At 40.2% G+C, this 547,047-nt stretch overlaps 3 protein-coding genes and 1 pseudogene across 6 annotated transcripts; 3 read left to right on the top strand and 1 right to left on the bottom strand.

Moving 5' to 3' along the window:
* Positions 1-33,295: 33,295 nt before the first annotated feature.
* Positions 33,296-35,549, top strand: SPPL2C (signal peptide peptidase like 2C). Its single transcript, XM_020997615.2, has one exon. The coding sequence runs from the start codon at positions 33,367-33,369 to the stop codon at positions 35,407-35,409; it is 2,043 nt and encodes a 680-aa protein (XP_020853274.1). The 5' UTR covers positions 33,296-33,366; the 3' UTR covers positions 35,410-35,549.
* Positions 35,550-82,621: 47,072 nt separating this feature from the next.
* LOC110215654 (small ribosomal subunit protein uS19-like) lies at positions 82,622-83,285 on the top strand (annotated as a pseudogene).
* Positions 83,286-122,772: 39,487 nt separating this feature from the next.
* On the top strand, positions 122,773-285,530 carry MAPT (microtubule associated protein tau). Its single transcript, XM_020997404.2, is given in 16 exon segments — positions 122,773-122,823; positions 122,825-122,881; positions 122,883-123,372; positions 190,448-190,630; positions 203,074-203,157; positions 206,111-206,191; positions 223,119-223,184; positions 226,226-227,239; positions 231,895-231,938; positions 238,184-238,384; positions 241,432-241,561; positions 245,910-246,175; positions 259,880-259,972; positions 269,891-269,972; positions 271,743-271,855; positions 285,222-285,530. Coding segments are annotated over 16 exon segments (3,171 nt in total). The 3' UTR covers positions 285,438-285,530.
* A 9,780-nt stretch (positions 285,531-295,310) lies between these two features.
* On the bottom strand, positions 295,311-489,322 carry KANSL1 (KAT8 regulatory NSL complex subunit 1). 4 transcript variants are annotated; one of them, XM_020997271.2, is made up of 16 exons: positions 489,306-489,322; positions 487,078-487,218; positions 429,940-431,311; positions 346,085-346,226; positions 337,590-337,694; positions 321,819-321,928; positions 321,153-321,348; positions 314,937-315,114; positions 308,741-308,923; positions 306,850-307,035; positions 306,314-306,471; positions 300,381-300,502; positions 300,010-300,067; positions 299,497-299,609; positions 297,449-297,701; positions 295,311-297,096 (listed from the first exon to the last, which is right to left on the bottom strand). In XM_020997271.2, the coding sequence occupies exons 3-16, from the start codon at positions 431,226-431,228 to the stop codon at positions 296,869-296,871; spliced, it is 3,321 nt and encodes a 1,106-aa protein (XP_020852930.1). In that variant the 5' UTR covers positions 431,229-431,311; positions 487,078-487,218; positions 489,306-489,322; the 3' UTR covers positions 295,311-296,868. The 4 variants fall into 4 exon arrangements, with proteins under 4 accessions (XP_020852930.1, XP_020852931.1, XP_078012073.1 ...); XM_020997272.2 differs by lacking the exon at positions 489,306-489,322 and adding an exon at positions 488,488-488,718; XM_078155947.1 differs by lacking the exon at positions 489,306-489,322 and adding an exon at positions 488,492-488,718.
* Between the last annotated feature and the right edge of the window lie 57,725 nt (positions 489,323-547,047).

Here is a 547,047-nt window from a genome sequence, read left to right as displayed (position 1 = left end):
TGTTGTGAGGATTAAAGGAGATAATATTTGTAAAGCATTTTGCAAACTTTAAAGCACTATAAAAACACTGTCTATTATTATTGTTGTTTATATCATTGTTGTTGTTATTACAAAACAATATACTTTCACATTGTACTGGTAAATATTGAGGTGACTCTTATGTAAAGGAAGACTGAAACAATGACATCCATTCTGGCTTGGAGGAGAAGGTGGCTATGGATTAATGTGAAGGAGAGACAAGCACTCTGCAGGTGATCATGTTAGCCTGGCCTTTTCAGATTACTCTGAAGAGTGGAAGAAAAGAGTGAGAAGAGGAGGAGGAGAAAGGGGGGAGTGAAGAAGGAAGGGGTAGAATGATTTAAATCTCACCTCTGATGATTACTACCTGTGTGACTTTAGGCTAATTACTTCTTGAGCCATCTGAAGTGAAGGAGCCTTTGAGGTCTCTTCCAGCACCACATCTGTGATATTTGTTATTCTATACTCAATTCTGAATCATGTAGATAAGGGTGCAAGTAGAGTGACTGTCATCCAAGGCCTTGAGAAAAAAAACCCAAATTCAGAATATACTATAGAACTACACCTGTCAATTAAAAACACCCAGAGCTTAAAGAAATGTACATTCCAAATGCCAGAGGCCAGACTACAATTTTCTCACCATCCTTCTCCACCTCCCACCCCCAATCTGGGAATTATCATGGTATAATGGAGAAATCCAGGAAGACCTGGATTCAGGTCCTTCCTCTGGCATATACTGGCTGTGTGAACCTGAGCAAATCACCCTTTCAGTGTTCTAGTCCAGAAAACTCTAGGACAACAGGCTGTAGAAAGGTGCCAACCTGCACTGGTGAAGGGAGTTTCCTCATCGCACTATACCAGTGAAAACACAGGTCCATTCCCCTATCTGATGTCTTTTGCACTCTGTCCTTGGTCCTGGTCTGGGACAGATACCCTATGTAATGATCCCAGAAGGTCTTTGTGTTGTTCAACTTTGATTGGGGGGAAAGGGGCAGGGGGAAGAGATAGGGAAGGCCAGGAGAGGGTTCAGTCTGTGTTGAGTGCATAAACATGAATACATACATGGTCCCCAAAGGGCTTTATTAGAAGAGAAGAGGCATTGGTGCCATTAATACTCTCCTTGATTTTGGGTTTTTTTTTTCCCTTTGGCTTTTCAGATTTGTCCCAACCTTAGGACTGGAAAGGTTGCAATTCATTGTGTTCCTCTCTAAAGAAACTCTTCCCTCTAATGCCTCTCCTCCTCCTCCTCCTCCTCCTCCCCCTTTTACCTGCCCCCTTTCACCTCTGCTGTCTCCTCTTCCCCATCTGTCCCCTTTCGTCTCTACTATTCTCTTCTTCCCACCAGTCCCCATACACCTCCACCCTACTCTACAGCTTCTCCAAGTGGGCCAGCTCTCCACCTCCAGAGGAATGGACTAGACCATGCTCAGGGGAAAAAAAAATACAAAGCATTGCTTTGGGTTTTCACTTCAGTCCCTTTGGTCCCAAGCCACACATGACAGATGATACTGGTCCTGTCCCCCACTCACCCCAGGCCTGTGGGATGCTCAGCTGGAACATTGAGGGGTCTCCTTAGAAATACCTGAAGTGGCCTCTTCAGCTACTATTGGTTTCTTGAGGTGTTATCTCAATATATGCTAGACTAAAGGGCATCTGGTCCTAGGAAATCAGGTCTTGGGGGATTATGTCAAAAGAGTCAAATCACAGGGGATTGGGATGGGTGGAGTGGGAATGGTTTTAGGAAGGCTTGATTTGGGATTTAGTCAGTGATTTTTCTGGACAAAAGTAGCAATTGTCTCATAAACAGGCAATCTCCAGCCAATTCTGGGAAAGCTTCAGTACAGGCCAAGCAGAGACCAAATGTCCTCTAAAACACTAGCGGTATTTACTACCCTTCCTCTATAGGGAAATAGGGTGGGTGGTGTGGAGAAAAGCTGTATAGTCTCTCTGTCTTTCTCTGCCCCACCACTATACCTCCCATCAGCTGTACCTGCCCCCACTGCCTTCTTGATTAATTAAGAGCTTTTAATTACAGAGCTAGGTTAATTGCAATGGCTAGATTCCCTCCTGGGGGCAGTGTAATCTGTTCTCTGGGTTCACAGAGATAATATTAAGTGGTACTATAGGGGAAGTCTCCTATTAGTGAGACTCTTCCTTGTGTTCTGCGTCAGGTTCTCAACCTACCCAAAAAAAGATGGTAGTTCCCCATCATGATCAGGAGAGGAACTTCCAGAGGTCGTTTCCTCAAGGCTCCCATTTTCAAATAGAAGTTAAGGAGACAACCACAACAAATGAGAATCTCTTCTTCAAAGGAAAAGCATATTACAATATCTATTACAATCAAATCATTAAAGAATATACTTTAAGCTCAAAATTAATATCTAACATGAATATTAAAGGTTGTATCCTTTAAAAAAAAAAGGAAAGCGATGAGAAGAGGTGCCTATCATCACTATGGTGAAGGAGAGAATTCTTAACCAAACAAGGGACAGAGGCAACCATAAAAGATACGTATTTTTGATAAGTGTTTACACAAATAACATCAATGACATTAACAAAAGAAACTGTCAAATGGGAAAAATATTTGCATCAAATATCACTGATAAAATATGATTTCCATATTTCCGTAAAATATTATTTTCAGATATGGGAACCTGACACATGGGTAAGTGGCCAAAAGCTATGAAAAGTTTTCAAAATGAAGAATTACACACTGTAAATGGCATTAGAAAACATGCCCCAAATCAACATTAGGAAGAGAAATGTAAATTAAAATAATTCTATGGTTCCATTCAACACTTTGAAAATTAGCAAAGATGACAAGAATCAGGAATGATTCATGTTGAAGAAGTTGTGGGAATGGAATGGAATAATTTTTTATTAAGCACCTTCTCTAATGCCTTATGCTAATCACTTTATAAATATTATCTCATTTGTGGAAATGCAGGATTGCTAATAGAGGATTAGTAGAACTAGGAATTGATACCCGTCTTCTTTATACGAATTTGGAATTTTACAAGAAAGGGTTACAACAGTCCATAGCCTTTGACCTAGCAATTCCAATACTAAGCAATACCCCCAAGGAAGACAATAGCTGAAATAAAAGTCCATAGTAAACCGAAATATTCACAACAATCTGAGACAGCAAAGAGCTGGAAACAAAGTGGGTGCCTGACTCTTGGGGAATGATTGAAAAAAGTCTGGCATCTGAATGTAATGGAATATTATTATATAGTAAGAAATGATAAATACAAGGAATTCAGAGAAATACAGGAAAATCTGCGTAAAATGATTCAGAGTGAAATAAACAGAACCAAAAGAACAATATGTACAATGACCACAAGTGAAATAGTAAAACAGTATAAAACAAATGTAAATAAAACAGTAAGACAATATAAAATAACAGTAAATAAAACAGTAAATAAATAGTAAAACAGTAAAAATAAAATTACTGAGCTAAACTCTCAGTAATTAAAAAACACCAGTGATACTCCTGAGAATTTCTGTCCTTATGGAAAAAAGTGAGAGATTACATGGGAAGAAAGCTGTATATAATGTTTGATGTGGTGACTGCTTTGGGTGTTTTTGCTGAATTGGTTTCCTTAGTTAGATGGGAGTATTCAATTTAGAGGAGTTTTGTTGTTCTTGTTGTGTTTTATTTTCTGGAAATGACTGTGATATAAATACACAAAAGGCATAAATAAAACATTTTAAAGACATTGCTCACTACTCATCTACTGTCACCCCTCCCCCACCCCAGGATACCATCATATCCCCTAATTTCCTATTCTTACGTCTAATGACTTCCTCAAAGACAACTTTTTTAAACTGACCCTCTGGAAGGGAGGAAAGCCCCATAGAGTGTGGATTTGAAACAAAATGAGTTCCCATCAACTAAGGAATGACTAGGAAATTATGGTACATGAATGTAATGGAAGATTGTTGTGCTATATATAAGAAATGACAATTATGAGGAATTTGTGGGGGGAGCTAGGTGGTCCAGTGGATAGAGCACCAGCCCTGGAATCAGGAAGACCTGAGTTCAAATCTGGCTTCAGACACTTATTAGCTGTGTGACTCTGGGCAAGTCACTTAACCCTGATTGCCTCCAAAAGAAAAAAAATTGTGAGAAAACGTATATGAACTATTACATGAGAATCAAGAGAACAATATACACAAGTAGTTCTAACAATGTAAATTAAAAGATCACTTAAGAGGGGAAGCTAGGTGGCGTAGTGGATAGAGCACCAGCCCCAAAGTCAGGAGGACTTGAGTTCAAATCCAACCTCAGAGAGTTCTTAGTTGTGACCTTGGGCAAGTCACTTAACCTCGATTTGCCTGACCTCTTCCCCAAAAAAAAAATTTTTAAGAACAGGCTATGTTGGCAAACACCAAATCCCAGCAGACCCCAGGCCTGAATCTAGTGTCAGCCCTTCACTCATTGCCTTCCCTTGACTCCATTTTCCTATTTCCCACCCCACTCTTAATTAACATTTTCTCCTTCAACTCTTCCCCATCCAAGTCATAACTGACAACCTCCTAATGGGACCTTGCTTGATAATCTGCCTTAGGAAGAAGCAAACCCTAATTTAATATAAGTAAAATCCCTTGTGTATAATATATTTGTTGTTGTTGTTCAGTCGTGTCTAACCCTTTGTGACCTCATTTGGGGTTTTCTTAGCAAAGATACTAGAGTGGTTTGCCATTTCTTTCTCCAACTCATTTTACAGATGAGGAAACTGAGGCAAACAGGTCAAGTGACTTGCCCAGGGTCACACAGCTAGTTAATGTCTGAGGCTGAATTTGAACTCAGGAAGATGAGTCTTCCTGACTCCAGACCCAGTGCTCTATCCACAGCACTCTATCCACTAAATATACAACTATATCTGTATACATATACATGTACATATATATAGAGAGAGAGACACACACACACACATATATACACTATGTATAATTACATATATATACATACATAATATATAACATATTATATTCAAGTTGTAAATAACATATAACATATATAACTAAAATCTCCTTGTAGGAGAAGAAAGGGGACACCAGTGATGTTTCTTAAATAATAGTTTATAAACAATAAAAGGTGAGGTTGGAAAGAGATATTAGGAGATAATGGAGCCCAGGCCATTTTATGTTTTGGAAAACAGGCCTAGAAAGAGCTAGTCGTTTGTCTAAGATCACATAGATCTATAGATCCCCTTTCAACCCCAGGGCACTTTGCTGCCATGAATAGCTGCTAGTTCCAAAAGTCCATTCCCTGGATCAGAGGGAAAGTAGGTCAGTTGCTCTGGCTCTCTGTATATAACACACACATGCCCCAAGGGTTATATTAGAGATGTGAGCAGGGAATGTGCTAGTAAATGTTTAATAACCAACTCTCTTAAAAAATTATACCCAGGACACACTTTTAAGTTTAATTTGCATTGTTAACATTTACCACATCACTTTTTAAAATTTAAACAATTAAAAAAACCAATCTCTGATTTGTAGAATTTGCCAGTTTCTGAGGTATAAATGCTGAAAATTTAACAATCAGCTCTCTAGGGCCTCTGGACGTGAAGTATCATCAACCTTCCTAATTCTGCCTCTTGCAAAGTTCTGTTCAATAGAACAGATGTGTTTGGGGAGTATGGGTGCTGGGGGTACAGGTTATTCTGCTAAGAAGTCAAGTTAAATATAGTCAAAGTGAACAAGTATAAAGAGGGTATGATAGTGAAAGGAGAAAGGAATGCAGGGGGTGGGGAGGAGCTAAGATCTGATCACTACTGATTAAGGGTGTAGGCAGGAATGAGTCAGAAGAGAGAAGCCTTCCTGAAGACCATTATGGAGCTGTCCTAAACCTCTCCCACAGCTAAATGACCTTGAATCCTATGATGGAGTGACAGGATTTGGCTTGGTGTAGGGAAGGACAACCAATTTTTTTTCCCTTAAGCCTCAGTTTCCTCATCTGAAAAATGAAGGCTAATAATACTTAAGTCTATAGTAAGCACCTAATGAATGCTTGCTGACTTACTAACAATATTGTTGTTCAGTCATTTCAGACTACTTGTGACCCCATTTGGGATTTTCTTGGGTTTTTCTTGGAGCTGTTTGCCATTTCCTTCTCCAGCTCATTTTACAGATGGGGAAACTGAGGCAAACAAGGTGAAGTGACTTGCCCAGGGTCACATAGCTAGCAAGTGTCTGAGGCCAGATTAGAACTCCGGAAGATGAGTATTCCTGACATCAACCTGGTACTCTGTGCACTAGGCGCCACCTAACTGCCCTTGACTAACAATATAGTACCTCCAATACAATCACACTCCCTCATAGAGGTATCATAAAGAAAGTGTTTTGTGCTGTGTGAAGGTAAATATTACAGTGCCCATTTAACTCACAAAAATTCAGCTATACACACGGGCAAGAAAAAAAATAGCTTAAATAGCACAAGTGTGGCCACTATTGTGCCTCCCTACATCCTCAGGGAGGAGACTTGGACATGCGGTTCCCATATCTCACTGATTGTGATTCTAGTGTCTCTTCTTCTCCATAACCACGGACGACCTATGCATTCTCTGCAGTCTGATAGAGCTAATGAGAGGCACAGCCTTGTTTGACCTTTCCAGCATTACTAGACAGATGGAAGCCCTCCTACCTATTGGGTTCCCCTTGACATCTTTATGTCTTCTCTTGCCTCAAGGTTAAGCAGGAAGAAAAAAAAATAATTTTTTGATATGCAATCACCTTCTAATAAAATCACAAAGCCCTTCTTTCCAGAGCCTTGTTCCCCCAATCATCAGTGTTCCTGCCAGTGAAGTCTTGATTATTTTGTGTTTTCTTCTATTTGAGTAAAAGTGTTAAAGGTTCCCATTTCTCTCCGAATCAATAATTTAGCTGATTGCAGATTCTAGTACTGACTCTGCTCCTTACTATCCTGCTGTGTGACCTACTAAGAGGCAGCAGTGGTGTGATGGAGAGAGCCCTAGCTCTAAAATCAAAACCTGGATTCATTGTCCCCCTCTGATGTTTAGTACAGGTGTGCAACACTAGTCAGGTCACCCTGGGTCTCAGTTTCTCATCTGTAAAAATAAAGGGGTTGGATTTGATAGGGGTTCCTAACATGGGTTCCACAGACTTCCCCCCCAGATCCATGAATAGATTTCAAGGGGCCCGTTAATTTTTCTAGTATTTTGATAGCTGTATTTCAACATTATTGGGGTTTTTTTGTAATCCTATGCATTTTGCTTTATGTATTAAAAAGATCACTCTAAGAAGGGGTTCCAAGGCTTTACCAGATTGCCGTTGGGGTCCATGACATCAAAAAAGGTTAAGAAACCCTGGATTAGTTGGGTGTCTGAGGTCCCTTGCAGCTCTGAATCTGGACAAATCACTGTCTGTCTCTGGGCTTGTCTCCTTATCTATTAAATGAGGGGACTGGATTAAATGATCTCTAAGATCTTTTTGAGCATCCCAGTGACGCTTGTGACTTATTGGGATGGGAAGAAGAGCTTTTAATTATAAATACATGTCACACCCAAGCTGTGTGATCGTGATCACTGCCCATCACTGCCCACTTGCAGTCTTAGAGAGTTTCCTGAGGCCCAGAGAGGTTATGTAACTTGTCCACGGTTATGTAGTGAACTGAGTGAATCACACTGACTCCATCTTGTGACTCAATTCTGGAGCTAGCTCAGTTCCCTTTCTATTCAATCATGGGTCTAGACCAGTTTCTGTCTTCAGGGAAAACTTTATTCAGTTACGGGAATTATGAGAAAACTTAATTTATTGTTTGGACCATGCCCTATGTGGCTGTGCCTGTTGCTTAGAGATCCTTAACTAAGGACCTAGGTTATGCTGACCAGAAACCCAGTCACAGATTGATGCAAGGAGTTTTCTCACAATGACGTGTCCTAAGCAACCTGTTTGTTATATCTGAAAACTCGCCCTGTACTGGTCAATCAGTGACTGTTTCCACGTTCTTTGATTGAATACAGATACCTGGGAGGGAGTGGGAGACTTTTTTTTCTGATTTCAGGAAATTGTACCTATTTCCTCTCCCCCTCCCAACTTGGAAAGTCCCTAATCTTTCCTCCGATTAGAAATAAGACGACCTAATTTTGTATCTTGGATAATTGTTTTCTTTTACCTAATTGTCTTTATTTGATTAATTGTTTTTAATGCATAAAAATCTGTCCATCCTGCCCTGTATTTGGAGGCCAGTGCCAAGCTGAGGAGGCCTGGTCCCAATCTGTTAGGCGATTGGCATGCATTGCTTAATAAAACAATATGCTCAGAAGCCTGCACCTTTGTTTCCTCAGTCATTTCATCTTTCACCCATTTCATTAGCTAGTGTCAGAAGCAGGATCTGAACCCAGGTCTTCCTAATTTCATGACCAGCATGTCCACTATGCCACATTGCCTCATCCTTCACCCTTAGATTTTCTAGATTTTCTCAAATGGCATAGTCAAGTAAGTGTAAGGAATCTGTTACAGGGTCTCTCGACTGTGACAGTCAGGATGTATAGTAGATAGAGCTAGACCTGTAATCAGGAAGATCTGAGTTCAGATCCAGCCTCAGACACTTAACAGCTGTGTGACCATAAACAAATCACTTAACCTCCAGCAGTTTTAGTTTCCTGATCTGTAAAATGGACATACTAATAGCAACTACCTCCCAGGGTTTTTGTGAGGATCCAACGAGATATTGGCAAAGCACTTTGCAAGCCCTGAAGTGTGCTATGTAAATGTTAGCTATTAGTAGTAGTAACATTATCTCCCTGAAACATGCAAAATAATTGGCAATGGCCTTTGTATCCATGTGCCTCACCAGTCATCTATTTTGCATTTCAAATCACTATCACTTCTCTATTTTAAATCATGCTTCCTTTAAAGAGGCATCCTATTCTGGACAGTCTGAATGCAAATCGAAGCATTTTTTTAAACTTTATTTTTCTTGAGGACTTTTTTTTGGTCTGTGTTTTCTTTCACAGCATGACTAGAATGGACATATGTTTTTTATGGCTGCACATATATAACCTATATCAAATTGCCTGCCCTCTCATGGAAGAGAAAGAGGAGGGAGGAAGGGAAGGAGAGAATTTGGAACTCAAAATTTTAAAACAGAATGTGAAAAAATGTTTTTACATGTAATTGAAAAAAATAATTTTTTTTAAAAAAAAGCTTAAAAAAATAAAGAAGCTTCCTAGAGCATCCTACAAAGTGGCAGGTGGGGCTAGGGCAGGGGTGGGAAAACTGCAGCCTCAAGGCCACATTATGGCCTTCTAAGTCCTTGTGGTCTTTTGACTGAGTCCAAGTTTTACAGAACAAATCCTTTTATGAAGGGGATTTATTCTGTGAAGTTTGGATTCAGCCACCTGGGGATACAGTTGAGGGCTGAGGGCTGATGGCATATATTCCTCCCATACACTCATACTCCTAGACATACCAACATGACATGCAGCACACATGAAAGTCAATAGAAGGCAGGTGAAAGAGTCCTGAACTCAGAACAGAGCAGTGGAAGAGTCAGCTCCCACTGCTGACTCTGATCCTGGTTTTCTGTGTGACCTTGGGTAATTCACTTCCTCAGTTAGGGGCAGAGCAGAAGAGGGGATTGGACCACGTGATACAATCCAGATAATTTGATTTTGAGTCAGATAACCTGGTTTGAGTCCTCAGTCAAAGATATATTAGATGTGGGCAAGTCATTTCTCTTTCTGTCTTTTGATTCCTTACCTGTAATAATAACAATAACAATAACAGGAACAAGCCTTTATATAGCTCCTCTCATATACTAGGTAGTATGCTAAGTGCTTTACAAATATTCATTTGATCCTCACAGCAACTTTGGGAGGTAGGTGCCATTATTATCTCTATTTAACAATTGAGGATACTGAAGCACATGGAGGTTAAGTGACTTGGCCAAGGTCATACAGCTAGTGTCTACGGGCACATTTGAACTCAGGTCTCCGTGACTCTAGAGCCAACATGCTATACTCTACACCACCTAAAGGAAGTTAGATACGATAATCACAAATGTCCCTTCCTGTTCTAATCTTCTATGGATGATACACACACACACACACATACACACACACACACACACACACACCCCCCATCCACCCTCTTCCCCTGCTCTCTGGTCCTGGTGGTGGAACAACCTGCCTAGTGAGACCCTTTGATTCTCACCATCTGCCTTGTGGACATGCATGCAGGAGCCCTGAGCATGGTTGCCAGTAATTTCCCTGAAGCATGGAGAGACGCTTTGTTTCAGGGCAAGAAGAGGTCCCAGCCCCACTCACAGGGGTCTGACCTTGTACTAGGTGCGTGAAGGCAGATGTCAACTGGCAGCTCTGTTGCTTCCTACTCAGTTCTGGGTCGTTGATACAGGGCTGACTGAGGAAGGGATCTGTACATAGGAGTGGCATTTCAGGTATAGAGTAGTTGCAAGCCTTAGATTGTGTACCAAGCAAGAAGCAAGTTCAGAAACAAGGTGCAGATGGCTGCTTCTGAAACCAGAAACTGAGCAGAGTCTCAATTCCCATTTCCAATCCAGTATGAAGCCTGCAGTGTAATAACTAGGGTAAGAATAACAGAACAAAGAGGAGCCTACAATTTTGTCACTCTAAACCAGCAGAGTTTTCCAGCTTGCTGACGGTGGTTGAATTGAGCAGTAGTTTACTAGAATTCCTGAAAGGGCAAGCCCACAGACGTGGTTTTGGGGGGGGTTTTTTAGCTGAATATATTTTTATTTAGTTTTTTTTGTTACATTTTAAATTTCAAATTGCCTCCTTCCCTCCCCACCCTACGCTAGAGAAGGCCACCATTTGACACAGATAGATACATATATATATATATATATATATATATATATATATATATATATATATGTAAAACCATATTATACATACTTCTAATACTTATTTCTCAGGAGGTGGACAGTGTCTTCCTTCATAGGTCCTTTGTAGTTGATTTGAGTATTTATAACACTCCAGATAACTTAGTCATTCACATTTATCCTTTGAACAATATTGCTATTACTGTATACAACATTCTCTTGGATCTGTTCATTTCATGCTTCATTACTTCATGCAAGTCTTTCCATGTTTTTTTTTCTAAAATCAACTTACTCATCATTTCTTACAGCACGGTAGGATTCCATCACACTCAGATACCACAGCTTGTTTAGCCATTCCCCAATTGATGGACATCCCTTCAATTTCTAGTTCTTTGTCACTGCAAAGACAGCTGCTATAAATATATTAGAACATATAGGTTCTTTTCCTTTTTCACTGATCACCTTGAGAAACAGTGCTTATGGTGGGATTGCTGGGTCAAAGGGTGTACACGGTTTTAAGATTCTTTAGCCATCATTCCAGATTGCTCTCCAAAATGGTTGGATCAGTTCACAGTTCCCCAAACGTATTAGTGTCTCAAAGCCCACAGACATGTTAGTCAGACTCAAATCCAGGTCAAGAACTTGAAGAACTCAGACCAGAGGGAAGAAATCAGACATTGTCTTGGATAAGACCACTTTGGGAGCACTGAATGTTTGCAGGTTCCCAGTTTGAACTGTCTCTAAGATATTAGAAAAACACAAAGCTCAATAGGCCCAAGAAAGCAGTAGCAGGACCAGATCAAACATTCCCTCTGGAAGTACATAGAGTCTAACCCTAACCCAAAGTCTAAAGTCAGGAAGGAGTCTTGATAATGAGCAAACAAAAAATTCCCATTATAAAAAACTGTTACAGTCACAGGGAAGCTCAAGACACAAACCTAGAAAAAGAAAATGACTACATAGTATCTATAAGCAAAGCATCAAAGAAAAACATAGCTTGGGCACAAGTTTAACCAGAATTCCTGGAAAAGAAAAAGCAAAAGGTTTTTTAAGAGTTTAAATTTTTTTTATAAATTAAATGAGGGTGCTAGAGGAAAAAATGGAAGAGAAATAAAAGCTATAGAATAAAGAAATGGAAAAAGAAATTAACAATTTGCCATAATAGGTAAAAAAGCTTACCTAAGCAATAAACCCCTTAAAAATTAGAATGGACAAAATAGAAGCAACAAGTCCATGAGACAACAAGAAATATTAAAACAAAGCACAAATAGAAACAACAATAGAATAAGTAGGCTATTGGGGTATTTCATAGCAAAAACAACTGACCTGAAAAATAAATCAAGGAGAGATGAGTTAAAAATCATTGGACAACCTGAAAGCCATGACCAAAAAATAGGCATCTTGTTTCAAGAAATCATAAAGGAAAACTGCCTAAATCTCCTAGAACCAGAGGTCAAAGTGGCAATAGAAAGAATCTAGTGTTCACTTCTGGAAAGATTCCCCAAAAATGAAAACCCCTAGGAATGTTATAGCCAAAATCCAGAGCTTCTAGGTCAAAGAAAAAATACTACCAGTAGCAATAAAGAAAGAACTCAAAGGGCAGCTAGGTGGCACAGTGGATAAAGCTCTGGCCTTGGAGTCAGGAGGACCTGAGTTCAAATCTGGCCTCAGACATCTGACACTTACTAGCTGTGTGACCCTGGGCAAGTCACTTAACCCTGATTACCTCACCAAGAAAAGCAAAAAAAGAAAGAACTCAAGCACTAAGGAGCCACAGTCAGGATTAAACACAATTTAGCAGCTACCACTATAGAGGAGTACAGAACTTAGAATAAGATATTTCAGAAGGTAAAGGATTTAGACTTATAACTAAGAATAACTTATCTAGCAAAACTGAATATAATTTTACAGAGGGAAAAATGGATCTTTAATAAAAGAGAAGACCTCCAAGCATTCCTAATGAAAAGATCAGAGTTGTATAGAAACTTCAAACTGGAAGTATGGGAATGAAGAAAAACATAAAGAGGTAAACATGAGCAAATAATGAACTAAAAAGGTAAAAACCATATGACATGAAGAGATGATATATACATCCTCTCAGAATTTTATTATTGTTTAATTAAATAAAGTACCTGGGGCTGGTTCTCTTATGCTTTGATCCTTAAAAAGGAATGGGAAGAGAAAAGAAGAGGAATACATAAAGTGGCATGGGGAGAGAAAAGGGACAGGAAGGATTGGGGAAATTATCTCATACAATTGAGATTTGCAAATAAAAGTCTATAGGATGTGGTGGGGAGAGCAGATGACACTTGAACCTCACTCATTTGAATTGGTCAAAGGATGGAAGAATACCCGCACAGAGGGGTATGGAAACACATTTCACTCAACAGGAAGACAGGAGAGAAAGGGGAGAAAGAAGAGCAGGAAATAAGAGGGAGGAGAGATTAGGTAAAGAATTGGTCCTAAGCAAAACAAATTCTAACTAAAGAAGTACAGAAACGAACTCAGAAATTAAGGAAGTGCCTACCAATTAGAGAATCTAAAAACAGTTTATGGTACATAAATGTGACGGATTACTCTTGTGTTGTAAGAAATTAAGGGTATAGGGGCAACTAAGTGGCACAGTGGATAGAGCACTGGCCCTGGAGTCGGGAGGACCTGAGTTCAAATTCAGCCTCAGACACTTGACACTTAACTAGCTGGGTGACCCTAGGCAAGTCACTTGGCAATGCCATTGCATAGCCAAGAAAGAAAAAAAGAGAAATTAAGTGTATAGTTTCAGAGAAACCTGTGCAGAGCTGTATGAACTGATGTATATTGAGGTGAGCAGAACCAGGACAATGGCATATACAGTGACAATATTATAAAGAAAAACCAACTTTGAAATACTTAGGAACTCTCCTCAGTTATTAATCAGGAATCCAGGGAATTAATGATGAAACTCATCCCCTGATAAAGAGGTGATGAACTCGGAGAGCAGATTAAGACTTATTTTTTGAATGTTGCCAGTGAGGGAATTTGTTTTGCTTGACTGTTATGGATTTTGTTTTTCTTTTTTTCTAAATTGTGAAAAGGAGTTGGGATAGAGGGAAGGCATATATTGTTGCCTGAAAGAAAATTTAGTTTAAAAATTTTTATGCCCTATGACTTTAAATTTAGCACTCTCAAGTATACCACATTGCCACCAGGGACACAATTTGGCATGCTATTGACTCTCCCCTTCTCCCTTGATCCAATCCCAAGAGTTAAGAACAAGAGATTTTAAAAATAAAAAGGAAATGAATGGCAGGGAAATGGTCTCCAGAGACAGTCATGGTTCAGGAGAGATTTGAAGTTGCAGAAAGTAAGGCTAGGGGAGAGTATGTCTGATTCTTCTGTAGACCATATAAAAAGGCAATTCTGATCCAACTCCCACTAGCACTGAAAAAAATCAAGTCTCCAGGAGGCAGCTGATTCTGATTTCTAGAGATAACACTAAAAGGTTGTGGAGTTTCTTCTAATATTATTGGCTCCTAATCCAGTGTGTTCTCAATATTAATCACCAATATCAGTTAATATCATCAATATCCTTGATATTGATATCATCAACAATCAATTAACATCAATTAGCTTTTATAAAGTGATATTTATTGAGAAGACATAGGAAGAACAGAAGCACAAACACATCATCTCACTCTGCTCCTTGAGGCATACTTGTCTCCTATCTTGGTACCTAGGGATAGTAGACTCAGACTTAAAAGAGTTTGCTACAAAGCATTTGCCCTATCAAATTCACTTGCAAGTATAGTATAGCCAATGAAGAGAGTAATTCCTTTGCTTACAGTACATGGTGTCTTGACTTTCAGCCAACCCACTGCTGGACTAGAGCAAACAGAGTATTCCCCAGGGCTTCACTGGTATACTAGGCTCAGCCTCCAGTAAACTCTAGTACAGAAGCCACTTCCTTGACTCCCTAGTGCCTTTTCTGACCTGTTAAAGCATGCAAGGTACTATACTAAAGGAAAGAAGCCCCAAGCAGAAGGCAGCCACCCATCTCAGGCATAGGATTATTTAGGAGGCTGTGTGATCACCAGCTGGTCTAATGGGAAAGAAAGGGGCATCACTCCTGTTACACATACTCCTCCAGAGCTCAGGGACTCGTGTTTGCAAACAGGAAGAAAAAGAGAATTTCTCCCCTGGAGACTTTTGTATTCTGCTTCCAGTTCTTGCTCAGCTATCAACTGAAAGCTGCCTCTTCATCATAAACTAAAGCAGTAGTCTTGACTTTTGTCTTACCACGGACACCAGTGACCCTGGAGGAGAGAGCAAGGCTCACAACTTTGCCCAGCTCTGCCTTGCTTAAATCCAGTTCACGTGCAAGTCAAGACATCACCCTCAGGATGTCATTGGTCCCCTTTGAGAAAGAAGGATGAACAGTAATCAAGCAGTCACAGAATACCTGTGGGTGCTCTGAAATGGAAAACAATACTCTCCATGACACTTGTAGGGAAACAGACTCTCCAAGATTTCTAATAATCATGCAGCAGACAGAAGACGTTTATGTTCTAATCACTGGCACCTCACTGGCCAGTCCTCCCCATTATCCTTACTCAATACAGAAGAAGGAAGGAAACAAATATTTGTTGAGAGCCTACTGTGTGCCAGGGAGTGTGCTAGGCCCTTTATCTCATTTGTTCCTCCTAATGACCATGGGAGGTAGATGCTATTATAATCCTCATTTTACAGTTGAGGAAACTGGAGGTAAATAGAAGTTAAGTGATTTGCCTTAGGACCACATAGCTACTAAGTGTTTGATTTGACTGGATTTGAACTCAGGTCTTTCTAATTCCAAGCCCACTGCTCTGTCTACTGCACAAACTGGCTACCTTACAGAGGTGAGTCTAAGACTAAGGAAGGAATCACTCAGAACTAGGTCATATATAAGGTCTGGGTCTCAAGAGAGGTCTATGCAACCTGGAGTATGAGCAACAGAGAATGATAGCATGAAAGTGACTGTCAACGTGATGTAATGAAATGAGCACCAAACTCGAAAATCAGGAGACTGAGGTTCTAGCACCAATTGTTTTGGTAATATTCTGTGTGACATCGGGCAAGCCATTTCTCTTCCCTCACCTCATATTTCTCCTTTGTGAAATAATGTGGTTGGACTACATGATCTCAAAGGTCCCTTACAGCTCAGACCTTCTAGGTGATGGGTATCTCCTGTCCACCTCCACCCCCTCAAGCTTCCCTGAATAAGCTATTATAGGTTCTTTGCTACTGGACCCCATAGCACTGAGCACAGTACTAGCCACATATCAAAGGCTCAGAAATACTTGAAGGATAACTAACTAATTGCAGATCTAGGTTTCATTAATTGGTGGAAACTTTTCTTGAACCTATGTTCATTTTTAGCCCCTTCTACCTCTCAGGAGCAAGACTATGTCAAGCGGTATTCTCAGGTTTGAATGACACTAGCTTAAGTAACACTCAGGACTTCCCTCGGGTTTTCTTTATGAAAGCCTTCATTGACAGTGACAGAATTGGTGAATAATTCAACACCTTCAATTAAATTTTAAAAAATTTATTAAGCACTTGATATTCTCATGCATGGATGATATTTTCTCTACAAATGACACGTCTAGACTTTAAAAAGTTGCCACTTACTTGGTCCAACCATTCTGGAAAACAATTTGGAACTTGGCCCAAAGGGTTATCAGACTGTGCATATCCCTTGACCCAGAAATACCACTACTAGGTCTGTACTTCAAAGAGATGAAAGGAAAAGGACCTGTATGTGTAAAATATTTATAGCAGCTATTTTTGTGGTGGCAAAGAATTGGAAATAGAGGGGATGTCCAACAATTGGGGAATGGCTGAACAAATTGTGGCATAGGATTGTAATGTAGTACTGTAAGAAATGATGAGGGGTGTGGTTTCAGAAAAACATGGCAAGAACTATACAAACTGATGGAAAGTGAAGTGAGAAGAACTGGGAGATCATCGTGCTCAGTAACAGCAATGTTGTAATGATGATCAACTGTGAAAGACTTGGTTACTCTGATCAATCCAATGATCCTTGGTGGTGGTCCTTCCAAAGAGGACCAAAATGACATTACTATATTGAGGTCAAGGTAGAGTGTGTCCAATTCTGGCTGATGAGACCAGTATGAGCTTGAAACATTCTACCACAGGTCGGGCAAATTTGCACATCTCAGATTTCTTTTGAGCTACTGAAATTCTGCTTTACTCAAAGAGTACAAAGCCTCCTTTGAGGCAGACACACTGTGCCAGTGTCTCCCATGTCTCACAATCAATTCCAAAGTTCTTCAGAGACACCAATGATCCAAGGCAATTCCAAAGGATTTATGATAAAAAAAAATGTTCTCTGCCTCCAGACAGAGAACTGATGAACTCTGAGTACAAACTGAAGTATAATTTTCTCACTTTCTTTTTATTTTTTTGAAGTATGGCTAATATGGAAATATGTTTTGTGTGATCTCATATGTATAATTGATATCATATTGCTTCCCTTTTCAGTGGGTAGGGAAGGGGTGTTAAGGATAAAGAAAATTTGAAACTCGAAATTTTAAATGTAAAAAAAAATTTTAAATAAATAGATAATGAATTAAAATTTTTTTTAAAAGTTGACCCTAAATGGGAGGATGATTCTCCTTAGAGAGGTGAAAAACAAAGATGCCAGTCAGTTTCATCATATACCCCCAAGAGCAACAAGAATGATGATGTCCTGAGACACTAGGTAATCTCACTTTGCTTGCTTAAGCCAAAAGAATATATGAAAAAAGGATGTAGCTTATGTGTCAACTTCCCTTGGTAGAAAATGAAGAAATAGGGAAATTCTTTGTAGAAATTGACAAGATCCCCCTAACCATATCTCTTGATAACTTATTTTACTTCAAAAAAGTATTATTTATTTTTAACATTCTTTTTAAATTTTGAGTTCCAAATTCACTCCTTCCATCCCACCCCCTTCCCCATCCACTGAAAAGGAAAGCAATATGATATCAATTATACGTGTGAAATTGTGCAAATCATATTTCTGTATTAGCCATATTTCTAAAAGAAAGCAAAAAAAAGAATAAAGTGAGAAAATTATACTTCAATTTGCACTCAGAGTTCATCAGTTCTCTCTGTGGAGGCGGAGAGCATTTTTTTTTATCATGAATCCTTTGGAATTGCCTTGGATCATTGGTGTCTCTGAAGAACTTTGAAATTGATTGTGAGACATGGGAGACATTTGCACAGGACTACCCAGCAAGGCATGCCTGTATCAAAGGAGGCTCTGTACTCTTTGAGCAAAGCATAATTTCCGTAGCTCAAAAGAAATCTGAGATGTACAAATTTAGAGCCATCCTCACTCCAAATGTTCATGTGGACTATTTGTGTCCAACCTGTGTTAGAGCCTTCCAAGCTCGTATTGGTCTGAATAGCCAGTCAAACACACTGTACTTTCACCCCAACATAGTGGTGTCATTTTGGTCCTCTTTGAGAATGAAGGACAACCACCAAGAATCACTGGATTGATCAGAGTGGCCAAGTCTTTCACAGTTAATCATCATCACAGCATTGCTGTGCAGTTACTGCGTACGATAATCTCCCGGCTCTTCTCACTTCACTTTTCATCAATTCATATAGTTCTTGTCATGTTTTTCTGCAACTACCCCTTCATCATTTCTCATAGCACAATAGTACTTCATCACAACCATATGCCACAGTTTGTTCAGTCATTCCACAATTGATGAGCATCTCTTCAATCTCCAATTCTTTGCCATCACAAAAAGAGATACTACAAATATTTTTGTAAATATAGGTCCTTTTCCTTTTTCCTTCATCTCTTTAGGATATAGCACATCTCTCGATATCGAGTGACTTCAATGTACAGGTAGGCATAGGGGAGGATGGAGGCAAAATATTTCGGGATTCAAAAGCAAAAGAAGCCAAAGGCCTCTATGCCAAAACCTTGCACCTATATATCATGGATTAGGAAAAGAGCTTCAAGAAAGAGATGGAAATGTACTAGTACCAAACAACATCACCAAAAAAAAAAAAGGAAAAAAAAGAAAAGAAAGTGGTTTCCAACATGCACACCTTTTCAGAATTAGCTATATACATTCAGACTATTAACTATTAACAATAAAAACCAACACCAAGTTAGAAGAAAATAAATGTGGGGCTTGTTTGAGATACTCTCCCTCTAATCCTCAGGTAGGACAATCGTGCCCCAAGATTTACTCATAAGTTTTGAGGTGATGAGATCAAGGGTCCAACTGGAAGAGTTAGCCTTAGGAAGGAGAGTCAGCCACCTTATCCTCTGAATTGGAACCAAAAGAAGAAAGGAGAGGTGGGTGAAGACAGAGAGGAATTTTGAGGTACAGAAGATAGGAGAAAAGCTCTTTGAGAACAGACATTATTTCATTCTTCATATTTGTAAACCCTTCCCCATCTCCAGTGCCTAGTATAATGGTGGGCACATAGTAGGCGCTCAATAAAGGCTTGTTGAGTGATTGTTGAGGCTCTTCATAACAGATGGCTTATTCTCAGAAGTCCATTCAGTCATTTCATCAAGTTACAATCACTTAGCAAGGGCTTACTATCTGCAATTCAGACTGTGCTAAGAACTGGGGATGATAAAGGCAAGGATAGGCCCTGCCCTCAAGGAGCTCACATTCTAATGGAATATTATACTTTTTAAGTATATTTTTATTTATTTCATTAAATATTTCCCATTTACATAAGAAAATTTTAACATTCTTTTTTTTATTTTAAATTTCAAATTCTCTCTCCCTCTCACCCTACCCCCCTCCTTGAGAAGATAAGCAATATGATATCATTTTAATATATTTTCCCCAATTACATGTAAAAATAATTTTTAACATTCTTTTTAAAATTTTTTGAGTTCCAAAGTCTCTCTTTCCCTCCCTTGTTGAGAAGGCAAGCAATTTGATATAAGTTATACATGTGCCGTCATGCAAAACAAATTTCCATGTTAGTCATGTTGTGAAAGGAAACAGACCAAAAAAAACCAAGAAAAATAAAGAAAATAAAGAAAAAGTATGCTTCGATCTGCATTCAGACTCCAACAGTTCTTTCTCTGAAGATTGATTGCATTTTTCATCATTAAGTCCTTGGATCATTGTATTTAAGCAATATGCTATCAATCATACATGTGAAGTCATGCAAAACATATTTCCATATTAGCCATGCTGCAAAAGAAAACACACATACATAAAACAAAAAAAAGAAAGTTTTTTAAAAATATACTTTAAACTGCACTCAGTTTATCCGTTCTTTCTCTGGAGGTGGGTAGCGTTTATCATCATAGGTCCTTTGGAATTGTCTTGGATCATTGTCTTAATCAGACTAGCTAAGTCTTTCACAGTTGATCATCCTTACAATATTGTTGTTACTGTGTGTGATGATTTTCTCCTAGTTCTACTCACTTCACTTTACATCATTTCATATAAGTGGGAAGATTATATGTAAATAGGTAGGTGCATACAAGACATATACAGAGTGGGTGGACTATAATCTTAAAGAGGAAGTCTCTAGAAGTTTTGGGGTGGGAGGAGAGCACTGGGAAAGGCCTCCTGGTAGCATTTGAGCTAAGTCTTAAAGGAAGCAGAGGCTTCCAAGAGGAATGAACAAGGAGAGATTGCATTCCAGGCATGGGGAGGCCAGTAGATCTCAATCATAGAGTGCATGAAGGAGAGTCAAGTATATAAAAACTTTGAAAGATAGGAAGGGGCCGCATTTCATCAATGCCTCTCTGAGTGGGGCTAACCTCACCAAGAAGCTATGGAGGAGAGAGTGAGGCTGGTGACTTTGTACAGACTTGCCTCACTTAAATCCGATTCACCCACAAGTCATGGTCTTCTTCTAGAACAAAGTACAACAACAACAACAAATTGTTTCAGCAAAGCAGGAGGCAGGATGATCTTCTGTGAGAAAGTGAGATGGAGGTGTCTCTGGACTTGAGCAAGCTGTGGGGTTAGCTGGGGTGTTGCAATTTTGCAACTCTAAGCCTGAGAGGCATCATTTATATTGACTTAAATGACACTTTGCTAACATTCTAAGACTTCTTGAGTTAAAATTTCCACAAAATGTCAGGAGAGAGAAAGAGAGACAGGAAGGAAGGAAGGAAGGAAGGAAGGAAGGAAGGAAGGAAGGAAGGAAGGGAAGGAGGAAGGGAAGGAGGAAGGGAGGGAGGAAGGGAGGAAGGAAAGGAGGGAGGGAGGGAGGGAGGGAGGGGAAGGATTTTCCTTGGCTTCCAGTGTTGTAAATTCATTTTCTCATTTTCCTGATAACCTTTCTAGGCTTTGTTTCCTCACTTGTAAAATGAAGAGGATGGGAGTGAGAGGAAATACTCAGTCCCCAAGGTTCCTTCCAACTCTGATCCTTCTGTGATTCTCTTGAAAAAGAGTATAGGTTTAAAGAAGCTGGGTCCCTGCTGTCTCTCTGAATAGAGAGATTCCAATCTAGGTAGTCCTAAATGTCTGTGATTTGCATATCTAAAGACTTTCACCAAGGTTTCTTTAGCCATCTCCTTTTGTCTGTAGGCTTCACAGGCAGGATATGGGCCCACTAAAGCGTTGCGTCTTCTTAACAGAAGTATCTCGTCCTGACAACCTGATGGGTATTGTCAGTGCCCTCAGAACCGGGAGTCATACAGTATTTCTAGAGTTGTTGAAACAACTGGGTTCATATTATTGCTCTGTGAATTGTTTAAAATTCTTTTCCCCCCTAATCTCATCTGCTCCAAAAGAAATATGTGCTCAGAAGGTTATATAAAGCATTTCACTTTACCGTATTTTGGCCCCTCTGATTGAGAACCACCATTTATTATCCTCACCCCAATTTCGATATATTTTTATCCCTTATTTCCTTCCCTTCCCCTTGGCTGGAAGTGTGAATCTTCACCTGAGCTGTAAAAACTTGGGATTTAAATTTTTTTTTTTGAAAACTGTAGTTCAATCCAATTGGTTACTTTTGTAATTCTTTTTTTGTTGTTCAGTGGCTCTCAGTGGTGTACGACTCTTCATGAGTCCATACGAGGTTTTCTTGGCAAAGATACTGGAGTGGTTTGCCATTTCTTTTTCTAGATCATATTACAGAGGAGGAAACTGAGGCAAACAAGGTAAAGTGCCTTGTCTGGGGATCACACAGCTAGTAAGTGTCTGAGACCAAATTTGAACTCGGGAAGATGAATCTTCCTGACTGCAGGCCTGGCACTCTATCTATTCCATCACCTGGCTGCCTATGTACTTTATTTTATATATTTAAAAACATTATTCTGAGAAGGGGTCAATAGGTTTTACCGGACTGCCAAAGGGGTCCATGGCACACAAAAAAGGTTAAGAACCCCCGACATACTGGGCAGTGAGTTGGACCTGGAGTCAGAAAAATCTGGGTTTGAATTCTGTTTCTTATACTTATCTGTGTGACCCTGTTTCCTAATCTGTAAATTGGGGATAATAATACCAATAATAACTATTTCAGCTAGGAGGCACAGTGGACAATGCACCAGGCCTGGAGTCAGGAAGACCTGAGTTCAAATCTGGCCTCAGACACTTACTAGCTGCATGACTCTGGGCAAGTCATTTAACCCCTTTTGCCTCAGTTTCCTATGACTCTGGCCAAGTCACTTAGCCTCTGTTTGCTTTAATCCACTGGAGAAGAAAATGTCTAACCACTCCAATATCTTTGCCAATAAAACTCCATGGACACTAGGGTCCACAGGCTCATGAAGAGTTGGACATAACTGAATGACTGAACGAGATACAGCACCAGGCCTGGAGTCAGGAAGACTTGAGTTCAAATCTCACCTTAGACAATCAAAAGCTGTGCAACCCTGGGTAAATTACGTCATCTTTGTTTGCCTCAGTTTCCTCACCTGTAAATGAGGATAATCATAGCACCTCCCTCTCAGAGTTATTGTAAGATATTAGTAAAGCACTCAGCACAGTGCCAGGCACACGGTAGGTGCTATATAAATGGCACTTATTATCATTATTATTCCATTGTATCCTCTAAGATTAATCAGAATTCTATTCCATTCCAATTCTATCCATTCTCCAAGGCTCATGTCTCACCTACTCATGAAGCTTCTTAATCACACCAGTCCCCACTGACCTCTTCTCTTCTCTTCTCTTCTCTGAACTCTGCTATATTTTTCACCTGTATCATTCTTGACACCACATTAGCCTGACAGATCACTACTCGGTTTTTCAGGTTCAAACCTGAAGATGCTAGAAATGACTACAAGAGGCATTTATGATTCTAAGGCAAGGGGTGTTTTTGGAAGGATACACAAGATTCCGTGGCCTGGTAGATGGAGAGTGGTGGAATTGAGAAAGAGTTGATCAAACTCCATCTCTGACACTTCTGGCTGTGTGACCAAAGGCATGTCTCTCTGAGCTTTGGACAACTCTATGATAGATTTTTCTGCCAAGATAATAGACTAGCAGTAATTTGTGTCAGTGGAGGCAATTCCACACTGAGGAAATCACAGATCTTTGATCTGTACTGGGTAGGGTACAAATTGGTAGCCCTATAGTCTAATCCCCTAAGCCCTGAAGAGGAAGCCCTGGTATTTAACACCAGGCCCCCTGTTTCTTGCCCTCTGAGGTGTGCTTCATGGCTCACTACAACGCTGTGCCCAGCAATAGGCAAGAGAGCCAGCACTAACAATGAGCTAACTCACCCCTCCTATAGTCTCATCGAAGAAGTATCTAGAAGAGCAACTTCAGCTCATACCCATCACCGACTGCTGTGGCAATTGGTCAGTCTCTGAACTCCCTGACCTGGCTGCAAGCCCCAAGGCCGACTCCATCATATGCCTGCGTACAGCACATAGAAGGACCAGCAGGTCAATGGGGAAAGGCAGGTTCCTTCCCCACTTTGTGCTGGGCAGCCAGATGAACATATAAATCAACAAATTGCTATAATTAATAGAATGTGGACTGTAGCTAAGGAGGAGAAACAACATGTATTAGAATCCAAAGGAAGTTCATTGGCCATTTCAGAGCAAGGCATGGATGATAGTAAATCTGTCCCCAGACTGAGTACATAATTTACCTCTTCTGAAATGATCTTGCAAAGGATAGCTAAAGTGACATGACAAAACTGAGGAGCTAGTGGTTACATGCCTGTCTTATCTCAGAAGGGATGAGGGTAGTCAACTGACTCAGTCTGTAAGCATCTATTAAGTGCTTACAATGTGCCAGGCACTGTGTCCTGGATATGCCAAAAAAGAAAAAAAAGACTGAAAACAAAACAAAGAATACCTGCCCTTAAGGAGCTCACATTCTAATGAAGGAGAAAACCTACAAATTTCTCGGGTAGGAACTAAGGGAGACAATTTCTGGAAAATAGACATGTAAGCAGGTTGCATCTAGCACAGGAGGTAAATAGAATCAGTGCAGGATTGAGATCCCTTAAGCCAGGCCTAGAGTCAGAAAGATGAGTTTAAATCCAGCCTCAGACACTTATTAGCTACGTGACCCTAAGCGAGTCACTTAACCCTGTTTGCCTCAGTTTCCTCATTTCTAAAATAAATTGGAGAAGGAAATGGCAAATCGCTCTAGTATCTTTGCCAAGGAAATCCCAAATGGAGTCATGAAGAGTCAGACATGACTGAAACAAACGACTGAACAATAAAGGCCGATTTGTAGATCAATAGTACAGCTGCTGACCTCCACATACATTTATCTCGTTGTTAGCATTCATCAGCAGTTAGGGAGTTGAACCTTGAATCAGGAAACAAACTGAACTGCCAGTCTAATGCTATTATTTCTAGTCAACCAAACCCCACTTAGAATTATGCACGAGAGTGTCTCAGTATCACCGATTCTGGTTTTCTGAAGCAGTGGTTAGAAGGGACCTTAGAGATTATCTTACCCTCTTATTTTACAGACAAGGAAACTGAAGCCCAGAGAGCAGAAATGACTTGTGTGTGTTCTCTTCTCACAGAGACTGAGCCATAGTACTTATATTCAAACCCAGGTCTTCTGACTACAATGTTCTCCATAACACCATTTGTCTTCTAAGACATCAGAAGAAATAGACAGGTTTCTCAAACTCTGGCAAGAGAACCCAATAATTTGTGTTCCCATCTGGATGGCAAAGGCTAATCAATAAACATTTATTAGCTACCTACTATGTGCCAGGCACTATACTAAGTGCTGGGGATACAGAAAGAAGCAAAAGATATTCCCTGCCCTCAAGATGCTTATAGTCTAATGAGAGCAGGACCAACTGGAGCCTAGACTTGGTCCCACTCATCCCCAAGGCAACATCTCCAGATATGGGTATATGAAAAGACAGAAACTAATGAAGGCCATTCCTTAGAGGGATGGGTGTGCCTGGCTGGGGTAACCAGCCCACATTCTGCTTTTTACTAGAGCATGGAAATCCCTCCAAGATGTTCTTGCTCACACAGCATCACATTCTGTTTGAAATTCTCACCAGAGCATGGGAATCCCTCCAAGATGTTTCTTCCTACACAGCATCAGTCACAAGTAGATGGCTAAAGAGAAGCAGGACCTCTAAGGAGTCTGGGGCTCTACTTCACTTAGGACAAGAAAGGCTAGCTTACATAATTAACTAGGCAGCTACCTATGGGCTACAATCTAAGACTCTGCTGCCCCCAAATAGCCTTCCTCTTCCACTCCAGCTTCCTCTGGTATCTGGTCTGCAATTCCTGTTAAGCCTCTGGTTATTATCTTTTAAAGCATGAGTCTTTTTAGGAGAAATAACACATTAAATCATTAACTAGTCATTAATGTCCTGGATGAATTAATTTATCATGTCTAAGCCCTAGTGGAAAATATTGCTATAGTTCTTTAAGGTTTATCAAATACTTTCCCTCACAATGCTCCCGTGAGATGGACAGAACAAGTATTATCACCCCTTTTATAGATAAGGAAACTGACTTTCTGAGAAGTAAGTGGTTTGTTCAGGGTCACCTAGCTATGAGTGTCACACTCAAGACTTCCCATTCCAAGACCAAGACTTTGGATTACACCAAGTTTGAAATGATAATGCTTCTTTCACCCTTCCCACACATACCACACATTCATGATCTAACTCCTACATGGAGATGGTTAGGGATGGTGGAAGAGTGGGGAAGGCAGTTCTAGGAGAGGAAATCTTTGGTGACAGCACCCCTTTGGGTCTTAAAACAGGTGACCAATTGAGGAAGTGAAGATGTTGCATAGGATCTCTAGGTAGATGACTTGTGCTGGGAGGATTCATGCCTGGGAGACATTGACTACATTTTGTGCCTTGGGACAAAGCCTCAGCTGTCCCATCCTAGTTATAGCTTTGCTTGGCTACTGTTCCAAAGTCTAGCATTAAGTCACTATATGACCTGGGCAAATCACTTCCACTCTCTGGATCCCAATTTCCTTCTCTATGAAGTAAGATTTATGGACTAGATGTTTTCTAATGTAACTTTGAGATCTGACATTCAATAACTAGCCTAGAATTTGGTTGTTTTTATTTAGTTAACTCCAGGAGTAGTAGTAATGCCTACCATTTTTATTTTTTTTAATATTTTCTTTGCTTCAATCAGCCAAGATCTGTCTTCTCATCCTCCCATCCTTCCTTCCAATCCCTTCCAGTTGAGAACACAAGAAAAGCAAAATGCATTACAAACATGTATGATCAATCAAAACAAATTTCCACATTGGTCATGTCCAAAAGATATTTGTCTTATCCCGCATTCTGAGTTCTTCACCTTTCTATCAGGAGGTAGGCAGCAAATTTCTTCATTGGCCCTCTGGAATCCTGGTTGGTTATTATGCTGATTAGAGTTCAGCACAATACTATTCCAATACATTTGTATACCATAATTTGTTCATCCTTTCCCCAATTTGTGGGCACCCCCTCAGATTCCCATACTCATAAAAGAATTATAAATATTTTTGCACATTCTTAAAATTTGTTGTGCTTAGGACTAATCCTTCCCTGAATCTACCGTCCCTCAAATTCCTTTTCCTCCCTGCTTCTTCCCTTTTCCTATTTCTCTGTTGAGTGAAATTTACTTCTTTATGTGTGTGTCTTGTGTGTTCTTCCTTCTTTTTGACAAGTTCAGAGTGAGGGTCAAGTGTCAATTACTGTCCTCTCCCCTTCTTCTTTGTTTGTATGTACATCTACCTATATAGTCCAAATACAGGAGATAATTTTCCACAACCTTCTTTTCCTTCCCCTCCCACCATATATTCCCCTTCTCCTCTTTTTCTATTCTTTTCTTAAAATCATCAAGACATAACAGAACGATTGTTAGGCCTTATCTATCTGGTCCCTCTATGGACCCTGACGATGGTAGAATTCAGAGGGAATGCATGTATCATCTCATATTAGAATGTAAGTATTTTGTCCTTTATCATTGTTCATTCATGTTTACCTTTTTATGTTCCTCTTCATTCTTGTATTTGAATTTCAATGTTCTCCATAGCTCTGGTCTTTTCATCAGGAATGTTTGGAAGACCTTTCTTTCATTAAATATTCATTTTCCCCACTGTAGCATGATACTCAGTTTTGCTGAGTAAGCTATTCTTGGCTATAAGCCCATATCTTTTGCTTTCTGGAATATCACTCTCCAAGTTCTTTTCTTCTTTGTAGTAGTAGTTGATAAATCATGAGTGATCCTAACTGTGGCTCCTCAATAATTGGATTCTTTCTTTCTGGCTGCTTGCAGTATATATATTTTTTTAATTTGGAAGTTCAGGATTTTGACTACAATGTTCCTGGGAGTTTTAATTTTGGAGTTTCTCTCTGAAGGTAACCAGTGGTTTCTATTTCCACTCTTCCCTCTGGTTCTGGGTAGTTTTCCTTAGTGATTTCTTGAAGTACAATGTCTACGCTCTTTTGTGGTCATGGCATTCAGAAAGTCCAATGATTCTTAAATTCTTTCTCCTCAATTGTTTTACAGGTCTGTTGCTTTTGCTCTCAGATGCCTTACATTTTCTCCTATTTTTTTCAGCCTTTTGACTTTGATATTTCTCATTGCTTCATGAATTTATTGACTTCTGTTTGGTTCATTCTAATTTTCAGGGAGTTTGTTGCTTGGGCAAGGTTTTGTACCCCTTGTACCAAGCTGTTAATTCCTTTTCCAATTATTTCTTCTATATCTCTCATTTCTTTTCTAATTTTTCCTCAAGCTCTCTCATTCCATGTATAAAAACATTTATAACTTTTTTAAACTCTTGTTTCATCTCTTCCATGAGTTTGTGCCAGAGCTGTGCTTTTCTCTGAGGCATTGCCTGTAGATGTTTGAGAGTCATTCTCTCCTTTTGTACTTGTATCTTGAATGTTCTTGCCACCATAATAGCTAATTATGGTGGGGTTCTTTTTCCATTTGCCTGTTCTTCCAGCCTATTTCCTGACTTCAGACTTGATGTTAGGGCTGGGCTCTGCAGCACTTCTGGAGGGAAGATCTGGGCTGGTCTTTTTAACCGCTTTCTTGGGATATTGAGTGTTGTGCTATTCAAGGATCTCAGGGACATCTGGAAAATCTAAAAGCTATCAGCACTCCCAAAGAGGTTTGATACAGGGCAAAATTTATCTGCCTGCCCCCTGGTCTCAGCTTTGCAAGTTCTTGACCTGGTTTTGAGTGAGTGCAAAAATAGACTGTTGCTGGACTCTACTCCTATCAGCCAGCTGGAAACTTCTTTTGGTTTAGAGTGGCAGAATTATAGGCTTCCTTTTGGTCTAGAATTCTTGTATTGGTTATTCCTCTGAAGGCTGAGTTAGATACTGAAAGTGAGACCCTGCTCTGGTTTGGGATCTGAGCTATACCACTACTGCTACTGACTTCTGAACTTTCTCCTTTCTCAATACACTTCCCTGACGAAACCTACTCAGGAACACCACTCTTCAGCATAGGTCTTTCTTAGTCTTCCATCCTGGATCCTTGACTCAGAACTAGGTAGTAGGCAACAAAGCTACTAGTTTGTACCTGTTCCCATTACAGTTCCCCCTTATAGATCTAGTGGTACCCCCATTATGGGTCTGGGTCCACTATGCAGCCTCTCCTTGGGCACTAAGGTATACCTGCTGGGTGTGCTCCTGGCCCAACCCCATCCCCAGGATCTGGATTCAATTTGATGCCTTTTCTAGATATGTTTGGGGGAGTTTGTGGACAGGAGCTCACTACTCTCTTTCCTACTCTGTCATATTGACTCCAACTCTCTCTCCTTTTTATCCCTCTTAAGGGAGCTCTACTGGTTTGAAGGAGGATCTGGGGAGGAAGAGGTACAACGAAGCTAGATCTCTGACATAGCAAGGAAAGAGACAACTGAAACTGGACAGGATATTCTCCACCACTCCCAAGCAAAGTCCTCTGGGTAAGGGGTAGGTAGAGGCATTCTGCTATGTTTTAGGGTGTCAGTACATTTACTTGGGCGCGGGGCAAACTTTGGTCAGGAATGGAGATGCTGGGATTGCATAGGATGACAAAATTCTTAGCCTTCCCATGGGGTAGGTAAGTCAGGCCTGGTGCAAATAGCCTTAAGGTATCCTCCCCCTACGATGACCATGGCACTATTCTCTTAATCTGACCACTATGGGAGGACCACAGTGTCACCCAGAGGAGAAAGCACTGGACTCATGGTCAAAAGTACTGTATTCAAGTCTTGATTCTGTCAGAACTAGTTATATTACTTTTCTCCAGATACTTTCCTCTCCCTGGACTGCAGTTTCCTCACCTATAAAAAGAAAGGGCTAGAGCAGATAATATCTCTAGGTCCCTTCACCCAAACTGGGTCTCACTTTCTCCAGCTGTGAAAAGGGGGATAATAGTGTCATGAAGCATCTGAAGGGGGCAGCTAGGTAGTGCAATGTATAGAGCTCTGGCCTTGGAGTCAGGAGGACTTGAGTTCAAATCTGGCTTCAGACACCTGACCCTTACTGAGTCATGAGAAGAAGAAGAAGAAGAAGAAGAAGAAGAAGAAGAAGAAGAAGAAGAAGAAGAAGAAGAAGAAGAAAAGAAGAAGACCAATCTCTTCAAGAAGAGCAAAGTATCCAATGCATAGCTGCATAAGTTTCTGGGAGATATAGCTTCAAATAGAGAGCGCTGGAATAACAGCATTAAAAGAGGGAGGAATGCACCAGGACACAAGATTGAGAGGAGACTGAGGAGACAGGGAGACAGAGTAAATTGGCTAGGGGAGGAGGAGAGTATGGCTTGGCACTAGTGAGCCATGTTGCTTTCTTCATTGTTTTCCCCCTTCTGCATGCACAGAGAACTCTATCTTTAGGGGTGTAAGAGTCCTGACTGGAGAAAGTAGATCCTGCCTAGTGGGAGGGGAAGGGGAGTGACTGGACAAGAATACCCACATTCCAAGGGTGGGAGCCAAAGGAGGGAAGGAGCACTCCTCCCATCTCATAGTGCACTGGCAGGTGAATTTTTCCACCTTAAACAAACAACCCTACAGACACCTGGCTACAATGGTACTTGTGCAATAGCACAGGATTGTTTACTCAAATGAGATATTTGTTAAAAAAATCCTCTGTAAATTATAATTCAACTCAACAAGCCTTGATTAAGTATGTGGCAGTCACTGTGCTAGGTGCTGGGAACAAAGAGACACAAATAAAACCATCCCTACTCCTGAGAAGCAATATTCTACTATAAAACATTATATATGGATCTGAGCTATTGTTATGAGAGGCTCTATTCTCTCCTTTTAGATCCTCAGTTTACTTCCTTCCTCCAGTGGGAGTTATTGTGATGTCAAAGATAATCACAAACTTCTTCTCCTCCCCGTGGCTGTTCCTCAGCTCTATAGAAGGTTTTTGGGACCCAGGTTTTTGCCCCTATGTCGTACCCCTAACCCTTGTGTGATGGGGGGATTGGGGTGAGAAGGAGGATGATTAATTCCTCAGGAAACAAAGCTCTCTCCTACATATTGGGCCTGGTGGGGAGAAGGGACTCAAGAAAGCAGATTGGCTCTCCACCCCTCCCTGAACACTAGATATGTGCCAAGTCTTTTGTGGGTTCTATGGTTTCAGTGTTTTCTTTTGACAACAAATACTTTGGGGTATTTTTATCCACAATAAGTTGGAGGGCTTTGCAAAGTTTTTTTTAAATTATCAAATCTAAATTAATTTAAATGCAATCCTATTCAAATAAATAAACAGGCACATTATTGAGAAGGAAAACAGAAGGAAAAGAGAGGGAGGGGAGAGGGGAAAAAAGGAGAAAGGAAGGAGAGAAGGAGGAGGAGGAGGAGGAGGAGGAGAGAGAGAGAGAGAGAGAGAGAGAGAGAGAGAGAGAGAGAGAGAAAAGAAGAAGAAGAGGAAGAGAGAGGAGAGTTAGAGGGAGGGAGGGAGGAGAAAAGGGGAGAGAAGGAGACAGAGAAAAAGAGAGAGAGAAAAAGAGAGGGATGGAGAGAGAGGGAGAAGAAAAGAAGAGAGTGAGAGGGAGGGAGGAAAAAAGGAGAGAGGAGAAGGAGACAGAGAGAGAGAGAGAGAGAGAGAGAGAGAGAAGAGAGAGAGAGAGAGGAGAGTAGGAGGAAGGGAGGGAGGGAGGGAGACAGACATGAAATGACAACCACAGGATGTAATCAGTCTGGTGCAGTGAATATAATAACAGCACTGATAGGGCATGGATTGCTGGGGTGCAATGCTCAGCATTCACTATTCAATATTCAACAAATATTTATTATTCAACACACAAGGCTCCCCTGCTCTTTAAGGCTCCAAATCACCTTAATTCCTACCTAGACATTGAAACTAGGCTGTTTTGACACTTCTCTCACCACTTTGGGGATTTGAGATGGGAAGGGGAGGGGTGGAAAGGAAAGGGACTAGCAACTCTTAGTGGGAGATATTGCCCTAGGTTCAGAATTCCTGAAATTTATCATTGCTGAGCCCTCAGAGAGGTACTCCTTTCAGCTCCCAGCAGCCTCTCCCACTAGTTCCATTTTTCAAGCCACAGGGATATCAGAGGTCTAGATGGTTTAGATAGCCAACCCATACCTGTATAGATATCTCCTCTTCACCATCCCTGATAGGTAATTATCCAACTTCCTCTTGACCTCCTCTAGTGGAGGTCCTTCCTTATGGAGAATAACACAAGTTATTCCATGTGGGGGGCAAAATCTGCCTCTTTGAAACTTGCTCCACCTCCCTCTAACCATTGTTTCTTGGGGTAGAGCAACAGAACACTCAAAGGACTCTGGGGAAGTCATGTCAACAAAACCCTCTCCCCCTAGTAAGAGCCCACCTCTGCTCTGAAGCAAGGTTGGTCCTTTGGCATCCTTAACCCATTTCTTCTAGAACGTCTGAGGACTCTGTCCCCTTAATTCTTCTATATGTGGCCTTAGGCATCCTCTTCACTCTATCTCTAGAGGTTATCCTTAGAGACAAAGGGGAGATGGAAGGTGAAATCATAAAGAAAGTGATTTGAGTTTCAGAGACAAGACTCAAACTAGACCTGGGAAATCATACACAGGAGCTGCAGGGGTATAGTGGATCCTTTGGTCTTGACCAAGAGGTGAAGGAGACTCTTGGGGAGCCAGCCTAGGATAAGTAGCAGATAAAAAAGGGAAAGATAATAAGGAGAGGTGGGGTGGGCCAGCCACCATAAATGCCCAGGAATTAAAAACAATATATGAAGACTATGACCATTATTGATACATCATCATCATTATAACAGCTGGCACTTATAGAACCCTATAAGGGCTCTAGCATTTGATCCTCCCAACAACCCTCTGCTATCAGATGAGGAAATTGAGGTTGAAGGACAGCTCAAGGGATCTAGTTGCACTCACCCAGAAGTGAGTTGTATTGAGGTCACCCAGCTAGTAGGTTTCAAGAGGCAAGATTTGAACTCAGGTCTTCCTGATCCCAAGGACTGTACGTACTGTGACAGACATAAGGCTATGTCATACTATGAAGATGAAATGGACAAGCCTGACTCATGATTATTTCATAGAATGTCAGAACTGGAAGGAACCTGGGAGACCATTGAGTCCAATTTCCTCCTCTTATTGAGTCCAGAGCAGGGCAGTGAATTTTTTGAGGTCATTCAGGCTTATTTAATAGGAGAATCAGAAATAGAAACCAGGTTTCTTGACTTCCAGCCCCTGTCCTGATCTTCTTATGTAATGCTATACTCTGTCAGCCCTATCTGTGACCGAGCATGGCACCTGTCCCACAGCAGTCTTAAAGAATTAGACAAAGAATGTGAAACTAGACTGTCTTACCACACAGAGAGACAAGAAGGGCTTGGATTTGGGGCAAACTGTGAAGTGAAGGGGACAAGGCATTTCTGAGGGATGTTTTTAGCCATAAGTAGGAAGGAGCTCAGAGTATGCCTGACTGCTTTCCCTACCCTGGGTCCCAGTGTTGTATGATGAAGTGGGCGGGGCCCTGGTTTCCAGGGGCCTTGCTCTGTGACAGGGAGGGGAGGGGTCCCCCCTCTAAGGGGCAGTTGAAGGCAGGCAAAGTGTGTTGTGGGGTAAAGCCCACTCAGGCCTGCAGGACACTGAAGCAGGTGGCTGAGGAGGATGGCAGCTCTGGACCTCCTCCTCCCCTTCATCCTCCTCCTACTCCACGTGGGTACTCCAGCCCATGGAGAGTATGGCGTGGTCCACGTGGTATCGGAAAAGAAGGGTAGCAAAGACTACTGTGCCCTCTTCAGTTCTGAGTACATCACCTTGCCCCGGGACCTCCACCATGCCCCTCTGTTGCCCCTGCATGATGGCACCAAAGCACCCTGGTGCCCCAGTGAGAACACCCACCAGTCATACCCCCAAAGCTCTAGCTCCCAGAAACCACTGAGCAAAACCACCGCCATGGTGCTACGGGGGAACTGCAGCTTCTACACCAAGGGTCGCCTGGCCCAAGGTCAGGGTGCCCACGGGCTTCTCATCGTCAGCCGTTCTGCTGGCCTCCAGTGTTCAGACACCACTCCAGTTCCAGCAACCTCCCAGAGACTCAGACCACTCCCCGAGTTGACCATCCCAGTAGCCATACTCCGCTACGACGATATGTTGGATATCTTGAATCAAGCCCACGGTGGGGCCACCATCCGAGTGGCCATGTATGTGCCCCTAGAGCCTATCCTTGACTATAACATGATGATCATTTTCATCCTGGCTGTTGGCACTGTGGCCCTGGGTGGCTACTGGGCTGGACTGAGTGAGGCTGAGAGACTTCAGCGGCGCCGGGAGCATCGGGGTGGAGGCACCAATATGAGCGAGGAAGCTGAAGGGCTGGATGAAGAAGAAGATGAGGAGGAGGAGCCTGTGGATTTCACACCAGCAATGACAGGGGCAGTGGTCCTCATGTCCTGTTCCATCATGCTGTTGCTATACTTCTTCTATGACTGTTTTGTCTACGTTATGATCGGCATCTTCGGGCTGGGCGCTGGCACTGGCCTCTACAGTTGCCTGGCTCCACTAGCTCGCCGCCTGCCCCTGGGACGTTGCCAGCTCATGCTGCCAGGTCTGCAGACAGCTGTCCTTCAGCTATCCCTTATTCTGCTAGCTGGCCTGTGCACCTCCATCACAGCAATCTGGATTATCTTTCGTAATGAGGAGAGCTGGGCCTGGCTTCTACAAGACATGCTAGGTGTGTCCTATTGCCTGTTTGTGCTCCGACGTGTGAGGCTGCCCACTCTGCGTAGCTGTACCTCCTTCCTGCTGGCCCTGCTGGCCTTCGATGTTTTCTTCGTCTTCATCACCCCATTCCTCACTAGGACTGGCGAGAGCATTATGGTGGAAGTGGCCTCTGGTCCCTCTGATTCTACCAGCCATGAAAAGCTGCCCATGGTGCTGAAGGTGCCCCGCCTCAGCTTTTCACCACTGACTCTCTGTGACCGGCCATTTTCCATCCTTGGCTTTGGGGACATCGTGGTGCCTGGCTTCCTGGTGGCCTACTGCCACCGCTTTGACATTCAGGTCCACTCCTCCCGAGTCTATTACATGGCCTGTACCTTGGCCTATGCTGTTGGCCTATTGCTTACTTTTCTTGCCATGATTCTCATGCAGATGGGACAGCCAGCATTGCTCTACTTGGTGTCTTGTACCCTCATCACCAGTCTAGCTGTGGCCATCTATCGCCAGGAGCTTGCCCTCTTTTGGACTGGTCAGGGCTTTGTTAAGCCACCTACCCACACCATCATCCGGTTACCTCTTTCCCCTAGCATTAGAGTGAGGGCTGAAGAGCCATCCCCATTGTCAGAGCAGAAGCCAGATGAAGATACTAATGTTCAGCCCACTGCAGAGACCATAGGGCCAACCGAGGAGGGGGCCAACTTACCAGAAAGCAATTCCAGTGGACACTCAGAGGAGACCATCATCCCAGCTGATGAAGAAAGCACCACTCCATGCTGCCTCAGCGATAGCTCCGAGGGCTGGAGCGATGCCAACCTGGATGCAGAAGAGGTACCCATTTCTCCCATTGAGATTGATGAAGAGCCAGGGACTCTGGGCACAAGCAACATGACATTGAACAACATCCCTGAAGGTGCAGTTGCCTGGACAGGACTCCACAAAAGAAAGGGCTTAAAGGTGAAGAAGAGTCTGTCAGCACAGGCCTCATTCTAAACTGAGAACCAACCACCCCTACGGCCATCCTCCCAGGATCCTGCTTATCCTTGCCTTGGGAGGGGTATGGCAGAATATCACAGATCAAAGCCATGCGTGGCAACAGGAAATCAGGGCATTAAAAGAGGTTCATTACCCCTGGCAAGAAAGTCTATTATCTTTTGCTTCTTGTAATAGGCCCCCACTCCCACATGAAAGTTCTGTCACAGGTGGTCGGGGTGCAAGGGGGCTGCCAGAGTGGAGACCTATGAACCTTGACCTTGAAAAGCCAGGGTCATCCCCTAGATTTCTCAGATTCCTTGAACAGCCCTTGACAATTCTCTCATCTATAAAGGCAGTGAAACAATAATTTAATAGCACTTTGAGATTTCCAAACTATTGCACATAATTTATCTCATTTGATTCTCACAACAACTCTATGAGATATACTCTGTTATGACCCATGCACCCATTTACAAATGAGGAAACTGAGGCTGTTAAAAGTTAAGTGATCCATCAAGGTCACAGAGTGAGGGAGGGTTGGAGGTAGGATTTGAACCTAAATCTTCCTGTCATCAAATCCAGTTAGCTTGACCCTAACAGTGACTGCTGTATTGAACCTATTTATCACCTTTAACCTCTTCTTGGAGGTCATATGTTCATAAAATTAGATAGAGCTTGTATAGATGTCAAAGATAATCTAATCTAAACTCAATTTACAGCCAGAGAAACAGATCCAAGGATGGTAAATAACTTATCTATGGTCATTTGCAAGATATAAATGGCAGAATTTGGATTTGAAGTATGGTCTTCCTGACCTCAAATCTAAGGCCCTTTCCATGGTGATGAATTCAGTTTTAACAGTTTACTTACCACTGCGTATAGCAGCCTTGTGTATACAGTGAAAAAAATACACCGCATTGGAGTCACACCTAAGTACTGGTCTCGGTTCTGTCACTATATGACCTTAGATCAGTCACTTTCCTCCCTGGGCCTCAGTTTCCATCTTTGTAAAATGAAAGGTCCCTTTTTCTAGTTCTTAAAGTTTGTCATCTGAATCTTTCCTCTCCCTGAGTCTGTTTCTTCACCTTCAAAATGAGACACCTTCTGAAACTAGCTTTTATTATTATTAGACCTTTTGAGGCCTCAGTTTTCCCCAGTCATAAAAAATGTTAAGCGCTGTACTAAGCAATGTCTAAAGTCCCTTCCGGGTCTCCCACACTACTATGAAAGGATGACTCTCTGGGTCCCTGGTTTCCTCATTAGCAGAGTAAGGACAGCATCCTAACTGGGACACTAAGCCCGCTGTATGCAAGCAGTCTGGGATAAAAATGCTCTCCAGAAGACTTTGCTAACAGGTACCCCATTCCCTCAGAGCTAGAGAGTAGGGACCGCTCTTTGGGACCTCAGTTAGGTGGTGCAGCAGATAGAGGTCTGAGCTTGGAGATGGGAAGATCTGAGTTCAAATCCAGCCTCTGACGCATCTAGCTATGTAACTCTGGGGGAATCACTTGAGCTCTCTTGGCCTTGGTTTCTTCATCTACAAAATGAGTATAATAATAGCACCTACCCCCCAGGGTTGTTATGGGGATGAAATGAGATAATATTTGAAAAGGCACTTTGTAAAACTTAGAGGCTTATATAAATGCTAGCTATAGCAGACCAAGTATAAGCCGTTATTCCCCCTCTAGGAATAATTCTAGGTACTCTTTCCGCCATGATATGTGGTGTGTGTGGGAAGAGGGAAAGGGTTGAGTACCCAAAGTGCCTTTTGATAAATTCCGGCCTTGGTCTGTGTGGCTGTTCTCCCACATCCCTTCCAGTCTGACTACCCACAGTTAAAGATAACAGAGTTAAAAGACAACTAAGGAATACTGGGCTTCCTACCTTCTTTACCCTCCCAGGCAGCCTCCTCCAGCACCCACGCTGCTAATCTGTCTGCCTCCTATACAATCAGGAGGACCCTGATGACAGGGAGCCAGGCAGGGTCCCACCATCTGAATTTGCAGGGCTCTTCACAATGTGAGCCCCAACCATTTCATTTCATCCCATCCTGCCAAGACCGTATGAAATGTCATAGGCACGGCTCTAACACCAGCACCCTCTTGATTCAGGTCCAACTTTGAGATGAAATGAGGCACTCATGGGTCACTGAACATTTAACAAGAGGAGAAATTTTCTTTTCCTTAACACAGCAAAGACACAGGGGTACTTAGCTTCTCTGGGACCAGCCCCTCTCATCTCCATCTGGAAAAGTCTAATCAAGTCATCAGGGGGGCAGCTAGATGGTGCAGTGGATGAGGCACTTCCTGGATTCAGGAAGACCTGAGTTCAAATCTGGTCTCAGACACTTGACACTTACTAGCTGTGGGACATTGGGCAAGTCACTTCAACCCATTGCCTCCCCCCAAAAAAAAGTCATCAGGGCATGGCGATTCATGTGGTCTCAGGCACCCTCCAAGTCTGAAAGGACTAGACTATACCTGGGCCAGAACCTTTTATGCCCCTAGAGCAGGCCCCTACACACCTAGACCAGGAAGCTGTGTCAGGGAATCTGAGATTAATCAGGTTTCACAGGAGAGGAGGGATGGGGAAGAAACTGTGTCAGGGAAACCATTAGTGAAGCTTGGGCCCAAGGACCTTGAGGGGAGGGGTTAGTGGGGTGGAAGCTGTGTTAGGGGAGCTGCGGCCATCAGAGGGAAAAAATAATAGTCCTATCATAGCCTTAAACCCCCACTCACAAAAGACTCCCTTTCCCCATAAAGAGATGTACAAAGGAGTCTATCCTGAAATAGGGGCAGCTGAAGCAAGCCTAAAGGGGCAGCTTCAGCCACTCATTTTAATGCCTTTTCCAAATGGTACTACGTGCCATCAATTCCATCAGGATGTGGCCTGCTTTCTTGTGGTAGTCAAGAGTGAGCCCTCTCTGTTCTCACCCGCTTTCAGGTCTGAGGCCTGTCCTCTTGACCTCATATATATTTTTCCCTCCTGCTTCTGCCTGACTTTGCAAAAACCATTCCCATCTCTCTAACAACTACAAGGCCCCTATTCAGAGAGGTCTGGGCTATTAATTCATCTGATAGCAGGGTCTGGTGCCGACTCTCAACTTTGTATCTATGTGCTGGCAGCAAGTTGAGCTGTTTATACAAAGGATTATTATAGAGAAGTCATGAATCTATGCAAGGGCCCAAGGACAGGAAGTCACTGGAGAGTGAAGAAGGTGCTCCCTAAGGACTGTGCCCTAGACAAACCCTGTTAAAAAAAAAATACCCACTGAGACTGCATACGGTTGCCTAATCTTGAAGTTCTCCTTTCATCCTGGATAAATTTCTGTCTAGTTTGTGCAATGTTTGCTCTTTTTATTACATAATAACCTTGCAATAAACTATAACTCATTGTATAAATTCCAGTTGTCATTAATAATTATAACAATAGGATAAAATAATGACTAGAGTAATAACTGATGGAGGTATATAAATGAAGATCTATAAATAATAGAGATAATCAGTATTAGCTTGTTGTTAATTAATTAATTAATTAATCATTAGACAAAAGCAGCAAGGTGTGCAGTGGTTAGAATACCAGGCCTGGAGTCAAGAAGACTCCTCTTCCTGAGTTCAAATCTGACCTCAGACACTTCTTAGCTCTGTGACCCTAAGCAAGTCACTTCACTCTGCCTCAGTTTCTCATCTGTAAAATGAACTGGAGAAGGAAATGGCAAACCACTCTAGTATCTGCCAAGAAAACACCAACTGGGGTCATAAAGAGTCAGACACAACTGAAAAACAACTAAACAACCACTGAACAACAACATAGCTATGACCCATTAATTTATTCATTAAACAGCTACATATTAAGTTCCTATTCTGTGCAAAGCACATAGAAAGGCAAGGTGGTATAATTAATGAATCAATAAACATTTATTAAGCACCTCCTGAGTACCAGGCACTGATGGGGATGTGAACACTATTAATGCCATAGTCCCTAATCACAGGGGTAGGGAACCTGTAGCCTCGAGGCCACAGGTGGCCCTCTAGGTCCTCAAGTGCGGCCTCAAGGCTGAAGGTTCCCCACCCCTGCAAGAAGACTACCTTCTAATAACACAGAAAATACATAAAAGGTTTTAGAGAATAAATACAAAGAGATACAAAATCATTAAATATAAGTTTGGGAGGAGGGCACTAGGATCTGAGATCAGAAGAGGCTTTATGGACTAGGTGATGCTTGAGCTGCATCTTGAAGGAAGATGGAGATTCCATGAGACCCAGTGATTCCGTGAGTGCCAGCTTTTGAGTGAGGACGAGCAAGTTCTGCTTCTGACCCATGCTAGTTGCATGACCACAGTGAAGTCACCTAGCCCCCTAGTGCCTCAGACAACTCTGTAAGATCATAGACACCCTCACATAGGTTGTCAGTCTTACTAAAATTGAAAGAGTGCTTGACTTGGAACTCTCTGAACTGGAAGCCAAGGGGCCTGAGTTAGAAATCCAGCTCCACCATTTACTGCTTATGTAACCTTGGGCGACTCAGACTCTCTGGCCTTCCGTTTCCTGATCAATAAGATGAGGGGGTTAGACTAGATGACCTCTGAGATCCCTTCTAGCTCTAGATTTCTGATACTGTGATCTATATGGATGGAGAGGACTTTACACTGGGAATATCCCACATCTGAGCCCTTTTCAGGGCTGCTTATCCACCTTTGGTGTCCACCTTCACCTAACTCTCTCTCACCTGTGGCTCCCAAAAGCTGTAACGTGTGTAGCATGCACAACTGGTAAAGCCATCTCAGCAGACGGGCTAAACCAGGTAGAGGGTAACAGACAGGCCTCAGACCCATTGGTGAGTTAGGGGGGTGTCTACCCCGAGCATGTGAAGACTTCATCAGGTAGAATGGATGGATGAGAACAGTTTGTTCCGATGGCCATGAAGTTGGCTGAAGCAAGCACTGTGAAGCACTTAGACATTGAAGACACCAAGGTCATCCACTGCATCCCAGGCCATCAATAATCATCCTGATTTTTGTCCTACTACTGGATTTCAATGGCTCTGGAAGAGAAAGTGAGGCTGCTGACTTTGTACAACTCTGCCTGACTTAAATCCACTTCATGCTCAAATCAAGACACCACCCCGTAAGGTCAGTGGTCTTCTTCAAAGCAAAGGACAAACAACACCACACATCCGTATAATCAATTGGCTACACTACACACAAAAAAACACTGGATTCTTTTTTTTTCATTAAATTTTATCTTTTTAAAATTAACAAACTTTTTTCTCTTCTTACCTCCTTGCCTACTAGGGAAAAAAGGCAACAAAACTCTTGTAACAAACATGCAGATTCAAGAAAAACAAATTCCCCATATTGTTCATATCCTAAAATGTATCTCATTCTACATATTTAGTCCATCACCTTTCTGCCAGGAAGTGGGAAGCGTGTTTCTTGGTGGGTCCTCTAGAATCACAGTTGATCATTATATTGATCAGAATTCTTAAGTCTTTCAAAGTTTATTTTTGTAATGTTGTTGTAATAGTATAAAAGTTCTCCTAGTTCTGCTCACTTCACCCTGTATCAATTCATACAAGTCTTCTCAGGTTTCTATGAAATTGTCTTCTTAGTCGTTATTGTTGTTCAGTCATTCTGGTTTGTGTCCAACTGTTCATGACTCTGTTTGGGGGTTTTCTTGGCAAAGATACTGGAGTGGTTTGCCATATTCTCCAGCTTCTTTTACAGATGAGGAAATGGAGGCAAACAGGGTTAAGTGACTTGCCCAGGGTCACACACCTAGTGTCTAAAGCCGGATTTGAAATCAGGTCTTGCTGACTCCAGGCCCAGTGCTTTATTCACTATGCCATCTAGCTGCCTTTGCAATAGTCTTTAATTATACGTTTACACCATAATTTGTTTATCCATTTCCCAATTGATGGGTACTGCCTTAGTTTTGAATTTTTTGCCACCACAAAAAGATCTTTGTACACATACTGGACTGATGTTCTTATGCTCTCTTAAGTACCAGTGTTATTATCAATAAATTCTACTAATGTCCTTTTGTGATGCCTCGTCACTGTCATGGTGCTAGTGACCCTGAGCTCTTGAAGGCTGTGTCAGTGAAGCACAAATTCTGGTAGGTCCAAGCACAAGCTTGGAACACTTGGAGTGTGGGCCTTATGATGGAATGTGTGTCTGTTATATGAAGACTTCATGTTGTTAATTCAGAGTCATCATTGGGGTGGTGACAAGATGATGAGTGTTTCATCCATAGCCACACTCTAAGCCACATCTGCTAAGTCATGGAAAGGTTGTGATTGTAGTGATAGTGGGGAGTGTGAAAACAGTGACAGAACTGTAACTAGAAATGATTGTACCCAAGGAAAAGCTCATCTTAGGCAAGAGGCACAGTACAGAAAGGGAGAATAACAGAGATGGGGAAAGCCGGACCTAAGGAGAAGGGTGGCAAATTGCCAAGATGATGAGAATGGTAACTGATGGCCAGGCGAGAGATTGGAGGAGGGGGATCATGCTTACACAGTATAAGCCAATGGAAGACTTCAAGGCATTAGGAGGAAGTGCCTCCCTCTCCAATACCATAGGTCTACCACACCGTAGAAGAAAGGAAATAAACATTTATACAGTGCCTATTATATGCCAAGCATTTTACAAAAACTACATCATTTGATCCTCACAACAACCCTTGGGAGGTAGGTACAATTATTATCCTCATTTTACAGTTGAGGAAACTGAGGCAGGAAGAAGTTAAAATGACTTGCCTTTGCCCAAGATCACATAATCTTAGGCTAGATTTGAATTCAGGTCTTCCTAACTCTAGGTCCAATTCTTTATCCACGGAGCTACCTATCTGGAGGGACTCAGAGATCCCAGAATACTTTTGCCAAGCCACTATTCAGGAGGCTGCATTGAGGCCATTGGAGGATAGGGAAAGAGCTTCTTCTCTGTACACTTAAGTTCCGCAATTGCTCAACCCCCTCTAAATTCACCACCTTGAGGCAAAGTTTCAGTTGCCCCTTATGACTTAGGAACTCCCAGGTATATTAGTTAGTTCTCTCTGAAATGGAGACAGGAAAGACTCAATGAAATCATCTGATTCAAGCTTAATTAGCCCAGCCTGGAACCAAAATAGAAGGTTCCTATTCTCTAAGAGGCACACAGATAAGATACCCCATTCCTGAGCACCAAAGTCCTTGGGGAAGGCCCCAGGGGAAGGATACAAAATAAAATACTAAGGAAAAAAGGTCAGAACTCCCAAATTATTGCTTTCAATAAACTTCCTTGTTACAAAGTCTTACCCTGGCAATGATAGTCATAATATCTCTAAGGCAGAAGGTCACTAGATAATAATATATATTTCTATAGGGCCATAAGCTTACAAAACACTCTCCTCATAACAGTCCTATAAACTTGAATGGTATCCCCATTTTAGAGAAGTTAAGACTCAGGTAAGTCAAGAGATTTGCCTGGAGTTACTCAGCTAGTAACTGTCAGAGCCCAGGTGAGAACCCAGATCTAATACTACAGCAATCTCTGGCATCTATCTGGCATAAGCACATAGCTGTGTACGGGGCACACCTGGAGACCTCCAGTCCCATCGGCCCTGAGTTCCATGGGACAGAATCCTGAATCCAAATCTGGCCTCAGATATATAACACTCACTAGCTGTGTGACCCTAGGCAAGTCACTTAACCCCAATTGTCTCACAAAATAATAAATAAATAAATAAATAAATAAATAAAAGAATGTAATCTCCTTGAGGGCAGGGACCATGTTTCTACCTTTCTTTATAAACTGAAAGCTTAGCACAATGCCTGGCACATAGTAGGCACTTAATAAATGCTCTTTAGCTAACTGACTATGACCTTAGAGAAATCATTTAGAGTCCCAAGAACCATCTCTGGGCTTCAGTTTCCTCTTCTGTAAAATGAAGGAGTTGGACAAGATAGTTTTTAAGGCCCTTCCCATATCTGACATTCTAATATCTTAGGAATTTGGATTGTAAAACCGGGTTTGGGCAGAGTCTATGTATGTCCTCATCCACTGGCTTATTGGAGGAGAGGCAAGCCCCACAGGCCATATAACTGTTCTCCCTTAAGATAAAAGTTAACATGTTAAAATCTTAAAGCCTTACTCAGTCCATTCTATGTTTGGGTCAAGAGACATGCATATACTCCCTCAAGAGAGAGAGAGAGAACCCAGCCCTAGAGACTGCATTGTTACCTAGCCACTTCAGTTGTGTCTGACTCTGTGACCCCATTTGAGGTTTTCTTAGCAAAGATACTAGAGTGGTTTGCCATTTCCTTCTCCAGCTCATTTTACAGATGAGGAAACTGAGGCAAATAAGGTTAAGTGAGTTGCCCAGGGTCACACAGCTAGTATGTGTCTGAGGCTGGATTTGAACTTAGATCCTCCTGACTCCAGGCCTGGCACTCTATCCACTGAGCCACCTGGCTGCCATGAATATATGGCCCCATTGTTGTCTTAAAAAGACCAAAGGGCAAAGAACAACTTGAGGGGGAGGATTAAGTGATCAGAAATTATAGGATAGGGACTGAATATGTGATTTCATTGGTATAAGGAACTGTCAGGTGAGAAAACTCCCTCTACAAAGCAGGTTGGCACCTTCTTTGAAAAGTATAGCCTTGGAGAGTTGTCTAAATCACTGAGAGGCTATTTGCCCAAAGTCACATCGCCAGGATGTGTCAGAGGTGGAAATAACAGTAATTCACATCTATATGTTGTATTGCAGTACATAGAGTAAAAAATAATATATATTTACATACTGTGTAGCAAAGCCCTTTTCTCATAACTGCCCTTTGAGGCAGGTAGTAAAGTATTATTATCCTCATTTTAGGGAAGAGGAAACAGGCTCAGAGAAGTGACTAGTGAGTCAGAGCTGAGATACGGACGAGGTTTCTCATGAGTCCAAATGCAGCACTCCATCCACCATTTCCTCCTATGGAAAGGTAACAGGGCTGAGACAATGGAAGGAGGGTGTCTGTTTAACTCTGGGAACCTTGGACATTAATTGGCACTGTCCCTTTGGGGCTCTAGATCTACATACAAGGGCCCCCAGGGTCTGCCTTATGTGAACTGAGGTAATTATTTGTGTCTTGTGTGTGTGTGTGTGTGTGTGTGTGTGTGTGTGTAAATATCTCCTCGAATTTTCATGGTTGGTTACTGCTGCCAAAATAAATCTTGCACAAAACAGGCATTATAGAGGCAAAACCCTAGGGTTTTTTTATGCTTAAGCACAGGTCCAGGATTCAAAAAAAAAATTATACCAAAGACACAATTTTTTTAAATGATAACAATCTTTATGACCTCCTGTGCCGTAAAGGTCATACAGGCCTAGTAAAAAAAAAATTCACTATTTTATCCTTCCTTCAATTTAAGTTTGGACAAACTAGGTTAGAATAAAATCATAATCTCATACATCCCCTAAGGAAACAAACTTAGCTAAACACACTCTATAGGTAAACTAAGTTAAGTTACAGATTAAACACTAAGTTTGTAAAATCCTACACTTGAAACTACAAGAGTACATTTTAAAGAAGTCCCAATGGGCTAATTGAGAGGAAGGGGTTTATGTGTCACTAAGACATAAATCAGGGAAATTTTTCCACAAATAAAATCTTTGGGGGAGGTTTAAAAGATGCTCTATTCCCTTCTTCCTCTTATTTGGTTTCTTTGCTTAAGAATGTCACAAATCTTCCCTTGATATCTTAATACTATCATTCCATGAGTCAGGGTTTTTTGGGGTTTGTTTGTTAAGTCCGGTGAGGTTAATATTAACAAGAAACAGGTTTCTGGAGTCAGCCAGATATTCAGGAGAAATAGCATAATAAAAGGAAAATGAAAGATTCCCATCACGGTGTTGACATTCACACTATCTTCAGATTTTCTCTCTCTCTCTCTCTCTCTCTCTCTCTCTCTCTCTCTCTCTCTCTCTCTCTCTCTCTCTCTCTCTCTCTCTTTCTCTCTCTTCCCTACCCTCTCATTGTTTCCATCTCTCTATTTTTCTGCCCCTCTCTGTCTCTCTCTCTCTCTGTTGCTTTCTCTGTCTCTCTCTCTGTCTCTGTCACTGTCTCTGTCTCTGTCTCTCTTTCTCTCTCTTCCCTACCCTCTCATTGTTTCTGTCTATTTTTCTGCCCCTCTCTGTCTCTCTGTCTCTCTCTATCTCTGTTGCTTTCTCTGTCTCTCTCTCTGTCTCTCTGTCTCTGTCACTGTCTCTGTCTCTGTCTCTCTGTCTCTCTCTCTCTCTCTGTCTCTCTCTCTCTCTCTGTCTCTCTCTCTCTCTCTCTCTCTCTCTCTCTCTCTCTCTCTCTCTCTCTCTCTCTCTCTCTCTCTTTGTCCCCTCATCCTGCAGTAAGGTGTGAGGAAGAGCATTGGAGCTGAGCTAGAAGAGCCTCGGGTTCTGGTGCTGACAGCTGCTAAGTCACTCTGTGACCAGATGTGAATCATCCTTTTGCTATCACAGTTCAAATGAGAGCTCTCTGGGTGAGCTGGAGTTTTAAAATGAGGTAACTTGATCAGTTTTTCGCACCCATTTCAAGCTTGATGTTTGGCAGCAATCAGTTCGGTGATTCAAGTTTAGGATTAGAATGCAATGAGTCAGAGACAAAAGACAATTAGAATGCAATGAGACAAAAGATTGAAGTAGGTAGAAGGAGAGGTCTATGGATGCAAAACATTGTATATAATGATGTAATGTCAGATTCTTTTTCACTGTGTTGATTAGATTTGCAGATTTTTTTCTCCTCTATTTTTTAATTAAAAAAAACTTTGTTATATAAGGCTGGATTCTTAACTTGGCATCCATAAACTTAGCTTGTTTTTTTTTTCAAAAATATCTTGATAACTATTTCAATTTAATTGATTTCTTTGTAATCCTTACTTTAAACATTTACAAATGTTATTCTGAGGAGGGATTCATAGGCTTCACCAGACTGCCAAAGGGGTTACAAGACACAAAAACCCCAGTTATAAGCTATGGGTATGAGGTTGGGAGGTTGTAGGTGGAAGGATACAGGAAGAAAGCTAAATGCTATAAAAATAAAAAGTATCAAAAACCTATTTTTAAAAAGAATGCAATGAGACATATATAGACCACAAAAATACAATAAAAATGATTTTACTGGCAACAAATGATTCAATTAATATAATTGCTAAAAAAAAAGTTTCTCCCATCTGTTTCAACATTCCTCAGGACAGTAACACAGGATCAAAACAATAATAATAATAACACGGGGCGGTGAAATTCAACCAGACCTCAGGGATACCAAATCATCATCATTTGGGTTTTTTGTATTCCTACCCCTGTAGATCACTAAAAGCCAAGGCTGGACTCCTTAGTTTCTATAAAGGAAACCATTCCAGGAAAGCAGACTTAGAGTCAAATGAGATTTATTAAAGCATATTCTGTACAGAGGGTACAGCTAGGTGGTGCCATCGTGCACAGAGAGCTGGGCTTGGAGTTAGGAAGACTCATCTTCATGATTCAAATCTGGCCTCAGACTCTTAGTAGCTGTGTGACCCTAGGCAAGTCACTTCACCCTGTTTGCCTCAGTTTCCTCATCTGTAAAGTGGCTTTCTCAGCTTAGTTCCATCTCTGATACGCCTGAGGGATGCTCCCTTCTTTTCAGTGGTTCCAGGACAATGACTGGTGGGGAGCTCTTCCAGAGCTGGGCTCTTTGAGTCCAGTAATGCTAGAGGAGATGAGAATATGGGATTCAAATGCTTCCCAATCTACCCGAGATTAGATAAGAAGGGGATGGAATGGATCATAGAATCGTATTTTAAAACTGGAAAGGATATCAGAAGCCATCAAATCTACCTCCCCTTCGTTTTTTTTCAGTCACTTTTTAGTTACATCCTACTCTTCATGACCCCATTTGGGGTTGTCTTGGCAGAGAGTGGTTTGCCGTTTCCTTCCTTCATTTTTATATATGAGGAAACTGAGGCAAACAGGGTAAAGTGACTTGCCCAGGGTCACAGAACAACTAAGTGTCTGAGGTTGGATTTGAGCTCAAGTCTTGCTGACTCCAGGCCTGGTACTCTATCCACTGTGCTGTCTAGCTTACAAATGAAGAAATTAAGGCCCAGGGAAGTTAAGCTACTCATATAAGGTCATGCAAGTATTTAACTGCATGGCCAAGATTTGAACTCAGATCCTCTGGCTCTAAAGCCAGTGTTCTCTCAACTATTCTCTATTCTCCTCTTTCACTCTTTGGCCTCTCAAGTGCCATGGGGTCATTTGGACCCAGATAGACACTTAAGTTATAATTAGGGGGACAGAAAGTCTCACCTGTTTTTAGAGGTGAAAGCCAAAGAGACTATCTTTTTGTTGTTCAGTCATTTTCAGTAGTGTCTGACTCTTTGTGACCTTTTTGGGAGTTTTCTTGGCAAAGATACTGCAGTGGTTTTCCATTTTCTTCTCCAGCTCATTTGACAGATGAGGAAACTGAGGCAAACAGGGTAAAGTGACTTGCCCAGGGTCACACAGCTAGTAAATGTCTGAGCCAGGATTTGAACTCAAGTCTTCCTGATTCCAAGCCTAGCTCTCCATCCAGTGTGCCCATATGGTAACTCAGATACTATAGAGGAAAATAAACTAATTCACAAAAATCAAAACATGGGGGAGGAAAGTTCTGAATTATTAATATAGCCATATATAAATTGCATATTTTTCTCATATATTGTGCAGCAAGTAATATCCAATCCTCTGGATTCCCCAGAGGATGGATGGTACTTACAGATATAAGATTCTAAGATATAAACATATCCTAACACTCAGCCTAAGAAAGGTCATAGAAAGCACAAACCAGGCACTGAAATGAATCATAGCAGTCACTGTTTAAGGAGCTCTCTAACACCACAGGCGAGTGCCAGCTTCTCCAGGTCTCAGTTTCTTGGTCTGTAAAATGAGGGAGTTGGTCTAGATGGGGTTTCTTATGGATAGATCGCAAGAGTTCTGTGAACTTAGATGAGAAAAAGACATCTTTATTTCAATATATTTGATTTCTCTTATAACATGATGTATTTTATTTTATGTATTTAAAACATTGTTCTGAGGATAGGTCTGTAGAGTTTACAAAAGGGCGCATAACATAGAAAAAATAAAGAATCCTGGTCTAAGTGATAGCTCTACAATTCTATACTCAGTCCCCAGAGCCTGAAAACCTAGAAGTAATATTCCTCGTGGGTAGGAGGGCTAGTGCCACGAGGCATCTCTAGCCTCTGGACTCTTTAGCAAATCCAAGGAGGCATCTCAGGAAGACAGCAGGAACCCAGTGGGAGAGGGCAGACTAAGTGTGGGAGGGAAGGTCTGCGGCCAGGACACCGACAGTGAACTCTCCTTGTCCTGGCACAAGGAGAGATAATAGTTTGGCTCGACAGGCACCCATTGCCTCTACAGCCAGAAGCCATCTGGTGATGGACAGAGGGGGCTCTGTAGGTCCCTGGCTCTTCCCCAGCCCCTAGCCCCCATCCTGCTGTGCATTCACATCACTGAAGCTTTACCCAGGCAGGCAGCCCAGGAGGGGACAAGAACTCACTGAACCCTTATGTCCAATAGGGAAAATGGCCAGCAGAAACATATTACCTCCCTACCCAGAGTAATGAAGTGTATGCCTGAATCCTGGGATGTGTGTGTGTGTGTGTGTGTGTGTGTGTGTGTGTGTGTGTGTGTGCATGCGTGAGTATGTGCATAGGCGCATATTAGAGAGACAGAAACAGGCAGATTAGATTAGATAAGATAAATAGATAGAGAAAAAGAGAGATGGGGCGGGGAGCTGGAGCAAGAATCGAAGAACCAGCCTGCTTCCCTTTTTCCAGGGAAGAAAGGGAGTATTAATAGTCTATAAGCCCATGTATTCTGCTGTAAGTCTATGTAAGATTAACCCAGGCCTGGGAAGGCTAGGTGACACAGTGGATAGAGTGCTAGGCCTGAGTCAGGAAGACCTGAATTCGAATCCAACCTCAGACACTTACTAGCTATGTAACCCTGAGAAGTCACTTTACCCTGTTTGCCTCAGTTTTCTCATCTGTAAAATGATCTGGAGACGGAAATGGCAAACCTATCCTGTATCTCTGCCAAGAAAACCCCCAATGGAGTCAGGAAGATTTGGACACAACTGAAACAATTGAACAGCAAAGTCTAAGCTTATGTAAGGCCATGGTCCTGGTAGGCTGGCTGACCTCCAGTATGCCCCAGTTGGGGGAGGTATCTCTTGCTCTGGCGCTTTCTTTCATGGGATTCCTAACAAGAAGCTAAATGAAGGTGGGAGAGGAGTGCCAAAACAATCACACTATCCCTCCTCCCAGCCCTCTGTCATTTAGATATAATTGAAATCAGTTATAATGAACTCCGTGAATAGCCTTGGAAGGGAAGAAGTAACAAAAGGACAGTGGACAGTATGAGAGGAATGGTTTGTGAGGGAGAGGAGGATTAGGCTACCGGCCCCAGTCCCTCCTGGGGCATCCAATACAGCACCCCCTGGCTGAGGGGAGGTAAAGAGGGTCCAGGGAAAACGGCCCAGATTTACCATTGTCTTGGAATACCTCTCTTCCCATCTCCAGGCTATACATAAATCTCATGTATAGTGCCATGATATATAACACCATGGGGGCAACCTTGGGTTCAAAGGACCATAGTTTTAAAGTTGAAAGGGATCTTAGAGGACATTTATTCCAACTTAATTTATTGAGGAACCTGAAGCTCAAAAGTTAAATGACTTGTTCAAGGTCATATAGGTAGTAAGTGACAAGCAGGATTTTGACCCAGTCCCTCTGACAAAAAAAAAAAAGTCTAGTATGCTTTCCATGGTATTATGATGCCTCAAAGGTTATGTTTACAGAAGCATAAACCTCTGACTAGTCATAGAGCCATAGATTTAGGGCTGGAAGAGATTCTCAGAGAACCATCTAGTTGAATTCCCCCCATTTTGGTCAAGATGACAGGGGACAGTGAGGCCCTCCTTTTAGAGGAGGAATTGAGGACTGGGAAAGGTAAGTGATTTGGCCAGAGTCACACAGTTAGTAAGCACCAGAGATGAGAATTGAACCTAAGTTCTCTGACTCTACAATCAGTGCTCTGTTCACTGTACCACACGACACGCCTCCTCTTTGTGGTTGCTCAGTATTTCAGTCATGTCCGACTCTTCCTGATCCCATTGGGGGTTTTCTTGGCAGAGATACTGGAGTGATTTGCCATTTCCTTCTCGAGCTCATTTGACATATGAGGAAACTGAGGCAAACAGGGTGAAGTGACTTGCCCAGGGTCACACAGCTAGTAAGTGTCTGAGGCCAGATTTGAACTCAAGAAGATGAGTGTTCCTGACTCCATTCTAGACGCTCTATGTACTATGGCGCCACCTAGTGGCCCTCTGCAGTCTTACTAGTCTTACTGGGCCAGAAAAGCTTGCAGTACAGAGCTGATGGATCATAGACTGTCTATTGGCCAAATATTAGCCTAGCTATGTTTAGAAAGGTTCTCTACCAGAAGATGAAGTTTTTTTAAGCTTTATTTCATTCCCTGCTCTGGCCATCCCCACAGCCTAACCAACCACTTTGTCAGTTAGGCTTCCTTTTCTTTCCTATCACTTCAACCCTTTCCCTCTCTCTCTCTCTCTCTCTCTCTCTCTCTCTCTCTCTCCTCTCTCTCTCTCTCTCTCTCCTTTCTTCCTTCCTTCCTACCTCCCTTCCTCCCCCAGTTCTAGAACTATCACCTCTGTTATTGTTCCTAAATTGAGCATTTCAAACTTCTCCACTAGGCTCCCACTCACTATTCCTATAACTTTCTTGCAGATCAGATCAGGAAGAACTACAGCAAGACATTGAGAGCTAGGGTTGAGGTGGCTGGGAATATTAAAGACTATGGAGGGGGTTGGTTGGCTCTTGAGTATCACAGGGATTAAGAGAGAAGGAGGTGGTATGAGTTTGCTGGCCATAGGGAATGAGTCTGGGCATTGGACTTCAAAGCCTTCCTTGTACTTGGTGGTCTTGGCAAGTGATGGGAACAGTTCCATTGATGTTGGCAAGCAATTGTAGCCAAAACTCTATGCCATACTACAGGTCATAGTGACACATCTCCACCCTAGACAGGGAGATTTACCTTCCACAAAACATTGGGTCTTGAAAGGGCAGGTCATGGGGATGCAGATGATCTCAGAAAAGGGAAATGGTACTCTTCTGGAGAGCTTGGCGATCAGTGTAGTAGACAGTGAGTCTCAATTGTTAGAGAAAACCTGTTAATCAAACTGCTTGATCTTCTCTTCCCCACCTAGCCATGCACCACACAGCTAACTTTTCTTGCTCCTATACTTTTGCTATTGACCTTCCAGGCTCCATCTCTTGAAAATAGTTTCCTTACTGATCCAACCATCCTGGAGAACAATTTGGAGCTATGCCCAAAGGGCTATCAAACTGTGCATACCTTTTGACCCAACAAGACCACTACCAGGTCTGTATCCCCAAGATATCAAAGAAAAGGGGGAAAACCCATATGTACAAAAATATTTGCAGAAGCTCTTTTTTATGGTGACAAAGAATCAGAAATTGAGGGGATGCCCATCAATTGGGGAATGGCTGAACAAGTTGCGGTATATGATTGCGATGGAATACTACTGTGTAATAGGAAATGATGGGGAGGTTCAGAAAAACATAGCAAGACATATATGAACTGATGCAGCATAAAGTGAGAAGAACTGGGAGATCATTGTGCACAGTAACAGCAATGTTGTCTGATGACCAACTGTGAAAGACTTAGCTATTCTCAGCCATACAATGATCCAAAACAATTCTGAAGGACTTATGATAAAGAAAAAAAAAAGATAAAGATAAAGAACTGATGGTGTATGAATGCAGATTGAAGCATTTTTTTACCCTTTTATTATTCTCTGTTTTTTGGTCTGTGTTTTCTTTTGCAACGTGGTTTATACGGAGATGTTTTGCATGACTACACATGCATAATCTATATCAATTTGCTTGCCTCCTCAAGGAGGGGGAGGGAAGGAAAAGAGAGAATTTGGAACTCAAAAAAAATTTTTTAAGAATGTTACTTTTTTTGTTTACATGTAACTGAGGAAAAATAAAATAAAAATTAAATGGGAAAAAAAGAAAATAGTCTGCTTGTTCCTCTCTACCTTTCCACATTCCTTCCGGAAATGGCTCCAAATTCACCTTCTTCCAGAACTCCTCCTGCATTAACCCCATTGTTTGAGCGATCTTTCTCTCTGCAGCCTCTAAATTACCAAATTTGGTTCGATGCTGCCTGACAAGGTTTTAAAGTCGGCTTGAGTTTCTTATTACCCCAGCTAGATTTCATGGAATCCTAGAGAGAGAAGACGCTGGTCACTGTCTACCGCAACAACTCCATTTTACAGACTAGAAAACTGGGGCCAGAGAACTTTAGGTAGGGTACGGTGTAATGTCTGTGGGCACAGAGTGGGTATGTAGGTGTGGGGTGTGTAGGTAGGTGGGTATATAGGATGTAGGATGAGGAAGGCCCAACCAATCATGATTGTTGTTTTAATCATATCTGAGCACACAGAAACCTGAGCATGAGTTGGCCTTTGCTGCCACCTAGTGGACAATAGTATGTATGTGCTACAGTCACTGGCATCCCACCAGAATCCTAGCAACTGGCAAGTCAGTAAGAGTCATATATTTTGGAACTGGAAGGAACCTAATCCTCCAACCACACCTAAACCTCAACCCCATAGCTCACTCATCAAGTTTGTCCACAACAACTGAATTCAACAAGGAACAATCATTGACAATTATATAGTTTTTTACAACTTACAAAGCATTTGGTGAACACTATCTCGCTCGATCCTTAAGGCAACCCTGTATAGAGGTAATATAAGTATTATTATCTCCATTTTACAAATGGGGCTCAGAGAAGTTAAGACACTTGGTCAAAGCGACACAGATAATGAGTGGCAGAACTGGGAATTGCGCTTGGATCCTCTGACTATACCACAACTGCCTTCTTGCAGAAGTTCGATTTTAGCTAGGACTTGAAGATGGTCAGAAAACAGGGATGAGGAGGGAGGGTATTTCAGGCACAGGGGCAGCCTGGGAAAATTCATAAGGCTGGGAGATCAAGTGTCTTGTTCAAGGAACAGCAAGGAGGCCAGTGTCACTGGATAGAAGAATATGTGGAGGGAAATAAAATCTAAGTCAAAAGACTGGAAAGGTAGGAAAGGACCAGGTTAAGAAGGACTTTGGCAAACCACATTGGCCTCTGGCTTCCTTCCTGGATGGATGAGTTTGGACTGTGGCCCCAAGAGCAGCAAGAAATATGCGGAAGCTTTGGCCTGGGCCAAACAGACTGTGTGGAACAGACCCATTGGAGTATTTGAGTGGGAAGCCTTTGCTTGGAGAACCAAAGAGCTAATGAACAATATTGTTGAGGCCACCAAGAAGGGCTGCGTCATGATCACAGGGGGCGGGGACACTACCACTTGTTGTGCCAAATGGAACACTGAAGACAAAGTGAGCCATGTGAGTACCAGGGGTGGTGACAGTCTGTTGCTGCTGGAGGGCAAAGTCCTTCCTAGGGTGGTCTCCCTGAGCAACGTCTGATGGACACCACTTTCCTCCCTGCTGGTTCCTGTGCACAGCCCTTTCAACGTAACACTGCAGTGCTTCCTGACCATTTCCTTGGTATTAGGCAAGTTTCTCCCTCAAGACTCAACCAGTGGCCAGAAGATGGGGCCGTGAGAGTCCCAGAAGCAGCTCAGCTCACCTTTGGGTTTCCTGCGTGTGCCTGTTGTTAGATCTCACTTGAACTTATTTAGTGCATTTAAACTTAACATTGTTGTGATCTCTAGAGTACATATATATTGCCTTTAGAAAAATAAAAGCTGGGGCAGCTAGGTGGTACAGCAGACAGAGCACCAGCCCTGAAGTCAGGAGGACTTGAGTTCAAATCTGGCCTCAGACCAAACACTTGACACTTACTAGCTGTGTGACCCTGGGCAAGTCACTTAACCCCAATTGCCTAAAAAGAAAAAAAAAGATAAAAGCTAAAGCTGCTGTTAGCCATACTCTCTTGAAATAGTTTGTTCTGTTCAGCTTTGTCAGCAGTTGTTTTTGTCATTATTCACACACTGTATGGAGACAAGAAGAGACTCCAGTTTGAGGTGGGGGCGGGGGGTAAGGTTGACCTGTTAAATAAACATTTCATAAAAATGAAAAAATAAAAGACTTTGACAGCGACATTATGGTTTACAATATGTTTTACATGAATGATCTCATTTGAGTCTCACAACTACCCTGTAAGGTAAATAATATGATTACTATTTCATCGAATTTTACAGATAAGAAAACTGAAGCATAGAGTGAGTGATTAATAAATGCTCTTTTACTTGACTTAATTGTGTCATCTTAGGCGACCCACTTCAATATTTTAGACCTCTACTTCTTCTGCTATAAAATAGGAACAATAACACTTTCTAGGTTATTGTGAGAATCAGATTAAATGATATGAGAAAATGCTTCAGAACAGAAAGTGTAAAGAAAATGGAAGTTATTACTATTCTGGATTGGGCAGATTCTCCAATGGGCAGCTACTTCTAACTTTTCAGGCTTCTCTGACCTTTGTTGTTCAGTCATTTTCTTCAGAGTCTTCTTGACCCTTCTTGACCCCATCTGGGGTTTTCTTGGCAAAGATCCTGGAATGGTTTGACATTTCCTTCTCCATCTTCTTTTACAGAAGAGGAAACTGAAGCAAACAGAGTTAAGTGACTTGCCCAGGGTACACAGCTAGTAAGTGTCTAAGGCTAGATTTGAACTCAGGAAGATGAGTCTTCTTGATTCCAGGCCCAGTGTTCTATCCTCTGTGCCCCCTAGTTGCCCCTCCACTGACCTACTCCTCAACTTTCTATCTTGCAATTGATGCTTAGTAAACAAATGTTTAGATGCATTAGAAAAGCCTGCTACCTGAAAGGATTGTTAGGTAAAGAACCCTTTGAGAATACCAATAATTTTGTTGGACTGGGAATCAGAAGATATGGTTTGAAATCCTGCCTCTGGACATTTTCAGTAGATGTGTGACCATGGACAAGTCACTTATCTCTCAGAGCTTCTGTTTCTCCACCTATAAAATGGAAGTAATAATACCTTTAGTGTATATTTCACAAACTTCAAATAAGACTCAAATGAAATAAGATATTAAAAGCTTTTTGCATACCTTAAAGTGCTATGTAAATCAGTTATTATTATCTGACACATATTGACTGAGTTTCCCTGGGCAAGTCACTTAGCCTTTCAATGCTCTAAGGAGCTTACTGTCATTTGTAAAAAAAAAAAAAAAAAGGTACTGACCTGCATTGGCAGAGGAACTTTTCTCCTCTTGGAGTCTGCTATACAATTAAAATCAGATTTTTTTAGGGAAAATGTTTTAAATATCTTTAAAAATGTATTTTTAATATTTTTTAAATATTGCCATCCAGTATTCTCTCAAAGACTCATAGTCTTTTTTTAAATGAAGGTTAAAAATTTGCCTTTACATATAATTGGAAAAAATTAAATAATATTTAAAATTTGATTAAAAAAACAAAGACTCATAGTCAACAAGTATTTATTAAGGGCCTATTATGTGTCTGACACTGCTAAACACAGCAGATACAAAGAAAGAAAAAAGAAAAACTCTGCTCTCAAGGAGCTCAGTCTGATGGGGAGAAAACATGAAAATAATCATATACATACAAGATATATGGGATAAATTAGAGATAACCAATAAAGAAAAGGAGAAACAAAAAAAAAATCATGACTCCTACTTCACAGTGGCTTACCAACTTCCTGGGTAAATAAAAGAGGAGAAGAAGAGTATTCCAGGTGAAGGAAACAACAGGAACATGAAGGCTTTCCTACATGTTCGCTTTCCAGAGTCCAAACATGACTTGGGATCTGTTTTCTCACCTATGAAACCAACAGAATGGTACCAATGAGGTAGGAAAAGAGGGAATATGGCCTGTGTGAGACACAGTGAGGAGCCCCATATGATTGCAGTGAGTTCTCACATTGGGGAATAATAGGAAATAAAGCTGGATAGGGAGAGTGGATCAAATTCTAGAGGCCCCCCCAAAACAGGTAAAGGGCTTTAAATGTGGTATAAGTGAGGTTCTTTGCAGTTTTTCATCATGTCACAATGAAAGCAGAATTTTAGCCAGGTTTCTCTAGAAGCCATGTGCAAGATGTATGGGGCGGGGAGAGGGGGAGAGAGGGAGTCCTAGCTAGGACACTGCAGTAATCTAGGCATAAGGTGCTGACTTAATCAGAATCACAGCCAAGGGTGACAGGGAAGCTAAGAACTGAGAGCTGAGTCAGCACTAATAAAAGGGACAGCGACAAGCCTTTTGCTTCTAAGCTGCATTTCACTGCCATTATGAGTGTATGAGAGTCTTGTGCTGTACAAAATGCAGAAATAGATGATTTCAGAGAGATGTGGAAAGGCTTATATGAATTGATGCAAAGTGAAGTAAGCAGAACCAGAAAAACAATTTATTCCATAACATCAATATCATAAAAAACAAACAATTTTGAAGACTTTTATAAATTGATGAAGAATGAAATGAGTAGAAATGATGATTTGTATACTAACAATACTTTAAAGTGCTATAAACACTATAAAGATGAACAATTTTGAAACCTTTAAGAGCTATATGATCAATTCAAAGGACCAATGATAAAACTTACTATCTCCCCTCAATGTGACAGATTTAGGATGCAGCAATACACACGTGTATATATGGTATTGTTGAGTCATTTCAGTCATGTCTGACTCTTCATGGTGCTATTTGAAGTTTTTAAAGATACTGGAGCAGTTTGCCATTTCTTTCTCCAGTTCATTTTGCAAATGAGGAAACTGATGCATTAATAAGATTAAGTGACTTGTCCAGAGTCACACAGCTAGTAAATGTCTGAGGCCAGACTGGAACTCAGATCTTCCTGACTCCAGGCCCAGCACTGTATGCACTGAACCACTAAGCTGTCGCTATGTATATTACTTATATGTGTATATGTACAACCAACGAGAGAATTTGTTTTACTTGACTATGGATATTTATTAGCAGGAATTTGTTTTTCTTTTCTTTTCTCTTCATTAGAAAAACAAAAGCCTTTTAAAAGAGAGAACATCCTACAGATGTGGGATGTTCTATGTACTTTCAGATGAAGTCATGATCCTATTAGTTTTGCTTAATTGCCTTTCTTTGTTACAAGAGTCCTCTGATAGAGTGGGGATAATCTCTAAGTGTTTATAATATAAAAAGAAAGCACATTAATAAAACTTTTAAAAATTAATGTGAGTGTGAAATTCAGGGAGGGTTTGAGGAGAAGAAAGAGTGAGCCACTACACAGGCAACTGGTATTGGAGTCAGGAAGGCCTAGATTGAAGTCCTGCCTTACTAATTGTGACCATAGACAAGTCACTTAAACTATCTAAACTTTACTGGCGATATCTGTAAAATGAGAGTGATAATAATACCTAAAGTAACTAAATTACAAGGTGGTTGTAAGATTCAAATGAGATATTTGTGAAGTACTTTTTTCCCATAGATGAAATGTCCACATTTATTTTTCTTCCATGTGCATAGAAAATGGCAGTGAAGTGTCCTATGAAAGAGTCAGGGAATGGAAACAGCATTGCTATACTGGACAAGACTTTGTCATGAAGTACTTTTTCAAACCTCAAAGCATCATAGAAGTGTTTATTGTTATTATTTTCATCTTTTTGATGCAGTTTAAATATCCTGCTATTAATTCTTTATGTTTAATATTCTTCATTATATAGAATAACTATTTTTTGTAACTGAATAAAAGTATTGGGATATTAACTCATCTGCTGCAGACTTGATCTTTGAGACAATTCCAGTAGCAGACAGGACTGTGGGGATCATATATTCCTCATGCTGTTCCCACATGGTTTTGATTTCTTCTACTAGGTCTCTCCATTTTGAAAGCTTTTCATTCCATGTAGCTTAGAGATAAGGAATATGCTGTTAAAAAGCATTGTTCTTTAATTTTTATGGAATAATGTCATGACTAGGAGATTGCAGGCAACCACTTTGATCCACGACAATGTTCCAGTTCCAGTACCATTTATTTATTTTATTCTCAATGATATCCTAAGGTCTCTATTTGTAATATGAAAACTTGTCATTTGTTAACTTTTGAAAGATACTGAATTTCTGATGTGTAATTCTAGCCACCATTCATGTCTTGCTAAGTGTTCATTAAGTACTATTATTTTCAACCTGCAGCAATGTGTTACTCAGTTTTTGCTATTTCCTTACATAGTCTGTGCTGATTAATAAGTCTGAGCTCCTTAAGCACAGATTTTCTATAATTTCTGGTAACAATGACCTGGTATGAAACTGCTCTCAGAAACTCCCTCTGTTCCTATAAACAAAACCACCTGACTCAATACTTCTTTGTACACACACTGTCGGTTGAATTCATGTAGAATATCATCTATGAGTGCATTTTGACCCCACTCTTGGGTCTTAGCTATTTTATAGATGTCCCCCAGAGGTTAACCAGATGCATTGGATGAATTCAGGGGTGGGTATCTACTTGAAACTTACTTTTACTGTTTCTAAGTGAGGTGATATCTGTTTGATATCCAAAAATATTTCTGTAAGTTTAAGCTTATTCAATATGCGCTTTGATATCATCTGTCAATATTGTTCCTTCTTTTTGATGAGAAAGTATTGATCTCTGTGTCATGTAGGTCTTTGTTAGGATACTTTCCAAGTCTGTTCCTGTACCTGTTTTGCAGAAATACAGGGTGAGTTTTTTATTTTGTTGTTGTTGAGTTTTCAATTCTGTCCAACTCTCCATGATCCTATTTTTAAGGTTTTCTTGGCAGAGATACTAGAATGGTTTGCCATTTCCTTCTCTATCTCACTTTACAGATGAGGAAACTGAGGCAGACAGGGTTAAGTGATTTGCCCAGAGTCACACCACTAAGTAAGTGTCTGAGGCCAGATTTGAACTCAGGTCCTCCTGACTGCAGGGTTATTGTTCTAGCCATCACTCCGCCTAGTTGCCCAGCCATGGCTTTTTGTATTAGGCCCCCTTTAAGAAGGCCATCCTCTAGGAAGGGGACTGTGAATCATGAAACTCCCCCCTTTATTTGTCAGGCAGAGGCTTCTGAGGCTTGAGTAGAAGACTCTAAAAGTTACAGGCATGCATTCCCCAATTGATAAATGGTCAAAGGATATGAACAGACAGTTCTCAGATGAAGAAATTAAAGACATCTATAGTCATGAAAAAAATGCTCTAAATCACTACTGATTAGAGAAATGCAAATCAAAACAACTCTGAGGTACCACATCACACCTATCAGAATGGCCAACATGACAGAACAGGAAAATGATAAATGTTGGAGAAGATGTGGGCAAATTGGAACACTAATGTTGTTGGTAGAGTTGTGAAATGATCCAACCATTCTGGAGAACAATTTGGAACTATGCCCAAAGGGCTACAAAAATGTGCATACCCTTTGATCCAGCAATAGCACTTCTAGGGCTATATCCCAAAGAGATCATACAGATGGGAAAGGGACCCACATGTACAAAAATATTCATAGCAGCTCTTTTTGTGGTGGCAAAGAATTGGAAATTGAGAGGATGCCCATCAATCGGGGAACGGCTGAACAAGTTGTGGTATATGAATGTAATGGAATACTATTGTGCTATAAGAAATGATGAACAGGGTGACTTCAGAAAAACCTGGAAAGACTTATATGGTCTGATGCTGAGTGAAGTGAGCAGAACCAAGAGGACTTTGTACACAACAACAGCCACATTGTGAAGTGACTAAAATTGATAAACTGAACCCTTCTTAGCATTACAAGGATCTAAGACATCTCCAAGGCCTTGTGATGGAAAATGCTATCCACATCCAAAGAAAGAACTATGGAAGTTGAATCGCTATCATTTTTTTCTCTTCTGTTGAGTTTTGCTTCCTCTTTCTGATGGTTCCTCCTACTAGTTTTAATTTTTACTTACAACTTCACTAATGTGAAAATATGTTTAATAGGAGTATAAATGTAGAGCCTATGTCAGATTGTGTGCCGTCTTGGAGAGGGTGGTGGGGAGGAAGGGGGAGAAAAATTTCATACTCAAAAGCGTGGGGAATGATTGTTGATAAATCAAAATAAACTAATAAAATTTTTTTTAAAAAATAAGGTACAGGAATGGCTAGTGGTACCTGGGTTTCTGTGGTTCAGGCAGTATAATGCAAGTGCTGATTGGAGCTCAGACTAATGTAGGCTTCTCAGACAAAACTCCCTAAACATGCTCACGAGACATCGGAAATTTTTGTTTTATGTAGTCAACTTCCTTTAGGAGACATATGGAAGAAATTCTCACTGAAATGGTCTTTAACTAGGGATCTGCCTCCTGATTTTGTTGCCCCATAAGCATCCTACTAGAAATATTCCCTCCATTAAGAAGGGGTTCATTTGATTTTCCTAAAGAGCATCAATAAAATGTTTTTTTCAAGTTAAGGGCTGTTATTGTTACCACTTTCAATACCCACAGATCAGCATACACACAATGAATATACAAGTATATACTAGAGTATCTCCATTGTTGTAATTCACCCTCATAGCCAGACTAGGATCTCCTGGTTAATGGCAGAATTTGCCAAGAATGACACATCATATTCCAACCTCTGGAGTTTACCCTTTCAAATGCTCTACAGTTTGTCTCTATGTATACACTTGGCAAATATCCAGGGATGCAGTAGTTACTGGTCTTGATGAACTGAGAACATCTAGAAAAGGGAATCTGGGCTGTTCAGCATCAAGGCAGGTGCAGGGATATGGGGAGTAGTGGGAAGACAATAGATGTCAAAGACATCATCATGGAAACCCTGTGACTTGTTATTCAGTGGTGTCCCATTCTTTGTGACCCCATTTGGGGTCTTTTGGGCAGAGATACTGGAGTGGTTTTGCCATTTCCTTCTCTAGCTCATTTTACAGATGAGAAAACTGGAGCAAACAGGGTTAAGTGACTTGCTCAGAGTCACACAGCTACTAAGTGTCTGAGGCCAGATTTGAACTCAGGAAAATGGGTCTTCCTGACTCCAGGCCTTGCACTTTATTCACTGCACTACCTAGCAGTCCCCCATGACATACTCAAGCTAAATCAGACACATATCCTCCAAGTACACTGGCCTTTAGATAATACATATTCAAGAGTTTTCATCATAATCAATAATGATAGGATTAGAGAGTACTGTACATCTGGTATCTGATTTTATTGAACAACTGAATCTACATCATCACATTTTCACTGCAGTCAGGATCATCATAGAACTGGAAGTTTTGCCACATTTATTCATGTATATCTCAAGCCACTGTGAATGCAATGCAAATTCCTACAATAACAGTAAGAATGACCTACTACCCCAATGCAGAATGTGATAAAATGCAAATGTGAGGAAATATAGAACTTAAATTTTAAAGTTGGCATAATGGCATATTTGATGTAGAGGAAAGGGCGTGTAGTATAATGGACATTAGGTTTGTGTGTCCTTCTTTCCTTCCCTATCCCACCCCCATCCACCTTAGTTTCTGAATTCCACCAGAGATAACTGTATAGGGATATCTTGTGTGCTTCTCTTTGTTGTACTTGGCAGATATTTGGGTTGGTTTGGTTTTTTTTAGGCAAACCCTATTTTGCCCAGGGTCACACAGCTAGTAAGTGTCTCTAGGCTAGATTTGAACTCAGGTCCCCCTGACTCCAGGGTCAGTGCTCTACCTAATGAGATTATGGGTTTTCTTTATTTTTGTTTTGTTTTGTTTAGTTTTACAAATTGAAGGTTTGGGGTAACCCAGAATCAAGTAAGTCTATCAGCACCATTTTTCCAACAGTATGTGCTCACATTATGTCTCTGTGTCACATTTTGGCAATTCTCACAATATTTCAAACTTTTTCATTGTTATTCTATCTGTTATGGTAATCTGTGACCAGTGGTCTTTGATGTTACCGTTGTAATTGTCTGGGGGTGCCATGAACCATACCCATATAAGATGACAAATTTAATCGATAAATGTCGTGTGTGTCCTGACTGTTCTGCCAACCATCTCTCTCCCTCTCTCCAGGCCTCCTCATTCCCTTAGACATAACAATATTGAAATTAAGCCTATTAACAACCCTACAATGGCCTCTAAGTGGTCAAATGAAAAGAAGAGCCAATCAATGCGGCAAACTTCATTGTTGTCTTATTTCAAGAAATTGCCACAGTCACCCCAAATTTCAGCAACCACCACCTTGGTCAGTCAGTAGCCATCAATATGGAGGCAAGACCTTTCACCAGCAAAAAGATTACAACCTACTGAAGACTCAGATAATGGTTGGCATTTTTTCTAGCAATAAAGTACTTTTAAAATTAAAGTATGTACATTGTTTTGGGTTGTTTTAGACATAATACTGTTGCACACTTAACAGACTACAGTGTGGTGTAGACATAACTTTTATACACACTGAGAAACCAAAAAATTCATGTGATTCACTTTATTTCTAGTAATGGTCTAGAACTGAACTCACAGTATCGCCAAGGTATGCCTGTACCTAGAGAGAAGCCCTATCTTCCCTAGAATGTGGAGGATTCCAAAGGAGGGGGGTATTTTTAGTACGCTGGCCAAGAGTGATTGGGAGGCTAAGAATCCTAAGCCAAATCAGCACTTTGCAAGGGACAGCAACATGCAACTGAACTCGGGGGACGGGGGGTTCAGTCTTTTTTCAGTTGTGTCTGACTCTTAGTGACCACATTTGGGGTTTTCTTGGCAAAGATCCCGGAGTGATTTGCCATTTCTTTCTCAGCTCATTTTTCAGATGAGGAAACTGAGGCAAATGGGGTTACGAGGCTTGCCCGGGGTCTCACAGGTAGGACACGTCGGAGGCTAGATTTGAATTCAGGAAGATGAGTCTTCCTGACTCTAGGCCTGGCACTCTATCCACTGTGCCACCTAGCTGCCCCAATTTCTTCTGAGCTATCAGTAATTTGATGGGAAAGGAACAACATTTGGTGAGGAATTTAGACAATGGGAAGATTTCCTCCACATCTCCACCTTATTGCAGGAACTGCTACGGGAAGCAATCGCTTCAGGGGAGGTAGGGTGGAGGAATGGGATTAAGGAAGTTCCTCAAGGCTGTGGTGTCAATTACAAGTTTGAGGGACTGGCCTGGGTGCTATATTGTAGTAGCATAGAAGGAGAGTTATGGATTGCAATTAAATACTATCTAAGTTTCTGTTTGCAAGAGACTATAGATCCAGAGAGGCAAATGAATGTGGGAGAATAGGGACCTTGGGAGCCAGAGCAATACATTTCAGACTAATATTGAGAGGAGAGGGTGGCTGGAGAGGAAAAGTAGACAGAAGATAGACTCCATAGGGTATTTAATCTGTGACCTGATTACTAGGCATCCCTCTATATACAGTACATGCCACCACATACCATATGCCAATATCTATACCTGATTCTAACATTTTCCCCTGCCAAGCCCAAGCATAAGCAAAATAAAATTGCGATGTCTATGATACTATTTGATGAATACTGAAAGACCCTCCTGCCTATAAATATCAAGCAACTAAAAGCATTTATTAAGCGCCTACTCTATCAGACACTGTGCTAGGCAATAAGGATACCAAAAAAAATCAATCTCTTCCTTTGAGGAGCTTACATTCTATCATAGAAGACAACATATAGGGTAAATGGAAACCTTGCCCATTTTTTCATGATTCATATCTCTAGCCAGTGTATACCCATGAAAAGCCCACATAGGGAATTAATTGCGGAGGGGCAATTCATACATCCAATGCCACTTCTGGTGATGTCAGCAATGTGCCTGATACTTGGCACATTGCTCCAGTGCACTCACCACACAGTTTCTTGTGCGAATTGCTCGCACTTTTTTTTCTGCTATCTTGTCTGTATTTATTTCTTCGTAGGCAGCCAAGTCATTTCAGCTACAGTCTGTCAGGGTATGGTGGCTAGAATTCTCTCTGAAAGGGGAAGGCTGACAATTCTTGAGTCATAACCACTCTATCCCCTCCCACCCCAACAAAATATAGACTGAATATCCCAAAGGAAAGAATAGATATTTCCATTTCTACCCTGTATTTGGATTAGAGGTTAAATTTTTCTCTATAGTTAATTATCTCATTTAGAGTTTAGACAATCTGACACTCTTTGAAAATTCTGGATTGTCTGATAATGAATTTAAACCACAATAATAAGTGGTCTAAGGAGTCTGGTCAGTGCTGTCCCTCTTAGCCTCCAGTCCTGTCATATGTACATCTGTCAGCAGCAGAGCTGCTTTGGTGCTATATTCAAGCTAGTGAAAACCCCAGTCACCCTAAAAATATATTCTAGAGTTTTCCTAGAAATAAAAGCTTAAGTTCATTGGTCTATAATTTGAAGATTCCATTCTCTTCTACTTTTTAAAACTGGGACATTTTCTCTTCTCCTAGCACCTCATATTTTCTTTGCTGAAGCAAGAACCACCGAGAGAGAGACAGGAGGTAGCTTGAGCTAGGCATATCAAAGGATCACCACTATCTTAAACACCACTTACCTGAGACTCTAGTGGAGGCAGTACAGGGCCCTGAGCCCAAGAGTCTTCCAAATAGAGATGTCACTCCCAGAAAACTGGTCCTACTTCAATCTCAGCACCCATAGTCATCATGGGGAACTCCTGTGAACAAGAAGTCAATCAACCATCCTTATTAACTACTGCCCATGGGCCAGTAAAGCTAGCCTAGCTGAAGCAACAAGAAACCATGAGGGAAAGATCAGCATATGACTGGCTTCCTTCTTCTGCTATTACTGGAACCAAGGGATTGCTGCATCATCCTAAAGTCTTCCAGTGCTAAGCACATATCCTCAGAAGTATCCAGGGGAAGCTCATCTAAGCTCCACACATGTGCGCTCCAGTCCCATTAAAGAGCTTTTAAAAAACCCTTTGTTGTCCTCAGATTTCCTTGCCAGTGTTGGCTCGCATAATTTTCACAAAATTTGAGTCAGAAGGGATCATAGCAGCCATCTTGTCTAACCTATACATGAAAGGAATCCCCAGCATAACATACTGGATAAATGTTGATCTAGCTTTTCCATGAATACCTCTAAAGAGGGTGAACCCACCATATCTTTAAGGTATACCACTGCACTTTTGGACAGTTTTAATTTTTAATTTAATTCAATTTTCCTGATGTCGTGCTTAAATTGGCCTCTCTTGTTGCTCAACTGCTGCTCATGGTTCTGTCCTCTGGAGCCAAAAACAATAAGTGTAATCTTTCATCTAGGCAGCTAGGTGAGGCAATGTGGATTAGAGTGCTGGGACTGGAGTCAGGAGGGCTCATCTCCATGAGTTCAAATCCAGCCACAGACACTAGCTGTGTGACCCTGGGCAAATCACTTCACCCTGTTTGCCTCAGTTTCCTCATCTGCAAAAGGAGCTGGAGAAGGAAATGGCAAACCCACTCCAGTATCTTTGCCAAGAAAACCCCAAATGGGGTCATGTAGAGTCAGATGCAACTGAACAACAACAATCCTTCACCCACAAACCTTTAATTTTTTTTCAACCAACAATGTCCCCCTCTGAGTCTTCTGTGCTCCAAGCTAACCATGCTCAGTTGCTTCAACCGATCCTCACATAACATGAACTCAAGGTCCTTTACTATCTTCTAGATACTCTTTAGCTTATCAATGTCCTTATTAAACCATGACCCCCTAAACTGAGCACAATACTAAAGATGAGGTCTTACAAGAGCAGAGTATAAATGGGGCTACCACCTCTCTATTCCTGGGAGCTGTAGTTGTTTAGTTGTGCCCAACTCTTCATGACCCCATTTGGGGTTTTCTTGGCAAGGATACTGGAGTGGTTTTGCCATTTCCTTCTCCAGCTCCTTTCACAGATGAGGAAACTGAGGCAAACAGGGTGAAGTGACTTGCCCAGGATCATACAGCTAGCAAATGTCTGAGGCCAGATTTGAACTCGGGTTCCAAGCCCAGTGCTCTATCCACTGTGCCTCCTGGAAACTAGGCCCCTCTTAATGCAGACCAAACTGGTGTTAGCTTTTTTGGCCACCATGTAGTACTGTTGATCCATATTGAATTTATACTGAAGACAAATAGATATATAGTTAAGAAAGAACTAGTTGCCCTTGACAAGTTGATTGACAAAGATGACCAAAAAAAATAAAAATGGAAAATGACACTTGTTGGAGGGGCTATAGGAAAACAGACCCAGTAATAAACTATTGGTGCAGCTTTGAATTAGTCTAACCCAGGGGTAGGGAACCTGCAGCCTCCAGGCCTCATGTGGCCCTCTAGGTGCTCAAGTGCAGCCCTCTGGCTGAATCCAAACTTCACAGAACACATCCACTTATTTGTTCGGTAAAACTTGGACTCAGTCACAAGGCCATACCCAAGGACCTAAAAGGCCATATGTGGCTTTGAGGCCACAGATTCCCCACTCCTGGTCTAACCATTCTGGAAATCAGTTTGAAATTATGTTCCAAAAACACTAACCTGAGAATGTTTTTTTGATCCATCTATGTTACTATACCTCATAGAAAGAGGAGACAGACTCATGTATACAAAAATATAGAAGCTTTTTTTGAAGTAGCAAAAAAGAGGGGATCAATGAGGTACCCTTCAATTAGGGGGGATGCCTAAACAAATTTCTTTTTAAAATCTCAGTAGCTTAGTAGATAGAGTACAGGATTTGGAGTCAGGAAGAGCTGAGTTCAAATCCTGCCTCTGACACTTACTAGCTGTGCGGCCTTAGGCAACTCACTTCACCTCACTCAGCCTCAAGCTTCCTCATTTATAAAACAGGGATAACAATTGCATCTATGTTACCAGATTGTTGTGAAAATCAAATGAACATTTGTAAATAGCTTCTCAAACCTTAAAGCACTATTACCACTACTACTATTATTTTTTGAGGTCCTTGTGTAACCACAGAGTTTCTTCAGAAATACCTTTTTTTCCCTCCTCATTGGAATTGTTTCCCTTTTTGTCTCCAGATTTTCATTCTTAAGAGCTCCCATCACTCTTGTGCAGACTTCCCCTGAGGCAATTTACTCCATGGGATCCTACCAATCTTTCTTATGGATCTTTTGGAATCTACTTTCAAAATCTAGAGTTCATGTAAGAGTGTGCCCAGATTGCCTCTTCTCTCGGATGGAGTGGTCACTTTCCCCCAGCATTCCCATCATTTCCATTCCGGCAACCAGTTTCTCCCTATTAGTGAGAATTAGATCCAGAATAGTCAGTCAATAAACATTTGCTAAGCGACTGTACTAAGTGCTGGCAAAAAAGCAAAGGACGATCTCTATTCTAAAGGAGATCATAGTCTAATGAGAGAGAAAACATACAAATAACTATGCACAGGCGAGGTACTCACAGGATAACTTGGAAATAATAAGCAGAGATAAGGCACCAGAATTAAGGGGGATTAGAGAAAGGCTTCTTGTGGAAGGTAGGATTTTATCTGGAGTGTGAAGGCTGCCATGGAAACCAGGAGGTGGGTGAGAGCATTCCAGCTATGGGAAACAGGCAGTGAAAATGTCCAGAGTCAGGAGATAATGCCCTTTTCCCTTTGCTGATGCCTCCACTTCTTGAAGGATCAAATTATCACCAATACAAGTCAAGAAGTTATTAGCTGATACACATGTTATAGTTCCACCCAGACTCCACTTAATCCTATTTAGAACAAATCTAATGATAGATGTGTGGTACACATCTAGGCCCTCTAAATAAACTTCATATCTTCGGTTCTTAGGAACTTTGTAGTTGATCTTTTTGAGCTTTAACAACTGTTCTTTTATTGACTCTTCTCTTGACTTAATATGCAATTGAGTTAAAGTAATATAGTTGCTACAACTGCTGATTTTATTCCCATTAAGAGTATAATGGCCACAAACATAAGTTATCAGATGCTCTGCTTTTGACAGAGAGTGAGCTCCTATAGATAATTAGATAACTGAAGTCTCTTGTCACTTGTATATTATGCCTCTGATCTGGGCTTGTGATCTGTTTCCTGAACTCCCCACTTATTTCTTCTTTATGTCCAAGTGGCTACTACAATGACAAAAGTCTTTTTTCAGTTTTTCCATCTGTTGATCTCCACTCAAATGCTTTCCACTATGCTTCCCTCTTCCCCCTCCCCTTTTCCTATTCCTGGATTTCCTCATTACTATCTCACCTGCCTTTCTTATGTCTTCTGTTCCTTTTGATTAAAGTTTACTCATCCTGAGCCACATTCTAACCATGGGTAAGATCAAACCAAGTCCTGGTAAAGTCAACTTCTCCTCCTTGAATTAGAACCACTGGTTCTTCTTGCTTAATACCTAAACTTTGTACATTTCTGTACTGACATCTGAGGTTATTATAGGTTGTACTATTTTCTCCTTTTCTTTCTTTTATTTTTGTATTCCGTCAACTTCTGGGCGTCTCAGTATAGGCTCAGGCAACTAGGTGACATGGTGAATAAAGTCCTGGTCCTAGAGTCAGCAAGGTGTTATTTTTGTTCAGTTGATTAATCTCTGCGTGAGCCTGTATGGGGTTTTCTTGGCAAAAATACTAGAGCGGTTTGTTTTTCCTTCTCCACTGGAGTCAGGAAAATCTGAGTTCAAATCTGGCCTCAGACACTTATTAGCTATGTGACCCTAGGTAAGTCATTTAACTTCTCTTTGCCTTAGCTTCCTCATCTGTAAAATTGGAATAATAATAATAGTACCTACCTTCCAGGGTTGTTATGAGGTAATGAGATAATAATTGTAAATTGCTTAGCACAGTGCCTGGCATATAGTAAGCTCTAAATAAATATTATTATTATTATTATTATTATTATTATTATTATTATTATATTATTAACCCCTATCTCACCCATTTCTCTCAACCTTAAAATGGGGACCATAGTAGCACCTACTTCCCAGGATTATGGTGAGGATCAAATGAAATAATATATAGTAGGTGCTTAATAAATACTTTTTGGTTGTGCCTACAAGGGAAAGTAATAGGGACAGAGGCATAATTTTTGGTACACTGTATGAATTCCTGGAATGCCATATCACCCTCTTGCTTGCTTATAGGACCAAATTATGGCCCTATATTTACCCAAATTATGGGTAAATGATTTACTTTCCCTCTTGATGTGAACCCTCTCCTCCAAGATTATATCAGAGACATAGGATTTCCTCGCTGTAGTACTCCCTCCCTCACCACTGATTACAATCTAATCAGTACTTGTGTACTCTGTGGATCCCCTCACCTCTGTAGGAGCAGTGATTCACTCACATGGCTGCAATCATTGATTCTAAGCTCCACACACATGGGGCTTTGGCAGGGTGGCTCCATACCGGACAATGTGAGGGGTTACAAAAGAAACAGAAGACTAAGTCCCTGCCATACAGGAGTACAAGGTAGTGGTGTCCAAAAAAGAGGTGTAGCCTCATCAAGGACATTCTGAGGCCCCTTCTAGAAGCACAACCAGTGCTGAATCCTCATTCCAGTTCCTAGAATCATAGAGTTGAAAGGGTCTTCAGAGATCATCTAGGCCAACCCGTATCTCAGTTGGAATACCCTGAATATCTAAGCTCTTGTTGAGTATCTTGAATGATAGGGAACTTACCACTTCCTGCAGCCAACCCACTCCTCCATATGAACTGAGATTATCTTTCATCCTCTTTGTATCTTTTACACCTAGATGATGAGGTTAACACATGCATTGCCAGAGCTAGCTGTGTTTGGGAGGCTCCAAAGGAAAGTGTGGGAGAGGAGAGGTATCAGACTGCCTACCAAATCGAAGGTCTACAGAGCCATTGTGCTGACCTCATTGTGGCATGCCTGTGAAACCTGGACAGTATATCAGTGCCATGCCAGGATGCTGAATTGCTTCCTTTTGAATTGTCTTAAGAAGATTATGAAGATCACCTGGCAAGATAAGGTACCAGACACTGAGGTCCTTTCTCAAGCTGAACTTCCAAGCATTCAAACTGTACTGCAGAGAGCACAACTCCAATGGGCTGGACATGTTGTTCAAATGCCAAACATACATTTGTCTAAAAGACTATTTTACAAAGAACTCACACAAGGCAAATGCTAACACAAGCTCAGAAGAAGTGATATAAGGATACTCTCAAGGTCTCTCTGAAGAACTCTGGAATTGACTGCAAGACATGGAAGACACTGGCACAGGACCCCCCAGCATGTCATGCCCCCATCAAAGAAGGCGCTGTGCTCTATAAGCAAAGCAGAATTATAGTAGCTCCAAAGAAACATGAGATGCACAAACGTAGAGTCATCTCCACTCCAAATGTTCATGTGGACTCTTTGTGCCAGACCTGTGGTAGAGCTACCCAAGCTATACTGGTCTGATCAGCCCCAGTTGGGTACACTGTACCTTGAACCCAACATAGCGATGCCATTTTGGTCCTCTTCAAGAACAAAGAACAACCACCATATACATACATCTTATATGTACATAGTTGTCTCCCCTAGTACAATCTGAGCTCTGTGAAGGCAAGGCCAGTGTTTTCGCCTTTCTTTGTATCTCCAGTGCTTGGCGTATGGTAAGCACTTAATAAATGTTTATTGGCCTACCGACAACTCTAGTTCTTGGGAAATTTTTATTTATATTGAGCTGAAATCTGCCTCTCTAGAATTTACACCAGTTGTGCCTAATTTGATGCTTGAAGGTCACACAGAATCAGTTTAGTTATTCTTCCGTGTGAAACCCTGTTAAATGCTTGAAGACAGCTAGCTATTAATTACATTATATTAATTATACTATATGCTATACTATCTATACATATTATACTATATATAATTATGCTATATATATAATTATGTTAATTATACCTGGATTCTCTAGACAGAAACTCTCCTAGTTCCTTAAGTTGATCCTGATATGGCATGGTCTCTAAGCATTGCACCATTCCAGGCACCCTACTCTGGTGCCTCTGCTTCTCACCTCATACAAAGGGAAAGGAACATGGTGCCTTCTGAAGAGATAGTTAAAATAGGTGTTAATGAGGGCTTGGGTGGCATTGGTGCCTCTCAGAAAGCACTCCAAGGACCACAGTGTTCCCAAGGAGCCTTATTAATGCACTTATCATTCTGTAGCTTTCTGCCTGACAAAGGAGGATGTTTGGCTCTAGCCAGGCCTGCTGTTAAGAAATATGACCAAGAAAATGAGGCATTTTTGGCACTTGAAGCCAGCCTTTTATGGTGTTTGGCCTAGGACCAGGGAGAGAGAGAGAGACTATCTAGGAAGCAATCATGCCCAGCAAAGAGCCAGCAATGTCATTAACACTCAACATTTTAAAATATAAATTGAGTGCTGTCTGGAAATCCTAACATTGATATAATCCATGATGATCCAGGAAGTCCATTCATTCATTCATTTGCTCATTCATTCAACAAACATTTGCTCAATTGTTTCTTATGGTCCAGAAGGTACCACTCAAAAGCTGGATGGGAAGAAATTTCGAATGAAGGTTTGACATTGAGAGTCCATCTACTAGGACACCAAAATAACTATCCGCTTGGGTCAAAACTTTGGTGAGAGGATATGCCTGTTATTGCTGTCTCCAGTTGATGAGTTTTTTGTTACTGTTCAGTCATTTTCAGGCAAGTCCAACTCTTCATGGTCCCGTTTGGGGTTGTCTTGGCAAAGATGCTGGAGCGGTTTGCCATTTCCTTCTCCAGATCACAGGTGAGGAAATTGAGGCAAACAGGGTTAAGTGACTTGCCCAAGGTCACAAAGCTAGTGTCTGACGCCAAATTTGAACTCACTCAAGATGAGTCTTCACGGGGGCAGCTAGGTGGTGCAGTGGATAGAGTACCAGTCCTGAAGTCAGGAGGACCTGAGTTCAAATCCAGCCTCAGACAAAACACTTCACACTCGCTAGCTGTGTGACCCAGGGCAAGTCACTTAACTCCAATTGCCTAAAAAACAAAATAAAAATAAATAATTTTTTAAAAAAAGATGAGTCTTCCTGATTCCAAGTCCAATGCTCTATCCACTGTGCCATCTAGATGTCCTCCTAGTCAAGAAATTAATGCTGACTTAAAAGTAATGAAATCCAGAAGAAAACTGTCATTCCAAATGAATTTTCCTAATCTGTGCAAGCTATTCAACTAACTTGGATACAACAAGCATTTATAAAACCTGATATTATACATTAAATATTGTATTAGGTGCTGGAGATACAAAGACAAAACAAAAACTGGTCCCTGCCCTCAACTAGCTTACATTCTACTGAGGGACACAGTGTATAAACAGATAAATAAGCATAGGATAATTTTAGGAGGGAGAAAGCACCAAAACCTAAGGGGATTAGGAAAAATTCCTGTAGGAGGTGGTACCCATGTTGAATATTTGAAGGAAGCTAGGAATTCTAAGATGATGAAGGAGGGCATTCTTTTTTTTTAAACACCCATATTCTCTTTTATTTAATATAGTATTATATTTTTTCCAATTACGTGTAAAGACAATTTTAACATTCATTTTTTAAGAAATATGAGTTCCAAATTTTCTCCCTCCCTCCCTCACTTCCCCGAAGGAGGGCATTCCAAGCAAGGCAGACATCTAATGAGAGAGGAGGAATGTTGAGTTTGGAGAACAGCAAATAGGCTAATTTAATTATTACATAGACATCAGTGGAATAATATGAGATGTCTGGAAAATTAGGCTAGAGTCAGATCACAAAGGACTTTAAATCACAAAGTGGAGAGTTTGTAAAATTTTATCCTAGAGGTAATAGGGAGCCACTGACGGGCAGCTTCTTGATGGGCAGCTAGGTGGCACAGTGGATAGAACGCCAGACCTGGAGTCAGGAAGACTAATCTTCATGAATTCAAATCTGGCCTCAGACACTGACTGTGTGACCCTGGGTAAGTCACACAGCCTTGTTTGCCTCAGTTTCCTCATCTGTAAAATGAGGAGAAGGAAACAGCAAACCACTCCAGCATCTTTACCAAGAAAACCCCAAATGGGGTCAGAAAGAGTCTGAAAAGACTGAACAACCACAGAAGTTTCTTGAGCTGTGATTTAGGAAAATTATTTTGACATCTGTCTGAAGGTTTGATTACTACTTAGTACAGGTCTCTATAATTTTGGGGAGACATATCTTCCTAGTATAGGTTGCTTTTCTGGATCAGTTCCCAGACACCACCGGTACAAGGGAAAATGAAAGAAAAGGTCAGAAGACCTGGCTAATTGTCCTGGGTGATTTTGCCACTGACTGTTTAACCTTGGGCAAATCACTTAATGTCTTTAAACCTCAGTTTTCTTATCTGTAAAATGGGGTGGTAGGATTAGATGGTCTCTAGGGTCGATTCTAGTTCTAAATCATATTACCTAGTATGTGGGGAATTGTGAGGGATACAAAGAAGTATAATGCAGAAGCCCTGCCCTCAACGAGTTTTCAATGTATAGAGCACATATGCATGAGAAAATAACCAACAATAGGAATCCATGAAGAAATCTCAAGTGAGCATTATAGTCCATGTAGGCTGAGACAGCTGCAGTCACAGACAGTTTGGATTTTCAAAGCCCCCCACAGAGCCTGGCTCTTGCTTCCTAATCCCTATGCTGGCAAGTTCAGAAGTTGCCAGCAGGTGTACCGTTGATGCCATGGGCGATGAAGTAGATCTTCTGCCATTCAGTCAATGCCTAGGCATGTCTAACTGAGGTGTGGGATTTCATCTCACTATTACTAAATAATTGAAATAAATGATACATTTGAGTTAGAGTTTAGTGAAAATAAAGATGTGGGTTTTTTTCCCATCCAACTTTATGGACCCTTTGAAATCTATCTATGGGTCCCCTGCTATAGGAACATCTATATAGTAAAGGGAATCATTCATAGGATGTCAGAGTTAGCAGAGTCCAGAGCCCTTACCAATCTCGTCCAATCCCCTCATCTTACAAAAGAGGACCAGAAAGAAGCAAGCATACTAGCTTGGCACTAGAGTAGACTTTTTTTCTAAAATGTAGAATTAATTGACATTTAGTGTCCAGATTAAAGAATGCCATAGGCTCACTAGATCCTACTCTACTCAGAACACATGGGTGAGTTCAGTGTTCAGTGTTGGGTGCTACATTTTAGGAAGGGCTGGTAAAGCAGGAAGTGTTTAGACCGGGAGTGATTGGATGGCAAAGGACTGCAAGCACACACAGTGTGCATCATCTGAAATTCCAGATGTTTAGCTTGAAGAGTTGGGGGAAGGAAGAGTAGAGAGGACCATACCTTTGAATATTTGCAGGTTTGTCATGTGGAAAAGTTCTGCAGAATTGGGAACAGTAGTAGATGGGAAAAATGTTTTTCCTCACCTTTCTCTTTTACCTCTTCTTTGTTTAACATTCCTTCTCTGAATTTCTTTTTCTCCTCATTGAAAATTCTTTCTTTTATGTTCCTTTTAGACTCTTATTTTTCCTTATTGATAGTCATGACCCCGTGCTAAGTTAAAGTCTTCACATTTTCTCAGAGTTTCCTGAGATTTTTTACAGTTAATTCCATCCATTTCTCCTCATTGGTCTTTCGTTAGCTACATTCACCTACCCTCTGGGTATACTCAGAGGCTGGCTCTCTTCTAAATGCACTAACCTCATTAGTGAAACCTCAGAGAGGTCATTTGTCTTCTGCTTTCCTCTTCCCCTCTCTCCACAGTTCTGGCTATAGCCACAGAATTCATGAGGCCAACTCACTATGTCCAACACTGAAGTCTGCAAAACACAACATAATATAAAGGAAAATACACAGGACTCAGAGTCAAGAGTCCGGTTCTTTTCCTGGTTTTGATACCACCATTCTGTGTGACTTTATACAAGTAATTTCCCCTCCCTGGTCCTCTTCTTTAAAATGAGGAGTTTGGATGAGATTGCTGAGGGCGCCAGACTCTGCCAACTCCAATATCCTGTTTGCTGCTATTCGTTCTTCATTCTCGAAGAGGACCATGACATAAGGGAGGTGATGCCATGACTTGCAAGTGAATTGGATTTAAGTGAGGGAGGTACTGTGCAGTCTCCAGCCTCACTTTCTCCTCTGGAGCCATCTGGGTCCAATGGCCATATGTAGAGCAAGACAACTGGAGTTGGCCCAGGATACACTGGGGGAACTTGGCCTTTCAAGCTAAAGTCTATATATATATAAGATATCCTACAAATGATTCCCTTTACCATAGAGAGGTCCCTATAGCAGGAGGCCCATGGATAGATTTCAAAGGGTTCATAAACTTGAATGATAAAAAATACATCTTTATTTTCACTAACCTTTAGGTGAAATTTATCATTTTTTCCAATTATTTAAAAACATTATTCACAGAAGAGGTCCATAGGCTCACCCAACTGCCTATATGGTCTATGACAACAAAAAGCTTAAGAAGCCCTAACCTATAGGAATTAAAGTGAGGTAAGGAAGTATGATCTCACATTGGCTTCCATCCACCCTTCACTCAGCAGCAGCCCTCAATTGTACCAATTGCATCTGCTCTGAAGTCAATTAGAGCTGATCATTCAGAACCCCAAGTTTTGCCATGTCATTCCCCAATCTCCAAAGCAGTCACTTCCCAGGTCTATAAGCTTACTCTAAATTCCACCAAACAGGTTATTTTTCATCATTTATACTAGTTGGGATGGGGTGAGATGTGAAATACCTACAGGTTCTAAAAGACCAAGTCATTGGGTCAAAGTTAACACAGTTCATTCAGAAAATATACCATGTCGTCATGTTTGACTCTTCACTACCCCATTTGGGACTTTTCTTGGCAAAGATACTGAAGTAGCTTGCCATGTTCTTCTCCAGCTCATTTTACAGATGAGGAAGCTGAGGTTAATAGGGTTAAATGACTTACCCAGGGTCACACAGCTAGGAAGTGTCAGAGGCTGGATTTGAACTCATGCACATGAGTCTACCTCCTGATTCCAAGCCCAGTTCTCTATTCACTGCAAAACCTAGCTGCCCCTCCATACCAGTAACATCACAAAACTAAATATTTTGGTTTTTTTAAGAACTAGACAGAACATTACGGATAATTCAGACCAGTCTCCTCATTTGTGAGGAAAAATCAGTCAGCCAATTTAGTCAGTAAATAAGCATTTATTAAGTTCTTACTAGGTGCCAGGCACTGTGTTAAACACTAGGGATACAAAGACAAAAATACTATTGTACTCAAGAAGCTTACATTCTAATGGAGGAGACAACATGTAACAGATACAGAAAAGTAAAGTTTAAAGCCATGACATTAGTATGGTGGGTAAAAGATGAAATGACTGAGAAAATAAAGGTTTGAGCTTCTGAGCATATCAATTTATTAAGCAATGCATGCCAATTGTATAACAAATTGGGACCAGGCCTTCTCAGCTTGACACTGGACCCTGAATACAGGGGGAGACAGATGTTTATGCACTAAAAGAAAATAATTAACAGGATATAAGCCAAGATACAGGATTAGATAATCTGATTTCTAATTGGAAGAAAGATTAGGGACTTTCCAAATTGGGAGAGAGAGAGCAAACAGATATAATTCCTTGAAATCAAAAAAAGAGGTATCCCACTTCCTCCCCCCAAATATCTGTATTCAATCAAAGAAACATGGAAACAATAACTGATGATCCAGAATAGGCCAATTTTCAGATAAGAGAGATGGGTTGCTTGATATGTATAATTGTGAGAGAACTCCTCTCCATCAGTCTTCAGATCTGACTGGGTTTCTGGTCAGCATAACCTAGGTCCTTACTCAAGGATTCCTAAGCAACAGATAGAGGTGATCCAGATTCCCGGCCATACAGGGTTAAGTTCAAACAAAGCAATAAAGTTTTCTCATAATTCCTATAATTGAATAAAGTTTTCTCCCAAGACAGAATTTGGACTAGACCCAAATTTGAATAGAAAGGAAATGAGCTAGCTCCAGGATTGAGTCACAAGAAGGGGTCAGTGTGGTTCACTCAATTCCCACAATTCCCTCACTAGAAAATGGAAGAGTGGGCAGTAGAACCCCAGCCCCCTGACTCATAATCCAGTGTCTTGCCCCCTATACCCTGAAGTTCAACACTCAGTGTGATGCTTCCCTCTGGTGACTGCATTTCATTGAATCAGAGGGTGGGCTATGATGGCAGCATCATGATATAGAGTAATGAACAAGGGATTGGGTATCAGGGGACCTTAATTCTAGGCCCAACCCTTCTCTGGTAGCTGTGTGACCTCGAACAGGTCGCCTTACCTCTAGACTTTAGCATTCTTACCAAAAAAATAAAAGAAGACACAATGGTGATACAAGAAGAGGATATCCATGCCCCCAACACTTTCAGCATCACAGCTGCTTTGCTCCTCCCAGCCTCAAGCGTTGTCCCCACTACATTCAAGCCACTTGTCTTCACCGCAGACTCTATTCACTACCATAAACCAGCTTGATCCCAAGCAGCCCAAACCCTTCCTAGTGTATGACTCCTTCAACTACCCCCAACAGAACTGTTTATCTGCCATGACTCAGCTGTTTCCTGAAGTCTTCATGAGGCCTGAGCATCCCAGGGGAATCTCCAGTGGGTATCATGTCTGCATCTTCTCCCACACACACACGCCCTGCATCACCCCATTCTTTCCACATTCTGGCAGTCAAGCTGGGAGTGAAAGAAAGTCATTACAGATGAACAAGCAGGGCACATGAATCTGCAGAAGGCTATTGTGGGACACAAAGGGCAATCTATCCCTGTGAGATCTAATCCTCCCACATCAGACAGGGCAAGGAAAACAGCACAGGCTGGACTGGCGTATTTATTACTCACTGAGAGTGTAAGCAACCCATACATAATAGCACGTACACAGATTTCTCTTGACCTCAGTGTTTTTAACTCAATATGGGATGAAGAAGGGGGTATAGATATTTATTAAGCTTCCACTATGTGCCAGGAGGGGCAGCTAGATGGCACAGTGGATAGAGCACTGGATCTGGAGTCAGGAAGACTCATCTTCCAGGGTTCAAATATGGCCTCCAATAGTTACTAGGCTGTGTGACCCTGGGCAAGTCACTTTATCCTATTTGCCTCCGTTTTCTTATGTGTAAAATGAGCTGGAGAAGTAAATGGCAAACCACTCCAGTATCTTTGCCAAGAAAACCCTAAATGGGGTGACAAAGACTTAGACACGACTAATTGTGTCTGAAAACAAATGAATGACAACAATAATGTGCCAGGGACTGTGCTAAGTGCTTTACAAATATTATCTCATTTGATCCTCATAATAACCCCGGGAAGTAGGTGCTTTCATGATATGAATTTTACATTTGAGGAAACTGAGGCAAACATAAGTTAAATGGCTTGTCTGGGGTTACATAGCTAATGTCTGAGGTGAGATTTGAACTCAGAGACTGAACCTGTGAATCCACTGGCATAGAGAACTCTCAAGCTGAGGAAATTCCTTCTACATTTGGGTACCTTCTCTTCAACTTAGTCTTTTTTTAAGAGCATCTTTATTTTATTTTTTCTCAATTACATGTAAAGACAATTTTTAATATTCATTTTTTTTATAATTTTTGAGTTACAAATTCTCTCCCTCCCTCTCCTCCCTCCTCTTTGAGAAGACAAGTACTTTGATATGGATTATACATGTGCAGTCATCTAAAACGTTTCCATATTAGCCATGTTCTTCAAATTAGCTAGTTGCCTAGACCACTTAGAGGATATATGACTTGCCCAGGTGTAATTCAGTCATTATGTATTCGAGATGGGACTTAAACCCAGGAATTCCTGACTCCAAGGCCAGCTGTCTATCCAGTACAAAGTTAATGTATCAATGCAGTTTACCAGAAGAAGCAATAGGCTGGCCTTGGAGTTAGGAAGATCTGATTCTGAGTCTTAGCCTTGACACATACTAGCTGTGTGACCTTGGTCAATTGTCTTAACTGCCCAGTGCTCTAGGCAACTCTGTAAGACTTAAGGTTGTAAGGGGCAGCTAGGTGGCACAGTGAATAGAGAACTAGACCTGGAGTCAGAAGGACCTGAGTTCAAATCTAGCCTCAGACACTTGACATGCACTAGCTGTGTGACCCTGGGTAAGTCATTTAATCCCAATTGCCTCACCAAAAAAATAAAATAAGACTTAAGATTGTAAAGAAGGTGTCCACCTGCATTCATAGATGTTTCCTCATTTGGGAATCCCCTGTGCTGATAAATCCCAGGTCCAGTTCCTGTCTCTGGTTGTTTTTTAAAGCTCTGAATTTATTCCTGTACTTGGAGGGGGGAGGGGTCTCATCTGCCTATTTCCATATAACCTGGCCTACTTGAAAATGCGCTGGGTTTCACATGTGGGTCTCAGCACACATTCCTTAGTTGTGAGGGGGAGGGGCCAATAAGTGAGGTGAATTTTTAGTTTTCATAGACATTTCTTACCATGTGACTGCAAACAGCCAAACAGGAAACTGAAAATTCAATGAATAAAATGTCTGCTTCTTAGACTGGCATTTAAAACCCTTCACCGCCTGACTCTTAACATGTCTCTCTGGCCTTATTTCTCTTTACACATTCTACATTCCGGTTCAACTCAGCTACTAGTTATTCTCTGATTTCATCTTGCCATTGCCTGCTCCTATACCTTTGTTTAGACCCTCTATTCTCACACTGCCACCCTACTCTTACATACCACACACACACACACACACACACACACACACACACACACACACACACAGAGGGAGCCCATTCTCTCTTCATCTCTGTCTGTTGAAATCTGGCTCTTCCTTTCCTTCATGGTCCAAGTTAACATGGCTATGGGTAGGGGTGTACCTGGACGACCCACCAAAGCCACAAATTCAACATGTCCAAGACAGAACTCATCATCTTTCCCCCAAAAAGATTTTGCCTCATATCCCAACGTCCCCATTTCTGCTAATGGAAAAATCATGATCTCAGGTTCAAATATCCTTTCCCATAGCTATCCCCTCCAGTCAGTTGCTAAGCCCTATTGATTCCACCTTGGCAACATCTCTTGTATTCATCTCTTCCTTTCCACTTTCATTACTGCCACCCTAATTCAGAGTCTAGACTGCAGTAATTCTCTCCTAACTGGTTTCCTTGCTCACACTTTTTCCCCATCCATATTTCACACAGCTGCTACAATAATGTGCAGATCTGACTATGTCACTTACCTGCTCAAAACAACAACAACCCACAAACCTTCAGTGGCTCCCCATTGCCTACAGGCTAAAAATACAAACCCTCTAGTATGGCGTTCAAGGCCATGGCCTGCCTTCCATGGGTTTTTCCAGGCTTTTCCATATTATTCCCTTTCAATCTGTGCTCTAGTCAATCTAAACTATTTGCTATTCCCCAATTTTTTCCTTTCGCCATACCTTTTTGCAAAGTGTTTTGTTCTCCATGATAGAAAAGGAGTCTCTCCAATTTCCATCCTTCCCTCCCTTGAAGTCTTCCGTGAAGTTTTCCCTAGTCCACCTCAGCTAGAAGTAATTGATCCTCCCTCCTGGCATCTCTCAGACCACTTGGTTCATCCATCCCATGCACTTTTTACCTTGTATCTGATGGCTCTGACTTCTTTCACAGATGACCAGGTTTGATCTCAGGGGCCTGTCTCCCTGGCTTGAGCCCTACCCAGGATCTCCCCTGAGAACATCAGAATGTGGAGCTCCTCTTTCTCCAAGATCCCTGAACTTCTTTATAAATACTCAGGCTAACAAAGGCATTAAACACAGAACAGTTTTACATGAGACAGTAAGAATCACAGAAGCTAACTCATATCTAAGTTCATAGCAAATAATTGTGAGAGCCCCTCTGGCGGAGCCTCGTTTCCATCCCCAGAGATTTAGCACAGTCTGCACAAAGTCATATCAATGCGCTTAGTGAACTCTCTGCCTCATGAGGGGAATCACAGACCTACCATGATAAGTACAAATTCAACATCTCTCTGGTGTATCTGCATGGCTCCAGGAGTCTGCAGAAGCTCCATTGCCCCACCAGGGATAGGGAACCCGTGGCCTGGAAGCCACAAGTAGCCTTCTAGGTGTTTGGGTGTGACCTTTTGACTGAGTCCAAGTTTTATAGAACAAATTCTTTTATTAAGGGGATTTGTTCTGTGAAGTTAGGATTCAGTCAAAGAGCCATACTTGAGGACCTAGAGGGCCACATGTGGCCTCAAGGCCACAGGTTCCCCACCCCTGTCTGAGCCTGGCCTCAGGCCGAAATAGCCTTTGTCCCAGTGTCTTACTTACGGTTTTAATTTTTTCTGCATTGTCACTTCCTAATACTCCCATGCAACTCTCCCTCATAAAAAAAAGAAAAAAAAATTTTGAACAAGCCTCTCCCCACCCTCTGACCCTCAACACACTGACCATCAGATGATGGCATATACAGATATGGAGCTTTCCATACTTTTAGTCCATCATCTCTCTACCAAGAGAAGAGAAGCTTATTTCATCTTCCATCTTCTGGAAACAAGATTAGTCATTATAGTAATGTGAAGTCTTTTAATATTGTTTTCCTTTACATTATGGTGGTGATTGTGTGTATCATTCTCTTGGTTGTGTGACTGAATAGCTTCTTTAGAATCTTCTACTCCATGTTGGAAAGAATTCTGATTGATCCCCTCTTGATGCTATTCATAGGATCCTATATGTTGAGCCAGAAGGCATGTCGGGGGTTATCTGCAGACATTTCTGCTTTGCTTGTTCTTCTATCAGGTCTCTATAGACCCATAAAAGAAGGCCTTTCTCAGTCTGTCCCATACGAGGAGAGGAGAGTTGCGTCAGCTCCCAGGAATACAACTCCCATCAGCACATGTCCACTGCAACTCAATATTATTCTAAAGTGAATTATCATTTGTCATTTATGTGTGCTACCCTTTTACTCCACTCTAAGTTCCTTGAGGTCAGGAAATAAGTCATTTTTCACCTTTGGATTCTGAGTACCTGGCTCAATGCTTTGTACCTCATAGGTACTTAATAACCATTTATCTTATTGTTGTAGAAAGAACAAGGACAGAAAGTCAGGGCATCAGAGGGCCTGACTCTATCCCTAACCAACATGTAACCTCAGACAAATCACTTCCTTCTCCATCGGCTTCCTCCACTATAAAAGGAATGCCCTAGACTGGAAAATCTCTAAGGTCCCTTCTAGCTCTAATACTTTATGTTTTCACACCCCACGTTCTGAGATCTCTTTAAAGGACCAACACCATTTCTTCCTGACAGCAGACAAGATGGCAGAAGTGGAGCAGAAGAAGAAGCAAACCTTCCAGAAGTTCACCTACCACAGTGTGGGCCTGGATCAGCTGCTGGACATGTCCTATGACTAGCTCATGCAGTTGTACAGCGCTCGACAGTGGCAGCAACCCAACAGGGGTCTGCGGCACAAACAGCATTCCCTCCTGAAACGCCTGAGGAAGGCCAAGGAGGAGGCATCCCCCAACTCTAGGGAGGGAAACCAAGTTCCCCCAGAGGGGCTCTCACAATTGTTTTGCTGTGAACTTAAATATGAGTTCTCTTCTGTGATTCTTACTGTCTTATGTAAAACTGCTCTATGTTTAATGCCTTTGTTAGCCTGAGTATTTATAAAGAAGTTCAGAGATCTTGGAGAAAGAAGAGCTCCACATTCTGATGTTCTCAGGGGAGACCCTGGGTAGGACTCAAGCCTGAAGTAGTAAAGACACACCTTCGGGACATGATCATCCTGTCAGAGATGGGGGGAAGTATGGTGGGCGTCTATAATGGCAAGACCTTCAATCAGGTAGAAATTAAGCCCAAGATGATTAGACACTACCTGGGAGAATTCTCTATTACCTACAAGCCTGTGAAATACAGCTGGCTGGTATTAAAGCCACCCACTCCTCTCGTTTCATCCCTGTCAAGTAACCCAGATCCTAACAATAAAAACAAGAAGCTTCTTGGGAAAAAAAAAAAAGGCCAACACCTTATGATTCACTGCTTCTATCAGCCAGCATGTCAGCTCCATGGTCCAGATGTTATCCTGATCTTCCCCAAGCATTGGCGTTCTTGTAGCCTAAGGTACAGGGAGAAGCAGATAAGGGGCTGGGAGACAGCAGAAAGAAAAAGCAATTGAGACAGAGAGAACAATGTGACAGAAAGGGGAAAAAAATTATCTTTGTGAATCATCTCTACCTGCCTAACTCTTTTGCTGGCAAGAGTGTTTGAACAACTTTAATTTAGCTATGACTGCAGGCATTTTTCCCCTCTTCTTTCTTTTAGAATATTGGATTCACCAGTCACTTATTAGCCTCTGGAAACTTTTTCAAATGTAATTTTGAGAAAGATAGAAAAGACACACACACATGGCTTCCCTCCCTCCCCACCCCCTTCCTCTTTAATTTTTTCCTGGTCATCTCAAAATTCAATAAAGCCTGATGTTAAGCTTGTAAGGGAGTGATATTTAATAAAGCAATGATGCAGGCCTCTTAAAAAGCCTGGACAAGAAAGCTGGACAGCCCCAACCATTGTGCATAGAATGAAACCCATGACTCACATGGTAAGAATTTCTGTCTTCCCTTAATTTATACCTTTTTTTTTTTAAGATCCATTAACTTTCCCACTGCTGCTAATGTATTGATTTCCCACAATTTATGCTGTATTCCCCAGGGAAGTTCTCCCATTTCTCAGAAATGCTTGATAATGGTGCCCATTGTTTGATAGGGAATTAACTCAAAGATACTTGGCAGATTCTATAGTATATTGAGAGGCAGCTCGATGGTGCAGTGGATAGAACACAGGCTACGGAGTCAGAAAGATTCCAGGAAAGTGCCTCAGGAACTTCCTAGCTGGGTAACGCTGCTCCACCTGCTTTACATCTCTCACTGTCACTTTCCTAATCTACAAAATGCGGATAATAATTGTACCTATATCATAGAAGTATTGTGAGAAACAAAAAAGGTAATTCACATAAAACACTTACAAACCTCAAAGTGATATATAAATGTTAGCTATCATCATTGTTGTTTCGTTGGCAGTGGTGGTCTGAACATAGGGCACCCATTCTGGCCACACCTCCAAAAGAATCTCTCTTAGAAAAGAATTTATGTGCGTGTATACACTCACATATGAATTCACACATATACCCATAAATTGTATATATACACATACACATGGGCAGCTAGGTGGCACCATAGCTCACAGAGCTCCAAGACTGGAATCAGGAAGACTCATCTTTCTGAGTTCAAATCTGGCTTCAGACACTTACTAGCTGTGTGACCCTGGGCAAGTTACTTTACTCTGTTTGCCTTAGCTTCCTCATCTGTAAAATGAGCTGGAGAAGGAAATGGCAAACCACTTTAATATCTTTGCTAAGAAAACCCCAAATGGGGTCTCCAAGAGTTGGACATGACTAAACAACAACACACACATACATATGTATGTATATTGTGTGGGATGTGTATATATGTGTGTATAGGTGTGTATATATACACATGCACATACATGCATACCCACATTTGTGTGTGTTAGTGTGGGGAAATTTTCAGCGTGAAAACTCACTCTACCAACTTGTAAAGGAATGACTTAGTAGGTAAGTCCTAGGGAGTAATTTGAGGTATGTAGAGATGAAAAATAAGTTGTTCAGGATCAATTTCTAATAATGGTAGAGGGAGATCTTCCTTGTGGCAGGCTGCCTAAATATATATATATATATATATATATGTGTGTGTGTGTGTGTGTGTGTGTGTGTGTGTGTGTTTATACATGTATATTTATATACATATACATATATATGTATATACATATATACATATATATGTGTGTGTGTATATATATATATATATATATATACACACACACACACACACATACATATATATTCTCATCAAGGTAGGCATTCCTTCCAGTGATGTGGAGTCCAACTCATCCATGACTGTTCATCTCAGGACTCTTGTCGATGTCTTCCAATAAGCTCACCACAAGATCCATACAACTTATTGGGCTCCTTCCTTGCTCTCTATTGACATCTCAATGGCAAACATGGGCTGTCTTTCACTCTCCCCATTGCTTATATGTTTCTTTGCTGACATCCCTTATGAAAATTCTACTTTGCATAACCCTTGTTGGTGCAACCTTTCAGAACCCTGTGGTCATTATTTCCTTATCTTATATGCCAAAGAGAGACAGAAGTACAGAACTGAAATAGACACCAAGGATATTATGGTAAAGGACAGTTGCCAGAGCTAACAATGTTGTTGAATTCCCTGATGGGACTTATTTGTTTATTTGTTTGTTTTGTTTATGACAGGGCTTGTAACTTCATCAATGTAGGGAGCTCCTGATGAAGAACTTTCTTTACCAGAGCAGATTAGCATCTTTTCTACAACTCGGAGAGTCTTAGAGAGATTGGAAAGTTAATTGGTTGGCCCAAAGTAACACAGTATATGTCAGAAACAAGACTTGAACCCAGGGCTCTCTGACTCTAAGGCCAGCTCTCTATCTGCTATGCAACACTGCCTCTCTCTGAGGGTACTTTTAAAAGGCAGTTGTAGTACTTTATATTATTCATTATTTCTAGTCACTAGAACTGGAGGACCCATAAGAGACCAAAATACAATATGGGGGAACAAAAAAATGGACTAATTTCCCTTCCATTACATGCAGGTTGGAGCAGATAGGAGACATAGTGGATAGAGTGTCAAGCTTGGAATCAGAAAGACCTGAGTTCAAATCTGGCCTCAGATGCTTACTAGCTGTATGACCCTGGACAAGTCACTTAAACCTGTTTGCCTCAGTTACCTCATCTGTAAAATGAGCTGAAGAAGGAAATAGAAAGCCACTCTAGTATTTCTGCCAAGAAAATCCCAAATGAAGAGTCAGACATGACTGAAATAACTAAACAACAACACTGTGCAAGCCCAGTGGATACCTACTTCCAGAGTAAACCAAGCCTTTAGGGTAGTATCGTAAAGCTAAAGGTCTGTATTTTCCCAAGAGCAAAAGTGTGACTCATTAGAATGCTGGGTGATTGCTAAAAAAACTCAAAGCTCATTTGTCTTCCAAGAGGAGTCCAAATTGTAGGGTGGTGCTATGTGTTTAGGCTTGTATAGGCTCTTGTGGAGAAGGTAGAACTCATCAGAGAGGGAAGAGAATTATAGCAATTGTTTCTGGGTTGTTGTGAGTTCTTTATGTCACAGTAGGTGCCATTTCCACCACCCATTCCCATCCCAATGGAGCATGATCATAGTCATCATTGCTGGTTCCAGATGACCACGTGGAAGCTTGAGGAGAGGGAGGGTGCTGTTGATTGCAGCCATATATGGCGTCTCTAATATGCTTACACTGTGAAGTGAAAAAGAGCCATCCTCTTGGGCTATGAGGTTAATCATCAGTGCATGTACAAAAGGGAGCACCCCACTCCTCATCCTCTCTTCCCTTCCATCTGATAATCATGTAACACTGCTTCAAGTTGCACCCTGAGAGTCCTGCGAAGGAGAGAAGCCTGACCTATTCTCCACCCCAGCCTCCATGTGGCTGAGAGCACGTGGCAGCTGACGCATATGTCCTGCCCAGACAAGCCTGAGCCAGGGTTTAGGCCATCTCTTTTGTGTTTACTCTTTTCCTGATCTTGGAAGAAGAAGTATCCTGAGGAATCACTTCTGGGCTCATAGGGCCCACAGGGGCTCCTCCAGTACTGTATCTGGTCAAATCACGTGCAGAACACAGAGTGGTTCCATACCCGAGTTCCTGTGGTCATATAGAATTTCCTTGAGGTTAGATAATGTTTCCTGCATTTTCTGTAAGATGAAATAAGGGCTGTCAGATACCTTATATTGAAATGCTTTATTGCCTTGATCATGGGAGCTGGAGAAACTTTTACCCAGTTCTGTGGGAAACCTATCTATAAGCTATTCAAGTTACATTCTGAGGTTATCAAAGGAAATTGTGGCTGGAAGTGAATTGAGCTTAGGGAATGTGGTTTACAGGGCTTACAACAAGTCAAGAAGCATTTAGTAAGCTCTTGATATGAGCCAACCACACAGCTGCTGCATTCTGGCAATCAAAATACAAGCAGAAAGTCCCTGCTCTCAAGGAGCTTACATTCTGATGAGGGAAGACAACACAAAAAAGAATGTTGAGAAGTGGGAGGGAAGGTTATCGATGTGGGATCATGGTAGAGAAAGAAGTCCAGAGAGGAATGAAGGAGGGAATGTGTTTGGCCTGAGTGTTTTCCTTAAAATGAAGGTTCCAGGAGGAACTGACCAATCAGGGCCACAAGGTCAGAGGGATCTTCCAGAGTGGGAAGGCTGCTGGGTCATGGCAGAGAAAGAAGTCGAGTCAGAAGTAGAGCCCAGAGAGGAAAGAAGGAGTAAACTCTAAGACTGAACCCGGACTGTGTAAGCACAGAGTCCGGGGTGCGAGGCCACAGGTTACATTGCTATTACTATAGCTTGTTGCTGATGAATAACATCTGTAGTTATTAAAGTCAAATAAGCTAAAAAATAGGAGGAAAAGTCCAGATCAGAGGGGTTGTGGTTTCTTGGGCCCTCAAGATCACCAGATAGGAAGACTTCCTGTCTCTCTAGGGTCAGTGCCCAACCCATTGGTACAAAGGTGAAATATTCCTGATGCCAATCTTTCACTTCTCCTGTCTCCTGTACTCCACATAGCATCCCTCATGTCTAGAATACACTCCCAAGTTACACTTCCCCAATGGGTTTCTCAGAATCCTATCATCCTTCAAGGCTGAGCTGAAGCACCATGTCCTACACAAAACCCTTCCTGATTCCCCTAGTTGTCAATGTTCTCTCCCTCCTCAGGTTATATCTTGTACTTAATTACCTGTGTACAGATTGTATCCTCTCCCCCCCCTCTTCCCAATAGATATAAGCTACCTGAGGGCAGGGATAATTTTGTTTTTGTCTTGGTATCCCAAGTTCCTAGCAGAGTGCCTGACACATAGCAGTTGCATAATTGGCTGATGGCCTCTCAGGCTACAGCTATGACACACCAGTAAGAGATTTAGAGAAGGCACGTGATGATATGGGTTTCCTGGGGGTGGAGATGAGAAAGTTCTGGAGCCAGCTCATTTAAGAATTGTGGGGGTAGCAGGCCAGGAATTGAGCCCAGGCTTTACAGGAGTCAGTATTGATAATTACCACCAGCCAGGCAGCAATGCTATGGGAGACAATATTTTTATTTTGTAAAGTAGCCTTCGGGTTTGTATGTTTTCTTTGATTTTTTTTTTGGGGGGGGAGTGAGGCTTGGGGTTAAGTGATGTGCCCACAGTCACACAACTAGCAAGCGTTATGTATGTTTTCTTTGAGAACAAGGGGGCAGAGCATAGAGGAGAGGGTAGTAGGAACCGAAATTTAAATTCTGCTGGAAACAGTGACTACAATTTGTCTGCAGTAATTTAAGGGTTAATGCTGTTACATTTTCTATCTGTTTCATTATGGAAATTGCCAGGGTAATTTTTTTAAGGACTGCTAGGTGGCATAGTGAATAGAGTGCTGTGCTTGGAGTCAGGAAGATTCATATTCCTGAGTTCAAATCTTATTTACTGTGTGACCCTGGGTGAGTCACTTAACCCTGTTTGCCTCAGTTTCCTCATCTGTAAAATGAGCTGGAGAAGGAAATGGCAAACCACTCCAGTATCTCTGCCAAGAAACCTCACAGGAGTTACAAAGAGTCAGACGTGACTGAATAACAAAATTTTCTAAAGTGCTTACTGAGCTCCAGAGCCTTCCTATCACGCCTCCAAGATCAAATATTAACTGTTTGACATTTAAAGCTGTTCACAGCCTGGCCCCTTCTTTTGTCATTGTTCAGTCATTTCAGTCACGTCTGATTCTTTGTGACCCCATTTCGGGTTTTCTTGGCAAAGGTACTAGAGTGGTTTGCCATTTCCTTCTCTAGCTCATTTTACAGATAAGGAAACTGAGGCAAACGGAATGAAGTGATTTGCCCAGGATCACAAAGCTAGTCTTGCCCGGGGTTACACAACTAGTAAGTGTCTGAAGCCAGATTTGAATTCAGGTCTTCCTGACTCCAAGCCCGGCACTCTATCCATTGCACCACCTAGCTGTCCCAACTGGCTTGTTGACTGACTGACATTTAGCCAATATAGTAAATGACTGAATTCTTTGGGAATCCACAGAGAAGCAAGATTGGGATACAAGTGATCAGGGGTACATAAGCCAAGAGTACAATGTGTCACTTTTGGAATGAAACCATGCTCCTGATTTTAAACACAGAGGCCAGGAGAGTTGATAAGTGAAGACCATGAGGTAGTCCAGGCATTATGGTACATGCCCAGTTAACTAGCTCTTTTACCTCAAGCTTTGTCCACCACCCAGTGGTCTGCGCATACCTTAGCAATAAACAGCTGCTCCTAGCAACATCCCCCAATGTTGGCAGCACTGTCCAGATCAAAACTAAACTGCCTTGTTTGGAGGACAAGCACCATATCTGTAATTCCTTGTTTGAAATGTGTTGCAGATTCTCATGCCCACCATGGGGCCTCTCCATTGTCCTCCAGTCAATCTTGAATTTGAATTTTTCAGAGAGTATGCTGTTCTATGGAACAATTAGGCGGCACAGTGGATAGACTGCCAGGCCTAGAGTCAGAAGGACCCAAATTCAAACCCAGCCTCAGACACTTAGTAGCTGTGTGACCTTGGGCAAGTCACTTAACCCTATTTGCCTCTGTTTCCTCACCTGTAAAATGAGCTGAAGAAGAACATAGCAAACCACTCCAGTATCTTTGCCAAGAAAACTCCAAATTGGGTCATGAGGAGTCAAACACAACTAAAAATGCCCAAACAACTGTTTTTTGATTCACAACCATTCGGTAACACTGGAAGAAGGTAGGTATTAAAAAGATAGTGGGACTATTTTTCACGGACACACTTGTGGTCACTAAAAGAACTTTGTAGATCCCCAAAGGTAATCTAGCCTGCTCTCCTTCTTTTGTTCTATTCCAGGCCCAGGTCACTGTATATTTTATAGGCAGGTAGGTGGCACACTGGATAACATCTTGGACCTGGAGTCAAGATCTGAGTTCAAATCTAACTTTGTGACCCTGGGCAAGTCACTTAATCTCTATCTACCTCAGTTTCCTCAATAGCAAAAATAATAGTAGCACTTTCCTCCTAGGGCTGTTGTGAGGATCAGATGAGATAAAATTTGTAAAGCATTTTGAAAACCTTAAAGCACTATATAAACGCTAGCTATTATTATTTGTGGTATCAGTTTGTTCAGCTCTTTAGGATAATTTGAACATCCTTCATCCAATTGTTTTCCCCTGTGTTAGAGCAAATTCTTTAGAGTGATTTCAAATTTCACTTAGGGAGTCTTTGTAATGTTTCCAGGCTTGATGCAATCAGCACAATATTATCTACTAACAGGAGCATCTGAAAGACCTGAAGTGACTCATGATTGGGAATTGGTAGGAACAAAACAATATTAATCCAGGCACCTGGGGAACAAGGAATTCAAGGGTGGAGGACCATGATTTATAGAACCAAAGATTTAAGATCTTAAATCTTCATGATCGTAGGTATTCTCTCCACCATGACAGATTACAACCTCTTATTATTTGCATCTCCATGAGTTGTCATTGGAGAAGTGTGATAATTCATCTCTTTAAAGCCAATGTAGTGATGAGCTTCTCTGAATTTGGCTGGACTGGTGTTTCATCCATTGGCAGAGGCTACTGGAAATCTCTAGTTTGATAGGACTTACCAGGGCACCTGATACTAGCATAGCCTTTATGAGTCCAAGACCATCACCATGTCATGGAAATGGGGAGGGGAAAGTGAGGCTGGTGACTTTGCCCAGCCCTCCCTCACTCAGATCAAAGTCAATTGCAAGTCATATCGTCATCTCCCTGAGGTCATGGACCTCTTCGAGAATGAAGGACAAACCACAACCACAAGATGGAAAGGACTTTAGTGAAGTCTAAGCATACCAGAATGTAGGTGTTTACATATGAAGTGTCCAAACCCTCAGAAGATGCCTCCATGATTGGCATCCAAGCTAACGCTGAAGAGAAAGGTATCTTTTGAGAAAGGTATGCTGCTCAACATGACTAAAGTCAGTGTGGGATGATAGAGAGAATGTTGGATTTGGAGTCAAAGAACGTGGATTTGAATATTGACTTTCACCCTTACTACCTTCATAACTTTGGGTTTCAGTTTCCTCCTCTAAAAATATATTGGACTAGATAACCTCTAAAATCCTTTTCAGTTTACAGCAGCTAAATGGTATATGGACTTGGAGTCAGGATAGTTCATGTTATTCAGTCATTCAATTTGGTGGTATCCAACTCTTCATGACCCCGTGGACCTCACCAGGCTCTTTTATCTTCCACTATCTTCTGAAGTCTGTTCAAGTTCATGTTCATTGTTTCCATAACACCCTCTAGCCATCTCATCCTCTGAGTTCAAATCCTTTGTAAGACATTTACTAGCTGTGTGATACAGGGTAAAAAATTTCACCATTCTTTGTCTTTAGTTTCCTCATCTGTAAAATGGGGGTAATAATTGCACCTACTTCCTAGGGCTGTTGTGAGGATTGAGTGAGATGACATATGGAAAGTATTTCGAAAAACTTAAAGCATAATATAAATACTAGTTATTCAATCTATCATGCTAATAAGTCTAGATATGTCCTTAATAGTCACTTTCCATACAACTTAAAATATGCCTTCTTATTGATTTGCATATTAATTAACCAATCAATAAGCATTTATATCACATAGTCTAGCACAGTGTCTTCCACATAACACAAACTTAATTAATGTTGAATCAGATTGAACCCCAAGGGCTTCCTCTCTGCTGGAAAGCTGTTTATTTTGCAATGAAACTACTTCCTTCCCATCTTCTCTCCTTATAAGAAGGACAAAAAGCACCAGAGGATAATAAAAATAGCAATAAAGCAATGACAATAATTACTGAGGCATGGCAAAGAAAGAGTGGAAAGAGCAGTGATTCTGAAGACAAAGAACCTGTATTCAAATCCCACCTTTGATACTTAACACCTGGGCAAATCACTTGACTTTCATATACCCCAGGATCCTCAACTGCAAAATGAAAGAGTTGAACTGAAAGGCCTCTGAACTTCCCTCCCAGCTTCAGATCTATAATAATGTAACACTTACATAGGGTTTTAAGGTTTGCAAAGCACTTTATAAACCTTATCTCATTTTAATCCTCACAAACCCATGAAGCAGGTACCACAGGCATTATCCCCATTCTATAGCTAAGCAAACTGAGGCTCAGAGAGTGAAATAGCTAGTAAGTGGCAGAAGCAGAATTTGAACCCGAATCTTTCTGACTCCAAGTCCAACATTCTATCAAGTACAAAGATCCACCTGAAAGGGGATGTAAATTTTTACTCCTGGTGGCAAGAAAACAGTATATTCCACTGCTTTCCAGACCTCTTCTCTCAAGAGCTTTCCTTAATTTGCAAGATCCCTGGATCTTTGAAGCTGATGATCACCTGGCAGTCTCCATCAGCCCCATCCTGAACATGTAGGGTATTATAGCCCTTCACATTCAACAATGCTCATTCCCTTTTTCTTACCTAATTTAAAAAGAGACAATGTAGAATTCAAAATGTGTTTTAACAAGATAAAGAAGCAAATAGCTGGATTTAGAGCTAGATTTAGAGCTAGAAGGGGCCTTATCCTAACACCCACATTTTACATAAGAGGAAACTGAAGCCCAGAGAGGTCACTTGCCCAAAGTCACAGAGGTTTTGAACACAGACTTTCTGATGCCCATTCCAGCACTCTTTCTCTTACACTGTGCTGCCACAAGTTCTGTAGTGCATACTGTCTTGGCTACGTGAATTGAATTACTAGAATATTACAAATGATATTATATACCAATGATGGACCAAAAAGCTATCACATTATGGTGTATGGAAATTAAATATGAGACAGGTAGATATGAATGACACTTTCTGTATACACTGTCACACTTGTGGCACTATAGAAAGTCAGTATGTCACTACATTAATTATCCAAAGAGGTGGTGTAATATCTAAATTTTCCAACAGATGAAGGTCTACTTAAACCATCAGCTAAATGTTCTCAAACAAATCGTGTATGTGTGAGAGAACCTCAAACAACGTCCCACAATTCTAGCAGACAATTTAAATCCCATAATGGCCAAGGTGAATTTAAACGAATGAAATTATTTTTAAAAAGTATTAAAAATGGGAAATCTATGGTGCTTCCCCCATCCCACTCTCAGCCAATGGCCTCCATATTTTCAGGACACAGGTAATCAACATAGTATGGACACAGAATTTATTTGATATTGTCAAAATGAAAGAAAATTAAGTGCTCCAACACAAAGTCCTCCTCCTCCACCCATCTGCTACCCCAAGTCTTCTCACATCCAACATCATTGAAAGGAAATAAAGGGAGAGGGTTATGTGCCTGGGTCTCCAGCTCTGAGTGTTGTGTTGCATCAAAGAATGCTGGGGAAGTAGGGGGAATAATTGGGTGTGGGGAAGGGAAGAGAGTTGTTTTCCCTTCTTTTTATCTCACTACCCTATGGAGTATTTAGTAGCTGGCAATCTCCCACACTCTGGACCCGCTTCCTATGTGTTCAATCCTTAAAGGGTCCTTTGTTGTTATGTAGTTATTTCATTTGTATCTGACTTTTCATGACCCCATTTAGGGCCTTCGTGGCAAAGATACTGAAATGGTTTGCCAGGTCCTTATTCAGTTCATTTAAAAAAAAAAAAGCAGGCAAACAGGGTTAAGTGATTTGTCCAGGGTCACACAGCTAGCAAGTGTCTGAGGCTGGATTTGAACTCAGGTTTTCCTGACTTCAGGCCCAGCACTCTATGGTCCTGACCATGAGCAAATACAAGCTCTGGCAAGGTGTTCATTTTGACTTAAGTACAAGGCCTTAAGTACAAGCCTAGTGACCAATGGTATGTGTCCATCATCTGGGGATCAACCTAGAAAAAAGTGTAAAAAAGAAAAAAAAAGAAAAAGTGTAGTAAGGCTCAACACAGGGTAAAGCCACCAGGGGAGGAAATTTTTTAACCATGGCCATAATCTGCCAAAGATACCTGTCATTTTCAGGTTGGAGTTCTTAGTCTTGAAGTGGGCTATCAATGAAAAGTTTTAGGATTAAATGTATAGAACTCCATTTCTTGCCACTTATAGACTGTGTGACCTTAAGCAAATCACTTGACTTCTCTCTTCAGTTTCTCCATCCAATGTGTGTGTGCATGTGTGTATGTGTGTATGTGTGTATGTGTGTTTAGAGGACCTTCTTGCTCCAAAAACTGTGATCCTCTGAAACCATCTCCCGTCATAGGGTGTAGCCTTTTGACTGAGTCCAAGTTTTACGGAACAAATCCTTTTATTAAAAGAGATTTGTTCTTTGAAGTTTGGATTCAATCAAAGGGTCACACTTAAGGACCTAGAGGGACACATGTGGCCTCAAGGTTGCAGTTCCCTACTCCTGTATGATGTAAAAATGAAACCAATGAATCAGTAATCAACAAAGTATCATAGTGCCGACTATATGCCAGGAACTGTTTTATGTACTTAGGATACAAGTACAAAATACAAAGTACAAAAAATGAAATAATTCCTTACTTACAAGGATTTTACATCCTAATGGGAGAAAAGGAATATTTGAAATATTTAAATGTATACTTACATTAAAAGAGTTACTGCTAAATGTATCTTTTTTCTTAAAAAATTTTTCTGGAAGCAATTGGGGTTAAGTGACTTGCCCAGGGTCACACAGCTAGTAAGTGTCTGAGGCTGGATTTGTTAAATGTATCTTTCTTTTTTTTTTATCAATTTATTTTGATTTATCAACAGTCACTTCCATATGCTTTTGAGTTTAAAATTTTTCTCCCCCTTCCTCTCCAACACCCTTCCCAAGACAGTGCACAATCTGATGGAGGCTATATGTATGCTAAATGTATCTTTCTTAAAAAAAAAAAAAGAAACAAAAAAAAAATGATGAGCTATCAGAAAGTGACTCTCATTCCCTAAGTGGGTAGAATTTAGACACCAATAATAGACACATTTAGAGTGGGAGCTTGTCGATGTCTACAAAAATCTCAAACAATATTACTAGCATACTAGCTGTCATCACTGACACTCATATTTTAACATTACAAGTGGCATCAGAAAATCATTGTTTCTTGAGCCTTCTACTTGCTAATAGGTGCTCAGCAAGATGACAAGGACAACTGATTTCAGTGGTACAGATTCTTCTTTTGTCAACAAAACCACATTGTGGCAGTGATAGGAAATGACATATGAACAGTTAAATATGTTTAGCCAGCCCAGGGCAACTAGCTGGATGAAATGCCAAGTATTTGGTTGAAATTGAAGTGGGCTTTGTGTGTTTATTTTTCATAACTGAAAATATTGGTCATTTCTTATACAGGAAAAAGTCATAGTAAAAAAAATACACCCAAGATAATATCAGAGCTTAACCAATGACCTCAGTTAGGAACTTCCATTTACTGCTGAAGAGCAGAGTAACATTTGACTATATTACTCATAATCTTGGTGAATTTCAAGCCCCAGGAATGCATGGTACATTGCCTTGGTGGGATCAAAGCTCCTCCTTTTTCCCTCCTCTAACCCCAAATTCAACGATCCTACTAGCTGGGAATTGTGTATATTAGTTTCTTTTAAAATAGGACAAATGGGTATCTCAACGATTCACATCCCCCAACAAACAACTAAGCAAACACACGCACACACATACATACACACACACACATTTTAGAAGACAAATAAAACTTGATATGCCTTTGTATCCCCAATCACTAACACAATACCTTGAATGTAGTAGATGCAGAATAAATGGTTATTGTGATATTTAAAAAGCTCAAGAGACATAATTTCTGGGTAATGAATAATTTTATTAATAATGCTAGCCTATTACCAACAAAATGGGTCAGTGACACTCTTAAATGCCAAAGACGAATCATGGTGGTCAGCTGACAGTTTATATGCCCTTGGAAGAGTGGGTGTTCTGAGGGTGGCAATCAACTCTAATTAACAACAGTTAATGAGAGATAATGAATATTACAATGAGAGGTGGACCTATTCTAATGAGGGACTGAGGAATGTGACTTTGATTTATGTCATTTACTTCTAAATTGTTCAGCCTTGGGCAATCTAATCAAAGAATTTATCCTCACCCATACCTTTGTAAAGCCCAACAGCCTTCTCCACCTTGGTGGGGGTCTGACCAAGATTGAGGAGAAAGTTAATTCAATCTCATTATGTCCTTTGGAGAATGAGCCTTGAAATGAGAACTTTAGAAAAAAGGGGGAACTCGATCTCCCCAAATCATTGGCTATTAATAATCATTTCTCTCATTATTGAATGGAAATTATATTTCTGAATTAATAGAGTGTATGTGGGAGAGCTGTGTTGCTCACTTATATTTGGTTACCATTTTAACTAGACACATGAGCATCCTTGTATTCATCTCATTTTATTGAGTTCTGCATCAGGGTCTCTGCATTTACAAGTAAAGGAGAAGCAGGAATTCTCAATAAAAACGAAAAACAGCAGTGAGGGGAGAAGCAGTTGCCTTCTGCTGCAATTTTTTTTCAAGTGATGTGTGTCTTGCAGGTCTGATATCTATCAAAATGGAAAATTCCTTTAAATTTGAGCTCCACTTTTTCAGGAGTAAAAAAGAAAGCCTGCATATGTCCTTACAATGTCAAGAGAACACAAAGGAGATACCCAGTATTTGAGTGTATTCTTGTGGTAAATTTATAAGAAGACATGGTAGAAAGCAGGAGTCAAAGGCACAAGTGGAAGCATTAGGAGGATCACTTTTTACTCTGAGATTGCAGCAAAAGAAGAGAGAATGGGTAGGCACATCTTTGAGGTGTGGAGGAAGAATGATGAGGGAGATCAGGGCAGATAACAACAACAACAATAATTATAATAATAGCTTCATGGTTTGCAAAGTCCATTCTATATGTTATCTCATTTGAGCTTCACAACGACTCTATGAGGTAGGTGCTATTATCACCCTTATTTTGCAGAGGAGGAAACTAGGACTCAGAGAAGTTAAGTGACATACCTAGGGTCACAGAGCTAGTAAATGTCTGAGGCTGGCTTTGAACTCAGGCAGGCCTTCCTGACCCTAAGATAAGTACTGTATCTACTACACCACCTAGCCGATATTTCTATCTCCTTATTCTATTTGTAAAGCATTATATTTGCGTTATTTCATTTGAGCCAATGAAGAGTACTACATGTAATTTTTTTTATGGTCTGGACCTTGAGTTCATCCACATAGGGAGCTCACAGTGGAATCATTTTCTTTTTTCTTTATTTTTATTACATCTCCCAATATATTTTTATTTCATTAAATGTTTCTCAATTACATGTGACCAAATTTTAAACATTCATTTAAAAAAATTTTTGAGTTACAAATTCTCTCCCTCCCTCTCTGCCCCTCTCTTTGAAAAGGCAAGTAATTTGATGTAGATTATACATGTGAAGTCATGGAAAACATATTTCCTTATTAGCCATGTTGCAAAAGAAAACACAGACAAAAAAAAAAGACAAGAAAAATAGTGAGTTTTAAAAGCATGTTTCAAGAAAAAAAAAGTATGTTTCAATATGCATTCAGACTCCATCAGTTCTTTTTCTGGAGGTGGCTAGCACTTTTCATCCTAAGTCTTTCAGAATTGTCTTTTTGTTGTTGTTCAGTTGTCTTCAGTCATGTCTGACTCTTCATGACTCCATTTGGGGTTTTCTTGGCAAAGATACTGGAATAGTTTGCCATTTCCTTCTCCAACTCATTTTACTTCAAATGCAGTAAATGGGGTTAAGTGACTTACATTGCTCTGATTGGAATAGCTAAGTCATTCACAGTTGATTATTGTACAGTATTGTTGTTACTGTGCACAGTGATCTCCTGGTTGTGCTCACTTCACTTTATATCAGTTCATGTAACTCTTCCTGGGTTTTTATTAATCCATTCTGCTCACCATTTCTTTTAGCACAATAGTATTCTATCACAATCATACATTACAACTTGTTCAGCCATTCCGCAATTGATGGGCATCCCTTCAATTTCCATTTCTTTGCCACCACAAAAAGAGCTGCTATAAATATTTTTGTACATATGGGTCCTTTTCCTTTTTCTTTGATTTCTTTGGGGTACAGATCTAATAGTGGTATTGCTGGGTGAAAGGATATGCACAGTTTTATAGCCCTTTGGGCATAGTTCCAAACTGCTCTCCTGAATGGTTGGATCAGTTCAAAGATAGGTTAAGATAGATTTCTATACCCAACTGAGTGTGCATGTTATTCCATCTTTGGGCCAATTCCTGATAAGAGTAAGGTTCAAGCATTACTCACTACCTCTCTCCTCCATACAAACTCTTCCTTTCATGCCTCTTTTATGTGAAATAATGTCCCTACTCTTCTTGTCCCTTCCCCCTTCTCCCAGGGCAATCCTCTCTCTCACCCATTAATTTTATTTTCTTAAATCATTCCATCATAGTCAACTCACACACATGCCTTCTGTCTATGTATACTCCTTTTTTTTTTTTTGCTTTTTTGGTGGGGCAATTGGGGTTAAGTAACTTGTCCAGGGTCACACAGCTAGTAAGTGGCAAGTGTCTAAGGCCAGATGTGAACTCAGGTCCTCCTGACTCCAAGGCTGGAGCTCTATCCACTAACCACCTAGCTGCTCCATATACTCCTTCTAACCGCCCTAATACTGATAAAAGTTCTTAGGAATTACAAGTATCATCTCATATATGAATGCAAACAGTTCAATCCTATTGATTCTCTTATCATTTCTCTTTCATGTTTGCCTTTTTATGCTTCATTTGAGTGTTCTGTTTGAATGTCAAATTTTCTGTTTAGCTCTGGTCTTTTTATTGGGAATACTTGAAAGTCCTCTATTTCATTAAATATCCATTTTTATTCTCCTGAAGGATTATACTCAATTTTGCTGGGTAGGTTATTCTTAGTTGTAGTCCTAGGTCCTTTGCCTTCTGAAATAGCATATTCCAAACCCTCCATGCCTTCAGTCTGATAGCCGCTAAATCTTGCGTATGCTGACCGTGGCTCCACAGTATTTAAATTGTTTCTTTCTGGCTACTTGCAATATTTTCTTTTTGACCTGGGATCTCTGGAATTTGGCTACAATACTCCTGGGAGTTTTCATTTTGGGATCTCTTTCAGGAGGTAATTACTGAATTCTTTCCATTTCTATTTTACCCTTTGTTCTAGGACATTGGGGGAATTTTTCTTGATAATTTCCTACAACATGATGTCTAGGCTCTTTTTTTGATCATGGCTTTCAAGTAGTTCAATAAGTATTAAATCTCCTCAATCTATTTTCCAGGTCAGTTCTTTTTTCCCAATAAGATATTTCACATTCTCTTCTATTTTTTCATTCATTTGACTTTGTTTCACTGTTTCTTGATCTCTCATGGAGTCATTGGTTTCCACTTGCTCAATTTTAATTTTTAAGTGAGCTTAAAAATTTCATCAGTGAGCTTTTGTACCTCTTCTTCCATTGGCCCAATTCTACTTTTTAAGTAGTTCTTTTCTTCAGGGAACTTTTGTAACTCTTTCTTCATTTGACCAATTTTGCTTTTTTAGGTATTCTTCTCTCCAGTGGATTTTTTGTGCCTCTTTTACCACTTGGTCAATTCTGGTGTTTAAAGTGGTATTTTCTTCAATATTTTTTGTGGCTCTTTTACCAAACTGTTGACTCGTTTTTCATAATTTTCTTGCATCACTCTTATTTCTTTTCTCAATTTTTCCTCTACTTCTCTTATTTGATTTTTAAAATACTTTTGAGCTCTTCCAGGAGTTCTTGTTGGACTTGTGTCCAATTCACATTTTTCTTTGAGGCTTTGCTTGATTTTGACATCATTGTCTTCTGAGTTTGTGTCTTGATATTTCCTGTCACTATAGTAACTTTTTATGGTTAGGTTCCTTTTTTTTGTTTGTTTGCTCATTTTCCAACCTATTTCTAGACTTTTGAGTTTATGCTAAAGTTGGGCTCTGCTCCTAGGGTAGAGATGATACCATCTCAAGCTTCAGGTTTTTTGTGCTGCTGTTTTAAGAACTACTTCTAGTCTGTAAGTTTTTGGTGCTTTCAAATTGGTATGATTTAAGGAGAGGTATGCTTACTGCTCTCCTGGCCTGTACTCTGGTTTTTACCCAGGAAGAGACCTAGTTCCCCTGTGGCCACAAGTCCCAGTGCTCTTCTTGGCCCTGGAATTGTGACCAGGTCACTTGTGCCCCCTTAGCCACAAGCACTAGTACTCCTTTCTTCCTTGGAACTAAGACCTTGCTCCCTTATAATTGACCACAAAAACTCTTCTCTGCCCTGAGACTGTGATAAAGGCCCCTGCTCCCCTATGTCCACAAGTACTAAGTACTCTTCATCCCAGAACTGGGACTAGGAACTGAGTATGGGCAATAAAACAGGGTCTTGAACTCAGTGCCAGCAAAGAGTCCCATATAATCTATTTCTGATCATTTGTCCTACCCCCTTACCATCTGTGGACTGGGAGCTCCTGAAGCTGTTGCTGCTGTTGCAGACACCTCCAAGGTCTGCTTCTGGTATTAGGGCATAGCCTGTGCTGCGCTCCAGGCCAGATCACCACATTGGTATGATAGACACTTCCTGCCAACCTCCTAAATTGACTTGGGCTGGAAATAGTTTCATCGCAATTTTCTGTTGGCTCTTCCACTCTAGAATTCAATTTGAGGCATTGTTTCAAAACTTATAGAAGGTGGGCTTTGAGCCGAGCCTTAAAGGAATCCAGGGAAACTAAGAGATAGTGGTGAGGAGAAGGAGCATTCTATGGCAGGTTTAGACTCTAGAAGCACTTGAATATCAGGCTAAAGAAGTTGGAACTTCTTTAGTGGGTAATGGGGAATAACAGAAACTTTTTGATATGGGGGTGTGGTTGACATGAATTGTACTTCAGGAAGATTACTCTAGTGTGATCAGAAGGAGGTTTGGAAATGATTATCAAGGTTCACCAATAAAACCTTTATTGAGGGAGTGAATGGGAAGGGGTAGAAGAAATAGAAATATAGAAGTCAGTGTGAGACTATTGCAAAGAAAAAATTATTAATTAAATGGGGGAAGAGGCCAGGACAAGAGAAAGGGAAGAGTAAATAAAATCTGAGTGGAGCTGTCCAGCACAAAGTTAGAAATACAGAGCAGAGGCTCAGCCTGTTGTAAAGAATGAGTACATGACTTAGAGTCAGGAGATCTGAATTCAAATCCTATGTATGATATTTACTAGCTCTGTGTGACTATAGGCAAGTAATTCAACTTCTCTGAGGCCCAGCTTCTTCATCTGCAAAATGAGGATAACCATACTTATTCTTCAGGGTTATTATAACAAAAGTGTGTTATGCTAAAATGCTAACACAGACATACACACACACAGAGAAATGTAAGGCCTTTTTTCAACATAGTTCTAGATCTGGAAGGGACAGTAGAGGCCATCTAGTCTAACCCTCTCATTTTACAATTGAGGAAACTGAGACCCAGAGAAAGTAAGTGATGTGGGATGTGAACCCAGGTCCTCTGACTTTTTTGAGGCAGCATAGGTTACTGAAAAGAATACAGAACTCAGAGTAAGGAAATTTTACTAAAATTTGAATCCTGGATCTTATACTTACTAGCTGCATCATTCTAGACAAAGAATGAATAGATGAAAAAATACGTATTAAGTCCTTCCTGTATGCCAAGCATTATGCTAAGTACTATTAATACGAAAAGAAAAATTGAGATAGTCTCTGCTCTCAAGGACCTCGCATTCCAATTGAGGGAACAACATAAAAGAAAGTTTATCCACAGGAAAAGCAGAAAGGCCCAGGAGTACTAAGAGTACAGTAGTGGGATAAATGGCAAGGCCCAGGAGTCCTTAAGTTTTGTAATTAAGTGAAAAGACAGGGCCTGTTGACATTAGGACATATAAGACATAAAGCCTGGAGAGCCTTAGGAGGCAGTAGCAGAACAAATGGGAGATCTGGAGAGCCTCTGTGTCATTAGACGTTGTTGATTCCCACCTCATCCAAGCTCTGAGAGCAATCCTGCACCCCAGGTGAAGGGGAAGGGCAAGCGGGGAGGGGGGCCTTGGTGGGTAGCAGTGGTGAGTCTTCCTGCTGCCCCACCATTCCCAATGGGACAAGTCATTTCAACTCTCTATACTTCAGTTTTTCCATCTCCAAAGCAAGGACATTGATAACTTACACTACTTACCTCATGGAACTGTTATAAGGAAAGTGCTTTGTGAACCTTAAAGCACTACATAAATATGAATTGTTGCCATGGCAACAGCTGCTGTGGCTGCTACTGCTGTTAGTGTGAAGTGATGTTTCAGGGCTCAGGATGTGACTCATGATATATCTAAATGGACTTAGAACAAATCTTATTAGAATCATAAGGTATCTGACCCAGAAGGGACCTTGAAGTTCATCTCATTTCAACCCCCTCATTTCATTTATTCAACAAAATAGAGCAAAGATGGCAGAGTAGAGAAAGTACTCACCTTAGCTTTCTCAACATTCCCCTCCAAACAACGTTAAAATAATGCCTCAAATAAAATTCTGATGTGGCAGAGCCAACAAAAGGCCAGAGTGAGACATTTTTCCAGCCCAAGACAACATAGAAGATCAGAAAGAGAAATCTGTGACAAGGGGGAAGAGGCTGGATGAAATACCAGTGGTGGGACTAAGTGGTGGTGACAGAAGCAGCAGCAGCTTCAGGAGCTGTCAAGCCAAAGGTGGTAAGGGAAGCTGGCAACTGGTCAGAAAGAGATTATAGGACCCCTCCTGTGCTAGTACTAGATGCAGGACCAAATGCTATTTGGCAACTTCATTGCCTATACCCAATTCTGGGTCATAGTTCAAGGGAAGAGAAGATCACTTTCAGTCAAGAGGGTGGAAGCCCTAAGGGGAGTATCACTTCCATTACCAAGAGATCAGAGACCCTGAGGAACAGTATCTTTTCCATTCTCAAGGGATCAGGGGTCCTTCCTGGGTAAGGACCAGAGTGCAGACCAGGAGAGCAGTGACCACACCTCTCCCAGATCACACCACCTTGGAAGCACAGAAAATTTCTGAAATCTCAGAACTAATTTTGTCCATCTTTCTTGGAGCTCTGAAAGTAGCAGTTCAAAAAAGGCTAAAGCTTGAGATAGTGCCCCTCCCCCACCCCACTCTGGGAACAGAGCTCAACATTAACATAAAGTTCCAAATCAAGAAATAGCATGGGAAAATGAACAAACAACAACAAAAAAGAACATGACCATAAAAATCTACTATAGTGATGGTAAAAATGAAGACAAAAACTCAGAAGAAGAAAATGAAATCAAAACAGCTACAGGCAAAGAAAGCCTCAAAAGGGGGAAAAAACCATGTTCCCGGAAGAGTTAAAAAATAATTTTCAAAATGAAATAAGAGCAGTAGAGGGAAAATTAGGTAAAGAAATGAAAGCAAAGGAAGAAAATTATGAAAAGACAATTAACAACTTAGTCAAAGAGACACAAAGAATACTGAAGAAAATAACACCTTAAACAGAATTGGAAAGAAGTACAAAAGCTCATTGAAGAAAATAATTCCTCAAAAATTAGAATTGGGCAAATGGAAACTAATGACTCCATGAGAGATTAAGAAACAATAAAGCAAAGTCAAAAGAATAAAAAAAATTAAAAGAAAATGTAAAGTATCTCATTGGAAATACAACTGACCTGGGAAACAGATTGAGTAGAGATAATTTAAGAATCATTGGATTTCCTGAAAGCTATAATTTTAAGAAAGGAGCCTAGACATCACGTTTCAAGAAATTATCAAAGACTGCCTTGATATCCTAGAACCAGGGGATAAACTAGAAATGGAAAGAATCCACCAATCCCCACCTAAAGAAGATCCCAAAATTAAAGCTCTCAGGAATATTGTAGCCAAATTCCAGAGCTCCCAGGTCAAAGTGAAAATACTTCAAGCAGCCAGAAAAAAACAGCCACAGTCAGGATCACATAAGATTTAGCAAGCTGCTACCATATTAAAGGAGTGTAGGGCTTGGAATAATATATTCCAAAAGGTAAAAAAGCTGGGATTACAACCAAGAATAACCTACCCCCCAAAAAAAAACTGAGTACAATCCTTTTTTAGGGGTAGAGGGAGGCATTTAATGAAACAGACGACTTTCAAGAATTCCTGACAAAAAGCTCAGAGCCGAATAGAAAATTTTACTTTCAAGTACAAGGCTCAAGAGAAGCATAAAAAGGCAAACATGAAAGAAAAATTATAGGGACTCAAATAGGTTAAACTGTTTACCTTTATATATGGAAAGATGATACATGTAAGAACTTTTTCATTATTGGGGGCAGTTAGAAGAATTCTACATAGAAAGAAGGTATGGAAGTGAGTCAATTATGTTGGAATGATATTAAAAAATGGATAGGTGAGATGAAGGGATACTCTGAGAGAAGGGGGAATGGAGAGGAAGCATGGAGGAAATTATCTTATATAAAAAGGATATGCAGGGCAGCTAGGTAGTGCAGTGAATAGAGTACCAGTCCTGGAGTCAAGAGGACCTGAGTTCAAATATGGCCTCAGACACATATCACTCACTAGCTGTGTGACTCTGGGCAAGTCACTTAACCCCAATTGCCTCAAAAAAAAAGGGACATGCAAGGAAAGTTTTATAGTAGAGGGGGAAATGGTAGGGGTGGGGGACAATGTTTGAACCTCATTCACCTTTAAATTGGTTTAAAGAGATAATATATATGTATATATATAATTGGTAATAGAAATCTATTTTACCCAACAGAGAAGCAGGAGGGTAAGGGGATAAAGGAAAAGTGGGGCGGGGTGATAATAGGGAGAGCAGATAAAAGAAGGCAGTGGTCTGAAGCAAAACAGACTTTAGAGGAGTAACAGGATTAAAAGAGAGAGAGAGAGAGAGAGAGAGAGAGAGAGAGAGAGAGAGAGAGAGAGAGAGAAGGATAAACAGAAGAAAATTATATGGAGGAAAATGCAGTTAGTAACCATAACTATGAATTTGAATGTTATGGACTCACCCATAAAATGGAAGCTGATAGCAAAATGGATTAAAAACCAGAATCCAACATGATGTTATTTACAATAAACACACTTGAAACAGAGAGACACACAGAGTAAAAATAAGAGGCTGAAGGAGAATCTATTATGTTTCAAGTGAAATTTTTAAAAAGCAGGGGTAGCAATCATGATCTCAGAGAAAGAAAAAACAAAAATAGACCAAAAAAATAGGAAACCAAGGAAACTACATCTTGCTAAAAGGAACTATAGACAATGGAGTAATATCAATACTAAACATAAATGCACCAAATGGCAGAGCATCCAAATTCTGAAAGCAAAAGTTAAATGAATTATAGGAGGAAATAGATAATAAAACTATACTAGTGGAGGACCTCAACTTTCCCCTCTCAGAACTAGATAAATCTAACCACAAAATGAATAATAAAGAAGTCAAGGAGATGAACAGACTCTTGGAAAAGTCAGATATGATAGACCTCTGGAGAAAACTAAATGGGAACAGAAAGGATTATACCTTTTTCTCAACTGTACATGGCACCTTCACAAAAATTGACCATATATATTAGGGCATAGAAATCTCACAACCAAATGCAGAAAAGCAGAAATAATAAAGGCACACTCTTCAGACCATAATACAATGAAAACTACATTTAATAAAGGTGTATGGAAGCATAGATTAAAAGTTAATTGAAAACTAAATCATCTAATTCTTTTTTCTTTTACATATTATTTTATTTTTTCCAATTACATGTAAAGACAATTTTTGACATTCATTTTTAAATAAAATGTTGAGACCTAAATTTTCATCCTTATCCCCCTCCCTCTTCCCTAAGACGGCAAAGCAACTTGATATAGGTTATATATGTGCCATTGTGTAAAACATCTTTCTATATTAATCATGTTGTAGAATAAGAAACAGAACAAAAGGGGGAAAAAACTATGAAAAAATAAAGAAAGTTAAAATATTATGCATTGATCTGCATTCAGACTCCTTCAGTTCTTTCTTGGGAAATGGATAGCATTTTCCATCATGAGTCTTTTGGAATTTTCTTGGATCATTGTATTGCTGAAAAGAGCCAAGTCAATCATAGTTATCATTGCACAATGTTGTTGTTACTGTATACAGTGTTCTCCTGGCTCTTCTTACTTCACTTTGCCTCAGTTCATGTAAGTCTTGTTAGGTTTTGTATGTTTGTTTGTTTTTAATCCATCTTATCTTCATTTCTTATAGCAAAATAGTATTCCATTATCTTCATATACCACAACTTGTTCAGCCATTCCCCAATTGATGGGCATCCCTGCAATTTCCAGTTCTTGGCCATCACAAAAAGAGCTGTTATAATAAATAACCTAATCCTTAATAATGAGGAGGTCAAAGAACAAATCAAAGAAACAATCAATAATTTCATTAAAGAGAATGACAACAGTGAGACAACATTCCAAAAATTTGTGGGATGCAACCAAAGCAGTACTTAGGAGGAAATTTATATCTCCAAATCCACATATCAATAAAAGACAGAAAAAGAATATTGATGAACTGGGTATGCAATTTAAAAAACTAGAAAAAGGAGAAACTAAAAATCCCCAATGAAATACCAAATTGGAAATCCTGAAAATCAAAGATGAGATTAGCAAAATTGAAAGTTAAAATAAAATTGAGCTAATGAATAAAACTAGGAGTTGGTTTTATGAAAACAAAAAACCAATAAAGTAGATAAACCATTGGTTGGTTCGATTTAAAAAAAAAAAAAGAAGAAAACCAAATTACCAGCATCAAAAATGAAAAGATCAAATGCACCGTTAATAAAGATTAGGAGTTATTTTGCCTAATGATATGCCAGTAAAACTGACAATCTAAGTGAAATAGAGGAATATTTACAAAAATATAAACTGCCCAGATTAAGAGAAGAGGAAATAGAATACTTAAATAACCCTATCTTAGAAAAACAAATTAAACAAGTCATCAAAGAACTCCCTAAGAAAAATCCCCCAAACAAGATGGATTTACAAGTGAATTCTACCAAACATTTAAGGAACAGTTAATTCCAACACTACACAAACTATTTATGAAAATAGGAAAAGAAAGAATCCTACCAAATTCCTTTTATAACACAAATATGATGCTGACACCTAAACAGCAGGGTTTGAGGAAGGAGCAAAAACAGAGAAAAAAAATCTATAGGTAAATTTCCATAATGAATATTGATGCAAAAAAATTAAGTAAAACACTAGCAAAGAGATCACAGAAACATATCACAAAGATAATACACTATGACCAGGTGGGATTTATACCAGGACTGCAGGGCTTGTTCAATATTAGGAAAACTATCAGCATAATTGACCATATCAATAACAAAAACAACAAAAATCATATGATCATACCAATGAATGGAAAAAGCCTTTGACAAAATACAACACCCATTCCTATTAAAAATATTAGAAAGCATAAGAATCAATAGAGCCTTTCTTAAAATGATTAGTAGTATCCATCTAAAACTATCAGCAAGCATTATTTGTAACAGGGCTAAACTTATAGCCTTCCTAATAAGATTAAGGGTGAAACATGGATGTCTGTTATCACCACTATTATTCAATATTGTACTAGAAATGCTAGCTATAGCAATAAGACAAGAAAATGAAATTGAAGGAATTAGAATAGGCAATGAGGAAACAAAACTATAGCTCTTTGCAGATATTATGATGGTATACGTAAAGAACCTTAAAGAATCAACTAAAAAATTAGTTGAAACAATTAACAACTTCAGTGAAGTTGTAGGATGTAAGATAAACCCACATAAATCATCAACATATTTCTATATGTTATCAACAAAGTCTAGCGGGAAAAAATAGAAAGAGAAATTCCATTTAAGATAACTGCAGGCAACATAAAATACTCCAGAATCTACCTACCAAGACAAACCCAGGGAATATTTGGATACAGTTACAAAACACCTTTCACACAAATAAAAACAGATCTAAACAACTGGAGAAATGTTAATTGCTCATGGGCAGGCCAAGCCAATATAATAAAAATGACAATTTTAAGTTAATTTACTTATTCAATGCCATACCAATTAAACTACCAAAGAATTATTTTATATAGTTACGGGGGAAAAGTAACAAAATTAATCTGGAAGAACAAAAGGCCAAGAATATAAATCAATGGGGAAAAATGTGAAGGAAGCAGCCTAGCAGTTCCAGATTTCAAACTACATTACAAGGTGGTAATCATCAAAACAATCTGGTATAGCTAAGAAATAGAGCAGTGAATCAGTGAAACAGACGAGGTACACAATATACAGTAGTAAATGACCATAGTTATCTAGTGTTTTATAAACCCAAAGGCACAAGCTTTGGGGACAAGAACTCACTATTTGACAAAAATTGCTGGGAAAACTAGAGAGCAGCTTGGCAGAAATGCATAGACTAACATCTCACACCATATGCCAAGATAAGGTCAAAATGGATAAATGTTTTAGAAATAAAGGGTTATATCTTAAGTAAATTAGGGTTACATGGAAAATTTTTACCTATCAGATCTCTGAATGAGGGAAGAATTTGCGACCAAACAAGAGATAGAGAGCATAATAGAATGTAAAATGATTAATTTTGATTACATAGAATTAAAAAACTTCTTCAAAAACAAAACTAATGCATCCAAAATTAGAAGGAAAGCATGAAACTGGGGGAAATTTTTTATAGCATTCTGATAAAGGCCTCATTTCTCACATATTCAGAAAATGAGCCAATTTTATAAAAAATAAGAGAGAAACACTGGAGGAGTTCCTTAGGCTGAATGTCAGAGCTGCTGTTGCCACTATCTCTGCCACAAGCAGAGGTGAGATTTGAGACCACAATAATGTAACTGTCTTCATTTGCTGGGAACTATCAATGTTGAAATTACTCTCTCTTTCCCCACCTCCTCCCAGTACATATTTGTTCCTAAGCTTATTTTTGTTTTTTTAAAGTTTGTATTTTACATGGCTATTCAACAAGTCTCTAAAAGCCAGTATTAAGTAGTATTTCACTTGGTCAAGGGCAGCTGAGAGGAAGATTTTGATCAGCTACATGAAGAAAGAGAAGGAAACTGTTTAATTTGCTAGGATCTTTCACCAGCTTGTGGCTTGAAACAAATCAGCAATTTTATGGATAAACATTATACTTCTTTAAAAGCAAGAAGGGAAGGAGGACCAGAAATAAGCCGTGTGAATCTAGCTTGTTACAGATTCCCTGAGCAAAGGAAAATAAGTCAGCCAAGTTAAGGAGAAGAGTTAGTTAAGGACAACTTTCATTTCATCCATCCCCCTTAGAGGCAGTAACCTCAGGCAACTTTCCTTTCCTGTTATTAAATTCCTGTAGCAGGTTCAAGAAAGGCCTGTTAGATGAAACTGAAGGCAGAGACGAGAGAGTCGGCCTGAAGAAAGGAACTAGAAACTCTCACCCGCATGATATTCAGTTCAATTCAACTGTGGCAGTACTGTAGACTGCATATGCATTTTGTGGGTACCTCAAGTGACACAGGAAGTGCTAAAGTAGTGAGAGCAGCCCGCATCCAGCTCACGTCCTGCTTTCCATAAGACTACAAAAATATAGTCTGTCAGATTATCTTTGATCATCAAGGGTTCATATAACATAGGATTGGTCCACCAGGTGGTGCTATACTCAAACCACCAGTCTGTTCATGCTATCAGCCTTGAAGCCAGCACAGAAGATGCCCTTTGTACTCATGTGTGAGCAGCCCACTCCTTAAAAGCCACTGGCCTTCAAAGAACTAGAAAAAAGAAAGTCTTGATGATTCAGTTTCTGAATGAATTTAGGGCATGATATAAAATATGGGTTAGAATTATTAAAATATGGAAAACTTCATGACTCTAGCCTGCCTCTGGGAAATTCCCTGCTCCCTCTATATTGATTGGTCATAGGCAATTGACTTTACTATTGCCTCATGGCTTAGTGTGTAGTAAAATAAGAGGCAGCACAACATAGGGTATGGACAGCTGGCCTTGGAGTCAGGAAGAGCTGGGTTCAAGTCCCACCTCCGAAACATATTGGCTGTGTGAATGCAAATGTGTGAAAGCAAATGACTTAAAATTTAAGTCCTTTTATTAAGGGAATTTGTTCTGTAAAGTTTGGATTCAGTCAAAGGGCCACACTTGAGGATCTAGGGGGGCACATATAGCTTCAAAGCTGCAGGTTCCCCACCCCTGAAACCTCTCAGTGCCCCAAGTAACTACCTAAGAATACGGGGTAGAGAGGTGGTGCAGTGGATAGAGTATGGACTTAGAATCAGGAAGCTCTGAGTTTGCATTACCAGTTAAGCAAGTCATTTAACCTCTCTCTGCCTCAGTTTCCTCATCTCAATGGGGACAATAATAGCAGCTGCTTCATAGGGTTGTCTCGAGTACCAAATGAGACAACACAAGAAAAGTGATTTGCCCAGTCTTAAAAGGGCTATATAAATAAGTGACAGAGAAGTCTACAGTGGTAGAGGAAGTTTCCTATACCAGCGAAATCATAGGCCCATTCTTGTTGTTGCTATTTTAAGTAATATTGCAAAGAAATTGTTAAGCATTCCATTGTCATGGACAGCTTTGCCCAATCATCTTTGAACTTCTATCTTTTTACATCCCACTTCTTTGGGGCGCCTCCCTACATCATCTACTCTGACAAGTTATGGGTAGGATTAAGGACAGTCTTGCCTGTTTAGGTCCATCTCAGGGTATAAATACCAGAAAGCAGGAGAAGCATGAGAGAGCCAAGGGTTTGGAATGGTCTCCTGACCTCGCTAGCTTCTCAGGTTTGGGGGAATTGTGTTGGCTCTCGGCTCTGTCCAGATTCTAGTCTGCACAGACTGATTCCTAGCTGACTGCCCTGACTCCTGGTTTGATCTAGTTCTCTCTGATCTCAGCAGGTCCCAGCAGCTGCTTGGCAGCTCAGCCCAATCGTCTCAGCTTTCCTGCTCCTGTGCTCAAATGGCATTTGGAAAAATCTCTCTCAGGCTGTGGCTGAAATGCCTCAGTCTTACAGTCCTGATTCTCAACGTCAGTTGCTTCTAGCCTGCATAGCAGACATGCACCCAGCTTCACTGGAAACAGCCAAGAGCACCTATACTCCTACATATCAAGGAAGGCAAGGTAGTGTCCAATTCTAAAGGACAGACAAGAGGAAGGAGAGTCGGTGAATAAGCATTTATTAAGTGCCAACTATGTGCCTGGTGCTAGGCTAAATTCTGAGGATACAAAGAAAGACAAAAGACAATCCCTTCCCTCAAGAAGCTTATAATCTAATGCGGAGGGGGGCATGCTGCAAAACAACCATGCATACAACATGGAAATTGTTGTTTGTCCTTCGTTCTCAAAAAGGACCGTGACATCAAGGAGTTGATGCCACAACACGCAAGTGAATTGGATTTAAGTGAGGGAGGGACTGTGCAAAGACACCAACCTCACTTTCTCCTCCAGAACCATCTGGATCCAGTGGCAAGATATAGATCAGGACAACTGGAGATGGCCCAGGATGCAGTGAGGGACCTTGGCCTTTTTAAACTAAGATCTTTTTGGTCTCGCTTTGACTGAGAGAAAGCCTATTCAGTGATTAGGGCTATGTTTTGCATGACTGCATGTGCATAATCTATATCAAATTGCTTGTCTTCTCAAGGAGAGGGGAGAGGAGGGAGGGAGGGAGAGAATTTGGAACACAGATTTTTTTTTAAAAAATTAGAAAAATTGTTTTTATATGTAGTGATTGCAAAAATAAAATTTGAAAAATTTCAAAAGAAAAGAATCTAGGTAATCAATCAATAAACATTTATTAAGCACCTACTAGGTGCCAGGCAGTGTGCTAACTAAGCTTATGGGATACAAAAAGAGCAAAAAACTGTCCCTTCCCTCAAGGAGCTTATAATCTAATGGACAAATTGGAGATAATCAACAGATGGAAGGAATTAAGATTAAGGAGGACTAGGAAGTCTTCTTACAGCAGATGGGATCTTAGCCAAGACTTGAAGGAAGCCAGGGAAGTCAGGAGGTGGAAAAGAGAAGAGAGAGCATTCCAGGCACAGGAGACAGTCAGAGACTCATATGTAAACGGATGCAGACATATACTGGACTCATCACAACTCTAGCCTCTGGTATAACTGACAACTTGTGGTCAAATCTCACCCCTCCTCCTCGCTCCTTCCTCTCAGGCAGCTTCATTCCTGCAGTCCTGCATACAACAACACAACAACTAGCATTTATATGGTGCCATAAGATTTGTGAAACACTTCACAGATAGTATTTCATTTTGTCCTCACAGCAATACTGGGAGATGGGTGGTATGGTTATCCCCATTTTACAGATGAAGAAACCAAGGCAGGCAGAGGTTAAGTGACTTGCCCAGCATCATCCAACTAGTATCTGAGCTAGATTTGAAGTCTTCCTGACTCCAGGTCCAGGGCTCTAAATACTGAGCCGCCGGAAGCTAGGTGATATTGTAAATCACTCAGTCACCTATGTACCCCCAAGAAATATCACCAATATTTCTGTTGTTGTTCAGTCATTTCAGTCATGTCTGACTCTTCATGAACCCATTTGGGGTCATCTTGACAAAGTTACTGGAATGGTTTGCCATTTTCTTCTCCAGCTCATTTTACAGATGAGGAAATGGAGGCAAACGGTTAAGTGACTTGCCGTTCACACACCTAATAAATGTCTGAGGCTAGATTTGAATTCAGGACAATGGATCTTCTTGTACCACTTAGCTGCCCCTACCATCAATTACATAGGGATAAATGATTATTGGTGGGCATGTAAGGGATCCAGCTTGTAGACAAGCTGACATGGGCTCCAGTTACACAAAAAATATTCGTTGTTTCTAGAAAACTGACAAGATTAGAGGCTATGTAGAAAGCTATACTTTGAAGGATGCTAGATATTCCGTAAGTAGGGAATATAGCCCAGACTTCTGCAAAGGTATAAGGAATGGAATGCCACAAACAGAGAAAAGCAAAAAGGCCCATTTGCCTAGCATGGAGAGTATATAGATAGAGTCATATGAAATAAGAATAGAAAGACATGTGAGAGCCAGACTGCATAGGACCTTAGAAGGAACATTCGGTTTTGTATCCTAGATCCAATAGGGGGACACTGGTGATTTTTAAATAGCGAGGAAACAACCAGCTCTGCAATTTAAGATTATTAGTTTAATAGCTATGAGGAGTCAATAAATGAGAGGAAAAGCTTTTGATAAAATGCAACACCTATTTTGTTTTAAAAAACCTAAAAAACAGGAATAAATGGGCTTTTCCTTAATACAGTAAGTAATGTACCTAAAACTAAGATCTAGCATTATATTTAATGAGGTCTTTCCAATAAGGTCAGGAATAAAGCAAGGATGTCCATTGTAAATAAATCAATTAAGATTAATTGGAACAATTAATAACTTTAGCAAAGTTACAGGATACAAACTAAATCCGTATAAGTCATCATCGTTCCTATATATAACTAAGGAGTTACATATGGAAATTATTGTAAATAGAATTTCTCTTTCTATCTCCATCTCTTCCAGATAGATTTTATTATAACACAGGACATATATGAACACAACCACAAAATACTCTTCCCACAAATAAAAAACAGACTTGGATAATTGGAGAAACATTCTTCATTCATGAGTAGGTCGTGTCACTATAATAAAAATGACAAAATTACCTAATTGATTAACTTTGTGAGTGTTATATCAATCAATAAAAATATTACTTTATAAAGCTAGAAAAGTCTTGGCAAAATTCATCTGGAGGGACAAAAGGTCAAGAATCTCAAGGGAAATAATGATTTCAACATACTATAAAGCAACAATCATTAAAACAATTTGGTACTGATTAAAAAGTAGAGAGGTTAATCAGTGGAACAGCTTAAGAACACAATATATAGAAGTAAACAAACCTAGTGACCTTGTGTTTGATAAATCCAAAGTCTCTAACTACTAGGATAAGGACTCTTACCCTAGTAGGGAAAAATAGAAAATGGTCTGGCAGAAAGTAGGTTTAGACCAATATCAAAATAAGCTCCAAATGGATACATGACTTAGATATTTAAAACTGTGTCATACATAAATTAGAGGAAAAAAGAAGAAATTGCCTTTCATATCTATGGACAGGTGGAGAATTCATGACAGAACAGAGGATAGAGAGAATTATAGAAGATAAAATTGACATTTTTGATTGCATAACATTAAAAAGGTTTTGTACAAACAAAACCAATGAAGCTTAGAAGAGAAACCATTTACTGGGAAAAACCTTTGAATCAATTTTCTTTAGTAAAGGGTTCATTTCTAAGATATATAAGGAAGTGATTTAAATTTATAAGCATAAGAGCTATTTGCCAATTGGCAAATGGTCAAAGGATATGAACAGGCAATTCTAAAGGGAAAAAACTTACACTTTTAATAGCAATTTGAAAAAATGCTCCAAAATCACTAAAAATTAGTGAAGCAGATTAAAGAAGTTCTACAGTTCCATCTAATATCTACAAAATTGGCATTGTTGACAAAAAAGGAAAATGACAAATGTTGGAGGAGTTGTGGGAAAACAGTAATACTAATTGCACTCTTCATAGAGTTGTGAATTAGTCCAGCCATTCTGAAAAGCAACTTGGAACTGTTCCCCAGTTACTCAACTGTGCATATTCTTTGACCCAAGGATATCACTACTTGGTCCTATACCACAAAGAAAACAAAGAAAGAGAGAAAAGAGCCATAGCTGCAAAAATATGAATAGTAGCTCTTTTTGTGGGGGCAATGAAGTGGAAACTAAAGGGCTTCCCATCGTTTGGAAATGGCTAGACAAACTATGCCATATGAATTTAATGGAATACTACTATGCTTTAAGAAATGATTAAATTAATGATTTCAGAGAAATTTGAGATTTATATGAAATGATGCAGAGTAAAATGAGTAGACGAGGAAGACAATTTATACTCTTAACAAAATGGTAAACATCAACAACTTTGAAAGGACTGTAATCTGTAACACAGTAACGACCATGTTTCTGGAGTCCCGTTAATGAAGAATGTTAATCACTTTATGACAGAGAAGCAATGGAGTACCTATGCAGAAAGCGACACATTTTTGGACATGGTCAATGTGGGCATATGTTTTGCTTGAATATGTATTTTTTTGTAAGGGTTTTATGGGGGGGAGAAGGAGAAAAGTAAATGCCTGTTAATTAAAAAATAATTTTTAAAGGAAAAAAAAAAGCTGTGTCAAGGATGCTTTACAGAGAAAAGAGACCTGAGACAGAAAAGTTAATTAGGAGACCATTGCCATAATCTTGGTGAAAAGTAATGAAAACCTAATCTAGGGAACAGGCTGGGAGTGAAGAGAAAGAGACAGATACGGGAGATGTTGTGGAGGCAGGAGCAGCAAAACTTGGTAAATAATAAGTCATGGGGATGGTCAAGGATGATGCCAAGGACGCAAAACTGAGTGACAGGAGGGCTGGTGGTGCCATTAAGAAATGGAAAAGTCTGGAGAAAGTACCACTTTGGAGAAAAACACGATACTTTCCAATCTGGTTTTTTAAATAATATTTTATTTTTTCCCAATTACATGTAAAGACAATTTTTAACATTCTTTTTAAAATTTGAGTTCCCCAGTTCTCTCCCTCCTTCCCTCCTCTCCCCTCTCCCTGAGATAGCAAGTAATTTGATATAGGTTATTCATATTCAATCATGATACATTCCAATTTGAACATGTTTGGAGTTTGAGATTACAAAATATCCATATAGAGATACAGTTGGAAATGTGAGGTTGGAGTTCAGGAAAGAAATTAGGTATATATAGATATGGGAGTCATTTGCAAGGGAGCTGGTGAGATCTTGGAAAGGGTATTAGAGAAAAGAAATGGGAGACCAGGACAGAGCGTGGGTGACCACCCATACTTAGTAGGTAGAAGGAAGACAATACAACAAATGTAACTAAGAAGGAGCAATCAGACAGCTAGGTGAAGAGCCAAGAAGAAGCATCTGTGATGATTAGAAGATTAGGAACAAGAGCAGAGAAAGTAGTTCTCCGAGGATGAGGAATTAAGGCCAGGCCATTAGAGATTCTAGGGTGGTGGCTAATAAATCTTTAAAGGGAGAAATGCATGGTGTCAAAAATTTTTTAAAAAGCTGTGTTGAGGATGCATTAGAGAGAAGAGAGATCTGAGGCAGAAAGCCTAATTAGGAGACCATTGCCATACTATGTGATATAATAAGCCTTTCCTGGTCACCCTTAATGCTAGTGCCTTTCCCTTGAGATTACCTTCAATTTATTTTGTATATATCTTGTTTGTACATATTGTTTGTATGATGTTTCCTCCTCTCCCCTAATTAGACTGTGAGCTCCTTGAAAGCAGGAACTGTTTTTGCCTTTATTTGTATCCCTAGCACTTAGCACAGTGCGTGGCACACAGCAGGCACTTAATAAATGCTTATTGGCTTCACCTTAGTAGGAGAGATAAAATGGGAGAATAATTGAGGAAGGGTCTCAGCACCAGAGATCTGGATAAAGCAAGGGAAAGTTAAGTGAACTTTCGGAGTTTGGTAGAGGTAGAATCTACCTCTAGATCAGAGGGGTAGAATCGGAGAGGCAGAAGTATAGGGATTTGCAGATGGAGAGTAGAATTTGCCAGACATTTTCTCTATAGGTAGTTATATATGGTTACATCATGCTTCTGCTCTAAATCTGCAATGACTCCCCATTGTTTACAGGATAAAATAAAAATTCCTTTTTTGGTATTCAAAACTCTCCATAATCTGGCTCTAACTTATATTTCCAGCCTTATTCAGACTACTCTTCTTTACATACTCTATAATCTAGTCAAAATAGTCTAAAGTGTTTCCCTTTTATCCTACCCTTTCTCAAATTTTCAACCTTGCCCAGACTATCACTCCCCATCCTCCTTCCCCCAACCCAAAGCCTGGAAAAGGCACCTGTTGAAATCTTTTCACTCAAGGTATAGCCAGATACAACATAGTGCATGAAACCTTTCCAGATCTCCCCAGCTGAAGTGGTCCTTCCCCAGCCTCCCATCCCTCTTTATTTGACTTCTCTTTACTTATCACAATCTAACTTGTATTATAATTATTTGCATAAATGTCTTATCCTGATACTAGAACACAAGTTCCTTGAGGGACAAGGACTTTATTAGTTTCTTAACTGTTTTCTCTACTATCTGGCTCAGGACATTTCAAGTATTAAGAGCACAAAGTAAGTATTTACTAAATGCCTGTTCATTTACATTGAATTCTAGATCTTGGAGGTTATACAGTTCCCTGAATGGTTAAAAAAGTGTAAGGCATATGACAGATGAGGGAAGATAGAGCTAGGAAATTGGAGTTGGAGCGATTAAGGAATCATGTGGCCAATTTTTTCTCAGTTCAATTCAACCAACGCTGATTAAGTGTTGACTCAAGGGCTTGAGGCACCTTACTAGACATTGAGCATACAAAAATGCAAAGACAAAAATGAAGCAGTCTTTGCCCTCAAGGAGCTTACATTCTAGTGGGGGGGGAAGAGATAAAACACATACATAGACAAACAAATACAATTCTAAGAGATGGTGAAGTCCATGTGACCATGCTGCTGTGTGACTAAAGTGATGTGTAGAATTGAGAAGTGAAACTGAGATGGGCAAATTGTGTAACCAGGTTTTCAAAAGGGTTGTCACTATGAATTTTTAAATACTCAAGGATGATGATGGAGGTAGTATGGTAGTATGAATTGGAAAATTGTGAACAACATACTAAGGTTTTTGAAAATGTGATAAAATGATTTCTAAATCAGTAGATTGGGGAAAGGGTGGTATAAATTAATTGCATGGACTTAAAAGTCAACACTGGAAAGACACCTGATATTAATGAAAGGTTCCCCCCAAGAGTTATTTCTATGGGACCCCCAGAAATAACATGTCATTTTACAAGTGAAAAAAACTGAGGATCAGTGACTTAAGTGTAGTCAGACAACAAGCATTCATTAAGCATCTACTATGTGCCTAAGTGGGGAGACAACATGCAAACAGCCATGTACAAGTGGGATATACACAGGGCAATTTGGAGATAATCTTAGTGAGAAGGCACTAAAAAGAAGGAGGACTTAGGAAAGGCTTCTTGTTGATGGGACTTGAAGGAAGTCAGGAGGCAGAGATAAGGAAGAAGAACATTCCAAGTACGAGAGACAGCTAGGGGAAAGGCCAGGTCAGGAGATAAAATGTCTAGTTGGAGGAACTGCAAGGAAACCAGTGTCAATGGATCACAGAGTATATGGAGGTCAGGGGGACAGTATAAGGTATAATAAGACTGAAAAGTCAGGAAGGCGCAAGGCTATGGAGGGCTTTAAAGGCCAAGTGGAGGATTTTATATTTGATCCCAGAGGTAACAGGGAGCCATTGAAGCTGCATGAAAAAGAGAAAGGTGACATGTTCAGACTTTCACTTTGGGAAGGTCATTTTGACAGCATGGACTTGAGGCAAGGAGGTCAACTAGTAGACTATTGCAATAGTTCAGGTGCAAGGTGATGAGAAGGTGGTGCCAGCATCAGAGGAGAGAAGAGAGCCAATAAGAGAGATGTTACAAGTAGAAAAGACAAGACTTGGCAACTTATTGACTATAAAGGGTAAAAAGAGAGTGAGGAATTGAGGATAATACTTAGGTTGTAAGCCTGGGCGACTTGGAGGATGGTTATTCTCTTGACAGTAATAATAGGGAAGTTAGGAAAAGGGAAGGGTTTGGAAGGAAAGAAAATAAGTTCAGGCTTAGATAGGTTGAATTTTAGATATTTACTGGACATCCAGTTCATTTTCATGCTGGTGGAGATGAAAGACCGGAGGTCAAGAGATAGGTTGGGGCTGGAGGAATAGATCTGAAAATAATCTGCATAAAGATGTAATTGAATCCAAGGGAACTGATGAGATCATCTAATGAAATAGCATGAGGGAGAATAAATGAGGGCCCAAGACAGAGCCTTGGGGGACACCTATGGTTAGCAAGCATGACTTGGATGAAGCTCTAGGAGATGACACTGGGGAGTGAGTGGTCAGACAGATAGGAGGGGAACAGGAGAGCACAGAATCACAAAAATATAGAGAAAAGAGAGTATCAGGAAGAGGGTGTTCAATAGGGTTAAAGGCTGTAGTAAAAGGCCATTAGATTTGATGATTAAGAAGATATCATTGGAACCAAGAAGACTTTGTACACAATAACAGCCACGTTATGCAATGACTAAGATTGTTAAACTGAACCCTTCTCAGCATTAGGAGTACCTAAGACATCTCCAGAGGCCTCAGGATGGAAAATGCTGTCCACATCCAAAGAAAGAACTATGGAAGTCAAATCGCTATCGCTTATTTTTACCTTCTGTTGGGTTTGTTTTGTCTTTCTGATGGTTCCTCCTATTGGTTTTAATTTTTACTTACAACTTCACTAATGCAAAAATATGTTTAATGGGTACGTAAATGTAAAGCCTATATCAGATTGTGCGCTGTCTTGGGGAGCGTGGTGGGGAGGAAGGGAGAGGAAAATTTTCAACTCAAAAGCATATAGAAGTGATTGTTGATAAATCAAAATAAATTAATAAAATTTTTTTTAAAAAAACAAAAAAAAGAAGATACCATTGGTAACTGGAGAGAGCAATTTCAGATGAACAATGAGGTCAGAAATCAGGGCACAGAGAATTAAGAAGAAAATGGGAAAAATGGAAGTGGAAGCATTGGCAGTAAATGAGTTTCTCAAGGAGTTTAGCCACACACGGCAGTAGAGACATGGGACAATAGATGGTTGTAAGGGATTGATGAAGAGAGGATTTTTTGAGGTTAGGGAGAAATGGACATGTTGGTAAGCAGTAAAGAAGCAGCCAGCAGACAAGTAGAGATTGAAGATCAGTAAGAGAATACGGATAACAGAAGGGAGCAGTCTGCTAGAGAGGAGGGAATGGAATCACATATATGTAGAGCTGTCTTTGAGAGAAGGTTAGACAGGGGTCGAGGAGATAGTTACAGAAGGAATCTGAATGATTTGAGGTGAGGAGGAAAGGAAAAGAGGGAGCTCTCAGCAAATGTCCAACTTTTTTTTTCTTGTGAAATATGGAGCAAAAGTCTCAGTTGAGAGAATGGATCTCAACTGAGGAGGAAAAATCTCAACTGAGAGAGGGGTGAAAGGTTTACAAAAGTTGTTGTGGTGAGTGAGATAGTAAGTCACCCAGGTGTAAAAGGATTGCCTTGCCCCAATGAATTATAGAACCATATGTTAGGACTAGAAGGATCAATCTAGTCCAAACCTTAATTTACAGAAGAGGAAACTAGGGAGGGTAAATAACTTGTCCAAGGTCACGTACTTTGTTCATAAGAGAGGCCATACTGGAACCCAAGTCCAGCCCTCGGTCCACTACACCCTGCTGCCCTTCTAGCTGTCCAAGGTCACACAGCAGAGGAGTAGTCAAGCCCATAGAATCATAGATTTTGAGCTGGAAGGGACCTTCTCTCTTATTTTACATGTGGGGAAATTGAAGTCCACAGATGTTAAGCGACTTGGAGAAGATCACACAGGTAGAAATTGCAGAATCAGGATTGGAATCCAGGCCTTTTGACTCCAAAGACATTGTATCATCCTCCCTCCCCCCTAGATCTGAAACTCCCTCAATCCCCAGATCTTTCCACTCTGATGAACTGCAGCCTTTCAAAACTGGCCTGCTTAAGAAATACTCAGTATTTAGCAAATAAATATGAATCTCCCTATTCAACGCAGTGTGGCAAAGGAAAATAGGAGGGAGGGGCTCTCTGACATTAACAACAACAACTACTACTACTGCTGCTGCTGCTGTACAGCTAGCATTTATACATCATTTTAAGGTTTTCAATTTCTTGTTGTCCAGTTGTGTCCAACTCCGTGACCTCAAGGACCATAGCATGCCAGGCCCTTCTATCCTCCAACATCTCTCCATGTCTGTCCAAGTTTGTATTTGTTGTTTTCATGACACGCATCCTCTCATCTTCTGCCATCCCCTTTTCTTTTTTTCTTCAATCTTTTCCAACATCAGGGTCTTCTCTATTAATTCCCATCTTTTCATTATGTGGCCAAAGTATTTAAGCTTCAGCTTCCATATTTGACCTTCTAATGAATAACTTGAATTAATTTCTTTAAGTATTAACTGATTTGACCTCCTTGCTGTCCAAGGAACTCAAAAGTCTTTGAAAAACTCGATTCTACGGAACTCAGCTGTCTTTATGGTCCAATTCTCACAGCCATATATATTGCTATTGGAAAAACCATAGCTTTGACTATACTGGACCTCTGTTGGAAAAGTGATGTCTCTGCTTTTTAGCATGCCGTCCAGATTTACCATAGCTTTTTCTTCCAAGGATCAAAGATCCTTGGAATTTCATGGCTTTAGTCCCTGATTGCAGTAATTTTTGAGCCCAAGAATAAAAAAAGGTTTGGAAAGCACTCTATAAATATCTCATTTTATCTTCATAACAATTCTGGGAAGTACTATTATCTCCATTTTACAGATGGGGAAACTGAGAACACAGATGTGATATGAATTACTTGCCCAGGGTCATCCAGTTAGTAAAAAGTCCAAGGCTGAACTCAAGTCCTTACTCCTACTAATGCTCTCTCACCACAGTGGTTGTCCCTGAGAAGTCAGAAATGACCACTTAGGAGCACAAGAGAGGTAAGTGAAGGAGTATGCACAGCAAGATTGATTCCCAGCCAGAGGACCTGGGTTCAAATCCCAATTAAGAAGAGAGTGAGGGAAAACAAGGAGATGAGGCGTCGATTGTATGTAGACGGCTTTCTCAAGGAGCCACAGAAGGTTGAAGAAATGTAGGGCACAAGCTACGGATCAATGAAGGACCAAGTGATGGTTTTTTGAAGATGGGAATAGTGGTGAGGGCGACTTGGGCATCTTGGTGAATTTCCTGCATTGCGACCTTGAGCAAATCCCTTAACCTCTTTCTGGGCCTCGTTTCCTCCTCTGTTAAAATGGGGGGGGATGGATTAGACGACCCTGAAGTCCCCCTCAGCCCTAACCCCACGATGCTGTGATTATGACAGTGCTTGGGACCCGGGGGATGCAGAAGGAATGGGGGAGGGATATGGGGGTCCTCTCTGGACTAGGCGACCGCCCCAGCCCGTGCTTCTGTGACTCTGGGGGTGTCAGAGCTAAATCAGAGCTGGCAGCCCGCACTGTGTCCCCCTCCCCCCAGAGGAAAGCCCCCAGGTCTCTCTGACGAGACAAAGGCCCCAGGCTGTCAGGAGAAGGGGGTGTGTGTACGGGGTGGGAGAGAGGCGCGTGCGCATGCGCTGGAGCGCGAGCGCGCGCGCGCCTGTCAGTGTTGGGGAACCCAGGCTCTACGGTGGGTGCGGGAGGGGTTACGGTTGAGATTCACGGGGTGAGGAGGGGAGAAAGAGAGAACCACGGGGGGGAAAGGAAAGAAGACTTGCGGCAGGGGCAACGGAGAGACGGGAGGGCCCGGCTCCCGGTCGCTCGAGGGCTCCCTCTGGCGGCCGGAGGAGAAGACGGCGGCGAGGAAGGGAGGGCCCTTCAGGCGGGGAGTCGCGCTTGCGCTAGCTCTCCGGCTCTGCACTTGCTGCCTGCTCTGGGCCTCCGCCCCCGCACTCCTGCTGCCTCTGCTGCTGCTGGTGCTGCTGGTGCTGCTGCCGCCGCTGCTGGTGCTGCTGCCGCCGCTGCTGGTGCTGCTGCCGCCGCTGCTGCTGCTGAGTTACTTGGTTCGCGGGGAGGCGCCGTGGTCGCGCACTCTGCTCCTCGGCTACGCGCGCCCGTCCTCGCCCACTGCCACCCACCTCCGCCCACCATACACCGCCACCCATCACTACCGCGTCCGCCACCACCGCCACCTTTTTCGCGCTCGGTATTCCCCTCGCACCCGCCAAGCAGGTAAGCGCAGGGGCTTCGGGAAACTGCTTTGCTCCGCTCCCCACCCCCCAGCTCCATCTCTGCGCCAGGCTGCAGCCGACTTTGCCCTCCTCGGGCTGGAGAGCTGAGTGCCCGGTGGGCAGAGAATGATGCCTGTGACCCCCACCCCAGCGACGCAGGCTGCAGAGCTGGGTGGGGGAAGATGGCTGGATTTCACTGGCGACACATAAAGGAAAAGCGTGTGTGGAAGAAGGAAAAACGGGTTAAGGCATAAAAGCTTTTGCATTAACCTGGGGAACGAAGTGTTGAATGCACAGGGTGGGGCGCCAGTTGCAATGACCTCGAAGGAAAAAAAGGAGGGGGGCTTGCTGTCCCCCTCCCCCATACCACTTGCCGCAGTAGGGTGAGGGGCATCTTTTCCAGTGCCAACGACCAAGAGGGGGTGGGGACCGGGGGGGGCAGTTTGGATGAGGATGAGGGAGAAGAAATTTCGAATCTCCCAGAAACCTGCATCCAATTTCTTGTTTTGCGTTTAGCCCTCGGGAGGGCGTGGGGTGGATTTTCAACAAGACGCCTTCCCACTCCGGGTCTCCTTTGGCTGCACAAGTGTGCTTCAGGTGGAGGGTTTGCTAGGGTCCCCACTCCCAGCCCGGCTTTCTTTCCCAGAATTCGGGGGAAATGTTGGCTACAGTGGAGTGGATTCGCCTGATTGGGAGGTGGCTGTGAATGGACGGATGGATGGATGGCAAGTTCGTCCTCAATTTTTATTCTCCCTGTGCCCAAAACTAAAATTCAAAAAGCAGATGAATGTTGAGATTGACGTTTCTTGAGGGGGGAAGGTATTTTTTTTTCTATTTCACTCCCTCCCCCCCGAAATGAGGGTGTGTGTGTGTGTGTGTGTGTGTGTGTTGTGTCCAGCACCGCGGCTGCGTCCCCGCCTTGGTCACTCGGAAAATCGAGGTGCTTTTTTGCAAACGTCAGTTGCCGCACTCAGGGCTGCGGGCTGCAAAGTGCATTCTGAAAGGGTGGATTTCTTTCTCTTCCCTTCGCGGGTTCTTGTTCCTTGCTTACCCGCAGCCGGTAGCGCTGTCCGTTCCGGAGCCGGCCCTTCGCCGTGGCCGTGATGGCGGTAAGGGCTTGTCTCTGGATGCTGCAGTAGGTGTGTATCTGGAGTGAGGGGAGGGGGTGAAGGGAGGGAGAGGATGGGCTTTCTCCCCCTCCTCTCTTTTTAGAATCAGTGTGCCATGTTTTGCAGTCTGACATGTCCTTATGATGCCGTTGTGATCCCGTTGGCATATTCCCTGTAGGGAACAGGACGGCATGTGGTGATATAGTTAAAAGCGAGAAGGGGGGAAATCTACTATGAAATCTTTACATGGGGAAATGGCCTTAGGGAATCGTACGCTGGGGATTGTGCCGCTTTGTGTCTCTCTGTAACAGAGGGTTCACGTTTCCCCGCTATGGTTTTAAAATCTCGTTTGATTGAGAAGGGTGGTGTCTCCCCAGAGCCACGCCACCCCACCCACTCCCAAGACTGTGTCACTCTAGAATCAGCAGGCTTTTGTTGAATTTATTTCCCCCCTTTGAATAACCGAGGAACCAACGTGACAGCACCGATGGCAAGGATACAATAGGCGCTTCTCTTCGCTGTTTCCGGGGTTTTCTGAGAATATGTCCCCAAATTCCCAGGGAGGGTTTTCGTTTCTCACAGTGTATAGGAACTGCGAAGGCTTTCGATCGTTGCAAACCTCTGCTGGCCGCCGCGCGCAGCCGGGACTACGCCCCTTTTAGCACCGGGCACGCGCGGATGCCAAACTGGACCACCCAAGCTGGCTAGGGAAGGATCACAGGTGTTCCCTCGCCTTCTGGGGGGCTGCTTAAGGTTTGAGAAAATGACAAAACAAATAAAAGCCATCCCTCTGTCTTGCGGGAGTTGCCTGTCTGCGTCGTTCCTTCCGTGCCAGGAGCTGCCATACCCGCACGCGCCCTGGCGCACAGTCCCGCTAGTTCATTCCCAGGCCGGGGCACTATCCCGTGGCCACCACCCCTCGCGGCGCGCGCGCACGCACGCGCGTACACCGCCATGCGCGCGCGCATGCACACACCCTCTGCATGTTAATCCACACACAAACCGAAAGGGTCTTGCTCTTCTTATTTGACGGATCCATGCGAGGACTGGCGGATTTGCGCGTGTTGCGCAGAGGAACGCCTGCAGGTGCGAGCGTTGTGTAATATAGAGTGCTCTTCTGGTCCGAGCGGCCAGAGACAACCAGTGCCTGGGGCTGAGCTGGAAAGGCGGCTGTCCTTTTGCTGAAGGAGGATCAGGGCAAGGAGGGGTTGATCGTAATGGGAGAAGATCGAGTAGGAAGGACCCCAGGCTTCTAGGATTTCTTTCTTTAGGGAATGGCCTAGTGCATGAGTGGGGGAGGCATCTCCAGACTTCACTGGAGATGTGGGTCCTACTAACTTTGGAGGCAGCACCCAACAAGGAGCAAGGCTAGTTGGTGTCTTTTGCTCACCACAGTCACAGATTCACTGGAGTCATAGTGGGACAGATTGTAGACAGATCTTTACAGTAAATTAACTGGCGACAATCATTTATTTTTAGAAGTTTCATTCTTTTCCTCCCCCCCACCCCCACCAACCTCCCGGGAGAATTAGTGAGGAGGTCAAGGCCATTTTCAGTCTTGTGATATGGAAGATGGGTGGGGTGATATCAGGGAGACAGCCACCAGGGGGGAGCAGTACAAACGGAGCATCTCCATCAGTAGCTTTTTCTAGATGATTCTTCCCTTCCACATAGGAAATTAACAAAAAATAAACACTACCTTTGTAAGGAAGGGATTTGGTGAGGTGGGGAATAGGAAGGAAGTATGGCCTGAAGTATTATATTATCTGCTTTCTAAGTTGATCTCAACATTCATTCTTGGAATAACTTAGCCTTTCGTCTCCAGTAGAAGCTAAGGACAGAGATGGGAGGGAGGTAAGGGAATGAAAGGGCTCTAAGTGGTTCCCACCTCACCTAACCCCACCCCCAGTCTGTGAATGTGGGGACCTAGTCAAAGTTATTTCCAAAAGCATTTATCTGACAAAGAATGAGGATTATTCTAGTGATACCAGCCAGATGTTATCCCGGTAAAGATGGATTTCTGTAGTTATGACAGGCTATTATTACTGAATAGAAATGTTTTCAGCTTCTGTTGATTTGAAGAATAGAAGGGATGGAAGGGCCTAATGCCTTTAGTTCACCAAACCCTGAATAAAAGCATGGGTTGAACTGCTAAAATGCTACTCTATTTTGAACTACCTCTCCAAGTGTGTGAGTATTGACTGGCAAAGATTAAGACAGCTGTCCATAGAAGAATAATTTGGATGATTTTTTAAAATGTGATTTTTAAAAAATCATTTTATATGACTCTTTAAAACTGAACTTTGGTGGAGCATTTGTAATGGACTAGGTTGCATTTCATTTCCTGTCAGGATGATTGCTATATTAATTTTGAGCTTCAAATGACTGATTTTTTTTTTGCCCTTACCAAATGTAATGGGTAATGGAATAATCAGGGTACTGTTTAGTCTTTAAGACAAACCTGAGATATATTAGGCTGAAACAGTTGTCTTGTGACTGTTTACCAGGGTCGGAGGACCTCTACAGGGCCAAGCAATTAGGCAGAATTTCCAAGAATGTTGGGGTACTTCTTTTCCTCCCAATCCCCTCCAAAAAAATTGAAAAAGAAAAATGCAAATTACCCAGACCATTGCACTAATACCCAGTTGTCCTCCTAGTTTCTTCAACCTTGCACTAACAGATCTCTGCTGTTTTGCAAAAGACCATTATCTTGAGAAGCAGGGGCTGACTTCCCTCCTTGTTTTTCTGCCTTCTAATGTCATGCCCGACTCCCTGGAGAAAACCACTGTACTCCTGTAGTGTTCACGTCTAGAGTTAACTATGAGTGAGTGACTTGCAAATTAGTGAATGTTATATATGTTGCAGCTAAATAACCTTTATGGTAGAAATAACTTTTTAAAAGAATCTTCTGTTTTAAAAGGTGGTTTAAGAAAGGTTTTTGGTGAGGAACAACAATTTTTTTTTAAATAATCCTGGGATTTCATTTCATGTCTTATCTCTTTAAATTTTAAGGCTCCTTATACAGGGTGTCCCAAAAGTCTTGCAGGTTTAAGCTTTCATAGCTGTATTTGCTCTCATCCTTTCTTGTCCAGTCCTCCTGAATTTCTTTCCTACCTTTCCTCACTCCTTTATCACCTACCCTTAATCCAACTCTTCATTTCTGGTAACAGTTCTCATGCAGCTGGCTATTGGTTTTTCCTATCAGGTAAGTTTCATGCGTCCATTAAGCTTATTTTTAATTTACCTTCAGGCCAATCCCATAATAGGAGGCATCAGTTTATATATGTGCTCCTAACCAGGTGACTGACAAAAATTTTGCAATTGTGCGTCTTTCCTAGTTCTGAAAGAGCTGTCAGCACAAATGGAGGCTGAAAGGGTGTGGTTTTTAAACGACTTCTATTAAGCATGCCTCTTCTGACAAGGACAAAAGAAACACATTTCAGACAAATTGCAAGAAGAAAACATATGTTTTGATTTATTAAGATTCAGTTGCTTTGGATCATAAGAAGAGGTATATATTAGCAGTTTTCATTTTCTTTTATTTAAATAAATTGCCATCTTAGCCCCTTTCGTATTAGATTACATCATCCATTAACTGAGAGGGCTTCTCCACGTTCCCTCAGCACAAATGTGCTCTTCCAGTTTACTGTATTATCTAGCTTTTAATTCACAAGTTACCAAAGAGCTTCAGACAAGTGGATGTAATTGCCACCCCCCCCCCCAGATTTTAAGTTCCTCCTCCTCTATGACCAGTACCTGGAGATAGGATAGTCTTTGTTCCTGTTGCCTCCCATAAGGAGAGGTAGAAGTGAGGAAGTCCCTGCTTCTGCTACCAGAGTTGGGGTGGAGAGCAGGGAAAGGGAAAATTAGGGGGTGCTTTTGGCACAAGGATTACTCTTTCCATAGAAACATTGTTATACATTGGGGGGGTAGGGTCTAGTATTATTTTTATTTTGTTCAGTTGTGTCCAACTTTTTGTGGCCACATTTTGGAATTTTCTTGGCAAAGATACTGGAGTGGTTTGCTATGTCCTTCTCCAGCTCATTTTACAGATGTGGAAACTGAGGAAAACAGGGTTAAGTAACTTTCCCAGGGTCACACAGCTGCTAGTGAGTATCTGAGACCAAATTTGAACTCAGGGAAATGAGTTTTCCTGACTCCAGTCCCAGTACTCTATCCATTGCACCACCCACCTACACATGGGTTATTTTGGTTTTCTGTAGCCTGGCCAGAAATCCTTACAGCCATATATAAAATTATTTCCATAAGAAAATGCATTCCAAATTCAAAACAACTGATTTTCAAGTAAAGTTTTGGAACACAATCCACTCCTAAAGCATAAATTTTTGACAGAAGTTTCTAATCCTGAACTTGCAATTGAACAAGATACTTAGAATGCCATTTGGAAGAGACTGCTTGGGTTGTGTAGACCAACCTATAATGTGTTATAGTGCCATGATCTCCAGCGTGAGGGTCAGGGTTCCCTGGGGGGCCATGGCATGACCCCAGGAGGTATGTGATCAACCAGTAGGAGGGTAGGAAGATAGGTTGAATCCCACCTTCCCCACAACGGCCAGGGTTGTTCCAGTCTCTCCCATTCTGAGGCAGATGTCAGCCCCTTGAGGTAGTTATAATCTAACCCCAACCCATAACAGCAGCTACACAGATGTCATTTAGGAAATCCTTCCTCCCCCACAAAATGCCCGCCACTCCTGTAACCCAGATTACTTCATAGCTGCAGAAGCACTTCTAAGTTCTGCACTCCAAGACAGTGACCCATAAGAGTCCTGCCTTTTCATTTTGGGGCAGGATGAGCAGGCATAAAAGGGTTGAGACAGTACAGATCATTACCTGACAGTCCCCCCTCATTACAACTGAAACCACTTTCCAGAGTTAACCAATTGCCATTCTAAAGGTCTTTTCTCAATCCTCCTCCACCTTCTTAACTTCCCTGAAGCGTTTGACAGTTGATTACCTTCACCTCTAGCATACTCCCTCCTCTGGGGTTTTCATGACACTGGTCACATTTGATTCTCCTCTTACCAGTCAGACAACTCCTGAATCTTCTTTGTTGGATAATCATGCCCTACTTCCTCCCTGTGGGTATACCCCAAGGCTCTGTTCTGAGGTTTCTCCTCCTTTCTATCTTTAGTCTCTCATTTGGCAACTTCAGTGGCTCCCGCAGGTCTAATTATGTTATAAATGCAGAATGATAACCAGATCTATCTCTCTCCTGAGCTCCGTTCCTGCATCACCAACTTCCTATTGGACATTTCAAACTGGTTATCCCATAGGCATCTCAAACTCAACTCATCCAAAAAATGAACTCATTTTCTTTTTCTTAAAACCAACGCCCTCTTCCAAACTGCCCTATTTCTGCCAAGTGTACCAGCATCCTCCCCAGGTTCACACACCACGTATCTTGCCAAATCTTGTTATTTCTACTTCTACATTTCTTGAATTAGGGCAGCTAGGTGGTACAGTCAATATAGAGCATTGGGCCTGGAGTCAGGACGACTTATCTTCCTGAGTTCAAATCTGGCCTCAGACACTTACTAGCAGCTGTGTGACCCTGGGCAAGTCACTTCACACTGTTTGCCTCAAGTTCCTCATCTGTAAAATGAACTGGAGAAGGAATTGGCAAACCACTCTAGTAACTTTGCCAAGATAACCCCAAATGGGGTCACAAAGAGTCGGGCATGACTGAAACAACTCAACAACTTCTTGAATCTCTCAAGCACTCATCACCCCTCATCTAGTCTATAGCAGTGAACTCTTCATTGGTCTCCCTACCTCAGGTGTGTCCCTACTCCAGTTCATCCTTCATGTGGCTCTCAAAATGCTTTTTCTAAGATGCAGATGACACATCATGTCACTCCACTACTCAAAAAACTATTTTGGCTCCCTCTTGATTCTGGGATAAAAGATTATTCTCTCTTTACCTCTTCCTTTTAACATTTTTGTTATTTGTATATGTTTTATAATGCCCTTAATTATTAGTATCATTGTATATGCATATAATTTATAAATTAGTAAGTATGCCCATATTGGGAGAGGCACTCAAAGTTTTTATTGCCAGAAATGTACTGGTACAGTGGACAGAGTGCTGGATTTGGAATTGGGAAGACCTTCATTCAAATCCTGTCTGTCTTGCTCACTGTGTGGCCCCAGACAAATCATTTGACTTGTCAGAACCTTAGTTTCCTCTTCTGTGAAATGGGATAATAATCACACCTGAGAGAAAGAGTGGTATAAGAGATAGATGGTAATTGCATATGAGAGGCAGTATGGAGTGGATACATAATCATTGGAGTCAGCATCACCTGACATCATGTCCTGCCTTTGTCAAATATCAGCTATGTGACTTGAGGCAAGTTACTTTCAGCATCCCAGGCACCTTTTGGCCTCCTAAGAAAGACTGAAGTCAGCATTGGACTGCAGACTACAAAGAAAATCAATAGCTGAGAAGGGAAGAGAGAATTCATGTCAGAACATAGCCAATGAGATAGGGGCCTATGAGTTGCTAGGAGCTCTTTGAATCTGGAATGGATGATTTAGGCTTCTTAGTATTTAATCAGTCAATTCTCAATGAGAAAGCCTAGTATAACCGGGGTAGTACTAGATTTGGAGTCAAAGGCCCTGGCTTTACAGCCTGCCTTTTTCACTACTTGGGTGACTTTGAATAAGTCCTCCTTGGCCTCAGTTTCCTCATCTGTAAAATAAGAGGTTTGGACTATGTGAGTTTTTGCAGTCCCTTTCAACTCTAAATCATCTTTAGAATGGGATAATAACTACCCACATAAAACCCACACATCCAAGGTTATTGTGACGATTCAGTGAGATAACATGTAAAGGACTTTGCAAACCTTTAAAGCACCATATAAATGCTAACTAATGAATCTGATCTACAATAAATTTTGTTCTTGGATGATGGAGGAGGCTGTGATATGATTAGAGCCCAACAGTTGAGAGTTGCCAAAACAGACAGAGAACCATTTATTAGAAGCAGTCCAATATCCTCATTTTATGAATTTTATGGGTGAGAAAACTGAGACCCAGGGAGGTGGGTGGTGACTTGTCCATGGTCACTCAAGTTTAATGCCAAAGCTGGTAGTTGAATGCTGGCTTCTTGATTCTGTCATGTGATCTGTTGCCTACTACACTGATTCCATGCCCTGCCTATATCTAAGTAAGACAGAAAACCAGATATGTAATAATAATCATAACTGACATTTCTTTTTTAATATTTTTTTATTTTTCCCCCTGATTACACATAAGAATAATTTTTAACATTTGGGGTTTTGTTAAGTTCTGATTTCTAAATTCTATCCCTTGGACTGGTAAGCAATCATCTGATATAGGTTACACGTGTGCAGTCATGTAAAACATTTCCATAACAGTCATTTTGTGGAAGAAAACTTGAACCAAAAAAAAAAAAAAGGAAAGAAGGAAAGAAAGTGAAAAATAGTATACTTCAGTTTGTATTCAGTAGCCATCAATTCTTTCTCTGGAGGCAGATAGCATTTTTCAGCCTGAGTCCTTTGGGATTGTCTTGGATCATTGTTAATTCTGAGAATAGCTAAGTCATTCACCGTTGTTCATCACCCAGTATTGCTGTTACTGTGTACTTACTGCTTACTTCATTCTAGATCAGTTCATGTAAGTCTTTCCAGGTTTTTCTGAAATCATCCTGCTCGTTATTTCTTATAGCAAAATAATATTCCATTACAATCATATACCATAACTTGGTCAGCCATTCCCCAATTCATGGGCATCCCCTCAATTTCCAATTCTTGGCCACCACAAAAAAAAAGCTGCTATAAATATTTTTGTACAAATAGGTCATTTTCCATAATTCACATTTCTAGAACAACTGAAGGCTTACAAAGTGCTCCCCTTAAAATACCTTTAAGATGGATAATATAAGTGCTCTTATTCCCATTTTCCATGTGAAGTTACTGGAAGATAATGTCTTGCCTTGAAGTCTTGCAATGAATGAATGTCAGAGGTGGGTTCTAGGTCAGTTTTCCTGACTCATTTCACCACACCACACTGTCATGTGACCTACCACACCACCTTCATCTGGGTAAACTTGACGGATACCCAAGGTCAGTTATATGTATATATTCCCGGGCCCTCTCGTGGGGCCTGAATGCCTGCAATAGAGTGGCCAACTTGATATCAGTCCCTTGCCTCCAGGCTGAGTTAGTTAGCTTGGCTCGTGAGCCTTTTTTCCTAAGCACCACCTACTCATGGGTGGAGTGAAATTTGCAGAACATTACCTAGATTTGCTTTTCAAAAAGTTAGGGAATCAGTGTAAAATTGCAGTGGGTGTATCTGTGTCCTGACTTCTAAAGACAGGTTCCTGATGCTGATTCATCACTTCTCTCAGGGAAGAGTGTGATCTGTTTCAGGGCTCAGAATTTGAAACTCAGGTGTAGTTTCCTAAAAGCCTTTTAGCTTTCTACACCATCTCCTATTTCTTGCCACAATTAAGCTGGAGGCTGGTGAAGAATTCAGCATCCTAATTCTTTTCAGAGGCAATCTTTCCTCTCTTGTCCTAGCATTTAGTATGTGACTCAAATTGATTTGCCATGAGTTATTTTACTAAAGCATTGAGTTGATTTCCTGCAATACGATATTCTGATGGCTACTTAATGATTTAATGATGTATTAACTTGTGGCCTTGGACCCCATTGATTTGGGATCTATGACAGTCAACCTCTACTGGGCTAAAATTTACCTTCAGTTGAGTTTTGTTTCATCTTTCTGATGGTTCCTCCTATTGGTTTTAATTTTTACTTACAACTTCACTAATGTGAAAATATGTTTAATGGGTGTGTAAATGTAAAGGCTATGTCAGATTGTGCGCCGTCTTGGGCGGGGGGGAGAAAAAGGGAGAAAAAATTTTCAACTCAAAAGCGTATGGAAAAAAAAAATTTTTTAAATATTATTCTGAGAAGAGGTCTGTGGGCTTCACCAGATTGCCAAGAGGGGTCTACAACACAAAAAAGGTTAAGAACCCCTTGGTGCTCATTACTTGCCTAGGAGTTCCTGTATAGGATAGGAGCAAAGGAAGAGAGTTAACACAAAAGAAATAGAAGCATAGCCCTTGGACCTCAGTTTCTTCATCCATAAAGTTAAGAGATTGGACTGGGTTATCGAAGACCTGTAGGAGTCAAGTAACTGACCCAAGATCAATCGGAATTTGAATTCAGGTCCTCTGACTCTAAATCCAGCCTTCTTTCAATCAGTCAATCATTAAACATGTTTTTAAGTACCAGACGACACAGTAATGCTTCTCCTAGAATTCTACATACTTTTATCATTGCAACATTTTTTTTAAAATAGCCTTCCTAATTTTAATTACTTTCTTTTCAATCTAGTTTGCCCAGTACTGCCAGATTAATCTTTGTAAGACAACTTTAATGAGGTCACTTCCCTATTCAAGAGCCTACAATGTCTCCCTGTTTCCTGTTGAATGAAGTCTAAACTCCTCCACCTGACTTTCAAGGGTCTCTGTAGAGACCTACCTTTATCTCTCCAACCTTCTACCTTTTAGATCTCTTAATAATTCCCCTTTAAAGTGGACTGACCATTTCCTTCTGTTCTCCCAGCCTAGAATAAATCTTCCTTCTCCGCTCTACCTTTATAAATTACCTCAATCCTCCAAAGCCCAGCTCAGGTCTCAGTCCTTCTATGAATATTTCTCTAGTTGCCTCAGCCTGTGATAATTTCTCTCATCCCTACTCCTTTTGCCTTATAGACACCATTACAATATTTAATAATTAAGAAAGGCATAGTGTCTAGAGCAAGGGAAATGTCTTGTATTTTCCCTAGTCAGACCACATCTGGAATATTATGTTCAGTTCTGGGTACTGCATTTTAGGAAGGATATTTATAAGCTGGGCAACATCCAGGATCTGAGAGTGACCAAGATAATAAAGTTTATTCATTTGAATGAATGAATAAACATAAATGGAGATTAGTGGAAAGTGGAAAGGAAGACTTGTGGATGCCATGATAGCTGTCTTCGAGTATATAAAAGACTATTATTTGGAAGAGAGATTGGGCCTTTTCAACTTAGCCATAAAAGAGCAAAACTAGGAGAAATGGATGGAAGCTGCAGAGAGGCATATTTAGGCTTAATATAATAAAAGACTCCCTGATAATTAGAGTTGTCTAAGAGTATAATGAACTGCCTCCAATAGTAATGAGTTTCCTGACACTTGGAGGTCTTTTTCAAGAGGTTTTGGGGGGATATCACAGAAGAGATTTTCTGTTCAGGTTGAAATGGATGACCTGATGGATGTATCCCTTTCAGCCCTGGAATTCTGCATTCTAAGAAAATGCTCCATTGTTCTCATGTGTAATAAGTCTTGTTTCTCCTACTATTATTATAAACTATTTGAAGAAAGGAACCATGTTTCATGATTTTTTCCTTTACCCTCTCTTACAATATTTGCCATGTAATAAACTCTCAATCCATATTTTATATATTTGTGCACTAGTAGATACTTTATTTTTATTTTCTCGTCTAAACTTGTGATTTCATTAGTACAAGGAATTCCTGGTAAAGAAACTCCTTGCTGAGAAAATGGATGCTATTAAGTTTAAAAAAAACAACAACAATGAGATTACGTTAGAGAAATCTTATCGTTAAAGATTTGTTGTGGTTCAGTTGTTTTTCAGTTGTGTCTGACTCTTCATGACCCCATTTGGGGTTTTCTTGGCAAAGATAGTGGAATGGTTTGCCTTTTTCTTCCCCAGCTCATTTTACAGGTAAGGAAACTGAGGCAAACAGGGTTAAGTGAATAGCCCGGGGTCATACAGCTAGTAAGTGTCTGAGGCTAGATTTTAACTGGGGAAGATGAGTCCTCCTGATTCTAGGCCCAGCACTCTATCCACTTCACCACCCGGCTGCCCTCCTTAGAATATCATTCATTAAAGCAAGCATTCTATATTCTTGAAAGCTTTTCAACCATTCAGACTGATCCATATTCCCATCTCCTCAGTTTGTCATATTCTACTGTAAGTCAGAACCAAAAACCATTGTTCTTCTTTTCTCATTATTCTGATTAAAGATGGTCCCTAAAAGAGGCACCTGAGTAGCTGGAAAAGAGCCTTAGATTCTCTGGCTTCCGTGAATGGTCCCCATGTCACATGAGACTTTGGAGAAAGTATTTTAAGATGGAAGTCAGACTCTAAAACAGGCCGACCGTTTCATATGGCATGTGTGACAGCAAAGCCAAATTTAGTCTTTGCGGCAGATCTACATTTGTAAGCTTTAGGAACTCATCTTTCTTTTCATTCCCAAGGACTTTGAAAAATGTTTAAGCCTAATTCATTATGGGAGGTGTTATGAAGTAGGGGTACAGTGTAGCCCTCCCTGCTTTGAAGTCTGCTTGGAGGTGCTTTCAGTTACCTTCTGCTTCGGGGAGACATCTACACAGACAAACTGAAGTGACGACGAGACAGATGCTTTGGGTCCTTTACGTTGTGAATTTTGGTTGCACTCCTTATCAGAATTCCTCTTCATTTTACTCCTGTAGACGAAGCCTTGGCTTTTCCAACGCTATCAGAGTTTCGGGGAAAAGGAAGATGCAAAAGACAGGGAGAGGGGATGGGGAATAATTAAAGGAAGGAACAAAGACACCTCACCCACAGCTTCCCTTTGTCTTCTTATTCAGGGCATAGAGGTCAAAGTGCTAGACACTTTGGACACTCAGCAGGTATCTGAGCTCAACTCCCGCCTATGAAGCTTTCTAGTTGTGTGGCCTCCAGCAAACCATTGAACCTCTCAGCCCTCAGTTTCTCTATCTGTGAAAAGGAGAAAACAGTAGCACCTATCTCCCATGGTTTTGTGGAGAGCACGTGGTATAACATATGTAGAGAAGTTTGCTCATCTTAAAGTCCCATGTAAATATAAGCTATTGTTCAAGTCTGAAAACCCGACGCTAGTACTCAGCACATTTTTATTGTTGTTCAGTTGTGTCTGACTCTTTGTGACCCCATGTGAGGTTTTCTGGCAGAGATACTGGACTGGTTTGCCATTTCCTTCTCCAGCTCATTTTACAGGTGAGGAAATGGAAGCAAACAGGGTGAAGTGACTTGCCCAGGGTCACACAGCTAGTGTCTGAAGCCAGATCTGAACTCAGGAAAATGAGTCTTCCTGACTCAGGCCCGCTGCTCTATCCACTGCCCCTGTACGTAGTAGGTCTTAATACAAGTTTCTTGAATTCAGTCAAGTTTGTTGAAAGTAACAAACAGCCCTCTCATATTAGGCTAATCTTCAGAATTGGCAAAACTGAAAGAGGAAGAAACCATCTTGAATGACCACCTTCAGGCCTGGCAGCAGTCAGCAAGGATGTCTTTTGACCCCATAAACCTTCGTCAGTTTAGGAACCAGGCCTTGTCTTTTCAGAGAGCTCTTACAGAGGGAACATAGGTTTGGAAAATACCGTTTCTCTCTCTCCTCCCCAAAAAGCCATTTAGAAGTCCAGCTTGAGCACCAAATGCTTGCCACGGTAGACTCTGCCTTGGTGGGGCGAAGCATATAACATTAAAATTTGTGGATTGCAATTTGTGCCGCACTTGACACCCCATGTGAATATGTGGGTCCAGGAGATGGTTCCTCTTTACTCTTAAGTCTGTGATCCCATGATCCTGTGATCTTCTGGAATCATGACATGATTGCATTGATCATTATATTGATCAGAATTCTTAAGACTTCAAAGTTCTTTTCCTTCACATTACTATAGTCATTATGTAAATTATTCTTTTGGTTCTACTTGCCTCACTCTATCAATTTAAACAAGACCTCTCAGATTTCCGTGAATGCATCCCTTTCATGATTTCATAAGGCACAACAGTATTCCATCACATTTGTAGCACTCCTTCTGGGCTACAGGTTAACAGGTTGGGTCCCCAAGAGAACAAGTACTTTGAGTTCCTAGTAGTCAGCACTCCTACCACTGTAGCTTAGGAGCCTCTAGCGGCGTTGTTCCTATCACCAATTGACACAATTAGCTCTTAGCATCCTGCTATAAGCACCTATAAAAGCATTTTTTTTTTTTTAGAATAGTGGGAGTCCCTCACTCCCCTCAGGCCCTGCTTGGTGAGTATCTTACGTGTGGCCCTACTATATCAGGCCTGGCTACTCCAACCAAGCTTCATTTTCTTAGTCTCTTGTGATCTTGTCACCACCTCCTTCACCACCACCCCCCCCACCGCCTTCTAACTCTAAAACTGTAATTAAATCCATATTGCTGCCGCTGGAGAAGGAGATCAGTCCATTCCTCTATGGCTGTACTCACTAGCACTGTAGCTTTCAAAACCAAAACACCCTTCCCTGACCACCACTCTCCTATATGTATTGTCTCCCTTATTGGAATATAAGCTCCTTGAAGTCAGGGATTGCTTTTGCTTTATTTATTGTACTGCCAACATTTAGCACAGTATTAGACATATAGCAAATACTTAGCAGCGAATTTTCATTCATTCATCGTTCAAAGACCATTAGCATATGTGCCATTATAGTATAAGAAAGTACCCAGGAGTCAGAGGTGTGCTAGTAAATGTTTAACAACCAGCTTCTGGGGGGTGGGGGGTGGGATATACCCAAGACACACTTTTAAGTTAAGACACATTATTAACATTTTTTCCATCACTTTCTTAAGTCTAGACAAAACAATCAAACCTCGATCTGTAGCATTTGCACTCTCCAAGGTAAATGCTGACACTGAAAATGCAACAATTGGCTCTCCCTGCTTGGAGCTGGTTCCAACACACCGCTGCTAGGAGTCTTTAGCGTATGAGTTCTTCACCGGGGATCCATGATGTGGATGGGTTTTAGAGGGGGAAATGGCATCTGTGTTTCAACATAATTGGTTTCCTTTATAATCCTATCAGTTTTTCTGAGAAGGGGGGCCATAGGCTTCCCTAGATTACCAGAGGGGTCCAGGACACACACACACACAAAAGTTAAGAACTTCTGCTCAGGGGAAAGCCTAACATTTAAGAAGAAGTAGATTTCACCTTTCCTTGGTAGCCTCGGAAATACAGGAGCAGAAATTGGAATTAGGAAGCAATACCAATGAGGCTGTTTTAGTTCTTTGCCTTAGAGAGGTAGGAGTGGACAAGTCATCTTATCACTCTGGATTTCAGTCTTCTCATCTGCAACATAGGGATGGTAATATTAGTTGTGCTTGATAAATCACAGCCTGGTTCAGAGGATAAAGGAACTTGCCTTAGAATCAGTAAGACCCAGGTTCAAAGCCTGCCTATGATGAGAACTAGGTAGTTGTGTGACTATAGTCAATTGATAATACTCTTAGTTCCTCCAGACAATTCTCTAAACCTGTAAGTTGCAAGTGACTAAATCGCCTGCTGGAGAGGGAGTTTGCACAGATGAAGTCACTGGTCAGGACTGTCCCCCAAGACAATTTACAGGGTTCTTTTTGAGACTCAATTAAGGAAATAGATACAAAATATAAACTATAAAGACCTGTACAAATAGAAGCTGTTTACCGTTACTGTAAAGGATGTTGGCACAGAACTGGAGACTTGCAAACTCATTTGATTGGCCATGTGTTTAGAATATCTGAGATCCTCTCACAGTGGTTTGGACTCTTTTCTCTTTTTTTTGTCCCTGTAGCTAATGTATTAGATATCCTGTTAATCTTACTTCTGCAATAACTACTGGTCCCACCACTTCCTTTCTTTTTAAAAAATGTTTATTTAATTTTTAATTTATGGAATAAAACAAACATTTCCTTAATATAGCATAATAAATAAAAAGTTGGTCACATATGAAACTGCAAATCCATTACGTACATATTTTAAATATATAATAAAGTTATTATGTACATTTATTTTTATCTTTTTCTCCTTTTTTTCTTCCCTTCCCCATCCCTCCCACCTTAGAGATGGCTACCACTAGACACAAATATGTGTGTGTGTGTGTGTGTGTGTGTGTGTGTGTATATATATATATATGTATATATGTATATATATATATATATATATATATTTATACACACACATATATATATAAATTCATCCCATATACACTTCTATTTATCAGCTCTCCCTCTCGATGCAGATAGCGTCCTCTGTCATACTATCATACATCCCCTGTCATACATCCCCCATAGTTAAATTGGGCATTCATAATTCCTTCCTTTTTTCCATGGTAACTGTTCTGGCCCAGGACCTAGTTTCTTCACACCTCTATTACCCATCACAAAGGCCTCTCAGAAGCCTCTTAACTCCCTTTGGTCTAATGCCCACTCATTGCCACGACAGTTAATTTCCTCCATGTTTTTATCATGTTTCTTCCTTGCCTAAGAACTCCTAATAGCTCCAACCTACCTTTCTGTTCCTTGAGCCCAAACATGCTACTGTCAAGGAACCGATTGCTGCTGGAATCTGTCTCTCTCCCTCCACCCACACTAGATACCTCACCATCCTAATATCAGACTCTTCCCAAGATAGTGAAGTAGGAGCTGTCCAGCTATCATAACCTTTGCTCAGATTCTCACTTTTTTCCCTTCCTGCTGTGCTCAGGCTTTGTGGGAAGTTCAGAAAAACTCCATATTCAGTGGTTCAAGATAATCCCCATACAATGAAGTAAAAATAATAACTAGCAATTATTTTAGCATTTGAGGTTTGCTTTACATAGGTTAGTTCATTCAGTCCTCCCGAGGACTCTGTGAGATAGGTGTTCTTATTATCTCTGTGTTACAGATGAAGAAACAGAAGCAGCAGGTTAAGTGATTTACCTAGGGTCACACAACTACTAAGTGTCTGAGGTCAAATTTGAACTCACATCTTCCTGACTCCAGGCCCAATGTTCTATCCGCTGAGCCACCTAGCTGCCTCAGTGTGTAACTGAGAGTTTCTGTGAGGGCAGAGGGATTCAAAGGAGAGATCCCCGTGCAAAATTTTGGTGGGGAGCCAGGAAATGCTAACTTAGATAGTGTAAGCCCCTTGAGGGCAGGGCCTGTTTTTCATTGAGTTGTGGTTTAGCTCCTGTCTTGGCAGTTTGCCAGTAGGAAGCAGTAAGTGCTTATTGAATCTCATGGAAGAAGACATGAATGTTTTTATTCCCGATAGGTAGAAATAAGCAGACTTGACATTCCTCATCCTCTTTAGAACACTATGGATCCTTCATAATGATCATTAAGTTGCTAATGAATAATAAGGAGAGCTACATGTGGAAAATTTGTCGATCTAAGACACATTCATGATCACGCGTCATGATGTACAAGGCATAGAGAATAAATGGGAACCCAAAGAAAAGCTGATAGTAAGGAATTTGGTTATTTTGTTTTATCCATTGGAAATCATTTAACATCCCAGGACCTCAGTTTCCTCATTGTGAAATGAAAAGATTGGCAAGGGTCCTTTCCAGGCCTACATCTTACATGGAAGTTGTAAGAGGGACTTTTCCTCCAACTGTCCCTGCATTTGTTGGGATATAGACATGTGAGTGGAAGATGAAGAAGCCCAAAGGAGTTGTCAAAGGCATTTATAGAAAGAGAATTAGGGGGGCAGCTAGGTGGCGCAGTGGATAGAGTGCTGGCCCTGAAGTCAGGAAGACCTGAGTTCAAATCCGGCCTCAGACCAAACATTTGACACTTACTAGCTATGTGACCCTGGGCAAGGCACTTAACCCCAATTGCCTAAAAAAAAAAAAAAAGAAAGAAAGAAAGAGAATTAGCTCAGTTGGTGAGATCATGGGGTAAATGAGGCCGGGGTAAAGTTGCAAGCACAGGAGGTGGCCGGTTTGCCACTGGGTTGCTCTCTCTCTTCTCCCAAGACAGACATTTTGCTCGTCATGTGCCATCAGAGCACAGATGAGTGAGTGGCTTTCGTGCACTCCACATGCGCTTGGCCCATTGTTGGCTTTGCTGGGGGAAAAAGAGAGTTCCCTCTGTCATGGCCACAATGTTGTGTGAAGTATAGTAGGCCGTGCTCTCTCTTTAGTGGACACCTTTCACTACCAGTTGGCTTGGAAAGCTCCCTGCATTTCAAGTGAAAAGTCCTGGGTTTGAGTTCTGACACAGCCATATCTGCTTCACCTTGGTTTTCTCATCTGTAAAGTAAAGGGAATAGACTAGAATCTAAGTCACTTAGATGATCTCTGAATTTACTTTACTGTCTCTGATACTCTCTTCCAAACCCCTTCGCTTCTTTGAAAAGGGTCTCCCCTTTTATAAAATGAGGGTTATAATACATGCATTCCTCACCTCATGGGTATGTTGTATTTGATAATCGGTATAAAAATTGATAAAAAATATAATTGATAGAAATTATATCAATGCATAATTGGTATCAGACGTTGTCCACTGTAAATCATAATATCAATGATAAGAAGTTTTTATTATTGTTATTTATCCTAGAGAGGAAGAAAGGGGTCTAATTATAGTTTTCAGGTATATAACTGACAACAAAAGTATTCCCTACTTTGTTCAGAGAACAAGAAGGCTTCAAAGGCTTATTCTTATTTTGTGAGGGTTTTCTGGGGGAGGCAGTTGGGGTCAAGTGACTTACCCAGGGTCACATAGCTAGTAAGTCTCTGAGGTTGTATTTGAACTCAGGTCCTCTTGACTTCAGGACTGGTGCTCTATCCACTGTGCCACCTAGCTGCCCCTTGCTTGGTCTTCATATGGAGGAATTCAGGTTAGGCTTGAGAAAGAACATTTGTAATAACTTGTAGGACTTATATGTTCTTGGGCAGCTCAGTGGCTCAGTGGATAGAGCGCTGACCCTGGAGTCAGGAGGACCTGGGTTCAAATCTGGCCTCAGACACGTAACACTCACTAGCTGTGTGACTCTGGGCAATTGTCTCACCCCCCCCCCCAAAGAAAAAGATATATGTCCTCAAAGGAGGTTGTTAGGAAAGTAGTTAGCTGCCTCCCTGGCATGATTTTTTGTGAAAAACAAAAACGAGGTTAGAGTGTGTGTGTTGGGGGGGGGGGGGTTGGGTGCTGGTATGGTGTTCCAGTGACTCACAGTTTCTAAGTATAGAGTGTTTTACAAATAATAAACGTTTAATAAATGTTTGAATTGCTAAATGACATCTTGAAGTTGATACTAGATCTGTATTAGTCTAATTCAGTGTGGATATTTGTAAATACATAGTATATATATATATATATATATATATATATATATATATATATATATATATATATATATATATATATATATATATATGTATGAAAATACTCAAACTACAAAATGGTTTGAGAGTACCTTTTGAAGGAATTAAGGATTAACATGGAGTCATCAAGAACAGGTCTTGGTAGATTGGCCTGATTTCCTTTTTTCATATGGTTCCTAGATTGGGGAGTTAGGAAAATGCTATACATAGTGTGTGTCTATATAAAAATATATTATATATGTGCATATATAATAGGTATTGCATGCATATTGATATGCATTTCTGAAATCCATGTTATATACTTGGATTTCAAAAATGAAATTTATATTCAATATATTATTAAATTAACATATGAGAAGTCTCCAAGTAGAGGCTAGATAACCATTTGTCAGCAATCTTAGATGTGGGCTGAACTAGATGAGTGCAGAGATCCTGTGATTATGTGATCTTAGAAATCATTGAGTCAGATGTTTTTCTTTCACCACCACCACACCACCACCACTACGACTACTACGACTACTACTACTACTACTGCTGCTGCTGCTGCTACTGCCTAATATTTATATAGTGCAAAGCACTTTTACATATGTTATCTCATGTGATATTCTGTTTGCCAGTGAGATGGATTCTATTATTATCCCATTTTACAGATAAGGAAAATGAGATTGAGAGGTTGTGACTTTCCTAGGGTCACCCAGCTAGTAAGTGTCTGAGGCAGGATTTGAACTTGACTCTTCCCAACTCACATCCAACACTGTCTACTGCGCTACCAAGTTTATCTTTTACAAAACCTGCCTTTTCCTCGTTCAGATGGATCAGCTGGTCAGTCTGTCTTTGTTAATTGCTTTCCTCATTGTTCTGATGTGTTGCTGAAAAGCCAGCAAAGGAATGGCATTGAGAAACTAATAGCCTTGTAATGACAATATTACCTCATAATCTACAGTGTTTTGTGGTTTATTATTATTAATGATGGGCCAGCTAAGTGATGTAGTCGATAGAGTGCCAGGCCTGGAGTCAGGAAGTTCTTAAGTTCAAATCTGGCCTCAAATACTTACTAGTTATGTGACCTTGGATAAGTCACTTTACCCAGTTTGTCTCTGTTTTCTCATCTATAAAATGAGCTGGAAAAGGCAATGTTAAACCACTCCAGTATCTTTGCCAAGAGAACCCCTAATGGGGTCACGAAGAGTCAAACACGATTGAAGACGACTGAACAGCAAAATTATTAATGGTAATAGGCTGACTTTCACACAGTGCTTTAAAGTTTACAAAACACTCTACATACATTGTCTTATTTGATCCTCACAGCAACGCCGAAGTATATTTTACCTGAGGTATTATTATCCCCATTTTATAAATGAGAAAACTGAGGCTCAAAGAGTGAATTGGCCAGGATCCTACAGAGCTAGTTAAGTATCGCCCGTGGTATTTGAAGCCAGACTTCTGCCAACTCGAAGTCCAGGACTCTTTCTACTGTACAAAACACTTTCATTACCCTCTAACCCTGTTTGCAGAGAGTGTTTATTATTAATTATCATCTCATCTTATGGATGGGGATACATTGAGGCTCATAATCACATAGCTAATAGTTTAACAGAGGCAAGCTTCAACCCCAGGTCTTGTGTCTCCAAGTGCAGGGTTCCTTCTGTTACACCATGTTGCACCTTGTGGTTTTTTTGAAAGCCCAGGATGTCTGACAGTCTGTAGAATGCCCGTGCAGATTTCTCCGCCTGGTGTTACAGCATATGATGTTTTTTTCTAGAACCACTTACGGAGCACATTTAGTAAATGAGCACTTGTAGTTAGGACAGTTTCAGATCCCTTCAGGTCCTAACTCAAGGTTGTTTAACCAGAAAAAAACAAAGGATAGAAATTGGACAGAGCCCAGAAAAAGACTGAAATTGAGAGTCAGAGTCCAAGATAAGGGAAGTCAAGGGTAGAAAACCTAACTGGGAAGGCCAAACAGAATCGAGACAAGTCACCAACTTAGGGTCAGAACCAAAAGACAAAGAGTTACCGACATCCAAGCTAACCCCCTGGGGTCAAACAGAGCAAGGCAAAGCGAGCAGTGTCCAGGGAGAACAGACAGTCTCTTGTTGTACCAATAGTTTCCTGGCTTTCTGCCTCTGTTCAGGGAGTCATTAACTATTGACCCTGGACTGGCTCAGCCTGGAGGGGCAAGGGAGTGGATACCTGGTTTAGAAGCCAGGACCGGAAACAAGTGAAAAAATGAAGTAAATCCTGGCGGCCTGGATCCCAGTGCTATCTTGGCTGTTCCCTTAGTCCAGACTGCCAAGCTAAATTTAGCTGCCTGGATGCCAGGCCCCTCCAATCACAATTGCAGTTTCTGTGGGAGGAGTCAGGTAGTGACCAGGATGGAGAATATTCCTCTGTGGACTTTTTACCAGTACTGTCACCTGTGTCTCTCTTTGCTGCATTCCCTCTCCCCAACCCCCTACCTCCCCCTTTTTTTAAAGAAACATTATCAAGGTGCCTTAAATTAGTCAATCATTGAACAGATCAAAATCCTCTCCTCCTTCTCTTCTTCTTCCACTTAAACTGATGTGACTATAACTGCCAGCCACAGACATTGCTTCAGTTGGGGTGACTGAACACAACTTATCCATTTTAGTCCCGATCTTTGGAAGTTAACTTTACATAGTATAAGCCAGTAGGAAAATAGGTTTCACTTGACAGATTTCACTTGATGGAAGGTCAGTAACCATAACCTGGCATTTGAGAATGCCAGGACCCCAGTGGAAGTCGTCTCCCATCCTCAGAGCATCATGTTATAGTGCATAGAGTGCTAGACTTGGAGTCAGGAAGATCTGGGTTCTAGCCCTTAGTTTCTGCTGTATAACCATGGACAAGTCACTGGATGACCTCTCTGAGCCTCAGTTTCCTCATCTGTAAAAAGGGGAAGTTGGATCTAAATGGCCTCTAAGGTCTCTTTCATCTCTATACCTATGATCCTATATTCCCCTTTACCAGTTAGTTGCTTCCATTTGTGTGTGTACCCCATAATTATTGATGGAGCCCCGTTAGTGTAAAATTACAGTCTTTCACTGTTTCAAGACCCCATCAGCTGCCAACTCCTAAGTTACAGATTATTCTCGAGTGATTTATGAAGTAAATTTCGCTTTTCTATGTCATTGCCCTCCATTTCTTCAGTACTTAAATAGACTTAAATATCACTCATAGAACAGTCCCTTTGCCAGTTCAGGTCACAACACAGCTTCCTCTGCTCATCTGCATGGTTTTTGTCTTTGTCTCTATAACTCCCCCGTGGAAGATCGATCTGACAATACTGGAGGCCTTTGTCTTATTCTTTCGGTGTTTCGTGTCTGGTACCAATGCGTCTTCTCTCTGTTATCCCTCGCTCCTGTTTCTTGGCCAGCCTACTTTCTTTTTCAGCCATGCCTATCTTAGATGTTGTTTATATTGTCTCCATGATGTCAAGAGCTGGCCTTGAGATCGGGAGGACTTGAGTTTAACTTCTGCTTGTGGCACACATATTTAGGCTCCAGGACTCTTTGCCAAACTGCTTAACCTCTTGGTACTTTAGACAACTCTAAGATCATAAGCTGCAGAGAAAGGGGCCAACCTGCATTGGGAAGGGAGAGTTTATGCCATTGAGATCACAGGTCCAATCCCCATCCCTGTGCTTCTTCTGTCATGCAGATCCTTGTCAGTAATATACTTTGGCCTACTTCGGTCCATGGTGCATCTTTCTACTGCCTTTTTTGATTCTTTGGAGATTGTGGTATGCCGTGATTTGCAACCACCTGGAAGAAAACTGGTGTCTAAAAGATGAGTTTTTGCAACAGCAAGCAGTTTGGGGGTGATTGCAAATACTGCCAAGTTTCCCAAACAGAATCTAGCTCGGTCCCCTTTTCATTTTGTTCTGGATCGTTATCCATTTGCAGTGTCTATCCAATGTATATGTACTGATAGACCAACTTAATAGAATTGGTCAGCATCCAACTCTATGTCAAAATCTTGGCAGCGTAAACACTATTTAAATATTGTGTTGATATCTCCATCGCCTCCTTTTATTTTATATATGTATGTAGAGAGCCTCTGTAATTCAGCAATTCAATCAAATCTTTCTTAAGCATCCATCACATGAAAGGCCTTCTGCTAAGTCCTAGAAGAACAAAGACAAAAGGAAAAACAATGCTCGCTGTCCTCAAGAGGGCTTACCTTCTATCTGCGTTAGAGAAGGTTTGAGTTGAGGCCAGAGTGAACCCACAAAGTAAAGCAATCTGACTCTAGATGGATAACATGGGGCCCTTTCCCAGCATGGCCTCATGGCAGGCCTTCACGACATAATTTCCTTTTTTGTCACAGGCTGATAGATTTAGAGCAGGTAGGATCTATAAAGATCATTTCACAGGTAAGAAAACAGAGAGATTGAGTGACTTCCAAGATTACGCAGCTTGTAAATTTGAAAGGATTGGGGGCAGCTAGGTGATGTAGTGGATAGAGCTCCAGGCCTTGAGTCAGGAAGACCTGAGTTCAAATCCAGCCTCAGACACTTACTAGCTGTATGGCCCTGGGCAAGTTATTTAGTGACATAGTGGATAGAGTGACAGGCCTGAAGTCAGGAAGACTCGTCTTCCTGAGTTCAAATCTAGCCTTAGACCATAGTAGTTGTGTGACCCTGGGCAAGTCACTTAACCCTGTTTGCCTCAATTTCCTTATCCATGAAATGAGCTGAAGAAGGAAATAGCAAACCACTCTGGTATTTTTGACAAGAAAACCCCAAATGGGGTCACAAAGAGTTGGTCATGATGAAGCAACTGAACAATAACAACGAAAATTTGAAAGGTTGCTTCAGAAGACCAAACTCCATTCCTGTATCAGCACAGAAACATACTCAGAAGGCAAATATAGGTGAGTTTTGTATCATCTTCCTTTCTGTATCCATATCTATCTATCTGTATCTTTCTATCTATCTATCTATCTATCTATCTATCTATCTATCTATCTATCTATCTATCTATCTATATCTATCAGTATCTATCTATATCTAGATATATAGATACATACACATATATATGTGTGTGTGTGTATACACACCTTTGTTATTGGTAGTGTGGGTAATTAAAAGAAGGTGCTATCCCCAATGTTAAGGAATCCCGATATATATATGTATATATCTCATCTGTTCCTAACAAGATACGGAGAACAAAGATTAAAGACTAAAAAAAAAAGTCTGAGTTCCACTGACCTCATAGACGCCGAGACCCCCATAGATAGTCTTCTGTGCTTACTGTGATGTCATCTACATCATTCCATCAGTGTGCTCTGCCTCAGAAGCCAGTTGCCTGCGAAGCATTATCTTCATCTATACTTACACACATATTCATACACACACACCCCCACACACAGATACACAAACCCGCGCATACCCATACCCATAGACATACTCCTGCATGTACACATGAAACTGTGTGTGTTAGAATCCCAAAGCATTGGCAGGCCTTAAGAAATAACTCTTCATTTGAGAGCGCTTCCTCCTAGAGTCTTCCCTCGTATGAAGGCTTATGGAAAAGCAGTCAACCTGGGTGACAGTCCTTCTACCCCAGAGGAGCACAAAGAGGAATTGTCATTGTTCACTCTTGTAACCAGACTTCCACCATTGTCGAATAGGATTCCAGCCAAGCAGTACAGGAATCGAGGTCAGTGAGAATCTTAGCATTTCTCATAGGTAAGCATAGGCTGTTTTTTTTTTCATGGGAGGTATCCAGAATATGACTAACCGACCCATCCCTACTGCATTTTTCCCTCTCTCTTCTTGCTTGGATTTTGGGGAGTCAGATTGAGATCCTTGGAGTCCCTGTCTATTTTTATAGCTTTGTCTAGAAATCCAGGCCATGTTAATAGACTGGAAGTCACCTAAGATAAGCAAACTTATTGTGCTGGGCCAGGGAGAGCTTGGGTTTTCTCTTTCTGTCCCTACTGATAATGTGTCTCCCAGATTATTCCTCATTGGCATGTTTCATCCTTCTCTGCTCCCCAATCCCTTACCCTTCCTTTTTTCTCCTTCTCTCTCATAGGGTGATGGACCTACAGAAAGTTAGCACAAGAAAAGACCCTAGAGCTCGTCTAGCCCAACCCCCTCAGAGGGGAAGCGTAAAATGAAACAGTAGAAAGAACATCAGATGTTGTAACTCAAATCCTGGTTGCGCCATCTTGAGTGTGATCTTGGGGAAGTCATACGACTTCTCTGGGCCTCAGTTTTCCTCTCCTGCAAAATGAGAAGCTAGGATTAGATTGTTTCTAAGTTCTAGCTTATGATAGCTAAGAACGTATTTCCCAAGGTCACACAGATAGTAAAGGATATCATCACGACACAAAACTCCAGCTTTCTAAATTTTCTGGGCAGTTTTGGTCCTTTTTTCCTCTCCTGATTGGTCTCTCTTTCACCTTCTTTTTCATGATTCAGTCTGGTAGTCTTTTCATGATCTCTGAGGTAGTGTATCTTAGAGAAGTGGGCTCCTCTGTCACCTTTCACATTTTCAACCTAATTAGTCTGAAATCTCTAGCTTTTCCATGCCTGTTTTTTCCTCAAGTTGGTAATGTGACCAATTCAACAATAAATATGGCTTCAGTATCCTTTCTGCCTTGGGTTGTGGGGTGAGTAGTAATAAGGATGCTACTGGAGATCTGTTCATTTTGCTGTTAGTAGAAGATGATGAGACTTTCCAGTGCCTTGGGGATTCAGAAGGTAAAGTTATGCCCACTGGTATCCTCTTATCTAGCTGCTTTTTGGTGGTAGTAGATACTAAATAAAGGGATAACATTTTGCTCAGAATGAATCCATCCATCCCCAATCTGTGACTATTATTAACTGTGGTTTCATGTGGGGTGGAGTGAAAGATTGATGACTCCTGCTGAAAAATACTTTGACCTCCATTATCCAGATAATCAATTATCTGTAAGCCTTGGATTTTTATTTCCCAGGATAACCTGTGAAGTATGACTTTCTCCTGGAGGTACAGTAATTCACAAACTATCTAAATTACATTGAGGTGATGAGCACTGTGATGTACTCTTTATCCTTGCCCCCACGGTCCCTCTGAACTGTTTCATGGCCTAAATTTATCTGATCGTTTCTGTCTTCTTTACAGTTGACTTAGATGTCTGTGGCCCAATCCACACTGATACTTATGATGTCCAGAATGGGCTGTTTGGTTATTTAGAATTCACTAAACTTTCAGCATTCATTAAATACCCATAATATACAGAGCACCACACCTGACCAAATTTTATTCAGCAACAAATGAAATTCCATAGCAACAAATACTGAATGGAACATTTAGGAGAAAACTCTTTTTAAAGAGCACATACCCAAAGATATATGATGGGGAATAGGGTCCCCAAATGCTTAAGTAATATTGTTATTAATCGCTGTGAAGTTACCCCTGTAGGTAGCACTTCCTATCCAAATCGTTAGTGCCCAGCCTTTAAATATAGCAATCTTCCCGTAGCCCCACAGGCTGGGGTAGGGATAAGGTGCTTAGGATCTTTAAAGATGGTTCTCAGGGGCGGCCAGGTGGCGCAGTGGATAGAGCACCGGCCTTGGAGTCAGGAGGACCTGAGTTCAAATCTGGCCTCAGACACATAATACCCACTAGCTGTGTTACTCTGGGCAAGTCACTTAACTTCAATTGCCTCACCAGAAAAAAAAAAAAAAAGATGGTTCTCATCCTGATGCCAGAATAACATGGCAAAGAGAACTTTTAGAATTGGTTTTTTGAGAAGATTTTTGTAGGCTATGCGAGATGAAATCCATAAATAACCCTTAACTGCTTTATTGTGGCTATGTATTAATTAATTAATGAGTTGGACGGGTGCATGTTTATTGATTAACGACTGTGCACAGCATTATGCTGGGTATTAGAGGAGATACAAAGATTAAATAAGACCATGTCTTCCCCTTATGGAGTTTACAATCTAGTTGGGAAAAGAGTAACGTATACAAAGAACCTTGATTACAAACAATATTCCAGTTAATTCCTTAATTTCCCTCAATTTGCATGGCCCTTCTGTTTTTGCCATTTTCTCTCTCTCTGTTTCAAAAGCTCAAAAGAGACATTCCACCCACCTTTCTCTTCTGGGTTTTGTTTAAGGCCAGGCCCTTTGCAAGTGGGTCCATTTTGCTTTGTCATGTCTGCCTAGGCATGCAGAGCCTAGAAGAAAATCAGAATGTAGGTCACTGCTGAAGGAGGTTGCACACACAGGCCAACTGTGATGGCCTGATGATGGTTTCAAGGTTGGTGTGGTGCCAGAGGCCTTTAGAAGAACACCAGCATCTGCCATGGGAGATGCTAATGTTTCTAGGTCCCAGCTCTGGGCATCCATCTTTCCTTAAAGCTGTATGTGGGTTTTACGCTTCCATTTCCAGAATTCACATTCAGTCACTCGTGGCTGTACAGGTGGTAGTCAGAGTGCATCCAGTGAGAGACAAAGGAAGATTTGTGGAGAAGTGGTTTAGTCTGTAGTTTTTGTGGGGCTGGTGATGGCGAGGGAGAAAGGTTTCAGATTTTAGGGTGCCCACTGATAACATTGGGAATTGTAGTGTGGAGAAATAGAAAGGGTGCTGGCCTTTGAGTTGGAGACCTGTGTTCAAATCCTGGCTCCACCACTTACTGTATGAACACAGGAAAATCTGGGCCTCCTTTCCTCATCTATAAAATAGGGCTAATCGTACTTTATTATATCTAGATTGCAAGGTGGTTGTAAGAAAGCATAGGGACTGGCCCTGTCCTTTCAGTTGTTTAGGCAGCTCTGGACTAAGAAATACCTTTTATCAGTGCAGATTGGCATCTCCTCTGTGACTTGTAATAGTCTTAGAGAGTTTTCTAGAGGATTAAGAAGTAAACTGACTCCCCCAGGGTCACACAGCTAGTAAGGGTCAGAGGCAGGATCAGAAAAAGGACTTTCTAGGTGTGAAACTAGTTCTCTGTGTTCGTAAGAAACGTGCCTTCATATCTTAGAGGGCTACATAAATGTGGGCCATTGTTATTAGGGTTGGTGCTTTTCTTGTTTGTCTGCCTGAAATAAGCAAGGGATTTGCAGGGCATCTATATTTAACCTAATTATTTATGTTCTTTAATTACCCCCTTGTAAGAGCATCAAACAGTGAGTATTTGTGAAGCCTGAACTGTGTTGTGTGTTTATTCTTGCTTTCCAAGGGCAACTTTTATTGTTTTTATTCTTTAACTGCAAAACCTAGCTTTTTAAAGTAACAGAGGAATTGAGTGAAACCTGAGAACAAGAATAGTGGAGGCCCCATCTACTACCTTTTAAGGTCTTAATGAGTGTAATTAGCTGGTTGACCAACTTTAATGCCAGCATGAAATGTGACTCAACATTTGAATGCTGGGTTTTAATGGGGAGTGTTTAGTCACTTAAGTTGGGAAAGTCATTATGATAGCTAGCACACCACCTTGTGAGGCAGTAGGTGGGGGAAAGAGCTTCATGCTTGATAGAAGACATAGAGTTTAGGCCCAGTCGTACCATTAACTGTGACCATGAGCCAATTACAGACTTCTGAGGGATTACTTTGTAAAAGCAGAATTCATCCAGAGGAACAGAAGGTCAAGAATCTCAAGGAAAATTATGAACAAACTAGGACTGAAGAAGGCCCAGCAGTACCAGATCTCAAACTGTACTATAACACAGTAATCATCAAAATCGTTTAATACTGGTTAAAAATGGAAAAGTTGATCATTGGAACAGCAGATTAGGTAAACAAGATGGCAGCATAAGAGCACAATGTTTGATAAGTCCAAGGATATCAACTCCTAGGATTTGATTAAAAACTATTTGATTAAAATACTGCTGCTATTTGATTTAAAACTTGGAAAACTTTGTGACACTATTTAAATAACTTGCCTAGGGGTCACATGGTGTTTCAGGCCACATTTGAACTCAAGCCTTCTTGACTCCAGGCCCAGTCTGTCCACAGCACCACCTACCAGACTAGTAATAATTGGATCTACCTCCCAGGTTGATGTGAGGATCAAAGGAAATAATATGGGGTACCCCAAATGTCTTGGGACAGTCATAGGCTATTAAAGCTTAAACAGCTTAAAACATCACCAGGATTTTGAGGGTACCTTGTATATGTAAAAACACTTTGCAGACCTTAGGGTGTTACACAAGTGTTAATTATTAAAATTAATTATCAGATGATTTTAACTGTCATGAAATTGACTCTCAGTGGAGACTTCTCAAACCGCTGTCTTCTGAGAAGGTTGCTGTAACCAGGAAATGAAGCCCTGGAATTTGAAAATGGGTTTCCTTACTGTCTGCTAGCATTGACAGCAAGTGGTGTGCTATAATTTAGGACTCTGAAGAGCCCTTTTCATTCCCATGGCAAAATCTTCCCAACCCCCTCCTGGGCCCTTGGCCGCTCTCTCTGATTCCCACCCCCAACCCCCATTCCCTCATTCTTCTCAAAAGGATTTTGTGTTTCAGTAATCTTTTCTGAAGAGCAAGGCCTCCACATGGACTCTCATCTTGGGTTAATTATGTAGTTCTCCAATTCTTCTAGGCCATGGATTTACTAAGGAGCAAGTATGGAGTCATCTAATTCAAATACATTTTGATCCTTTCTGTATCATGAGTGATTAAATTCAGAGATCATTACCCAGAATTTTTCCCTGGTACCCCACGGCAGGCATTGAGGTCCGATTCTGGATCCCTAAGCCAGAATTTCAGACAGCTCTCTCTGTGTCCTTGGTGGGTTTTTGTTTTGTTTGCCAAACAGCTCTCTTGGCTGTGAGCCCCTCCTCACCTTGGGTTTCGGGGCATTTCTGACCATGTGGCTGCTGTTGAGTCCTGTGGGACCATATCGTGTGTGTGTGTGGTGTGTGTGTGTGTGTGTGTGTGTTTTTGTCTTCCTCACACAGTATCTAGCGTGACGTAAGGATTTAACACTTGTTGCTTTTGGTGATGGTGGTACATTACTTTGTAATCGTTCTCCTATTGGCTTATGTGGATATATGTTTTGTCTCACCAACTGGACTGTAGCTTGCAGAGGGCAGGGACCACATCATTCGTTTCTTTTTGTGTTTCCCAAAATTGACTGGTATTATGTCCTTATGTAGCTCAGTTGTTGTTCAGTCGTTTTTCAGTTGTATCTGACTCTCCATAACCCCATTTAGGGTTTTCTTGGCAGAGATTCTGGAGTGGCTTGCGATTTCCTTCTCCAGCTTATTTTACAGATGAAGAAACTGAGGCAAACAGGTTTAGGTGACTTGCCTAGGGTCACACAGCCAGGAAGTGTCTGAGGCCAGATTTGAACTCAGGAAGATGAGTCTTCCTGACTCCAGGCCCAGTGCCCTATCCACTGTGCCACCTAACTGCCTTACTTAGCTCAGTAAATGTGTATTAACTTGTCATCTGCCAAAATCAAATGACTCTGGCTGCCTGATTCAGGGGTGGGGGATAACACAGAGGTTTTATATCAGTTAACCAGGAATATTTTTTCAGGACTAAATTGGCTCAGCAGCATGCTTAGAGGCAGCTGCTGACCAGGGCAAGCTGATTGGAATGTTCAGTTATGTTTACATCATTTTTCCCCTCTCAGGACCAGCTCTCCTGAAAACAAACTTCCTTAGGCTACTTTTCTGGGATCCTAGACTGTAGTTTGGAGGCCAGGCTCACATACACCCAATCTACTCACATCAATAATGGAGTTTTGCATGTAGAAATGGCTATAAACTTAATTTATCACACAGCTGACATGTTTGAATAAGCCCCCAAATCCACCTCCTAATTCTCTCAGAGACTGGAGAGTGGTTCACTTTGGAGTCTGGTTTTCACTTTGTCTAGTTAATAATAGATGTTCAGTGATACCAGAGGTTTGCGGCTTTCCAATTTAAAAGTGATATTAAACTAAAATGCTAATGGACAAGCCTGGATTCCTTCAAAATTTCATATGTGCCAGAAGGGAGCTCCAATACAGAGCATTGCCCAGGCAATTAGCCTCATTCTACTCTCCGAGAAGCAGTGGGGGGGAGGGAGGGTACTCACCAATAAGTTAGAGAGTTGCTTGTGTATCCATGGGTACATCTCTTGATATTCTTCCATTCTCAGGTCCATGTATGCACACTGAAGACTCATAGATAGAATATTGGAGCTGGAAGGGACCTTGGAGGTCATCTGACCATCAGAATCATTTGCAGTTATCTAGAAGACCCCTCCAGTCACATAATAGGGGTGTGTATCAGGACCGAAAAAAGAATCAAAACCACTTGTGGGTTCAGTTCATCAGACATGGTTGATGGTGTTTATTAAACACATACTAGAGTCAAGCGTAGATAGAAGGCTGTCCTCAGAGTAAGGAAGACCTGGGGTTATTTTTTGTATCTGATGCTTCACTACCAACGTAAGCTTGGGTCAGTCACCTGCCCTTCATAGACTTGGGATGCCTAATTGATAAAATGAGGGGTCTGGACTAGAGGGTCTCCGAGCCCACCTCCTCCAAACTCTTCTAGAGCCACAGTCTGGGGGCAGGAACCCTGCACTCAAAAGAGTTATAATAAAGTGAGGGAGACTGGATATGCACAAAGACAGACAATACAGGTATACATTACAGCCAACATGTGCAGGATGATATGTACATTTTCCAATGTGGCCAGTAGATTGATTTATTGACTATACTTATTTGTTATTTGGCTTCTACTTGGATGGTGTGGGGGGGGGGAAATTTGGTAAGAACCTCTGCTTTGGATTGATTTTTTATGTGTGTATTCATTTCTGTAAGGTCATGGGAAGAGGGTTTGTAGGTAGAGGCCTTGGAATGACCAGACCTTGTAGGTATGATCCCACGGTGCCTTAAGGGTAACTTCCTGACCTGATTAGGGCTCTAGATGGAGCTTTGGTATTTGGGGGGGGGGGAGTCGGCTAGGGCAGATAAGACAGAAAGACACTGAGAGGTATATGCTTATAGTGCTTTTCAAGTTCAGAGTACACTAGGAGTGAGCTTTACCCTCCAGATAAGGGAGGGTATGTCCATCGAGGCAGCTAGGTGGTACAGTAGCTAGAGTGTCCAGCCTGGAGTGAAGATGACTCCTCTTCCTGAGTTCAAATCCGGCCTCAGACACTTATTATCTGTGTGACCCTGGGCAAGTCACTTCACTCTGTTTACCTCAGTTCCCTCATCTGTAAAATGAGCAAGAGAAGGAAATGGCAAACCACTCCAGTTCACGGGAGAGTCGGATATGACTGAACAACAACAGTAGTCCCATTGAAGCGCCACAGTTAGTTAGCATTAACAAAGAACCCTATGGAAGCAAGATAAATGTAAATACGTGCTGCTATTTAAGAAAAGCAGCTTTAAAAAATGGTAACTTATTTTGTTTAAAAAAGAAGTAAAAGCAGTAAAGAAATGGCCAAGAGAAACAAATTCTTGCTGATGTCCTCCAGCATGCTTTTGTGTTTTAATTGGTATCAGGTTTCCCTTAACTAGATAAATTCGATTGTGCTCTTTATCCCATCCTGCATTGAAACAAGCCTTTAAATCCCTAGTTGATGGGTATAGAAAATTCCTGTAACTGGCATGTTGCTTGTAAGTCAGCATTTCAGAGCTCTGGAAAATGTTATCTGCAAGGTAAACAATAAGAATGAGAAGGAAATTAAAGGCCTCCATCAATTATAAATGAGCTTTTAGAAGGAGGTTTCTCATTACTAAAATATTGCCCTTTCACTGGAATTGAATAATTGAGCCAACTCTTGGATGAGAAATCCATAATGGGTTATTATATTGTTTGGGGAACCTCCCTAAACCCTGAAAGACTAATGTTACGGAAAGTAGCTAATGAACTGGATGACCCCGGGACATAGAACCACTGGGAAATGCCATAGACAGAGTACTCGCTCAGGTGTGCTTGCCTGCTGTCCCTTCTGGCTCGGGAATTCTGTGATTCTAGTTCTCCCACAAAATGACATGGGAGCTGCTGTCTAAGGTGGACTGTGGGACCAGATGGGCCATGTGTCTGGCCCAGAGTAACTTTTTCAAAGTTTATTTCCTCCAAACAATATTTGCATTATTATCTTCGCAGTTAGGTGGTGCCATAGTGCACAAAGCACTGGACCTGCAGTCAGGAGAGACCCGAGTTCAAATGCAGCCTCAGACATTTCTTAGCTGTGTGACCCTTGGCAAATCACTTAACTTCTGTCTGCCTGTTTCCTTAACTGTAAAATGGGGATAATAGTAGCACCTACCTCCTAGAGTTGTTGCAAAGGTCAAATGAAATATTTGTAAAGCTCTTAGCATAGTGCCTGTCGCAGAAGGCACTTAACAATGCTTGTTTCATTCCTTCCTATCCTTTCTCTCAGCAGTAAGATGACAAGGAGTTGCCTCTTGGTGGTTCGGGTTGCCCTGTGAAAGTAGTTTTGGTTGTGGTCCAGGGATATGCTAGAGCCAGCTCATACCAGGAGGGCACCTTGGAAATTGGAAAATGCTACAAATCAGGCTTTTCTCTCTTCCTTTGCTGATCATCTAGACTTTAAAAAAATGGAGACAACGTTCATTCAGATTAAACCTAAATGCATGTCTTGTGTCAAAAAAATTTTTTGTTGGAGAGCTGGTTGTCAAATACTGACCACACACTGCCGTTGTTGTTTGGGGCTGGTCAGATGTATGATTGATAAAATCAGATCATTTTCATTTCTCTTGTTAGGAAGCCTGGGAGTTGCTCGGGGGTAAGAAGGTACAGTATGCAATATGAGCAAGGTATGGGGCAGGGCTTGTCAATAGGAGGCTCCTGCATTGTCCTTGTGATCTTGAGTGGGTGGGTGGGGGAAGTAAGGGGGGTGGTGTTCCTGTAGAGTATTCCACCCCAGATCGTATCTGTGATGTGTGCTTTCTCTGTTAGAGTTCTATTATCCTGGGTACATGGGGGACCCAACTTGACCTATAATATAACTGATTTCATGGAATAGTGAAAACTTTATATCTAGATTTTGCTGCACTGTATTTCTAAGACATGTCCTAATACAAAAGTTATTGATTCAATTCAACAGATATTCGTTAAGTATTTACCATGTGCTAGGCCCTGTGTTAAGCACTAGAGATCAAGTAAGACATAGTCCCTGCCGTCCAGGTGTTTATAGTCCTATAGGGAGCTAAGACATCCACATAACCCCTAATACAAGTTATTGTTTAGTTATTTCAGTTGTGTCCAACTCTTTGTGACCCTGTTTGGAGTTTTCTTGGTAAAGAGACTGGAGTGGTTTGCCATTTCCTTCATTTCATTTTACAGATGAGGAAACTGAGGCAAACAGGGTGAAGTGACTTGCCTTGGGCCGCATAGCTAGTAAGCTTCTGAGGCCAGATTTAAACTCAGGAAGATGAGTCTTCCTGGCTTCAGCCCAAGGACTCTATTCACTGCACCAGCCTAGCTGCCCCATACAAGTTAGGAAATGATGAAATGAATAGAAGTCAAGCAGGCTGGCCTGAGAGATTAAAGGACAGAGGGAAAACTCCTATTTTGAGAATAAGGGTAAGTAGCATAGAAGAGGAGTGTGGTGCCCGAGCTGGACCAAAGAAGAGGATAAAGGATTTCTTTAAGCAGACATGGCAAAAGGAGAAGAATTTATTCCAGATGTGAAGCAGAAAAAGTCATGCTAGGCTAAAGGATACTTGGCTAAAGCATAAAACACATAATAGGAAATACTGTGAAATAAGTGTTGGGGGAAAGGTAGGTTGAAGACATCCCAGAAGAAGTTTTGTATTTTGTAGCTGGGAGCCACTGAATATTTTTAAACATGAAAATAATGTGATTGGACTTGCACATTAGGAAGATTACTTTGAGAACGAAGTCAAGGATTAATTACAGAATGGAGAAACTGGTGGCTCCACCAGATAGGGTGGAATTATGGTTCAGGGGTTCAGGGGAGAGGTGATGGGATGGGATTGGGATGACGACAATGGGGTGATGGAAAGGAGTGGATGAATGGAAGATATGTTTCAGAGGTAGCATTGGCACCTGGTTATCAAATCAGTGGGAAGATGAGAAAGGGGATTAGTCAAGGATAACTCTGGGGTTTCAAGCCTGAAAGAGTTGGAGAAGTGGTGGTGAATCAATAGAAATGGAGAATTTTTTTTAAAAAAGGGCATATTTTAGAAGGGAGGTCTAATTCAGTCTACCTGCAGGTATCCAACTGGCAGATGGAAATGGACTTGAGCTCCTTGAGAAAAGAGGGCAGGAGATACAGGATTGTTAAACATCTGCATAGAGAAGATAATGGAAGTCAGGGGATGGATGAGATTATTAAAATAAGAATGAAGATAGTGAAGGATAGAGTCTTGGGGTAGGCCCACACTTAAGGAAAAGGAAAAGGAGGAGAAACTATCATAGGAGAAGAGATAGGAGAACTAACAGAGAGTGATGTCATGAAAAAGGCAGCTAGGTGGCTCCATGGTGCACAGAGTGCTGGGCCTGGAGTCAGAAAGACTCATCTTCCTGAGTTCAAATGTAGCCTCAGACACTTACTAGCTGTGTAACCCTGGGCAAGTCACTTAACCCTGTTTTCCTCAGTTTCCTCATCTCTAAAATGAGCTACAGAAGGAAATGACAAACCATTCCAGTGTCTCAGCCAGGAAAACCCCAAATGAGGTCAGGAAGAGTCAGACACAACTGAAATGACTGAACAACAAATGTTATAAAAACCAAGAATGGTGAGTATAAAGAAGGAAAGAATGGTCAATAGTATCTAATGCTGCCCAGAAAAAGGTCTTGGGAGATAAAAACTGAGGAGAGAGTATTGGCTTTGGCATGAGGGGGGTCATTGGTGACCTTGGAGAGAGCAGTTTCAGTAGACCTCCAGTAGAGTGCAAGGAGACCTTTGTAATGGTTTATGGTTAATGGTTAATGCTGTGTTTGGGTAGGATGAGTAAGCAGCCAGATGACAGGACATTAAATAGAAGTGTTGAGTATAGACTGCTCTTTGTAAAAGTTTAGCAGCGAACATCAGCAGAGAATATAAAACTTGAGAGGGTGGTAGGGTCAGGTGAAAGCTTCTTTGTGGAGATAGGGGAGACCTGAGCGTGTTTATAAGCGGAGGGGAAAGGAGCCAGCACAGAAAGACTGAGGGTGATTGATGGAACGAGGTCTTTTATTTCACCTAGATTTCTTTCCTTTTTTTTTTTTTGAGGCAATCTGGGTTAAGTGACTTGCCCAGGGTCACACAGCTAGTATGTATCACGTGTCTGAGGCCACATTTGAACTCAGGTCCTCTTGATTCCAGAGCTGGTGCTCTATCCACTGTACCACCTAACTGCCCCTGGAACAGGTCTTGAAAGAGACAGGCAAGGATGGGATCAAGGATGAGGGAATTAGCTTTGAGAAGGAGAAGGATCACATTATGCTCTGAGATTAAACAGAAGAAAAAGGAGCGGGAAAAGTCACATAGAAGGTTTCATCTGTAGAGGAAAGATGAAAAAAACCTTATGGCCTTAATTTTCTCAGTAAAGTAGGAGGCAAAGTCATCCACTAAGAAAAAAGTGGATTGGGTTGGAATTGGGGTTTTGAGAAGAGAGATTTGAAATAGCCACTGTTAAGTGTGATAACGGAATTATGTAAGAAATTAATAAAAGGGTTTTCATGTAGCAATGAGGGCCCTGTTTAGGTAAGATTCCATAAATGAAGTGATTAGAATACTGGACTTGAAGCCAAGAAGACCTGAGATTGAATCCACCCTCAAATACATAGTACCTGTGTGACCTTGGGCAAATCGCTTAACCTCCTGCCTCAGTTTACTCATCTTTAAAATGGGAAAAATAATAGCATCTACCCCAGGGGTTGTTGTAAAGCTCAAATGAGATATTTATAAAATACTTTGCAAACCTTAAAGTGTTATATAAGTATATATTTATATATATATATATACACATATACATATATATATACACACACACATGTGTATATATATATATATATATACACACACACACATCTGTAACTAAATTTGTATCTGGAAGTACGGTTTCTCAACGTCTTTCAGTTATAAAATCTCCTTTGGAAGATTGGGGGGGTAGATTGTAAAGGGTTAGTTAGCCGCGGATCACATTTAGCAGGGCTGCAATGGCAGAAAATTCCGGGGGTGGAGGAGAATGTAGAATTGAAAGGGTTGGCCAGAGGATGAGGACTGGGAAGAGTGGTAGGGGATAGAAACAGAGGGCCTGGAGGTTGCTGTGATAAGGATGAAGAAGAGATTCAAGGTAGAAGTAAGAGTATAGGTGAGGGGAAAGTACCAGGAGGTGGCCGTCCCAGGAGAAGGGGATTAATCATCATTCAAATCCTAAGATCTTCAAGTCGAGGGCAAGATCCCCACTGTGGGAGAACAGGAGCTGAGGAAGCTGAGGCACTGAGAAGCCACACGGTGTCCATTGTTCACTTTGAAAACACTTTGAAATTGCTAAGAATCATGGCAAGGGACAGGGAAGAAAGAAGGATTGTAAACCAGGTAGTGGAGACACTGAAGGAGAGAATCCTGAAAGTCATTATTAGATGGCAATGACCAAGATCACGAGAGGGGTGGACTGCGGCGGAGAGGGAGGGGGTCTTGTGTTGGCGGCAGAGCAGAGACCTGGAAGTGACAGTGGCGAGGGGTGTGCCAAAGACCTCCCCTAGAATCTGTGAGTCGGGGGCAAGAGAGGGAGATCTTGTCATCATTGGTGAGGGTGGTGATACATGTCATGTCCTTAAGGCTGAGATTTTCAAACCGTGCAGTATCTGGCTCTAACCCCCACTATAAGATTTACTTGTTTGGGGTGGGGTGAGGGCACAAAACCACAGCCAAAGTTATTAGAGATAACTCAGCACAACATAAATACATTTGCTTTTGTCAATGAAAAGTGAAATTCAAATAGGTGAATTGATTGGGTAAAGGTGAGACTAAAAGTGGATTCTCTCCAACTAGCATTGTTTGCGGAGAACATTTATTTGATTAAAATGTGTTCAAATGAGGTCACATTTGCATGGACACAAGTTGAATCTCTCTGTGGGTGCAGTCTGCTCCTTTATTATTATTGAACACTCGTGTTGCAAGACACTGTTGTTCTTGGCCCAAGGGATGCAAAGATTAAACAAACACCATTATCTATCCTGGAGTTCAGAGAGGAGCAGAATCTGATTACTTATTTTAAAGAAAGAATGGTAGAGCAGACAGAGCACCGGACTGGGAATTAGGAAGACCTTTATTTGAATCCTGCTTTTGACCCTTATGGACTGTGTGTCTATGGCCAAGTTTTTAAACCTGTCTGGGGCTCATTTTCCTCATCTGTAAAATGGGGATAACAGAACTGGTACAATCTTCTTCTGGAGGTTGTTGTGAGTCTTAGATGAGATAATATATAAAATGTGTTTTTGCAAATATAAATATGTTATAGTAATGTCAGTTATTATTACTACTACTGATATAATAATAAGAGCCACAGAGGTATGGACTTAGGAAGTTGACAAATTTTTCAATTCAACACAAAAAGCATTTATTAAACACCTACTGTGTGCAAGGCATTGTGAGCGCAAAAAAATTTTTAAAAACCCTCAGTCCCTGCTTTTGCTGCCTTCCCAGAGCTTGCCTTTCCCTTTTTTGGGCTCTGTCTCCAATCTGCTTTGCAATACTTGTTCTCTATTACTGCTTTATTCCTATCCTGTACCCTACTGGTATCCCATACTGTCATTACAAAACCTTCTAAGTAATCTTTTTTTTATACACTAATTTCAGAAGACATTAGAATCATTACCATGAACTCTAGTTGCATTCATTGACTTCCAGGCCAGTCAATAGAGGTGAGTAGTAAGTGCTGGTTTAGTACTGAATTCCTAAGGTAGTTAGGTCCACGAAAGTGAAATGGGCTGCCTTAGGAAGGAAATGACTTCTCCCTAGAAGACAGTCTTTAAGAAGAATCTGGATGACTCTTTGTCAGAGTTAGAGAGGGAAATTCTGGTTGAAGTATGAGTTAGATCAGTTGACAAGTGGGGTCCCAACTCTGTTGTTCTGTTATTTTTTTTCTTTTTAAGTAAAATATTGGTATAGCAGCAGGAGTACTGATATAATTGAGAATTGCACAGTAAATAATTTTTATTTTAAAAGTTTAAAAACTTTTACATTTAAAATTTAAACTTTAAAAGTGCCTAAAATAACCCCTTCCTTAAGGTATGTTGTCTTTTGTTCTAAAACTTTAAAATTGATTGCAGATACGTATTTCTTAAATACTTCAAGGATCAGTAATTTCATAGATGTGGGTATTGCCTACATTAATATAGATCACAGCCTCCTTTTGATTTAGTAGTTTAGTCAAGAGTTTCTATGGCCGCCCCCCCAAAAAAAGTCGCTACCCAGTGGTTAATTGAAACTTCCATACTTTCCAAACTGAGACTGGTTCTTGGATAAGAGACATGTAGAACCTATCTGTATCTTTCCACCCTGGTAGGACCTACTAGAGCGTCTTCTTTCATAGTCTTTGAGACCCCAGGGTCAGTTTGGCAGCACAGTTAGGCATCAGAGGCAGATTTTAGTGGATTTTGCAAATATAAAACTGTAGGGAAAGTTTGTCAGATTGTTGAAACAACTGGCTTGGTATACCTCAGGAACTAGGAAACTGGGGCTCTACTCTCCTTATGGACAATGGCCGGGTTTCCTTCTTCACTGTAATTTTCCCCATCTGTAGCACCTTACAGTGCTTTGCACCAAGTGGGCAATGAATAAATGGAGAAGGAGATATTATTTCAGAGAGCCCCAGGAATAGATCAGCATTTTAGATTTTGCCATCACTTTCTGAGGTAGAGGACAACAGCTTCACAGTGTGTTAATAATTTTCTTGTGGGGCTCTTTGTGCCATTGGTGAAGGAGGTGAGATAATTTTATAGTTCATTCTGCATCAGCCTTTGTTCTCTTTGAAATGGCTGAGGTTTATTAATGACCTTCGTCTAGCCTGCCACTGGGGACTTGGAAATTTGAGACCATCTTTAGAGTGAATCATTATCCCCGGTCTGTTTGCTATAGGAGATACCAGATGGCATAGTGAAAAGAGCCCTAGAAAAGGAATTCTTAACTTTTTCTGTGTAATGGACCCCTATGGAAGTCTGGGAAAGCCTCTGGACTTCTCAGAATCATGTTAAATTCATCAAATAAAATACATAGAATTACAAAGGAAACCAATTATATTAAAATAGTTATCAAACTTTTTTTTTCAAAGTCAACATATGCCAGGTTAAGAACATCTTTACTAGACTCTGTCAAAACACTTGGATTTGAACCCTCTATCCCCCAGTTACCAACTTCCTGAAAAACTCAGCTTAAATTCCACCTTTCCTGGTTCCCCTGGATGCTAATGCCTTTTGTCCTGAGATTACTTTCTATCTACTTTGTATGTATCATGCATGTACCTAATTATTGACATCTTCCCCCCCCCCCCCATTAGATTTGAAGACAGATTTGCCTTTCTTTGTATCCCCAGCACTTAGCCCAGGGCCTGGTACAGAGTAAGTACTTAGTAAATGCTTATGGATTTGACTTTTTTTCTTTGGCCCCAGATCTCAGAAAGAGGATCAATAGTTAAAAGTTACGAAGATGACAATTTAGACTTGAAATCCAAAAAAACTTCTTAACAATGAGAGCTATCCCAAAATTGAATGGGCTGGCTTAGGCCAGTGCATCCTACCTTATAAGTTTTCAAGTAGAGGCTTTTATTGTTGTTGGCTCATTTGAGACATGTAGGACTCTTTGTAACCTCATTTTGGGGGGGATTTTTTGGCGAAGATACTGGAGTGGTTTGCCGTTTCCTTCTCTAGCTCATTTAACAGATGAGGAACTGAGATAAACAGGGTTAAGTGATTTGCCCAGGGTCACACAGCTAGTAAGTGTTCTGAGGCTGGATTTGGACTCGTAAAGACAAGTCTTCCCGATTCAAAGCCCAGCTCTACCCGTTGTGCCATCCAGCTGCCCCAAGTAGAAGCTAGATGACCACTAGCTGGGCATGGCAGAGGGAATTCTTCCTCAGATGTGGGTTGAATCAGATGGTCTCTAAGGCACCTTCCATCTCTTTTTGAAAAGAGAATCAACATTAATTGACTTTTGGACACAGTTAGAAACATTATGGGGCGTCACCAAATAAAGGCCGGAAGTGGCGGTCCTAGGCAATCTGCCATCACATTTCTCATTTCTGATCTCTCTGTGTGTCTCCCAATCATTGACTAGCTTTCAGATTCCCTCTACCTCTTCCTACTATGTGGGTGGTGTTTTGCCATTTTCCAAAATGAATTTCATTTTCTAGCCTGTCTAGCCTGTCTAAGCATGTCTGAGCCTCTTTGTAGTATTGCCTCTCTGTCCCATCCTCCCCTTCCCCTTTCCTGCTGCCTCCTTGCTTTCCTTCCCTCCCTCCTTTTCTCCCCACATGGTGATTGGTTTGTAGATTTATGGTCCTGTACATAGGCAAAGATGTACAGCCCAGGTAGCAAGGCTGTCCCTGCTGAATGTTTGTTCATTTTAACACTTGAAGGATCTGTGATTTTGTCAGTGGAGCTGCTCTTTGCACGGGCACACCCTGTGCTTTAGACCTATGCTAGTCACGTTGTGTTGCTGCACCTTCAAAAATGCAGCACCAGGTGGCCAGCACTCTGAATTTTGCTAGGCTGGCCATTGGATGACAGTCAATACGGTCCTTTTTGTGACCTGTACCTTGAAACCTTTCCAGCTTCATAGACCCTGCCAGAGCTTGGGTTCTGCTGACAGAGCCCTTATAAAACCAGGTCACCTCCACGTGACATTGAGACATCGGAGACTTTAGTGGAGGTGGTGTGGTGCCTTGGATAAAGTGTTGGCACTGGGATCAGGAAGAGCTAAGTTCACATCCTGCTTCAGACACTTAGTTGGCTGTGTGACCATAGGTAAGTCATATGAGAAGCAAGAGGCTTTCTAAGCTTCTGTTTACTCCTCTATGAAATGGGAATAATAATAGCACCTACCTCCTGGACTTGTTTTGAAGATCAAATGAAATAACGCATAAAGTGATTTGCAAATCTTAAAGCTCTTTATTAGTGTTGTTCAGTCATTTTTCAGTTGTGTCTGACTCTTCTTGACCCCACTTGGAGTTTTCTTGGCAAAGATACTGGGTTGCTTTGCATTTCCTTCTCCAGCTCATTTGACAGATGAGGAAACTGAGGCAAACAGGGTTAAGTACCCAGGATCACACAGCTAGGAAGTGGCTGAGGCCAAATTTGAACTCAGGCAGTGACACACATCTAGAAGGCCAAGAGCCATTCCAAGAATATGGACGAAGAGTTCTCAAAAAAACTGTCATCAGCAATATGAAAGAAGATTGTTTCAAATCACTCATTAAGAGAAATGAAAATTAAAACAACTCTGAGGTTTCACCTCATATCCAGCAAACTGACAAAGATAACAAAAGACTGAATCATCAAAGTTTAAGGGTTTCAGGAATAGGCATGCTTATGTAGTATTGGTGGAGTTGTTAATTGGTCCCATTCCAGAAAGCAATTTAGGATTATACAAAAAAAAAAGTCACTAAAATGTCCATTCTCTTTGACCCTCTAGAGATCTCTCTGCTAGGGATATACCCCAAGGAAGGTTAAAGACAGAAATAAAGGTTCCGTTGAGTATCAAAATATTTTTAGGAGCAATTTTATGGTAACAGTAAATTAGAAACAAAGTGGGCACCCATTGACTGGGTGATGGCTAAACACATTATGGTAAATGAATGTAATGGGATACTGTTGCACCATAAGAAATGACAAATATTAGGAATTCATATGAACATGGAAACACTATGAACTGACACAGAGGGAAGTAAGCAGACCCAGGAAAATAATCTTCATGACTACAATGGAAAGAAAAATAAAACGGAACCAAACACTGTGTAGTTATAAAGACCAAGTTAGGCTCTGGAGAAAAGTTGAGAAAATGTACCTCTATTCTTTCATGGTACCTGTGTTCTATGTAGTGGCTTTGCTGAAGTATTGTGTTTTTTGGTTTTTGGTTTTTAAATCTTTGTTAGACAGGAAGACTGAATGTGTATGGGAGGAGGGGCATATTCAGAAATGAATATGATGTAAAACCAAAAAGCATCAAAATTTAGCCCCCAAATTTATCTAGCTACATCTTTCTCTAGGTAGGCCTAAATCTTAGTGATGAGGGATGTGACACCAGTACATTTCAGCTTAGAATAGAACATTCCCCAGCAAAGGCTGGTTGTCTGCTTCTTTCTGTTCCTTGCCCTTTCTCCTCCCTTCCCCTCCTCCTAGATTCTGAAGGGCTGCATAAGTGTAGCTCTATGGGACTTGAGACAGCTCTCTAGAGGACCCAGATTTCCCTCCAGCTGGATGATGTCTGACCCTGACTAATCAGGATACATACAACAGAATATAAAGCAGTTATGATCCCAGGCGTGTCTCTGAGTTATTCCAACTCACGACAACCCAGTTCCTCACTTTTACAAAGCCTTGAAAACAGGGGAGCTTCAAACTCCAGCGATACTCATTGGAAATGAATATCCACTCAAGGGTGAGATCAGTGTCATATAGAGCTGTACCTTTACGAACTACACAACAACAGTATGTGTATATATATCTAAGAAATCATGTGTGGAACACATTTTTATGAATTGGTTTTTCCCCTCCCCATTGATTTTAACTGTCTTCTTTGAAAAATGCCTGAATTCTTATTGTTAGTTGGTGCTTAACACGTTAACTTCAAGTCTCTTGGCCTCTTTTGTGACCTGTCAGCCTCTCTAATCTCTTTAAGAATTGTTCATAATCTATAAACAAATATTCTGACATACTAGGAGATCTGCCATTTAAAGGAGCCCTGGGGTGAAGCAAACCCTTCAAAAATGAGAATAATCACTGTGGCTAACAGCTGTTTTGTAAGGTTGGATTTTTGTATGGGGGCACAGCTGCGCATGAGCCCAGTGTGTTTTGGCTCCATCCCTGGGGGATCATGGGGCCAGGGAGTAAGTGATATCGCATAGTAAACCATCTGGGCTGCCAGTGGGGCCCTGGGAGGGCCATGGGAAACCTTAAATGTCCTCTGTGTTGTGTGGTCAAGTCCCATTGATGGTGCTTTTAAAAGAGAAGCTTTCTCTTTGTCCAGATGTGTAGCTGGCATACATCTGTATGTATGTGTGCCAACCACAGATGTATGATGAGCACAATCTCACTTTTGCTTCCTAATGGTGGCCCCCCTTCTGGACCAGCTTCTCCCACCATATTCAAAGTCCAAGAAGAACCATTCATTGGTTGTTTGAGAACACCACGTTCCCCTAAAATTGTGCTCCCCAGGAACAGTGTCATAAACATTACAAATGGGTGATGGGCTGAGCAAGCTCATCATGGGTTGTGGGACTTTATGGTAGGATGTGGCTACCATGAAATGTAATGTTTTTGAAAATAAATGCTGGTCACAAGCTTTTGTAGAGTATCGCCTGTGCTGGGATTAGAGCAGAATAAATAAATACTCATGATCAGGGAAAGGCATTTGTGTACACAAAGAAGGTTTGAAAATTGTAGCACTCTCTCCCTTTTTTCCCACGACAAAAGTATGAGCAGTTTTCTGTCTTTAAACTAGGCTTTGAACCTTAACCATAACTTAAGACCTCTTAAAAATGCCTAAGGGTGATGGAATTCAGAATTTATTGCCATTAAAAATAAATGCATTTATAAAAAAGAAATACTAAAAGGTTTCATTGATGACCAAGGTAAAAAAAAATTAATCTCCAAGTAGCCAGCCCATTGGTGATGAGTATCTCTTTCCTGAGTGTGATGCAACCTGGTGTAGTGTATTGAGTGCTAGACTTGGAATCAAGAAGATTTAGCTTCACATACCTTTTCTGAAAACTTGCCAGCAATCTGATCCTTGTCAAGTCAGTTAACTTCTCATAGCCCCAGTTTTTCCTTATCTTCACATTGATGCACCTGTAGTGCCTGCTTCATAAGGTTGTTGTAAGGTTCAAAGGAGATAATGTATATAAAATGCTTAATAGATTATATAAATGTCTGTGGTAGTTATCATCATCATTATTATTAGCTAGACTGATCCTTGGCCTCTTTATGACCTATCAGCCTCTCCTCTCCTCTATCAAATCTCTTTAAGAATTGTTCATAGTGGGGCAGCTAGGTGGCATAGTGGATAGAGCCCCCAGCCTTGGAGTCAGGAGGACCTGAGTTCAAATCCGGCCTCAGACACTTGACACTTACTTGCTGTGTGACCCTGAACAAGTCACTTAACCCCGATTGCCTCACCAAAAAGCAAAAAAAAAAAAAAAGGATTGTTCATAGTCTATAAACCAATGTTCCAGTGTACTAGGAGAGCTGCTAATTAAAGGAGCTCTGGAGTGAATCAGATCCTTTGAAGATGAGAATCATCCCTGTGGTTGTGCCTTGGTTCATTATAATACTCAAAGCCTTTCCAGTATGATAGAATTTACCAAACTTCATGCTTCGCTGAGATAGCCTCTAAGAACCCACCATAACGATACATCAGAGTAGGACTTAGCGTGGACAGCCATTGATTGGATAGTACAAAGGTCCCACTGGTATTCATGCAATGCCAAGAGAATAAGAGCCAGGCTCCCAGCATGTTGGATGGATCCCTCATAGTGGATTGATGGAAGGACATGATCAAGAGTGCAGATAGGCAGATATGAATGCATTATGATCTATATCATCAGAGGGAGTAGCCATATTGTTGAGAACATACATCCATTGGAGTCATATTTAAATGTCTTTTAATTTGTGTTCTCAGCACTGCCTGCTTTTGTCTGCCTCTAGTACCAGTTCTAAGAATATATCTTCCTCATTCATAATGGGGCTGAGAAGAACTCCTTAAATTTAGAAGGAAGTAGTTTTAGGATGAGGGCAGCTAGATGGCACAGTGGATAGAGCACCAGGCCTGGAATCAGGAAGACTCATTCTCATGAGTTCAAATCTGGCCTCAGACGCTTATTAGCCATGTGATCCTGGGCAGGTCACTCAACCCTGTTTGCCTGGGTTTTCCTCATCTGCAAAATGGACCGGAGAATGAAATGGCAAACCACTCCCGAATCTTTGTCAAGAAAACCCCAAATGGGGTCACAAAGAGTTGGACACGACTGAAAAGTTTTAGGATGAATGAGTTCCTCACACAATAACATATGAAGCTGTACGCTAAGAAACAGTACAGACCAAAAATAGGAATAACATCTATTCTTTTCTGAGCATCCCTACCTTAAGGATACTTTCAGGGTAGGGGAGATGAAAGAGATTAGGTGTGGAGATTCTTGTCCCAGAAGGGCTTAAATAAGCAATAGATCCACAGAGGCTTGTTAAGGGAAATTAGAGATGTTTGGGCCAGATGCCCAATCCCTGAGAGTGCACAGAAAATAGTTATCACGCTTTCCCTACCCCCTACTTCTCCCAAATGTCTTCAGTTGACACTCAATGGAGACAGTCCTGGCATAGATTGGCCTGACTCTATGTGACATTTTTATGTATTCAAAAGATGTTGGACATCATTTATCTTTTACTTTTTCAAGATCATGTTCATATCAAGCTATTACTCATTCACCAAGCATTTATTAAACAGCTGCTCTGTGCCAGGATTTGTGCTGGGTGCTGGAGATACAAACACAAAGATGGCACATTGTACATGAGGACCAAGAGAAGGCCAGTATGAAAGGGAGATTAATGTGTAGGTCTGCAAAGGTAGGTTGGGGTCAGGTTGTGAAGGGCTTTAAATGATAAATGGAAGAACTTCTATTTTATCCTACAGGCAGTAAGGAGCTTCCAGAGGTGACTGAGTAAGGAAGTGACATTATCAGATCTGTGCTTAAGGAGACTCCCTTTGGAAGCCATGTGGAGTTTAGATTAGAATGGGGAGACGCTTGAGTCAATGAAAGCAAGTCAGAGCTTGTTGCAATAATCTAGGTGTGAGATGTTTTTGTTTAAAACTTTATTTATACTTTCATTTCATGTTTTGGTTACATTTTAAGTTCCAAACTGCCTCCCTTCCCACTGCACTAGACAAGGCCACCATGTGACACAGATACACATACATGTGTACACACACACACACACACACACACATATATATACATATATTTATATGTAAAGCCATACTATGCAAACTTCTATGTATCAGTTTCTCTGGAGGTGGATGGCATCTTCCTTCATGTGTCCTTTGTAGTTAATTTGAGTGTTTATAATACTCAGAATAACTTAGTCATTCACAGTTGTTCTTCAGACAGTATTGCTGTTAAAACTTTCTCTTGGCTCTGCCCATTTCACTCTTCATTAATTCATCTAATTCTTTCCATGTTTTTCTAAAATTAACCAGCTCATCATTTCTTATAGGTGAGAGATGTTGAAGTAAAATGGCAACTGACTGTGTGTAGAGATGTGAGGTCACATATTAGAGGTACGGAGGTAGAAATGGCAAAATGCTGCAAAATCATTATTACATAAAATGAAATGATAAAGTTCTGTGTAACTTTAAACATTAGTCCTGGTGTTGTGTTCAGGTGGGTTTGACTCTTTGTGACCTCGTGGATCACAGCGTGCCAAGCCTCATCATGGGCTTTTCTTGGCAAAGGTACTAAAATAGTTTGCCATTTCCTTCTCCAGTGGATCACCTTTTGCCCTAGTAGCAATGTATTTTTGCATCCATGACTGCTACTTTAACTCAGTTACAGTAATAGTCATCATAATTACTGACATTTACATAGCATTATAAGTTTTGCAAAGTACTTTACATATATTATTTCATTTGAGTCTTACAACAGCCGTATGAGTTAGGAATTAGGATTAGTATTTTACAGATAAGAAAACTGAATCCTAGAGGGGCTAAGTGACTTTCCCATGGTCACATAGCCAGTAAATGCCAGAGGTGAAATTTGAACTCATGGGCAAGAATTGCACAGGAGGAGGAGGTGTGAAGGGTTTATAATCTTCATTGGTAGCAGGACTACTTATAACAGTGAGATCAAAGATCCATTAAAGAGATGAATGAGGATGGAAGCCATTAATTTAAGAAAATCTTCCTGACTCCAAGTCCAACATTGTATCCACATTGCCTGCCATGGTCAAATAAATGGTAATGAGTGAACATAGAGATGAAATTTAATTTACCAAGCTTAATTTATAAAAGAATGTGAAACTTTTTTTTTAAAGACTGGGTCTCCCTATCTCACCCAGGCTGGAATAGAAGCCTCTCAGGGACCCAGTCCTAATACTGATCAGCATGGACTTTTGACCTGCTCCCTTTCCAGCTTGGTCTGGTTCGTGCTTCTTTAGGCAGCGTGGTGGCCCTCTGCCCTAGGGGGATCATTATAGTTGTATTGAACTCAGGGTAGACATAGTTGGCTTTAGCCCTACTGTAGTCCAGAACTCCAGAGCTCAAGCAATCTACCAGCCTCAGCCTCCCCAGCAACAGGGACTTAGAGGCGCGGTCCACCACATCTGGCAGAAATAAAATATTCTCACAGCCTGTATCACTTAAAATTACTGTACCTCTTCAGTAACTCTGAAAATACTCATGCACAGGTACTGCTAGTATCAGCCCAGTGTTCTGTGACAATGAGGGATGAATTTTATAGAGATGTCTCCTAAATAATCACTCCAGGGGTTTTTTTATCGTTTGTTTTTGGCATTAATGAAGATAACCTTTCTTGTATGTTTTATGATTATATTCTTTGTTTAAACAAATTTATAAAAACCTTGTGGCTTCAGAGATGTTCTAATTGATGAAGAATATCTATGATGGTTAAAGTTTTGCCACGCAGCTAATATCCATCAATGATCAGCAAATTAGTAGACTGTGTCTATAATGACAGCCTCATTCACAACAAGAATCACTGAACTTCAGAGCTCAAATGATTGGTTAATTTTGAGGGATGATTGCCCTCTTCATTGGCAGTTCTTTAAAAAAAGAAAAAAAGGTGGGGCAGCTAGGTGTGCAGTGGATATAGCACTGGCCCTGGATTCAGGAGGACTTGAGTTCAAATCCAGCCTCAGACACGTAACACTTCACCAGCTGTGTGACACTGGGCAAGTCACTTAACCCCATTGCCTAACCAAAAAAAAAAAAAAAGGCAGCCATTTGGTACGCTCTTAGCCTTTGGACCAAAAGAGTAGACTGAAGCATGGTTTATCACTTTCCAAGGTTCAACATGCAGTGTTTGGATAATATGGATAGTTTTGTGAATGAGTTACACAAATAAGTGATGTAGAGAAAATAAGATCACATCGTTTATCTTGATAGACTTTTATGAAGCATCTGACTCAGTAGGAAATAAAAAAGGAGAGACAAGGCAGCCAGGAACATCTCTGGTAAAAAGCTTGCTTAATTGAGTCTACACTCCCCTTGAGGCATAGCCTCCCCCGCCCGGGGATTCTGGCCTTACCCTTTATGACAGGATAAGGAAGGACTCATCCTTCCTCCACCTGCGCATCTTGTCTTCTCCATAACTGCCTCCAAAACACTTGCCAGTGAGAAACTGCCTCTTCTTCTATAGCAGTGTGATGGCCCCCCATCATCAGCTTTTCTGGCTTATCGACCAATGGGGGGAACTCAACCTGTCATACCCAGTCAGAAGTAGAAAGGTATAACTGCACAGAATCGGATTTCCATGTAGTTCCCAGGAGGCAGACAAAGAATATAAGCATATACTCCAAAGGGGATTGGGGAGAGGAGGGAGCAGAATCCATATGCTTAACTGATCTGCTCTAAGGAGGTCACTATTGAGAAGTGCTACATGTATAAATAAGATACAATGACAGCTGTGATTATGAAAATAACTTTGTTTAAAGATGCACTGAGTATAAGAAAAGCAACATAAAATGGGTAGGCATATGTTTATCCAAAGTGTTAATCCAAGTCATACAGTATGTTCTGTGCAGAGTCCAAATACAAAAAAAGGATTCTCTCTTGATGGCAAGATTCTTCAAATATTCCAGTTCATATATAATGTGGTTCTATTTGCATTGAACCACAGAAACGTGACAGCCTTAGAGAATCTAGAATTGCTGGAGTAAAAGATTGCTTTATCTTTCCACACTTGAAAAACAAAGTGGATGAAAAATGCATTAGTGCCCAGATTATAACATACACTTCAGTGGATAATCCATTAAATTAGTCCATTACTATGTGTATGGTAAGAAAGAAATAGGAAGCTTTTCTGAGCAAAGAAACCAACCTTTATTAAGAGAAACAAAAGTGATGTCCACAGTCTACCCAGTATGGTATGAGACCCTGAGATAGAAAATTTACGGTTATTTTTAAGTCTCTTGATTCATGTATGGTGCAACAAAGTCTTCTAGAAAGTGATTCATTTATGGCGCAGTATTACATTTTGCAGGTCTTCATGCCATAATTTTATGGCATCCTAACTTTGTTCTTTCCATGATGTCTCAATTAGCCCTTTACAGGGCTTTCTTACTCATCATTTTAGTATAAAGATTAACATATAGGTATGAATATTATGGCCACACACTTAAGATACACACTTTATAATGATTTAGTTGTACTTCTAAGGTTAACTAACACAGAAATTTCTCTGGAACTACATCATAGTTTGATTACACACAGGTTTTTCCTGGGTCTATATTCTTCCTATAAATCACAGTTATTCTTATTCTGTCAGATAATTACAGCTGGTAAATGATTGTAAAGCAAAGCACTCACGGCTTTAATTATTGATCTTTCCCATTTCAGTATCTTAGGCAGTGCAGATAGATGAAGAGTTGGACCCAGTTGTCAGGAGTAGAAGATTGGGATGGATCCCATTTGGGAAGACGTACAGTGCTTTAAACACTCACAAGTTTACTTTGGTAATAACCTTCTACCTTAAAGACAATATTCATGAAGTACTACAGTATCAGAAGAATAAAAATTACATGTGAGCCTAAAGGAAATGAAAATATGCATTGTTAGGTGTTGCGTATTATCATCAATGGCATGCACGTTGGAAATGGCTTACAATACATCATCAAGGACATAAGTGATTGGAAAAGGAAGAGGGTCAGACACCTAGTGAGAATGAGAGACAACAGACAGTCCTTTACAAACGTCAAAAGATTCAAAGCCCTCTGACTGTTGGGGCAGTTCTTCTATAGAAGATTATAGAAGGACATGGATGAAAATTGCACAGGATAAGACACAAAGGGATTATGAACTGCGCTGGTGGAAAGAATACCTATTGCTGAAACGAGAACATAGATTCATCAAAGAGATCAATGAAGACAGAAGGCATCAATTTAAGAAAATCTTTAGGTGTCTCTATAGGCACAATTTGCTAATTTTTGAATGGGTAATGGACACTTATTATCCAGTTGTAGAGTGTTGACTTGGAATCAGGAAGTTTGTTGTTTACCATTTCAGTCATGTCTGACTCTTTGTGACCCCACTTGGGATTTTCTCGGCAAAGATACTGCAGTGGTTTGCCATTTCCTTCTCCAGCTGTAAAATTACAGATGAGGAAACTGAGGCCAACAGGGTTAAGTGACTTGCCCAGGGTCACACAGCTAGTAAGTGTTTCAGACCAGATTTAACTCAGGAAGATGGGTCTACTTGACTCCAGGCCCAGCATTCTACCCAGAGTCAAGAAGACCTGGGTTCAAATCCCACTTTTCCAACATTCAACAACAGTGTGACTCTGGGTAGGTCATGTCATTTCTCTAGGGCCTAATCTTCAATCTTCCCCTATCCACTTGCTCCTTCCCTACTGCCTACAAACATTCCCATGTCTCCTCTATCCTTAAAATTAAGAAGAAAAGAAAAACCTCTCACTTGATCCTGACATCCTTGCTAACTGTATTTTTTCCCTTTCTCCACTACGATCCTTGAGAAAACTACTTATCATTGAGGTCTTCACTTTCTGTCCTTTCATTCTCTTCTAAACTCTCTTCAGTCTGGCTTCCAATCTCATCATATAGCTAAAACTGAAAACTCTTTCTATAATAGTCAGCAGTGATCTCTTAATTGCCAATCTAAAATCCTCACCCTTCTTGACCTCTCTGCAGTCTGTGACACTAGTATATATCTTGTGTGTATATAGTTGTGGGTATATACATTTGTGTCTATATAGTTGTTTGCATGTTGTCTTCTGTATTCTAGAATGTGAGCTTTTTGAGAACTTTGCCCTTCTTTGTGCCCTCAGCACTTAGCACAGTGCCTTGCACGTGGTAAGCATTTAATAGATGCTTATTGATTGATTAATTGGGCCTCGGTTTCTTCATCTGTAAAATGAGGAGACTGGACTCAATGCCCTTTAAATTCTTTTCTGACTCTAAATCTGATTCTATGACTTTAGCAATGACGCAGCAGCGTCCCTATTGTTGCTTCCTTATCTCTAAAGAGAAGTGTTTTTCATTTGCAGTCTCTGTATAAATGGTTATCATTATCACTGAGCTGAGACCCAGAATTAGCCCTGCTCTCACTAGCACACCACTTGTCTTCTTTGTGAATTCCTGTCTCATTATCCTGCACATCTTATTTGGAAACCTAAGTTTAAAAATCGTAATTCTGTTCTAAGAATGTTTCTGGGATGCCGTGATGACCACAACTCCAGGATTTAGGCCTCTGCTGAAATTCATATTTTATCTGCAGCTTCCATTCCACTGGAATTTATTGAGTGTGTATAATATACCCGGGAGAGGGGAGGAGCAACATATATTGAATAAGAAGAGACAGTCTTTGCCCTTGAGAAACTTACAGTCTAGTTGTAGAAACAAATATTCATTTAGACCAACAATAAAACAGTGATCAAGAATTAATAGGTAAGGTTACTATCACTTCATGAAATAGGTTTGCAAGATCAATACCAAGTTATTTATCTGAAGCCTTTGTCTGAACAATTAGATAATATTAGATATTTAGATCTTATCATTATTGAGTCATTTCAGTCATGTCCAGTTCTTCATGACTCCATTTGGGGTTTTCTTGGCAAAGATACTGAAGTGGTTTGGCATTTCCTTCTCCAGCTCATTTCACAGATGAGGAAACTGAGGTAAACCAGGGTTAAGTGACTTGCCCATGGTGACACAGCTAATAAGTGTCTGAGGCTGGATTTGAACTCAGGTCTTCCTGATTCCAAGCCTGGCACTCTATCCACTGTACCACACAGCTCCCCCTAGATATTTAAATATTTAGATACAATCTGAACAATTTAGATAACCTGCCATTATGTGAATAATGGAGCCATACCTATAGCCTCTTGATTTGGATTACTAGACTGCCCATAGGCATGGCTAAATGAGATGATTACCATGCTCTTCAGTCATCTTTTAAAAAAAATAGAACTACTTAATACAATAGTTACTATAAATATTAAAGAATGAAGTAGTCTTAAAGAGGAAGTCTTAAAATAAAACAGATACCTAAGCACAATTTGGCCTACTTCTCAATAACCCTTAACTGTTATCTACACTCTCGTTTTCTCCACATTGGGAGCTACATATGGTATTGTATGTATTAAATACTTTAATGTTAAGAGGATTTGGCACAAAGAAAGATGAGAATGAGGTACTGTCAGGGATAAGCTGGTAAATGTTTAACAACCAGCTCTTTGGGAGGGAAAAAGTACATGGGACATGCTTTAGTTTAATCTGCATTATCAGCATGTTCACCGTCAATCAACAAAACAATAAATAAAGCCCTGATTTGTAGCATTTGCCAGTTTCTGAGATTGCAGCTCCAGCACACCCCTGGGTACTCTAAACTTTTTTTTTTAATCACATTCATTATAGTTTTAGAATTCCAGGTGCTGCTCTCCTTAAGGCTCATTTAATCCACGGAGTATAGAAAGAGATGCATTTATAATGCTGTTGGTTATTTTATCTGATACATTAGCAGCAGGTTGTTTTTACTTTAATCCAGAAATATACTCGGCTCTTGGTGTCATGATTTAGCTGAGTCACAGACAGCCTCTTAGTGTCCCAGAAACAGTGGGAGAGCCTCCAAGTCATTTTGCATTGACTGGTCAGTACCTAATTTCAAATAGCTTAATATAGATAGCCTCATTAGAGTAAGCATTTGCTGCCCTCTAAAGATGAGATGCAACTTCAGGCTCTGGTCCCTGGTAGTATAATTTGTGCTTCCATGTGTTTAGAATATGAATACTGTTCCCCTATAAGATGGAAAGTCTCACTGTCTTTGACATACACAAAAATCAAAACTAACCAAGACCCCACTCATTTGCAATGTGAGATTGTGTGGACTGAAGTTTAACTCTGAAGTGTCTCCAAAAAGAATGGCTTAGTTTGGAGTGAGGACTAATTTAGGTCAGAGAGTGCTTCTTACCTTTAATAAGCATAGCTGACATCTCTCCTACAAAGCAGTCTTTTTGCCTTGTTGCTTTTAATGGGTGATTGACTTCCCTACCTCCATGGTACAGATGGGAAAGGGTATAAATGTTTAACCTGTGAGAAAACCTTACACGTTTTCACTAACTGGGGAATAAAGTCCAGGTGACTCGGTGAGTGATGAGGAAGATATGGGCATGTTGGATTTAGAAAATTGGAAGTGAGGTGAATATGTTAGGGGCAGGGAATTCTTTATGACCTCCTAGCAGAGTGGATCAGCCCAAATCAGTTAATCCCAACCAACCCATGGTAGGGAATGTGATTCTATTCCAGTTCATATGTTGACAGTGCAGAATAGGGTATGTGAGCAGCCTAAATGTGTGAGTTTTATTTTAGGAATCCCTAGGGAAATACACATTAATGATCAGTTAATTGACTTTTTGTAAACAGGTTTAACTGGAGTCTAAGACTGAAATGTCTTAAGAATGCCTGAGGAAGAGAAGGGACCAGAAATCTACTAAATAGAATCTTGTGATTTACATGATTCCATAGTGTTGCCTCTATCTGTACCTTCTGGGGCCATTGTAGGGAGAGCACAGTACTTGAAACCTGAAGACTTAACTTCAAATCCAAGCCCAGATACTTTCTAGAAAATCTTTTCCCCTCTCAGTGCCTTAGTTTCTTCATCTGTAAAATGATAGGGTTGTACTTAATTGATTTTTAAAATCCAGCTCCATCAATTTTAGATTCTATGTGTCTTTTCTCAGGGTGTCACCTGTTTCAGCTACTAAGTCAAAATGTATTGGCAGTATAGTGAATTGGAAAGTCTTGGGGCTCTGTTTACATCTCTGTGGTCCCAATTAAACTTCTTTTACAAGTGCGGATATACCTCTGCAGAAGACTACAATTCACTATGAATAGGGCTGGCAGTATTCCATTCTTCATCTTTATAAGGCATTTATGCCAATGTTTCCCAGCTGAAACTATACTGAGAAGTAGTAAAATATCAAAATTTTCTCCCAAGGACTGCTTAGCCTCAGCATCATGGTCCTCCATGGTTCAGGAGCTGTGACCAGGAACTAAGGAAGAAAGACCTAGTATAGCTTACTTTCCCAGCTCCCACTGGACTAGGGTTCAGCTCCCAAAGGGCAATGACTACTGCTCCCCTCAGAGTTCTAGGAGTAACCTCAAGGGGTTAGGATTTCTATTATTTATGATCTCCCATTTAGTGTGCTGCCCGATATCATTCAGTCACAACATCAGTTAGCTTTTACAAAAGGGCATTTACTGAGAATGTGTAACAAGAAGAGTAGTTACAAAATAGTCCCCCCAAACACTCTTCACACACGCACACATGCATGCACAGACACACACACATACACACACACCAGCCCTAGAAGTGGCAGGCTTAAACTTAAAATCCAAAGAGTGTGGCATTCATGTATAGACCTCGGACCAGGGGTACTTCAGGACTCCTGGCCTTTAAAGTGCTTTTCTTGCTTTGCAAAGTCTCCACAAAGTTCACATGGATGAGTTGTTCCCCCTGCTCGGCTGGGGGCACAGTTTCTCTGTTATGGGTTACTCCACTGCTGGGCTGGGTTAAACAGATCTCTTGGCTGCCCTTTTGACTCCTTACTAGACTTGACTGCTGCTGCTACCATCTCTGGTTGCTGCTTGGGTGTCTAATGACTTTGATGGATCTGTCGGTCCCAGCAGTTCTACTCTTACACCAGTAAGATTGAGGAAGAATGAACATGAAACAAAGAGATGCCATGCCTTCATACACATATGGTGGTTGGATGAGGGGATAAGGTAGCCACACACTCTGAAAGAATGGCATGGATCTAGAGATGCCCAAGAGAAAAACCCAGATGAAGAGAGTAACTCCACAACAATCACAGGCATACCCTCAGGAAAAAGAATGGCTTGGCCATAGTGCTACAAGAGTAACTGGAAAAAAGTGAAGCAAAAACTAAACATGAAATTATAAGTGAACTAAGAGCTCTGGAGGAAATAATTGGAAGTTTGAGGAAAAAAAGGCATAGAATAGAAGGTAGAAAACTTTGTGCAGGTAATGAACTCTGAAAATCAGAATGGACAAAACTGAGGTAACAAGAAATTTTAGAGCAAAATCAGTAGCTGAACAAATAAAAAAAGTAGCTGAACAAATAAAAAAAAAGTATAGTATCCACTATCAAAAACAACTTACTAGGAAAAATCAATGAAACATAATTTAAGAATAATCAGACTCCCTAAAACTATAACTAAAAAACAAAGTCTGAATGCCATATTTCAAGAAATCATCAATTGAAAACTGAGCAGAACTGTTAGAACCACGGGGCAAAATGAAAATAGTGAGAATCCCCCAGTTATATCCTGAGTGAAACCCCAAAATGAAAACCTTCATGAATGCCATGGCCAATATTTATAGTTTCTAGGTCAAGGAAAAAATGTTGTAGTGAGCCAAAAAGAATGAGCTCAAGTACCAAGGCAGTACCAAGTACCAGGTCAGGATCACACAAGACTTGGCAGCTACTACTATGAAGAAGAGAGTATCTTGGAATGTGACGTTGTAGAAGGCAAAATATAAAGGCTCAAAACCAAGAATTACTTAACCCTTAAAAATAAGTATAATTCTACAGAAAAAAATAGATGTTTAATAAAATAGAGGACCTTCAAGAATGTCTGATGAAAAGACCAGAACTGGGTAGAAACTTTGAAATGAAAATACAGGAATCTAGAGAAACCCACAAAAATAAATTGTGCTAAAGAGATTAGATTAGCATTTGAAAAGAGCTTTATAGTGATGATGTGCTTACATTCTAATGGGTGAGAAGAAGCAACTATCTCCTCAGAACTCTAATGTCTTCAAGCTTGATAGAAGGGGTTATATAAGATGAATGGGGGGGGACTGGTTCTATTTTGATGGTTTTAGGATTGGATAGAAAAAGAAAGGGGGGAAGAGATGGAACTTAGTATTTCTCATATGTAGAGTTTGCAAGAAGCAGCATATACAAATATGGAAAGTGGGGAGCAGACATCTAATGAACCTCACTCTTATCTAAATAAGTCAAAGGAGGGTTACACACACACACACACACACACACACACACACACATACAGAGTTTGATGTAGAAATATATTAAAACACAACAGGGAAACAGACAAGAGGCAGCAAGAAGAATATTTAAGAATGGAGGATAAAGTAGGGGAAATCAGAAGCAAAACAGTCTTCAGTGTCAGAGAGTGGGTTTTAAATAAAGATTAAAAAAATAAAAGAAAGGGTAAGGAATAGTGAATTGGTGTCTGGGTGGGAAAAACAGAGGAAAGGCGATGGAATGGACACATTGCTTCAATTTTAGATCACTACTGTTAATCACCCTTCTCTTTTACTACCCTGTGTTGTAAAAGGAAAGAAAATGGCAGAGTGGGGAAAGTAAAAAGAGGACTGTGGTTGTGGTTTGTCCTTCATTCTTACAGAGGAGCATGACATCAGGGAGATGATGACATGACTTGCTATTGATTTGGATTTGAGTAAGGGAGGGCTGTGCAAAGTCACCAACCTCACTTTCTCTTCCAGAGCCAATAAGAGGATATGATGGAAAGAAAAACAATTAACAAAAAATAAGGGTGAATGTGAATGGGCTGACCTCACCCATAAAATGGAAGAGAATAGCAGCCTAGATTAAAAAGTAGAATCCAACAATATGTTGTTTACAAGAGACATGGTTAAAGAATAAAGATTTACATAGTGTTGAAATGAGGCACTGGAAAAGAATTTAGTATGCTTTAGGTGAACTCAGACAATAGAGGTAGCAATGATGACCTCAGAAAAGGCAACAGTAGAAAATAGGCATGGTTAAAAGGGTAAACAGAGAAACTGCACTATGTTTAAAGATACCACCAGCAATAAAATATTCTCATATTTTACACACACACACACACTCTCACACTCCCTTTCTCTCTCTCCATACGTGTGTGTGTGTGTGTATGCAGAGGGAGAGAGAGTATATCTGTGTATCTGTATCTATAGATCTACATATATAGATCTATATCTATAGTACCACCTCTTCTTATGTGGACTTTTTATTTATTGAAGGGAGCAGAAAAAAAAATATTGGTGAGGAATATATATATATATATATATATATATAGACACATAGATATATGGATTTGAAAATATTTATTTATATAATGTCTTAGAATCCATATTCTCTGTATTTTATGGCAGTACCATACACACACACCCATATATACATATACACATATATGTAAAATTTTCCCCTCAAGTTGTTGATAGCACTAGAGAGTAAGGTGGGGTACACAGCAGACAAGAGAATAGTCTACCCTAGTTGTATGCAATTATGCTGAGCAACCTCTAGGAGGAGGAGGTGAGGAAAAAGCAGCAGACAGGGGCTTGGAGGTATGGTCCTTGTTGCAGAAAGTGGGCCCTGAAAGAGGGATGGTACTATTATGTTCTCTCCTCTAGTTCTTGACACCTTGGGACAAAGCTCTGATCCTTCTGCCTTAGTTGTGGCTTTAGGTCTGGAGCTGGGATTTCATCAGTGAAGAAAACTCAGATTTCAAAATACCACTGTCTACATAGATTAACAAGTCACCTTCACTTCATAATTTTGGAGAGTTTCCTTGGACACTGAGAGACTCAGTAACTTGTCTATGTTCACCCAGCTAATGTCTGTCAGAGGCAGAATGTGAACCCAGCCCTTTCTGGCTGGTGCTCTGTGCACTATGCCACCTTAACTCTCATGATAAATATAATATTAAAGTGTAATGGAAAAACTAGAAAGGTAAAATTTTGAGAAAGTAGACTATGGCATCTTGATCTCACAATTGTCCTTTCCATCTCCTTTAAATTACAGAGATTTGTAGGGTAGAGCCTTGACAATCTTTGGTCTGTATATACAGAAGTACTTACTTTATTTGGGTATTTATTTCTTTGTTTTTAAAAGGGATAGAGGTGATCACAAAAGATAAAATAGCTAATTTTAATTATATGAAGTTAAAAACTTTTTCATTCCATTTACAAAATTAATATAACTAGACTGAAAAGGAAGGAGTCAGCTGAGAAAAATGTTGCTATCAAATGTTTCTAATAAGCATCTGATAGTCAAGATAAATAGGCAATTAACAGAAATATGTAAGACCAAAAGCCATTCCCCAATAAATAAGTCAAAGTATATGCACAGACAGCTCTCAAAAAACTAGCAAGCAATTAATGATCATATGAAAGAATGCTCTAAATAATTATAAAAGAAATTCAAACAAACTAATTTTGAGGTTTTGCCTCATGTTCAGCAAATTGACAAACATAACCAGATAAAGAAAGAGTCAATGGTGGAGTCAGTAGTAGAAAGACTGGAATACTAAGGCCCTGTTGGAACAACAATGAATTAATCCAATCATTCTATAAAACAATTTACAATTTATGTGGCAATTATGACTAAAATGCCAATACTCTTTTATCTGAATACTCTACTGCTAGGCATGCTTCAAGGAGGTAAATGGTCAAAGGATGGCTGTGGATGCCTGAGAGTATTTATATCAGCACTTTTTGTCATAGCCACAAACTAGCTGCACATTGTTTGAGAGAGAGCCAAACAACTTGTGGTACCTAGGATCTTTTTGTCATTGTTGCTGAGTCATTTTTTTCAGTCGTATCCAACTCTTCATGACCCCTTTTGGGGTTTCCTTGGCAAAGGTCCTGGAGTGGTTTGCCATTTTCTTCTTCAGCTCATTTTACAGATGAGGAAGCCGAGGCAAACAGGGTTAAGTGACTTGCCTAGTGTCATAGGCCTGGCACTCTATCCAGTGCACCACCTAGCATATGTGTGTGTGTGTGTGTGTGTGTGCATGTGTGTGTAATGTATATATGTGTATATGTAGCTATATATACACATGTATGTATATATATATATGTATACACGTATATGTGTACACATAATTATTTATAGATTATAGATTATTTATTTATATACACCTAGGATCACAAATAAGATCATCAGTTTGGAGCTAGAAGGCACCTTAAAGCACTGTAATATCACACTCAAACAGAAATGAAGCCACTGAACCATACATATTTGGCTGCATATTGACTTAGAAAACCACACATTGTTATTATCTGTTCTGTTGATTTTTTTTTATTTTGTTAAATGTTTCCCAATTACATTTTAATCTAGTTCTGGCTGCACTTGGAAGTGTGCCAGTGGGCAGTGTGTTTAATACTTCTACCTTAGAGGACATTGAATAATGAAGGGAATGGAATATTACTGTTGTAAAAAGATGAATATGATGAACCCAGAGAAGCATGGGAAGACTTATAGGGACTGATGCAAAGGGAAGTAAGAACAAGAAAAAAATATATACACAATGCCTGCAACGATATAAATGGAAAGAACAGTAAGAAAGTAATCCGTGTTGATGCTGCAGAATTATAATTACCAAGGTTGGCCTCAGAGAACAGCTATGAAAAGTTACCTCCCTTCCTTCCTTATAGAGATGAAGGACCGTGGGTATAGCATACTGCATATGTTCCCTCTAGGAAGGGTAAATGGAGGGTGATACCTTGGAAAATCTGGGTGGTAAAAAAATTAAATAAATCAAGAAACTTTAAATTAGAAATTATTGAACTTAATAACCCAGTGATCAGTAAACCCAATGGCACAAATTACTTGGTACAGAACTTCCTCTATGACGAGAACTTCTAGGGAAACTAGAAAGCAGTTTAGAAGAAATTAGCTTTGTAACAATACATCATATAGCACAAAAGCTCAAAATGGAAACATGGCCTAAGTGTTAAAAGTCACACCATCAAACACTTAGAAGCAAAGCAGATCAGGTGTCTGTCACAGTTACAGCCAGGAGGAGAATTCTTAACCAAATGAGGGATAGAGGCAGTTACTGTTCAGTCATTTAGTTGTGTCTAACTTTGTCTGTGAGGTTTTCTTGGCAAAGATACTGAAGTGATTTGCCATTTCTTTCTCCAGTAGGTTAAGGCAAATAGGGTTAAGTGACTTGCTGAGGGTCACACAGCTAGGAAGTATCTGAGGCTGAATTTGGACTCAGGTTTTCCTGACTACAGGCCCAGTGCTCTATCCACTGAGCTATCTAGCTACTTCTGTAGAGACAATTACAAAAAATAAATAATTTCAGTTATAAGAAATTGAAAAAGGTTTTGTATGAATGAAACACAACTAGGTAAAAGAAAGGAAGTGGTCTATTAGGGAAAAAACTATACATTAATTACTTCTGATATTCAAGATATCTAGGGAACTAAATTAAATATATAAGATCAAAAGCCATTTCCCAATAGCTAAGTGGTTGATGACCACAAAGGAGAGATATGAGAATCCTCACTTCTCTGCAAAGGTGGAGGATTGTAATCATGGAACACGACATATAACGTCAGATTTGGTTGATCTGTTGGCTAGTTTTGCTGCATTTTTTCTTTTCTTTCTTTCTTCCTCTCTTTCTTTTTGTTATATGGGATGACTCTGAGACAGGGCAGGGGAGAAGGGATATCTTGGGAAATAAAGGTGATTTTAAAAACCGTATGAATATGTATATGTGTGTGTGTACATATACATATATAATATTGATATATGTCAATATAATATAACATTAAGATATATCTACATCAACACAGCTTTAAAATAGCAATACTGTTGTTCATCCTTCATTCTCGAAGAGAGCAAATGACATCACAGGGATGATGTCTTGACTTGCATGTGAATTGGATTTAAATGAGGCAGAGCTGCACAAAGACATCTGCCTCACTGTCTCCTCCAGAATCATCAGAGTCCAGCAAGACAAAAATCAAGATGACTGGCGATGGCTCCAGCAATAGCTCACATTTATATTAGAGCTTTATAGTTACGAATCATTTTATATACATTCTCATTTGATCCTCACCAAAACCCTGTGAGACAGGCTGTGGAAATATCCTTATCCCTATTTGCATATGAAAAAAACAAGATTCAGATTCTCCCAAGGTCATGAGATTAGTAATGGAACAAGCCAGAACTTGAACACAGATCTTCAGACTCCAAATCTTAAGTTCTTTCAAATCTGCTATGCCCCAAGATGAAAGACTGTTGGCAGGATGGTGGAAAATCTATGTATCAGGTCCCATGTCGCCTCCTCTGTTTTTTTCCCTTCCGTCTAAGTGAAGCAGGTTCTCTTCTTTCTCAGAAAACCAGAGAGTGAGCCCACTTTCATTGCTGACTACTGACTAGCTTTAGTTGGCTCCATGAGCAACGCATACAGACCAGCATGGCTCCATAGTGAACCCTGCTCCCCTAGGAGCATTGATGAAAGAGCCTTGTCTTAAGCCAAGGATCAAAGCTCCTACCCACAAACTCACATAGATGAGAATACCAAGGGCAGAATATTATGGTACTACTGGGATAGAGTCAGCCTGCCCAAGATGTCTTTGAAGGCAACACTCAAGATTTAACTCTGACCTCAGACACTTATGCGCTATGTGACCCTGGACAAGTCACTTAACCTTGTTTGCCTCAGTTTCCTCATCTATAAAATGAATTGGAGAAGGAAATGGCAAACCACTTCAGTATTTTTGCTAAGAAAACCCCAAATGGGTTCATGGAGAGTGGGACACGAGTCAACAAAAACAACACAAGATTTGGGGTCCAAAACTGCCAAGTCAGTCATCAGAAAGGAAGAATACTCTCTGCTGGGCCAACTATCACATGGATACGTGGTATTCTTGATGTAAAAAACCGGTAGACAGTATTGCCTAAAAACAGAAATGCATGGGTGGCCTTGCTTCAGCCATGTCACACTTTGAGCAATAATGCTATTTCAGGTAGATGGAGCACCATAGAAATCAACACCTTCATCCCCTTTTACCCAGAGTTCCAGTTATGCACAATCAGTTTATCCCATCTGTATCTTAAGTTTGTGCATCATTGTTGTTGTTTAGTCATTTTTGGTCACTTTATGACTTCTTTTGGGGTTTTCTTGGCAAAGACACTGGAGTAGTTTTGCCATTTCCTTCATCAGCTCATTTTACTGATAAGAAAACCAAGGCCAGTAGGGTTAAGTGACTTGCCTAGGGAGGCCAGATTTGAACTCAGGTCTTCCTGACTCCAGGCCTGGTGCTCTGTCCACTGTGCTACCTAGCTGCTCGTGTACGTGGTTGTTTGCTGTTATCTTCCCCATTAGGCTGTGAGAGCAAGACCTGATGGTAGTGGTTGTTGTTTGGGGTAGGGCTGGGGGTTGTAATTTTTCCCCCCTTTTTTGTATCTCCAGCACTTAGCACAGTAGCTGGCATATAATAAGTATTTAATAAATAACTAGTTGACTCACTCAAAGGTTAAGTAACTTGCTTATGGTCATACAACTAGTGTGTGTCAGAGACAGGTCTTGAACTGAGGTTTCCCTGGATGGCCTTCTGTGTTCTCCATCAAGCTGCCCTTCTATGGTAGCATACCCCACTTTTTGCTATGTTAGATCATCATCAGTCACGTTTTAGAACATAGGCATGTATTTATGGTCCTCACCAACTTGTGGCTGTTAGATACTGAAAAGTTAAGGGAGTCACTGACCCAGTCTTATCTGATGTTATTCTGCATTAAACCAGGGTGAGTTGTCTCTGTAAGGAATGCTTCCTGCTCCAGTTGTCCCAGCAACACTTATCTTGGTTCTGAATTTGATTAATCTAAAAACTCTGGGCCTCTTCTTCCATATTACAACCAACGGTCCCGGAGTATCCATGCAATTCATTATCTTGCACAGTGATCAAAAACATTTATTGTTGCAGAATGATAAACCTTCACTCAAACCAGGCTGCAGCTTATTGTAGAAGAAGGAAAGAAATCTTGTCTTGTTCTCTATGTTCTAGAAGTGAAATGTTCAGAAGGCTGATGCAGACAGGTACATTTAATAGTCTCCATTTCAGTTTTTGTCAAGGTGATGTTAAATTTTCAGAAAACTGCTGTTCATTGTTCTCTTAGAAATTCTCAGCAGTAATTCTTAAAGGTGTTTGAGCATCCTGACTGATCATAGATTTTAATCTGGAAGGGACCATAGAAGCCATTGAGCCAAACTACCTCTTTTTACAAATGAAGAAATCAAGGCTGAAAGGTTAAGTGAGTTATCCAGGATCATACAGCTAATAAATCTCAAAGGCAGGATTTGAACTCAGGTCCTTCTTGAGTCCACACTTGATTCCAAAGAAGAGATGAAAAAATGCATCTCAGTTCCTTCTTTTCATGGGTATGGAAAATTGAATATACTACCAAATTTTGCTGACATGTTGATTTTGCTGAATTATTGGGGGAAGTTTTCCCCTTATCTTTCTTTTTAAAAATTTTTTTGTCATAAGGGATGGCTTTCTAAATAGGGAGTGGAGTGGGGTGAGGAGGAATGTATTATAAATAAAGGTGCAATAAGAGTAAAAGATATCAATAAAAATTACAATTATAAAAAGAAAAATCTGTATGCTTTGTTGTTCTTACTGTTCATTTGTTCAGTTATGTCTGACTCTTCACGATGCCATGGACCATAGAACTCTGGGCCATTCTGTCCTCCGCTGTCTCCCAAGGCCGGTCCAAACTCATGTTTATTCCTTCCATGACACTATCCATCTCATCCTCTACTGTCTCCTTCTCCTTTTGTGTTCAATCTTTTCCAACATCACGTCCTTTGAGGTTGTGGTTCAGTTGTTTCAGTTCCAACTCTTCATGACCCCATTTGGGGTTTTCTGGGCAGAGATACTGGAGTGGCTGGTTTGCCATTTCTTTCTCCAGATCGCTTGACAGAGGAGGAAGCTGAGGCAAACAGGGTTAAGTGACTTGTCCAAGGTCATAGCTAGTAAGTGTCTGAGGCCAGATTTGAACTCAGGAAGATGAGTCTTCCTGACTCCACGGCCATATAGCTGCTCCAACATATCCTTTAGCATACATCTATTGGTGGATGTCCCTTAAAGTTTATAAATTCATGTCAATTCCCTGTAGGTTTTAGATGTCACTTTTAGCAGAGATGTTTAATGCACAAAAAAAAAATAATCCCAGCCTATTTCTTTTCTTATCATTCTTGCTGCATTGGTTTTGTTTGTGTAATAGTAGCATTTTAGTTTTATATAATCAAATTGCCTATTTCTATCTTTTAAAATCTCCTCTATCTCATGTCCATTCTCCATTCCTCCATGGTCCTCAGTTGTGAATAATGTAACCTTCCAGTCTCATTCTTTTTTTGTTTTTTTACAGTGAGACTTATTTAAATTGTTTATCCACTTGTAATTTATTGTGGCATGTAGTATAAGATGCTGATAAGACCTTTATCTTTTAATATGTAATAGATAACACATGAGATATGGGGAAGTAACCAATTATATTGGTATATAGATACTGAGCAACTAACAAAATGAGAGAAAAGCTAAAAAGCTGTGTTAAAAACAGGAGCTTCTTCCAGTAGTTTATCATGGCATGGAAGTAACTCTGCATTCTTAAACAGGCCCTACCAAGATGGTAGTTTGTGTGTCTCTTACGAGGACCGTTAACAACTTCTCCACAGGCTAATGAGTTTTTCAGCCTCAGCAACTTTTTGAGAGCATTTACTGAGTTATAGAAGGGTTATACTGTCTTTGCTTCCAACGTTCCATTCCATCTACTCTACCTGAATCTTGTATGTACCTATACCTATTTATTTATATATACGTTGTATCCCCTGTTAGAATATAAACTCCTCAAGGGCAGGAACGGTTTCATTCTTTGCATTTGTACACCTTTGCATTTGCCTGGCATGCTGCTTGGTGCATAGTAAGTAATTAATAAGTGTTTGTTGATTGGTTGATTGATTCATTAATTAGTGTCAGAGGTGGGATTTGAGCCTTGATGATTGATTCATTCATTAATCCGTCTCAGAGGTGGGATTTGAACCTTGGTTATATCTAACAGGAAACATTTTTTCTTGCCCGTTTAGAATGAAATGAGACCTTTCTTTTGACTATTATGGGGAATAAAATACGAAGTCATTCTAAAGCATTACAGAAGTCATTTAGTTTTATCCTTCTGCATTTTCTTAGTCAATGGATGCTAATAGTACAGGTTATCATGGAGTGGTCCCTAAAGACATTTTTTTTTTTTAATTTTAAAAAGCAGTCCTCATTCTCTAAGAGTTTGGCAACCAGTGGCATAAATTATTTGTAGTTACTACTAATTCACTGTCAGCCTTCAAGAGAGAATACTATAAACACTATCATTTAGAGACTAGAACAAGGGCATGACCACAAACAATGCCTGATGGAGAGGGGGCTGAGCTGCAGAGGATCCAGGAAGCCAGTGGGTGGTGGGCCTCTTGTAGTGGGGGATAGGCCCCTGCCTAGCTGCCCCACTGGAAGTGTCCGCACGAGTAAGTAGTTTTCTTCAGGTACCTCTGAAGGATCATCCTGTGACTGCTTTTTTTCCCTCCCACCCCACCCCCCTTGCATTCTCTTCCCAGGAAACTCTCTAAACAGGATGGCTGAGCAAAGACCAAGCTTCAGCATGATGGAAGACCACTCTGGGAACCAGCAGATCCATTCTGGAGAACCGTTCCAGATAGGAGGAGAGAGGAAAGACATGCCTTCTCAAGGTTATGCTCTGCTGCAGGACAGTGAAGATGATACGGGACATGGCTTGAAAGGTCAGTAAATGAGAAAGCAGATCTTTGTGACCCTGTGGCACAAGTTATCTGCCTTTTTCTTCTCCCTCCCAATCATCAAAGCTTTTAGCCTAGTTCTACCCCTCTCAACCTTTCCACTCTTTTAAAAAAATTTTTCAATTAATAAGCATTGACTTTCTTTGCCTTCTACCTACTTCTTTCCCCAATCCCACCACAAAGAAAAACAAAAACAAAATCCTTGTAACAAATATACATACTACTGTTCTTCATATCCATCACATTAATGAAGGTGACAAAAAGAGAAAATGACAAATGTTGGAGGGGCTGGAGAAAAACAGGAATATTAATGCATTGTTGGTAGAGCTGGGAATTAATTGGCCTAGCCATTCTGGAAAGCAGTGTGGATCTATGCCCCAAATAGTTACTAAACTATGCATGTTCCTTGACCTAGCGATACCCCTACTAGGCCTATACCTCAAAGAAATTAAAGGAAGAGGGAAAAGGATCCATATGTACAAAAATATTTATAGCAGCTCTTTTTGTGGTGGCAAAGAACTGGAAACTGAGGGAGCGACCATTAAATGGGGAATGGCTGCATCCATTATGGTAGTACAGCATGAATGCAATGCAACATTATTGTGCCATAAGACATGATGAAAGGGATGGTTTCAGAGAAACCTAAGAAGACTCGTAAGAACTGATTCAAAGTAAAGTGAGTAGAGTGAGGAGAATAATTTATACTGTAACAAAAAGAAACATGTGTTTCATTACTCCCGACTGTAAGTACAGTAAAGCCTCACTAATTTAAACTAATAATTCTGACCTGGGTCTAAGGCTTGCTTTTGTTAATTAAAAAAAAAAAGTTTGCCAAGCTGAGGAATAGGGCTTGAAAAGAGTACAGAGATCTATTTAACCCAGGTAGGAAAATAAGTTATTTTTAACACTTTCCATTCAAAAATATTTATTAAATATCTTCTGTGTGCCAGTCCCAGCTGATGGCAGCCTTCATTACTGGCTCATAAATTATTTCAGACCGGAACTGTAATTTTATTAGTATAGGGAATTCCAGGTAGGGAACGCAGTCTACCAAGGCGGGTTAGAACCTGCTTTGCAGCTTAGTCCTATAAAGTTGCCCAAGGCAGTGAGAGATTAAGTGACATGCCTAAACTTACACGGCCAATATTTGGCAATCAGTCAGTCACCAAGCATTTATTAAGTGCTGGCTGTGGCCAGCATTGTACTAGGTGTTGGAGATACACATATTAAGAATGAAACAGTCTGTTTTCCATTCTAATATCAGACACAGGACTCGACCAGAGGTATTTCTGGCTCTAAGGCCGCCTCTCTCTGTAGCCTTACAGCCTCTACATGTAAGATAAAATGTGCTAATTCTAAATGTTTCTTATCTCTATGTGGCCAGAATAGAGGGATGGCCTTCGAGTCAAGAAAGCTTAGTTTCAAGTCTCACCTTTGACACTAATCATTTGACCCTAAGCAAGTCACATGATCTCTGAGACTTGGTTTCTTCATTTGTAAACTTGAGTATTCCTGTAGTACCAACATCATAATGTTGTTGTGAGCTAAACACTTTGCAAACTTTGAAGCACTATATAGTTGTTATTATTATTCCTTAAAGTGGGCTCTTTTAGGCCCTCAGCTCGTCTTTCTGTATGTATTAGAAAGTGTAAAAAAGTGTTCCCCTAGGAAATTTACCCATTGACTCCTGTCCCTTCCTCTGCTGATTAGTTTTCAGTACCCTCCAAGGCACAGTCCTTTTCCTTTTTTATTTCCTCCCATATCAATCCCAAAGGGTCAGGGATGGATTGTATTTTAGATCTTTCATTATTTTAGTCTGACCTTCCATCCCTCCCCATTTAGCAATCCGGGTGAATGAGGTTTTATGTTTTTGTTTTTCTAACAGTGAAGTATAAATACTTTGGTACTTCTTCCCACCCCCACCCCCTCTACTCCCTCCCCAGAGGCCCAACCTAGAGCAGGAACAACTTCCTTTCCAGTTGGCCCAAGGGAGTTGAGTTCTGCCACACAGAACTGGTTTCACTGAAAAGGCAGCTCATATGACCCTGAATGTGTTTGACTCTCCTCAGGATGCAGTACTACCTGAGATAAAAATCCTTGCTTGCTCACTATAAAATATTTTCCCAATAATGTCACATGTATATGTTTATTTTAAGTAGAAAAGAGAAAGAAAAAACCCTTTACTTTTGTCTTCTCGTGCTATTTTATTGAATGGGATGCTGCAGATAATTGCTGATAGTAATTAAGGCCCAAGAAGAGAATGGGGGTAATAGGCTGCAGTCTTTTCTGTGCTTATTCAAATGAGGCATCCTGAAGGAAATAAGATTTATTTGGGCAGTCAGTTGTGCCGTGAACCTGTTAGCACCTTGTTCTCTTAGTGGGAGCAGACATGCTGAAAGGGGAGAGAAATAAGAGCTATTTATTAGGGTGTTAAAAAATAAAAACCTTTTCCTCAGCTTGATCAGAGGCTGCCTGTAGCAGCTGGGAAGAGTAGGCTGATTCTTAAAGAATTTCTCTCAAAGATTTCAGGACTCACCCTCACCTGAACTTCATAGGAAAGACCAGCCCAGAGCTCCTCGGGGACAGTCTGGCTAACATGGGTTTCTCACTTGCCCCCAAGTTGTAGCTGCTTCCAGGATAAATGCTGCTTAAACTTTACTAAGTCCTTGCTATGCACGGGAGGAAATTGAGAATTTATATAAAATTGCATGAAGTTTATAGAAGGAGCAGTTTTCTTTTTCGGATTTTTTTGTATTTGAGGGGTGGGATGAGGTGGAGGGGCAGAGAGATCCCAGGCCCAGATAAACTTTAATGGTAATAACATTTCCTTCAATTATGGTTTTTTTTATAAAAAAATTAATATTTTATTTTTCCCAATTATATATAAAAACAATCTTTAATCTTCATTTTTACAATTTTGAGTTCCACATTCTCTCTCACTCTCCCACTCCTCCCTGCTCCCTAAGATGACAGGCAGTCTGATAAAGGTTATATATGTGCTGTCATGCAAAATATATTTCCATATTAGTCATGTGTAAGAGAAAATAGAGACAAAAATAAAGAAAGTGGGAAAAAAAAACCAGTATGCTTTGACCTATGTTCAGATTCTGTCAGTTCCTTATGGGGGTGGTGGATAGTATTTTTCATCATTAGTTCTTCAGAATTGTCTTAGGTCTTTGTATTGCTGAGAATAATTAAGTCAGTCACAGCTGATCATTGTACAATATTGCTGTTACTGTGTACAGTGTTTTCTCCTGGTTCTGCTTATTTTACTTAGCATCAGTTCATGTAAGTCTTTCCAGGTTTTTCTGAAAGCATCATGTTCATCATTTCTTATAGCCCAGTAGTATTCCATCACAATCACATGCCAGAATTTGTTCAGCCATTCTCCTATTGATGGGCATCTCATCAATTTCCAATTCTTTGCCACTACAAAAAAGAGCGGCTGTAAATATTTTTCTTTTGGGGGGGGGCAGTTGGAGTCAAGTGACTTGCCCAGGGTCGCACAGCAAGTAAGTGTCAAGTGTCTGAGGTTGGATTTGAACTCATGTCCTCCTGACTCCAAGGCCAGAGCTCTATGCACTACACCACCTAGCTGCCCCTTCTATAAATATTTTTGTACATATAAGTCCTTTTCCTTTTTTTTTCCCCCTTTGGGATACAGACCTAGGTTTTTCTGGGTCAAAGGGTATGCACAATTTTGTAGCCCTTTGGACCTAGTTCTAAATTGCTCTCTAGAATGGTTGGATAAGTTCACAACTCCACCAACAGTGCATTAGTGCCTTAATTTTCCCACATCCTTTCCAACATTTGTCATTTTCTTTTCCATCACATTAGCCAAAGTGATAGGTGTGAGGTAGTATCTCAGACTTCTCTGAATTTGCCTTTCTCTAATCAGTAGTGATTTAGAGCTTTTTTCCTATGACTATAGATAGCTTGGATTTCTTCATCTGAAAACTGCCTGTTCATATCCTTTTACCATTTATCAATTGAGGAATGTCTCAGATTCATATAAATTTGATTCAGTTCTCTATATATTTGGCAGATGAGACCTTTATTAGAGAAACTTGCTATAAAATTCCCCCCCCAGTTTTCTCAATTTTGAATTTTTAAAAAATATATTCTGAGGAGTCATCCATAGGCAAAAATGGGTCCATACCACACAGAAAGGATTAAGAATCCATGCTTTAGTGAATGTGTTAATGAGTTGATGTGTTACTTCTTCAGGTAACATGAATGTATGCATTTTAAAAGGGGTCTCCCACTGTGATCCCCTTACCTCTACAGTTAGTACCTCAGTACAAAGGAATATTCTATTGGTGGGAATTTCAGCCACTGTGCAAGTAGGAAGGGAGATATTCTTGGACAGAGGTCACCCTTCAAATTTGCTGCCTATTGTGTGGGGGCAAGTCCTGTGACTAAAGGATGTTTTAAAAGACTTATCTCCCTTGGAGATTAAGATGTAATAATAATATTATTGTTTACATTTTTATCCATGCTCCCCAAAATTGTTGGTTTTATAAATTTTTAGTCCAAAGAAAATAAACATATAATGAAATACTATGATAAGAAAGGTAGCAATAGAACATTTTCCCAATAAACTTAAGACATACTCTCTCTCTCTCTCTCTCTCTCACACACTCACACACACACATCACACACATGAGCCATAAATGGTAAATTAAAGATAACCTCAGAGGGAAGGCACCAGCATTGAGAAGGACCTGGAAAGGCCTCTTGCAAAAAGTGGGTTTTAGCTAAGACTTGAAGAAAGAAGCATTTGGAATCCCCAGAGGCACCAGTGAATTATGGTGTTCCTTATTACCTTCATACAGCAAAGGCTTGGCAAAGTCTTTCCTCGCAATGGTGTTTTTTATCCATGAAGATTTGGGCTTACAGTTCCATAGGACCATTTCCACCATTGTATAGGCAACCTCTCCCCCTTCCTCATCCTCCCCACATGCACGTAGGGTGAAGGCCAAGCATTCCTTTCTAAAAGGTTGTTTACAATCAGCAATCTGTCTAGAAACAGAACTTGGCCAAGGCTGAGACTAACTGTAGGGTTTGAGCAAGTGAGTAGTGGTTCCCATTTTCTCAGTGGAAAATAAACATATCCTTTAAATTTGGTTTCCTGACAGTGGATTTTAAATTTCATTTTGGTCTTTTTACACAAAAACCTCCAAGCTTGGCTTTTTCAATAAAACTAGAATAAGAGATCGCATCTGTGGTGTCTCAACCTGACAGTGACCTTCAGACCTGCTTCTAAGTGAAGCCCTGGTTAGGGCCTGAGGCAGCAGTCTGCTTTTCATATTTTCATCATTCATTAACATTTCTGGCCAGAAGTAGTGAAGTCTGGTAGATCAAAGACCATTGGTCAAATATCTTTCCCAGTCCTCCTTAATGCTAGTGCCTTCCCTCTGAGATTATCTCAGTTTAGCCCTGTACATCTCATGTTTGTATATCATTGTTTGCATGTCATCTCCCCCATTAGATTGTGAGCTACTTGAGGGAAAGGGACTATTTTTGCTTTTTTTCTTTGCATCTCCAGTGCTTAGGACAGTGCCTGGCGTAAAGGTGCTTAATACACACTTAAAAGCATAAATATCTCTACAAGACCTTTGATTCCTCACATGAAAGAATAACCCAGGTCTGGTGTGCTTGAAGCCAGTTGTCAAATCGAATGAATGAATGAATAAGCATTTATTAAGCACTTACTCTGTAATCAGGCGAACACTGGACATACAAACACAAGTGAGACACCTTAGAGAATTTACATTCTAAGAGAGGAAGGTAACACAAAGGGGAGCTTGGAGGAGGTGAGGCTATGTGCATGGAAGATCACACGTCAAGGGGAGTTCTGAGGGAGGGGGCTGCATACCTGGCAGCATGATTTAGGAAAGACTGGGAAGCAGTGTGGTGGCAGAGTGTGAGTTCCTGATGGGAGGGGGTTGAAGAGAATGGCAATGGCTAGAGTGTAAAGTGCCTTACTCATCAATATAGCTATGTATGAATGGGTATAAACATGTAAATATCCTATAGCAAACAATATTGACTCACTTACATTCCAGAGAATGAAGTATGGCTCTTGTAATCACAAAATACTATAGAGTCAAGCCATGTCCTTATGCAGGTACTAAGAATGAGGTTTAGAACTATAGTGACCAGACATTATGGGAAAAGCATTATAACAACTAATGTTTTAGTGCTTTTATCACACTACCCTCAAAGTACTTTGCTGGGAGGCAGGGAGAGGACAAGATAATATATGTACAAGAGCCATCCTATGCAGAGAGTGATGGTTTTGGAGTCAGATGACCTAGATTCCAATCCTAGCTCTCCTACTTAACTACATGTGTGACCCTGAGCAAGACGTTTTGTTTCTGGAGGCCTTGGCGTCCTCATCCGTTGAAGTAAATGTCCTTTTTAGCTCTACGTATATGATACTATGAACTCTAATATAAAGCTATGTATAATACAGGACAAGGGTAATTACTGAAAGAGCACTAAGGAGTTGGGGTTGTATGTATGGATCAGAGTAATGGACAGTGAAGGTCAACTGGAAAGTGAGTGGTTTCTTTAGGCAGGGCATCCCAGGTTACAAAAGATTTTTTTTAAATTTTTTATTCATTTTAAACTTAAATATAGAAAGGCAAAAAAAAATTGTTTCTATATACACAGCACAACACAGAAAGAGGATTTTATATGAAACCATGAATCTCCATTTCACAGTTTACCTTTTTTGAAAAACTATGTAATAAAAACTACGTGTTCTCAAAATTACCCTGCTTTTCCATGTTTCCTTCTGAGTTTTCTTTTGTGCACTTTTTATTTTAATTTTTTTTCTTCCTCCTTCCCCACCCTGCACTAGAGCAGGCCACTATTTGACATACATATATTTATGTGTATATATGTATATATATATATGCATATATGTATACATATATTTATGTGTATATATGTATACATATATGCATATATGTGTGCATATATACCCACCCACACATATATGTGTATATAAACCATACTATGCATACTTCTGTTTATCAGTTCTCTCTGCAGGTGGATAGCATCTTCCTTCATAGGTCCTTTGTAATTGATTTGAATATTTATAGTACTCAGAATAGTTTAGTCGTTCAGTTTGAACAGCGCTACTGTTACTGTATATAATATTCTCTTGGTTCTGCTCATTTCATTCTTCATTATTTCATGCAAGTCTTTCCATGTTTTTCTAAAACCAGCCAGCTCATCATTTCTTATAGCACAGCGGTTTCCATCGCAATCATAAACCACAGCTTGTTTCTAGTTCTTTGCCGACTACGAAGAGAGCTGCTATAAATATTTTAGAACATGGAGGTTCTTTTCCTTTTTCCCTGATCACCTTGGGAAATGGAACTGATAGTGGTATTGCATAGTTTTATATCTCTTTGGGCATAATTCCAGATTGCTCTATAAAATGATTGGATTAGTTCACAGTTCCACTAACAATGTATTAGTACACCAATTTTTCCATATCCCCTCCAACATATGTCATTTTCCTCTTCTATCATTTTAGCCAAGCTGATAGGTATGAGACAATATCTCAAACTTGTTTTTTGCATTTCTCTAATAAGCAATGATCTAGAACACTTTTTCATATGACTGTATATAGCTTTGGTTCCTTCATCCATAAACTGCCTATTCATATCCTTTGATCATTTATCAATTGGGAAATGATTCATATTCTTATAAATTTGTCAGAGTTCTCTATATATTTGAGATATGAGACCTTTATCTGAGAAACTGTCTATAAAATTTCCCCCCCAATTTTCTGCTTTCCTTCTAATCTTGACTACATTGGTTTTATTTGTGTGGGTTACAGAAGTCTTAAACGATGAGGAAGAGACTGTGATCTAGGATAGTGGTTCTCAAAATGTAGTCTCTGGGGTCCCAAGACCCTTTTAGGGAATCTTCAAGATCAAAACTATTTTCATAATACTGAAATATTTACTTATTAAAATATTCCTCCTTTTCCCAAATACATGTCTTTGTGAGGCCAGATTTTCTTCGCATACTTCAACCAAAGCAATATATTACAACAGATTAAATGCAGAAATAGATGTGAGAATCCACCTGTTCTTTATTTTTATTTATTTATCTTTAGTGAGACAATTAGGGTTAAGCAACTTGCCCATGGTCACACAGCTAGGAAGTATTATGTGTCTGAGGCCAGATTTGAACTCAGGTCCTCTGACTCCAGGGCCGGTGCTATATCCACTGCACCACCTAGCTGCCCCCTGCCTGTTCTTTATTAAGCCACACATTAAAAAGATTTGCAAAAATATGTAAAATAATGCCACTCTTTTCACTAAATGTTTTTGTGTTGGAAAATAATAATTTTCATTAAAATGTTATTTGTGTTGACATGTAACATGGATTTATTAGTGTTATTTTTAAATGAACAATAAACATTTTAAAATTTTCTAAAAAGTTTCTAATATAGCAAATTTATGTAACTATCAAGGGTATGCTGGTAAATGTTTGTTTACTAACCAGCTGAGGGGCAGATAGATGGATTTTGAAGTACTTTAAGTTTAATCTGCATAATATTAGCACTTTTCCCATCACTTTCTTAAGTTTCAACAATCCACAAAACAATAAATGGAGCCCTGATTTGTAGTGTTTGCCTGTTTCTGACGTGTAATTTAACAGTTGGCTGAGCTGTTTTGAATCACCTCCAGCATCCCCCCTTTTGTATAGCCTATATAAACAAAAAGCCTTTGAGGAGCCTTCAATAATTTTTAAGAATGTACAGAGGGGGCAGCTAGGTTGTGCAGTGGATGGCACACTGGCCCTGAAATCAGGAGGACATGAGTTCAAATCTGACCTCAGACCAAACACTTGACACTAGCTGTGTGACCCTGGGCAAGTCACTTAACCCTAATTGCATTAAAAAGAAATAAAAAGAATATAAAGAGGCCCTTAGACCAGAAAGTTTGAGAACCACTGATGTAGGGTTTCAGTGAAAGGAGCAAATAGAGAATGTGTCCAAAAGAAGCAAAATTGACTCTAGGTGAAGTGAAGGCCAGAAGGGAATTGAAAGGCTAGTTTTAGTCTCCTTTCTTAGAATGTCCATGATGCAGTGGGTTAACCCATGGGATGAGCATCTTGGGCCCAGAAGAGAAAGGAGGGTAAAGGAGGGACGAGAACATTTCAACCTTTATTATATTTAGCTGAAGCTGACCATGAGGGACAGCCACTCCAAGATGCCAAGACCAAAAGCTATGTGGCAAGTAACTGATCTGAGGCATCAGCTTCAGGGCTGACCAGTAGGTACATAAAGAGCATAATTGCATTAATGAGACAAGTATCTTTGACCTCGCCAAGTTGATTTCCCTCAATGGACCGCAGTTTCCCCATTTGTTAAATAAGGAAACTGGTCTAGGTTTAGCAACCATGGCTTTGGTAGCTTCTTATGATTCCTTTTAAGCACATGTGGGTCTTTTCCTCCAAATAAATTAAGGAGTTTGTCAATAAACAGGCAAACTATGAGAGATGAATTGCTTAGTTTTTAGAAATGAATATAACTGGAGCCTAAAATTCTTATGTTTTGTACATACACACTCATATAGGTATACACACATACACACACACACACACACACACACACACACACACACACATGCACACATGCAAGCACACAGCCAGAGTGCCCCACTATAGTACCTCACTTGGGTCTCCTCTCCATAATTCTTGTCTACATGTATCAGAATTTCCACCCCATACCCTCTAGACTTGCTGTCATGCCTCCTTCTTCCTTTGACCCTTTTTCCTCCTCTCCTTTCCTCATCCCTTCAGGATTGGGTGCTCTCCGCCTTTCCAGGGAGATACCTCAGCACCTGACCCCCAGAACTCCCATGTGCAGATAGATCTGCACATGTATGTGTTATATAGAGATGAGCTCCCACAGATGTGAGTGCTATTACACTGGTGCTAATGTTTTGGTTGTCTCGATGTGTCTGTTTTTTTATGTGTGTTTCTTGTCTCTCCCTATCAGATGGCAAGATCCTTAAGGACAGTGAGTCATGTCTTCCGATTACTTTGTGTGTCGCACAGTGCCTAGAGCAGCGTTCTCTGTGCAGTGAGCTTTCATTAAATTAAATGTCTCTTCTCCTTAGGACTTTGACTAGCTTAGGACTGGGATGCTTGGGGAGTACACTGATACCTAGATGAAGCTGCTGATGCTGATTCACAATGGCAGGGCCTCGTGGGGAAGAGGAAACATTCAAGTGGGTGATCTCCTAACTCCATTGAACCTAACATAACTTGCTTTACAAAGACCCCTGGGAGTATGCTAACAAAATTTGTTCACTTAGGCACTCTCTACCAAGCATCCCAAAACACTTTTCACAGTTAGTGATCCTCCATTGAAAGAAAGTACGGAGAGCTCGGACTTAAGGAAAACAGAAGGCTAAATATAAATATAATACATTTCAGAAATAGACCCTATGTAAGAGGGTAAGATGACCTTCCAGGGAAAGGAATCAGCTACTCCTGTCTTTTCTGCTTATCAGCCTTCCATTAATTAAATGAGCTGAAATAAAGCTGATGTCTGCAGTTATTTGCAGTTGGCAGATTTGTGTATTGGGTTTCTGTTTGGCCTTCTAGTCTTAAAGCTACTATGTTATTAAAGTAATAACTTCTGCCTTATTTAGGTTTTGGGTAACTCCTTTTTGGGCTTTTAATACAATATCATTGCAATATTTGTAACAGATGTCAGCATACCACTTGTAGTCTCCAAATTGCAAGGAATGAAGAACTTCTAAAATATAGAGATCTAGTGTTGTTATTGCTGTTCCGTTGTGTCCAACCCTTCGTGATGCCATTTGGGGTTTTTTTCGCAAAGATACTGGAGTGGTTTGCCATTTCCTTCACCAGATCATTTTATTGATGAGGAAACTGAGGCAGGCAGGGTTAAGTGACTTGCCCAGGGTCACTCAGTTACTGGCTAAAGCCAAATTTGAGCTCATCTCTTCCGACTCCAGGCCCAGCGCTCTCTCCACTCTTTCCACCCCACTGTCCCATAGAGACCTACTAGAAGAAGTCAAAATCATGTGAAAATGTGATACGGTGCATCTCATCTCTGTATTCTTTTCGCTGCTGGAGTGGTCCCCAAGCTGCTCAGTAAGACTACAAGAAGATGAGCTTAAATTCCAGTATTATTGCTTAGTTAACAAAAAGGAGTTCATTGATCAGCCTGTACAGTAGTCCTCAGAATATCAAATATGAAAGAGGAGCAGGATAGCGACTGTTCTCAGATTGTTTCTGTCTGAACCCCATTTAAAAAAGAACAAGATAATCATTTTTATTAGACCTTTAATTTCGCTGGTCTAAGGAACTCCCTTAAAGAAACTCCAAGCAGATCACCACCTGGAGAGTTTCTAAGAATAATAATAACAATAACAACAACAACAATAATAATGATAGCTGACATTTACATAGCACAGTATTTCTCAAACTGTGCTTCAAGGAACCATGAATCACCCTAAGTTTTTTTTAAATGAACTTTAGTTATTTATTGATGGGCATTAAAAAGTTTTTAGAAAATTTTACTACAAAAGATCTGCCAAAGTTTTGTTTAAAATGAAGGGATTTGGGGGGCCGCTAAGTGGCACAGTGGATAGAGCACTGGCCCTGAAGTCAGGAGGACCTGAGTTCAAATCCAGCCTCAGACCAAACACTTGAGACTTACTAGGTGTGTGACCCTAGGCAAGTTACTTAACCCCAATTGCCTAAAAAAAAAAAATACAATAAAATGAAGGGTTTTTTTTCACTCTGGAAAAGTTTGAGAACCACTGATATAGTACTTTAAGGTTTGCAAAGCCTCTAAAATTTAGCCCACCTGGGCTAACTAATGGCTAATTGCCAACTCCACATTCCTCCTCTATAAAATGAGGGACCTGTACCCACTTTTGCTTTCACTGTAGAGAGCCAGGCTCAATAAATAAACCTTATGGACTTGGACCATTAATTAAGGCAGAAGTTTTTACTTGAACAATTAGCCTTGGAATAGGAAGTATAAACAGAAGCCCAATATAATGCACTACATGAATCTACTGATTGTTCTGGTCGCTGTCACGGACCTCAGTATTTGACCCTTACCTTTTCTTAGACGTCTTGATATCGGGCTTCAGTATGCACAGGTGAGTCCTGCAACATCACAGCTGGGCATTTTCCTTTCAGGATTGTATCACACTTCAGCGTTTCCTCCACTTGCATGAGATGTGGGGTAATTGTCAGATTCTAACATGTGTATCTTCACACACACACACACACACACACACACACACACACACACACACACACGCCCTCAGCAACAACAGCAGAAGGTCCTCGTGGCTTAGGCAGGAGGAGGGGCAGTCGTTCTGAAGGGTTCCTCGTGTATGTTACAGGCTATGCTCCTCACACCCCAGCCGATGATGGATCGGATGAACAGGTCTCTGAAATATCTGCTAAGAGCACTCCAACTACAGAAGGTGGGGACTTCCTTCTTTCATTGCTCCCTCCACCCAGCGCCTGGCCATGCTCCTTGCCTTTGCTTTGCGATGCTTACAGCCAATCCATTTCATCCTTCTCTGACCAAATGACCCAATGTTCCCTGTACTCCTGGAACAGAGGAATGCTTTTTTAGGTTTCCAGGGATGGGCCCTGAGAATGTTTCAGAGCCACGTGGAGTCTTCTTCCATTCACCACCTACTCAGTCATTACAGTAGCAGCACTCTCTTAGGTCTATGCTTTGGATGCAGAGCTTTCTGGAAGTGCCCCTTTCTGTAGAGTAGACACGCATCCACCCATCCACCCATCCTTCCCTCCCTTCCCCCAGTGCTCCACCATCAGCTCTGGGTCTGCCATTTCTTAGGCTCTGTGCCCAATCGTGGCCTAGACCCCTAGCTTCTTAGCCTTGCTCTCCCCATGGACTTTTGGGTCCTTGGAAAGCATCTTATATGTTGTTAGATTCCCAAATCATCTTTTCCCATGTTAGTCACATTCTCTTCTCTCTAGGATGATTCAGAGTAGCCATAAGCTACTCCAATATTCTCTTCAGGCCTTGAGAACTTACCCAAGCAAAATGTATGTCATTGGGGCAGGCTGGCTGACGTGACTCCCTTCCCATTGTCCAGTGGAGGGACTTCAGTGACTCTCGAAGATTCTCTCTTGTGATTTTTTGGTTAAGCTTTAATGAGCATCTTCTGTGTGCTCAGCACCAAGAGCACAGTTAGATTTGAGACAGTCATCAAGGTTACTCTAGAAGGGATTTCTATTCCTATATAGATTAAACTAGACCACTGTAGTCCCTTCCGACTCTGAGATTCTGTGATTCTTTGGTATCCTTTTGATGTTCAGTCACTCAGTTGTGTCCAACTCTTCATTACCCCATGGGCCATAGAACACCAATACTGTCCGTGGATTTTGTTGGCAAAGATACTGGATTTATTTGCCATTTCCTTAATGGATTAAGGCAAACAGGGTTAAGTGACTTGCCCAGGATCACGCAGCTGGTGTGATGTATGTGTGTCTGAGGGCAGATTTGAACTTGGGTCATCTTGACTCCAGGCCCGCTGCTTTATCCACTGAGCTATCTAGCTGCCTCATCCTTAGAGAATACCAAATGTTATAACCGAAATATGATATAAAAAAATGTAGTAAATCTTCCTCTCTTTAACTCTTTGATGTTTACAAAGTGCCTTTCTCACAATGACACCCTGTAAGGTAGATAGTATAAGAATTATTGTTTCCATTTTACAGATAAAGGAACTGAGGCCGAGAGGGGTAAAATCATTTTCTGATGACCACATAGCTAGCAAGTATCAGAGCCAGAGTTTGAACCTGGTTTTCTGACTCAGGGCCCAGTACAGGATAGGACCTGTCACACTTACAGCTCATCTTTATATGGCTGCTTTATTTAAGCAAAGGTTTAGGCTAATGGTTAAAGCAAAGGTCTCCAAGCCAAAGAGCTTAAATCTCATTTGACTCTCATGCCAACTCTGGGAGGTAAGTGCTGTTATTACCCCCATTTTACAGATGAGGAAACTGAGCCTTTTTAAAGGTGGTGACCTGCCCAGGGTTACACAGCTAGTTAAGGTCTGAAGGAGGGTGGGAACTCGGGTCTTTCCCTCTCCAGCACTCTTATCACCCAGCTGCCTGCAAATTAAATTGTCTCTCATCCTCCTTGTCCTCTCGGAACTCAGTCTTGTCAGGGAGACACAGATTGACTCAGGATGAACATAAAATGCTTCCTGTTTTTCTGAAGACCTTACCAAGGCTGACCGACTGCCTCGACAGCGTCTGTGGTGATAGTTGTTCTTTGTTCAGCGTCCCTTAGAGCTGATCTTGGATCTCTTGGCCTCTTGCCTTCCTCTAGGCTTCAGCATCAGGTGATGATCCAAGATGCCAACAAAAAAAATTTGTTTTTTTTTTTTAAACCAACTCATACCCAAAAGCTCAAGAGTTTTCTGCATCTCAAGGAATTTTGAAAAGTGGAGGATGCTGCCTTACCCTCAGAGATTCTCCGAGATCTCTGACCCAGACCCAAGGGTCTCAAGGATATTTGTTGTTCGATCGTTTCAGTCATATCCGACTCTCTGTGACCCCATTTGGAGTTATCTTGGCAGAGATACTGGAGTGCTTTGCCATTTCCCTCTCCAGCAGCAAGTATATAGGAAAACAGTATTGCCCTTTGGCCTCTATTTGGAAGCCCAGAGCTGCATTTGGGAGGCTGATAATTAACATGGGATTCCTAGGCATCCAAACTTGGAAAACTTTCAAAGGCTGACAATTTTCAGCCTTTGTAGGAAGGCTCTGAACATCACAGGGTCTTTCAGATGCGGGGGAGTGGGGAATGGGGATAGAGAAATGGAATTTCAAATTGGCAGGCTGTGTGAAGAATATTCATTAGCTCCATCTCGACAAGAGGGCTGGCACCAACTCTAGGCATCAATTATTTTCCTTTGTAACCCATGTTGAGAAATAGAAGCCTGCCCATACTGCACCACACAGATAATTGCCTCTCTCTGTGGTTAAGTATCCCCCCCAAAAGGAGGTTCCCACACTGTACCGAGGAAAAGACAGTGATTAAGCATCATCTTATCTTCACCATTTTTTTTTAAGTTGTCCAGGACCACTCTGGATGTGTGACCTTGTGTATAGGCTTGTAAGGTTGGCTGTCCCTGGTTTCCATTGCCAATGGGCTCTATGCTTCCTTTGCTGCCATTGCATGGCCAAGAATACCGTGTGCTTCCTTCCTGATGAGTGCAAGGCCTCCAAGTAGCTGGTTGCTCTGGTTTTTGCTTTTTTTGCCATTGTTTTTGCATGTGACCTCGTCACCTCCGCTTTGCCTCTCTCCCTCTCTCCTACTGTGCCACCCCAGGCAGGGTGGAGCCTGTTGACATCCCCAGGCACCTCTTAAAGCTGACTCTTGGTGCCTTCCAGATGTGACAGCACCCTTAGTGGATGAGCAGGAACATGAAGATCAGACTACGGCCCAGGTGGAGATACCTGAAGGAACCACAGGTGAGGATTCCGAGGCTCCAGCAGGAGAGATAATGGTGCCTTACGGGCCTGGCCAAGGGGTGATCTTTTAAGAGTAGCATCCAGACTGGGCAAGGGGAAGGTTCAGCCCAGCTGCACTTGGGTTTCCCTTCTCTGCTCTTCTGTAGGGGATGCTATGGAATTGCTGCTCAGAAAGTTTGGATGTGACATTTGTTGTGTTAGCCTGAGAAGCCACAGCTTCACTGAGCCCACACCTTTGGTCCAGAGCTTGCTACCACGTCCAAGCCACACCCAAGCTCAAATCAGATGTGCGAGCCTTCTTCACTCGGCCTTCTACTTCTTTGCCAGTCACTCTGGCCTTCCCTAGACAGCCTTAGGCTCAGTTACTGACCACACATTAGCCATTCCCTGATATGTCTGTGATATCACCTCTGGCCTCCATCACCTTGTAGACCATCCTTTGGGTGACACCAGCTCTGATACTCAAGCCCATACTTGACCGCTTTTCCTCCAGAATCCCATTACCAGCACTTAGCATTGAACTGGATTGCCAGTAACGTTTGCATGACTTTTTTTATTCCCACGGTGTACATCACTCACTGTGATTGAAGAACGTGTCGAGAAGCATCCAACATCAGTGCCTAAGTTCTTTTGGCATCCTCATACGTGAACACACAGAACAAACAGCACAAGACGGGACATCACCATGAGGGGACTGGGTCAGATGGACTGCCGTCTATTCTTGATGCAACCAACCCTGTCACTTAAACTGCATAAGCTTTATGACTTCCAGACTTCCATGTAATTTTGCTTTGTAGAGCGAGGGTGGGGAACCTGCAGCCTTGGGGCCACATGTAGCCATCTAGGTCCTTGGGTGCAGCCTTTTGACTGAGTCCAAGTTTTACAGAACAAACCCTTTTATTAAGGGGATTTGTTCTGTGACGTTTGGAGTCAGTCTGAGGGCTGCACTTGAGGATCTAGAAGGGCACGTGTGGCCTTGAGGCTGAAGGTTCCCCACCCTTGCTCTAGAGCAAGGGCTGCTGGTGGGGAGTGTTATGAAATAAAAAAAACAATTTTTAAACCTTAAAATGCTCCTAAATGTAGGCTATTATTATTACTTTTTCTGTTTCTCTGATTATTATTCTGCCACTTTTTGTGAAGTCAGTGGATAAAGAACCACAGAATCAGTGGTTGAATGGCTATTATTATTACTGTTTCTGTGATTATTATTCTGCTATTTTTTTATGAAGTCAATGGATACAGAACCACAGAATCAGTGGTTGAGTGGCTATTATTATTACTGTTTCTGTGATTATTATTCTGCTATTTTTTATGAAGTCAGTATAAAGAACTACAGAATCAGTGGTTAACTGGCTATTGTTATGACTATTTCTATGATTATTATTCTGCTGTTTTTTTATGAACTCAGTGGATGAAGAACCACAGAATCAGTGGTTGAGTGGCTATTATTATTTGCTATTTCTATGATTGTTATTTTGCCACTTTTATGAAATCAGTGGATAAAGAACCACCAAATCAGTGATTTGAGTTCAGCGTCTGGTTCACGGTTTCCCTCTCAACTCCTTACACTAGGGAACTGTTGGTGTACATGCTGATGTTACCTCAAATATCTTAATTTCTTAGTTCCTCAATCCATTCTGCTCCCCTGACCCATTCCTCTACTCCTTAGCTACACATGGCGATGGCCATACCTTTGCTCTTGCTATCACCTCTAAGCATTCCATTTCACAAAGTTTCAAGAACGCCGAGCTTCTTTTATCCTACCATAGTGTTTTATCATTTCCTCTCTGTCTCTGCCTTCCAGTATTTCTAAACTTTTCCCTTTGCCATGACCTCCACTTTCTCTACCCCTTGGTATTTTCCATGGCCATCACCCTGCTCAGACTACAGAATTCTCCCTTCCCAAGGTCGACCCCTTAGTGAACCACTTCAATTTTGTGTTCTTTACATAACCACCATTTTGTACTCTCAAATCCCTTACCACCTCGTCCTTTGCCATCTTGCCTTGTCAAATGCCAGCTCCGGATGAGTCTCACCATCTGCCCCCTCCACTACTACTCAGATGTAGCTGAAGGGAGGTAGGAGGAGTTACAAAACTGAATGGACTCTTTGGGTGCACAGTAAATTTAGGTTTTCTAATCTCAGCTGGAGGGCAATGAGCACCAGGCCCAGAGTCAGGAACTCATCTTCCTGAGTTCAAATCTGGCCTCAGACATTTGCAAACTATGTGACCCTGGAGAAGTCACTTTACCCCGTTTGCCTCAGTTTCCTCATCTGTAAACTGAACTGGAAAAGGAAATGGCAAACCACTCCAGTATTTTTGCCAAGAAAACCCCAAATGGGATCACAAAGATACAACTGAAACAACTAAATAACAAAAATCTCAATTGGACCTTCACTGAAGCAAGGCAGTTCTTCTCTTACCTAAATGATTCTCTATCCCACTTACCACAGTGGCTATTCCAGACCTTCTCGTCTCTCCTCAAGCCACCCATAATACCTCCTGCCCCCAGCCACTCTGTTGAGAACTGCCTCATACTTTGTTTAAAAAAAAAAAAGTTGAGACCGTTTGCCACAAGCTCCTCTTTTCCATGTCTCACCTTCCCCTGACTTCTTTTATTCCAATCTCTGATGAAGAAATGGTCCATTTCCTTGCCAAGGCCAACCCTTCTACATGTGCCGTTGACCACCTCTTCCTGTCTTCTCTGGCATTTAGGCCCTACCGTCCCCTTTCTTTCTAATATTCACTTCTCCTTCTCCCCTGCTTCCTTATCTGCTGCCTACAAACATGCCCACATAACAAAAAGAGCAAAAGAAAACCAAACCTTCCTTACATCCTGCTCTCTCTGCTAGCTGCTATCCTATCTCTCCTCCCATTCTCAGATAAACTCCTTGAAAAGTCATCTACACCAGCTGCCTTCACAGTCTGGCTTTCAACTTCATGAGTCTCTTCTGTCTCTCTGTCTCTCTTTCTCTGTCTCTGTCTCTCTCTCACTCTCTCTCTCTTGCTCTCTGTTACCAAATCTAATACCCTTTTCTCAGTACTCATCCTTCTTGACTTCTTTGCAACATTCAACTCTGTTGCCCACTTTTCTTCTCTTGGATGCTTTCACCTTTCTGAGGTTTTCTTTGCGCTCTGTCAGACCATTCCTCGGTCTCCCTTGCTGGATCTTCATCCATGTCAGACTCATTAACTGTGGGATATACCTCCCCCCACAAGGCTCTGGCCTGGGTCCTCTTCTCTCTCACTTGGTGACCTACATGACAGCTCATCTCTGTGAAGACAGTTTTTATAGGGAAGCATTCGGGGTTAAGTGACTTGCCTAGGGTCACACAGCTAGTAGGTATCTGGGATTGGATTTGAGCTCAGGTCCTCCTGACTCCAGGGCCAGTGCTCTATCCACTGTGCTACCTAGCTGCTCCTGTGAAGATGATTTCTGCATACAGCCCAAGCTTCTCTCCTGAGCTCTAGCATAGCATCATTAATCAGACATTACAAACTGAATGCCCTCACAGGCATTTATATTCACTAGGTCCAAAATGGAATTTATTGGGGCAGCTAGGTGATGCAGTGGATAGAGCGCCAGCCCTGGAGTCAGGAGGACCTGAGTTCAAATCTGGCCTCATATACTTACTTAGCTGTGTGACCCTGAGCAAGTCACTTAACCCCAATTGCCTAAAAAAATAATAAAAATATAGATAAAAATACAAAATGGAACTTATTTTCTTCTCAAAAGCCATCTCTCTCCTAAACTTCCCTGTTTCTGTCCTTCCTTCCTGTTACTCAGGCTCATGACTGTGGTATCATCCTTGAATATTGACCTCCCATAACCAAGCAGTTGCCAAATCTTATCTTTTCTAGCTCCATAACATCTCTCAGAGATGCCCCCATCCTCTCCATTCATAAGGTGCCTCTGTAATTCAGGGCCTTATCCCCTCTCATCTGAACTCCTTCAGTAGCCTCCTGTTTGCTCCCTCTGTTTCAGGTGTCTCCATGCTCTATCAGAGGTGGGGAACCTACAGCCCCGACGCCACATGTGGCCTTCTAGGTCCTTGGGTGCGGCCCTTTGACTGAGTCTAAGTTTTACAGAACAAATCCTTTTATTAAGGGGATATGCTCTGTGAAGCTTGGAGTCAGTCAAAGGGCCAAACTTGAGGACCTAGAAGGCCACATGTGGCCTCAAGGCTGCAGGTTCCCCACCTCTGCTGAGTCCAAGCAGCTGCCAAAAGGATTTTCCTAAAGCCTAGGTCTAAGTCCCTCTCCTATTCAATAAACTCCAATAACCACCCTTACCCCTCTTTTACCTCTAGGATCAAATGTAGACTCCTCTGTTTGGCATTTAAAGTTTTTCTTCTTTGCTTTTTGAAAAACTTTATTTTATTTTTAATTTATGGAATAAAACAAGCATTTTCATAACATAGTATTATTAAAAAAGATGATTGCACATGATACTGCAAATCTATTATGTACACTTTGATATTTTTTAAATATGTAAGAGTTATCATATAAATTTCTTTTTTTCTCCCCCCCACTCTAGTGTGATACGTAAAAAGTTTGAGAGACATAGTTTCTGAGTAATTAATCGTTTTATTAATTATTGCTAGCAGATCTCGAATACCCAAGACCCTTCATGGAACCCACTCAATGCTTATGTGCCCTTGGAAGAGTGGATGTGTTCCTAAGGGTGGAAATCAACTCTGATTACTTAACAAGTAATGAGAGAATAAATATTATCATGAGAGGAGGACTTTTTCTAATGAAGTACTGGAGAATGTAGCAAAGTCACTCAGACCGGTCTGACTAGAGCATAGTGGGCTGGAATTCACCGAGATTAGATTTTCTTTGTAAGGTTTTTCTAATTGGGTGGGGCAACAACTCCATCTAGGAGGATGGTTTAGGTGGGGTAAATTTGGGGGCAAAGTCAAAGATCTCCTTGAAAGACTGGACTTTGAAATGGGAAAAGGGGAGGGGGCAGCTAGGTGGCGCAGTGGATAGAGCACTGGCCCTGCCGTCAGGAGGACCTGAGTTCAAATTCGGCTTCAGACCAAACACTTGACACTTACTAGCTGTGTGACTCTGGGCAAGTCACTTAACCCCAATTGCCTGAAAGAAAGAACGAAAGGAAAGAAAGAAAGAAAGAAAGAAAGAAGAAAGAAGAAAGAAAGAAAGAAAGAAAGAAAGAAAGAAAGAAAGAAAAGAAAGAAAGAAAGAAAGAAAAGAGGAAAAAGGAAAAAAAAAACCCTAGATCTCCCCAATAATTGGTTATTTAAAATGAAAGAAATAATCATTTCTCTCACTAGAGAGGGCTACCATTAGACACAAGTATGGCTATATCCATATATCAGTTCTTTCTCTGGATGCAGATAGCATCTTCCTTTATATGTCCTTTGTAGATGACTTACTTGCTCAAAGTTGGTCTTAAAACAATATTGCTGTTATTCTCACAAGCTTGCTCCTTCCTACCTCTCTAGTTTTCTTAGATATTACCTCCTCTCCCTGCACTGTATAGTCTGTTGCCTTGCATCTGTTTTGTATGTATCTTCTATATGCCCATATTTGTGCATGTTGTCTGCCCCATTAGAATGTAAGTTACTTGAAGGAAGGATTATTTTTGCTCATCTTTGTTTTCCCAGTGCTTAGTGCGAGGTGCATAGTAAGTCCTTAATAAATACCTGGTAAGTGTCATAGAGATTTGACCACACAGCCCGTATTTGGAGTTATAGTAGGGTCCAGTAGTATAGCAGAGACATGACCAGGCGGCATCTGGATCTTTTTATCTTTCTTTAAGAAAGGCAACTAGTAGCATTGTGCATATAGGGTGCTGCACCCAGTGTTAGGAAGCCCTCGAGTTCAAATCTTGGCTTCAGAGACTTACGAGCTGTGTGACCCTGGACAAGTCGCTTCACTCTGACTACCCCAGTTTCCACAGTTGTAAAATGGGAATAACAATAGCTCCTATTTGCCAGGGTCAGCCTCAAACACGTAATAGCTGTGTACCATGGGCAAGTCACTTAACTTCTGTCTGCCTCAGTTTCCTGATCTGTAAAATGAGATGATAATAGTGCCTACCTCCCAGGATTGTTGCAAGGATAAAATAATATTTTTAAAGTGTTATATTGATGCTAGCTACTACTAATATTATTGTTATTGTTGTTGTTATTGTTGGTAGAGGTTGCTCTGTAACTATTTTAGTTGGCCTAAATATGAATTTGTAATGTTAGCTTTATCATTATCATGAGTTTGAAATGGATATGGCTGTGGTGAACTCTGTGATTCCTAAAAACAGCTGTCAAAACATCCCTCGGCGTCTGTTGTCAAATGCAATCCAATCCATGAGTGTCACTTTTTAGACCTTGGTAGCGTCTGTGAAGGGTATGACTCCAGCAGTAAGGAGATGGCCCTTGAAGCCAGGTCTTCTTCTCTGAGGTTTTCCTTTTTCTCCAGTTGCCCAAGTTCTTGCTGTGGTGGGTGAACCTACTGTGCTTCTCCTAACAGTCCATACCTGGCTCCATTTCCTCCTCATTGCCCAGACTTTGAGCCCCCCAAGAGCACCCCTAATCAGAGTTCTTGCAAGGCTTCCGACCATTCTCCTTGTGATGTCCTGGACTGGATCAAAGAGTTTACTCATATTTCCTTTTGGTTTTATTGACTGTCGTTTCATCTTGTGCCCTTTTTCATCTTCAGTGAGAGACTCTTAGGGGGAGAAAGATGCAACCATAACCTTTTATGTCTTCATCCTTACTGAAAGTCTCTCAACTATGTCTTCATCTAATTCATTCATTAAAATGTTGACCATAACAGGGCTGAGGATAGAGCACTAGAAAGCTCTTTCTGGATTGATGTCAATTCATTTATCACCACTCACTTAGTCCAACTATTCAACCAGCTACAAATGAATGTAATAGTACTATCACTCTACTAACATTTCTCTACCTTTCCCACAAGATATCACAAAAAACTTCTGCCAAAAATATCATTTTGTTGTTGTTCAATTGTGTTTCCATCATGTCTGACCCTTTGTGACCCCATTTGGGGTTTTCTTGGAAAAGACAATGAGATGGTTTGCCATTTCCTTTTCCAGCTCATTTTACAGATGAGGAAACTGAGGCAAACAGGGTAAAGTGACTTGTCTAGGGTGACACAGCTAGTAAGTATCTAAGTCCAGATTTGAACTCAGGTCTTCCTGACTCCAGACCTGCTTTCCAGATTCACTGTGCCACCTAGCTGCTCCAAAATGCCTTACTGAAATCCAAATGTATACTATGTCTGCATTATTCCCTTGTTAACTCTGTCGGAAAAGAAAATGAGGTTAGGCTGACACAGTTTATTCTTAGTGAATTTATGATGACTCCTAGGGATCCCTGCTTCCCTTTCTTGGTACTCCCAAGATAGCTATCTGATAATCATTGTAGAATTTTGCCTGGAATTGACATCAAACTCTGTAGTTGCAGGATCCATGTTCTTAGCCTTTTGAGGACGTTACCCATGTCCTAACTCTCTAGGCAGCTTTCCCCTCTCTCCCTGATTCCCCACAGCTTCCAGCTCTGATTCAGCAATCACACTGGGGATTTCTTCCAGGCCCCTGGATGTGCTTTATCCAGGAGGCTAGGAGATTTGAATTCATTTAAAGTTGCTTGGAACTCTCTTAACACCTCCTCCTCTATCTTTAGCATCGGTTCCATCTCTGATTGTTTATTCTACCCTTACAAGACTGAAAGTCATTCCCAAGATGGAAATAAATTTAGTATTTTTGTTTTGTCTGTCATCCGTAAATATACTGTGTGCCCCAAGCAGTGGACATCAGCCCCCCCTCCCCTTTCTTGTTCTTCTTCTTGCCCCCAAAATGGCTTTTAAAGCCTTTCTGAGACTCAGATTTGGGAAGGAGATCAGGGATCATCCAGTCCCACTTATACATGAGCAGGAGTTCCATTTAAAATATTTCAAACAAATGATCATCTAGTCTAATGTTTGCCTGACAATATACAACAAAAAAGAGTTCATTGCCTAAATTACACTTTTGAACAGCACCTGATTGTTATTATTGTTGCTCAACTGTGTCTGACTCTTTGTGACCCCATTTGGGGGTTTTCTTGGCAAAATTACTGCAGTGGTTTGCTGTTTCCAGCTCATTTCACAGATGAGGAAACTAAGGCAAACAGGGTAAAGTGACTTGCCTAGGGTCACACAGCTGTTAAGTGTCGGAGGCTGGATTTGATTTCTGGTCCTCATGACTCCAGGCCCAGCAATCTATCCACATCACCATCTGGCTTCCCTTACTTAATTGTTAGAAAGTTTTAATCTACATTAAACCAAAGTTTGCCTCACCGCAGCTTTTGTCTGCCATTTCTAGTTCTGCCCTGTGGGGCCAGGTGAAACAAGTCTAGCCGGCTCTCATGCCCTCTACATGTTTAGACTTTCTCCAGATTTTATGTATCCCATATTCATAAGATCATAGGATCCTAGTTTTAGAACTGGATGGGACTTTTATAAATCATCTTTATAAATCAAACTTTATTCCACAGATAGGGAAACTGAGGCACAGAGATGAGGTGGCTTGTCTAGAGTTGCTCAGGTAGAAAGTAGCAGATCTGAGATCAGAGCTCAGTCCAGTCTCTTTCCGCTGTACCATCCTGTCTCTCCAACTCGTCCTTTTATGACATGAGTTTGAGATCCTTCATCACCTTGGTTGCCGTCCTTTGGACACATATCAGCTTGTCAATGTCTTAGGAATGGGGCACTCAGAACCTATTGTAGTGCTCAGGATGTGGCCTAATCATGTCAGAGTACAAGAGGACTATCACTGCCCTTGTTCTGGGGGCCATTTATTCTATTAATGTAGCCCGATGTAGCTTTTTTGACTGTCATGGTATATTATTGACTCTTAAGAAGTTTGAAGTTTGGGCAGCTAGGTAGCACAGTGGATGGAGCACTGGCCCTAGATTCAGGAGGACCTGAGTTCAAATCCAGTCTCAGACCTATAACACTTACTAGCTGTGTTTCCCTGGGCACGTCACTTAACCCCATTGCCTAGCCAAAAAAAGAAGTTTGAAGTTGAAATTTTATCTCCTAGTAATGACTCCTCCATCCTGCACTTATGGAATTAATTTTTTGAACCTGTGTGTTGAATCTTTTCTGTTGTCTTGTGTATTTTTCATAACATTCAGCTAGCTTATCTTGCTTCAGGATGTGCAGTCATTTTCAATTGTGTCTGACTCTGCATGACCCCATTTGAGGTTTTCTTGGCAAAGATACTGGAGTGGTTTGCCATTTACTTCTCCAGCTCCTTTTACAGATGAGGAAACAAAGAGAAACAGGGTGAAGTGACTTGTCTGGAGTCATGCAGCTACTAAGTGTCTCAGGCCAGATTTGAACCCACGAACATAAGTCTTCCTGACTCCAGGCCTGATGCTCTGTCCACTGCACCACTAGCTGCCCCTTATCTTGCTTAAGTTTAGCCATCCTGCCACTAATAATTACAAGTCTATCCTACAACTAGATACTTGGATTCTACCACTTAACTTTCCTATATGATTTTGGGCAGGTCACAAGGTGTCAGTTTTGACATACATAAAATCCCTGTACTACCCATCTCACAGTGTTGCTTTATGGATCAAATGATATACTGCATGTGAAAGCATTTTTGTAACCATATTAATGCAAAAAAATGAGAGTATTAACTATCGTTACTCTTTCTGTCTATAAACAACTCAACAGACATTTGTTAAGTTGCTACAGCGTGGAAGGCCTTTTACAAATAAATGCTGGGGATACAGGGATGAAAATGACATATTCTTTAAGCCTGAGCCTTATCATTTTAACTCAGAAGTTTTAGCCATTATTGTATAAGATGGCCCTTATGGTGCCCTGGTGAAGTCTGTGCATATTTTCTTAGAAATATGTTTTTAAATGAATAAAATAAAATACATATTAAAGACCCCTTATCTAATGGGTAGACTCAGCGTATCCACAAATATGCATGATATGAGATGGGAGAGGCAAAGGAGACAGTTCAGACAGAGATATATCAGAAAAAGTGATTGCTTTCATCTGTGGGGATTCTTTGATTATGGATCCCTGTTTGAATCTGAACTCATGTGTTTCCTGTGCAGCTCTATTGATCTCTATAGATGCTTGCCCCCTTTTCTTCTCCCCCTTTTCTTTTCCATTATTTTCGTTTGAAACTGTATCATCAGAGATTTGTCTTTGAAAGCCTCCCTTCCATTTAAATATCTTCCCCTTATAAAGTCTGGCCTTGCAAGCTGACTGAGCTTTTCCTTAAAGTCCAGGTTATATGTCTGACTATATATGTTCTTTCCACTCCTTGACCATCACCAACTTCAGCAAGATGTGATTGTTTTCTCCCATTTTCCCATCACTTCTGTGTCAGTAAGACAAGAATTTACCTGATAATCTACTTTTTGTGGAATGAGATTTCCAACAAATATCCATGTCATTGATGTGTCCTCCATCACTAATTATATATATATATATATATGTGTGTGTGTATGTACACATTATTTTGATATCAGTTTTATGATCTGAATAAGAAATTTATCATTTATTCCCTCCATCTTGCAAGGTAATCTGTTATTATATATTATTATAATACTAATATATTATTCATGTATAATATTGTATGATAATATTATATTACCATATTATGTTATATATTATATATAAACTATACAATACATTATTATATATTATCATATTAATATATTATTATATTAGGGTTTTTCTTTTTATCATCACCCAAATACTCTCCATTGTGTCACCCCCTCAGGCTAATGGTTTTCAACATCACTATATCAGATCATATATCTAGAGCTGGGAGACCTATTAGAAACCAAGTGCAACCCCCGCATTCTTCAGAAGAAGAAACTAAGATGTATTCTTTCAACTGGGGGCCGTTTAGCCCCATCTTCCACAAGATCATAGAAGATTTCCTTTGAAAAAGATATATTCTTCTATAACTCTTTTCCAGTGATGAGTTTCATCCTACCAAGACTTGTGAGTCTCACCCTAACAAACCTTTTTTTCATTGAAGGCCAAGTTTATTTTGAACTTGCCTATATTCTCAGAGGGGGCAGCTAGGTAAACAGAGTGCCAGGCCTGGGGTCAGAAAAACTCATCTTCCTGAGTTTGAATGCAGCCTTAGACACTTATTAGCTGTGTGACCCTAGGCAAATCACTTTATCATGTTTATTTTAGTTTTCTCATTTGTAAAATGAGCTGGAGAAGGAAATGGCAAACCACTCTGGTATCTTTGCCAAGAAAACCTCAAATGAGGTTACGAAAAGTCAGACACAACTGAACAAAAATGCTCCAGAGACAGAATAACATAGTTAATGAAACATTAGATTTGGAATTTAAAAAAAATTTAAAAAACCCTTGGTTAAAATCCTTTCTCCAATTCTTTAGCCGTATGACTCTGGGTAAGTCAGTTAATTTCTCTGTGCCTCCATTTTCTTGTCTGCAAAATGAGGAAATTGGCCTTGATAACATCTAAGGTGCCTTCCAGCTTTAAATTTATTATCCTGTTATCTGTTCATTGAAATAGGAATATTTGGGGCTATAAGTCTTTATTTATAGCCCTCATTCCTGTTTTTTCCACCTGTAAGTTACTGGCTTTTTCTTCTACTAGTGCTCTAGTGTTCTCCATTCTATCAGGGCTTAATATTTTCTGTTTAAGGCTTATTTTATGGTATTGACATATACATATCCATTCCTAAGTAGCACCTTTTATTCCAAAATCTTAAAGATTTCTCCAGAAAATCAAATTTCTATTCTTTGACACTCCCCCCCAGTCTCTGTATCCATCTCTTAATTTTCTGTCTCTTCCTTTCCTCTAGCATCCCAGCCTTCACTTGGAAGAGTGATAGAAATACTACTTGGGTGTCCTTGACTCCTTATCCATAGTCCCACTTTACAGATACCTAGGTCAGATGCTGAAAGCGTGTATAATTTCCGGGTTGGCCATGTAGTCCAATGCACACAAGAAGAATCTCTAATAAAACACACTAAGTGTACATAAGTTGGCTCTGAGTTGCAGAGAAGGTGGCAGCCTGCATTGGTAGCGAGAGCTTCCTCAAATGGAAATTTCCCAAGGCCCTAGCCCCGTAACACGTGTCCCTAATGTAACTTATATTTAGCCAATGATCTATCCCATCAGGATCCTGTTGGATTCTGTCTCTTTTCTCCACTGTGTGTGTTGACCTTTCCAGCTTGCAAACAGTTTTCACCCACAGTAAGGGAATGGCCAATTCATCACAGCATCCATGCTATCTTCCTCTTGTCTAGAAAGTCAAATTTTATGATTAGGAGCTGAAACTCATCCTGCCTATTGAGGAGTCTAGACTATTGTAGTTAGCAGGAAGAACGCTGCCAGTGTGCCAAGAGAAGGTCTCTTTGACAGTCAGTGGACTGGCATTGCCATCATCCCTCCAAGTCTCTAAGGGAATCTGTCTTCTCTGAGCACTTACAAGTGCTACACAATTTGAGGAAGTGACCCTCCTGATGATGGCCTTTTGGAACAGATAGGACATCATCATGTGGCCAGTGATGTCCCTAAGCAGGGTCAGAAGCTTTGGGATAAGACACCAATTTGCAAAAAGTTCTGCGTGTAGTGATTGCAAGAATGTTTCCATTGAACAGATCTGATTCCAGGCAGCCAGACTTGGTGAAAGGATCCACGTACTGACGTTTTTAAACAAAAAGCTGTTTTGGGGCAGCTGGGTGGCACAGTGGATTCAAGAGGACCTGAGTTCAAATCTGGCCTGAGACACATAACACTTACTAGTTGTGTGACCCTGGGCAAGTCACTTAACCTCATTGCCTAGCAAAAAAAAAAAAAGCTGTTTTCAGAGAAAGGAAGATCTCTCCAGGAATTGTACCCAGCTTCCTCATCCATTACTGTGCTCCCATAGGAAGCTATTTTTCTGTCTTCCGCAATGTCAGCTTGCCCTTCAGGACTACACCTTGAGGACAAGACTGCTCTGCTCATTGGATAGTTGTTGTTTCTGTTGTACTTCTTGTTCTTTTTGTCATTCAGTCATTTTCAGTCGCTTCCAACTCTCAGGGACCCCATGTGAGGTTTTCTTAGTAGAGATACTGGAGTGGTTTACCATTTCCTTCTCCAGCTCGTTTACAGAATGAGGAAACTGAGGCAAAGCAGGATAAAGTGACTTGCCCAGGGTCACACAGTTTGTAAGTGTCTGAGACCAGATTTGAACACAGGAAAGTGAGTCTTCCTGACTCCAGGCCTGGCACTCTATCCACTGCACCACCTAGCCATCCTAGTACTTGTACTTATTACACTCTAGGTATTTGAACACATTTATTTTGACAGAAGGAAGTCAGGGCATTACTTGGAATCAGGATCACATAAAATCATATAACTATGTGATCACAGACAAGTTACTTGCCTGTCAATATATCAGCCAATCCTCTGAGACTAAAGTTACCAACAAGTTGCTGATCTGGATCAATACAGGGAGTTTCCATACCTGGAGTTCCCCCACACTAATTATCACAGGTCTAAACCAAAAAAAAAAAATTGGTACCTCCTAATTAAAGCTCATGAGATGTTTGTAATTGAATGGCCTTGATGTGATTGGAGTGTGAACCTCTTCAATTTCCTACTGTAGTCAGGTTGAGCCATAAGGGGACTCACAGATCTGTAAGGGGCTGGCACATAGTAGTGCTGCATGTCCCATCAGTCAGCGGTCCAGAGCCTGGCCACCTGCTTGCAGAGGATTTTTTATTTTGAGGTGATGCTCCACCAGGACTCTCCTCCTTCCTGTGATGTCACTGGGGTCTGTGCTTTGGTTTTCCCAGCAGTGAGGCTGGGGGATCTCACTAAGCTATCCACAAGCTTAACTGGCACAGCCTTGTACATCTCCCACATGGACCATCAGGAGGGTTGTGGCCATCCAGTAGCCAGGTCCTTTCTCCCTTAGGAGAAAAAAAAATAGTGTGAGCTCCTAAAAGAGGAGCCATGTGAACTGTGTAAAACATTGCTCCAGATCACCAGAAAGAGAGAGGGAAGGAGGGGGAGGGAAGAGAGAAACAGAGAGAGAGGACTGAAAGAGGGACATGAGGAGTGAAAGAGAGTGAGAGGAGAGGAGAGGAGAGAGAAAGGGAAGGAGGAGAAGAGAGGGAGAGAGGGGGGAGGAGAGGAGAGAAAGAGAAGGGAGGAGGAAGGGAGAGAGAGAGAAAGAGTTGGGGGTGGGAAGAAAAGCAAATAAAAACTACTCTGAGGTTTTATCTCACAACCAGCTAATTGGCTAAGAAGACATAAGATGGGAATAATCATGTTGTGGAATGAAGTTCTGTCCAGGGCTGCCTTCGACTTTTCTCTCTTCTTCCCTTCTAGTGGGGACCTCATCAGCTCTCGTGGATTTAATTACCATTTCTATACAGATGACTCCCAGATATCTATATCCATGCCTAATCTCTCTCCCAAACTCTAGTCCTACATCATCATTTATTTATTGATCATTTCAAACTACTTGTCTCACAGTCATCTCAAACCCATCATGTCTAAAACAAATCTCATCATCTTCTTACCTCCCAAACCCATCCTTGTTCCAAACTTCAGTATTATTGATGAGAGTACCACAGTCCCTCTGCTTGGTATTGTCCTCTACTCTTCACTTTCATCCCTCCCCCCCATATCTAGTCACCACTTCCATGCATTTATGTCCACACGTCTCTCACATACCTCCCCTCTCTATCTCACACAACCACCATCTAGGTCAGGCCCTCTTTAGTGCTACCCTAGACTATTGGAGGATCCTCCTATTTGGTCTCCCTGCCTCAAGTTTCTCCATACTCCAATCCATCATCCATTCAACTGCAAAGGTGATTTTCCTAAAGTATAAGTCTGATTCTGTCATCCCTGCTCCCAGTAAACTCTAATGGCTCCCTCTTACCTTAAGGATAAAATATAAAATCTTTATTTGATGTTTACAACTTTTCACAACCTGACCCCTTCCTACATTCCCATTCTTCTTACTTTTTTTTTTCTTTTTGAGGCAGTCGGGATTAAATGACTTACCCAGCATCACACAGCTAGTAAGTATCTGAGGCTGGATTTGAACTCAGGTCCTCCTGATAGTGGTGCTCTATCCACTGCATCACCTAGCTGCCCCACTTCTTACTTTTTAATCCCTTCCTTATACTCTGTTTCCTAGTCACAGTGGTAATTCTACTTACTATTCTGCACACAGAATACTCCATTGCCCATTTTTTGTTGTTCAGTTATTTCAGTCGTGATCCCATTTGGGGTTTTCTTGGTAAAGATACTAGAGTGGTTTGCCATTTCCTTCTCCAGCTTATTTTACAGATGAAGAAAATGAGGTAAACAAGGTAAAATGACTTGTCCAGCATCACACAGCTACTAAGTGTCTGAGGTTGGATTTGAACTCAGGTCTTCTTGACTTCAAGCCTTGCGCCCTATCCACTGCACCCACCCTAACTAGCTGCCCTCTACACCTCCTGTCTCCTTGCCTTTAATACATTCCTTCCTCTCCTCACCTCCTGGATTTCCTTGGTTTCCTTCCAGACTCAGTTCAAGTTCCATCTTTTTCATGAAGCCTTTCTTGGTCCCCTTCTCCGTCAGCTCCCCCTTGCCCAAGCTGCTAGGGTACCCCCTCCAGAAATTACTTTGTAATCATCTTGCACATAATCTGTATATACTCCTAGGGGTGTGTGTGTGTGTGTGTGTGTGTGTGTGTGTGTGTGTGTGTGTGTGTACACACACACACACGTTTCTCCCCGATTGGAATGTTTACTCTTTGATATACATATTCCTCCCCCATTGGAATGTCCACTCTTTAAGGGCAGAGGCTTTCACTTTTGTCTTTATGTCATAGTATCAGCCACATGATAAATACCTAATAATAAATACTTGTTGACACTAATGCACTGGTGAATGATGCACTGTGAATTGGTCCAACTTTTCTGGAAAGAAATTTGGAGCAATGGTAAAAAGTGAATGACATGTCCATACTGTTTGATCACTGGGAGGCTTGTATCCCAAGAAGGTCCGTGGCAAAAAGAAAAGCCTCATATACCCTATGATGTTTATAGCGGTACTTTTTGTCTTAGCAAAGAATTGGAAATGCCCAGGGATCAGGGAATGAATAAGCAGATTGTGGTACATGAATATGAGGGAATATGACTGTACCGTAAGAAATAATGAATGTGAAGAATTCAGAGAAGAATTGGAAAACTCACAGATGCTGATGAAAAGTAAAAAGTAAGCAGGCCAGGACAACAGTAACCCCAGCAGTGTAAATGGAAGTAACACCACCACCAAAACAGAACTGAACCCTGTTAAGTTATGATGACCGAACTTGGCCCCAGAGAAGAGTTGTGTGAAGACACTTCCCCTCCTGCACACGCACACACACGCACACGCACACACACACCAAGGAACTGTGAGTGTCCTGTTTATAATGTCAGACTTTTTCATTGTGTCGATTCATCCTGTTGAGCTGTTTCCCCTTCTTTTTATTCTTTATTATAAGAGATGGCTTTCTGAGAGGAGGAGGAGGGGCATATTGAGAAATAAGAGTGATGTAAAATAAAAGATAATAAAAATGTATTTTTAAAAAGAGACTAGTTTGAAGTTTTTATTATTTTAAGCTATACTTTTGTCTATTGCTAAATTAAATTTAATTCAGTAAACATTTTAGTGTTTATTAAGTGCCCACTACATATGAGGCATAGTGCTAGATACTTGGAATACAAAAGCAAGAAGGAACCAAATTATCCTGTTCCAAGGAAGCCAGTGGGGTGGCACTAAATGCTTTTGTCTCCTACTTGCCTGCAAAAAATACCAGTTGGTACTAGATGGTAAACAGTTGTTCCTTACATGTATTGACTCACTATTTTTATTTTCTCTGTTTATGTGTTGACTAGCTGAGGAAGCAGGTATTGGAGACACACCTAACTTGGAGGACCAAGCAGCGGGAGATGTTCCCCAAGGTCAGTAGACTGACTATGTTCAGACAGGATGGGAAGAAATCGGGAGACTAGATCATTATTTGGGACCAGACAGAGCAAGGATGTGACAGACGTGTCTTCTGAGGTTGATTGTCATCCTGAATTCTTAAGACTGGCTCTTGACTTCTTAAGGACCCTCTCACACTTTAATTTGGAGAGTAGCTTTTAAAATAATTATTACTGTTTTTAAGGCTCCATCTAGGTAGTCACTATGTTGTCAGAAGGCAGCTGCTGTATTTCTGTAGCTTTGGGAGGATGGGGGGTGGGGGATGGGGAACACCCTAAAAAAAATTAATCATCTGTGTGGGGCAGTATAAGTGGTACTGTATAGAGTCAATTAGTTTGCTCCTGGGGGAAGACTCATCTCAGATCTCCTCCAGACTTTATTTTGGAATAGGTTGTGTTCCTCTATAACTGAAAAAGGTAAAGTCCATAGAAATTCAGTTGTGTACCTAGATAATTAAAACAATACAAAAAAAAAACCACACCGCTGGTGTTTGAGAAAAACCACATCATATAATCAAGCATCAGAAAGGTTTTAATAACCCGATTCGGAACTCTAGAATCCATTTGTCAGAGTGTCAGGTTATATGGTACAGATATGGACTATTGTGCTGGTTCTGCTTTTACTTTTCACTTTTCATCAGTTTCTGTGCATCTTCCCATTCTTCTCTGTATTCCTCACATCCATGTCTTTAGTATTTCCTAGAATGAGTGAGCCCAGACTCTTAACAGCCAACTGTGGAAGCTTCTAGATTGCAACAGGATTGGAAGGAAGCCAGTCTTGTACTTCAGAAAGCAGCAGTTTGTTTATTCAGTAAATGTTTGTTGTTTAATAAAATGCCCACTATGCCCAGGTCCCTATGGGGTCATAGGTCTCGAGCTGGGAGGCACCTGAGAGGTCAGCCTCCTCATCTTACAGATGAAGAAACCGAGGCACAGGGACTTGCCCGTATTCACACGGGCCTTATTAGATGGCAGATTTGAATCTAAGTTCTCTGAATCTAGAACCAGTAGGGAAATTCACACCCACAGAATGACACTCTAAGTCTGAGAGTGACACTAGTATGTTAAAGAATTCAGGTTCCCCTAGAAAATAAACATACACTGGAGATGCCAGACAAGCAATCCCCTCCCCATAGGACCTACATATTCCAAACCATTTGTTGACTTTACTCTCCAAGCAGGACTGTTCAAAAACAGGCGATCCTCATCTTTTCCCAGAGTAGATGCTGCATCATCAGATCCTCTTCTCTCTGTAAAAGGCCCGGTCTTCGACCTCTCAAACTTGAGGTTACCCACATGACAATCTCCAAAGCTGTTACTGCACAGGAAATCTCTGCTCTCTTGCTAGAGCGCCAGATTTTGGTAGCTTGATGCCTAGATCATTCAAACCCCGCCTCCAATGGGGGAGTTTAAAGTTCACGAATGTTATCCGTCAGCTACCCTTTCAGGTTGAGTGGGCACCCCTGCCATGTGCTTTTATAGGAGCTGTATTAGAACTCTGGTTTCTATCGTCTTTTAGTCTCAGAATGTCCACTTTCAGACTCTCTTCCCTTTTGCAGCCTGTAAGCATAGGCAGCCAGTTTTCACCTGTCTCTGCCCTAAGGCAGTCATTTCTAATTTCTATGGGGAAGAGAATGTGACCGTGCAGGTTTCTGCCACTCAGAACACAGATCTATGCCGTACCTTGGCCTGTCTTCTGAATAGGAGGAAAGGGAAATGAAGTTCAAGAAAAGATTGAGCTGGTCTACATGCTCACTTTTGTCTCAAGAGTCCATCCATGCTCTTGAGTCCTTGCCTTGGAAGCAGCTGCAGTCATTGAAAAACCCACCAGGAATTCTCTGTGCCCATGAGTTTATCCACACTGCCCTTGGTGAGGTGCCCCTCAGGTGCCTACAAACCAGTTCATACCTTATACTCTTATCAAGTTGATTGGGGAGTCCCCAAACTGATTAGGGGATCCCTAATCAACCTCCTCCCCTTTCAACTTCAATTTCCAAGATGTGTGATTCATTTATACATAAAGTCTTTTGCCTTATTTGATGAGCCTGAGTGTAAGGCTTATTCAATAGAAGCATACTTGTGATCTGCACACAGCCTTTATTTACTAAGGGTTCCTCAGCCCTTAGCAATTGAATTAGAAATGTGCAAAGCACAATTTATAAACTTCTTTGTCGCTTTCTTCTATAGACAGCCTTGGTTCCACTTTAAGCTATTCACACTCATAAAGTAAAAACTGGGAGAGGGTGTTACAGTGTAGGGTTGAGATGCCTTGGCTGAATTAGTTAGGAAGCACTTGCACATTTCCTGATTGTGCTTAGATCTGGATCTAGAGAGAGAGAGAGAGAGAGAGAGAGAGAGAGAGAGAGAGAGAGAGAGAGAGAGATGTTTACATACATAGATAAGAGACACTTGCACTTTTCCTCTCTCACTGGGCACTGAGACTCTTCACTAGGACCAAATCTCCACAGCTCGTGGGGATAACAGGGCAAGAAATTGGCATGAGTAACTGAGCCCAAATCAGCTGTCCTTGAGCCTCTGCTTTATCCTGGTGATGGTGGTATTTAGTATATATTAAGGATCTCACAGTGTCCTAGACATTGGGTTAAGTACATGCCCAGTTCGGTCCCTGCCTCCTGGAACATCACTGTACACATTATATAACATATTGATTATTCCATAGGGTTTCTAGGTCAGTGGGTAAACCTTATCCTATGGACCTACATTCAAAAAGGATCTCATACAAGCTGTCCTGACTCAAGTGACTCATGTCATAGTAAGGCAGGCAGTTTAGATCTGCTCAGAGGTTTAAAAAAATGACCACAGATTTGCTACCATGCTTTACTATAGGCAGGTTGCTAGGTACTCATATCGTATGGAAGCAGCATTCGTACTACTCATATTAGCTCCCATACTCACAGTGGCTACAGCAGATAATGGTGTGCAGAAGTGAGTTTCTTCTCTTTTACCATCAGCATGCCCATGCTAACGTTTTGCCATCACTGCCTCTTCAAATGCAGAGGAGTTCAGAGTCTCAGCAGAGTGTCAGAGAGAAAAGTCAGAGATCCTGGATTTCTCAGCCAATGAGATTCAGTCTCAAATACATCAGGTAAGCGTGGAAGAAACTTTTCAGAAACCACAGATGCCTTTGAGGAAAAAAGAACCTGAAGAGCCAGGAATGACTGTCCCCCTTGCCCCTCAAGACATTTCATTTTACTCAGAGGCACCTAGCCTGGAGGAAGGTATTGAGGAAATGTGCCCAGCTCTAAAGCAGAAAGATGGAGACAGACCTGAACAGACTTTGACATCTCCCAAGCCCACTGTGGTGGAAAGCCTATCAGGATACTCAGAGAATTTCAGAGTTGGGGTTGAAGGCCATGAAGTCCATGAAAGCTTTCTTAGTGATCCAGGACACTATGTTACTGAGGCCATTGGCCAAGATGCCATTAATATGCCTGGAGAACAAGTCTCAGATATGTCAGTGGAGTCTGTTCAATCCAGAAGACCTGGGGATTACCCATTGGTAGTGCCTGTGAAAGAAAGGGCTATGGTAAGGGAGGATGATGAAGATCGTGACATCGATGAATCCTTACCCCAAGATTCACCTCTTCCTTCTCAGCTTTCTCCAAGACCAGAGAGCTTGCAGCCTCCTTCAATGGCTTCTAAGGAAACTATTGCAATCCCCCATTTACCAGTGGAACATCATATCAAAATTCCTCTGCCAGATGATTTTCTCTCCAGAATTCCCCCAGAGATGCCAGTGATTGAAAGGGACCTGCCTGCAGTAGGCCAGGTAGCAGCTGAAGGCAGTGATGGACTGTCAAGTTTAGAATCCTCCGAGGGTATATCACAAGTGGATATCAAAGCTGATATTCCAAAGGAACAAGAATTTTCAGAGTTGGGCCCTGAAGATACTTTGAGTAGGGAGCCCAGGAGCCCACGTGCCTCAGTGGAAGAGGATGCAAAAACACCAGAAAAGCAGCCCATACGTTCCCCATCCGGGAAGCCAGTCAGTCGAGTTCCTCAGTTAAAAGGTGTGTTTCTTGCTCCACTCTCCCAAGCTCGTGCATTTCCTAGTGACTTGTGCCGTGGCAAGGCTGCTGACACCGTACCAGTGAGCTTTTCAGCCCTTCCTTTGAAACCTGCCGCTTGAGAGACTTCCAGGGATGTCCACTGTGAGCAGACAGATGGCGCTGCTGCTTTCCCCCTCCCGGGGTCTCCACACACCCCCTGCTCCTCTCTCATGCTTGCCTGCCATTCTGCATGTGCACCACCACTTAACAGTTAATGCTTATTTCCCTTTTTTGTTCTTACAGTTCTTTTATTCTGGCCGCTCCACTAACTCACTCTTGGGAGGTTGATGGTCAATGACTGGTGGACTGTATTCAACAAAAGAGACATTGACATGGGGGGGGGGTAATACTACTTATATGTTAATTGCTTTTGTTAATGAAAAAAATATGTCAATCACCAAACAGAGATTGTTTCATGGGACTTGTGCAGTCAGTTGGGCAGAAACATCAAGATAGCTGGTGGCCATATTAAAGTTAGGACATCAGCCCAAAACACTGTTTTGTGGCAGGGAGGAAGCCTTCCAGAGGATTCAAGTTTCTCCTATTCTGCTTAGGTTGGGGCTACCCCAAAGTTTGATAGGATCTTACATTCATTCATCCATGCATGTTGGTAAGGTGTGTGCAAGGCCCTATCCTGGATACTATGCAACAGTACACACACAAGAAAACAAAGATGGCAGTCTTCACATTCAGCAGTACAGTGTTAGTGTCTGCAAGTGAAGAACAGCACAAAAGGGGAATGTTGGTGCTCCTGAAAGGACAGAGCCAAGTCAGGAGGACTCAGAGAGGGGAACACATGGAATTCCTAAACAACCGTCATCTTCAGTGTCGGTGTAATTCAGTAAGCCTTTAGGGAGCATCCATTGTGTACAAAGCAATGGGGGGGTCGGTGCTTTGAGGAGGGCAGAGAGACAGAAAGATGTATTCCCTGCCCTCAAAGAACCTAGCAAGGGATAAGACAAGGGGCAGAAATTACCCAGAAGCTAGGGTGGTACCACACAAGAGAAGACCTAACAGAGATGGGTAAAGAGATTCAGAGGAATTAGAGGTTACTTCAAGTAGGGGGCGGAGGGAATTAAGGAAGTCTCCAGGGAGTACAGGCGGCCCACCTGAGCTAGGCCCTAAAGGATAAGTATGGGGATTGGACAGGCAGACCTGAGTGAGGAATTTGAAGAAGAAGAAGAAGAAGAAGGGCTTTGCAAGGAAAGAGCCACATGAGAGAAGGCATGGAAGTGGGAAATTATAGAGTAGTTTGGTCACGCCGAGGCTGGAGAAGTGACTATGCAACCATTGTAGTGTGAGGTACCCACTGTAACAGGCAATTAATAACTAATGAAACAATCAGAGCACAGATGATTTATTAACTCAGCATTCAAAAGAATGGGTCAGTGGACTCCCTAGAAGAAGATGAAATACAAATTATGGAGGGCCTTGAATGCCAGAAAGTGGGAAATCCCAGAGCTACCATGTACATACGATTATTAGGAGCCTCCAGCCTTCACCTCTACGTATGACAATCAGCCAGCAGGATTAACTGGGTTTAGAGGGAGCGAAGTAGGTAAGGCAAGAACCAAAATACTATTTTCATATAAAATCTAGTTAATTAAAACATTTCATTCAAGACTTGAAGAAGGGTTGAATAAAGGGAGAGATGGTATTTGAGTTTCATTCCTTTTAGTTCTGGGGGAATTAGCAATAACAATAATGAAAATAAAAATAACTCAAGTTTAGAGAACACTTTAAAGTTTGCAGCATACTCTATAGATCTTCTCATTTTAGTTTCTCAGTTGCCCTGGGAATCAGGTGCTATTATTATCCTCATTTTATAAATGAGGAAATTGAAACCAGGTAGAAGTTAAGTGACTTACCCAGGGTCATTTACCCAGCTAGTAAGTGAATGAGGCAGAGTTTGAACTCATGTCTTCCTGAATACTGTAGATAGTTCATTGCTTTTATTTTTCCTGATTTGCCTTCTGAAAAGAGAAAATTGGAGGGGACAGGAGCCATTCCTATGCCTTTTTGTTCCTATTCAACCCTTAATTTGGCTATAGTCATGCTAACGTGTACCATGAACTGTACTTGATGCTAGAGAATACTATGTGACCCTGGCATGTCAGTAATCCATGCCATGGAAATGACAGACTCCAAAAGTGAAGAATAGGCTGTGCCCCAAAATCACCAGTTTGGTGACATGTCTTTGAACTTGGCTTTAGAGGCTTCTGGGAAAAGGAAAGCCAAGAGTTTGTCTGCCATCTTGGACATATGAGATGTGCAAGAGGAAGGTTTAAGCTGCATCTGATGCCAGCTTCCCTGCCCCCTCCTCCAAGACTCTGGAAGGATATGGCCACAGGACGCTGGCACTCGGAACTGATAGGATGCTTGCTCCCAGCCCCAGCTCACTCCTTGTTGAGTTAAGGGAGGAAGAGACAGAAGGAAAGACAGAGATCTGCCCTTCCCCACAATTGCCACAGTATTTATTTACATTATTTACTTTCTGATTACATCTCTCCCTACTTCACATGATCATATATATCCTTTGTCCAATTATAAACAAACAAAAAATCTGATATGATTAATGATGTCAGTGAATAAAGATTTGGGAAAATATTTTTATCCTTTTTGAGAGATCGGAGATACATCCCTTCTTTGTCATAAGAGGAAGAACATCCCATATCAAAATCCCACCAGCAAGAGAGTCGTGTAATGGTCATAAGCTTAGATAAATGCAAGATCTTCATATTCCCCTCAACCTCTATGAGATAATTTTTTGAGATAAACAGAAACTGAGCCCAGAAAGGACCAACCTCCCATGAAGTGCTATACTCTATGCAACCATTTTAGTATTAGTGAGGTACCCATTGTAACGGGTAATTAATAACTAGTGAAACAATCTGAACATAGATGACTTATTTAACTAGGCATTCAAAAGAATGGGTCAGTAGATTCCCTAGTTAGTCCAGGGACCCCAAATATAGAGTAAAGCTGATTTTTCTACCCAAAAAACAGATAAGCCCAAAAAGTCCAATTAGAACAAAAGCAATTAACCAGGATACAAAATTAGGTAATCTGACTTCTAATTGGAGGAAAGACCAAGGGCTTTCCAAGTTGAGAGGGAGACGAGTAGGTTTCAGGATCCTCAATTCATAAAATGAAAAGATGTTGATGAATTACATCCACCTGCATGTGTGAAACAATAGTTGGCTTATATAATCTAGTTTCCCATGGATGAATAACAGAAAAACAACAAAATGGAGAATACGTGAGGAGTCAGTGTTCAAAGATGGAATCTGATTGGTCCTTCTAATTCTCACACTAAACTAACTGCATTTTTTACGTGGTCTTCATTTCATCTTTTCACCATCCATTCGTTAGATGTGAGTACTAGAGTTTCCTCACACTCATACATCCTACATTATGTCCATAGGGATATTATCTGTTACAGGTGGAGTTCCATCCCAACTCATACACGTGGGGCACCCCTTTACTTATTACACATGGGGCATAGCCCCGTCACACATGCTGTACAAGAAAAGAGGGACAGGAGAGTTGCCATCTAGAAATCAGGCACAGTTCATTCTTGTCCATTGGACATCCTCCTTTATATGGCCTTCAAGATGGAGTACAAATGCCTGTATTCCCTCTTCCTCGAAATCCTCAAAGCCAAGATTAAAAACATGTCACCAAACTGGTGAACTCTGGTGTGATAATCTACTCTCTAATTAGGGGGTGAATTGGATAAAGCACCATGCCTAGAGGCAGGAAAACCTAAGTTCGGATCCCCGCCCAGACTTTTCCTAGCTGTGTGACCCTGGGCAAGTCACTTAACCTCTATTTGCCTCCATTTCCTCATCTGTAAAACAGGGACAATAATAGCACCTACCTTCCAGGGTTGTTGTAAGGATCAAGTAAGGTAATAATTGTAAAGTCCTTAGCATAGGGCCTGGCACATAGTAAGCCCTCTATAAATGTTAGCTGTAATTATTATTACCTTCATAGCAGTGCTCTCTAAGTAGGAAGCCCAGGTGGCTGGGGTTACATATCAAAAATGAAACAATCCTTACCTTCAAGGAACTTGCATGCTAGTCAAGAATGGTACTATGTAGAATTTTTGATTTGTGGTGGGAGGAGGGGTAAAGGGGAGAGAGAAAGTACATGGAAGTGATCTGTTTGGGGGGACCTTGGGTGAATAACCTTTCAGGACTAAAGTTTCTTTGTCCCCTGTGTTGATTTTCTAGGCCCACATAATATGCCTTCACGTAATTATTAAAAGTATGTTAGATACTAGTCAGTCCCATATGAACTATTCCGTGAGGTGCCTAAAGACCACACCAGTGATAACAATCCAACTCCCGCATGTTCCTGACATTTGGCCAATCTATTCCTTGCCCTGTATTGTCCCAGAGTGGTTATCCCGCCATTGCTGCTGAAGTATGAAACCTAACAAATCCATTAAGTTTCTTACAAATGCTGTCCAGCGCCACCTAAATAAAAGCATGTGCCGCTGACCTAGACAGAATGCGCCTTCCTGGGTGTCCCTTTTATGGGCCCGAGGACACGGGCTATACAGCCTTGAGCAGCATGAGCCTCACATTCAGTCTTATTTTATATTTCCTCAGCTCGTAAAGGCAGTGCAACTGGAAGCGATGAGAAAAAAGCGAAGGTAAGCTGACCGATACGATATGAAAATTTGGAATGTAAATTCAGTTGATCCTAAAACCATGTTTTAGAAAAACTTTTGTGTAAAAAAATTCAAGGATATGTTGGGCAGATCAGTAATTCAACCTAAACTATTGTTGTTGTTGTTGTCATTAAGAAAGATAAAATAATAAATGGCTGGTGTTTACATAGTGCCTTACATATGTTCTCCTGTTTGAACGTTACAACCCTGTGAGGTAGGTGGTGCAAGTACTGTTATCCCTCTTTTAGAGATGAGGCCTCAGAAAATTGTGACTGAGGCCACAGAGCTAACAAGTGGTGGAGCCAAGACTTAAAGTTCGGAGCGCTTTCCACTTTCATCTATTCCAAAGCAGGGTTTAAAAGCCTCCGCTGCAAATATTTGAAAACTATCCTGGCATCCTAGCAAAAGGCTATTAATGCTCCCAGTAGCAAAAGACAATTAGCAAACATATGAATTGTGTTTCTCCTTGTAGTTTAATTACTTGCTTGTTCAAATGTGTGGGGTTTTAGGAAACAAAGCTTATTCAGAATTCTCCAGGTATGTTAGAATTTCACACACATTGCGTGTCATACCAAGGAGCTAATGCTCAGCAAACACTTTCATGTGTAAACATTGGTACGAGACAACATAGAGTAAACTACAGAACACCAAAGTGATACAGAAGCAGAGATGGGGAAGAATTACCACTGGCCAAGTGGGGCTGGTCAAGGAAGTCCTCTTGGAGGAGACAGGCTGTGTGTTGGACCCAGAGGAATAGTGGATGTGAATCAATGGGAAAGTGAAAGGGCGTCCCAGAGAAGGACAGCATAGGGAAAAGCATGGAATTGTGGGAGAGCAATATGTGCCTAGGACAAGCAACAGATTGGTTTGGCTATACCAAAAGGTCCAGATTGGGGACAAATAAGAGGATTAGATTGGAAATATATATGTGGCTAAAACAAACAAACAAACAAAAAAAAGTTGACAAGAAGACCTTGAATGCCAAGGTGAGGAGATGAAATTTGTCCCAGTAGCAGTGTCGGGATCACCTGAAGTTTCATGAGTGAGGGAGTGACCTGCTAAAAAGACGATTGCAACCTCTAGTGCTCACAAAGACTATATAGGTCACAGGAGTAAAAGCAAAAAGGAATGGTAGGTAGGCTAGGTAACCTAGTCCAATCTCTTCATTTTGCAGATTAGGAAACTGGGACCCAGAGAGAAGGGACTCACCCAATACCACACCAGGTAGTAAGTGGCAGTGCTGTGATTCTCTGTCTCGCTTTGGGGTTTGGAGATTTGAAAAAAATGTGGATTCGGTATTTCAAGGCAGCATTTTTCTGTTCAGTTCGTTCATTTATTCAGCCTGTTCTGGTAGTAAGCGATCTACAAAGAATAATAAGACGAGATTCCTGTTCTCAATGAGTTGACAGTCAATGAGCTGACAGTAGGATGAGATATTCTGATGAGTCATAGAAGGTAAAATGCAAAAGTGAAATGAGAGGTATAAATTAAGTGCTACAGTTTTTTTCAGAAGAGGGAGATAGCAGTTTGATCCAGGGGAGGTCAGGGAAGACTTCATGGAAGAGAAGGCATTTGAGCAAGACTATCTCCAGCTAATGTAATCCAAAACAGACCTCATTATCTTCCAACCCAATCCACCTGAGACATATAGAAGACATATTTACCGTGGGTAATAATCTCCTAATTGATCCTCCCTACTTCCAATCTCTTTCCCTCTCCGAACCATCCCTTGTACAGCTGCCAAAATAATATTACTGAGACTTAAGTCTGACCATGTCACTCCCTTCTCAAACACCTTCAGTGACTCCACTCAAGGCTTTCTGCAGTCTGGCTCCAGCCGTTAAGCTTTGTTTCTCATTATTCCCCTTCACGCAAGCTGTATTTCAGCCAAACAGGACCAGGAGCCATTTCCCAGACTCATTATGCCATCTCATGCCTCTGTGCATTGACATTCACATAGGCTGTCCCTACCTCCGGGAATGCAATTCCTCGTCATCTCTGAAGAAGCTTGATCCTAATTCAAGACTCAAGTGCTATCTCCTCAATGAAGAGGGGAACAGAGACAGACAGAGGAGAGAGACAGAGAGAGTGTGTTAAAAGGAAGAAAGATAAATTAATAATGTAAATAAATTCAGAGAACTTGGGCTAGGGCAGGCACATAGGGGACCCTGTGAGATAGACTAGCTTCAATGTAGTACAAGCTAATCTCATCCCAGGGACAAAATATTGACTTAAAAGAGGAAGGAGATAAAAATTCATAAGGAAAAAAATGGAGGAAAACACAAGCCTAACAGTTATACCTTTATGAGAAACTAAAAATGCAAGCCTGGAGTCAGGAAGACTCATCTTTCTGAGTTCAAATCTGGCCTCAGACACTTACTAGCTGTGAGACCCTGGGCAAGTCACTTAACCCTTGTTTGCCTCAGTTTCCTCATCTTTAAAATGAGCTGGAGAAGGAAATGGCAAACCACTCCAGTATCTTTGCCAAGAAAACCCCAAATGGGGTCATGAAGAGTTGGACACAATTGAAAAAATGACTCAGAAGAAGGGTAAGAGTTTCCAAAAATCTGAAAAACAATAGGGAGCCAACAATGAGTTATTATATTTAAATTGAAAAATAAAAGTCAGGGGCAGCTTGGGGCGCAGTGGATAGAAAACCGGCCCTGGAGCCAGGAGGACTGAGTTCAAATCCAGCCTCCGACACATGATACTCATTAGCTGTGTGACCCTGGGCAAGTCTCTTAACCCCGATTGCCTTGCAAAAAAATAATAATAATAATAAATAAAAATAAATGGAAATGACAAGTTGTCCAGTTTGACTGGAGCATAGGGCTTGTGAAAGGGTAGTAGTGGGAGATAAGACTAGAAAGATTGGGCTGAGACCATATGATAGAGGATCTCAATTGCCAGGATAAGGAGTTGGGACTTTATTTGACAGGCAGTTTGTAGCTACTAGAGCTTTTTGAGCAAAACTACAGCATAGTCTGAACCAGCTTAGAAAGATTAATCCAACTACAGTGTGTAAGATATATCTGAGTAGTGAAAAAACAGAGGAAGGGAGGCCAGATAAAAGGATGTTACAGTGGCTTTAGGCAAGAGATAATGAGGATAAGAGCTAGGGCTGTGGCAAAGGGACCCAGATGGAAGATCCTGGCTCTGCCACTAGTTAATGATGTAGCCTTGGGAAAGTCACACACATGCAACCCCTATCCCCACCCTGGTCCTCTGGACCTCAGCCTCTTGATATGTTAGATGAAAGGGTTGACCTAGATGACTCTAAGGTCTCTGCTACCTCTCTGGCATCCAATAGTTATATGATTTTCTGTGTTGCAAAAAAAAAATAAAATAAAATAACAACATCAACAGGATTTATCAAGTAATTGGATGTTGGAGTTGAGGGAAAGAGGCACCGAAGGTGACACTATAGTGGTATCATGAGAAAAGCCCTAATATGTAGTCAGAAGGCCTGGATTTGAAACTAGGCTCTTCTCCTTTATCCAAAACATGAAATATCGCTGGGCCCCAGTTTCCTCATCTATAAAGTGAAGGTGTGATCTCTAATATCCCCCTTTGAGTTCTAAATTCTGCCTTCCTAATGATCCTATTATTTTGAACCCAAGTGACATAGAGAATGGCAGAACCATTAATGGATACAGAATTTGGAAGTAAGAACAGGTTTAGGTTCCAGAGGGACATTCAAGTAGAGATGTCCAGTATAACATTTGAAATACAAGTCGAAGGGGCAGCTAGGTGACTTACTAGCTGTGTGACCCTAGGCAAGTCACTTAACCCCAATTGCCTTGCCAAAAACACACATACACACACACACACACACAAAAACAAATACAAGTGTGAAAGTTAAGAGGGGCATAAGCACTAGAATATAGGTTGGGGAATTGTCTGCATAAAAAATTAAAGGTTGTAGGCATGGACGAAATCGTCAAGGGAATGAGCATAGAAAGAGCAGAGATCTTGGAACACCAGGGAAATTGGGACTTAATGTGGGAGGAGGGTAAGGGTTAAGGAAGAAGAGAAGTCATTGCAATTGGAGGAGGAATGAACAAAGAGCCACTTGGAGAAGGCAATGTTATGGAAGCCAAGGGAAGAGAGAATTTCAAGAAAGAGGGATTTTTGTCAGGTAGAGGTGGTCAAAGAAGATGAAAACTGAGAAGAGGCCCATTGGGTTTGGTTATTAGAAGGTCATTAATGGCTTTTGAGAGAATAGTTTATATAGAATGTGGGTGGAGGGGAACCCACAGAGAGCTCTACATTGTCTTGTAAGAGAATGAGAAGAGCAGACAAGAAGTGGAGGCGGTGAAAGTGACAATTCTTTAGAGAAGTTTGCTTTGGGGGCGGCTCTGAGGGTGAAATCAACAATGGGGCTGGTTGGCTTTGTTTTTATACTTCTGTGACTATTCTTGTGGTGATTGAAGCAAGAGTGGAGAAAGTAGACAGCAGAGGTCACTGTAGGTTGGGGATTGGTCAGGGAAGTAGGGAAGAAGGACCAGGGAGCTAGGTTTTCTAGAATATCTGTGAGTGTGTCATTGAAATGACTGACCGTTAGGCTTAGTAGAGAGGAAAGTAAAGCCAGAAGTGGACTGCAAGGCTGGAAAATTTAAAGAAGGGTTGTAAGGCTGGTACCGTACAATATAGGTAAAAAGCAGGATTCACAGGAGCGACAGAAGTTAGGAAGTTCTCTTCAGAGAGCCATTTCAGTGTATGAGATGTGAGAAGTGAAAGCAGTTTTGAAAGATGTCAGTGCTCCCGAGTAGAAGCATGTTGATGAGTGGACAGAGAGATAAAGGTCCCTGGAGTTGATAAAGTTGAACAGCTAGGAGGCTAGAGGTCATCAAAGATGAAAACGAGACGTCGTATAGAGGAGAGAAGTGTGAGCCCAGTGCCTAAGTCGGTAAAGATCGTGGGTGGGAGAGCATTGGTAGATGGTGGAGTCCAGGATGGCAAGGTCTGGCACGAGCATGGTGTGGGCTTCGAAAGGGAGAGAGGTGCTGAAGAAATAGGAAGGAGTCATGGAAGAACAAGGAGCATATCGACCATGCTGCCTTGACCCTGTAGATCTCTGTTTTGTTGTAGTTGCGTTATTTTCAGTTGTGCCTGACTCTTCATGACCCCATTTGGGATTTTCTTGGCAAAGCTACTGGAGTGGCTTGCCACTTCCGTCTCCAGCTCATTTTACAGATAAGGAAACTGAGGCAAACTGGGTTAAGTGACGTGTCCAGGGCCATACAGCTAGTGTCTGAGGCTAGATTTGAACTCAGGTCTCCCTGACCCCAGTCCTGGCACTCTATTCACTGTACCACCTAGCTTGCCTGTGGATCTAGATACTTGCTTCCATGTCTCAAAGATATTTAAAAGAGATTTCAGGTCCAAAAGCACAACTATATGAAATGCCCATTGTCTTTGAGTGCTTGTAGATTCTTGCCATAAATAATAGTGCTGTAAATTTGTATTTTTTTTTATTCTTCTAAGATTTAGCATTAATGAGACTATTTGGGTAATGTTAAGATTAGGTAGTTGATTTTGAAATTAGCCATAACTTGATGTGTGTGTGTGTGTGTGTGTGTGTGTGTGTGTGTGTGTGTGTGTACGTATTAGGTACTTAAGTAGGTTGTTGGCAAAAGCAAAGGCCTAAAGGATTATAGCACTGCCTCAGCCTTGAAAACTTGTAAGCCTATGAATGCATAGTGCATAAGTATCTTAACAGCCACGTATCTGTAGAATGTCACATCTGGAAGAAACCCCAGAGATTGATTCAACCCCCTCATTTTACATATGGGAAAACTGAGGCAGAATCTCTTGCCCAAGGTCGCACAGCAAGTTAATAGCAGAGCCAGGATCAGAACTCAGGTCTCCTGTCTGCGGCCCAGCATTCTTGCCTGTGTGCCCCCCTGCTGCTGCTCTGAGTCCATCTGTAAAATGGCAGAGGACATAAAGTTAGCAAGCATGCATCAGCCTGTCACTAGAAACAGAGAGATACGGGGACAACCCAGTAGCAGTCTGGAGCTGTGTAAAGCACCCGACACGTTCAAGATTCCCTCATTCTCCACCTGTGTCATGAACCCCCCTCCCAAATAAAACCCAAACCAAGCATCCTGATAATTGTTCTGAGCCATGGGACACCCCTTTGACAACCTCCATCACTCATTTTGGTTTGCTTTCTTTTTATGTACTGATTTTGGTTCTGATTTTATTTTATGTTCACATTTAAGACATCCACACCTTCCTCTGCTCAAACCTTCCTGAAAGGTAGACCTACCATTATCCCTAAACGACCCTCTCCTGTTAGCTCAGACCCTTCGATCACACCCTCCAGCCCAGCTGTGTCCTCAGTACCAGGTTCCTCTCCTAAACACGTCTCTTCTGTCACATCCCATACTGGCAGTTCTGGAGCAAAAGCAATGAAACGCAAGGTAAGGAGCCTGGCTTTGCATAGGGTCAAGCTATGCTGGTGGGTATGGTTGGCTCATTCATCAACACTCTGATCCTTGGAAAACTGCTCTTGGGGGGGCCTGTCTCTGTCACTTGTCCTGTGCAGCAAGATTAACCTGAGCTGAACCAGAGTCCCAACTCTGAGTAGGTTAAGGGAAGAGCAAGTTATATTAGAGGAGTCTTGAAATTAGTGTTTGACATTAATTGAAGCCTTTATTGTATTTTATTTTTATTGGGTTTTTTGTTGTTTCACAGATAAAGAAGAATCAGGGGGGAAATGAACTGAATTTTTGATTAAAACTATGGACATAAATTACTTGGAGAAGACCTGACAATTGCTAGGAAAACTGAAAAACAGGCAGAAATTAGGTTTAGACCAACATATTATACCATATACCACAATGAACTTGAAGTGGATACATGATCTGAATGTTAAAGATTACATACTATAAAAAATTAGAAGAGAACCAAATACAGACACCTTTCACAGCAATGGCTAAGAGGGAGAATTCTTAAGTAATAATGCAAAGAAGCAGTCGTGAAAAAAATAAAATAAAGTTTACATGAAATTGAAAAGCTTTTGTAAGAACAAAATAAATAGGATTAGCATAACAAGGGGAAAGTGGCTAATTGGGAGAAAATGTATATATGAAATGTCTCTGATAGAGATCTGATATCCAAGGAATTCACAAGACCAAATCATTCTTAAGTGGATAAGTAGTCAAAGAATTTGAAAAGCAGTTTTTACAAGAATGGTAAGCCATGAGAAATTACATGAAAGATTGTTCCAAATCCCTGATATTAAAAGGGAAATGCAAATCAAAATAATGTTGAAGTTTTGCTTCACCTCTAGCAAATTAGCAAAGATGACAAAAGATGGAAATAGTCAGTGTTGGAGGTTTTGAAGAGACATAGGATGATTACTGTACTAATGTTGAGGCTATGGATTAGTCCAAACTTTCTCAAAAGCAATTTAAATTGTGCTGTAAAAGTGACTAAAAGTGACATAGAGATCCCACTGCTAGGCATATACCTCAAGAAGGGTATATAGGAAGAAATGTCCCAAATGCACCAAAATATCCATTTCGCTGTCCAAAAATGCAGCACTTTTTGTGCTGGAAAGAAGTCAAATGCTCACTGATTAGGGAGGGTCTGAAAAAAATAATGATATATAAATATAATGAACTATTACTGTACCAGGAGAAATAATGAATATAAAAAACTCAGAGAAGCATAGGAAGACATACGAACTGATGCAGAGTGAAGTGAACAACAGCAGGAAAACAGTCTATACAGGGACTACCACAAAGTAAATACAGTGAACAAACAAATGAAACTGAATGCTGCATAATTATCCTAATCAAGCCTTGCCCTGGAGAAAAGATTTTTAAAATGTACCTTCCTCCCTTCTTTGCAGAGGTGGGGGACTAAGGGTATGGAATATTGCTCGTACTGTCAGACATGGTTCTTATGTTAAAGTTGACTTTTGCTAAACTACTTTTTTGCCCCTCTTTTTGATCCTGGTTACAAGCAATAGCTTACTGGGATGGGACTGGTAAACTATAGTTGGAAATAAAGGTTGTGTTTAAAAAAAAAAAAGATGTCGATAAAACCAAGATTTTTAAAAACTGTTTAGTTTTCTTTAATCAAAATTATCCATTTTTATCTCCTAGGATCACCTCTATCTCTTCTGGGATGTGACCTTTTATATTTATGTGTCCATTTGGAGCTTTGTGCATATGTAGGATAAAATGTTGGCCTCAACTTAATTTCTGCCAAACTGCTTTCTCATTTTCCCAGCAGTTTTTGTCCAAGAGAGAACCCTTATCCCATTATTTGGTATCCTTCAATATGAACACTGGCTGCTGTGTTTCATTCTGGGTCTTCACCTAATCTGTTCCATTCAAAATTTTTCCTATTTTTTTAAACTAGTACTAAATAGTCCTGATTATTACTTTATAGCATAGTTTGAGATATGGTAAGACTGCATCCCCTCTACTTCTGCTATTTTTTATTTCCCTTGAGATTTTTTTGTCCCTCCAGATGATTTTTTGTTTTTTTGTCTAGTGCTGTAAAGTAACTCTGTGGTAGTTTGATTGGCATGGCACTAAATCTGTAAATTTTATATTTATAAAAATATTATCTTTTTTTTTTTTATTACTTTGGCATAGTAGTTAGGTCCTCTTGGGTAACATAGCTCTCATTCTTTTACATAAGATACATCCAGCATAGCCCATTCATTCTGAAGCCATCCTTCATCAATGTTATTTACTTTTTGCTTGTATGTTATAGCTAACCCTTAATCATTAGAAAATTAGTAGACTGTGCATAGGTTGCTGCTTTCACTTGCAACTTTTTCATTTGTTTACTTGGTTAATAATTTCTGTACTCATAAAAGACTCACAACATATCAAAAAGGTAGCTTAAAAAACCCGCTGAGTTAAGATAGGAGCAAAATTCAGCAAATAGTGGTGGATGTGCTCAAACTGATGAGATCATTAGTTATTAGTTAAATACATAAACCATTCCATTTAGAATGGAAGCATTCACTTGAGCACAGTCTACTCCTAAAAGGACAAAAGCTGGTTGATTTTTCAAGCCCAGTAAAATTGATATCAGGTAAAATTGTTTTAGGTAACTATGTACAGAAGATTATAAGGCTTCTTGTTACTAACCAGTGTAACTGTCCCAATGGAGAAATTTTGGAGCATGGCTTGACAAACTTCACAGGCTTGGTCAAGATCAGTAATGACGATATTAACTCCCATTATGGGGTTTTGCATGTTTGACACTTGGATAAGGGTCATTAGCTGTAAGGGCCAGGTGAAAACCAAAGTATCATTGGTTTCAACTTTGTCATGGATGACCCCCAAATTTGGATTCTGACTTGAGAAAGGGATAGAAGTAGATTGTGATAGAATTGAAAGTTTGATGTAGAGGTCTGTAGAGAAGCACAACAAGAGGAAATCCTGCTGGATTTCAGAGATGTTCATATGCAATAAACTTTCCATTCTCATTTGGTTCACAGGGGGCGGAGACTAAAAGCGGAATAAAAATGGCCACTCCCAGGGCGGCAGCCCCTTCAGGTCAGAAAGGACCAGCCAACGCGACCAGAATTCCGGCGAAAACATCAGCCCCAAAGACACCTCCGAGTGCTGGTAGGAAAAAATGCCCTAGCACTGAGCCACAGATGCACCCAGGGTCTCAGTGAATGTGAGGCCAACTTCTTGTGGGGTATGGTGGAGAGCAGCCACTCTTCTGCCCTGCAGAGTGACCCTGGCGAGCATTCTCTGGGACAGAATGGTGGGCTAGACAGACCTCGGGTGGCTTTATTGTCGTTGTTAATATACTAAGTTCAGAGGAGAGAGATTCTCTTTGGGGCCAGAGTGGTGAGTGGCTGCCTGTCACTGAGCAGTCAGGCTCAGGAAACCAGAATAGAGCAACAAGGCTTGTAGACAGTTTGACTGACTGGTAGAGTTTATATAACCTCTTACAGGTGCACACAGGTAAAAGCCAGAGTCTCCTCAGAGTGGCAGTTTTTGTATGGGCACTCATTCATCCATTATTTCATTCATTCAACAACGACTTACTGAATAAAAGTTATTTTTGTAGCACTGTGCTAGGTTAAGACTTGGAACTTACGGTCTAGCTGTGGGCCTGGTGATATACATGTAAATCTATTATAACCATGCAATTAAGAGAGAGTATCCTATATTAGATAGACCTGGATTCAAATCCTGCCTCTGACAAATACCAGCAAGTCGGTGAACCTGTCAGTGTCCAAGGCAAGTCTATAAAAACACAAGTCACAGACCAGTTGTGCATCTGCAGTAATTACTAAAGGAAATTTCCACACCAGCAATTATCCCCATCCATGAGATCACAGATCCAGTCCCCAAAATAAACAATCACCATGATGCCAGAGCAAACAGAAGAGCATGAGATGGGTATGACATGAAAGGGCAGGGGCAGCTGGGTGGTGCAGTGTATGGAGCATCAGGCCTGGAGTCAAGAGGACCTGAGTTCAAATGCGGCCTCAGACCAGACACTTGACCCTGGCTGTGTGACCCTGGGCAAGTCACTTAACCTCACCTGCCTCAGCCAAAAAAAAAAAAATTTAAAAATGAAGGAGCAAAGGGAAAAGAGATCATTCTCAAACTTTAAAACAAAACTGAGGGATTTGGAGATGGAGGCCAGCCAATGTCACTGAATTACAGAATGTGCAGAAGTGAGGGAGTATAAGAAAATTGGAAAGGGAGGAAGGGGCCAGTTTGGTTTCTATATTTGATCCTGGAGATAAAACTAGAGGTTATTAAGCTGGGGGTAGAGGCGACACGGGCAGATCTGAACCCGGCTCCTCTGATGCCAGCACCTCTACTTTTCCGGACTATAGCATGAAGCCTCCCTTTTAATTCAGGCAGGGTTTGCCTCAGGGTCTGTGTGGTGAGACCCCACACAGAACATGGGTCCTCGTCACACTGAGCTGGACGGGCTTGTGCCTGTGGTGTGGTTTGGAGGAGGACCCCTTCGCCAAGGCTTTCTGCCCCCACTGCTGGGCAGAGCTCTGGCCAAAAAGGTCGCCGTCGTGAGCTTGGGGCAGAGATGCCCACTCAGCCAGGAGCCCTCAGTTAGTGTCCTGTTCCTCGGATCCTAAATCAGAGACTCATCACGCTGCTGGGCTAGACTGCAGGGCTGTCCTGATTTGATGGAAGCACAGCATAGATGAAAGTCCAAACTTTAAAACAAAAACAACAGTTTGAAAAAATTAGATGCCAGTTTTCACTTTACAAATGAATTCATCACCTAGGGCCCTTTAAATGACTGTTCCAATTCTGCCCCACCCTCGTGCACACATGTGCGCACGCGTGCGCACACACACATACACACACACACACAGCATAGCTCTGGGAGTTTTTAGTTTGTAGATTATTAACTAATTGGTAGAGAATTGGGACTGGAGGAGTAGTGGGAAACTGAAGGATGACAAAACTGAGTATGAAGGATGTCTAAAACAACTGTGCGTGCCAGTGGGATCATAGTTGTAATTAACCCTGACTCTTCATGAATACAACTGTGGTACAAAGGAAGGCGGACTTTGAGATGCCACGGGCTTAGGTGACGGTAGCCCATCCTTGCACAGAGCGCAGTGGGTCGTCCTTTCCTAGGCTGACCCTGTCCTTTCTGCTTTCCCTCTCGTCAGAGAGCTGGACGATAATTTCCAAGGCACGGCCCAGGAAGACAGGCTTGGATGACTCTATTAAATAATCCCTTCATCCCACGGCCAAGCACTTGCTGTACCGTGCTGGACACCCTGTGTTCTAGCTGTTGAGACAGCTCTCTGGCCAAGGGCCATCCTTCCTTGGACTTTAAAAAACTACCTCATAATTAGTGAATTCTTTGAATTACTGAATTCTAGAGATTCCCTGGGGGCAGGAGGAGGGAAGGGTTGGCATGGAGTCTATTCCAGAGGAATCTGGAAATCAGGTTGGCAGTAGCCAAGTACATGGCAGGCTCCTACAAAGAGGCAGCTGATGGTGCAGTGGATAGAGCACTGGGCCTGGAGTCAGGAAGACCTGAGTTCAAATTCAGCCACAAGCCCTTACTGGCTTTGTGACCCTGGGCAAGACACTTAACCTCTGTCTACTCCACTTTCCTCAACTGGAGGGGGAGGGGGAGATAATATTAGCAAGTATCTCCTAGGGTTGTTGTGAGGATCAAATGAGATAATATATCTAAAGCACTTAGCACAGTGCCTGGCATATAGTAAGTGCTTAATAAATGCCCCTTTCCCTTTCCTTCTTCCCTTTCAGTTAGGCCTGAAGTAAGGTTCTGCAAAAGGAAATTCCATCCTAGGCTATCTTGGGGCCGGGGGGGGGGAAGGAAGGGAAAGGAAATGAAGAGGAAGGAAAGTATTCATCCTATGACTTCACTGCTTCCAAGTGTGAGGAAGTGGAAGGAAACCAGCATTTATTAAGCACCTACTATATGCTGACCACTGGGCTAAGCACCTTACAGATATTATTTCATTTCCTGGATGGAGAACATTCCAGGCTGCAGAGGAAGGGAAAGCAGTTATTCTTACTCTTTTCTAAACTCTGTTACCAAACTGCTTGGGCACCTCAGTGGGCAGTGGGTAGAGCGCAGGGCCTGGAGTCAAGAAGACCTGAATTCAGATCCAGCCTCAGACACTTACTAGCTGTGTGACCCTGGACAAGTCACTTAACTTCTGTTTGCCTCAGTTTCCTCATCTGTAAAATGAGCAGAGAAGGCAGCGGCAAACTATTCCAGTATCTGCCAAGAAAACCCCAAGTGGGGTCATGAAGAGTCGGACGTGACTGAAATGGCCAAATGCCGACAACAAACTATTTCTAAGAAAGCCCAAAAGAGAGAATGATCAATTTTCTAAAAAGGCTTGCTAGCCTGGTTCTAAGAATTAAAATGGAGCCAGAGAATCGTGTCATTTATAGTTGGCAGGCGCTTTAGACACCATCTAGTCCACTGCCCTCATTTTAGAGATGTTGAAACCAAGGCCCAGAGATGTGAAGCAACTTCTCCATGGTCACACAGCCAGTCGGTAGTAGAGCTAAGACTAAAACCCAGGTCCCCCGACTCCTAGGCCCAGAGTTTTCCCTGGCACACCACAGGGTAAACGAAAATTATTATCAAAGCATTAATCCATAGCTAACACAAAATAGACCTAAGTTAAATTTCATAGTATGTAAAGCTGGGGCTTACAGGGCAGCTAGGGGGCGCCACAGTGCACAGAGCACTGGACCTGGAGTCAGGAAGACTCATCTGCCTGAGTTCAAATCTGGCTTCGGACATTTACTGGCAGTGTGGCCCTGGGCAAGTCACTTAACCCCTGTTTGCCTCAGTTTCCTCATCTGTAAAATGAGCTGGAGCAGGAAATGGCAAACCATTCTTGGTTCTTTGCCAAGAAAACTCTAAAAGGGGTAACAGAGAGTCAGGCACAACTGAAAAACAAAAGGAAAAAAAAAAGCAGATCTTAGAAACTAGATAAGAAAACCAAGGCCCAGAGTGGTAAGGGGGCTTGCCCCAGATCTCACAGGTAATAAAGAGCCAAGGAGAGATTGGAATCTCCAAACCCAGCGTTCTTTCCTCTACACTATGATGCCTCACCTTGTTTCAAATGTGCTTATCTTAAATAATAAATAAATACCATAAGGTGGACTCATTTCTGCTTGACCCAGCCCATGTCTTCTTATAACCAGGCTCTACTGATTTCAGGCTCTGCTGATAGGGACAGTAGCTAGGTTGGGATTGTACCTCAGGTGAGTAGAAGTGCACTCATGTGACTTCCTCGGACAAAAAGGAACACTCACAAATGCACATTAGATTTGCTGACATTTACTACATCTTGTACGGCTTAACTGTCCCAAGCATGTGAGGGAACCATCCCAGGCGGTGCACTGGAGAGGGTTGTTATGGGGTTTTAATATCAACATGTTGTAAATCAGCCAACGCTCTTCTTTCTCCCCTTCTCAGGTGAATCTACAAAATCTGGAGACCGAAGCGGCTACAGCAGCCCAGGTTCCCCAGGGACTCCTGGCAGCCGGTCCCGTACACCCTCACTGCCCACACCCCCCACCAGGGAGCCAAAAAAGGTGGCGGTGGTCCGTACGCCACCCAAGTCCCCTTCTTCAGCCAAGAGTCGCCTTCAGACTTCTACGGTCCCCATGCCGGACTTGAAAAATGTCAGGTCTAAGATTGGGTCCACTGAAAACTTAAAACATCAGCCAGGAGGTGGAAAGGTAAGGACCACCGTGCATTTCTCTTGGGTAGTTTTCCAGGTCGCATTGGAAGATGGATTTTCAGGGTTATCAGTAGTACTCTTTTAACATGGAGAAGTGACGGGCACGGGACTTTCTCAGTCAACCACAGGCCTGGCAGCTTCAAAGTTGTCTACTAGTTTCTAGGACTGTTCCCAAGACTTTCTTCTGTGATCCCCTGAACTACTGGCATAACTATTTCTGTGATGCGCAGACAGGAAAGTGGATTGAGTTATGTTATCGTGAAATTTCCTGACACCCTCTAGGAAGAGCTGTGGGTAATATTGAGAAGTTGAGTGCTGTTGTCCAGAGAGTAATGGCATTGTCCTTAGAGGGCTCACTGAGACTCCCGCTAGTATTATCATTTTGATGTTATAAGAGAAACCAGCAATTCATACTTGGGTCCCTCTAAGTGAAGAGGTCCATAGTGTGTGGTGGTCCACAGGAGCTCCTCAGCTTGCCTGGGAGCTGGTCTCCTGTTCATAATGTGATGGTTTGGTTCCTGGCATGAATTAATAATTAACCTGACAGTAGTTATGTTCAAACCCAGACATTACCTCATTGTCATATCATCTAAAATGGCAGTGTTCATCTTCTGTATTTTGGTGAGTTCTGGAGTGGTGAGTTTTTTGTGCAGAGGTCAGCAGGATAAGTGGATGCGTGATGCTGAGCCCCAGCCCTGATGCTTACTTAGCGATGTAACCACCATGGTCAAGTGTCCATGCCTCTCTGATCCCTGGTTTCCTCTTCTATAAAAGGGGATCACACTTACCTACCTCACAGGGTTGTTGTGAAGCAAAAACTTAAAGGTACTAAAGAATGTGAGTCATTTTTATTATAATTCTATTGTTGGATTTTAGGCCAAAGAGGGAAAAGAGAAGGTGGAAGGTAGAACTGGTGGGTCCAGGTTGGGCATTCCACTGTGGTTTTGCCTACCTGGATGTGGGTAGAAGCATCTCTATCAGAGGAGAGCTGGAATACTCCTTTCAGACCAGGGAATTAGGATGACATCTGCCCTAGCCCGGGCTCAATCACGTGGGTTTGGACAGGACCTAGTGACCAGCCAGCCAACTTCTAAACCAGCAGAGTGAGTAAGATATTTAGACAAACCATGAGCCCATAATGCCTTATGCTCAGGAGGCACTTAATTCTGGTCTTCATCACCTACGCCTGTGTGCCCAATCCAGTTTCCCAAAGGGGCTTTCTTCATCTTGCTCAGAGATGTTTGTGTTAGCCCCACGTCACACAGTTAGTTGATCTCTGATCGGACAGAATTCCTGATAAGTCAGTGTTTTCTTTGTGACCCTTTTTTAACCCCTGCATAGTGACACAGGCCTTCTAATTCTTGGTCAAGAAGATTGCCTAACAGAACAAGATGGCCTGACAGCAGGCAGCCCCCGAGGGAGGTCCAAGGGAGCAGGCATCATTCATCTCAGGCTTTTGGGCCCTAGGAGGACTTCCTGCCTTTACCAGAACTCTTTTAAAAGGTTGGAGATCTTTGGTTGTATTGAGAGTTATTCCTGTCCTGTTGGGTCATTGCCTCTCTAGTAACAGGGATTGAGATGCCCAGGGTTTTTTATCCTGAGGCCTGTATTTGACTTTCTCCCCGCCTCTGAAAAGTTGGGTGAATTCTGTGAACTCACAGAAAGGGGCGATGGGATCCTGACCCAGTGAGGCCTCTGGGTGGGACAGCGGATTGAATGCTGGACTAGGAGCCAGGACAATCTGAGCTTGAATCCTGTTCCAGACACTTCCTACCTCAGTGACCCCAGGTTAAATCCTTTAACTTTTCTTTCAGCCTCAGTTTCTCCAATTGTAAAATGAGGATAATAGCAGCACCTACCTCACAGGGTTGTTGTGAGGATCAAATGAGATAATACATGTAAAGTGTATTGGTTAGTGTCCTGAGTGGTCCTGGCTGCTCCTCAAGCTACCACTTTCCATGCTTCTCCGAAGCTCCCTTGGTGTTGCCTATGGGCATTCCCTCCTCAGTCTCCTCTCGGGCCTCTCCTTCTAGCTCATTCCCAAGGTTTCACCATTTTTATTGATGTGATTAAGCAAAATCAAAGCCTCTCCTATTACCCCACACCTCCCGCTTAAAAAAAAAAGTACCTCTCCATTCCTTTTTCTTTCCTATTAAACATATTACTGTACCTACTGATGATGATGATGGTGATGATGAGGAGGAGGAGGTGATGGAGGAGAAGGATGAGGAAATAACAATCTGATTCTCAGAGCAGGGAAATAGGAAAGGTCTCAATCTCTGGGGTTTGTGTATGGGGGGACCTAGGCTATGCACAAATACATATTTGCCTCCTTGCCACATTGCAAAACTGTCTCCCCTAAACACTTTTGGAGCGTGGACTTCTTGTCGTGTCTTGCCAAGCAGGAACCAGAGGATCACATGGGAATAACTGGAAAAAAAAAACACTTTTCAGGCTTCTCCTCAGTTATCCCTTTTGCCCAAAATTCCCTAGCCTTAATTAAAATGAAGAGGTACCATTCTTTATCATAGTGTTTTCCCTGTCTCTGTCTTGGCTTTGGGGGTTTTTTTATTGGAAACAAATGCTCTACACTGAGTTCTTTCTCCCCTTGTCCAGTCTCTGGGCCTTGTTGAAACATCAGGTGAAAACAAGTGACCCAGTTGATGGTCAAGACCAGACACCCTGGGAGTTTTACTGCCAAAGAACTCTCCCACAGCTCAGTGCAGACTCCTGTGGGATGTCATGTTTGGTCCTCATCACTCTAATGGCTGGCTCTTTAAAATTCAAAGCATGAAAATCCATCTCAGAACTCCTGGGAGTATCAGTTCTTTGAGTATGACCCAGGTAGCCAGGCTGCACCCCCTCCCTCAAATACACACCTGCCTTCCCTTCTGGATGGTGCTGACAAGAGCTGTTGTTTGTGGTCAGCCCGCAGAATTTTTCCTCACAGACCTTGGGTAGCTCAGAGGCGCACTTAGAAAATCTGGCCCACATTAGCCTTATTCTCTCACCCGCCGTCAGCTAAGAGCAGCTGCATGGCCTCTGAAGCCACAGAAGGAAACAGACCTTGCATTGGCCACCCTCGTGGAAGGAGTAGGGCCAAGTCCTCCCCCTGAGAGCTTTCCTCTGCAATGCCAGTTGCCAGCCTGTGGATGTCAGGCTCAGGCTCAGTGCTGACACAGCAACGGAAAATCCTCAAATGAAAGTAAGAAAAGAGGAAGAAATAATGCCATCCTATGATGGCATCTGAATTCTCTGGACCCAGTTGCACCTGAGAGAGGAAGCATGTTGTGTGTGGTTACTGCCTGAAGAGTTAAAAAGAGACAGAAAGCCATGGTTTCTGAACTGACAGTTGAAGAAAGACTGATAATGTTTCTCTTCAGATGAGGATAATTTTAAATGCTTTCTTAATATTTCTTAAAGGGGATGGAGGGCATAATCTACTTTCACAATATGAACATCCTGAAGGCAGAACCAGGATTCCAGCTATTTTTCCCAAAGGAACAAGAAACGAGTCGTCCTTAGGATTCCTTTAGAATTGGAAGGAGACAGCTCTAAAACAAATGATAGGAACTATGAGATGGCTAACATATATGCTCTGACTGCCTCTCCCAGAGGCAGGAAGGCTACATCTCCCCCCTCAAGATTCTAGGGGGTACTCTGAGGGGTTAGGCTGGCTTCTCTATTGCCATTGGCTTGAGCCCCCACTAACTATTCCCCCCATTGTTAGGGGTAAGAACTAGCACCCCAGTTCCATTTAACCACTTAACCATCTGATAGCTTTTTCATAGAACTATTCATTTCAGAGATACAGCAAGAACATTTGTATAAGCATCTTCCTTAATACCTCTGGGGCATACTTTCCCCTAAGCCACCTCGGTCTCTGAGAACAGTTGGCTCAGAATTTAGTTCTGTCTCTGTGTTGAATTGGTCCTGTCAGGTTCATGTCCAAAGAGGGCAGATGAGTCAGCTTTCCCTCGCATGGGTCCAAAACATTACTCCTTGTTCCTTGGGGATCGGTGCTGCACTGGCTGAAAAAAACTGGCCTGGGACATCAACATGCCCTCAAACCCTTAATGTTATGAAGGCTTCTCTCCTTCCACTTGCAACAGAAAAGGACAGGTGAAAAAGCAAAGGACTGAGGACACGTGGCCTCAGGGAAGGAGGCGTCCCAAAGGTCTTTCTCCCTTCAGACCATGTCATCTCAGTGGATGAAGAGACGAAGTCAGAAGTCTGAAAGCCCTCCCCGCTAGAGAGGCTCCTCTCTGCCATGTTGTTAGCTAAACGGAAGCAGTGACAGGCTTCAGAGTTCCTCGCCTTACCCAGAAGCAAGCTCTGTAGCCGCCTCCACATGGGGAGGTCTCAGAGGCCAAACAAGCTGATGGGGTCTGCGCGTGTGCCAGGCCCCTCCCCCACGACAGCTGTATCGAGTTTCACCAAGAGCTTGTCCAGACCAGATCAATTCAAATACCAGAATGGGTTAGCAGGATGTACAGATGACAGCTCTCTAGCTGGCGGTTAATGCGAAGTTAGGGATGGGGCAATGTCAAAAGAGAGGGCTGCATTTAAAGTCAGAAGACCTGGGCCTGAATCTTGTCATTTCATGCCCAAGTGACCTTGGCTGTCATTTGATGTTTCTGGGCTTCAGTTTCCTCCTTTGAAAAATGACTAGCATTTGTGAAAAGGAGAAATACTTCTGGAGGCAGCGAGAGTGCTGGGCCTGGAGTCCTAGCTGTTTGACCCTGGCTGAGTCACTTAACCTCTGTCTGTCTCAGTTTCCTCCACTGCAAAATGGTAATAATAGCACTTACCTCAAAGGGTTGTTGTGAGGATCAAATGAGATATTTGTGAAAGCCTTTAGCATGGTGCCTGGTGCATCATAGGTGCTTAATAAATGAATATTCCTTTCCCAGAAAGGAGGGAAGGAAAATGAAATGGACAAAGATAAGAGGAACATTGAGGTGGGAAGGAAGAAAGTAGAAGGAACTAACTTTGGATAGGCTAGATATTCTTAGTAGTGTAGGAGGTGAAGTCATCTGTCAAGAGTGAAAAGGGGGAGGGATGGAATCTGGGGAATGAAAGAGGTAGAGGAGGTTTGGAACAGCTGTTAAGGGGAACGTGATGGGAAGTCAACAAGAAATCCTGTGACTGTAGTCAAGACAGATTGTGATGGACAAGCCAAGAAGCTGGTAGAATTAATTAAATTTTAATAAAAATTAAATAATTCTATTAGTTAATAGAATTAAACTTATCATTTTCAGGGTCACAGATTTTCAGGATCCGTGGATAGCTTTGAAGGCTATCCAGTTGAGGTTGGACAGCATGAATCTGTGGTGGAGCCATTTGAAATAGTTTCCTTAATTATTCTCCATGTTCAGCAACCCAGGGATGGGAGTAGAGAAAGCGCACAGTGAGGGTAACTCAGGGTTGGAGACTGAGCTGGTTGGCATGATGGACATCAGCAGGGTGAGAGAATCCAGGGTTTTGGCCAGAACGTGACTGAAATGGCTGATGATACAGTGAAATGAGGTAAGGAGGCAAGTGAAGGCAGAAAGGAATTGCAGGAGAATACAGATGGAAAGTCTTGATAAGGGCAAAGAAAAGGCTGGAGGAAGGAAGAGAGGGAGAGAGTGGTAAGGAGGCTATGGGGTCATAGATGGGAATCTCAAAGTGCCAGGCCTGGGAGGTAGAGCCGACGATGTCCAAGGTATGTTTGCACTGAGAGGTAGAATAGAGATGAAGGTCATCAGAGTTGAAGAGTTTGAATCGTTTTCGAGCCATAATTATTCTGTATTAGTATTCGCTAATTTGTGAACGTGGATGCTAGTCACCGATGAAGATGCCAGGGAAAGAAGAAGAACACGGCTCCACGATGGTGTGTCTGGAAGATGAAAAGACCTTTAAAAGATTCTTGAAAATTATTAATAGCGATCAGAGGCTGCAACACATTATTAATGGATGAAAAGATTAAATAGGTTAACATCTTATTCATATTCATCATAGATGAGCAGATTTTTAAAATGAGTGAGCAACAAAAGATGGGCACATGGAGAGAGCTAGGGATAATTGAAGTTATTTCTATTGGAATATGCTCGATTGGTGTCCTTATATGACAAAATGAAGCAGTCTGCTACCCATTGGACCTTTTGTAGGTGACTGATGAGAGGAACTGGACAGGAGCTCCGCAGGTGGGGCAGGCATGAATTGGGCTGCAGTCTGCACCATTGGAGGGAACAAGATAAAATCCATTTGAGTTCTTAGTATTTGACTGCAATATCCTAGAAATCCACAAGATGACGACATTGCTCCATGAAAGTTTCTCTCTATGGGTGTGTCTGCCTCTTCTCCCTATCTTTTTCTGTTCTCTCTTTGTCCATCTATGTCTCTTTGTCTTTCTTTCTCTTCTCCTTTCAACTTCCTTCTCTCTCCTTTTAATTCACCATAATGATAAACTGAGTTATGGTTTTCATGATTAATTTATTAATTAAAGCTTTCATTTCCCTGGCTGTAATCTAAAAGAGAGAGAGAGAGAGAGAGAGAGAGAGAGAGAGAGAGAGAGAGAGAGAGAGAGATAAGCAGGGTATTTTGTGTTCATTTCTCCAAAAGAAAATTAACTAAAGTTGTTTGTTTGGGATATTGGTTTGAGGTTTTTTTTTTTGGGGGGGGGGGGAGTAGTACTTAGGTAGCCCTCAGTTGATTGTTTTTTTTAATAGGTCAACTGCCCTGGTTAAGGGGGAAAAAAAAGACTTCTAACCAGTGCTTTCATAAAACTCAGTTACCTATGTCTACTCTTATCAGTCTTACCTCTCCTCTCCAACTCTGCCCTGGTCCCCAACCCTCTGGTAGCTATGAAGAGCTCCACCAGAAAGACAAAGCAGTCATAAAAATGCCAGTTGATAATAGGAAGAAGAGGTAGAGAGGATATCCTGGTGGTCCATCTGTCATAAGGACCGGAGGCTCAGAGCTTTGGTTTTTTAGACCCTCTGGTTGTACTTCACTTTGAATGGGAGTTTAAGTTTCTAAATAATGTAAATTGAGTTTTCAGTTACTTAACTCATTTTCAAGGCACCCAGGTCAGTTTCTTTTTTAAAGGAACCCTGCTGGGAACCCTTTTAAAAATCAAATAATATTTTGATAAAAGCTAAGTTGGTAACTCTTAGAAAATTGGGGTTTTGTCTAATGAGTTGGCCTAAATTGGGGTACACCTATAGTGGAAGAAAGGTCTCTTTTCTGTTTCAGCTTTAGTTCCAAGCGTAACCTCCCCTGTTCGGTCACTTAGGTGCTGAGGACGTCTTTGGTTTTGATAGGACAAGATTTTGGCAGGTAACATTGACCAGCTGTGTTCTTGTTGAGTTTTTTCGTGCCCTACTCTCCCCTGAGGCCATTTGGGGTTTTCTTGGCAGAGATACTAGAGTGGTTTGTTATTTTACTTCTCCAGCTTATTTGACAGATGAAAAAATTAAGGCAAACAGGGTTAAGTGACTTACCCACGGTCACACAGCTAATAAGTGCGGCTGAATTTGAACTCAGGTCCTCCTGACTCCAGACCCTGTGCTCCATCCACTGAACCGCCTAGCTGCCCTTGACCAGGCTATACTTTTTACTAAAGCCACGCATGAACACGTGCCCAGTTAGAGAAGCTTAACCTAACCTACTAGCCCAAGGTTTGACCTTGCTGCCAGTATGATTTTGAAAATCATTAGCAATGATCAGAGTCAGCAAGCACATTACTAAGGGGAATAGGAAAGATGAACAGACTAAAGAAATGTGGAACAACAACAACAACAAAAGATGGGCACGGAGAGAGAGCTAGAGATGACTGAGATTATCAACCCCTATGTGAGAAAGTGAAGCAGTCTGCTACCGGTTGGGCGTCCCGTGGTGAACTGGTAAGAAGAACTGGGCAGGAGTGAGCGAGGAGATCTGACACCCCTGGGGTATGTGGGGTCAGGGTGAGAGCAGGTGGGAAGAGGGGTCTTGATTCTACCTGCAGCAATCATAGAGACACATAGAGCTCTAGTGCTGGGAGTACCCAGATCAGCCTGACACGTGCTTTACCTCTTCATCCCTATGTATCTCCTGCTCCCAAACTGGAGAGTCTTCCTTAACGAATGAGCCTTCTTAGAGACAGGAGATTGGACGGGAAAGTCTAGTCTGGACTAAAGTAGCCCTGGGAGATCTGGGCTGAGATCAAACCAGAGGAAGCAAAATCCAAGCCAGGGGCCAGAAGCCAGGCTTTGTCAGTGGTGGGGTAGGCTGCACTAGGGATGGCTGGAATTCCAAGGCTAGACAGACTCACTGGGGAAAAGACAGGCCATTTTAGCAGCAGATGTTACCAGAAAGTGTAAGCAGGCAACCAGTGAGCATCAGGGTAAGTCTCATGCTGAGCATAGATGGACATCTTGACATGTGGGGAGTTCAGTTAGGCTAGTCAGCAAACAGGCAGGCAGGCCTAGAACCATGGAATCTGAAGGTTGGAAAGGACCTCAGAAGTTATCTAATCCAGCCCACACACCTGAGCAGGAATCCCTTCGTAACATCCCTGACAAGTTAGTCATTGAGTTTCCCCTGGAAAAACTCCAGTGATAAGGGAACTCATTTCTTCCCAAGGTAAGACCATTCCACATTGGGATGGCTTATGCCAGCATGAAAATTCCTTAAAACTTAAGACTTCGTTTTCTCTCATTCATTTGTTGCCCTACTTTATCCCTTCTGTAAATTCAGAAGTCTATTTTTAAAAGTGACATGCCTGTCACTTATAAATAAAAATTCAATCCCACATTAAAAGATTTTTTTTTTCATCTAGAATACCTTAAAGTCTGAGGGTGGCATAAATAGGAAGATCTGGTAGGAAGATAATAAGCACTGAAATAGGAGCCAGGAGCCAGTTCAAATCCTTTCTCTGTTAACTAACTGTATGTATGACCTTGTACCTAAAATGGAGGTGGTTGGATTAGGCGGTCTCTAAGAGCACTTTTAACAGTCTGTGGATCTAGAATCAGCTCCTGGACTAACTTCAAAAGTGAGTATGTGAACATCCATTCTTGAAAATTCTTACCGTCAGGCTGTGTGGATGTTAGCATAAAACTCCTAATGGTTAAAGTTATCCAAAAACAGAATAAGAGGCTCCTTTGGAAGGTGGTGGTTCCCACACATGCCTGTTCCTGGCCCAGGAGAAGCCTTCACACAAAGGCTGCAGGGAAAATGGCAGGTGTGTTGTTGCTGCTGTTTTTGTGGTGATTGTGTATGGGTGGAAGAAGAGGGTCTTGTTTCGGGCCCGGATTGGACAAGATTGCCGCCGTGGATCCCTCTAGCTCTGTGATTCTGTAATTTGACACTGGCCGAGAGTAAGGAGCTGGGTTTTAATTTGGGTGTGTTAAGGAATACTATTTTTGTAGCAGAAGTATGTCTGTCTGCTCAGTTTGGGGGAGAGAGAGAGAGAGAGAGGGAGAGAGAGAGAGAGAGAAAGAGAGAGGGAGAGAGAGAGAGAGAGAGAGAGAGAGAGAGAGAGAGAGAGAGAGAGAGAGAGAGAGAGAGAGAGAAAGTATTGAGGATAGGTCCAGAAGCAGTGTGTTGTAGTGAGAAACACAAAACCTAGGCTAAAAAGCCAGGACATCTGGGTTCTGGTAGCTTCTCTCCAGCCCCGTGGCCTTGGGCAAGCTATTTATTCTCCCTTCCTCTTTCAGATGAAGGGGGTAGAACAGATAATGCCTAAGCTCCCAAGGTCTTTCTGATGTTCTATGATTCCATGATAAGAATTAGTTCAATAAGAACATATGGTTACTCTTGGTCCGTCGTTCGCTTGTGTCCGACTCTTCGTGACCCCGTGGACCGTAGCATGGCCAGTGCTGTCTCTGGAGTTTTCTTGGCAAAGATACTGGAGTGGTTTGCCATTTCCTTTTCCAAAACACATGGTTAGTATTCCTCCACAATCAGTCCAATTTGAGGTTATAGTAAAAGCTACATTATGCCTCCTTATGTTTGCAAACTGGTTTCTGTTCAACATTAAACCAGAGAGGTGATAGGTTCAGGGGGCACACTGAGACATATTTTTTGGACATGGCCGATGCAGGAATTTGTTCTACTTGACCATGTATATTTGTTACAAGAGTCCCCCCTCTTTTTTTTCTTTTGTTATAAGAGCCCCCCCACTTTTTTTTCTTTTCTAATAGTGGGGAGAGAGAAAATAAATTTGTGGTGTTAAAAAAATTAATGAAAAAATGAGTATCCCTAAGAAGACAATGGGACAAAGCTTATCCCCAAAGAAAAGATATGAGAATGTAGCTCCCTCCTTCCCTCCCAAATGCAGTCTTGAATTTGGAATACTGTATAAAATGTCAGTCTTAGTTGATGTGTCAGTTTTGCTGAACTTAAAAAAATCTTTTAAATTCCTTCTTATAAGGAATCGATCTCTGAGTGAGATATGGGAAAGCAATAGGATGGAATATGTAGGCAATGTAAAAATAAAATATATCAGTATTTTTAAGAGGGTGATGGAGAAGTACATGGTGGATACAAGCAGGCTGTAACTCTTAACTAATAAAGGATTACAAAGAAAAAAATATATACATACATATATATAAAATAATATGAAAATTATATATGAAAATAATATATAAATTATATGTACCAATATATAGACTATGCTTATCTTCAGGTTTTTTTCCCCATCCCAGCTTCATCTATGCAGCATAATACAGCTGTTGGTCTCTGCCTCCAACAATAGAATCACAACAGATTTTACTAGACCTTGGTCATCTCTAGTGAATGAATGAATGAGTGCTAAAACCCAGTGCCTGTGGTTTAAAGCTCGCCTGGATTTTTCGTAACCCTGTTCCCTCTAAGCACCCATTTCATATTCACTATCAGTGACACCACACAAATAGTATGGTGAGAAGAGCACAGAATTTGGAGTCAGCAGAACTCTGTTCTTATAGGTGACTTGGATAAAGGCAAAGATGGCATGCCTAACTGATTTGTAAATGACAGAAAGCTTGGAGGGACAGTTAACACGCTGGATGATAGAATCAGGACCCAAAAAAAAGATGAATGGGCTTAATTCAGTAAAGTAAATTCAGTTAAATAGGGTTAACTTAACCCAATTCACTTGAATTCAAAAGTCAACTGGAAAGGACCAGGTCTGAAAATCAGGGAATCTGAATTCCCACTCTAATCAGTAGGAAGCAGGTGTGAATCACCAGGACCATTGGCTAGAACCAGAGGACCTGCCTTCAAATTCTAGTCATTATTCTTCTCCAGGGCTTGTTTTCCTCATTTGTAAAAGGAGGAAGTTGGTCTGGTTGGGCTTTTTCAGGTCCCTTCTGATTTTCAGTAAGGCACTTTATGATAAGTTACAAAGAGGCAGAGTTAGGCTCTGAAATTTTCTCTGTTAGGAAAATTTCCTAACAATTAGAACCACCCCCGAAAGTGAGTAAGCTGCCTCAGGAGACAATGAGTTCCTCTCACAGTGTGCTGGTGAATGTTTAACAACTAGCTCTCCAGAAAGGGAAACAAGTATGTAGGACACGCTTTAAAGTTTAATCTGAATTTGTTAACATTTTCCCCATCGGCTTCTTAGGTAAACCAAGCCCCGATTTGTAACATTTGCTGATTTCCAAGGTGTGAATGCTTACACTGGAACTTTAACAGCCAGCTCTCTGGAGCCATTCAAGCTGGCTCCAGCCCTGGTTCCTTGTTTCCGCTCTGCTAAAGGTCTTGAAGTAGACACTCCATAACCATCATCTCCATGTTGGAGATGTGGTAGAGAAGGTACAGATATTAAGGTACAGATTGGACTAGGTGGTTTCTGATGCTGTCTTGGTCGCAGCTGGCGAGCTCAGAGAATTCCCAAAGCCTGACAAACGGAACGTGCACCACTTGGTCTCCTTGCTTAGACTTTATTTAAGGATACAGCAGTGTAGAAGTCAGCAGTCTCCAGATGGATCTAAGCAGTAGCAATGGCTCAGTATGGCTTGTTTTGCCCCCAGGACTCTCTCAGACCCCCAGGATACAACATACAGACCTGGGAGTGTTCTATACAAGACTGGTCACATTAGAGAAGTCTTCCCTGTTGGGTGAGTGGATGTTTGTGGCTACCTAGGGACGCTAGACCAAGGATGGCATGGCAAAGAGGACTCGGCCCAAGTTCAACCCTGTGCCAGAGGTTTTTACTCTACAGATGGTTTTCTCCACCCTGGGATCAAGTACTAGGCATATTCTCAGGCCTAGGTGATCTGTGCAGGACTGCGAATATCGTGGGCCTCCTTACCTACTTCCACAACAGATACTTCTTCCAGTTCTGAGATTCTCTGATTCCCTCTATGTCCTAACTCTGCTGCTTACTAATCGTTTGACCCTGGATGAGTCCCTTAATCTCCGTTAGCCTCCGTTATTTACATTTGTGTAAAATGGAGATCCCATAACTATTATATACCTCACAGAGTGCCTATGAGGAAAGCACTTTTAGAATACGGCCCTTTGAATCCTAAATCGACCATCCTTTAATCCATATGTATGCATCTGTGTGTATTCTGGGGAAGGGGTAGGAGCAGAGCCCTTGTTTCCTTCCGCTAAAGGTCTTGAAGCAAAGGCTGCATGTTCACCATGTTGGAGATAGGGTAGAGAAGATCCCGGACAAGGTACAGATTGGACTAGGCGGATTCTGATGTTGTCTTGGAAAGAAAGGATGGAGAAAATAAGTTCATTTCTTTAAAAATATGCAAGGGATGGGAAACAGAGAGAAAGAGTTCAGCATTAATACTACAATGGGAAGGAAACCTTTCCTTTTTTCCAAAGTCCCTGAGAAAGCTTCATGGCTCCATCTGTCTTCTCAAATGGATGCCCTTGGCACTCTGTCCATTAGGTCCTTGCCATTTAAATTCCATCTTGTTGGTTTGATCCAAAGCAATAATGATAATCTAGGCAGGTTTGTCTGTATGGGATAGGGACCTTGGAGTAGGGGCTGGTTTTGGAGTCAGAGGGTCCTAGCTGTACCACTCACCATCTGGGTAACCTTAGGGAAGTCCCTTTTTATCTCCAGGCCTCAGTTTCCTCATCTGAAGAGTGAAAGCATTGGACTAAGGTGACCCCGAGGTCCCTTCTAACTCTAAATCTTTATAATCATTTGGCCGTGTGTACATTTCTGAAAAGTTGTATATAAAATAAATCCCAGGTTCAAATAATTAAGATCTGGCCATTTCATGGAACCCTCATGCTCATAATTGCCCACCCCTCGAAACATCTGATTTTGTAAATCCAGATTTTCACCTATTATTTTTTCCTTAAAGTGAAGCCCCCCTCCTTGAAGTCCCTGGCAATGAATGTCTTTACAAGATGGCTCTTCCATGCTGAGGATGATGAGGACTTAGCGCCTCTAACCACTTATTCGCTGTGTATGCTTTTCCAGGTTGTCATTAGAAGCATGGGAGGGTACCGCCTTTCAAAGATTTTTCTTCCCAGGCAGCTCCTGTGGGATCGGACCAAGGTCTCTTTGGTGGATCCAGAAGAAGCAGGCCGGGCAGTGCCCATTGTCAGAGAAAAAGCCACGTCTGGTCCCTGGGGGCTGCCTACAGCCTGGCCTTGTAGCGGCAGCAGCTGCTGCTACCATTCCTTGTTCTCAGTTTTGGGAGAGCTGAGTACTGTAGGGCAGAGGGACTCCGTGCCTGTGTGCTGTGTGACTCATCTTCTTTTCTGGCTATCAAAGGTGCAGATATTTAATAAGAAGCTGGATCTTAGCAACGTCCAGTCCAAGTGTGGCTCAAAGGATAATATCAAACACGTCCCAGGAGGAGGCAGTGTGAGTACCTGCACCCCTTCAATGCACCCTACTATGATTTATTAGAAGTAGCATGAATCTCTACATGCCTGTGTCTGTGAGATTTAAGTAAAGAAGAGAAAGTCTTCTCGACATTCCTGGCTCCTCAGCCATTTCTGACAAAGGGGGTTCCAGGGTGGTGCGAGCACTGTATTTGGAGTGAAAGAACCTGAATTCAAATCCTGGACTTGCCCCATCCTGGCAAGTCACCTAACTACTCTGGGCCTCATTTTCCTCAAGTATGAAATAAGAGGGTTAGGAATAGATGGCTTCTGAGGTCCCTTTCAGCTCTGAATCTGTGATCCTGTTATTCCTTGACCCCTGTCTTCATGCCCACTGCACCTAGAAGTGTGGATTTCCTCCCCCCCACACAAGAAGTATGGAGTCTGCTTGGGTGGTAGCTAAGACAGAGATGAGGTAAAGAGATGCTTGGGGTCATCTATACAGAAAGAAAGTTCAACTCTCAAAGCATAATTAAGAGAAACTACTAGCAGACCTCATTGCAGACCCCTGCAAAAACAGTCATTATTGCCCAAGGACATTGGGTTAACAGGGTTGGAAATGCTGGTGCCTCATCTGGCCCATGAACTGCATTAGTCAACCAGAGGAATGTGAGGCCCTTGTGTCCTTCAGCAACCCTGGGGGCACCTGGCAAATATTCACTGATGATGTCAAGAACTATTTAATTTCTCACTCATGAAGCTCCTCTGTGATGCTCATCCTAGAGCAGTTTCCAAGGAACCAGCTCAAGGAGGGGCTCCAGGAGTACTGCTCGGGCCTAGGCCCAGCTGCCATCAGTCAGTCTAAGGAGGAAGGAGTACCTTCTTCTTGAGGAGTAACTACAATAAGGGTGATGGTGGTGGGGAGGGCAGATCCCTTTGTCAAATTTAGCATTTGGATGAGGAGCCACTGGAATTTCGCTTTGCCCCACAGTTTCAGCCATGTCTCATGCTTTGGATGGGGCCAACATAAATCGCTTGTTCCCTTGGCATAAGCAAAGACCAGCTGTTGGCCAGCTTTGGCCTCTTCCCGCTTTTGCAAGGAGAGAAGAGGCATCTGGGGCCTGCCAGGCCTATGCCAAAGCCAGTTCTTCCCCTTTGCTGGGGGAGAGAGTACAGATGGGGAGCAGCCCCAGTGTAAGTTCAAGAAAGCTGACACCTTCAGACATAGCATTTGAGATATGAGTGTGGAAATACTGCTTGGGGGTCCATGCCCAGCTTCCCAAGAGGACTGCCATGAGGCTGGCATCCTTATTTCTTGTTGGTCTTTGGGTGGCACTGTTGCCACAAACTTTGGCTGAAATTGTCCCTGCTCTCCAACCCCACCCAGGCCCTGCTGCTGCCACCTAGTTAGTGATCTGTCCACAAATATCTACATGCAGCAAGGGAGTCTTACTGTTTTAAAAAAAAAAACCTTTTGGGAAAGAGCCTCCTCATTTATCCAGTTTGTGAATTTTCATCTGGTTCTGCAGGCTTACTGCCTGTGCAGCCTTGGGACCTTGGTTTTCTTATCTGGAAACTGAGGGGGTTAGACAAGAGGATCTCTAAGGACCGTTCAGCTCTGAGTTCTGTGCACCTACATGAAGGTCAACTAGTCTTGTCATCTAGTCATCCTGGGTCATGCACGTCAGGTTTTCCTAAAGAGGGGCATACCTTTACATTGCAGAAGTTACCGATTTAACCACCATGATGCATTGTCTGAGAGGCCCAGCCTCCCAGGCAGTTTCTCTCCTAAGAACTCTCATCTGTACTATAGGGCAGCATAGAATATTGATTCCTGCCATGTGCTACCAATATCCTGCCCCAAACAGCCTAATGCCGACTTCCTGCTGTTAAACCTTCTTGTTGCCAAATTCTCACCCTAGCACCTAGCAGCTGTTGCATGGCATTGTTGCTAACCCTTCTCACCAGTATCTGTTGTCACCTCCCAGTCACCCCTTTCCTTCATCCCCCTCTGCTGCTCAATGAGAAGAATGTGAAAAAAAAAGTCCCATTCCAAATCCACGATGATGGACTCCAGTGTGTACACTGTGGGCTTTTAGCTTAAGATGGTGGATGAAACAGATTTAAGGAATCCATCCCAAACTACAGATCCAGTATAAGAAGACTGTTCTCGCCTGCTTGAATTGGGTTAGTGAAAAGCATCAGAGTTATGTTCGAACTTGGTCTTTGTAGGAGAGAGGCCAGGATCAAGGGGTCCATCTCTACATGGTCCAAGGAGTTTTGCTCAGTGCCAGAGCATAGGATTTTAAAGCTATTGAAGGTCTATCTTGTCAGTACACAGTGACCACCAGTCACAAGGGGGAACTGATGGATGGTTCCATTTGTCCCATCCCCACTACTGGGAAAAAATAAATAAATAAATGCTTCATGATCCATGCTGTATACGTGGTTATGGGTTAGGAACATCTTTTTTGTTGTGTTTTTTTTTTTTAATTATTGTCATTTTAAGAAGCTTTAGTTCCCAGAGCATCTGGAAATATCAGCAAAGATCTTTGGGCTCCCAATCTTCTTGTCAGGGTCAGCTGGTGACCTGACTACTCCTCATAATAGTGGGTTGACCTTATAAGGGACTGTCCACCTGACAAACCCCCTTCTTGGTTTTATATTCTGTCCCTTGGCAGGTAACCACTGTTTCTTCCCATGACTATCAAGCAGAAAACAGTTTTCCTGATGGAAGGACTACAGGCTGGGGAAATTCTGACCTCCTATAAATTGTGAGCCTCAAACGGAATTATTCTGTCTGCAGAGTTGGGCAATCTTCTGGGTGGCCCACAGCAGTTGTCCCCATGGGTGGTCCAGAGGGTGGTCTAAGGAACAGCAACAGAAGTGGTTTCTGGCACTAAGCTACCTACCTTCCGACTCCAGCTGCTGACAAGTTCATATTCTCCTTCATTCTCTCTCTCTCTCTCTCTCTCTCTCTCTCTCTCTCTCTCTCTCTCTCTCTCTCTCTCTCTCTCTCTCCGCTCCCCTTTCTCCCTTTCTCTCTCCCCCACTTCTCTCTGTCCCTCCCTTCCCCTCTCTTTCCTCTCTCTCCTTTTTCTCCTCCTCTCTCTCTCCCTCCCTTCCTCCGTCTCTCCTTTTCTCCTCTTCTCTCTCCCCCGTTTCTCTCTTTCTTCCCTCATCGCTCTCCCCTTCTCTCCCTTAGTGCCAGGAGCCTGTGGGTGTGGGCCAGCTGGAGCATGGAGAGTTAGGGCTGTTGCCACCCCTAGCTTTGTCTCTGGCCCTCCCCTAATCCCCACCCCCAACCACGTAGTGTTCCTCCAGGGACTAGAGCCATTTCTTCCCACGTCTCTCCGTTGTTTTCATCCCAGCCCTAAAGCCTGGACCAGGCCTCATCCCCAGATATTTCTTATAACAGATATTTATTGCCCAAGCCAAGCTTCTCATCCAGGCTCCAAGTTACCTGCGGCCCCTTCCACCCTCCACCCTCCACCCTCCACCATTCACATTCTTCCAATCAGCCTCTGTTAACCTCTGCTGTCCTTGCACAGCCTGAAAGAAAAATCCGCCTTGAGCACTCTGATACCCCTGTATGCCCTTACACGTACACATACACATTGTGGTATGTGACCAATCACCGAGAAGCCTGACATTATGGGTAGAGGATGGGCCTTGGAGGCGATAAAGACCTGAGTCCAAGTATTGCCTCCAATTTATTCCACCTGGGTAACTTCTCAGTGTCCCAGGTGATTCACTGGGACTACCAGCTCTAGATGAACTGCCAGTCTGTATTGGCAGAGAATATCAATGTGCCGGGACATCTCATACTTCTGAAAACATAGGTCTGGACCCAAAAAAATAAAAAAACCCAACACTCCCAGGCTATTGGCCAATCAATCCATGAAATATCAAATTATGGTGAAAACTTCATTCACATTCAAAGCACCGGGAATGGAAAATTGGGGATAATTGAATTTTCTAGTTAACTGAGAGTTTAGTAGAGAGTCCTTTTTGATTCAGATTGTCATTGTTAAAAAACATTCTTGTTAGGACATGGTCTTGCCTTAGTGAGCCAAGAGTGAACATGATTGCCTCTTTTCTTGGTGATCAGAGCCCTTGCAGGGTTTTGCCCTCAGAAATGAGAGAATTGGGCTAGGAGGGCCCTGAGGGTTCCTTCTAGTTCTGGAGTTATAGCAGCCAAGGGGCGCAGTGGACAGGATACAGGACCTGGAGTCAAGAAGGCCTGAGTTCAAATCTGAACTCAGACACTTACTGTTTATGTGACCTGGGACAAGTCACTTCATCAGTGTCTGCCATGAGGAAGAGGATAAGAGCACCAATCTCCTAGGGTTGTCATGAGGATAAAATGAGATCATATTTGTAAAAGTGTTTTAGCAACCTTAAAGTGCTATATAAATGTTAACTATTATTACAGCTCTAATATTTGGCCAGTTCTCTACGTACAAGATGATGGAGGTAGATTGGGAAGGTCTGAAGGACTGGACTGAATCTTTAGTAGTTCCTCCTTTTGGAGAAGCCCCTTTTTGGATAGATAGCACCTTGATAGCCTGGGTTCTTTTCCTTTGATTTGTCCTTTCTCCTGAAAGGTAGAGATTGGGTGGTGGGGGGAAGAGACCTCCAGTTATTGAGGCCGGGCTGTCAGAAGCTATTTCTATTAACCCAAATCTCTGTTCCTGGGCACTGGTCTGTTTTGCTGTTTGTTCTTACTGAGGTGGGTTTTTTAAGGGGTGGCAGGGCACCCTGAAGCAATGAGCCTGAAGAACCCAAAAGTGAAGAAGTGAGGACAAACCTAATGTACCTCACAGGTTCATTGTGAAAAAAAGGGCTTTTCAAACCAAAGTGGAAAAGCCTTTCTCCACTGGAGCTGCTGTTATCCTGATGACACTCTAGTTATTATAATGGTCTAATAGCCACTTATGCTCATGGGAACCGTCAGTTAAATAAAACCATTAAGTGGAGAACAGAGGTGTCAAATTGATTGTAAATTACTGACATGTACTGAGTGTGTGTATGCATACTCATATTTGCATATACACACACACGTACATATATACACACATCTATATGTTTACATGTGCACACACACAAGAACCAAGAAGGATGAGGACAAATAGGAAAAAAAAAGTTGCAGGCAAAGGCATACATGGGATCTCCATCACAACACGTATGAACTATGTTTGGCGTCAAGAAGCGGTCCCACCAAGGGTAGTGGCCATGACTCCCCACCTACCTCCTCCCAGCCAACCCCAGTGATACACACACACTATCCCACATCCCGGTCCCCAAGGCTGAGCTTGTTGAAAACTGACAGCCATGTCATCGTCTCTCAGGGGAGTGGGGTGGAGAGCCCAGAAAGGCCCCTCCGCTTCCCACCATCCCTCGCTCCTGACACAGCAGCAAGGCCTCCTGGGGTGGGGGAAAGGACGGGGCCTCCAGACTCAGAGCCAGAAACTGGAATCAAGCGTGATGGCAGCGTAGCGTAGGGTAGGCGCTCCCCACCCTTGCTCGTTGCAGAAGTACAAGCTGTTCTGCAGCTGTTTCTGGCACTGGTGTCTTGGTGGGGTGGGAGTCTTCCGCTGTGATTCTCCCTGCTTACTGGTTATTTTTACTATCCTCTGCTTTGGTGTTTTTACCCACTCTGAGTTGCCCCCGGCAGCTGCCTCCTCTGTTCCTCCTATCATACTGCCGAGTGGTGCTAGAGGAAATTTCATTAACGGTGCTGGCTGGATTGACACTAAGTGTCCATCTTCTCTCACTTGAGCCCTCACTGCCACAAGGCAGGGCTTTTACTCTTCCCTGTTTGCTTCACTATCGAATTCTTCACATCAGCTGTTCCAAACCTGTTCCTTCCTCAGACTCTTACACCACATCCTTCCCCCTACCCTGCTCAGCCAAGGCCTTCACCTTATATTTACTTTCCAAGAAAGGCCATCCACCATGAGGTTTTTTATCTTCTCTCTCCTAAAACATCCCCTCCCTACTCTCTCCTTTATGCCGTCCTGCAGAAGAGATGGCCCTTCTCTTTGCTAAGACAGGCCCCTCTACTTGTACCTTTGGTCCCAAACTTAAAAAAATTGTATAACTATTTAAATATAATTAGTTTATTTTGTAGTCTCGCGTATTTTATTTTGTTCACTTAAAAACATCATGATAAGAGGTCCGTAGGCTTCACCAGACTGCCACAGGTGTTCATGCCACACAGACAGAGGTAAGAATTCCTGCCTTAAGCCATCACACACCCAGGAAAAGCCATCCACACTCCCTTGTCTACACTCCCTCTTCTCTCATTTGCTTCTCAGTTTCTATCGATCTGACCTCTGATCTCATCACTTAACTGAAACTCCCCTCTCAGAAGTTACCAATGACCTTTTAATTGACAACACAGGGCTCAGTGAAAGGCCTCATCCTTCTTGACCTCCCTGCATCTGACATTTAACACTGTTGACCACCCTCTCCTCCTCCATAATTTCTCTGCTCTAGGGTTTTGTGACAGTTCTTGGTTCTCCCCTTACCTGTCTGAACTCTCCCTCTTAATTTCCTTTGCTCAGTCATCATCATCATCATCATCTATGTTTTACAGACCCCAGCTGTAGGTGTACCCAAAAGCTCTGACTTCTACTCTTTCCTCTTCTTTCTCTATATCCTCTCAGTGAAACTCATCAGTTCTTAATGGATTCAATTATCAATTACCTAGAAGTAGTGACTCCCAGATCTGTATAATCCACTCTGGTCTGCATCTAGGATAAGTACCAGCCTCAGAGTCAGGAAGACCTGAGTTCAGATCTGGCCTCAGATACTAGCTCTTCGATGTTGGGCAAAGTCACTTAAAGTCACTTGATTCAGTTTCATCAGCTGTTAAAATGGAGATGACGATAGCCCCTCTCTCCTAGGGTTGTTGTGAAGAACAGATGTGATGGTATTTGTGCAGTGCTTAATCTGTGGTAGGCACTATATAAATACTAGTTATTACTGATCTCTCTTCTGTATTCTGGCCCCATATCACTAATTGCCTATTGGGCATTTCCCGCTGGCTCTTCCAAAGGCACCTCAAACTCAGCCTATCCAAAACAAGAGCCCACTGTCTTTCCCCTAGGACCACTCTTCTTCCTGACTTCCCTGTTTCTGTTAAGGACACCACTATCCTTCCAGTTCCCCAGGGTCTTAATCTCTCAGAATCTTCCTCGACGACTCAGGCTATATACCCAACCCATTCCCAAATTCTCTCCATTCTCCCTCCACATCATCTCTCACATCTGATTCTTCTTCTCTCACAGCCACCCCGCGCTGGTTCAGACCCTCATCACTTCTCAAGTGGAGTACAGCAATAGCTCTGTAATTGGCCTCCCTACCTCAAGTCTCACCCTCTCCACATCCTTCCTTCACACCACTCAGAAGCCACGTTCTTAAGCACAGATCTGACTCCCCCTGCTCAATAAACTCTAGGGGATGCTTCTCGCCTCCTGAATAAAACATAAACCCCTTACTTCGGCACATTCTTGCTCCACCCTCCCTTTCCAGGCTCATTACACATTATTTCAGCCCCTTACACAAGCTTGGGGTCCAGCCAGGCTGACCTACTTACAGATCCTTATACTCAACATTCCGTCTCATCTCAGCGCCTTTGCATAGTCTGGAATTCCATGCCTGGAATGCTCTCCCTTCATCACCTCCACCTCTTAGAACCCCTAGCTCAGCCTCACTCCTCTTACAGGAGGCCTTTCGTGATCCCAGCCCCCAGTTTCTAGTGCCCTCCCCCAATTACTTTTTGTTAACTTTTGCACATACTTTATGGAAGAAGTGGGGAGAGACTGGTTCCTCAATGGTCACTATTCCTCTTTTACCTTTGTATTCGCTCACTTGGATATATGTTATTTTCCCTGATAATATTTAAGCTCTCTAAGGAGAGAGTTTGGGCCGAGGGTGGTGGTGGGGGGGCAGGTTGGGTTTTTTTTTTTTTGCATTTGTATACCTATCACCGTACAAAATGAGACATATACTAGGTACTTGAAGCTCCCACCCACTGGGAATTTATCACAAGGTCGGGATTGTTTTGATTTGTAGATGAAACAGCAAGAATGAAAATTAATAAATTGTGAAGTGGGTCTTCATCAAAGGGTTTTCAAATAGAACTCTTTTCCCCTCTGGGTATGTGTTGTAAATAACTCATATTCCTAAGGAAGAACTGGTCACGACTGAGCAGTGAGAGCAGTCTCATTAAAACAGATACCAGCATGACAGACCTCTGACAAAGATGCCCAGACCTCAGCCAGAAGACCACGTATTTTCAATAGTATTTGAAATAACAAAAGCCTATTTCTGCCAAAGCATGGGATCAGTCCTGCGAGGGCCCCTGTAAGGGCATTTGGTCTAGAGCTATGGTGGTTCCTCCATCCATCCCCAGCAGCGTAAGACTTCAGTGTAATTCCTTTGACACCACTGAGGATATTTGAGAGTCTTTGTCCTAAGTTCCGGTGTGTTTGTTTCAAAATTCAGTCACGTGATGCTTTGTCCCCTACTTCATATAGGTCAAATCCTGCTCTGTCTACAGACACTTTAGTTAGATGGAAATCCTTTGTATCCCCCCACAGCTTGGGCTGCCCTCTGGGGCTTGTACCTCATAGTGCTTAATAATTGCTTATCTGCCAGCCAATCAGTAATATTGGCTTATTTTGAGAGATCCATGGTCCTGTCACTTCAGTTATCTCCCTAGCGAGGCAGATCTCAGCGCAGACCTGTCTCTGATGGGCTCCCTAGATGAGGGTGCCCTCAATTACCCAACGTTTTTTGGAATCAATGGGCCACGACTGGGTCTTGAAAATCTTTGTTCCCATAGGTCAGGATTTACTGTACTCAGGGTATGTTTCACTGTTGTGTAGAGTAGCTATATACTCTCACCAGGCGACGAGACTCTTAAATCAAAGATTTGCCTCAGTTGGGAGTGGTCACCACCTGGGATCAGGCCACTGGAGCAAGGTGGTAGGGTTGCCTTGTGATGTTTTCTGTGCTGTTGAAAAGTATGACCTAGCATTGGAGTCCATCAGCCCTGCCCTGTGTCTGTCTGAGTACCCCGGAGCTTGCGATCTGTTTAACCAGTAACTGGGCTTCAGCTGTCTGTTCTCTGTTTCACCCTCACCTGACTGTGCCCATCCGGTGTCCCAAAGACTCCCTGTGCCCAGGCACCCAATGCTTTTAATAACTGGAGCTTTGGAACAGCTTCTGAACTGAGCTGGGTACTGCACTGCTTATGTCTTAGTATCCAGTCTTGTTGGAATGATGGTGTTTGGGGAGGGGGAGGAGAGAGACAACTCAATGGTAGCAGCATTAATTAGTAAGTTGGCATTCTGTCCTCTCACCTTTCTAAAAAGCCTTGTGTCCAGTGTAACTGACTCTGACTACTTCTCTTGTTTCAGCTATTGGGGACATAAACCTAGCATCAGAGAAAGGTATTTTCTTTGGGGGGAAACATGACTCTGGCACAGCTGAAGCTGAACTGATTTAGCAGTCTTCATATGCCCTTAATTCTACCTCTGGGGTCACTGGCCTTCCTGGAAATACGGCAGTCCAGTGTATACTACCCTGCATCCCTCGAGGATGAAACTAGCATTTCAGTGACAACTTTTCTTGCCCCAGTTGTTTGTTTCTTGGGGCGTGGATCCAAACAGGGGACTGAGTTTATACAGCCACACTTTATTGTCATAACCAAATTTAAAATCCTGTTTTTAAAATTTTTTTCCTATCTACTCTCCCTGCCCTGAACCTTCCCCCTTCTATTTCCCTTTTCCTAACCCTCCCCTTCCCTTCATCTTGCTTTCCCCCTATTCTTCCTGTGCCTTTCTTCTCCTTCTAATTCTCCTCCTCTTTGCCTTCCTCTCACCCCCCGTCCTCCCTTCCCTTCCTCTGACCCCTTGCTCTCCTTTCCCTCTCTGCATGCTTCCAGGTGCAAATAGTATACAAGCCAGTCGACCTGAGCAAGGTGACTTCCAAGTGTGGCTCGTTGGGCAACATCCACCACAAACCAGGTAGTCCCAGAAGAGATGTTGTGGGGGCTGGGAACGATCTGTCTTCTAGGTGATCAAACATTCTCTGTAGCTGTTTACTAGTTGGCCCTATTTCCAACAAGGAATTGTCAAAGGTGGAACATCTTTATTTGCCTGGGTGCTTTCTTCCTCTCTTTCTCTTGCTAAGATGCTTTAGCCGGGGGGCCTTTTCTTTGAAAGAATATGAAGGGGAGGGACATACTCAGGAATGAAGGTGATCTATAAACCAAGTATATTGATAACACTTTTAGAAAGGCTATAAAGGGTAAAGGCAAATACTTTTTTTTGTCTTAAACTCTCTAGTTCTCAAAGCAAGATTAATGACACTCTGTAGCTTACTGTGCCCTCCCATAACGGCAGGACCAGGATGGGCTGGTGGCCCAGGGTCCAGTAGGGGATCGATGTGGCTCTGCATGATGCTGGGGAGCATCTACCATTATTACATCACTGTTGTCCCTGCTGAGCTTGGATGGGAAATGATATACCACACTCCCCGCTCTCAAGGGTCTTTTTATAGCCCTCATTCCAAATACTTAGGGATAAAGAATTTCTGTCTTGGTTCGAGCCCTTAGCACATTCAACAAATGTTCACCAAGTGCCTACTATGTCAAGGAATTGTAGTCTCTTGGCATTCGTACCAGGAAACCCAGTTCAGCAGATAATCCCTACACCCCAAAGGCCCTAGCAAGACAGAAGGCCTTGGGAACAGAAGGACAGACAGCAGCACAATTCAAACCTGTTCATTGTTGTTGCCTGCTCTTAGACACTTGCCAGAATTGAATGTCTACCCGTGACAAATGGCATTCTCCTCAAGTCCTTTCTTTTCCTGCTCTGCTGACAATAATGGTGCTGATCATCTGTTCCCATGGCCAGGCTCCTGCAATTGCTGCTTTTCTATTTTAATTGAGCAATTTTTTTCACAGGGTGTGAGATTAGGGACCATAGGCTTACAAAAACGTCGGGCCTACACAAGAATCTGACAGGGGCTTCTTATATAATTTAGAATTTCTAATGATTTGACTTGGGCTGGGCTGAAATTTATCTTGGCATCCTTAATTTGCTTAACAGTCCCTTTTTAAAAATTTTTTGAGAGTGGATCTCCCTATCTCACCCAGGCAGGAAGTACAGTGACCACTCTCAGGTCCTCCTCCGCTGCTGATGGGCGTGGACGCTTTAACCAGCTCTGTTTCTGACCTGGGCCACTTAGGCAGCTGGTTGCCCCCTCCCCCATCCCCGGGGCTCACCATATTGGTGCCAGACTTAGTTCAGACACGCCATCAGCTTTAGCCCCCTGAGACTTCAGAAATCCCAAACTCAAGCAGTCCACCAGCCTCATTATCCCCCAGGAACAATGGACTACAGGCATGTCCAGTTCTTCTTGGATAATGTAAACAGGACTGGGGAGTTGGGAAATGCATCTCTTCTTCTTAAGAAAACCAACTATTTTCAAGCACTTTGGCAGGCATATGAACTGTTAAGGTGCTAATTAAAGATGAGTCGTAGCTGTATATTAAAGTGGGCCTAATAGTCCCCTTTGTTAGAGACAGTTTGTAAGCTGCTCCTTCAAATTAATAGGTAATAGTTTAAATGTCACTTCATTGTATGAAGTCTTTGGTTATAATGGGACTTTACCTGTGAGTTTATATCCACCTGCAGTGCCTACCATAAGGACTTAGTACATTTGCTTTAACTACAACTAACAGCCTGAAACAGATGCCTGGGTAACATGTGTGTGTGGTGTGTGTGTTATAGGTGGTGGCCAAGTGGAAGTTAAATCTGAGAAACTGGACTTCAAGGAGAAGGTTCAATCAAAGATCGGTTCCCTGGATAACATTACCCATGTTCCCGGTGGAGGACACAAGAAGGTAAGAGTGGGGAAAAGCCATGGAAGGCCAGGATGGTGGGTCCTGGCAGCCTGTGACTAGATATTAGTACAGTGCCCTAAGCCATGGGTAGGTGGCAGTCATTCAAAGGATTACCATTATCCTCTGCACTCAAAGCTTTGTTGGTGGCCCAGACAACACCAGGATGGGGGAGGGTGCCTTGCCTCTAGGTAGCAACAAAGGGGGAATGTGTGTCCTTTGGGTAGGTGGGTCACCCCCAGTTTAACCAACCCAATATATGCTAATCAAAACTTACCCAACATGTAAATTAGGGAAAGGTTCTTTGCTTTTCTTACTCAGGGTTCCTTACTCAGCACATTTAAGAATTTGTTTACATAGCACACTAACCACTGGACAGAGAGGCTGGGGTAGGCAGAGAAAATAGGACTCCATCAGATTCATGCTTTAACGTTTTCTTTCCCCAGAGCCCATGTGTTACATAAAATACACACACCTGTATCCTAGGTCTAACTTGAGAGGAGCAGTGATTTGTCAAAGTCGTGCTAACTAATGATGGGTCAGTCTGAGTAGGCATTCTCTGTAGAACTGAGGTTGGTGAAGGCCACAAGAGAAGAACCTTTAATCTCCCAGTAGCCCCAGAAATGCTTTCCCTCTCATGGTGACCAGCGTGTCAGGAAGTCTATTGACCTAGGGAGGAAGGTGCTTAGAAACCTTCTAAGCCCTTTATTTTGAGTGGCTTCCACTCTGGGCCCCTGACTCCTGTCATGAGATAGATGCGTTGTTAGGTGTGGGGGAAGGGAAGTGGGGAATAGCATACAGTCTCTCTTCCTCTATCCCTGAATGAAAATGAGTAGGCCAGGGAGTACTGGGGCTTCTTAACCTGAGATTTAGGAACTTGCTTTTTTTTTTTTAATATTTTGATAACTGCATTTCAATATAATTGGTTTCTTTTTTTTTTTAAATCTCATGTATTTTGTTTTATGCATTTAAAAACATCATTCTGAGAAGAGGTCCATAGACTGTTGCCAATAGGTTCCATGGTACCAAAAAGGCTAATAGCCCCTGGCCTCACTGATATCTAAACTGTCTTTATACTCAACATTCTACGGTCCTATGATGCCTCTCTCCATATAGCAAAACTTCATTTCAAACACCACTAATTTAACTTTAATCAGAGAAATTGGGCTGTTCTCAAATTTATCTTTGCGTCCTTAATTTGTTTATCAACCTCATCCTTCTCAGACAATGCAAACAGGATCCTGGGTGGAAAAGAGATTTAGTTTACTTAAGAAAACCAACCGTTCTCAAGCATTTTGGCAGCACCCACTTAACATCTGGTTATGATGCTGATGAAAAATGAATCCTGTCTGAGTGTCAAAAGGGTATCATGTTTTCTTCTTTGTTCTTCATCCAGAGAAATGTGGAGCCCAAGCTCTACCATCCCCATGACCAAACTGGCCTGATGGAAAGAGGCTCAAAGCCAGCAGGGGGCAAAAAGAGGCCTTTCACTTGTAGATGCTTACGAGCCCTGTCTATATACTCTAGAGAAGAAAAAGGATCTTAGGGGTCAGTGTTCATAGATGCTCCATTTGACCAAGGAAATTTCTAGAAGTAGCAGTCATTCTACTCTCACCTCTAGCAGATTGATAGATAAGGAAGAGTTTTGGTCCATCGCATGTGACTTGCGAAATGCTAACATTCTCAGAGGTGGTCTTCTAAAGTCAGCTAACCTTTTTCTATTATAGATAAAGCTAAACATCCAGACAACTGATTGAGCAGGCAAACCAGCTCAATAACCTGGTGTTATCATGGAACCTGCACAGTGGGTTTTCCATTGGCAGATGGTGTACTTTCCAGCAGGCCTCTAGGGAGACAGAACTCAAGCAAGAAATGAATTGCAAGGATGTTGGGTTGGGAGTCAGGGAAACCGGCTTCCATTCCTGACTCTCCTTTGCTCTATGTGCTTCGGTTTCTAGCTCTATAAAATAGAATCTATCCAATCTTTCTGCTACTTATTTAAGAGCTAAATGGGAGAAGGAAGCTAGGAATTCTTCTAGGAGGAGGGTAGTACATTCCTAATTTGGACAAGGTATAGAGATGGAAAAACGGAATGTCATGTTTGGAGTGCAGCTAACAGGTCACTTTGGCTAGAGGCAAGAGAATGTGGAGGAGAGTAATATGAATTAAAACTAGAGAAGTAGTTGGAAATCAGATTGTGGAGGGACACAACTCCAATCGATAAGGAGGCCCTAGTTGGTGAAGTTGAATGATGGGAGCCTTGGGACAAAGGGATTATCTTTGAGTTTATAATAGCCAAGGAGGGAAATGCTGAGACTTTAAAGAAATCCAGCTTCAAAAAGGCAAGGACATTTCAGAAAAGTTCAGAGACAAGCATACTCCCATGCCGTGAAACTCTAAAAGAAAAGACCACTCAAGAAAAATGGAAGACACTCAAAAGCAAAATTTTGATGGGACAAATAGGAATGGGTCCAGAGAAGGAAGAAAGGGGAGGGGGGGTCCACTGAAGAAGCTCTTTGATGAGCTTAAATTACATACACTGAATGAAAGCAGGAAGGATTCATGAGGTGGTGGGCAGAAGGTAGAGGGGAGTACAGAAATACGGCAAAGATCTGTAAGAGTCATGAGAAAAAACAAAAGATCAGAATGAACTGAAGCCATAGGGGGTAAAAATGCAAAGGAAGGCCAGAAAATCTATTCAAGCAAGAACAAGAAATGGGAAGGTGTGATGGTTGGAGATAGCTTAAGTTTTGCTTTGTTTTTAAAGACAAAACAGAACTATCCAAGTCCTGTTATGTTTTGATTTTCTCCATGAAGGAAAATTGCTTGGAAAAAGGGTAAGGCAAACAAGGATAAGGGGGAATTGAAGTCCAAGACAGGCTAAGAGTTGGTAAAAGAGGAGAGGACCCACCTCCTTTAAATGAAGTCACACCCTCAGGCCCCAATTCATTATGTCCCATCATACTGGAAGAACTTCAATAGGTCCATAGATTCGTTGTCAATAATCTTTAAGAAATCATAGAAAATGGAAGCGGTGCCAGGGTATTAGAGGAACATTTAAATCCCCTGGTTTTCAAAAATGAGCAAAAGACAGACCAGATTGTTTAACACTGATTTTTGGCAAAATTTGAGAACATATTATTAAACAGATGGTTGGTTCGCCCTTAAAAAGGAAGTGGTGATCCCTTAGAGCTCACATGGGCATACTGTAAGTCATACCAAGCTATGCTCTTTTCGTCTTTGACGGGGTTGTAAGCCTGGCAGATCATGGAAACCTAGCCTACACTTTTGGCAGAGTCTGTCATGATATCCTTGTGGACCAGAGGGAGAAATCCCAAGGTGGCTGATGGTATGGTTAGGTCAACTTGTTATTCTTTGAACAGCTGTGCTCAAAGAATGTGAATTAATGGTTGCTAACCTGAAGGACAGTTTTTACCATTGAATGGTAAGATGATGAATGAAGACTTTAAAGAAGGAAGTGACACAGATGCCTGGGAGGGATGGTTAATAGATGAGTTGACAGAATCAAGATTCAAAAATATTTTCATAGAGTAGAACAATGAGAAAAAACCTTTTGGAAAAGAACCAGCCCGTCCCATGTGCTCAAGACTCTAGTTAGATGTTCCTGTAAGCATAGCACATAATCGTGACACTATACTTGGCCAAACCACATCTAGAGTTTTGTGTTCAGTTTGGGCACCATTTTTAAGAGGGCCATTGAAAAACTGGAGTGATCCATAGAGGAGTGACCAGGATGATTGAAGAACCCAAAACTACCATCTTGAAGAACAGTTGAAGGAACCCAAGATATTGAGCTTGAAGGAGAGAAGACTTACAGGAGATATGCTAGCTCTCTTCAAAAATGTGAGAAGTTGTCATGTGAAAAAATGAGTTAAACTTGTACTTTGTACCTCCAGAGATCAGAAGAAGAGCTAAGAAATGGTGGGTATTACAGAAAGGTAGATTTCAGCTTGATAGAAGGAAGCACTTCTTAACAATGAGAGCTGTCTGTCGATGGAATGAGCTGCCTTGGGAGACAGTGAGTTGCCTGTTAATAGAAATATTCAGTATACAACACAGTTTTAAAGATAGGCAGCTGAATGGTGCAGTGGATAGAGTGGTAGACCTGAAGTCAGAAAGGCCTGAGTTCAAATCCTATCTCAGATACTATCTATCTGGGCAAGTCATTTATCCACTGTCTTTTTCCTCATTTCTGAAAAATAGCACCTACCTCCCATGGTTGTTGTGAGGATAAAATGAGGTGATATTTGTAAAGTGCTTTACAAACTTCAAAGCAATATAGCATCATTAATAATAATATAATAAATTGAATAGCCAATTTTCAGTATATCTGAAAGCAAAGCTGCTAAACATTTTTTTTTAAATTATGGATGGAGTTACTATCAGAAAAGTACAATTGAGAGGCCATCAGTGACCATCACTACATAAATTTATATTCTCGTTCCCATAAAAACTTTGTGAAAATAATCTTTACATATATTGAAGTTATCCTTGATGAAAATATGAGATAGGAAAAGTCAAGGTTTTGCAGTTGATTTTTTTGCACTTAATAGCATTTTATTGTTTTCCAATTACATGTAAAGATAGTTTTCAACAATAATTTTGGTAAGATTTTGAATTCCAGATTTTTCTCCCTCATTCCCCCCTTCGCCCTCCCCAATCCAGCAGGCAATCTGATCTAGGTTATACATGTACAGTCATGTTAAACATATTTACACATTAGTCATGTTGTGAAAGACAAAATCAGAACAAAAGGGGAAAACCACGAGAAAGAAAAAAAAAATGAAAATGGTATGCTTCGATCTTGCAGACGACTTTCTGAAGCAGACCACAGTCTATAGCAGAACTTCACAGAAACAGTTGATTGAAAGGTATAAAGAATAAAAGATCCTGTTGTGTTTCTCAGGAAAAAAAAAAAGGAAAAAAGAAATATTCAGGGAGAGACTGGCTAGATGACTGTCTTCCAGGAATACTGCTTAGAAAATTCTTCCTTTAAGAGGAAGATGAGACTAGATGGTCTCTAATTCTGAGATGCTTTAAGAGAGAGGAGAGATAGAAAGACGCACACTTAAGGGGTAGACATCTTCACTTCCAGGCCTGCTCTCAGTGCTATGTGAGTGCTGGGAAGGATGTGGTATACCAGATGGCTACAAGGCAGCCTCTGGTTTTCTAAGTCTGTGCTTGCTGTGGGTGGTAGAGGTGTTTAAGCTGTCTGCTTGCTCCCTCTGGGGCACTCCAGCTCTTAGCCTGGCCTTGTCTCCACCAAGCCATCAAGGAAACTGCTAACAGGCTGCATGCACACTCTTATCAGGTGACCTGAGTTCGAAGCTGACAGTCGTAGGATGTCAGATCTGGAAGCACCCTGAGATCCTGTAATCCAATTCCAAGTGGAGACCATTCGCTCAAGGTTGTACATTGTATTCGCCGCAGAGTATGGGTTAGAACCCAGGTTTTCTGCCTCTCGAAGTCCATGTTGCTTCAGTTCATATATTCAGCAGACATTTATTTGAAGCCTACTATGTCTGAGGCACCATACTCTGAGAGGGTAGGGAAGTGGGAGAACAAGACATAGTCTGCCCTCATGGATCTTACAATCTAGTATGGGAAATGAGAAGCCCACTGATAACTGAAACATGAGGTAGAATCTCAAGGCCTTCCACTGACAAGTCTCCTCACCTCCTAAGTTTTCCTGTGAGGCAGGTACAATGGATAGAGCCCTGGGACCTGGAGCCAGGAAGATAGTTAGCTGTGTGACTCTGGGCAAGTCACTTTTTTCTTGTTGTTCAGTCATTTTCAGTTGTGTCTGACTGTTCATGACCGCATTTGGGGTTTTCTTGGTAAAGATACTGGAGAGGTTTGTCATTTCCTTCTCCAGCTCATTTTTACAGATCAGCAAACTGAGGCAAACAGGGTTAAGTGACTTGTGCAGGGTCACACACCTAGTAAATGTGTTCCTCATTCTTGAAAAACCCTCACTCAATCTGACCATCCCATCTCATTACCAATGATCTGTTAATTGTCAAATCTAATGGCCTTTTCTTAATCCTTATCCTCCTCGACCTCTCTGCATCCTTTGATACTGTCAGTCACCCTCTTCTCTTAGATACTCTCTCTCCTCTAGGTGTTCATGACACTTCCCTTTCTTGGTTCTCCTTCTAACTGTCTGGCCACCCCTTTGCTCCTGGATCGTGGTTATGCTTCCTAATCCCCCAAAGCTTTGTCCCTGGGCCCTCTTCTCTTCTCCCTCTACACTCTTTCCCTTGGTTATCTCATCTGCTATCGTGTCTATTCTTACGATTCTCAGATCTGTCTGTCCAGCCCTACCTTCTCTCCTGACCTCTAGTCTTACATCCCTAACTGCCTGATGGAGATGTTAAATTATATGTTCTGGAGACATCTTAAACAAAAATGTACAACACCAAACTTACTATCTTTCCCTTCCAACCCTCTTCTCTTCCGAATTTCCCAGTTTATTGTCTAGAAATCATGATCCATCACCATCCATACTCCCAGTCGTCGAGGCTCCCAAATTAGGGGTCATGCTCCACTCACTCTCACTCAGTCCTCCACCTGCCACAAATATCCAGTCTGTTACCAATTCCTGTCCATTTTATCTTCGTAACATCTCTGGTATAATCTTCCTTCTCTCCTCTGACATAATCACCTTCCTGGTTCTGGCCCAGATCCCTTTACATCTGGACTGCAGTAAAAGCCTGCTGGTGGGTCTTCCTGCCTCAAGTCTCCCCCTACTCCAGTCCATCCTCCAGTCACAGTGGCAAAACACAGGTCCAGCTGTATCACTTCTCCCTCCATTCAGTAAACCCCGTGATTCCCAGTTGCTTCCAGGATCAGATATCAGATCTTTTGTCTTTTAAAGACTTCCGCCAACTGGCCACTTTCCAGTTTCCTTACACATGACTCTCCACCACATACTCTGCAACACTGGTCTTCTTGCTGTTCCTCTCCATGGCACTCCCATTTCCTGACTCAGTACCCTTTTCACTAACTGTGCCCAGGCCTAGAAGGCTCTTCCTCCTTTCCTCTGCCTCCTGGCTTCCTTCAAGACTCACTTCAAATCCCACCTTCCACCAGAGGTCTCTTCTGGTCCTCTTCACTGATAATACCTTCCCTCTGAGTCTTCCTCCAGTTTCATCAGTGTATATCTTCTACATACATAGCTGTGTGCATGTTGTCTCCCTAATTAGAATGTGAGCCCCTTGAGGGCAGAGACTGTAGTGCCTGGCATTTAGTGGGTACTTAATAAATGAGAAAGAATGTCTTAGGTTCTGTGTGCACCAGGTATACAAACACAAATTCCAAGGTAGTCCCTGCCCTCAAGGAGCTTTCATGGGAGAGACAACATACATAGGGAAATGGTGATGAGGAATAAGTATTTTGGTTGGAGAAGTCACAGAGATGGTGAGTGGAGTCACAGGAGAATAGATTGACATAGGCTTTCCAGTAATAATGGCTATTGATTTATTGATCTAGAACTGGAAAAGAGGAGGGGAGAGAGGCACATGTGTCACAGTAAGGCATCTGGTAAGAAGATGACCAGGGAATAAAATAGAGCATGGTGGGAGCCCAGCCTAGATGTAATAGGCCACACAAGGTGCCCACCAGTCAGGACAGAGTTGTCTTATAGGGGGGCATGGTCTCTGGTTCAGCCATCAAAGTGCCTGGTGAGTTAGGGGCTGCCTAGAGAGAGTGGGTGACCATGAGGCAAATCAGATTCCCATTCTTGCCCTCTTTGTTGCTGTTCAGTTGTTTTTCGTTTATGCCCAACTCTTCATGACCCCATTTGGGGTTTTCTTGGCAGAGATACTGGTGTGGTTTGCCATGTTCTTCTCTAGCTCATTTTACAGATGAGGAAACTGAGGCAAACGAGGTTAAGTGATATGGCCAGTGAGACATGACTAGTGTCTGAAGCCACATTTGAACTCAGGAAGATGAGTTTGAGCTCATAAAAGGTTCCATGTTTTTTTTAAATCATCTTTTTCCTCATTTCTTACAGCACACATAGTATTCCATCCCACTCCTATACTAGTTTGTTCAGCCATTCCCCAGTTGATGAGGATTCCCTTGGTTTCCATTTCTTTGTGACCACAGAAAAAGGCTGCTGGAAACATTTTTATACATCATAGGGATTTTTTTCTCTCTTTGGGGCATGGGCCTGGCAGTGATATAACTGGGTTAAAAGGCATGCAGTGTATAGTAACATTTTGGGTGTGATTCCACATTGCTTTCCAGAATGGTTGGCCCCATTCGCACCACATCCCACAGCTGTGCATCAGTGGGCCTGTTTTTCTCCAGTCCCTCCAACATTTGTCATTTTCGTTCTCCGCCATCTTTGCCAATCTGATGGATGGGTGAGGCAGAACCTCAGAGTCGCTTGAATTTTCATTTCCCTAGTTATTAGTGATCTGGAGCATTTTTTAGATGGCTAAAGGTAGGTTTTTCCAAAATCTGAAGAATCAGTCTCTCAACCTTCAAGACCATGTTTCATCAGGAGGAAAGGATTTCCTCTATACTTGGCCTGGTCTGGCTGCTCTTCCTGTCTTCCGCTTTTTTTTAAGTGCAGTTTTCACTTCCCGTTTAATACACTGGGGATGACTTTTGGGTGATTATCAGCGGTATTGCCTCACGGTGGAGAGGCCGAATGGTATAGTGGCTAGAGAGCTGGTATTGAAGCTGGGAAAACCTGGGTTCAAATGTTGCCTGTGACATATTGGCCATGTCACTCTGGGCAAGTAGTTTAACCTCACAGTGCTCTAAGCAACTCTTTAAGACTTAAGTTTCAGCAAAAAAACACTGACCTTGTGTTGATAGGGAGTGTGCTAACCTGGGAGGTTCCTGTTGCTGTTCCATCATGTCTGACATTTCATGACCCCATTTGGGGGTTTTTTTTGGCAAAGATACTGGAGTAGTCACTTTACCAAAGAAGAAACTGAGTCAAACAGGGTTAAGTGGCTTGCCCAGGGTCACTCAGCTAGTAAGTGTCTGAGGCCAGGTTTGAACTCAGGTCTTCCTGACCACAGGCCTGGCGCTCTATCCACTGCGTCACCAAGCTGCCCTTAGGTGCTTTCTCTAACTTGTTGCCTCATAAATCTGTGGTAGGAGAAAAAATAAGCATCAAGTTTTGAAAATGAATTTCTAGGGCAGCTCGGTGGTGCAGTGGATAGAGCACTGACCCTGAAGTCAAGAGGACCTGAGTTCAAATCTGGCCTCAGACCAAACACTTGACACTTACTAGCTGTGTGACCTTAGGCAAGTCACTTAATCCCAGTTGCCTGGAGAGAAAAAAAAAAAAAAAGAAAATGAATTTCTGTTCTAGACTGATGTTTCCTTGGGCTAACATATGTCTCGATATCAAAGTCAAATGTTTGCTGGTTGAGATGATACCATACCTCTTTGCCTCCCCCTCATTGTGGTGATTGCTTTACATTAGCTAAAATTCAGCAGGAAACAAATGGTAAAAGTCCATGTCGGTGTCTCTTCCACGTCCCACTTCCCACCTTGTCAGCCCCAACAGCTTGAATGGGATAGGGCAGAATTGTAATTGCACACCGGGTCTTCTCATCTTCATTCTGTCCTCTACTTTGGGGTTCATTTTGACCTGTGGTTTAACAGTGGTCTGACAGCTGATTCAAAAGCAACTCCCATATTGGTAAACAGTCATTTCCTGTCGGTTAAGATATGGTCAATTTCAGTTTTCTAGCTATTGCTCATTGTTGGCTTTCATCTTTTGACTCATCTTAAAGTTTTTTATGGGCATGAGACTTCTGTGTAATACACAAGCGTTTACTCTCTTTCATTCCTCAACTGTGTTTTACAATGCTTTTCAGTTTTCCCCAATGCCTACTTTTGCTTTGAAGCCATCATCTGAGTGTTAAGGCCTATGTTGACTCAGTTTGAAAGCTCCCAAAGTCCTTCCTAGAGTTTTTCTAGTTTCTTATCCTCTGCAACAAATGCAGAGAACCTGCAATTTCTTTCCTGCTTGTCTTCTTGCTCCTACTCACCATAAGCACCATGAAACGATATTTTCTGTTACCTTTGGGCTCAGGATGCAGCCAATTCTACCAGCTCCTTTGTTTGCCTCTCCAAAAAGAATCTATCAGCCATTTTCCCATCCCGCTGCATCTTCTTTATGTTTCTTGTCTTCATTTATAGTGAAAATGCCAAGAGTAAGATGATTCCGTTCCTCTAATAGAATGTCAACTTGTTGGTCATTGAACAAGGGCCTCACATTTAGAGTGTCAGCCACTAAATGAATGTTTATAGATGGCCTGAAAATTGTTTTTAGCATTGTCCAATCCCTCATTTTTCACTGTGCCATCACTACAGATGGAGGAACCATTTAAAGTTTTTCTTTGTTTAACAGGTTTTAAGTGTTCATCACCATTAAGTGATGCTTGTACTGCTGGGTGATGAGCCTCTCTCAGCTTAGGTGTGCTGGTCTTTAGAAACTGAAGCCTTTCCATCATGGTGGAAAGTACCAGGAGGGCATATGCTCTGCCAGCGGTGTTTTCAAGACCGCGAAGGGGGCTACGCAAACTATCAAGTGATATAGAAATGTGAGCTGTTATTATCAATAAAACAGAATTGGGGGGGGGATCCCTTCACAGCATTCCCCTTAGGCAGTTAAAAAAATCTGACTGAAAAAGAAAAGCAATAAATAAATAAATAAACAAACAAATAGATGAATAAATGGGGGGGGGGGGAATTTGACTGTACTCATTCAGAATTTGTAATAAATCAACCAGTGCTGTCACTTGCCTAAATTAGCCTGCTAAATCAATCAAGTGTCAGTCAGATGGCAGAGGACATGTTTCACGTACTGAAAAAAAGACAAGTGATTTTCAAAACTTCTTTTACATTTGGCAGTTTTATTTTTGTTCAGCTGTTTCTATCGTGTCCAACTCTTTGTGACCCCATTTGCAATTTTCTTGGCAAAGACACTGGCATTGTTTGCCATTTCCTTCTTCAGCTTGTTTTACAGATGAGGAAACTGAGGCAAACAGGGTTAAGTGTCTGAGGACAGATTTGATTGAACTCAGGGAGATGGGTCTTCCTGCTTCCAGGCCTGTCACTCTATCCACTGCACCACCCAGCTGTCCTATAGAATTCTAAGGTTTGCAAGGCACTTTATATGTGTTTATCTTATTTGATCCTCACAACAGCTCTGAGATACCTCAGATACCTGAGAAAGGTTTGAGTGACTTGCCAGGGTAACATGGCTGGTATCTAAGGTGGAATTTGAACTCAGCTCTTCCTGACTTCAGTTCCAGTGCTCCTAGCACTACATCACCTAAATTCCTGTATGTATTTTGTTTTCCTCTCTTCCTCCTCCTCCTTCCAATAGAATGTAAGCTCTGCAAAAGAAGGGATTTTTTTTTTCATATTTAAGCCTTTGTCTTTCCTGTACCTGTGGGCCTGGACATAGTAGGAACTTAAATGCCTGGAGAATTGAATTGGGTCACTAAGTTAAAACTGGTCAACTGGCATCTACTTTTGCCAGAGTGGCTATTTGGACCTGGAAGTGTGTGTGTGTGTGTGTGTGTGTGTGTGTGTGTGTGTGTGTGTGTGTGTGTTGTCTGTCTGTCTATATATATATGTGGGTGGGTGTGTATGTATGTATATTTTGTGTGTATGTCTGTATATATTTCTAATTACATGTAAAAATTCTAACGTTCTAAAATTTTGAGTTCCAAATTCTCTACCTCCCTTGCCCCCACGTTGAGAAGGCAAACAATGTGACCTAGGTCATACATGGACCTAGAAGTCTTAAAACCATTTTTCTAAACAGTTCTAAGCCTTTCCCAAATTTAGGCTCCCCCTCCTCCCCCCCAACAACACACTCACAAATAAGTCAGAATTAACGAGGCTTGATTAGGTGGGCTTATTTCCAATAGCTCCAGGAAGAAAAACACTCAGACTAAGTCTCTTAAAAGTCATGCCATGGCACATAGTAGGTGCTTAATAAACCCCTTCCTCCTTTCTTTCTTTCCTTCCCTTCCTCCCTCCCTTCCTGTCTTCCCTCCTTCCTTCCTTCCATATGCTATTGCTTCCTAGCATTGTGAATTTGCTGGGACATCAAGGCTCTAATCTGTTCCCCATTCTCTACTGATCTAGCCATGTACCTGTCCATACCCAATCACACATAGACCCCACCCCGTTTTCTTCTCTTTATTATGACTACCTTCAACTCTGTCAACTGGCCAAGTATTGTAGCACCCCTAGAGTACTGAAATAGCCTAAAATCAAAGGGCCAAAGCATATAAGAAATAGAAGGGGATTTGAGGAGGGATCACTGAGACCAGCCCCTTGTTATCTGAAGACCTGAGAGGAGTGTCTGGCCTGAGGTCTCAGCAATTCAACAGTAGAGCCAAGGTTGGAATCCAAATCCTAGGCCAGTGTGCTTTCTCATAGGTCGTGGCCCACATCAGTAAGTGGTTGGAAAGCAGTGACATAAAAGTTTTTCTCCTCCTCTTCTTCTACGCTTTCTACTTCTCTTCTCCTCCACCTCCTCCTCCTCCTCTTTCTCCTTTTTCTTCTTCTCTACTACTACTACTACTACTACTACTACTACTACTACTACTACTACTACTACTACTAGCTGGAATTTATGTAGAACTTTAATGTTTGGAAATAACTTTACATACATACATACATACATACATACATACATACATACATACATACATATATATATATATATCCATATATCCTTTTATCCTCACTGCTACCTTGGGAGGTAGTGCTATTTTATACCCATTTTACAGATGGGCAGAAAGATTTTAAGTGATTTGCCCAAGGTCACACAGCTAGTGAGTGTCTGAGATAAAATTTGAATTCAGGTCTTCCTGACTTCACATCCAGTGCCACATAGGCTCATGGCCTCTCCTTTTGAATTTTCCATTTGATTTCTCTCCTCCTTGTATCGCAGGCCCACAGCTCCTGAAGCAAGGTTGTTTACCCACTTTGCCTCAGTACTCAAATCTTGAAAGTCATCATGGCTCATTAAAAATTGCAGTGAGTGGCAGCTAGGCGGCGCAGTGGATAGAGCTTTGGCCTTGGAGTCAAATCCGTCCTCAGACACTTGACACTTACTAGCTGTGTGACCTTGGGCAAGTCACTTAACCCCAGCTGCCTAAAAGTTTAAAAAAAATTGCACTGAATTTGGAGTCAGAGGATGTGGTTTTAGTCCTGCTCTTGTACTTTCCACCTGGGTGATGTTGGGCAGGGTCACTTCACCCCCTCTGGGCCTCAGTTTCTCCCTCTGTCCAGTGAGGAATGGGTTCCTCTCCAGCCCCAGGTTCTCTGATCTTCCACCCTTTTCTCCTTCTAGATTGAGTCCCACAAGCTAACCTTCCGTGAGAACGCCAAAGCCAAGACTGACCACGGAGCAGAAATTGTCTACAAGTCACCCACCATGTCTGGGGACACCTCCCCCCGACACCTCAGCAATGTCTCTTCTACAGGAAGCATCGATATGGTGGACTCACCTCAGCTCGCCACGTTGGCTGACGAAGTCTCTGCCTCCCTGGCCAAGCAGGGCTTGTGATCTTACCCAGCAGTGTGGTAATCATGGAGAGAGGAGAGAGAGAAAGAGAGAGAGAAAGAAAGACAGAGAGAAAGAGAGAGAGAGAGAGAGAGAGAAAGGAAAAAAGAAAGAATAATTGTACAGCCCTTCTTCTTACTCTGTTCCTTTCCCAGCTGTTTCTCACAGATTACCTAATTGGTCAATGATTTAACCTGCTGTTGGCCTCTGTGGCTCTAGCTCCAGGACTTTAAAATCAGTGATGGGAATAAAAGCAAATTTTGTCTTTACAAATTGAATTATTGGGGCTAACAGTTACAATAAATTTTTTTTAAAAATTTTCAAAAGGAAGCCACACCCACATTTTTCTAGGCCAATTCGATTAAATTATTCCCTTTTTTCCCCCCCAAAGTGAGAAATGGAATGCTATTAGTGCTGCTGCTGATGAGTTTCAAGGAACTGGCCTGGTGCCCATCTCCTCCTCCTGCTCTCCCCTCAGCCACAGCAGCCACAGCGGCGGGTCTGAGACCTGCCTTACCCAGAGATTCACAGAGACCCCCAAGCCACGTTTATGTCAGAGACAGAGAGAGAAAGAGAGAACGTGGGTGGGGTACCCTGTGCCTGCCCTCCTGTTATTATCAGAGCTCAAATGAAGACCAGGAATGACAATCTGTGATAGGCACCATTGTAAAACCAAATATCCAGGGCGCTGTTGAGGGGGACGCCGGAGCCAGTCTTAGTGGGGGTGTTCACTGGGCTTTTTGTTGTTTGCTGCTGCTGCTGTTCTGTTTTACAGCTCTGTGGGGAAATGGGTCCTTTGTCACCCTGAGCTTGTAAACTGCTTGGGAATTGGTCTGGGCTTTCTGGAGCAGACTAGGAGTTTCTTCTGGAAGACTGCCCTACATTCAGTGATAGGGCAGGAAGGACACCATGTCTGTTCTTATCCCTCGAAGGTATTGACTTTGCTGTACTGAAAGCAGCTGGGTTTTTTTGTTTGTTTGTTTCTTCCCCCCCCCTTCCAGTGGACTGGTAGACCTTAGGGAAAGGTGGTGATGCCAGTAGAAGCCGTTTCCGTTCCCCTTCTAGAAGGTGCACTGTGGCCATGCTGTCTGGGGGTTCTGAGGCTAGAATCAGTGACTTGTGCTGGTTTGTCGATAGCAATCACTCTTCTTAGAGCTTCCCTGTTATCTTTGCCACAAGTCTTAGAGGACCACGGCCTCCAGCTCTGGAGCACAAGGGGAGACAAAGCCTTGTGCTTGACTGGGGTAATCCTTCTTCACCCTCACCCTCTCCCTCTGCCACCTTTCCCAGTTCTTAATACCTGGGGGCCTTTAGCGCTCTCCAGCCTCTCTGGCCTGGTTTTTTTGGGGGGGGGGGTCAAAGGTTTAATGGGCTCTAGGAATCCATAGACCACAGGGGTGACTGCAAAGAGGTTGATGCTTAGGTCATGTGCCAATCCCTGTGGCATGGTTGGGGGAGAGGTGGAGCTGCAGCAGGCCAAATCCCCTCTTTCCCTTCTTCCCGTACCACTGAAGGCCACTCTTGTACTTTCCGTATATGTGCTCTTGGAGTTCTACACAGTGGTGGTTCCTAAGCTTCAGAGCGTTGACATCGTAAGCCATGCCCCCTTGTCCCTCTTAAACAGCCTCTTAGCAAGTTCATGAGGGTCCTGCCCTCTGGCACGCCCCCCTCTAAGCCCCTTCGGCTACACAGACGAGAGGGAGCAGCAGGAGCACAATCCCCCTAGCCCTTGCAGGGTAGCCCCTCCCGTGGGTGGTGATCAGGTTGGAAATGAGAGCGCTCTCTTTGGGGGAGAGGCCCACCTTCGGGCTCCAGGTTTTCTCTCCAAACCTTTGCTTGTCTCTAATGAGCATCTGTAGCTCACTGTTTTGCATCTCTCTCTCTGCCAAGTGAATCTCAACCTTCCCCGTAGCCCCTAAAAAGTCAGTTTCTACTTGGGGGCAGCCATCGATCTTTGGTCCTACTGCTTCATAATTCCTTTTCCTTCCAGAAAAAAAAAAGTTGCTGTGAGTATTGAAGTGACATTCTCAAAGATACGGCTGGTTGAGACGGCTGCAGGAGCCAAACCATTTCACAGGGGACAGGCGGCGAGCCCTTCCCACCATGGTCAATCATCCATGACCTGTCAGGGAGGGCCCTGCCACTTCCACACAGCCGCCGAACCCATTTTCCTTTCCGCTGTACTCTCTCCCTAGGGAAGGTACCTCTACCTTCTCCCACCCTCATCCTTTCCAGAGAACGCCCTATCTCTCTCTGCCACTCTCCCCCCACCACCTCAGCCCCATATGTAATTGAAAGATGCTTCTGTGTTTGAGCTGTGGAATAAGTGAACAGAGGCTTCTCCTTCCTTTATTTCCCAATCAACTTGTGGTGTATAGTTGCATTTGTCTTGTATATGCTTGGAATTCACCAGGGTGATGATTGTAAAAAAGAAGAAAAAAAAAAAGGAAAAAAAAAGAAAAAAAAACCCTCGCATGTATCATTAAGTGCTTACAGAGCGGTTTCTAACCCTTGTGTGCACCCAGGGGCAAATTGCCCCCACACCCCAAGCACTGTCTGCACGGTGAAAGAGCTGCAAGAATGAGAACTGACTTGGTAGAGTTCTGAGAGAGATGGGGCCTGGGCGACTCATCAAGCTGTGACCCCTCTACCGACCCACCCCAACCCTATTGTCTGCTCAGCTCTGGAAAAGTTTTCAGCATCAAGATTATTCTGGAGATCAGACACGGACCCCAGGCAGAGGGGGAGTTAATGGCCTCCAATTCTTAGAGGAGCAGAGGGGGGAAACATGGGGCTCTTCTTTCTCTCTGCCCGAGGGTTGGGGTCGAGGGTGAAGTGGCTGCCATCGTGGGAAGAGGAAGCTGGGACCACCATCATGTCAGCTTGCGATGGGGCCTCCTTCATTCCCAGGTTGGTTGCCCCCAGCTCGGCAGTTGCGACGCAAAGCTAAGCGGATCCTCGAAGGAAATGAGCATGGGATGGACTTGGCCGATTCTCCAGTTGTGGTACTTGTTTAAATGAGGTTATTCTAGAACTGTTGCAGAGAAGGAATGAGGCCCTCCCCCATCACTGGTGAAACAAAGAAGGGCTTATACCCCACCCTTCTCACATCTATCCATTTCAAAAAGACCTAGGTTCTGCATGTTTTAGAGAAACAGGACTCTTGGGGCCAGCCACATAGCTCCCATCAACTAAACCATAGAATGTGGGAATGTGGGACTCACAGTCTAATGATCTGGGTTCCAGTCCCGCCTCAGGTGCTTGGGCAAGGCACAACCTCCCTGGCTTCAGTTGCTTCATCTCTCACATAAGGGGCTTTGTACTCGATGAAGGCCATTGAGATCTCCTGGTGCTACAGCCACCCCACTTAGCCACATCGTACCATGAAGATGATACTGGATTTTCTTCTAGGGAAGCCCAGGGGCCTCCCTGGCGAAGGGTGACTGGGACGATGGGACTGAAGAGCCAGCAGTCTGCCCTCAATAGGGTGGGCCCAAGCACACATAACAGGATTATAGAACAAAGACAGCTGGAGGTTCTCTCAGGGCATAAGCTGCCAGAATGGACACGTTGGGGAGAGGCCTTGTGTCTGCAGGTCAGAACTCTCCTTGATAGGCCAAGCTAGATTATGTCACTTCGGGAGCTGGTAAGGCAGAGTTCAGGTGAAGGATGGTGATGCAAGGTTTATGCCAGAATGCTATGGGCAGGTATTTGTTTATTGACAACTCGCCATTCCGTGACAAGGATGAGTGGAACAGATGGGTGAGTGGATTGAGGAACAGGGAGGTGGCAAGATGGGGAAGTTTAGTTACTTCATCATTAGCTGCCAGTTTACCCCTTTGTGTCATATTGTCTCTTGCTCTGGGGTGAGATGGGAAAATGGATTTTTTCCTGGAAAATCCTATTTTGAAGGCACAGTGCTCTCCTCTGTAAGAATCCTACCAAGCAGGAAAAGGCCTCTGTCTGGGTTTGCTGCTGATGCACTATTAGGCTCTGGTAACTTCCATTTCATTTTGGGGGTTCTCTAAAGCCACCACGGTCTCAAATCTTGACAGTCACTGCTCCAGGCTTGGGGATCAGAGAGCAGTGAGGTGGGAAGGATGCACTGAAGCAAGAAAGCAACACTGCAGTGTAAGAAGCTTTCCCTCCCCAAACTGCCGTGAGATTCCAGGGAGAGGCTGCTTGCTCAGCCATATGCTAACATTAGACCCTGCTGAGACTTTCCTGGCATGACCCTGACTTAGGGAAGCTCTCCCTTGCCTTGGAACCCAATCCCCTCCAAGCCCACAGGGCACATCTTTTGCTCCTCAGCTGAAGATGGTTGGAAGCAAAAAATCCTAGTAGCTAAACCAAGCCCAAGTACTGGAAGTTTATTTGTGATTCAGCAAATGCCTGCAAAGTTGATGAACTCCTTCAATTTTAAGTCAGGATGGGGTGGGGTGGAATCAGGGGGAGGCAGAGCCCATCACCCCTAAACCAACCCTTGTGTCCTTTCCTGGGCTGCAGGGAGACGGAACAAGATCTTGGTGTTGCTATTTCAGCCAGATGCAGCTCAGAAGTCAGGGTGGGCCAATCAGAAGTAGAAGGGCCTGGGCCCAGCGTGAAGAGGGAAAATAAATGTGATTGAGTCTGTATCTTAAAGAATTGTTGCCCAAATCCAAAAGCATGTCTTCTTTGACTTCTTCCCTCCCCATCTTGCTTGCAGAGTAACCATGCGGGTGAGGTCTTGTTCAGGCTCCAGGAGGGCAGTGAACTGGAACAGGGTCTTACTGCCTGGTGAGGCCGTACATGACACAGGTACCCTTCATTTGGGTGCAGCTGTAGTCTTGCCTCTGAGCTCCTCAGGGCCCTTAGCTTTAGGCATTAAAGCGGTCAGCTCTCAGGAGCCAAGGCCTTGCCTGTCATTGGTGTTTGTGAATGGATCAGGAAAAGCTTGACTTCAATCTTCAACATTTTGTCGTCTCCCGGCCCCCCATCAGCTGGGGGAGGTCACTGGAGTTGTAACTTAGTGAGAAAAATTCTTATAGGGGCAGTGATTAGGCCATCTCCACACCACCAATACCAGCCACAGCCACTGGCTTATATGGACACAGCCACTACCACTTAGCAAAACTTGGGGTGGGGTTAAAGAGGAAGACCTGAAGCCCTAGTTTCTTCAATTCCCTTCCTCCCTCAATCCCATGTATTTAATTCCACCTAGATCACCTCTTGTGGTTGGAATCTGCATTTCCTGTCTGTGTGGTAAGGTAGTAGGAAATTTAAAATGGGCAAGAGGGCAGAAACCTTAAAGCTGACAGAACTGACCCTTAACTTTTTACCCCTTCAAACCACCTTTTGGTGGGAGACTGTCTTTCTCTCTCTCTCTCACACACACACAGAGTGTCTTGCTGGAAGCTGCCCAATATTATGGGCTTTGAAACATCAGCCACATCTAAGCCCCTTGGTGCCTCTCCCTACCAGGTCCCATGGCTGGGGCTCATAACCATAATTAGTCAGAGAACTTTGAGAAAATCTGAGGACTGGCCAGAGTTCAGAATGGTCTTCTTCCAATGATGCTGTTTCAGCCCAGGGAGTCTTCCCTCTGTCTAGTTTTTCCCTGCCCCCATGTCCTTCCTTGGGCTTGGGGAAGCTGTTCATCCCAGTGAGCTTCTGAAAAGAACCCATGTCACAGGCCTCCTTTCTTTCAAGTCGCCGGATTCATCTCTTTTTCCACCTGCCCTGTGGCTGGAACTGCTCACTTGCTTAGGGGAGTTGGGAGCAGGCAAGTTACTTTTCTCCTCAGACTGTTTGAAAAGGGTTACAAATGGGCACTGCCCTTTATCTATGGCTTAATCTGCCACTGGGCCTTGACCCCATGGGGAAGCACAGTTCCTGCATTGTAATCCACATGGTTTCCTAATTAATTTGGGGGGTAGGGTGGGGGTGGGGGGTGTCAAACTCATCCTAGCTTAGCTTCCTGTCTGTGAATGTCCATAGTATTGTGTGTTTTAACAACTGGTTTACACTGTTGCTGTAAAAGTGAATTTGGAAATAAAGTTATTACTATGATGAAAATAAAATACTTTCTTTGTGGGGGTGTGGGGGAAGGGTAGGAAAAAGGAGTGGGTAACAGGGAAGGCATGCAGGACATTGAGAATTATTGTGCCTAATCTCTCCTCCACCTAAGGGTTTACTGGCAGGGTACAATGAAAAGAACATGGGATATGGTTTCAGATTCCATTCTATCACTTACCTACGCAGTTCCTGAGAGTCAACATCATCTCTTAAACTTTCACCTGCCAAATGAGATACACAAGTGCAAATGTTTTGAAATCCATTCTCGACTTTTTGGTGGAGATTCAGCATATCACCTTAATGTTAGCTGGAAAAGGTCAAAGCCTATATGAACCAAAAGTTGTTAGCACTTAACAGGGAGATCAGTCACTAGCACTTAAGGTATAAAAGACCACAGATGTTCAGTCATTATTCGTCACAGGCTTGTCACCAGAAGGAATCTAGTTCTGGACTTTAGCCTTAAAGGAGCAACTCGGACACAGGGCCAGGCACAAAAACACTGCCCGTATATGGGCCCTGTGTTATCCATATGACTTCAAGTAAAATATCCAGGAGGCCCCTTAGGCAGCAGGGAGGTGTGGAGAGGAGGTGTAGGGGGAAGCCATGTGGACCAAGACTACCGGATGCCTCAATTTAATTTTTAGCAAGTCACTTAAACAACACTGCAGTTGGACTAAGTTCTAGACTGTCTAGCCAAAGCATCTGGGCCCAGACTAACAGCTCACCCAAAGCTAGGAGAAAGGACGAGGTACTCAACTCAGAAATTATTTTCTTCTAACACTTAAAATCTCATGCAGAAGTTTGCACAATATTCCAAAGTAACTGGAACAAGGTCATTTAGACACAGGCATGTGGGTGTGTGCATAACATAAATATAAAAATATTAAAATTGATTTCTCTGATGACCTTAAAGAAATGGGACTGTCACATCTGGAGACAGGGATAATTGAAGTCTGCACTTTACATGGCTGCAGCCGCAAGCCCCTCTCGTCCACTCTCCTGCAGAATGTGGCTGTGAGAGGGGAGGCAAAGCACTCCCATGTGAGAGTAAATCGTTTACTTCCAGGTTGGGGTTCAGGACCCCACATTCTTCCTGCTGTTGGGTTTAAGTGGGTAGCTTAGTCTTGGATTTTTTCCCCCTTCATGGTTCTAGTTCCCCAAGGGGCAATTCTCACCTCTGTAACATGCAGTAGTTACTGTAGACAAATGCTAAGAAGTATATACCACTTGGGCAAACAAACTGCTTCTCTTCCAGATCCACCCCAAGGGTCAGCTAGGACAGTTAACTCAGCATGTGCTTTTGATCCACAATGCCCCACCCCCCTCCAGACTTGAGAAAAAGTAAGGGCTGGAACTAAGGCAAGAACCTTACTAGCAGAACTCAAGCACAAGCAAAAGAAAAGTGGAGAGAGAAAACTCACTTTTCTTGCTAATCTGAGAGTGAGTTCAGGAAAAAAAGGATATAGACAGTTACAGTCATACTCACGAGCATTTTATATGGCACTTTTAAGGTTTGCAAAGTGCTTTAATGTTAACTCATTTGATCATATGTGGCTATATGAGGGGAAGTGCTCGAAATCAAACACATCCAGGCGCAATGTAGGACATCTTCAATGAACTCAAATATCACCGACAGAGGTTTTGGATGTCTGTTCCAGGCACAAAAGGGTTAAAAGTGTAAAGTCCACCCAACAAAATAAATGGGAAAACGCTTCGAGTACCTTCATGCATTTCACCTCCCTTTGTGTCAAAGGGGCCAACACTGAGCATCACACCAGCTCTGTTGGCACTTCCATCTGGGAGGCAAAGGATTGCTCCTGGCCAAGGCCATAGATAGCAGTGCCTGGAGTCAGAAAGTGGGAGCTCTCCAGTGTTCAGGGCAAGAGTAGACATTGGAGAATGCTGGGTCCCTGCACTCAAAACCTGTAGCCCTCCCTCCATCACCACCCCCTCTTAGTCACAAGGATAACTGTCAAGGGGCAACCCATGTTGATTTGGGTGCTTTCTTCTCAATGAACAATGTAGCAGCAGTGAGGGCTATTCATCAAATGAACTGGCTCTATTCAAACCTTACGTGTAAGGAGACCTGGGGAGCGCAGGTCTGGGATGGAGAGGAGGAAGACTTTCAGTATCCTTCATGGAGTTACTTTTGACTGGGGGGTCAGGGCCCTGAAGAATCCGACATCCTAGGGCAGGTTAAGGAAGGGAGTCTGGCTCAGAAAAGAGTAAGATTTTTTTCTGGCCTTCTGAGAGGTTTCCCTGGTCTGGATCTACTCTGGAAGAAATAATTCATTTGGAAGAAAAAATGGACTGACTTGGGATAAGTGCAGTTTTTCTGAACACAAATTGAGTACTCTGTCTTGTCACTGGCCTTACAGTGTCTATCCTCAACCCTGAATGGGAGCCAGCTTTGCCAAGTGTGGGTGATTTTCACATAATCTAAAGTCCTGAGATCCCTCAATTCCTCCCCACAACTGCTCACTATTACCTAGAGTTCTATCATCAGAATTTCTTCCTCTTAAAAAACCAAAGGCTTGGGTTCCTGTTCTTACAGGACAACTTCATATGGTGTTTATAGGATATTCATATAATGCCAGGGCTGGAAGAACAATGCATTAAGAGGACCAAAGCCCTGGGGAGTGACTTAGACCTAGTCTAGGTCCAGCAAGGCCAGAAGTTGATTCTTACTCCCAAGTTCAGCCCACTATATACTATTCTCAATTACTGGGATAAGACTGGATAATCACAGCTGCTATTTGAGGAGACATGGAGTCGGGAAAGAGGCCTCAGAAAACAGTTGTCAGCTATTACAGCCCAGTGTCTCAACATTAGCTCTTATCTCTTAGGAGACAAAATTGAGGCATGCTACATCCAGAAATGTCCTCCAGGACCATTAATATTTATGGAATCATTCCTATGGCAATTCTCTGAGCTAGGCCATCACTAGGATGGATGTCAGAGCCCATACAACAGCCAAAACAATGTGTGTGTATGTATGTATATATATATTTAAATGACACTTGCCCTCCCCCACCTGATGGCTTACAAAATGCTTTCCTCACAAATCTAAAAGGCAGATGGTACAATGACCATACCCCCAATTAAAGAGAGGAAGTGGTGACCAGAGTTGAGGGGAAGCTGAGGGTTCTTTCCATGACACAACACTAGCTAATTCTCCATAAATTTGGTTCATATTATGGCTTATTAAGTCCTTTACAGTCTCTCTCCTTACAAGAACCCTGGGAGGGATGTGATATCACAACTGCCATTTTATTGGTGAGGAAGAGTCTCCAAGGAGTTAACTCACTGGCTCAGAGCCGCCCAGTGCAGGGAGCAAATCAACTGCTAAGGACTTGAACCCACGGCCTTCTCAGTCTGTTATCTACTGCAGCCCCTTACTTAGGTGGTATGTGAATAAGCATGCAGTGTTCCTCTCACCTCAGTGCCCCGATGACCAGCCCAACACAGGCAGCAGCAAGAAGTGCCTCCTCTTGGAAAAATACAGACCTCAGGCCCTTTTTCCCACCAGGGCCAGAAACTTGGGAAGGGTGACCTAATGGATCCTTTCTATTTGGTTTCCTGGGCTGTCTTCTGAGAAAAGCTTAGACTGTTGGGACATCCACCCATAGGGAGAAAACTTGTTCCTGGGAAACATGTCTGGGTGCATTTGCTGACACCAGCTCATGATAGAGAGAAACGAACTCTGAAATTCTATGCAGCTCTCCCTGTACCTGCCCACAACTGGCTCCTGGAGCTGGCTACTCTAGTCAGCCAGGGAACCCAGTAAATCCTGTTTGACGAAAAAGAACCCAGCAAATAACATCCTGTAACTTTTTTTTTTTAATTTTTTTCCCTTTTTTTTTCCGCTTTTTTTTGGGAAGCACTGTTCTGTGCTCTGTGAACAGAATCAAGACATTAACAAAGATCAGCTTCTCTGAAGAAAAGCATTTCTATAGAACAAAGACAGCTACGGATTCCGCTGCCATTACACAGCTCAAAGCAAGAAAAGAAAATATTTACAAAATACAAGGTGGGGGCTTTTTTTTTTTTTTGCATTTTTGTGGGTTTTTTTTTTACAATGCTAAAAGGGTTATTCAGAATTTTCAACCTTATAAATAGAAGAAGCACTTATGCATAGGGATATGGTGCATTATTGTTTTTTAAAGAAACAATGACAAACCCTTTAACTAGCAAACAGAAAAAAAAAGTCACTAATGTTGAAAATTGTGAAAAAAAACCCCAACCATTAAGCAGTTCATCTACTATTTTTATACGATTACAAAATGGCCAAAAAAAAAAAAGTTATGTCCTTTGTTTTTTTCCTCTTTTTGGTGATGTAATTATACATGAGACAGGCACAAGGACAAGGAAGATGATGGGGGGTAGGGGTGTATGTGGAGGGAGGAAGAGACTAGGACATTCCACAGGCAAGGGCCTAAGGGAAGGGTTATGAGAGAAAGGGCTTAGTGGAGACAGACTAAGGATAACTTAGACATGAAGGAAATGTGTTTAAGTGATCATCTGAGAAGAAAGTTAGGATGACTAAATCGATGCTTCCTTTTCAAACCCTCCTAGTTGGCTGGTTGGGGAATGGTAATATAGGCTGAACCTAAACACCCTGCCTGTAAAAAAAAACAAGTGAGACTCAGTGTTGAGTGTGAGAGTGAGAGTGAGAGAGAGAGAGAGAGAGAGAGAGAGAGAGAGAGAGAGAGAGAGAGAGAAAGAAACTGAGCAGCTGGGTTGCTATAGTTAAGGAGTCAAAATAAAGGTGACTGAATGCAGAGGAAGAACCAAGTGGTTCTTCCAGCCACATAAAAGAAGGGAAGCTCAGCCTGCTTGCTGAGGGCCACACACACATTATTGCAGACTGCCTCAAGCAAGCCCATCAGTAGGCCTGGTGGGAGCCAGGACTGGACAGGAACACTCCAATGTCCATGCCCCAAACCAGCACTCTGACGCCTGGGTTCCAGGTGACAAAAAGGCGAAACACCTGATGTAAATTTCTTTGTCACCTTGGAAGAACATGTTTTATCTAAGGAAAAATAAACCTGAAAATTCAGTGGAACAGTGGGGCTGGGAAGCATGCTAGAACCAGGCGGGGTGGGGAGTTAGGGATGATAGGGGTCTTACCCAGAACTTTTATTTGCCAACTGGAGGAATAGTCCATTTAGGTGTGCCACAAGACAATATGGAAACCAAGAAAGAAAAGGGAAAAAAAGAAAAAGGGGAAAAAGACCAAAACTGTTTCTAAACTCCTTAAATTCACTAAAAACTGTGAAAATTTTCGGCATACGATGTTTGAATATCAAACACAGAGATTTCTGAAGCTTTAATGCCAAGTTAGTGAGTTCGTTCAGTTGGACTCTCAAACTCCACTTGTTCATCTGTGGGTCGGGCGTTGCACTGTGGCTGAGGCTGACAGGTGCCTGCTCTTGAAACTAGCAAGAGGAGGGGAAGTGGGTGCACTGTCCAGCTCCCGGCCTCCCTTGCCACCTGGGGTACGCCGAGTACAACGGGCTGCCCGTTCCTGTGCATCCAGCTGGTCTTCACACTCCACCTGGGGGCTGTGTGCCAGGGGGAAGTTACGTCGCTCCCAGGGTTGGACAGTCTGCAGGGCACAAAGTGAGTGAGTGAAGGCAAGGTTGTGGTGTGATCACCCATGTTTTGCCCTCCTTCTCCAACCACCCTTTCCCAGTACTCTAGTCTACAATTCACATGACATGGCCAAGGAAGAGAAGTGAGGAATTAGGGAATCCACTTTGCCCATACCAACCTACATAGTACACATTCTGGACAAAAACTTTTCCAACACCCAAATTACCTCCAGAATTTGCCCAAGGGCTTAAAAAAGCCAGGAGAGCAGGGGAAAGACAGATGCACAATCACCAAAAGGGCCCAATCCTTTCGCTACCCCACCTCTTTCATGCCCTTAGCATACAGAGAGGAATGAAGTAACTCACCTGTTCATCCAGTCCCAACTCTGGGGTCGAACAACGGGTGTCCTCAATGGAGAGATGTCGTAGATTCTCTCGGGCTATAGGAGTGAGGGAGGCAGAAAGCAGGTCTGGGCTGATGGGACTTCGAGGGGATTGACTGTGGGAAAACTCTGAAATCGAGTGACTATTGCTGATATCAGGAGAAGCAGGCTGTGGAGTGGAAGAGTTGGCATTGCCCAGCTGTGGGGTTGTCCGGCCATCTGATGACCTATAAGACCTGCACCAAGGAATCCAAATCAGAGAGTCAGAGGGAATTTGGGAGGCAGTGTTCCAGTCGATCAGGCTCAAATGCAGCATAGGACAGCCTCTCTACCCATTTCTAGGATATCTCAAATTTCCCTACTCTTCCCACAATGGCCCCCAGGCTGAGAAGACTGACTAGACTCAAAGACTGCCTTTTGCGGATAATACAGAAATACAGATGCTAAGCATAAAAGAAAGAAGCATTCTGCTCATTCCTAACACACACAAAACTGCATGGATAAGGCCAAACAAAGCCCATACAAATGGGCACAAAAAGAAGCCCTAAGTAGTACATGACCAAGGAACAAAAATTAGAACCCCTACATGGTTAAGATCTTTTCCTAGCTTGAGACTTGAGGGCTCTTGCTACTAAAACACTGGAAGTAGAGGCAAAGTATAGAAGAGATGACTAGAACCAATACTTTGAGGTAAACGTGAATACAAGGATACATCTTCTGCCTAAATTTGGCTTTGGTAAGGCACTGTGGTACAGAATAGCATTGGGACCTGGAGTTGACAGAACTAGGTTTGACTTATGGTATGTGACTCTGGACATTTAAATCATTAATATCTCAGACTCATTTTCATTATCTATAAGTAGATACAAATATCACATGTAGTGTTTACTTCACAGGGCTGTGGTAAGGATTACAGGAAAATGTGAAACTTGGCTCAAATGTACATTCTGAAGAGCGATCCACGATTTGAGGCTATGCATTTTGCTAAAAACTCCAGTAGATTTGCTGGGGATGATAAAAAGGCAGAACTGATGGAGGGATTATAAGAGTGTAGTTGACTGGTCTACTCAATCAAAACCACCCCTACCCCACTAAAAGTAGGAGTAAGACAGATGCCCATTCAATCTCAATCACAGGCTTTAGACTAAGTGCTGAATGAACCTGGAACTGCAATGATGCTGCAGGAGATTTGGTCAAACCCCAGGGGTCATCTATAAACTATCAAACTCATTCAGAACCTGGGTCTTTCCAGAGGTTGGAGCAACCAGTAAAACCCAAGGCCCTTCCCATGCTCTAAACTGCTCGAGCCTTCCCTGAGGATTCTCCAAGACATCCCTATGTATTTAGCTCCTAAGTCCGTAGTTCTTTACATTATTGCACCAGATTAGAATGTGAGCTCCCCGAGGACAGAGACTGTTTTTGCCTTTCTCTGTACCCCCACTGCTTAGCACAGTACCTGGCATACAGTAAGAGCTTAATACATGATGCCAGATCTAATGATCACATAAACATCAACTACTATCATTCTTATTCCACACCACGGGGCTCTCTCTCCACACCTTGGGTACACCAAATTCCCTTAAAACAGCAAAGTCCCTGATCCTACACACAACATTAGAACAAAACCTTTATAAAGACAGCACACACAATATGTGACTCCACCAAGGATGCCTAAACCACAGATCCCTGCAAAGGGCCTCCAGAGAAGCCTTTTCACTCTCTATAAATGGTACCTGGTCCCAATAGAAGATGGTGCTTGAGGAACAGATTACCTCATGTTTAATAACCACTTTCTCCACAACAATCCCATGAAGCAGGTAATTCAAATATTATGATATCTTTTTAAAGATATACTGCCTCTCCAAATCAAATACCAGTTTACTACGTATCACACAGGGACATTTACCATCACACAAATGTTCCTGACAGAGTGGATATACATGGTGCCTTCCCCCATACAGAATACAGAAATCTTGTTAACTATTTATCTTCCATTCCCATATTGTCATCCTCTTGCCCAGGCAGCCCTACCTGCTACCTCGCCGCTGGGGTGGCACACTTGTGGTCCACAACCACCGTGCTCGTTCCATCTCCTCACACTTGGCATGCAGGGCAGCAAAAGCTGCATCAGAGAGGTCCTCAATCTGTAAGGAAGCAGGGTCATTGGTAGGTGCTTCCTCTCCCTTCTTCCCTTCCCCCCCCCTTGAGAGACTGACTCATATGGAACAAATCTAGGCTCCCCCGTCACATTATATCTAGTCTGAGAGAAAGACAAAGACAAATGGTGGCAGAAAGAGTGTGAAGGGAAAGAAGAGAGGGAAGGGAAGGGGAGGAGAGGAGAGGGAGAGAGACAGAGAGAGACACAGAGAGAGAGAGAGACAGAGAGAGAGAGACAGAGAGAGAGTTGGGGGAAGGGAACGTGCAAGGCAAGAGAACAGCATCAGAAGAAGAGAAAAGAAGAGCTGTGGAACTCCAAGACTCTACCATGTAAAATCATTTGGGACAGCGAGGGTTCAATAATGACACTGTCTGGACATGTCTTACCTCTTCATTCTCCTCATCAGGATTCCCCTTCAGAGACTGAAGATCCACTTCCCGCCAGCTGCAAGACACCAGAAAAAAAGAATACACAAGATGTCCTTCAAGTTGTAGAGTGGGGACTAGGTAAAAGAGACCTTGCATGTGTGTGGTCACATAACCCAGATGTTAATATAAATACATTGCCCTCTGCTGGTATGTAGAAAATCACTACACCACTAGGGGGCTACCAAGAAAAATATTCTCACCCATGTGTCTATGTATATACTCAAGTAACCAAGCATGTACCAGGAAGACTATCTCCATCTCCAAAGAGTCCCAAGTCAGCTTGATGAGGAAAACGAAAAAAGAAGACTGTAAGAAGGAGCGGGGAGTACCTGGGCGTAAGGATCTCCTTGTACTGCAGTTTTTCTACACGTGTTGTTGCAGCAACAGACATAGGGATCACAATGTTGTTAATGTCAAATGAACTTTCTCCACGTCTTCTCCTTACAGGTTGCTGCAAAGCAATAAAAGCAAGTTTAACATGGAGATACAATTGCTGCAGGCTTCAAACCATCTGCTGAATGGCTTAATAAAATTTATCATTAAATAATTATCAGCAGAAGTGCTCACCTAGGTTGCCTATCCTAGTTACAGAAGTCCTTGGTGGAGGGCAGGGGGGAGAGATAGAGGAGTGGTGATTCTCATACGTGCATCTCAAAACCCAGGTACAGACTCCTCTGTTTTCCATCCCAGACAATTTGTCAAGTAAAATCATAAGTTCATAAGAGTAGGTCAATCTTTAGTGGCACTACATAAACATCTTTTATATTTCTAATTCACTGCTTTTCTCTTTTTATTCTTCCCACTGTCTGCCACCCCCCCCAATTATTTTTTAGTATCAACGATGACATTCAGAGCTCACAAGAATGACATATTTATCTAGGTCTTCTAGAGGGACAGAAGTAGCTGAACAGATCACCAGACAGCAAGTGCTATGGAAGGCACTCTCTCTGGGGATTCTGGACTCTAGTTAAGCTCGGTCACCTTGCTGGTCACCATCCTCCCACCCTTTGATGGTTACCATTTGTGATGCTTGGGGCTCTCTGGCTCAGATCACATCTGTAGAGGTTAGTGATAAGATGGACCGGGGCGGGGGAAGAAGAGTATGCCTGTAACAGGGAGCCTCGATACAGCCCTCCCCTAAAGAATGATTCCTTTTTAAAGGCAGCTAAAAAGATCAACATCCAACAAATGAAGGCTTCCACAGGGTCCAGCAAGGCAAAGAGAATGTGAACCAGTTGGGAAGCCTGAAGAGTAATTAAATGGAGGAAGCTAACGCTTCCCCTTTAACGGGAAGAGAAAGTCCAATTGGGCTTGCTGCCCAGATGCCCCCAGGAAGGCAGGTGGCAAATACTCTGGTCCTGGAGGAGACTGAAAATGAACAGTAAGCTGTCAGAGGCCAAAGGGAAACAGTGGGATGACAAACATGCTGCCATGGTGACCGTACAACTGCAATCAAACCCAAAACACCAGGGGAGTGGTATCCTGAACTTAGGATAAATAGACAGTATGAGCAAAGTGCCTGTTCTTGCACTGTACTTTGCACAATAATTTGTTTCAGTCACTTAGTAGTTTAAGAAACATATGGATCCCAATGGCTAAACTTTTTGTCCTAAGCTCTGCTGCTCTGTGGCCATAATTCACTAAACTGCCCTCTTTACCTGCTTCCCTCTTTAATTCCTAAAGGGAAATTTTTAATGTAACCCACCTCATAAAACCATTATAACTGGTAAACAGAAGTGTTTATAAAGTGCTTTGTAAATCATGCCAACAAGGTTTTTGGCTATGGGGTCACTCAAGCAAATTACTTCCAATCCTCTCAAAAGTAGGTAGACTTGTCAGGTTCAAGTATACACAATGCATATTTGACTACACTGTATATGCACACACACACCCCCAAAACCTCACGAACTTAAAAGAAAAATTTCTCTTTAGTATTATGTACTTGATTCACATCAACATGAACATTTCTTCCACGTACAAGGAACAGAAGAGAATCTTCACTATGTATGTCTTGGTTTTTTTAAAGGTATATTTCAAATTTAACATGGTATATTTCTAATACTACTATGCTTGTCTGTGTTCCTTTCTAAAATTTCTTCGGCTTTCTTTTGTGAATTATTAACACCAGAAGTATCAACTGACTCGGTGAAAATTTTTGTCCATAAAGCAAAGAGAAACAGGGTATTTTTATTAAAAAGCAAAATTATCATAAATTTTTTGCATCAATTGATACATCTGGGCCTTCTAACGTAAAAATGATTCACTGATGCTCTTTTCCTCCTTTTTCTTGGTATCACAATGGCTACCTCCTCTCCCTGCAAAGCTCTCCCTTATTATAAATATACCACATAAGTCCACATGTTAAGAGTCTGAAAAAAAAAACACCTCTATGCCAAGAGGCACAAAGCACACTTAGTCTTCTGGAGTCATCGTTCATCACTGCACTGATTAGAATTCTTAAGTTTTAATAACTATTTTCCTTTATACTGTTGTAGCCATTGTATAAATTTTTCTCCTGGTTGAACTCCAGTTCCTACCAGTCTTCCTAGGTTCCTCTAAATCCATCCTTCATGTCTTACATCACAGTAATATTCCATTACACTCACATACCACCATTTGCTACTACAGATATTTTAGTACACATGGCTTCATCTCTTGGGCTATAGGCCTAGTAATGGTATCACTGGGTCAAACGATACACTCTGGTAACTTTTTGGATATAATTCCAAATTGCTTCCCAGAAAAGCTCAATTAATTCAGTTTGACTAACACGACATTAATGTGTCTTTCCTCCAACAATTATCAATTTCTTTTTTCTGTTATCGCTATTTGATGCCTACTCTTTCTAGAGGGGATAGATAATCATGTGAGTGCAATACTTAAGATTAGGAAGCCTACTGGATGGATGTAAGCTGCAATTTCAGAGATTTTTTTTTAACCTCTTTTAACATTTGTTAAATCAATAACCACTAGAGCAGAGGTGCCAAACCCTGGCAAAGTACTTCCTAACCAGATTTAAATCTAATGGGAAATGATTAACAAAATAAAAACAAAAATATAACACAAGATAATATAGATTTGTGGCTTTTTAAAGTCAATATTCAGTTAGCAGGGAACCATTTATTTTTGAGTCTGACACAACAGCTATACAGCACCTTTTTATACAGTTTTTGATCCCTAATTTTTAACACTCAGTTAAAGAGGATGCTGCACCAGAGGTAGAAATTGCTTTGTCTACTCTTCTAGGAATCCAGAATCTAAAAATATTCACCAGTCCCAATGATGCTAGTCCTCTAAAAGGAGAAGGAAGAGGTTGAGGTAAAGGGACTTAGTAAAACTGGATCCACACCATTTCATATTACCTTTGTTCCCTAACACTTTTACTCAATGTGGGACCCCCATTTCCTCCATAAATACATTTGTTCCAAGAGTTCTCTGTCAAAACGAAGACTAATCAGAAGGATGCAAATTTAAATAACTGAGAAATCACCTTACCCTCCCAAACTGGCAAAGACAGTAAAAGACAGAAACATTCAATGTTGGAGGGCCTGTGAGAAAAAGTCACACTAAAAATGCAATGCTTGTGGAGTTGGAAATCTGTTGAACTATTCTGGAAAGGAATTAGAAATTACGCAGTACTCCAAGGTTACTGATAGCAAGGGAAAAAAAAAATCAATCCATACAACACTAGTGATAGTAATACTATTTGTATTAGCAAAAAGGGATTGGGTTTTTTCACACCCAATGATCATAGGGAGCAAATGAACAAATTACTGGATATGGATGGAAGAGATTATTGTGCTGCAAAGAATGAGGACTATAAAGAATTAAAAGAAATATGGGAAGACGTATAACAATGCTGAATGAAGAAATCAGAGAAGAAAGAAAATCCATATCTACCAATGCCTACAACCACATCAACGAAGACAATATTAAATGTGTAACGAACACAGGTCAGACACAATGAACGAGGCTGGTACTAACTTATATAAGTTAAGTGCACACCCCTTTCTTTTAGCAAACAGTGACTTATAAAAGTATAGGGTAGCTTGTACTCTCAAGAGCCCTTTTTAAACTGTTTCTGGGCAATGTACTTTGTGGGGGATTCATCGGTGAATTTGTCTGGGTTTTCTGCTAAGTCAAAACAAAATTTGCAAAAGAGAATAAAAACAAAACCAAAGAGATTCTGAATCTCCTTCAGTTCTTGGCCCTATGAGCACCCCCTTGGAGGAGAACAATGATGGGGATGGTTCTAGTCACAATTTAAAAGAGTTGGCAACTCTGTTCCTTACAAAAAAGCAACATGTTCACCTTCCCAAAGGGTAAAACGAGTAGGGAAAATGCTTCCACGGCCAGATCACGGGAATTCTACTGAATTCTGAGGCAGATGATTCTTGTTCCAACCTCGGTAGGTACTGCGTACAGCGACTGCTGAAGCCTCACCCAAAGTACACACACTCAGGACCAGCTCCCTCCTGCCCCCCATCCTGGGGGTGGGGAAAGAAAACTACCAGATAGACCAAAGGTACAAAGATTTGGTAGAAGAGAGAACTTCACCTCTGGGAGAGGGAAGTTGTAGAATTGATCAATTAGTAATGGTTTGACTCTGAAAAGCCAAATATACCAGAGCAGTTTCCTGATACAGGATGTTTGCAGCAATTCATGGTTGTCAAAAAGTCAATCCCTGTAACAGTGCAACAGTGTAAGAGATATTCACAGATCAGAGCTAGAAGAGTCCTTAGATGTCAATTGGTTAAATCTTCTCCTCTTAAAGATGAAGAGACTGAGGCCCAGAAAAGTTAAGTAACTTGCTTAAGGCCACACAGGTAGTGAATGGCAGAAAAAGAATTTAAAGCTAAGTCCTCTGGAATCCAATTCCAAATCCAGGGCTCCTTCCATGGCATGTTCCACACTGTTTCTCCAACATTAAGGCAGAACATTGAGCTTAAAGTCTCTTACTTTATCCAGATTAAAGACACAGAAACTCCTGCTATCTCACTTCATTTGTAACCATCCAAGTATCTCCTATCATTAGCATTCAAAAACAATCCAGAGGATTGGCATTTTGAGCTGGAAGGGACCTCTGTATTTAAGTCCAACTCCTCACTTGAGTTCTTTTGTAGAGGAGGGGAAAATTTTTAAAGAGTTTAAGCAGCTGAGGTAGAATTTGAATTCAGGTCTTTCTGATCCCAAGTCTAGCACTCTTACCCACTGTACCACCTCTACATACGCGTATAAAAACCTTTCCATAGCAGGGTTTGAGGGACAGGGATGGGACCTGTGATTTTACTGCAATGGAAAGGAACTCCCTTTACCAAAGTACAGACAGGCACTTTCTCTACAACTAGCATCACAGGGTCATACATTCAACACAGATCAGGTATGGCTTGAGACCAGGTGTGACTTAACCCTGACTTTGAGATATGCTCTCTATCCACTATAACATCCTATTGCCTATTCAGATAACAAAATATTTACAAAGTACTTTAATCCTAACAACCCTGTTAGGTAGAAAGTAACATTTTTCCTATTTTATAGATTAAAAAACTGAGGCTCAGAAAGCTTAAGAGACTTGTCCTTGGTCAAACAACTAGTGCTAGAGCTATTAAAAACAGTCTAAAACAAGGAAGTAAAAAATGATTGCACTGGGGCAGCTAGGTGGTGCAGTGGATAGAGCACCGGCCCTGAAGTCAGTAGGGACCTGAGCTCAAATCCGGCCTCAGACCAAACACTTGACACTTACTACACTACAAGTCACAAGTCACTTAACCCTAACTACCTACCAAAAAAAAATAAATTGTTGCACTGACCTATTCTTTCAAAACCCAGAAAAACTGCCAACCAAGTCCTGACTTAGCTTCTAAAAACCTATCGTTATCCACTGATAAAAACTCCTTTGGTTAAAATTCAGGATCAATGAGGCCAAGTTTAATCTCTGCAAAGGTCAGTTTCAATATGTTCCAGAAGTCATGCATGACCCCTCCCAGGCCCAAGTCATATTGAAATCAGAGATTAAGAAAGCTAGTCAGTAAGACAATGTAGATGGATGGCTTAACACAAACCCTTTCCCAATAATGAGTAAAATATAGCTAACAGTGTATCAGAAGCAGCATCTATCTTCATATACAAAAACTGGTACATTATTGTGATCTGAATTTCCAGACATCCCCTTCTGTTGGAGTGATTAATCATTGTCTGTATCACCTAAACTTCTGCAATCTGCAAAAGATGATGTTTGGTCACATGCAAACCAAATACTTACAGACGTGGTAACTGTGCCCTGTGAACTTGAGCTGGTGGGCACGGAGCCATCTGACGAGGTGGAAGAAGAGAGCTGTCGCACCAAGGGGCTGGGTGGTGGGTGATGGGTGACAGCTGTCAAATAGCTTGAATTGCCTACATCTGTGTGATGTTTCAGCACTGCAGTGGTTAACAAAAAGGAAAGAGAAACATAAATGATTATATTCCCTTAAGCAGTTGCACTTTTGGCTCAAACTAGAAATGCCAGTAAAAACACATCTAATATGAAAAAGCCTTCTAAGCCTAGAGAAGTAAAGAGGCAAAAGCAAACTGGGTTGGTGGCAGGTGGGTGGCTAGAAAGGAGGTTGCTATAGCAGTAGAAGTGCCCTGCATTTTAGTAGCAGTAGGCTTCCCACCACCTTGCTGCCTCCCTAGAACCTGAAGGGCAAAGATGACGGGGGCAGGGAGAGGGAATTGAGAGAAGCCCAGGTGGCCTCAGAAAGCCCTGAGCAGACACAGGTGCAGGTACAGGTGCCAGGCCTGGCTCTGGCTGCCTACCTTCACTTCTCTCAGATGAATGGTCTCGCAATCGCATTTTGCTCTGGTTTGGGTCATGCACAGGTGGAGGGTTGAGCAAGCGCTCTGCTTTGGGCGCTGTAACTCTCTCTGCCATGGACACAGCCATTACATCATCTAAGTGCTGCCTGTGGGTCTTGTCAGGCCGGGTTTGGTGATGAGAGAGCTCTGAAGAGGGGAACAGAAAAAGAGCTATGGAATGTCTTCTTTTCTCTCTTTCTGGTTGAGGAAGGGTGCCAGGCTCTCACATCAACTCTGTGCTAACTCCACACCCCCAGACTAGCAAACCAGTTGGGGGGGGGGGGAAGAGATGATGGGGAGAAACAACCAGTGGCAGGTGAACAGGTCTAATGTCTTTGCTGGGCAATGACATCGCACTGTCCAGAAAGCCTAAAACTTGACTGACAGAATTCTGAAAACGGTCGTGCCTTTATCTAATTCAGTAAACATTAATTAAGCACCTATGTACACACAGAATGGTAGCTTAGTGTAGTGGAGAGAGAGAGCCAGTCACGGAGTCAGGAAAACCTAAGTGTAAGTCTTGTCTTTGGCACACCCTCGATGTGGGAGCTGAGCATATTACTTAGCCATTCAGGGTCTTAGGCTATTCTCTAAGACTATAAGATGCAGAATTGTAACTAATCTGCACTGGTAGAAGGGGTTTTCTCACCAGGAAAAATGCTCTATATGGATGAAATCACAGGTCTGGAACAAAAAAAGGTGCACTACCTCATTGTGTTAGATGCTAGGGATACAAAGACAAGCCTCTATCCTTAAGAAGCTTACATTCACAGGCTAGGGGACAGAAAAAGGAAAAAATAAACAAACACATATGAAGAACTGTGATAAAAGCAAGAACGTGAAGAGAAAGAGTAGTAGTCCAGACAAAGTGAATTTTGCTTTCAGTTGGAAGCTGGGGGGAATACATGGGAGAGCTTCAAGGAAGAAGTGGCACCTTAATTAAGCCCTGGAAGAACAGAAGGACTTCAACAGGCCAAGGGTGCTGCAGGAAGAACCCAGTCCAGGAACAGAGAGACAGCACAAGCAACAACATGGATACTTGAGAGGGTATGATAAGAAGGGGACAGTGAGCAGTCCGGCTGCACAAAGTACATGACAAAAGGGAGTCATTGCAAGATGTGAAGACCATTAAATGCCAGGATAAGGAATTTATACTTTATTTGGTAGGTAAAGAGGAATCAATGTTTTTTGAACGTTTATCAGCAGCAAATTAAGATTATTAAAGGGGTAGCAGTGTGAAAGAAAAAGGAGAGATTGAAGGCAGAGAGATCACTCAGGAGGCTATTACAGTAAGCTAGGCAAGAAGTGTTGAGGGGGCTTCAATTAGAATTGCTGGAGGACTGGAAGGAACAAATGTCAAGGGTGACTTCCAGAAGTAGAACTAAGAGGATTTGGCAAATGACTGGATATGGGGGTTAAAGGAGAGATAAGAGTCAAAGACAACTTGGAGTTTATAGCATGAGTGAACATGAGTCTGACTGTACCATCAGCAGTAACGGATCTTAAGGAAAGGGGTAGGTCAACTACTATTAACTACTGGCTAATCTAAAAGCAACCCAGGTTGTGGTATCTTCCACAGATCTCTCTCCAAAATCTAAGAGTGTCCTGAATAGTAACAGTTTATTTCCTCAAAATTCAGTGGAGTCAAAATAGGTAGATTTCCCACTGAGTTCAAAGTACCTCTCAGTCAGTACTGAGGAATACCTCAGTATCCCCAACAAGACATGCTGACATATTGAAGAATGGAGAATATTTAGGAGTTCCCAAGAACAGACAAAAAACCAGAAGACATCCTAACAGACATGCGCACACCTTATCATACCTGCCACCCCTCTCCCTCCCCCAAACTTACTGGCTGCTGCTAGAAAGGAGTTGACCAACTTGTGCCTATCTTTACGAACAGGGTCAGGAAGGCTGCCCGGCATGGGTGTTCTGTGCTTGAGTGAAAGCTTTTTGGGAGGTTTGATTTTCTCAAAGGGCTTGTTCTGCCACTGAGATTTCAGCATACTCTGGAAGTGCAGGCTTGTGGGAACGTCTATAAGACACACAAAACAACAGTGTAGGTCAGTTAAGAAATCTGTATCTTTATCCCCTTGGCATCTCTCCTTATATTAAAAAAAAGCTTTCTCCATTTGTAACCATAGCTTTCCAAAAGTGTTCATGAATAAGGACCTTATCTTATCTTTTTTATTTCTTCCCTAGTCTGACAATAAGCATAGCTCATTTTTTAAAAGTATATATAATTATTATTGAAGTCACTGCCCTACCACTCACAAGCAGGTCATTCAATAAGTCAAGATTTTATGAAGGGCTTAAGCTTTTTCCCTTTCAATATTTCCATTTACAAGAACCCTAGGCCTCTTAACCTGATCCTCAACTAGTAATTCCTTCCCTAAGGGAACTCTTCCTCTTGTTACAACATAGTGATGGTTGATAGGACTAACATATCCTGACCAGTGAATGTGGAAAAAGTTCAGGTGCTGTTAACAAGAAGGCTCTTTATGTATAAAAAGGCCATATAATAGCCTCTTGATTCTCAGGAACAGTTGAAATAATCTCCCTGGTAGGTCCCAAATTCCATGAATGTGAATCTGAATACTACAGAGTTTCTCTCAAAGGATTTCATTGCCCTCATTCTCTGAGCAACCTAGACTACTAATCCTTCATGGAACTTCAGGAAACATCATTTAAATGTGAGCATTTTATCATTCATACATTTTGACCAGCTTTTCCCCAAAATCCCTGTATCTAAGTGGGAATTTCAGATTATCACTTTTCCTATCCTATCTAGTACTGGACTCATGTTTCAAGCTAGAAATACAAGTTTAAAATGCTAAGACTATCGATAGAAAAAATATTTACTTTGTGATCAATATTTAAACACAACATTCAAAGGCACTTCAGTCTTAAAAACAAAGTTTTACTACACACAGTCTGTCCCCCTTTACTTACTCAATAAACTCAACTGCCATATTTTTTCTAAAAGTCAAGATCCTACAGGGGACCCTGATTTATGCCTAGAAAAGACAAGTAGTAAATTGATATACATGAAAACACTTTGATTAATTAGTAATGGGCAATATCATGTTACTAGATAGCTTATAGAGAACTTAAGCTGAAATTCATGCTATCAACAATTTGAGAAAGGCTGAAGAACAGGCAATATCACACCACACCATACTTGGGAAACTATGAAATGTACCCCAAACACCATTCAGTGTTTGTTCTAGAACGGAAACATCAATGGACTCGATAAGCACTTCCCCTCCCCTCCATGGAGTGGACAATGCTGAGCCTGGAAGACTCAAAGTTCTATTCAAACATGGTTCCTGCTTGTGAGAGGGCTATGACACAAGCCAGGGTAAGTGAGTGTTCTATCAGATACTAGCTCACACTTACTGAAAGCATTTTCCTTACAGGAATCCTGGGACATAGTTTATATGCAACTGGACCTGTGATTTCTCAGGGAGGAATTCTCTCCATTGGTACAGACCTGTACCTTCTCTGCAATTCCAAGCTTGACAGATTTTCCTAGGGGCACTAACATGCAAGCAACTTGCCTAGAGTCACACAGCCAGTATGTTAAAGACTTAAATCCAGTTTTTCCTGACTTCAAAGCTAGCTTTCTATCTACTACACCACAATGCTTCTGTGATATGGATATTACAGATAAAGTAATTTGCCTAGAATCAGAGTTATTAAGTACAGTATTAGGACTAAGATTAGAACCCACACTTTCTGATGCCAAATCCAGTGCTCCCTCCCCCCTACCAAAAATAAAATATATGTATTACATAGTGTGTCATTTTGCTGAACACTTTCATAAAAAGCTGAACAGTAGTAGTACTTCAGTTGACTTTCACAACTAATATACAAAAAGATCTACCCAGGAATTGGCAATCCAATTACATGCTCTGGCTGAATGAGGACAGTTCTAAGTATCTTGATATATTACGAACCTGTCTTATTCAAAAATCTAAACATAACTCAAGTTTTGTAGAGGGTTAGATAAAGGAATGGCAAGAAAGAAGCCTGCAATAAACGAGGACAAGGACCTCAGGGAGAAGTCACTTATGTTCTACAGCGGCGTAAGTGACTTTAAAAAAAAAAATCCCTGCCCAGGAGAAGAAAAGTATTTAAATGCAGGCTTTTAGGGCCTTTGGTCAACTAGAAAGCATAAGCAGAAAACTACTCAAGTTACTTAAAATAATTCCCTTGAAATGCTTCCTCTCATGGCTCTTTATCATTTCTTCAAGCACACCTTATGATTATTAAACAACATTCATTTCTCCTTCCACTGCTACTTTAAGTGGCTTGACCTGAGAAAATGTACAAATTACCCCTCCACAGACAGGTAAAAGTGCATGCAATTCTTTGACCAGCAGGTGGCAATCTGACCAAGCACTTATGCTCCTGCTTTGAAGTTCATTCTTTTCACCAAAGTTATTACATCATCTACATTTCCAGTTAAAGATTAACTGGACTTCATCAAGCAAGCTAACAAAGAGACAAAGCACCTCCCACAGCTGTGCCAAATGGTTATTATACACTCTTAACCATCACCACCACTACCACAGGCACCAGGACTCATGGGTCATCCGCTCAGCCTTTATACCAAGGCTGAGAGCCTGAAGAAGCCCTCTATCTGGAAAAAATGGAAGCAGCATGATTTAAAAAAACCAAAAACCACTCCACTCACGGTGCCGCGCTATGAGCTTCTGCGCTGCAGGCAACCCTGGTAAAAATCAGGAACTCTACCAATCAAGAAGAATGGAATGCAGTCATACAGAAAACAGCCGAGTTAAATTCACTATTCTACATGTTTTTAAAAATACAAAAGCCCCAAACCGGACAAGATTAGAAAAATAACTGGACTGAGTATGAATCTATAATTGGCTTCAGAAATGGGCACTTATCCTATCCATAAAGTCAGACTGGAAAACCTGGAACATAACAAATAAGGATGTCCCTTTTTGTCTGTTAACCCCTAAGGAAACTAGGGTTGAGTTCAGTTCCAGACTCTTGAAGTCCATGGGCAATTAACTTCATCACTCTCTGAGCCAGTTTCCACATGTAAGAGGTAGTTAGGTGGTACAATGCAAAGAGTGCTGGGCCTGTAGTCAGGAATATGCAAGTTCAAATCCTGCCTCAAAAATTTACTAGCCATGTAACCCTGAGTAAGTCATTTAATCTCTCAGCCTCACTTTCCTCTGTAGAACCTTACAAGATTGTTGTGAAGATCAAATGAGTCAACATACAAAGTTTGCTCTGCAAACTTTAAGTGCTACATAAATGGTAGCTAAAGTTTCAAATTATATAGCTATAATTATTATTAGTTTTTAGCTCTGGGGAAGAAGAGACTGCATAGTGATAATAGCAGCTCCCAACCTATAAATGAGTTGCATTCCCAAAGTTAATTTATTCTCGGTTGATTGGCTCGAAGGAAGCATTTTCTCATAGAAAGAATGCTGTACAAAGTGATTTAGGTTCCCACACCAAGCCTATTTAACCCATAATGTAGCAGTACTTTGTATTATGGAACCTCCACATGGGGTATAACCATGCTTCTATGAGGAAAATGCGTTCAGATTTCTAACTTAGGATAACACATTAATCTCTTACTGCTACAGTCCCAGAAGAGGGGTGGGGACTTCTTTCATTTCTTATCTGCTCCCAACCTGTTAGGTGACTGTTATAGATCCCCCTCACTCAATTCCACTGGCTTATTATATTCTAACTAGCAAGAAAGCACAGGGGGGTTGTGTGTGAATGGAGGAGAAAGGCTAGTACTAGTGGTGTGGAGGAAAAGGCTGCACGTTACTGCTTGGTGTCTGCCATTTGGGGGGTAGGAGACTCTACAGTAACAACAGCAGCAGCAGTGAATGGGAGAGAAGTCTTGAGGCCAATGGGTAGTATGTATCTGAAGTCTTTCTGTAATACTTCCAAGGAAATAATGGATGTAAAAATTGCCTGAGAAAGGCATATTTATGAGCTTTGTCCTTCATGTGAGCAAAACTACAGGCACTTCATCACAAATTTTTATTTAGAAAACCAACAAAAATCCCCAGCAACAAACAGATTATATGCCCCCTTTCTTCTTAAACATTCATCAATGTAACATGATTCTGCTGTCCTGAGAGGAAAACTGTCATACAAGGTACAGACTCGACCAGATGAGCTCTAAGGTCCTTCCTTAACTCTGTGTCTTTATTAATACTTCAAGGTCTTGCTGTCTGTGGTTGTCGTTGTTGTTATTTTTTTTTGGGGGGGGGTGTCCCAATCTGCAATTTCATCCACATAAAGAACTCCACAAATGGAATGTTTTCCAATGATGCAGAATAATGATTGATTCCTCTGTAATCTGAGTCTCAGAGACAGGTTAAGTAGCTGGCCCACGGTCTCACTGTTAGTAACGATCAGATACAGAACTGGAACCCAGGTCTCCCTATCACCAATGCCAATTTTCTCTCCATTATGCCAGTATACCCCAAGGCTGCGTCTAAACGGGTAGCTTTTCTTGGAACAGGAAGAACAGATTTCTTATCAATGTGGCCTGGAAGGTGTTATTACTACCATGGAGTAGCTTCAGTCCAATAATGATCACGGCCAGATGCCCATACAAATTAGCAGTTTCTTGTATTATTAGATGCTCATACCATATCACTATGAACAATGACCCTAAAGATATATACTAGAAAAGGGTAGGGAGAGATGGCTGGAACCACTGGGCAGGTTGGTATACATCTGGCTACAATCCAAATACCAGAAGGGGAACTATTCATTTACAGCACAGATAAAAATATTTTTAATACTACTCACCAATAAATTCTAAGATTTGTCATTTCTGGTTCCAAATCTCATGGCCTAAATTTCTACTGAACCCTAACCTTTTCACCTCTTCTTACCAAAAGTTATGTGGTGGCAGAAAATCTTAGAATCCATGACTTTCCACAGTAAAAATTAGTCTTGGGCAGTAGGACACATGGAGTCATGAGGTTCAGGGCCAAGACAAGGAAACAGGTAAAGAAGTCAGTAGACAAAAAGTTGATGGGTTATTTAATATGAGGAAGATGAGGTTCAGGATAGGGAGCTAGGAAAAAAAAATCACCACAGATGTTTTCAGAGTGCGTCAGGCTGTCGCAAAGAAGCAGCAGCCATTTCTGTGAGTCTGCAGAGTTGGATTTTGCTTTGTAAAAAGAACTCTCCAACTACTATGGAAGAGGCTGGCCTCATTTAACAGTAACACTCCCATCTCTGTAATTGTTAAAGCAGAAGATAGATGAACATTTCCTCCTAGAGATGTTGTATTGATGAACTCTAAGATTTTTGTCCAAATCAAAGATTCCATGATTCCTTCAGGAATCCCATGAAGAAAGTCATTCTCTGTGCCTTTGGAAACTGAAACTCTGCCAGATCTGAAAGGTATTCTAAGCCTCTGCAGCAGAGTAGACCTTAGCTATTTTTAGGCATAGCTCTGACAAACAAAAGCAAGTCAGTGATGCCTCAATCTCAGAGCAAAATGCAAATGGTTCAGGCTAGACTTGTCTATGTTGCTGGGGCTGTACATCTTAAATGGGACATCCCATATTTTTCCTATTCATTGGACTACTCAGCTAACAAAACTATTTTTTTGATACTCCTGATTATCTGTTGATTTCCATGACTGATTAATCTTAATGCTGCTCTTTTAAATATGCTAAGCGCTTAACCAAAGTATAAGTTAAGTCTGACTTCTCCATACAGCATCTACATGGAAGCATTAGCGTTCATGTTCCTAATACCATTAAAGCCCCATGCAACACTCAATTCTGCTAGCCCCTTGTGATCCTACTTCCAGCTCTTTTATGGAATTGAGGCTATTTTAGTTAGATTCATAACATAAAAAGTTTCTCTTACTGTCTTGAGCCTATCTAAGTGAAAACTGCACAGTAAGACAGTGTCTCAGTAATGCTTGAATTTTATCGAAGTATGAGAGAATACCCTCCACACCCTCCCCTCCCCTGAAGTCAACTTGAACACTAGGTCAGACAGCCGGAAACCCAACTTACCATCTGGGAATGCTAATACAGGATGAACACAAGAGTCCAACTGGGAGAGGCGCTCCAAAAGGGGAGCTTCATACTGGATCTCGGGAGGCATTGTAGTACCACCACTACTTGAACCACCACAGAGTACACAGGAAACATTCACATCACAGCTGCTTCGTATAGTACTGCTTCTGTGAACCTGTGAAGAGGCAAACAACAACTCTGAGCAATTGGATCCTAGTAGTAAACAACCCAGATGCCCATGAATTGCACTTTATTCCTCTCTTGTCCCTAAAGATTTTTTTTTTTGGGGGGGGTTGTCAGGGAGTGCAAAGAAGGTGAGTTAATTCCAAAACTCCTAACATATAATAACTCTGCTGTCTGCTGGCATCAGCAGTCAATCAGGGTACCACAGATTTCCAAAACCACTTTGACAACAAAATTTAGGATGACAGCAAGCTACAGCAGAAAGAGTACCCATATGAAATCATAAAAACTATGTTCTGGTTCCACTAGTGATACTTAATAATTCTGTGATCTTCAGCATAGAACTTAACCTTGTTGCTCCTCAGTTTCCCCATCTTTACTTAAGTAACTTGAGGAGATACTGAGTTATTTTCAAGCTTTAACATTCTACATCTTACATTTAGAGGTGGAACCTGACACATTAACTTTAATACACATCTGCAATACCACTGAAGGTACTGTTCCCTAATGCACAGAATTTTTAATATTTATATTCATCTTTACAAACTTGTGCTTATAGTCAATTTAGAATTCATTCCCTTTCTTCTTCATTATTCCCCCCACCCACCCCCAATACAAAATGAAGATTTCTTAATTTTTTACTAGATTTATGTGTTGATCAGTATTTTGCCTTTCCTGAAAACTCACTGCAAGGTAATAATGACCAAAGCCCAGCAGTCTCATATAGTGATAAAGAACATCTCTGCTGGCTTCTGAGAAATGCTTTTCTATATCCTAACCTCTACTTTTTTTTTTTAAATGTGAGGCCGTTGGGATTAAGTGACTTGCCCATTCACACAGCTAGTGAATGTTATGTGTCTGAGGCTAGATTTGAACTCAGGTCCTCCTGACTCCAAGGACCAGTGCTCTGTCCACTGCACCACCTCCTTCTTTTTAAAAAACCAAATACAGTACTCCAATTTCTCCAATATTTGACAAGGGCTAATGAGATTTACAAGCGTGCCCAAAACAGACAACTGGATCATAAACTTTTGCCTGTGGGGTTCATCATGCTAGCTGCATGTGGAAGATTCATAGTTACATATGATATCTGAAAAGGCCTTCAGGTTAACTCTACTAGGAACCTAGTTCTCTTGTGTACTTATTAGAGGTTAGAACCACTTTAGAAAGAAATGTAATAGCAGTTTAGTAAAAAAAGTTTAGTATTTAGTCTGTAAAATAGAAAATTAATAGTAAAAAAAAAGGGGAGATTAGTTTCATTTATATTAAGTTTTTTATTGGAATTTTAGTGCTTCTTCCTGAGTTTTTTCATTTAAAATTCCATCTCCAATGTGTTTGATTATCAATACTTGAAGAGTTTCCTAGTTTTGCGAATCACTTTGATAATAGTCCTTGAAGCTGTACCTGGCACTGACTTGAAATTCAAATTAAAGTATTGGCTTAGCTAGGCAAAATCTTTATATTTTGTTTCTATATTGCTGAATAGTTGCATTTACACAGAAACATTACAGATTGCATTTCGGGGGGGGAGCTACACAACCCCTCTTAGGCAAAAACACTCAAAAGACCAGGAATGCTTCTATGAAGAGCCAGTGATTTCAACAAAAAAACAATTCTCTGAAAGCAGAATTCCAATTACCCACCATCACTTCTAAATTCTTGACTTACTAATATCCCTGCTATAATAGCCTTACGTCTAAGGCTAGGGTTCAATGCCAAAAAGGAGGACTGGAAAGGGAAGCAGGAGTAGAAGCAAGTACCGACAATGGAAGAGAATAAGGTTTGGCACCAAGCTCCAGCTTCAGGCAAGGTGACAGAAAGAATACCATTAAGACAACTGAGTAAGTACCCTGGAGAGTTCCAAGGGGGAACTAGGGTTGAAAGAAAAAGTTGAGTCAAGAAGGCCAAATATTACACCAGTACTGGTTTAGGAAAAACACTTTATATAGGCCCAGTCTATATTTGAGGTAGCTCTGCCTCCTTGCTATGGTCAGGCTTAGATAAAGTCAGCACCCTGTCAGATACAAAGTTGGGACAGTGAACTTCATTGAGATTTTCATGAATAACCTGTATGAAACCCATCTGTTGGCTGGGGTTTCCAGGGTCATTCCCCTTATTCTACAGGGCAGGTACTAGGTTCTTGTGCAGAATATGGGTTCTATGATAATATCAAAGCATGTCTCTCCCAGGACTCCAACTAATTAGATTTCATCAACCATCAATAATAATTCTAGTGCTTCTTACAGCATCGTACCTAATTTTCCTTTTACTACCACCATTTAACAAATCAAAGTAACTCCCTAAGATTCAAAACTAGAAGATAAATCACTTTGAAAGTTTGCCTGTTTAACAAAAAGTATTATTGAAACCAGCCATCCAGCTAGATTCCAAATTATAAATGCCAAACATCAGATTTAACAATAACCTTAGACTTTGGTAGCTAATGGGACAAGGAAAATTATCTTCCCAGAAAGGGTAACAAATATCCACGTACCTTATTGCAAAGATCACACCTAAAGCAACTATCATACAACTTAAGCTAAACAAGTCCAACCAGTACCAAAAATAATGGTGCAGCCTAATACCTGCCATAACAAAAGGCCTAAAAGGCAATGAAATCCATCACTAACATAAAAATGACAACTCTTTAATCACACATCAAATCCAAACCCTAATACATGAAGAAAATCTCTATATACCAAGTATTCAAGGATAACATATCTTTCCCCCTTCAAAACTAGTTCTCCTCTACTAATTTCCATACTTCTATCAATGACATCATTTTTTCAAACTTTTAGGCTCAAAAACTTGATGTTACCTTTGCTCTCTCACAGACAGTAAGTCACAAACATTTCTGTACTTCTTGCTTGGCATGTCTACTACTGGATGTCTTCCTTTATGTTGCTGTTCCTGGCACCTGACGCCCAGGGTACTAAAATAATCCCCAGTCTCTCCCTGCTCTAATCTATCTTGCAGATCACAGGAGTCAAACTTACAGTGAGTGAGTTATGTCCCAAACTAGATGAAAATGTAATTAGGAAATGTTTGACAAAATAAATAAAAATACAATAAAGTGTATATGTTACTTTGTAGTTTTTCTAAGTCAACATGAGGCCCACAGAAATCCATTTCAATTTGAGTACAACACTGGATAAAATACTATTTTCATGTTCAAAACATTAAAGGGTTCTGAAGGGCCCATAGTCAAAACTCTTTAGACTAGATGATGCTTTATGTATCTTTGGATGACCTTTAGTACTTACCAGTGTTTTTTACATACACTAGGCTCTCCATTAAGTCACTGGAGTCAATTCAAAGAATTTCTAAAGTAATTTAAAAGCACATACCTGAGCCAGCCCTAGTTAAAACCAGCTTCCTCGCTGTCCCAGAAATATATTTGGCCTTTTTTGGCCTCTGTGCAATTTTTGCTTCATGCTAATTTGCCTGTAATGGTGCCCCACCCTCCTCACCCTTTCCTCTCTGCTCTTCTAAAATCTATCATTCAGGGTCTAGTTAAAACACAATCTCTACTACAAATTTTTCTTTGATGATAATTTGAATTTATCTCACTTTTCTAAACTCACAAAACAATTTATTGTTTGTATGCTTTCACTGGAATTTAATTATTCTGTACCATTACGTTGAATGGTTATTTAATTTTTGGTGTATTTTGTGTCTTTTCTCCATAACTAGATTATAAACTCTTTGAAGGTAGAGACCATGTCACTGTTAACTGCTGGGGAGGAAAAAAAGGGGAAAAAAGGGGGGGGGGGAAGAGACTGTCACTGCCCTAAAGAACCTTTCATTCTAATGGGGGAAACAATATACGAGTAGGTGTGTATTGGGGGGGGGGCGGGAAGAGAGGGAGAATGAATGAATACTCTCTCTCTCTCTCTCTCTCTCTCTCTCTCTCTCTCTCTCTCTCTCTCTCTCTCTCTAACTTCACAGGTAAGGCACTAGTAATGTAGGGGACCAGGAGAGACATCTTGCAGAAGGTAGGATTTGAGCTGAGTCTTGAAGCCAAGAGGTGCATGTAAAGAGAAGAGCACTCCAGACATGAAAGAATCAACCAGAGTTTCACAGTGTCACAAAGAGGCCAGTGCTTCTGGATTGTAAAGTAAGTGTGTAAGGAGAGTAAAGTTTAAAAGACAGACATTGGAAAGGTAGAAGGGACCAAGCTAGGAAAGGTTTTATAAAAGCCAAACAAAAGGTTTTTATATTTGCTCCTAAAGGTGATAAGGAATTACAAGATTTTACCAAACAAAAGGTGTCATGTCTGGACCTGCACTTTAGCAAAATCATTCTGATAGCTGAATAGAAGACACACTAGAATGGGGAGAGACTTGAGGCAGGCAGACCTATCAGCAGGTTATTGCAATAATCAAGGCCCTGCATTAGGGGATGCACTAGACTGGTGGCAGTCAGAGGAAAGAAGGGGACATCAATTTGTAGTAGCATTTTAGGATCCAACATATTCTTTTTCACAAAGACCAAAGTACCACATCTTAGTAAACAGAAAACATTTCGTTTGCCTCAGTTTCCAATTTTAGCATCAACAAACTGGACTAAATTCAAACATGACTTTGGCCCTGGACAGAGTGAGCTGATGGTATGTGTTTCTCACCATCTATGGTGGCCTGCTATATCTATGAATCTAATGAACGTACTTTTACAGGGTGAAGGTGTGTATCAAAGCTAACCAGAATACAGAAGCAGCCCATTAACACCGCCCGCCCCCCCCACCTCGCGCAAATGCCCAATAACATTACTCTCTGCTTCAGGAATCAAAAGATTACTCTCATCACATCAAATACGCAACAGTTGTTCCATATCAATTAACCAATACTTAGTAAATATCAATAACTGTGTCCAAGGTGCCATTCAATAAAGCGCTGTGAGGAGCTATAAAGATAAAGATACTTCCTGCAATCAATGTCTATATAACTTAAATAATTTTGTTATAAACATATTGTTGTCCATATTTAAAGTTTTCCTAAAGTTCTAATTTTTTTATGTTTGAGAATGTTCTTAAATTTTAGAAATTTATGTTGAAAAGTAAAGTACTTTTATTTTGGGGGTAAGGAGTCATGGGACTGTATGCTAATCGTAACAGTCTCACACCAAGGAAAACCAGAAATTTATAAAACCCTCAAGATAATAGCTCAAGAACAATTCCACAGCACAAGAAATGAAACCTCAAAGTAAAACTGGCCCCATGCCCAAAAAACCTTCCTGCTTATGGTCAATCATACAACTGCAGAAAACACTAAGGACAAGAATGACTATGATTAATTTCCCCATACTTGACATTAATGTATTAATTGTTTTAAAGTACTATTTATTAATTTGCTTTACCCTACTTCTCAACTTTTCTCTTACAAAATAGTTTGGATTTTGGAGGTTTTATCCCGAAATTTAGAGGTGAGAAAACTGCTGAATTTTCATAGTTTCTTTTATTCCTAATCTGAAGATCAACTAAGAAAAAGCAAAACTCTTCTACACCTTTCTCTTTTAAGAGGTTATGAAAAAAGTTCATTAAAACTTTCATAAAAGAGAAGATAAAGATACTGTCCCACGAGCAAAATGAAGCCACCAAAATAATCAAACATTAATTATACTGTTTGAAATGTGTTTAATCGATTTCATAGCTTAAACTTCATTATTGTTTTTACAAGCTCTACTATAAAACTGATTTAATAGCCTTTCAAATTTATAAATCTACAAATTCCTGTAGCTCAGAATTTTACCATCTTTGTTAGTATTAAATAATCTCTGTCTATGTCTTTCTCATAATAGAATTCACTTCTAAATCTCAGGACACACCCCTCCATCCAGGAAGACAAGCTGTCTAAAGTGATAAAAAGAACACCTATTCACTTCCTATTTATTATGTTAAGGTACATGTCTGTTTCTTCTAATTCTTACTGAAAAGTTTAAGATGCCTGAGGTTAGAGCAGCTGCTCTGAAACTCCTACCTGACTGAGCACACTCTCCACCCAGGGCAGGAGATCAAGACATACCAGTACTGACCTTCTTGGAGAGGGGCACAATGCTGTTGGGCCGAACAAGTCTCCGTTTCTTACAGCTCAGTACAGGACGGGTCCGGGCTGCTCCACACGGACCATCAGCAGAAGCAGAAACCAGATTCAACCGTTGCTTTTTATGTAATAATTCCTCAGCATCAGAACCATCTCCAGGAGTGTGGTCTGCCAAACTAGACTGGAGTCTACACAAGAGAGGAATAGTGTTAACATCTCAAAATATTGCTTTTTTTTTTAAAGCAAAGAAATAACAGTCTATTCATTTTACACTGCCTTCAAACAAACCATGTCTTCAATACAGAACACCACTATTTGATCACTATGACCATAACTAACCAAGATAAAGGCTTAATTAAGCTAGTATATTAACTTGCATGGGCTTTGGTTCCTCCCACTCCTCTCCCCATATTCCAGTTAGGGAATTACCAAGTAAAAAGAAAACACAAGATACCAGTAATGGGAACCGTAACGTCTGAAGGTGGGCAGCATGAAAAATACACACAACAGAATCTTCAGCCTCTGTAATCCCCCACCTACAGTTATTCTGAAAGTAGGTTATGGCCTGATGTGATCCAACATCATTAAATGACGTTAAGTTTACTGATGACCTAATTTGACAACTTCCTTTTTGGTATGTGGAGATATTTAAACTTACGGATTAATAACTCCATTGATCGGTCTCACTATTCCACATGGTTTGGTGGAAAAAGCCTCTGAAGTATTGGCGGTACCAAGATTTTCCAGGGGCTGAGATACAGAATCAATCTGCAGAATGAGGAAAGAAAAGTGAGTACGTATCACTATTCACTTAATAATCTTCCTACCATGTTAAGTAAATCATCACAATTGAGGGAGTTAGAAATTCGAATATGTTCAGGTCACAGAAAATAAGGTCTTTAAGAGTTTCAAGAACACATAAATGTTGCATCATCTTCTACCTTCATCCCCAAATATTTGAAAGCCTAAACAGCCACTGCCTATAGAGTCATGACTCAGAAAAGTCATCAAACAACTATATAACATAAAACTTCAATTTGGTGTTGGAATGATAAATTTTGAGTCTCAAAAGAAGAGTTTTTAAAATCAGCTAGCACCCCACTTTTTACAATATAATAAGAATAGGAAAAGATGGATCTGTCATCTCTACTAACATCATGTAATTATTTACTGGTCCACCAATGTATTTTGAGAGGAAAAATCAACTTTGAGGTATTTTTACTTCAGTATTTCCCATATGATAGAACATGGAAAAGATCTGAATTATATTAAATCTGCTCTGTGCAGCTGACTTCCTTCTCCATTTCTCTCCCTGAGCTTAAGTCTATCATCTCCAAGTAACTACCTTCTAAACATTCCTATCTGGGTGCCTAATCATCACCTCAAATTCACTACACCCCAAAATAAACTATTCAATTCTTCTTGCAAAACCTGTCTCTTCTGCAAATTTTCACATTTTGATTGACAGAACCATATTACCAGTCACCAAGGCTCAAAAAACCCAGGATCATCCTTCCCTCTTCTCCGTCATCCTTAACCTTCAAATCCCATCAGATGCCAACTTCTGTCAAGTCCACCCCTTGAAAATGATCTCCTTCCTACTTCCAATGCAACTGCCTTAACTACTAAAATACCTTCTACTTGGTCTCTTTGCTTCCAATTACCTTCCTTTACAATATATCTTCCACACAGCTGCTAAAGTAACCTACTACATGGGTCTGATCATATTACTAAAAAGCCAACAATGGTTCTCTATCATCTACTGAAATACCTTACACTCTCAAGACCCTTCATACTCACCCAATCTACGACGTCTTTTCTGATTCACATACTGTACATTCTAGCCCAAACAGAGTATTACATGTTTTCCAGTTTCGTTCTGCCCTTTGCTTCATCTCTTTTGCTAAAGTCAGACTCCATGCCTTTAAAAATTTACCATAGTCTCCCTCAATCTCCAATAACTAAGTCTTCCTCTCCCTCCAAGGTTTATATCAGGTACCCCCATACATACCCCTTTCCCCTCCCAATTGTTTTTTAACATTTAAAAAAATTTATTTCCACATTTTCTCCTTCCCTTCCTCCAGTCCCTCCCCTATCCACTGAAAAGACAAGCAATATGACAGCAATTATACATGTGAAGTCATGAAAAACATTTCTGTATCAGCCACTTTGAATTAAAAAAAAAAGCAAGGAAAATAAACTGGAAAAAATTATGCTTCATCTGCACTGAGACCATCAGTTCTTAAATAGAGGTGGATAGCATTTTTCATCAAATGTCCTTTGGAATTATCATGGATTATTGTATTGATCAAAGCAGCTAAGCCTTTTTGTTACAATACCACTGTTACTATGGTTCAATGTTCTCACTTCATTTTGTATTAGTCCATATAAGTCTTTCCAGGTTTTTCTGAAACTAACCACTTTGTCATCATTCTTATAGCACAACAGCATTCCAATCACAATTATATACCACAGCTTCAGCTATTCCCCAATGGATGGGCATCCTCTCAATTTTCAATTTTTTCACCACAAAAAGAGCTGCCATAAATATTTTTGTATATATACCTCCTTTCTCCTTTTCTTTGATCTCTTTGCAATACAGACCAAGCAGTGGTATTGCTGGGTCAAAGGGTATGTAGTTTTATAGCGCTTTGGGCATAGTTCTAAATTGTTCTCCAGAATGATTAGATCAGTTCACAACTCCATCAACAATGCATTAGTGTCCCTATTTTTTCCACACCCCCTCCAGCATTTGTAATTTTCCTTTTTCTGTCATGTTAGCCAATCTGATAGGTATGAGGTGGTATCTCAGAATTATTTTAATTTATATTTCTCTAATCAATAGTGATTTAGAATATTTTTTCATGTGACTATTGATAGCTTTGATTCTTTCTTCTATTCATATTTATCAATTGGAGTACATAGAGCAACTCATATCCTTCCTGGCTACTCCTTCTAGATAACCATCTTTTCATCCTTGAATCTCACATACCACTCTGTTCGATATCTGCACTTAATCATTTTCTGATTTTTATTATGGTTATGGGGGATGGGGTGAGAAGGCAGGCAGATAGATGAATGAGTGATCCTCATCTTCCACCCCAAACATATGGTAAGCTCTTTTTTTTTAAAATAACCCTAATGTTTAGCATAATCTGTGGCCATAGCAAACACTTCGAAAATGTTAATGATATTAGCTGAAATATATAAACAGATGTCTTATTTTGAGGTTCTCTCTTGTTGAGAGGCTACTGTAAAGTAGTAGAGAAGGCAATGGACTTGCAGCTAGTAAGATTCACATTAAAATCCCCCCTCAGACAGTTACAAGCTTTGTAATGGTAGGAGATCACTTAACCTGTGCCTCAATTTGTGCCCTGATGGTATTCAAGGTTCTTTCTTCCTCTAGACCTATGTTCTTTTATGAACTATGATTCTACAATCAGATCACAGATAAGAACCTAAAAGGACAGTGTCAGCTACATGTCAGTGCCTATCAGCTGGCTTGCAGTGTCTGAAAAATAATCTAAAGGATATTCTATCATCAACATTCCCAGTAAAAATCCCAGTAAAAAGGATGTTAATTTTTTTTTTTGCACAGCCTGTCCTTCATGTTTAGAAGGCACTCTTCTTCGTCTCTTCCTCTTCGAATCCCTACCTTTCTTCAAAGCTTAGCTCAAGCACCACACCTTAAAGTGAACCCTTTCTTGATCTCTAATGTGGAGGACCCCTTTAATAAAATCTATGGACTATTCAGAATAGCATTTTTAATTGGGAAAACAAACAAACAAGGAAATCAGTTATACTGATAGTCATTTAAAAAAAAAATATATATATATATATATATATTTTAAGTTCAAAGGACTCAAGTTAAGAATCATGTTCCAGTAGTATGTAAGCTCCTTGAGGACAAAAACTGTTCTTTATCTTCGTACAGTGGCATACTTAATCTGAATATTTAGGGTTTTTTAATTTTGTTTTGTTTTTACAGACAAATGTCTTCTTATATTTCACTCTCCCACAAATCGTCCATGAGGAAATTCGGGTCTCATACCAAAAGTCAAGTCTACCTGATCTTTGCATAATTATATGAAGTACATACATACATACATACATACATACATACATACATATATATATATATACACATACACACACACACACACACACACACACACATATATATATATATATATATATATAAATATAAATAAATAAAAATCTATGCCATCACTTCCAACCCACTGAGTCCCACGTGGGAACACAGACAGAAAAGTCCAGGAAAATCCAGAAAAGAGGTGATGAGGTCCTGAACTAAGTTACTGGCTGTATGAAAAAGAGAATAAAAGATAAAAAGGATCTTATAGAGGCAGAATCAGCATTCTTTGACAACTCAATGGGTTGGAAGTGATGACATAAGTAAACATAAATTTAACCCCCCACCCCAAAACTTGAAAGCATTCCATACACTTATCCTGTTGCAATGTATTATAATCACCTCTGTATCTGTCAACACTTCTAAATGGTTAAGTTTCTTAAAGCTAATAAATCATAAAGCATTTATTAACTATCTACTTTGTGGCTGAGACTACACTTGGTACTGGGAATACAAATAAAGAATGAAATAATCCCAATTCTCAAGAAGCTTAAATCTTTTCAGAGGAAACAACTTGTATATGTGTGTACGCACGCATGCAAAATAAATACAAAATTATTACAAGGAAATTAGAGAGGAAAGCAGGATCAGAAAAGGCTCCATCAAGCAGTAGATTTTGAGCTGGGGCCTTAAGGAGGGAAAGTCTATGAAGTAGAAAAAGGAAGAACAGCTAATGCAAAGGCATAGAGACAGGACATAAAATGTCCTGTGTTTTTGAAAAACAAAGTCAGTCTGGCTGGTTCTCAAAATTTGAAAAGGGAAATAATGTAGAATAAATGTTTTTTAAAAAAAAGTTGGGGCCAGGTTTTGAAGGGTTAGAAAAACCAAACAGAGGGGTTTCCATTTATCGTAGGGGTAAATATCCTAGAGATATTTATATCCTAGAGAGCAACTAGAATTTCCTGAGTAAGAGACTGACATAGTCAACTCTGTTTAAGAAAAATTACTTTGTCGGCTGTGTAGTGAGCAGACTTGCAGAGAGACTGGAGGAGGAAGGGAAAACAATTAGGAGGTCATTTCCACAGTCCAGGCAAGAGTTGATAGGGGCCTTAACTGAGATGCTGCTTGTGTGAAAAGAGAGGAATAGATATGATGACAAAGGACTGAAGTTCACAGGAGAGAACAGGGTCAGATATACAGATTTGGGAGTCATCTGTACAGAAGCGATAATTAAATCCAGAGGGGCGATGAGGTCACCAAGAGAGAAAGTGTGAAGAGAAAAGAGAGACAAGACAGCCTTGAGATAACCCACAGTTAAGGGTCATGAAAGTGCTGATGAACCAGCAAAGTAACCTAAAAAAGAAGCAATCCAAACAGGCAGGAAGAGGAAAATTAGAGACCTGAAAACCCAAAGAAGAAAGCACAAACAGGTAGGAAGAAGAAAATTAGAGACCTGAAAACCCACAGAAGAAAGCACAAACAGGAGGAAGAGGGTAGACAACAGTGTTAAATGAAGTAGAGAGGTCAAAAAGGATTTGGATTAACAAAAGGCCATTAGATTTGGAAAACCAGAAATCACTGGTAATTTCTCAAAGAATAGTTTCAGTTAAAGTGACAAGAGTAGAAGCCAGACTGCAAAGGGTTGAGAAGTCAATGAGAAGAAAGCTAGTGGAAGCAGTAAATGTAGAGTGCTTTCTTGACAGTTTGGCTAAGGAATGAAAGAGGGATAAAGAACAATAGGGAGTGAAGGGATTATGAGGACTAGCTACAGTTTTTACAATATCTGTACATTGTGAGCACCCAGTGAATTAAATTTGTCCATTTTTTTAGTATTGGGTGTGCATTTTCCCTCCAAGTGAATGCATTCCTCAAATGAATATAGAAATCTACTAGGGTGGTGAAAAGATTTGAGAAATATCCCCTTTACTCACATTTCAGTAACAAAACTAATACTTTCAGATCAAGTGGAATGGCAAATGTAAACCACCGTAAATGTCCCAAAAAAGTATGGACTTGGCATACAACAAATACAATTACTGAATCAAATGAGATAATGGACACAACTCTCCAGCCAGTCTCTTATCATTCTCTACTGAATGTATCATCGCCTTACATATTTAGGCCAACACAAAAATCTGAAAATCCATTATGGAATAAGCCAAGTTCCAACACTACCTAGTGTTCAGTAAGATATAGTTCATCTTCAACTGAGAACTTTCAGATACTTCAGGTATATTTAAGATACTTGAGGTTAAAACCACAAGAAGAGGGACTAAATAGAACCTATGATGTCTCCTATCTTCCCCTCGCTCCCCCAACCACCACCTCAGGCAACAAATAAAGAGACCATGGAGAGCCTTCAAAGGAACCTACATTTCTCAACCTACAGACAGGCCATTTGAGTAAGCACACTTAAACAAGTGAACAACTAAACCTCAGTTTCCAAATACCACTTTGTTTAAAAATAATAACACAATGAGAGAATCATAGTTGGAAATGACCTTACAAGTAGGTCATCTATTAAGAATACCTCCTAAAACAATCTTAACAAATGGTCAGCCTATCTTTTACAAATCTGTAGTGAAATGAACTCTCTAGACCAGCAAAGGCAGCAAATTCTTCTTTTTGGACAATGCTATAAAGTTTTCTTTATATCAAGACTAAATCTGCCTCCTCTACTTCTCTGTTCCTCCTTTCACCAACCACCATAAATCCTCTTCCTCTCACTACTGCTAAATGATCTCTCTTCTGATGCCAATTTTGGTTTGACTTCATTACTCCTCCACTTAATAAAAATAAAAACTGGATGCCTATGACCAAGTTCTGTGGACTCAATGGTCCCCTTGATTCCCTTGTCACTTTTTTCTGCCCTCCAACATTCTGACATGTGTCAGGGTGTTCTGCCTCTTCAGATTTTTCCCATCATCTGTAAAGCTATTCTTTGAATTTTTCAAGAACACTTCATTTTCTCTGATAATCTGTAAAGTGGAGAAACTTTACTTATGTCTTCTAGAACAGAGATTTTTTTTGTCTGCTTACATGAGTTGTTACTTAGCCACTGCAAAAGGGGAAAAAAAAACACACAACCTATTTAGTCACTAAGAAACTCCCCTTGTATTCCATAATACTAAGAAACATGGATCCAAAGTCCGTATCTGGACCTTATTAGCTGGGCACTGAGAGTTAAATTTCCCACTCACTGCCTCATGTTCTTCAACCATAAAATGGGAATACTTTTCCTCCTACAGAGTGCTGTTGAGAACCAAATAAAATTATGCAAATTTTGTCAAGTGCTTTGCAAACTTCAAATTAAATAAACATTCACTCTTATTGTCCGTATTTTACAGATAGAGTCTTGCCCAGTGTCACACAAAGTACCCTGACAGCAAACCCAGAGATCTACACAAGCAACCTGTCCAGCAGACAGAACTGTGCTTGTAACTTCAAAAAAGTTACAAAAATGAAATGACCCAGAGGGATATGTATTTTCTGTTCTTCTGCTTAATTACAGTAGCAAAGGCTACTTAACAAGGCATGGAGTAGTGAAACCAATGAATGAAGGCATCAGAAATGTTAAATTCACATGTTAAAGACTTAATTATTTTTTAGTTTTAGATCATTTATGTTTTCAAATAATGGATGATGTAAACCTTAAGATTTCCAATAAATCTGGAAAAGGGACCTGGGAATTTAAACCTCTCCATTTTCCTCCCCTCACTCCAATCCCATAATTTTTAACAAAAGTCAACAAAAAATATCATTATGAAAGGTAGTATGAAAAGTATCACTGTTCATAAAGATGCGCTTTCAACATATGCTCTTCTATCTTGACTGAAGAAGGACAAAGCTGGGGGATACTCAAGAAGCAGATTATACATGCTTCTCTAATTCCATCTCACAATCCACTCTTCTCCTTCCAAAAGAATCAACTTTCCAGGTCTCTCAGCAATGATCAATGTAGGTTTGTATAGTTAAAGTTAACCTAAAAGGGCCAAGCACATGGGCTAAATAAAACACAATCTCAGAATGAAATTAAAATTTGTTAATCATGTGAAAATACCCTCTGTGACTCAGTGCCCACCCTCTAAGCCAGACCAATTAAGAATAAAAAACCCTTAGAATGCCCTTAACCCCTCTCAGGAAATGTTAGATGAAAGAGTCTGGTTCTGAGGGGACACCCCTCTCGAGGGGTCCAAGATGCAGTGCTACCTGGTCTTGTTTAAACTGAAAACAGAATGAACGTATACACATGCATGTGACATTTGTTCTGTCCTTTCAATTGTGTCTTTCTTGGCCAATAAAACACCAAATGGGATCACAGTTTGCTACTTCCTTTCATTTTACAGATGAGGAAATTGAGGCAAAGAGGGTGACGTGATCTGCCCAAGATCACACAGTCTGAGGCCAGATTTAAACTCAGCAAGGTAAGTCTTCCTGACTCCAGGCCTGGCACTCTATCCACTGTGCCACCTAGCTTTCCTACACACAAACAAACCTTGCTGGGGTAAGGAAATAGGATAACCTCTACCCACAGGTTTTTCTTTTATTCATTTTATTTAGGATCATGTCATTTCAATCAATAATCTATTATCTCATTTGTTTAGACACTCCCTCTATCAAGGCAGAATACAACTCTTCTACCCTTTAGTAGAGTTCAGTTCATAGTTGCTTAAAATAAAAGTCTACTCAACAGCACACAGTTCTCTCTAAATTATTTCAAGGTTTCTAGGAAAATAAATACTGTGGTTAGTTCCTTCCTTAACATCAAGGTCCCTTTCCCCTCTTAAAGATGCATAAAGAGAAGGACATGTGAACCTAACCTTGTAAAGGTTTTCCGACTTACAAATTAACGGAGAGTTAGAAGACTTAGGCTCTAGACCTAACTACCACTGTTAGCCTCTCTTTGTCTCAATTTCTGCATGTATAATTAAGGGTGCTAAACCACCTCTTCCTCACTAACTTTAAGGAGTGAGAGTAAAATGGCAAACCTATGTGAAAATACTTTGAGTTCATTCATTGGTTATTTCACTCAGTCAGCAAGCATATAGTTCACAGAGTATCTGTTACACAGAAAAGTAAATTTAAGGTATGTTTGCAGTTACAAATATAAAAATAATAACAACAACAATAATAATAACTAGTGTGTATATAGTGCCTTAAAGCTTCTAAAGCACTTTATACACATAGGCCTTTTATTCTCACAAAAACCCTGGAGGGTAGATGCTATTGTAATCCCCATTTTACAGATGAGGGAACTAAAGCAGAGGGAAGTGACTCAATCAGGGTCTATATATAGCTAGTTAAGTAATAAGTGTCTGGAGGAAAATTTGAACTCAGGTCTTCCTGATTCCAGGTCCTGCACCACCTAGCTGTCTCCAAAGAATATGGACCTGGAAGCTTAACAGAAGTCTCATTATCATACTTTACTGAAAGTTCAATATGCTAGCCGACCATTTTTTAAACAGGCCTAATTAGTATTTGTTAATAGTGAACATCAAATAATCAACATCCAGCAAATCAGGACCTGCAATAAGAACTCCCAGTCTTGACCTGCCTGTAACTTATTGGATTATCAGGAGGAAACAAAATCTTCCCTATACAGCATTTACTATTATCTCACCTGTTTCTTTCAGAAATTTCACTATCAGCTCACAATCTCAAGATCTCAAGGCTTCAGGAAAATGATTAGTATGTCCTCTCCTCAAAAAGGAAGGGAATCCATGCTATCTCCATGAATGTATATGGAATTAATGTTCTCTCACTAATCAACAAAAAGTAAACCTGTCAACACATCAGATTTAAATTCCTGGTCTTTTGTTACTGTTTTACTTTCCTTTCCATTATCTCTGAAAGAGGCACAGAAAAGAATATATAGAAAAATACTTTAATGGAACTCTATGAATGAAACATATTGATTTGAGTCAAGACCTATCCCAATATTCTCTACGGGAGATAAAAGCTGGCTTATTCTCTGCAAATACCTCCCCAACAAGACCAAGTTTTAAAAACCTTTTAACTACATTATTCATATACATCACCATATACCGAAGTCTGATTAGCTATTTCTAGATCACACTTACTACTACAGCATCCTCATGGAATCAAATAAGATTTCAAGACAGGATCCTAAAAGCAATTAAGCACACTATTGTATTCTCTCCCTTAATCCCTTCAACCAGAGGAACCATCTAAGCAAACTAAGAGTATGCTCAGTCATCAAAATAAGAAATTCACAAAATTTAGGAGCATTAAGCAGAAAAATTTACGGACTATTTTAAAAGACAGAAGACTAAGCATTCTAAGAGTCAAGCTATTTTCAATATCTCAGAAGAATGAGATAAAAGCCGTTAGAAAGTGGCCACAGGTTAAGTCCTAGTAGCTTTCCAAAGTGTCTGTCTCTGTCTCTCTCTCTGTCTCTCAAAACTGCCTAAGCAAAGCAGGAAGAGTGGTCACTTCACTGACAACTAACAGGCAAATACAAAATAAAGAGATATGGTTCCCCTGAGCACACAGGTTTGGGCATCTCTTCTACTCCCAAAGCATCTCACTTTAGCGAATGGCTTCAAAGCTCAGCCAGCAGAACAAAATTTTATTTAAAAAAAAAAAGGGGGGGGGGAGAAGTGAGGGGACCCAAAAAAAAATCAAATCCCTAAATCCCCCGAATATCTTATTTCCTCAAGACTATGGCTATTTGGAACTTCTTCCTTTTAATAATCCTATTTGTTCTTTCAGTTTGACTTTGGAAGAAAAGCAACATTATATTTGAATGAATATCCTAAGGAGAGGGTTGATTTTCTTTTTTTAAGAAGACCTAAGCAAACTATTACATAACAAAGATCAATACTTAAAGTACTACAATACAGAGTTTCACTGAGTAAATGAAGTAGCAATTAAGATACGTAAGAAAGAGAAGAGGTTATGTTCACATTTAATAATGGGGGGAAGGGGATGTTTGAGAGTATGGGTGAGGGATAGGACCAAAACAAAAGAACTGTGTATCTTAAATAAGTCCTATTACTATCAAAATATAGAACCAATCAAGAGGGCTTTGCCACTTTCTTGGGAGTATGCCTCCAAGATGTGATAAAGAATATTAAAGACTTCTCAAATGAGATTACTATTACTTACCTCTGATGACTTCTGGGGGCAAAAATATTAACAAAAAAATCGAAAAAGCACTGCTTAAGATCAAAGTTTTAGGCAAGAAACTTAAAATCTGATTTTAGTGATTTATACAAGGTGCAAGATATTATATAAGATAAAGGTGGTGGTTTATTTTTGCCAATTAAAGACAAAGATTTCAGAAGAAAAGGTAGATTTGAGAATCAAATAGCTGGTTAAGTAGATAGGAGTCTGAGATTATTATTTAGATTTCTGGAACATGGCAGAAAAATTTGAAATAACTGCTTCCCAGCCAGGGATGGAGTATTCCCCAATAAAAGTCGTGGTGAAAATTTATTAGCCTAAAACTCTTGCAAATCTAATTAAGAGGACTTCAAATCAAACATAAATGGAAAGGAGAAAATGATCATATATAAAAGCAACAAGCAAGCTAGCACAGAAATTAGTTATAAACATAGAGGAAAGAATAGTAGAAACAACCAGAAATTCACAAAACACAATCCAAGGGAGAGTATCAGCTATCTGTATGTAAAAGTATATGACATGGGTAACAATCATTCAACAAGCATTTATTAAGCACTTAACTAAGCATATGCCTGGAACTGTCCTATGAAAGAAAGATACAAAAACCAATAACAGCCTCTACTCTCAATGAGGTTACATTCTATTGGCTGGGCTGCAGAATATGTAAAGGTAAATAATGTATAATAAACGAGAAAAGATAGATTGTAACCAAACTGTGAAGGGCTCTAAAAGTCGAGGGGTGGGGGCTGGGAGGCGGGTAACAGAGCTACTGGAGTTTATTTAACAGGAGAGTGATACGGTCAGATCTTTGCTTTAGGAAGACGGACAGACAGATTTCACTGACAGTAGAGCGAAAGATGGATTGAAGAAGAGAGTCTCATTAAAAGGCTACACTGACTATTACCAGGTGAGAGGAGATGAGGGACTAAAAAGAGGAGATAACAATGTGAGGTGTTTTGGTTTTTTTAAACTATATGGAAGATAAGGGAGAGTGAAGAGTTGAAAAAAATTCAAAAATGTGTCAACCCAGAGTGACTGGAAAGATGCTGATGCCCTTAAAAGAAGGACAGAGGGGCACCCACCTGCATGGGGACAGAGGTGGACAGAGAAACATACTGAATTATTTTTGGCATGGTGAATTTGAGACAATTATAGGACATCCAGTAGGAAATATCTAATAGGCATACAGTGGTACCGGACTGGAGCTAAGAAAAGAGATTAGGGTGATATACATAGTTATCACTGAGACTTGTCATTCTAAAAATATATCTCTGGATGGGTATACTATGTTTTAAAGTAATAGAATGACGAGTGGGGGGGGGGAGAAGCATACCCATTAATAATACAGTACAATAGAATGATGTATAAGTAAGAATAAATGGAGGGAGGGGCCCTCACACACACAGCGTAAGTGGGGTGGCATGCTCACAGAAACATGGTAACCAGCCTTTAGGTAGAAAAAAAATCAATGGAGAAAGAAACAGAAGTCATTGATATGCAACTACCTGGACAGAAAGAAAAATTAGACGAGTTTAGGAAACTGATCATCATAAGCATGGTAAAGCAGCATGATAAAATGATGAAAAAGGATTTCAATTATCAAGATATCTTCTAGAACTCTTTTTTGCCCAAAACAGAGCAACGAATAATTTCCTGACTCATCTTAGTAATAAAATATAGACGGCAGCTCTAATAGAGAAACTTCTCATCTGAATCTGCTTCCTGCAAACAAAGAAGAGAAGCCTGCTGTATACCCAATGGGAATCACAGGGGGAAGCGACCACTCCACCTTTAACTCATGACAGAGGAGAGGAAAACCAGGTCAGATCTTACACGAATTCTAGATTTGGAAAGACAGATTTCAGAGAGTTCCCAGGAAAGTGGGACTCGATCAACTAAAATTCTATAGGAGAACGAAGCCCAGGAAGGATGAGAAATGCTCAAGAATTTAAATTTCAAGACCCAGAAGTCATTACAATGAAGAAAAGTGAAGTTGTAAAGGACCAATGTGAACGTACGGGGAACTCATTAACCAGAGTAGTTTTTTTAAAAACACACACAGAAGACAAAAGAACAGATAACAAAATTAATATGAAAATGAGACACAATTTTATAAGAACACTATTGAGAACATTAAAAATTCACCATAGCTAGGGCTAGTTAGTGAAAGACAACAAAAAGTATGGGTGTTTTTCCCTCATTTTGTTTTTTTAAAGCTACACTGAAGGGAGGGCAGAAAGGGATAGGACCATCACTTAAGAGTAGATGGAATAACAGGACAGAGAGAAGGTGAAGATATTCAGCTCTTCTGTTTGTTTTCTCCACCAACCAGAATAATCACTGGACTGGAAAAGACAGAAAAAACGAATAGTTGATAAATGAACAAGAAAATTAAGGACATGGTAGGAACTAGAAGTTCTTGAGTCCAAGCCATCAGGCCCACAGTACTGAAAGAACAGGCATTGTTCAAATCCGGCCTCAGACCAAACACTTGACACTTACTAGCTGTGTGACCCTGGTCAAGTCACTTAACCTCAATTGCCTAAATTAGAAAAACAAACAAACAAACAAACCATGAAAGAACAGGCAGATGTTATTACTCAGACATGATTTCCAAAAAGGAAGAAAACAGAGTCTGCAAACTACAAAACTGAACTTAAATTGCTGGAGAAATTCTAGATCATTAAAGAATAGTTAGTGAACACACAGAAAAAGAAAGCAGTGCTCACCAATGAGCAAGACAACATCAGAGAGAACAAGTCTTGCTATCTTAATTTCCTGGAGACAGCACAAAACAGTAGACAGCTGGCTCTGAAGTCAGATGATTTGGAATCAAATCCCATCTCTATACTTATAATGGTCTTGGGCAAATCATTTAATGTCTGTGGGGCTTGGGGTTTGGACTATATGACCTCTGAGGCCCCTTCTAGCTCTACATCAATGATGTAATGAACACATTTTTCAGTGGGGCTACTAGGCCAGTAAATCAGGGGAATGCTACAAAAATAATTTACCTAACATTAGCAATGTACTCAACAAAAACCTCTTGTGCTTTGCGGACAAGATGAAAAAAACGTGAGCTACATGCTTTAGTAGTTGACTGACCATAGCTAGCTATTCACAAGGAAAATCATTAATGGTTACCTACCAACTTGGAAAGAGGTCCCCAAGGATCTGTGCTTGGCCCTGTGATATTTATTATTTATTAGTGACTTGGACAAAGACACAGTTGGCATAACTTAAAGATGACACAAAACTAGGACAATAAATATCAGAGTTGGAATCCAAAATGATTTTGACAAGCTAAAATGTTAGGCAAAATCTAATAAGATGAAATATAATAGAAATAAATATCAAGTTTTATACTTGGATTCAAAAAATCTATTTCACAAATGTAAAGTAAGGAGGTACTGCTAACTAAATAGTGGTTCATCTTAAAGTTGCTAAGGCAACTGAACTGTGCACTGCTTATTGTGGCGGTCATATTACTATCTTAAAGGTAGTATAAGGTAGTAGCTAGAGATCTAGACCCAGAGTCCAGATGAACTGGGTTCAAGTTTTGCCTCAGACACATACTAGCTGTCACTTATGTTGCAAGTCATTTAACCTCTCAGACCTCTAGGCAGCTCCCTAAGACTATAAGTTTCTGAGAAGGTACAGCCCTGTGTTGGTAGAGGAAGTTTTTTCCATTGGGAATTCACTATAATAATGATATCACATGTCCAATTTAAAAAAACAAAAAAAGGCTACAATAAGAGAAGCAGAGTGTACAATATTAGGGAGGTGATAACCTCATCGTACACTGTCTTCATCAGACTACCTCAAGTTTCATGTAGAGTTTTAAGAGTAACATTTTAGAAAGCCCAACGAAAAGCTGCAATGGAGAGGCAGAGATGTAAAGAAATGGATGTAAATGTAAAGGCATTTAACCTATATATGAAACATATAATCTATAAGAAACTCCAAAGGAGAATACAAGTAAAAGATATGATCAAGGAAGTGTCAGACAAAAAAGTAAAATGGACTATGAGTTAAGACAAGTGGCAAAGTACTCCACTGGTATGACATAAGAGAATGTGAGAGAAGATACAGTGGGTAGAGCTATTCCACTTCTCCCAGGAAACTTTTGGGAAGCATGAACAAGTCATACAGAATGAGCAGGCAACCTATATTACTGGAGAGAACTCCAGAATTGCTATCACAGATCCATTATTGAAAAGCTGGAACAAGTCCAAAGAAGGGGGAACCAAGATGCTGAAGAGCCTCAGGATTAGGCCAACTGAGGATTGGTTGAAGAACTGTGGATATTAAACTTGGAGATTTGGGGCAGGGGGAATCAGGAAACGGACAACACAGGAACATAGATTGTAACTATCTCTGAGCATCTGAAGGATATTCACAAATGAAAGATCAGATTCTGATCTTCCATCAGAGGAAAGAACATGAAGCAACACATGCAAACAAGCGATTTTTGGTTTAATATAAGGAAAATGTCCTAAGTGAAAAAAAAAAATGGATTGCTTCAGAAGATGATAAGCTCCTTCTTAAAGAAGTCCTTAAGCAAAGGTCAGAAGGCTCAATGACTAGTCCTTGGATATGCTGTAAAAATGATTCTTGTTCATTTGTGGATAAGATTAGATGGACTCTGAGCTCTCTCTCAACTCTTTAGATTCTGTGAACTACATTCTAGGACAAACCTCAAACAGCTCCCGTGTTCAACTGAGGTACTCTAATTTCTTGCTCTGACCATGTCCCCCTGGAATTACTCCAATATCCAGAAATTTTCTATGTAATGACTATACCCTACGTTACTTTAAATTGTCTAGGTTCAGGGACTTGTAACTTGAAGAGACAAAGCACTAAAAAGGATTATATTTCTTACTCTTCAGTCAACATAATGTTCTTAGTTACAGAGAATATGCGACAGCTGGGTGGTGCAGTCAATCAGCCTTGGAGCCATGAAGACCTGAGTTTAAATCCAACCTCAAGACAGTAGGTTTGTGACCCTGGGCAAGTCATTTAACTGCTATTGCCTTGTTCCTTATCTGAAAAATGGCAAACCATTCAGGATGGACAAAAAGTCCACGGGGTCACACAGAGTCAGACACAACTGAATGACTGAACAATTACCACCACTCAGTACCTCATTAATTTCTCCCCGCCCCTTTCCCCTCACTCGTGTGTACTTACCAGTCTGTCAGTCCCATGTTCAGCCTTCACTTCAGTATTAAAAGGAAAGGATGAGTCGACTGTTGTGTGCTCTGCAGAAGATGCCTCACCAAGAACTATCAACCCCTGCAGAAGAGAAGTTGAGAAAGAGAAAAGAAAAGGGGGAGAGAGGGGGAAGGGGGAAAGGGAAGAGGGAGAGGGGGAGGGAGGGGGAGAGAGAGAGAGAGAGAGAGAGAGAGAGAGAGAGAGAGAGAGAGAGAGAGAGAGAGAGAGAGAGAGAACACAAACAGGTCAGTACTACAGTTACAGATTTTTACTTATAGTTAATCTCAAAGGGAATGATTCTACTTAAGAATTTTTCTTTACGGTTCACTCTAGAAACTTATCATACCCACAGCAGCTTTTTTTTCTACATACAAACCATTTACACAAGCAGTCTACTAGCAATCCTGTTCAATTGTTAAGGTCCTATATCTAGATCCAAGCTTTCAGTCTCTACATGGAAAGGCAGCTCTCTTGCCTTCTGTAATTATCACACCACAGTCGTAAGGTCAAATGTACTCTTTCATATGAAAGACCCTGCAATTTAGTGTTGGATTATTATATTACACTCCTTTTTTTTTAATCTGAGTAGACAAGTCCTGTGATCTTTAGATAATTACCAAAGAGGCTCCAGAGTCACAAATTTTTTAGTACTACAGGTACAGATGGTCATCTTGGCCAACTGTTATTTGAACAACAAAAGCATTTGGTTGAAACAGAACTAGAATGGTCTCTGCAACATGTATACAAACCAACAATACCACAATTTTTAAAAGATGCTTTAAGTTTTCCAGACTAATGTTTACCTCTAAGCACAAAGGACAAAAGCAAAGCACTCAAAATCCAGATTAATTGCTTATATCTTCCAGTAGACAGAGTTCATGAAAAAAAAAAATTGAAGAGAAAAAAAACAACATCACACAGCTCCTCTACATGGCCAACAAGTCAATTTTGGCAGAAAAAGTAGAGGTGAGTTTAGTAGACACAAAACTTCATAACAATTTAAACAAAGATAGTTTTACCAGGGCCTCATGAACAAGATGTGATTATCTTATTAGGGTTCTAATATACAAAGTTTTGTTTAATTTATCCCAATAGCAACTGAGATGTACATCACAGACTAAATTGCTCCACCTCCTTTCACAACTCCAAGGGCCTTCAAACTATGTCCCCAATGACCACAATTTATTTTCAAACTCTTGAATTGATTCAATATTTTTTAAGGTTTTGGACTCCCTCCTAAGGTCAAACATAAAATTGGAAAGCAGAGAACATCAAGAAACAGTGGAGAAACTTACTTCCTAGATGGGTCCAACTTAATGAAATGCAAGAGCAGGGACAGTTCAGAGCAGAGGAGATGGCTGGAAGAATCAAAGAGAGATTACAAATCATGGCATAGTGGAAAAAAAAAAAACACTGGACTGGGAGTCAAGAAATCTGGATTCTAGCCTTGTCTATGCCACTAACTAGTTATGTATATGACCTCAGACTACTTAAGTCTCTGGGTTTTATTTTCTCATTTGTTAAATGAGGAGAAGGTTAGATGATCCCTAAAATTCCTTACAGTCTTATGAAATACTTTAGATCGGAGATGAGATGAAAGGATGAAGGGGGGGGGAATGTAAGAATATTTAGAAAAACAAAAAAGTCACAACCTTGCTCCTGAGAGGTAGTGTAGTTATCCACCTTGGGATACCACTATGTACAATGGCCATTCAGAAAAATGAGTTTAGAACAAAAGCAAAAGACCAAAAAGAAGGCCAGGAACATTCACTCCATAGTCCAAAACTGACTTTCTTCTGGTTATGGGGCCTGATTCTCAAAAATGCTCTCATCAAAGACAGGGCTGAGATAGACAAAAAAAATTTTCCATTTGCATATAAAATCACGTACAAGTAAAGGTGATCATTTTCCAGAGTAACAGGAATTATCCAAGAATTTATGTTAAGTCATCTTCCCTAAAACACTATCATCTCTCTCTCAAGAAGAACCTAGAACAGTTCCCCACTGCCCATTAATTTGATTCCAAATTTCTCACCTCACTATTTGAGCCTCTCTCCCCACATATAATTTGGCTATACTTTATTTACCCAATTATATTAACAACTATTTCCCCAAAGTATTCTCAGTCATGGTCAAGAAAGTCTTTGAACTACTTTGTATATATGCCATACTAATCTTACTATCTTTATTCCTTCAGACCTTTGCATCTACTCACACCCAAAACCATTTTCTATCAACCTATCCAAACTTTGCACATTCTTTAGAGTCTTTCTTGAAATCCTATCTCTTTTATGAAGTGCCTCCAGACAACCTAAGCCACATTGCTTACTTCCTTGCCCACATATACACTGTGGTACTTGATCCAGTGATGTTTTGTGTATTTTCTACCTTACTTGCTGTATGTGGTTAAATCTTACGTCTTCAACAAGACTAGAAACTTTTAGCTGTATTACACACAACCATTCTTGTAGTCTCTACTATTGATATTTTTAGTTGACATTTAAATTATCAGATGCCTATAACCTGCCTTCCAAAGCCTTCTTGGGGGAAAGCAGAATCATCCCACATTCACTCCTTAATGTCTTAAAACAAGAAAATGTTCAAACAACATTGGTTAATATAACTACAGTTTTCTTCCTACCTGGCTGATTGTTCCCTTCTCAGTCTCTTTGGCTGAATCTTCACCTAGTTCATATAATCATGGTTGTCTCCCAGGGCTATCCTGGGCCTTGTTCTCTTCCTTCTCTACATTATTTCACTTGTGTGAGCTCACCGGCTCCCAAGGATTCAATTATCTCTGTGCAGATTTACCTATCCAGTCTAATCTCTTATCTTCAGTTGTCTGTTAGCCAAATCAAGCTGAATGCCCAGTAAACATCTTACACTCAACATATCCCAAAGAGAACTCTATCTCCCTCTGCAATTCCTCTCCTCCTTTTCTAACTTTTACATTACCATCAAGGGCAACATCCCTCCCAGTCACCGAAGGCTCACAATCTATAAGTGTCATCCTCAAGTCCTCATTTTCATCCCCTATATTCATTTAGGTGCAGAGTCCTGCCAATTCTACCTCTTCTATACATCCCCGCCACTTCCTCTGACATTGCCACCGCCTAATGCAAGCCCTTATCACCTCACACTGGGACTACTGCCAACAGCCTTCTAATTGGTTTCTACACCTCATGTCTCTCCCTATTCCTAGCTACCAAGCGATCTTCCCAAAGCACAAGTACTACCATGTCACCTCACTATTCAATAAACTCCAGTGGTTCCCTATTACCCCCAGGATCAAATATAAAATCTGCTGGCTTTTAAACCTCTTTACAACTTGACTTCTTCCTATCTTTCCAGTCTTCTTACTCACTTATGCAGTTCCTCATACAAGATAAGCCATCCCCCTATTGCAAGCTTTACATCAGCTGTCCCTCATGCCTGAAATTCTCTCCCTCATCTCCTAGCCTCAGAAGCCTTTCCCAATCCCCCTAAAATGACAGTGCTTTCCTTTTATCTCCAATTTATCCTATATAGCACTTGTTTGTACATAGTTGTTTACATTTTGTGCTGCTCCCCACCCCCACCCCCCATTAGAATGTAAGCTCCTTTGAGAAGGGTATGTTTTTTACCATTCTTTGTATCCCCACAGCTCAGCAGTGCCTGGTACATAGTAAGCACTTAATAAATGCTTGTTGACTGATATAATAACCCTGCATCCAGCTCTACTATCAGTTCTCTCAAGTAATAAGTGTTTAATAAATGCTTGCTCACTTGACTTGATAATGCTAACTGTTTTATTGTTAAAGCACCTGCAAACTATGAAGCATCTTGCAGCTGAGGTGTTTATAACATCAACCAGAAGCCAAAATACTTTTTAAATGGAGCCGTCTGTCAAGCCTATTTCCCAAAGGAGTTTCAAGTGAAGGGAAATGAAGAGGGAAAGGAAGCAGGGAAGAGTCACTTTCTTTCAATGGCTGGGTATTGAAGATTAAAAAAACAAAAACAAAAGATAGCAAGTCAGTTCAAACACTTCAATATTACTAAAACAATACCCCCCCAAGAAAAATGATAAAAATATAAGAACTGAAATAGACATTAAAAATCATCTAGTCCAATGTCTGAGGAAACTAAGTCCAAGCTAGTTAGTGGCAGAACAAGGTCCAGAACTCAGGTCTCTGGACTTCTACTCCAGTCCTCTTCCCACTACCACAATGATTTTAGGAGATGCATCTAAGTGCATGAAATTCAAAGAAACGCTAACACTTGTTCACAATGAACTGTCAGCCAACTTTTTGCCCTCAATTAAGCTTAGCACTACACAGTCTAGAGCCTAACATAAAAAATAATAATATATCAAATAAGAAAAAACAAAGTCTAATAAATTTATTACTTGACAATTTCCTCTAAGCACATTTTTATGGCAAAAGAATTTAGCGACTTGTGGATGTGAAGGTCACAAGAGGGCAAGACCATTTAATAAAGTTCTAATGTAGAACTATAACTACAACCCCCTCCCCCCCGCAGCCTTGGACTAATGGTACTGGCACATTCCACAATATTCCAAAACTGTCAGTGTGAAAGGGCTAGAAGAACAAAATAAAAGGGCTAGTGGAAACATATGAATGGTAAGGGATTTAGATTTCCTCTGTTCCATGCACCACTACCCCAAGTTATTATAGAGCCACCAGCCCTAAGAGGGATCCAGAAATCTGCTTTACTTCAGTAAAATCTCAAAAGACCAAAATCCAAAGGATAAAGTAACCAACAATATCAAGACAACAGCCCTTGAAGGAAAAGGGCACCAGAACCTGAAATTTTATTAAAAAGAAAATAAAAACAAAATCACTTCTAATTTTTTTTTAGTCCAAGAGAACACACTGCTGCTAATACATGCCAGAAGCTACTGTGAAAGGTACCTTTTCACACACCAAGACTAAAGAATAACCCCAGGTGGAATGGTTCAAAGTAAGGTGTGCAGCCAGGGCAAATTTCTTTCTCAGGGAAAACAGGAATGGTTTGCATCCTTTTTCCCCCCACTAACCCTACAGGCTTCAAGGAAAGATAGCATACATATAATACCAAAAAAGATATGCCTAAATGCCATTTCAAAAAGTTTAAGGGCAGTGGGAGAATGAATAGAATAAATTTTAAAGTCTCATTTGAAGATTAATATATAAAAGGAAGGGATTGAATTAGAAAGTATCTAAAGGTCTCTTTTAAGTCTTGATGTAAAATACTCTTAACTAAAGAGTACTTCAACTTGCAAACTTCTAATAAATTAATGAAATTCATAGTCAGGGATACAGAAATGACAATTACTTTTGGCTTTCTTCCTCACAGGACTTTTAAAGAAGTATCACACAATTCCACACTCTTCAACTTTCCTCTGCTGGACCCTGAGATCAACAATGACAAACTGTATCAGTTATGAAACAGTTCTCAAGGACCTGGCATACCACAAATGAGTTTAATTAGCAATGGAAGGGTCACATGCATTATTCTAGCTCCTACAGTGCAAAGGCAAAAAGTGTTTTGTATGCTTTGTGATCCCAACTCTACTTGTCCTTTTCTTACAACTAACCTGATTACTCCTTGCTGCCCACAGATACTTTTCTATCCTTAGTCACTCACAGTTAATTTCAGGGTTTAGTTGGCTAAATGGAGGGGTGGAGGACCAAAAGGTACACCTATTTTGTATTGACAGCTGTTTATCTGGGTAGAAGTACTCTTATTTTATTTAATGAAAAGGGAGGTGACTGGTTCTCATAATGCCTTTGAACTTCAGTATCTTCTTCCCCACACCCCCCTTTGACATTTCAAACATGGTTCATAGAAATGACAGGGGGTAGGAGGAAGGAAGAGATAAGAAAACTGAAATTTACTTCCACCAAAGCATGGAAATGTTTCTTAAAAACACCAACTAAACTTGCCCATGGTAACCATTAAAACTTTCAGTTTTTATAGTTTTCATGTGCAGCCAATTTGTTCCTCAAAGATAAAATTACCATCAGTGGAGAAAAGGGGGTAATCTCAAGGACTTTGAAAAACTAAACTTATTCAAATGAAAGGCACTGAAAACAATGGGAATACATACATACATACATACATGCATACATACATACATACATACATACATACATACATACATACATACATAGACACCATTTTTAAGTGCCGCAGCTAGTTCAGCATCAATTATTGTTGGAAAAATCGATAGCACTAGAATCAACCACTATACTTAGATTCAGCTAGTGAAAGGAAAAGTCCAAATATAAACCACTTCACAAAGAAGCCAACTTCTGCCTAATCTATCAGCAGATTAAGAAATAGGAAAATCTGCCCTCTAGCCATCTGAAAAAAACTCATTGTGTATGAAATTCAGTAATTAATGACTGCCACTCTAAAATTTTAGTCACATCTGAACCAGAAGCACAGCAAATGGTGACACAATGAATGCCTTTCTGAAAAAGTCTCTCACTTGGAGAAGAGGATGATCAAAGCATAAAAATGGAATTAAGTTGAGCAATTGTTAACATATTTTTAGTGGCAGTAATAGTCCCAGTTACTGCCTTCTTGCTGGCACTCTGCTACAGAAGAGCTTAGACATACACAAAACCAGAATTATCAACATTGCCAAAAGCAATTCTAGAATAACCAGTCCTTGATATCTTTCTAGAGATTCTCAGGATGAATGGACCTAAAATTAAAATTAAAAATTTCCTAAATCATTTCCTCACAAGAAGAAGCAAAGGTGAAAACTGAAGTGCAAAGAAATGAAATAAATTTGGAAATTATTCATATAGCCAATTAGTAATGAAATCAGAAATGAAACTGAAGTTGTTTTTGCCAATCTGTGGGATATTTTTGGAGACTGACAAGTTACCTGACCAAACAAAAAATGAAAAAGGAAACACTGATCACCATCGTAACAGCTTCCTACCATGAAGAGAATCTTTACTTCACAAATCTGGAAATTACCGTTTGATTACTGATCATTAACACTCAAAAATAAGACACTCAGATTGTGATGTGGGTCATGGAGGAAAGGAAATAGGAAGGATACTATGGTACATATTTCATCTGCTTGTGTTTTCAGGGAAGCATAAATGTATTCAGCATGATGAATCTAATTGATTGGTAATAACTGATTATTTGAAGTACTTAGGGATAAACTTCTATAATCCAAGTCTTACTTTTGGAAGTGAAAGCTCACATGATCATAACAAGAGGCCACAGTATTTTAGCTATAAACCATTTTGACCTGAATTATGTATGTATGGGTATCTGTACCCCATTACCCATAATCTTCAATAAAAGCTACAGAAGTCATAGGTGCTAGGCCGCTAAATTTTTGCCCTAACTAGGGGAAAAATCAAATATAGACTGCTTCCAATTAAATTTAGTCAATGATTTCACAATACCTTTTTCATGATTTGGCAATTCTCTAGCTTCTGAATAGAATAATGGAGAATGTGACCAAAAATAGGACCTAGGAGTGCTACTGTCTTTCACATAAAACACTAGGCTCAAATTTAACAGAGACTGCTGATGAAAATTAATGTTAATGACTAAACAAGATGGTAAAGAAGCAAGACTCCAAAGACATAGCAACCATAAACAGATGTTAATCATGGAAATCAAAGACACTATACTAACTTCCTCCTTCCTCCCTCCTCTCCCTCTCCCTCTCTCTCTCCCTCTCTCCCCCCCAATGCTTATTTCTCAGTAACTCAAACTCAAGCTGAATATAAAACACTACCTTGTAATCTCACTGTATAGTGCAATTCATAATCATGCCTTATTTCCTAAGAGAAAAGGCAGCTGATGCATCTCTCACACATGTAAACTTTTTACAACTGTAGGCAATAATATAAAGCAACATCATTCTAACCATAAGTAAATACTACATTTATTTTTAAAATCCTATCTGCCTATCCCTTCTATAAAAGTAAATTCATAAAAATCCACACTCTAATTACTAATGGGCTTAAATTTATTTTTGCCAGGATGGTCTTACAAGCATATTCAGATTAAATATAGAACAGAGAATAACGAATGATACTAAAGGAAGCAAGAGAGCACTTCCAGCAATAAAACAGGATTATATTAAGGTGAAATAATGAAGATCCAAATATCTTACATAGGTTTCCTTTCCATGTAATGAGACAAAGTAACAATACATAATACTTGACTTATTTGAGGGTAATCATTGTTTTAAATTATGCGGCCCCTTTGCATAATTGTGCTCCCTCTCCCTCTGTCAGCCTAGATGAACAAAATGTTCCAAGCACATGTCCAAATTAATGTCTAAACCAACAGTGTTTGTGCAATATACTGAGCAATACACTAAACAAATTAAGCAGCTCTATCAGAACATCGTGTTAACCAGTCTTCTTGACATAGTTAACAGCCATTTAAAAGTCAAAAAGAAATGGACTTAAAAGGGAGGGAAAACACCAGACACATTTATCCCTTACCTTATTAGCTCGGATCTGTTTGTAAATATCTGTTTGTTGCCGAATTCGATATTCCAAATCAGAGACATGAGCCTGAAGCCAGTTCCAGCGGCTGACGATAGCTGCTCGCTCTGCTGCCCATCTCCATTCTGACCGATGTCGCCTAAAAAGTAGAAAACAAACAAGTTCAGCAACAGCAGTAGCCATTTGAATTCAAACCACTTAAATCCCAAAAACTCATTCCCAAACTGGCTTCTGAGCCAAGAAAATTTGCCTAGGACCTTAAAAAAAAAATCATATAAGGATCAGCTGGATCCTTTGACAAATGTTTTCCAAATGCTCAGGAGCTTGTCCTAGCCCTTTCTGCTGGACTGACTTGTGCTGGTCCTAAATAAATTTCACTTCTAAAAGAATTGCTATGTTATCTCTCTTACCTCATATTTTGTCTGAAAAACTGCTCTAACTCATGGGTGAATGAATGTACACATTTCACACATACTATTTAAAAAAAGCAATTTCAACAGAATTCATCTGTTTACATATTTACATTTTTGTTGACCATCAAAATACTTTTTTGTTATATACTTAAGCATTCAAAAATTTGCTTCAACATGTCCAAATGCACTGAAGAGATGCAGAACTTCAGTAAAAGGAAGAACGTTAACTGTGTCTCCCCTCTAGACAAGTAACTCTGCATATGGTGACTACAAATTGCCAAGCAGCAAGTTAGATAAACACAGCAGAATTTAAAATGAACTAATATTGATTATTCAGTCATTTTTGAGCTTCTGTCTTACCAAAAGAAAATTTTTTTGAACTGGTTACAGGGTAAATAAAAGAGGAAGAAATAAAAAGGGAGGAACAGCCTCTTTATTTCCTTATTCCTGGGCAGCTGGTCTACTTCCAGGAGCTAGATTATCCCTGTATTAGAAAACTAATAGGAGTCTAAGTTGGTTCTGAGATTGAAACTTAACTACCCCATACCGAATTCAACATTATCTTCCCTCATTCTTTGTCAACTTCTTCATTTCTTTGAAATGAAAAAACATTCATCATAAAGTACTGTAGATTCAAATTTCCAAATCTCCTGGGTTTACACCTTCATTTTAATTTCCACAATTACTACTATATGTAAGTACTTATCTCATGACATGCATACCACAACAATTTAAATTCTAATCAGCCTTTCTAATTTTGTCATGAATACACCCAACTTCTCCTGAATGGGACTTATTAAAGATGTTCTAATCCAATCCTCTGAATTTACAAATGTGAAAACTAAGGCACAAAAAGAAAGGAGTCTCTAACCACTTTTATGGCCTTAGGCAACAGTGCCAAGAAGCAAACATAGGTTCCTAACTCCAAATCCAGTGTTCCTTCCACTATGCCCCAATTTTCTTAAATATTATTTTCACTATCTCTCCCTTTCCCCAAATCTATTTAAGTTTCAATTTTGCCTATACTTATATAGGCTACACACACACACACACACACACACACACACACACACCCCTTACACTACTGTGACCTCACCCCCAAATCCCAATATAAATAAAACTCCTTTAAGATAAACTCTTTCCTTTTACCCCTTTCCCCTATACATCTTTTTCTCTCCACCCCAACTCCTGCCTTCGTACTTAAGGACTTCAGTGTACAAACTGATTCTCCTCAAATACCTAAACATTCAGTTCCTCAACCTACTCATCCTCCCATGAGCTACTCCTCCACTCTATGTTGGCCATACACAAAGAATGTTCATGCCCTTGATCTTGCCATAACCCACAAATGCACCACTTCCATGCAGAATTCTGAAATCCCCTTATCCAACCACAACCTACTGGCTTTTCACCTCTCCCTCTGCCTTCCCTTACATTATCCTACCCTTCTCATCCACACTGTGACCTCCAATCCTTTGACCCCTCAAATTCTCTGCCAGGTCACCTCCCCAATCACACTCTCTTCTTCTCCCCATGTTGACTCCTCGGTGAACCAATTCAACTCTCTACACTGTCCTCCTCTTGAATCCCAAGCCACCTCATCAAATCACGACAAATCACGAATTATACTCAGCCAAGTCTCATTCCCACTATTCATTGACTTTGCTCCCACACACACACTGATGAACAAATGGAGAAAATCACAACCATTTTCTGACTGAGTCTACTACAAATTTATGTTACATAACCTCAACTGGGTCCTTACTGCTGCTAGGCTATCCTATTGTACCTCCCTATCAGTTCATTATCCCATTCTCTACAGCAGATCTTCCAAACCTTTTTGTCCCTTCTCAGACCTCCCATGGCTTCCCCTTCCCCCACTCTCTCAGCCAAATATTTTGCCTCATATTTTACAGGGGAAAAAAATTGAGGCTATTTATCATGATCTCTCTTCTTCCTCTTCTCCCATCATTCAAGTACCTTGTGCCACAATCTTCTCCTTTACCCGCCTTGCATGTGAAGCGACCTTACTCCTTACCAAGGCCAACTTCTCTACTTGTTCAAATGCTGTCTAGAACAGCTTGCCCCCTCTGTAATGCCCACTTCTTCACTTGTTTTCAAACTCTCTTGCTATTGGCTCTACTGTCTACAATCTTCCCGGGGGGGGGGGAGAAGAACCCTCACTTGATCGAAGGATCAATCCCCAATCAAAGATCATCCCTGCTAACTATTATCTTCTATCTCTTCTGCTCTTTGGAGTTAAAACATTGCCTCCATTTTCTCTTTTCTTAACCTGTTATAATTTGGCTTCTGATCTTATTATTCCACCAAAATGGCTCTCTCCAAAGTTACTAATGATCTCTTTTTGGTTGCCAAATCCAGCTGCTTTTTTTTCCAATTCTCATTCTCCTTGACCTCTCTGTGGCCTCTGACTAGTTGATCTCCTCCCCCCCTTTTCTCTAGGTTTTCTGGACATCATTCTCTACTTGTTTTTCTCTTTCCTACCTCTCCTTCTCTGTCTCCTTTGCTGGATCCTCCTCTAGATCACATCCTCTAAGTGCTCTCCAGGGTTCTGTCTCAGGCCCTTTTCTCTTTTCCCTCTATACTAGAGGTTCTCAAACTTATTTTGGCCTATGAGTACCTTTTTAAAAAAAATTACTCAGTGTCCCCCACAAATCTACTTTCTTTAACCCTTTAATTTTTTTTAAACATGCATCACTTCAAAAAATGTAATTTTTTAAAATGACACATCTTAAATCTTATTGTAAATTTGTGTGTGTGTGTGTGGGGGGGTGTTCCTGCATTGAAATTCTGATGATGCAATATTGCATCATGTAACCCTACAGTATAGTATTGTAAACAAGCCATTACACACACATATTTCTGGTGAGGCATGCTGGACTTCTGGACAATATGCAACATGCTCGCCAACCAACACTTGCTTGTTAAGACCTGTTGGCGGACTTGACCACTTGCATTTTGTGTGTTTATTTGGAAAATAATGTTATCATTACAGCTTTAATTGTGTAACACAGCAGATATACATGTACAGTTTCTCAAAATATTCTTCTCTTCTTTCCTTATGCTTTCACAGCCCCCTTATTTTTATTCAACGCCCCCCAATTGCACCCAATGCTACCACCCCCCCCAATCATTTCAGCACCCCACTAGGAGGCAGTATCACACACTTTGGGAACCTCTGCATTCTATTTCACTGGGTGATCTCATCAGCTCCCATGGACTTAATTATTATCCCTAGGCTGATGATTCTCAAATCTACCTATATTGCCCCAATCTCTCTACTGACCTCCAATCTCGCATTACCAACTGCCTTTTAGCATCTCAAACTGGATGTATAGTGGACATTTAAACTCAATACATGCAAAACAAAACTCTTTCCCCCAAACCCTCCCTCTTACCTTCCCTGTTACTGTAAAAGGTAACACTATCCTCCCAGTATTTCAGGCTCACAACCTAGGAGCCATCCTGCCTTCAACCCCATATCCAAGCTGTTGCCAAGGCCTGTCAATTCCATTTTTGCAATGTCTCTTGGATATGACCCCTTCTCTCCTTTGACACTGCCACCACTGCAGCGCAGATCCTATCACCTCACACCTAGGACTATGGTAATAGCCTGCTGAGGGATATGTATGTCTTAAGTCTCTCCTCACTCCAATCCAGTGGCTTCCCACTGTCTCTAGAAACAAATACAAAACACTATTTTCCATTCAAAGCCCTTCATAACCTATCCCCATTCCTACCTTACCAGTCTTTTTATACCTTACTCCCTACTACATACTCTTAGAGTCAGAGACACTGGCCCCCTGTTCCAACAAGACACTCCATCTCTCAGCTCCGGGAATTTTCTCTAACTGTCCCCCAACTACTCCAACTACTGACATCCCTGGCTTTGCCCCTCCCACCTTCCTTTTAAGAAATAACTAAAATTCTACCTCTACAGGAAACCTTCATTAGCCCCCTCTTAATTCTACTGTTTTCCCTCCTTTAATGACTTCCTATTTATCCTGTATATGGTCTGTTTTGTATGCACTTGTTTACATGTTGTCTCCCCCATTAGACTGTAAAATCCTTAGGAGCAAAGTCTGTCTTTTGCCTCTTTTTCTAACCCCAGTACTCAGTACAGTGCCTGGCACACGGTAGGCATTTAACAATGTATTTACTGATTGACTGAAGTAAAATATGACTATCACAAGGATGAGGAAAATTTCAATTAACCAGATTATCTCCCGAAGCTCTACGCCAAAAATCAAAGCAGTCAATCATTTCCTATATTTGTCTTGAGGATAACATCTTTCAAAAAGTGAGGACATTTTTAAAAAGGTAAATTTTACTCTGGATGTGATTCTCACACTAATAAGGAGAAACTGAGAGGGAATTATGGAAATTTGGAAAGAGAGCAACCATTCAACATTTTGTGTTAATAGGCTGTAACAGAGGACAGAAAAGGCTTGTGTAAATAATGTGATCTGCATCACAGATTCTGATTTTCAATTCATTTTTCAATGTTCTATTTGAATCATTACAATCTCAACTGAAAAACTATATTCTCCTGATGTATCTCATTTCATTGCAGTCATATTTTATCTCTTTAGCTAGAAATTGGATTTTCTAGTTATTAAGAGCAAACCAAAGACTGAAGCAAATAGATTTTTTATATTTTCTACCTAAATTAAGTACAAGGTTTCTAATTAGTTATAGAGCTTCTAAATAATGACATGGACTTCTTCCAGGTAAGTTCCTAATGTCTAGCTGTTTGTATGAATCCAATATTACTAAGACCTCTCTACTGCGACTTAGTGCAATGCTGTCTCATACCTATAGTCTATTTAAGTATTCTTTTCCTAGCAATAATAGTCAACTCATTTCAAAGAGTTCCAAGAAGGGTTAGATAGGCTTCCATGGACTAAACTTAAACTTCTCCAGGGAAAATCACCTTAGGAAGGATAGGAAGCTCTCAAAAATAAAATTCTCAGAATAGAAAAAGAAACAATCCAGATGAAGGAAAAGGAGAATTGGTGAAAGGAACCAATGTTAAAAATGACATAAGCAGAAGATCAAAGCCAGGACAGGTAATGATGAGGATAAAAACATGAAAGCATAACACGGCACCACTCTGTAAAAAGTGTTAAGGCAGCTGCTAAAATTCAGAATGAGCAGGGGAGGTGGAAAGGAATGAAGAAGGGTGTTTGCCAGGAGAAGGAGATGGCTAAGGCTCTAGAAAAGAGAATTTAAAAAATAAAATAATACTAGGAGAGGTAGAACAACTGTTCTGGGTGAATGGGATGATGATAGTTGTGATAAGGCAAAGCTGTTCCGTTCTAATTTCGTTTCTGCTTCCTCTACAAAGGAAAATAAACTTAGTGCTGAAGACAGAACTAAGACGAGTAAGGAGATAGGAGAGCACCCCTCATTGCCCTTGATTAGTTCAAGTTAGATGAACTAAAACCAGGTGTACAGATAGAATTTCAAATGTGTGTAACGAACCACTGTGGGGACCTCTAAAGAAGAAGAACGAGAATCAAAGGACTAGAGATAACAGAACATGGATTCCTGGCAAAATTCCAGAATGTACTATTAAAAGGATAGCTAGGAGAGTTAGAAAATGAACTGGTGATCATAAAAGACCAGTATGACTTCAAGAATAATAGGTAATGTCTGCCTAACCTAATTTCCTTTTGAGTAAGTTACTAAACTTGTAGATGAGGTGAAATGCTATACAGTCACTTAGACATTAATTTTAGCATAACATTTTACAAAGTTCCTTATGCAATTCTTATGGACAAGTTGGAGAAATGAGAACTAGATAACATATAATTAAATGTATTTAGCTGCTGAATGACCAAACCCAAGAAGAGTCATTAATAACTGCTTGGTTGAAGGTTTAGTGAACCTGTATTTGGTCTCCCTGTGCAGTAGAACATTTTTATCAATGACATAAAGGCATAGATATCATTTTGGTCAAATCTGAAGATGACACAAAACTGTGAATGCAACATCTAACACCATAAAAATTTTTTAAAGTGTATCAGGCCAAATGAACCCGAAATTCAGGTTTACAAGTAAAGAATCATTTAACAACGGATTTCAGTGTCATCTAGTCCAACCCATCCCTGAAAAGGAATTCTCACTATAAAACAGACTCCTGTATATGGTCTGACACTAAGCAGTCACATCAGTATCTGCTTGAAAATCCCCAATGAGTGCTCCTAACCCATTCAACCTTAGCTCTAATTGTTAGGAAAGTTTTATTTCTGACACCAAGCCTAAATATTAAATATGGCTCTTTGTAGAGTCTAGCCATTGCTCCTGGTCCTACAGAACATATCTAATACCTCTCACTTTGTTGTACAAGCAAATGTTCAGGTATAGGATTGTAATAAAAAGATTCATTCACAGACCATCTGATATTTAATATATGGAAGTTTGTTTAACATGTAAAGAATATTCATCAAGGCTACATACAGTATTAATTTGCTTGGGCGCAGTTCCCCGTGTCCCCATTTTCTATGGCACAGATAAGCAGAAGTTAAGTGCCAGCTATGGACCCTTTGAATGCTGGGCTTTTTTACTTAGGTAAAAGAGAAAGTTACCCTAACAGTTCAAATTTTAGTGCCCTAAGATCAATTAAGTCTCTGAGAAGGTTTCATTACTTTGTAAGGAAAAAATAGCATGGCCCACATGAAAAAGATCTTAGCTGATTTTGTTCCTACCACATCCCTGAAGTACTTGAAAACAGCTAGCATGTTCAATCTAACCCTGCCCCTACCCTCAAATTCTGCTTTTCTCTCCAGACTAAACACAACAAATTCTTCTAATTGTTCCTCATTTATGACCTACGTTCTCTCCATTTTATCAATGCTCTTCTGAAACTATGGCCTCCAGTACTGAAAAAAATATTCCAGATGTGGTCTGACCAAAGTAAAGTAGAGAAATACTCTGACCTCTTTAGCCCTAGAAGCGATGATTTTCTTTGCTGGCTTTGACACCACACTGCTAACTCACCGCACTGCAGTCCGCTAAAACATCCTAGATACCTTTCAGAATAATGGTTGCCTAGCCCAGCCTAGCCTCTCCATCCTACACTAGCAAAATTGGTTATTTTGAACTCAGATATAAAACTTTAATTTACCCCTGTTAAATTCTGTCTGATTAGCTTCATCTTAAAGTCAAGATCTTTGGGATCCTAGTGAATCCATTCTTCTAGGGTATTCAAATTCTGTTGTCATCTGCAAATCTGATGAGCATACCATCTAACTATGCCTTTATCCAAGTCATTGATAAAAGTGGAGACTTCCTGACAAACTGAAGCAGTAACTAAATCCATCTACAGCTGGGTCCCAATTTGTGACCACACAAGTTCAAATTCATACTACTTGAAGTTAAAATTGTGTATAGGGCTAATGGAAATATGCAGTGCAGATTTAATGGTAACGATTCTTCGCACTAATTGGACCTAGCTATAATTAATTCCAAATCCATCTTATTATATCATTATGTAGTCTACCTCTTTTCCTCTTTTCAACAAGAATAGAGATGATTTATCAAATTCCAACAGTGACTTAAGGGACTGCTAACATTCAATTGGTATTTATTAAGTGCCTGCTATGTGCCACCACTGTGTCTGGTGATTGGGATATAAAGAAAAGACTCAAACACTCCTTGACCTGAAGAAGCTTACATTTTCTCTCAGGGACAACATACAGTCCTGGTAAGGCAAAATACTTTGACTTGTGATGAAAGAGCAATGGCTCTGGAGTCAGAGAATCTGGAATCAAATCTCATCTTTGAGAGACTAAGTTTCCTTAATTGTGTAATGAAAGATTTGGAGTAAATGATTTCTGAGTAGCTTGTGTATCTTCTACTCAAATCTAAGATCTATGTTTTGGCCTTACCTATCCTTCCTTCCTATCAACTCTGCAGGATCTTCTTTCCAACATCAAGGATGCATGCCAGATTATACCCAGTTTCCCCCGCCCATCACAAATTAGGAGGGATTAGTCACTTCCCTTCAAAGATTTTTCATTCCCACCCTAGCAATCCTCCCAACTCTGAAATCCTGCGATTCTACAGCTTCAATTTTAAATCAGTATATTTGGCTCCTTTCCAAACCAAAAATGTAGTTTTTGGGTGACAGGGTATCTGTTGGATATGATAGCTAAAATGCTTCCTTTTTTCATTTTCTACAATAAAAAATAAAATATTTCATGACAGAAAGATCCAAAGTTGGAAAGCCTTCAAAAATTGCTTGAAATGTTAAAAGAACTGCCAACATTTTGCTGAGGCTATTCCTTTTGTGTCAGATTAATAAGCAGTAGCACAACCTAACTTTCCTAGCATCAGTAGAAAGGGCCTACTAAAACAGGTACTTTTCTAAACAGCTACTCAGAATCAAGTCTCTTGACAATACTTTTGGAGACTGGCTAACAAACTAATTACTTGGAGGGCAGCACCAAGGGATTTCATGCAGTCCTTAATTCCCAAACAGGTTGTGTTCTAAAATGTTTGGGAACTTGGGACACACAGTTCCATAGCTGCAACATTCAACATGATAGTTCTAGGTTGCCCCCACAAAAACTTTAAATTTAACCCATAATGTTGCTGAAATATCATACACTAACAACGAAAAAATACTTTATACTATTGCAATACTTGCATTTAAAGGAAAACGGATTTTGAAGAAAATATTTTGAATGCTGTAGCTGAAGGAAAAGTAGGCTAGTTACAGGATGATGAAGTTATATGAAAACAACTAAGGACAGCTGGAAGTGAACCTTTAGGTATTTTCTAAGGCTTTTAAAAAGCTCAAAACTGATTCTTATGTCAAAACTGACTTAAGGCCATCTAGTCAAACCCATACATGAAAATGAACCCATTTTAAAAACTATCTCTGGGGGTAACTAGGCAGTGCAGCAGATAGAGTACTGGCCCTGATGTCAGGAGGACCTGAATTCAAATTTGGCCTCACACCAAACACTTAACACTTACTGTGTGACCCTGGGCAAGTCAATTAATCCCAATTGCCTAAAAAACAAACAAACAAAATAAAAACCATCTCTGGTAGTGGGGTAGGGAAGAATGTAGCCAACTTGATTAAATCTGACCATCAATAATGAGCTCCTACCATATATCAGGCACTGGGAATACTACTCAAGGAATTTAGCCAAATTCCTTTCCTCATATTAAAGGACAACACATATACTGAAGTTTCCTCACATACCCTATTTCCCAAATCCTCAATCCTCTCAACTACCATGAGCTATTCCTCTTTAATCCATTTAAGACAGAAAACTAATCATGACCTAGATCTTGCTGTCATCCACAAATGTTCTAATTCCATGCTCCTGAAGTCTGAAAATTCCTTTACCTGAAAACAGTCTATTATTCTTTCATTCCCATACCTTTTTGTTGTTGTTGTTCAGTGGTCTCTTCATGACCCCATGGACCATAGCACACCCAGGCTCTTCTATCTTCCACTATTTCCTGACGTCTGTCCAAGTTCATGTTTGTTGTTTCCTTGACATTATCCATCCATCTCATCCTTCTGCTGTCCTTTTTGCCTTTTGCCTTCAATGTTTCCCAGTATCAGGGATTTTCCCAGTAACTCTTGTCTTCTCATTATGTGGCCAAAATATTTAAGCTTCAGCTTCAGCATTTGACCTTCCAGTGAATAGTCTGAATTAATTTGCTTAAATATTGACTGATTTGACCTCTTTTCTATCCAAGGAACTCTCAAACTTAACAATCCAACTTTCACAGCCATACACTGCTACTAGAAAAACCACAGCAGTGACTATATGGACCTTTGTCAGCAAGGTGCTATCTCTGCTTAGCGTGCTGTCCAGATTTGCTTTAGGAATGCTAATCCCTCATCTATATTCTATTCCCAACTGGATTATTTTCCAAGCAATCACCCCTTTACTGTCTACATTTTCCTCCTTTCTCCATCTCAATCCAATGGTCAACTAGCTCAACTCTAAGCTATCCTACTTTGGAATTTGTCATCCCTGTCAAAATATTTTGGAAATACCGTTTCCCAGAGATAAGGCCCAGCAAGCAGACTGTGCCCTGAGCTTGGCATAACTATAATCCTTTGCACCCTGGATGATCTCAGCCTCTGGCAAAGTGTATTACACCAGGGGTTCACTCCCCCATTTTCCAGGAACCTGAGAGGCAATATCCATCAGGTCTCTGACATGTTCACAATCCCTATTCCTTGTACTGTCCCCTGTTCCCATCACAGAGCTATGGTTCTGTAGCCCGTTGAGTAATCACAACCCCCAAGACTGTTCCCACAGGACCCATGAGAACAGTAACTCAAGACCTAAAAATGTTTATGTCACAGTCCAGCCAACTTCCATTCCCTGTATCCAACATATTAAGCCTTCCTTGCATCCAAGTCATTTTCTTCACTCTGAAATAAATTACACTGCTGCTTTGTGTCTTCACACACCTACTTCTAGGCTGCTGTTTGGCTCTGGACCATTCCCAGGTTAGAGACTAGTCCAGGATTGCACTCAAAATTCTGTTGACACTCCCTTGTACTATCGCCAATCAGGCCTGGCCAAACTCCTTTTTTGACCCTTCTCTCTTTCCTTCTAACATCAACCTATTCAATTTTGAACAGTACAATATTTCCCCTTTTTTTCTCTCACTCCAACCTCTTTCATTAGTAGTTTTCATTTGCTATACCCCATTTAAAAATGTTTTCCTTGGCTTTTTCCTCACTACTTCTCTTTTCTTCCAATTTTCATTTTCTGATTCTCATTCCCAATCTTGTCCCTTCTTTATTCTCTGAGCATCCTTTGTGGGGTTAAAACTTTTGAAGTACAAGATCTGAGCTCCCTCTTTTATCCAATATGTTACTGCCTTCCCCATGACCACGCTGCATTCATTTCCCCCCCCTTTATATACTTTACTCTTTGAAATATCCATTCCTGAGGGAAGCATTGTCAGATGGGAGCAGCCTTGCTTATTAGGAGTTACTCTGTGCCCCAAATCTTACAGCTTAAGCCTGAACTACAAACTTTTTTCATGTTTAGTTTAGTCCCCATTCCTAAAACCAGACAGCATCCCTTCTCTGGCTCTCAGGGATTGACTGACCTTAGGAACTCTAATCCCTTCTCACAGGACAGATTAACTGCTTTCAAAGGTGTAACTCTCTGAGAAGGCAGCCTCCCAATGTGCAGTCTTTTCCCTCACCAGACCCATCATAAAAATCTCTCTCTCATCAAAGGCTATCTCCTCTCATATGGGCAGTGGCTCTTCCTTATGGGGCAAGATCAACCCCCTTTCTCTGCAATCCCCTGTTATCCAAGTTCCTTCCCTCTATCACCTCTACTCCCATCTTTCACAATACCATCTTCTTGCTGAAAGAAAATTAAAAACTCACATGTACAAAAAAATATCTATAGCAGCTCTTTCTGTGGTGGCAAAGAACTGGAAATGGAGGGGATACCAATCAAGTGGGGAATTGCTGAACAAGTTGTGGTATATGAATGTAATGGAATGTTATTGTGCTATAAGAAATGGCGAGCAGGTGGACTTTAGAAAAACCTGGAAAGACTTATATGGAGTGATGCTGAGTGAAGTGAGCAGAACCAGAACGTTATACACAGTGACAGCCACGTTGTGCGATGACTAATGTTAATGACTTAGCCCTTCTCAGCAATATAAGGATCTAAGACATCTCCAAAAGTCTCATGACGGAAAATGCTGCCCACATCCAGAGAAAAGAACTATGGAATTTGAATGCAGATCGAAGCATATTATTTGTGCTTTTTTTCCTTCTGTTTTGTTTCTTCTTTCTTGTGGTTCCTCCCATTGGTTCTAATTCTTCTTTACAACATGAGTAATGTGAAAATATGTTTAATGGGCATGTATATGTAGAGCCTATATCAGATTGCGTGCTATCTTGGGGAGGGAAGTTTATGGAAGTGATTGTTGAAAACGAAAAATAAATTAGTTAAAAAAAAATTTTTTAATCATCCTTTCACTGTTGGACTTAAAATGGCAGCATCACTGTCTTCCAGCTCTCCTTGCCATTTTAAAAAAAGTTTTTGATATTATTAACTTAAAGCAAACACCAAACATGGTAATTTACATAGACAATGAACAGGGGGGAAAAAAGATTATATATAAAGGCACAGATCTTTTACATACAGTTTAGTTTTTTAAGTATGTAAATTCAACATGTTACTTTAAAAGCTAGAATGCTTATCTGTCTCCTTCCCAATTTTGCTCTATGTCCTATCCACTGAAAAAATGCTTCAATTACCTTTTCTTTCCCTATCTTCCTCTAATATAACCAACCTTCTCTGCTTTCCCTGTTAAAGGGATTCACCTAGTATGGGGAGTGGGAGAGGAGGGAGTGTCCAGAGAGTAGTTCATGGTGCCACTTGCTTCTCCTCAATCATTAATTTTTCAAAAATTTTTAGTCTGGCATCTAGGTGGCTCAGTACCTGAAGTCAGAAAGACCTACATTTTTATCTTGACTTGCCAACTTACAAACAGTGTTACCTTAAGTAAGGCACTTAATCACCTTCTATAAAATGAGGATAAAGATAATAAATCTGCCTCCTAGAGTAGTTGTGAGGATAAAATGAGACAGTATTTCTAAATCAGTTTAAGGCAAAACTTTATATAAACACTAGCTATTATTATTAACTTCTTAGGTCCATTTTATCCTTTAACAGTTCCTTTTTTATTCTTTTAAGTTGATCTTTTTTTTTCTTTTTATATTGCGGTAGGAAGACCTTTTAAATAGCCCATGCTGCTTTCTCTTAAAGAACTGACTGGTCTGTGGTACTAGGATCTGAATCACTGGTACGGTTTTCTTGGTCAACTTAAGTTTCCTGCATTGGATGCTTGATGGAATTCTCAATGTCATGAAGGTCTACATACCCCTCCCTGAAAGGGCACTGAGGGCACTAAACATTTATGGAAGCTGAGAGGAGTCTCATCTACTTCAACCAATACTATAACCCTTACTGATCTATTCTAGATTGAGTAAACTTTTGTTAAAATATTTTATGGTCCAGAAATGTATCACCGCATTCCAATTCAGAGGCTGAACTACTATAATGGCCTAAAACATTGGGCATTAGTCATCAAGATTAGACCAGAATAACCTCATGATTGATTTCATGTTTTAAGTGGGAATTCTGTTAAGTCTGAGGAACCCTACAAGCTCTAGTCCCCAGAACCAGGCTAGGTGGAACAGTGGATAGAGCACCAAGCCTAGAGTCAGGAAGACTCATCTTTTTAAATTCAAATCTGGCTTCAGGCACTTAGTAGCTGTGTGATCCTGAACAAGTCATGTAACTATTTGCCTCAGTTTCCTCATCTGTAAAATGAGCTGGAGAAGGAAAACCCCGTGAGGTCGTAAAAGAGTCAGACACAACTAATCAAATGAAGAATAAAAACAAACCATTTATGTACTGACCATTGTGCAAATAGTATATTGTTTTGTCCTCACAACAACTCTGTGAGTTAAGAGGTAATATTGTCCCCATTTCACAGTTGAGAAAACTGAGGCCAAAAGAGGTTAAGTTATTTGTCCATGTTCACACAGTAAATCTGTGAAATGGGATTTGAACTCAGGTCCAGACCTCTATCCTTAGCATCACCAGCTGCCTTTCGAACAGCTAGTTCAAGATCCTGAAGAGACAGAGTTGGAGACATGAGATTGGAGATCAGGAGAGGGGTTAGCACCAAGATGATTACTGAATCCATGGGAACTGATCAGAAAGCAATGTCATCTAGCACTAAGTAATAATATAAACTGAGAAACAGGCCGAGAACATACTCTGGGGGGACACTCATGGTTAGTGAGAATGAACTGGATGAAGAGGAGACTGAGGACAGACAGGGGGACAACCAGGAGAGCAGTGTCAAAAGAACAGAAAGGAAAGGAGAAGATGGTGACTGACAGTGTCAAAGGCTACAGAAAAGTCAAGAAAAATGAGTACTGAAAAAGGTCAGTTAAAATTTAGCAATTACTACATCATCAGTAACTCTGAGGAGAGCAATTTCAGTTGAACGATGAGGTAGGAAGCCACACTGTAAAGAGTTTTTTAGAGAGGAAGAGGAGAGGAAGTGGAAACACTGATAAAAGACTTTTTCTCAAGGCATACAGCCACAAAATAGCTAGCAGGGATGAACAAATCAAGTGAAGGTTATTTTAAGGATAGAGGAGACATGGGAATATCTGTAGATAGTAGAGAACCAGTAGACAGAGAAAGATTTAAGATTTACAGAATATCAATGGCAGAGGTGGCAATCTGCTTGAAAAGATGGGATGGAATGGGATGATCAACTAAATTGTGATTCATACATAACCTTTGACTTATAGATGTTAACTGTCATTGAAGTTAAGTCCAAAGTAATTCAAGAAAAATAGGGATAGGAGCACAGCTTTAACTCTAGTACTCTCTCTCATTTAATCATCTAATCAACTGTGAGCTTGTAAACTTATGGAAATGCAGATTATTCTCTTCCTTAATATAGAAAATTAAATGATCATATTTCTTTTTTAACACTGCCAGAAAGATCTCCATAGATGATTCTACTTGCAATTTAATTTTCTCTTGATTAAGTAAAAGTAGTGATTTTAGCCACACAAAGCAACTTAGATTTTGAGTTAAATCATTATCTTAATCAAAACAACTATCATCTCAAATAGTAAAATTCAGCTTAGCTAATTCTGCCTCTACCTCCACTCCAAGACTCTAAGGATTACTATGTTTTGAGATAGAAGATAAAACTGTGAGGTCAGTTGCTGTCTTCAATGTCCCACCTATTTTAATTTCAGGTATATCACTCTGGAGACAGCTCGAATCAAAGGGCAAAAATACTCACCAGTTAGACAGCAGTAGTGTCTCTTAAGAGGTTGTTATTGTTGTAGAGATGATTTTTTGAGAAGTAAATGTATTAAAGCCAGTTTTCTCTTGCTAACCTTTAACTTCAAAACAGCAATCTACAAAAATCTTTGACCACTGACCTTTCTCTCCCTGCCTTCCCCACTTTTGTTTTTACATAATAATTTCTGTACATACTCTTTCTACCCGGCTTTGAAACAAAGATGACATACGAGGATTGGGAAGATAAGTCTAGCAAAATCAAACAATATTTCATAGACATAGTCTCTGACTACTATGTTAGACACAGAAGTTTCTGTGGCTCATATTCTAAGAAAATAACATGTATAAAAGTATACATATGGGGGCAGTTAGGTGGCACAGTGGATAGAGCACTGGCCCTGGAGTCACGAGGACCTGAGTTCAAATCTCAGCTCAGACACATAACACTCACTAGCTGTGTGACTCTGGACAAGTCACTTAACTCCAATTGCCTCACCAAAAAAAAAAAAAGTATATACAGAATATACACTAAGGAAACGCAAGCAATTTGGGGGTGGGGAGAGACATAGTGCAGGTATTCTTAACCTGGGATCTACAGAGCCCTTGCTTTCAGAGAATCCATTAACTTGAATGGGGTAAAAAAAAATATATATCTTTATTTCAATACAATTAGTTTCCTTTCAGTCCTACATATTTTGTTCATTTAAAAATTCTGAGAAGTGGTGTATAGGTTTCACTAGGTTGCCAAAAAGGTCCATGACTCACAAATTTAAGAATCCCTGCAAGTGGCTAGAGAGATGAGGAAAGGCTTCTTATAGGAAGCTAGGGATTCAAAGAGGTGGAGAGTGCATACCCCTCATGGAGAACAAGTAATACAAGGCACAGAGATGGGAAATAGAACCTCCTAAGTGAGAGAGAATAAGTTTGGTGTGCCTTGCCACATCCTGCCCTGCTCAATAAATATAAACTCTTCTTTTTAATATTTAAAGCTTTTCTCTAGTGCCTCTAAGCTACTTTCCAGCCAAAACTCTCCCTTCACATACTCTTAATGTTAAAGCAAACTGATCTTGCTATTCTTTACAACCGTGGTGTCCAACTCAAATAGAAATGGATCCACATATTGACTTAGAAAATTACAAATTAACATTTCCTGTGGTATACTGTATTTTTATTTATCTTGTTAAACATTTCCCAATTACATTTTAATCTGGTTCAGCCCAAAGGATGCAAGTCTGGTTCCTCAGCTTGACTACACTCCAGCCTCTTTCATGCCTCTTCACAAGCTCGCGCTCTCTCTCTCTCTCTCTCTCTCTCTCTCTCATGCCCCACATGTGACTCAACAGAACTACTGGTTTACTTCAAAGCCTAACCCAAGCACCATCTTCTACACAAATTATTACTGCTCCCCGCCCCCCCAGCAGTTAGTGCCCCATTTACCTTCTATTTATTTTTTATATATTCTATTTATATTTATCTCCTTCCTCACTCTCAATATAATACAAGCACTTTTAAGGCAGAGGCTGTTTATTTTTGGTATTCAGATATAATGCCTGGCAAACCATAAGGTGCATGACAACTGTTTGACTGAGGTGGATTGGAGCCTAAGGTATGAAGGGCTTTAACCAAAGATTCTATGTTTGATCGTGCAGGCAAGGAGAAGGTCCTGATGCTCACTGGACGTGAGTTAGACTTGTGCTTTAAAAACATCATTTTGGCAGCCATTAAGAAGAATGGCCTGGAATAAGGAGAGGCTGGAATTAGGATGATGAATTAGTTGACTACTACAATGGTCTGGTCCAGGATTTATAAGGGCCTGAAAGTTGGGTAGTAGTGGTGACTGTGTGAACAGGAGAGGAATAGACTTAAGAGATAATGCAGAGATGGAATTCACAAGAGTTGGCAAATGAATGGGTGGATATGGATACATGAGAGACGGACAGCAGAAGAGAGGAGGGTGACACTCCTAGTTGTAAACCTGGCAACTGAAAGGATAGTGGTACCCTACTAAGAAACAGGAACGCATGGAAGAGAAGGGATAAGAGTAAGGCAGATATGTTCTGCTTTGGATACGTTAAATAGATGTCTGCAGGAAATCAAGTTCAAAATAGGCAGTTCATGACCGGGACTGCAGTTAAGAGAGTTTGAATTCTAGCTCTATTTACAACCTGTGTGACCCTGCCTAAATCACTTAACTACTCTGACCCTAGATACCTCATTTATGACATGAAAAAAGACTGAACTAGGGACAGCTAGGTGCAGTGGATAGAGCACCAGCCCTAGAGTAAAGAGGGCCTGAATTCAAATCCGGCCTCAAACACTTGACACTAGCTTGTGTGACCTTAGGCAAGTCACTTAACCCCAACTGCCTTACTTTAAAAAAAAAAAAAAAAAGACTGAACTAAATGGCCTCTCTGAAGTCTCTCCATTCTAACTCTATGGTCCTGAATTGAAAAATAAGATTCCTACAGAAATATTACAATATGCTAAAATTACAATCAATTAAAAAAGAAATGATGCCATACACAATAAGCAAGTCCTCTAATAGTTCTGGTTGGTTCCTATCCTTAGACTTTTGCATTTATCACTCTTTCAGGCTTTACTCTGCAATCTACTTAGTACAATGAATACTTTATTTTAAAGTTTTATAAATTATTATGAAACCATCTCATTAATACTTGTCCTATACAACTTATACAACCTAAGGAAAGTTGTCTGTTCATATTGTCAATGTCTAATTATTTATTATATTTTAGTAGTGCCTGTGTAACTAACAATGACTAACCAATTCAAAATTCTCAGCAAATAAAAATGGCAATTTAGCCAATGACTAATTTACCATATTTTTCAATAATTAAGACTACTGTTTTTTAAATTTTACTTTAAAATGAAAGTAGGATTCTTAATAACATGGAATGCATTAAATATTCAGAAAACATAGTCCAGGAAATTACTCTAATAGAGGGAATCTGGTCTAACAAAGAAATGTGGAAGTATCTTCCATCCTGGCCTAGAAAGAACAAAGAATCAGATGATAACAAAAATAAGACAGTGGCAAATTTAATAAGACTTGTGGAAAGTTGAATTGGATTCTGGTACATTTCAAGATCATTAAACTGACAGAATCAATGCTGAGAGATTCACAACTACTGCAAAAGTGAGTCAACTGTTTTCACAATAAACAATGTACACAAGTGTATAGACAAAAGAGTACATGAGATCTATAATCCTTTCAAACAGGTTCAATTTAGAAATCTTGCAAGAATTAGATTTGGATGAAAAATCTCTCCAAATGCAATAGCTCCTGTTATACAATCAATCAATCTATCAATCTACCTATTTATCTAAAACAATTCCATTAGGATAAAGCAAAAGTAACAACAGTTTTGTATAACTTTTCCTCTAGTTTACAAAGTTTATATCATTTGATTGGCCAAACAATCCTCTGAGGATTATAAAGCAATATACTATTGTCTCCATTTGGGAGTTTTTCAGTGATTTGCTCAACGTGACAAAACTAGTTAAATGGAAGAGCTGGTACTGAAAAGACAAGTCTTCAGACTCCTAGGACTCTTCCTATACCACTGCTACATCCATTATGCCTAGCTCACTTACACAAGCAGGCAATGTATTCACTTGATTGACAAGGACAATATCCTGGAACTTAAGAAGATGACTGCTAGTGTAAAGAGTAATAATATAGAGTAGTAATAATATCAGGCATCAAATCTCATTTCTGTCCTACAATACATTCAAAGGAGGAAAGAAAAATCAGCTTTTTTTTCCTGGGAGACCTACACTGGAACAAAAGGAATAAAAAGAGAATGAGCAGAGTAAGGAGTGAAGCAAAGTATACACAAGAAACAATGGAAATTGTAATTTCAGCTTTTTTCATTTCCTGATGGCTGGCCAGAATTCTGACCTATTCTCAAAAGAAAGGCTGACTAGGAGACAAAGTCAAAACAAGAAAGGACATTCAAGTTCATCTAGTTCAAACACCTCATTTTTTAAAAAAACCTGCTTTTGTTCTCACAACATTCATTTTTTAATAGATGCCTTCTCCCTCTTCCCCTCTCTACCCAGAGATCCATCCCTTAGCATAAGGAATAAAAAATAAAAGGGTAAAAGTTGAGAAGCAATTTGGCAAAAACTAACCAACAAGTCTGACAGTATTCAATGTTAACAGTTCCCCACTTCTGCAGAGAACCATGAAGACATGGGTTCTGATTTCTTCTTTGTAGCAAAACTTGGTTATTATCATTAAAAAGCATTTAGTTTCTATTATGTTTTCAATTTATATTGCAATTATCTCATTTTACAGATCAGAAAACTGAGGCCAAGAGAAACTAAATAATCTGTCAAAAAGGTCACCCAGAGCCTCAGGTTCTCTGTTACCAAATCCAGAGCTCTTTCCACTGTACCACACTGCTTTACCAAAACCAAGGCAGAACACTTAGCTTGAGGTTCTACCACTCCATAAAGGCACAAGGAACTTCTATCTCACTCAATTTCTATCTCACATATTATCAATGGTACTAGTGGTATAACAGTAATGCCCACTCATGTAATTTAAGGGATTTGTGTTTTGTTTCTTTGGAGACTAAGATCTCCCCATCTAGCCCAGGAGTGCTTACCCATTCAGATGAGTATGGGAGTTTTGACCTGCTCCAATACTGAACTGGTTCAGTTCACCCCTCCATAGGCAATCTGATGGCCCTCGGCACCCTGGAATTTACCATATTAATGGTAAACTTAGTGTGGCTACAAATTGGCATGGTCCACTGCAGCTCAGAACTCCAGAGCTCAAAAGTTCCACCAGGCTTGGCCTCCTCTGTATCAAAGATATTGCACCACCACACCTGGAGCAATTAAAGTTTTTTGTTTTGTTTTTTGCTGAGGCAACTGGAGTTAAGTCACTTGCCCAGGGTCACACAGTTAGTAAGTGTCTGGGGCCACATTTGAACTCCAAGGCTGGAGCTTTATCCACTTTGCCACCTAGCTGCCCTGCAATTAAAGTTTTAAAAGCACTCTATGCAATCCTATAAGGTACTGCCCTCCATTTTAAAGAAAATGAAACCGAAAGGGTAAGTGATTTATTTACCCCTGCTCACATAATTGTCAGAGATAATTTGATGGGAAGCCAACAAGAAAACCAAAAGCCTGATGAGCTATCATTAGACCTACTTTTTAAAATCCAGAAAAATTACCAAGTCCAGGCAACTTTAAAAAAAAAGTTTATCACTGTTCACTCTAACTCCTTTGGTTGGGGGCAGGATCAATGGGGCCAACTCCAATACAGTACATGCACAGGCCAATTAGGTTCTGAAATTTGGGGACACTGACTAAACAAAAAATTGTTGGCAAGATGGTGTCCATATCATAACACAAACTAAGTCCCATTACTGGAAAAAATTGACAAAAGTACAGACTTTATTAATAATAGTTCAGGGGCATCTTCATACATTAAGAATAGCATACTGATCTAACCAAGATGGAATCTGAGCCTAACTATCAATGGGGGGGGGGGGGGAGAGAAGACGGACAATCAATAAGAGACATATGAAGCAATCCTGCAAAGAAAATCAGACCTGAACAAATTATTTGCTTTATCGTACCCCAAACAGACATACAAGTAAAGTAGATTAATACAGCAACCAAGGACAGCAAAGTTAACAAAATTAATTCCCCTGGAAAAAGGAGAAGCAGCACCTAAAAAGAGAAAGATAACTGGTGAGTTCACAAAACTACATTACTACAACCAAAAACAACAGACCATTAGGAGATCACTTTCTAAAAGTACGTAAGGAGCCAACAGCGAAAACAGAAGTCAAATGGAAGATGTAATGGTAAATAAAGGAACAGTCCTGAAATATCATGAAGTAAACCTGATTACAACACCCACCTGGCATATATAACAGGCACTTAACAACTGACTGATTCTCTAGGACTCTGCTAAACAATTTCAATACCCTGCCCCCAATTTTCCCTGCCCTATAGTGCTGTATAAGAAGAATCAGCATAATCACTTAAACATTTCTCCAAAAAAAAAAATGTAGCTTAGGCACTAAGATCAAGAGTCATCCAAAGTAAGCCTTTGTTTTAAAACATCAAGCATCAAAGCTAAATTCTAGACAGAGCTGTAGACAAATGTTAAGCATATATTAATCTTTTTTAATTAAGGGAGCTCACAAAATAGATGCTTACTGGCTTAGAGCCCTAAATGCTTGGGAAGGGATACCTTTCAACCTCTCAATCTCCAAAAAACCACTTTTCCTTAGAGTGAGGATTTGCAGGGACCAAAATGAAATGTTTAAAAAATATGATAATCTTAATAACAAATTTTATAAAGAATAGTGGGAATGGGTTATAAAGATGACTAAAAAAGGTTTATAAAAGTATTTCCAAGGTACGATATAGTAAGATTCCCTAAAACTTCTGTATCATCATTATTCTTTTGGGCTACCAATTAAAATAATTTGAATAGAAAGTGCAAAAGTGACTAACATTTTTCCTTCTCTCTCACTCCTTTGGGGAAAACAATTTTTAAAGCTAGAGGGAATTATGATGGGACTTACAGTGATTAGACTGGGAAATCATGTATAGATCTCAAAAATATAAATTCTAGATGCAAATAATTGTGCAGCCATGCCACATAATGGCATCACCAAGTAAATACTTCCACAATGATTTGCTAATAACCCAGTGTATATGAAAACTAAAGACATAACAAAAAAGAAAAACTTTTAAGAAGAAACAATGCTATTAAGGTCAGGGTAATATTATAGGAACTTAGCTACTATTAATCTAATTAGGACCTAAGGCAGTAAGATTAAGGTCCCTTACTTTTCCTCCTTCAGAAACTTTTCTGAAGACTTAATTCAGTCCCCAGGTAGGAACAAAAGAAGTTACTACGCAGTTGCCTAAGGCATAAAATCTTGGACAATTGGTACTTGGCCTTCCTAAATTCACCCCACAGATGTGGAGAGCCCTCCAGGCAAATACTAAGGAGAAATGGGTTAATGTAGAGTAGGGTGGAGGTGAAGTGAGGTGAAGATCCTTTCCATGACAAGATATAGCTGGATTAACCTGCTTCTGCTAAAGGTTAATTTGTTTGACTTCATTCTAATCCTGAGCCTGAAACACCAAACAACACAAAGCAAGGCCTGCTCCAAGAACACTATGTGTTTATCTCCTTCGGGGAGGTGAAACTCTAGGCAGCTAGGTGGCACAGAACGCCAGGCTGGGAGTCAGAAAGACCCAGGATCTTCCTGAGTTCAAATGTGGTCTCGGACACTTCCTAGATGGTCAAGTCAGTTAACCAACCCTGTTTATCTCAGTTTCATCATCAATAAAATGAGTTGAACTAACCAAACAATCCTAAAGTTAATCACCAACCCCTGGAATGCACTCTCCTCTTGGTATCCCATCATGGCTCAGCTCAAATGCCACCTCCCCAATTACTTTGTATTATTTATTTATCCATTCAACAAGAACCTACGACATAGATATCATTTATTAAGTCCTTACTATGTGCCAGACACCCGCTACTAAAAGGTTGGAGATACAAATACAAGCAAACAAGGCAGTCTTGTCCTCAATGAAGTTATATTCTAATAGTGGATGACAACATATAAAAGAGGAGAAGAAAGCAAAGTTGATTTCTAAGAGTTGGAAAGCTAGCCTCTGGGCAGAAAAGTATTTCCAGGGTGGGAAAGCTGTTGTTGAGTAACAGAAGGAGAAATATATAGCATTTATTAAGAACCTACTATGTAACAGAGACTACTAAGTGCTTTCCAAATATTATCTCTTTTTCATCCTCACAACCCTGGGGGGTACATTATCCCCATTTTAGATATAAAGACATGGAGGCAGAAGACATCCCAGGTCACACAGCTAATCACACAGCTAATAAATATCTGAAGCTGGATTTAATTTTAAGTCTTTCTGACTTCAAGTCCTGGGCACTACGCACTCTACCACCGAGCTGCCTCTGAAGAAGGCCATAATTAGTAGAATCAGAAGCGAAGTGAGCACAGCAGGGACCTTCATAAAATGGTGGCCCAACGAGGGATACCAATCAGGAGAGCTTCTGGGAGGAGGTATTTGAAGGTTTTTCCAGGGTGTGCCATAAACAATGGATTCAAGGACCAACAGAACCCCAGCCCTCATGAGACTTACATTCTACAGAAGTGGAACAAAAGTAACTAAAATATTTATACCAAATAGATTAAAAAGTAAATACCCCAGGGGAGGCCACTAGTAAATCTCATCTCTGCCCTTCTCACCTTGGTTTCCATCCCCTTTCTACCCTAAATCAGGATGGTCTTTTTGTAGAAGGTAGAATCTGAGGTAGGCTTCGAAGGCAACTAGAGAACCTTTCAGGTCGAAGTGAGGAAAAGTGTATTACAGGCATCATGGACAATCTGTATAGATACAGACAGAAATGGAATTGTTGCCAGAGGGGACAGCGCGTAGGCCAGTCTGGATGGAACGCAGGAGAATAATGTATGATAAGACAGAAAGGTAGGCTGTGAGGCAGAGAGTAAAGGACCTGAAAAGCCAAATAGCAATTTGTACTTTATCCTCAAAGCAAGAGACACTCCCAGAGCTTCCTAAGCAGGGGAGTGTTATGGTCAAAATATGTTTTTGAGAGAAATAACACTTTAGCAATTGTGTGGAAGGAAGATGGACACTGGTAAGGGAGGAAAGACTTGATAAAAGACCATTTGGGAGGCTCTCTAAGCAAAGGATGATGAGTGAGCACCTGGACTGATTTGGTGGCAGTATGAGTGACAGCAGTAGACTAAAAATGGGAGATATTTTAGAGCAGAATGAACAAGATTCAGCAAATGATCTAAAAATATGTTAGCTCCAGTCAAGAAATTAAGAGTAACTCCAAGGTTGTGAACCTTGGTGCCTGGAAGAACAAAACGGCTGGGATTAAATAAGCTACAAGTATATAACAAAATAATTTTTTTTAAAAGTTAGGCTGGGATTCCTAAAATCTAGCCACTGCTTAGATTCTTATAATCTAACCAAGGCTCAGATTCTTATAATCTGGCCAATAGCTCGCTAATGTTCAGACTCCTTAAGAGTCTGCACAATGTGACAATGTTCTAATAAACTTTGTCTCTGGCTTAAAAAAAAAAAAGCTACATTTTGTAAAAAGATTGCATACTTTTTTCTTTAATACACCTTTCAGGAAGTCCAATACAAGTAGTTCACACATACTTGAATTTACTTGATCTGAATATACTGCATATAACCAAAAGAATGTAATCTCTTTAAAGTCAGGGACTGTGTGTGTGTGTGTGTGTGTGTGTGTGTGTGTGTATTTAACAGTTCCACAACACCTAGAGTAGTGTCTGACATACAGTGGGTTCTCAATAAATACTTGCTGACTGATACATTGAGGGAAAAGAGAGGCTTTCATTAGAATTAAAATGTAGCTTAGTTACCTTGGAAATGGTTTTTATCCCTACGGATTTTTAAGGAAAGCAGCATCATTTAACAGAAAGAATACGGAGCTAGTTAGATATATATGTTCTAGGGACTAGCTTTGCCACTACTCAATTGTCTAATCATGAACAAGTCACTTAACCTCCATGAATATCACTTCTGTCATCTATAAAATGAAAATGATTAGACTATGTTATGATCTCAAGTTCCTTCCAACTCAAAAATCTCTCTGAATTTCCTCAGTATTCAAAAAATAGAATTTTAAACAGGGAGATATATAATCTGTTTCTTTTCATGGAAATTAGTTACCACCAACTTATTTTCCTTTTTTTGTCCCAAAATTTTATTTTAACTTCATTTCACTTTAGATTCAAGTAGGAAAAGACTAAGAAATACAAAAAGTATATAGTAAAAATCAGCTTTTTCATCGAACTTCTCTCTAATAAATGCATTCAAAGAAATTCTAATACAAGTCAAAATCTAGTAGAACTATAAAGAAATTTCTAAAGAAACCAGGAACAAAGTAATTCAGGAAAGAATGTGGAAAGTGTGTTAGTTCTCAATTTAGACATCTCACATAATACAAACTCATCATCTGCCTTTACTGTATGGGTCTTTCTACTTCATTTTTCTCTCCACATTAAAATCTTTGAAAATTAGTACTCAAATATGACAGATAAACTTGACATCTAAAACATGAGAACTGTTAAATAAAAAGTCACGGTGTTAACTCACAGTCCATACTACATAAATGTTGTCAGAGTCTGTGAAAAGAATTTTAAGAAGAAATAAACTGCCAACAATTACTTGAAAAAAGTTCACCCTCACCAATAAAAGAAATACAAATTTATATAATTTGAGGACTTCATATCCAAATTAGCAAATGTAATAAAATATGCTGCACGGTGTATAACACATGATTAGTGCCTAATAATTTCTCCCACTTCATTCATAATGGAATATTCTAATTCTACCAGACACTAATGTCATTAAGATAAACTAGTTTCTGGAACCCAAAAGCGATCTGGAAAGAAATGATGCATTTGTTTTTTCACCATTTTATTGTAACTGCTACCTACGTTTTAATACCTCTGAACTTGAGCAAGTTAGTTGACCTTTAAGGTTCTTTCCAGTAAGAACTCTCCTTAACTTTGGCCTTTGATTAACAACTCTACTCCTGCTCTGAAAAATGAGAGAAGATGAAGACTGGTTATCTATCTACCCTAATATGCTATAAAAAATCTATGGCCATCAGTGAACCCTTACACTCTATTCCTGTAACTCCACTTGCCCTCTGAACAGCTTTACCTGGGTGTCCTAGTAGCCCATCAAATTAAATACGTCAAACAGAAATGTGTTCACTAAATTAAACCATCCTACCAAATTTCTTATTTTCCTCAATGATACATCACAGCTTAAAGTCGGGGGAGAGGAAAGGAGTTTTGTTTTGTTTTTTGACAAGAGTGAAACAGTCAAGTTTTAACTTTATCGTGGTTTTTTTTTTAGTTTTTTGATAAATTGTTTTTACATCATCTAAATTCTCTCCTACATGCCCCACTCCCTAGAAGCCATATCATATATATTTTATTTTTATTAATCTGTGCCCTACTTCTCCCACTGCTACCATCCCTGTCCATGAATGTTTTTCCCCTTTAAAAAAAATCAAAAAACAAAGTCCTCAATACCCACAGGAATAGTTTGAGGAAATAGATTCATACCACGATCAAGTCCAAAACTATATATGTCTCACTACATTTTAAATGTATCACCTTTCTGAAGGAGGGAGGGCACACCACACCATTCCATCTTCATTCTTTTGGACTTCGTGGTTCATTGATGCATTAAGTTCTAAAGTATTTCAAAGTTATTTTTCTCTGTAATATTATCATTGTATAAAGTCTTCCCCCAGTTCTGCTCACTTCACTGTATCAGTTCATAATATTACCTGTTTCTTCTGAAACTGTCCATTTCATAATTTCTTACGGCAATAATATTCCATTACATTTGTATTCCATAATTTGTTAAGCCATTTCCAATAGCCTCTGTTGTAAGGCAAGCTCTAAAGCTTGAGCACTCTTTTAGTTCAGGTTCGATGTTGAGACCAACACCAGCGTCTGAACAAATAAGGTTTATTCTGTTCAAACATCAAAGATACACAGTGGCACTTAGCTTCACTGGAGGCAGCCTCTCTCATCTCCATTTGACAACAGGTCTGGTCAGTTCATCTTCAGGGCACAGTGAGTGATGTTGTCTTAATCTGAGAGGCACCACTATTGAGATTGGGAACTTTTATGCTCCCAGGTCAAGAAGCTGTATCAAGGAGGTTAAGATTAATCACGTTGCATGGGAAGACAAAGTCAGTGAAGTCAAGGAAAGCAGGGATGTTGACTCTAGAAAACATCTGTTCTATCACATCATTGTTTCTCAATGATATATCTAATGTAGTCACCAAGGTTCACCTTTGTCAGCTTCTCTCCTTTTACCAACACCCAAATGAACATTAATTCAACCTTTGCTTTCCCCTTCCACTGTCACAATCATATTTCCAATATCCACCACTTCCTAACCTGGACTACCAAACATCTCTTAACTGGTCTCCTGGCCTCCAGTTTCTTTCCCACTCCAATCTGCCCTATATTTCATTCCCCTGATTGAAAAACTTCAAGGTTGTAAACTACTCAGACATTAAATGTCCTCAATATCTTGTCAATGACTAGCTTGTTCAACCTCATTTGCCCACTACTTCCACCATTCATCCCAGTCAAAGTTTTGAATTCCTGTCTAAAAGAACAAAATACATTGGGCACTTCAGGAATACAAATGTAATGAAATAGTCCTTTGCCCACAAGAAACTTAGGATCTTAATCATTCTGTCAAAGAAATTAACTGAATTAGTACTTTCATTAAAGCTGAATACAAAATAAACTTAAAGTCAAAAGCACATCTACCTAATAATTTAAAGATCTATGAAAAATAATAGAAAGTGATACTACAAAATGCATAAATTATCTGGAAGTCACTACTTTTTTTTTAATCCACCAATATCACTAATTATATATATAATGCTTAAAGATCACCAACAAGCTACACACACACACACACACACACACACACACAAAATTTATAAATATTAACTTAGCTAGGTGGCACAGTGAATAGAGTGCTGAGCCTGGAGTCAGGAAGACCTGAGTTCAAATCTGGTCTCAGACACTAGTAGAATGACCCTGAGCAAGTCACTTAACCCTGTTTGCCTCATTTCCTCCTCAATAAAATAAGGAGAAGGAAATGGCAAATCACTTCAATATCTTTGCCAAGAAAACGTCAAAATGGGGTCAAGAAGAGTTAAACATGACTGAACAAAAAATTTGTGTGTGTGTGTGTGTGTGTGTGTGTGTGTGTGTGTGTGTGTGTGTGTAAAATCCTTTCAACAACCCATGAGGGTAAGTGCTATTATTATCATCCTAGTTTTACAAATAAATAAACTGAGGCAGATAGGTTAAGGGAGACAAGATTGATACTTCCTGACTCCCAGCCCAGCACTCTATTCACTGTGCCACCTAGTTGAGTCCAGAACTCTATCCATCATGCCAACATTTCTAAGAATGAGCCCCAAAGACAGGACAGGAAGAAGGAAGGGCCTCATATGTACAAAAATATACTAATAAGTAGCACATTTTGCTGTAGCAAAAAACTGGAAATGAGGTGAATAGCCTAATGGACAAAATGAAAAAGACTAAAGAAATCATGGCATATGATTATAATGGAATATTACTGTACCATAACAAATGACAAAAGGCACAGGTTCAGAGAAACTTGGATGGAGTAAAATAAGCAGAACCAGGAGAATACAGAATGACCATAATATTATAAAAAAAAGTTTTTAAGACTTTAAAAAAAATCTTAGGGGTTCTACCTTATGAGACCAAATAAAACAAATCAATTCCCTCTTCCATATGACAGCTTTTCAAATACTCAAGGATGGCTATCACATCACACCTGAATTTTCTATTCCAGGGGTGGGGAGAACCTGCCACGGCCACATGTGGCCTTCTAGGTCCTTGGGTGTGTGGCCTTTTGCCCGAGTCCAAGTTTTACAGAACAAATCATTTTATTAAGGGGATTTGTCCTATGAAGTTTGGATGCAGCCAAAGGGCGGCACTTGAGGACCTATCGGCCTCAAGGCTACTACCCCTGCTCTATCAACCGCCAGGTTTTTCCATCTGCTCTGCAGCTGAACTTTCCTTTTACATTTGTCTCTCAATTTTCTCTTTTTCTATCTGTAACCCAGTGCTTTGCATAAGAAAAAATTGTTTGTTTTAAAGTTCATTCAATTCACTGATCAATCACAACTCCAGAAGATGAATAATGAAACAGAGAGGTGACAGAAGGAAAGAGGTACACAATGAAACTAACATTTTTCAGACACGGCCGGGATTTGTCTTGCCTGACTACATCTGTTACAACTGAGAGCTGTTTTTTGTTTTCTTTTGTTTTCTTTTAAGAAGGATGAGGGAGGAGTTTTGGAGGAGAGAATGTGAAGTGATAGTGATGCCAAAAGTATTAAAACCATAAATGAAACATGTTTAAAATACACAGAAAAAATCAGAAGGTATATTAGAAGGGGAGGTAAGCAAGATCAGGTTGGCAGCTTGTATTAAATTTAATGTGCACTGTTTTGTTTTGAAACCAAGTTATATATGTCATAGTTTCATATACAATCCTAATCATTTCTTCTCCATTTTGTTCCAGTAAACATTGGGGTTTTTGGACAAAAGCATAAGATTTAAGATTAGACAGTGAGTTAGTTCAACTCAATCATCTAGACCAGTCAAGGCTAGCCTGTCAAGTCTACTCAATGTTCCCTCAGGACTATCAATCTCAGCGTAACCCTCTTGCCTCAAAAGCACACTCCAGATCTGCCTGCCCCTTCCTCTTTGCCCTCAAGAACACAAGCTTCATAATTAACAAACTTTAAAAACTTTTCCTTTTCTCATTCCTTCCATCTTCTAACCTCCATGGAGTTCTCTCAATTTCCCTCCTCATATTCTCCAATACATAAAAGCTCTTATGTTCTTTTTATATTTCTTTTATATCCCCAATTCATTGATCCTGATAGGGACAACTGGAATACTCTTTGCTCCCCACTGCCAATTCTAGACCTTCCCTAGACCAGAAGCAACTTTTCCCCCTTTGAGATTCAAGCTATCCAAACTTTTCATCCAACCCAGATTCTGGTGGTTGCTACATACTAACCCTTCTTCTCCCACATTCTACTTCCTTCCTTAATTAGTTCTGTGCCCATTTCAAAAATAACTTTCTTCATCTCTAACGCTCACAAACTAAGAGACTTTAAATGCCCCTAACACTTCCTCTGTGTACTTAATTCTCATGAACTACTCTTCTAATCCACCTCAGCAGTACCCAGAGATTGTCAGACCCTTGACCTTTAGTATCATTCACAAGTATTCTTCCATATTCAAGAACCCTGAGATTCCTTTGTTGATACTTTCTCTATTTCATACTCATGGTAAACCAACTCAACTCTACACTACCCTTGACCCTTGATTCCCTTGCCCCTCTTATACCTTGCCACACCCAGCCCTGGATTATTCCAAACCATCCACCTTCTGGGCTCCTATTCACAAGGTGCTCAAGAGAAAAGGAAATCAGGAAATACTAACTGGGTCCACTACAAATTTATGTTATCAAACAGGCCCTCAGAACAGCAAAGTAAACGCTCCTCCCCACAACTGATTCACTATCTCACTCTCCATGGTGGCTGTTCTAAACCTTGTTTCACCTCAAGCTTTTCATCATACTCCAAATGCTCACTCTCTCAGTCAAAAACCTCACCTCATAATTAATCCCCTCTCTCCAAAAAAGAGAAGAAAAGTGAGACCATTTGCCAAGACCTCCCTCTTCTCCCTTCTTTATCTTATGTCACACAGAAATCTTCCTCTACATCTCCTTCACTCTGATCTCAAATGATGAGGGAGCCCTATTTCCTGCCTACTGCCCACCCATCTACATACATCATTGATCAAAATCCCTTCCTGTTTCTCCAATGACTTGCTCCATTATAATTTTCTATTCTCTCTCTAATCTACAATCTTTCCCTTTCTACTGGCTCCTTCTACACTACATATAAACATGCCCATGCCCTTTCTCCCCCCAACCCTAAAAATCCTCACTTGAACTGATTATGTGCATAGATCCCAAGGCTCTGTCCTAGGTCCCATTCTCTTTTTATTCTACAGTCTATACTATTCTCACTATTGATCTCATCAGTTTCCATGAATTCATTTATCTTTATGTGGATGATAGCCAGATCTACATTGCCAGTTTTAATCACTCTCACAAGCTATACGTGAGAGAACATCTCAACTCAACATATCCAAACAGAACTGATTACCTTTCCTCTAACTCCCCTTTTTCAAATTTCCCTATCACAACCTAGGGCACTACCATCCTCAGTCACACAGGTTCAAAATCTCAATGTTCACTCAACTTCTCACACCCACCCCACAAACCCAATTCATTGCAAGATTTTGCAATTTCCCAGTTCATGACACCATTCCTAGATGGATCTCCCCCGTCTCTACTCATAGAGCCACAAACTATCTCTCCTCTCCTGACTATTGCTATGGCCTTGTAATTGATATCCCTGGCCCCAAGTCTCTCCCCACTCAAATTCATCTTCCACTCAGCTTCCAAAGTGATTTTTCTAAAATATACTATGCTAGTCACAAAAAATGTATAAAATCCTATTATGTACAGCCAGGCATTGTACTATCATTTCCCTGCTCAAGCAGCTCACTTTTACCTCCAGGATCAAACACAAATAAATCCCCATTTAATATTTAAAGTTGTTCATAACCAGCAACTTTCCAGCATTCTTACACTTTATTCCCTTCTAATATCCAGCTACACTGAACAGGAGGTTTTTGTGCTTTTGCACTACTTATCTCATATGCCTAAAAAAATCTTCTCCCTTACCTTTGCCTCTTAGTTCCTCTGTCTTCAAGACTTAACTCTAATCTCACCTTCTGAGACTTTTTCCCTGGTCTTCCCAGCTGCTAAATAAAGCCTGCCCCTTTCAAATTACCTTCATCTTCTCTGTATATCTTATATATACATGGTTATTTACATGTTATTTGCTTGATAATAACGTCCGCTACTTGAAGGGGGGGGAGAGACTTACACACAACTTTCTTTGTATTGCCACACTTTTTAGCACACTAGCCTTGCACGTAAGAACTGAATAAATGCTGACTGATCTCTTAGATTCTGACTGTTATCCTCTGTTGACTATCCCTCCAGTTTTGTGTCACCTGGAAATTTAATGAGCATGTCATCTACCCCCTTATCCAAATTATCGCACAGATCCCGGAGAGCCCCAGGCTACTTCACTGACGACTTTTTGCTACAATGTCACTGACCCATTAACAATGACTCTGAGTCCAGCCATCAGGTCAGAATTTATACATTTGTATCATCATCTAGTCTCCACAGTCTCCACAACAATAGGCGATGTCTTGCCAAAAATTCTGCTAAAGTATATCCAAAGCACTCTCCTTAGCTACTAGTTTAATAATTTACCACTAGTAAATGAAATGAGGTTAGTCTGGCATGGTGCTTCTTAATGAAGTCATGCTTTGTAACCACTGCTTTCCTTTATAGCTATTCAATCATTCCTTGAAAATTCTGTTCTAGAATTTTCCTTGAAATTCAAGCCAGGCCCACAGGTCTAACAGAATCTGACCTCTGCTTTTTTCAACATCAGGATAGCATGTGATGTGCTCTTCTTCCATCTTGAGGTACAGCACCTCTCTCATGTTCTGTAACCTTTCCAGTATCATTGCCAGTGGGCCAGCAGCTCCATCCTCCAATTCCAAGAAATAACTTCAAGAACAACCAGGTGCTCTCTTGCTATTGCTATCAACTTAAGTATTTCAGACATCAACCTCCTCTTAGTCATTTTTGTTCTTCATTTCAAGCACAAAGGTCATTCTCTTGGGCAAAGCAAACAGAAGTAAAATAAGAAATGAGTCTTCTTAATGGGCAAGTTATCTTTATTTCATCCACTCACAAGGGTCTTTTCCCCTCTTCAACTCCATTTTCCCCAAGCAGCTTAAAAAACAACAATAACAATGACTCTCTGTTATACTTAGTTTCCCTCAATAGCCCAAGTTCATTCTAAGCTCTGGGCAAAATTTTAACACGCAGCTACGCAGTACAGTGAACTGAGTGCTCAACCTGGACTCAAGACCAGAATTTGATGACTAATTCTGATACTTAACAACAGTGTGACCTTGGGAACTTTAGATTGGTCAGCCTCAATTTTCTCATCTGTAAAATGGAGATAATGATAATTGTTACCTCACCAAGGTGCTGTGAGGCTAAGATGAGGAAACATATGTAGAGCACTTTGAAAACCTTGAAGCGTTATAAAAATATTTGCTGCTGCTACTTGATGAACCCTTATTTACCTCTACACTTCCCAAAGGTAGACAAAGGCCCCTACTTACTTACAAAAGCATCTATCTATATTATGCTTGATCAAAAGTTATTCTAAGACAACTCATGTAATTTCTACACTCCTGTCACTAAAGAGAATGTAATTATTATGAGAAAATGAATTGTTTGATCTTTTTTGGAATGGAAATGCTTCCTTTTAAAGTAAAGATGTAAAAGGCTTATAAGATTTACAAAGCCAATCCTAAATATCTTATACCATTCCCCATCACTATTCACTAATTAAGGTTTCTCCATTTTTCCCCCAACTAAGAAGTATAGTTCAAATAGAAAGCCCAATTTAGCTCAGAAATTGTTTCAATGAGCTAAAGCAAGTAGTGCAATGGTTCCTGAAGCTTAATTAGAAGATTTTTTGTCCTTCTGAAATAACTCTAGTGAACACCTCATTTAGCCAAAAGCATCCCATTCACCAATAAAGCATAAGATCCAGAGGCCTGACCTCTACTCTTAGCTCAGGGGTGGGGAACATTTGGCCTCAAGGCCACATATGGCTTTCTAGGTCCTTGAGAGAGGTTTTTGACTCAGTCCAAGTTTTACAGAACAAATCCTTTTCATTAAGGGGATTTGTTCTGTGAAGTTTGGATTTAGTCAAAGGGTGGCACTTGAGGACCTAGAAGGCTACATGTGGCCCTGAGGCTGAAGGTTCCCCACCTCTGTCCTAGCTAGAGCTGAACAAAGACTTTAACTAATATTTTTAAAATAATTATGTAAGACAAAACAAATAACCTAAAGGCCTTTGAACTTTCAAAATAAGAGGAATTTCTTACTATTCCTAAACAAAACAAAAAAAATTAGGAGTTTAATTTACAGAATTCATGTAGAATGCACAGGTTCCACACAGTTCACTGTTGCCCACCATCCAACTTCCATTACAATTTGGGCCACTGAAGTAGCCTATAGGATGACACAGGGAAGTGATGACAGTTAAGCAAGGGTTCTAAGGGTCCTTTGTGAAAAAGAGGATACCCAAGCCTCAAGGACAAGCTTATCAAGAGATTAACCCGGAGGGAGATGGAATTATCTCTAAACTTTGCTCAGTGCTTACCAATTATTTCTTAAGAGTTTTCTTTATTCATTTTTATTTTGCTCCTAGATTTCACGGTTGTGTTATAAAGAAAATAGCTCTATAAATTCATAAAAACATTTTGATAAATGGAAAAGTTTGTAATATTAAAAAGCACCAGAGAATTTTGATACTTAACTATCCCAAAAGAAAAGCAAAAACATACTATTACTCAATCTTTCCCCATTTAAAAACATTCCATGAGCAAAAAAAAAAAGCTAGTTGAGACTTGCATAAATGTATTGTATACCATTTCAGATTTCTCTTCCCTGATTTAAATTCTTAATAACTAACTCCATTTGCTGCCAATCTAATGGATTTCCTTCAAACCTCAATGTTGGTAACTTATACCCTCATTTCCCTACATTAGCATATGTCTTAGCAGACTAATGACAAATGACTGTTTTTAATGCTTGTGGATCAAAGAAACAAGTCACATGGCAGAACTCTCCATGTGTCTTAGGTATTCTGGAGAGAAAGATGCTGAGTCATTCTACAGCTTGTCTGAACTGGCCCTTTACCAACTTCAGCCAGTATGTCCAGAAGAAAATTGCTACATCTTAGTATAAAGAAGGAACATTTTTCTATGTGATTATAGTAGGCAAAAAAGTGGACAGTAAGGGAGAAAAATAAGAATAACAGTATTTTATCTATGTGGATTGAGAAATGGTTTGAGAGGAAATCTCAAGGGGAAGTGTTTCTACCATGTGAGCAAACTTTTAACCAACATCAAAACAAACCAATGTAAGGGGGAAAAAAACAAATCAAACTGGTTATGTAAAATTATATAGCCCCAATCAATAACTGGCTGACAATTTTTCAACTGCTTATTGTAGAACTTATATATTATAGGCAGCTCAGTTGCCTGAAATAAATGCATTAAACACATCCCGATAACTCCTTTAATCATACTAGTATAAACACTGTGTTAAACTAGGCTTCTCAAATACTAATATAGTTGGTATATCCAGGCATGAAAACTTAGTCTAGAAGAATGACAAATACACCCAGCAAGGGGAAATGAGGATGATGACATATTCGAGGTAAAAGTGAATGTGAATCAGTACTTTTTGTGGCCACAAAGAACTGGAAGCTAAGTAGATGTCCACTGACTAAAGAATGAGTATGCAAATTATGGTATATGAACACAACAGAATTAGGCTATGTGTGCTGTAATAAAGGATGATGACGATGAATACAAAGAAACATGCAAAAATATATCAACTGAAACTTTATACTAGGGGTGAGAGAGAGAGAGAGAGAGAGTGAGAGAAAGAGAAAGAGAGAGAGAGAGAGAGAGAGAGAGAGAGAGAGAGAGAGAGAGAGGTAGATTACATTGATACACTGTATTTAAGTGCACAATTTGTTCTTACTAGGTAAGGCTGAAATATTATGTATGTTCCAGTAATGTTCTTAGCAAAAATAGTTTTCAGGACTCATGTTGAACTCATTAAATGCAATTAAAGTTCTGTTTTTCATTTTTCACATTAAAATAATCATGGATAGAACAAAAAAAATATCAACTGAGACTAAGTAAAGGAAGCAGAATAAGGAACCAACATTCACACTGCCAATAAAAATGTGAATGGAAATAAAAACAAAGAAATTGAAAACGAATGCTGTGGAATTACATTGACCAAGTCTGTCCATAAGACCAATAAAAAGGTACTTTCTTCCCCCACCACTATTCTTTGCATAGATGTGAGCACTTTAGAACGCTACACATGATGTCAAATTTCAATCAATATTTTAGCTAGCTGTGCTGCATTTCGGTGATGCAATTCTCTGTTTTTATAAGGCATGCCACTCTGGGAAGGGGCAAAAGGATACAACAATATATTTTTTTAAAAAATTCTCCTTCCAGCCTTATTCCTTACTTCCTCTGGACTTCAAAACCATGAGTCTTTGCAAGGTTCCTTCACTCCTTCATACCGCAGACAGCTCCCTTTTTGTATGTTGTCTTTTCCCTTTAGAAAGCACCCTCCTTGAGGGCAAGGATTTTCTTTTTGTATCAACGATGCTAAGCAGAGCCTAGCACAAAAGTGCTTAATACATACTTATTTCCTTCCTTAAACTGAGCCTTTTAGCTCTAATATCATGCGACTGTGGAGAGGAACCTTTCCAAACTAAGCAGAATTTTTTTTCTTAAAGAGCAAGTGTTGATCTCACAGAGCAGACCCTAATAGAACTTCATTCATGTAAACACAAGCACCTGGACAACTTTGGGCAAATCACTCAGTCAATCTGGGCCTGAGACCTGAGCAGTTCATCCAGCTTCCCAGACCAAGACATAGAAGAATTCAAGCAAGAGGAATGATCTGATCAATTCTTTTCTGAGGTTTCAGACTGGAACACAAATATAGCTGCAACAGAGGCAGGGAAGCTACACCCACTGAAATCAATGCTGTCCTTGCTATATATTCTTTTCCCTGCTATTGCTAAGTTCCTTTTGTTAATTGTTAGGTGGCTTAACAACAATTATAATTTGGGCGAATCTAGAATCTCAACCACTAGGCAGGTCTGAGCCAGCCTTACTACAGTACTAGATGACTTTAAAAGTTGTTATACTTTAAATCTATAATTAATTACTTTAATTAAATCTGTGATTAATCAACAAGGAAACTGCTATGTACCAAAGTGTTCTGCTAGAATGCTGGGGACACACTGACAAAATTACAGTAGTCCTTGCTCTAAGAGAACCTATATTCTATCAAGAGGATAAGGATAGGATTAGACCTGTGAGTTCATTGGTATAGATAACTTCCAGGTGAGGAAAAATCCCCTACCAATAGAAACTATTCAAATTACAGTCTTAGAGAATTTCCTGGGGCACTGAGAGGTTAAGCAACTTGCTCAAGGTCACACAGTATGTGTCAAAGGTGGGATTTAAACTCCCTATCAGGAAGACAACACATAAATAATTATATGCAAAAAATAAATATAAGTTAAGTTTTATAGGGGGAGGAAAGGTTTCACATAGCTAGGTGTCACTTGAGTACAGTCTTGAAGGAAACCAGGGATGTTAAAGGGCACAGGGGATGTGGGAATGCATTCCAGGCAAAGGAAACAGACTATGCAAAAGTACAGAGACAGGAGATGGCTTGTGTCGCAGTGACAGCATGAAAGCCAGTTTGGCTGGACTGCAGAGTGAAGGAAAGGAAGTAACAAAGCCAAATAAGTAGGCTGGGGCTAAGCTGTATGATCCCACGAATTCACCTATAACAGAACACTCTGTAGGGACATCCACTATGACAAAAACATACATGGATATACATATGCACAAATATTAAAAGCACTATTATTGCTGTGTAAGGGTCAACATCTTCACTGAGCATCTGGCTCCTAATTTTATGTCTCAATTCAATCTAGCAAGGAATAATTTATTAAATACCTACAATGTGACAAGGCACTATTCCAGGTGCTAAGGAATTGATGACAAAAAGAAAACAAGTATCTTACATTCTACTGGGAAGGAAAGAGGAAGACTTATTACAGTATGCTCACAATTAAATAAATAGGGGATACACATATGCAAAAAGTGTTTTGAGGGAGGGAGGCATGCACATTAATAGTCCAGATAATAAGTCAAATCTTCTTAAAGGAGATGGAAAGGAGCTATGAAAGGATTTTAGTTTCTGAAGCTAAAAGTGAAAAGGAGAGCAGTCCAGGTATAAAAAGCCAGACTGGGCAAAGGCACAGAGGCAGAAAAAGGGATGTTGTGTACAAGGAATGGTAAGAAGGCCAATTCAGATTGAATTTAGGGGAATAATGTGTAATCAGTCTAGAAAGATTGTGAAGGACTTTAAATGCCAATCCGGTTCTAGCCTAAAAGGGGACTTTTTATTTGATCTTCTAAGCCATAGGGAACACTGCAGGTCATTGAGCAGGAGAGTGGCATGGTCCAAGTTGTGCTTTAAGAACATCAATTTGGCAGCTGTATGAAGGTTGAATGAAAGGAGTCTAATTACAAGGACAGAAAGTATGGTGTTTGAGGCATAAAAAGAGAAAGATTCAAGAGATGTTGAGGAGATGGAATTGACAAGATTTGACATCTGATTACTTGTATTGGGGAAAGGGGGTGAGGAAGAAAGAATTTGGGGGTGATCACAAAGTCTTAAACTTAAATGACTAAGAATGATGGTTCCCTCAACAGAAATATAGTAGCTTGTTAAAAGAGTGAGTTTTGAGGTCAAGATCATGAAGCCTTTTTTGGACATGCTGGAATGGAATGGGTCTTTATTGAGTGCCTACTGTGTGTCAAGCTCTGTGTTAAGCACTTCACAAATTCTGATTGTATTCTCATAACTACCACCTTGAAAGTTAAGTACTGTTATCCCCATTTTATAGTTGAAGAAACAGACAAATGGCATTTAAATGACTTGCCCACGATCCCACAGCTATTATCTGAAGTTGGATTTGATCTCAGGTCTTCCCGAGATCCACTTCCTTCATCCATAGGCCACCTAAGTGTCAGTGTTGACTTTGAGATGGAGGGAAGTCCAGGACAGAGCTGAAAAGGATATGCCTATGCACAGGAGAAAGCACGTGGATAAGAAAATATTGTTGATATTGATAATCACCAAATATCAAGCAGAGTTTCTGGGACTGGATCAAGGAATCTTCTGTGATCCTAACATATGCATGGCATGGCAAATCTTTTGTTGCAGGAATGTTTTAAGCCTGTTTTGCTCTAAATCAAATCAAAGGAAAACTTTATAATATGATCCATATGATATGATATAATCAAGGGGAAAAAAACACATTGGAATCTTTTATTCTCCACATCTTTCATTCAATTTGGGGCTACAGCGTGACTTTTTGGAAAGACTATCTGAACATGGTCGTTTTAATAGTGTATTATCAACTTCATTCATTCCAATGGAGTTTATTAAGCATTCACTCTGAACAAGGCACAGTGCTAGAACCTGGAAACACCAACTGAAGAACATAATAGGTATCATAAGATACCCTTTCTCATTAGTAGCCTTGATAACAAGCTTCCCAACTTTTGTTCAAGGCTGACCTTCCAGTTCATCAAGTTCCTCAACTGCCTTGATGTTCAGCTTCACTCTCCCTTCCTCAGCCATATACTCAGTGAGAGTGAAGCTCTGAGTATCTACAGAACTGGGGCACCTGGGTCAAATTCTTAACCTCCCTGGGCCTCTATGGGAAAAGTGCCCATACATCCACCCAAATCAAAGATCTTGGAAAGTTGGTGAAGAAGTGAACTATGTCTTTTAATGACCAGAAATAGATCTATTAGCATGTTCTATGTTGTCCTCTACCCATGGAGCTCTTGCTCCTTTGTTTTGCTGCCATTCATGACCTACTAATTCTCAATTCTGTATCACTCAAATGATTCATTTAAGTTCTTTGCACATACTACTTCTCCTTTTCCTCCACCTCCAACTTAAGTCAAAACACCCCAATTGCAATTCATTGCAAATTCATGTTAACTCTTCTTGAATGAATCTCTCACTCCTTTCAGGTCTGTTCTAACTTTCTCTTCCCACCTGAAACTCTCAAGTCCCACCCTCACCTCTCCTCTCTTGGCAAATATCCTTGTCTTGTATTTTACTGAGAAAAATCAAGGCAATGTCACCTAAATTCTCTCATCTCCCTTACTCCAAAGACTGAAATTTCTATCTTCTGCTTCTTTATTCCTCGTCTCTTAAAAAAGAAGTTGTCTCTTTTCCATGTCTATCCATAATCCTTTTGAATCTATTCTCTTCTCATGATCCCCAGAAATGGTCCAATCAATCATGCTCTTTCTCTCAGATGTTCTCTTTATAAACAGGGTATCCCCAAACTCTTAGTACAGATGTAAGCTACTGAAACTTCAAAAACTTTTAAAATGCAGTAAGACTTTTGGGAGACTTTGTATAAGTGATTTTCTTTGCTGTATATTAACAACACAATTAACTCTACTGCATCCATAAAAATATTCACTTAACTCTGCCATGCACTTCATTCTCTTCATTACCAAATTGTACAGACTCCAAAGCCAGTGCTGTTTCACCTGCACTACTCTTCCCAATGCCTCATACCTACTCATTTCTCATTCCCTATGGCTTCAGACCCCACCAATGAACTGAAAGTTACCATCCATCTCTACCCCTAAATCTGATGGTCTTTTCTCAGGCACATACTCTCCTCGGCATAACTGTAGATTTTGGTATCAATAACTAGTCATTCATTCCCTTGTGTCTGTGTTACTCTCCCCTGGCTTCACAACTCCCTTCTTACCTGTTACACTCCTACTTTTCAGCCTCCATTGTTGCATCATCATACATCTCCTGACCCAAAGTGTAGGTCTTTCCCAGAGTCCTGTCCCGAGTCCTCATCTCTCTATCTACATTATTTTTCTCCTTTATTAATTTCATCTGTTCTCTTAGTTACAGTTCAGCCCCAAACATGAATGTAGAAATGTAGATGTGTATACACACCCCCCCCCATCTTTTGAATGGTTCAATAACACCATCCAAAACCTGCCCCTCCTCCAAATGTTCCTATTTATCTTAAGTACACCACCATCCAAGTGGATGAACGGCATGAGTTTGAATGACTGTGTCAATGTCTTTCACCATCCCTAGACCTCAGTTTCATCATCTGTAAAATGAAGCTGTCAGATGAGACAACTTCTAAGGTCTCTTAAAGCTCTAAAGTCTGATCTAATCTCTTATGAAACTCCTAGGAATGGAGACTGGTAATATAATGACGCTTCTCTCTTATCCTTGTTTCTAAGATTCTCTGAATTTCCATGAAGTATCTTTCATCCACCTTGTCTTCATTCACAAATTTTCCACCATGGTTCACTTACTAATTCCTTCTCCTGGACTCAAATAGATAACCTCCCATTTTTTCTCTTTGTTTCTAGTTCTTCCATTTGCAAATCCACCTCCAGAGCTTCGAAAATAATGCTACTCTAGATCTCAAAAACTATAACAATAATAATCTAATAGTTCAATCTCTTCATCTTACAGAAGAAGAAACTGAGATCCAGAGTTAAATGACTTGCCTAGGACATACAAGTAATAAGTGGCCAAACTGGAATTCAAACCCAAATCCTCAGACTCCAAATCCAGTGCTGTTTACAACTGCTTCATCCCTCCCACTGATTTAAGGTTAAATTACTTAAGATTCCATAGTATAAAATAGGCTTAAAATCTTATAGTTTATGATCTCTAGTCAGTATTTCCCACCTACCTTTCCAGCTCTTTCATAAACTCAATATTCAAGCCAAAATGATTGCTGCTCCCTAACCTCAACATTTAGAGTTCCCCTGCCTCTTCCTATGCCTTCTCACAAGCTGTCCCCCATTCCTGGATGCCCTCCCCGCCTCCTCATTTCTTAGAATCCTAGTCTTCCTTCAAGGCTCAGTTTAGGTGCCTGGGCTGATAAAAAGCCTTCTCCAATTTCCATGTTATTAGTGTTTTCTCCCATAATTCTCCATTTATACACTCGTGAACATGTTTTGTCCACCCAACACAACACAATCTTCCTGATATTAGGGATTTCTTTTCCCCTTTAAATCTGCATACCCAGCATTTCACAGAGTATGCTTTGCATATACTGGGCACTTAAGATACGTTTGTTGAATTACAACAAATGTATATGCCCCCAAAAATCTGTGTAGCAATCTGAATATAGGCCATATTATATTCCTTCTCCAAATCCTTCAACCCATCAAAACCAACTTGAGTACAGCCTCTAATTGGGATTATTTTTTCAGTACAGCCTATAACCAGATTAATACGGTAAATAATATGATGGTGGCTGAGACTGTAAATTCTTCCCTGTGATTGCATTCTACTTGATTAGTTCAGGTAGACATAAATGAAGGCAATAAAGAATGAGAAAACCAAAAAGAGAGAAAGAGAGAGAATGAGAAAAAAATGTACATTTTGAAGCAATTAAGCTCTAAACAAAATTATATACTATTATTATACTAATAAAGAACCTTCCATTTTTGGTGTAATTTTACTTTTCAATCATTTAGAGTGTGTTCTGTAAGATTAACCAGATCTTTTGTTACTATAACTTTAAAACTCAATCAATAAATTGAAATAGGTGAGATTAACTGATGTGAGTTTTAATTTGATGTAGTCCTATCTTGTAAATGACAAAATAGGGGCAACTAGGTGGTGCAATGGATAGAGCACCAGCCCTGGAGTCAGGAGGACCTGAGTTCCATATCAGACATTTGACACTTACTAGCTGTGTACCCTGGGCAAATCACTTAACCCCATTGCCTAGCAAACAAACAAACAAACAAACAAACAAACAAAAAGGGGAAAAAATGACAAAATAAGTGAACATAGTTATTTCTGCCCTCATGGTTAAGTTTTTTGGTTTGGTTTGGTTTTTTTAAAAGAAAAGGATGGGGATGGAGCCAAGATGGCAAGTAAAAGCAATGACTTCCTTGAGCTCTCCCCCAAGTCCCTCCAAATACCTATTTAAAAAATAGCTCTAAACAAATTCTAGAGCAGCAGAACCCACAAAAAGACAGAGTGAAACAAATTTCCAGCCCAAGACAACCTGGAAGGTGAAAGGAAAGGTCTGTTTTGCTGGGCAGGAGAGAAATGCAGTTCAGCCTGGCTGCATAGGCAAAGACCTGGCCTCAACAAACCTGGAGCAGGCCTCAGAGGATTGAATCATGGGGAGTTGTTGCAGTTTCCAGACTTCTCAACCCACAAATGCCAATGACAACTTAAGAAGGTCAGTAGGAAAGGTCTGTTGGATCATGGTGAGGAAGAAGCTCAGTCTGGCCCCAGTCCCAGCATAGCCATGGGGTGGCAGCTGCCTCCAGCTCTTGACACACAGACTGAGGGGTGATCGAGTGGCTGATCAAAAAGGGATTGCAGGGAACTCTTTGCTGGTGTTAAGGTCTCTTAACCTACTTTTACCAGTTTTTAACTTTACAATTACCAGTCTCCAGTCTCTTGCTTTGCTCATGCTTGGATCTGGGTCACAGTTCTGGGTGGCGGTCCTGGGGTGAGGAGCCCTGGCATGGTGGAGCTTGTGGTGGCCGTGGAGAGAAAATCCTCCTCACAGCTCCAAGGCAAGAGAGTGCTTGTGATCACTCCTAGACCAGGAAAGGATTAAACACCTCGCCCTTATCATACCACCTTGGAAGAACTAAAAATTTACAGGTCCCTAGAAGTACCTCTGAAAACAGCTGTACAAAACCCCTGAAGCTTGGGACAGTATATTCTGCACACTAACAAAGAGTTTATAACTCAAGTAATTGGCTGGGATCATGAGCAAGCAGCACAAAAGAGTCAGACCATAGAATCTTACTTTGGTGACAAAGAAGATCAAAACACACAACCAGAAGAAGTCAACAAAGTCAAAGCTCCTACATCCAAAGCCTCCAAGAAAAATATGAATTGGTCCCAGGCCATGGAAGAGCTCAAAAAGGATTTTGAGAAGAGAAGTAGAGGAAAAACTGAGAGTGATGCAAGAAAATCATGAAAAATTAGTCAACCGCTTGCTAAAGGAGACCCCAAAAAGAAGAAAATAACACCTCAAAAAACAGCCTAACCTAAATGGCAAAAGTGGTCCAAAAAGCCAATGAGGAGAATGCCTTCAAAAGCAGAATTGGCTAAATGGAAAAGGATGTCCAAAAGCTCACTGAAGAAAATAATTCCTTAAAAATTAGAATGGAGCAAATGGAAGCCAATGACTATGAGAAATCAAGAAACTGTAAAACAAAATCAAAAGAATGAAAAATATAAGACAATGTGAAATATCTCACTGGAAAAACAACTGACCTGGTTAAAAGAGATAACTTTAAAATTACTGGACTATCTGAAAGCCATGATCAAAAAAGGAGCCTAAGACATCATCTTTAAAGAAATTATCAAGGAAAACTGCCTTGATATTCTAGAACTACGGGGTAAAACAGAAACTGAAAGAATCCACCGAGCACCTCCTGAAAGAGATCCCCAAAGGAAAATTCCTAGGAATATTATAGCCAAATTCCAGAGTTCCCAGTTCAAGGAGAAAATATTGCAAGCAGCCACAAAGAAATAATTCAAGTACTATGGAAACACAATCAAGATAACATAAGATTTAGCAGCTTCTACATTAAGGGACTTGGGGCTTTGAATATGATATTCCAGGGGGCCAGTGCTCGATCCACTGCGCCACCTAGCTTCCCCTATTATTTTGTTGGGATTTTCCTAGGGCACAGGTCTGACCATTTTGCCCCTCTACTCAATAAGCTCCAGTGGCTACCAATATCTCCAAAATCAAATCCACTGTTTGTCACTTAAAGCCCTTCTAGCATGGTGGTCCCTTCCCCGCTTTCCAGTTTTCTTATACTTTATTGCCTTCTGAGTACTTGAAAATCCAGGAATACTTACCTTCATGCTGTTACTTGCACATAACACTACATCTCCTGGTTCATGTCTTGGAATACTCTCTCTCCTTCATCTCCTATTCCTATTAGGTTCCTTCAAACACTGAGCACAAATTTCACCTTACTCAGGAGTAATTTCCCATTCTGCTTTCCCCCGAAGACCTTGCATCCAACAGTACCTCCCTACCTTTTGAGAATCCCACCTATTTTGTCTTATCTTGTATGTACATGGTTGTTTGTATGTTGTCTTTCTCATCAACTCCCTGAGGGCAGGGCCTTTTCATGTAACCTCAGCACTTAGTTATAGGCTTATATCCTGAAGTACTGCATCGTATCCTTGAAGTCTGGAAATGCCTAATAATTTCTCTTTGAATCCTCCAGTGCATAACACAAGTATCTTATTATTAAATAAGTACTTAAATGCTTATTCAATTGATTAGTCAAAAATGACGGATGAAAAGGTTTTACATTTAAAAGACTGGTTATTTATTACATTTCATTATGGTCTCCTCTATAAACTGCCAATTACTACCAACCATGTCCTGAACACCAATATATTAGAAGTAGCATAGAATACTTAAGGAAAGATTTTGAGATGATACAGGTGATTGGATAAATAAGTCACCTGGAAAGGTGGCCTGGTCTGGTGACCTTTCTAGGTCTAAATTAAGCTATAAATATACCTGAACAGCAACCAAGTTTTCAGTAGCACAGGAAACAAAGAAAAGTCCCTGGCAATTCACCAAACCTAAACCAGCGAAATGACATAAGCAAGCAATGACCTGAAGCGTGATGTGTCATGCCAAAAAGCAGAGGCAGATTAAATCACTAGGAAAGAAAAATTATTTAGACTCTCAGTATTATCAGGCAATGAATATTTATTAAGCACTTGCTAAATAAATGCCAGGTACTGTCCTAAGCACTGGGTATATAAAAGTGTGGTGTAAAGAAATACATTTTTAGGGGCAGATAGGTGGCACAGTGGATAGAGCACCAGCCCTGGAGTCAGGAGGACCTGAGTTCAAATTCAGCCTCAGACACATAACACGTACTAGTTGTGTGACCCTGGGCAAGTCACTTAACTCCACTGCCTAGCCCCCCCACAAAATAAAATATATTTTTTAATGTATACTTTTTAGTATATAAGATATAAAAACTGACAATTGTGTGTTAATGGGAAATTAAAAGCAGAACATAAATGCTATCACTTATTAGATAAGCAACCACACTAGATCAATGAAATTCCCACTTCCCAACAACCTAGTAAAGTTGACACTATAATGACCAGATGATTTTTATTTTATCTTTTTAAAGACAATTTTACGCATTTCTAAAATGTAGTTAATACGTATTTACCAACACAATGGATGTTTGAAAAAATATTCCTAACATTGCTGGTTGGTTAAATCCTAGATAACAGAAATTTTGGTTACTTGACAACTATTATGTTGGTTAGGGCTAGGATGTCAACACATAAACCTCTTAAAACCAACAAACATACTTGTCATTTGAAGAGGGCTCTTAACTTTTTAGAACTTTCCAGGGTAATTCTCCATTTTCCATCAGTGGTCTCTGCTTGGTTTCAAATCTACCAAACACCCTACTCCCTTATACACACACAGACACCATCCGGTTTTCTTTTATGTGTAGTCTTCCCCCATTAGATTGTAAGCTCCTTGAAGGCGGGGACTGATTTTTTTGGGTTTTTTGTTTTTTCCATTTGTATCCCCAGTGATTAGCACATACCTAGCATATTTGTTGTTCAGGATCGTGTCCTATTCTTCGTGACCCCATATTTGGGGTTTTCTGGGCAAAAATACTTGGAGTGGTGTGCCATTCCCTTCTCTAGTTCATTTTACAGACAAGGAACTAAGGCAAACAGAGTCAAGTGACTTGCCCAGAGTCACACAGCTATTAAGTGTCTGAGGCCAGATTTGAACTCAGGAAGAACAGTCTTCCTGACTCCAAGGCACTCTGTCTACTTCGTCACCTAGCTGCCTGACACATAGTAAGCATTTAATTGAGTCTCTATATACCTAAATATAAGGTTGTTAAAGGGCACTCTTCTGAGGCACTTTAATAATTGTTCAAAATTAAATAAGTTTTCAAGAAAATGGAAATTGGCATTTTCCCGAAGCAATGCTCCCTGCATACACAATATTATAAAAAGGTCCCTGCAATGCAGCCTGGGCTAATTTTTTCCTTATATAAAAGCAGAAAAGTGAACTGGAGATTTGAATTGTTCAGGGAACTAGAGCTCTTCTAGCTGTTGACCACCTGACGACCAGAGGCCCTGCCACAAAAGCTTGCTGTTTTTCCCTAAAAAGCTGAGAAGGTGTCCCTGAAAACCTGCCTGTTCCAAGAGACTATGGCTCATGCTGCTGACAGGTTTCCTGGGTCACTGAGGGCCTAAAATGACAAGTCCATGAAGAGTCAATGCCCCTTATATCTGACAGATGTCTTTCTGACTTATGAGTCTGCCTTCTTAAACTAGACTCTTCTGACCAGACAAGTTTCAGCCTGGAGATCAGGGGAGCTGTGTCCAACTAAACCAATCCTCTCTTTGCTGAATGTCCTTTCCATGCTATTGTTGAATCAATTTCCTTTTGTTCAAAGTTATATAGTCTATCAATGTCTCATTTTGTTCCAATTCTGAGAGTAAACTGGGTCAACTGGACCCAGAACACCACCCTACAAGTAAGTACTTTATCTGGAGCTTTAACTGTTCATCAGTTGGCTAAAATATTGTTCCTAACGAATCTCTTACCAGAGAGTAGCTAATAACTCTTTTCCTCCCTGATAAATCATACCATGTCCCCCAACACATTTAACTACATAAGACCTTTGAAGGCAGATGCTATTTCGTGTTTGTATCTGTATCTCCAGTGCCTGGTATCAGGTATAGAAGAGATTAAGACACAGCCACTCTCTCCTCTTTCCCACACCATCACCATTCTGTTGATCAAAAATCAGCAAAGGAATGAAAAAACCCAGAACTACTTCTTTTTATCAAAATGTTCCAACTAGTTAGAAAAAAACAATGAATACCCCAAAAAAATCACCCTAAAAAAATTAAACTAAAACTAAGATTAAATGCAATAAACAGGTCCTAGAGAACACAATGAAGAAGTACTTCACTCCTCACAGGAAAGAGATGATGTTTGGCTGTTTTGATGGTGGGGGTTTAACTGCTTTTCTTGGTTACAAGGAGGTATTGGGGAGGGGGGATACTGGAAAATGGTTAAAAACAAAGGACATCTTTAAACCTTTAAAACGGCATCAAAGAGAATGACATAAAATTTTATTAGATAGTCTTTAAGGTTTTTTAAAGCTCTAGATCCTATAATAAAGCTTCAATCCTAACTAGACATCCTGCCATCTCAAATATTATAACACAGCTTTACAACTAAATTCAATTTTGCTATGGTAGGCTTTGTGAGACAAACTAAAACTGAAAGTATGTAATACTCTAATTAGGATGCCTATAAACAAAGCAGTCCTACCCAAACAGCTTACTGACTATTTCCAAACTAAGGAATGCTATTACGTTGCTTTCCCTACTTTACATTAAGAAAGGTTCAAGGATTCAATAGCTCCCGAATTACATTATGTAAATTGTTTTAATTTTCTCTCTCCTTAGACGCATATAACACCTTACAAAAGTATAATAGAAAAAACTGAATGCCTCTACTAAATAGAAGTAGAAAAGCTATTTAGACAGGAAGTATGCCTTGCCCATGACAAAAAAGGAAGAAAAAAACCATCACAAATGTGTAATCTTTCCTGCCAAAGATAGTTCTGAATACCAGTTAACTCTAGGCAATAAACTACAGTCTCAATTATTCATACTAATAAAGAGGAAGAGAAGTGATGACTAGATAATCCAAATGTCATTCAGACTTGGCTCTAATAAATCAAAACTTGAGCCTGACTATCCAGCTGAAAGAAACTGAGGATAAACCAGAATTAATGCAACTTAATACAACTTTCCTCATAATAGTTTTAAAAAGCATTGTCACCACTATTCCACTGAGAGGATAAGGAAGTCTAGCATAATGTTTCCTAGGAATTTCTGGCTACAAAATAAAAATTCTAATTCTCATTATCTTTGGAACCTTTTTCCACCAGGTTGGAGAAATTGTTTGTTTTACATAATCTAAATTAATTTTTTTTACCAAGAAAATCTCAGAAAATCATTAACTGAAAAAGAATATATGACTTGAACACAAAAACTTATAGCTATTGTGTTCCAAAGAGCCTCAAGATACAGGGGAAAAAAAGGAAATTGATGGACAGAATCAATAGCTATGTATCTCCTCACCTCCAGAAATTCTCTATTCAAATAGTTGTTAAACATAATGTCTGGGCTATCAGCATCTATTAGAAAAATCTCCTTCATCTGACCTCGCATTCACAAGAAAGAGTCACCTTCTATAAACATTTCTCAACAAAATACCACTTGCACTATTTAGGGCTTATGTATACGATGCACGGAATTTAGTTATAAGGCATAAAGAATAAGAGAAATGAAAAAAAGTTACTAGATGATGTCTTAAATCCCAAATTTGTAATTGACGCTAAATTATTTGATGTAATATTTGCATTAACAACACAATAGAGCTTTTTAAAAATTGGTCATTTAAGGGGTAGCTAGGTGGTGCAGTGGATAGAGCACTGGCCCTGGAGTCAGGAGGACCTGAGTTCAAATCCAGCCTCAGACCAAACACCTGACACTTACTAGCTGTGTATCACTTAACCCCAATTTCCCCCCCAACAAAAAAAAAATTTTTAATGGTTATTTCAGTAAGAAAAACACAGAAGCTGAGAAGTTGCAAAAACATTAATTGGCTGTACCATTTGAGTCTTAAGACAGTAAAACTGAATTAATGAAAAAGCTTTTATTCAGCACTATGTACCCAGCACAGTGTAGCATGCTAGAGATACCAAAAGCAAAGCAGGATGCTCATTTTAATAAAGAAGATAACATACCCACAGAAATGTTCAGTTGATAGTCTTTAGGGAGAAGCCACGGGGCAAATGGTAAGGCCTAGTGGCCCTTAGATCCAACATCAGGGCAGAACCCTGGTAGCTGTAGAGAACAAAGCCAAGGTAGAAGACAAGGCCATAAGCTTATGCTTTTGCCTAAGAGGATGTGGGCAACACTCAACAAATCATTATAGAAGGTGAAAACATTTCTTTACAATAGCTCCATTTCATACCAACAGTAGATAAGCACCAGTCAAACAATTAACATATATCACAATCCCACAAAGGCAAGCCAAGGTTGGTGGCCACTGCGTTGATGAAGGGTCTGATGAGGTTCTCAGTTGCAAAAGTCATGGATCAATTCTAACTCAGCTCCATTGTGGTTCAGAGCCCAATGCTGGGTCCCAGCACTGGCAAGCAAGACAAGAGGATACTCTCCCAGCTACTATCTTACCTGGACTCAGTTAAGACTATGAAAATGGCAATGAAAGACTGACTTGCCTCACTAGCAAAAGTTAGAAGGCCCTTGATATTCAGCAACACTAAGAAACTCGTCAGTTTTGATAAAACCACAGGCAGGAATGTATGTCAGTTACTCTAGTGAGAACATGTTCAGGGGAAAAGATCAAAGAGAATGAGACAAAGTGAAAAGGAACTAAACCCAGAATTCAGCCTTAGCCACAAGTATTGTGTAAAATTTATTTCTCTACATTTGAATCAGAATGTACATTCCTTTACCACAACCATGGCTAGGAAATACCCTTTTTAAACTAGCTTGCAGATTTTCTTGGTGGTAATTTATCCCAACATATCAATCAAGAAGCATTTCTTAGGCATCTACTATGTTCTAGGTGTAACGCTAGGCTCAGCAGATAAAAGTGCAAAGAATGAAACTCACATGGAGCTTACATTCCAAGGGAAAAACAGTAAAGGCATACATATAAGCATGTACAGAAAAAAGATAAATATATAGAGAATATAAATAAATGCAAGATAGTAAGGAATACAGGACCCTTCACTGTAGAAGGCGAGAAGGGAAGGAAGGTCAGTAAAGATTTCAAGTAGAAGGCAATGTTTAACTGGTACCAGAGGGCAGCCAACGCAAAAGCACAGTGATGGAAGATAAATGCCATATATGAGGAAGAGAGAGATGTAGCTGGCTTGGCTGGACTGCAGAGTAAGGGAGAAGGAGTAATGTACCACGAAGCTGGAAACATATAATGGGGCAAGCTTACAAACAAGTTGTAACAGACTTTAAAAACAAAACACGGAAGTTTGCAGTTGACCTACAAGTGCAAAGAACAAGGAGTTTACTGAGTAGGGGAGTGGCATGGTTATATCTGCACTTAAGGAAAATCAGAAGAGGAATATACTCTAAGTCACTGAAGTTTAAGTACAGGAAAGAAATGATAAAGACGTGAATGAAGGTGGTGACATCATTATTATCATCATTACTACTACTTCTAATAATAAAAGCTAGTATTTATATAGTACTTCAAGCTTAAGTACAGGGCAGCTAGGTGGCACAGTGGATAGAGTCCTGGCCTTGGAGTCAGGAGGACCTGAGTTCAAATCCAACCTCAGACACTTGACACTTATTAGCTGTGTGACCCTGGACAAGGAATTTAACCCCCGATTTTGGATGGAGAAAGGACGGACGGAAGGAAGGAAAGCAGGAAGGAAGGAAGAAAGAAAAGCTTAAGCACAAAAAGCTTTACAAATATCTTGGCCTCATAACAACAATGGGAGGTAGGTAGTACTATTATTATTATTATTTTAAAGGTGAAGAAACTGAGGCAAGCAGAGGTTAAATGACTGACCCAGGGTAACATAGCTTTTAAATGTCTGAGGCAGAATTTGAACTCAGGTTTTTCTGACCTAACATCTAGTATAGCTGCTGCTGGATAAAGAGAAGGAAGTAGATGTGAAAGATGTTGTAGAAGTAGAAACATCAAGATCTGCCAACTGATTATAAAACATATGGGGTGAGGAAAAGTAAGCAGTCCAGAATAATGCCAAGGTTACAAAATGGGGACAACCGAAAAGATGCTGCCCTCAATAGAAACAGTGAGATTAAGAAGAAGGAAAGGTTTGGGGTAAAAGATTACAGGTTCAATTTTAGTCATGCTGAGTCTTCAATGTCTCCCCATATCCAGTTTGACATCCAACAGGCTGTTAGTGAAATTGGACTAAAATTCATGGCACAGAATGGAGCTGGACACATATAGATCTAGGAATCATTTAAATAAAGGTGATGATTAAATCTATGAGACCTGACAGGTCCACCAAGAGAAACAGCAGAGAAAGAAGAGGGCTTAAGGCAACGTCTTCGAGAACATCCACATTAGAGAGTATGGTATGGATGATGATCCAACAAAGACTGAAAAAGTCAGACAGGTAGTAGGAGAAACATGAAGACATGAAAAAACAGAAAGGAGAGACCATCTGGAAGAAGTAGTAATGAGAAATATGAAATGCTGCAGAGGTCAAGAAGTCTGAGAACTGAGGAAAGACCATGGCAATTAAGAGATCATTGGTAACTTTGGAGACAGCAATTTCAATAGAACATTGAAGCCAAAAGACAGTGGTGGAGAAATGTTGGCTTTTTCTAAGTGTTTGGCTAAGAACAAGAAGAGAACTATCAGACTGTGGTTTGAGGTGACAGCTCTCAGCAAAGGGTTGTTTTAGTAGTTTTTTAAAGGATAGGGAGATCTGAGCATTTCTGAAGGTAGTACGCAGGGAAGAAAATAATAGAGAGAGATTTAAGATGGAGGGAATAAGAGGGGACAATCTGCTAGAGAGGGAGAGGACAGAATGAGATCAATGGCACATGAAAAGAAATTGGCCTCTGAAAGGAGACAAAAAGATAGTAAGAGAGAGTGGGAAATAATATCAAAGGGTTTTGGAATGAAGAGAAGAGAACAAGTTCCAAGCAGAAGACAGTAAAGTCAAGGTCTTCAGCTGAGAGAGTGGAGGGAAAGAAAGATGGTGGAGGCTAAAGAAGGGAGGAAAAAGTTTAGAATAGCTTCTTAAGAGAGACTTAAAAAAAAAAACAAACATTGCCTTGTTACATTGAAGACCGAAGTGAAGCTGGAATGATGAGCTATAGGGGAAAGGGTTGATTAAAAGAGCTAGAGTGGTCAACTCTGAATGTGGCTAATGTAGTGATGGAATAGACCATGAGATTTACAGAGGTTAAACAATTAGGAGGTAAGGAGTTTGAAGGAGAATCTATATGGATACTGACATCTTCCAATATAAGATCAGGAGAAAGAGAGGAAAAGGAGATGAATTACTAAAAGGTGCTAAATTACTGGATAAAGAAGAGATTACGACATGAGGGGCAATAGACTGTCACTATGATTTGAATAAAGGAGAAAATGTTGATACTCTGAACTTTAATAGAAGAAAGGTTGCTGAAGGTGGAAGCAAAGGAGAGTCTGAAAACAGAAGTGGGAAGCAAGCATTCCACCTCTTTCTCCATCTGCCCAATAGCTTCACCCTTGCTATAGCTATATCCAGGCCTATCCATCTGAGCTGCAGGGGCCCCTACTATATATATGTTGTCTTCCCAATTAGAATGTGAATTTCTTTAGACCTGGGACCTTGCTCTTCTATTTCTACACTCAGTAATAAGGGCTTTTAAAAAGTTCTTTTACTCATTCATTAATTCCAAGACCAGTGTGTCCAAGGGTGTTGAGTAAAAGCACTGTCGGTGCTGGAAAGGATGGCCAGAGACACAGTGTTTTTCTAGGGTAACCCAGTCGGCATAGAGGGCAAAGAAATGTAAGGCGTATCAAAGGAGATCCATAACAAAAGGAAGCTTTTCCTTCCTCTGGAACACAAATTCCACAAGGCACAGGTGAAGGGTGGGCAGAGTTCCAATAGGATATGAGTAGGATAACAGTTCAGAAGAAAAAGACGCAGGAGGTTGGGGATAATATGCTCCTATTCCATGTGGCAAGTCATTTAGTAATCAAAGAGATAGAAAAAGAAATAGGTGATGGGCATTTGTTAGCCATGGGGATACAGTAAAGCGTTACAAGACGGAGAAGGAAATAACAAACTATTTCAGTAATTTTGCCAAAGACAACCCAAAACGATGGTCATGAAAAATAAAACATGACTGAAAGGAATGAACAAAAACAAATGGTTGCAAATAAATAATTATATTAAATGTACTGTGAATAAAAAGGATTAAAATTAAGGAGTCAAAAACAGAACTACTTTAAGGGTAATTGACATCTTCTCCTGAATACTTTGCCCTCTTTGAATTGTTTGTTTTGTTTCAGTTTTCAATACTGTATTCTCTGTACTCTGACCATTCCCTCCAGTTATATGTCTTCCTTTGTTGAATCTTCCATCATCCATCACACTGCCTGTGAGTATTCTCCAAGGCTCTGATCTGGGCCCTCTTCTTCTCTTTGCTCTCTTCAAATCTCTCTTGGTGATCTCATCAGCTCCCATGAGTTTAATTATCATTTCTATGCAAATGACTCCCAAGTCAATGTAGCCAGCCCCAGTCTCTCTTATGAGCTTCAATTCCACTTTACCAATTGCCTATTAGGCATTTCAAATTAGTTGTCCCGCAGAAACCTTAATCTCATCATGTCTAAAACTGAACTGATCTTTCCCCTCAAATCCTTCCCTCTTCTCTATTCCACTATTTGCCAAAGCCAACAACATGTACTTCACAATATGCCAGGGTCACGACCACAAGCTTCGAATTTGATCCTCATTCTCCTTCACCTCACGTATTCAATCACTTGTCAAATCTTACCATTTCACTTCTTCAACATCTCTCGAATGACCCCTTCATTTCTCTTACTCACAGTCACCTTTTTAGTTCAAGACCCTTATCACCTTTCACCTACATTGCAATTTTACATTATTGCAACTGATCTCCTTACATCATGGCTCTCCTCATTCAAGACCATCCTACACACTGTTGCCAAAGTGACATTCCTTAAGTGTGTATCTGCTCACATCACTCCTCTACTGCATAAACTCCAGTGGTTCCCCTAGTTCCTCCAAGATCAAATATAAAGCCTGTTTAGCTTTTACAACCCTTCACAACTCGTCCCCAACCTATCTTTCCAGCTTCATGATACATACTCTCTGTCCTTCAATCTGCAATCCAGCCAAACAGGCTTTCTTTGCATTTACCATCCCCTATTTCTAGAATACATTCCTTTCCTCATGCTCAGAGTCTCTCTCTTCCTTTAAGATGCAGCTCAAGCACTTTCTTCTGCATGAAGCTTTTCTTAATCCTGCCAACTGCTAAGGCACCCTCTCCAAAACTACTCTGCATTTATCTACTTGATATATTTTATTCATTTTATACTTATGCTGTATATACTTATAAACATACTTCTATCTCATCAATTAGAATGTAAGACATTTTGTACACAATTCCTATCACCTTACACAGTAGCAGGTTTTTAACTACTTTATGACTGACTGATGAAAAACATCTGACAGTTTGTGATGTGATTAGAGAGCTCAGGAGAGAAGGAATGGTTGAATCTAAGAGTTATGAGCAAAAAAAAACAAAAACAAAAACAAACACTGAAACCAAAGGTGTAGATGAGCCCACAGAGTATAGAAAAAGGAGAGGCCCATGAGGCTGGAGGGGAGATGTACCCTAAAGTGGAGGGTGGATACAGTCAACAATCTAGCAAAGACTAAGAAGGGACAGCTGGGGGAAGAATCAATAGAGAGAGAATAAACAGGACAAAAAGGTAGTCAACAGTTTTAAATACTGCAAAAAAGATAAGAAATATGAGGACTAACAAAGTGCCATTGGCAATATTGGAGAGAGTAGAAAAGTGAGTGGAAGTTGAGAATGTGAAAAGTAGCTAATGGTTGATAACATTTTCCATGAGTATGGAGGTAAAAAGGAGAGACAAGATGACAACTTGAGGGAAGGGACAGGTCAAGGATTTTTCAAAACAAAGAAGACTCAAAATACCATTTCTCTATCACTAGGCATTTCAGAAGAAAGAGTAAAAAAAGAGGGAAGAAATCTACCTGGTCACTTTTTTATAATGATTATATAGTTTTGTTCAATAAAATTTACTAAATACGAAAGAATAGCACAAATGAAAAAGAGAAAGCAATGTAAGAAAAATGAAGGGATTGGAGGTAGATATAGAAAGAGGAAAAAGTATCCAAACTAATCATTTTTGTCATCAAGTAGAGGGTGGTGGTGAAAGAATTCAAAATATAAGCAATGGAAAATTTCTCTTAAGTAACAAGTCCCTAGAAATCTGTGAGCTGTATATACAGCAATTTTTTTTTTCATCACAGGCTATGTTTACACATACCAACTAATGAATTCCATTAAATAATAACTATTTTTAAAAGAATAGATTAAAAAGGAAAAATAGACAAGGACTTTAAATAAATGGGTTACAACCAATCTTTAATACTGCAAACTCAAGAATAACTTTTTTAAAATGATCTAATTAACCAAATGGTTATTTGAAATCCTATGTGCTCAATGCTGTATGGAGAATATATCCTTGTTCTCTGCCCTCAGTAAATTTGTACTCGGGCCACACAATCCGACAAATTCAACAATGCAGAATACAAAAGATCATATATAATTAAATACTGTATTACATGGTACAGATTAAATGTTATCAAAGTTTAGAGATTACTTAGAGAATGAGTGTGCTCTCAGGCTGCACAGCTAACCCCTCACCCTTTGTACTTCCCACAGAGCTTGCGCTTCCTTCCCTTCCTATGAAATCATAGTATTTTAGTGTTGGAAGGGGCCTCAAAGATTACCTAATTTCACTCCCTTTCATAGAGGGGGAAAACTAAGGTCTATAAAGAGGTTCCACGACTTGACCAAGGTTATTATTATGATGTCTGGTTAACTGCAATGCTGAGACTAGAGGCCAGCTTCCTTCCACAACTGTCCTGTAATTCTTGAGCAAATCATTCCTGGGCTAGCAATGCAGATGTAATAAACTTTTGAAAATGATGGTGAATTACAATTTATAAGCCTATCATAATGATTAAAAAGCTGAGGACTTCTAAACCTGGTTTCCTAAAGAGATCTTTCGAATATCTGCACATGGACAAAGTGCTTTTCCTCCTACCGTAAGAAGGAAATACTCTCAGTGTTAATGTCTCCATTTTACAGAAGAAGAAACTTCTTTTACGGAGATTAAGTGATTGGCCCAAGGGCACAGGATTAATAAATGGTGGAGCTGTGACTTAAATTCAAATTTTCTGGCTCTAAGTCCAGGGCTCTTTCTACTTGAGCATGTTGCTTTCCATGTCTATTAATAGCCCCTCATGTTTATACTCAGCATCAAGGTTAAACATTACATAAGTACTTTTCTCATAACTACTCTGTGAAGTAAGAAGAATTCAAATGGGAAGAGCATTTTCCTTTCTTAAATACTTAACTCTGAATTAGGAAAAAGAAGAGTAGTAAAAAATTAACTGAACTGTTACTATAACTAAAACAAACAGCACAAATAATGTAAATCATCAGTTTCAGCTTTTTTCTACTACCTCCAATCAAACTGAGTATTTTATTTCATCTATTCCAGGAAATAGTATATTCAATGTTGGACATATCACTGAATTAAAGATGTGACAGTTTAAAACCAGGAAGTTCCAGTTCTGACTCTTTCTTTTGTTTATCTAATCCATGTTTAGCTCAACAATCCAGATCTCTTTTGTCATTCCTTCCTTTTCCTCTGACCCTAAAACAAGGTCCCCCTTTCCCCAGTCTCTAAATTAAACCCAACTTAACTTTCCAGGTAAGTAAAGTAAACATCGAACAGCACCAGCTAAGCCAATTCTGCTGCTCTATTTCAAAACCTAATATTACCTTGTGTTTCATACTGGCCAGGGTACAATGATAAATATTGGAAAGCAATGGCCCAACTGTAAGTTTTCAACCCCATCTACAGCTATGTTACCAGAGCCTCCTTAAGCATTGTCCTCAATTAGAAAGCAGAAAGGTAGAAAAGGTTCTGGAATTAGAATCAAAAGATCTCCTTTTGAGTACTGACTTTTACTAGCTATATAAGCCCTGACTAAACCCCTTTCTCTGTAAGCTTCAATTCCCTCATTTGTGAAGTGGGAAATATAGTACCTGAACTATCTTTCTCAAAAGAGTTATTGTAAAGAAATATGTTGTTATTATTAAAGCAAAGCTTGCAGTCCTTGGGACCAAAGCAGGGATTAAGGTCTACCTGGCATAATAAAAGCTCAATATTAGGCAATATTCAAAATTCAAGGTCTGTTAATTTGTTCCCCTCCAACCAGTTACAATTCTGTAAAGATGTGTCAGCCAGAGGTCAACAAAATCACACAGCAATTCTCTTGCTACTAAGAATTAAGAAATCCTACTCCAGTCCATCCAGGAGAGCTATCTACACACTTGTATACATACAATAAATACAATTCTGCTTTCTGACCATATAGTAACATTTTTCAAGCTCTTGCCTTCACAGTAGCCACAGCTATTGAAGACCTAGAAGAAAAGTTCTCAGCACCAAATTTCTTAGCACTGTCTAGCCATTTAACATCAGAGATGGACATGGTTTTATCAATGGAAATGACACTAAAGGAGATGTATCATTCTGTTTTGCAGCTAAAAAAAATCATTGGGTCTACCCACCTTTCCTGAACTCTCCTTTATGTGTTGTCTTCTTCAGTATACTGAGGTCCTCAGAAGCAGGGTCCATCTTGTTTTTCTAGTTATGTCTCCAATTCCTACAGTACTTTGGACCAAATGCTTAAATTTTTTTCCATTTATTCACCGATGTAAAACTAAATTCTATTAGCCTTTTCATTTCAAAATTGATCTCGTGATTTTGTGTCGCTACAACTTCAGCATTGTTTCATCAGACTAGGAAACCACAGGAAGGCTCACACAAATAAAACAGCTAAGCCTGTGTGTGTTACTGAAAGTATTTTAATGAGATGGAAAGAGGAAAAGAAAGTATGTTTGTTTCCTCACAACGAAAAAGAGTTGGAGCTCCTACACAAACTGTGCACATGCCAATATACAGTAGATGGCTTTTTTCAACATTCATAATATGACAATTAGCCTTCAGAATCCTCAACATACAGTCATCCAAAATTTAAAGGTACTTGAGAAATACATTACAGTAATTTACATTTAACCTTCAAATGCCTGAATTTCAAAGGACTCCACAATTATTCATGAACCATCTCTCTGATAAGGTCATAGTACTGTGATACTTTTTCACAGCAAATAAAATAATCATATATTGCTTTTCTACAACAAAACAGAAATTACTATGAAATCCATCTAAAGTACTCTTAATCTCACTACAAAACTAAAATTACTTTAAACATAAGACAAGTGCTATCTTTATCAACGAAGCAAGTTTCTACCTCCTGATAAAGGCAACCTACTAGAAAATACGGAAATTCATCTCCTTCCTTTATAGGACCTCACTTTTTTTCTGTGATCATCAGCTAAACAACGAAATTACTATGTAATTATAATCCTGCTAATCCCACCCCAGTCTACCCCTTCCTAAATCTCAATGTCTTGTTATATTTATATTAATTTTCCTTCAAAGGAAAAAAAAGGGATGTTCTTAAAGCTCAATCAGATTTAACTAAGCTGTGTTCCAATTCCTTCATTCAAAACTCCAATAGCTTCCCATTACTTCCCAGGGTCAAACATTGTAAAATCCTTTATTCGGTTTTTAAAGCCTTTCAGAAGTCAACAAGTAAGCAAGCACTTATTACGTGATAAATGGGGTAAATCACATAGGGTACAAAATGCTGGTCTAAATTGGGGGGAGGGGGAAGGGTTTGGTAAACTCCAGCAGAGGGCCAAATCCAGTCATTTGTTTTTGTACTACCACCAACTAAGAATGTTTTTTACATGTTCAAATACAATAAAATTTTATTTAAACATGTAAAAAACCATTCTTAGCTTGAGACTCATATAAAAGCAGATTAGGCTCCTAGCTACAGTTTGCAGGCCCCTGGTCTAAACCTATTAGTACAGGCCCCATCTACACAAATACTGCTATAGAATACTACCCTGGCTTAAGAAATGAGGGTTGGGGCAGCTCAGTGGTACAGTGGATAGAGCATCAGCCCTGGAGTCAGGAGGACTTGAATTCAAATCCAGCCTCAAACATTTACTAGCTGTGAGACCCTGGGCAAGACGAAGTGAGGGAGGAATTATGGCTACACAGAATACAGAAAAGTATATTAAGATTTTTTTCATCTGATGCAAAACAAAATAAGCAGAACCAGGAAAATAATCCAAACCGATTGCAGCAATGTAAATAAAAACCAACAAAACAACAGAAACTGAATTTGCCATGAAATTATAATGACTAAATGATAATTATGACACCTCTTGTCCCCCCCTCCAAAAATGAGAAAAGCCCCCCCCCCCGGTAGGATGGCTAAGTATGTGTGTAGAATTTTGCCTGAGTACAGACTACATCAGTGTGTTTACTAAGTTTTGCTGAAATCTTTTTCTTTTTTAATTCTTTGTTTATATGGAATGGTTCTTTGGGCAGGAAAGGGAGAAGCTATATTGGGAAAAACAGGTAACAAAAAATTATTTCCTATTTCTCAAAATTGGGTTGTGGGAGATTATACAAACATGGAAGTGGGAAAGAAAACAGGAATCTCATGACTTAACAGTCATGTGAGGTGGATAAAGCAGAATTAAACACATGAACCAAGTTTGGTGTACAATACATTAATCTCAACAAGGGAGGATGGGGGGTTACGTTTAAGAGGGAGACCAGAGTCAGAAAAGTCACAAGGAAAACAACTTTCTGACCATAAGGGATGACTAAAGAAAAAAATACTTTAAAAATAGACACCAGGGTATATGCAAGGTGAAGACAGAAGGGACATAAAGGGTAGTAAGAACATTTCAACTGTAAACTGGCAATGCCAACTTCCCACTCCCCAGTATTCCCTTCTTTTTAACTTTCTTATTACTCTCCAGGGCATCACCATTCTCCCAGGCACCCATGTTTCCAACGTAAGCGTTTTCCTCAACTCTTTACTCTCTTTCACTACCGTTACCTAATCTGTTATCAAGGCCTGTCAATTCTACCTTCATAACATCTCTCCAATACACTCCCTTCTCTCCTGACATTGCCACCACCTTGGTATGACTTTTTATCACTTCAGGCCTGCTAGTTGGTCTCCCTGCCTCAACTTCTATCCTTACTCCAATTCATCTTCCTTAGCTGACAGTGATCTTCTTATAGGTTAAGTCTGGTCATGTCACCCTCCCCCCCCTCCCACTCCCCCATATTCCATCAACTCTAATGGCTCCCTAGCACCTCCAGGATGAAATATAAAATTCTCTGTTTGGCATTCAAAGCCCTTTATAACCTGCCCCAACCTAACCCCTTACAATCCAGTGACCCTGGCCTTCTTCCATCAGGTGATCAGGGAAAAAGGAAAAGAACCTATATGTTCTAAAATATTTATAGCAGCCCTCTTTATGACAGCAAAGAACTGGAAATTGAGGGGATGCTCCTTCAATTAGGGAATGGCTAAATAAATTATGACACTGGATTGTGATAGAATACTACTGTGCTATAAGAAGCGATAAATTAATTTTAGAAAATCGTGGAAAGATTTGCATGAAATAATGAAGAATGAAATGAGCAGAAAAAGAGAACACTGGATACTGTAACAACAGTTCAAAGAATAACTGTAAGTAACTAAGCTACTATGAGTATTATAAATATTCAAATCAAATACAAAGGACCCATGAAGATGTTATACACCTCCAGAGAAAGAACTGACAAATAGAACTATGCATATACGCATAGTATTGGGGGGGGGGGAGAATTTAAAATGTAACCCAAAAACATTTTTTATTTTAAAAGCCCTTTATAACCTGCCCTACCCTCCAGCCCCCCTTACAATCCAGTGACATTGGTATTCTTGACTTTTCTTACTGGACATTTTCACTGGAGGTCCCAAATCCCCAATGTTCTCCTTTCATCTCCACAATCAAAACAACAGTCAGGATCCCTTACTTCAAGTCTCAGCTAAAATTCCATCTTTTCCAGGATGTCTTTCCTTGTCCCTCTCGATTCTAGTACCTTCCCGTTGTTCATTTTCCGCTTATCTGCATATAGTTGTTTGTACCTAGTCATTTGTACTCTCCCATTCGGCTAAAAGCTGTTCCTCAAAATTGAAAGCAGAGGCTGTCTTTCACCTTTATTTGAACCCCCATAACTTAGCACATTGTCTGGCACATAGTAGCTATTTAATAAATGTTTACTAGAAAGATTCCAAAAAACTACTGAATTTACAAAATATCTTGGAAGAGTCTTATCCCAAGACATAACTAGGAGCTATATGAAAACTATAAAGTACTCTTTACACAAATAATAAGAAAAATATTAAGTAGTTAATGCCAATTTAACAAAAATGGTAATATTTCCTAAGTTAATTTACCAATTCAGTACCATACTAAACAACCAAAAGATTATAGAACAAGAAAAATAACAAAATTTATCTGGAGGAAGAAAATGTCAAATTCAAGAGAAATAATTTCCAAAAGTGGGCAGTGAGGTCTAGTAGTATCAGATCTCTAACTTCATTACCCCAAAAAAAAAAATCATCAAAACAACTTGGTACTATTTAAAAGAGAGGTCACTCAGTAGAAAAGATTTACTACACAACACACAAAAGCAAACAAATCAAGCAGCCAATATTTGATAAAGCCAAAGATCCTAGCCCTAGGGCGAGGCCTTATACCATTCGACAAAAATACCTAGGAAAATCAGAAAGTCACTTGGCGGAATTTAGGTATAGACCAATATCTGACACCATAAGCTTCAAGCAGTAACACAACATAAAAGATGACATCATAAACAAAGTAGAGGGGTCAGCTAGGTGGCACAGTGGATACAGCACCTGCCCTGCATTCAGGAGGACCTGAGCTCAAATCCAGCCTCAGACACATAACACTTACTAACTGTGTGACCCTGGGCAAGTCACTTAACCCCACTGCCTAGCCCCCCCCAAAAAAAAGAAAAGAAAAAAAGAAAAAACAAAGTAGAGGAGCAAGGAAGAGATTATCTTTCAGATCTATGAATAGGGGAAGAGTCCCTGGGGAGATGATCACAGAATACAAGGTGAGAGTCGATTATTTTAAAGCTCTTGAACAAATAAAACTAAGGCATGCAAAATGAAAAGGAAACAGGTAATGGGGGGGAATCTGCACCAAACGTTCTCTAATAAAGGGTTTATATACAAGATATATAAGGAATTGATTGAAATTTATAAGAGCAAGAGCCATTCTCCCCTATACAAAACGGTTGCAGGATGTAACAGGCAGTTTTGAAGAATGAAATTCAAACTACCAGCAATGGTCCAAATCATTAATAATCAGGAAAAAGAAAATTAAAGCAACTGAGTTTTCACTTCAAGCCTGTCAGATTGGCAAAGCTGACAAAAAAGGAAAAGGACAATTGTCCTAGAGGCTATATGTAAGCATAAAAACTAATATATCATAGTTGCAACTAAGAACTGGTCTAGCATTCCAGAAAGCAATGCAACACAACTCATCTGCTCCTATGGGTTCTAATATCTCTATAATGTATGATTCCAAAATATGTACATCCAGTCCCTAGTCTCTGTCCTGAACTCTAATCTCATGTTACCAAGTGCCTTTGGACTTACCAAATTCTACAAGGATTCAAATTCAAAACAAGAAATCTTTCTTCTCACCCATTCTCCTCCCAACTTCTTATCCACAAGGATCACTACTCCTGTCATTCTAGACTCCTCTCTCCCACTGCACCAATCTGTTATAAAATTTTGTTTCTACCTTCATAACATCTTACACACACACACACACACACACACACACACACACACACACACACACACACTTTCTCCCACTCAGCAGCCAATAACTCTGGCCCCTACTCTACTACATTATCTTTCAACTAAGCTATTGCAATAGCCTTCTGGGTTCTACCTGCCTTAAGCCTCTCCTCACTCCAATCCATTCTCTAATCATGTCATCCTATTTTTTAATAAATTCCCCTATTACCTCCACATTCAATATAAAATGCTCTACTGGCCCTTCACATCCTGGACTCTTCTTTCCTTTCCAGGCTTCTTATATATTACTCCTACCTTAACTCTCTCTGTCTGTACTCTACACTCTAGCTATAAAGACCTACTTACCACCTCCCATCTCCTCCCTCCACGCCTTTTCAATAGCTCTCCTCCATATCTGGATTGTTCTCCCTTCCTCACACTTACACTTCCTAGCTTCCTCAAATCTCCATCAAGATTCAGCCCAAATCCCAACCTTCCCACAAGAGGGCTTTACATTCTTCCCTCCACACCCTTCTCCTCAAAGGGCTAGACACTTCCCCCAGAGATTACTTTCCATTTACATTTTACCTACCCAGTCTGGTATGTACTTAGTTGTGCCGTCTTTCACATTATGATGTAAGCCTAGGCCTCAGGGACCTTGTTTTTGCCTTAAAAAAAAAAAATCCATCACTTAATACAGCACCTAGAACATAAATTAGCAAATGCTTGTTGAATGACTGACTAGAACTAGGTCTCCAAATTCACAAAGTCATATCCTTCGACCTAGCAACAGCACTACTTGGCCTACACCCTAAGGAAATCAAAGAGAAAAAGGACCCACGCATATAAAAACATTATATCAACTTTTTTTATGGTAAGCAAAAAGCTGGAAACTAAGCAGATGTCCACCTATTGAGGTATGCCTAAACAACTAATTGTATATGAATGTAATTTAATATAATTGCACTACAGGAAATGATGAAAAAATGGAAAGCATCAGAAAAAATTGGGAAAACTAATAAGAACAGGGTAAAGTGAGAAGAATCAGAGGAATAGTTCACACCACAATAATAATCTAGGAAAACCAGAGGCCCTAAAATGAAACATGCTAACTCACCCTTCTCACAAGGAGTTGATGGATCAAAGATACAAAATAAGGCATATATTTTTGGATATGATCAGTGTGGCAGTTTGCTTTGCCTGACTAATATGTTACAATGGTTTTCTTTTTCTTTTTTGTCTTTGTTTCATGGTAGAGAGAGGAGTGCCAGGGAGGCAAAGAGAAAATAAATGCTTAACTGAAAAAAATTTCTGATTTAAAAAAAAATAACCAAGATGTTAAAGGCAAAAACAATTCATTCTGTATCCCTTAATTAACATTTAGGTCAATTTGTGCCAGACATCCCCCCCAAAAAAAATGTGCTAGGTTTATGACACACAACTGTTCAATATAGCTTGTATAAATATAAGTCAGTATCAATTAATCAATTAATTATACCCAATGTTAAAAAATATATATATGTATAAGTGCTTGCCATGTACCAGACAGGTGCTAAGCACTTTTTTCAAATATTATCTCTTCTGATTCCCACAACAACCCTGCAAGGTAGATGTTATTATTACCCCCTTTTTACACATAAGGAAAATGAAGCAGAGATTGAGAAATTGAGAAAAGGATAAGACTCTAGTCCAAGCTTTCTATCCACTGCACCACCTAGTTAGTTGCCTTAAGAAAAAGGGGGAAGTGGAGCAGTAAGGTAGCATAGTGGATAGAGCACCTACACTGAGTGAGGAAGACCTGAGTTCAAATCCAGCCTCAGAAGACACATAACACTTACTAGCTATGTGATTCTGGGCAAGTCATTTAACCCCAACTGCCTCACCAAAAAAAAAAAGGGGGGGGAGGTTCATGTGGTTAAGAAATCTAATCCCCTTCCATTTTTCTCACTATACCCATATATCTTACTCTCATCTCTACATTTTAAAAGTCATCATTCAAGACACAAGTTCAACTCTAGATCTTTATTTTTGCACTTACTTAATATCTCTCCTTCCACTAAACTCCTTTATCATTTTGTCTCTCAAAGCAACTAACACCTTCTGATGTATATGATAATTCATATTCACATAATTTTGTTAGGGTTACCTTTTATCTTTGTACCCTCTCACCTCTCACTTCAAAAGACTGAATGAATAAAAGTTAATCTATCTCCCCTACCACAAATACCTAACACAAAAGTCTCAGTATACATTTAAATATAATGTGATAGCACACCTTCATTCTTCCTAAGAGTAACAAATTTTGGAAGCAGGAAATAAAGGTTCCAATGCCAGATGCTAGCAAAGTATATGCCTAGAAATAGGCAGTAAAAACCTAATCCTCTGAATGCGAAAATATAACTTTGTGTGCATGCCTACCACTCACTCAACTTAGATAATGAGACAATAGACAGAACTAGAAAATTATCTAAAGATTAAAGGCCTATACAAAAAGCATTCTTACCTAACAGCATACAGTGATATCTCCCTTCTATTGCCTAAGCTAAAACTAGGCTTTTTCTATTAAACTAGTCTCAATAGTGAGTCTTAATGAGATGGCTCAAATACTTAAATGGATTTGTAAGGTTCCCTCCTAAGGTGAAGTTTAAAACCCTTCCATGTCTACTTCAGCCTTTGGGCCTCCAGTTAGCCACAGAGGATCCACTGAATATGCCAGAGGGCCTTCCTCATGTTCTTCCTAATATTTAAGGGTACCAATAGAGCACTGTCTACCTGTCGTTACTCTCTTACATCATGTGACCTCATCTTTCTGCTATTTAATTCTTGGATGTCCCAAGAGTTCCTCATTGATTTCATTGCATGTCCACCATGTGGCCTTTCCATTACCCCTCTGCATAATGCTCATCTTTAGTCCTCTGGAAGCTGTGGTGTTTCAGATTTTGCTTCCAGACACAACATCAGTAAGCGGCATTAAAAAGATGGGCTTTACTGTTTTGGGGAGGAAAGAGTAAAGAAAAATGCATAGCAATTTCCTGAAAGCAATTTGGCTTCTGTCTTCCTCATTAACTCTAGGCCCAGCTTCATCTGTATCAAAAGACATGATGTTGAAAAGCTCTACAAGATGTCCATTCAGGTGCGTGATGAAAATTGGACAACATTCTTCATCCATTTCATCTTTCCTAAGTGGATGGATAAGCTAAACTCCTTTCAGTGATTACAAAATCCATTCCAGGAGGTTCTGCAGTATGATGTAATGAGTACAATGTTGTCTGCTAACAGAAACAACTAGAGGACCTACTGCTCCACTGGTAATCTCTCTTCTAACTGGCCTCCATGATGGCCTTCAGCACAGCAGTAAATATCTTTGACAGGCCTACATCTCCCTGCTTTATGCTCTATGTCATGCCTATCAGGGTTATTCTGCAAGATGATTTCTCTTGTTACATCTTTCAAGAAATCTTGAGTGATTTAGATAGACAGATGGGAGATATCTTGTCGGGTTTTTTGTTTTTCTATTGGGGGGGGCACTAAGCAATGGGGTTAAGTGACTTGCCCTGGGTCACACAGCTAGTTAAGTGCTATGTGTCTGAGGCCACATTTGAATTCAAGTCCTCTAATCCAGGGCCAGTGCTCTATCCACTGCACCACCTAGCTGTCCCGGAGATATCTTGTTACACAAAATGACTAAACATACTTAAGCAATCAATCCAAATACCTCACAGCCAAAGGCAGGCACCTCTTAGTCAAGTAAGTATCATCATTCCTATGGCAATGGCAAAGGGCAATGGCTCTACTGTCAGAAGACCTGGGTTCAAATCTCACCTCTGACATAATCTTAGGCAAGTCTCTTAATCTTCAAGGGCATATTTTCCCATCTGTAAAATGAGGTGCTTAAACTAGATCCCCTCTATAATGTTCTTCCCAACTCTAGGTCTATGATCCTATGATGGATTGATTCCCCAATTAAGACTGGCTAAGTATCTCTGCAGTGCTTAGGATTACTACCAGAATGACTAAATTACGTGCCTATTAAATAATAATCAGAAGCAGCTGTGGTCTAGTCGATACAGAGTTGGGCTCAGAGCCAAGAAGACCTGGGTTCAAGTCCCACTTCATATACTGCCTACATGGCCTGATGCAAACCACTTAACCTCTCAGGGCTCTTGGCAACTGTCTAAGGAAGAACCCACATTCTCTGGTAGGAGGAATTTCCTCAGCTGGGATGGACCACAGATTCAATCCCTATCCCAATCATGTACCAAGCCACCGAGATATGCAGTGGGAATATAAAGCTGGAAAAACTACAGTCTCTTGTCTTATTCCAAATCATTGGCATACAAAAATAAATACTGATAATTAATGCCCTCAAAGTTATTACAGTCTAATAAAGAAAAAGACACATACACAAATAACTATGTTACAAGACAGATGAAGAGGGAAAGGTCCACAGTGAGAAGCTGTCATTATCTCACATCTAACGATGGAAAACTGGGTCAAAAATGACCAAAAATAAAGACTTTTAACATTATAAGCTGGAAGACAGACAAAAAGGGCTGCTGGAGCATTTAAAACCTACATTTTACCAAGCTATCCAGCCTATCAAATACTATCAATCCTTCCAAGTACTCTAAATACAGTATAAAAATATTTTCTATCTCACTAAAAATATCTAGCTAAACATAGGGAACTACATTTGATATTGCAAAGACTTAACCACAAACAGCAAGACATTTCTTCAAGATACCTAAAAGCTTAAGATACTGCTTTAAATTTAAGGTATTGTAGCTAAAAGTACAATAACTAAATCAATCAGATTGGATATACAAAGATTTTTTTTAAAAACTTGCTAGTCAATAAATGGACTATAATGCAATAACACAGTCAATAGATTCAAAGACTACAAACATGGGGGTAAGGGTTCACTATTCAACAAAAACAGCTGAGAAAACTAGAAAGCTAAGATCTAGCACACATCAGGTTTAGACCAAGATCTTACACCATCTATCACAAAAAGCTTACATGACATCAAATTGTATAAAAGGTCACATTATAAAGAAAGGTTGCACATGAATTAGAGAATGGCTAAACAAAGTATGGCCTATGAACATAAGGGAATAGTATTGTAGCGTAAGAAATGACAAAATGAACAACTTCAGAGAAACCTGAAAAAACTTGTATGAACCAATAACACAGGGACTGGTTCAAGCAGAACCAAGAGAACAATTGATATAACAGTACTGTGAAGAAAAAATAACTTTAAGAGAATTAACAAAACAGATAAATTCAAAGACCTTCCAGGGCTCCAGAGGACCAGAGATGAGGCACACCACCTACTCCTTTCTATCTTAAACCTCAAAATATAAAATATAGTATTTTCATATATGGCAAATGTGTGGATGCTTTGCTCGACTATTTTTACAAAGATTGCATTTTTCTGGGAAAGTAAAGAAAGCTATAGAGACCCAATGACAGTATTAAAAAGAAAAAAGCAAGGAGAATGACTGAAGCATTTTTTTTTCTTCCTAATTTTTCCTCTACTTCTCTTACTTGATTTTCAAAATCCTTTTTGAGTTCTTCCATAGCCTGAGACTAATTCATATTTTTCTTGGAGGCTTTGGATGTACAAACTTTTGCTTTGTTGTCTTTTTCCAGTTGCATGTTTTGATCTTCTTTGTCACCGAAGTAAGATTCTATAGTCTGACTTTTTTTCCTGTTTGCTCATCTTCCCAGCCAATTACCTGAGTTTTAAACTCTTTGTTAAGGTAGGCTCTGCTTTCAGTGTGGAGGGTGTACTGTCCCAAGCTTTAGGGGTTTTGTGCAGCTGTTTTCAGAGATACTTCTAGGCACCTGTAAGTTTTCATTTCTTCCAAAGTGGTATGATTTAAGGAGAGGTGTTTACTCCTCTGCTAGTCTGTGCTCTGGTCTGTGAGTGACCACGAGCACTCTTTTCTGCCCTGGAAATGAGAGGAGGGTTCCTTCTTCACCACTGCCACAAGCTCTGCTATGTCAGTGCTCCTCACCTCAAGACCAACACCCAGAACCAGGACCCAGAACCAAACACTGGCAAAGCAAGAGAATTCTGCCTCAGCACCAGCAAAGAGATCCCTGCAATCCCCCTCTGATTAGCCGCCCGATCCCCCCACCATCTGTGGGCCAAGAGCTCCAGAAGCAGCTGCTGCTGCTGCTGTGGCCACATCCCTGAGACTGTGCCAGGGCCAGGGCTGGATCCCGCTCCTCTCTCATCCAGGTCCAACAGACCTTTCCCACTGAGCTTCTAAGTTGTCTTTGGTATTTGTGGGCTGAGGAGTCTGAAAACTGTCACAGCTCCTCTTGATTCAGTCCCCTGAGGCCTGCTCCAGGTTTGCTGGGCCTTGGTCTTTGCCAACATGGCCCACTCTGAACTGCCCTCCTCTCTCAGCCTGGTGCAATAGACCTTTCCCGTCAACCATCCAGGCTGTCCTGGGCTAGAAATTTGTTTCACTCTTGTCTTTTTGTGGGTTCTGCTGCTCTAGAGTTTGTTTAGTCATTTTTTACAAGTATCTGGAGGGGTTTGCGGAAGACCTCAAGCAAGTCCCTGTTTTTTACTCCGCCATCTTGGCTCCTAAAGCATTTTTTTAATGTACAGAAGAGAAAAGAAGTTCAGAAGGAAATAGATATGCTGGAAGGCTTGGAAAAGAACACATTTCATTTATTATACTTTTTTTTTGTTTAAAGTAAACACGATAGAATAGATTCACAGTTTCACATAATCCTCTTCCTGTTTTACCTATACATCAAAATGTTCATTTTTCTGATATCTAATAAATTCAGATAAAAAAAGACAATATTCTACCTTCACTGAACTTACATTCTGGAACTCATTATTGTCAAATTCTGATTACTTCCTGTCATTTATCCTTTTCTTTATCATCTTTATTTATTCCTCTATATCATCATTCAGTAATATTCTCTCCACAAATATGAACAGTACAACATGGAGTCTATACAGAAACCCTTAACCTAACTATATGTTCACCATGCCTGAGGAAAATATTACACTAGGAAAGGATAATGAGTCACCAAGAGTTCTACTTTAAAAGCTGTATGTAAGTCAGTTAGCTGGCTTCTTACAAAACATAAAAACTATCTCATTCTCGTAAATGATTAGCTTTTCTAAAATAAATTTGAGGATTCTATTTGCACATATATGACTAAAAGTTCTGTAGATGGTGTTAATTTTTCTCTCTTATTCCCCTAAAATGTCCTAGGAAGCCAAAGGAAGATGAACTAATATATCATGAGTTCTATATCAACCTCTGTTCCCTGGGGTAAGGGAAGGGCAATAGAAGTTTCTTACTGCTTGTGATTATGTGACTAACACTGCCTTTGACTTTGGTGCAATACATAGCTATGTTTTGACTAAAACACACTTTTAAATCAGAGAATTTTTTTTTAAACCATTAGTACTCATTCTCACACCAATTGTGAAAGTGAACCCAGAATTTTGCAGTTCCAAAAGTCAAAGTGAAGTAATTTTTCATTAAATCATCTACCTCACCCCTTTCTTTCTCAATCTCAGCTAGCTAAATGAAAAATTATACACTTTTTTCCATTTTTTTTTAAATGAGATGAGTACAACAGTTAATTGACAAAAGGAAAAAGCATTTTCAAAAACAGTGGAACTCTGAAGTTAGGCTTGCAATTTTTTTTACTGTTTGGAAAAGATAAATTAAGGCAAAAGTTCTTAATCTAGGCTCTATAGATGTTTTTTTTTATCCTGTTAAAATTATAAACGTTTTCTTCTGTAATCTCGAGGCTTTTCTTATTTTATGCATTTTAAAACATCGAAAAGGGAATCCATGAGCTTCACTAGTCTGCCAGTGTGGTTCATGTCTCAGAAAAATTAAGAACTTTTAAATTAAAGTTTAAGGCAGAAAGGATTCCATTTGTTTTTATTTTTTTCCCTTTGACACTTACAATTTGTGCTTATTTTAGAAAAGGTTTTCTTCATAACAGTCTTGCAAGGTAGGTAATACGATATGAGCATTATCATCACCTTTAACCATAGTAACTAGGTGGCAGAGTGAATAGAGAGCCCAGTCTGGAGGTCAGTAAAGGCTCATCTTCTGAGTTCAAATCTGGCCTCAGACACTTACTGTGTGACCTTGAGAAAGTCACTTCACCTTAGTTTCCTCATCTGTAAAATAAGAGCTAGAGAAAGAAAAAGCAAGCTACTCTGCTATCTCTGCCAAGAAAACTCCAAATGGGGTCATGAAGAGTCTAACAAATAACTGGATCAAACAAACTCAGAGTTCAAATGACTTGCCAAAATTTATATAGCTGGTAAGTGGTAAAATCCAGATTTTTCTCCCTTTAAAATCAGTATTCTTTTCACTACATTCTATTTCTAACATTATGAAGCAAAAATACTACACTGAAAATTAAAGCAAATGGTTAATATCCTGAATATCTCTTCTAGAGAATTTCCAATTTGTATACTGACTGAAATGTATTGGTTTCAGCCTATCAGTCTTCCTTGGTTTCCCTGTGTGTTAATCACTATCTGTCTGATACAAATAGAAGAAGTATAAATTTGCTAACAAAGAAACTTTAGCCAGCAAGTAAAACTATAGGCATATACTCTACACTTACCACATATGATCTACTGCAACAGTACTTGTAACATTCTAATTTATTTGGCCAATGGGAGAATTCTTCCTAAATAAGTCTCTCAATTTCACTAGGACTCAAACTGATAGAATCACATGCATTTAGAACAAGACGAAAGCTTAGAATTCCTCAAGTCCAGTGATTTCCAATGCAAAGGTCAAGATCCCCAGGGAGACTATGACCTGACCTCAAGAGATATGTGATCAGCCAAGTTAGGGGAGAAAGATGGGCCAAATCCCAATCTTCCCTGCAAGAACTTTAACGGGGGCTTACCTTCTTATTTTTTGAGTATGGCAGAATAACTGTCACAGGATAAAGAGGCACAGGCTGGATCTGCATGGTGTTTTCATTATATTATCCTTCTCCAAAAACCCATACCTCTTCCAAATCTCTCTATTACTATACAAGGCTATTATCAACTCTTCAGTCACCCACATTTATAATCTTGATATCATCTTCAACTCTTTCCCCCACCCAACAACTACACATCTAATCACTTTTCAAATCTTGTTTCTAAGTCCAAAATTCACCTCTCTTTATCTCATCCTTTTTTAATTTCTATGTTTTATAAAGCACATAATTATTAGTACAAATGTACAATAACTTACAAATAATTAAACATACACATACTGAAGATGCATACTCAAAATGTTATTACTAAAAGAAGTCTAGAGACCAATGTGCTAATCTAAATACTTTAAGAGGGGAAAAAAACTAAAAACCTTAAACTAAAATCCCCCTTGAAGTTTAATTTGAGACCTTAAGAAGAGATCAAGGGCACATAATTTGTTAGAAACCACGAAGCAAGGCAAAGGCAGCATGATACAGTGGCAAAAGTAGTGAGATCTGGGAAAATCATAGCCTCTTTAATGATCAGTTTCCTAATCTATAAAATAAGGAGGATGGAGTAGATGATCCCTAAGGTTCTTTCTTGAAGAAGCAGCTAGATGACTCAGTGGATAGAGCTTTAGGCCTTCAGTCAGGAAGACCTAAGTTCAAATCCAGTCTCAGACACTTACTAACTGTGTGACCCTGGGCAATCCACTTGGCCTCCATTTGCCTTGGTTTTCATCATCTGTAAAATGAGGATACTTAATAGCACCTACCTTCTCAAGACTGTTGTGAGGATCAAATGAGATAATATTTGAAAATGTGCTTAGTACAATGCCTGCCATGTATGTTCCTTTTTGCCACCCTCCATTCCCCTTTTCCTCTGACAATCTAATCAGAAGCTCTTTCAACTATTCCTTGCTATCACTCCCATAGAAGTTAACAACCAACTCTCAAAACCAACACAGAATTAGGACATACTCTCAAATTAATTAGAATCCATCTAAGCCAGATCTCTGAAATATATTATTTCCCTAAAGTCCTGAAATCTAAAATATTTGCAAGTACCCAAATTCCTGAAAAATCCTGGAATCCCTACAGTTTGAGTCACATCTCCTACAGCAATTTTGCCTCTACAGTCTAGAAAATGAAAACCGATACTGTAAATTATTTCCTAGAGACAATCAAGACTGTCAAATAAATATATCATACATAAAAATCAATAAATAAGTATTTATCAATGATTTAGTATATGTGACAGACACTTTTGCTAGGTAATAAGGACACAAGTTCAGGCAATGAAACAATCCCTACTCACCAGGGACATACAGGGGTAATAAGAACACACATAAATACATATAGCATTAATATAAAGTGAACAAATATAACATATACCAAATATTTAAATCCAAGGTAGTTTTGGAGGGAGGGCACTAGCACTTGAGGTTACCATGAATGGATTCATATAGTTCATCCAGTTGAGCTGTGTCTTAATGGAAGAGTGGGGCTCTATGAAACTGACTGGGGAAAGGAGGTACTGCATTCCAGGCATAAGGGATGGTCAGTGCAAAGTAGGCTAGTTTGGCTCAAACACAGAGTGAGGGGCATGGTATCATGTATAATAAAGCTGCAAAGATACATCCAGTGACAGGTTATGAAGAGTTTTAAAAGCTAATCCTAGAGACAATGGAATGCCATTGAAATCTGTGGAGTAAGCAAACCACAGGGTCAGATCCACACTTAAGGAAAATTACTTTGGCAGCAGTCGGTAGGATAGAAAGGAGTAGAGGCTTGAAGCAGGGAGACCAATTAGAAGATCACTGCAATAATCTAGACAAATAGAAATAACTAGAAATAATGAGCTGAGGAGTCAGGTTCAAGAGAAGTTTTTAACAGTAGAAAAGAAGAGATTTGGCAAACAACCAGATACGTGAGGTGAGGGAGAGTCTGGTATTGATGATAATGGTAAGATTATGAACCACACACATCTGAAAGAATGTGATGTCCTCAACAGAAACAGGAAAGTTTTTAAGAGAGAGAGTTTTGAGTGAAAGAGAACAAACTTAATTTTGAACACGTTGAATTTTAAGATTTCTCCAAGACACTGGTTTTTAAAATCTCCAGTTGGCAACTGGTGAGAGACTGAAGTTTAGGAGAGAGATCACGGCTGAATATGTAGGCTTGAAAGTTATCTGCATAAAAATATTGGAAAGCTAGGGGCAAAGAAGGTCGGTTTGGCCAATACAAAGAGGGTAATATCTAATGAGGCTGGAAAAAACAGGTTGGTGCCAAAATCTGTAGAATTTTAAAGGCAAACACAGGTGTTTATTTTTGATCCCAGAGGCAATAAGGCACCACCGAAGTTGGGGAGGGAAGGGGGGAAAATGGTCAGGTCTGGCTTAAGGAAAATTATTTATAGGAGCTAATAAGGATCATAGACTGGAGTAAATTCTTAACGAGGGGTCTATGGAAACAAAGGGTACATAGCTTTTAGGGAGTCCATACACTTAGATAGGGGTGATCCTTCTTTATTTTCACTAACCTCCAAATCAGGCCTGCAGGTAATGCAGGCCTGCTCTAAATGAAATTTAACATTCCTTCAATTTTGAATATAAAAGCAACTAACATTATTCTACAAACAGGTCCATAGGCTTCAGGTTGCCAATAGGGCAGATTCCATAATTGGGAAAGAGTAGTATCAAAAAAAGCCAGAGAGAAGTAAAGAATCCAGGAGGAGAGGTAGTCAACAGGTCAAATGCAACAAGACAGGTCAAGGATAAGGAGTGAAAAAGAGATCACCAGATTTGGCAGTTATGAAATCATCGGCAACTTTGGAGAAAGCAATTTTGGCTGAGCGAAGAAATAGGAAGCCAGGCTGCAAGTGGCTGAAGAGTGAGAGAAGAGAAAATGGAAGCAGCAAGTACAGACAGCTCTTTTGAACAGTCTGGATGAGAGAGAGGAGAGGTACAGGACAACAGCACAAGATGGTAGGCTCTAGTAAAGGTATTTTAAGGATAGGAGAGACTTGGACATGTTTCTAGGTTCTGAGGAAGGAACCAGCTGATGGGGAGGGGAAAAATAACTAAGAAGGAGATGACAAAGAACGCAATCTGCTAAAGACAGAAATGGATGAGCTCAATTACATATGCAGTTTGACAAGGAAGGCCACATCTCTATCAAAAACTGGGGGAAAGGAGGAGAGAGTGGAAGATAATTTCACAGCTATAGATAGAAAATATATGAAAATTATTTAAGGAAGATTTTTGTATTAATAAATTAAAATAAAAAATATTTTCTTAAAGCTCAATTGGCCTCAAATTTCAATGAAGCATAGCATCCTACATGTACATTTTCATTTAGATGTTTACTGTAGATTTATTGATCATAAACCTTATAGATCTTGGGTCCAAAAAGTCTGCTAAAGTAACCCTCAAACTGACTTTGAATTAAGTTACCACAAAATTTGTTGCATCAAATATCCAAATAACAGCCTTCTAAAAAGCAGCCTCAAATTGCTCCTTGCAGTTTACCACCATGGACTGGATTTGTGTTCTCTCTTCCATCTTTTCCACTGTCAGTGAATGGTATTCTTCCCTCTCTAATCCCTTCTTCCTCCAGATTAAGAACTTTTTTCAAGGCTTTATAGGTATCACAGGGAGAGTAATCCTTTTCTTCCAAGTATAGTTCAGAGGAGTAATCCCTAGATGCTAGTGCCTGTCCCAAGAAATTTTACTGATAAGTAGCACAAAGTATATTTCTAAAGCATTTTATAATACTATGTTACTCAATGGCTTGGTGGATATAGCAAACAGTAGTCAGGAAGATTGGGGGTGGGGAGGTTTCCAATTCCTACCTCTAGCTAGTTCTGGCTGGGTGACTGGCAAGCCACTTAACCTCTTAAGGTCCCAGGAAACTCATTAAGACAAGCTGCAGAGCAGTTGCTGATACGAAGAGTTTTCTCACTAGGGAGTTCCCAACATACATGAAATCCCAGGTACTGATCCAAAAAGAGGCAAAGACTGCTCAGAAACATCTCATTTTCTTGTCAAGGTAAGCACCGAACCCATCAATTACAAAAGACATATAAATGTGTATGTCATCATCTCCGGCATTTCTAAGAAAAGTAAAGGAAGGTACACAGCCCTCAGTTCTGAAATGGAATTCAAATTCATACTCAAATCTACACAGTGTAAAAACAGCGTAAGAATTAATGACTTTACATCCTGTACCTTCCAGCTTTGACTTGAGTGAGCCATTTAAGCATTTAAGCACCTACCATGTGCCAGTCACTATGCAATGTGCTGCAGAGATATCAAAACAAGCAAAAGACAGTACCCTACCCTCAAGAAGCTCACAATCTAATGACTGCTCTGTATCTGCTAGCGTAGATTCTCAAAAGAAAATTCTAAATAAGTCTTATTAAATGACTTCTCAAACATATCACCATGACCAATTCAACTTGCTTAATTGCTAATCACATAAAAATTAATTTTAATGAATAAAATATAACTTTTTGGTCACTCTCCCTAAATCTCTTTTGAAATAATGAGTGCTTAACTAAAAAAAAAAAATAGGGGAGCTTCTTTGACATAAGATGTGATCTTCCTATAGGCACAAAGAAGTTTCCCTATTTCCTATATTAAGCACCTGTGAAAGTAGTGAACAGGCCCCAAAGTATTTAAGTGCTTATTCTTGCAAAGAGAAGCTAGGGATTAAGACCCCAAAAGTTACTTAATTTCCCAAACCTACATTACAAAGTAACAGCAAACCACATTTAGGTACTGTGCTTTGTCAAGTGCTTTCCCTTCCAATTAGCCTATCAGTTTATTTAGATTAAATATTGACTCCATTTTATAGATGAGAAAAAATTGAGTTCAGAGAAGTTAAGTAACTGCCTATAGTTCAAATCAACAAACATTTATAAAGCATTTATATATAGACAATGTTAGACATAGAGAATATTAAACTAAAACATGGCCTACTCTCCACCTTAGAGAAGTTTACACTAGGGGAAAAGGGAAGAGAAAGGAGTTATGATGGGTACATAAATAAGTATAATACAAAGAAAGTTGTGATGGTGATTTGAAAAAAAAACACATAAAGTGATTTAGAAGAAAATGTAACAAAAGGAAAGGCTAAGTGGAGGGGCCCAGAAGCTTACATGGACTGTAACTGGGCCCAAAAATTAGATTAACAGTTCAATTTGGCTGGAAGAGAATACATAAAGGAGAATAATGTGAAGTTGGAAATGGGAGATTGGTCTCCGTGTAGATGGACTTAAATTCAACCCAAGCAGTTTGTAGTTTATTGTCTAAGCAACAAGGAACCATTAAAGAATTGAGGAGAGAGTGACATTATCAGAACTCTAAGCCAGGTCTACTTCAGCAATTATGATGATTTGAACGGGGGTCAATCTAGAGTAGTATCCCAATAGGGAAGATGCATGTGATAAAGACCTAACTAGAGTGGAAGAAAAGCACAAATGCATAAAGTTTTCTGGAGACAGAATCAACAGTTTGGCAACTGATCAGATAGATACAACAGGGGATAGAGGGTTAGAGTCAACATTAATGCCCAGTTCAAGCCAGGAAAAATGGAAGAAATGTTAAGAGATCATAGATGTAGAGCAGGAAGTGTATCAAGTCCAATTCTCTCACTTCATAGATAAGATATTTATCCTCAGAGAGGATAAATGACCTGATTATGGTTCACAGAAATGCTCTCAACAGAAATAGGAAAGTTGTTGGTTTGGTTTGCATTTGAGGTTTGTTGGGGGGGGGGTAGGGGGTAAGAGAACTGAGATTAGAGCTGTTTGAGGAACCAACAGATAAAGATTTCTAAGAAAAAATTGGAAATACAGAGCTGGAGTTTAAAGGACAGAATAAAGATGGATTTCTAAGTCATCCCTTTAGATAATTGAACCCATGGAAATAGATAAGATTACCAAAGGAAAAAGTATAGAGAATATGGAACAAAGTCTTGTTCACATTCCTAATCTTGCCATCATTCACAAGTATTCCCGTTTCACGTTCATAAAGTCAAAAATCCCTTAATTTGATCGCAACCTTTTATCTTTCCAATTTCCCTACATAGTATGACTCCTATGTTCTTTATCTGCACCATCAGTGCTTCATTCACCATTTCCTCTACCCCTTGGTTCTTTCCCAGGTCATCACTCCTATACTGGCTACACTGTTCACCTTTTCCAACTTGGAACCTTAAGTAAATGAATCAGTTCGGGGGCAGCTAGGCAGCACAGTAGATAGAGCACCAGCCTTAGTGTCAGGAAGACCTGAGTTCAAATCTGACCTCAGCCAGATAACACTTACTAGCTACGTGACTCAGGGCAAATCACCTAACCTTAATTACCTCACCAAAAAAAAAAAAAATCAGTTCAACTCTGATTCATCCTGTACAATTTAATCGCTTGCCCCCTTGCCCTTCTGTTACCACTGTGTACCCCTGTCGTTCCTCTGCATTTTTCTTTGAGGCTTTGCTTGCAGATGTTTTCAAGTCATTACCTTCTTCTAAGTTTATGTCTTGACCTTCCCAGTCACCATGGGAGCTTTTTACAGTCAGGCTCTCTTTTTTGCTGTTGTTAGCTCATTCTTCCAGCCTATTTCTTGACTTTGGACTTTATATTAGGATTGGGCTGTGTTCACCTCCATGACTGTATGGCCAGTCTTTTATGCCTTTCTTTTACTTTCACAGCTTGGTCTGGGGGATCTGCAAGTTCTGGTGCTTCTTATGATATATAATCCAAGGAGGGGTGTCTAGTCACTGACTTTCTGGGCTGTGCTCTGGTCCTTACACTTATAGGTCCCTGTTCTCTCTTGACTGTTCCTCTCTGCCCAGGAACTGGCCCCCAGAACTGGGTAATTAAACTGTACCCCATGCTGCACTAGAACTAGAAGTCCTAGGATCTTTTTCTGACCAGATATTAAGTCCTCTTACCATCCCTGGATACTGTTCCCCATTGCTGCTGCCTCCCCACTGCCCACGGCTGATGTCAATTTCCACCACACAATGCTCTTAGCCAGCCCCAACCTCAGTGTCCTCAGACCTCTCTTTTTGTCTTCCCAAGTTGTCCTGGGCAGGAAAATTGACTCACTATGACTTTTTGTTGGCTATCCCACTCAGAATTTGGTATGGTGCTTTTTATGGTCATTTTGTACAAGCTCAGGGATAAGTTTGGCACTTGTCAACTTTCACCCTGCAACCCTGACCTCAGCTGCCACCACTTTGTTCCTAGTCATATGCTGCCTAACAGAGCTGAAGGAAAACACAAAACTAAGTTATGTTATCTCACCTCAACTGTGCTCTCATTGTCTTTCGAAGTAAGTGAAAGAATAATTACTAAACTGATAGGGGAGGTCCCATAATTGTAAAAGAGGTATGCATTATGTGATTTTCATATCACATGCAAAGATTGATCACTTGGACTAAGAATCTAAAGTTTCAATCCAGCCCCAGTTCTTCCATACGCTATAACATGGTACAAATCACAATCTCTACGGGCCTCTCATGTGAAATAAAGTTACCACAACCTGCCTGCCCATGAGCAGGTAGAAAAGGTCAGGTGTACTCTAGTGGAAACTCTAAAGTGTGAGGCCTTAACATTTAGCAGCTGTGCAGCCAGCTTCACACAAATCATTTAACCTCTCTAGGCCTCAGTTTCCTCATTCTTCTAAATTTTTTTTTAAAAGGGAAAAATACAATCCTGGTAGCAGAGGTTCAGATGAAATGATAAATGTTACATGGCAACATAATCATAAAGCATTATAAAAATATTATCAATAAATGAATATCTAATATGTGGATGATAACACCATGACCACAATATCTGTGGAAGCTTTGGTGTTTCGTTGGCATTTACATGCCTTATATAATTTTTTTCATTATAAAATATAACCCTGTGGTGGTGGAAATAAAGCTCATATTTTTAGTAATAGCAAGCTACAGTTTAGAAAGGTTTCTTGACTTGCTTGTTGGAAACCTAAATGATATTCCTAAATTGCAGGTCTGACCATGTCACCCCTCTGCTCTCACTCAGAGGCTCCCTTGAGGATCAAATATCAATTCCTCACTTTGGCAGTTAAAGCCCCTCACCATCTGGCTTCAACATGCCTTTCTAGTTTCATGCAATCTTCTATCCATACAAATTAGCTTTCCTGTTGTTTCTCACATACTACATTCCATCTCCAGTCTCCATTCCTTTACAGAGGCTGTTCTTCTTCCCTTCTCCCCACAGCTGGAATCAATCTGTAAGTTTCCATCTAAGCTTAGTTCAAAACCACCTTTATACAAGTGAGGCCTACCCAGTCCCCAAGAGTCTCTAAAGCTTTCCTTCCAAGTTACTTCGGTTTTGTTTTGTGTTTGGTAACATATGTAGACATTGTCTTAGAACAGTTTGGCTTTTGTTTTTGTAACTCCACACCTAGCATAGTACATGATACATAGTAGGCATTTAGCCTTGGTCCATCAGTCAACAAGTATTTGTGGATACACAAAAAGGCAAAAAACATTCCCTGTCCCTCAAGAAACATGCAATCTAATGGAGAAGACAAATTTAAGTAACTAGGTACATACAAGACATACACAATGTAGATGAACGAAATCTGAAAGAAGAAAGGTTCCCCTCAGAAAGCATGTACAAGTCTTGATCCCCATCCTGAAGGAAACTCAGTAAACTAAGAGGAGGAGGTGAGATAACAGAGTGCTCCTGACATAAGGGACAGCAAAGGCAAGCAGTTAGACAGTCAAATTCAAGGAACTGCAAATAGGTCAATACAACTGGATCCCAAGAGAATGTGAAGAGGCTGCAAAGGTAGAAAGGGGCCAGGTTATACAAAGCTTCAAATGCCAATCAAAGGATCTTATACCTTATCTTTGATCCTGCAGTAACAGGACTCCACCAAAGCTCACTAAGCAAAGGGGTGACACGATCAGACCTACATTTTAGAGAAATCACCTTGGCAGCTGAGTGGAAAGTGGATAGTTTCTCAAAACAGTCAGCAGTCATTAAAACCATCATTTTCTGAAATGTTCAAAAGAATGAATAAAAACCCTAATTAGTAAATGACAGAAAGTCACAGAAAACTAATTTACCAATAACCAAAATAGAGATATCATAGCTAGTGACTGTAAAATCTAGGACTTGAACCCAGAGTCTTTGATTTCACATCCAAGATTTTTTCAAGCAAGTCACATAAATGTATTTTACATGATCCTGGAGATCAAAATGCACCAGGTGGTTTAACAACAGTGATTTTTTGTTTTATTAAGGAAGAGACAAATATTTTAATACTGGAGTCGGTTTTAATTTAAAATGTTCGGGGTTTTTTTAACCCAATTGTACTCAGAGACATTTAAATTTTAAATGTTCCTAATACATCAGAAATTTGAGAGAGATAAAATACTATGGGATTCTGGAATATCAGAAAGGGAAGCAGATATAACAAAATAAAACAAGACAAGAAACTTCCAAACTGCATGATCCTGAGTTTCCTAGCCAATTCACCTTCCAGAACACTTCTTAAAGCTATTAAGAAATGAACTGGGGGAAACTAGGTGGCACAGTGATACAGCACTGGCCCTGGAGTGAGGGGGACCTGAGTTCAAATCCAACCCGAGACACTTACTAGCTGTCTGTATGACCCTAAGCAAGTCACTTAATCCCCCACTGCCTCCAAAATAAAACACACACATATATACACACACAAAATGAACTGGAGCTAACCCTAAAGATCACTTAAGAACCACACTCCCTCCTCACAATACAACATAAATTTTCAAAGTCAAATAAACTTCACCCAAGCCAGCCAACAATATTATTATCTCGCTATTTGATCTCCAACTTTTAAAGACAACACAGTTAATAAGTTATAACAGTCAACAAAATTAATCAAGCTAATATAGAACTGACAGTGCAAAATGAATCCTTTATTATATGGTTTGGGCACTACATTTCCACTATAAAACCTTCTCAGATACTTATCACAATGATTAAAGAAAATCTATTCACAAATAGTCAGAAATTGAGTGATCACTTAAAAATTTAAGTGACAACTAATATCATAATACACCATAATACAACTTCCTGGTTATTTTGGTAATTTAGTTTATTTCTTTAGTCCCCCAATATGTCAATGAAGGTTAATTTACACTATACTGTGAACAGGTAATAGGGGAAATTACTCCTGATAATACGGATGTATTCTTAAAATACTACGGATAAGGTCAGGAACACAATTTGTGTCTTCTTGACTTGTGCGCCATTAACTTGAGGGAAAAAAAAAGAAAAGAAAAACCTGAGCCAATAACTGCAGAATGATGAATCTAGGCTTACTATGAGAGTCGTCAAAACACTGTGACCTACAACAATCAGATTCAAAACTTTTGAAGATTATATACTTTTAAAGGCCTTTTTACTCACTGATTTGCTGGAATCAAAGAGGATTTATATGGATATAGAAAATAAAGAGTGCCAATATCAACTGTCTTCTAAAAATTCATAAACAGTAACCCAATCTTTGCTAATTTGTTTTCTTCCTACAAGATCTCATGGGGAACAACACCAGTAATAGTTTTGACTACATGTTTCTTTCCTTCAATAAGAAAAAAAAAGGCAAGCAAAAAGAAGTTACATTTTCTGCCATGTCACCTGTATGAATCCTGGATAAAAAAAGGAAACTTGAAAAGGGGGCAAGTGAAAACTTCCCCTACACTGACATTATATCCAATTTCTCTGGCACATACATGGATTCAAATTTTTCACCTAATCTTGCATGTTTATTCCATATATCCAATAATTCAATGATCATTTTAAGTAGACTGTGAAAAACTGAGAAATTATTTAACTGAATTCTAGCAAATAGGCAATATGCTATAGCTAAAGCAAGAAGCCCAAAAATCTAGTCCTAGCTATAGTAAACTTTATGACCTTTCCCTTTTGGTGCCTTCATACCACAAAATTTCAATATTCGTGTTCATGTAGCCTCAAATAACCTAACGTAAAAGTTCCTCCATCTGCTCGTATCCTATAACCTATCCTAACTCTCTACCTTTTGCCTAATATCGTCTTTCAAAAGTAGAGTAAAATGAAATTTCAAATGGAAACACATCATTTTAGAATTCAGCAAAACATTATCACAACATATCCAGAAATACCATATTTCACAAATAAGTAAACATATATATATAAACCCCCTCAAGCTACTTATGTGTTCTAAATTAAGGTCAAGATAACGGAATCTAGGCATTGCAAAAAAAAAGTACTAGAACAACTTATTCACACTGAATCCTATCATTTCTTAAAAGTGTCAAGTTTGGTTAATACTCACAGTGGCACATGGCGTTGTTCTGTATCTGCCTTGGCCAGTTCTTCCTCCTCGATGTCAGACTCCCCTCCTGAGCTACTGTCAGTGACATCTGAATCAAAGGCCTGTTCACTGGACTTCAGGTTAGCTGTGCTACTAGCTGTAAATTTCTCCAACTCTTCTGAGATAGAATCACTTTTCAGAAAACTACTAAGTCCTTCTGAAGTAGTAGTCTCACTGGCAGCTTTCCGAAGGGCAGCTTCAGCCTTCCGGGTCAGCATTAACTGGCTACGATGCCTCAAAGATTCCAAGTTTGGCAGTTTGCTTAGAGTCTTCTCCAAGAACCCACCTAGCTGGTGCTGTATATGCCTCTCTACCTGTTTGGCCTGCACCACCTGTAAGCGCTTCTGCAGCCTCCGGGCACGACTCTCAATGTCTGCCTGCCGCCGCAATAATGCTGTTGTCCTCATATCAGAATCTAGACAACTAAAAAGGCTACAAGGCAGAGCAGATTTCTGCCCCTGTGTCTTGCTACCCCCCAAACTGGAGTTGGAGTCTGTGTCAGGTGATAACCTACTCTCTCCACTGCCCCCCTGAAGTGCCAGCTGTTCCGTGGAATTTACGGAAGATTTGTTTGCAGTGCCATTATTGCTAAACATGTGCTCAACATCAAGGTTTCTATGTGGAAGAGTTGTATTGGTCAAACCCACCTTCAAATCCCCAGATTCAGAACCTCGAACTTCAACACCCTGGAGAGTAGACGAAGAGAGAGCACATTTTCCCCCATTGAGAGAACTGGAATTATCATGGTCAGGATTTGCACTTTTAGTCAATTTCTTGGCCAACCCATTTACAGGTGCTTGTGGCAGAGTTGGCTGGCCACTTGAATTCATGGTTTTTATATTCTCTAAGGAAAACTCCAGAACTGGCTGTCTCCCCAACAGCTCAGCTCGGAGTTCAAAAGACTGAGATAAGAGAGAATGAGATTTAAGGACTGTTTGCTTGCTGAAGACTCCTTGCAACTTCAAAGATTCTTTTGAAGGAACAGATGCTACATCTGAGCAGAGATAAGATGCCACCAATGGCTGTAGCTTTCCCAAATCTTCCTTGGTAGGGTTGTTTCGGAAGTCTAAACTGGAATCTTCTGTTGCAATGGCTTTCCTTTTGGTTCCGTTGGCAGCAATAAGGATATTGGTGTTGCCGTTGTTCTCGGCACTGCCAGGAGACAAGGTGGAGGATGGGGGAGCCAGTTTGAACCGGATATGGTGAGCTTCAGCTGCTGCATCAGTGAGAGCGGGCGCCATCGCAGCCATTCAGCACAGAGAGACAGGGAGTCCAGCCTCTCCTGTTGTTGAGGCCAGCTCCAAGGCCCCTTACTATGTAGCCAGAGGATAGTCTAAGAGAAAAAATGAAAAACAGTTAGTAAATGCATAGAAGGAAAAAATATGTTAAACATTTTCATAATAAAACAGATTGAAGAGGCCCTGAAATGATCTAATTTAATCTGGTTTATTCCTCTGCTCCTGCTTAAGGGCAAAAATAGAATATTCCAGATATAGATAATTTTACTTAATTTGATTACAGTCCCTTTTTTAAAAAATTACCCTCCTCTAACTGCCTCTTTTTCCTTTCTGTGTAGGGGTAAGGTACAGAATAACACATACACTGTTGAAGTCATGGCCAAATTCAGCTTTATGACTTCAACATGGGGCAGCTAGGCGGCGCAGCGGATAGAGCTCCAGCCTTGAAATCAGGAGGACCTGAGTTCAAATCCAACCTCAGACACTTGACACTAGCTGTGTGACCCTGGGCAAGTCACTTAACCCCGATGGCCTCACATTAAAAAAAAGCAATAATAATAATAATGACTTCAATGTGATGCTCCCACCACTGAATCTTTTTTTCTACTAGCCACCCACCTATCAGATACTGGTCAGCAAAATCTGTATTAAAAATTCACTCTTTCCTACTTCCACCTGGTCTCTCACACACACACACACACACACACACACACACACACACACAAAAATCTACTGCTTAGAGAATCAACCTATTCCCAAAAAATATCCTGGGGCCAAATGTTAAGTATAAATATAATGTGTGAAGACATACATGAGAATTTTTAAATGAAAGGCTCTACTTATAAAATAAATTCACAGAAAAATTACTCTTAGTCTACTACTGTTGAGTGTCCCAAAACTAACACATTTTTCCATAAACAACAAAACAATCATACTTTATCACAGAAATATCATATCAGCAGAAACCCTACAACAGAGCTGATAAAATTGTTAAGATTTACAGTAACATCAATGTTAAGAGATGTCAACTGCTATGAATTACAGTGATATGCAACTTGCATTCAAAAAAGACAAGATTACAATCTATCTATTTAGGGTAGAACCAACTGTTAAGAGAAGCCAGGGATGAGGGATTCTCACTCAAAAGATTATCACTAACTGAAGCAAACACAATCATTTACTAAATTGTAAAGATAACAAAAATTCGTTTAACAGGGAACAAACTGAAGATGTATCCATTTAATAAGATAAGGAGGGCCTTTAGTATTTCCAGTGGAACACAGTGCCCCCAAAAACCTGTTATTGAAAACAGACTTCATTTAAAGATAGTCTGATCACACAGATGTTCTATTTTTACATATAAAAACACCAGAATCTACTTATTTCAAAAACTCTCCAAACTGTGAGAATTATTCAAGGTACAAAAATGAAATTCCAAACTGGGGAATATATGTTTAAGTATGCGATGACCTACCTCTAACCCTCCCCATACATATTCTTTTCACTGAACTTCACAATTTAAATAACGGGTTTTTTTTTTAGCTGAGGAGACTGGACAAAAAAAATAAGTCATCAATTCCACCCCCAGAATTTGAAGTCAAAGTCAAAGAACCACAGAATCATGGCTTTAAAGCTAAAAACAGTCATCTCCAAAGATGCAAATGACAATCCACTGAGGTATAAGGAAGAAAATATTTTAATTTATATACAAATTGACACTCGCACTCTAACTAGGCCTGTGTCATACCTAAAGGGACCCTGAGAGAAATATCACAACTCATACAGAATGTTGATTGATGGTTGTGCCTTGACTTATCAGTTCACTTTTAAAATACTGTAATCAACTGCAGTTTCTAAGTGCCTAATTAAATGGATCTATGGATATTATTTATTTTTGACTACATTCACAAAGTGCCTTAAAACAGATCCTGCAAAGAAACAGATTAAACACTAATAACATAAGGAGGTAATACCAATAATAAAAATAACAATATCGTCTCAAGTAGTTTATCATTTCAGTTCCGTATCCAATTACTAAAACACTACAGAACCAGAAAAAATAAAATTCACGTAGAGGAAAAGGTCAAAAATCTCATGGAAAACAATGAAATAAAATAGGCAGGAAGAGAGTCTGCTCATAGCCAATCTCAAACTACACTACAAAGGGGTGATAATCCAAACTATTTAGTACTAGTTAAAAAACAGAAAAGTTGAATGGAATAGATTAAGTACACCAACCTCAGAAGCAATCAATAATAGCAGCAGAGTGTTTGATAAACCAAAGGACTTCCAATTACTGGGAGCAAAGACTCATCATTTGACAAAAACTACTCGGAAAATAGAAAAGCAGTGTGGCATAAATTAGGTTTACACCAGTATCTCATACCATAGACCATAATAAGTTCCAAATGAATGTATGGTCTGGATGTTGGATATAGAGTGCCAGGCTTGGTGTCAGAAAACCCCAAGTTCTAATCTGGTCTCAGACATTTACTAGCTGTGTGACACTGGGCAAGTCAGTTAGCCTCTCTCTTCCTCAGTTTCCTCAACTGTAAAATGAGAATAATAGCACTTACTTCCCAGGGTTGTTGTGAAGACCAAAATCTCTCAGCTCTAAGCTGGCCTCAGACACATAACAAGCAAATGACTTAACCTCTGTTTACCTTAGTTTCCTCAACTATAAAATGGAAATAATAATGGCACCTACTTCCCAAAATCTGTAAGATCAAAAGTGGTAACAGTAATTATAAAGTGGTTAGCACAGTGCCTGGCACACCGTAAGCCCTATGTAAACGTTAGCTATTATTAGTACTATTACTACATAAAATGTTACACCACAAACAAATTAAGGAATATCTTTTAGAGACAGGGAAGAGTTTTTGACCAAACAAGGGATAGAAAGGATCTCAGGAGATAACGGACAATTAGGATTACATAAAACTAAAACATTTTTGCACAAGCAAAATCAATGAACTTGAGAATTTCAAAAGAAATTGTTAACTGGGAAATAGAGCAGAAAACACTGATAAAGGTTTGATATCCAAGATATATAAGGAACTGGTACAAAATTTTAAGAATAAGAATCATTCTACAAGAGACAAATAGTTTAAAGGATACACACAGGCAGTTCTCCAAAAACAAAAAAAATGTAATCAATCTCCATACGAAAAAAATGCTACAAATCATATAAAAGAAATAAAAATTAAAACATCAGATTTGACCAAGGTAACAAAAAAAAGAAAACTGCAATTGTTAGAGGGTCTATGGCAAGACAAACATATTAATGTTGGTGGACCTGTGAATTTAGCCCACACATCCTGGAAAGCAACTGGAACTAAAACAATAAAGCTGGTAAACTGTACACACATTTTTACCCAAGTGCCACAATGATGTTATCTACTCCCTAAAAAAAGCGGAGAAAAAGGACTTAAATGTACAAAAATATATACAGCAGTACTTTTTATTGTAGCAAAGAACTAGAAGCAAAATGGGTGCCCATCAACTGGGCAATAGCCAAACCATTAGGATGCAAGTCTATAATTTTATTTTGCAGTAAGAAATTGTGAAAGGGATGGATTTTGAGAAAGCTGATAAAACTAGTAGGAACTGATGCAGACAGAAGTCAGCAGAATCAGAAAACAATTTCTACAATGACTACTACAAAGATTTAACAACTCTTATCAAATTCAATGACTAATGATGAATAAAGCTCTCCCCCTCTTAAAAAAGAGGTGACAGACCACTGACTACAGGTACAGAATGAGACATGGTGTTGTCTCATTCTCGTGTTGACAATCATTGTCACGAGAGAGGAAAGTGTTGAAGAGGAAAGGGAAAGAGTGGGGATTGTTGGTATGTATACAAAATAGAAAAATTATCAATAATTCCTTTTTTTAAAAAATACACAGAAGAGAGCAAAAGCAACTTCAAATGGAGATATTAGGGGCGGCTAGGTGGCACAGTGTAGAGTAAGGAAGTCCCTAGTTCAAATCCAGCCTCAGACATTTACTATCCCTGTGACACTGAAGAAGTCACTCTACCTCTGGTTTGCCTCAGTTTCCTAATTTGTAAAGTGAGGATGACATTAATAGCACCTACCTCCCAGGAACACTGTTATGAGGATAAGATAAGATGATAATTGTAAAGTGCTTAGCACAGTGCCTGGCACACAGTAAGCACTATGTAAATGTTAGCTGTTATTGCCCTGACAAAATGGGGCAACATTGGAATTAACATGCTAAATCAAAGATACCACAAAAACAAACTGAACATACTGAACATTAGCAGTTTATATGCAGTCTTCTTTTCTGTTCTTCATAAAGGAAATGGTCTTTATTGTGATGTTTGTCAAGGTCATAATAGAAAAGGAAATCATGTTTAAAAGAATTTAAACAAAACTAGAAAACTGCAGCACTACCACTTTTTATCTCTATTATGAGCATTTCGCCACTCACATTAAAAGGCAGAAAACAATGGCAATCAGATTTGACAAGAGTTTGGCCAAAAAAATTTGAAACTGAGAAGATTATTTGAAATGTGGACTTCTATCACTATTATTAATATTACCTTGAGATATTAACTAATAAAGCAATCATGATTAACAAAATCTTAAAATTAAGCTTCTGTTGCTAAAAACTATACATGTCACTTATAAATTCTCAGACCTGCATACTTAAACTTGGAAACAGAATTTTCTAACCTATTTTTAAAAACAAAGGTGTTTCAGTGAGTTTTGAGCCAATCTGTCAAAAAGATTAAAAATGAAACACCTAATTATTTTGCAAGAAATAATAAGACATCAGGAAAAATGGAAGCATACTAGACAAATTTCAACCAAAGACTTTACATAATCGGTGGACGGAATCCAAAATTGAGTATCATGATTACTAAAAGTGGTCCATGGGAGCAGCTAGGTGGCGCAGCGAATAGAGCTATGGCCCTGGAGTCAGGAGGACCTGAGTTTAAATCTGGCCTCAGACACTTGACACTTACTAGCTGTGTGACCCTGGGCAAGTCACTTAACCCCACTGCCTAGCTCCCCCTCCAAAAAAAGTGGTCCAGCATAAGAAAATATGGGCAATTCTTTAAAACTGTGGGTAAGTTTGACTTCTCTGTGAAATTTTTTGCTTAGTTCATTCAATGATATAATGTTCTGAATTCTTTTAACAAAATGTTTTGCTGGCAGTGTTCCAAATTATCTTAACACAAGCAAATTCAGGGCATATACTTAATTAGTGAAGCCAAAGCACATTAATATTTTTTTATTGGTCCAAAATACTTGGAAAAATTAGACCAGGGAGATATTAGTCACTATAGTGCAGCACTTCTTAAACTGTGGGTTGCAGTCCCATAGGGTCCCAAAAAATTTGGCAACAGTAAAAGGTTTCTGAAAAGGAAATGACCAAAAATTAATTAAAAATCAAATGGGTAATGAATCCAATTAGACCAGCTGTGGTTCTTCTTTGTGACTGTCAACAAGTAGTTCTGTTACGTCTTGAAATCTCAAGAAAAGAATGGAAAGAGAGAAGAATATACACTAGGGGAAGGAAACAAAGGTTAGGGAAAAATCATCTCACGTAATCAGGGTGATAGCTAGCTGTAAAACAAGGAGGAAAGGGTGTCAAGGAGGAGCTAACACTTGACTCTCACTCTCTCCTGAACAGATCAAAAGAAGGAATACACACAGCCCTGTGTACAGAAATATATTTCACTCAATAGGGAAAAGGAAAAAAGGGGAGGGGAATGTACATGAGGAAGATTAAGAAAGAAATTACTCCTAAGCACAACAGACTCTAACAATGTACAAAAACATTAATAACTCTTTTTGAGCTATCAAAGAATGAGAATATGAAGAGGTGCCCCTAAATTGAAAAAAGGACAAACAAGCTATGGTATATAAATGTGATAGAATACCACAGAGCTGGACTCTAACATACATAAATGAACAACCAGGATTCCAGAGGACTAACAATGAAACATGCTACCCCCCACCACTTCCTGAAAGAGAAGCGAACGATTCAGAATGCAGAGTGAAAAAAAATATTTCTAGGATATGATCAATGTGGAATTTTGTTTTGATTGACTGTATATTTAATGGGTTTTGGGTTTTTTATGTACTCAAGATGGGGGGGGGAATATAAGAGTAAGAAGATAGATCTTAGCTGATTAAGACAAAATTTAGGGGAAAAAATTACCAATCACAATTCCTAAGGACTGATGATGAAACATGATGCCTATCTCCTAATACAAAGATATGTTTTTTTTGTTTTTGATTTGCTTCACCATATATATGTAACAGATTTTGTTTTACTTGCCTTCTTAGTAGCAAGTAAGGAAAGTAAAGTGGGAAAAGAAATCTTTACTTGAGGGAGGACAACCTCTTTTCAATTTCAGAAGTTGGAAGGGGTACTTGTACAAGGTCACAGTTAATAAATGACAGAGCTGGGATCCAAATTTCAAATCTAACATTCTTTTCATCGTATCATATTGCCACTTTTTGAAGTAGACCATCATGTAGGGTTTAGAATTGTACAGAGTTTTTTGTTTTGTTTTAAATGGTATTTTGTATTATTATTATTGAAGTACTAAAGAAAGAAGCAAACCTGTGCATCATTTTTCCCATCTCCAAATTTTAAATTGTCAGTACACAATAACCCAATATCCTATAAACCCCAAAACTTAGGGAAGTATTGAGATGTATTTGAAAAACTGGCAGTCTGGCAGAAATTAGGCTTAGTTCAACATCTTACACCATATACCAACAATAAGCCTAAAATGGATAGTGACCTTTGAATATTAAAAATTACACTAACTCTAAAAGAATTAGAAGACACCCTAATTAGATAACTTTAACAGAAAGAAAAAAGGAATTTTTAATTAAACATGGGGTAGAGGCAATCACCAAAGATAAAAGAGATAATCTCAATTACGTAAAACTTGAAAGGGTTTGAACCAACAGAATCAAAACGACTAGTATAAGAAAGAAAGTAGGTAGCTAAAAAAAATCTTTATAATAAATACCTCTGAGAAGAGTCCAGTATCTAAGATATATGGGGACTGACAAACAGGTAAGAAGAGTAGTCAATGTATATAAATACATAATTTTCCAAAGAAATGCTATTAGCTACCACATGAAACAGTACTCCAAATCAGCAATAAGAGAAATGAAAATCAAAACAAGCCTGAAGTTCTCTGCCTACCACACAACAAACTGGTAATGATGACAAAGATGGAAGGGTCAGTGCTAGAAAGGTTGTAGAAAAACAAGCACATTATACATCATGCATGGAGCTGTGAAACATTATAACCTCCATATAAAGAAAGTTTGAAATCATATTAAGAAAACAACTAAAACGTCCACTCCCTTTGACACATATATCCCATTGCTAGGCATATACCTTAAGAAGTCAAAGATAAAAAGGTCCCACAAAATATCAAAATGTCCAAAGCCAAGAACAGAAAACAAAATAGACTGGGTAACAGATAGACAAGCTAGAGTACATGAAAGCAACAGAAAGTTACTACTGTACACTAGAAAAAGCAATGATTATGAAATACAGAGAAGCACGGAAAATCTATGAACTGATGCAAATATACATATATATGACAACCATGTAAATAAAAAGTATCATCATCACAAAAAAATTGACTGAATGTTGCAAAATTACGATGACCAAGTTTGTCCCCAAAAAAGAAATGAAAATATACTTGCTTTTTTGGGGGGAGGGGAGGGAGACTGAGGAATAGCAGGGAACAGAACAACTATGGACATAAAACAGCACACAATAGTTCCCCTCTACCAAACTTTCTTATCTCATGTCAAAGAACCACCATTCTTCCAGTTTCCTAGGTTCAAAACCTTGGTATTGTCAATTTCACTCTGGATATCCAATCAACTGATCAATCTTGTTGATTCTACCTTAATAACATCACTTACATCTGAACTCTTCTTTATTCAAGCAGTCACTAACTAGCTTAGTTGAGGCCTCTGTCATCTCTCTCCTGGATAATTCCAATGATTTCCAAATTGGTCTCCCTTCCCTCCCTCAAGTATCTCCCCACTCAAGAGCCGCCCAAGAGTTCCCTGCATTTTTTGTCAAATAGTATGTTCTTATCCCAGAAGCTGAAGTCTTTGGGTTTATCAAACAGTAGATTACTATAAGTCACTGACTATTCTGTCTTGTGTACCTCATTTTTTCCACTCATCCACCACTTTATTTCTTAGCCAGCACCAAATACTTTTGAGTATTGCTGCTTTACAATACAGTTTTACATCTGGTACAGCTAGGCCACCTTCCCTTGAATTTCTTTGCATTAATTCCCTTGATATTCTGGACATTTTTTTCTTTCAGATGAATTTTGTTATTATTTTTTCTAGTTTTATAAAATAATTTTTGTACCCTGATTAGTGCGGCACCAACTAAATAAATTAATTTAGATAGAATTGTCATTTTTATTATATTAGCTAGACCTACCCATGAGCAACTGATATTTTTCCAATTATTTAAATCTGACTTTATTTGTGTGAAAAGTGTTCCGTAATTGTGTTCATATAGTTCCTGGGTTTGTCTTGGCAGGTAGACTCCCACATATTTTATACTGTCTATGGTAACTTTAAATGGAATTTCTTTTTCTATCTCTTGCTGCTGGGCTTTGTTAGTAATGTATAGAAATGTAAATGATTTACGTGGGTTTATTTTATATCCTGCAACTTGGCTAAAGTTGTTAATTACTTCAAGGAGGTTTTTAGTTGATTCTCTAGGTAGACCATCATGTCATCTGCAAAGAGTGATAGCTTTTTTCTTTATCGTCTATTCTAATCACTTCAATTTCTTTTTCTTCTCCTATTGCTAAAGCTAACATTTCTAGTACAATATTGAATAAAAGTAGTGATAATGGACATCCTTATTTCACCTCGATCTTATTGGAAATACTTCTAGCTTATCCCCATTTATACAATGCTTGCTGATGGTTTTAGATGCTACTTATCATTTTAAGGAAAATTCCATTTATTCTTATGCTCTCTAGTGTTTTTAATAGGAATGAGTTGTATTTTGTCAAAAGCTTTTTCTGTATCTTCTTGAAATAATCATATGATTTGTTAATTTTGTTATTGATACAGTTAATTACACTGATAGTTTTCCTAATATTGAACCAGACCTGCATTTCTGGTATAACTCTCACCTGGTCATAGCGTATTGTCCTCGTGGTAAGTTGCTGTGATCTCTTTGCTAATACTTTAAAATTTTCCCATCTAATAGTCATTAAGGAAACTGATCTATAATTTTCTTTCTCTGTTTTAGCTCTTCCCAGTTTAGGTTATCAGCATCATATTTGTATCATAAAAAGAATTTGGTGGAACTATTTTTCCAAATAGTTTATATAGTATTGGAATTAATTATTATTTAAATGTTGGGTAGAATTCACTTGTAAATTCATCTGGCCCTGGAGATTTTTTCCTTTTTTTTTTTTTTAACTTTTAGGTAATTGGGGTTAAGTGACTTGCCCAGAGTCACACAGCTAGTAAGTGTCAAGTGTTTGGTCTGAGGCCGGATTTGAACTCAGGTCCTCCTGACTTCAGGGCCGGTTCTCTATCCACTGCGCCACCTAGCTGCCCCTGTCATTTCTTATGGTACATTAATATTCCATTACAATCATATGCCATAATTTGTTTAGTCTTTTTCAATCTGGGCATTACACTACTCACTTCATTTCAGTTTTTTGTTACAACAAAACATGCTACTTATTAGTGTATTTTTGTATGTATGGGGCCATTCCTTCTTCCTGTCATGTCTTTGGGACTCATGCTTAGAAACGTTGGCATAGTGTAGGACTTGGGAGTAGGAAGACCTGAGTATCAATCTTGTTTCAGATACTTAGGTCTTTGTGATCTAGGACATATCCCTTAACCTATCTGCCTCAGTTTATTTATCAGTAAAAATATGACAAAAATAGCACCTACTTCCACAGGTTGTTGAAGGGATTTTACACACATACACACACAGACACACATGTGTATAACATGACAAAACAAGAAAATGATAAATGTTGGAGATATGAGAAAACTGGAATACTAATGCATTGTTGGTGAAGTTATGAACTGATCCAACCATTCTGGAGAGCAATTTGGAACTATGCCCAAAGCGCTATAAAACTCTGCATAGTCTTTGATTCAGGAATACCACTACTAGGTCTGTATCCCAAAGAGATCATAAAAAAGGGGAAAGGACCCACATGTACATAAATATTGATAGCAGCTCTTTTTTGCGGTGGCCAAGAATTAGAAATTGAGGGGATGCCCATCAACTGAGGAATGACTGAACAAGTTGTGGTATATGAACGTAATAGAATATCAAGATTCCACAAGAAATGATGAACAGGCAAATTTCAGAAAAACCTGGGAAGACTTACATAAACTGATGCTGAGTGAAGTGAGCAGAACCAGCAGAACATTGTACACAGTAACAGCAACATTTAACAATGACCAACCTTGAAAGACTTAGCTCTTCTCAGCAACGCAATGACCGAAGCCAATTCCAAAAGACACATGATGTAAAATGCTATCCACGTCCAGAGAAAGAACTATGGAGTCTGAATACAGATCCAAGCACACTATTTTCTGTTTTCCGTTGTTTTTTCTTTCTTGTGGTTTTCCCCTTTTGTTCTGAATGTCTTTCACAATGTGACTAATGTGGAAATGTTTAATATGATTAAATATGTATAGCCTATATCAAAAATTGCATGCCATCTTGGGGAAGGGGGAAAAATTAGAATTCAATATCTTATAAAAGCAAATGCTGAAAACTAAATTAATTTTAAAAAGAGAGAAAGAGAGCTCTTAAAAAAAGAGAGAGATGTCAAAGTGATTTTCCTTAAAAAAAAAAAAAAGGTCATTTCCCTGCTCAATAAATTTCAATGATTCCCCATTTACTGCCTCTAGGATCAAATGTAAATCCCTCTGGCTTTTAAAACCCTTTTCAATTTGGCCCCATCCTTTCCTTCCAGGCTCATAACCCTCACTAGATCCTTTCATCCCTGCCAACTACTGTCCCACATGTACCTCCTGTCTTTTATGGCTAACCTCCTGGACAAGGCCTGCTACAGTAAGTACCTCCACTTAGTCTGTTCTTAACTCTCTACAGTCGGGCCTCTGACCCCATCATTCAACCAAAAGTGCTCTCTCCAAAGTTACCAATTGTCTCATAATTGTTATATCCAATGCCCTCTTCTCAATCCTCATCTTTCTCAATCTCTCAGCAGCCTCTGACACTATCAAATATGCTCTTCTCCTTGACAGTCTCTTGCCTCTAAGTTTTCTAGACACTATTCTCTTCCAGTTCTCTTCCTATCTGACTGCTCCTTCTCAGTTTCCTTCGCTGGATCTTCATCCAGGTCTCACCTGCTAAAAACCTTGAGTGTCCCACAGATCTCTGTCCTGGAAAACCTTCTCTTCTCTCTATATACTATTTTCATTCATACTAATTTCATTTCATCAGCTCCCATAGCCTCATTCATCTCTTTGCTGATGACTCTCAAATCTATCTACCCAGCCCTACCTTCTCTCTTGACCTCTGTTTGCCATTAGAAGCCCTTCAATAATCTCCACATTTCCAGCCTTTTTATACTTGATTCAGAGACACTGGATTCCCATCTCAGGACTCTGGACACTTCTCTCATGCCTGGAAAGCTCCCCTCCCTCATCGCTTCCTCACTGAATATCTCACTTTATTCAAGCATCTCTTTATGGGTAAACTTTCCTGATCCTCTCCAACTGCTAGTGTTCAATGCTACCCTGTATTTATTTTGTCTTTATTCTGCATGTCTCCATCCAAATATTTGTAGAATGGAACACATCCAGAACTATTGAGCATTACTGAGGAAAACAACAGTCCCAAAACCTAGCTGACTTCATTAGCCACAACCTCCTCCAGGTCCTTGCTCTAGCTCATTTGTGTTGCATCTTCCACATCTCCTTTCCAATAGTTTCTTTCCCTTATCTACAAAGGCTGTTTAGACCTTTCCAAACAGAAAATACACTTCTACCTCATTAGGCTAGAATTCCACAACTTTTCTGATAAATTTGAGAAAAGTCGTCACATGCCATCTGTCCTCCATGCCTTTGCCTCAAATATCCTTCCACCTACATCTTCTTCATCCCCTGAATTCCTACCAGACTATAAAGGCCAATTCAAATGGCACTCCTCTATCAGCTTTTCTGTAGGGCCTCACAATATACTCTGCTTTATAATTTTCTAATGTGCATATCATATAATGCTATGACTATAATTATCCATTTCTCATATTCCAGTGCCTAAATGTTTGTTAAATGAGGCATGTATCACTCAAAAGGAAAGTAGTAAGTGAAAAGGAATGAACTTCCTTAAAAAAGGGCTGAATTACTTCAATGGTAAAAGCAATCGATGATGCTCATGATGATGATGAGTTACATAACACTACATTCTTTACAATTACTATCTTATTTGATTGTAATCCTCCCAACAATCCTGGGAGGCAGGTGCTATATTATCCACATTTTATATGAGGAATTTGAGGCAAACAGAGGCTAAACCCAGGATCACACATCTAGTAAGTGTCTGAGGCCAAAGTTGAACTCAGGTCTTCCTGAATCCTGGCCCTACACTGTACCCACTGTGTCACTTAGCTGCCCCCATACTCATTGATGAAAATGAATTGATGAGCATATGGATGTAAATATTAAGCAAGTAAAATTAAAATATGGTGAAGCCTTAAAAACCTACTCCTAACTTGACAATCAAAATTTTTTTCTGTACTAGAACTTACAAAACCAATACTATTCATTACCTCAAGCACAATTAAGCTTACATTCCCAGCTCCTAAACTAATTTCCCTTAATTTACTAAAAGAGAAAAGACAACAGTAAACTCAGTCCCAGACTTTTTTATTGGTATAGTATAGATGCATCTGCAGCTCACGAACCAAGAGGAGAAAAAAAAATTCTAGATTCAAAATTGTCCTTCACTGCATTATGTATGTTACCTAGTGTAGTGGTTAAAATATGAGAGGTATCAAAAAAAAAATATGAGAGGTATCACAGTATAACGAATAGGGAATAGGCCTTAAGGGTCAGGGAAAACCTCAGCTCAAGTCCTACCAGGGATGAACACAGTGAGACCCCACACAAATCACACACTACCCTAAGGCAATTTAAATTACAGAACAGAAGTGACCCTCAACTGATACAGGGAGATTCTGCTAAACCAAGGGTAACATGTGGCCCTCTAGGTCCTCAAGTGCAGCCCTTTGACTGAATCCAAACTTCACAGAACAAACTTCCCCACCCCTGTGTTAAACCAATGAAATCACAAGTCTGGAGAGGGGGGAGAAAAGGTGAAAGGAGATCTAACAATTTCTAACAGATAAAAAAAAAATCACACTTACGGCTTCTGCATCTGTAAGCAAATTATAATTTAGTTAAATGAAAGGGTCATAAATATATAAATAATACTTAATAAAGCTATAAATAAGGGGATTCAACATCACCATAGTACTTTTGTGGCGTGCTTGTCATGAAAGTCCTACATAAAGGCTTATTAAAATCTTCCTCTAAGTCAGCACACAAATTTATGCCTGGGTAACAAGACTTTGGGTTGCAAAGGTAGTTATTAGCATTGCTCAAATGGTAATTACAAATAAATAAAAAACAGAAACGGTCCTTTGCTTTTTTTCTGCTTTAGTTATTCCAGAATTTAATTGAGTTTACTTCCCTATTTTTCTAAACACAAACTGTATTAAAAAATTCAATGGATCTGTTATCTCATCAATGTATACATTCTTTTCACTGGTGCAAAATGCAATCTCAAAACATCCCATTCTTGACTATGTTCAGTGATTCTTAATTAGTATTTTGAAGTTTGCAAGGGGATTTAATACATTATCTCACCTGCCCTGTAACAGGTATTATTGCCATTTTACAGATAAAGAAACTGAAGCTCAGAGACATTAACTTGCCTACCAGTCAGTCAATAAGCATTTATTAAGTACCAACCATGTACCAGGCACTGTAGTTAAGTGTTGGGATTAGAAAGGCAAAAGAGTTTCTGCTGTCATGTGAAGAAAATTTTAAATCAACTATGTACAAACAAGATACATACAGAGTGGACAGAGAGAGAGACAGAGACACACACGCTTGCCTATGGTCAACATCCAGTATTAGACTCTGGAGTGTTCTATCCATTACACTATAAATCATCTACTCCAACCAACTCCCCCATTTTAATGAGGAAACTGATGCCCAAAGAGATCAAGTCATTTGCCCAAGGTCACAAAGGTAAATAAATGGCAAGGCTTGTATTGAAAACCTTAACAAAGGCTCAAGAGGAGACTTGAAAATTTTACTTTAGGCAGCACACATTTCCATCGCACTAAATTCAGTTCTCTTTAACAAGTTGTACTACGGTCACTCCACAGAGGATCCACATAATGTGCTGGATGGAAGGCACTGCGATTCAGTCTTGTCTACATTTTGTAGATAATCAAATTTGTTCATTTCTTATCCCTGGCTCCTGACACATGACTAGCCAATCTCTGATCACACAGTTCCCTGAGGATATCCCTTACACTACCACTTCTAGGTCATAACTGTAAAATTCACAGCAGCAGCAGCAGCACCCCTACCATTCATCTTCATTACCCTTGGGTTGGAAATATTAAAAATTCAACATGGTTCAAAATTTCCTTTAGTCACCTTCTCTAAAATTAAAGACATATGGAAGAAAGGAAAGAATAAAACAACTCTTACAAATCAATACATTAGGGAGGTTGTGGCCATTACTAAACTGCACCAATAACTGATAGAAATTAAGAGTCCCTGTAAGCTGAATGTAGGATACACAAAGAACACAAAAGAGTAAAATAATTTACTTTGAACATGTATGGAAAACTGAACTGATAATCTTTTATCTATGTCTAGACAGACTCTTCCTGCCCTCTTCCTCCATTCCACCCCCGCCAAAAAAAACCGTAATTGGCAGTACATAGCCTCAAATCAGAGTTTCAGAGTTTTTCTTCCCTTCAACTTTATAGGCCAGGACAGTCATGGCAAACATAAAATGAATATAAACTCCTTTTATCAGTGACTTAAAATCCAATACCAATCATTCAAAATCAAACTTAAAAACATCAAAAGCAACATTTCAGAGAAGAGCAACAAAAGGTACAAATACTGTCAAAACTGTAGTGCTAATACATAAAAGCAATTTCAATCTGAAAATTTTTTTTCTGATTTTTCATAAGATATCTTAAAATCAAAGGAAAAACTATGAAAAAAGTACATTTCTAAGAGACTTTTGTTGATTTAAGGAACATTTAGGTATTTATTGTACCATCACTACAAACTAACTTAAACTTAGCCAAATTAATATTCCTCATGCACAACTCTGATCAAATCATCATTCCATTCTTCAGAAAGTTCCCAGTCATTCTGCCTATCAACCAAATAAATAACTTTCAAACACTTTAGTAGCAAGGCAAAGTTCTCCATAATCTGGTTCCAAGTCACCTTCCCAGCATTTTCTCCCATTATTTACTCTATAACCCAGCCAAACAGACTATGTGTCAACCCCCCAGACATGTATTCCTGCCTCTTCCTACACCTAAAACCACCCAAATCTGCCAACCCCACCCTCCATTAAGTTAGATTCTATCCAATTTTTCATGAAATTTTCACTGATTCCTCAACCAGCAGTCATCCTGAAATCATAACACACTCTGTATCTCTTTGCTGAACATTTTGGGGAGGGGCAGAGTTAAGCCACCAGGAGTAAGGTATGGTAAGGCTTTGGCCTTGGAGTCAGGAAGACTAGAGTTCAAATTTCTCCTCAGACACTGGGTTAGTCCTTCAACCTCTTTCAGCTTCAATATCCTCATCTGTAAAATGAAGACAATAATAGTATCAACCTCCCAGAGTCGTAAGAATCAAATGGGATAACATAAATACTATAAATATTCCCTTCTACCCAGCGGAAGTTAGAGGTGGGACACCCCCACGATCTGGAAATTCCACGTAAAATGTTTTGACACTTTCTTCATACTAGATAAGAAAGTCTGAATTTTTTTCTTTTTCTTTTATGGAGTGTTTAAAGTATCTTATTGTAAAATTTGGGTTGACATCATACAATAACATTGTACATAACATTTTACGCATTTCTGAGTTTCCAAACTTTTTCTGTGTCACCTACTGGTCTTCATGTGTTTGCAGCTTCTGCAAAACTCCCAAAAAATTCCCATTTAATGTCTTATGCTGACCCATGACATATCAAAACCACAATGGGAAAGTTGTGAAGTGGAAGGGATAACTGTACAGCATATTACTGAAATTAACTTGTATAGGACAAGTCATTCAAAAGGCATTAAAGGACAAGTATAACTAAAAAGGAAGTAGGCCAGTCACATAACTAGAGTGAAGGAATGAGAGCTATTTACTACTGCACTAGTACATCAGTTTCTCATGATTTAATTTTCATCTCTATGATGATTCCCAGGTCTATATATAGATACATAGATCTACTAGATCTATATATCCAACCCTAGTCACTCTCTTGAGTTCCAGTCCTCTATCACCTATTAAACAATTCAAACTGGATGCCCCACTGGCTTTTCCAATTCAACTTCCTCAAAATGCTGCAGTTATCTTTCTCCCAAAACCCTGTACCTTTCACCACAGTCCTTTCTATCACCCAGGTTCCCAATCTCAGATACATATCTTCTACTTTTAACTCTCCTCACCCCACAATACATTTTCTAAATTTTATCAATTCTATCAACATCTCTCAAATGTTTCTATTCACACATCACCATACTTCTCTAGTTTAGGCCCTCAATCACCTTTTGGCCCCACTACTATTGCAATATTCTCCTAATTGATCTCCCCCCCTTAAGTCTTCTCACTTCAATCCAGCCTCCTCACAAAAGCCAAAACAACTTTCCTAAAGCACAGGTCTGATCATGTCACCCCCCTAATCAGTAAGTGTCATAAGCTTTATAGTGCTTTTAAATCTGATACCAATTTCTGTTTGCCTTTTGAAGCCCTACGCAACCATGTCTTGACCTGCCTCCCCAACCCTGTTATACATGATTCCCATTCCCATACTTTAGTCCAGCCAGACTGGCCGCCTTGTTGTTCCCTCATACACAGCACTCCATTTCTAGTCTCCATGCCTTTTCATTAGTTGCCCTCATACCTAGAATGTACCCCTTGCTCACACTCTGATTCCCTTCAAATCTCAGCTCAAGTAAATTACCACCTTCCACATGAAGCCTTTCCCGGATTTCCCCAGAAGCTACCTCCCTCCATTACCTATTTTTAATCAGCATATATTGATACGTTTACATGTTTTACCCCCAAACAGAATGCGCTAGAGGATAGACTGTTTCCTTTTTTGTCTTTGTACCCCCAGCACCTAGTAGAGTGCTAGGGGTGGGGAACCTTCAGCCCTCTAGGTCCTTGGGTGCAGCCTTTTGACTGAGTCTAAGTTTTACAGAACAAATCCTTTTCTTAAGGGGCTTCGTTCTGTGAAGTTTGCATTCAGTCAAAGGGCCACACTTGAAGACCTAAAAGGCCACAGGTTACCTACCACCCCTGGCTGAGCACATAATAAATATTTAATAAATGCTTACTGAATGACTGAGAGAGGGAGTACCCGACACCCCCAAGACCTGAAATTCATTAAAGTATTATCCCCAATGCTAGCACAATGCATAGTAACAAAGCAGGCATTTTAATAAATGTTGAACGAATGATGGTACAGGGGAGACTAGCCACTATCTCCCATACAACATCTGCTTGGGGGGGGGGGAACATGCAACAAATTAAAAAGAGGTCAAGTAAAAGTATTTCTAAAATATAGCAAAACTTTAAGAAATATGTACTCTATCCATGACTACTTTTTATTAATCCCTCATGTTACCTGATTGTGTGATTAGAGTCAGTATGGTATAGTAGTAGAAAGATAGTCTTGAAACCAAGACAACCTACCTCTAATCTCAGTTCTGATACAGAAAGGCTGTGCGACCTGGGGCAAGTCACTGTACTGCTCATACTCTAAACAAATACAAGACTACAAATTATAAAGTGCCAACCTACACTGGTAGAAGGAGTTTCCTACACCAATGAAGTCAAAGGTCTAATTCCCTATGATACTAACTTTGCTTCGTTTTCATGCACAACAGTAAAATGGGGGTTACAGTATCAGCTCTAAAAGTACATTCTCAAATTTAACCAATCTAGGGAAAAATACAGAATCATTATGAGCCATCTGTTTTTTGTTGTCATTGAATAGTTTCAGACATGTCCAACCCTTCATGACACCATTAGGGGTTTTCTTGGCAAAGACACTGGAGTAATTTGCCATTTCCTTTTCCAGCTCATTTTGCAGATAAGAAAACTAAGGCAAACAGGGTTAAGTGACGTGCCCGTGGTCACACAGTCACTGTCTGAGGCCAGATTTGAACTCACATAAAGGAATCTTCTTGACTTCAGGCCTGGCACTCCATCCACTGCGCCACCTAGCGGCCCATCTTGACCTATCTTATCTCCACATAAAAAACCCTTTCAATGACTTTCAGATCTAATAAAAATAATATTATAAAGTCCCAAAGCCTTACCGTTATTATTATTTTATTAATCCTCATAATAATCTTTAGAAGCAGGTTTGGAGTTAAGATAATTAATATCCTTTTAATGAATGGAGAGAAAAGACTGAATAATTATTCATAAAGTATGGCTGAATTAAGAATTCAGAACACTAATCACAATTAAGGCAATATCTCAGTGCAATTTCTCCATGATACCATAAGAATCCAATAAGCATGTTGCTTAAATTGTTAAGTCCTGTCCAACTCTTCGTGACCTTGTGGACCACAGCACGCTAATACTGTCCATGGGGTTTTCTTGGCAAGGATACCCTTAAGTGGTTTGCCATTTCCTTCTCCAGGAGATTAAGGCAAACAGAGGTTAAGTGATATGCCCAGGGTCACACAGGTAAAAAGTGCTTAAGGCCGCATTTGAATTCAGGTCTTGAGGTCTCTAGGTCCAGCACTGTATCCACTGAACCATCAGCAGCCTTAAACAATGCTTAAATAGGATGTCTCAAAAAGTGGAAAAGAATTTCATGAATATATGTCTACTGGACAACTAATATCTATCACAAGTACAACTAGAGAAGGAAAAACATAGATTATACAGACATATATGTTCTCCAATCTGAAAGCCAAAGAAAAATCCAGTGACAAAGCATAACAGGCCTAGCTCTACGTATCCACCTTTATATGCTAGTGTCTGTGACCTTTTTTTAAAAATATTTTGATAACGGTATTTCAAAATAATTCATTTCCTTTATAACAATTATACTTTATTTTATGCATTTAAAAACATTACATTGAGGAGTACACAGGCTGCTGTCAAAGGAGTCCAAAAAACAGGAAAAGGTTAAGAACCAAGCTCTACAGAAAACTTGCTTTTTATTTCCTAGCCAAAAAGTTTCCAAAGCAAAGATCATGAATTGAAGGGATAAACCTGTATCTCTCCTTTTCCTCATAAAACAGGCTCAAAAAGCTCTAATGTCCCATAGTGAAATAGACTTAGTCATCTACTCAGGCAAATACTTCCACAGCACTATGCTAGGAACAAGAGAGTCACAACTAAGCAGCACAGTATAGATTAAAGAGCACTGGACTGAGGGTGTGTGACACCTTGTCTAAGTTTTGACCTCAGCTTCCTCCTCATCTATAAAGTGAGAGAAACAGACAAGATACCTCTTTCAGTTCTAACATTTTCTACTTCTCTAGGGTGGGAGGTTAAATAAACTTTTACTATATAGACCATGAGGTAGTAGGTGAGAAAAAATAAATTTAAAAGTACCTCCTGGGAGACTTACAACCTAATAGAAGATGCAAACCATTAACACAAAAGAGAATGTAATAATTTCCATGACACAGGAGCAAAGAACTGAGGGAGCTCAACAGAGGAAAGAGAGCTCACTTTCGGCTGAGAGGAAGAAGCATGGGAATGGCATTTTGAGCTTGAAGAATAGATAGGATTTCCCCCAGCATAGATGAGGGATAAGTCATTTTAGGTAGAAGGATCAGCACAACAGCACACAGGTGCAAAAGTACAAGGAGCACAGGGAACATGTAGGAAACCAGTAAAAATAAGCCTAGAAAGGCGAGACAGGAACAGGCAATTGGAGAGTAAGGTAGTGTGATATTGTATGAACACCAGGTTTCATGTCTGAAGAACTAGAGTCAAACCCTGGTTCTGCAATTTACCACCTGTGTAACCTAGAGCAGGTCCCTTAGCCTCCCTGGGCCTCAGTTTCTTCATGTGCAAAATGAGGGGGTTGGACTAGATGTTCTCTAAGTTCTCCTCCAGGGCTCTCTATGATTCTATAATTCTATCGCACTGAACGGTATACGGTACATAGACCATCCATCCAAATTTTACTAGACGAGTACTCAAACAAGAGACATATACAGTCCATTACCAGGGCAATATCTTTTAAGATTTTCCAACTTCATAGGACCTGCCAGAATTTTTGCTACACTGACCAAACCTTCTATGAAGCAGAAAGTATATTCTTCTTTCGATAATAAGAACACTGAGACAACTGAATCACCCTCCATATATAATACATTACAGGAAAAAATGGATTGTTTTTAACAGAGCCTTCAGAAAACACTTTGAAAACTCAAATATTTTGACTTAAAATTTTAAGTTCTTTTCTTACACTTTTTTATATTAAAGTTTTCAATAACTCAGCAATCCTTTTTTTGAAATTATAATTACTAAAAAAAAAAAGAAATTATAATTACTATTTTCATTTCATTTTTTTCTCTAGACAAGGCAACTGGCCAAGAATTTTGTTTTACAGATTGATAAAACTGACCAAAAGGATACCTAGGCCTTGTAGGTTCTCAGAAAACAGGTGCTTTGTTAATAGGCCCTTTGGTGGAATGGGTTGCCTCAGGAGGTCGTGGGTTCCCCCTAGAGGACTGCAGGCAAAGAGAGGATAACACTTCTCTTGCGTGCTGTAAAAGGGATTCTTGTTATTCAAGAAAAAAGCCTGGACAAAGACAGTCTCTAATAAGGAGCTTCCCAACTCTCTGACCCTAATACTTTATCTGGTAATGGAGAAGCAGTGAATATTTAGGGGGCAGATGAGTATCACTATAAACAATGAAGTTTTACGAAGATTACCAACTTGGCATCAAATTATTAAATGAACTTAGGGGTGGAGACAGAGGTGGGAGTTGATTTGGATGAGTGCAGACGTCCAGACAAGAGGCAACAGGTATGGAATATAACATATACTGGTTTTGGCTGATTTTCCAAAAATGTTTTTCTTCTTTTTAATTTCCTTTTTATTCCTTGTAACGGGATAGTTTGCTGTACAGAAGAAACGAGAATGACATATACAAAAAGAAATGCAATGTAAAAACAAAAGATAGCAATACATTTTAATTAAAAGAGGTAAAATAAGGTCCTGAAGGCATGGCAATAAAATGCAAAGGACTATATGCTAGACACTAAATGGAATTCAAGGAAATATAAGGTGCAATGAATAAAATGAACATTGGGATTACTTTAGAGAATTACAGCAAGAAAAAAAATTAGTTTGGAGGGAACGTTAATAATACCAGACCTTGAACAATAATATTATAAAGGAAGTCATCAAAATATTTGGTTCTTTCTGGCTTAAAAAAGAAAAGAAAGCTAGTGGAACCAACCAGGTAAACAAGTAAAAGGAAGCAGAAAGAAAAGAAAACAGCAGTTCAATGTTTGATAAACCCAAGACCCCAGATCACTAGGGAAAGGACTCTCTCCTCATTGATCTAACACACTGTGGGGAACTGTGAATTGGTCCAATCATTCTTAGAATCAATTTGGAGGGGCAGCTAGGTGGGGCACAGCGGATAGAGCAATAATAAATAATAATAATAAAAAGTATCTACCTCCTAGCAAAGAGACATGATAGTAGGGCAAGGGACTACTACACAGTCAGTTTCAGCAACTAATTATCAGGTATTTTGCTTAATTATTTGTCTTTGACTCTGTCAAAAGGAAAAAAGAAGTCTTTTCCCAGAAATGACTGATATAAAGACAGAAGGCATGAATATAAATTTTAAGTAAAAGGCATGGTCCCTACTCTCAAGAATTACAATTCAGGGGGCAGCTAGGTGACACAGTGGATAGAGCACCGGCCCTGGAGTCAGGAGGACCTGAGTTCAAATCTGGCCTCAGACATGTTAACACTCACTACCTGTGTGACTCTGGGCAAGTCACTTAACCTCACTGCCTAGCAAAAAAAAACAAACAAACTACAATTTAGTTGAGCTGGATGTTCATTTTTCACTGCAAACACTCTAGTCTTTGCTCTCATGACTGCATATCTAGATTACTACACTTAAGTTCTCTCTTTCTCCAGTCTTAACCCCCAACTAATCCACACTTCATTATGATGCTCAACTAATTTTCTTCAAAGACCTTTTTCCATCCCATCACTCTTAAACTTAAATGCCTTTTAAAACCTCCTTCCAAGCCTACCTCAAACATATAGATCCCAATGGACAGCACCCCTGAAATTTTTAGCAAAACAAAAACAAATCTAATTAGCTAGCACAAAAGGTCAGTGGGGCCTGACCACCTGCCCACTTCCAGTGGTATACTACTGCTCCCTAAGTGTCAAAAATTAATGCTTGCCCCAAAACCAATACACTCTGCTTTCTGACCATCGTCTACCACTTTAAAAAAAAAAATCAGATGCCCTTGGTCAACCTCATTAGATTCAAAGCTCCATTTGACCTCCATATGCCAGTACCACCCTATCTGCCTAGCATTATTTTCCTTCCAATTTCTCAAATTGCATCCTCTATTTAAGTTAGGTAAACCTATTCACTGAACCCAAAACATGCTGGGTGAATAATTTTCCAAGCCTTTGCTACCCCCTTTTACCTCAGTCACATTACTTCTTTAAAAGATAGGGACAAGGACTGGATTTCACTAGTATGAGGAAACTCCCTTTACCAATATAGATTAGCATCTTCTCTGCAACTTCTCTGCAAGTGCTGAAAATTGTACAGGAGTGCTGAAGTTAAGTGACTCGCCCCAGGTCATCTTCCTGTCCAAAGGCCGGTGTACCACATTGCTTCTTCAAATCCTACCTCTTATACAAGAGAATAACCCCAATTTACGTTCTCCTTTCCTTTTTAAAATAGCTGACCTCACTATGCCAGATCAAGGGAACTTGAGTTTGGGCTACTACTGCTGCTGAAACATGAGTGGGAAGACAAAGGTTTTTTTTTCCCAAGGGAAAAAAACATAGCTAACTTTCCAGCAGCATTTCCCACCGGCAGGGAAAAGAGAACATCAGGGGCAAGTGGTAGTTTCAAAAGTCATGCTGCCCTCAATTTTAATTCTTCTCTTCACACACCGTATTTGTGTATCCCACTTTGGAGATTACTGCTTTAAAGGCAGACTGCCTTTACAATTAGTACCACAAAGATGGTTGTCTAATTTGCCTCCAAATCCAACTAAGGAAGTGTTATATAATGAAAAGAGTATTCAGAGAGACGGATTTAATTCTGCCTTTGACATATATTGACCTTAGGAGCAAGCATCTGACCAAGTTTCAGTTTCTTCATTTGCAAAATGCACTATCTACCTCAGTTGTTTCAAAGAGAGCATTAAAAGTCCTGTAAGTATGAGTTATTATGACTGTTATTGTAAGCTTCTTACAAGTAGGAACTATGCTTTAAACATTTATTTCCATAACATTATGTAGTACAATGCTGACCATACTTTATTAAATTTCCTGCTTCCTCTACTGGATGGTCCAAAAATCTCAGAGATACTGCTTATCTTTTCCCTTACATCCATTTCTTCTGTTTTCTCCATTTCTCTGTGGCTCCATCATTCACCCCACTTGGTTATATACACTTATGATTTTCTTCAACTTTTCACTATCCTTAACCTTTCATACTCAGTTAATAAAACCTATTAATTTTACCTACTTCCAATGCCATCACCTTAGTAAAGGTTCTCGTTACCACTCACCTGAACTACTGAAATAACTGATTTTCCCACCTCTACATTCTGCCCCCTCAAATCTGTCTTTCACGTTGCTGCCAAAATTTATCTTTCACATAGACCAAGAGATTCCATTCTTCTACTTGAATTTCTTTAGTAGCTTCCTGTTGCCTTCTGAGTTAAATTCAAACTCCTTTATTCAAGGACTTCCATATCGTGGTGTGCTCTAATTGTAAAACCTAATCTCACATTCCCTATACAGAGTCAACACTCCAGCACCACTGTGTGCCTCCCAAACATTCAATGGTACTCTACTGCCTCCAAGTCTTTGCTCAAGCTATCTTCCTATTCCTGGAACGTCTCTCTTAAATTTAATTCCTACCAGAAACACTTTGTTTTGCACTTTTAAAAAATGTACTTATCATGAAATACTATCTACTCCAGTTACCTGCATTTGTGTCTTTTCCTCCCACTACACTCTAAAGCTTCAGAAGAGTAAGAACTTTTTCTCTAGCAAAATATTATGCACACAACAGGCACTTAATAAATGCATGTCAAATAAGACTGAATGAAAAAATGTGTAAATAATAAGTATTCAGAATGTTTGGTCTAAAGTATCACAGAAGTGGGGATGTACAAAAGCAGAAAAAAGAAGGTATTACAAGCAAGAGGAATAGAAAACAACCTGCCAAGATCAGAAAGTTCTTATAAGTGAAATACAGTTTTGCTGAAAACCCACATAGGCATTCCTAAAAATAACCACTATACAAAACAGAGCAACAAAGACCAGAGAGCTTATGGGGAAAATGGGGTTAGGAGTACAACACTCAAACTTAGTACCAAGAGAAGGCAATGCAGCCACCAACGCCACAAGGAATCCCCAACCTTGGGATCCAGGACGCTAACAACCTACGAGGCAGGCACTGCCCCTTAAGGATAATAGGTATAATTATCTTATGACAAGGAGAACTTTGGCATAGCCTATTTCATGAGGTGTCCCAGGAGATTCCCCACTGCCCCCACACACACCTCCAGTGAGGCAGTATGCCCCAACCATCTCCAACAGGCTTTTTCCTCCAGGTATCAGTGGGTCAAAGAGAGCAGGTCGGTCATCACTGTCCATTCTTGGGAGGGAAGAGGCAAGGGGGTAGCCCTGTCTTCCCTTCCTTCTATGTATGTCTGCCTCTCTGGGCCCTTACCTCCATCCAGAGGTCACCCCCTCAAGGCATGCCCAGCCATTTCCTCAATGATGAAATGGCACATAAACTAACACAGGATTCTGTGTTAAGCTCAGACTGTTCCCTAATATATCAACTGCATTGGAACAAATAAGGTTTTCAAAACAAGCATTATAGCAGAAATAACTATAGAAAGAAGCATAACAAAATCTGAAAGAGAAGTTTTGAGCCAAAATATAGTGATTCTTGAATGCTTGGCCAAAAAACCTGGAATTTATCCAACAGGAAGCCAATGAAGGTTTTTAAACAAAGCAGTAAATATCAAAGTACTGTTTTAGTAAATAAAAATACGCATGATGAATTGGAAAGGAGAGACTGAAGGCAGAATAACTAGCCAATTAGGTGACTGGAGTAGTCTAAACATGAAGTGATATGGGCCAAATACCAAGTATAGCATGGCTAAATGATGTAGTACAACAGTGTTAAATTCAAACAGAAAAGGGGAGGTGAGGAGGTGTCACTGAAACCATACATAAAGATCTCTGTGGGTCACATATTGGATTAGTTTTAAAATACTATGTTATCTGTTTCATTGTATTTTTATTTAATTGTTAAGTATTTCCAAATTACATTTTAATCTGGCTTCCACCTCACTAGGGAATGTTGTGGGCAACTAGGTTTGAAATCTCATCTCTGCCACTTACTTTTGTGAACTTGCACAAGTCCTCTCTGGGCCTGTTTCCCCAACTGTAAAATGAGGAGGGAAGTGGAAAAGATGGCTTGTGAGTTCCCTTCCAGAAGCTCTGTATCTATGCTCCTATGAAATCTGGTTGATATATACTAGCTCTATGCCCACTTAACTCCTAAACCCATTTCCCCATCTCTGAAATGGAAACAATAATGTCTACTATATACAGCAGCAGTTGCTTCCAAACACCAGAACCCTGTAAACCTTAAAACATATAGATAAGAAATATAAACTTGAGTTATCATCATGTTCTAAGCTTTACATGGCCAAGGTAACTACGTCCAGTCAAACAAAGCTTATTAACATTAATCTTCAAAACATTTGGGGCAGCTAGGAGGTGCAATGGATAAAGCACCAGCCCTAGGGTCAGGAGAACCTGACTGAGTTCAAATTCTGCCTCAGACACTTACTAGCTTGTGTGACCTGGCCAAGTCACTTAACCCCAAAAGACTCAAAAAAAATTTTTTTTTATTTTGGGTACTTTAAGGGTTAGGGTTAATTCTAAGTCTTAAGTATTATTTAATTAAGTTTAGGACCATTATTATTTCAAACTATTAAGCTGAAATTCATTAAACTTTTATCTCATACGATATTGCTTGGTTACCTTGGAAGATTTTTAAGAAATCCTCTACATAGGGGGAAATATCCTTAAAATTCTTTACTAAATTTCAAGATCTCATTGAAAATCTCATTTGCTCTTCCTCTAGTGTACCTTACCAATTGATAACCAGAAATATTTGCATTTCAGACTTCATAGTAATGTTAAAATTATCACTGATACCCCTTTCTCAACACAGAAGAGGAAGACAGGAGAAAAGAGTTCAAAAACTATAAATTCAAAAGGTCAAGGAGTTAGCACTCCATACTGAGGCCTAAATTTTGGCACTTTCAAACAAAATCCGTTACTCCAAGGTAATGGGAACTAGAGATAACACAGAATAGTGAAATCCATGTATGTAATCCAAAACTTCATTTTTATGACCAGTTTCAACCAACTCCCTAACAAACTTTCCTTTAAGGGAAGAAGTTAACACTAATAAGCTGCAACAGTAAATAGCTCACCTTTCCTTCACACCCCTCTGGTGGAAGTGCTAATGAATATGGCAAAAATCCACACAACAAGCATCAACAGGAAGAACTGAGATAACCAGCACTGAATAACTTTTGGTTGAGGGCAGGCTGTATTATTTGCCAAACTATACTGTTTATATCTAGGCAACTTAACCAGGTTGAACCATACAGTGCTCCTTTCAAAAGGTAAAGGTAACTGAGAAATGTGATGCCATCCAGTTAACTTCTCCAAGCACAATCAGAATTTACAATACTGAAAATTCATTCAGGAATCCAAGAACATACAAGAATCCGTTTTCAGTAGCATTTAGATAAAACTATGCTGAATTTCCTTCAACTTGCCCTCTTCTCAAACTTAGGCAGAAACTATAATTGGAACAAAACTAATTTGAAGTGAAAAGAAAGAGAAAAAAACTAGGCAAAGAGAGCAAACAAAACCAGATACTTCCTAATCTTTAAGTCTGTTTCCAAATGTGACAATAGTTAAAACTCCTGAAAATCTGCTAAAAAATCTTGGAAAAACAAGACATATACCAAGGCCAAAATATCTAAGTTCAGTATCTTCAATTATAATCTTCATATATTTGTCTTCAGACTAAGTTCTTTATTTTAACCTATGAGAACAAGCCAAGGCCTGCTCACTATCTCATAGGTCATTAATGCCCAGTGGGGGCTCAGGTTTCCTCAAATCCTGCTCTTTAGATTTTTCCCTTGTCTTTTCCCAAAGGAACAGGAAATAAGCTTTTAAAAAGAAAAGCTAGAAACATGGTTATTTCAGCTTTTTTGGAGGAACAAGTTTTTTTTTTAATTAAAATCAATCAAATAGTTTGGTTCCTAGCTTACAAAATATTTCATATAGCAACCTAAAGGTCAGAAACATAATTGTTAATAATACTCTATCATTCTCAACCATATGCACATTTTTCTCAGGGATTTTTTTTCTCCCTCTATAATTCCATACTCCTCTTCAGTCCACAAGTGGCATCCATTGTATCATCATTTAGGTCCACTTGGCAGTCTTCAGAGGTTGTAGACCTCTGCTATGACGTGTTAATATTCCAACTTTTTTACCAAATTCAACATTACACTCATCTGGGTAAAAACTTATGACATGGATTCACCTTAATTATGGTTAAGTAGTATTGTTTGGTTTTACATGGTCTACAGCAAATTATGTCATCATGTTGTTAAGCAGTCACAGAGACTCACAGAATAATTTATTATGCTATAGCCCCCAAATATTTTTCCTAACTAATGAAGCAGACACTGATAGTCTTAAAAAAGAAATCAAGCAGCTGTTAAAATATCTGATGGAAATGAAAAATTTTCCAAGCTTTGTACAGTTAACACTGCAGGCATTCTAAAAAGGCTTGAGGCATTTTTCACTCTAGTAATCTGTACAGTATTCCTAAGTAAAATTAACCTGAAAGAGACATTCCAATATGAAAATTTGCTTTCATGGATTATGAACCACTCTGACCAATCATATTATCTGAAAAAGCAAAGGAAGACAAACAAGTCAATTAAGGCACTTGAGACTCAAAAATAACCCAACGCTAACTTAGAAAGGATATTTCCTACAACACTAAAATCACATGTTTAGATATGATTTAATCCCCTCCCCAAAGACCAGTCAGGAGATAGTCTGGTCAACCAACAAGCCTTTATTATGTGCCAAAGATAAAAATGAAATGGTCCATTCTAAGGGGGCAACATGCACAAAATACAAAGTAGATAAAACGTAAAGTGAAGGGAATGGAAATCAGGATAAGCTTGCTATAGAAAGTGGTACTTGAGTTTGGTTTCAAAGGAAGCAATGGTTTAGAACTGTTATTCACCTGAAGAGCAATCCAGGCATGGGCCACAGACTAAGGAATGGCATGAAGACAGGAGTGGAACGTCCTGAACGAGGAAAAGCAAGTAAGTCAGTTTGGCTGGGCCATACAGTGTTTGAAGTAGAGTGATAAGTGATGTGCGATAAATCTGGAAAACTAGGCTCAAACTAAATTCTGAAAGGCTTTAAAAGTCAGAATGGTTTGCTTTGGAATGACATGGTAAGATCCGTGCTTTAGAAACACTCAAACTGGCAGCTATCTGAAAAATAGACTATAGATAGAGGCAAGAGACTGGAAACAAGGAGAACTATTATAAGGCTATTGCAATAAATCAGGTGAGAAGTGATAAGGATCTGAAAAAGAATGGTGGAGATATACATATGTTATGCAGGTATGTGGACACAGGAAAAAGATATTGTAGGGAAAGAAATCAACAACTTGGCTGTAAGAGGTGAAGGAGAGGGTAGTAAAGTTTGGAAGAGGGGAAGGTTTGGAGGAAGAGAAAATGAAAATTAATTCAAATAGAACTCATGTTGGAGGGCATGCTGGATCTAAGGTCTAAAGGCCATACAGTTGGAGGACATCCAACTGATGATATGAGACTGAAGATCAGTATGTTTCCCTATTATAGACAAATAATCCCCACTCAGACTCACAAGGAGTCTAACAGAATAAAAAGAAATAAACTCTTCCAAACTCTTAAAAATGGATAAACTGATGGTAGTCCCTTTTTTATTACAATTTAGAAGACTCTTACATGAGTCTTTTAAATTTGATTTTACCATTTAAATTTTATTTTACAACTAGGATCTTCAGTTTTTCAGTATAAGAAACTAATCCCTTCACAACTGTGCCCAATAATATTCAAACCTAAGAATCTTTGAAATAAGCATCATCAATTGTATTTGAAAAGTACATTTATATCCTCTACTATTTTGTATCACATTTAGAGACTACCTAGTCAATTCAGTAAAATCCCAGGAAAAGCATGAGGATCACAAGGTAAACAGTATAACAAAAGAGATAAGGTAAGATGAAGGAGAAAGCAGCAGTGCTTAGTTAGACAAGAGAGGAAAAAAAGGAATGCAGCAGAGCAATTTTATTTCTCCCTCTTCAAGCTGCTCACAAAATGACTTAAGTAAAGAAATTGGATGTTTCTCATAGTCTAACTCAAGTCAAACCATGTCATGACAGGATTATGCCAACTCACCTAACAATGAGTTATTAGCAGGTCAAATTCACAAGTTAGGCACAGACACAAGTGAGACCAAATTCAATGTAACATAGGCCTTTAAGCTAAAAAGGACTTTGGTGATGATCTAGTCCAAGTGCCATTATGGTTTTTTTAAACCGATGTAAAATTAAGGCCTAGAAAAGTTTACATGACTTGCCCAAGGTCACACAGAAAACAAATAGCAGAATCTGTATTTGAACCTGGGTTTTCTGATTCCACATCAAGTTCTCTTTCCTACAGAAAAAAAAAACACAGGTACTCAATATTATTTTTGGACAAGGTCAGGAACATTAAAAAAAAAACCTATCAAGTAAACAGCTAATTTACATAGATTTATGTAGGTCAGCTGAAAGTTTCTTTTCCGAACACCAGCTCAGAGTTTGGCAGGTAATTCATTTTTAAAAACTGTCAGTGAATCAACCAAGTTTTTCCCCATTTTCTCTTTGATTGATTACCCTCATATTCCTACTAGAAATGAATTTTTAGTACTTAAGCAAATAAAATGAGGCTGTGCATGTCAGCACTTCACTGAACAGCCGCCATCACGGCAACAGAAATAGAGAATATGCACATGTCTGTAACATTAAAACACTCCCTCCACTCCCCAAAAATGTTGAGAGAAATTACTTTCAAAAATTTATTAAGTAAATTTATTTATTCAAAAACAAAGCTATATTCTAGATTCACAGGGAGATATAAAGACAAATAAGACACGTTCTTGCCCTAAGGAGCTTACAATCTGGTAGCAAGAGATAAGACTCACAAATAAATATGAAGTAGAGGAAGATAACTGCTAAAGAGAAGTGCAAAGTGCTAGGAGAGCTCAGAGGAGGGCTAGTTTACTCGTGTATTAAAATGCTGTGACTATGGATTGTTATTTCATTTTCATAAGGTGTAATTTTTTTTTAAATTCCCAATATGAGCTTTTTTACCTTGTCTTATTTTTAGAAATACACATCACACTGCACATCACATGACATGATGTAACTGCTAGCAAAATGGCCCAAACCATTGAAAATTATCAATGGTTACAAGGGAAGGATCCTGTACATTGTGACTAAGACTCAGTACATTCCATACTCACTTTAATAAAGAATTTTTCTGGCCACAGAGTATTTGGATTTTCGATAGAATCTTCAAGAGAATAGAAAATGTAGGCAATAAACTCATGTACAAAGAGCAGGAAGCTACAATGTAACTTATAAAATGGGGGTTTCCCCAATTTTAAGGGGAAACTGACAGGAAGAAACAAAATATTTCTGCTCTGGGAAGAGATTGTCTCCATTAAAGAAAATCCAAAGCAGCTACTACGGTTCACTACATGTTTAAAGTCTAATGCAGTGCTTCCAAAAAGTGTCCATTCTGCTGCAAAGAAATAATGTAGGCCAACACAAAGTTACCAGAAGATATTTGAAAATTTCTAAAGTGGTTAAACAACTTATTAGAAAAAGGAACTGAATGTATCCAAAAAAGGAGGGAGAAGGAAAACCATACACCCATTTAGCCTTTGTAAAAAGGAAATCAAAAGATTTGAAAAAACTGGGGGGGGAAGGAGCACATGCATCTGTATAAAGACTAAGCTCATTACTATTTACTACTTTCTGTACCACTATTGATTAAATCCATTAACAAAATCTGTAAGTCTATATCCATGTTATGCTACGTAAAAATTATGTAATTTAATTCTTTTTTTTTCCTTAAATAAATTGTCGCTAGTTTTTTCTGAGAAGAGGGAAATTCTATTTGGATAACAATGAAAAGATGTAACACTCCCCTCATTTAAAAAAAAAAAACCATGATTGCCAGCCACGTGACAATGGAGTGAGACGGTAACACCAGGATTGTGAATGGGAAGGGCGGAGGGGGGGGAGTAAGGGAGAGTTCTCTTTTGGAACTTTCGGCCCGCGGGGTGCCGATCTCCCGATCCCCCGAGATTCCAAATACAACCCCCTCGGCCACTAAGGTTCACTACCTTAAATGCGTGCTTACAAACAGACCAAGGAAAAAATTCTCCAGCGATCTTTAGGAAAAAGGGGTCAAAAAAAAAAAACCGGGGAGGGGGTGCAATTTAAAGTGGCGCCATCATGTCATCCCTTCTAAGGCAACCGATAAGCAAGATTTCTTAAAAGTCACACAAGGCTCGGACATTAGAAAACAAAAGATTTTTAGGTAAAAGAGTCAAGGGAAAATGTGGGTGGTTTGCCTTAATGACTAAAACAATCCTACACTCGTTCATCCTTGGGAAAACAAACTATTCATCGCGGGGCAAACACCGTAAACTGGTAAATACCCCCCCCCGCCCCGGGCAAAAAAAGCAGCGAGATTCCAACTCAGCATAAACAAATAAAACGCCTTCCCCCTAAGCTTAGTCTTTATAAAAAAAAAAAAAAACACTCGAAAACATGTCCGGCAGGAGACGGCTAGCTCTGAACGCGTTAGCAACTGAGGGCAACAAAAATATGAGAATAACTGAAACAATCATTTCACCAGAGTTGTGCTACAAACCGTGAAACGCGCAAGATGGATGTTTGAGGCAGAAAAAGGCCATTTGCAGTCAAGAGAAGTTCAAGGCGAGAGCCAGAGTTTTGTGGGTGGGTTTTTAATAGAATAAATCGTGTCCTTAAGCCCGTATTTTTTAAATAAAACGCCAAGGAAAAACTGGCAAACGAGGTGGCAGCTGGTGGGGAAGGGCCCCCCCACTCCCCCGCCCTGGCGGGCGCCTCCCAGCCTCGGGATCCGGCAAGGAGAACCCCGGGGAGGCCATTTAAAGTTACGGGTTTTTTCCCTTCCTCCTTTGGCTTTCTAGTTACAACTAACAAAGAGGGAGAAAAGGGAGCCAGAGGGGGAGAGAAGGAGAAAGGGCAGCAGGGAGGAGGAGAGGAGCAGGAGCAGCAGCAGCAGCACCTACCACGTGATGGAGGAGCGTAGCCCGGGCGGATTCAGCCCCACAAAATGGGCGCAGTTTGCAAACAACCCCGCTCGCCTCGCCAGGGAGGGTCGGAAGAACCGTGGCGGCGGCCGAGAGCGGGAGCGCGAGACGGCCCCGGCTCCGGCCCGGGCCCCCCCTGCAGCCCCCGCTCTCCTCCGCCGCCGCCCGGAGCCGCCCTGACTTTCCCCGCGGGGGGGAGGGGAAGGCAGCAGAGGAGGGAACGGCCGCTTTCTCTTGTCTTTCTCGGGCCCTTCTGCCTTCGCCCGCTTCTGCAGGGGCCTGGGCAAGGCTGGAAGCCGCAACCCGAGCTGAAGGGCGGGCGGGGGGAGAAGGAAAAGCCGCCCCCCCGCCCCGCACAAACAAGCGCCGCCGTCTGCAGCCCGGAGTCCGCTGCCCCGGCCGCCACCCTCCGAACACCTTTTCCCCGGCCGGGGGAGCGCGCTCCGGCCGCCCCCGGCGCTCAGCTGCAACGGGGCGAGCAGGGTTCGCTGCGTAGCTCTCTTCTCCCGCCGGCTCGACGAGCGGTGGCGGTGGCGGTGGCGGAGCCGAGAAAATGGCGGCTGAGCTCCTTCTTTTCCCTCCCCCCCTTTAATCTGAAGCGGAGGGAGAATAGAGCGAGCGAGCGGGCGAGCGCCGGCGACACAGGGAAGGGGGACAGCGCCTCCACCGGCTGCGGCTGCAAAGGGACGCTAGGCCCCGGCCCACCGCCAGGGAGCGCTCTCCCACGCCGCCCCGCCCCCGCAGGGCGGCAGGAGGCGCGGCCGCCACCAACGAGGCAGCTTCGGCTGCAGCTATTGCATAGTAGACTGCAGCGGCGGCGGCGGCGGTGGTGGTGGTGGTGGTGGCTGCGGTGGCGACAGCGGGACCCAGCTGTTTCCCGGGACGTGGGGAGACAGCACGCGGCACTGCGGCAGCGGGGGCCGAACCCTTCTTCCGAGCGTGCATGAAGCTAAACGGGGGAGGAGGGTTCGTCTGGTGCACAGCTTCCCTGCACCGAGTTTATTAGCATGACAGCTTAAGGGTTAGAACGGGTTTGTGGAACTAAAGAGCGGCGGAGCCAAAGGGAAGGGGAACTTGCTTGCCCACGTTTCCCGACCAGCCTAAGGTGACCTGCACCATCATTATTTATGACTAAAATGAAGGTATAAACGGGTTGCCATCAGATCACTGAATGAAACCGGCCAGTCACCTCCCTGCAGGAAACCTTAATAAACTGCGGTTCGGCTGCTGGACGCCAGTGCTGCTTTCCGCAGCCACTCAGGGAGGGGGAAGGGGAGAGGAAGAAGGAGGGGAAAAGTACGCCACTGTAACTGCGCAGGCGCCGACCAAGCCCCAAGCTTGACCCAGCTTGGAAAAAGAGGCCTAGATGTGAAAAGCGGAAGTGGTTGCCCAACATCGCCAAGGATCTTCGGGAGATGTAGTCTTCATCCTACCACAAGGAGAGCGTCACGGCTTTGGCAATTCAGCCGAAACAGGCAAAGGGCATTGCATAATAAACTTTTATGTTTTCTGCTGTGACCAATAGTTATGTAATAAAGGCATAACAAGAAAATTAACAGAAGAATCAAAATATCAAATGTCTGAATTGAACTTCCCATTTTCCAGCCAGATCTGGATCAAATTGGTGGCATCTGGCCACTTTTAAATGAGTAATGTGCCTAATTAGCCTATTCTCTCATAAACATAAAAGAAATCTGTTAAATTATGTCATTAACTCATGAAGACTGTCCATTATGTATAGAGAAGTAGTGAAGATGTATGGGTGGCAAAAATATCCACATGAAATCACAAGCCTTCTCAAGTCCTAGGGATATCTTCCCTTGTTTTAAAACAAAGCAACAAGATTCACCATACAGAAAGACAATACCTTTTAAAATTCTACCATGATAATCCCACCAAAATATACTATCAGATAATCAAAGTTAAGATTCACTGAGACATATTACTATGAACTCCTTGGGTATTAATACCCTGACAGTTTTTTTAATGGCATTTTTAAAAGATCAAATTATTAAATCATTACTCAAAACAAATTAAAGTATGATTGACTATAAAAGAAAAGTATAGTTAATAGACACTTCCTAACCTTTTTGTTAACAGACACTACCTAACCTCTTTGTGGTTTACCAGAATCAATTTCCAGCTCTTCCTCATTTCGAAGTTGAAAAATGCCTTTGCAGTGGCTACAGAAAAGTTTTGCTATCCACCCACATAAACCTACGCTGTTAACTCCCCAGGAATGCAAGCAGCACTTTATGGTTCACTGGCCTTTTCACAGAACACCTACAGTTTGGAAAGCTCTACATGCATCTCTCAAAAAACACATTTTCAACTATGTACCTATATAGCAAAACTTGTCAATTTGAATATCTGAACCAAAAAAAAACCACAGATGGACATTTGGACATACACAAATATGCATTTGAGAAAAAATTTGTATCTTATTTATAATACTATGAGTAGGAGGAAAGGGTTAAAAAGTATATAATGAGTAACTGCAACAGAACAGCAAAATTGTTTTCAAAAAACAGCACTTCAGTACCATCAGATGGCGCTTTAGGGCTCTAAAATTAGATGCTGAAATCTCAATTAGCAGAAAACACCAAATAAGGTGAACCTTTCAGAGTATACTTCAATATTATGTTCAAAAACGTTCACAGACTCCACAAAAGAATAAATCTTGCTACTGATCCAACTCTTAAAAATTAAGCTACCAAAATTAAGTCATAATATGTGCAGGAGAATAAAATGGTAACTGGGGAAGGAGGAATACAGGGGAGAGTTATTTTAAAATCACAGTATCTCTGGACAAAGTAGTCGTGTTAAACATTTTTTCTTCTGAGGATATGAGAGATTAGGAATACTCAAACCGGTCACTTGGCTCCACAAACAGCATAACTTTAGCTCCCATTCCAAATAAGCAGACTACAATGTTCAAAAGTAAACAAATGGGAGCCTTGCCATTGAACTAGAAAGCATATAGTGCCCTAACCCTGATTCCTGTGGAGGGAGGAGAAAAACTGCAGCCATATCCTAAAAATTAGCTATTTCTACTCCCATATAACAACTCTCTAGTCTTCAGCAGACTGCCACGCCCCCCCAAATATCTTTCATACTATCTCTCTCATTTTTTCCTTTCTCCCTATAAACTGGTTCCTTACCTATCCTGTTTAAATATTACAAAATCTCTCCCAGCCTTAGAAAACTTTCATATCTACAATACCACCAAGCTGTTTGTCCTTCAGCACCTTTCCATTCCTCAACCAAATTCCTGCTGACAAACCCTATTATCCAAGATGTTGTCTCCTCTCTGCACTTTTTGTAACATTTCCGCCTCCTGGTTCTTTTGTTTTGTTTTTTGTTTTGTTTTGTTTTTGCTAGGCAATGGGGTTAAGTGACTTGCCCAGAGTCACACAGTGTCAAGTGGGTGGTCTGAAACTGGATTTGACTCAGGTTCTCCTGACTCCAGGGCCGGTGCTCTATCCACTGCACCATCTACCTGACCCCTTCCTGGTTCTTTCTGTCTTAACTGTGGGTGCTCCTAAAACTCTGTCCTGGGCCCTTTTCTTTTCTCTTTTACTCTCTACCCATGATTTAATCATTCCTACACAGATGATTCACAGTTAGATCTATCCAACTTCAGTGTCTCTTCTGAGTTCCAGTTCGACATCATCAATTGTCTATTGGACATTTCAAACTAGACCACAAACTGGACGTGTCCAAAACAGACTTTTTACACCCTTCTCCCCAAAACTCATCCCTCCTCCAAACTTCAGACTTTCTACTTAAGGTATTACCACTCTTCTAGTCTCCTAGGTCTACAACTTCAAAGTAATCCTCAATTTCTCACTCTCCTTCACTCCAAACATCCTTTCAGTTGTCATATCTTGCAGTCTCACACCCACAACTCTTCTAACGTCTTCTCTCTACTTACACAGCCACCAAATGGTGAGAAAGATCCATGGCACTGGTAGGGGACAGACTGGGAGACTTAGGAACATTAATGAGTAAAGGGTACATATTTGCATGCATGCATACACACACACGGATAAATTCTATAGGGTGTCTATCCAAATGCATGTTGAAATCTGGGCAATAGATATTTTTTATCTACTTGGTCTTACCTATGTCGATGGACAGGCCAAACTCTTCCAAGAGGCTCTGCATTGTACTGAGGATTGGTGCAATCAGCACAATGTTATTTGCAAAGAGGAGCATCTAGAGAACCTCACCATCCACAGAAAATCCTTCTTCAACCTAGACCGGGGGGAGGAACCTGTGCCTTGAGGCCACATGTGCCCCTCTAGGTTCTTGGTTGTGGTCCTTTGACTGAATCCAAACTTCACAGAACAGATACCCTAAAAAAGGATTTGTTCTGTAAAAGTTGGACTCATCAAAGGGCCTCACCTAGACTCTGTGCTGGAACTCTTCCCCATCACACAGGTGAATACTTTTTGCAGGCGTAGATCTGCTATCAGGTCTAACTGATATTTCGTATTAGAGGGTCATTGAACAGGGCTATTTCTGTAGTTATACCTTTAAAAAATCACAGATAATACTGAGGGAGACACTTTTCTTGTAAAAAAAAAAGGTATGTAAGGCTACATACTTGTTCTACAAAATCAAAATAATTTTTTATAATTGACAAATAATAAGTACAATGGGATCTTAAACCATATCTTTTCAGTCAATTGTGAAGTGGTGAAGATGTGTGTGGTTTATCACTGATTATCACTTGGTACAAAGCCTGGTTCTTCCCCACAACTGTGTACAGACGACTTGTGAAGATTCTGTACAGCTGGGAAAGCAAGGCACTAGGGTGGCAGTTATTGATGTTCTTTCAGTCACTTTTTTCAGACTAATAAGATAGATTTTTTTTAAATGCCTTTGATATCTTCTATTCCTCTAGATACCTATCAATTTTTTATATCAATACCTCAATGCATTCATAACTGTGTCTCTTCCAGTATTTCTCTTACATTCACTTGGTTCAAGCAAGCTGTTTTTCCCACTGTTTTCCACAGTTCCATATTTTTACCTTCTCTATGAACGCATCTGAAATCGGGATATAGGGACCTGAGTGTGATAGTTCCACCACTTTTAATAGAGAAAACAACACACTCTAATGATAATAATCTTTTCTATTTTTCTTCTCTTCATAGTCCTTCCATTTTCACCCTTGAATGGCCCTTGGGATGATTTTGCTTAGCTTTATCTCTTGCCAAACCTACTTTAAACTGGTTTTACCCTCTACTGCATCTTTCTACCTTATAAGATAATACTTCTCATAATAATCTATTATCCCATTGTGTAAAATTTTTACAGGAGTTTATATTTTAATCCAGTGTTGCCTTTGGCAGCTATCTAGTTTCATTTGGCATTAAGATGTATATTTATTGTCTATGGCATTTTCTAGGCTACTTTGGTCTCCTTGTTGTAGTAATTGATTTACACTGGTTAAACTGGATAAAATTATTATAGTTTGTGTTGATTTCATTTCTATTGTTCATTTCCTATTTTTATCTTTAATTACTTATTTAAATAGCTCAAGGTTATATTGATTTATTCTGTGAAGTTTGGATTTAGTCAGTGAAGTTTGGATTTAGTCAAAGGGCAGCACTTGAGGACCTAGAGGGCCACATGTGGCCTCTAGGCGGCAGGTTTCCCACCCCTGAAGACAGTCAAAAAGCATTCATTAAGCACTTACTATGTGCTAGGTACTACTCTAAACCCTGAAGAAAGGAATTAACATCTCTACCCTCAAGGAGCTAACGAGGAAGGCTAAACAAGACAAAAGTCTATTCAGACTTAAGAAAGCAAAGTGGTGGAAAGAGCACTGGCTAGGGAGTGAGGAGCCCTGGGTTCTAGCCTTCAATGTGCCACTTTCTTCCTGGAAGACCTTAAGCAAATCATTTTACCTTTCTGGTCTTCACTTTCCTCATCTGTAAAATGAAGAAGCTGAGCTAGATGATCTCTAAAGTCCCTCCTAGTTCTAATCTTGATGATTCTAAGGCTGATTGTCAAACAAGAAGTACACAGTCCTCTGACAAATCCATTCTTAAAGTTTTCATTTCCCATTCTCTCTTCCTGTCTTTCAGTATCTGACAAAGAGATGGCCCATCTCCTTGCCAAGGCCAATCCCCCTACACATAAACTTAATCCCATTGTGTCTAGTCTTCTCTAGCAGAAAAGATTATCAACAATCATCCCAATATACACACCTCAAATCTTCACCTATCAACTGATTCCTTCCCTCCAATCCAGATATGTCCAGATCTCCCCTATCCTTACATAAGTTTTACGAGACCCCACCATCCCCTCAAGCTATCAACCTATATCTCTCCTCCCTGTCTCAGACTCAAAGTCCTTGAAAAAGTTTTCTGCACTCACTGCCTCTACTTTCCTCTCACTCATTCCTCAATCCTTTGAAATATGGCTTTGCATCTCATCACTCAACCGAAACAAAGCTACCAAAGATGTCTCAGTCTTTTCTCAATCTTACTCATTTATCTGTTGCACTGGAAGATGCAGACCATCCTCTGCTCCTGGATCCTCTCACTTTTTTGTGTCTCTGTGACACTACTCTCTCCTACTTTGCCTCCTACTTTTCAGTCTCCTTTGCTAGCTCAACATCCATATCATTCGATCTGTGATCCTACTTTCCTTTACATGGATCTGATCAAGTGACTATTCAAATAATTCCAGTGGCTTTATCTTATCTCTAGGATAAAATATAAACCCCTAACTTTCCTTCTAAAGCCCTATAACACCTAGTCCCAACCTGTTTTTGGACTACAAGATCAAATATAAAGCCCTCTAACTCTTCATAACCTAGCCCTTTCCTGCCTTCCCAGCTTTTTCACACCTTACTCTCCTACTTCTTGCACTCTTGCAAACCAGCCAAATGAGCTTTCTCTCTGCTGTTCCCACATAACACTAACTCTATCTCCATGCCTTCACACTGGCAGTCCACCATCCCTGGAACGCACTCTCTGCTTACTCTGCTTCAAAGAGTCTTTTTCTCTTTCTATAAGATGCAGCTCAGGCACCATCTTGTACATGAAACCTTTCCTGATCTCCACTCCCACCCCATCCCTACCAACTGCTAGTGCCATCCCTCTCAAACTACCCTGTATTTTACTTTGTGTGTGTGTTTATTAACTTTAGATTTAAGCTGCATATATTTTATACATACTTGTTGTCTCAGTCATTAGAATGTAAGCTAACTGCAAGTAGGGATTTCTTCCTTCTTCGTACTTGTCCCAGCACCTAGCACAGTGCCTTGGACAGAGGAGGCCCTTAATTAATACCTATGGATTGAGTGACTGACTGGTAGAGCCTGCCAAAATTTGCATTTTGTTGGCACAGCTTTTGAGAACGCAAGATCAGTAACACACCAAGAAGAGGGAAGAGAATAGGCCACTGATATGCTACCATATGCTGATTTAAATGTTTTTTGTTTTCTGCTTGTTTTATGTCTCTCTCTTATAACTACACTAAAAAAGTTCCTTAATTGTACGTTTCCATTAGTTTTCGGCTTGGGGCTGAGTTTTTCAGATGTTCCATAATGCCTTGTACATTGCTAAACCCAAAGAGCTCAAATCAAAACAAATATTTACTAAGCTCCTAATCTTTTCAAAGTCTAAGAATTCAATAAATGCTAATTAAGTAAATGAATTCAAGTTAAAAACCTTTCAAAAATATATGCTATAAGACTAAGCAACAACCAATTGAAAAAGTGCTCCAAATTACTAATTAGAGAAATGCAAATTAAAGCAACTCTGAGTTTCCACCTCCTCTCCATCAGATTGACAAAGATGGAAAAAGAGGAAAATGACAAATATTCAGAGGAGCTTCAGGAAAACAAGCATACCAGTGCTGGTGAAGCCGTGAATTGGTCCAGACATTCTGGAAAATGTTTTGACACTATTCCCCAAAAGTTATTAAACTATAAATTATGCATACTTTTAATTCAGCTATGTAACTACTAGGCCTACAATCCAAAGATATCAAAGAAAGAGAGAAAAGGCACATACGTACAAAAATAATAATAGCAGCTCTTTTTGTAGTAGCCCCAAAATGGAGTGCCCTACTATCAGGGAACGGCTAAACAAGTATGTAAATGTAATGGAATATTATTGTGCCTTAAGAAATGATAAAACAGACAGTTTCACAAGAAAACAGGAGACCTCTGTGAATTGATGTAGCACAAAGTAAGCTGATGTAGGAGAACAATTTATACGACAATATTACAGAGAAAAACAACCTTGAAAGACTTTAGAATTCTGATCAAAGCAATCATAAACCACGATTCCAGAGGACCAACGATCGATGTATACCACCAACCAGAGAAATGAAAAACTTAAGATATAGGAGACATAAATTTTTGAACATGGCCAATATGAGAATTTGTTTTGCTAGAACATGCATATTGATTATGAGGATTTTATTTTTCATTCAGTCGGGTAGGAATAGTAGTAGAGAGAGATAATATATACTTATAAAAACAAACTTTTAAAAAATATACTATAGGACAGCTAGGTGAAGCAATGGATAGAGCTCCAGCCTTGGAGTCAAGTGGATCTGAGTTCAAATGTGACCTCAGATACTTGACACTAGCTGTGTGAGCCTAGGCAAGTCACTTAACCCTGACTACCTCACCAAAAAAAAGAGTATATATATGTATACATATATATATACATACATATATATGTGTGTGTATATATACTACAGAAAAAGCTAATTTATTGTAAGATTTAATATTCAATTCAATACACCAATCAAACTCTAATACAGCATTCTTTTCTGTGCTACTCTTCATTTGCTACAGTCTTTACTTTCATATTACTAACAGACTAGGTAAAAACAAACAAGCACAACATTTCAGTGACTGGCTTTGTGACAGAATGTTACAGCTAGAAAGGGCCTTAAAGATCACCTAACCCAACCTCTCCATTTGACCACAGAGGAAAATGAAGGCCAGAGGTAAAGTGACTGAATGACAATATCACAATGCTAGTTACTGACAAAGATGGAACTAAAATGTTCCTAGGTTTCCTGTCTCAGTCTACTACATCAAGCTGTCTCCCTTTCAAACTTAAATTTCCAATCATCTTATCTAAATAATCCATCACTAAAATGGAAAAAGAAATGATTTTTCATGCTTTAAAAGAGTAATGGAATTATTTGTACAGCTGACTATTAACACAATTCTGAAGATCTTTTCATCAAATGTTTAATTAAGAGACTGCTAGGTCAAAGGAATTGAAGAATTAAGTTCTGGCACACTGGTTTTCCATCTAGAGTAGACAAGTAACTTTTACTATTTATAGATTCAACAGATAATCTGCAAAATTAATTAACACATTAATTGATTAGCATGTATTAAATGCCTACCATGCCTCAGGTACAGTGCTATGTACTGGGAATACAAAAACAAAAGTAAAATAATCCCCACCCTCAAGAAGCTTAAAATCTAGCCAGGAGAGACAACATGCACAAACACACATTGATATGTATAAAATAGATATTACACAATTTTAGGGGAAGGGCATTCATTAGCAGCTGAGGGGATCAAGAAGGGCTGATGCAGAGAGGGTGGAGCTTGCAGTAAGCTTTGAAGGAAACTAGGAATTCTTGGTGAAGGTAAGAACAAAGTGCCTTCTAAGGCATGGGGGACAAGTACAAAAGCACAAAGACAGGAGACAGAGTGCCATATAGAAGCAATAGAAAGAAGGACAGTTTGTCGTCTGGACCAGAGTATAAAAGAGGAATAAGGTTGGAAAGGTAAATAATAGCCTAAAAACAGAAGAGTTTATATTTGATTCTATAGGCAATAGGGAGCTACAGGAGTATACTGAGTTGGAGAGTGACATGGTCAGGCCTGTGCTTTATAGAAATCATTCTGATAGCTACGTAAAAGATGGACTAGAATAGAAAGAAACATGAGGAAGGGAGAACAATTAAGAGGTTACTCCAGTAATCTAAACAGAGAGGGAATGAGGACCTAAACTAGACCGGCAGCTATATGAGTACAAAGAAGGGAACCAATATAATAGAAATAATGTAGGTAGAAACAATAAGATTCGGCAACTGAATGATTATACGTGGGGTGGAGAAAGTGAGACTTGATGATACCACCTGAAACTGGAAGGATGGTGGTACCCCTGCAAGAAACACAGACAAAGGGGCAGCTAGGTGGCATAGTGGATAGAACTCCAGCCTTGGAGTGAGGAGGACCCAAGTTCAAACTTGACCTCAGACACTTGACACTTACTAGCTGTGTAACACTGGGCTGACTAGTCACTTAACCCCAACTGCCTCACTTCAAAAAGCAAAAAAAAGCAAAAAAAAAAATAGAGACATTTAGAAAAGAGGTGGATATGGGGAAAATATGAGTATTGTTTTAGATATGTTGAAGTTTAAGACACCTATGGAATATGAATTGCCTAGTAGTAGTTATGGAGGACTGGAGCTCAGGAGAGTGACTAGGTCTGGATATATAGATCTGGGAGTCATCAGCATAGAGATTAAACCTATGGGAGATAATGATATCAACAAAAAGAGAAGAAAGCCCGGAACTGAGCCTTAGGATCTACCCATAGTTAGGGAGCATTATGTCAATGATGATTCAGCAAAGAGATTTAATAAGGAAAGATTAGAGAAGAACAAGAACCACAGTCACAACCCAAGAGTCATGAAAACCCAGAGACGATCAAATCTGACAGAATATGTGGTGCTCCGGTTTGGTACGAGGAATGAATGGCTATTGGGAAAAGAGAGGAGTAACAGATACATTGGGAAATGAAAGTGATGATAAAAGCAAAATATATAAATACAAATTGATTTTTAAAAATAAAAAATTTCATGTTAGAATCTTATATGAAAACCCTGTGTTTTGAGATCCTTAAAGCTTCCATTTCTTAAAATAATTTCAAATTTGGTTGTTTGAAAAAAACTTAGCCACATAAAAATAATAGGTTTTGAGCACATGAAATATTTTAGTTGATAGAATAAAAGCTAGCAAAAATATTTAAAATGAAATTTGTTAAAATTAAGACTTCACTTCTGTTGCGCACATTGGCTGATTTAATGTTGAAAAAGAACTATCATCTGGCCACACAAAGGTTCAGTGTCAAAAAAGGATTAAGACTACACTGGCATTGGGTACTCCTGCTTTCAATGAAACACACAAAAGTCCTTTTAACTGACAACTGCCTGTTTACAGAGAAGGTTAATTTTGAGGATATTTATTCATGATTTTATTCACTATTTATTCACTTAAGCTATTTATTCACCAACTGGCTGGTGACCCCACTTTTGTCAAAGGAGCTAGAAACTTAAGTTCATATAATAGGGAAATGTGGAAAGGGAAATGAGGAGTGAAGAAGGGGAAACTTTCAGGTGCTTTAGAGAAAGGAGAGGAGGAAAAGAAATAGTAGGGCTTCCTAACAGCTCAAATTTCTACACACCCAAAAACGGCTACATATGTTAATAGGAGAACAGAAATAGGAAAACAGAAAATGTTATGTATGGGGAAGAAACGGATGATGGATACATGTGGTGGATGGCAAAGAATATAAGATACCTATGTGTGCTTATAAGAGAAACCTAATGACACAGGAAATGTGCCCATGGTTGGTACTTGTAAATAATAATAATAGTAACCACATTTATATTGTACTTTAAAATTTATAAAGCAGTTTACATACATTATTTCATTTGACTCTTATGGAGCCTTGTGGAATAGACACCATTAATGTCTCTACCTATCAGGAATCTGAAGCTCATAAAGAATTAGATGCATTGCCTAGAGTCACTGGCTTCAAGTCTTAAAGAGTTATACTTGTTCTGTCTAAACTCCTCAGCCCCTCAGTCTCTTTGCAAAGTCACCTTCTTCTAGGAGTTTATGTGTTCCCTGCTGCAGTTCCTACAAGTTGGGAATGAAATCTTGCCAACTTCAGGTCCCATTTACTTGAGATCATATGGCCCAAATTACCCTCAAGCTTCCAGCTTCTTCTCATTCAGGCCTGGTCTGGAAGAAGAGCTTGACTGGAGTTTCTCTTTGGCTTTACTGAAATTCTGTTTCATCTGGTGCCCTTTATTAATATTTGCTGGGGTATTTTTCAAAGTTTTAAATTCATCATGTCCAAGGCCTATAAAGGCCACTGAAGGGGATAAAGCCAACTTCTAAGAAGAGACTAAAAGTAACAGAGGCCAGGGGCTGCATTGCCCCACTGAGCGATAGAGGCTGAAACCAAAGACAAAACCAATTTGCAAGGCTGGTTTCCAATACTAAATCCAGCTCACTACCCCAGGACAGTGATGCTAAAGACAGCAGAGTGGGGAATCTGGGACCCAGTCCACCCCTCCAGAAACGTAGCAGGGAAGCAGCGGAATCCAGTCTACAGCAGAGACAAGACAAAGCAGGGCCTACCATACCCAATCCAAGAATGAAACAAGGACCAAGCCAAGCCCTGACACAAAATTCCAATCCAGGAACTAAGGCAAGAGACATGAATAAAATGAAGAAAGTGGATCTCAATGCATCAAAATTATCTGGTACTGGTTAAAAAAATAGAAAAGTTGATCAATGGAACAAATCAGGTGCACAAGACCCCAAAACAATCAAACATAATAGCATAATGTTTGAAAAATCTAAGAACACCTACTGGAGTAATGAATGACTCATTATTCAACAAAAACTGCTAGGAAAACTCAGAAACAGTCTGGGAGAAATTAGCTTTAGACCAGTTTCTCATACAATATACCAAAATAAATTCTAGCTGGCTACAGAACCAAGATTAAAAAAGGATCATATTATAAATAAATCAGAGGAGTTATCTTTCACAATTATGGATAAGGGAAGAGCTCTGGACCAAACATAGAATAGAGATAAAATTGGCAATTTTGATTACTTAACATTCAAAGAATTTTGTACAAACAAAATCAATGCACACATAAATAGAAGAAAAATTACCTTGGAAAAAATATTTTCAAGATATCCATAGACTCAACATAAATATTTAACAGCATGGATCATTTCCCAACAAATAAATGGTCACAGGATGTGACCTATGACTGCCATATGATAAGTTTTCAAAAGCAGAAAACAAGATATTCAATATCACATGCAAAAATGTTCCAAATCACTAATGATAAAAAAAAATGAAAATTAAGACAACGATGAGGTTTCAGTTCACACCCTTCAGACAAGCAAAGATGACAAAAAAGGATGATGACAACTGCCGAAGAAACTGAGAAAGAACAGGAAACGTTGGTAGAGCTATGAATTTTTGCCATTTTGTAAAACAATTTGGAACTATTCCCAAAAAGTAGGTAAACTATACCTCTCCTGACCCAGGGATAACACTACTAGGCATCTTCTCCCAAAGAGATCAAAGAAGGAAAAAAAGGACAGATATGAACAAAAATATTTATAGTAGTATCTTTGGTTGTAGCAAAGATTAAGAAACAAAGAGGGTGTCCACAGATTGCAAAATGGCTGAATAAATGATGGCATATAATAGTGGTAATAAAATATTTTTGTCCCATAAGAAATCAAGAAAGTAACAGTTTTAGAGAAACCTGAGAAGACAGATATGAATTAATAAAGATTAAAGTGAATGGAACCAAGAGAAAATTTCTACAACATTGGTAAGAAACTATTTTGAAAGATTTAAGAACTCTCATCAGTGTACTGACCAATCCCAACTCCCAAAGAATGATGAACCACCTCTCTGTCACAGCTTGACTGAGAGGAAAGGGACCTAAGGTACAGAATGAGATATATTTCTGGACATGACCACCATGAAGATTTGTATTGATTAACCATTGCTTATTTGTTATAAGAGTTTGGGGCTTTTTCTATAGAAAGAGAGGATGACGTTGGCAACAATGTTGCTAAAAATGAGAAAAGAAGGAAATAAGGATTATTAAAACATTTAAAAGAAAATGCAGAAACAGAAAAAAAAGAGAACAAAGGAAATTAAGGAGAGATAAGTAGGACAAGTTTGAAAGTAAAATATGGAGTGAGCAGAAACAATGTTGTTCATTCAGACTCCAGGAATAACCTTGCAGAGGAATAACCAGGGCAGGAATCTCAGACCAATGGGAAGCCTACAGTTCTGCCACTCTGAACCAAGAGAGCTTTCCAGTTGGCTGACAGGAATTGAATCTAACAGCATTCTACTGTTACTCAGGCTCAAACCCAGGTCAGGAACTCAAAGAGATCAGAGTAAGGGGACCAGCAATCAGACTTGGCCCTGGATCTGACCACTCTGGGACACTGAAAGCTTGCCGATTCCCAGCCTATCCCTGAGATCCTGGAATACACAACATTCAATACACTGAGAAAGCAGAAATAGGACAGCCCAGACCTTATCTTCAAAATGCCACAGAACCCAGCTCTAACATCAAGTCTGAAGTCAAGAAGCAGGAAGGAAGACACAAACCCAGAAGAGAATGACTGCAAAACAACTATGAACAAAGTCTCACCAAAAAACACAATTTAGGGCAGCTAGGTGGCACAGTGGATAGAGCACCAGCCCTGAAGTCAGGAGGACTCGAGTTCAAATGTGGCCTCAGACCAAACACTTGACACAAGCTGTGCGACCCTGGGCAAGTCACTTAATCCCAATTGCCTGAAAAAAAAAAACCCACACAACTTAGGCACAAACAACTATAATTCTTAGAAGAGATAAAGCAAGAGTTTAAAAATGTTTTTAATCAATGAAATAAGAGCTTTTGAGGGGAAGAAAAACTGGAAAAGAAATGAGAACTATTAAAGAAAGAACTGGAAAAGGAATTAACAGCTTGGCGCAAGAGATACAAAACTTTTGGCGTGTGGTTTGGTTTTTGTTTTTTTGGGTTTTTTTTAGGCAATGGGGTTAAGTGACTTGCCCAGGGTCACACAGCTAGAAGTGTCAAGTGTTTGGTCTGAGGCTGGATTTGAACTCAGGTCCTCCTGACTTCAGAGCCAGTGCTCTATCCACTGCGCCACCTAGCTGCCCCCTAAGAGATACAAAACTTTTGCCCAAGCAGAAAACTCCCTGAAAAGTAGAATGGACCAAATAGAAGCCAATGATGCCATGACACAACAAGAAATATTAAAACAAAGTCTCAAAGTCTTAAAGGTTGAGAAATTAAGAAGAAAACGTCAGGTAGCTCATAACAAAAACAACTGACCTGGAAAACAGATGAAGAAAAAAATTTAAGAACCACTGGACTCTCTGAACACCATGACCAAAAAATGAACCCCATTGGACTCTCTGAACACCATGACCAAAAAATGAACACAGACATCCTATTTCAAGAAATCATCAAAGAAAACTACTCATATTTCTTGTAACCAATGGGCAAAGGGGAAATAGAAAGACTACATCAGTCTCCTCCTGAAAGAAACTCCAAAATGAAAACTCCCAGAAACATCTTAGCCAAAATTCAGAGCTTCCAGGTCATAGAAAAAATACTGTAAGCAGACAGAAAGAAAAAATTCAAGTACTGAGAAGCCACAATCAGGAATTAGCAGCCACCTCTATAAAAGAGCGGAGAAGCTGGAATATAATATTCCAGTAAGGCAAAGAGCACACACTTACAGCCAAAAATAACTTAGCCTGCAAATCTGAATATGATGCTACAGTAAGGGGAAAAAAATGGATCTGAAATGAAATGGAGACCTTTCAAACATTCCTGATGAAAAGACCAGAGATGCACTGCACTGAAACTTTAAAGTTCAAACAAAGGAGTTAAAAGAAACAAAAAGATTTCCCTTAGGTACTTGTCATTGGCTGAGGAAGTTTATTCACTGGGAGTTTCTTATACTGATAATATCACAAATCTGTACCTCCTCTTAGACCCCCCCCAACAATTATAATAATATGTAAAAATTTTTTAAGAAAGTAAATATGGAATTTATTATAGACTTTTTTGAAAAGCAAATTTTAAGCAACTGATTCAGTTTCAATACAACTATTCTTTCTCTGTTTTACTTCATATATGGAAAGGCTCATTTTTTGGAGATCTTCAATGCAGAATAAAAATAAATAAATTAGAAACATCAATACCAATAGTGAAAAACTTAAAACTGTTCAATGCAAACTTTGGAAAACTTAAGATGAATTGTGCTACCTACTTCCTGGAAGAAAAGTACTAAATCAGAAACACAGAATGAGGTTAATTTTCAAACAGGCCCAACATAGGGAGTTGTTGGGTTGGTTTTTTTTTTTAACTTCATTACATTTCTTTTTCTAAGAAAATGTTTTTATTTTATTTGGCAGCAATGGAGAGACGGTCTTATGGAGAACAGGGGAAATTTGAGAAAAATAAGAAAAAGAAAGGCTGTCACTGAAACATTAAAAAATACACAGAAGAGTGCAAAAGGTAAGAAGGGGACAAAGACAAGACAGGCACTATTGGGATTACATATCAAATTTGATATATATACTGAAAAAAAGTGTCATACACAATAAAGACTTATGGTGTCATACACAATCCTTTTTCTCCTTTGTATAAGGAAATGTTCATTTTTTTAGTGATTGTCAAGTTTTCATAACAAAAAAGGAATGTGTTTTTAAATGAAAAAAGAAAATTCCCAATACAATGAAGAAATATTATGGGTTAAGAAAACAAAAAAGGGGGGGGATAAAAAGAAAACTCCAAGAAGTAAGCCCAGAAGAAGAGTGACTACACATTGAGAACAAGTAGAACCTCACCAAAAAAAAAGACTTGACCACAAAGACTTTAAAGTGGACATGTGGCAAGAAATAAAAAATTAATTTAGAAAATCAGAACACCAACCAGTGTAGAACATAAAGTAGAAAACCTTATCCAAGTATTAGAAACACAGAAAAATAGAACAAAGCAAGCAGAATTCAATGAAGCAACAAGAAATACTAGAACAAAGTCAAGATTGAAAATAGAACAGGTGGGCTATCTCCTATCAAAAACAACAAATTACCTCCTGGAAAAAAAAAACCACTAAAAGTATTCAGGAACGTCGCACAGCCAAATCCATACCTTTCAGCATGCCAAAAAATTTACTGCAGTGAGAAAAAAAGAGTTCAAGTACCAAGGAACCATAGTCAAGATTATATGAGACTTCTGTAAGGGAGAAAAAAATTCTATAATTTCATATTCTTAAAAAGAAAATGAAAAGACTTACAACTAACAACTTATCCATATATAAGGGAAAAGACAGACCTTTAGAAGACCTTTCAAGCATTCATATTTAAAAGGCCAGAGATGGCCAAAAATCTTTGAAGTAAAAAAAGGAGATAAGAAAAACCTAGAAAGGTGTGAACAATCAGAAAGCTCTAAATGATAATCAAGTGCTTAGATTCAAATTAAGAGGGAAAAAAACAGAAGTTCCTTCAAAATCTCTTTTTGAGTATCCAAGAAGAAGGTTAAGGAAGGATTGCTCTAGAAATGAAATATTAGTTGAAACTTGAAGGAAGCCAGGGAATCAAAGGGGCAAAGATGAGGTGTGAATGTATTCCAGACATGGAAGACAGGCAGAAAAAATGACTGGCGCCAAGAGATGGAGTGTATTGTTTGTGAAACAGTCAGGAGGTCAGTGTCACTGGATAGAAGAGTATGTGGTGGGAAATAAGGTGTAAGAAGACTAGAAAGGTAGGGGAGAGGTGAAAACTGGATAGGTTATGAAGGACTTTTGAATGTCAAACTTTGTATTTGTATTTGGATCCTGAAGCTGACAGGAAATTACTGAAGTACTGAGAATGGGGGTGATACAGTCACAACTGCACTTTAGGAAAATTCCCTTAATGGCTAAATGGAAGATGAACTGGAGGGGGGAGAGAATTGAGCAAATCAGACCCACTAGCAAGAAACTCCAGGTAAACTGCAGATATAAAATAAACCTACAGAAATCACTGGCTTTTCTGTATATCAACAATAAAACCCAACGAGAGAGAAAAAGTAATTCCATTCAAAATAACCACAGAATGAATAAAATATCTGGAATCTACCTACCAAAACACACTCAAAGCTCCCATGTATGTAACTATAAAATACTCAGACAAGAAATAAAGGGAGACTTAAGCAATGGAAGAAATGGTAATTGTCCATGGTTAGGTCATATATTAATGTAATAATAAAAAACTACTAGCATTTCCATAGCGCTTTAAGGTTTGCCAAGCACTTTACAAATGTTATCTCATTTTATCCTCACAACACTGGGATGTAGGTGTTATTGTTACCTATATGTGTCTGTGGCCAGATTTGAAGTCAGGTCTTCCTGATGCATAGTTCCTATTCTTATCTAATGCACCACCTACCTGGCTATCACCAAATATCAAATGACAATACTACCTAAGCTAATCTACCAATTTATGAGCATACCAAAGTATCAAGGGGTTACTTTGTAGAATTGACAAAAGAACAACATTTATCTGTATTAGAACAAAAAGACAAAGCCTATTAATAGGAGATCTCACTCAAAGTGCTACAAAGCAGTAATCATCAATACTCTTTTGAACTGGTTAAAAAACAGAAAAGTTATTCATCAGAACAGATTAAGTATAAAATTCAGATGGACATAGTGCAAAACAAAAACTCCAACTCCTGGGAATAAGGAAACTACTGATGAGAAAAGCTGCTGGGAAAAAGTGGAAAAGAACTGGGCAAAAAGGGGCAGCTAGGTGGCGCAGTGGATAGAGCACAGGCCCAGGAGTCAAGAGGACCTGAGTTCAAATCCAGCCTCAGACACTTACTAAGCTGTGTGACCCGGGGCAAGGCACTTAACTCTGATTGCCTTGCCAAAAAAAAAAAAAGAAGAATTGGGTACAAATTAGCATTAGACTAACATCTCATATCTCATACCTAAATAAGCTCCAAACAGACTTAGATATTCCATACACAAATCAGGAGCATAGAAAGAGATAATCTTTTACTACTATGGATAGGAAGTGCAAGACCAAACAAGGGATAGAAGTGTTCAGAGAAGTTAAAATGGAAAACTTTGATTATATAAAATTGAAAAGCACTTACACAAACAAAATGAATGCAGATAAACTTAGAAGGGAGATAGTTAAGTGGGAATAATCTTTTCAGAAATTCTCTCCTAAACATCTGCTATCCAATATAGATTGGAAATTAATACAAGTATACAAGAATAAGAACTGCTCCCCAATAAACACAGATGGTCAAAGTATATGGCCACTCCTCTTCAAAGAGGCAAGTCAAGCTATGAATAACCACATTTCAAAAAGTGCTCCAAATCACTAATAAGAGAAATTAAAATTAAGAGAACTATAAGGTTCCACTTCATATTAATCAGATTAGCAAAGATGACAAAGAAGAAAAACAGGAATTGTTGGAGGGGTTGTGGGAAGAGGGACATACTAATGGACTATTGGTGGAACTGGAAATTGGCTCAATCATTCTGAAAAATAACATGGAACTATACTCAGTCACTAAACTGTATGTATTCTGACACATAAAGGCAAGTACAAGGTACATTTCCCAAAGAGATCAAAGCAGAAGATCATATATTCAAAAATACATGCAGCACTTTCTGAAGTAGCAAACAACTGGAAAAGGTGGGTGCCCATCAAGTGAGGAATGGCCACACAAATTATGGTATGTGAATGTAATGGAATATTATTGCTCCGGAAGAAGTGAAATTGTTTCACAAAGCAAATGATTAGTATGAATGTAGTATGTATGTAGAATTAATATAAAACAATAGTTAGCCATACATCTCTACTGCTAATAAGGTAACAGGTCGCTATTGTTACATTTCAGGGAGCTTCAAATGCACAATTCTGCCATACATGGCCATGCCACAACCACAGCATATGACAAGCTGAGTTATGTCCTACACCAACGGTATCCTGAAGGGATCACTTAGGTTCAAACCTTTAATCTGCCATTAACAGGTGGATGACAAGCCATTTAACCTCTCTCCGCCTACTTCCTCATCTATAAAATGAAAGAACACTATCACCTCAGAGGTCCTCTCTAAACCTAAATCAATAATCCTATGATTACATCCATATAGTAGACTTCAGTGTATGAAAGAAATGAGCTACAACCAAGCTGGCTATTAAGATAGTAATGGGACACTGGCCTCCCCTGACATTTCACTGCAACCAGTTCACCCTCAGCCAGAAATTGGAAGGCATGTCCATTAAGTGCAGATTAGAAGACTCAAGTAATATTGCTCAAAACCATTTTTCCTTAAGTGGAGGTCTAAGTCACCTACTTAGCTTCCTATGTAATCTCCCTAGGCCTACAGACAAAAACTGAAAGAACTGTTAGACTGAACTCTTTCTGCTACTATCACCACCTGCCATCCAGCCAAGCCAACCAGCAGCAGCAGCAGCAGCAGCAGCACAAATGAAGGAGATGACTAGTTTTCCACTAAAACAATGGTTATAAGTATCAAGGAACTAGTTCCCTCTTAGAAATTGATAAATCAAGAAAAGAATTAAATCTGCATCACCTAAAGATTTCTTTAAATCTAAATTTCCAGGTAACTCGAAATTACTTTTATCTATCACTTAAATAGAAATGAAATTTTAAAAATTAAGTTACTCTATAATAGGTGATACTTGTTATTTAGTTGTCTCAGTCATGTCCAACTCTTTGGAGTTTTCTTGGCAAAGATATTGGAATGGTTTGCCATTTCCTTCTCCAGCTCATTTTACAGATGAAGAACTAAGGCAAACAGGGTTGAGTGACTTGCCCAGGGTCACAGTTAACTGTCTTCTTTCTGACTCCAGGTCTGGCACTCTATCCACTGCGCCACCTAGCTGCCTTAAGTGATAACTGAACTACTGTCTAAATCCAAGACTCTACCACCATATAAAGGCAGGAACCTGTTGCATGTGTAAATTATTAACATTCCAACATATATATATTTATATCTATATATCATATAACTCTACCACATATATATACTTTTCCCCCCTCTCTCTCCTTCCTCTTTTCTCTCTCACTTGGGGATCTTATCAACTTCCAAGGATTTAATTATGATCTCTACAAAGCTAATTCCCAGAACTTACTATCCAGCCTGAGTGTCTCTCCTGAGCTCCACTCCCATACCACCAACTGCCTACTGGACGTTTTAAACTCGATGTCATAGAGCCATCTTAACTTTAACATGCCCCAAACTGTTTATTATTCATTATCTTTCCCCAAAAAAACCACTCTTGTTAAAAAGTCCATATTTTTATCAGTTTCACCACTATTCTTTCAATCTCCCAAACTTATAACCTCAAATTTATCCTCCATTCCATACTCTTTCATTTTGGCCAATCAGTTGCCAAATCCTGTCAATTCTACCTTCACAAAATCTTTCATGTCTATCCCCTTCTCATCTCTTATAAAGTCACCACCTTAATTCAGGCCCTCACCACCTCAAGCATGAACTTCTGCAATGGCCCCTAAATTGGTCTCTCTGACTCCAGCTGATCCCTGATCTAATCCATTCTCCACACAGCTGCCAACATGATCTTCCTTAAGCACAGGTCAGACCACATCACTCCCCTCCTCAATAAACTCCAAGTTTCCCATTGCCTCTAGGATCAAATATAAACTCTTCTGCAGAGCTTTTAAACCCTTCACAACCTGGCCCCACCTCGCCTTTTCAACTTTATAATACATTACTTTTCTCCACACAGTCTACCATATAAACTGGCTTTCTTACTAGTCCTCACCCATTCCATCTCTATGTTTTTGCATGCCCCTGCTAGAACTCATTCCCTGCTTACTTCCACTTCATAGAATGTGTAACTTCTTTCAAACTCAGCTAAGTACTATCGCTCCTACATGAAACTTTCCCAGATCCCTACAACTGCTAGTGCCCTCTCCCTAATCTACATTTTATACATTTTTAATTTATTCTGTAGATACTGACATATTTAAATGGCTGGCTCCCCAAATGTAGGCTTCTTGAGGTCAGGGAGCATTTCATTTTTATCTATCCTTGGCACCTAATACCTTATGTCACTGAGTGGCACTTATAGTTCTTGTTTAGTTAGCCCTTCCGGTAGCCATTGGGGGAAAAAAAAGAGACTGATAGCCTAGTCAATCGAGAGCCAGCACACATACATCAGTTTGTTACTTTATATCAAAGGGAGGGTCACCCACACTGATGACAGCTTTATCACCAGACTTTTATCTCCATTGTTGGGATAGAGTTAAACCAAGGACATGTGACTTGGCACAGGATCCCATCTACACAGTGTTTGGGCATGAAAGCTTTTGTGAAGGACAAAGGAAGAAAGGCAAAGGATGAAGGACCTCCACGATGACCACTCCTCAGCCAAGCCATACTCAATTCTAACGAGATTACCTCTCTAAAGACCAAAATGATCACAGAATTTTAACATACTGTAGAAAATGATTGAAAAAACAAATGTTACATGACTCTTTTGTGGTCTCTGAGTCAGCTACTAATTTTCAACAGTAGTACGCACACTTGAACTATATGACATAACCTGGCTATTAAGTTTAAAAGTGGAATTAGTTTTTAAATTTTCTAATCCACTGCACTAGATTTAAAAAACAAAATCTGACTATGCAATTTATTATGATTTAAAGGAAAGAATTAAACACAGGATAATGATGGAGAATTGTTCAAGAACTGAATAAATATTTTTAACATCCTTGAAAAGGGACAGCAGCAACTGACAATAAGGGATATTATATTCTAGGAAGCAAATGAACTACCTAATATTAATAGGTAAATAGCAAATACCAACATTAAAACTAATTAGGTCATTCTCTAATTCAAAAGAATATTAATGCCTAAAGCACATCAACTAAGAAAAAAGACCTCTTACCTTAACGGGCATCCAAGTAGCATTCATAGTGTCCAGAATAATGCACACAAGATTAAGAAGTAAAAAATGAAATCTTAGTAACTCCTCTGGATCCAATTAGGATGGGCAGTTGTAAAAATCTTTACTTTTCAAGAAGGGTAGCTGAAACAGAAAATTTTAAAATTAAATACAAATCAACACCATCTGTAAACCCAATGATTTTTAAAATTAAATTAGTGAAATTTCTTATTTCCTCAAATAGCCATTCATCTCACCAATTTGTTAAAGTACTAATACTCTGCAAACACACTGTGAATGTATGTATACACATATATGTTCATATTCGTACAAATGAGGTATATGTAATGAAAAGAATTATGGTTTTAGAATCTGAAAATCCTGAGTTCAAATTTTGTCTTTTTAAAACTTCTACCTGTGCTACCCTGGGCAAAGAAGTCACTTAACTTCTCTAGGCCTGTTTCCTCCACCTATAAACTGAGGCAAGTAGGTTACCTCAGGAATTCTTAACCTAGGATTTATAAGACCCCCATGGCATACATGGATAGATTTGAGAAGTGTCTATAAACTTTGATGAGGGGGAAAAATGTCTTTATTCTCACTAACCTCTAACTGAAATTTAGCATTTCCCTAAATTATGAATTTTTTAAAAATTACTCTGAGAAAGAGTAAGAGATTGCCAAATGGGTCCATGACAAAAAAAGGTTAAAAATCTCTGGGCTAGCTAAATGGTCTCTACAGTCCCTTTCTAGCCCAAGAATATACAAAAAGGGTATCAGGGAGAAGGGGAAAGGGGCAAGTAATGAATTAGAATTCATTATCTGGGAGAGGACTTAAAGTTCCTAATTTAGAAACTGCATTTTTAAATATAAAGACAATCACAATAGTCTTAGGCCCTATATACTCCAAGTATTGAAAAAATCAACTGCTAATATTTTTGAATTGTAGATATGCTCTTAATATTTCTAAATGGTATGAGTAAAATCACCAAATTAACTAGAAAGGGACTTAGTACTCAAGACAATAAATTTCTTCTGATCCTTTTAAATAATACCCTTTACTTGATTAAAAATCAAGTTCCAGGACTGATTCTATTTCCAAAACAAAACTACATCTTTTCTAATCTGAGAATGTTTAAGTAAAAGGTAATTACTCTTCTGGAAGATTTTCCAAAACCCAGTTAGTAGTCAGTCCAATGTCTGGAATGAGTTTGATTTTGCCTGGTGGCATAAAATGACCATAAGGTTCCCTCAATTCCAGGGCCCCTGAGCCAATGCAATTCCAATTGAACTAAAATGGGAGGCTAAGAGCTTACAAGAGTTGGTGTCCCCTCAAAAAAAAGAGATTAGCATCCACTACTTAAATTTTTTTCCTACATGTGGTAAAATAAGAAAATTAAAGGTTTCCCCATACACACAAATTGACTTTGGGGGTAGAGTTGTTCTGGCCATGCCTTCGTCATCACATCAGCTACTGAAACTTGGCATCACTTCCCATGGCTTGGGTTTATTTCCTTACAGTTCATGGCATTGGGAGGGTAGAGGAGGGGAGTCGGGGGTCAACTCGTGCCGAGGCCTCCCCCTCCCCCATCAGCACCCCCACCCAGAGGCGTGGGGATAGAGGAGGGGGTGGGAGTCATGCCCACTCCTAGCCCTGCCCTCCCCTCTTCCAGGTGGTCCCCGGTCCCACACCTCACCTCCACCTTCTTTCAGCCCTCAGTCGGTTCCTCCCCCCGCCCCGAAGCCCATTGTTGCGGGAGGACCCCAGGAGGCCCTGGGGCTGAGGGGGAGGGGGCTGCGGCCGTTGGCCTCGGTTTTCCGGGGCCCCCGCACCGGGCTCCGGACTCCGGGCCCCGCGCTCGCCTGGGCTCGGCCTGGAGCCCAGGGCTCCGCCGCCGCTCCCCCTCGCCATCCCTGGAGCCGGGCCCGGCGGCCGCGGGGGCCTTAGCCCCGGGGCGGCTGCAGGGGGGTGGGCGGGGGGCGGGTGTGCAACACACACACGCACTCACACACGCACGCACACATACACACGCGTCCTCTCTCCCCCCCAGACCAGCCCGCTTCCAAGGCCCGCGCCCCGGTAGCCCCCCGCCCCCCGGCCCCCCAGCCCGCCCGGACCCCTGAACGCCCTCCCCGCCCTTGGTGGCTGCCCCCTCATCTCCCGGGCCCCCAGACCCCCCGCTCTGCCACGGGCACCAGCGCCAACGGCGGATCCCCCGGCCCCGGACCTACCTGCACGGCTCAACCTAGCCTAGAAGTGGGGGGCGGGGAATTGTCCGCCCTCCTCCGCCTCTCATTGGCCCATCGAGGTCAGGGCCAGAGCTTCATTGGCTGCGCCTGAGCGTCCGTCAGGCTGACGGGGCGTGGCGGAAGGGGGGGGTCGAGTGATGCTGGTGCCCGGGTTCTCTGGTTCTCTCTGTCTCTCGATGTCTCTGTCTCTGTCTCTGCCCGAGCATTCGGGAAATATTTGCTCAGTGAGGCCTGGAGGGGGCCAAGGGTGGGAAGAACGAGATGAGGGTGTCCTGGCAGGGCTTCCCACTAATCTTCCACGAAGCACCCCTAGTCTGATCCCCTGATTATGCCCCTCTCTTCATTCCCCAGCACCACCACGTCTCCCTTTCCCACCCTTACGCCCTCCCTCCCCCCCCACCTATCCCTTGGTTCTAGAGCGGGGCAGCGACATGATGAAAACTGAGGCAGAGAGACCTTATAAAAGGATGTTGCAACAATTCAGCCATAAGTCAATGGAGGGGGAGGGGGGGAAGGGAGGACAAGGGACTGAGCTAGGTTGGATACTGTGGACGTGGTGAATCCCTGAGATGACACTGCAGGGCTAGGTAGCAGAAATATTGATATATAGACCTAAATGATATAGCTATAGATGCAAGGATACAGGAAGGGGAGGTAAGAAAGACAATTAAGGAACTTGGAAGGATGATGGTGTCACTGGCATTGACAGGAAAATTGGGAAGTGCTCCTCCTCTCCCACACCCTGCCAAGTCCCTTAGACTCTGCAATATCTCCCATCTCTCTCTTCAGACTGCCACCACCCTAATACAGGCCCTCATTACCACCTGCAACAGTCTGCTAAAAGGTCCTCCCACCTCCGTCCTCACCTTCCTCCCCCTCCAATCCATCCTTCATACTATTGCCACACACTAATTCATATGCCCGGATTTGTATGCCCCAAACTCTCCAATGGCATCTATTGCCTATAAAATAATATTCAAAACCCTCAGCTTGGCATTTGAGGGTCTCCACAATCTGATACACACCCTCTACCTTTGAAGCTTTATCTTAGCTTATTCTCCTCCACATGCCCTAAGCTCCAGTCAAACTAAAATAGTTGTTAATCTTAACACAGCCCTCCACACCTTTGTTCATGCTGTTCCCTATGAATGGAATGCCCTCTCACTGCCCCAAATGAAATCTTACCCATGGCTTAAAGCTCAGTTCAAATGCCACCACCAGGAAACCTTTTTTTACCCCCCTATCCCTACAATTTCCCCTCCAGCTTTACATAGCACATTATACCTTTTACATATTTGCCACGTTTTTATCATAGTTTCCTGGGAGGATCCCCTGCGGCAAACTTTTGAGAGAACATGGACTAAAGCTGCACAAGATAGGTAGGCAAACATAGGTTGTGATCAGTATCACTGGAAGGAACTCCCAAATAGATATACAAATCCATCTGAGTATGGTTAATTGTGTATGTATGTATCACATCCCCCTACTAAGTTCCCTTAGGGTAGGGATCACATCTTAATTAAATGTTGTATCTCTTACAGTGCCTGGTATTTCAGTGAATATTGGATGAATTGTTATTGAAGCCAAGTCGATTTGGGAGTCAAGGTAAGAAAAGAAAGAGTCAGGGAACTCAGAAGAGTAAGTTGTAAAAGAGAGAGAAAATGGAATTATAAAGGAGGAGATTTGGACTCTAATGTTGGTTCCCTACAAATTAGTTGTGTGGCTTTTAGAAGTTCACTTGAGACATCCCTGGACCTAAAGAATTGAAGTAGGAGATAGGAGATCTGAGTTCTAGTCCTAGTCCTGCTATTACATCTCCATGTGACCTTTGCCAGGTCACATCTGGTGACTCTGTTTCCTCAAATGTAAAGTTAAAGGGTTGAATAGATCAGCCCTTTCAGGGTTATTATACTGTATAAGCTTTTTTTAAAAAAAACCTATCAATTTCAAGTGTCAATGGAAAAGACAAGCAAAGAACTCCTGATTTCAACACTTACTAGCAATATGGCTGTGGGCAAGTCAATGGATCATCATGAGCCTCAATTTTCTCACCTGTAAAGTGTGTATATTGTATTTGTACTGTGTACCTTGATGTTGATGGGAAATCTTAAATTACCACATAAATGTAATTTGTATGTAGTAGAGTAGTATTATACAGTTTTTAAAAATTAACAAAAACAAATTCAAAGAAAAATGGGAAGATTTATATACAATCATGCAGAATGAAATAAGCAAAACAGAGCAAATGCAAAATGACAATAATCTAAATGAAAAGAACATTAAAAAGACACCAAACTCTGAGTAGTAAAAATAACCATTCTTGCTCTTAGAAACAGATTATGATACATACCTTCCTCTCCTTGTCAGGAAGGTAGGTGACTACAAGGACAGAATGTAGCTCATTTTGTCAGGGTATATACAAAAATGACTGATACAAAATAAAAGGTATTAATAATGTCTCATTTTATTTTTTAAAATTAATTCATTTTGATTTATCAACAATCACTTCCATAAGCTTTTGAGTTTTACATTTTTCTGCCTCTCCCTCCCACCCTACCTCCCCAAGATGGCGTGCAATCTGATATAGGCTATACATATAGATTCCTATTAAACATATTTTCACATTATTGATGTTGTAAAGAAGAATTAGAACCAATAGGAGGAACCACCAGAAAGAGAAAACAAAACAGAAGAAAAGAACAGCAAGTAGTATGCTTTGATTTGCATTCAAACTCCATAGTTCTTTCCTTGGATGTGGATAGCATTTTCCATCATGAGACCTTTGGAGATGTCTTAGATCCCTGTATTGCTGAGAAGAGCTAAGTTATGAAAGTTAGTCATCGCACAGTGTGGTTGTAAACTGTGTACAACATTCTCCTGGTTCTCCTCCCCTTCACTCAGCATCAGTCCATACAAGTCTTTCCAGGTTCTTCTGAAGTCCGCCTGCTCATCATTTCTTATAGCACAATAGTATTCCATTACATTCATGTACCACAGCTTGTTCAGCCATTCCCCAGTTGATGGGCATTCCCTCAATTTCCAATTCTTTGCCACCACAAAAAGAGCTGCTATAAATATTTTTGTACATGTGGGTCCTTTTCCCATTTGTATGATCTCTTTGGGATACAGCCCTAGAAGTGCTATTGCTGGGTCAAAGGGTATGCACGTTTTTATAGCCCTTTGGGCATAGTTCCAAATCGCTCTCCAAAATGGTTGGATCATTTCACAACTCCACCAACAATGCATTAGTGTTCCAATTTTTCCACATCTCCAACATTTATCTTTTTCCTGTTTTTTCATGTTGGTCAATCTGATAGGTGTGATGTGGTACCTCAGAGCTGTTTTGATTTGCATTTCTCTAATCAATAATGATTTAGAGCATTTTTTCATATGACTATAGATGGCTTTAATTTCTTCATCTGAGAACTGCCTGTTCATATCCTTTGACCATTTATCAATTGGAGAATGAATTGTATTCTTATAGATTTGAATAAGTCTCATTTTAAAAAATAATAACAAGTGTGAGTTATTATAATTAATAGTCATGGAAAACAAGATTTAGAGCTAGAAGGAAATAGATTATCTGATCTAAGTCACTCATTTTACAGAAGACAAATACTGGTTTTTTTGGAATGTTGGAGATAATTTTTGGCTGAGCAGAGAGGAAATATTAAGTGCTGGACTGCATGAGTGCCTCTCAGATGTAGAAAATTCAGTCAATAAATATTTATTAAGCACATGCACTGTTCTAGGACTAAGGATACAAATAATAATAATTTTTTAAAAAGACAGTCCCTGCCCTCAAGAAACTTACAATGAATGGGAAAGACGACATACAAAAGAAAGCTGAAGACAACATACAAAAGTAGTTATAAGGAGCTCCACCCTCTAATCAAAGAGAAGGAGGGTGGTGATGAGGTGGAGTACCAAGGCTGATGGGATCTTGCAAGATGATGAAGTTTTCCCATTAATGAGCTTCCTTGGATATGGTAGAAAAGTCAGAAAAGCTCCAAAGTTGTGTAGCCAGGAGAGAAATGTTAAAAGCATTGTACTGAGCTATCCTTCCTATTAAATGGAGGTTTTAGAGTTCATGGCTCCACCCTCCAATCAGAGGCACAAAGGCTGATGATGATTTTAGATGAATGACATAGATGTAATCCTGATAAATGGGACCTTTTTCTGTCTTTCTTTGTATCTTCCTCTGGCCCCCACTTTTAGCATGCCATGTAGCACATTTTTTGACTGATAGCTAGAATGTTCATCCATCATGGCGCCGTGGTGATTCAGTTCTTAAAGAGTTCATGCCAGTGAAGTGTAAGCTATGACACCAACTTATAGCATTGTGTTTCAAGTATGGTCCCAATTTTAGACTATATTATCTATTTTTGACAAATGAGCCTAGCTAAAGTTGCTCGTATATGAAGTGAGAGGGTTTGGAATAGATGATCTCTAGGTTTCTTCCACTTCTGACATTATATGTTGTATGATTCTATGATCACAAAATTGACTGTAAGGTGATGAAATTTTCAAAGACCACCCACTAAGTTATAGGCAGGTTATGATCTGCTAGTGTACAGATGTTATTACTTGTTTCAATTATTTTTTGTTGACTCTGAGATTCTCTAAGAAAACCATCATATCACCTTCAAATACAGAGAATTTTGCCTTGTCTTTGCTTATATTGTTATATGAGGATCAAGGTTGTTTACCCTAAAGAAGAGAAGATGTAGGAGAGACATGTTAACTATCTCCCACTATGTCAGAGGGACTAAATTGTTCTATTTAGCCCCCCAAGAGGCAGAAGCAGTAGCAATGGGTAGAAAAGATCAATTTAGGGGCAGCTAGGTGGTGCAGTGGATAGAGCACTGGAGTCAGGAGGACCTGAGTTCAAATCTGGCCTCAAACACATAATTCTTCACTAGCTATGTGACTCTGGGCAAGTCACTTAACACCAATTGCCTCACAAAAAAAAAAAGAAAAAAAAAGATCAATTTAGACTTGATATTAGGAAAAATTTCCTAGCAACTAGAGCTGCGCAAATATGAAATAACCTACTTTGAGATGAAGGGTCTTCAAGCAGAGGATAGATGATAGACAATAATAATAGCTAGCATTTATATAATGCTTTAAACTTTGCAAAGCATTTTACATGTGTTATTTCATTTGATCTGGATGACACCACTTGTAAGGTATGTTTCAATGGGGATGCCTTTAGTGTATCAGTTGGATTAGATGGTTGTGAGTAAGGGTTTGTTCAATGGAGAGAATACCCACACTGATGAATTTAGAGATCTTCAAAGTGTGGGTATATTATATTTGCTATTTATTATTAATTTATATTTTTATTATTATCATTGCTATTTATTATTTTATCATTATTGGTGACGGTGGCATTTATTGAAGACAAGAACACACCCCGCTGATAGTTTCCTTCTCAATTTTTATGTAATTAAAATTCAATTATATGCCATGGAGATCAATGACAGAAAGTGAGTATATTTAACAAGATAGTCATATTGACGTTCTTTGTGGTAGCAAGAATTTCAAAATAAATCAATTGAGCAAAGACCAAATAAATTGTAGTTTATGAATGTAATGGAATATTATTGTGCTATAAGAAACAATGAATATTTGGAATTCAGAGAAATATGGGAAGACATTAACTGATGGAGAATGATGTAAGCATAACTTAGGAGAAGAATATAAATAATGACTACAATGATGTAAAAGAAACCACTCAGCGGTCACGGTGACTTCAGAATGCAAATAACACTAAAAAGCAGTCAATCTGATGAATTGGGATAAGCAGTTTCAGTGTTACAGAACTGATTTCCTTCTTACACTAGAGAGGTAGGGAAAATGAATGTGGAGCAAGCTATGCATTGTGGGATGTCCTCACTTCTCTGTTAGTAGGTTTAAGTGTTTTTCTTTGTCCCACAGAGGATTCAATGAAGTGTTAAAAACATAAAGGAAACAAAACTTTAACAATAAAAGTTCAAATGCAATATTTATGTTAATTATATTTTAATCTTCCCCAGGGAGAGAAAAAATATCAGCAGTTCATCTGAAATTTGCCTTTTTAAATCCATTGTGAGAAATAGGATTCTCATAGTGGATTGACATAACTTTTCTTCCTGGCTCCACAGTGAGAAAGATCTGAATTCAAGTACTATCTCTGGTTGTGTGACTCTGGGCAAGTCACTTAACCTCCCAATGGTCCAGGCAGGAGCCATCTCCAGTCATCCTGATGTGTTTCTGGCTACTGGACCCAGATGGCTCCAGAGGAAAAAATGAGGCTAGTGACTTTGCACAGCCCTCTCTCACTTAAATCCAATTTGCTTGCATGTCATGGCATCACCTTCATGATGTCATGGTCCTCTTTGAGAACAAAGGACAGATAACAACCCTGTGAGTTGTAGGGGCTGCCTTATTGGGAACCCAACTGGAACTGGCCAATTAGTCAATACAGCTTTTTTCTTTTTCTTTTCTTTCTTTCTTTCTTTTTTCTTTCTTTCTTTCTTTCCTTCTCTTTCTCTCTTTCTTTCTCTTTCTTTCTTTCTTCCTTCTTTCTTTCTTTCTTCCTTTCTTCCTTCTTTCTTTCCTTTCTTTCTTTCTCTCTCTCTCTCCCTCTCTCTCTCCCTCTTTCTTTCTCTTTGGAAATGTCAAAAGATCTTGGGGTTTATAGGCTAGATTTCTTTTTAAGGACCATGCCTTAAACCCAAATCACTCTGGCTCTCACTGATTGGCCAACAATAGGTCCCAGGTCAAACCCACTTGGTCAGAGTTTGGGCCTTGATTGACTCAGAGTGAAAGTAAATAGGAATTGTTTCTGTTTTAGCCAGGAACCCAGAGGGTCTTCTTCTCCCAGTTTGATTTATTTTTTTCCTGGATTAGTTTAAAGAGGCCATTCTTTGCCTCATATTTTTTACCTAACCTTAATCACTAAATGAGTATTGCCTCAGTCAAACTGAGACCTGTGTCAGAAAATCTGAAACAAAAATCTACTACAGGAGTATGTGGAGGAAAGCCTTTATTAGGCTTCTCGTGAGAAGTGGACACACAACATCCTAGTACGGCACATATGTGCCGATATGGAAGCAGAGCAGGCTTTTAAATGGTTAGTAAAATCCATACTCCTCTTCTTTGAGCTGGTATTGGATTTGGGTTACTCCCTTCCTGAATGACCCATCCCCTGTTACACCTTGTCACGTTCATCCCTCCCAGTCATGCGTCCCATGTTCAAAAATGGTGGCTATCTCTGCCCTTGGGGTGTGTCAGTTAACATTCAACAGGCTCCTTAAGCAAGCACAGTGGAGAAAAGCCTTTGCTCAGTCCTTGACCCTGACCAGTTGCAACCAGTTTAGCTTCTAGGGCTCTGTGTTAAGGAAGTAGTGGTTTTGTAGAGTGTTTGGGGAACTTTGTGATTGGTTGAGGGACTATCTGCGAGATCTTGGAAGTCCCCCTTAGAATTTCCATGTTCTGCTGTGTAAGCCTAACTTCCAAATCTTTCCCACATCTATTAAAGATCTTAGCTTTAAAAGGCCAAGGTCTTCTACCCCATCCTCCAATAATCCTGATGTGTATCTGGCCACTGGACCCAGATGGACCCAGAGGAGAAAGTGAGGCTTTGCCCTCCCTCACTTAAATCCAATTCACTCGCATGTCACAGCATCACCTCCATGATGCCATGGTTCTCTTCAAGGACAAAGGACAAACAACAAAAACAATGCTCCAGGAGATCAGAGACCAGCCAATCTTTTTTCAGGCCATATATTTCTGAGATAACATCCTTTATGCAGTTTTTTCTAAGCAGTCCCTCATTAGTAGTGTATTCCAATCTGCTTACATCCACTATGCAGCTCTTCCTTTTGGGAGATTCTCAACTTTAATTTTTTCAAGACTGTAGTATTCTATGTCTCACAGCTATACAACCTCACTAGAAGAATATTGTTTTGTTTTGTTTTTTAAAAAAAAAAGGGCCTCTGTTCCACGGACAGTTCTGGGATCATTAAAAGAACTTTGCATTCTCCCAAAGGCGGGCTACTCCATGCTCTTCCTCTTGCCCAACTCTAGGCTAAGTTTAATGTCCTTTGCAGAGTCAGTCAAAGATATATGTATTGATGCAGAAACTTGTACTAACAGAGGAGTTCACTAGGTTGTCCATCCAACTGCGTACTAAAATCTGGACATTAGGCAGTGTTCATCTACTTGGTTCATCCTTTTTGGCTTCTTAAACCAAATTCTTCTGCATGATCAAGGATCTCATTTAGGGGGTTCTATCATGACTATCAGGACATGATACAATTGATGTGATGTCATGTACAAACAAGATCTGTAGTGAATCACTCAAATTTATACTGCACTGGACATGGCTCATGTCTAGGGTCTCCCCACTGGTGGTAGTGGGGAGAGTAGAAAGATACTCAATATATAATGTAAATCAGGTAAAGGATGGTTATTTGTTTACTCCACACAAAATACATGTTAATATAAAGACTTACAGGAGCATATTGACAAGACTTAAACCAACAGTAATATATAGTACCTGTTATGTCCTCCCATGAGATTGAGACTTAAAACATCAGACAGAACATGAAGTAGTTTGCAGGCCTGCTAAATGAGCATTTCACATTTCACTTTCACTTTGGCTCTGTATTGCCCAGACAAATCCCTCTAGGTCCTCCACTTGTTCTGGCAAGCCAGATCAAAGGTTTACCTTCTCTTCCTTCCAGTGGTCATCTTTTCTAAGAAACATTGAGAAAGTTTTTGGGAACTCCTGAAGTAATGTAGCCAGTACCAACTAAGGACTCAGGAGCTCCTAACCTCCCAAACATTTTTTTAAATTTTATTTTTACTTTATGGAATAAAACAAGCATTTCCATGACAGTAAAATAAAAAAGATGATTGCACATAAAACTTCAAATCTGCTATGTACAACTGGCTATTCCTTTCAAATATACAACAAAATTATCATGTAAATTTCTTTTTTTTCTTCCCTACCCTAGAAATGGCTACCATTAGACCCAAATAGGTGTGTGTGTGTGTATACATACATACATATATATATATATATATATATAATATATATTATATATTATATATATATATATATTATATATATTATATATATATAATATATATATATATATGTGTGTGTGTGTGTGTGTGTGAGGGGGTGTGTGGGTGTGGGTGTGGGTTTGTGGGTGTGTATATGTATATATGTAAAATTATTCTATACATACTTCAATTTATGAGTTCTTCCTCTGCAGATAGCATCTTTCTTTATATGTCCTTTATGGTTGATTTGGGTATTTATAATATTCAAAATAACTTATTTGCTCAAAGTCATTCTTAAAACAATATCACTGTTACTGTATACAATATTCTCTTGGTTCTGGTCATTTTGCTTTTCATTATTTCATGTAAGTCCTTCCGTGTTTTTTCTAAAATCATTGAGCTCATCATTTCTTATAGCACAATAGTATTCCATCACAATCATATACCACAACTTGCTCAGTCATTCCTCTATTGATGGGCATCCCTGCAATTTCCAGTTCTTTGCTACCACAAAGAGAGCTGCTATTAACATTTTAGAACATATAGGTTCTTTTCCCTTTTCCCTAAAGGATAAAGCAATTTTCTTCCTAAGACATCTTGAGAGGACCTCAGAGAAGATTCCAGAGGCTGAGCTTTGGTTTGAGTGAAATCTAACCTCCCAAACTTACAAGGTTACCTCCAAGGCTGGAAACGTTCATCTCAGAATTACTACTTAGCCACCTGCACTCAGGAAAGAAACACAAAACAAAAGAGGCAGCTAATACTTTGAGGTCCAGTCTTAGACTCATGTAAGCCAAAACACTTTCATGAGTTGCTATGCAATAATAGCTACCATGTTGTTGGGCAGCCTTCCTGCTTCCCCACCCACCCTTCCCAAAGGACTATTACCTGCCCCACAGTATTACAGGAAGAGAGCAAGAGCAGAAGTGATCTCTCTTTTTCAACTGCTGAAGCATCCTTACCCCAAAGCTGCTGTCCTAGAGTGAGAAGAGGACAGAGGGAACTAAGAGAAGATTCAGAGTTTGCTATGTCATACCAAATCACTAATCCCTTTAGTATAAGGCACCTGAGATTCTAGAAATTGCCAGGAGAATTCAATGCACACTCCAAGGAAAGGCTCCTATCATAGGTACGTTGCCATCCATGTTTCATAGGGTATACTTTAATGCAACCCCTGCTACACAACAAATATATTAATAACAAGACCACATAACTATATATAGAACAAAATTGAAAAAAAAAAGCATTCATTTATGTTAGAAGCATTTAGAAACAAGGAATACAAGACCATTCTTTAATATGACCAAAAACATTTACCTAAAACCAAGAACTAGCATTTTTTGTAATAGATAAGCCCTAGAAACTTTCCAAATCTGATGCCCACTGTTAGCATTGTTACTTGACATAGTATTTTAAAAGTTAGCTATAGCAATAAGAGAAAAATAAATTAAGGGAATAAACATTAGCAAAGAGGAGGCAAAACTATCTCTACTTGTAGATGGTTCACCAAGAAATTCTTAGTAAATCAGCAACAAAATAAGACAATTTTGTCTATAAAGCAAGAGAATTTTAAAAAATACAAAAATCATCCCTATTTCTCTACACATAACAGGGGAGTTGGATGGAAAGTGCTATAGCACTACTAAAAGGTGTATTTCATAATAAATATAACCTTCCCTACTCTTTCCCTTGCTCCCTGCTAGTCTAGAAAGTTAGGTACAAGCTATCAAGAGATCTGTCAATATTCAACAAGCTGAGGGGGGTATATGATATTGTTTAGCCACCAGCTAACCTACTCCTGCTGACCCTAGCTAGAATAATTTACATCAGCATTGTTATCATCACTATCACCATCACCATCATCATCATCATAACTAGCATTTATATAATACCCTCTTGTGCTAAGCATTTTTTACAGATATTCTCATTTCCCAAATCTTTATCACTACTTTTCTCTCTGTAGGCTGGTGACCAAACTAGCCCCTGGTTCAATGAAAGTCTAGCAGTATGATAAATGCCTGAATGAATGGATGAATGAGTAATTATTAAGTATTTACTATATGCCAAGCACTGTGCTAAGTGCTGGGAATACAAATAGAAAACAGAGGTAGTTCCACTCTCAGAGAGCTTACATTCCAAATGGGGAAGGACAGTACATATAGGAAGTTTCAGACACACAAAGGACTGAAGGGCTTAGTGCAAAGAAATATGGCAAAACCTAAGGGTTCTTAAGGTATGTTGACTGGATAAATGGCAATGCCTTGGGATCATTGTTGCAGTGGGGGAAGGATGTTGCAGAAGAAAAGGAAACATGTGATTGGATAATGCTAGTATCCTGTGACGGAAACATTTCTTGAAGTATATGGGGAATCTTTTCAGTGGAATATGGAAGACACTTCTATTCACTCTGTGGAGTGAGTTCGTTGGGTACACATGGACTTAGTAAACTACACAAGTAAAAATAGTGAGACTGATGGAACAAGGACCAATCAGGTGGCAAGTATGTATGGTCTCTGACCCAGAGGTCTCCCTCATTGGAAAATATGTGAAACCTTATTCAGATAAGGATTATAAAGGAATGAGAACTATAGGGTAGATGAAAATTGGGAACTTGAGAACCTCTGCTTTACCCTATTATAACACCTCAGGAATGACTAACTAGGGAGCAGGGTGACAACGAATGGGAGGATTTTCATGTTTAAGTAACTTAGGAGGTTACAAGATATTTTTGTTGAGGCAATTGGGGTTAAGTGACTTGCCAAAAGTCACACAGCTAGTGAGTGTTATATTTCTGACTCCGGATTTGAACTCAGGTCCTCCTGACTCCAGGGCCAGTGCACTATTCACTGCGTCATCTAGCTGCCCCTACAGGATGTTTTAAAAACATGATGTATCTCTAGAATTTCCAGTAGAGCCAATGTGGAGCTTCTCTCAGTCACAGAGTTCCACTGACTTGAGGATCTCAAAGAAAACTTACTTTTGAAATTCCAACTAAATTGGTTAGATGCCCCAGATGGGGGCCATCTTTTATTTTTTTAAGTGGCTAAGATGGGTAGTTATGCATACCGGGGTGAATCCCCTTTGTAGCTTTCCCAATAGGGGTTAGCAAGGGGGGGTAAGGGAGTAAAATTTCCCAAAGAGATTAGTTTAGTGGTCTGACTCTATGCTGCCCCATCATCCCCTAAAACCAAGCTCTTTTGGTGATCCCAAGCCACCCAAGCCCCCGTATCTAGGTTTGAGGGGCTTCTGGGTCTCTCTAGGGTAAAGATTGAAGAAGGTTTGAGGAAGAGGACAGCCAAATATATAAAGGGCTACCAGGCACTGGGAATCAGATTACTATCATGCCAGGGGACTTCCAATGGACCTCACTTTCCATAATGGATTTTGATGGAAAGACCACCAAGAAGAAGACCACCCTTGCTCAAACGGAAGTTAGTAGAAGATCCTCCTTCTGGGTCACAGTAGTGGTGAGTATATAACAGGAATGAACAGTCAAGATGTGTATATTGTGGGAATGGACATCATGAATTCTTGAAAGTTTGTACCTCTTTATGGCAACCTCTATTCTAATTATTATGGCTGGCGCCAAATGGAAATCCCCCAAGTCATCCCATATACTCATCAGCAAACAATATCAGATCTAGGAAGGGCTAAAAGCTATTTCTTCCCTAAAGATGGAGATGAAGGCAACTGTAGTGCTTTGTTACTGCCAACTCCTCTACAGCAATCTTATGTGGCCAGTGAGGAAGGCAAATGGTATGGTATCTGGCATCTTGCAGTGAAATACAAAAGCTAAACAAAAGTTTTCATGTTGGTCACTGTTGCTCTTGTTGATCTTGTAAAAGTGATAGATCAAGTAGTCCAGACCCTGCGTGAATGGTATGGAATTTTCAACCTCACTAATGCCAATTTCTCTATTTCTGTAGCTGAGACTAGTGAAGAGTAAAGACTCCATTATGGATATTTTTACTATCCTTCCTCAGGGAGAGTGTCATGCTGTCAGTCTGATGGGCAGAGGCCTAAAAGAGGTTCTGCTTCCTGAGGGTACTAATGTCCACTATTATGACATGGCAGAAGCCCTAGACTTAATGGTGGCCCATAAAAGGGACAAGGGATGGAATAGCACTCTTACGAAAATGAAGAATCCAGTCTGTTCAATGAAAGTTGGGAGAATATAATGGATAGGGAGAACCCAGATGATTTTGGTTGCAGTCCAATACAAGCTACTGATACTTGCTTTCTAAAAAAAAAACAAACCTAGAGGCCTATTTTTTGAAAATATCAAAATTAATATTTCCTCTAATTTCTTTTGTATTGATTCTGTAATGTAACTGATTTTATTTATGCTGTATTAATTTTATAATTGAGTCTGCATCTGCCTAAAGCCACTTTTCTATGTCCTTGAGTTGAGTTCAGAAATTTATCTTTTCCTCTGAGTTAGTTTAAGGGAAAAACGTATCTACTATACCTTCAGCTCCTGGGAAAATACCACGATATCTGGTGTTATCTTTAAGTCCTGAAGCTAGCTCTAAGAGATACATTGTCCCTGAACTGTCCTTGCACCATTAAGGAAAGCTGTTATCTCCGTAACAATCCTTTCTACATTCCAGGGAATCTGCTAACTGTGGTCCACTAACAAGGTCTGCAATATGCAGATGGGTCCCATAAATCAATCAAGCATTTCTCTATGATGGAGAAGGATGGTTACTAGCCTTACATGGATGCTAGCCTACTCTTCTTGATATAACCAATCATGTTGTCTTTACCCCCATAATGCTACCAGCTCTGTAACTGATTGCTTTGTTTTCCCCACCTACCCAACTCTATTCTTCATTCTCTTGTACTTCTCAAAACTATATGAAGGTAAAACATCATGGGATTCAAGATGAAAGTCTTAACCTGACCTAAAAACAGGAATTTCAGAGTTAATAGTCCAATAATGTTGCCATGGAAAATACCATTTGCAGGGCAGATGGGAAAAAGGTCAGCCAGATTGGAGATGCCATTATTCTATTAATCATCTTTGCATTATTATATAAAAATAAGATAATAAAACTAAAAAAACTATATGAAGGCTAGTAAGCTCTACCTCATGGTCATTGGTTACTGAGAGGCCATAGACTAAATTTTTTGGTTACTGCTAGTGTAGCTAATAAATATATTATGCTTGGACCATTGTCTCTCAGTTTTGCTTTCCTTTTCAAATGTAACAGGTTACTCTAAATCTGAGGTTTTAGAGTATCCACAATTCCTGTATAGGTTTCCTGATGGCTACTATTTATTGAGTTACCCACAAGTCTGCCTTTTTTGAGTACAGTCCAGAATAGGTTATAGCCCTGAAGGACCTAAAATGGACCATCTAGTAGTGTCTCCCTTTGGTCCCTAGTAACACTATGGGGATCATAATTTTGGAGGTCTCCATTCATAAGGATGAGGTAGGGTGGGAGCCTTTGGCAAGCACCAAGGGGTAGTCAAATCAAATGACCATTAGACTTAGAGACCCACAAGCTTCCTGAAGTGACTGCTTGCTATCTTACTGTTCATTTGTTACTGCACCTTAGTTGCTACTTAAAGGGATTATGCAGGATCACCTTTCATCCATAGTTGCCTATTATGACTTGGGTGATACAACATGATCCATCTAAGAAAATGGGTAGGTTTCCATTTTTTACTCACCCTCAAGGAATTTAATTAATACATAATAGCTAAGTAAATAACAGAGTAGAGTAAATAATCAAGTATTTTCCTACTCTTTTTCATACACAATAAAGAGAGAGGATTCATGTTCCTAGGGTCGCATAATGACTGGAATACCTCTCCATCACCCAGCAATTGGCCTTGTGTTTCTTCTGCTCCAGTTTGCCTCGACAGCTGCTTTTCCTCTCTGTCTCTAAAGTTCCTTCTCTGCCTCATTCTAGCCAAGCTGCCACTACCATCTGCTACTACAAGTGTTGCTGCTGTTTTGTAAAATTGCCCCCAACCTACACACCTAGCAATCAGGACCTTTCTGTGAGACAGGCCCATAGCCATATCTGGCTTCTCACAAAAGGACCTCAAAAGAGACTCTCAAGAATTTTTGTTAGTGTGCTTTTATTCTGAATTTATCAAACATCAAAAATGTAAAAGAGCATTTCCATGTGTAAAACAGAACAGAGGGCATTACATGTGAAACCATAAATCTCTGTTATGTACAGCTTGCTGTTCAAAAAGTATACAAGAAATTCAACAAGTTACTTTGAAAGATGTCCTATTTGTGCCCTCTGGACTTCCACCTGTGCATCTTTAAGGTGATTCAATGACCTTTTTTCGTTTCTTTTTTATTCTTTTGACAACACTACTGTTTCCCTTCCCAAATAAGGAAAAACATAGTCAAGCAAAACAAACTCATACATTTGTTATGTCCACGAATGTATGATTCATTCTGTATCCTGGATCCATCTCCCCTCAGTCAGGAGCACGCTTCATTAGCGATCCTTTGTTGTGGTTCTTCATTACATTGATCAGAGTTCTTAAGTGTTTCAAAGTTGTCTTTACAATGCTGTTGTAATACAAATTGTTCTCTTGGGTCTGCTCACTTCCCTCTGAAGATGTTTGCCCATCTTCTTGTATTGTTCTGAAACTGTCCCTTTTGTCATTTCCTAAGAGACAATAATATTCCATTACATTTATATACCATTTGTTTAGTCATTCCCAGTTGATGGGCACCCCCTTTATTTTCAATTCTTCATCATTACAAAAGGAGCTATTATACATATTTTTGCAAACACGAGTCTTTTACTTCTTTCTTTGATCTCTTTACGATATATGCCTCATAGAGGTCTTGCTGTTTTAAAGAGTATAGATAGTTTGGAGACTTTGGAGCCGCAGTTCCAAATTACTTTCCACAATATCTGAACCAGTTCAGTTCTACCAAAAATGTATCAGTATGTCTGTCTTCCCAAAGCCCCTCCAACAACTGCCATTTTTTTCCATTTTTTAAAAAAACTTTTACCAATCTAATAAGTGTGAATTGTTCTAATTAGCATTTCTTTAATTAATAATGATTTAGATCACTTGCTGCATTTACTTTTGTTTATTTTGCCTTATTTACTTTAACAAGATTGAAGTGACTTTACTCATGGTATCCAGTGAAAGAAATGTAGTCTTTGATCTTGGGAATTTTGAAAGGTCAGGAGAGCAATCCACAAGAAGTTGGCAGTTGGAGTACAGACTACTTTTCTCATTCATCATAGAACTGATACCCTAGGGAGCTTCAAGCCATGATATCCAGGAGCAACCTTTGAATTCCAGCCCAACAAAAGGATTCATCCGGCAGCCATGCTACATCTACACATGGAATTGGTGGCATCAATGCTATTTCCTCCCTAGTGATGGAGAGATACCGTAAGTGTCGTGAAGAAGTACAGCTATATAGGTACTGAGATAAATTATAAGCCTAATCCCATCTTCCCCTCAGAGACTGAGATGGTATAGGGAGACATTTCTACCCCTAAAGTGTTGAAGGAAATGTTTGTGCATTTGTTCAGGTTCTATCTTTGAAGTAAATATCTATTTGTAAAAGTCATTCAGTGTTAAGCGGTTAAATGGAACTGGGATGGTAGTTGTTAGGTCCTTAAAGGGGAGGGGGAACACAATTGCTAGGGGCTTAAGCTGATGGCAGTAGAGAAAAGCCACCCCAACCTTTCAGGGTATTTTAGGACTAGGAAGGTGAGAAGTAACAGGACTGGCCCTAAGAAGGTTAGGCCAGAGTCAACCATGTTCTATCTGCTTCAATCAAGTATATTTTTTACTATTATTTTGTCTAAGATTATAAATGTTATACCTGATTTTATGAGTCCACCTGAAGCATAATATATTTTGCTCTAGCTACTTATTTAAATTGTACTTGAATTTGTCCATTTCAAGTATGTTTCTTATAAATAGCATATTATTGGATTTTGCTTTCTAATCCAGTCTGCTGCCCTCTTCCTTTTTAGGGGTGAGTTTATCTTATTCATGTTCAAAATTATTACTATTTTTATCTTTAATTAAGCTTTTCCCTTCCCCATGTCCTCATATGCTTTTCCCTCTCTTTGTCTATGCTTTCATTCTTTATAACGAAGAGGTGGGTATTAAGAAAGGATTGTATTCTACACTCGGGATTTATACTTTATACAATCTACTTCCATTTCATGACTCCTCTATTCTTTCCCTTGTCCAATTTCCAGTCACACACAGGTTTATTGTACTCTCTTTCTTTCCTTTTATTTCCATTTATACCCCTGTCATGTTTCATACTCTGAAGATACTGTTTTGCTTATGACTAGTCCCACATCTCTCTACCCTCACTATATTCCCTGGTAAGTTTAGTGTATTTTTCTCCAAACTCTGTATATGTGCTTATGTATTCAATCCTCCTTTGTCTAGTTCAAATAAATAATAATAATATCTAGCACTTATATAGCACTTTGAGGTTTGCAAAGCACTTTACGGACATTATCTCATTTGATCCATACAACAATCTTAGAAAGAGGTACTAGTATCCCCATTTTATATTTTGGCAGATGAAAGTTAAGCAGCTTGTACTGGGTCACACAGATAGTGTCTGAGGGAGGATGTGAATTCAGGTCTTCCTTTCTCCAAGTCTGGTGTCCTCTATCTGCTGTGCCATCTAGCAACCTCATATGAAAGGAAGGTTTCTGCATCCCCTGTTTTCCTACCTCTTCTTCCATATGTGTACATTCTTCTTGTAATTCCAAATTATATGAGATCAATGTAATCCCTTCCTCTTCTGAATCTGTTGTTCAGTCATACCTGACTCTTCGTGACTTCATGCGGAGTTTTCTTGGCAAATAAACTGGTTGGCCATTTCCTTCTCCAGTTCATTTTACAGATGAAGAAACTGAGGCAAACAGGGTTAAATGACTTGCCCAAGGTCACACAGCTAATCAGTGTCTGAGGCCAGACTTGAACTCAGGAAGAGGAGTCTTTCTGACCCCTGGCCCAGCACTCTATCCACTGAGCCACCTAGCCTCCCTCTTCATCCTTTCCTCCCTTCCCCTTTTCTTCTGGTTCTGTGCTGAATTTAGTTCTCTGTCAAGTTCAGATGACAGCAAGGTTTATGTTGCCTTCTTTCCCCTAAATCCTTCCCCATATTTCTTTAGCAACTCAACCATCCAAGATAATAAATTTCCCCCCTACTTCTCTCTCACCTAGTGTATTCCTCTCCTTTTTTTTTCTCCTAATATCCTCAAAATATAACAAAACTTTCCCCAAGCCTTTTGGCTTATTTATTCTATGAGCCTAGGAAACAGGGTTCTGAGGGAACACTTGCTGCTTCTCTGCCATTCGACTATAAGCAGTTCATCATTGTATTGTCTTTTGCAAATACTCATGCTTCTTTTTACTTCTGTGTTTGCATTTCAAAGTGACTAATGGTTACTTCATCAGCAATACTTGTAAGTGCTCTATTACATTAAAAACCCTTTTTTTTTTCCTCTTTAAAGTTATACTTAGCTTTGCTGGACAAGTTATTCTTGGTTGTAAGCCTTTTATCTTTTGCCTTTAGGAACAGCACATGCCAAGCTTTCCTCTCATTTATAGTGATAGCTGCAAGTGACTGTGGCTCCTTGGTCAGTTGACAAGCACATATAATAGGGCTTACAATGTGCCAGACACTGAGATAAGCACAAAAGATTCAAAGAAAGGCAAAAAGTTCCCACCCTTAAAGAGCATGCAATCTAATGGGAGGAGACAATTTAATTGTAAATAACTAGGTACACATAAGATATATCTATACTAGATGGAAAGTTACCTGAGCAGGGAATGCACTATTTGAACTCCTTCTTTCTGGTTGCTTGCAGTATTTTTCTTTAACCTGGAAGCTCTGGACTTTGGGAATGATATTACTAGGAGGATACATGGACATAGCAAAGTAAGCACATGCTTTTCTAGGTAATCCTGAGACTGGACCTCAAGTTCCTAGTTGCTTCTACTGCTTGGTAATTCTTTCCTTAATCACAGGTGACTGAATACTAACTCAGAAATGAATGAATGAACAACATATTTATTAAGCATTTATTGTGTGCAAGTCACTGTGCTAAGCACTAGAGATACAAACAGAAAAGGAAGACAGTCCCTGCTTTTAAGGACCTCACATTCTAATGGGAAAGACATGGAAAGTTTCAGCTTCCCGTCAGATAGAAAGATCCCACGGTCCTTAGGGCTCAGTGGCAAAATGGATGATAATGCTTCTTCTTTAATTTAATTTAATTTAATTTTAACTTTAATCTTATTTCCACTGACAAACTTATCAGTTTCTATTGTTGATCCATTTGACAGTGCCAAGGACTTTGGTAACTAGAACTTTCTTCTCTAGATCTTCAAAGGATGTGAGAACACCTGTAGGAGCAGTGGCTAGACAGCATCTCCACACAGATTGCTTTCCAGGATGATAGTTAAGGATGGTGGGCTGGTAGTATTTCTTTTCCAAGGCTCTTGGATTCAGAATCCTGAGCTGTCTCCATCAGGATCCAGGAGATGTGGTGCTGTTTTGACTTGTCTGGAACACACAGCCTCCTGTTCCTGGGGAGGGTCCCATGCTGTGTCAGCTAGACTGGTTTGCTCGTTCTGTGTGTGGCAGTTAGTTGGTTGGCAATTAGTAAGGATGGCTGGCCCTTTCTCTACAGGAGTTGGTTCCCTAGATGATCAGTTTAAAGGCTGGATAGGAAGTAATATCAGTTGTCTGGGCATGCTGCTGCTAACAGACTTTGTCCCATTTGATGTGTTTATCTACCTGTTAGTGGCAGTTGGTGATCACTTATTGCTGGTGTTGATGAGGAAGGAGGGTCCCCTCTCCACAATGATTTCTCCCCGCAATGATAGTTGTACAGAATAAGACATACATTTTCAGACATGGCCAATTTGAGAATTTGTTTTGATTGATGATTCATATTTAATACAAGAGGTTTTTTTTTTCTTTCAACTTTTTTTGGGAGAGATATTTAAGGGAAGAGGAGAGGCTGGTTACCAAAATGGAAAAAATTGAAGAAATGTTAGGAGGGTCATTAAAGTATTTTTTTTTAATTCACAGAAAAGAAGGAAAGTCAGTAGGGAACAGAGATAAGCAAAACTTTTTTTAAAAACATGTTAAATTTGTATATAGTTATTCCCTTCCACCTCATGGGGGTAAAGGGTGCAGTGCCCCTGTGATCTGGAAAATTCATGTAAAATTTTTTGGCCCTCCCTTTGTACCAGAGAAGAAGTCTGAATTTTTTCTTTTTCTTTTATGGGGTGTGTACAGAACATTATTGTAAAATTTGGGTATATTTATGGTATTAAAGGAAAACATATGTTGATATTATATAATACTATACAAATATCTTATGCATTTCTGAGTTTCTAAACTTATTCTGTATCATCTACTGGTCTTCATGTGTCATATGCAGCTTCCACAAAGCTCCCCCAAAATTCCCATTTCATTTCTTATGCCAACCTGATATATGATCTATCAAAATCACAATGGGGAAAGTTGCAATATAGAAGGGATAAATGTATTTGGAAGGAGAAACAAAGATGTATTTTGTACAAAATATCAACTACATATATAATCCTTTTTCTGTTCTTATTTACCTGTGGACATGGTCTTATTTGGTGTTAAGTTCATAATTTTAAAAAGAGAAAATATAATAGAAGTAATGGGCTTCTCCAAGTCCTTTGAATGGCTCATATGTTTTCTGTTCATAGGTTTCTATAAGTCCTTTGTTTTATCTTACTATTTCATGTTCTAGGTATTTATTTATTTATTTGGTTTTTAGGCAATGGGGTTAAGTGACTTGCCCAGGGTCACACATCTAGTATGTTATGTGTCTGAGGCCACATTTGAACTCAGGTCCTCCTGAATCAGGGCCGTTGCTCTATACACTGCACCACTTAGCTGCCCGCCTAGGTATTTATTAATGCATGGTTATGAGTCTTTTCTGCCTTAAGCATTTCTTTGTGGTGGAGAAAATAAGTAGCTGTCCTATGTCTGACATTTGCTACTTTTTACAGTTAGCATCTTTTCTAGAAGAAACTACATTTATCCCTTTTGGGGAGACCCTGGACATGAGCCAAATTTAGCTGGATCACTATTCCCTGACCTGTAATCATTTCACAAAAACCTTCTGAAACAAAGCTTAGATTTGGCCTTATCCTCCTCATTTTCATGATCTTCTGCATCCTCCTCATCCTTAGCTTTCACAAGAGCAGCTCTTATAGGAGTCTTCTTTTTGGTGGAGTGGTATCTATAACTTCCTCTACAGAGTGTCCTAATTCTATTAGCCTCATTGTTCTCTTCCTCTTCATCCTTATCCTCAGAGTCTTGTTTGGTTGATGTTATTTGATTTTCAACACTTTTTTTGGTTCAAATATTTTATCCTCTTCAGATTCACTGACCTCTTTCTTCCTATTCTTCTTCTTCTGCTTTTGCCTCTTTGGCCAAGGGGATTACTACTTTAACTGGAGTGGCTGATGCCTGAGCAGAGAGATAGCTTCACTCTTTCTTGATATGACAACTGCTTTTTGGGCTAGGGTCACCACTTTTTTGGCAGGGAAAGCTGCTGTATCAAACTGCTTTCTTAATGGGTATGACAACAATAGCCTTTTGGGCTGGTAGTATTTTTTTTTCCTGAAGTAGCTACAGCCTTCTTTCTTGTAAGATACCATAACCTTTTTTCCAATCCTTTCTTCTTCAACTTCTGACAAATGGTTATTCTCATTGTCTTTATCCCCTTTTGAGGAGGAGACATTTTCTTTGGTTCTTTCTTTTTAGCAGCCTTTATGAGATTCACCAGATTGGGGGGGTGGGGCAAAGCCAAGATGGTGGAGTGAAAGCAGTGACATGCTTGAGCGCTCTCCCAAACCCCTCCAAACCCCTGTAAAATAACAGCTCTAAACAAATTCTAAAGCAGCAGAACCCACAAAAAGACAGAGTGAAGCAAATTTCAAGCCCAAGACAGCCTGGATGGTTGATCAGAAAGGTATATCACTCTGGGTAGGGAGAGGAGTGCAGTGTGGCGTGGGCACGCAGGCCATAGTGAACCTGGAGCAGGCCTCGGAGGACTGAATTGCGGGCAGCTGTGGTGGTTTCCAGACTTCTCTACCCACAAATGCCAAAGACAACTTAGAAGGTCAGTGGGAAAAGTCTGTTTCTGCAGGGAAAGAAGAGCTAGGTCTCAGCCTCAGTTCCTGAGGGAGCACAGCCCTGGGGTGGTGGCTGAGTCCTGAGCTTCCAGCCCACAGACTGAGAGGGAATCAGGTGGCTAATAAGAGGGGGACTGTAGGAATCTCATTGCCAGTGCTGAGGCAGGAATCTCTTGCTTTACCCGTGTGTGGATCTGGGTCACAGTTCTGGGCGGCGGTGCTGGGGTGAGGAGGAGTGCTGGCATGGTGGAGCTTCTAGTGGCTGGGGAGAGGAAATTCTCCTCACAGTTCCAAGACAGAAAAGACTGCTTGTGGTCACTCATAGACCAGACCACAGGCCAGGAAAGGAGTAAACACCTCACCCCTTATCATACCACCTTGCAAGAACTGAAAATTTACAGGTCCCTACAAGTATCTCTGAAAACAGCTACAAACCCCTGAAGCTTGGGACAGTACATTCTCCACATTGGAAGCAGACTCTTACCTTAACAAAAGTTTAAAACTCAAGTAATTGGCTGGGATCATGAGCAAGCAGCCAAAAAGAGTCAGACTATATTATCTTACTTTGGTGACAAAGAAGATCAAATACAACCAGAAGAAGACAACAAAGTCAAAGCTCCTACATCCAAAGCCTCCAAGAAAAATATGAATCAGTCCCAGGCCTTGGAAGAGCTCAAAAGGGATTTTGAGAAGCAAGTAAGAGAAGTAGAGGAAAAACTGGGAAGAGAAATGAGAGTGATGCAAGAAAATCATGAAAAAAAGTCAACAGCTTGCTAAAGGAGACCCAAAAAATACTGAAGAAAATAACACCTTAAAAAAAGCCTAACCCAAATGGCAAAAGAGGTCCAAAAAGCCAATGAGGAGAAAATGCCCTAAAAAGAAAAATTGGCCAAATGGAAAAGGAAGTCCAAAAGATTACTGAAGAAAATACTTCCTTAAAAATTAGAATAGAGCAATTGGAAGCTAGTGACTTTATGAGAAATCAAGACACTGTAAAACAAATCCAAAAGAATGAAAAATTAGAAACAATGTGAAATATCTCATTGGAAAAACAACTGACCTGGAAAATAGATCCAGGAGAGAGAATTTAAAAATTATTGGACTATCTGAAAGCCATGATCAAAAAAAGAGCCTAGACATCATCTTTCAAGAAATTATCAAGGAAAACTGCCCTGATATTTAGAACCAGAGGGCAAAATAGAAATTGAAAGAATCCACAGATCTCCTCCTGAAAGAGATCCCCAAAGGAAAACTCCTAGGAATATTGTAGCCAAATTCCAGAGTTCCCAGGTCAAGGAGAAAATATTACAAGCTGCCAGAAGGAAACAATTCAAGTACTGTGGAAACACAATCAGGATAACACAAGATTTAGCAGCTTCTACATTAAAGGACCACAGGGCATGGAATATAATATTCCAGAGGGCAAAGGAGATAGGATTACAACCAAGAATCACCTACCCAGCAAAACTGAGTATAATCCTTCAGGGGAAAAAATGGTCATTCAGTGAAATAGAGGACTTTCAAGCATTCTTGATGAAAAGACCAGAGCTGAATAGAAAATTTGACTTTCAAATACAGACTCAAGTGGAACATGAAGAGGTAAACAGGAAAGAGAAATCATAAGAGACTTATTAAGATTGAACTGTTTACATTCCTGCATGGAAAGATGATATTTATAACTCATGAGACCTTTGTCAGTATTAGGGTAGTTGGAGGAAAATATGTATGTAGATATAGATAGATAGATAGATAGATAGATAGAGGGCACAGGGTGAGTTGAAGATTAAGGGGTCATATCTGGAGAATAAAATTAAGGGATGAGAGAGGATTATACTAGGAGAAGAAGAAAGGGAGAGGTAGAATGGGGTAAATTATCTCACAAAAAAGAAAAGAAAAGGCTCTTACAGTGGAGGGGAAACAGGGGAAGGTGAGAGGGAATGAGTGAATCTTATTCTCATAGGATTTGGCTTAAGGAGGGAATAACATACACATTCAATTGGGTATGGAAATCTGTCTTACCCTACAGGAAAATAGGGGGAAGGGGACAAGAGAGCAGGGGATGATAGAGAGGAGGGCAGATTGGGAAAGGGGTAATCAGAAGCAAATACTTCTGAGGAGGGACAGGGTCAAAAGAAAGAATAGAATAAATGGGGGGAGGATAGGATTAAGGGAAATAGAGTTAGTTTTTCACAACATGTCTACTATGGAAGTGTTTTGCATAACTGCACATGTATAACCTATATTGAGTTGCTTGCCTTTTCAATGAGGGTGGGTGGGGAGGGAGGAAGGGAGAAAATTTGGAACCAAAGTTTTAAAAACACATGTTTAAAAAAAGTTATTACATGCAACTGGGAAATAAGAAATACAGGAAATGGGGTACAGAAATCTATCCTGCCCTACAGGAAAATAGAAGGGGAAGGGGATAAGAGAAGGAGGGGGAGAGATAGAAGAGAGGGCAGACTAGGGGAAGGGGTATTCAGAATGCATGCCATCTTGGGGTGGGGGAGGGGTGAGAAGGGTGAAAATTTGGAACTCAAAATCTTGTGGAAGTGAATGTTGAAAACTAAAAATAAAAAAATTTATATCAAACACACACACACACACAAAAGAAATTTATATAGGAGTTAAGGATAATCATGCTTCAGTTCCAAAGAACTCATCTGTTTTCAACTTTATTGAAAATCTGTGGCCTACAAAGTGCTATAAAACTGTGTATAACCTTTGACCCAGAAATACCACTAGTAGGTCTGTACCCCCAGAAAGAACCAATTTATAGCAGTTGTTTTTGTGGTAGCAAAGAATCAGAAATTGAGGGGATGCTCATCAACTGGAAAATGGTTTTACAAGTTGTAGCATATGTCTGTTATGGAGTACTGTTGTTCTATAAGAAATAGTGAGGGGTTTGATCCAGCAATACCACTACTAGGTCTACATCCCAAAGAGATCATAAAAAAGGGAAAAGGACCTACATGTGCAAAAATATCTATAGCAGCTCTGTTTTTGGTGGTAAAGAATTGGAAATTGAGGGGATGCCCATCAATTGGAGAATGGCTGAACAAGTTGTGGTATATGAATGTAATGGATTATTACTGTGCTATGAGAAATGATTAGCAGGCAGAGTCAGAAAAATCTGGAAAGACTTATATGAACTGATGCTGAGTGAAGTAAGCAGAACCAGGAGAACACTGTACACAGTAACCACAACATTATTCAATGACCAACTTTGATAGACTTAGCTCTTCTCAGCAATGCAGTGATCTGAGACAATTCAAAAGACTTACGGTGGAAAATGCTATCTACATCCAGAGAAAGAACTATGGAGTCTGAATGCAGATTGAGGCATACCATTTTCTCTCTGTCTTTTTTTTCTTTCTCATGGTTTTTCCCTTTTGTTCTGATTCTTCTTTCACAACATGACTAATGTGGAAATATGTTTAAGATGATTAAACATATATAGCCTATATCAGATTGCATTCCATCTTGGGGAGGGGAGAGGGGAAAGAGGGGGAAAAGTTAGAACTCAAAATCTTATAAAAGTGAATGTTGAAAACTAAAAATTAATTTAATTAAATAAAAAAACCAAAAAAAATGATGAGGGGGTGGTTTCAGAAAAAAAAACATAGCAAGATCTATATGAACTGATGCAAAGTTAAGTGAGAAGTACTGGGAGATCATCGTGTACAGTAACAGCAATGTTGTAATGATGATCAACTGTGAAAGACTCAGCTATTCTGATAAATACAACAATCCAATACAATTCCTCATGATGTTTGAAGCTCAAAAAATGCTATCCACCTCCAGAGAGAGAACTGATGAACTCTGAGTGTAAATTGAAATATAATTTTCTCACTTTCTTTATTTTTCTTTGCTTTTTGTGGTATGGATAACATGGAAATATGTTTTGCATGATTTTACCTATACAATTGATATATTGCTTTCCTTTTCAGGGGGTGAAGGAGTGGTGGGAAGGAGAGAGAATTTGGAAATCACAATTTTAAAAGAATGTTAAAAATAAATAAAGTAGATAGACAGATTTTAAAGAAAACCTAGGGGTCAGTCTCAGTCACCATCAGTAATGCATTACTAATGGATTACTATGGGTTACTAATGGGTTACTAATGGCCACTAATGGGCACTAACACTTTAAGCTACTACCAGTGTTGCTTGAGGCCTTACTAATGGATCTATGTCATTCAATCTGGTGAATCTCTTTCAATTTCTATTTTGCCCTTGGTTCTAAAATATCAGGGCAGTTTTCCTTGACAATTTTTTGAAAGATGATGTCTAGGCTCTTTTTTTGATCATGGCTTTCAGATAGTCCAATAATTTTTTAATTCTCTCTCCTGGACCTATTTTCCAGGTCAGTTGTTTTTCCAATGAGATATTTCACATTGTCTTCTATTTTTTCATTCTTTTGGATTTGTTTTACAGTGTCTTGATTTCTCATAAAGTCACTAGCTTCCAATTGCTCTATTCTAGTTTTTAAGGAAGTATTTTCTTCAGTAACTTTTGGACTTCTTTTTCCATTTGGCCAATTTTTCTTTTCAGGTCATTTTCCTCCTCATTGGCTTTTTGGACCTCTTTTGCCATTTGGGTTAGGCTGTGTTTTAAGGTGTTATTTTCTTCAGTATTTTTTGGGGTCTCCTTTAGCAAGCTGTTGACTTGTTTTTCATGATTTTCTTGCATCACTCTCATTTCTCTTCCCAGTTTTTCCTCTGCTTCTCTTACTTGCTTCTCAAAATCCCTTTTGAGCTCTTCCAAGGCCTGGGACTGATTCATATTTTTCTTGGAGGCTTTGGATGTAGGAGCTTTGACTTTGTTGTCTTCTTCTGGTTGTATGTTGTAATCTTCTTTGTCACCAAAGTAAGATAATACAGTCTGACTCTTTTTGCGAGGTTTGCTCATGATCCCAGCCAATTACTTGAGTTTTAAACTTTTTGTTAAGGTAAGAGTCTGCTTCCAATGTGGAAAATGTACTGTCTCAAGCTTTGGGGGTTTATACAGTTGTTTTCAAAAATAACTGTAGGGACCTGTAATTTTTCAGTTCTTGCAAGGTGGTATGATAAGGGGTGAGGTATTTACTCCTTTCCTGGCCTGTGGTCTGGTCTATTAGTGACCACAAGCACTCCTTTCTATCCTAGTACTGTGAGGAAGGTTTTCTCTGCCCTGCCACTACAAGCTCCACCACGCCAACACTCCTCCTCGCCCCAGGACTGCAGCCCAGAACTGTGACCCAAATCCAGCATGGGCAAAGCAAGAGATTCCTGCCTCAGCGCTGGCAAAAAGATCCTTACAATCCCCCTCTGATCAGCCACTCAATTCCCACTCAGTCTGTGGGCTGGAAGCTCAGGACACAGCCACCGCCCGGCCCACGTTCTGCACTTTGCGCTCTGGAACTGGCTCTGAGACCTAGCTCCCCTCTCACCACAGAAACAGACTTTTCCCACTGACTTTCTAAGTTTCTTTGGTGGTTGTGGGTTGAGAGGTCTGGAAGGCACCACAGCTGCCCGAGATTCTGTCCTCTGAGGCCTGCTCCAGGTTCACTGCGGACTGCATACCCACGCCACACTGCGCTCCTCTTACCACATGGCATGATATACCTTTCTGATCGATCATCCAGATTGTCTTGTGCTGGAAATTTGCTTCACTCTGTCTTTTTGTGGGTTCTGCTGCTTTAGAATTTGTTTAGAGTCATTTTTATAGGTATTTGGAGGGGTTTGGGGGAGAGCTCAAGCAAGTCACTGCTTTCACTCTGCCATCTTGGTTCCGCCTCCCCTCCTACATAAATTTCTTAATCTTTTGCTACAAATAGCATGGTGCAAGTTTGTGTTGGAATATTCCATCTCCATTTGCAATATTTTGTAATTCTGAATAATTTCACTTTTCTGTATGTCAAAATAGTTATGAGAGTTCATTGTTCTCTCAGTGGGGATAAGATTTACAGGGCTATGAGAAGTAAAAAATTCCCAAAATATTTTTTGGCTGGACATTTTATAGCCTAATGAAGGTACCTAGATCTTATTGGCTCACATAGGTTTCTGACAACAGTTTTGGTATAGCCTTGATGAAAAAGTGAGTTCCACCAGCAAAAATTGCCTTTTTGCAATCTTCAGTACTTAGAATTATTTTGCCCACAAGTGTTTTTTTTCTTCACAGCAAGGGTTAGTAGCTATCTTTTTTCTAATGATCTTCCATTCTTCCAACTTCAAGAAACCTCCACATTGTAGAAGAATCAATAACAACTCTTCAGCAGCCAGGTCCCTCTGAAAGTTCTTTTCCCCCTGAAGATTATGTAGGCTGTTTCTTTTTTTTTTTTTAATTTTATTAATTTATTTTGATTTATCAACAATTACTTCCTATGTAGGCTGTTTCACAGCAAAACTCTGTCAATTATTGGCACTGGTTTCCATTTAAGACCAAACTTTTTTTTGTGCTTTGTTGTGATCGATCTTGTTTCAACATGGATTTGAATGGGCCTTCAAATACTTGACTCACCCATGCCAACACATGGAATGCTGTTAACATATACTGAAGCGTGCTCTTTGAAAGTGATAACTTTTGCACATTTTCTTAGAGTAATTCTTATTCTTTAAAACCATAAAATTAAAGACAAAAAAAAGGAATGACGCATGTATATATGCCACAAAATCTAGCCCTCATCAGAGAGAGAACTAAAGATGGGGAAAGCAGCTCACCACCATTTCATCTGGTCAAGGTGATATTTTTTAAGTCAGCCCAATGACAACAGAAGAACTCATTTATCATCATGATCATGATCATGATTACTGTCACAAATTGGAACTGTATCAAATTTACTTGCCCAAAGTAATTCATACACCATTGTACCCACCTTATAGGGTAATTATGAGGTTCAAATGAGACAATACAAATATATTGCAAACTTAAGAGCACTATGTAAGTTTCAGTTATCACTCCTCCTATTCCTAACCAGCAAAAGTTCAGAAAGAATTAGGAAAGGCTAGAAGTCTGATAAATTCTCAGGCCTATCCATTTGAATGAATGAAAAGGCATCCAATCTCTATCTGCCAGGCACTATGCTAAGAGTTGGGGATACAAATCAAGCAAGCAAGACAGTCTCTCTCCCATATTCTAATAGGGGACAACAGTACATATAAGGGAACTAGTTAGAAAAGTGGAGGAGTGCCAAGGGTGTGCAGTGGCACAGTTTGGATCTGGCTAGGAAGCAGTTTGACGGCCAGGTTCTGGGAAAGATAAGATTAAAGCTCATCTTTTATTGCCTAGGACCCTGGGAGTGGGAGTCAGAATTCCAATGGGAAAAGGAGAAGTAAGGCTAGAGTGCATGATTTGGAGCTGGTTGGCCTCAACCATTTTGAGAATTCTGATTTAGAAGCATTTCAAAATCCTTGGACTTATTGCTTTTGAACAACAAAGGATTTTTTTTTTCTGATGAAAGGAAAAGATCTAGAGTTGATAATAGCACAAAGCACTAAAACAGGTGCTGGGTATACAAAAACAAACAAAAAACAGTCCCTGCCCTTGAGTTTACCTTCTTCTGGTAAAATACAGTATGCAAACAGATAAGTAGGCACTTGATAATTTGAGTAGGGAAGCAATAATAACAACTAGGAGAATTAGGGAAAGGCTTCCTACTAGAGCCTTGAAGGCAGTTAGGGATTCTAAGAGTTAGAGGAAAGGAGGGAGTGCACACACTAAGCATAGAGACAGCTTGGGTAAAGGCACAGAGGTGGAAGATGGAATGATGAGCTCAGAGAACAGCAATCAGCCCAGTCTGAATGAAATGTAGAGGATATAAAGAGGAATAATATGTAATAAGCTTAGAAAATTAGGCTGGAGCCAGGTAATAAAAGACTGATATGCTGAGCTAAGGAGTTTGTATTATATCTTGGAGGCAACAGGGACCCACTTAAGGTTGTTAGACTTGTGCTTTAGAAAGATCATTTTTGTAGATATGCAGAGGATAGATCAGAACAGGGAGAAAAATGAAAACAGAAAACAAAGAGACTATTTCAAGTAGGTAATGAGTACCTGAACTAGAGTGGGAACTGGATGAATAAAGAAAAAGGGACAAATGTGAAAGAAACATGGAGATAGAGTCAACAACACTTGACAAGTTTGGATATGGGGGAATTAAGGAAAGGAAAAGTCAAGGATGAGTTTGAGACTGGGAAACTGGGTGACTGGAAGAATGGTAATTCTGTCAACAGAAAAAGGAAGAGGGGTGGGTTTAGAGGGGAAGAAAATGAGTTCTGGACAGGTTTAATTTGAGTTATCCATCTCACATTCAGGTGGAGATTTCCAACAGGCAGTTGGTGATATGGGACTGGAGCTCAAGAAAGAGATGAAGACTATTACATATTTAGGAATTATCTGCATAGAAATTATAATGAATCTATGGGAAATGATAAGACCATTGAAAAGGCATAAAAAAAAGAAAACGAGGGCTGAGGACAGAGCTTAGTGGATGACCAGTTGGGATGCAGTAGCATATGAATAATAGCAAAGGAGACTAAGAAGCAATAGTCAGATTCTCCCAGCTCTAATCCTATATTGTAATGCAAAGTAGACTCATTGGTTTAAATTGGTCATCCCCTCTTTATTGCACAATGCCTACTCATGAATTATTCATAATTTATCTAATTATTAGTTTGCTTATGCATTAAGAGCCTAAATGTATATAGGAAGGGAATAGGAATTCCCAGTAAACTGAGTCCATGTAAGACACAAAACATCCCCCTTGGGGGCGGCTAGGTGGCACAGTGAATAGAGCACTGGCCCTGGATTTCAGGAGGACTTGAGTTCAAATCCAACCTCAGACACATAACACTTCCTAGCTTACTAGCTGTGTGACCCTGGGCAAGTCACTTAACCCCCATTGTCCAACCAAAAAAAAAAAGCCATCCCCCTTCTATGGTTTCTGTTTCATGTACACAGTCAGACCTCATCTTGTCCCAGAGAAGCCTTGCCTGGGTTTTTGTATTTATCATTGCTAGATCTAGCACAGTGCCTTGCCGATATAGAAACTTAAGAAATACATGCTGAATAAAAGAAGTCTAACAAGTGCATCTTATACTAATACATAGTATTGTGATAGCTACTTCAACACAAAAATGGATCTCTAACACTCATATTTCCTCCATACCTCCTGCCACTTGTGCTCCTTCCTTCCTCCCTCTGATCAGAGAGGGCAGAAGGTGGACATTGGACAGCTCCTCCCAGATTCCCCATTTAAGGAAGGCTGATAGACACCATATCACTTCCCACCTAGCTGTACAATTTAATCATGCTCCCTCCTCTCCCACCCCATCCACTTGAGATTTTTTTTTTACATGCTGTCTTTACCCATTAGATCATGAGTTACTTGAGAGCAGGAACTGTCATTTCCATACCCTCAATGCTTAACACAGGATCTGGTACACAGTAGGTATTTGATAAATATGGATTCTTCCTCTAGCTGTACAGATTAAAATCCATGCATGCTCTCTCATTTTGTGCAATTTTTGTTTCTTTTTCTTTTCCTTCCTTTACATAAATCTACTAAAAAGAAAGCCTTTTGCCACTTCAAGTAGTTTAGGATTCTTGAAAGTGCTATGTAAGTTTCCACATGCAGTCAAGCCCCCTCTTCTATTAAATTTTAGGCCTAACTCATTGTCATTTTGTACTACCTATGCAAGATACATATACCAATTGGCTATGTTACAACCTGGGGAATAGATTTTTTTTTTCTACTGTTTTTTCCTATGTGCAGAGGTAAGCCAGTAAGTGATAATTTAATGAAAAAGTCATGAAGATGGCATATTTACCAAAATATCTATAGCAGAATATTTTGTGGTCAGAAAGAAGAGGGGAAATAGGTACCTAAAGATTGAGGGACTATGGTCTATGCATATAGTAGATTATTGTGCACAGGGATAGGAACTGGACCTGTGCTTTCACTGATCTAGGAAAACTTCCTCTACCAAGTCATCAGCATGCTCTCTGCAACTTAGTCTTTTTTCCCCCCTAAATTTTCTAAATTTATTTATTTTTAGTTTTCAACATTCCCTTCCATAAGATTTTGAGTTCTAAATTTTCTTCCCCTCCCTCCCCTCCCTGTCCCCAAGATGGTATGCAATCTGATATAGACTCTACATATACATTCATATTAAACATATTTTTACATTAGTCATGTTTAAAGAAGAATTGAAACCAGTGGGAGAAACCACAAGAGAAGAAAAAACAAAACAAAACAAAAAGAGAACAAATAGTAGGCTTTGATCTGCATTCAGACTCCATACTTCTTTTACTGGATGTGGATAGCATTTTCCATCACGAGTCTTCTGGAGTTGTCCTAGATCATTGTATTGCTTGAAGAGCTAAGTCTATCAAAGTAAGTCATTGTACAATGTTGCTGTTACTGTGTACAATGTTCTCCTGGTTCTGCTCACTTCACTCAGCATCAGTTCATGTAAGTTTTTCCAGGCTTTTCTAAAATCTGCCTGCTCATGATTTCTTGTGGAGCAATAGTGTTCCATTATATTCAGATACCGCAACTTGTTCAGCCATTCCCCAATTGATGTACATTCCCTCAATTTCTAATTCTTTGCCACCACAAAAAGAGCCGCTATAAATATTTTTGTACATGTGGGTTCTTTCCCCATTTTTTATGGTCTCTTTGGGATACAGATCTAGAAGTGGTATTGCTGGGTCAAACGGTATGCACATTTTTATAGCCCTTTGGTCATAGTTCCAAATTGCTCTCCAAAATGGTTGGCTCAGTTCACAACTCCACCAACAGTTCTGCAACTTAGTCTTATAGAGTTACCTAGAGCACTAAGGTTAAAAAATTACTTGCCTAGGGTCAGAAGCAGGATTTGCACCTAAGTCTTCCTGACTTCAGGGTGCTCCTGGCCCTCTATCTGCTACTCCATATCTGTTGGGCTATAAGGAGCAAATATGATGAATTCAGTGTAACAGGAAGGTGTGGCTCAGTGAATAGAATGTTGAATTTTGAGTTAGGTCCTAGGCTTGAATTCTAGCTCTGACACTTGTGGCCTAGTATGGCCTTTAAGCAAATTACTTAACTTCTCTGGGTCTCAATTTCCTCATCTGTGAAGTGAAAGGACTGGACTAGGGAGCCTCTAAGCTCCCTTTCAGTTCTAAATCTACAGTACTATGAGGTGAGGTGAGGTAAAGGGCAGGAAAGGTAATGGATAAAACTGTATAAATGAGTGCTCTCTCCCTTCCCTTTCAGGACTCGTCTCCCCCTCTAAAAGTTCAGGAACTTTCTTTTTGTCCTCTAGCTATCCAAACTGTATCATTTCAGCATCTTAACTAAACCTCCCTTTCCTCCATATTGTCTTTTTACTGTTGCCACTGTCAAAATTCCCAGTGGGGTGAAGCTAAATTAGGCATTAAGAAAACAATCTGGGGCAGCCAGGTGGCTCAGTGGATACAGCACCAGCCCTGAAGTCAGGAGGACCTGAGTTCAAATCCAGCCTCAGACCAAACACTTGACACTTACTAGCTGTGTGATCCTGGGCAAGTCACTTAACCCCAATTGCCTTAAAAAAATTAAAAAAGAAAAAGAAAACAATCTGATTAAGCTGAACTATAGTAAGACAAAACTGAACTCAGTCTATTGAAACCTGTTAAATGAAATCAATCTCTAATTAGTGGAGCTTCAGATAGTGCAGAGGCATCAGAAGCTATTTTGTGAGAAACCTTCTCTAAATCACACCATTCAGCAAACTGTCTATCCATTAAGAGTCTAGATAAGAGAAGAACAATTATCCTCTACCCATCTCTTGGTTTCCCAACTTCCTGAGAGTCAAGAAGGCCTGGTTTTAAGTCTTGGAGATGTGAACTTGGAGTCACAGAACACAAGTTCAGTTCCTGGCTCTACCACTTAATGCCTCTGTGATCTTGAGCAAGTCATTTGATCACTTCTCGGCTTCTCTATGAAATGAGAGTGTTGGACTAGAAGAGCTCTAAGATACCTCCAAATCTCGACCTAGTATCCTGTGATTTCCTGTTGGAAGGACTCATTAAGAGTTGGACTTAGTTTCCCTCCCCATTAGCTTCTTGCCTGGAGTCAGAGGCCTGGATTGCTCTTCTCTCCCTCACCCTAACCCTTGCCACCATCACCTCCACCCCAATAAAAGAAAGGAAAGGTGCCCCCTTAGAGCAAGCAAGCCTGACTACCTGAAGCAGCAAGGCACCCTGAGGGAAAGGCAGAAGGTGGCATGTGCAAAGAGAATCAAATTACCACCATCATCTCAACTGCCACTCCCCCCAGAAACTAAAGGAAATGCCCCAGAACCCTGAACTCAAGAGCCCTGGGAATCCTTCTAGCTTCTAGCCTGGCCCCCAGAGCCATGATTGAGCAGAGCAGTGGAGAAAAGGCTCAACTTTCTCACCATCAACTGCTGAACAATTACTGATAAGCAGGTAAGCTCAAGAGCCTCCTAGACCACAACTGCTCCCAGCCCAGGCTCCACAACCATCATCCTGTAAAATAACTCCTATGGACATGAGCAAGGTGCTAAAGCCACTTCCTTGTCAATAGCTTCTGAAGACCCAGAAAAGAAAATCTGTCACACCAAAGTTCTTGGCACTGTCAAATGTTTCAATATCAAGTTCAGATGTGATTTTGTCAGTGGAAATGACATTAAAGATGGTACATTAACATTGCCTTTGTCTCTGCACAGTTGACTTTCAGCTGAAACCTCCTAGATATGTTATTTCTCCCATTAAAATGTGAGCCCTTTGAGAGTAGGGACTGTCTCTACTTTTCTATTTGAATCACCAACATTTGTCACAGTGCTTTGCTTTTTAGTAAGCATGTAAGTCACTTAAATATTCTCTCTCTTCTCCTCTTTTGACCTCTCCTTTCTTCCATAGTGGAGGAGAATGATTGCCTACCTTGTATAACTCAATACCTGGAGTGAGATGTACCTGAGTTTCAGTGTCTGCAACTCTGCTTGTCTCCTGCTCCAGGCCCAACCCTAGCCCTAGCCCCAGCCATTGTCCAGCTCCTTTGTTCTTCCTGGGGATTTGTTTATATTTCTGCTGTCAAGAAAGAAGAGGGCAGATCAGTACTGGAGTAATTGGGTTTTTTAATAAGACAGGGAACCTACTGGGCATTCAAGTGGACAAAGAAAAGGACCTGTCAAGAGGATACAAATGGAAGATTTATTAACTGGAGAGAAACCAAAGCACCCTGCAAAGGGAGGGAACCGTTATTAATCAATTATCCAAGACCAGGAATCAAAATTGTACACTGTAGAAGGAACAGGGACTGGAGTTGTGATTTCATTGGTAAGGGGAACTCCTAGGTAAGGAAATTCTCTTTACTAATGCAGCTCAATACTTTCTCTCCAATTTAGTCTTAGAGAATTGCCTAGAACACTGAAAAATTAAGCAACTTCCCCAGGGTCACTATGTGTCAGAAACAAGGCTTGAACTCATGTCCTCCTGGCATTGAGGTTGTCTCCTTAGCCCATTATATGACACAATGCTTCTCTAATTATAGAAACTCAGTGTAAACCAGGCCTGCACAACAAATGGTCCACAGGCAGCTTGCAGCCCGCCAAAGGATTTCGGGTGGCCCATGAAAAATGTAGAGGATGTAAAAGAAAGTAAAGATGTAATGAATGCTTTGTCCATGCCCCGCTTAACTCACATCAGTCACTATTGTGCCCATCATGTAACTTGGCAGGTGGGTTGCCTCCGTGCATGCTCCCGTTTGTCACGTGACCCACAGCAATCAATCATCGTCAGTCTGTCTCTAGTCTGAGAGGAGCGAGAGTCATACCTTTTTGCTCTGTTTTTGGTTGTTACTGACGTTGAACAGGGACAAAGTGAATGCAGCCAAGCACCAATGTAGCTGATGCCTGCTATGCAGTGAGTGGCAACAGCACGAGGGCTTCTTCCCCTCCTTCGCTGCGTGGCCACCCTCCAAGATGCATGAGTGTCTGGTGCTCTTTCCAAGGTCAAACACTCAGTTTGGTATTTCTTTGTACGTGAGCAGTTGCTGTGGAGATTTTGTGGTTCTACCATTAAAGTTTTTGGGGTGACTTTGTAAAACGGGTGATAAAAAGAGATGGAAAATCAAATAAAAACATAGAGTGTTTAATCTGGAGTGGATAAATAGATACTTGTTTATTTACATAAGAGACAGAATATTGTGCCTTGTTTGCTAAGAAGTAGCAGCTCTGAAGGAATACAGTCTTTGTCGCCATTTCAAATCAAAACATCCTGACTTATGTAAATTGGACGCCAATGAAAAACAGATTAAAGCATCTGAGTTGTTCAAAAATCTCAGTGGGGAGCAATGGTTTTTCAAGAAAGTAAACTCAGAAAATGAGGTGGCTATGAAAGTTAGTTTTCAGATTTCTAAAGAAATCAATTTCAAACATGATTCTGGAGTGTGATAAACTGACTGCTGACAAGAAGTGTAATACATGCCATTAATCAAATGTAAACAATAAGAAAACCTGAAAAATGTAGTAAAAATTGTACCGCTTAGCAAAGTAATTTTTTAAACATTAATATGATTCCATGATAAATAAAAATTTTAAGTAATAAGTGTAATTAATTGATACTAATTGAAATTTTCCTTTTTAAAATAAGGTTTATTTGAAAACTAGTTTACTCATTAATTATATCTTTACTTGGAAAGTGAGCCACTAAAAGCCTATCTGAGGCCTGAAGAAGTTTAGCCTGTTTTAATTTTGGCCCCTACCTACTGCCAAGTTGGACAGGTCTGGTATACACCAATCAGAGAGCCAACCAGATTGACAGCTCTGACACACTCAGCATCAGCCCAGGATACCATTTTGAACCAAAATTGTATGTACCAGACCCATTCTCATTTTAAAGTGAGAAATACTGTCAAATGTAGAGGTTGGCTTGGTACTGGGTTTTCTCTGTTCTCAGCCCATCGCTGCTTTCCAGCCTTCCTTCTTTCCCTAGGCAGAGACAATCATGAATCTCTGCTTTCAGCACTGATGGGGCTATCTCACTGTGTGAGAGCCAAGCTGCCTTCCCCACACCTAGTTTGGGACAGAGCTCGGGTCTTCTTGGCCTTAGTCTCTGCTCAAGGAACACCTTGATCCAATTAATCTACTCCAAGCCTACTCCCTTTTTCATTTTTAAAAATAAATTATTATTAATATCTTATTTTTACATCTCAAAAAATTCTCCAGTATCCTTCCCTCTTTTCCTTTGTGAGAGAGCCACCCCATATAATGAATATTTTTAACAAAAAAGAGGAAAAGAAAAAAAATGAACAAAAATAATCAATACAATGAAAAAGTCTGAAAATACATGCAATGTTCCATACTCATGCACTTCCCTCCCCTGCAAAGGAGTGAGGCATGGATTTTTTCCTCATATCTTTTCTTTCAGGCCATATTTGTCCTTTGTAATTTTGCAGCAAACACTTTGGATTGTTTTGTGGTGGTTATTCTTTCCATTTATATTATAGTCACTACCAATATTGCTCTCTGTTTATTTAATTCTGCATTAGTTCATTTAACTCTATGCTTCTCTATATTCATCATAGCAGCCAATTCTTACAACACAGTAATATTCCATCACACTTATATGCCAGTTTGTTAAGCCAGTTCTCTACCAATAGGCTTCTACTTTGTTTCCAATTCTTTGCTACCACAAAATATGCTACTATAAATATTTTGGTGTATTCTGGGGACTTTCTTCTTAGTAATGACCCCCTTAAGCTTAATGGAATCTTTGGATCAAAGGTAATGGACATTTTGGTCACTTCATTTGCACAGTTCCAAAATGTTTTCCAAAATGGTTACACTAATTCACAGTTCAACCAACAATGTACTAATGTACTGATCTTCCCACAGCTCTTCCAACATTGACTGTTCCCCTCTTTTGTCATCTTTGCCAATTTTCTAGGTAGGAGATTCTTTTGATTTCTCTTACTAGTAGTGATTTGGAGCATTCTTTAGTATGGTTGGCAATAGTTTGTAATTCTTCTTTTGAGAATTGTTTGTTCATATACCATGAGCATGTATCTATTGTAAACGTGTGTGTGTGTGTGTGTGTGTGTTGTGCTAGTTGTCTATATATCTTAGATGCTAAAACTTTATCTGAAAAATTTGACAAAAAGATTTCCCCTCCATTTGACCACTTTCTTTTTCCTAGATGCGTCAATTTGTGCAGAAAATTTTCAATTTTATAAAATCAAAATGATCTATTTTTTCTTTTGTAATTGCTTCTCTCTCTTGTTTGGTTAAGAATACAGATCTACCCAAAGCTATGATCTGCTTCTCTTTTTATGGTATGATCTTTAATGTTAAAGTCATGTATCCATCTTGCTTTTATTATGGAATATGGAATGAGACTAATTTCTGCCAGACTGCTTTCTAGTTTCCTAAGAATTTTTTTCTTAATTAAATAGGGAGTTTTTTCGTAAGAAATTTATATTTCAGATTTATTGAACACTGGACTCCATTGTTTGTAGTTCTGCCTTATTTAGGCTGTTCCTTTATGAGCATAGATAGATAGATAGATAGATAGATAGATAGATAGATAGATAGATAGATAGGGATAGATATGTTGTTGTTGTTCAGTTGTCTTAGTTGTGTCTGACTTTGTGGTTCCATTTGGGGTTTTCTTGACAAAGATACTGGAGTGGTTTGCTATTTGTTTCTCCAAATCATTTTACAGATGAGGAAACTGAGGCAAACAGAATTAAGGATTTACCCAGGTTCACACAGCCAATGAGTGTCTGATGCCAGATTTGAACTCAGGATCTTCTTGGTTCCAGGCCCGGGGCTCTATCCACTGGGCCACCTGATACATATACACAAACACACACAAGCATACATGCATGTGTATATATTTGTATATATACATACACATTATAATAAATGTATAATATGGTATGTAACATAAGCATATACATATTCATTTATTTACTAATATCAAACTTAATGCTTGTTTATAGTATAGTTTGAGGTTAGGAAATGCTATTCCCCCTTCATTTGTACTTTTTTTTCTCATTATTTTCTTGAGTCTAGATCTTCTGTTTCTCTACATGGCTTGATTAGTATAATATTAAAACTGTATAAATTAATTTGATAGTATTGTCATTTGATAGTATTGTCATATATTGGAATGGCCCAGCCACGAGCCCTGAATATTTCTCTGGCTTTCTAAGTTGTTCTTTATTTCTTTAAAGAGTATTCTGTAACTGAATTTATGCAAACATTTTGTGTTTTTTCACACTGACTTGCAAACATTTTATGTTTTGTAGTTATTTTAAGTGGGATTTCCCTTTTATTTTGCTTCATGTATTATACTGTTATATGGCAATGTTGGTGGGTTTTGTGGATTTATTTTGTAGCCTGCAACTTTTCTAAACCTATTTTCTCAATTAGTATTTTTACTGATTCCTTGAAATTCTCTAAGTAAATCATCATCTTATCAGTAAATAGAAATAGTTTTATTTTCTTTTGCCCGTTATACCTTTAATTTCTTTCTTTTGTATTGTTATTGCTAGTATTTCCAGATATATATCAAGTAACAGAACGGAAAGATGACTTGCTTTACTCGTGTATTTACTGGAAAAACTTCTAGTAGATCTCAATTGCACATGACACTTGATTTTTGTTTTGGATACTTTTTAACATTTTTTTTTAAAAAGGGGGTTCTATGCCTATAGTTTGTAGAATTTTTAGCATAAGTAAATATTATATTTTGTATAAGGCTTATGGATAGTGAATTTAATCATGGGGTTTTGGATATTTTTGTTTTTAATGTGATTGTTGATTATTTTCCTAATGTTGAACCATTCTTGAATTCATGGTATGAATACAACTTTGTAATAATGAATGATTTATTGGATGAATTGTTGTGGTCTGACAGCATTTTATTTATAATTTTTGAATTGCTATTCATTAATGATGTTGATCTATAGTTCTTTGCTTTATCCTTCCCTTGTTTAGGTAATAGGCCTATGTCACATAAAAAGAGTCTGGGGAAACATTTTCTTTCTCAGTATTTGAGAATTTGCATAGTATTTATACCAACTGTTCTTTAAAAGTTTGGTACATCAGGACCAGGAGATTCCCACTCCATCCGTCAACCCTTTTGGTACTTCCTTTACAGCAAGCTCTGTTTCCTATTCTGACATTGGATCTCTATTTGGACTTTTGTTAGTCTGAGAATTTTGTATTTTTGAAGGTATCTCAGTATTTTTTTTTTGCATCCTCAGATTTCTTATCAAATTACTATTTAGTAGGTTCTTATAATTTTTATTTCTTCTGGTGTTTTTTTAAATTTGACCTTATTCATTTATTGTTTTATTCCAGGTTAAAGGTTTATCAATTTTGTTAGTCTTTTCAAAGAAGTATTTATCAATCCTACTGTCATTTTGGTTTCTAATTTATCTATTTTCCCTCCAATTTTTAATATCTCCTCTTTTGTTTTTGTTGGTTTTCTGATTTTTTTTTGGGGGGGTTAGGCAATGGGTTAAGTGACTTGCCCAGGGTCACACAGCTAGTAAGTGTCAAGTGTCTGAGGCTGAATTTGAACTCAGGTCCTCCTGAATCCAGGGCTAGTGCTCTATCCACTGTGCCACCTAGCTGCCCCAAATTTCTGGAGGTCTTTTTTTTTTTTGGGTAGGCAATGGAGTTAAGTGACTTGCCCAGGGTCACACAGCTAGTAAGTGTCAAGTGTCTGAGGCTGGATTTGAATTCAGGTCCTCCTGATTGCAGGCCAGTGCTCTATCCACTATGCCACCTAGCTGCTCCTGGCTTTCTGATTTTTTAAAAAATACACTAATTTTTTAATACACTAATCTCCTTTTCTATTTTCTTAATGCATGTTTTTAGGAATATAATTTTTCCCCCTGAGAACTGCTTTAGTTGTATTCCAGAAATTTTGGTATATTTTTTCAATATTTTTTCCATATAGTTATTTTTATAATTTGTTCCTTGACCCTCTCATTATTTAGCATTTCATTATAAAGTCTCCAATTGTTCTTGGGGTTTTTTTTTGTCCTTCATGAACTGATTACTATTTTATTGCATTATGCTCTGTAAAGGACATATTTACTATTTTTGCCTTTTTATATTTATTTGTAATATCTCTGTGCCCTAATATGTGGTTAATAATTTGTTCAATTCTATATTTTCCCTTTTATCTTTCTGTTAGATTTGTCCAAAACTGATAGAAACACTAAAGTCTCTTGCTATTATTGTATTATTGTCTATGTCTTCTCATAAATCAATTAATATTTCCTTTATCAGTTTGGAACATAAAAGCTGAATATTGATACTAGTTTGCTGTTTATAGTTCCTTTCAGCATAATGTAATTCCTTTTTTAAAATATCTATTTCTGTTGTGAATTTTTGTTTTTCCTTTGATAGTTTGATTCCAACTCTAGATTTTTTGGAATCACATAATGCATGGTAATTTTTTTCCAGCCCCATATTTTTATTCTGTATATATGTCCTCATTTTTAAGTGTATTTTTTAAAGTAAGTTTTTGTTGATGTTTTACGATTCTTACATCATTGTAGTTATCCCATTTATCCTTTCCCCTTCCCTTCTGAGAAAGCCATCCCATATGATGAATAGTATTTTTTTATAATGGAAAAAAAAGCCAGCACAACTGACGGTACAATGAAAAAGTCTGACATGCTATATGTAACACCTGTGGACCTTCCACCTCCTTTAGGCTGGGGAGAGGATGTCTTCTCATCTCTCTTCATGCAAGTCCTACTTTATCTTTATGATTTTGTTATCTTTACTTTTGATTTTTTGGTGTGTCATTGACCTTTCCATTCACATTGTTGTAGTTACATATTATTTTCTTGGTGCTGCTTACTTCATTCTGTCACAGTTCATATATATCTTTCCATGCTTCTACGTGTTTATCACATACATCATTTCTTTTTTTTCATACATCATTTCTTACAGCACAGTAATATCCCATTACATTCATGTGCCACAATTTGTTTAGCCATTTCTCAATTGATTGGCATCTACTTTGTATCCAATTCTTAGCTATCACAAAAAGTTCTATAAATATTTTTTCTTATTGATGGCTTTCTTGGGGTTTGAGTCTGGTAATGGAGTTTCTGGTTCAAAGGGTATGGACATTTTAGTCACTTTATTTGTATAATTCCAAATTGCTTTCCAAAATGATCATACCACTTCACAGCTCCACCAAACTGCATTAGTGTGCCAATCTTTCCACAATCCCTCCAACATTGACTATTGCCATTTTTTGTAATTTTGCCAATTTTCAGGTGTGAGATGAAGGCTTGGGATTGTTTTGATTTACATTTCTCTTCTTATTAGCAACTTAGAACATTTTTTAATGTGGTTGTAAATATTTTGCTATTCTTTTAAGAAGTTTGTTCATATCCTTTGACCATTTATCTATTTGGGAAAGGCTATTAATACAGATTATATAGAGATAGTTTGTCTATTTATAGTTTATATACATACATATGTGTGTATGTCCATATATGTATATACACATTATATATTGGATACCAAACCCTTATCAGAGAAATCTGATACAAAGATTTTTTTCCCCATTCAATTGCTTTCCTTCTTACCCTAGATGCATTAATGTTGTATGTGCAGAAGCTTTTCAGTTTAACATAATTAAATTTTATCTTTTGTAATTACCTGTACTATGCCATACCATAACCCATATAGGGTCACGACCTACAGTTTAAGAAGTGCTGAAGGGATCACAAGTGGAAAAAGTTTTAAGAACCCCTGGTTAGTCCATCTGCCAAGATAGTTTACTCGGGTGTAGCCACTGCACATGCTACAGCTTCTTGGAGCCACAGGCGAAAGTTGAGTGTCAGGTAGGTATCGAAGGTCGATGAGCAGCTCTAAAATGGGCTCAGCAAACTCTGACACCAGAGGTGCTTGTCACTTTGGTGAGTTAGGTGGGGTGGTCTAAGCATGTGAAAACTTCCCCCAGTGGAATGGAAAGATGAGAACAGTTTGTTCTGGCAACCATAAAAGTGGCTGAAGTAGTGTTGTACCGAGAAATCAGCGAGCGAGGCCCAGACGTAATTTAAAATGTGGATTTATTAGCGCGTGGCTGCAAGGGGTATGCACATCCAAATCAAGCAGCCCCGATCAGGGGTCGAGCTAGGGTTTATATGGAAAAGAGCATGGGAAAGAAATGCCAGGAACACTGATGAGGTAATACAGTGGTGCAGGTGTCTCTGGGGGCTATAGATGGGAAAGTACAGGGAGTATACTGGACAGGGAGGGAGTCTGGAAGGAGGAAGAGTCCTTGGGCTGGCCAAGGACACCCCTCTCCCTCTGTCTTGATGAAAGAATGCTCTGCAACAAGGGAAAGCTTTCTCACAACACAGGAACTTACTAAGGAATTGGAAGGCTTCCAGAGACATGATCTGAGGGCTGGGGCCTGAGCAGCCCAGCTCTGTGTAGCTGTACCAGGGAGAGAGATAAGGGTCATGCTGAGGCCCATGCATGAATAACTGCTAGGCACAGTGTTATTGGGCTGGGGAGTGGTTGTCAGAAACAGTGTTTCTGAGACTAGGGAGAAATTGGGGCACAAGTACAAGCACAAGCACCTGAGCACCCCATCATTACAGGTCAGAGATCACACAAACCAGACCAGGTGTCCTGGTCTCTTGTATAAACATAATTATCTAAAGCAATTATATTGCAAGCTTTCTTATCCATTTGCGTTGGAGGTACGGGCTATGCTGAGCTATGCAAGAGTACATTTCACTATTGTTTAGATTTAGGAGGAAAGAGGTCTGGGGCAAGATTAAGCACCAACTTTTGCTTTCCATGGCTTAAAGGGCCCTACTACCTAAATGGCAAAATAATGTTCTGCATTACAGTAGGTGCTGTGGAGTGATTAAAGCTTAGTCAGACATTGAAGACATCCGCTGCATCCCAAGCCATCACCAGCTGTCCGGACTTTCGTTTTGTCACTTAGATTTTGATAATTCTGGAAGAGAGAGTGAGGCTGATGACTTGTGCAACTCTGCCTCACTAAAATCCAATTCATACGTGAGTCAAGAGGTCACCTAATGATGTCACTGGTCCTTTTGGAAAATGAAGAATAAACATTTCTTTAAGATCATTGTAATTAAATCTATACAAGTTTTTTTTTTCTGCACTTTGGGAGGTTGATCTCCAAATATTAAAACATCCATTTTTAGTTTTTTGGAATAGAATTTCTTTTCTATTATTGTTTCTTATGTTGTTATCATTTTGCAGAAATGCTATTAATTTTTGAGGGTTTATTTTGTAGCCTGCAACTTTGCTAAAGTTATTATTTTAATGAATATTTTTTCTTATTCCCTAAGGTTTTCCAAGTAAATCATCATTCAGCAAACAGGGATAGTTTTATCTCATCTTTACCTATTTTCAGTCCTTTCTCTTGACTTCCTCCTATCGCTATCACTTCCAGAACTATATCAAATAACAGTGGGGAGTGTGGGCATCCTTGCTTCATTCTCATATTTATTGGAAAAGTTACATATGATGCTTGCTTTTGATTTTATATAGATGCTTTTTATGATATATATTTTAAAGGTCCCTCTGTTCCTATACTTGGTAGAGGTTTTTAGCATAAAAAGTACTATACTTTATCAAAGGCTTTTTCTGTATCTATTTAGATGATCATGTGGTTTTAGTTTTTAATATAATTGCTTAGGTTGTTTTTCTAATGTTGAACCATCCTTACACCCCTGGCATAAATCCCACTTGAACACAATGAATGATTTCTTGGAAAAATCATTGTAGTCTCTTTGACAAGATTTTGTTTAAAATTCTTGAGTCAATATTTGTTAATGATATTGACCAATAGTTTTCTTTTTGTGTTTTATCTTTTTTTTGTTTGTTTGTTTAGGCATCAGGACTAAAATTGTCTCATAAAAGGATTCTGGTAGGGTATTTTCTTTATTGATTGTTAAGAATAATTTGTGAAATATGGGTATAAATTATTCTTTAAAAGTCTGGTAGAATTCTCCTGTGAAGTCATCAGGACTAGGAGTTCCACCCCACCCCACCCCCCGGCAGTTCCTTTATAGACATTTCTATTTGCTTTCCTGAGATTTTTTTTAAAGAGCTCTATCTGGTTTTCTGATTTTATATTATATATATCATTTTGTATTTTTGAAGGTATTCCTCTATTTCTTTCATGTTCTCAGTTTGTTGGTTTATTTTAGCACATAACTGTATATAATATGTTCTGATTATTATTATTTTTTTGCTGTGATTTCACCTTGCTCATTTACTACTTTATTGATTTGATTTTCTACTCTCTTTAAATCAGATTAACTAAGGGTCTATTGATTTTATTATTCTTTTCAAAGGACCAGATTTTATTTATCATTTCTATGGGTTATTTTTTCATTTCCAATTTATATATTTCCCCTCTAATTTTTAATATCTCTTATACTTAGTTTAGGTTTATTTTCTAATTTTCAAATACATATTCAGTTCATTAATCTAGTCCTTTTTTATTTTGTTAATGTTTATAAAGATATAATTTTTCCCAGTTTTACCCGCATCCCCAGAAATATTTCATTTCATCACTGTTATTTTTTGCACAGTTATTGTTTCTATGATTTGTTCTTTGATCCATTCATTATTTAAGATTTTATCGTTGTCTCCATTTGGTTCTGTATCTATTGTTTATGGTCCCTGAAACAATTTCAATTTTTGTTGTGTTTTGGTCTGCAAAGGATGCATTAACTACTTTTGCCTTTTTACATTTGATAACAATTATCTCTGTGCCCAGGACAAGGTCAATTTTTGTAAAAATTCTATGTGGTGCTGAGAAATATTTGCATTATTTTGCTGTCCTGTTTAGAAGGTGCCATAAGTCTTTTAACTCCAATTTCTGCAGAAATTTATTCAGTTCGATATTTTCCTCTGTTTTTCTGTTAGATGTGTCCAAAACTGACAGATGAATATTGAAGTATCCTGTCACTATTGTGTTACTGTTTATGTCTTCTTGAAGCTCAGATGTTTCCTTTATGAATTTGGATGCTAAGGCATTTGAGGCATATTAGTTTATTATGGATATTGGTTTGTTGTCTATGGTTCCTTTCAGCATAATACAGTTTCTTTGTCCCTTTTTACTTTTGAATGTTTGTTTTCGCTTTGTCTAATAACATGATGGCAACTTCTGCTTTTTCGGATTCACTTGATACATAGTAAAAAAAAAAATTTCCCATTCCCTCAGTTTTATTTTGTGTGTCATTTGTGTGTTTTTTAAAATGTGTTTCTTGTAAGCAACAAATTGAAAGGTTTTTTTAAATCTAATCTGTCACTCTTTTTTAATTTTATTGGATAGCATAATGCATTCACATTTAAAGTTGTAAGAATAAGATTTATATTTTCCTCCTCTGTCTCTAAAATTGCTATTGTAAACACAACATGTTCCTTCAGTTATTTACTTTATTTAATCTCTTTTTAAGGTCACCCTGTTCCCATGAATTCTCTTCCCTTCACTCCTGATTCCCTCTTCTCAATTGTTACCCATTTACCTTTGGGGTTTTGTTTATTAGTTCTTTTTTCTCTCCTGCTTTTATCTAGTTATATATTTCTTCCCCCCCCCACCCTTTTCCTCTCACTTAGTCAAGTAGATGCCCCTTTCCTTTCCTTCAACTACTCCTGTTCATTAGGGGTTTTTTATTCCATTTTTTGCACCCCTTTCCAAAAAGGATTTCTCTCACTCTCTTCATTATCTACCCTTTTGGTCTACTCTATATCCTCATTCTCTGATTAATAATCCCTATAATTATCTTGTCTCTTTTCTTCATGCATCAAGCAGTCAAAACTCCCAAGTATTTTAGGCTTCCCCATTTAGGTAGGGATAGCCCCATGGAGTTCCCCTTTCCATCATGCATCCTTCCCAGAACAAGGCCAATTATTGCAGGTGTCAGAGAGGACGCTTCCTTATGGCAGGACCCCTCCCCTACCACATCTCTGATTATGCAACGCCCCCAATGATCTATACCTTCCCCTGTTCATCATTTTTTCTACATTTGCCTCAAAATCTCTTGTGTTCATGCTCTTTCACTTTTCCAGGTACCAGTTGCCCCCAGGGGTTCCAAATTACCCCTTCCAATGCAGGACAATTAGACTTTTAAAGCACCAAATGCAGTGTAAGGTTCTCATCTCCCTTCACCTATAGGAGCATTCATTAGTGGAATTTCCTCCCACCTCCAAAGTAAGGCCTCTTATTTCTCCCACCCACTCCCCTCTAGGCACTTCTCTTTCTGACACCAAATGACACTCCTCACTTCTAGACCTTGATTTTGACCCTGGCACATCACACACTCTTCTCTATCCCCCTCTTTTCCTTCCCCCATTTCATATACCCTCCCATGTTGTAATGTAGTCCCACCAAAAAAACATTAATTCACCTGTAGGCAAGGTGTCTCCAGGTTCCGTCCATAATGCCCCCAGTCTACTTCTTTGGTTATCTCTATCCAATTTCTACCATCAACTCTGTCGCCTTGCGTGTATTTAGCAAGAAGTCTCTTATTGTTCTCTCTGTTGTTACTCTGTTGCAGTCCTTGACTGATGCATTTATTTATTCCTCCTATATTTATGTTTTTTGGGATGTTCAAGAAGCAAATAATCTCTTCAGTCTTGTTTTTGTTTCTAAAAATGTTTCAAACTCTTCCTTATTATTGAGCATCCATTTTTATCCTGAATGCTAATTTCAGATTTGCAGAGTAGGTCACCCTGGGCTGCAGTGAGCATTAGTAAGCATTAATTTATGGGTATGGGGTGGTTTTTTTTTAACTTTCTTTTGGATTGTGGATATCTTAGATCATGGAGACAGCTGAAACTACTTCATCTTTGGCACATAATTTCTATTTTGGAGAAGTTTGAGAGGTCACGGAGATCAGAGAAAATGTCCAGTCTTAAATGTTCACATGACCTTGAAGTATGGTGTATTTTTTGTAAGCTGTAGATTGTGAGGTTTTGGTTTCTTATCTGATCTGTAGCTCTCTTTTGTTTTCACCAGATTGCTTTATCCATTCACATGTAAAGTTATGAGTTAGGTTTATATTTTCCTCCATTTTCCTAATTTTTTTTTCTGAACTAGAATTTTTTATTTTTTTGTTCTTCCTTTTACTTGGTCTCTTTAGTCATTTTTGCTTATTTGCTTAGGGCAATCTTATTCCACAGTCTCTCTTCCCTTCACTCTCAAGTGCCTCCTTCCCATTCATCACCCATTTCCCCAGTTTTGTTTAACTTATTAATAATACCTTTTTCTTTCTTTCATAGTTATCTAATTCTTCCCTTCTTCCCCACCTTAGTTAAGTAATTAATTAAAATCTCCCTTTCTTTCCTAACCTTTCAATTTCTTTTAATTTTTTCAAAAAAGTTTTTCCCACTAAAAATGATTCCCCTCATTCTGTTAGTCAATTGTCTTCCCTTTCTGTTTATCCTAAACTTTCATCCAGTGATTCCTGGTCCTTATCCTTATTTATTCCTTCTTTAGTCTTTATTTTCTAAAGTACCTATTGAGTTTCTTCTTCTAAACAATTTGTATGGTATTGCCTTGTAGAGCTTGCCCCCCACTCTTTTTCCTGTTGTGCCTCACTCTTAGATATATCAATTACTACAGGTTGTAGTAAGGATACTACTACTCCATGGTAGAAATTCCCTTGTGCTTTTGGTCATGAGGTCCATTTTTACACCCTGTACTCTTCATCATTTTCTTTCCCATTTGCCATGAAATCTCCTTTCTGGATCTATGCTCTCCCACATTTTTGAATGCTGGTAGCCTTCAGGAACTCTGAATCCTCCATTCCTGAGGGATGATGCTGTTCATGGAGGCACAATATTTTCATAGGTGCTCTCTCTGATCACCAAATTTCTGCAGATTATTCACATTGTAAAGTCCCCATATATTACTGTAGACTATATTTCTCTTCCCATGGCAGAGTTCTTTGTTAGGACCCCTTCCCACCACTGAATCAAGTTTTCTTTCCTTTACTTCCCATTTCAATCCCTTCCTTTGCCATCTCACCCATTCTCCAACAGCTCCCCTTCTTCCTGAGAATTATAGGAATTACTTTTTCCTTCATTGCTTATCATTAACTTGATTAGTGTACATCACACATTACTTTCTTGTCTTTTTCCCTGTCCCCTTTTATAAGCCTTCCCCAATAAAGTTTAATCTCACAAAAACATTTTCATGTATAGTCAGGGTTTAATGAGATTTAGTTCATGATGTTAAAGGCCTGTTCCTTTATCACCACTTCTTCTATTTAAGTTCTGTTTTTAACTTTATCTTCTTGTATACTTTTAGAGAAAAATCTCTTAATGGTCTATTTATTGTTGTAGTTTTTTGTTTGTTTGTTTGTTTTTTGGTTTTAGGCAATTGGGGTTAAGTGACTTGCCCAGGGTCACACAGCCAGTAAGTGTCTAGTGTTTGGTCTGAGGCTGGATTTGAACTCAGGTCTTCCTGACTTCAGGGCCAGCACTCTATCCACTGCACCACCTAGCTGCCCCTATTGTTGTGTTTTTAACCATATACTTATCTTTTTTCCTTTCTTTCTAGAGAAATTAATTTTGTTATTTGTGCATTTCTTAGTAGCTATATTTATTTACCTCGTGTTTCTGTTGTCTAGGATGTTTGCAAAGCAAATAATTGCTCATATATTTTTGGGGGGGTGTAGGTAGGACTGCTTCCTCTTTTACTGAACGTTCATCTTTCTTACTGATGATTTGGCTTAGGTTTGCATGCTTTGTCATTTGGGTTGCATCCACCTGTTTCGTTCTTCAGAACACAGTATCCCATTTCCTTCTGTGGTTTCTGATGAGTGCACAATATTCTCATTATTCAAATTTCCTTTCTTTTGTATTTGAAGATTTTTTTCTTCTGGTTGCCTGCAAACTTTGTTGTCATTGAAATTGTTAAATTTAACCATTATGCATCTTGAAATTTGTAGCATAGGTTTTTTTTGTTTTGTGGAGGTATCTTTGGATTCTTTCAAATGACACTTTGATTTCTGTATTCAACAGTTCTAGGCAGTTTTCTTGCATTATGGTGTTCAAGTTGTTTTGAATTGTGAGGTTCTTCTAAGAAACCTTAAGTTGTTTCTAATATCCTGTCTTTGAGATCAACAGCGTGCTTGTCCTTCATTTTTGTGTATTTTTATTCCCCCAATAAGTTTTTCTCTCTCACTTCTTTATAGAAACTTGCCAATGTGGATTCAAGTTTTTGTATTCATAATTCTAATTTCTCTATTGAATCATTTGGGAACATCTTGCTATGTAGTTTTAGCTTTCTTGGGCTTGCACGGGATTCACTGCCTCATCATCTGTTGGTTCAACTTCCTTTGTCTTTAAATATTTATTAAAAGATGGATGTACTTGTTTAGATGTCCATTTTTCTTTCTGCATTAATATTTTCTCTCTTATTATTTTGTGCCAAAGGTTTTTACTGAGTTTCTTCCTCCTGAGATCTTTGGTAATTTCAGGATTTTTTCTCTTATGTTCTCCCATTGGTCACTCCTTCCCCTTTGATAGTGAATCCCTGAGAACTGGACCTCAAAGCTATTTCAGCTGTCTTTTTTTAATTTTAATTTTAATTTTTTAAATTTATTTATTTTTAAGTTTTCAATATTCACTTCCACAAGTTTTTGGGTTCCAAATTTCTCCCCCCTCCCCCCAACCCAAGATGGCATGCATTCTGAAAACCCCTTCCCCTGGTCTGCCTTCTCTTCTATCTCTGCCCCCTCCCTTCTCTTATCCCCTTCCCCTTCTATTTTCCTGTACAGCAGGATAGACTTCTGTACCCCATTTCCTGTATTTCTTATTTCCCAGTTGCATGTGAAAACATTTTTTTTAAAACATGTGTTTTTAAAACTTTTGAGTTCCAAATTTTCTCCTTCTCCTCCCACCCAACCCTCATTGAAAAGGCAAGCAACTCAATATAGGTTGTACATGTGCAGTTATGCAAAACACGTCCTTAGTAGACATGTTGTGAAAAACTAACTCTATTTCCCTTAATCCTATCCTGCCCTCCCATTTATTCTATTCTTTCTTTTGACCCTGTCCCTCCTCAGAAGTGTTTGCTTCTGATTACCCTCTTTCCCAATCTGCCCTCCTCTCTATCACCCCCCTGCTCTCTTGTCCCCTTCTCCCCCTATTTTCCTGTAGGGTAAGACAGATTTCCATACCCAATTGAATGTGTATGTTATTCTCTCCTTAAGCCAAATCCTATGAGAATAAGATTCACTCATTCCCTCTCACCTTCCCCTGTTTCCCCTCCACTGTGAGAGCCTTTTCTTTTCTGTTTTTTTTTTGTGAGATAATTTACCCCATTCTACCTCTCCCTTTCTTCTCCGAGTATCATCCTCTCTCATCCCTTAATTTTATTCTCCAGATATGACCCCTTAATCTTCAACTCACCCTGTGCCCTCTATCTATCTATATATACATACATACAATTTTTTTCCTTCAACTACCCTAATACTGACAAAGTTCTCATGAGTTACAAATATCATCTTTCCATGCAAGAATGTAAACAGTTCAATCTTAATAAGTCTCTTATGATTTCTCTTTCCTGTTTACCTCTTCATGTTCCACTGGAGTCCTGTATTTGAAAGTCAAATTTTCTGTTTAGCTCTGGTCTTTTCATCAGGAATGCTTGAAAGTCCTCTATTTCACTGAATGACCATTTTTTCCCCTGAAGGACTATACTCAGTTTTTCTGGGTAGGTGATTCTTGGTTGTAATCCTATCTCCTTTGCCCTCGGAATATTATTCCATGCCCTGTGGTCCTTTAATGTAGAAGCTGCTAAATCTTGTGTTATCCTGATTGTGTTTCCACAGTACTTGATTGTTTCCTTCTGGCAGCTTGTAATATTTTCTCCTTGACCTGGGAACTCTGGAATTTGGCTACAATATTCCTAGGAGTTTTCCTTTGGGAATCTCTTTCAGGAGGAGATCTGTGGATTCTTTCAATTTCTATTTTGCCCTCTGGTTCTAAAATCAGGGCAGTTTTCCTTGATAATTTCTTGAAAGATGATGTCTAGGCTCTTTTTTTGATCATGGCTTTCAGATAGTCCAATAATTTTTAAATTCTCTCTGGATCTATTTTCCAGGTCAGTTGTTTTTCCAATGAGATATTTCACATTGTTTTCTAATTTTTCATTCTTTTGGATTTGTTTTACAGTGTCTTGATTTCTCATAAAGTCACTGTCTTCCAATTGCTCTATTCTAATTTTTAAGGAAGTATTTTCTTCAGTAATCTTTTGGACTTCCTTTTCCATTTGGCCAATTTTTTTTTTAGGGCATTTTTCTCCTCATTGGCTTTTTGGACCTCTTTTGCCATTTGGGTTAGGCTGTTTTTTAAGGTGCTATTTTCTTCAGTAATTTTTTGGATCTCCTTTAGCAAGCTGTTGACTTGTTTTTCATGATTTTCTTGCATCACTTTCATTTCTTTTCCCAGTTTTTCTTCTACTTCCCTTACTTGCTTCTCAAAATCCCTTTTGAGCTCTTCCAAGGCCTGGGACTGATTCATATTTTTCTTGGAGGCTTTGGATGTAGGAGCTTTGACTTTGTTGTCTTCTGGTTGTATATTTTGATCTTCTTTTTCACCAAAGTAAGATAATATAGTCTGACTCTTTTTGTGCTGCTTGCTCATGATCCCGCCAATTACTTGAGTTTTAAACTCTTGTTAAGGTAAGAGTCTGCTTCCAATGTGGAGAGTGTACTGTCCCAAGCTTCAGGGGTTTGTGTAGCTGTTTTCAGAGATACTTGTAGGGACCTGTAAATTTTCAGTTCTTCCAAGGTGGTATGATAAGGGGCGAGGGGTTTACTCCTTTCCTGGCCTGTGACCACAAGTATTCCTTTCTGTCCTGTAACTGTGAGGAGGGTTCCTTCCACAGCCACTCAAGCTCCACACCAGCGTCCTCCTCACCCCAGCACCGGCCAGAACTGTGACCCAGATCCACACGGGCAAAGCAAGAGATTCCTGCCTCAGCACTGGCAAAGAGATCCCTGCAATCCCTCTCTGATCAGCCACTGGATTCCCCCTCAGTCTGTGGGCCGGAAGCTTGGAAGCAGCTGCCCCCCCCGGGCCAGCTCTTGGGGAATGGAGCTGAGACACCTTCCTCTCTGACACCGACAGAAACAGACTTTTCCCACTGACCTTCTAAGTTGGCTTTGGCATTGGTGGATTGAGGAGTCTGGAAACCTCCACAGCTGCCCGAGATTCAGTCCTCTGAGGCCTGCTCCAGGTTTGCTGTGGCCTGCGTGCCCATGCTGCGCTGTGCTGTGCTCCCAGCCCGGCGCGATACACCTTTCTGATCAATCATCCAGGTTGTCTTGGGCTGGAAATTTATTTCACTCTGTCTTTTTGTGGGTTCTGCTGCTTCAGAATTTGTTTGGAGCCATTTTTTATGAGTATTTGGAGGGGTTTGGGGGAGAGCTCAAGCAAGTCACTGCTTTCACTCTGCCATCTTGGCTCCGCCCATCCCCTCCGTCTCTGTCTTCAGCTGGATGCCAGTCCCCTTTCCTTCAGGTCTGATGCAGCTTCACGTAAAGTTCAGTACCCTGCTCCAGTTCCCTGTGTTCTTTAGTTCTCTGGCTGAATAACGCTGCAGCACTGCACCCTGCCAAAGGCAGAGCAACCTCTTGCTTTCCTATAACTCAATTTCCTCCACAAGGGGGCAGGGTGGTTGAATTCTGCTGTTTGTTGCCACAGAATGGTAAGGTGAAGACAGTGGCAGTTAGCAGAGACTGCAGTATTACCAAGGAATTTACTGAGTGGATCTCAGAGCTCAAGCCTCTGGGTCATTTTGTGATACTCTGTGAGAGCAGGGGGGATGGTCTCAGGGAGTAAGAGCTGAATGAGCTCTAGGGATTAGTCTTTTCTGCTATTAATTCGTTAGAGTTTTACCTCATTAGACTTCTTGATATCTTAACCTGTAGAGACAGCTGCATTTATTTTACCTCTTGGGTATAATTCTTAGGTTGGAAAGTTTTCAAATTTGATGAGGATTGGCGAACTTGTTTAGTCTTCTTATGTGACCCAGAAGCTTCCACTCTCTTTCATTTCAACATCCTGTTATTGGTTCTATTTGATTACAAGTCTGGTATCTTCCCCAGAAGGTTCCCCTTACCACCTATGTTCTTCCTTAAAAGAACATAATCACTTTCAAGTGGCTCTTTAAATCTCCCAACAACAGGCAAATTTCTTGCCCTTGAGCGATTGCTAGACTCAGAGCAAGGGCAAGGTTCTCCTTGGACATGGGAATCATGTGGAGCTAGGGATAACCAGAGCTCTTGGCCTAGCTTCATAGTTAGTTTATGGTGCTAAAGAAGGGCTTTGCAAAGTGATACCGCTTAGACTTGGAGAGGTTAGAGCCATCCAGTTATTTGCTAAATAGACACATTTTTAGTTAACTTTGATATTCTTACATCTTGTGTGTGCATTATATGTTTTACTCTTTCCTATCAGAGTTATGACTAGTAATTTTGATGCTCATGACAAACATCATAAAAGGTACTCTCAACTCAAGTTTTTAAGGTTAATTCAGTTGAGCAGGGTATAGGGGAGAAATCTCAGGACACCAAGGGTAGTAATGAGGAGGGCTACAATGTGGGAAGGGCAGGGATAGGCAGGAGATGATCAGGGAAGCTATCATATTGGGAAGAAAGTATTCCATTTGGTGACTTCTGATTTTAAGTAATTATCCTTATTAAGCAGGCATTAAATTCAGTTGGTTTTAGCTACTAAAGATATACAAGTGCTTATATATTGCATATTTGTCTTGTATATTTAATTCAGTAGTTGAGTCAAAGCCTTGGTCACCCTAGTTAAAGTTGTATTCCCTAAAGGAAAAGAAAACAGGTTAATTTCATCCGCAGGCATAACAAACTCTCGCCAAATCTTTTCTCAGAGTTTTTTCCACAATGAAGGATATTAAACCTTCCTGGTGGCAGTTAAACAATTTTTTTAAAAGAGCTAAATTAAAAGAGGCCAGGATTATTTATCAAGTGAATAGTCCAGTTAATTATGCTTTATAGTTGTCACTTAAAAAAGGATAGAATACTCATGCTTTCTACTGGAGAGGGTCAGTACGCCCAAGTATCCTTAGACTTATTGTAATGGTCTTTCTTTGCACCTTTGACATCTGGGCCCCCTGAAGGTGGTATGTAGTGGTATTAACTCAGAATGCCTTACTCTCATTGCATCCTAGAATTTTCTCCAACCATGAAACATAATTACTTTAGCAGTTATGATGTAATAAAAATACCTCATGTGCAGCTCCTATTAATTCCATCCAGTTGAAGGTTTAACAACCAGATAGTCATGAAATCTGGGAGGTTTATCTTCTGTGTTCCTGGCTTCACTTTTCTTTGTCTTTTTTCAGTAGGCTTCATGATCTCTTTATCTCCTTTACCCAGTCAAAATAGGAAAATATTTTTTTAATACGTTATCTGCCTGAATTTAGTATTTGGTCCACAGTCTTCCTCTCTCCCTCAAACCTCATACTTGGCAACTTAATTTATATATTGATAACTCCTGTTTCTCAGTTCATCAACTTCCTTAGATTCCATGATTTGCATACTCACTTCACCTTAGCCAATATAGACCTTTGTTCAGTATTGAATGCCTATTCTCTTAATCTAATCCTCTAAGAGGATTCAGAATGCTCTTTGCTCCCCATTGCCATTTCCAAACTCTCTACTGCCATTATTTAGCAACCTCTTCTCCTTCAAGGTTCATATCTAAATTTATCACTCAATCTAGATCCTGGAGGCTATTTACCAACACTGAGAACATTCTCCCTTATTTCTCAATGAGTTCAGTGCTCAGCCCATAATTTCACTCTCCACCTCAATTCCTGCCTTCCTGTTATATATGTTGACGTTCCCTCAAACACTGTAACTTTCCAGTTCCTCAATCTGTTTAATTCCTATAGCCACTTTTCTATATCATAGGAGGTCATATCCTTGATCTTGCCATCAAACATAAATTCTTCACTATTTTATGATTGAGAACACTGAAGAATATGATTAGATAAAGGTAGAAATAGTTGGAATAATGATTTATGCTACATATTTCTTGACAAAGAACGATGGATTTTAAGTTACAGAATAAGATACAAATTTTTGGATATGACAATGTGGGAATGTTTTGCTTGACTATGAATATGTTTTTTTTTTCTTTTAAATTGGGGGTGGGTGGGAAAGAAAATACTTGTTAAATAAAGTAAAAAAAATTCATCTTCACCGCAACCTCCCATCACTCCACCTCCTCCTTCCTTTTCCTGTCTATCATCCCTGGTGTGGTCTCATTTCCCTCCATTTGCAATTTTGATGCTAGGACTAACCAGTTCAACTACACTGCCCTCTGTCCTTGAATCCTAGGTCATCCTTTGCCAAACCTGAACTCTCGATTGCCCTCACTATATGTTATCTGCTCCCAATCACATGCTACTGGATGCTCCTCATGGGAATCATTCAGCTGTTGTCTGGGTTCACTAAAAATCTTAACTGGGTACTAACCATTGCATTGCAATCCTTTTACTCTTCCCTGATTATCATGCTTCCAATAACTTGTGTTCCAAACCTCTTTTCTCATCACCCACTCCAACTCTCCCCCTTCTTTTCAGCAGATATCACCTTATACTTTAAGGAGAAAATGAGCTCCCTAGTCTCTCTAATTTTATACCTCAAATCCTCTCCACATCTCCCATTCTCTTTTTGTTGCAGTCCAAGAAAAAGATGGCTCTTGAAGAAGTCAATACCTTTACTGGTGTCCTTGATCCCATTCCCTCCTCCATTCTTAAAAGACCTGCATTTGACGCTACCATCTCTTTATAGGTTAAAGTGGTCTTTAACTTGGGGTCTATAAACTTGTTTTTTAAAAAAATGAATAATTATGTTTCAATGTAATTGGCTTTTGGGGTGATCTCATAAAACATTACACAGGCTTCCCTAGATTTCCAAAGGGTCCATGACACAAAAAAGTATAAGAACCTCTGTTTTAAGCTCTGTATCTCTTCTCCCTCTCACAGCTAATCTCTTAGGAAAAGCTTTCTATGCTCATGACCTACTCCTCCTCATGCTTCATTCCTAAACCCCTTTTACCCCCACACCTGAAACTGCTTTCTCTCTCAATGGGTACATCCAAAGACATTTGCTCAGTTTTCATTTGACCTCTCCGTAGCATTCCGTGCAGCTAACCACTCCTCTTCCCCACTACTCTCATGACACTACTCACTAGTGTTGTCTGATAGAATCTCCCCAACCTCCTTTGCTTTATTATCATTCCATTTCCTGACTCCTATGCGCAGGTGTGTCCCAGATTCTTTGGTCTCTCACTACGTTCTTTGTGGTCTCAGCAGCTCCACTGAGTTCAGTAATGATCTCTAGATAGATTAACTTTAGGCCTGCCACACAGTAACTGCTTAATAAATGTTCATACATTTAGCCGTCCATTCATTCAGCTACACATCCAACTCTCGTCTCTTTTATGAGCTC

This window comes from Phascolarctos cinereus, unplaced genomic scaffold, assembly GCF_003287225.1.
Source record: "Phascolarctos cinereus isolate Bilbo 61053 unplaced genomic scaffold, phaCin_HiC Scaffold_5;HRSCAF=322, whole genome shotgun sequence".
Taxonomy (NCBI): domain Eukaryota; kingdom Metazoa; phylum Chordata; class Mammalia; order Diprotodontia; family Phascolarctidae; genus Phascolarctos; species Phascolarctos cinereus.
Note: the sequence above shows the minus strand (reverse complement) of the source record. Positions and strands in the feature narration are given on the sequence as shown.

Excerpts from the sequence above, each read along its gene's own strand:
- SPPL2C (XM_020997615.2), top strand. The coding sequence starts at position 33,367 with ATGGCAGCTCTGGACCTCCTCCTCCCCTTCATCCTCCTCCTACTCCAC.
- KANSL1 (XM_020997271.2), bottom strand. The coding sequence starts at position 431,228 with ATGGCTGCGATGGCGCCCGCTCTCACTGATGCAGCAGCTGAAGCTCAC. Across the intron at positions 321,349-321,818 it reads ATCAATGGAGTTATTAATCC|ACTCCAGTCTAGTTTGGCAG; the intron begins GTAAGTTTAAAT and ends TCTCTTGTGTAG. Across the intron at positions 299,610-300,009 it reads CTGATGAGGAGAATGAAGAG|ATTGAGGACCTCTCTGATGC; the intron begins GTAAGACATGTC and ends GCTTCCTTACAG.